Below are 573,998 nucleotides of genomic sequence, written 5' to 3'. Positions count from 1 at the left end.
TCCTAACTCAGTATTATATTTATGATTGCCAAGAGAATTACTGAGTGCCTTCTGAAGCCTTCTGAATGTTTGTTGCAGCACCAGGGTATCTACTAGATCTAGAGTTGGCTGCTGCAGTTTTTTGGCTATTGCTTGCTGTGGAATCACTTTGAATCCTCTTGCAACCTCACATACAATCCTCACATGCTATCTCCCAAATCTTTTTGTCACTGTACATAAATTAACACTTCTTTGCAGCTCATTAATTTTAACCTAGATAGCATAAATAAGACTTCCATGTTAAATCCCTGCAGTTTTTAGTGTGTCCTTTTTGGAGACCAAGGTTATGCCTTATACAGTGTTTCCTTCTGTTTCATTGGGACTAGCATTTTGCAAAACAAGTTATTGGAGTCCCTCCCTCCTCCTCTTGAGCTCTCAACCTTCTGACTACAAGGTTTGGTTTAATCTGAATCTAAAAACTCTCAACCAAGGCTATTCTATCTTCCAGCTGTTGGCTGAATCAAGAACCAGTTAAACGTTTAAATACAAGAAACATTGCATAAACTTCTTATAATTCTCCTAATTACATGTGAAACTCATGTATGATTATAATAGCTATTGGCTTAGCCCCATGGAGGGCTTTGAAAATTAAAAAATATAGTGCCTTTTGAGGAAGCTATCAGATTACCAGCACCCCTCCGCCAAGATTTTTTTTTTAATTTTTGAATTTTATTTATTTTTTTATAGAGCAGGTTCTTATTAGTTATCCATTTTATACATATTAGTGTATATATGTCAATCCCAATCTCCCAATTCATCACACCACCCCCCCACCACCATTTTCCTCCCTTGCTGTCCGTACGTTTGTTCTCTACATCTGTGTCTCTTTTTCTGCCCTGCAAACTGGTTCATCTGTACCATTTTTCTAGGTTCCACATACATGCGTTAATATACGATATTTGTTTTTCTCTTTCTGACTTACTTTACTCTGTATGACAGTCTCTAGATCCATCCACGTCTCTACAAATGACCCAACTTCGTTCCTTTTTATGGCTGAGTAATATTCCATTGTATATATGTACCATATCTTCTTTATCCATTCGTCTGTCGATGGGCATTTAGGTCGCTTCCATGACCTGGCTATTGTAAATAGTGCTGCAGTGAACATTGGGGTGCGTGTGCCTTTTTGAATTATGGTTTTCTCTGGGTATATGCCCAGTAGTGGGATTGCTGGGTCATATGGTAATTCTATTTTTAGTTTTTAAAGGAACCGCCATACTGTTCTCCATAGTGGCTGTATCAATTTACATTCCCACCAACAGTGAAAGAGGGTTCCCTTTTCTCCACACCCTCTCCAGTATTCGTTGTTTGTAGATTTTCTGATGATGCCCATTCTAACTGGTGTGAGGTGATACCTCACTGTAGTTTTGATTTGCATGTCTCTAATAATTAGTGATGTTGAGCAGCTTTTCATGTGCTTCTTGGCCATATGTATGTCTTCTTTGGAGAAATGTCTATTTAGGTATTCTGCCCATTTCTTGGTTGGGTTGTTTGTTTTTTTAATATTGAGCTGCATGAGCTGTTTATATATTTTGGAGATTAATCCTTTGTCCATCGATTCATTTGCAAATACTTTCTCCCATTCTGAGGGTTGTCTTTTCATCTTGTTTGTAGTTTCCTTTGCTTTGCAAAAGCTTTTAAGTTGCATTAGGTCCCATTTGTTTATTTTTGTTTTTATTTCCATTACTCTAGGAGGTGGATCAAAAAAGATCTTGCTGTGATTTATGTCAAAGAGTGTTCTTCCTATGTTTTCCTCTAAGAGTTTTATACTGTCTGGTCTTACATTTAAGTCTCTAATCCATTTTGAGTTTATTTTTGTGTATGGTGTTAGGGAGTGTTCTAATTTCATTCTTTTACATGTAGCTGTCCAGTTTTCCCAGCACCACTTACTGAAGAGGCTGTCTTTTCTCCATTGTATATCCTTGCCTCCTTTGTCATAGATTAGTTGACCATAGGTGCGTGGGTTTATCTCTGGGCTTTCTATCCTGTTGCGTTGATCTATATTTCTGTTTTTGTGCCAGTACCATATTGCCTTGATTACTGTAGCTTTGTAGTATAGTCTGAAGTCAGGGAGTCTGATTCCTCCAGCTCCGCTTTTTCCTTCAAGACTGCTTTGGCTATTCGGGGTCTTTTGTGTCTCCATACAAATTTTAAGATTTTTTGTTCTAGTTCTGTAAAAAATGCCATTGGTAATTTGATAGGGATTGCATTGAATCTGTAGATTGCTTTGGGTAGTATACTCATTTTCACAATATTGATTCTTCCAATCCAACAACATGGTATGTCTCTCCATCTGTTTATATCATCTTTAATTTCTTTCATCAGTGTCTTATAGTTTTCTGCATACAGGTCTTCTATCTCCCTAGGTAGGCTTATTCCTAGGTATTTTATCCTTTTTCTTGCAGTGGTAAGTGGGAGTGTTTCCTTAATTTCTCTCTCAGATTTTTCATCATTAGTGTATAGGAATGCAAGAGATTTCTGTGCATTAACTTTGTATCCTGCAACTTTACCAAATTCATTGATTAGCTCTAGTAGTTTTCTGGTGGCATCTTTAGGGTTCTCTATGTATAGTATCATGTCACCTGCAAGCAGTGACAGTTTTACTTCTTCTTTTCCAATTTGTATTCCTTTTGTTTCTTTTTCTTCTCTGATTGCCGTGGCTTCCAAAATTATGTTGAATAATAGTGGAGAGAGTGGACATCCTTGTCTTGTTCCTGATCTTAGAGGAAATGCTTTCAGTTTTTCACCATTGAGAATGATGTTTGCTGTGGGTTTGTCGTATATGGCCTTTATTATGTTGAGGTAGGTTCCCTCTATGCCCAGTTTCTGGAGAGTTTTTATCATAAATGGGTGTTGAATTTTGTCAAAAGCTTTCTCTGCATCTATTGAGATGATCATATGGTTTTTATTCTTCAGTTTGTTAATATGGTGTAGCACATTGATTTGTGTATACTGAAGAATCCTTGCATCACGGATAAATCCCACTTGATCATGGTGTATGATCCTTTTAATGTGTTGTTGGATTCTGTTTGCTAGTATTTTGTTGAGGATTTTTGCATCTATATTCATCAGTCATATTGGTCTGTAATTTTCTTTTTTTGTAGTATCTTTGTCTGGTTTTGGTATCAGGGTGATGGTGGCCTTATAGAATGAGTTTGGGAGTGTTCCTTCCTCTGCAATTTTTTGGAAGAGTTTGAGAAGGATGGGTGTTAGCTCTTCTCTAAATGTTTGACAGAATTCAGCTGTGAAGCCATCTGGTCCTGGACTTTTGTTTGTTGGAAGATTTTTAATCACAGTTTCAATTTCATTACTTGTGATTGGTCTGTTCATATTTTCTATTTCTTCCTGGTTCAGTCTTGGAAGGTTATACCTTTCTAAGAATTTGTCCATTTCTTCCAGGTTGTCCATTTTATTGGCATGGAGTTACTTGTAGTAGTCTCTTAGGATGCTTTTTATTTCTGCGGTGTCTGTTGTAACTTCTCCTTTTTCATTTCTGATTTTATTGATTTGAGTCCTCTCCCTCTTTTTCTTGATGAGTCTGGCTAATGGTTTATCAATTTTGTTTATCTTCTCAAAGAACCAGCTTTCAGTTTTATTGATCTTTGCTATTGTTTTCTTTGTTTCTGTTTCATTTATTTCCGCTCTGATCTTTATGATTTCTTTCCTTCTGCTAACTTTGGGTTTTTTTGTTCTTCTTTCTTTAGTTCTTTTAGGTGTAAGGTTAGATTGTTTATTTGAGATTTTTCTTGTTTCTTGAGGTAGGCTTGTATTGCTGTAAACTTCCCTCTTACAACTGCTTTTGCTGCATCCCATAGGTTTTGGATCGTCGTGTTTTCATTGTCATTTGTCTCCAGGTATTTTTTTATTTCCTCTTTGATTTCTTCAGTGATCTCTTGGTTATTTAGTAATGTGTTGTTTAGCCTCCATGTGTTTGTGTTTTTTAGTTTTTTTCCTATAATTGATTTCTAATCTCATAACGTTGTGGTCAGAAAAGATGCTTGATATGATTTCAATTTTCTTAAATTTACTGACGCTTGATTTGTGACCCAAGACGTGATCTATCCTGGAGAATGTTCCATGTGCACTTGAGAAGAAAGTGTAATCTGCTGTTTTTGGATGGAATGTCCTATAAATATCAATTAAATCTAGTCTATTGTGTCATTTAAAGCTTGTTTTTCCTTATTAATTTTCTGTTTGTATGATCTGTCCATTGGTGTAGTGAGGCATTAAAGTCCCCCACTATTATTGTGTTACTGTCGATTTCCTCTTTTATAGCTGTTAGCAGTTGCCTTATGTATTGAGGTGCTCCTATGTTGGGTGCATATATATTTATAATTGTTATGTCTTCTTCTTGGATTGATCTCTTGATCATTATGTAGTGTCCTTCCTTGTCTCTTGTAACATTATTTTAAAGTCTATTTTATCTGAGTATTGCTACTCCAGCTTTCTTTTGATTTCCATTTGCATGGAATATCTTTTTCCATCCCCTCACTTTCAGTCTGTATGTGTCCCTAGGTCTGAAGTTGGTCTCTTGTAGACAGCATATATATGGGTCTTGTTTTTGTATCCATTCAGCGAGCCTGTGTCTTTTGGTGGGAGCATTTAATCCATTCATGTTTAAGGTAATTATCGATATGTATGTTCCTGTTACCATTTTCTGAATTGTTATGGGTTTGTTTTTGTAGGTCCTTTTCTTCTCTTGTGTTTCCCACTTAGAGAAGTTCCTTTAGCATTTGTTGTAGAGCTGGTTTGGTGGTGCTGAATTCTCTTAGCTTTTGGTTGACTGTAAAGCTTTTGATTTCTCTGTCGAATCTAAATGAGATCCTTGCTGGGTAGAGTAATCTTGGTTGTAGGTTCTTCCCTTTCATCACTTTAAATATATCATGCTACTCCCTTCTGGCTTGTAGAGCTTCTGCTGAGAAATCAGCTGTTAACCTTATGGGAGTTCCCTTGTATGTTATTTGTCGTTTTTCCCTTGTTTCTTTCAATAATTTTTCTTTGTTTTTAATTTTTGTCAATTTGATTACTATGTGTCTCAGCGTGTTTCTCCTTGAGTTTATCCTGCCTGGGACTCTCTGCACTTCCTGGACTTGGGTGGCTATTTCCTTTCCCATGTTAGGGAAGTTTTCGACGATAATCTCTTCAAATATTTTCTTGGGTCTTTTTTTCTCTCTCTTCTCCTTCTGGGACCCCTATAATGCGAATGTTGTTGCATTTAATGTTGTCCCAGAGGTCTCTTAGGCTGTCTTCATTTCTTTTCATTCTTTTTTCTTTATTCTGTTCCGTGGCAGTGAATTCCACCATTCTGTCTTCCAGGTCACTTATCCTTTCTTCTGCCTCAGTTGTTCTGCTATGGATTCTGTCTAGTGTATTTTTCATTTCAGTTATTGTATTGCTCATCTCTGTTTGTTCTTTAATTCTTCTAGGTCTTTGTTAAACATTTCTTGCATCTTCTCGATCTTTGCCTCCATTCTTTTTCTGAGGTCCTGGATCATCTCCACTATCATTATTCTGAATTCTTTTTCTGGAAGTTTTCCTATCTTCACTTCATTTAGTTGTTTTTCTGGGGTTTTATCTTGTTCATTCATCTGGTACATAGCCCTCTGCCTTTTCATCTTGTCTATCTTTCTGTGATTGTGGTTTTTGTTCCACAGGCTGCTGGATCATTGTTCCTCTTGCTTTTGCTGTCTGCCCTCCGGTGGATGAGGCTATCTAAGAGGCTTGTGCAAGTTTCCTGATGTGAGGGACTGGTGGTGGGTAGAGCTGGGTGTTGCTCTGGTGGGCATAGCTCAGTAAAATTTTAATCCACTTGTCTGCTGATGGGTGGGGCTGGGTTCCCTCCCTGTTGGTTTTTTGGCCTGAGGTGACCCAACACTGGAGCCTACCCGGCTCTTTGGTGGGGCTAATGGTGGACTTTGGGAGGGCTCACGCCAAGGAGTACTTCCCAGAACTTCTGCTGCCACTGTGCTTGTCCTCACGGTGAGACACAGCCACACCCTGCCTCTGCAGGAGACTCTCCAACACGAGCAGGTAGGTCTGGTTCAGTCTCCCCTGGAGTCACTGCTCCTTCCCCCTGAGTCCTGATGTGCACACTACTTTGCGTGTGCCGTCCAAGAGTGGAGTCTCTGTTTCCCCCAGTCCTGTCAAAGTCCTGCAATCAAATCCCGCTAGCCTTCAAAGTCTGATTCTCTAGGAATTCCTCTTCCTGTTGCCGGACACCCAGGTTGGGAAGCCTGATGTGGGGCTCAGAACCTTCACTCCAGTTGGGTGGACTTCTGTGGTATAAGTGTTCTCCAGTTTGTGAGTCACCCACCCAGCAGTTACAGGATTTGATTTTATTGTGATTGCGCCCCTCCTACTGTCTCATTGTGGCTTCTGCTTTGTCTTTGGATGTGGGGTATCTTTTTTGGTGAGTTCTAGGGTCTTCCCGTCAATGATTGTTCAGCAGTTAGTTGTGATTCCGGTGTTCTCGCAAGAGGGAGTGAGCGCATGTCCTTCTACTCCGCCATCTTGAACCACTCTCCCCACCAAGATGTTTTAAATGTGGAATAGTAACATTCCCTTTCTGCCTTATCAATCCTTCATAACTTCACTGAAGCTGATCAATTATTTAACCTTGCTCATTAAATGTCAAATGAGAAACCTAATTATATACATTTTGTTGTAAAGCTACTTTCAAAAACCTCTCTTGATAGCTAACATTTTAGCAAAAAAAAAAATATTGGATGCATTCTATAAATGAGGAGAAAGTATAAATAGTACTTAGAGGGACTTCCCTGGTGGTCCAGTGGTTAGGACTTCACCTTCCAAAGCAGGGAGTGCGCGTTCAATTCCTGGTTGGAGAGCTAAGATCCCACATGCCTCAGGGCCAAAAAACCAACACATAAAGCAGAAGCAATATTGTAACAAATTCAATAAAGACTTTAATAAATAAATAAATAGTACTTAGATCCCAAGAGTACTGTATTTACTACACTGATACGTGTGCTTCCATCAAATCCTTTTCAAGTATCTCCTTTTATTCATAAGGAGGAGAAAAGAGCAGTTATAATGTTAAGCCCAAAAGGATGCTGAAAGAAACCTAGACAAGACATGCCAGGTCAAGCTAGGGGAAGGCTGGCCTTCTTAGTACGTGTCTCCAACCAGTGTTCCTCCTTTATCTGTAGCAGCTGTAAATGCAGAGGACCCTCCAAAGTCTAGGAGAATGAGAAAGTTTATCTTTGGCATCATCCCACGTTTCTGAACCTCTCCCCAACCTCTTTTCCCCTGTTCCCTAATGTACCCAGTATCCTCCTATTGTCCTTTGCCCAAGATACTTAATTCTTTTTTAACCAAAACCTTGATTCTTTGAGTATGTAGTAGCATTTCTTAAAATGAGATCATCAGAGCAACCTTTGTTTAATATAAAGCTGTAATGAAACAACTAATTGAAGAAGACAACTTTAAAGTGTAGTTTTGTTAGCCAAAGGTATGTGTTATATTTGGTTGGTAGAATATATCTAGAAATAGGGAAAGCCTGCTATTTAGTAATTTAGTTAAAATGTAAATGTTATCACAGTATATGTTGATATGTCTCAGAGTGTGCTTTCATTGTACTCAGGTTTTGAAATTTGAGATCCATTGTAGTTAAATATCGTCACTGGAACTTCCAGAGAGATGAATCCTATTTCTCTTACTACACTGCCCACTCCTTGAAGACAGATACTATATCTAATATGTCAGTTTCTCACAAAATACCTACCCTGTGTCTTTTAAGTGAAAATATTTGTTGAAGAAAGTAAGGACAGGATTCTGGTCATCTCCACCTCAAACAAAGTCCCCAAAGTGCCCTCATTATAACTCAGATCTTAGACCTGCTCTTTCCACCATCCTGCAAGTCCATATTTGCAAGTACCTGTTGGACATCTACATCTTAAGCACTTTAAACTTTACATGCCTAAAACTCAACTCAATTTCTTTTCATTCAAATCTGTATATTTTGTTCTGCAATGGAAAAACCATTCTAGGCTCCAGAATCTGCCACCAAGCGTCAACGGGACCCTCTTCAATTGCCTTTGTATCCTTTCTGTCTTCATTGTCCTTCTGTTATTGCATCTGCCCTAGCTCAAGTCCTTGTTACCTCTTCCCAGTGATTGGCATAACTTTTCTTCTAATTCCAATGCCTTCTTTGCATGATCCCATTTTAAACACTGCCAGAGCCATCTTGTAAAGCATAGTTCTAATCTAGCTTCATCCCTGCTCTTTACAACCTTCACTGGCTTCCGAGTGGCTTGTCATGCAACACTTTTCTTCAGGTATCATACATTGCAGGTAACCCCAACCCAACCTTTCTCTGTTCACATCATTTTGTTTTTCTTCATCCTTTCCCCCACCTCCATTTCTGCCTATTTATCCAAGACTCCTCTGTAACAGTTGATCCCAGTCCTTCTCTCCCTGTTCCTCCTTAGATCTACTGTCTCCTTCCTCTATGCTTCCATAGCCTTTAGCTCCTAAACAGACTTTCTTATGGTGCTTATCAACATCCTAGCCTTGAGAACAGCAACTGTATCTTGTTCATTTGAGATTCCTCCTCAGCATCTGGCAGAGTGCCTTGCATGCACTGGACACCCAGTATTTGGTGAGTTAAATTAACTCAAATGGATCTCTTTTTTTTTTTTTTTTTTTTGAATGCCTCTAATACACAAATCATTCTGGAGCCTATGCCACTTTTAATGTTATTTTCTAATGGAAATTTTCTACTAGGATTTTTGTTTTAAGATAAATGTAGTAGTAGATTTTCAAAAAGCCTCAATATCAAATTCCCTCTTTTTTTGGGGGGGGTTCTTTTATATGAGTTGGTCATAGCACGTTAAGAACCAATCTTTAAATACTATTTTTTTAAATGACAAATTTATAGAAACACTTTTTACTTAAAGTGATAATATAGTTTGTATCTTATTGTCCATATAGATATATAGGTCCTTTATAAATAAAATATTAGCACTGTAAATAATGTTAATATGTATTATATTTATACACAATAAATTTACTAAATCTACTTTTGGTGTGATGATGTCTTTTAAACCATAATTTTTTTATAGTCACACATTTAAAGATGAACCACACTGACCTGTTTTCCTGAATCATAATTAGGGGAAGCTCTTTTTCACCCACAAAAGATACTCCCCAAATGGCATATTAGGCACTGAGAATAGAGGAAAGGTCTCAGATTGCCTTTTCCCATTGGACCTATAGTATACTTTCTTAGCTTCTGCCTTTGGGACAAACTTAACGATTTGATCCCAAATTTGGGTGGATGGAGGAGGGGCTGCCTTAAAACAACCAAACACACAACAAACGGTACTAAAAGGAAGAGGGAGACTTCTAGAGAATGAGGCATAGAGCATATTTTTACTTGTTAGGGGTTTTTGCTTGCCTTTTCTTTGTCCAGCCGCCTAGTTCCAGAGGGAAATGACAGAGATGATGTTCTCCTTACCAGTGCACTTTTGTTTTCCCTGACTTGGGTTTCTGGCCTGAATCCGTGACTGCTTTTCTAGTGCCAATCAAAACTAAAAGACATTTTGAGGACCCCCTTCTCAAAATCTAAACCACACAGTGCTTTGCACACAGGGCAGCCCTTGCTGCCACACCTCGGTGCCTCAGGAGCCACTATCAGAACGTGAAGTTCCGTCAACGCCTCATTTCTCAAATCTTCATTGACCATTAGGCACTGTCCTATAAGCTTGGGAATACACCGCTGAATGAAACAGACTGAAGCCAGTCTTCGGAAGCTTTCATTCTAAGTGATTATATTATATTCTAGCTCCATTTAGCCCTTATGCCTATTTACTCACAAGACTTTATAAGTAAAACTTAGCCTTACTATAGAGGACTATGCCCCAGCTTGTTTTATTTAAGGTTATTTAAAATACTTTATCGGGATCTACCCAGTTTTGTTAGTCCTCTAATAAGCCGTTTAGTCCAAGCTAAGAGCCTGAAACAGAGCCCACTTCACCACAAATTAGAAACCGAACTGTCTAAAACTGATTGGGTTATCTATCCTGGCTCAAATCTGAACAGTCTCAAAACTTCCTTTAACGACCGCCTTTTGCAAACGGAACGCTAAGGCCACGCGGCTTCTCGAAGTCCCGGATAGGGACGCACAGCTGCGGCGAGGCAGTCTCCCTCCCATCCGATAAGGGGCAGTCGACCTCCAGAGGCTGGGTTCTCTCATCCCTCTACCCGGGGAACGTCACTACCTCCTCTCGCCGCCTCTCCACTGCACTCGTGCGCAGGCGCGGACGGGAGCGCGCACTGAGGAGCCGAGGGAGGGGTCACGAACTCTGACCCCCCCCAATACCCAAACCCAGAAAGCTCCCTGCCCCCACTTTTTTTTAACCCTCCCCCCTTCAGCTTTCTCCAACCTGTCTCTTCCCGGAGCCCCCCCCGCCGCCCAGCAGCCGCTGCAGCGGGGCTGTCGTCTACGCCCGGCGAAGGCCGTAGCTCGGCAGAGAAGCGCCGGTAAGAAGGGACGGGTGAGGAGAAAAGCGGCTGCAGCGGCGCCCGGGGCGGGGGCCGTGGGGAAGTCCCTTCCTCCCAAGTGCCAACGGACGCGCCCCCAGCGTTCCCAAAAGCCTGCGGCTTCGGCCGGCAGAACCCGCCCTCCGGCAATGCCGCGGCGTGCTGCTCAGGGCGGGCTGGGAGCGCAGAGAGCGGCCGCAGCAGCGGGACGGAGTGCCCGGGGCTCCGAGAGAGGCCGAGGCCGGAGCCGGAGCTGGACGCGGGGCCGGGAGCCCGGAGAGGGGCTGGGGCGGCGGGCGCGAGAGGGAGTCCCCGAGCGGCTCGGCGCGCACGGCAGCCTCTCTCGCGGCGCCTCTGACCTTTCACCTACAGGAAAAGCTTCCGTCTCGGCGGCGTTGCCGCTTCCCCCGCCTGCGGGAGCCGCGCGCCGCCCCCGGGCCCGGGGCGCCGCGTGGGCTCGAGCGCCGGCGGGATGCGGAAAGGCCGGCCTGGCGGCGGGTGGCCGCGAGCTGAGGCCCGGATCCCTTTCACCGCGAGCCTCTGGCCAGTTTTCGTGCTTACACAGGACGGACGGAATAGTGCTCTCAACTTCCACGACCGATGGGGGCGGGAGTGGCCGCTGCCTTTGGACCTGTATCTTTTGAGAAATAAAATGGAACGGCCAAGGGTCCTCAGTGCAGTGGGCATGTCCAAGCTTCCAGTAGCTCTTTTGTTAAGAAACTACCTCCGACTCCAGCAGATGCCGTTTTACGAATGACAAATGTTGCCAAACCTGTCTCGTAACCTTCACTAAATACGTCAGCTGTTTAAAAAAAAAATAATAATAACTGGAAAGGAAAAGCAAAAGGACTTGAAATTAAGCCCTTTAGGGGTTTTGTGCCTCCGGAACATGTAAATAGGCCTTCGACTTTGGAGGGTTTTTGAACAGTGTCTGCTGTGCGGTTGGTTGATACACAATGATTGATTTTAGATTTTGCTTATGTGTCAGTTTGGTAGATCTAAAGGAGATATTTCTATTTATTCTTATTAAAAAGTGGATCGCATAAAATGTAATTTCATCATTCTTTGTAGGGGCATCTCAATCTTTTTTTAGGAAATCAAAGGCAGCAGACATTCCCAAAATATCTACTCTTTGTATGCGTGCTACACAAAATATAATTTCTACTCCTGGGGAATAGAAAAGACAAAAGAAACCGCATATGATAAAGGATTAACAGTATATATAATCATGTACCTTTTAAAAGTCATATAGGACCCTCTACACCCTCTTAAAATCTTTTATGAAAGCCATGGACTCTCTCTAGAAAAATGCACCTTCCCATAAAATTTTGCATACAATACTAGAAGTAAACAGAAGTTTGTTCTTGAGTCCTTGTTAACAACCTTAGTATACACAATAAATGCTGTACCCATCTAGAAAGATTGGATTAAAAACAAAAAAAGTTAGAACTGAGTTTTAAAGGTGGGGAAATATAAATGAGGGGAAGAGGAGCTTGGCACTGTATATTGGGGAATAAACAACATTCCAGTTGTCCTGAAATGAGGCCCCTCTGGGACTGGTAAGAGATAAAATGAGAAGATGAGGAAGTCAGACTATAAAGGAATGCTGCTTTGTGTCTGCAGTGGCAGGCATGTTATAGGGGCTTAGTAAATACTGAAAAAATACCAGGAGAAGGGCTGAAACTTTATTCTTTGACCATTAGAGACATTGATACTTCTGAAACAGGAGACTGAGGATGTGTTTCAGTTGTGTAAGCATCCTGAGATCTTGCTATTTGTCAAAGGTGCTGACACAAAGTTGATTCTTGCCTTTTAGGGGCTTTTCATATACACAGTTTGTGTATATTAAATATTCATCCAGGAAAGTCAATTCTGGGAGTAGCTGAAATTTGTTGTCTGTTTCACCCCACCAAAATATAAATTTTACAAGGGGAAGTTTGTTTTAATACTCCCTGCTCAATCCCTAACATTTAGAAAAATGCCTGGCTCATAGTAAGCACTCAACAAGTATTTGTTGAATGGAAGAATATTGAATGAATTATTGGATCAATGAGTATGAACATTTTTAAGGCACTTCATAGACATTTTAAGGCACTTCATAGACATAGGCAAATTTCTTTCTAGAAATATTATAACAATTTAGACTTACATCAACAATATGTAAAGAATGCTTAGTTTTCCTCAGTTTTTTGAGTTAAATTTAGTCTTGGAAAACAAACATGTTGATCTAGTGATTCCATAGCATTCATGGTAGAGAAGCCATTAGCAAAGACATGGAAACATGAAGGAACATGGTAAATTCAAGGAATTACAAGTAGTGCATATGGCTAGAACGTAAGGTTTAACAGATGACACCTCACATCCATGGGCTTCACTGGTGGCACAGTGGTTAAGAATCCGCCTGCCAATGCAGGGGACATGGGTTCAAGCCCTGGTCCGGGAAGATCCCACATACCACGGAGCAACTAAGCCCGTGCACCACAACTACTGAACCTGCGCCCTAGAGCCTGCGAGCCACAACTACTGAGCCCGCGTGCCTAGAGCCCATGCTCTGCAACAAGAGAAGCCACTGCAATAAGAAGCCCGCGCACCGCAAGGAAGCGTAGCCCCTGCTCAACGCAACTATAGAAAGCCCGCGCACAGCAACGAAGACCCAACAGAGCCATAAATAAATAAACAAACAAATAAATAAAAGGACACCTCACGTCCTATAGTTAAAGGAAAGGCTTTGAAGAATATTAGGAGCTAAAATTTTATTAAATATATATGTTAGAGCAATCTGGCAGCACAATATTAAAGTAGCATTTGGGTGAACGTTAATGGACTTTGAGGTCAGGAAACTGGGAGAATGGCAGGAAAGGGACAACAATCAGTGTCAGATCATCAATGAGTAATGAAATTGGAACAGAAATGAATGAATGACAATAAAAGTCACTAAAATGTAGTGTAACTGGCTTAAATGAATCTCAGAAGAAGAGTTTTTCTTGTGGGAGAAAATAAGCGGCCTTGTTCAGAAGACTACAACATTAGCAGTGTCCTTGAGATCTACATACAGCACGAGCCAGGAATAGAGATGCAGTTATCCAGAAGAGATCTGTACAGGACTCTCTTGTCTGATGGCTTGGACCCCCATGAATTGCATGGGAGGCAGCAAGACTTCTGAGAATTTCATGCCAGCAGAAATGCTGCCAGCTTGGACTGAAGGGGACAGAGATGGGATGAAACGAATGAAGGCTATTGGATTTCTGGGACTCTACTGGATGGGCAATAGAGCTATTCAGTTTTGAACATGTGTTATCCTTCAAGAAAAGGGAAGAATGACCCCCCAAAGATGGGTCAGAGTTTGGGAGGGCTGCCACTGCCATCATGGACCCAGAGCACACAGACCTGGGAAGTAACTGTCTCCTTGGTTGGTTCCAGAGAGGTTGAGGGCACTACTTTTCAATCTAGTGAGAGAGAGTTGAGTAATTAATCTTAATATTGTATATTGCTTTTAGAACAAGTAATTGAAGCATTTAAGGTTTTAAAAGAAATGGAAAGAAATAATTCAGACAATTTGGCAATTAATATTATAATTACAGAATATTAGTGAATTTATGATAGTATATAATAATGATAAAGTCAGAAATAATTTTTGTATTCTTGACTAACTGATACAGAGAAAAAGCAAAAGCCGAAGTCAACGCATTAATCTTACTGGCTCTCAAATCCATTTGAAGACAGTTTTACATTAAAATTCAAATTAATAGAACAATGAAGAACAATCACAAAATTCTAGAGAAATCTAGTCTTCTGAATGAATGCAGTTATTTTGTCAGCTTTTACAATATACTGCTTTAAAAGTGTGTTAAATGACTACAGTGAGTTGGGGTTTTTTTCCAGGCTGGGTTGCCCTTATTCAGTTAATAAACTACTCCTAATCTATATCAGAGGTCTGCAGTTTAGGCTTCAGTATCTTTGAAAAGTGAAATTGTTTGGTATTGAATAGTTTGGGTTTTTTTAATAGACATTTTCAGAATTTATAAAAGCACAGTGAATAGTTTTATGAACCCCTGTATAAACTTCAGCAGTCTTCAGTAATTGTCAGCACGTGGCCATTCTTGTTTTTTTTATTCCTTCCCACCCCCACCCACACAGCTGGATTATTTTGAAGCAAATCCTATCATATAATTCCATTTGTAAATTATTCAGTAAATATGTTTTATGGGTATAATTGTAAAAAAGCATCTTTTTACTTTTGGCAGGACACTTGGCAATTAAATCATGGCAACCATAGAAGAAATTGCACATCAAATTATTGAACAACAGATGGGAGAGGTATGTCTAGTTTACCGTTCATTCACTGCTTCACCAAACTTATTTATACCAAGTGTAGTATATGCTAAGTTTTGGTGGTGCAGAGATAAAAGATACCCTTGACTTTAAGTGCACTTTGATCAAGTAAATCAGAAAGAGAAAAACAAATACTGTATGCTAACACATATATATGGAATCTAAAAAAAAAAAAAAGGTTCCGAAGAACCTAGGGACAGGACAGGAATAAAGACGCAGACGTAGAGAATGGACTTGAGGACACGGAGAGGGGGAAGGGTAAGCTGGGAGGAAGTGAGAGAGTGACATTGACATATATACACTACCAAATGTAAAATAGATAGCTGGTGGGAAGCAGCCGCATAACACAGGGAGATCAGCTGGGTGCTTTGTGACCACCTAGAGGGGTGGGAGGGAGATGCAAGAGGGAGGGGATATGGGGATATATGTATACGTATAGCTGATTCACTTTGTTATACAGCAGAAACTAACACAGCGATGTAAAGCAATTATACTCCAATAAAGATGTTAAAAAAAACCCTAAAAATAAAAAGTTCGCTTTGATCTGGTGAGAGACAGTTGAATAATTGGACAATCATAATAGGATATGGTAAGTGCTGTGATAATTGTATAGGGTGTTATGGGAGCACAGAAGAAAAACAACTAATGAAGAATTGTGGTAGAGTGAGGATCTAGCCAGGGAATGTTTCTGACAGGTGTGGAATCCGAGGTTTAATGGACCCGTAGAAGGACATCCATGTCAACAGATAGGTCTTCATTTTTTTAAAAAGTTATGTCCTAGTAAGAGGTACCATAATCTAAAGGTTTTCAAAGTATCATCTAGGAACTCTTGCAGAGAGTCAGCAAGGTCAAAACCATTCTCATAATAATACTAAAATGTTACAGTATTTGCCTTTTCACTGTCATTCTCTCACAAGTATATGGTGCAATTTTCCAGAGGCTGCATGTCATGTGACATTGTATGATGAAATATGTCAACATTTAAAAGGTGTACATAACTCACTGAACCAGTGTTTCCCAAATGACCAAAGCACGATGTTACACAATCACTCATGAGTAAAGGATTCACATTGCAGGATAGATTTTAATATATAGTTTCTGATTCCACATTGCAACTAACCTCTAAAAAAGCTATCACTCCACAGAGGAAGGCAATCACAGATTAAAGAAAAAATAAATAAATAAATAAAAATAAAGAAGCTATCACTTGTCAAGTTTTGGTGTCTTATTAAAGAACAGTTTACACAGTTTGAAGAAACAGTTAAGATATTCTTCCCTCTTTTACCCAATAAATGTAAGGCTTGATTTTCTTTATATATTTTAACCAAAACAACATATTGCAGCAGATTGAATGCCCAGGTAGGTATGAGAATCCATCTTCTATTAAGCCAGATATTAAAGCAGTTTGCAAAAATGTAAATCAGTGCCACTCTTCCCATTGAATTTTCTTTTGTTTGGAAAATTACTTATTTTTCATTAAATATGTTACTTATGTTAACATTTAATGGGTTATTTTTATTTTATTTTATTATTTTAATAAATTTATTTTATTTTTTTTAATAAATTTATTTTATTAATTTTTGGCTGCATTGGGTCTTCGTTGTTGCACACGGACTTTCTCTAGTTGCAGGAAGCAGGGCTACTCTTCGTTGTGGTGTGTGTGCTTCTCATTGCGGTGGCTTCTCTTGTTGCGGAGCACGGGCTCTAGGTGTGCGGGCTTCAGTAGTTGTGGCACGTGGGCTCTAGAGCGCAGGCTCAGTAGTTGTGGCACACGGGCTTAGTTGCTCCGCGTCATGTGGGATCTTCCCGGACCAGGGCTCGAACCCGTGTCCCCTGCATTGGCAGGCGGATTCTTAACCACTGTGCCACCAGGGAAGTCCCTGGGTTATTTTTAAATGAATTAACAAATATTAAAAAAATTTTTTTATTTGAATTTCTAATACGGTAAATATCAATAGATACAACCTACATAAACAAGTTCTTTGGGCTCTCAGTGACTTTTTTTTTTTGGTGTGTAAAGGGGTCTTGAGACCTGAGAACTATTTTCATAATCTATTTACTGGTCCTTATTGAAGGCCTTTTGGATTGCTTCAGTTTCCAATTATAATTATTATGCTGCAGTAAACATACTTTTACCCATCTAAGCAAAGGGTTTCAACCCAATAACAGTTGGACCCTGCATATACCTGATGCTCTTGTCTCTAAGAAATAACTGTGAGCCATTAGATTTTTTTTTTTAATTATAATTTTAAATTTTTATTTATTTATTTTTGGCTGTGTTGGGTCTTCGTTTTTGTGCGAGGGCTTTCTCTAGTTGCGGCAAGTGGGGGCCACTCTTCATCGCGGTGCGCGGGCCTCTCATTTTCGCGGCCTCTCTTGTTGCGGAGCACAGACTCCAGACACGCAAGCTCAGTAATTGTGGCTCACGGGCCTAGTTGCTCCGTGGCATGTGGGATCTTCCCAGACCAGGGCCTCGAACCTGTGTCCCCTGCATTGGCAGGCAGATTCTCAACCACTGCGCCACCAGGGAAGCCCCCGAGCCATTAGATTTTTATTCAGTTTACAATGAATATTTCTGATAGAAATATTCTAAAATAAAATTTACAACAACATAAACTTTACATGATAAAATTATAGATGAACTGATTCAAAGTCACGTCTTATAGTTATTGAAAATTGCAGAAATTGTGAGAGAGGAAGATGGAGACTAGACTTGGTAGAAATAACCTATGCAAAATAAAATTGACAACAGTTAAAACTGCAGCCAGAAAAATAGGATATGGTAGAAATAATGGTCGACAAAGGAAACTCAAATTGGCAGCAGCCATAATCAGTACCGTCTGCTCTAGACAGTAATTAGTGATTCAGAACTTTGCTGTAAATTTTGCATAGAAAATAGTCTTGATGAAAATAATTTCAGAGAAATAGAAAAAAGTTGGAAACAAATCAGCTTTGCCATTTTAAAATTGAATCAAGGAATTTAATTGGCTTAATGAGTTTATTCTGTAAAGTATTTGCCTAGCAACAACAAAAACCATCAATGCTAGGCTGTTCTTTTTGTTCGTGAACTTGCTCTTCCCCAGACTACTCCATCTCAGTAGATGGCAATTCTGTCCTCCCAGTTGGTCAGGCCAAAATTTTATAGTCATCCTCGACTCTTCTTTCCTCATATTCCACTTCCAGTCCATCAACATATCTTGTCAGCTCTCCCTTATAAAATATCCCAGATCTAATCGTTCTTCACCGCTAGCATGGCTGCTACCCTGATCTCAGCCTATATCTCTGCCCATATACGATACCCAAGTGCTGCCAGTGTCTGTGCAATAGCATCCTATCTGGCCTCCCTTAATTCTGTTCTTGAACATTCATAGTCTGGTCTTCACACTAAATCTAGAATGATCCTATTTGCAAAAGATCCCGCCACTTCTCTTCTCTGTAAACCCTTCAGTGGATCTCCATGTCATCCAGTAGGAAATCAGTCATTTTATGGCTTGCAAAGTCCTATTCGGTCTGGCCCATTTTGTCTCTCAGATCCCACCTCCTCCCATAAATCTCTCTCCCATTCTGTTTCACTCACACAGCTCTCTTGATGTGCTCTTGCCTCAGATGTATGGAACACACTATTCCTGCCCCACAGGCTGCTGCTTCTACCTGGGATGCACTTCCCCTAGCTAGTTCTAAGCCTTGGTCTGCTGCTTCACTCAGCTCTGTGCAAAAATGTCATCTCCTTATCACTGTCATTCCATCAATGACTCTCACCTTATTCTGCTTTATTTTACTTTGTAGCACTTAATACCACCTGACAGTATTATTTGCTTATTTGGTTTTTATCTGCCTTTCCTCACTAAAATAAAAACTTTATGAGAATAAAAATTTTGTTTATTGCTGTTTCCAAGGACTCAGAACAGTGATTGGCAAATAGAATGTACCCAATATATGTTTGTGTAAATGGAAGGTGAAAAGGAGAGGAAGGGAAGGAATCAAAATAGTGAGGTCCATGTGTTCTTACTATTGTACCTTTATTTGCACATTTGTTTATTTCTGTAAGATAGGATGTTGAAGTAGAATTGCTAGATTTAATGGTGTGTGTGTATGTGTATTATATTGAATGTATGTATGTAATGGTATGCTTTTCTAGTCTAGCTTTGTCTGAAGGTATGAGAAAATTGTGCTTAGAGAAGAAAAAAGATTAAGTTGACTTGATTACTAATGACATGATTGTGTTAGATTGTTACAGAGCAGCAAACTGGCCAGAAAATCCAGATTGTGACAGCGCTTGATCATAATACCCAAGGCAAACAGTTCATTCTGACAAATCACAGTGGCTCTACTCCAAGCAAAGTCATTCTGTCCAGGCAAGATTCTACTCCAGGAAAAGTTTTCCTCACAACCCCAGATGCAACAGGTGTCAACCAGTTTATTTTTACAACTCCTGATTTGTCTGCACAACACCTCCAGGTAAATAACTAGAGTTTCTTTTTATCTTACCCTTGAAAAACATAAAAAGCATATCATAAGTGTAAGTCCTGAACATTAAGACTTTATGTCCTGCACGTTCAGTAGGAAAAAATCTTGCATAAAGTTATGTGCTGCCCTCGCCTACGAGCCACTATTCTTTTCCTCAAACATCCTCACACCCATATATTTTGGTGGGTTTTTAGTGGCTTACAGTAAGAGCCAATCTGGCTAGTTCGGGCAGGAAAGGATTTAGCAAAGAATGTAGAGAGCTCAAAGAACTGTTAGAAAGGCTGAAGAAACACTTGTAGGTCAGGTTTCCAAGAATAACTACTGGAGCATGCTTCAGAACTTCTTCTATGTGACCTTCTGCTTCTGCACAGTTAGGAAACTTCCAAATCAGGAGCATCTACAGAATTCTGTAGCTGCAGTTTCCAGGACCAAGATGCCTGTGCCTTGAACAAGCAGCTGCCAAATCAAGAAGTTGATATTCTAGCTGCCAGCTTTGTCACTTTTGCTTCCTCTTTTGTCAATCAACTACATCTTCATTGATGTAGCAAGCAGTCTATCATGGTTATGCAACTGTTTTTACCATTGGTTGCTATGTTTGAATACAAATACAATGAACCCTTAAGTTTGCCTCCAGAGACTTTGAGGAGGGTGAGTGCCAACTTAAAATTGGGCTCTGTATTTTGTGATGAAAAAACTGATCAAAAAAATCCCTTTTAGGATTGAAAAACTCCAAATTCATAAGATACAAAATTATGCCTATGTATCCTGATCGGTTCTATTATTCTTCCAATTACATAATTTATATTATTTTTAGAAACAGCTACAGTAGAAAATGGATAGGATATATAAAGTTATCTTATCAGAAAGACGGAAGTCACTAAAAAAAGTGTAACATTATCCATACCTTAATTTCTGTATTTTCTTAATTAACAGACTCGATTTTTTTTTTTAGAACAGTTTTGTGTTTACAGAATTATTGAGCATTTAGTATAGAGAGTTCCCATATAATCTCCAAACACACAGTTTCTCATGTTATTAATATTCTACATTAGTGTGATACAGTTGTTATAATTAATGAACTAGTAGTATTTATACATCAACTGCAGTCCATAGCTTTCCCTGATTTTTACTTAATATCCTTTTTTGTTCCAGGATACCATACTACATTTGTCATGTTTTCTTAGACTCCTCTTAGCTGTGACAGTTTCTCAGACTTTCCTTGTATTTGATGATTTTGACAGTTTTGAAGTATACTGGTCAGGTATATTGTAGGTTGCCCCACTGTAGGACTTTGATGTTCTTTTTTTTTTTTTCATGGTTAGACTGGGGTTGTGGGTTTTGGGGAGGAAGATCACAGAGGTTAAGTGCCATTCTCCTCATATCATATCAAGGGTACTTACTATCATCATGTTTTATGACTGGTGACATCACCTGGCTGAAGAGGTGATATAAGATTTCTCCACTTTAAAGTTACTCTTTTTCAAAAGACTTTATTTAAAAATTAAGATGATATTGGTACTTTGCCTATGTTATGGATCATCTCTAAGAGCAATGAAAGAGACACAGGTATAGGATGGAATCTCCTGGACCAAAAAGATTTGATTTCTGGTCTGGTGACCAAGATGGGATGTGGGCAAGCCCATTAACCTCTCAGTGTCTCTTCCACCCTTAGGAATAATAGCAGATAAAATATTAGCACCATTTGCAATAGATATGCTATTAAAGAAAAGAGTGATACTTGTCATAGATGCTTTCAAAGGACATCTAATACCAGAAATTGTTTGTTTATTTTAAGTTTTCATTGAAGACTGATTTTTATGGTGATATAAGAAGAAATGATGCCACTATAACATAGTATGGGGCCGCTATTTTATTTTATTTTTTATTTTTAAATTTTTTTTGGCTGTGCCTCTTGGCTTGCAGGATCTTAGTTCCCCTACCTAGGGATCGAACCCGCATGCTTGGCAGTGAAAGTGCGGAGTCCTAACCATTAGACTGCCAGGGAGTTCCCTGGGACAGGTATTTTAATGACTGTTCAAAGTTTTTAAAATCAGAATTATTCTTGAAGGCATTCACACCCCTAAGAGAAGAAAAAGAGTCAAAGTAGAGGTTTATTTTGTGGGCTGTTTTAAAGCAGGGGAAGATGTTTACTAAATGATGCATTTTTTGGCTTGAATTTAATTTGTTCACATTTCAAAAGATTGAAAAAAAATGACAGAAAGATTGAAGGATAAACCTAAAAGAAGAAACTAGTATTTCTTTGCCAGTATTACATTAGCTGTACCTAGTGATGAGCTCTTAATATAATTTAAAGAGGTTTGGTGATTTGCCCAAGGCCACCCCACCTAGTCCCCACTAACTTGCTGTCATTAACAGACTCCAGAGTCCATGCTCTCAACCTCTACACCTAAGCCAAACCTTAGACAGCTCGATGAAAAGTTTATACCTTTGTATATCAGTCATGTTCCATAGTTATAAGTAAATGCTTTAACATATTTTTTTCTTTATAACTCCTTTTCTATTTAAAAAATTCAGATTTATCTTTTTATGCTGTTATAGCTTACTTTAGTCATGTCATTCCATGTGGAAATGTTCTGAGTTATTCAAAGACAAATGTCATGATAGGACTGATAACTGCTGCAGTACTTTAATGTGTTCCATATGAATAATAAATACGTAATGGGTGAGTTGCGGTAAAAACTACTCATGTATTTGTGTGTTTAAGACTGTTTACTTTAATGAAATTGTTATGGAACAAATTATTATTGAACAAATTAAAAAGGTATTATTTCTGTCTGTGCTTTTTATAACATGGGAATTTTAATCTATATGTAAAGAAAATTAAGAATACTTTAATCGATGCATGCCTAATAATAGAGTTCAAAGTTTCAGAATAACTTATGAAGAAGAAAGCAAAAAGTAAGATTGACTGAATGTTCTTTTAATTTTTTACATGAGAATATTGCTAAGTAACAACAAATTATTGTGTTTTTGTTTGTTTGGGGGGGGTTTTCTTTAGCTCTTAACAGACAATTCTTCCTCCGAACAAGGACCAAATAAGGTTTTTGATCTTTGCGTAGTATGTGGAGACAAAGCATCAGGTAACATTAAAAATAACCTCCTATATGTGTTCTCTTGTTAAAAATAACTATCTCACTACCATGTTTCTTCTACTGAAAGTAAAAAGAAAAAGAAGCAGGTTGTTTTTATGATTCATATTTGTAGCCTATGAAATTTAACTGATTTTTCCCCAGAGCTTTTTATTCTCCTAAAGGTTTTTTATTTCAGTGCAGTTTAATGTGATCTTGCAATGACATAAAATGCATATTTCAAAGAGTTATGTTTAAAGACAGTTTCACTTTTTGAAAGTAAACTGAATATGTGGAAATTTTTCTGAATGTGAAACCAGTTTTGTCAAAGGAATTGCTTAAAAATTAGTTGTGATCCTTAATAACATGTATAATTAGGTTGTTAATCTACCTGTTGAGTCCTGTTCTCATTTCCGGAATACAGAGTAACAGATTATTGAGGTGGAAAAGCTCTGGTTAACCTCTGTGTAATGCTTTGCATAGCTGAGCAGGCATTTCTCCAAGCCTATTTCTAGTACTCAGGGTTATGCCATTTTAGTTCCTTCATGCCAGAAATACACACCCATATTTGTTCATATAGATTCACAAGTGCCAGTGGGATAAGTTTAAGGGCCCAGCTTGTTTTCTTTAATCTTTTTTATCTTTTCCATAGCTTCATTAAAAAAAAACCTCCGCTAGAGCTTTCCCCAGAGTATATTCAGTTTGTTAATAGTTGTGCCAGAGAGATGGTTTGTGAAACGATAGGCTTATCAAAGTATAACAGATTTCTCCAGAAATTTAAAAAGTGCAACTCACAATGAGGAAAGATTATTAGATTTCAAATACTAACTGACATTACATTCTTTTTTTGGAGCAAAGTTTTTAGAATAAAATAACTTTTTACAGTATATAACAGAACTATAATTTGTAAGTGATCTCAGAAGTGAAAATAGTTTTTATATCATGGGGTTATGGGTGATGTTGTTTCTTCTCTTTCCCAAATTTTCCATGCCATTGTTAAGATTACTTTACAAAATTTAAAAACTCATACTGTAATATATTTTATCAGAGAATAAGTTTGTGCCATTCTCTGTTTGGTAATTCCTAAAAAAAAATTTTTATGTCATAAACTCAGAAATCTCAGTTTCATCTCATGTTTAAAGGGAAGAAATGGGCTTATTTCATTTCAGTTCTGAAATATGTGACTTTTGTGTTTTCTTAAACATTTTGTCTCTAGGGCGTCATTATGGAGCGGTAACTTGTGAAGGCTGCAAAGGATTTTTTAAAAGAAGTATCCGAAAAAATTTAGTTTATTCATGTCGAGGATCAAAGGACTGTATTATTAATAAACACCATCGAAATCGTTGTCAATACTGCAGGTTACAAAGATGTATTGCGTTTGGAATGAAACAAGACTGTATGTATTAGCTTTAAAGGAGAGAATACTTTTTAAGAATTCAGGCACACTCTTAGAAGTGTGTTAAAATTAACACATTAAAATATGTCAAATATATATGGTTTTTAATTTAAAGTTTTCCAACTAGAAATATAGAAATATGTGAATATGTATGTATTTTTTATACATTCAACAAATCTTTATTGAGTGCCTATATGCCAGGCATGTATTTTTAGTTTGAACATGGTAATAATAATAATAAAAAACCAACTAACTAGATACAAGTTTAGTTTTTGATTAAACTATCAATACTAAAGTGATTAATAAGGTAATGACAATAGCTAGTATTGAGTTCTCATTATGCTTTCCTCTGTGTATAGCGTATGAATTAACTTATTTGTTCTCACAGCAAAATTCTCAGTAGATGCTGCTGTTATCCATTTTACATTTGAGTGAACAGAGGAAATTTAGTAACTTGCCCAAGGTCACACAACTAATATAAGTGGCAGAACTTGGACTTTAATCTTGGCAGTTTTGTTTTTCTCAGAAAATGTATATTTAACAGCTACAGTATACCATCTCCCAAGTATCATGAAATAAAATTGCTATAAAATAAATGAAATATATTACCTCTGTTTTATAAATGAAGACTAAGCAATTGAATTGCTTCTCAAAAGTCTCCCTGCCCTTAACTGAAAAAAAGATTTAACTTGGGTCTATTTGTGGTTCTCTATTAGTATTGTTTTCAGTTGGTTAAATATTACTTCATTTTTTAATACTCTTATATAAGTAAGTAAAGGACTCCTAACTTCAGGTTTCCTTCTTGACAGTGAGCTTTTAAAAAATAGGAGTTCTTCTACATTTCTGCCACGGCTGGGGCAGGGAGAGAAAAGAGAACAAGAGATGCACATTGGCCAGTTTTACTATTTTGAAGCAACTTTGTTGAACTTGCAAATAATTTCTAAAGATTGATGGTTATCTTTGGAGTTCAGTTACGGTAACCATGTCTCCCATTAGCAGCACTGCTGACCTGAAGCTTACATTTGTAATTGCCTGTAAATTCTGCACTGTGATATAAGTTTGACACATTTTTGTAGCTGTTCAGTGTGAAAGAAAACCCATTGAAGTATCAAGAGAAAAATCTTCCAACTGTGCCGCTTCAACAGAAAAAATCTACATTCGAAAAGACCTTCGAAGCCCATTAGCTGCAACTCCAACTTTTGTAACAGATAGTGAAACTGCAAGGTATAGTAAAAACAACCAAAAACCACATATATTAAGGAGCTGGTAATTTGTTTTTCTTCCCAGTGAAACTAAGGCTAAAATTTGTACTTATTTGTTACAGGTCAGCAGGACTGTTAGATTCAGGAATGTTTGTGAATATTCATCAATCTGGCATAAAAACTGAGTCAACTGTGCTGATGACACCAGATAAGGTGTGTTTAGTACAATTAATTTAAAGCTTAAAATTTTTTAAGCTTTTAAAATTTTTTCCTTTTCTCCTCCATCAATTTGGCCAATAGATTTGGTCTTAAATATTCCCTGTTACAAGTTGCGCTTTTTTTTTTTTTTTTAACTTAAATTATCATCAACTATTTGGTAGTGTCAGATGACAAAACTAAAAGATTTTAGTGATGAGTTTGATGTCCCTTATATAAGGGAAAACAATCCATGGATTAGCAGATTACAGTGCTCACAAGCAGTGGAACACTCTTCCAGAGGAAATTTAGTCAAGAGTGAGTTTTATAGAGCATTTGAAGCAGCAGTGAGGAAACAGGGCTTAATTGGCTCAGAGGTTGGGGATTCTCTTGTGAATCTATCGAGTCCTGTTGTCTAGGGTAAGGTGAGCTCACTAAAGCTGGAGCACGAGGATTGTGACTGGTTTATGATAGGTTTCCTTGACAGGTGTTTCCTTTAAGTGCAAACTGACTTAGGTTTAGGTTTGTGAAGTGGACCAGGTCACTAGAGCAGCCTCCGTTTTGCCAGTCCTGATAATACAAATTAACTTTATCAGTAGAAATGTTCATTATTCCACTAGAACAATTATAGCTTCAATGTGAAAATGACAAACATTTAAATGTCTTCCAGGTTTCTTTTTTTTCTTTTATAAATTTATTTATTTTATTTTATTTATTTTATTTTTGGTTGCATTGGGTCTTCACTGCGCGCGGGCTTTTCTCTGGTTGTGGTGAGTGGGGGCTACTCTTTGTTGCGGTGCAACGGTCTCCTCATTGTGGTGGCTTCTCTTGTTGCAGAGCACGGGCTCTAGGCGCACGGGCTTCAGTAGTTGTGGCACGCGGACTCAGTAGTTGTGGCTCACGGGCTCTAGAGCGCAGGCTCAGTAGTTGTGGTGCACGAGCTTCGTTGCTCCGCGGCATGTGGGATCTTCCTGGGCCAGGGATCAAACCCGTGTCCTATGCATTGGCAGGCAGATTCTTAACCACTGTGCCACCAGGGAAGCCCTCTTCCAGGTTTCTTTCATCTTGAAATAAAAGTCCTCAGAAATAGAAATGTATAAGTATAAAATTCTTTATATTCCTTTTGTGTTCTCCTACAGATTTTATAGTGTTAAAATACTTAAAATATTTCAGGTGAAGAGAAATTCCTAGTGCACCTCTCAAAACATTGACTTGAGTCAAAAATAGGAATAGGGTTGCATGAGCTCTCATATTATGTATCCAGGTCATCTGGGTTCTCTTAGAGTGTTGGAGCAGCTCTTTATTAAGCAAGGCGTCTAAAAGAAAAAAGGTTTGCTTATTTAGATCCAGCATGTAGAGTTTCTCTAGTGTTAAACATTTTTCCTGAAGACAGATTTCAGAGGGACTATGAATAGTGTTTCTCTCAGGCTATAATGTGATCTGGTTTCATATGGCCTATAAGATTATTCAGTCTATATATGGCCAGATTTATGCTGTTATTTGTTGCTTGATACTTTAAGGCACTCTTAATACTTGTGCTCTGGAGTCAAATTTCATCTGCCATTTATTAGCTGCATAACCTTGGGCAAGTTATTTGACCTCTTAGTGCCTCAGTTTCTTTCCTCATCTGTAAAATAAGGGGTAATAAGAGTGTCTACCTTACAGGCTGAGCTTTAGCATGTTGTTATTAATTGAGGAGATTTGGTATCTTACCATAAATATACATCGTGAGGAATTACATACAAGATTTCACTTATCCTTATCTACATGGTTTGTGCTTAGAATGGTAGTTATAATTTCATTGACATATTACATCCATTAGGAAAGGAAGAGAACTAAGTTTTGTTGAAAAATTACTATTTACCCAGACACTGTAGTTTTCTATATGTTTTTATATTAAATTGTATTAACAGTCTTATGCGGTTAGTTTCTGACGAATGGTCCCAAAACTGTCAAGTTACAATGTGAGATCTTTCCACATTAAACATCTAGTTAGATACACATGTTATGAAATGGAAGAGATTATGTAAGTGTTTAAGTTTTAGTTGAAAATTAGAACACCTAAAAATGTTAACTCCTTTTACTCATATATATAAAAGAAGGCTGGAGCAGTGGTTAGGAGCATGGGCTTTCCAGTCAGACAGTCTGACTTCCCATCCTGCCTCCACTGCTTACTGCTGGAATGACGATGGGTAATTCTTCTTATCAATAATAAAGGGATGATGATTCCTATTTCACAGGGTTGTTGTGAGGATTAAGTAAAAAAACATGTAAGTAGCAATCCTGTAAGAAACTCAGTAACTAGTGGATTACTCAGTAAATGATTCTAGAACCATTCATTAATTTGGGGAGAGCACAAAACTTATTTGCCTACTTATTCAGTGAAATCAATTTCACATAAACTAAAGAATTGATAGAAGAAATGAAGTTCAGGACTTCCCCGGTGGTGCAGTGGTTAAGAATCTGCCTGCCAGTGCAGGGGACACGGGTTCGATCCCTGGTGCAGGAAGATCCCACATGCCGTGGAGCAACTAAGCACGGGTGCCACAACTGCTGAGCCTGCGCTCTAGAGCCTGCCAGCCACAGCTGCTGAGCCCATGTGCCACAACTACTGAAGCCCGCGCGCCCTAGAGCCCGCACGCTGCAACTACTGCGCCCACGTGCTGCAACCACTGAAGTCCGCGCTCCTAGAGCCCGTGCACTGCAATGAAGAGTAACCCCCGCTTACTGCAACTAGAGATGGCCCCCACACAGCAATGAAGACCCAACACAGCCCCAAAAAATAAATAAATAAAAATAAAAATTAAAATTAAAAAAAAAAGAAATGAAATTCAAGGAAACATATGTATCGTCTTAGGATTAATAACACTAAAAACAAAAACCGTAAGGGTATTATGAGGGGACTTTCTTGGTGGTCCAGTGGTAAAGAATCTGCCTTACAATGCAGGGGACGCGGGTTTGATCCTTGGTCAGGGAACTAAGATCCCACATGCCACGAGGCAACTAAGCCACATGCCACAACTGCTGAGCTCGCACGCCTCAACTAGAGCCCACGTGCCACAAGCTACAGAGCCCACGCACCCTGGAGCCTATGCGCCACAACCAGAGAGAGAAGACCTGCACGCTGCAACTAGAGAGAAGCCCGTGCACCACAGTGAAGAGCCCGCATGCCTCAACGAAGATTCCCCATGTGCTGCAACTAAGACCCAATAGAGCCAAAAAAGGAAAAAAAAAAAAAAAAGCTATAATGAAAAATTTTAAGTATCTGTGGTCCTATCAATAGGCCATAGAAGGCAACGAAGGGTCTTTCATTAGGTTAGGGTAGAATAATTAGAGCATTTATAAAAGAATGACTAATGAATTGAAGCACATAAAATATATAAAAATCTGTGAATTTAAAATGATACTCAGAATTCATCTTTCATTGTGAGAGGTTGCTATGGCATTGATTCATTGCTCTAAAAATAGATAAGTAAAAGGAAGAAAAATCAAGCACCTCCCTGCCTTTCCTATACAGATTATATTTCTGGGTAGTCAGAGAGTTAAGGATAGAAAGTTTTTTCATAAAAGAATTATAATTTATATGCATAAAAAAATGCACATTAACAAAAATAAAAGTTGAAGACAAATAGGAAAACGTGCAATGTATAACAAAAGCCCAATATCTTAAATACGTAAAGAGACTGTCCAGCTACACAGTGCCTGGTGTTCAATGCATTTAACACAGTGGCTGGTAAAAGTTGGCATCCTAGAAGTCTGTTCAATAATCCACTTTCCTTTTTTTTCTCTTTTCATTAATAAAACATTAATTTTATCCTATATAACTTTAAAGTTTGTATAATAAGGTTTGGAAATTACTATAATAATATTATCAGAATTTTAATGCTAAAAAGGACTTGAAAGATCATCTAATTTAATGTCCTTTTACAGAGAAAACAATTGTTACATGGGTAGATTAGCCAATTAAGTGCAGTTTTTAGTTTAAAGTAACTTTTGTATAAACATTTCCTAGGAAATATACCTGATATTTTTAAACTTGTAGTTTCCTCAAGTTCCTCAAAGCTCAGAGCTCTTTGATTTTACTTTTTGGATTTCATTTATCTTAGAGTACTTTTCTTTGGGCATTTCATACTCTAGAATTAGATATTTCAGATTTAAAAGTTTACTGATACCAATTTGCAGAATTTTAATTTTTTTTTTTTTTTTAAAGGCTGAATCATGTCAGGGAGATTTAAGTACATTGGCAAGTGTGGTTACATCATTAGCAAACCTTGGAAAAACTAAAGATCTTTCTCAAAATAGTAATGAAATGTCTATGATTGAAAGCTTAAGCAATGGTGATACCTCTTTGTGTGAATTTCATCAAGAAATGCAGACTAATGGTGATGTTTCAAGGTAAGGTCTGTTTTGATCATGTGTCCTTTTGCTCAAGTGTCCTTTAGTATTTCTTAAAATATGTTTATGTTAAATATTATTTACAGAAGTTTCAAAAAACATTTCTATTAGAAAACTTAAGGCATAAGTAAATTTTAATTGAAAAATTCTATTCAATATAAAATGTCCAGCAGCTTACATTGTAAACAGTGAGCCATAAGTGAATATAAGATTAGAAATGTAGTCATAAAATTCAGGAATTTTTTTTTCAATAAAGATGATAATTTGGGTCTGATTTTTCAGATATCTTAGTTGCCAGATTTTATCTTTTGTGTATTTAAAGTTAAACATTTGTCTTACTAGGCAGTCATGTTCATTTTCCCCACCAATTTCTAGTGGTGAAAATAGATTTTAAAAACTTAGTTGAATCAATTACAATTTTAAGTTTATACTTCAGGAAACTCGTATCAGAATTCTACTTTTCCTTCTTTTGGTATCAATACTTAGGATGCAGAAACCAGATTTTTCAGGCTTTTTTCACACTATTCATCTTCTGAAATATTGAAGAAACTGCATTTAAGAGTCTCAAATAAGTACTTTGTTAAATATGAGATTTTAAAGAACTGTAGAAGGCATTTCATTGTAAAATATGGGGAGGTATTTTGACTAGTTAATTTGCTAATATTAATTATTTGCCATCCTGATCTCAAATTCTTATAGTTCAGATATAGCTATGTTACCATAAGTTTTAAAGTATTCTCTGAATTTTTAAACAAAATTAAAACCTAACTTTGTGTTGTGTAGAATACAATAAAGTCAATATAAGTTCTTGCCCTTGTTTTTCTAAATAACTTCTGTATGTAAAATAAATGGGCTGATACCTTATAGTATCAAACGTATAACTTGTAAAAGCATATTTTCATACCAAAGCATAAGAATTTTTCTCCCCTTAAATTATGTAAGTTTTTTTAAAAGACTTTAATTCTCTGGTAAAATACATTAATATAATAATATAGTTTTTCATACTATATATTTGAAGTTTAATTTGTTGCTTTTGGAGAGAGTGAGTCAAAGACATCACTGAAATAGAATGCTCAGTGATACACCGAAGTTCTATTTTCTAAACAATTTTTAAGGCCTAAATCTTAACTTCAGAATTTTATATAGAATTTTCATTTTATTGTGGAGATTGGCCAAGCTCATAGCTTCTGATGTCTCCTTATAGGGCATTTGACACTCTTGCAAAAGCATTGAATCCTGGAGAGAGCACAGCCTGTCAGAGCTCAGTAGAGGGCATGGAAGGAAACGTACATCTAATTGCTGGAGACTCAAGCATAAATTACATGGAAAAAGAGGGGCCACTTCTCAGCGATTCACATGTAGCTTTCAGGGTATTTCTCTCTCTATATATATATATTTCATAATTTTTATGTTGGTTACCATTTTGATTTTAATTGTCCTTTCAAAAATCAAAGTATATTTGTTGTGCTTTTAAAGTCAGAAATACCCCTGATAGAATTTGAGACAGCAGCTAAAACATATAAAATAATGGCTCAATAAAACATCCTGTTTATAAATCATAGTCATTGTATCAAATAATGTGTTTAAGAGTATAAAAGTTAGCTTTTAGAACATTTAGACAATTTTTTTCATTTAGACTCTATTAAATATAGTTTTGTTGATGGTGGTATTTTTAACTTAAGTATTGGCATTTGTGATATGTTGAATCCACTGGTTTATCCAATGCCTAGGTACTACTACTTTAGTGTAAACCAGTATCTAAGACCCAGATATTCTGCTTTTACCAAGTAACTACAAAGAACACAATTAATTATATATTGCCCCAATTAGCTAGCTCTCAGCATTATTTTAAGAAGGTTAAAATTATTTAATTCTAACTTTTGGTTTTTAACTTTTTATACTTTAACCACTTGGAGAAGGTACATTTGTAATTTCTTTTTTGCTTCCTTAAATATGTTAATTTATGATGGAAACAATACATGTGGAATACTAGAAACAATGCATGTAGAATATTAGAAAATAACTTTCTGGCATTTGATTTGTCATTCAAATAATATTTGGACCACAGCTATAGAGAGGCTGACCATTGAGGCCCTACATTAAGACCCTGCTGTTTTGACCCCTCCATTTTAACCGCTCTTTATCTTTGCTCTGCCAGCTCTGGGTACTATTAGCGAATCATATGCAAGTGATTGCAAGTACTTTGGAGATTTCAATTAGCAATGCATAGCAGTCCTGGAATACCTGAGGGTGGTTGCTCTTAACTTTACTATAGATTATAAATTTCCATGGATTTCTTATGAAAATATGCACAGTTATCAAATAGATATGTGTGCTACTGGCAGAAATAATGAACACAAAATAAATCTAACACTGGCCAGAACTGCATATGATAAAATTTATTCTTGTAAAATTTGACTTGTAGAAATGGCCCAGAGAAAACTCACAGTGACTTAAATAATAATGGCTGTAATTTGATATAGGCAATAAAACGTATCAGTGAAACCAGTCTTTATGGAACATTTCACCAAAGGTAATTTACATGGAAAAAATTAGAAATGTTTTACTTGCACTTTACAAGAAAAAATTTTATGGAGGCTTTAAGAACAGGCAGTGGGAATAATCAGTGTCATTCTTTAAAAATTTGTTTTGGACAGGTGAATTGGGGAAATCAGAACTTTTTTTTCCCTTCTAGAATTGGCTTTTTTCATTCTGTCTTTGACCTGCCATACTCTGGGTATCCTCAGAATCAGCACTGTGAAGTTTCTTGCTCTCCTAAAAAGGACAGCTCCTTCTTTCTCCGATTCTTATTTACAGCCTCTTGAGTTTTACTTTTCAGTGAGTTCCCGGCATGGTACTGTCATGATTAGTTCTTTCATTGAGGTTTTATGGTCATGAGTTTCAAGCCCTGATATCTATAATCAAAAATTCAGTCCTCCCAATTGCTGAACTAACTAGCATTTTGTTTCTCTCTGGCATTTTTGTGTACAGTGCAGTTTGCACGTGCTTTCATGCACATTCTTTCATTTGAGCCTCACCACAGTCTGTTGAGAAACTTTGGATTTTTATTGTTTTGTAAATGAGAAGAGATTTGGAGGCTTCCGTTGTCTTATTGAAAGCATTCCAGACATTAAGAAGAAATAGTCTAATATGTAACTTGCATTTTGATTCTGAAGAATCTAGGACAATAGTAATATTTAACATTTTTATTAAACTTTAGTTTCTGGTGTGATTTCATGTACTTTATTCCACTTGATTTTTTAAAATTTCCTATACAAATAATCAAGGTGGATAGAATTACCATTTAGAAATAAGCGTATGAGACAGAGATAGGTATTTCTAAAACTGTTCTTCTCTGATGTTCATTATCTCAATATTAGAATCACAGTCCTTCTAGTCACCATGTTTGATGTTTGGGAGACATTGTCATTCTCCCCAAACCTCACTACCTTCCATTCCATAACAGAATCCTAACCATTCTGTCGTTTGAATTTCTCGCTTCCTCTTCATTTTTACTGCCATATTTCATTCCTTTAAAAATTTTTTACTTAAACTGTTAATAGTAATTAACCTTTGCTTCCAGTCTCCTCATCTTGTCCTGTGCACTGGTAGCAGAGTGATATTTGTTAAAAAAACAATCCAGTTATGCTTCTGCGCTGCCTAAAATTCTTCAGTAGTTTTCCATTGCCCATCGTTTCTCTGACATGCCTGTCCCTTTCTTGGCCCTTTCTATAGCTCATTCAGTTTCCATTTTATTCCTCTGTTGAGACTACAACACCTAGCTTAGTGGCTCACAGTGAAAGATGCAGTAATACGGTTGCTGAATTACTATGTAATCCAGGGTCACACAGCTAATTAATGACAAGTTGGAAGTATTATAGAATCCAGGTCTGCTAATTCAAGTCAAATGATTTTTTATTTTATTTATTTATTTATTTATTTATTTTTGGCTGCTTTGGGTCTTCGTTGCTGCATGGGGGCTTTCTCTAGTTGTGGCGAGCGGGGGCTACTCTTCAATGCAGTGCACGGGCTTCTCATTGCAGTGGCTTCTCTTGTTGTGGAGCACAGGCTCTAGGCACGTAGTAGTAGTTGTGGCGAGCGGGCTCTAGAGCACAGGCTCAGTAGTTGTGGCACACGGGCTTAGTTGCTCCGCAGCATGTGGGATCTTCCCACACCAGGGCTCAAACCCATGTCCCATGCATTGGCAGGCGGATTCTTAACCACTGCGCCACCAGGGAAGTCCCCAGATAACTTTAGAAGCTGTATCATTCAGCCTGTTTTCAGAACTGCTAGAAAGGTAATTGCAGACAAGTAATGACTTCTAAAATAGGTAGCCAAGTTTAGTTCATGTCAACACTTTTTAAAAATCATCTTAATATAATAAATGTATATAATTTGAAAAATGTGTTTAATTCAATTTATAAACCTGAAAATCCACAGGCATTTTTGGGAAACTTTAACACCTTTGTAGTAGAAATTCACCTTCTCTGTATAGAGGAAGAAATCTTTGTCTTTTCAGTCTAAAGGACCTGTTGAATGACTTGTTTCTTCAGCTGACATTGGCTTTCTGATTGATATTGCTAGAGGTATATCTTGCTTTAAGAAAATTAAGTATGTAAAATAGATAAATTACAAGCCATTTCCTCTCTCTATAAAATAATACAACATGGCAGTCTTTTGAATAATGAGTTCTTCTAGTATATATTGCAAGTGGTTTCAGTTTTATGATTAGAGCAACAGAGACTTTGCAACGTTGCCACCACTGTTGTGTAAATCAGGGTGCATCTGTACTTTTAGCCCTTATATCCAGGTTTTACATATTATAAGTATTTTATTTGTTTAAAAGTGATTTTAAACTACTTAGCAAAGGGTAATCTTGTTTTTGCATCTTATTCCTCCCCCCTTAAAACTAGTAATCTTTGGTAATCCCCAACTTTTCAGGCTTTTTTTCCCCTACTCACCTTAGACAGTTCTGAAAACGTATGATAGTTCCCAATTTGTTTTTCATATACTTATGTGCAGAAACCGTTGCATCCTAATAATTATATTTATCATGCTTAATATCTGCTTACCTACAATTCTTTTAAGAATTGTCTTAAGTAATGTTATTTTAATTTACTGCTCCAGTAAACATTTCTTTTTTTTTTTTTTTAATTTTTATTTTTATAGCTACTTTTATTTTTATTTATTTATTTATTTTTGGCTGTGTTGGGTCTTCGGTTCGTGCGAGGGCTTTCTCTAGTTGTGGCAAGTGGGGGCCACTCTTCATCGCGGTACGGGGACCGCTCTTCATCGCGGTGCGCGGGCCTTTCACTATCGCGGCCCCTCCCGTTGCGGGGCACAGGCTCCAGACGCGCAGGCTCAGTAGTTGTGGCTCACGGGCCCAGCTGCTCCGTGGCATGTGGGATCTTCCCAGACCAGGGCTCGAACCCGTGTCCCCTGCATTAGCAGGCAGATTCTCAACCACTGCGCCACCAGGGAAGCCTAAACATTTCTTAAACGTTTAAAAAATTATCTTTTCACACATGGAATTTCAACTGTCAATTGCCCTGTTGTTTTATTACTTGACACCATTTATAAATAGATAAACCATTTATGGCTAATATTGAACAAAGGAAGTTAATATTTTTTGCATTTTTATCTAACATTTCCGGAGAACTTTGACATCATTTTGATGAAAACCTTTGATCTTTTTGGCATCGTAGACACCTTTGAGAATCTGATAAAAGCTATATATGCCTTCCCCAGAAAAATACATATGGATGTATCCACCCATCCCACCATAGAGGTAGCCACTGTTAACTGTGTGGTGTATCTCCTCCTGTCGCACATATATAATATAATACATATAAAATGTATATGTATATACCCATACTCTCTTCTTAACATAAATTGGGTCATCTACATATTATTTTGCTGTTTTTTCTACGTAGATGTCTGTGAAATGTTTTTCCTATGCTATCTCAGTTTATCTTACTAATTTTAATGCCTACAAGGTACCTTATAGCATGGATTATTCTTTTCCTTAGAGATAGAAGTTTGGGTTATTGCCAGCATTTAATTTCTCTGTTAAGAAGTGGTACTGAAATGGACATCCTTATATGTGCTTTTTTGTGCATGTATGCAAGTATCTTTTTGGAATAGAGATTTAGAAGTGGCATCGTTAGGTCATAGGATAAACTCGATTTTAAAATCTTGATAGATACAGCCAAATTGCCCTTCACTTTACCAATACTCAGAAGTATGTGTTTCCCTGTATCATTACCTATGCTTGATATTATTGATCATTTTAATAATTTTAAAATAGAAAAAAAGTTTCCTATGGATGAAATTACATTTCATTTATAGCAATAAAAGTTCTCTTTAACAAGATTTTCAAAATGCTTTTAGAAGTATTTTGATGTAGGATATTTATTTCCAACACATTTAAAATAATTACCTAAGGTCAGCAGTACAGACTGATAGATAGCCTGTGAGCATTATGGCCACAGACACATTTTGTTTTACCTGTAGATTAAATGGGGAGATTTTACAAAGAAGCTGCTCTTTGAAAAATTGAACGAGCTGGTAGTACTGAGCCCAGATTCCCATAAATTTTCAGTGTGTTGAATTCAAGTCACAGTCATGCCCTTTATCTAGGAATATGCACTTTCCAAATGGCATCAGTAGGCCCACTTCACTCATTACTCTCCTGACCCTGTCAGCATTTGAGTTTGTTATCCCCGTAGTCTAAATGAAAGGGACATTTAACATAAAGGATTGCCCCTTAAACTGAATTTGTCGTATATCACTGTTAGTGAAGGGAGGGAAGGAAAAGACATGTTGTTAGACCAAGACAAAAAGTGATTTTTAAAAAACAACCAGATGTTGTCATGGTTGGTATTTGTTAAGTGGAATTCTACTTTATCTGAATTTGCTTTGTTAGAAACTATGGTCTTCTCATTTATTCTAAATCCTATTTTTAGCTGTAAAATCTAGTGACTTGGATTATTTCAAGATTTGCCTTGGGGTTAATATATTAGTTATTTGATATGTTTACATTTAACTTTTTCAAAGAAATGATGATTTAGAATTGTCCGACGTAAGATAATTTACCTCAGTCCCTGTTTGCACTAGCTCACCATGCCATCTCCTATGCCTGAGTACCTGAATGTGCACTACATTGGGGAGTCTGCCTCCAGACTGCTGTTCTTATCAATGCACTGGGCACTTTCGATTCCTTCCTTCCAGGCTCTAGGGTAAGTGTCTTGAAGTCCTTGAATATAAGTGTGATTTTCTAGCACAGATGTACGTTAGGCAAGAACCTTTATTTTGGGAGGATTTGATTAAAGGGGGGAAAAATGATACAACATTATAACTTGAAATTTTGTCATTTATATGATGAATCATGGCAGGTGGTATTTACTGTATATTATTTTTATGTGGAAGATTATCCGAACTTCATAATTTGACTAAGTTAATAATTTGAATGAAGTAAATGCAGTGGAGCTGATAAATCATGGCCAGCATTTGTAATAGGCCATCTTTGATTGGCTTAAATTAGGGAGGCTCTAGGGATGTCTTGGGGTTGTTTCCCTCCACCACCACTGTTTCAGTGTCACCTCAGGCTTGTTAATAAGGTGCTGAAACTTGTATACACTGAATATGTTTGAAAATAGAATCATGTGGTTGCCCAAAAAAAAGGGTAAGAAAATGTAAATTACCCCATACCACCACTGTGATGATTTGGAAGTTTGGTTCTGCCACTAAAGGGCGCATCTGTATTCTGTTTGAATTAGATGGTAATGGAAAATGGTCTACTGTAAGAAACCCAAGCTTTATCTAAAGTTTGCCAGATTTATTTATATTGCTTTAAAGTAACTGGGATGAAGAAGCAAAGAGACCATGGAAAAAGTTAAGCCCATAGTTAGAAAAGTATTGTTTGAGTTGTAGGACCTTAGTCTACAATATGATTTCATAAACAGTTCAGTTTCATATCCTGTACATCTGTTTTCCCATTCGCCAAATAGGAATAATAACTGCTCATTCTTTATCCTTAGAGAATATTTTGAATATAACCAAAAAACATATCTGAATCATGACTGTAAAAGGCATATGTAGAACCCCACTATAATTTGACTTATTAATCAGTGTTGGATATACCATGCATTAAATCATGTACTTAAATAATATAGTTGCATAGACTAAAAGCCTGATTTAGAATGGTTAACCTTCAATTTAAAATGATTGATAGCCCTCTCTCTCAAAATAACATTTAACTTTTAGGATTTCTCCAGTCTGCTTAAGAAAAAATTAAAATACAATGTAAATTTACATGTTAACAGTTTATTTATTTTAAAGCATTAAGTGTGATTCCCTAAGCTTGTAACTGGCATACATATGCCTTGAAAAGTAACCTGGTGATGTTTTTCATAATAGGCTATCAGTTATTATAGTAAAAAACAAAAGGAAAGATGTAGCAGGGAGTGATTTGAATTCCTTGAGTTGGTTATAACACCATTGATCTTAAGTGTTTCTGTTAAATTGAGTGTCATCCTATAGAAATAGTCCGAATGTTGGAGAAACCAGAAATAAAGCCTGGAGTTTCCAGTTACAATATAATTTTATAGTGGCAGCCACATTTCCCTGTGATCTGTATTGAAAAATCAGTTTCAGTGTAACTGCCACGGAACTCTTTGCAATTAGAATTAACTATTGTGTAGCATTTGAAGTCATTGATTGCTACGTAAACTCTTATTTATTATCACTATCTAGATAATTTATAGTTTGAATTAATCAGATGGATGACAACTAAGTACTAATGATGGGAAATTCTTTTATGCTGTAATAAAAGCTATTCTGAGTCTCCTAGAAACTGGCATTGCTTGCATTTTTATCTCTAGATACAAAACTTGGAAACAAAGCCCTAATTTTACAGAGAGAAACAAAGCAACGTTACTCATTTTCTAAAAGTCAAGTTTGTTTTGGTCAGTTTAATGGAGGGGAACAGTAGTTTAAAGAATCTTATACAGTGGGTAGTTAATACTATTTGTATTTTACAATCTTTCTCTGTTTTACAAGGATGTTGCTTTTCTGTTTAAGATTTGTAGTTTCAATACTTACAGGAATTCAGTTGTTTTTCAGTTCTATCTGCATAATTTAGGTAAGTGACTACAGTAATAGATTCAGTTGGGGGGAGGGGCACTGGACATGATTTGTCTGGAGTAAAGGCAGCAGTCCTCTTTAACTAGATTCTTGTAACCAAAAGTTCCAAGCTATCACCATTTGCTACAGGAGACTTTACTGAATAATTTAAAAACCTTCCATTAAATGCTAACCCTGGAAGTTTACTCTTTTAAAATCCCACTGAAACAGAGTAATGTTTACTATAACTGTGGGTTTGAAACCAGTTCTCTTGCCATATCACTACTTTTCCCTAAGGAAAAAACAGATGCTACCAGGTAAAGTATAATGCCTTGCTTATATAAAGCCAAATAGTTAGGTTATCCCCAGGTATAGGTGAGTTCAAAAGTCATATTCCTTTATCAAAATAAATAGTATAAACAATGATCTGTTCTCTAATTATGAGTACTACATACATATTTTAATGAACATTAACAATCTAGTACAATTGTTAGAGGAATATACTTATATCTATTTGTGAAAGAAGTTATGTTTACTGTTATGCAACTTATTAAACTTTTAATTATTAATACTTGTGTTGCACCTGACTACCTCCTCTACCCAGCTCTTTTTGCTTCTCAAAGGAAACATGTTTTGAAAATAGGTGGTATAATGTGACTACAGTAGTCATTTGTTTGTTTTCCCTAACAAGAAAAAACTGGCAGCACACATGCCCTTACGCCACAGATATTAGCCTTGAATGGAGGAGGTCTCTGCTGAGAAATTTGACTTTAGCATTTTACTTGCTAAAATTTGTAATGATTTATTTTAAAAAAGCCTAGACTTTGACCACCTCGGTTCAAATTCTGGATTTATTCATTTGCTAGCTCTGTTACTTAACTGAGGCTCCACTTCTACATCTGTAAATTAACAGAAATGCTTCCTTGCAGGTCATGCTACTTAAGGGAGCTGATCGGTGTAAACTCCTTCAATGCAGTGCTGCTGACAAAGTAGATAGTAAATGCTCATTTTCCTTCATACTCTTAGGAACCTTATTTTTAAAGGAGACTTGCTGTTTTTCTTTCTGAATGAACTTTGAAGAAACATACTTGAACAATGTAGCTAACTATACTACAAGGATTTTATGTTTTGGATAAAAAGTGTAAATAGAGGGACTTCCCTGGAGGTCCAGTGGTTAAGACTTTGCCTTCCAATAAAGGGGGTGCGGGTTTGATCCCTGGGCCGGGAGCTAAGATCTCACATGCCTCGTGGCCAAAAAACTAAAACGTAAAACAGAAGCAATACTGTAACAAATTCAATAAAGACTTTAAAAATGGTCCACATCAGGGCTTCCCTGGTGGCGCAGTGGTTAAGAATCCGCCTGCCAATGCAGGGGACACGGGTTCGTGCCCCGGTCCGGGAAGATCCCACATGCCGCGGAGCGGCTAGGCCCGTGAACCACAACTACTGAGCCTGCGCGTCTGGAGCCTGTGCTCCGCAACGGGAGAGGCCGCGACAGTGAGAGGCCCGTGCACCACGATGAAGAGTGGCCCCTGCTCGCCGCAACTGGAGAAAGCCCTCGCACAGAAACGAAGACCCAGCACAGCCAAAAATAAATAAATTAATTAATTAATTTTAAAAAAAAAAGAATCCTCCCCTCTGGCCAGTTTTGTTTAATATCCTTCAATTCTGCTATGTGCAGAGTTCCATGCCCCTAATAAAATTTAAAAAATTTTAAAAAATAAAATAAAAATAAAAATGGTCCACATCAAAAAAAAATCTTAAAAAAAATGTAAATAGATATCTTTCTATAATCTCTGCGTTTAGCTCTTTCACTTTTCCTTTGGAAACAAAATAATCTGGTGGTTAATTCCTCAATTGCCACTTTTCATCTTTTTTCCTTAGGGGTACTCATCCTTTGCACTGATACTCCTTAACGTTTTTTCTGAGTCTTCCTCAACAATGCCAATGTATTTTCTTACTAAGAGCTGTAGCACAGGCCATTAAAAACTTTGACTTTTTTAATCAGTTGGCTCTGTTCTTTTCCCTGTCCTTTGTTCACTGGTTGATTACCTTGGTTAGCTGTTTCCTCTTTTTTTTTTTTTTTTTTTAAAGAAATTCACGTTCTTTTATTTATTTATTTATGACTGTGTTGAGTCTCCGTTCCTGCGCGAGGGCTTTCTCCAGTTGCGGCAAGTGGGGACCACTCCTCATCGCGGTGCGCGGGCCTCTCACCATCGCGGCCTCTCTTGTTGCGGAGCACAGGCTCCAGACGCGCAGGCTCAGTAATTGTGGCTCACGGGCCCAGTTGCTCCGTGGCATGTGGGATCCTCCCAGACCAGGGCTCGAACCCGTGTCCCCTGCACTGGCAGGCAGATTCTCAACCACTGCGCCACCAGGGAAGCCCTGTTTCCTCTTTTAAACTTCAGGATCAGAGGTAAGGTGAAAACCGTATTACTTCAGACTTTTCCATCATGTTTTCTTTTAACCTTTTCCTCATGTTTGTAAAATGTTAAAGTAATACTGAAGTATAGAAATATAAAGTAAAACTTTACTCTCCAGAGGTAACTAACCCCACTGTTAAAGTTTGGTTTCCTACCAGATCTTTTCCATGCCACATTCAATCAAATACACAAACACTTACACATCCTATTCTTTGCCTTTCTTTTTACACTTATATAATGGACGTCTTATATCAGCATGTATGTTCTCCTATTCTTCTTAATGGCTACCTAAGTATTCCATTTTTTGGATTTATTATAATTTACTTATCCCCTATTAGTAAACATTTCGGTTGTTGCTAGTGTTTTGCTGGTGGTCGTGTTATATCCAAAGCTACAATAAGCGTTGTAGCATTGTATATATATTTTTTCCTACTTGTATTAGTATTTCTACAAAATAGCTTCTTACAAGTGGAATTGTTACGTCTAAGAGGGTATATACATTATAGTTTTTTGGCAGGTACTACCAAATTGTCCTCCAAAAAACTATTCAGTCAGTTTATGCTCATACAAGCAATGAATGGGAATGAATGCTTATTTCCTCACACCCTCCTCAATACTGGATTTTATCCATCTTTTCTGATAAATGAAAATAGTATCTTGTTATCTCTTAGTTCATTTGATTTAGTTTGAAATTGAATCTTTTTCTTTTTTTTCTTTTTTTGGCCACACAGCTTGCAGGATCTTAGTTCCCCGACCAGGGATTGAACCCGGGCCCTTGGCAGTGAGAGCACGGAGTCCTAACCACTGGACCACCAGGGAATTCCCAAGATTGAAATTTTAATCATTTTTATATGGAGATTTTTAAAAAATTTATTTATTTTTTGGCTGTGTTGGGTCTTTGTTGCTGCACACAGGCTTTCTCTAGTTGCGGGGGGCAGGGGCTACTCTTTGTTGTGGAGTGTGGGCTTCAGTAGTTGCAGCATGCAGGCTTCAGTAGTTGTGGCTTGCGGGCTCTAGAGCGCAGGCTCAGTAGTTGTGGCACACGGGCTTAGTTGCTCCATGGCATGTGGGATCTTCCCTGACCAGGGCTCGAACCCATGTCCCCTGCTTTGGCAGGTGGATTCTTAACCACTGCGCCACCAGGGAAGCCCTATGTGGAGATTTAAAAATACTGATTTTCTCTTCATTTAAACTTTACTTTCAAATAGGTTTTGATAGCCAATTTTTTATGGCAAGTAATTCTTCTCAGATCCTGAATGGAAATGAGAGATCAGCTTGGAGATAAAATTTCACCTGAATAATTCCCAGTGACAAAAATTACTTTCTATACTCTGAAGTTGACAATATTAGCATTTGTTTGAATATATTCAATTCTTAAATAAAATGTAATGTTGTAAAGGTGGCTATGGTTCTTAACTTGATGAATGATTTATGTTAAACATGCTGATTATCCTATGGATTATCCTAATTTTAAAGATTTATTAAGAAGAAAAATGTTTAAGTGCCTTTTATCAGGATGTACATATTTCCTATAGGATGTTCTTAGCACCTTAAATCTCTTTAGAGAAAGGGAAAAGAAATCTCATTCTTTTGTTATCTTGTTTATAATAAAATATATAGTTCTTGGTTTAAAGATTGCTTAATTGGAAAATGGTCGTGAGTTCTCACTTCTGCCTGTTCTGTATCCCCCACAATCAAAAATCATTTGCAGATTCATTTTATATGCTGTCTGCTGTGCTGTTCACTGAGATACAGAAATGAATAAAGGAGTCTGTGCATTCAGTGAGGTTTTAATCTAGTATAGGAGACAGATTCCTAAACCAATAAATTAGAATACCATGAAATAAGTATAAAATATGAGTATATTTATGGCACTGAAGGGGTGTGATTAACTATCTTGGGGAGAAGAATGTGGTAAGAGAATGTTTCACTTAAAAAAGTGAGCTCTGGGACTTCCCTGGCGGTCCAGTGGTTAAGGCTCTGCGCTTCCATTGCAGGGGGCACAGGTTCGATCCCTGATCGGAGAATTCACATCCCACATGCTGTGCAGCGCAGCAAAAAAAAAAAAAGTGAGCTCTTAGTTATATTTTGAGGGATAAATAGGAATTAGCCAGTAAATCAAATTGGGGAAAGCACATTCCAAGAAGGGAGGGCAGCATTTAGTAATTCAGTCATCGGTTTTTATTGAACACCTACTACATGCTGGTTATCACCTCAACAAGTTTACCATTGTTCTTCCCTCTTCCTAGGGTTTTTTTGTTTGTTTTTGTTTAAGTTCTTTCCCATCTTTCTCTACTTAGATGTCAGCCCCTCAGAAAGGCCTTCTCTCTACTCCCACCCCATTTTCCAATGCATCATCCTACTTTATAGTAATGTAGAATTTTCATTACCAGAAACTAATGTTTGTATAACCATATATATATGTGTGTGTGTATAATATTTATATAAAATATTTGAAGTGATTTTTTTTAATATGTTTCCCTTCTGTTTCATGAAGGCAGACTTTATTCATCTTGTTTATTGCTTTTTCTCCAGTGCCTAGAACAGTGCCTGGCATATACTTTATTGTCATGGCCTATTCACATAATTCTTATATTTGTGTCTCATAACAACTCTTTGAGCAAGATATAGGACATATAGTGTCTCTGTATTTTATATAGTTAAGCACCTGAGACCCAGGACTCTTATTTGCCTCTTTTCAGTCAGTGGATCTAGGTTTTATAACCCTGATGGCTTGATTCCTATTCCAGTACTTGTTCTGCTTTCTCAAGCTGCTGAGATTTTTTTATTCAAAAACTCAGGAAAAGCCTTCTGACCTTTCTTATCTTTGCTAATCCCAGCAAAATCTTTGGTGTCTCATTTATGGGATACTTATATCTCATCTGAAACATAGAATAAACCAATTCTCCCAGGAAATTGGTTGGTTATCTGTCATCAGATAATTCTAACTGCCCTTTTTAAGAAGGTTTTTAAATGTATGCTTTTGCTTTTAATTTTTTTTTAAACACATTTACTCCATCTGTTTCCATGAAATGTGGGCTTAAAGCCCCAACTTTTAGTTTGAAATACTACTTGCAACTGTTCTTATAAACTGGCTGATTGATTAACGAACTAGCTAATTAAATTTCTAAACCTTATCAACTAAAGTCAGGTATACAAAATAAAGAATTGATCAAGTCCATTCCCAGTTGGCCATTTAGAATAATTTTAGTTCAGTAACATTGTATTTTTAAATATATGAGTCAGTCAATTGTAAAGTTTTATAAAATATATTTTAATATTTGATATTTGTTTATTTTGTTTTTATAGGCAAGAAAACAGTATATTATTGGTGAAAGCCTACTGGAATGAACTTTTTACTCTTGGTCTTGCCCAGTGCTGGCAAGTGATGAACGTAGCAGCTATATTAGCGACATTTGTCAATTGTCTTCACAGTAGCCTTCAACAAGGTAAAAAGCACCTTATTTATTTCCTTTTCTAAGATATGAGAGGGGGCGTCAGCTTTATAGTATTATGTTTAAAGTTAGATATTAAAAGATACCAACATCCTTTTTACTTTAGATAATTTTTACATTTTGATAAATTCATTCTTTTTTTTTTTTTTTTTTAAAGGATTTTCTTTTCTTTTTTTTTTTTTTTTTTTTAAATTTATTTATTTATTTATTTATTTTTGGCTGTGTTGGGTCCTCGTTTCCACGCAAGGGCTTTCTCCAGTTGCGGTGAGCGGGGGTCACTCTTCATCGCGGTGCGCGGGCCTCTCACTGTCGCGGCCTCTCCCGTTGCGGAGCACAGGCTCCAGACACGCAGGCTCAGTAGTTGTGGCTCACGGGCCTAGCCGCTCTGCGGCATGTGGGATCTTCCCAGACCGGGGCACGAACCCGTGTCCCCTGCATTGGCAGGCGGATTCCCAACCACCGCGCCACCAGGGAAGCCCGATAAATTCATTCTTTAATCACCCAAAAATAGTTTTAAATGAGAGCACAACAAAACTGAAACAAGCGTATTTAAGTGCTATTTCTGATCAGGCCTCGTGAATTTTTTGTACTTGGATATACATACCAAAGAATCCAGGGTAAGTTATATAGAGATGATCAAATATTTATAAATGTATACTTCCCGCCAGTTTTTTTTTTTTTTTTTTTTTGGTGGGGGGTGCTGCGTTGGGTCTTCGTTGCTGTGCATGGGCTTTCTCTAGTTGCGGCAAGCAGGGGCTACTCTTTGTTGAGGTGCACACTCTTCTCATTGCAGTGGCTTCTCTTGCTGTGGAGCACGGGCTCCAGGCATGCGGGCTCAGTAGTTGTGGCTTGTGGGCTCTAGAGTGCAGGCTCAGTAGTTGTGGCACACGGGCTTAGTTGCTCCGCAGCATGTGGGATCTTCCCGGACCAGAGATCAAACCGGTGTCCCCTGCATTGGCTGGCGGATTCTTAACCACTGCACCACCAGGGAAGTCCCCCCCACCAGTGTTTAAACTGCCTTTCTTCATTGTAGCCCTTTGAATCCCAAGATAGGCTAAACTTTTTTTTTAATCAATTCATCAGGATGTATTCTCTCACTTAAACAGTACTAAAGAGTCACAGAACAATCCTAAGTCTTTTTCCTTTTCTTGATGCCAAGGTGATTACAACTCCCATTCATTTGAGGAGACAGGCAAGTAGGCACTGATTTATAAATGTTTAGCTTCAGAATGGCTTGTGACTAACCAAGAAGGTGCCCCATCCTCAAGTGGGAAGAACTACTTTTTTGAGTTCAGGAATAATTTATAAGTTGAGAATTACATTTACTTCCTTTGCATATTCCATTTCCCATTGTTTTACATTATTTTTAAAATATCTGCTTCCTCCTCTTATTTAAGGGCAGAGAAATAACCTTAAAATCTCATCAACAGTAGATCTACCAGAAGGCAGTACTATATAAACACAATAAATTTTAAAAGTTATAAAATTTTATTTTACTCAGATTTTCTTTGGTCTTGGCAGTAATTTTTGCTAACTGTTTTTGTTGTAGTAGTACGGGTAACTTAAAAATCTAGATGGTTTTGCTTATTTTTTTCAACCAATATAAGCTTAAATAAAATCCTGTTACCAAAATTTGAGTCTTTTGTACTTTGGTTGGCCAGTTTTCTAGTCTTTATAGCTTATATTCTCAAAGGTACATCTTGAAAGGAAACATTACATTTAGGGTTTTTTATATTAACAGCCTGTTTTGTTTTTTCTTGAACAACGTCTGAAGATCATTAATTAATTTCATTTAAACTTGCAGAGATACTGAATTTTAAACATTTAAAAAATTGGTTATATACAGAGCTGGAAATTAGAAAGAAATATGTTGGATAAAAATAGTCATGCATTTTTGCTGAAAATTAGAAGCTTTTGTTTGTTTCTTTGTTTTTAATTAAAGATAAAATGTCAACAGAAAGAAGAAAATTATTGATGGAACACATCTTCAAACTACAGGAGTTTTGTAACAGCATGGTAAAACTCTGCATTGATGGATATGAATATGCCTACCTGAAGGCAATAGTACTCTTCAGTCCAGGTATATAAACATTTACTTCTTATTTAAAATGCAGTGTTTGAGGATGTGGAGAAATTAGAACCCTCATACATTGCCGTTGGGACTGTACATTGATGCAAAGTGGCAACAACCCAAGTGTCCCATCAAACAAATGAATAAGCAAAATATAATATATAGATACAATGGAATATCATTCAGCCATAAAAAGTAATGAAATTCTGATACATGCCACCATGGATGAACCTTGAAAACAGTATGCAAGTGAAAGAAGTCAGTCACAAAAGACCACATATTATATGATTCCATTTATCTGAAGTGTCTAGAATAGGCAAATCTGTAGAGAGATTAGTGGCTACCAGGGACTAAGGAGAGGGGAGAATGGAGAGTGACTGCTAATGGGTACAGTTTCTTTTGGGGTGAACAAAAATGTTCTAAAATTAGATTGCAGTGATGCACAACTCTGTGAATATACTAAAAAAACTATTGAATTATATACTTTTTTTTTTTAAAATATGTTTAGGCTTTTTTTTTTTTTTTTTTTTAATAAGTTTATTTATTTATTTAGGCTGTGTTGGGTCTTCGTTTCTGTGCAAGGGCTTCCTCTAATTGCGGCAAGCGGGGGCCACTCTTCATCGCGGTGCGCGGGCCTCTCACTATCGCGGCCTCTCTTGTTGCGGAGCACAGGCTCCAGACACGCAGGCTCAGTAATTGTGGCTCACGGGCCTAGTTGGTCCGCGGCATGTGGGATCTTTCCAGACCAGGGTTTGAACCCGTGTCCCCTGCATTGGCAGGCAGATTCTCAACCACTGTGCCACCAGGGAAGCCCGAATTATATACTTTAAATTGGTGAAATTTATGGTTGTTAGACATCTGGGTATGAAAAGGAAAATTGAAGAAATCAGTGAAATGACATCCTAGGCTTTTAGTCCTGTTCAACACTTGAACGTTTAGATATATTTTGCTAGGCATCATTAAAAGGCAAAAAAGAGAGATGAGGATTGCCTTGTTAATGGGTTAAATTTCCAAACTCTTATTCGAGTTTCCAACAAATAGAAAAATGGATCTCTTATCTTTCTGCCAGTTTCTAGTTTTCATGTATAGTAAAATGACAGTAAAGCTAACAATAAATTTTAGAACACAAAAAATTGGCTGTTCTCTTAGGCTCTGTATTTTTTCATTTTGGTATGTATTTCTGTTACTGTGTATCATAATAAAATTATCTGAGGAAAACTGCTTCTTACCTTCAATGATATCAGTAAGATAATTAAAGCTTTTTTGTACTATTTCTCCTAATGTTCAGATAAGTTAATAACATGTATCACCATTTTTATCACAACCAATTTGCCACCTTCATTTTCGTTAAAATTGAAAGAACATAGATTCAACAATAGAATTATAATGTAATTTTGTTTTAGTAAGTATTCTATTTCTCTTGCCACTTTTTTTATTCTCTTCAGTCAGGGCAGCACTTTCCATATTTTAGGCATAAGTTTTATGAAATTCTTTTAACATTTCCATTTTAGTGAAATATAGGTTATTTCATGTTGGTATATTATTCTTCTGATAGAGATGATGTTCAGAGTTTCATAATTTTATAAGTATTTTTTTAACCTAACCATGGTGAAAGGAAGGTTTTCTTACTAAAAAAATATAGGGACTTCCCTGGTGGCACAGTGGTTGAGAATCTGCCTGCCATTGCAGGGGACACGGGTTCGAGCCCTGGTCTGGGAAGATCCCACATGCTGCAGAGCAACTGGGCCCGTGAGCCACAATTACTGAGCCTGCGCGTCTGGAGCCTGTGCTCCGCAACAAGAGAGGCCGCGATAGTGAGAGGCCCGCGCACCGCGATGAAGAGTGGCCCCCGCTCGCCGCAACTAGAGAAAGTCCTCGCACAGAAACGAAGACCCAACACAGCCATAAATAAATTAATTAATTAAAAAAAAAATATATATATATATAGAATATAATCTTCATGAGGGGTGGGTGAAATGGGTGAAGGAGGATCAGGAGGTACAAACTTCCAGTTATAAAATAAATACGTCACAGTGATGTAATTTACAGCTTGGTGACAATAGTCACTATATTATAAACTTGAAATTTGCTAGAAAGTAAATCTTAAACGTTCTCATCATAAGAAAAAAATTTTTTGCGACTTTGAATGGTAACAGATGGTAACTAGACTTATTGTGGTGATCATTTTGCAGTGTATACAAATGTCAAATCATTATCTTGTATACCTTAAACAGATATAATGTATGTCAATTATACTTCAGTTAAAATATATATTATTATTTTAATTAAATTTTAAAGAATATAATCTGCAGATATTTCATTGGTTAAAAATACTTTCAATACTGTATGCTAACATATATGAAATCTAAAAAAAAAAAAGGTTCTGAAGAACCTAGGGGCAGGACAGGAATAAAGACGCAGACATAGAGAGTGGACTTGAGGACACAGGGAGGGGGAAGGGTAAGCTGGGACGAAGTGAGAGAGTGGCATGGACTTATATATACTACCAAATGTAAAATAGCTAGTGGGAAGCAGCCTCATAACACAGGGAGATCAGCTGGGTGCTTTGTGACCACCTAGAGGGGTGGGATAGGGAGGGTGGGAGGGGGATGCAAGAGGGAGGAGATATGGGGATATATGTATACATATAGCTGATTCACTTTGTTATAAAGCAGAAACTGACACACCATTGTAAAGCAATTATACTCCAATAAAGATGTTAAAAAAATACTTTTAACTAAGCTAAGTCATTTTTTTGTTTCTGTTGAAAGCAAACTGATCAAAACCCCTTCCATCACTTTTGGAATAGAAAAACCTATTTATTTTATTTGAACCCAGTGGTTTCGATTTTTTTTTTTTTTTTTTTTTTTTTTACCACGAAGCAAGTATGGTTTTATTTACTGGTTTGCTGGCCTGGAACTCCCAGTCCACGGGGTGCACAAACTAAAGAGATAAATTATAACATGGTGTTCAGTGTCACAGTATAGATAATGACAGCTAGTGGAGACATGCAGATTGTTTTCTTTTTTGCAGCTATATTTATTTATTATTATTATTTTTTTAACATCTTTACTGGAGTATAATTGCTTTACAATGGTGTGTTAGTTTCTGCTTTATAACAAAGTGAATCAGTTATACATATACATATATTCCCATATCTCTTCCCTCTTTCAATTTTTATTAGATGTTAGAATACATGTATGAGATAAAATAGTTTTAAGGGTTTAAAGTACAATGCCTGGTGTTTATTGGTTGGGTTATTAAATATATTATTTGTGGAATGAAAGAGCAACACATATGATGGGGCGCTTTTTTTTGACTGAATTATTTTTCCCACCCCCTTTCATCTCCACTTGGTGCCTTATTAAATGAGTATTCAGAACTAAAGTAACAATATATTCCTTAATGTTTCAGATCATCCAGGCCTAGAAAACATGCAACAGATTGAGAAATTTCAGGAAAAGGCTTATGTGGAATTCCAAGATTACATAACCAAAACATATCCAGATGACACCTACAGGTATCTAGAAGTTAAATACTGTTTAATTAAATTCATCTTAAAAATTTTTGTGAATCTATTTCATTATTTTCCATTCCAAGTGTAATTAAATTTAGTCAACTTTGACCTTTGAAATAGTTAATGCTATTAAAAGTGGTAGTGTATTGTTGTAAGTACTTTATGTGTAATATTTTATGTAAGGAGACTTTAGCACAGAGAGGTTAAGTAACTCGCTCAAAGTCACACAATAAACAGCAGAGCCAGGTAGGCTGACTCTCACACCCAAACTCTTTCTTCAGTTGAAATAATGGATTTTATTAGTAAAAGGGATGAAAAATGGATGAATAATAAAACACCATTAGACGATTTGATAATTAATTTTGAAATTTGGCTTATGATATTTCTAACAAGGTATTTCTTACCATTGTCCTTTAAGAAAAAAAATCACTTTTTTAATAAAATAAACTCAATTTTTGAGTAACTAAGCATTTGGCTATCAGAGCCAGAGTACATGGGTTTGAAGCCTGACCCTGTCACTTACTAGCTGTATGGCTTTGGGCAAGTTATTTAACTTCTGTTTCAGTTTCTTTACCTGTAAAATGGAGATAATAGTACCCACCTTTTATAATTAGTATAAGGATTAAATCAGTTAATATATAGTGAAAGAGCTTAGAGCAGTGCCTTTTTCATAGTAAGGGCTATATAAATGTGTTTACTAGTATTATTAATTTAACATACTTCAAACTTCATAACTTATTATATTTTACATATAATAATTTTTTACATATGTTAAATAACATGTTCATAAGTCAGGTCCATCATGAAAATCAGCTGTAGTTTATCTAACCAGTTTTCCTATGCCGCATCCTACCAATTCTGTGTATGTAGCTCAGCTGGTGGGAACAGACAGGAAATGAGTAGTTTGAGCAGCAGAGTGCATGGCTACAGAAAGGTTACTTAATTCTGGGGCCGCTGGTTTCACTTGTTCTCAAGTGTTAGAGTGGAAGGCCTTAGAAAAGAGGAAGGATAAATGTGCCACCAACTTTTCAGAAAGGTGGTTCTTTTAGTGTTGGTTTTGTTATGATTTTTTTTCAATTTTTTAAAGTTTCAAAAGTTGTCTTATACCTCATTATACAAATAAATACAGTATTTTAAATGTTCTTCCTTTTTGATGTACAGCTGCTTGCTGATCTCTGTTCGATTAGGTTCCAGGTTCTTTGACCTCTGGAACTCTTTCTTAGTTTCTTACATTCCTAGTTATTTTAAAATAATACATTATCTTTAGATAGCAGTTTTCAGCTTATAATGTACTTTCACACAAGACATTGTCCTGCCTTTAAGAACCTCACTAGCACAGTAACTGGCAAGGATCATTTTGTTGATTGTCACAACACTGTGAAAGAGACAGGGAGTGGTGGCTTACACGCATTCACATAGCTAAGGGGTAATTGAATCAGGATTTGAATCTAATGGTTTTGATTCCATAATTTATGCTCTTCTCAGTAATAACAACTATTGCCTATTTTACTATTCCCAGTACTTTTTTGAAAAGCAAAACCAAGAAAACTGTAATCATTGAGCCTCATGTATCCTGATAACATAAAACATTGCTGTTCTTATAACCTCGAATGAGTTCCTAAGCTTTTAAATTTATAACTTGATCCACGGTTTAATAACTTAGTTCCATGGTCCATACAACCAACTGGAGGTAGCACAGCATAGCAGTTAAGAGCAAGGCTTTCCAATGTAGTCTGACAGACTGCATATATATCCAGGTGATTGTCATACACTCTAAGGCTTGAGAATACTAAAGGTTTTATTTTAAGTTCTGAAAACTAGATCTTTATTAAATTAGGCCACAAACAGTATTCATGCAGAAATTACTTATATCTTTCAACTAAATCACTCTTTGATTTACAACCTTGTTCCCCCTTCCTTTTGTCTTTTGAGGTTGTCCAGACTACTACTCAGATTGCCAGCTTTGAGGTTGATGAACGCTACCATCACCGAAGAATTGTTTTTCAAAGGTCTCATTGGCAATGTACGAATTGACAGTGTCATCCCACATATTTTAAAAATGGAACCTGCAGATTATAACTCACAAATAATTGGTCACAGCATTTGAAAGCTGAGATCTCAGTTTAAACTGATTGTTCTTTCTTACTAGAACACAAGAAGACACCAAATTGAACTCATTGCTTCCAGGGCATCTGGAAGTTTTTACTTTAAAGAGTAACCAAAAACCAAGATATTTTTATCTTCCTTAAGAAGAATTTTTGAAGTGACTGGGCAGGTAGCAGGAATTAGAATTTCCCTTCCTGTCTTATTTGAGTGAGTAAAAAATACTATGAACTTACTCTTGGCTGAAATGACACCTAGAGCCGTCACCTCTTGACTAAGATATCTCCTTTTATTTTATAAAACAAATAAATAAGTCTCTCTTTTTTTCCCAGAATTGTGTTCTATTCATGTTTAACTTCATTATGAACTACTACAAACACTTAATGGTCAGAAACCCCTAAGGAGTATTTTCTTGCATTTTACTCTTCTGTATTATAATCTGTTTGTTTTAATTACCTGTCAAAAGAAGATTATTTTATGCTCAGTGGTATAATGATAACATTAGAACTATAGGAAATAATAAGTGAATATAGGTTTTTTTTTGTCTTTTGTAAATATCATGGCACCATTAGCATATATCACTCTCATTGCTGGCAATGAGACATAGGCCATTTGTGATCTTTTTAGTGTTGTATATTATTAGTTATAAGCACTTTTTATTTATGTGTGTAGCAGAAAATTGTTTTTGAGAATAAGAGGGTTCATGTTTTAATATTTTTGGTTTACTGTGTTATAAAAGTAGCAGAGAATGATTGAGCCCCAAATGTTTCAGTATTTCAAAATAGATATTAAAATTGTTGCTCTTCCATTCCACAGAAAGCATCTGTCATCTCTCCCTCTTTTCTGACCACATTTATAGTTTCCTGACCCTTCTATGGGTTTTAGACAATTTCTTTTAGGTCATTAGAAATACCTACTTTGTGAAATAATGGATTTATTGTAGCCAATCTGTGTTCTGAAGGTGAGTTAGACAATTATTTTAAAGCAATTGATAACTTTTTAAGACTTCAGTTTTTTAGTATATAAAGGAATATGCACTGATTTTTCACTGTAAAGCGGGGAAGGGCTGTTTTAACAATAGTATGAGCGTCAGCCTGAAGCTCTGCCTTGTTACTACCACAGCAGAAGCATTTTAGGCTCCTTGGATGTCTTCCACAGTAATGTTTTCCTTAGCAAAACCTAATACTGTTAAATATTTCTTTGCTATAATTTCATGATGAATTATTTTGGTATGTCTATTTGTTGTTTTTTTGTTTTAAATATGGAGATTTTATTGCACTCAGAGTACATTTTTTATGAAGATTTTTGCAATAGAAGAGAAGCAGAATTTGGGGGAAGGGTATGGATTTTACTAATAGTTACTTTATAGTAAATAAGAAGTTTTAACGTATCAATTTACAGTCTTTATCAGCTTATTAAGGGAAGCATTTTTCCCTATTTAAAACATGATTTTTGTCAACAGGTTTATTTATAATTATCAGCTGGGAAAACTACATTTAGTACAAAATACTTAGATGGAAAAATCAGTAGGTTTATATCTTTATAAACCCAGTGAAGTAAGCCAGGGATTCAAGAAAAAATTCTTTTAAATAATCTACTAATGGTTAGTTAAGATACATGTTTCAGGTATTTTTCCTGAGTATAGTTATATTTGGAAGTGTTTTTTAAAACTATATTAAAATGTGACCTGCATTACAAATTTCTGTTTTCTGCCAATATATTTGATTTCAGAGTCCTGTTTCTTCAGTGTTTGGTCATCCTTTTGTTTGTTTGTTCCATTGTTAAGAAATCTCTGGTAAGATTTATTAAAGTACTTTCAGGAAGGGAAGAGTATGGAAAACATTTTCCATATCCCAGTATTTTAGGATGATTTACAATTCAGTTTGAAGACTTGCAACCAAATATTGCAGTTTGACTATTCCTTAAAAATCTTTCTCTCCTGAAATCTCAGTAAAGTGTAACCACACAATGACAAATGAAACAGGAGAGAAGAAATCAAAGGATAAGAGAGTTGAATAAGTTTTTGGAAAACAAAATGCAGGTGAAGAAAGACTGACTTAACAGAGCCAGAACCAAGGAAACTGAATGCCTGCAAAAGGTGGTACATTGAGAAGAAGCCAGTATACCAATGTCCAGAAACAGTGTTCAGTACCTGAAGGATCCAAGTGCTCATTTTCAGAGATGGTGCTTGGGGCATAAAAAAAGGATTGGTTGCAAATCTGTTTACAGAATCATTGAACTATCTTTCTCTATGCTTACTTAAGTTAGGTGACCAGTTTCTTTTTTTTTTCTTTTTTTGGCCGCGGCATGCAGGGTCTTAGCTCTCCCTACCAGGGATCACACCCATGTCCCCTACAGTGGAAACGCGGAATCTTAACCACTGGACCGCCAGAGAAGTCCCCAGGTGACCACTTTCAATCCTTCAACCTTTTCAAGCAGGAGGCCAGAGGTTAATAACCTTGAGAAACTAAACCAGAAGATCATAGGATTTATAGGATACCAGGGATAACAGAAGGCTTGGATTAGATAGTGTTGAAAATACGGATTAAGTGAAAGTCTGCATTGAATATGGGTGCCCTAAGCATGTTCCCAGAATGCTGGCCACTGGGTATAGGCTTCTCTGCCAGGATTTTTTTCTTTGGAGAAACTAATCGGCCCCAGAGAAAAGATCTCCAGACACTCGCTTTTGGTTGTGCCTTGATAAGAAGACTACTTGCCATTTTATCACTCTTCAGTGAATCCCAGTATTTCCAAGTCATATATGTCATGAGGTTTCCATTCAGCTTTCTAGCGCCTACTATTAAATATGAACATAGAACCAGGATCATCAGATATTTGAGGAAAATTTCTAATACATAAGAGATCAGATATAATCTGATGAGTGGGGGCAGATACAATGCAGTGATCAGAAAAGTACTCACCACCAAATATAATTAATATTTTGAAAGAAAGTAGATGTATTCATTAAATGAAAACAGGATGCTTTGAAAAGGAAAAGGAAAATTTGGAGCATATTTTCTGGAAATTTAAAATGATAGCCAAAGCAGTTCATTAGAAGGGTTGGAAGATAAAATTGTTGAGGAACTCACCCTGAAAGTACAATTGACCCTTGAACAACACAGGTGTTAGGCATAGAACCAACTGCAAATCCTGTAGTACTATAGTATGTATTTATTGAAAAAAATCTGCATGTAAGTGGACCCACACAGTTCAAACCCGTATTGTTCAAGGGTCGACTGTATAACCAAAAGACAAAGAAATAGAAAATGAGAAAAGACAAAATTAGAGAATCAGAGCAGGATGGCTAACATTTTAATAGTAAGAATCTAAGAGAAAACAAAAGACTTAAAGTAAGGAAATTATTAAATAATACAAGAAAAGTTCCACAGAAGGACTTGTGCCTCTTAGGTTGAAAGATTGACCCGTTAAATGAAAGAATATCCATACCATTCTTGAAATCAGAACAGTATAATCAAAGAAGATAATGTATTGCTGCTTCTAGCAGTATTGTGGAATAGATACTCTGAAGGCCTTTGATCTATTGCTGGACTCACAAGAAGTGGCATGAGTTCTCAAGCTAAGGTTGTCGCAGGTCACGAACCCTCCCTGGTCCTGGCAGAAGCAAATAAAAATCTCTGGAGAAAACATTCATAACTTAGATCAGAGTTTTGCACACTTTTCTGTAAAGGGCCAGAACGTCAGTATTTTGACTTTGAGGACCTTACCATGTCTGAAGCAACTACTCTGCTGTTGTGCAAAAGCAGCTATATAGACTATACATAAATGAGTGAGCATGGCAGTGGTACAATAAAACATTTACAAGATCAGGTAGTGAACTGGACTTAGCCCTTGGGGTGTAGTTTGCTGAACTCTAATTTAGAACCTCAACTGTCACAGATTAAGCTCAACCAAATATGAGCTCACAAAATTATCAAACTCACAAGGAAACAAGCCACTTGAATGAGCCAGCAATAAGCAATATATATGGACCCTGAATGATAATGTTAGATATTGAAATTGTCTGTACATGATTATAACTGCACATTGATACGTCTTAAGAAGAAAAAAATGGAATCAAAAAAGTAAGCAAGAAACAGGAACAACAAAGATGACCAAACAGATTTTAAAGCAAGCAGAAACAACATTTAGAAATTTAAAAAAACTTGGTGAAATCTTAAAAATCAATCCATGGTGAAAGACTATGCCTTCAACACATACATTTGATTCAAACCCCTTCCTAAAACTACATTGAAGCACAACCAAGGATTTTTTAAAGGCATTATCTCATATACACAAAAATACTGTGAGAGAAATGAGAGCCACAAAATTTTGAAAGCTGGAAAAAATATTAGTTGTGATCAACTCAGCAGACTTAGCTTCAGTGGGTAAATCTGAGAAGCAACCTAATTTGTGCCAAGTTTGGCAATACCAAGTGTAGAGTGTATGGAGCAACGCTTGTACATTGATGGTGGCAGTGTCGGTTGATAACGATCATCTCCAGTCATTTTACATTATATAGTAAAGTTTAACATGCACGTATCTGTTATTTGCCCTAGAGAAACTCTTATGTGTGTATCATGAGGCATACAAAAATGTTCATGTTAGCATTGTAAGAGCAAGAAAACAGCCTGTACTACTTCCGGAGAAGTAGGAGCAGGATGCAAACAGGGTAGGACATACAAGGGGCTACCAAAGTATACGTGGTGCTCCAATTCTCTATTGCTTTGTAACAAACCACCCCAAAAAGTAGTGGTTTAAAACAACAAAATGTATTGTGCTCTAATCTACAACGAGGACAGAGCTTGGCAGGGACAGCTTATCTGATCCATGCAGCCACAGCTGGGTCAGCTCAATGGGCAGGGGTTGGAATCTTTGGAATCACTCACGCATGTGTCTGGAAGACACGTAGTGGCTGTCTGCTGGGACTTCAGGTGAGGCTAAAACCAGAAGGCTTACGTATTAGCTCTGATTTCTTCATCAAAGATGTCACAAAGCTCTGTGCAGAAGTGGCAAACTCCTAAAAGAGTATGTGGAACCAGAAATGTTGTAGCCATTTTTAGAAAAGGATGTATCTCGGCAGCCTCACTAGAAGCCCAGTATAGACAAAGGCTTATCTTGACAAGATTTGCTGGTTTGTATGCCTCTTGTCTAATGGGGTTGCTTTATAAATTGATACATAAGAAACTGCAAGAAGTTAAAACAATTGTGTCATCTTGGGCTAAAAGATACAGAACAGTGCAAAGTATAAAGGCTTTTGGACCTTCAAACTTCTATGGGCAGGAAGAAAGCTGAAAAAACTACTCAGCTACAGACATGGGCTCCATTTTGCGAGAAATGAAGGGTAATTTCCACGTGGCTTTTGGGGCAAGTGTTGATATAGAGAGCCAGTGGAAGCCAGAGAGGCAGAGCTGAGTTTAAATTCTAGCTGTGTCATTTTGTAGCCATATGATTTCGTCATATTCATAATAAAATACCATAAACTGGGTGGCTCATAAACAACAGACATTTGTTTCCTCACAGTTCTGGAGGCTGGAAGTTCAAGATCAGGGAGCCAACATGGTCAGTGAGGTTCTTGTAAAGGCCAGCTTGCATGTTGCAGACTGCTGACTTCCTGCAGTGTCCTCCCGTGGTGGAAAGGGCTAAGGATCTCTCTGGAGCCTCTTTTAAAAGGCACTACTGCCATTCATGAGGGTCCGCCCTTATGACTTAAGTATCTCTCAAAGGCCCCACCTACTAATACCATCACCTTTGGGGGTTAGGATTTCAGCATGAACTTTGGGGAGACACATCCAGACCACAGCACTCAGAAACCAAGCAGCATTGCTTCCATATAATTTTATTTATTGAGGCAGACACAAAGGCCTCCCAAATTCAGGGGGAAATAAACTATTCCTCTTGATGGGGAATGGCAAAATTCTGGAAGAGTATAGGGAACCAGAATTTTTTTGCAGCCATTTTTTAAGAAAATCTGTTACAGATAGTATTATATTTCTTAAGCTTGGTTGTACATTCTTAAGATTAAATAGACTTAGACTTTTTTTTTTTAAATAAATGTATTTATTTTTGGCTGCGTTGGGTCTTCATTGCTGTGCGCGGGCTTTCTCTGGTTGAAGTGAGCGGGGGCTACTCTTCATTGCGGTGTGCGGGCTTCTCATTGTGGTGGCTTCTCGTTGCGGAGCACGGGCTCTAGGCACACAGGCTTCAGTAGTTGTGGCTCGCAGGCTCCTTAGTTATGGCTCGCGGGATCTAGAGCGCAGGCCCAGTGGTCGTGGCGCACGGGCTTAGTTGCTCCATGGCATGTGGGATCTTCCCGGACCAGGGCTCGAACCTGTGTCCACTGCACTGGCAGGCGGATTCTTAACCACTGCACCACCAGGGAAGCCCTAGACTTAGACTTTAGTATGTATTATTCACAATATTTGATAAAAAATAAATAAGCCTTGTTTAAAACAATTAGGTAATTTTAGACCCTCAGATCTCCAAAATTCCCTGTATCCAGGGGAGAGAAGTAAGTTCTTGAGAAGTTGTAAGCATAAACTGGCCCTTACATGGATACGTACCAAAAAATTCAGTAAACTATATTGGAGAATGGGGCAGAAGTGTGTGTGTGTGTGTGTGTGTGTGTGTGTTGCAAAAAAGCTAAATCCTTGTCTTCTGTGTTGGGAAGTCAGATAATGCCTAAAATCTGAAAAATCTAGAAATAATATAAGCATGTAATTTTTAGATATGGTAGTGAATATAAGATAAGCAGCTAAAGAGTTGAAACAATTCCCAGCTGTTTTAGGGAGTTGGAAATTGGGTCCAGAGGCAGACCTTTATGAGTCTTTGAACCAAGTACATGTGTTCAATGGACTAAATTTAAAAGAAGAAAAATAAATGGATGAGCTAAACAGCAGATTAGATTGCTGAAGATAGAATAAAGATTTCTGGCAATATTTTTGTTCACATGAGCAAGGCAATATTATCTGAATGGATTCTGCATATCTCTTTGGCTTTTTTTTTTTTTGGCTTTGTAATAATATTAAGTTAATGACAATCAGAACAGGATGTTACGAAAAAGGAGCAATCAGAAATCAAGAAAGAGTCCTTGAAATCAAAAATATTAGCATTGAACTGGGGAAAAAAGTCTGTATCAAAACTCAATATACTGTACCCAAATAAGAAACGAATTAGTGAACTGGTACATAAAGGTGAAAAAGTGGCTCAGAATGTAAACCATAAAGGTGGAAATGGAAAATATGCAAGTAAAGTTAAGAGATACGAAGATCAATCCAGAAGGGCCAGTGTTTACCTTATATCCAGATTCTGAAAAGAAGAAACAGAAAATGGAGTGGGAAAATTATTGAAAGAACAATTTCTATAACTAAGAATGACCCATCTCCATAAAGACAGTGTTGAATTCCAACAAGGAGCAACCAAAAAAAGCCCAAGATAAATCCTCATGAAATTTCAGAACTTTAAAGAGAAAGAGAAATATCTGAAAAAAACATCTCTTGCAAAGGAATAAGTATCAGATTGGCAGGAAGATTCTTATCAACTATATTAGATATTAGAGGTCAATGTACCAATGCTTCCTAAGTTATATGGAAAAATCATTTTGAACTTAGAACTCTATGTCTAGGTAATCAAGAGGGAAATTTTATTTCCAAAATGCATTTTTGGGAAAAAGAATGCCTCAATAATGTACTCCACCAAAACAAATAAAACAAAATAAAAACAAGCAAGCAAACAAATGACGGCATTCTAAGAAAAGTATGTAGGATCAAAGATGTAGTAAGATTCATTCACCTAGAAGCACAGGATAGGAAATCAAAATAATCTGTGAAAACTTTATTCAAGAAGGCATATGCCTCTTCTGTTATTAAGAAGTAATTTATCTAACATTTATTGAGAACTTATGATATACTAGCACTGGGTTAAGTATTTTTTGTGCCTTCCCTTTTTAATCCTCACAAAGTCCCTTGAGGTAGGTAATATTATTAGCCCTGTGTTACAAATGAGTAAACTGAGGTTTATAGATGCTAAGCAACTTGCCCAATATAGCTAGCTAGGAAGTGATAGAGCTGAGGTTTGAACAAGCAAAAAACCCTAGGGAAGGTCTCCCTAGAGAAATGGCTGGTTGTAGGTCTAGGGCAGGAAACATACTTTCAAGGTAAGTATAGAGACATCTTCTCACACCAGAAGGAAGAAAGCTAACAAAAATCACTGGGTTGTGTCTCAAGGACTCAAGCATCAATCTGAAGAAGTTTCTACTTGCCAGAGATAAGATAACTTGGTAATTAATTAGAATAGTAGCTGTAATAGATTGAAACATAAAGAACATATTTAAATCCATGAGTTCATAATGATACTTTAAAAGTGCTAAGGACATGGTAAACACAAAATACCTATAGAAGATACATACAAAAAAATGAGAAAGTAAAGTAAGTCACTACAAAAAATAAAACACAAAGTAAGGCAGCAAGAGAGGAAAAAAGGAACAAAATAACAAGACACGCAGAAAACAATTAACAAAATGGCAATAGTAAGTCCTTCCCTATCAGTATTTACACCTCAAGAAAATAGAAGAAGAACAAACCAAACCCAAAGTTAGCAGAAGGAAGGAAGTAGTTGATTAGAGCAGAAATAAATGAAATAAAGAATAGAAAAAAAATCAGTGAATCTAAGAGGTTTTTTAAAAACATTTTTAAAATATTTATTTATTTATTTATTTTGGCTGCACTGGATCTTAGTTGCAGCACATGGGATCTTCGTTGTGGCATGAGGGCTTCTTAGTTGTGGCATGTGGACTCTTAGTTACGGCATGTGGACTTCTTAATTGCGGCATGCATGTAGGATCTAGTTCTCTCACCACCGCCCCTGCATTGGGAGCGTGGAGTCTTACCCACTGGACCACCAGGGAAGTCCCAAGAGTTGTTTTTTTAAAAAGATCAACAAGATTAGCAAACCCTTAGCTAGACTAAGAAAAAAATAAAAGACAACAAAAATCAGCAATGAAAGGGAGACATTACAACTGATGCCACAGAAATATAAAGGATTTTAAGAGTCATTATAATGCCAACAATTACATGCCAACAAACTAGATGGATAAATTCCTAGAAACACAACCTACCAAAACTGAATCTTGAAGAAATAAAAAATATGAATGGACCTATAACTATCAAGGACATTTGATAAGTAATAAAAATCTCCCAATAAAGAAAAGCCCAGATGGCTTCAAACAAAGCTAGAGGCCTCACATTTCCCAATTTCAAATTTTATTACAGGGATGCAGTAATCAAAAGAGTATGGTGACCAATGCAACAGAATAGAGAACTCCAAAAGTAAACTCTCAAGTATATGGTCAAATGATCTTAAACAAGGATGCCAAGGATACCCTATGGGTAAAGGATAGTTCTTCAGCAAATTGTGTTGGGAAAACTGGATATCCACAAGCAAAGGAATGAAGTTGAACCCTTACATCAAATATAAAAATCACTCAAAATCAATTAAAAACCTATACACATAAGACAGAAAACTATAAAACTCCTAGAAGAAAACTTATGGGAAAAGCTTCATGACATTGGATTTGGCAATAATTTCATGGGTATGACACCAAAAGCAGAGGCAACAAAAGCAAAAATAGACAAATATGGGACTATATCAAACTTAGAAACTTCTGCACAGCAAAGTACAACAGTGAGAAGGCAACCTACAGAATGGGAGAAAATATTTGCAAACCATGTATCTGATAAGGGGTTAATATCCACAATATATAAGAAATCCTACAAGTCACCACCACCACCAAGAACAACAACAAAATTTTTTTTAAGGAGCAAAGGATTTGAATTAACATTGCTCCAAAGAAGAAATACAAATGGCCTCAAGCATAGAAGAAGATACTCAACATCACTCATCATCAGGGAAATGCAAATCAAAGCCACAGTAAGATATCAGCTTATACCCATTAGGATGGCCACTATCAATAAAAAAACAGAAAATAACAAGTGTTGGTGAAGACGTGGAAAAAGTGGAACTCTTCTGCATTGTTGGTAGAAATGTAACATGGTGCAGCCGTTATGGAAAACTGTGGAGCTTCCTCAAAAAAAAAAAAGAAGTACTATATGATCCAGCATATGTGATATGTGTGTATATATGTGTACACACGCACACACATACACACACACTTCTGGGTATATATCCCAGGGAATTGAAAACAGGATCTAGAAGAGCTATTTGCGCTCCCATGTTCATTGCAGCCTTATTTGCAATAGCCAAGAGGTAGAAGCAACCAAAAACACCCATCAAAAGATGAATGGATAAAGAAATGTGATATGTACACACAGTGGAATATTATTCAGCCTTAAAAAAGGAAACCCTGTCACATGCTACAACGTGGATGAAACTTAAGCCACTTGCAAAAAGACAAGTCCTGGGCTCCCCTGCTGGTGCAGTGGTTGAGAATCTGCCTGCCAATGCAGGGGACACGGGTTCGAGCCCTGGTCTGGGAAGATCCTACATGCCACGGAGCAACTGGGCCCGTGAGCCACAATTGCTGAGCCTGCGCGTCTGGAGCCTGTGCTCTGCAACAAGAGAGGCCGCGATGGTGAGAGGCCCGCGCACCGCGATGAAGAGTGGTCCCTACTTGCCACAATTAGAGAAAGCCCTCGCACAGAAACGAAGACCCAACACAGTCATAAATAAATAAATAAATAAAAGTACGTGAATTTCTTAAAAAAAAATAAAATAAAATTGAATTTCAAAGTATTAAATAGATTTAAAAAAAAAAAAAAGACAAGTCCTACATGATTCCATTTATAGGAGGTATCAAACACTTAGAAAGTAGAATGGTGGTTGCTGGGGGTTGAGGGTAGAGAGGAAGGGGGAGTATTGTTCTATGGGCACAGAGTTTCAGTTTTGCAAGATGAAAAATTTCTAGAGATCTGTTGCACAACAATGTATACATAGTTAACACTACTGTATTGTATACTTAAAGACAATCAAGGAGGTAAATTTTATGTTCTGTGTTTTTTGCCACACACACACACCCCCCTCAAAGATGCTAGGAAACCAAATTGTAATTTTGAAAACTGTTAAATAAGGGAGAGAATCATGCATCTTTCCTGCCTTTCCTGTATGAACTGTATTTCAGGAACCAAACAGTTGAGGGGTTTTCTCTTTATAGATTTGTGGCTAATAAAGAAAGAAGGAATGAAATTATTTAGGCAATGCTCAGCAGTGGCTGCTACAATCACAGAAAATGAAACAAGCAGACACCCTGTGTACTCCTTAATAGGATATCATCACCTATGAAAATGTACTTAACAACTAAAAAAAGAACCCAGGGCTTCCCTGGTGGCGCAGTGGTTAAGAATCCACCTGCCAATGCAGGGCACACAGGTTCGAGCCCTGGTCCGGGAAGATCCCACATGCCATGGAGCAACTAAGCCCATGAGCCACAACTACTGAGCCTGCGCTCTACAGCCTGCGAGCCACAACTACTGAAGCCCGCGAGCCCCAACTACTGAAGCCCGCGTGCCTAGAGCCCGTGTTCCGCAACAAGAGAAGCCACTGCAATGAAAAGCCCACGCGCTGCAAAGAAGAGTAGCCCCTGCTCGCCGCAACTAGAGAAAGCCTGCACGCAGCAACGAAGACCCAACGCAGCCAAAAATAATAAATAAATAAAATAAATAAATGTATATTAAAAAAAAGAACCCAAATTTTGTCAAGCACCTAGGTTTAATTACTAACATAGGGAAATACAGGGGATAGAGGAACACAGGGACACAATCAACAAAATCCAGACAGTGGAAACTCTACAGGAGAAATTACCAGTTTCTTTGTCAAATAAATTGGAAGGACAAAAAAAGGGGGTGGAAAATAAGGGAATCCTATAGATTAAGAGAAATTTAAAAGAAAATCAACATATGGACCTTACTTGGACAAACTAAAAAAATTATGAAACGATTGGGGAAATTTGAACCCTCCTCAGAGGATATTTTATATTAAGCAATTATTAACTTTTTGAGGTGAGATAATGGTAATATGTTTATGTTTTTAAAACAGTTCTTCGATATATATTGGAATAATTCAGATAGAATTTTTTTAAAACAGGAAAACAAAAAAGCCACAGTTCAACATAAAATAAATTCCAATGGGACATTGGATTTTGAGCAATTGATAGAATCTAAGAAAAGAAAATGTGATCCTAATATTTGGAGGTTTCTCTTTTGGGGTTGAAGATTTAGTAGCATAAAATTACATCTCTTCTCTGGGTCCAGTCTTATTTCTTGGTCCTCTCAAGAAATAATGTTGTGTTTCAATTTATAAAACTCTTTAGACAATTATGAAAACTTGCAGTTATGGATTAGAATATAAATCTTATAAATCTTGACCTTTTTAAAGAAATGATATGGTAGACTAGAGTCTGGAAGAGCAAAGAATGGGATGAGGTGAAGGAAGTGACCATGTGCTAAGTTTCTCATCTCAAATAGTTGGGAATCAGAGACTTCCAAACTGATGGATCAAGAAATATAGGTTTTAAAGCATATTTAAAGTCATAAAGTTAGCTGCTAGAAAATTAGAAATAATAGCGTTCATTTCATTCCCTTTATTGTTTAAAATTTTTAAATATCATGCATGGATTATTTTTCTAATACACTTTAAATATCTAAATTTTTAATTTTAAACTTGCAACTAAATCATTAAATACTTGAGAATAGATAGTTAATCTTGTACTTTTCTATTCCTCCTCCTCCTCAGTCGCCTACCACAACGCTGGTGTCGAATGTGCCTACTTCCGAATGTGCAGTATCATTTCGTGCTTAATGTTGAATTCCTTAATGGTATCTTGTTTCTAAAGAATCTTGGCTCTAGAAAGGATTTTTGGAGTAGTCAGGCAATCACTTTAGATAAGAAAACTGAGGTCCCCAAAGGAGGAACCTTCACCTGGGAAAGCCTAGTTTAGGTGAGCTTTCCACTACATGCCCAGCCTTCTAAATGCAATCTCTGAAAACTTTGCTTCGGAGGGAAACCAACCAACCGCACCTTTTCTGGAAAGCGGGAAGAGGCCTGACGGGGGAGCTCCAGACCCGCGAGCTCCAGACCCGCGCATGCGCAAAACCACCTCCGCGTGCCGCGCGTGCGTGGGAACCTTCTGTGGTCGGCGCCCTGCAGCTGAGTGGCAGCTTACCCCCGGTGGGTTTTCCGCAGTGCGCCGGAGAGGCGGGGCCTGCGGGACAAGATGGAGTTGCTGCAGGTCCTGAAGCGCGGGCTGCAGCAGGTCCGCGGCCACGGCGGCCTCCGCGGCTATCTACGGGTTTTCTTCAGGTAAGCGGCCAGAGCCATGCTCTTGGCCTTTGGGGCTGGACTTGTGCTGGCTGGTTTCTTGGAAAGTGGCCCGGGCTTGGGTCACCTTGGAGAATCCGCAGCTCTTCTCAAGGACAGTCTTTGCCCGCTTTCCCCGGGCCGAAGTGTCTGTCCGGGGGCCTCCCGGAGACAGGACCAAAGCCGGCTCTAGAGACAGAGCCATGACGCGGAGGCGAGAGCATATGGGCTGCACCCCTGCTCTGCTTCCTGGAGAGCAGTGAGCATTGCCAAACACTCACTGCGTGACCTTGGGAAAGTTTTGTTTTCCTCCTTCGCTGGCCTTCACTTGCCTTCCCTGTACTGTAAGGAGTTGAGCGAGGTGATCACAGTGAAATACTTGAGCTTCCAGATTTCCTGAAGTTTTTTGCTAACTCCGTTGCCTCATGGCCTAGGGATAGTAGATAAAAGTAGTCTTGTAATTTGACGATATTGCATCTTTTTTTATTTTTTAATTTTATTTGCATCTTTTCTTGTGCTGTAATGGCACTAGGACAACAAGGGCAGGGATTCTAGAGCTCTTACCTGAAAGCTGATTCTCTGACAATGAGTGGCCATGAACCTGGGGATGAACGCTAGAAGTATACAACCAGTGACCATACCCAGCACCTCCTCATTTTTCTAGCTGGCACAGCTGCCTATGTTTGTGAAAGTTGGTATTCTCACTTTACGTGTGTGTTGTGAACAAAGAATCTTCCTAAAATGTCTGTTTTCTTTTGGACATTCCCAGGGCAAATGATGTGAGGGTTGGCACATTAGTGGGGGAAGACAAATATGGAAACAAATACTACGAAGACAACAAGCAGTTTTTTGGTGAGTTCAGTATTTTTTGGTATAAATAATGGGAATGAGATTGGGATTTGATTTGACTTTGTTTTCTTTAATGTACAAGGAACTTTTACAAAGTACTTGTAAAAGGATGAAGAACTCAATAGAAAAAAGAAAAAGATAATTCACAGGAAAAGAAAACTAAATGAACAACAAAGGCATGAAAACGTGCTCATCTTCACTCTTTTTTAAATTTTATTTATTTATTTATTTATTTTTGGCCGTGTTGGGTCTTCGTTTCTGTGCGAGGGCTTTCTCTAGTTGTGGCAAGCGGGGGCCACTCTTCATCACGGTGCACGGGCGTCTCACTATCGCGGCCTCTCTTGTTGCGGAGCACAGGCTCCAGACGCGCAGGCTCAGTAATTGTGGCTCACAGGTCCAGTTGCTCCGCGGCATGTGGGATCTTCCCAGACCAGGGCTCGAACCCGTGTCCCCTGCATTGGCAGGCAGATTCTCAACCACTGTGCCACCAGGGAAGCCCTTCACTCTTTTTTTTAAAAAAGAATACATTATTTAAAAAAAAATTTTTTTTTTATTGAAATAGAGTTGATTTACAATGTTGTGTTAGTTTCAGGTGTACAGCAAAGTGATTCACTTTTTTTATTCCTTTTTTTTACATTCTCTTCCATTATAGGTTATTACAACATATTGAGTATAGTTATCTATGCTATACAGTAGGTCCTTTTTGGTTATCTATTTTATATATAATAGTGTGTATATTGTAATTACAGACTCCTGATTTATCCCTCTCATCCTCACTTGTAATTACAGAAATGTAGCTCAAAAAACAGTGTTATCTTTTTTCACCTATCAAATTTTGAAGTATTTGCCGATCTGATAAATTCCAACTGGGGAAATGCCATAAGAATACGTGGGTTAACGCAGTCCTTTTGGAGGACAGTTGGTAAATTTTGTTAAAATTTACATTGCACATATCTTTTCTCCCAACACTTCTAGGAATTCACCTCAAATATTCTTGCAAAACAAAGACACCCATTGCAGCATTGTTTTAGTAGTAAATTCTAAAAGCCATATTAGTTGTGCATCAATTGGATACTGATGAATTACACATTTTTTAGAATACTTTGTTGTATAGAAAGATATCAAAGATATGTGTAACATGAAAAACTCTAGTTGCAGAACAATGTTTGATATCCTCACAGGGAGAAAGTATATGCTTTTTTAAAAAATAAATTTATTTATTTATTTATTTTTGGCTGCTTTGGGTCTTCGTCGCTGTGCGCAGGCTTTCTCTAGTTGCGGTGAGTGGGGGCTACTCTTTGTTGCGGTGCACGGGCTTCTCACTGCAGTGGCTTCCCTTGTTGCAGAGCACGGGCTCTAGCCACGCGGGCTTCAGTAGTTGTAGCACGTGGGCTCAGTAGTTGTGGCTCCCGGGCTCTAGAGCGCAGGCTCAGTAGTTGTGGCGCACGAGCTTAGTTGCTCCTCAACATGTGGAATCTTCTCTGACCAGGGCTCGAACCCATGTCCCCTGCATTGACAGGCGGATTCTCAACCACTGCGCCACCAGAGAAGTCCTAATCATCCACTTTTAATAGATAAAGAGATTGAGTCTCATAAAACTTGCCTAATATACACTGATAATAAGTGACAGTCTTGTATAGTGCAGGGAACTCTACTCAGTACTCTGTAATGGCCTGTATGGGAAAAGAATCTAAAAAAGAGTGGATATATGTATAAGTGATTCACTTTGTTATACACCTGAAACTAACACAACATTAAATCAACTATACCACAATAAAAATTAAAAAAAAAAAAAGTGACAGTCTTCATTAAAATCCATGTCTTTGCCTAACAGTTTTCTAAATTGTGGTTATGCTCTCAACTATTTCACAGAAATCTTTTAAAGAATGCAGCGTGCTGTTTTGATAACATGAGCTGTTCTACTTATCTAACAATCATATATAGTGTTTGCTTATTATGTAATAATCACCAGTTTCCGAAAGGATCTCTGGTGGCTGTTTAAAAATATTTATATGGAAACATATAATTCAAGTGTGATTGCTGTGAATACATTTCTCCTGCCCCAGTCTTAGGAGGAGCACTTTTCTCCTGAATACCCAGAACAGCTGGAAACATATTCCCTCCCCTTCCCTCTCTGATACCCCCTTGGAGGGGGAGCTGGGGGAGAAGTAAGGGTTCTCCACTGTGAAAGGGCTGAGCCCTACCCACAGAGTGAGTCTCAGTCCCCATGCAGGGATTTTGCTGAGGCGGCCACTAGGTTGTTGATAAAAGCTTGCCTACACTTCCTGGAGTTTCCCTTCAGTAATACACCCAGGGCTCTAGTTCTCTAACATTTCTCTTATGTAAGAGCATATAAAAGTCTTTTCTTAATAAAAAAGGTTGTCTTTGATGTTATGCAATTATAATTTTTTGAAAAGGTTGTTTTTATTTCCTCACATCTCTCGAAACTACATGTTGATCTTTCCATCCAGGCCGTCACCGATGGGTTATATATACTACTGAAATGAATGGCAAAAACACATTCTGGGATGTGGATGGAAGCATGGTGCCCCCTGAATGGTGAGCTACATCAACATTTTATTTTATTTCACTTGGCAATATTTGTTTCATTACACAAATATTTGTTGTATATCTATTCTTAATTTAATCAGTGTTGTTCTGAAAGCATCTGTCCCAATTGCAATGGCTGCATCACTAGTTACCCTAAAACTTAGTACCTTAAAACAACAATAAGTATTTATTTCGTAGTTTTTGTGGGTCAGGAATTCAGACAAGCCACATCAGGGATGGCTTATCTCTGCTCCAGGATGTCTGAGGCTTCAAGTGGAAGACTCAAAGGCTGGATAGTAGAATCATCTTGTTACTGAATTATGTCCTATGGACCCTGATTGAGATGGACACAGCACAAACTTTACTCAGTGGCCAAAGAATGGAGAAGTGGGAACTATGTTCACAGATCAACTTCTCGCCTAGGTGGCAAGAGGGATTTAATTTTGTAGAGTAAAGACAAAGGGAGGAGGAGTGAGGCTAGTGATGGGGAGGCATATGCATTAGTCTACCGGGAAGGGCAGGGCTCCCCCCACCCTCAGGGTGTGGGGTGCCACTCCCTTTTGATCCTTTTTTGGTCTTTAATGTCTGGTCATGGCTGCCAGTAGGTGTGTCATATAATATGCTAATGTAGAAAAAATCAATGTATAATCAGACTCTGGGTCTGTTGGAGGTCAGATTCATTGGCTGGTCCCATCTGGTTCCATCTGGGTTTTTGTTTGTAGCTTCCTTTCTTATCTCTGGACCCTTTAACTGAAGGATTTATATTCACTCCTGCTAGAGGCAGGGGTGAGGTGGAGGGGGTGGCAGGTTTTGATCAAGGACACTCCTGCCAGAGGTGGGGGTTGGAGGGTTTGAGCAAAGACCTGCAGCAGCTCTGGCAACAGCCTGAAGGTGTGTTCACTCAGTGTCTGGCAGTTGATAGTGGCTGTTTAGCTGGGAGCATGGCTGGGGTGTTGGATTGGAACACCCTCAGGTAGCCTGAGCCTGCTCAGGCAAACGCTCTGAGACAGAGCGCCAGGCAGAAGCCATGTGGCCTTATCTGACTTAGTCTTAGAAATCATCCAGTACTGAGTCCGCATTCCCTTGGTCAAGGCAATTAGAAAACTCCCCCCATGTTCAACCAGAGAGGTTACAGACTATCTCTTGATGGAGGGGTGTCACCAATCATATTATATGTTGGGATATATAATAGTGTGGTTGTCTTTGAGGGAAAACAGTGTGCTGTAGTATCACCTGGCCATAGTGAAGAGAAAGGCTAAAAGAACTCTGGCTCTGATCTTATTTGGCAGTTTGACTTAAAGCATTAATTGCTTAACCTCTCTGGAGCTTGGATTTCTCATCTGTAAATTGAGAGCCCCCAAATTCCTTAGGTCTCTAAAAACTGTGATTTTTAATATGCCTATTTTGAAATGAAATTTTAAATGCTCTTACTTGAATTACCAAATTTTTAATAAACTATTTCAAAGCAAGTATTTATATCTATTTCATAGGTTGTTGGTTGATACACATTTAAACTCTAGAGAGCCTTTCTAGTTGGTCTAGAAAATTTCACAAAAAAAACCTAAAAATAAGTGTCAGGTTAGCTGTGATATTTTATTTTGGTTGAACTTGATCATCAGAAATAGTTCTGTGCTCTATTGAGTAGAAACTAGGATAATCTCAGAGTACTCACTTTCATTCTAAAGGCTCAAGTAGAAATCCAGGCATGTAACATAAGTGAGGGAAGTACAGATGTGAGACAGTTTGGGGGTATTGGGGACTGTATTGAACTGAAAAGCACATACTCCATCAAAGAGGGCAGCAGCCCTGTTCACTCTCTCCAGTTCCATCAGGTAAGAATTCAGCCAAGGGTTTCTAGATATGATTTTTCAAGAGAAAGTGGAAATCTGTATTTCTTTGTGAGACTTCTTGGTTTTAAATGTTTATTTTAAAGATATTTGTCAGTTTAAATACAGCACTGTCCAATAGCACTTTCCGTGATGATGGAAATGTTCTATATCTGTGCTGTCCAATAGGGTAGCCACCAGCCCCACGTGGCCCAGAGCACTTTGAAATGTGGGTAATGCAACTAGGGAAGTGAATTTATTTTATTTAAATTGAATAGGCTGGGCTTCCCTGGTGGCTCAGTGGTTAAGAATCCACCTGCCAATGCAGGGGACACGGGTTCAAGCCCTGGTCCGGGAAGATCCCACATGCTGCGGAGCAGCTAAGCCCATGCGCCACAGCTACTGAGCCTGCGCTCTGGAGCCCCCGAGCCGCAACTACTTAGCCCGCGTGCCACAACTACTGAAGCCCGCGCGCCTAGAGCCTGTGCTCTGCAATAAGAGAAGCCTCCGCAATGAGAAGCCCACGCACCGCAACGAAGAGTAGCCCCCACTCGCTGCAACTAGAGAAAGCCCGCGTGCAGCAACGAAGACCCAATGCAGCCTAAAATAAATAAATAAATAAATTAAATCTATAAAAACTTGAAAGGATAAATTGAATAGGCTACTTGACTGGACAGAATAATTTTTTAAAATAATATGTAAAAAAATAAAAATAAAAAAATAAAAAAATAAAATAATAATATGTGAGCTAAGCAAAATATGTTTGTAAGATTTCACCTACCTCTGGTCCACTACTTGGACTAATCAGAAGCATTTACTCATGTCGGTGATGTAGTTTGAAGACCACAATATTGGATTCTGTCTTTAATAAAACTCATCGGCTCGTAACATGAGAAAGCAGCACTGATGTTACATTTGAGGCTGTATTTTTGTGCTCTTTTTAATGGGAAATAATAACCTGTGGTCTGTTAAAATCTGAGGAGCTGTCTGCCTTCTCGAAGGGGCATTCTGTATATACGTTGGCACTGTTTGAGACCAGGATCTCAAAGTGGAGTGTTGGCTTTAGGAGGCGAGGTATCCTGCTAGTTTTCATTTGTTTGGTTGTTTTGGGGGAGGGGTTGGTCCTAAGAGTGTGTGGAAGGCCTCTGGGCTGTCGTGTTCAGATTGATGGCCATCTCCTTCAAAGCACCTATCTAGATTGGGGGCTGGGGGAGGGAAAATTATGTGGGCTGAAACACATTTTAAATTATTAAATAATTAAAAATCTGAAATGATAAAAGTACTATGCAGCCAAGCAAGTCCTTTTATATATAAGATCTGAGATCACATAAAAAAAAGAAGCTGAAAGCTGTAGAAGATAACATCACCTGCTGGGGTGATGCCTGAGGGCAGTTGAGGATACAAAGCTGAGTTTCTTTGTGGAGTGGAGCCTCCTAAGGTCTGAGTACCTTTGATGACCCTTGCTTGTAAGGGAAGCTTAAAGGCTTGTGATGAGTCTTTGTAGGGAGAAGTGGTTCGGATAAGCTCAGCTGTTTGTTTCTCAGAACCCCCTTTGCTGAGTGAGTGCAATACATTGTAGAATTCTAACCTTACCTTTGATTTGATCCATGAATACATTTGAAGTTGGGTTGATTTATCTTTTATTAGAGAGCCAGGTATTATCTTACATATAGAGTAATGAATTACAAATACAATTTGTCATCTTTATTCATTTACATAATTATTGTGTACCTACCAGGTGCCAAGAACTATTTTGGGCACTGGGGATACAACAGTGAGTAAAACAAAGTCCTTGCTCTCATGAGGGGAAGCAGAAAAACAAATATGTTATATATTTTAGGCAACAGTAAATGCAAGGAATTCATAAAGGGATAAAGAGCAGTGGCCTTCTCTTTTAGGGGAGGTGGCTGTTTTATACAGGCGTTAAGGAAGGCTTCTTTGAGGGAGTGACATTTGAAGAGGGGAGGAGGTGGGGGTGTGATGAAGAGCTCCAGGCAGCAGAAACCACCGGTGCAAAAGTCCTGTGTGTTTGAGATGTATTGCTTGTATTCATAGAACAGCAGTATGGCCAGTTTGGCTGGAATGGAATGAGTGAGGCGAAGATGTCAGGAAATGAGGTAGGAGAAATAGCTAGGGCTTTCAATAGCTACATCTACATGTAGATCTTGTAAACCATGGGTAGATCTGTTGGCTTTTTTTTCTAAAGTTCTCTGGAAGTCACTGGAAGGTTAGGTAGGATGTGATCTGTTTTACAATTTTTTAAAAATTGGGGAAAATCCCAAACTTTTTGAAAAGTTACAAGTATTTGAATCATTTCAGAGTTGCGAAAATGATGTCATATCATGGCTGAATACTTTAGAGTGTAATTCCTACAGCCAAGGACATTCTTCTACGTTACCACAATATAACCATCGAAGTTAGGAAATTAACAGTGATGCACCAATGCTGTCTAATCGTCAGACCCTCTTCAAGTTTCATCACTTGTCCCAGCAATGTCTTTTATAGCAAGGGAATCTGGTCATGCATTTTATGTGGACCTCATTTCTCTCTAGCTTCTTTCACCCTGGTTTGGTTCCTCAGCTTTTCCTTGATTTTTATGATCTTAACACTTCGGAAAATTACAGGCCAGTTGTGTTGTAGAATGTCCCTCGGTATAGATTTGTCCAGTGTTTCCTCATGACTAGATGGAGGCTATGCATCTTTGGCAGGAATGTCACAGAAGCAGTGTCAGATTCTTCTTGTTGCATTCTATTAAATGCCATCTAGTTTTGATTTGTCTCATTACTGAACATTTCTATCACTTGATTAGGGCGTGTGTGCCAGATTTCTCCATTCTAAAGTTACTCATTTTCCCTTTACAATTAATTAGCATTTTGTGGGGAGATACTTTGAGGTTATGCAACTATCCAGTTACTCGTCAAACTTTATTTATATCAATATGAACTGTCATTTTAATCAGTGTGTTGTAATCCATTACTATAATTCGTTATTTTATTGCTCAGATTGAACTCAGTTTGATCAGTGGGAACCTGTTCAGTCTGCATTTGGGGTCCTTTTGAAATATCCCCCTCATTCTTGGAGCACTTTCTTGCTTTCTGACAAAAGGTGTTCTAGGTTCATCTTATATTTTCCCTGCCCCACCCATGAAAACAGCCATTTCTCTGAGGACCCCTGTGTTTATTTTCTTACTTGCTGTTTTTCAGTAGAGAATAGTATTTAGAAACTAATATCTGAGTGCAAGGTATGCTCATTGCTGTTGGGGCATCTCAGTGGACAAGCTCAAATGGCTGTAATGATTGTGTGTGTGTGTGTGTACATTTCTATTTCTATATCTCTCTTTTTCACCTTATATATTGAAAACCATATGTTGACAGCAATGCCACTGAATCCAGTCCAATACCGCAGGTTATGTTCTAGTTTTCTCCCTTTCTGTATATGTATCTGTTTCTCTTTTATTTAATAGAGTTACTTATTTGATGAATTCCACTGTAGGTAACAAAGTTCCCATTGCTGCCTTCCCACCTCCCCACCACTGGCCTCCCTTCTTACCTCACTTTGCCTCCAACACCCCACATCAGCTTGCCACCCCCCTCACCCCATGTGGATGCCCTCCTCTCCCCATTCAGGCTCTGTCACCTTACTGGGCTGTTGCCACACTCATCATCTCCACCCCCCATGCCAAGCAAAGACAGATGCCTACCTTGATTGCCCCCACCTAATGGCTCTTGGACTCTGATTTAAATGTTTAAAGCATCCCTGTGATTGCTGTGAATAGAGGAAGGGAGCCTTGTGGAAGTAGGCTGATTACTTAGGGAACTATTTATGTAGTTGTCTGGACCAGCTCCATCCAGAGATGAAGGAAGTTGGATAAGGTGTCAGTAATGTAGGTTGTGAGATTTGGAACTGTATCAGTTGTCTACTACTGTGTAACAGATTTTTTAAATTTAGTTTAAAACAATAAACATTATCTCACCATTTCTGTGGGTAAGGAATTTGAGTACAGCTTAGCTGGATGCCTCTGGCTTAGAATCTCACAAGGCTACAAAGAAGATACCATCTGGGGCTGCAGTCATCTCAAGGTTTGAATTTGGAAGGATCCACTGCCAGACTCATTCACATGTCTGTAGACAGACCTCAGAAAACTTGCTTCCGAGAACACTCATGTGGGCCTCTCCACAAGGCCACCTCATGACATGACAGCTGGCTTTCCCAGAGTTACAATCTGAGAGCGAATGACAGAGAGCACCCTAGATGGAAGCCACAGTCTTTTTAAACTTAATCTCAGAAGTGACATCCCACGCTGCTGCTGTATTCTGTTTGTTAGAAGTGAGTCAGTAAATCTAGCCCATACTCGAGAGGGGATTACACAAGGGTGTGAACACCAGGAGGATGTGGTCATTGGAGGCCATCTTAGAGGCTGCCTACCACAGGGACATATTTTGAAGTAAGATGGACTCAACAGGATTTGCTGATGGTTTGGATTTTGAGAGAAGAGGGTAACTTCAATGTTTTGGGCCTGAACTATTTGTGGCACATTTACTGAGAAGAGGAAGAGCAGGCAGGATGGGGGAAGCAGAATGGAAGGGGTAATCAAGAGTTCTCTACGAGATGCCTGTTAGACAACCAAGTGAACATGGTGGGTAGACAGTTGAAAACACTAGTCCAGAGGTCAGAATAGAGGTTGGTGCTAGAGATAGGACTTGAAATGAGATTTCACCTAGTGTAGTATGCAGTTTTCGTAAATCATGGGTAAAAGGTTTGAGAGAATCTGATCTTCAGTTAAATGTTACCCTGGAAACCAGATGAGATTGTATCAATCATATTGCTGGATAAAACTGATTCCTGACTGGTAAACTGCATCTAGATTGAGAGGATTTACAAATGCCTGATGAGTTAGCTATGTTTGGGCTTCCCTGTCTTGCTGCTCTTAGAGCTAGCTTGTCCCTTGTGGCAATGGCAATCCTGAAGCCATGCCCATGGAGTTGTTGTTAGTAGAGATGTTAGCTTTTGTGGACATGAAGCTTTTAAGTCAGGGCAGCTCCTGTACCTGCCTGATGTGGCTCTCATCTCCCTTGAGCCTGTGCTGTGTCATCTAGGGAGCCAAAGAAAATAGCTCCTGGATGGCTAGGTGGGCTGTCACCTGCATGAACTACTGCAAAGGCTCCCAGTGAGAGGAACACCTGATGCTTCCCAGTTGGCAAGCTGTGGTTCCTGTCCTCTGTCCTTCTGAGTTTTCTGGTGCCCAGTGTGGCCTATGATGGTCTTTGAGTCTGTTCAGTAGCTACATAGTCTCACCTGGGGAAGGCTTTCTTTTCAGAGCCATCAGTGTTTTTGGTAGAACCAGGGAATATCTTTAATGAACTTCTGTGGCTCACTTAACGTTGCCTGATCTTGTGGGAACATTAGAAATCTTGTGGGTTTGTCTGTTTTGTCTCAAGGCTTTCATTTTCTTTGAATGTGTCAGCAGTCGGTAAGGCTGTTAGGTCTACCAATAGATAAACAAAAAGTATTCATGGTGGTGCAAACGTCTGGGATGGGCAGGGGAGCTACACAAACCTTGAAAATAAAAAATTAAAAAAAATTATTGCCTAGAACCTAGCACAGCACCCAGCTTACATATAGTTCATTCCATTAAATGAATATTTATTGAGCACCCCACTATGTGTCAGGCACTGATGGGTTTGTATATTCATAGTAGTGAACAAAATATATGATCCTCTCTTGGAGTTTATAGTCACTTTAATGAATACTAGCTGGTAGACTAATACTATACTATAACTTAGTGTCTGTTATTTTTCTTTGTTACAGTCCCTTCCTTTTCTTCATTTATGGGGTCAGCAATGAGATTTTAATTTCTTCTTATTTAAACTTGATTGAATAGAATACTCAAAGTATTTCAGTAGATTACAAGTACTGTTTCATACCACTTTTGATCGTCCTTAATTTTTAAGTTAGCTAATTGCTACCATCTATACTGTAATGCTCAATAATCTTTATTTTCATTTTTATGGTAGTAAACCAAGTAAGTAATCAGTATCTACATGAAATTTGACAAGATAAAATGTTGTTGAATACTGGTAGAAAGGTAGAAAGTTTGGGCTATTTTTTGCATAGTAGTATAAAATTACTGTTTTCACTTACATTAGGAGAAACAAAGTTTTTTGTGTATGTGGTTTGAAGTATTGGAACTCTGAAATCCTTTGAACCAAGTTAAAAAAGAAAAAAACCATGGCTTGCCTGGATTTTTCTTTACTGTGTATGTACTTTTTTCCCACTTGGTGGCACCTTCTGTTCATTTTAAGTAATATGTCTTTCCTTCCTCCGTGTAGTGCACTAGTCTCTCCTCATATATTAATTTTTCTTATTAAAATTAATGTTTAAATTACTCAAGTAATACATAAGTACTTTTTAAAAAAATTATAGCATATGTTAAAAAGTTTTTGCTTTTTTTTATGGAACTTAATTTTGCCCTTGAAGATTTTTCCAGTGCCATGGTGACATTGGTAACGGTTTTTCTCTTTTAGGGTTAATTTATTTAGGATACTTAACATCGTTGTGGTCAGCTTTTTTTCAGTTGACAATATGTTCTAGAAGCCTTGTAGAGAAGTAAGGTGGCAGATGAGGAGGATTACTTGGAGGTGACAGAGAAGAATCAAGGATGATTCTTAGGTTTGGGGCTTGAGAGGTTGGGTAGATGGTGGTACCATTCATTCAGATGGGAAGACTGGGAGAAGGGTAGGTTGTGAGGGTGGAAGGTAGGAATCAGAAGCTTCTTTTTTGGATGTACTAAGTTTGAAATACCTGTCGGAAATCCAAATGAACAGTTGTGTTAAGTAAACAGCAGGATAGATAAATCTGGAGCTTAGGACAGAGGTCAATCCAGCAAAGAAGAATAAGATGTAGCTACTAGCAAAGTAAGAAGGAAGGCAAGAGAGGTTAGCATTTCAACAAACATGGGAAGTCTAACTGTATTGATGTTTGCTGAGAGGTTAAGTAAGATAAGGACAGAGAAGTGTCCACATTTGGCAATATGAACTTCATCGAATCTAAATGGAATCTGTTCTTGAAAAAAATGTGGAGAGATCAGAAAAGTTTAAAAGAATCTGTCAGGGGGCAGGGATAATCCATATACACCCCAAAGAGGCAACCACTGTCACCATTTGGCATATTTCCTTTAGTCCTTTTAAATAAATTTTTGTGTAGTTGTTGTGTTCATAATCAGTCAGTTTTATTTTCTGTTTTTTCTGTAGATAATATAAGCAAGCTTCCATGCTATTACAACAGTCCTTATAATCATCATTAAAATATTTTTTCTGATTATAAAAATGTACAATTGTTATAGAAAACTTGGAAAATCCAGAGAAATACAAGGTACAAACAAAAATAAACTCTAATTCCTTGGCCAAGGAATAAGCACTGTTAACATTTTGTTCACTGATTCAACAAATACCTGAGTGTCTGCTTTTGAGTAGAGAAGGAATGTTTTTAAAGGTTCACAGTGTGGAGAACAGGTTGTAGTTCATTGGTCACACCTTCTTTAGAAGAAGGTTTGTGATTAGAAATAACTATATATAGATATATGTGTATATACATATGTATTTCTTTATTATACACAATATTTTGTTTTTCTTCCCCCTCCCCTCATTTAATATATCACAGATGTTTTCCCCATTTCACTTAATATTCTACTTGTCAGTTTGAGTGTTTTAGTATCTTAGGGGCTTTGTCTATAGACAGGATTAATGGCAGTTTGGGTTTAAAATGAATATTCTATTTACTATAGCTGCAAATTTTAAAACATAGTTGTTCTTAAGCTTTGAGGTTCTATTTATAAATAGGATAACAAGATTAGTAAATTGAATATTTTTGCAGAAAGATAAAGAACAATCATATTCTCTTGTTCTTTGGTGAATGTTTGATAAACTTTTAATGGAAAGGATTAAATTCTCCTAAAGAGTTATCTCCATTTGCAAGTTTAGTTAATTACATCCATTTAAGCATTTTAGGGCACATTTATAAATGTAATACATTTGATTTTTAAAATATCTTCAAATGCCCAGTGTAGGTAGATTAATGAACCTATCAAGCAAAATGTCCCTAAGCCCTTAAATGACTCTTGTTTATGCAAGCCAAAAATTTAAGGGTCCTCCTCAACTCTTTCTCTAATAACCAGCCTATCAGCATGTTCTTTCTGCTTTACTTTCTGAATATATCCCATGCCTGATATACCTATGGCTGTTACCCCAGTCCAAACCACAATAATCTCTTGCCTGGACTTCTACAACTGCCCAACTGGTTTGCTTACATTCTTACAGTACGCCAGTATTCCCAACATACTAAGTGATTAGGGCGATGATTTTTTTTTTTTTAAATTAATTAATTTATTTACTTATTTTTGGCTGTGTTGGGTCTTCGTTTCTGTGCTAGGGCTTTCTCTAGTTTTGGCAAGCGGGGGCCACTCTTCATCGCGGTGCACGGGCCTCTCACTCTCGCGGCCTCTCTTGTTGCGGAGCACAGGCTCCAGACGCGCAGGCTCAGTAGTTGTGGCTCACGGGCCCAGTTGCTCCGCGGCATGTGGTATCTTCCCAGACCAGGGCTCGAACCCGTGTCCTCTGCATTGGCAGGCAGATTCTCAACCGCTGCGCCACCAGGGAAGCCCTAGGGTGATGATTTTAAAATGTAACTCGGATCCCATCAGACCTCTGCTCAGAACTCTCCACTGGCTTTCCATCATGGTGAGAGTTAAAATTTCAACTCCTTACATGGTCTGCAAGGAGTTGGAATGTGATCCTGGCCCTTCCAGGTCTGCGTACACTGCCCTGTTCACTGCCCTGCTAACTTTTGACTTATGAGCCATATTGGTCTCCTGGCTTTTCCTGGAGCAGTGAGCACACTCCCACCTCAGTCGCTTTGCACTGGCTGTTTCCCCGGGTGTGGCGCGGCTCACGCTCCTCAGACGGCCTAGCTAAAAGAGCCCTGTCCTCCTCTCACACTGTGTCCCCTTGCCCTGCTCTAGTTCTTTCCTTGGTAGCACTTACCTCTGCCTGGCATTTTATTGCGTAGTATTTACTTTATTGTTTTTCTAACTACCATACTTCTTGATGGTAAGAACTTTGTTCACTGTTGTGTTGCTAATGCCTAAACCAGTGTCTAGCACGTGGTAGTTGCTCAGTAAATATTTGTTGAGTGAAAGGGGACATACTGTTTTACTTGAAACAACTTTTATTTTGCTTTTTGGCTACAGTAATTTTATTTGCTTCTGGTAGCTGATCCAAAAATGGTATGTCTTGTCACTTCTTTTATAGCTTTTGTATGAATTTGAAGCTCATATTTACCTCTAAATTCCACTCTAACTTCAACCTGTCCTTTTTAATACCTTGTCCCACTAAATTGTATCTTATAGCCTTTTAAAATATTATTTTCCTAAATAAATTGCCATCTCTCAATGCCAGAGAATATTGTCTTCTTCCTCTTGATGTATCTGCTTAATCTATCCTTTTTCAGGTAGTAGGTGTTGTGTAAAATACTCTGAACTGAATTAAAATGAGTGTTACTCAGTACAATGTGTTGCAAGCTTCTTTTCAAAATAGATCCTTCCTAATGTTTATTTTCTGCTCCGGAAAATCAGAATATTAAGAGGCTATGTTCTAAGAAACTATAAACTGCATGTTTAAGTAGATATTCCTGTATTACAGAATGTTACTTTATAACCTTTCTCTGTTAAAATGTGCTAATTATAAGCAGAAGACAAGATTGTCTTGATTTTTAAAATTCAGCTTTTGTTTAACACATTTCATTTACTATGCAGTGCTTCTGATTCTAACATTTTACAAAGATGAGTTGTTGGAAAATTTTATACCTGGAGTGTGGAAATAAACTATGTATTACTTTTGGTGAACAAGGAACTACTCTTGATTCCAATTTCCAGAATAAATCTGTATTGTGTTCACAGGTTAGCAATGTATTGGGTTGGCCAAAAAGTTCGTTTGGGTTTTTCCACAAGATGTTATATATATAATATATGTTAGAGATAGTCATGTAGAAAATTTTGAGGTTTCTAGATTTAAAAAAACAGTTTGAACCTTTTCTATGTAACTGTAGTGAATGATGTTTGTGCGGTGGAATTGACGTAGGAAGAATTTCCATTAAGGTAGACTGAGAGAAACAGTCTATCTGCTACTAAAACATTTAATACTTTAAAGAGAGTGATTTTTTTTTTTTTAAGTGATGGCTTAAAGTGGGATGAAATGAGGTTAGAAGTAGAAGAACCTACTTACAGTCTCAAATAAATGACAGATGAATTGAGCAGGATTTTAAAACCATCTCTAGTTGTTTCGAATTAGAAGGATTTTTCTTTCTAATAGCTTTGTTTTATCTTACAAAGTAGTACATGTTTATTACAGAAAATTCAGAAAATAACAAAGCAAATAAAAGTAACCTATTATCCTACCACACCAAGATAAACTACTGTTAATATTTTGATATATATTCTTTCCATCTCCTCTTTTCCTATGCATATGTATCCCTTGTTTTTGTTTTTAATGTTAAGTGGGTTACTTTTTGAAGAAGTAGCCCAGTTTTGAATCCTAGCGTCACTATCATGGGCAAGTTATTTAGACTCTCGGTGCTCTAGTTTCCTCATTTATTAAATTGGGATAATAACATCTGTCTCATAGAGTTAAGAATTAAATGAGTTAGTATCTGTAAAGTGTTTAGAACAGTGCCTATGACTTATAAATGCTATTTAGTATCATTAAGTAAATTAAGTAAATAACCTGCTTTTTAAGCTTAACATATGGTGAGCATTTTCTCAAGTCATAAAATATTCTCTAACATAATATTTAATGAGGCTTTAATATTCTGTCATGTGGATGTGCCCTGAGTTATTTAAGTATTTCCTATATTATTCTTGGTTTTGTTCTTTCCATGTTTTCACTGTTATATATAAAGCTTTGGTCAGCATCCTTGTATGTAAGCATGTTCCCACACATCCTTATTTCCTTATGGCAGATTCCTACAAGTAAAATTGCTGCATCCAGAAGTGTACATGTTTTATAAGTGTTTGGTACCTACTGCCAAATTACCTTCAATTTAGATTCTCAGGGTAAATACATTCAATTTACATTCTCAGGGTAAATACATTCAGCTGTATATGAGTTTGATTTCTCTGTAACTTCACAAATACTGGGTATTATTATTATTTGTTAAAATCTTTGCCAGTTTAGCAAGTAAAAAGTTATATCTTATTTTCATTTGTATTTCCTTGATTAAACTTTTTTGTTGTTTGCCATTTGTACTTTTTCTTTTTATGACTTATCTTTTAACATCTTTTATCTATTTTTCTATTGGATGTTTGACTTTTTCTTTCTGATTTGTAATGATGAACTACCTTTCTGTATGTTACAAATATTTCCCTGTTTCTTTTATTTTTTAATCTTGTTTTCAGAGTTTTAGGACATAACACTTCAATTTTTATGTAGTAAAATTACCATTTTTTTCTTTATGGCTTTGGCCTTTGATATTAAGCTTAGAAATGGTCCTTCATATTCTATAAATATCAGTATATCTTATGAATATAAATATTCACACATTTGTATCAGTGCACTATTAATCTATCAGCAATCTATCCTGATATATGGCTGGGGAAACCTAATAATTTTTTTCAACAAAATTAATTATCCTAGCATAATTTGTTGAGAAATGTTTACTTTCCCCAATGATTTGAAATGCCAACCTTACCTTATATATCCTTTAGTCTGGGGGATTTTTTTCTGTTTTATTATTGTACTTTTGTACCAAAATCTTGGTACAAAATTTTTGTGCCAATTTTTATACCATTCTAATGTTTGTGACTTTAATGTCTGGTAATACTGGCCTTCCTGATTGTTGTGAGTTTTCAGAATGTTCTTAAGATAGACTTGCAGCTGATCCTTAGAATTATAATTGTCAAGCCCTATTGAGATTTTGATTCAGATTGCATTTAATTAAAAAGAATAATTACTGAGCTAACAAAGTTTGAGTTGACTATCTTGTAATGAACTGTCTTTGGTTTTTATTGCATTAAATATATCAATCTTATCCTGTGGTTAGATGGATCTCAGGATTTTGACAGACTTAAGTGCTATCATAATCCCAACCAGTTTTCATCTATTAATTGTAATTAAGGTCCTGATCAAAATGTTCTCTTCAGCCATTGGGAAACTGTGTTCAAGCCTCAGTGTGTAACATACATGCTGTGGGACCTTGGGAAAGTCATTTCAATTCTGTTTCCACAATTTTAAAATATGAAATACTTAGTATTAAATAATACTAGTGATATGACTGATAATAATACTAGTGATATGACTGAGTGATATGCATGAGAATGTTTCGTAAACTAAAGTGGGATGGAGTAATAATAGTTTTAGTATAATGAATATTTTTACCTCAAAAAACAACCTGGAGCGGGTTTTTTTTTTTTTAGTCTATTATATTTTTTGAAAAATTGAAAAATCTTTAGTATTTCTTGGCTCAGTAATGTTAAGTGAAAACATCTGAAACATGAACATGGGAGCCAGCCTTGATTCCCAAAATTAATAATGTATATTATCCAAGGAAAATATTCAAAACTGCCTACATTTTTGTTGTTGTTGGTTGTTATTTGTTAATGTTTTATTTCTGGAAATTTTCTGAAAGGGAAAATTAAACTTTTATCTTTGTTATTAATATCCATCTTAAAGACTGTTTTCATTTGCAGTGATTTTTTATTTTTTATTCTTAAATTTTTATTTATTTATTTATTTTTGGCTGTGTTAGGTCTTCGTTGCTGCACGCAGGCTTTCTCTAGTTGTGGTGAGCAGGGGGCTACTCTTTGTTGTGGTGCGCGGGCTTCTTATTGTCGTGGCTTCTCTTGTTGCAGAGCACGGGCTCTAGGTGTGCGGGCTTCAGTAGTTGTGGCACGCGGGCTCAGTAGTTGTGGCTCGTGGGCTCTAGAGCGCAGGCTCAGTAGTTGTGGCGTATGGGCTTAGTTGCTCCGCGGCATGTGGGATCTTCCCGGACCGGGGATCCAACCCATGTCCCCTGCATTGGCAGGCGGATTCTTAACCACTGTGCCACCAGGGAAGTCCCTACAGTGATTTTTTAAAATCTATTTTATACGGTATATATTTTTATTTCTTAAATTTCCTATTAGGCTGTTTAATTCTTTCTTCACAAATAAATCCCTCCATTTTGTACTTTGAATGGCTGACAACCTCAAACTTAAGTGAAGTAGTATATTTTCAAAGAAGGGGAAAGTGTTCTTTTCCTCTTCCTTTCCACACTTTTTCCTCATATACAACTGAGAATTGGATCGACCACTTATGGGATTTATTTCCATTTGAGTAGTGTTGTAATTGTGATTTAATATCTTTGTTATTAAAGATATTTTGAGGACTTCCCTGGTGGCGCAGTGGTTAAGAATGCGCCTGCCAATGCAGGGGACATGGGTTCGAGCCCCGGTCCGGGAAGATCCCACATGCCGCAGACCAACTAGGCCCATGCGCCACAACTTCTGAGCCTGCACTCTAGAGCCCGTGAGCCACAACTACTGAAGCCTGCATGCCACAGCTACTGAAGCCCACGTGCCTAGAGCCCGTGCTCCTCAACAAGAGAAGCAATAAGAAGCCCTCATACTGCAACAAATACCCAATGTAGCCAAAAATAAATAAATTAATTAAAAAAAAAAAGATATTTTGACACACTTGAATATATTTGAGTACTGAGTTTTTTCCAAAGTGTAATGTATTTTCATTATATTTATCTCTTTTGTATTTATAACTTTTTGCCTTTCTGCCAGTCTCCTTATTTGTAGTCTCACTGACTTTATCATCAAGTTTAAGTAATTTTATATTTTGTCCTGTAAGATAATAACAGTGATATAAAATTGAAGTGGGTCTGATGCTAGCTCAACACAGTTTTCTAGACAATACTCTTAGTCCATTAGCATCTTTAATTAATTGGAAGAAAAATGACCCAGATGAAAACCTGTTTTGCAAAAACTCTTTGGTGTGGAAATCTAAAAGATATTATTTCTTTAGGCTTTATTTAATAATATAACAGAATGGTTATATTAGCCTAGCATACTATAAACATTTTCTTATTTTATAGTTTCTTATTCTAACATAATGAGAATAAATTGCTGTTTAGTCATTCCCTGACTCTAGCCAGTAGCCTTACTGGATGAACATTTTCACATTTTATGTGTTGGTGGTAAAAAATTTCTTTTAGTTTTCTTTCTTTCTTTCTTTCTTTTTTTTTTTGGCCATGCCATGCAGCTTGCAGGATCTTAGTTCCCCAACCAGGTATTGAACCCAGGCAATGAAAACACTGAGTCCTAACCACTGGACCACCAGAGAATTTCCCCTCTTTTAGTTTTCTTGAACATTTTCTATTTCTCCATGAGCTCTCAGTTAAGCAACTAAATAGGCATATAAAAGCTTTGGACTGTGGTTCCTTAAATATTTTAACTTTCAGGAGTCTCGATGGCAATTATTTGAATAAAAATCTTCTTTAGTTACTTAAGCTGACTCAAATGGCAAAAGTTAAATATTTCTGCCGTGCCTTAACTTACACAAAGCCCCTTGATAAATAAGAGCCTTGGTTTTGACAGCTAATCCCGCCTTCGAGTAGCTCGTGGAGCCTGTCTCGCCACCACTGTGTCACTAGGTTTCAGAGCTCATGTTAATAGTTGTTTATTGGTCCAGGTTACTTGCACTAATCCACAGTTTCCTTTGGAGTATGTAAGAGAGAAACCAGCCCAGTGTGTACAGACTTCTTCATTCTTTATTGTGTTAGCTCATCATGATATAATTATCTTTAGACACAAATATAGCAACAGTAATAATATTTTATCTCTTTTCTCATAGGTCTTAGCCAATTACCTGGCTATATCTATCAATTACTGTTAGCAAATATTCTTAAACTTAAATAGCATCATAAATTTTTCTCATTAGCTTTAGTCTTAGTTATTTTACTGAAACTTCCTCCACTTGCCCCTTCCTCTGTAGCTGGGCAATCTTCCACCCCCCTTTTTTTTTTCTTGGAGCTGCAATTCTGTGCCTGTCACCTCATTCCCTTTTCCCATAGGGTCATCTTTGTCTTGTGAGCTCTGAGTCTTGTTATGAATTCTCTCTCCCCTTCCTTTCCCATATAAATTCAGCTTGGCTTTCTGCTCAGTTCTACTCTTTGTCTCTTGGACTTTGATTCTTTCTTTTCTCTGTTATTAGAGAGACAGTTCTCTATACTCCAAGGAAACGCCTAGCTTTCTCCTTTAGGCCAGATTTCTGGCACCTCCAAGCAAACATCTTTTGACGAACACTTGAAGCTGAAACACTCATGAACTTTGGGCTGTGATTTAATAATTTTATTATAACAGACTGTATGTCCTCCAGTGTTCGGACTTAAGTTTGGATTTAAGATGCATGCAGAGACCCTCTTCTTCAGCAGGAGCCTCATGGGTTTCAAACTAGAGCTTCATGAACCAGAGCATCCTGAGCATACTGAAACTCCGGGATCAGCCTCTAGCATCTAATAGTAATACTGTACGTCATCAGTTCTAAAATACATTTTTATACGTAAAATTAGGATACATGTTATAATCAATAGTGTCAGTTTAGTTAGCAGCATTTTTTCTTTCTTAGAGATAACAAAATAATGGTGTATCTTAAAATTGATGGTGTCCTAGATTTGATGAAATACAATAATTATAACAGCAATAGCTAACATTTGTTGAGTACCTACTATGCACAAGAATTTTTCTAGGTGCTTTATGTGTATTGTCTCATTTAATCCTTATACCATTCTTAGTAAGAATGTTCAGATGAAAAAACCCAGGCGTAGAAAAGTTCAGCTAGTTAGTGATGGAGCTGAGATTTGAGCTCAAGCAACACAGTAGCTCGAGAACTGCTCTCTTAACCCTCCTCCCACTACACTATGCTGCCTCTTCATAACTGTCTTTTTTTCCCTCTTTAAGGCATCGTTGGCTTCACTCTATGACTGATGATCCTCCAACAACAAAACCACCTATTGCTCGTAAATTCATTTGGACAAACCATAAATTCAACGTGAGTGGCACTCCACAACAATACGTACCTTATTCCACCACTAGAAAGAAGATTGAGGAGTGGGTCCCACCTTCAACACCTTACAAGTAAAGACAATGAAAAACAATTTACATGTAAAATATGGGGCTTTTCCTGTAATTGTACTTCTGCTGCTTACTGTTAACTTGATTAAAGTTATTTGATTAAGCAGTGTCTGTTGTGCTTTTTTGCCCTTAACTTTGTCATTTGTCAACTGCAAAATAGAAGCTTACAAACATGGGAAATTGGAGTAGACTTCTGTTGGGGCGGCTACGTCATTTACATTTCCCTCTTGCCTGCGTGGTTGTGTCTGTGTTTCAGCCCTGCCACGCTGCCACAGCTGATTGATAGGGGAAGACCTAACGCTGAGCTGAGCCAAACAGATTTTCCCGTGGGAATTTGAAACTTGAATGGAGAGACAGAGGGGCTGAGACATCAGAGTTGGATGACTTTTATGGTAGCCCTGCAAGGAGAAGGTTATCAGAGGTGTACCATTTCCTGAGTTTTGGTTCTTTCATAGTTTATTTGGATCTGTGAACTATCCCAGGATCCATCTATTCTAATATATTTTTATTTTTTTAAGCTAAGTAAGGTCACTGACTTTTTTTTTTTTTTTTTTTTTTGCTTGCAAACAAAAGAGCTTTAACTAATGTCCAAATTGGTTCCAAAGAATGGGTTGTAGGCAAAAGACCTTCAGGGAAATAAGGAATCTTTGGAACCGGTTATGTTGGGTAGGATGAAAAGGCAGTGCCACCTCCCTCTGTATTCTGGATGGAAAGCTAGCAGTTGCAGTAATCAGCTTATCAGGCTCTTGTCCTTAATTGCCAGGATCCACGAGGCCCCTGAGGATAAGGCCCTTGGATACTGGTTACCAGCCACCGTAGAACACTTTAGCAGTGATGGAAAAGGAATGCAAGGATTTTGGAGTCAGATGGTTGCTTTCAAGGGTGCTGGATAACTTAAGGGAGAGAATGAACCTTAATCCCCAAATCTCTACTCAAAGCATTGTGAAACCCAGGGCAGTGTATGACCTGGCTAACTCCTCAGGTTTCTTATGTGAAAATTAAGGGATAGAGTGGGGGAGCTAACTGTTGGTACAGGGATATCTGGAAGGAATTAGAATGTCTTTTGGCTGCACATTAGTCACCTGGGGCGTTTTTAAAGCTCTAGTGGCCCAAGCTATTAAACCAGCATCTCTGAGGGTGGGATCCAGGCATCAATATTTGTTAAAGCCTCCCCTTCTACCCTCCCCACCCCTCAATAATTCCATTGCAGCCAAGGTTCTGAAACCACTGAGGTAAAGAAAAAAACACACCAAACTAGTTCTGAAGAAAAAGAGTTCTGAAACTTTCTCAGTCATAAGAAATTAAAGTTTTCCCACAGCCTCACTGCTGAGTATCCCTTACTTAGGGTTGAATTCAGGTTGAGTTTGGTGCCCTCAGGAGATACTATGTTCAATGTGTTATTTTGGGCAGCTGTCTGCAATTTGCTGATTGACCAGTGTAGCATAGCACCACACACTAAAAGCTGGCCTGTGCTAGAGTGAGATTTTGTATGCTCTGTCTACCACTTCACTGACTTTTCTGTCAGGGCCTAAAACATTGCTTTCTAATGCTATTAGGAATAGATTGGCAAGGGAAACTTGTGAGCAGTTAGAAGTTCTGTCCTGGCTGGAGTTCTTTCTGGGTCAGGTATGCTGGAGGTTCACCTATTAGAAAAAAAAAATGGGTGTGGTTTTCATGGGGAGGGAGAAGGTGGACAGAGGTGGTAATTAGGGAATGGTCTGATCTGCAACAATCTCTGACTATGGTAAAGTTATCGTAGGGCCTCTAGGAATGAAAGCAACAGGCAGCTACCTTAGTTCTTAATCCAATTTTTTTTTTAAAGCCAACTTTGCAGGTCTAGGTTATAGTCACTTGAATCAAGCTAGATCACAGCTTCTCTCTTAATTCTCACACCTGAGTTAATTCTCAGGGCTAGAACCCTTGACTTAAGGGCTGTGTGATATTAATAGATATGTGTACTTAGAAAAAAGAAATATCCAAAGTTTCAGTGGATACTTGTTCCAAATTAGCACCAACTTTGGGGGGACTGAGAAAACCATGGCCTACTGATCAAAATACAGGCTATGGGCAGCAGATTGGACCCCATTTCACTATAAGCCCATGGGAACAACTGAACTCCTTCCCTTTTCCCCACCCCTTGTTTTATTTCTTCAGTTCCTAAGTGTAGATGGTTGGACACCCTTTGCAGAATCTCAACATTGGCTCCCTGCCCTGAGGAGTAAGTGTTCTTCTGGTAGGAGGCCAAGGGGAAGCCACTGGAGAATTCCTTCCTTACCAAAATAATAAGTGAAAAAGCAGTGTATCTTTGGGGTAATTACAGAGTTAAATACAACCATCAAAGGGTAGAAAGACACAAATGTGGTCATTCCTGTCATCCCCAAATATACAGTGTACTTCCATTTGACCAGTGAGAAAGATTGATAGGTCTTGGAGGATGACAGCAGCCTTTAAGATAAAACTTAATCTTGAGGTGATCTGAATTGTAGATGCTATTCAATGTTCTCTCTCTCAGAGCAACTTGATACAGCATCTGGCATTTGATGTGTTAACTATTGGTCTAACCACTGCATTTCTACCCATTTTGGTTTGTAGAGTCCATCAGCTGTTGTTTGCTTTTACCTGGCAGGGACAGAAATAGCTTGACAAATCTGTCCAATGGATGTCAATTCTAGCCATTTGCTACACGAGGACATTTAATGCCTCACCAAACCATAGGATGTCTCATTAGTCCACTATGTTGATGCAGAGCAGGAAATATCAGATACCCAAATGCCTTGGTAAGACACAAATATGCCAAGGATAGAATCTGAATCTCATAGAAATATAGGGACTTGACTCCTTAGTGAATTTCTCAGGGATTCAATGGTCTAGCACATGTTGAGATAGCCCCTTCAGTGTTAAGGACAAATTGCTATACCTTGCCTGTTGTACAATTAAGAAAGGCATGGTACCCGTGGTGCCCTGGATTTTAGAGACAGCATATAGCATACAGGTGTTCTGCACTTATTTTTTTACCAGGTGACCTAAAAAGTTGGCAGTGCAAAACCAGTCTCTTTAGGTGGCCCAGGCTGTAGTCCAAGAAGCTCTGCTGCTCAGCCCTCTCAAAGTATCTGAAAGATTGGAATACTAAAGTCAGAAACAAGTCTCTCCAGGAGAATCACAATGGAAGCCCACAGGATTTTGGAACACGGCCATACCCCCTTCAGGAAGATTACTATTTTCCTTTTGCGAAACAGCTCCCATTTGCTACTGGTATGTTGGAGACCCTGAGACATCAGGTGCTATCTAATCCACCTACTCATAAAGTTGCCATTTCCAGTAGCACTCCATTAGATGGGACCAGAGCAGGTCATGAAGGCGCTTTGACTTTGTGTAAGCAGATTTCTCCCCACTCTGTGCCTTTAACTACCCTATTCCCACTCTTTGCCCCTACCAGTCTGTCCCTTTGCCCTTGTGGAGAGTTGTTGGCCAATTAATTGAGAATGGAAAAAGTTAAGCCTGGCTTATAGATGTTGTTGAACAATATGAACTACCAGCTGGAAGTGTACTATTGTATACCACAGCCCCTATATTCACGGTTATCTTGAAGGACAGCACAGAGCAAATCTCATCAGGCAGGATTTCAAGCAATGCCTTTTATCGTGTACTTCGACTTGAAGAAAACATGACCTGAGTCAGGCTCTAAAACAATCACTGGCTATATGGTCAGAGGCTTTAAAAAAGCAACACTGAAAATTGGTGTGAAAGTTTTGGGAAGGGCTTTGCCAATGAACCTTGAGGATGGAACCTAGAATTTAAGAAGATTTAGAATAAAGCATCCAAGTACTTCCAGGGATCACCTCCTTAGCACAAATCCTTGTCTTAGTGTCAGCCTCTGGGGGAACCCCACGTAAAACACGTGTAAGTCCAGCAGCCTTGGTGACAAGTTCATTTCATTGGACTTCTTCCATTTTGGAGGGAGCTATGATCTGTTTCCATGGCAATAGGCAGTTATTCTCAGTGTGGATCCTATCATACCTTGGCCAACACTAACATTCATGGGCTTAGAATGCCTTCTGCTTTGTCATACACAGAAGAGTCCCCCTGGTCAAGAAACGCAGAAAACTTCACAGAAAAGAAGCAATGAACCAATGTCTGTGGGAGCCCCTGCTTGTGTTCCTGACATGCCCCTATTTCTCAGACATCATCTTTCTTGTTTTCTCCCTCTATCACACACCACATGTCAGTCACACCAGCCTTCTTTCTTTTCTTTAAAGAACCAGATTCATTCTCGTGTTGGAGTCTTTGCACTTACTGTTCCTTCAGCCTGGAATAGTAACACCTTTGTGTTACTTCCTCTTTTGTATCACTGATGTCTCACTTTACCAGTATCACCTCCACAGCAAGATGTTCTGTGTCCATCTAATCTAAAGTAGCTCCCTTGAAACTTCCTATTATTTAAAAATTCTATTTATATAAATTTGCTTATTTTATTTTCTTCATAGTATTTATCATTCATTTTTGAGAAAAGACATGAACAAAATTATTCCAGGAAATAATCTGTGTATTCGGCATTTACTGAACACCTACTATCACCTGAAGTAAAACAATATTGATCAGATTTAATATTTTTGCTAGAGGTGAGATGACTGAAATTAAACAGCAGCAGCCCTGAATAGCAAATTCTAAAATTTTAGGAAGTAAAAGCACTTGGGAATAACATTAAAACATGGGAATAATTATAAATAGAGAACTGAAAATGCTTCATTGAGCGATTTTTATAGGAGAAAGAAAAAAGTACAGTAATTGCCATGATGTCGTGCTGTGTTTCCAAAAAGACTGGTGATTATATCAAGGGTTTGTAATCACTTGTGTGATCACTTTGCAAAGACCTCTAGGCCTGCATCCCTGTTTTAAATCATGCTTCCACAGAAAAAACCTTTTTATAACATTCTTCTCAGATATGAGTTAATTTAGCCACTGGTACCAAGGTCCACAAGTATGAAATGCAGTTGCATCATTAGGGCACCGTAATCAAGCCACATTTGTTAGCACTGGCTCCAGGAAAGTAATGTCTGTCTAAGACTTAGGGAAATAATGGAATTACAGAAGTGGACATATAGTGGTAGATTGTCTAACAAATTCTTTGAGACAGTACTGGCCTTAGAAAAGTTGTTTCCCAGGTTGATGTCTGGTGTTGATCTAGCCCTCCTGTCCCAGGGCAAAGGGGACACACAACCGCTACTATGTTGTGCATTTCACCTACGTGAATACAGTATGAATGGTGTCCCCTGGAGTTGTGCCACACGTTAGTTCTGGTTTACCCACCAGGATATATGGGGGAGTTAATCCAGTTCCTGGAAAGCATACGTCTGGGCATCTGTTTGTGCTTGCCCAGCGTCCCTTTTCCTTTCTTCTGTTATAGAATCCTGACTTATCTTGAGGACCATCCTTCCCCTGCTTTCAGTCCATATGGGTCAGTGGATATGTACCCACTCTCTAATAATTCTCAGAGTATTGTATCCCACTGGCTTCTGTGACAGGTTCAGGAATGAATAAGTGCCTGAAGACAGACCAGTGAAACTCAACTACAGGACTTTAGTTGGCAACACTGGGAAATAGAATTCCTCATTCTATAAGACTTGAAGCTTGGAGGATAGATGCCAGATGCCGCTGGGGAGCCCTGCACCAAGGAAGGGAGCCTGAAAGTGAAGTCAATGAAAAGGAAAGTGGAGCCAAGAGAAGGCACAAGACAGATTTATTACAGTGTTTAACACCTGGCTCCAGACGTGCCTGAAGCTGGAATTCACTTGGACTTTTCAGTTACATGAACCACTAAATTTCCCTGGTTTTTTGGGGGGAGTTTTGTTTTTGGTTTTGGTTTTTTCCTGAGTCTAGATTGATTTAGGCTTCTTTCACTTGCAACTGAATGTCCTCATGGATATAACATCCTTATGACTTTATTACTTCTCCTCTGTAGTAATGAAATTTGTTATTGGTATGCATCATCTTTCTTATTAGATGTAGCCCTGATTAGGAATTTTTGATTCATAAATATGGGTATTTTATAGGCCAGTAGTGTTTGTTAGGATTTAGTACTATAAACTAATAAAAAACTTTATTTTAAAACTTAAAGTTTGTGTTGAAGTGGATGCCCACATTCCATGAAGTGTCTGCATGTGCATTTGAGGATATAGCCAGGTCTTTAAAATTCATGTATGTTATGGTTCTACTGGATGATTCTGGTTAGAAAGGTCTACAGATCTGACTTCATGTAGCCTGGACTTGGAACTTTAAACCACAATAAAATTGCTAAAAAGTGGACAGTCATTGTTATATCAATAAATAAGGCTAACATCAACCCCAAGATTTTAAGGGATTTATGATACTCCTTTCAAAGCGATAGAAAGAGGATGAAAAAAATATGTGACAGAAAAATCTGTGTCCTAATTTGAAATTTACATATTAAGTTATCATGAAAAAATATTTCATTTATGAAAAGCAATTTTTTGCAAATAGGATCCATAAATTTTTAATGTTAAGAGTTTTATCTAAATCACTAGAGACATTAACTCTAACTTGAGCTAGGTGGAAAAAACAAAAACTTACTCATGGAAGAAGCAGTTGACCATACAAAAACCATCCACACAAAATATGTACCTCTCACAAATATCATCAAATCTAATAGAGCCAAATCCGATTGCTAAGAGAGGATGCCCACAGGAGACAGTTTTGCTCAACAGAATCTGGGAGGCACCTATAGTTTGAAAAAGCACAAACAACAATAAAACATAATTTCGTGCTGGAAAAATGAATAAAACAATTCACCCTATTATTTTCATAATATAAACTACAAGAAACAAAACTCAGTAAAATTCTGTTAGGACATGTGAGTTCAAAAAGGATTGAGAATTGGGATCGACTACTAACAGGCCTGGGATTTTTTCGGGAAGGGAGGGGGAATGATGGAATGAGATAGTGTTCTAGAATGAGATAGTGATGGTGTTTGCACAACATTGTAAATGTACTGAAAACTACTGAATTATACACTTTAAAATGGTTTATAAGGTGAATTTTATGCTATTTGACTGTTACCTCAATTTTTTAAAAACTCAATTCTAATGGGTTATTGACAGTAATCCTGTGTCCTCAGCATAAAAGAAAGTGACATTCACCCCACTACAGATTCTCTTAAAAACTACCTTGTCCCTGGGCAAGCACCATATGATTATTCCACCTTTTTGCAATTGGGCTTAATATAGATCAAGCTGAGTCTCTTTCTACAAATTCCATTACCTGAAGGTAAGTGCAGTGTGGCTTGAGGGTGGATGAGATTTGGAGTAAAGGTCTGGTGGGCAGTTGGGGGGTGGAAAGGAAGAGGGGGGAGGAAAAGGAGGATAGGGATGCCAAGTTTTTGAGCATTATGAGACCACACAAAAGTTGGTTAGCAAATAGAAGAGGCTGGAAGGCTGATCTGACCAGGATGTCCTGAGATTGGATTTTGATACCTCTGGCTTGGGTAGAATCTCAGAAAAATCTACTGGGGCTTTGTCCTAAAATATAGAGATACTTTGACAAACACCTCTTTTTTTTCCTTTAATTTTACTGAATCATAGTTGATTTACAATGTTGTGTTAATTTCTACTGTATGGCAAAGTGACTCAGTTATACATAGATATATTCTTTTTCATATTCTTTTCTACTATGGTTTATCACAAGATCTTGAATATAGCTTCCTGTGCTATTCCATAGGACCTTGTTGTTTATTTATCCTATATATACTAGTTTGCATCTATTAATCCCCAACTCCCAATCCTTCCCTCCCCCACCCTCCCCGTTGGCGACCACAAGTCTGTTCTCTATTGACAAACATCTCTTTGTTTTGGATTGTGGACGTCTCTGTAGCCTCAGATGACTTCCCTTGCTGAGGCAGGGCTTTACCAGCAAGTCCCAAACAAGGCTGCTGCATTTGGAGGTAGCTTCACCTCCAGGCTGACCTGAATTTTTCAGTTTGAGAATTGCGATGGACATTAATATTTGTCATATAGCTGTGCTCGCCCAAGCTCCCTTACAGTCCCCACACCCTAAATTAAAACCCCCCTTAACTAGTTTCCCATGGGTGAAGAAGAGCTAAGATCTTATTCTCACATTTTCTTTCATGGTCTTTTGGGGCACAGTCGTTCCCTGACTTTTGACTGAGTAACGGCTTCCTTGCCTTCTTTTCTTGTTGATCAGTGTTTTCTCGTATCAAGTTTGATGTTGAGATTTCTCTTAGGGTCCTAGAATTAGCAACTGTCTCATTTTGCACACCGCAAATGTGTCTACTCTGGTTTTTGGAGAACATTCTGAAATCTTAGAAATTAACTCTTTTGCCCAACTATAAGACACAATTATACAATTTATGATTCAAAAATTGTTTCAGACACTCAATTGTTAGACTCCTATTTTATTAACAAGTATCCCACACAGTTTTGTTCTTCTTCCAGCACTGCTGAATCAGGGAAGCAGCCTGGTACATTGGAGAGATAATTGACTCTAGTGTTGACCTTTAGCCAACTAACTTTAACTTTGGGCAACTAACAGCTTCTAGGACCTCAGTTTCCTCATCTGTAACAGGGATAATCAAACCCGCCTAACAGAGTTGTCAGCTAAAGCAACTGACACATGGTAGCCATTAGTATTATTATCATCCTACCTTAATTATCTTGGTAGAACCATAGGCAAAAGATCCAAAACCTAACAAAAATTTTTACAAAGTAATAATTTAGTTTACTGATTTACAGCTCTCGAAAGCATGATCAATTTTAGGCCTTTTTACTATTACTCATTTTAAATAAATAGAATTATAAATATTAACTAGACAGTCATTTCCGGGGCGGCGTGAGGTTGGGGAGGACTCCGAATGGGTCGCAGCCGCAGCCGGTCCCCGCGGAGGGAGCGTAGGCGGTCCCGGTCCACCTCCCGAGAGAGAGAGAACGCAGGCGCCGAGAAAGGTCCCGGTCCCAAGAGCGAAATCGGAGAAGAAGCCGCTCTCGATCCCCGCACAGAAGACGTTCCAGGTCCCCAAGACGACATAGATCCACATCTCCTTCCCCTTCTCGACTAAAAGAAAGAAGAGATGAGGAGAAGAAAGAAACAAAAGAAACAAAGAGCAAAGAACGTCAGATAACTGAGGAAGACTTGGAGGGCAAAACAGAGGAAGAAATAGAAATGATGAAGTTAATGGGATTTGCCTCCTTTGACTCCACAAAAGGGAAAAAGGTGGATGGCTCTGTAAATGCCTATGCCATAAATGTGTCTCAGAAGAGGAAGTATAGGCAGTACATGAATCGAAAAGGTGGATTCAACAGACCTTTGGATTTTATTGCATGAGAATTGAAATATTGAAGAATGATTTTTTTCCCCTCATCTTGATCAGAACAGTGGATTTTGTATTTTGTATTTAATATGCATCAAAAACAGGATCACAGTCCCTCCTCCTTGTAAAGTAAGAAAGTTTTATTTATGATGTGTGTAGTTCACTTACCCTGCCTCAAAAAAAGGTTAAATATTACATTTTCTCCTTTAGGAATTTTCATTTGGGGCAATCATCAACCCCATTTTTTTGTCCTTATTCCTATGGAAACTGTGTATGTCTTCTTCTTGGATGTTCTTTATGACTTTTTAAAACACATAAGAGTAATTTGGAAGTAAGTTTCTCAAATAAAGCAATACTTCTAAAATAAATAATAAATAAATAAATAAATATTAACTAGTTCAACTAATACTAAACGTCAATACTGATCACTGTACAAGAATGAGAGATACTTTTTTAAGTTTTTTTATGTAACATTCCTTTAAATTTTAATAAAAACTCAATTTTGAATTTTTTTTCATTTTTTTTTTAAGGAATTCCTTTATTTTTATTATTTATTTATTTATTTATTTATAGCTGTGTTGGGTCTTCATTTCTGTGCAAGGGCTTTCTCTAGTTGCGGCAAGCGGGGGCCACTCTTCATCGCGGTGCGCGGGCCTCTCACTATCACGGCCTCTCTTGTTGCGGAGCACAGGCTCCAGACGTGCAGGCTCAGTAGTTGTGGCTCACGGGCCCAGTTGCTCCGCGGCATGTGGGATCTTCCCAGACCAGGGCTCGAACCCGCGTCCCCCGCATTGGCAGGCTGACTCTCAACCACTGCGCCACCAGGGAAGCCCTTGAATTATTTTACTGATTAAAAAATCCCTAATAAATGTAACTATTCTCTTTGGAAACAAAGTTCAAAATGTAGCTATTATATTAGATTTTATCTTTATCATACCTTCCTTTTATTTATGGGAAAAGTGGGATTTGATATTTTCAGAGATGTACAGTTGAAGTCCCACTTCCTGTGGTGGCTAATTATAAATGATTTAGGAAGGTTAAACCGAATCCATAGTACATCCCAGACAGCTGTGGATCCTGTAATGTTTTGCCTTTGCCAAGACAACTTAGACAAGCTAAGGATACTAGCGGGTTATGAAAATCACTCTCATCGCCAGTTCAATAAACGTGGTGGACATGTGTTATTGTCTGCTCGGTGCCAGTTGTTTCTCTTTTGGAGAATATAGCATCCCCTTTCTTTGAGGGACTTCTTCCCATCCCAGCCCTGCTAACCAGAGTATCCTACCTCCTGTCCTTACACCGGGGATGAGCACGTGGCCCAGGCCTGACCAGTGCTAGCACCATTGTCCTGGCCCCAGCTAGTAGCCCACGAGAAGGCATGCAGCCCAGCCTAGGGTAACAAATCCTTCCCTGGGATTTTTTCTAAGTGAAGCTAGTAAGTTCTCTTTCCTCCTGGGGCCACAAAACTATACAGAGCTCCAGGGTTGTTACCAGACATGATTTAGCCTCAGAGAAAAGCCCAAGGAAATAAAGAACCCATAAAAGCAGAAAGAGAAAGAGTCCCAGGCGTGTTAATCCCTGGTTTCTAGCTCCTCAGAGCTGCTGTAATTCCTAGATAACCTTCTTTGATTCCATTACTTACTCCTTCCCCCAAATCCCCTTTTTGCTTGTGAAGTTCAAGCTGAATTTCTTGTGTTGACAGTAAAAAGTACCCCCGACAAATGCAATAGAACATTAGTATTCTTCAGCTGGTACTTGGTTAACAATCAGTGCTTTCCAAATTTACGAATAGAGTAGCATTTGAGAGTCGTTTTTATTCTTCTGAGGTAGGATTATTAGTGTCTTATTTAATACTATGTGGTTTTATAGGAATAAATGTCATTGTAATTAGATCAAAGAGATTTATTTGACAGCCTTCTATGACCTTCAGTTTTTGACAGATGAACTGGTTTTCTCTGGCGAAGGCTGTCATGCCAAACCTGCGCTTCGACGGAGCATTGTGATTTGGGGTCACTTTTATGAGGCCTCCTTTAGCCTAACTCAGTTCTTGCTCTTGCTTCATCTGTGCAGTGTCCTAACATTAGATCAGCTTACAATTGCCAGTTCTGGTCTGACAGTCAGTACCTAATCCATGTTACTTCTGACTGTGTTTCAGTGGATCTTTTGCTTCTACTCATGGAGCTTATATCACGTAATATTGATCTCTTTTCAGCTGTTGCTAGGAAACACCATCAGCATCCATTCTTCCTTTAGAATTACAGTCAACTCAAGCTCTTCCTGACTTAAAGAAGAGTATTGCAAATGTAGAGGCAATGTCAGAAGATTCCCATTCAATTTTGTGAAGGGTCATCAGGCGTATGGTTGAGGACTGGGAGAGGTTAAGTAATAGCTATGCAAGTCAAACGTCTGTTAGGGTGTTCCTGCTCCTTTAGATCTAGATAAAATTGACTTAAATTCTCACCCCTCCTTTTACATTTGAAGAAAGTCCGATAGTCTATCCAAGGATTTGGGGAAGGGTGGAGTTTATGTTCTTGCAGATTAACCTCTGGCCTCAGATTCCCATTTCTTTCTTTCTTTTTTTAATTGAAGTATAGTTGATTTACAGTGTTGTGTTAATTTCTGCTGTACAGCAAAGTGATTCAGTTATACACACACATATATATATATATATATATATATATATTCTTTTTCATATTTTTTTCCATTATGGTTTATCACAGGATATTGAATATAGCTCCCTGTGCTATACACTAGGACCTTATTGTTTATCCATCGTATATATAATAGTTTGCATCTGCTAACCCCAAACTTCCAGTCCTTCCCATTTCTGTTGAATTAGTTCATTCAGTAGAATATACAGTCCTATACATGCTGTCCATTTGTATCCTACATCAACACACCCATAGAACTCATCCCCTTCTCATATTTCCTTTAAAAGTTACTCATGATAGATATTTTAGTGCCTAACAGACTTTAAAGATTTGGGGTGACAGATGGTCTTACGTTTCAGAAAGATTATCAATGTCAAAATTAATATCAGATATTCGTAAATGTCCTTCTGCACTCTGCTATGTTGCTTGCTTCTCCTCTCTTCCCTTCTCTTTCCTGTCATTTCCTGCTCTAAGATGGGGAAAAAAAATAGGAAACTGAGTTCTTCTCATTTTAAAATACAGAACAATTCAGCTCTTATCTATCCTATGCCCAGCTCTCTTTGCATATCTAAGGACTGCTTTGTCATTACAGTGTAGAAGGGCCCAGGTTGTCAAAGAGCGGGGATGTGGCTCATTGTGTCTTACACAACATTTATGGGGCTCACTGTGCTCCAGGCTCTTTTCGTGTATTATCTCTTTTGATTCTTACAACCACCTTGTGAGGTAGGTACTGTTCTTGTCCATCTTACAAATGAGGAAACAGGCGTAGAAAGATAAACGGCTCTGCCCAGAGATCCTCAGCTAGTTAACCTTGAATTCAAGTTCCAGTGTATTCTAGCAACTGTTAGAAAGAAACCCAAGCCAAGTGATTCAAACATGATGACCTTATGGAGCTGCCCACAGCGCTGGACTGCTCACCTCTGAACTTCTTTCAGGTGAGACAGAACTAAGGCTTTACCATCAGCCGTATTATTTCTCATCTGTGTTACTAGCAGCTGAACAGAATTCCTAACCAAGACAGACTTATTTTGGGGCTAAAAATATAGAACGTGTGACCCATGTTTAAAAATTGGGAGATTACACATAATAATCTAGATTTCTGCTTTCTCTTGAAAAACAAACCTATCAACACTGGGCCTGTATTACCCTTGGCAACAATCCACTGCATCTCAGCAACTTGTAGATAACATGTTTATGTTACTTGCAGGCTTTTGAGTTTCTTTCACCTCCATTTTTGTCACTTCGTGTTCCCCAAGTCTAGCAGGCCAGTGAGCAGAAAGAGGGAGGGGTACTGTGAGACTGAGATGGACCTTGATGTGTCCACCTTCTTCCTACCTGGGAATAGCTCTGTGATGGGACCTTTGTGTTTCTAGACGCTGGAGGTTGTTGAGAGGGAGTTTGCATCTTTGCTCAGGACTAAAAAGAAGGGGAGGGATTTCAACCTGGAGCGTGGTGACTGCAGTAATGCTAGCTGCATAGGGTGGCAGGACTAGAGAACGAGTCTGAAGCAGTGGACAGCGCCAGAAACCTTGGTGTGAGTGTGAAGGTCAAGGAGCCCCTAAGATTCAGAGTGATGGCAAGACCAAATGTGGCCCCGCCTCGGGAGGCTGGCGGGATCTAGAGATTATGGGAAGAGAAAGTCCACTTGGGGCCCAGAGTGGGAGGTGATGGACCCCCTACTAGAGTTTGAGAATCTGTACTCTTGAGATGCCTCTCCTGGGAGCAAGAAAACTCCATCTCCAGACCTAGAAGCACTAAAATGTCCCATGTGGCTGGGACTGGGACTATTCGCCTGAAATTGGATCTCACTTAGATGTTAATGAAATCGAAGTGAGGGAACAGAGCATTGGCCTTGGGATTCCCCAGAGTTTCCTTTACTGCTCTAATTGGTGCCGTGTTTATTCATTCACTCATTTATATATGCATGCATGCATTTCTTCCCCTACCTCATGCCACAGAGGACTTCTGGCTGCTTACGAGAAGAATATCACACTTTTAAAGAGTAAAATATAAGTACAATTAAAGAGTTACAGATGTAGTGGGTATAATTTTTTAGTTCAAAATATCTTTGCTGTATTTTTATTGCAAAAGCCATAAATAAACATTATAGAAAATTTAGAGAATAGAAACAAGAAAAAAAAGATTTAAAAAGAATATTCATGATCCATCACCTAGAGAAAACCACTGGAAACACCATAAAGTATATCTTCTCATTCTTTCTGTGCCAAAATATGATGTTTTAATATTTTTGAAAATAAAAGGTATGGTTATAACCTCCATGTTGTTTTCTAACCTGCTTTTTTACCAAATCATATAGTTTGAACCTCATTTAAAGTTAATACCTTTCTACCTACAGCATCATTTTAAGTGTTATGAATAGAATTCCATTGTAGGGATATAACATAATTTATGTAAACAGTCACCTCGTTACCAGTCAAGACTTTGAAAACTGTTGCTATATTCTGATGTAGTGGCTGGAGAATTCTGTTTCAGATAAATACATTGGCTCTCTCAGCCTCATGGACCCTTGGCATGAACCAAAGAGAAAAAAAAAGATCTATTGAACAATCATCATGCTACTGAATCTATCTCACTGTTCTCTTCTAGGCACAAAGGAATGACTGTTCTCATTCTCTAGCTTCCATGTTATATACCTTGTTAGAGTTTCTAACTGGGCTGCTCTACCATTATTAATTATATGTCTTTTTTAACTTGGGAAATACTTCAGTGACTTAATAGTGAATGAATAGTGATCCATCTTCCTTCACCATAATGAACATGCAGAATGTTAATACAGTGCTAGGTTTCAGGGAGAAACCATCTTTGTAAATAAATAAAGCAAGAACTTCACAGAACAGTAACTCCCTCTTTGAGGTGTGCCCCCTGAGTCCTTCTAAGAACGTGGGGTTAAGTATATATATATATATATATATATATATATATATATATATATATATATATCAAGATCCATCTTCGGAGATTATTCATGTGAGTTGTTATTCTGTGTCTCATTTCGTTTGATGGAGCACCTGCTAGCCAGCTGAGCATGGCCACAATCATACCTTCTCTTCCAGTCATCAGCTTTTTTTTTTTTTTTTTAAAGCAAAAGTCACTTCCAGAAGAGAGATTTTTGCTATTTATCTATTTATCTATTTTGCTATTTTTGCCTTTATCTTTGATTTTATTCTAAATACATTCCTCCTTTCTCTATAAGTGTGATACGAGGAGACCTGCTGTTGGCTGTCCAGCCTCTATTCCCCTTCCTTCATGATGACAATAACCTACTTACTTTAGGAAACCATCTCTTGCACCTTCTCATGCAGAACTGATGTGAGGGGCTCCACAGCCACCTCTGATTACAACCTGACTTCTCTCTCCCTAGACACAGTGATTGGTTCAAAGACAGTCACAGGACTTAAGCAAGTCTAATCAGTGGTCCTTTGATAGGGATTCTGGGTCACAGAGTCCTTTCTCTTCTGTTTGATGTTAATGAGGAAGCATGTCCCCTTTCCCCCAGGAGCTACTGGTAGACATCTGGCAACAATGAGAAGAGCCAGCCTTAGGATGAAGAGAGTAGAGACGGGAAGAAATAGAATCCTTTGAGTTGCTGGATCAAATCTTGCCCAAAATCCATTCTACATTTGTCCCTTTCAAATACATGAGCTAATAAATTATTTTTCTTTCTAAGCCAATTTGGGGAAGTTTTTCTAATGCTTATACCTGAAAGATACCTACCATAACTGATGCCATTTGTAAAGAAACTGCAGCAAACTTACAGCTTTCTTTCCATTGATGGCCTTCTTCTTATTTACAAATTCTTCTTCTTCTGTAACCCATGGGTTTTCTGCCCATTGAACCCACAATCTGCTTCTCATCACTGCCTTTCTGCACCTTTCCTCTTTTCCATGCATCCTAAATATCCAAACTCCCTTTCTTTTCAAAGCTGCCATCCCCTTCTCCAGCCCTGGGAGATTTTCTGTTTCCAGGAGTGACAAAGAAATAGGACACAATCCCCCAGTTTCCTTCTTCTTTCCTTTTCTAGAAGGCAAGCACTTGGGATGTTCAGACCTCAGGAATTTGTTGCTGTGCACTTCGGGGAAATATCCAGGGCAGAAAAATTACAAACACAGGGTTTTTGCAGGGTTGCAGAAAGCACTTGCTGTTATGGTCTTTGGGCTGTAGGACCTAGTTCCTGGCTGGTTCCAAAGTGTCACCCTCATATGGCATTGGAAAGTTGGCCTAAAGTGCTTAGCCCAGGAAATTCAAGTTGGTGCCTTTGGTAGGTCTGGGGACATTCTGAGTTGCATCTAAACTTGCTTCCCTCATTTTGTGGCAGGTATGGATTCTTAGGTCTTTTCATTTTTTAAATTTTTATTTATTTATTTTTAAAATTATTTATTTATTTATTTATTTATGGCTATGTTGGGTCCTCATTGCTGTGCGCGGGCTTTCTCTAGCTGTGGCGAGCGGGGGCTACTCTTCGTTGTGGTGTGTGTGCTTCTCATTGCAGTGGCTCCTCTTGTTGCGGAGCACGGGCTCTAGGCGTGCGGGCTTCAGTAGTTGTGGCACGCGGGCTCAGTAGTTGTGGCTCACGGGCTCTAGAGCGCAGGCTCAGAAGTTGTGGTACATGGGGCTTAGTGACTCTGCAGCATGTGGGATCCTCCCGGACCAGGGCTCGAACCCATGTCCCCTGCATTGTCAGGCGGATTCTTAACCACTGCACCACCAGGGAAGTCCCTTAGGTCTTTTTAGAGGAGGAAAGAACTCACCTGGTCCCCAGGAATTATTTCTGTGGGCTTTTGGCCACACTGCACCTACTTTATGGATGCCTCACCTGCCCTTCAAGAAGAGCTCTCCAACTCCAGTCCTTGTAAATCCTACCTAGTGTAGGTAACACCTATTGTTTATTCCTCAGCATTAAGTCTCTTCCCTCATGGTAGGAGTACCCCAATTCCTTAGGGGAGCCACCTCTCCCCGACTCTTAGTCATGAGGTTTAGGTGGGAATGCCCTTCGCTCCACAGGTGGGCTCTGATTAACTGAAACCAATCAGCAAAGCCCACATCTGACTACAGTGATTGCTTCAGGATGGGCACATGACCCCATTAAGGCCATAGAGACATGAGGAAGTATTTGCTAAGTTCTTCATCCAGACTTCAGCCTGGCTAGTGTCATCTCCTGCAACTCCCTAGATGCCCCCTTGGCTTCAGCCCCTGAAGTCCTTTCTTTTTTTCTTGCCCAGATCTTTCTGTTCTACCCAACTTGCCCCTAGTGCTTTTTCAAGATACTAATGCAGGGACTTCCCTAGCGGTCCAGTCGTTAAGACTCCTCCCTTCCACTGCAAGGGACACAGGTTCGATCCCAGGTCGGGGAACTAAGATCCCACATGCTGCGCAGCACAGCCAAAAAATTGAAAAAAAAAAAAAAAGATACTAATGCAGATTCTATTCTAACCAACGTTTGGTTCCTTTACCTCTTGTTCTAAACCAGGGATAGCAAGAAGATTTTATCTTGCCAGTCAACTATGATCAATAAGTATTAGGACTGAGATCTGTGCTAAGAAAGATTCTGAGGTTGCCTCTGGCTTCAGCAGGAAAGTGTGCAGTGATCACTTAGTGATGTCTGTCATGGGCATGGGATGGAGAGACCATGTACCTTATGTTTTTTCTATCAGTGTTCTAAGTCGAGGTCTGAGCCTAGCTCCTCTAGCAGTCATAGCCTTTCAGATGCCTCTCTGCAGCTCCTGGCTGAGTGTATCTTTTCCTGGTTGACTTACGGGAGCACCCAGTAACCTTCTGCTTGTCTAAGGAACGCATTGTGTTCACAGTCCTCTTGCAGATCTGAAATGATTGACGTACCCTCAGACAAGTGATTTGCTTGGCCCCCTTCCTGGCTTATGTTATTATTTGCTGCTTCCATCTGCTCAAGTTTCTGGTGGCTCATTCACGTGTCCCAGTGGTGTTCCTCCCTCCTTCCCCAGCTACAAAGGTCATTTTAGGATTATAATTTACTATATCAAAATCGCTTAAACACGAATAGACATGATTTCTACCAAGAGAATAGGTGGACTGTTGATCACACACCAGTCCCCATCCGTGACTAATAATGTTTCATCCTTTTTATAGACATGGCTGAGCCAAGCTTTTTTTTTTTATTATTATTTTTTTATTATTTTTTTAAATTATTATTTATTTATTTATTCATTCTTGGCTGTGTCGGGTCTTCGTCTCTGTGTGAGGGCTTTCTCCAGTTGCGGCAAGTGGGGGCCACTCTTCATCGCGGTGCGCGGGCCTCTCACTATCGCGGCCCCTCTTGTTGCGGGGCACAGGCTCCAGACGCGCAGGCTCAGTAGTTGTGGCTCATGGGCCCAGCTGCTCCGCGGCATGTGGGATCCTCCCAGACCAGGGCTCGAACCCGTGTCTCCTGCATTGGCAGGCAGACTCTCAACCACTGCGCCACCAGGGAAGCCCTGAGCCAAGCTTTATTCATGATTCTTTCCTCAAAACCACAGCAACATCTTTGGCACTCTAGAAATTCTGGTCCCTGAACAAAATCCATTTGTACCAGAGTTTGAGCTCTACAAATGTAATATATTTATCCTGTTTTTAACAGGAGAGCTTTCTGTATCCTGTGTGGTGTGTAATCAGTGCCAACTTTCAGTTGATACCGCAGCTCAGAGACAGATCCATCTGAGATCCCACTCACCTTTGTCAGCAGGTTCTTACCAGTGAGTGGAATCATGATGTGGGCTGTGTGTGGTATTTTCAGAGGGGTGTCTAGTCTGTGAGCCCCTCACCTAGTGGTCTGAGCTGAGGAAGTACAAAGGAACCTGAAGTGTCCTGTGAGGATTGGAGGATCCCCATCTCAAGATCCTTAATTTATTCACAGCTGCAGAGTCCCTTTTACAATGTTAGGTAACGGGTTCCAGGGATTGAGACATGACATCTTTTGGGGGGTCACTAATCAGGCTACTGTAGACCTATAGCTATAGGGGGACCTGCTACTGCAGAAAAGGATCTGCTCAAAACAAATGAGCTTGGCATGTCATTTGCTTGTCTCGCATTGTACCTACTGGAAATATGATAAAACTGCATACAGCCCACACAATCTATGAAGATTTTGGAACATAAGTCACGGTTCTCCCTGTGGTAGGCCTTTGCAGTTTTGCCACCCAGGATCTATGTCTCCCTGTCAATATAGCCAGACTGTCTGGGTTCATCTCCTCCTCTGCCACTTACTGGCTGTGTGACCTTGGAGGATGTACTTAAACTCTCTGTGCCTTGAGTTCCTTGTATATAAAATAAAATGATAATTGTACCTCTAGCATATGGTTGTTATGAGAATTAAATGAGTTAATGTGTATAAAGTGTTTCAAAAACTGCCCCGCACATAGTGTATGTATGAGCTGTTGTCCCTATTACCCCAACTTTCCTCTGGGGAAATTGACCCCCCCCTTCCTTCAGCGTATGTGTTTCGGAGACAGCTGACTCCATCTTTACGTCTGCTTTCAGTCTGACATCTCACCTAAGCCCTCTCTGAATCCAGATTTGCTGGTTCCATCTCTCCAGAAAGAGAACTTCTTGGCCAGGGACAGAGGGTGGATCTGGGGTAACAACTGACTTGCTCCTGATTAACTCGCTCTATTTAGTAAATGAAAGCTCTCCATTCTTTAACCTTAGGTGATTCATATTATGAAAGAAAATAGCCTCATAATATATCAGTTCAGAATTACTTTGTGAGAGTTCTGTTCTGGCCTAAAAGTGATAGGGGTAGGGGGAGTATTTCTGATCCACCTCTCCCTTTCTGCTGAGTCCCACTTTCCAGTACTACAGTCTCCAGAATTGTTGGATCTCTAGTCTGCTGCCGTCATCTCTCATTCTTTTTGTCCTTGTGGATTTTTCCTATTTTATTCTTTTTTAGTCATGTTATTGGGATTGTAGAAGGGAGAAGTGATAATAAGCCTGTGTTCAACCCACTTTAACCATAAAGTCTCTGAGGAATCAAAAAACCTTTGCTGGAAAATGAACAGGCAGCCTTGCGCTGGCCAGTCCATCTTTTACAAGTCCCTGAACTACACCAACTTACGTAGAAATTACATCCGCAAATCCCAGTAACTATTCTTGAAGAAATGTGAGCACTCAGACACCTATTACGCTTCAGGGTGAAATGTCTTCCTTCTAAAAGAAATAATAAATTACATACTAAGAATTAATCCCTGTTCTTTGTTCAATGAGACGAAGAGTCATGGCTCTGCAGCCTGTAGGCTCACAAATGAAACCACCTCGCTTTGGTTCCTACGACCTTCCACCCACACCCCTGCTTTGTCTACTTTGGGATTGCCCTTGGGGCTCCCAAACGGATACCAGCTCTTTGTCAGGATTGCAGGCGTGTTCTGGTGGGCTTTTTTTTTTTTTTTTCTTTTTAAATTGTCTTTCTTTGTTCTCTACCGTGTGAGAGGTTGTGGAGTCACAGCTAAACAGTCATCTGCCCCTCATCCACCTCACTCTCTTATCATCAGCTGCCACCATGACTACAGAACAAAGACAAGGAGAAACAAGGATGTAATTCAGTCATCTGAAAATGGCGTTTGGGAAATGCCAGTTACTGACTCACTTACCTTGAAATAATACATCTTGACATCTTGGGGGTCAGGATGAGCTGCCCATTCAGATAATTTTCTATAAATTTCTCCAGACAGAGGCCCCAAGCCCCTCTTACTTCACCTCTCCACACCCAAACAACTCACATAATAAATTATGATGCCGGAGAAGAGCCAGGTTTTGTGGAAACCAAAGCTTATACAATTTAGAGGGAGGTGGGCTCCTTCTTTAGGAAAAAGAATGCAAAATTGTAAACAATGAAGTCGAATATTTACATAAAATGGGAAAAGAAATTACAGGCAGTCACAAAATTTAAAAAGCTGACAGGGACTTCCTTGGTGGTCCAGTGGTAAAGACTCCGCACTTCCACTGCAGGAGGCATGGGTTCGATCCCTGGTTGGGAAACTTAAGATCCCGTAGGCCGCGCAGCATGGCCAAAAAATTTAAAAAATAAATAAATAAAATAAAAATAAAAAGCTGACAAATACTACAAAAATCTAGAAAAAATAATATCTTCATTATTTGATGGCTTGACACATCTAATATCCTCTCTATTGTTTGGTGACATACCTCTATACACTTCTTATGACAATGATTTTGTATTATCATTTTCTACCAAAAGGTTACTCAGTCTTTCCTCTAGCATGATTGAATAAATTTTTTTTATTGATATGTTAGAAAAGGTTTTTCAACCTCAAAACTGGTTACTGGTAAATCATGTAATTTTTTAAAATTGTTGTCAAATTTGGGAAATCCTACATCAGCTTTCTTTCATATATAAGCTGTAAGATTTTATGCATATTTCAAGTTTTCTTGCACAGGGACTAATCTTCAATACTTTTTGAATTAATGACCCTCATTAACCAGTTTGTCATTGATAGCCCCATTGTTCTGGTGGATTATGATGTCAGTATTTTATGCTAGATCAAGAAGAAACAGATATCAAACAATATAGAAGCTTATTCTTTACTTCTATTCAAAACTTATCTCTTCCTCTTTATGAATTGCTACTTTGGATATAATTTGAAAAAAAAAATTGCTTATTTATGACTCCCCTTCTCTTCCCATTCCTACCTAGCTCCCTTCTGCACCCTGCAGGGCCTCTCACATATGTGGACACTCCAGTCCATACAACCAAGCTTTGTCCATAGCCTCCAGCAAACTGCTGTGCCTTGGCCACTTCTTGGGCCTAGGGGGTGTGCATTCCTATAGCATGGTCCACTCTTGGAAGTCTGGACTCAGGGGAGAGGCCCATGTAGATCCTGGGAGCGGGCTCAGGACCATTTGGACAGGGAATTTTGTAGTCCTGGGTACTCAAATTATGGGAAGAAGGGGAGGGTGTAAATTCCCGGTGGGCACAGCCCCTGGACCCTGCAGACTTCTCATCTAGAGGGGAGAGGTGCAGCAGGAGGAGAGCCACAGTGAGGCTCTCTGATGTGTAAGGCCCAGGGCAGGAGCTCCGGTTGCTCAGGTCCAAAGGCAGTGCTGATACCATCTCAACTTTCCTTTAACCAGATCTCCAAAGTGCCCACACCCACTCCAGTTCCACCCAACACGAGGGGAAATGTGATGCAAATTTTACTAAAACATGAGACCCCATTGAACACATTACTAGAGCCCTTCTGGCACCTTGGAGGGGGCCCATGCAAACGAGGGATTTCTTTGGTTTCACAGTAAATTGCCTCTGTATAATATGTAGCAATTATCTGGGGATCTGGCACATTGAATGGACACCAGTCTCAAAGTTGGACCTCAAATTTAAATTTTTGTCCTCATTCAGTGCTAAAGTTTTAAGGGAATCCCTGCACTGATTCTGCACCCTTAGAACCATTCCTTGCCTTTCCCTTGCTCTGCTCTGTATCTCAGAAGGCCAATGCCAGTCCGCAGGAGATTGAGGGGATAAGAAAGAAGCCAGGGTATTTCTCCCTCTCCCTCTCTGCCTGAGACCTGTTCTCCATGTCTGTAACTCTCACTGGATGGACCTCTTGCTTCATGGTTCCAGCTTTTCCTGGGTGACCCTGTACCTAAGTTCCAGTAACACCACCTCCTCCTTTTGTCCTTCCAGCTGAGTGGTTCTCACCCAGGGACGTTTCTGCCTACTCCCCACCCCCTCTACTCAAGGGACATTTAGCAATGTCTGGAAACATTTTTGGTTGTTACAGCTTAGGTGAGGGGGGGTGCTACTGGCATCTAGTGGCTGAAGGCCAGACATAAAGACTAAACATCCTATGATGCCCAGGACAGCCCCTCACACCAAAGGATCAGCTGGCACAAAATACCAATAGTCCCAAGATTGAGAAACCTGCTCTAGCCTAAAGGCAGTAGTGGCTCCTTCCATTGCTCATCTCAGGTTTGCCTCATTGTTCTCTTTGGTGCTTAGCTCTTCCGTTACGTGTCACCAATCCCCTGTATTAAATTCCTTCTGTTTAAACACTTAAAGTGGCTTCTGTTTTCTTGGTTAAATTGACTAATGCCTCCCCAGAGTATCAGCTCAGCTTCTTTACTTTTCTCTTCTCTACTCAACTAAGTCAATGATAATTTCTCTGCCACCTCCCCATCTGTATTAATCAGGGTTCTCCAGAGAAACAGAACCAATAGGATATATAGATATATATAGATATATATCTCAAGAGATTTATTATAGGAATTGGTTCATATGGTTATGGAGGCCTAGAAGTCCCCTGATTTGCTGTCTGCAAGCTGGAGATCCAAGAAAGCCGGTGGTGTAATTCAGGCTGAGTTCAAAGGTCCAAGAATCAGGAGCATCAATATCTGAGGGCAGGAGGAGATGGACATCCCAGCTTAAACAAAGAGCACATTTGCCCTTCCTTTTCCTTTTTGTTCTATTCATGTTCTCAACGGATTGGGTGATGCCCACCTGCTCTGGTGAGGGTGATCTTCTTTACTCAGTCTCCCAATTCAAATGCTAATCCCTTCTGAAAGCACCCACGCAGACATATCCAGAAATAATGTTTTACCAGCTATTTGGGCATTTCTTATCCCAGTCAAGTTGACATATAAAATTAACCATCACACTATCTCACTGTTTCACTCCAGAACTTTATCGTTTTCATAGAGTATTTTTTAATTAATAGACTATATTATTTTATTATGAAGCTCACCCAGAGTTATAAAATGAGCAGAAGAAAATGCATAACTTTCTTTTACTAAATAAAAATAGAGCACTCTAATTAATATAATCCAATATCCATCCTTCAGAATATATTATTTTTAAAATGCATTTGGTTAATTTAATATTACTATAAATACAAAGTGTAGATTAATTTAAACCTGATTAAAGTGAGGTCTTTGGGGATTCTTCTTAATTCCCTGTTAGGCAAAATTGAGGAGAGTGCTATTTTTCTTCCTGTATTTTAAAAATTTTCAGCATAACGAGTTGAGTTCAACTTATAGAGTGCCAAAGTGATGAAAAAAATACATTTTGGGCCTTCTCTATGTCAGGGGATATATTGGTTTCCTAGTGTTGCCAAAACAATGCACCAAAACCTGCATGGATTAAAATGACAAATTTATTTTCTCAATTCTGGAGGCCAGAAGTCCAAAATCAAAGTGCCAGTAGGGCCATGCTCCCTCTGAAGGTGCTGGGGAAGGAACAATTCCAGGCCTCTCTCCTAGCTTCTGGTGGCCTCAGGCATTCCTTGGCTTGTAGACGCATCACTCCGATCCTCTGTCTTTACGTGGCGCTCTCCCTGCATCTTCACATGGTCTTCCCTCTGTGTACGTCTGTGTCCATGTCCAAATTTTACCTTTTTATAAGGATACCAGTTATATTGGACTAGGGCCCACCCAACTGAACTCGTTTTAACTTGATTGCCTCTGTAAAGACCCTATTTCCAATTAAGGTCCCATTCTGAGGTACTGAGAGTTAAGACTCCAACATACCTTTTTTTGGGGGGGGGCACTATTCAACCGATGACAGGAGTGTTCATGTTTTTGTACCCTTTTTAATGATTTTTTTGAGTGAGGGGAACTTGTATATGCATTCAGGCTCAAAAGATATATTTTAACTTTGCTTTTTTTAAAGAGTAGTTAAAACTTCTGTTTGTCTTTAGGGAGCTTACTCAGCAAATACCTAGTAGGCAGCTACTATCCATTAGGTATTGTGTTGAGTATATAAATGACCAAAACAAAGTCCCAACTGTAAAGGATCTCACTCATAGTCTAGTAGGTGCCATGAATAGGAAAACAATTCTAATGCAATCTGAGAAGTGCTGTATTGGAGATCTAAGGAGGGGATTTGTGGCTCAAACAGCACTGTATGGAGATGGAATCAGGGCTGGGTCAGGGGTGCGGCATCCTCCAGGAGCAAAGGAAGGGTAGTGCAGGTCTGAGAAACTGTGGGCAGAGACCTGGAGAGCAGGGGCTGCTCAGAGAGGCAGGACCATCTGTGGTCACTGCTCACAGGAAGCACAGGCAAAGGAGTGGGGAGTGGATGAGAGCAGGTGGAGGCCATGCTAGGAAGGAGTGGGCCAATGTACCTTGCTAAGGACCTGGTGATGAGCAGCTGAATTTTGTAATCAAGGGAATAACATCAGATTTGTTTTAGAAAGATGAGTTTGAGAGTACCACCGTCAGGGGTGGATTTCTGTTTGTTTACTTGTTTCTAAATTTAAAGTTCATTTCCTTGTCCTCATTACTAATCTCTCAACAGCTTTCACCAGAGTTGACTGCTTCCTTCTTTTTGAAATAGTTTCCTCTCCTGGCCTCTATCACTGTGACTTTCTGGTTTCTCTCCTCGGTCATGGCTTCTCTTCCTTGCTGACTCATCCTCTGTGAGTCTCAAGGCTCATGCAGGGACCTTCTTCCTTCTCTTCTCTCTTCTTATCTCCCCTCTTTCCTGGATGATCTCATCCAGTCCCATGGCTTCAAATTTGTACCCCAGCCCTGGCCTCTCCCTTAAGACCCACACTTGGCTGTCTAACTGCCTCATCCATCCTGCCACCCGGGTCCCTATAGGCACCTCAAACTCAGTATCTTAAATCTGTTTCTTCCCAAGGCTTCCCCAGCTCAGTGAATGGCCCACATTTGCCCAAGTAGTTGCTCAACCCCCAGAGGCAAGATTTATCTTTAATTCCTCCATTTCCTTCATCTCCCACGTACAAATCCATCTTGGGATCTTTCTGGCTCTACAACCAAAATATGTCTTTAATCCATCCTTTTATCCCCATCTCCACTATCACCACATTAGGCTAGGTCCCCACTATCTCTTACCTAGCTGATTGCAGTGGTCTCCTAACTGGTCTCCCCACACACGCCCTTATCCATTCTATTCTCCATCCAACAACCCTAATTATCTTATTAGAATTTTTAACCAGATATATCATTCAGTATGCAACTTGAACTTCTTACTATGGCCTGAAAGGCTACTATGATCTGTTTCCTGTTTCTCTTTAATCTCACCATTCCAACCACCGTCCTTCCTTCTGTTCCTTGAAAATGCCCGTCCCTTTCCTGCCTCTGGGCCTTTGCACTTGCTGTTCCCTCTGTCTAGAACCTTCTCCCTGAACTCCTTGCATGTCAATCTCTTTCTCACCCTTTAGGACTTTGTTCACATGTCACCTTCTCAAGGAGGCCTTCCTGGCCTATCCCATCTAAAGGAGGCCTCCACTCTTATTACTCTATTATATTTGTTTTTCCCTTGTTTTTTTATTACCTTGTTTATTTCCATCAGAGCATTTTTCAAAATACGAATGTATGCCTGTTTATTTAGTTGTTCATATTTTGTTTCTTCCTCTTGCCTCCAAACACCATTCCCTCCCTTCATTCCACAAGTTAGGACCCTGTCTACAATATTTGTTATACAATATGGTACCTCAGGGAGATTTCTAAATACCCTTCATCCATCAAGTAGCTCCAATGCTCCCATCACTGTACCTCTTTGTTTACATTGTATAATTTCATCTCCCCAACAATCCTATTGGGGTGGAATTATTATCCCCGTGCTACCAGTGAAGAAACTGTTTTAGAGGATTAGATGATTTTCCCAAGGCCACATAGCCACTAAGATGTGATGGAAGCAGGATATGAGCCCACATCTGTCTGGTTCTGAAGCCCTCTCTTTCTACTGTGCTGCATGCTGCAGTCCCTGGCACTTAGAGGAATATAGAGAACGTATAACTTACATTGCTACTCTTTTTCTTCTTTTGCTTGACCGACTTTAAACATCAACCTTCTGACACTTTCGTGGACAAACATTCATTGGCCCATCATCCTTTCACTTGGGAAACTACTGTCTCCCATGCCTAGGAATCCTGCTTAGCCATATGGTACCAGGGACAGTAACACCACCCCTCCCTTCTCCACCTTGAGTGCACATGTGACCTGGGCTGGCCAATCAGAATATTACTTTCCCAGTTCTCCATACCATTATAGGAAGTAACATGTGATCTGAACCAGGCCAATCAGCATCCTCTCTGGGACTTCGCTGGAGCTCGAGGGACAACTGTTCCTTTAGGATCATCAGGAGCTGCAAGTGGCTGTCTTAGTCACATAGAGAGATGATGCTGAAAGAGGAAACCAAATAGAAGACAGCAGAGCTAAGAGATGGATGGAGAGAGAGACAGAATCAGAAACTTAATAACATAATTTCAGCACTCAATCCTAACCATTTGCTTATTTGATTATTTGGTTAATATCTAGCTCCTCACTAATCTAGTTCCACAAGGGTAAGAATTATGTCTTGCTCTTGTTTGCCGTTGTCTCTCCAGTGCCCGAGGCAGTGCCTGCCATGTAGTAGGTGCCCCAGGTGTATCTGAATGATCGCAAGTATTGATTCTACCAGCAGTGTCTGAGCTCACAGCATAATGATAATATTCAAGAGAAATCATTTCTATCTGCAGCTTTTGGAATGAGCTGCCTTCGTTTGTGAGGCTTGATTAAAATTGGAGGAAACTTAATCTTAGAGTCATATTTAACCATCTGATATATTTAAAATGGGATATATAATAAGAATAATTTAGGTTATAATGGGTGTGGATTGAAAATGGGCAGGGATAATGCATTCTGGTTCTGTTCTTTAGAAATATGTGTGATGTCTGAGGCACTCTAATTTTTTTTTTTTTTTTTTTTTTTTAATTTTTGGCTACGTTGGGTCTTCATTGCTGCGCGCGGGGTTTCTCTAGTTGCGGTGAGCGGGGGCTACTCTTCGTTGTGGTGCGTGGGTTTCAGTAGTTGTGGCTCACAGGCTCCAGAGCGCAGGCTCAGTAGTTGTGGCACACGGGCTTAGTTGCTTCGTGGCATGTGGGATCTTCCCGGACCAGGGCTCGAACCTGTGCCCCCTGCATTGGCAGGTGGATTCTTAACCACTGCGCCACCAGGGAAGTCCCTCTAATTTTTTTAAAAATTTATTTATATATTTATTTTTGGCTGCGTTGGGTCTTCTTTGCTGCACGCGGGCTTTCTCTAGTCGCAGCGAGTGGGGGCTACTCTTCGTTGCGATGTGCGGGTTTCTCATTGGGCGGCTTCTCTTGTTGCGGAGCACGGGCTCTAGGCGCGCGGGCTTCAGTAGTTGTGGCACGTGGGCTCAGTAGTTGTGGCTCCCAGGCTCTAGAGCTCAGGCTCAGTAGTTGTGGTGCATGGGCTTAATTGCTCTGCGGCATGTGGGATCTTCCCAGACCAGGGCTCGAACCCGTGTCCCCTACATTGGCAGGTGGATTCTTAACCACTGTGCCACCAGGGAAGCCCTGAGGCACTGTAATTTAATTTGACTTTAGTATGTCTTTAAGGACACTGTCAGATTATAACCTGATTCATCACTCATTCAGAGGCTAAAAATAGAGGCTGATACAGGAGGTTAACATCACCTAGCAAGGAGCATTTCCTCAAAGGGATGGATGTAAATCAGAGGAAGCACGTCACTCACTCGTATCCAGCGCCACAGGCTGGGTACACCTGGTGCTTGGCAATTGTTTCAGGATGAAGTGACTCTTGTGCTGAAACTGCTGTCATTCACGACAGGCGGTTTGAGAGGGTTTCAGAATATGAGATGACTGAAAATCTGACCCCAGCCAGCCCTTGATAAGCATTCCCTATGGACCATGGTCCCTGATTGCCAGCTGCTTTCATTTGGTGTCCAGGGAAGCAGTTCAAACAGTGGGATGGACTGTGGGAAAGGAAGACAATTTGGGATTTCTCTTAAATTTTTTCTGGAAAAACCGCTAATCTTTCATTGTGTCCTAACTTCCCTTTTGGTAACATAAAAATGGTTTATGTTTCCCCTCTGGAGTCTGCCAAGTCCTTAGAGATCCTCGGGGGCGGTAGGGAGGTGGCAGCACGAAAATAAAGGATGCAAATTGTGACAGTGCTAGCAAGAGGAAGGAGAGGCGCTGACCTCTGACGGCTCACAGCCAGGCAGCACAATGAATGAAACTTGGCAATTTCTGCTCACTTGGGGTAGGCAGAGTGCAGGACTAGAATTACAGATGAGGGAAGGAAGTGATCATCTATGGAACATGTAGCTGTGTGCTGGTCATGGTATTAGGTATTACCTTAATAGGTATTTTCTCGTAGGTATTACCTGCTTACCTAACAGGTATTATTGCATGGCATATGGTGTTACCTTAATAGTTGAACTATTCTATAGATGAGGAACTTGACTCTCATGGGAGGTAAGTAATTTCTAAGCCAGTAAGTTAAAGAAGCAGCATTCATCTCCAAGACTAGCTCCAAAGTGCTGACACCTTTCCTCTTAGCATTACACTGTGCCACCTATATTCATCTATGAGACAGAAAAGCAAGAGAGATATTTGCCCAAATGTACCAATGACTGCAGGCCCCTTCTGGGGGCCCCGGGTTTAGGTAGGAAGGGGCACCTGTCTGTGGAGTAGGGATGGCTCAATTTCATGGACAACATTACAGTTTGGAAAGAATCAAGATCTCAACTTCTGTGCCCTCTGAGGTTTCTTTCACGGATCCCTTTTGTTATTTCAGGGCCTCCTCTCCCTGGCCTCCAACTCTCTCGGGCTTCACTCTGGCTCTGCCCACTTTGGTTCTACCTTTTCTTCTTCCCAACCACGTCCTTATCCCCTACAAAATTTATTCATCTGAACCTTTCTTCTGGTCATGGGAAGTCATTAGCTTGCTTATTTCTTAGCAAGCTAATTCATGCATGGGTATTAGTGGCAAAAAAGTACTATGGTACTATGGGCCATGTTCAGTAGTCTCTGACATCAATAAGACTCACTCAGACAATGTTCTCTCATTCAGTGGGTTCTGACGTGAGCCTTCAATCCGTTTTCACTGGGGGATTGGTGGAAACCAGGGGTGGTTAAAAGAAACATCTCTGGGGACTTCCCTGGAGGTCCAGTGGTTAAGACTCCACGCTTCCACTGCAGGGGGCACGGATTCGATCCCTGGTCGGGGGAACTAAAATCCTGCATGCCACATGGTGTTGCCAAAAAAAAAAGAAACATCTCTGTTCCCATCCCACCCTATGGAAATTTTCTCCTCCTCAGGGTCTTGTGAATCTTCACAGTTTACCATTCACTTTGCACTGAAATGCCCACTCCCAGTGCCTAGGACAGTATTGTAATGACTGAGCATGTCCTGGGAGCTGTTGGTGAAGGCGCAGAATTTTAACTGTCAAGTAGAATAAGTATCATCTGTACTGCCAGAGATTCACTCTCGTCTCCTGGTCCTCTTGGGCTCTGCAGTGCGGACACCAGCATCCTTGGCCTGAGGAAGGCTGTTGTCTCTGAGACCCATGGACCCCTAGGGCTCCTGCTATTCTCTCTGACCTCAGAGTTACGTGATGGCAAATGCAAATTCACATCTTCTGTCGTGTGGAGATTTTTTCTTTGGTAAAATATACATGACACAAAATGTACCATTTTAACTATTCAGTGGCATTAAGTATATTCACATTGTTGTGCAACCATCACATCTATCCATCTCCAGAATGGTTTCATCATCCCAAACTGAAATTTCTGTGTTTATTTAAAAAAAGTCCCCACCCACCCTCCCTTAACCCCTGGTAACTTCTATTTTACTTTCTGCCTCTATGAACTGGCCTATTCATGTAGGTGGAATCATACAATATTTGTCCTATGTCTGGCTTATTTCACTTAGCACAATATTTTCAAGATTCATCAGTATGTATCAGAATTTCACTCCTATTTAAAGTGGAATAATAGTCCACTGTATGTATATACCACATTTTGTTTGTCCATCCATGGACGTTTGGGTTGTTTCTACCTTTTGGTTACTGTGAATCATGTTGCTATGAACATTGGTGTACAAGTATCTGTGTGAGTCCCTGCTTTCAATTCTTTTGTGTATACACAGGAGTATCCTAGGAGTGGAATTGCTGGATTATATGGTAACTTTTTTGTTTAACTTTTGAGGAACCACTAAACTGTTTTCCAAAACAGCTACACCATTTTATATCCCCACCAGTAATGCATGATGGTTTCAACTCTGGTTCGTTTGTTTTTTTTGTTTGTTTGTTTCTTTGTTTTGACATTAATAGGAAGAGAACCACTTTGCACTGCACAGATATTATGCCAACTTGAGTTCCCCTGTTGGCATATCATTTACCCATTAATTCATTCAGCAAAAATTTACCAAATACCTGTGAGGTGCTAGGCATTGTACTAGGCACTAGGCCCTGTTGGATAAAATAGACATGGGTTCTGTCTTCATAGTGCTTACTATTTAGTTAAAGAGACAAGAAAGAAAGCAAAAATATGCATCATTGTAGATTATGATAGAGTTCTCTGGAGAAATGAACCGGAACAGTGATAAGAATAATTATAGCGTGAAATTTTATTATTTGCTGTTTTAGGAAACAGCATAGTGTAAGGGATTAAGATGTGAGCTTTGAGGCCTGACAAGATTAATATTAGCTCTGCCATTTCTAAACCTTTTGACCTTAGACGAGTTGCTTAAATCTCTTTGTGCCTCAGTTCCTGAACTATAAAATGGAGATAATAATAATAGTACTTACTTCAGAGGGTTATTGTGAAGATTACATGATAGGGTCCATGAAAAGTATTTGGCATGCTGCCTGTCACATAGTAAGTACTCAGTAAATGTAATAATTTCATAGCTGCTCTTTGTAGGCTACATGTTGTACTTATAACAATCCACACTTGGAATATTCAGCCAGTTATTCATGTTATGACCCACTAACAATACACAGTGGTCAAGCTTCTGCTTCCTGATACTCTTGACCACATAAGCCTGTCCCTCCAGGTCCAGAGCCCAGTGGCCTCCTCTCCTGGCCAGCCTCTAGTTTTCCATCAAAATCTCTGCCCATGCCCTTTCTTCTTCTAGCCAGGAGGCAGTGGTATGAGAATAGAAGCTTTGAAGCTAGGCACATCTCTCTCTATCAGTTGGATGATCTTAGAAAATTACTTCTCTGAGCCTCAGTGTTCCCCTTGGTAAGGCACATCGGGAGCTATTGTGATGATGGGAGATAATGTATCTCAAGTACCCTTATCAGCCAGTCAATCAATGACTCAATCATAACTTTCTCTAGAGATATCTTTTTTCATGGTGAATGTATATATATGTATCTATATTTATATATATATATTTAGAATTAGCCAGCTGGACTCAGTTGAGATGATCCCATTTGTTGGCAACATCCAAAGCATCATAGTCATGAGCCAGTCGAACATATGCTTTCTTCTCTCCATCAGGCCTGATCAGGGTGTGACCTTGGCCACGTCAGTGTCAGAGAGCTTCTTCACAGCCTGGTTGATCTGGTGCTTGTTGGCCTTGACGCCCACAAAGAACACAGTGTGTCATCTTCTGTCTTCTTCAAGGCTGATTTGGTGGTCAGAGAGAACTTAACAGTGGTGTAGTGGTCAAGCTTGTTTCTCCTAGGGGTGCTCTTCGAAGGATATTTGGGCTGCCTTCAAGCTGCAGTATCTTGGGCTGTCAGGAGGTAGGTGAGGTGTGGATCTTTTTTTGCGTGGCTAAAGACACCTTTTAGCACTGTTCTCTTGGCCTTCAAAGTGTTTGCTTTGGCTTCAGCTTTGGGAGGGACAGGGGTTTCCTTCCTCACTTTCGGCACCATCTTGAAAAGCTAGTAGTATCCTAAATAAAATTGATAAGAGCATTTTCAATATTGTCCTGTTAAATTGATGCTTATCTAGTCTAGGAAATTTTAAACTGGGCAGTTAAAGAGTTAATAATTGATTAAATATGACACCCATCATTTTTTTTTTAATTAATTAATTAATTTATTTATGGCTGTGTTGGGTCTTCGTTTCTGTGCGAGGGCTTCCTCTAGTTGTGGCAAGCGGGGGCCACTCTTCATCGCGGTGCGCGGGCCTCTCACCATCGCGGCCTCTCTTGTTGCGGAGCACAGGCTCCAGACGCGCAGGCTCAGTAGTTGTGGCTCACGGGCCTAGTTGCTCCGCGGCATGTGGGATCTTCCCAGACCAGGGCTCGAACCCGTGTGCCCTGCATTGGCAGGCAGATTCTCAACCACTGCGCCACCAGGGAAGCCCCATCATTTTTATAAATGGTTAACTTTAGGCTCTTGATCAGGAATGTCAAACCCATTATAATATAGCTTCTTCAAGACAATCAGGTACAATGTAAGGCTACAAACAATGCCACCTTTTACGGTTTGGTTTACTGCCTATGTGTACATTTTAATAAGACTCTGCTAAGTATAGGCCAAACAAATGATTCTCTAACAACAGGAATTCCAGGGGTCCTTCTGGTCAGGAGTCAGCAAACTATGGCCTGCAGGCCAAATATGGCCTACACCTTGTTTTTGTAAATAATCACTTAATTGGAACACAGCCATGCCCATTCGTTTAGGTATTGCCTATGATGGCCTTTGTGCTACAAAGAGGCAGAGCAGTTTTAACAGAGACTGTATGGCCCACAAAGCCATCTACAGTATCTCCTATCTGTCCTATTTTTCAGAAGTTTGCCAGCCCCTATTGCAGGCCAAGACGGGAAATGTTTGGAGCCAAACCCTTTTGGCAGCAGCCTTCAAACTGTATGTGTAGCCTTTCACATACATGTATTGTCTCCTGCTGTTTGTTGGTAGGGTCACGGTTCCGGTGTGCCTTGGGTGTTTCCATAGGAAAGGCTTTAAGTGGCATTTATCAGTAGACTTAGTTCAACATTGCTGAATGAGTGTAGACTTAATTGTAACAAGACCCATTAATTTAGTGGCATGAATAAGGAAGTTTGTTTTCTGCTCATGAAACTATCCAGTGTGGGTATTCTAGGTGGCTCTGCTCCACAGAGTAATTCTGGGACTCAAGCTCTTTCCATCTAGTGGCTCTGCCCTGTGTTAGGGTCTGTTGTCATCTGCGTGGCCCAGGTAAAGCCACCACATCCAGTTTCCAGCAGTTGAAAAGGAATGGAGAACATAGATGAATATGATGTGTGTGTGCCCAGAAATGGCACACGTCACTCCCACTCATACTCCATAAGCTAGAATTTGGTCGTATGACAGCACCTAATGGCAAGGGAGCCAGAGAAGAAGAAAGAAAGCTTGTCTCTCTCAAAGTAGGTAAGAAGGAATTCTCCATGGGCATCAAGGGTCCTCTGACAACTCCTTGGCCTAAGTTGTAGAGCTTTAGCTCTGCCAAAGATAATTTCATGCCAGAGCGTGGTGGAACCTAGTTAGATATGCTGCCCTGATTCTGTCAACTCCATCTCCACTTACTCTTCCCTAATACTTCTGCTCTGTCACCCCCTGTAGCTCCTTCTTCTCTTTCTAACAATTCTTCTTTTTATAAGTATGGACAATTAATTCCTAGTAGGACGTCTGGCTCTTGCAGCCCTAAGAATGATAACAAAAAAGAGGTAGACACTATTATTATCTCCACATTAAAGATAAAGAAACTGAGATAAAAAACAATGAAGTAAGCTGCCCAAGGTTATAGCTGGTCACGTATGGCACTTGAAAAAAGATATTTTAATCTCTTTTCAATCCTTTTTGCTGGGTGCAGATTTTATTCCAGAATCTGGCCAATAAGCATGCTGTGAAAATCTTACCCTTGCTGAATTAGCAACCATCATTTGTCAAGGAATTTTTTTTTCACATTTGCAGAAATATTCTTTTCTGTTGTTTACCTTTTTATTTTGTTTATGCAGAGTTGGTTTTGTTTTTCCCCTGATGGTTAGAAGTTTTATGCTTTTATGCAGTAAAACCTGCTGATGTTTTCCTTTATGATTTTTTCCTTACATCCAGGCTTAAAAAACCATCCTCCTTTGAGAATGATGATGAATATTTAATTAGATCTTCTTCCTGTTTTTCAGTGTTTGATTTTTTAAATTGTTATTTACTCTTATCCATCTTGAATTGCTTTTGTCTGTGGAAAAATGAAGATTCCCATTATATTTAGATTTGACTCTACCAGAGAAAGTATTTATTTCAAACAGGCTTAAATGGAGAAAGCCAATACCAGTGACTGACCCCCAAGAAATCTATACCATATTGATAGTGATGCGATTCCTTAATAGAAGGCTAGGGAGGGTCTAGGTATGGGGTTGCTTATCGCAGGCAGGTGAGTTTATTTCACAGCTGTTGTGAGTGTACTGGTTGCTGCTGGCCCACTGGCCACACACCTTCTCCTGACTCGTGCATCCATCCCCCAGGTGCTGTGAGTTTGGGCTGCTAAGTATTCACAGATACATCCTTCTCCAAAGAATTGCCCTCAGCCCAAAGGGAGCCACTCCACCCAGGAAATTACACCTATGCCCCTCCCGATGCCTGGGTCATAACCAGCAGCCAGTGACTGATTGACATGGGGTACAAAAGGCTGGCCCCCTTGCCTCAAGGTGGGATCAGCTTTGCGATGCTATTTATGCTGCCGTGCTTCCCGTGGAATCATCCTGAAGTTCATCTCTGGCTGAGATCCTCCCCGTGCTTAGCTCCTCCTCCTGCCCTGTCCTTCTCCCTCACTCTTTCTCCTGAGTCCTCCTTCACTAAACTGTATGCACCCCAAACCCTGTCTCAGGCTCTGCTTCTAGGGAATGTGATCTGAGACAGTGAGAAAATCTAATTTAACTAACATTCTAATACACATAATTTATAATCTAATGTATGTAACAAACATGTCTTACAAACTTTGTAGACATTATAGACTCAAGATCAAAGGTTCTATTTTCAAGAGTTTAAACAAATGTGTAATACATTGTTAACTATATTGGAGAGTTTTTTACCCTTAAATACTGAAAATGTATTGAGCAGGATTGTTAGAGATAAGAATTTTTTAACTTAAGATAGTTGACCCACCTGGATGATAGTTATTGTTCCTTGTTTTTTGAGGTTTCTGGGGTGTAAATATTCTCTAATCCCCCTTCATCACTGTACTGAGAAGAGTAATATACCCTCAGGATTTGGAATTCTCCACGTACTTCTGTTCATGAGATTTGTCTCTCACGCCTTACCATTCAATACCATGTAGCATGTTATCTATAGTCCTTTTCATTTCAGTCAAAGAGGAATCAAAATATTTCCACAGTGGCATGAATTCATTTCATTCTTCAGGTTGTACCCAGCACCAGCTATGGAATAATACTTCCCTTCCCTCACAATGATTATTTTCCAAGGCAATACCACTTGGATCTCAGCATTTCATTTTCTTTTCCATTCCCAGCTTGGCCTCTAAGGAGTTTGATTATTCTCTACCTCACATCTGAAGAAGAGACTCGGTGACTTGCTTCAAGTGGGAAGGCCAGGCTTCATGCTCGGAACCGTAAGTTCCAAAGGTACTGTTGATCCTTCCTAGACCTAAGCAGCACCTCAACCTGTTTGCATGCGTGTGGACTCAGCTGCTTCTGTTCGTGGCATTGATCTGTTAAGCAGTGACCCTTCCCTCAGTCTCTCTACATTCTGTCTCACTCCATCCATTGGTTTATTAAGAATGAACACTATATGTGCTTTGAAAATGAACTCAACACTCCTGGGCCTTGCTTTGAGTTCCTCTTTCTGTTCAGATAGAACAGCTGGAAGATGGTGCAATGTTTATTTGCTTTTTTGATTTAGACTGTTTCTTTTTTCCTACCCTTGAGATCTCAAAAACCTTCTTAAGCAGCAGCCTGGAGGAACACAAGCGGTATGGGGAAGGGAGGAGAGAGCTAAGGAATGAAAGGGTTAGTTGAGGAAGAGGAGGGGGCGGGGAAGCAAGGCTAGTGATTTTCTGGGGTTGGCTATGGATCTGACCCTTATTTTCTGAGTGCTGGGCATTTCTCCCATGCTGGACCACTCTTCCCTGGTGCTCATCCTGCTATCTACGGGGCTGTACAAAGAGAAGGGTATGAAAAAAGCATCAAAGTGGGCTTTGGAGTTAGTTACACCTGGCTCTGAATACACCACTTTTAATCTATTGACCTTCTGAAAGTTACTTAAATGCTCTTATATCTTGTGAGGTGCACTGTATATCATCTGGTCTTTATGTGGATTCATGTTAGATGGACTTTTTCAAAAAGCATTTAGATGAGGAGGTTATCCTAAATGTGTGGATTCCCCTGACCTTAATTAGTTGGCGACTCTGGTTCATGCTGCTGAAGCCCAGCATTTTGGAGGCAAAAAAAGGGACCTCTGGTCATCTTACCCAATCACAGTCATTAACCCTGTCAAGGCACCTGCCTCAACCTGGCCTCCTGGGTTGTCGTTAGGGTCAAATGAAGTACAAGGTGATTTAGGTACTATTATTACTAGCATCTCCATGTTACGGATGTGTGATCTGAGGCACAGAAAAACTAACTTGCCTATCACACAGCTAGTAATTGACATAGCTAGGATTTGAACCCAGGCCACAAGAGATCCAAATAAAAATAAAATAGAATTATGGGACTATGCTATTTTCTCTTATATTTAAGGTTAGGTTACTTTATTTTGCATCTAGGCAACTTTCTTAGAATGAAAAAAAATATTTTGCTGACATTTTTTCATAATATTTTTCCAAAAATGGTATGACAGCAGGATACATAATATTTCATACTCAAATTTCCCAACATGATCCGAATAAGAATATTTTTACAAAATTATTGAGAGCTTCATCAGTTTTCCCAAGGGCCTCTCCTAAGCCTCTGATAATTCAAATAATTTTCTTTTGAAGTGCCCGTGCAATTGGTTTTGATTGTATTTGCATTGCAGACTCACATAATTAGCAGGAGGCACTCTGGCAAAATGAGGTGTAAGAGGACATGTACTAGCATTAAGAGGAGAAGTGTTTTTCGAGCGGGAGCAAGTTTGATATTAGTGAATATTTTTATCTTAAGATGACCTTTGCTTCCCTATGTAACTTGACAGTAGCAGGGACTTGGGTAATAAGGGCTGAGCTAATGAGAACTCTCTGGCATTTCATAGACATTAACTGTCTGGCCTTCTTTAGAGAATGGCTACAGCTTAGCTGATTTGATAAGGGTATTTGGTGAATCACAGAGGCAGACAGATTGTAAGGTGACCCCAATGATCTTTGCCTACTAGAATCCATGCTCTTGTATAATTCTCTCCCTCTGAGTGTGGGTAGGTCCTGTGACTTGTCTCTAATCAATAGGTAATGGAATGTATGTGATTACATGTACATCAGTTCATTACATAGGATTTTAATTTCAGTTATACTAAAAGACCCTCTTCCTTGCTGGCTTTGATGAAGCAAGTGGCCATGTTATGAACCTCCCCGTGAAGAGGCCCACGTGGCAGGAACTGAAGGTAACTTCAACTGACAGCCAGCAAGGAACCGGGGCCCTCAGTCCAACAACCCTCAAGGAGCTGAATTCTGCCAACAATCGTGTGAGCTTATAAGTGGATCCTTCCCCAGTCAAACCTTGAGCTAAGATTGCAGCCCTGGCCAAGACTGTGATTGCAGCTTTCAGATGAGACCCTGGAGTAGAGACCCAACAAAGTCTTGCCTGGACTCCTGACTCACAGGAACCATGAGATAATTAATGTGTGTTGTTCTAAGTTTCTAAATTTGAAGCAGTTTGTTATCTAGCAATAGATAATTAACAATACAGTTATCGTATTCAAAATCGAGTCATTTATGCCAATGTTTATTGAGAGAATCCCATGTACAGAGAAGCCTGCACTAGCTCTGGGGATACTGTGGTGAACAAGAGAGAAAATGGATCTTCATGGAGCTTACGATCTAATGAAATGGATAACTGTGATATTGTGATTTTTTATTTTACTGAGATATAGTTGATGTACATTATTATATAAGTTACGGGTATATAACATAGTGATTTATAATTTTTAAAGGTAATACTCCATTTATATTATAAAATATTGGTTACCTTCCCTGTGTTGTACAATATATCCTAGTAGCTTATTTTTTAATACGTAATAGTTTATACCTCTTGATCTCCTATCCCTATGTTGCCCCCCACCACCTCTCCCCACTGGTAACCACTAGTTTGTTCTCTATATCTGTGAGTCTGTTTCCTTTTTGTTATATTCACTAGTTTGTTTTAATTTTTAGATTCCACATATAAGTGATGTCATACAGTATTTGTCTTTCTCTGTCTGACTTACCTCACTTAGCATAATACCTTCCAAGTCCATGCATGTTGTTGCAAGTGGCAAAATTTCATTCTTTTTTATGGCGGAGTAGTATTCCATTGTGTGTGTGTGTGTGTGTGTGTGTATGTATATATACCACATCTTCTTTATACATTCATCTGTTGATGAACACTTAGCCTGCTTCCATATCTTGGCAATTGTAAATAATGCTGCTATAAACATTGGGGTGTATGTGATATTGTGATCTACGTTAAGAAGTATATATTTGGTCTTCATCCCTGGTTGCAGGCACAGAGCTCCTAAAACCCTTGGAATTTCCTGAGTGATAGGAGAGTCTTTTGTTATTCATAAGGAACCCCTTCTGAGCACACCTGTGTTTTTACTAATAAGGTAGCTTAGGGTGGGGCCCCTAGATAGCCTCAGGATGGGGCTGGTCACCAGGAAAACTTGTGATTAGAAGGTCGGAGCTTTCAGCTCTACCCACTGACCTCTAGACAGGGAAATGTGGCGGTGTGCCTTCCCCTTATAAAAATTCCACCTTATAGAAGCTGTTGAACAACAAGATTTAATGAACTTCTGGGTTGATGTATACATTCACATGCCAGGAGGGTGGTGCACCCCAGTTCCTGAGCTCGGACCTCTTCATCTGGCTGTTTATCTGTATCCTTTATAATATCCTTTATATTGAACTGTAAACATAAGCAAATATTTCTCTGAGTTCTGTGAGCTGCTCTAGTAATTAATCAAACCTGAGGAGGGGGTAGTGGGGACCTTTGATTTATAGCTAGTCAGCCAGAAGCACAGGTGACAGCGTAGACTCATGATTGGCATCTGAAGTGGAAGCAGCCATACAGGACGGAGCCCTTAACCTGTAGGATCCGACACTATCTGCAGGTAGATAGGGTCAGAATTGAGTTAAATTTGTAGGACACCCAGTCAGTCTCTGCTGAGAACCGGAGAATTGCTTGGTGGTGTTGGAAAAAACACATTGGAATGACATTAAACAAGTTACTATTACATGAACTCTGTACTTTAATACTACCATCAGAATTCAATAGAACTAACTGGATACCTATACATGAATATTATTGAACATTCACTATAGTCATAATATTTTTTCAGCAAAGCATCCGTAGAAAATCTACCTTTAAGCCATGAAGTTTCTCATAGCCTGAGATAATGCCACCATTCCTTGTAAAAGTGAGGACAGGGACTTCCCTGGCGGTCCAGTGGTTAAGACTCCATGCTTCCATTGCAGGAAGCGTGGGTTCGATCCCTGGTCAGGGAACTAAGATCCCGCATGCCACGCGATGAGGCCCAAAAAAAAAAAAGTGAGGACATGCTCACCCTCTCTCCATAAAGGAGAGCCCTAAAGTCTTAGCAGTCCCTGAATCTGACTCCAAGTCCAGGATTTCTGAGAAATGAGCATTCCTCCTCAAGTTTAGTAACAAGCCCATCTCGTTATTCTATAACCTCTGGACTAAGTTTTAAGGTTAACCATCATTAATGTAGTCTATATAAAATATAGGAGAAAAGCAGAAGGAAATAAAATAGAAAATCAGTTAGCTGCATAAATATATACTTGATAAAGCAAGGAAGATAATAATAGCAAACACTATTTTCCAGGCACTGTACATACATGTTAACTCATTTCATCTTTATAATAATGCTATAAGTAAGAACTATCATTTTACAAATGGGGGAAATTGAGCCAAAGAGAATATAAGAAGCTTGCATAAGGTCTTCAGCAGTAACTGAGATTTGAACCCGTGTTGTCTGACTTCATCTTCTGTGTATTTAACCACCTGACTTGACCCTTCCTACCATTGTAACACATCACTGGTCAGGGACCCAGTATGTCTATTCTGTCAGTACTTTGGCTACAACTAAGCACTCAAGAACTGAGGAAATAACTATAGAGGGGATTCAAGGATCCACTAGGATCACTATAAATGGTCCTACTGTGGGTGAGCCGCACTAGCACCTGTATTCCATAAACTCCCTTACACCAACCAGAGAACTGCACATGGCATTTGGAGCCTCCAGATATTAGCATCAGCTAGGAATAATAATAAAAATCCTGAAAGACCAATAGAAGCCCTTTTCCCAGGGCCCAGTTACCCTAGTATGTGGCTCCAAGTGCGTTTGTTAAAGGGAAGGAGGAAGACATTGGTGTACACCTGTGGTGCCCCTGCTGGAGGAGGGGGACATTGGTGTACACCTGTGGTGCCCCTGCTGGAGGAGGGAGACATTGGTGTACACCTGTGGTGCCATTGCTGGGTTGCTCCTAAAGAGTGTCTTGTGTCCCCTTTTTCCAAGGGTCTTTTAAGTGACTTGGGTCTGGGAATTGGGTAAAGGACTGTGACTCTCTATCTTCGTGACAAAAATCAGCCCCTGTTCCCCAGACTTAGATTTTGTTATTGTTGTTGTTATACAAATTTAGTCACACTTTGGTATCCATGTATTTCAGCCGCAAAGACCCTACAATCTATTACGCACTCTCCAATATCCCTGAGAATCAAATCCTTCTGATAATCACACGTAAGCCTTATGCTTATTTCAGGCATGTGGACCCACTGTGAAGGTTAAAGCTGACATCTACTCCTTCAGGAAACCTTTTCCCGTGGAGGCAGCTCCTGCTATCATCCCTGGCCTACAGCAGGCAAGTACTTTCAGGCATGCTCATGCTCTTCTCATCAGAGGGCTTTTCTTCTGAAACTGGGTGAGTAGTTCAGGTATTTTAAAAGGTATTATAAATCCACTGTCATATTCCTGTCTCTGTAAGTCTTTGGATTCCCTTCTGTATGTTCCATCAAGGTATGTATGGCATCTGAACTTCACATGCACAGGCCGCCACTGAGACTCAGTCTCAGACAACCAGTCAAGAAGTTGACACCTCTTCCAGTTGTTTAATCTAGCACATTGTATCCAGAATTTTCGGTGAGGGCACCTTTAAGATGAGCTTGATCCAATCTAAAATTCTGAACTTCTCTTCCTAACACTCTCAGAATACTTTCCCATAATCCTGCAATGCTTTTGGTGTGTCTGCGTTCTCTTCCTAGGTCTGATTTTGATTTCAGGGCGTGCTAGAATCAGCCTCTAGCTTTGGGTGTGGAGTCAATGAACAGAGGTAGGGGTGGGCCATGAGGACATCCCCTTGCAAGGTGACCACCGAGGGAAGCTGGTGTCTTTGAACAGGGCAGGACCAGCCTCATCAGAATGGGAGGAGGGGCTGCTTTTGTTGGTCCAGGAAGCTCTGTGAGTTCTCGGGCTTTAGATTCTTGGGGCTATCTGACACCTCCAAAATATGTCCATTCCAGTACTCAGGGGAAGAACCACTTTTTCTCGATAAATTCCCTGAAAGACCCAGTGAGACTTGAATTCAATCTGTTTTGTAATTCATCGATCTTCAGACTCCGTCTCTGCCTCTGACTTTTCAGCTTCATTAGCTCAGTGCCTGCAAGAAATAAAAGAGTATTTTAGGGAAGTCACAGAACCTTTCTCATTCACTGACCATGCTCTGAAGTGAGAATTTAAACTTGTGATTTTTTTTCTTTAAATTTTATCGTACAGTTAAATGGAATTACTCACCTCAGAGCCTTTTTATTCCTTCCTTCTCCACCCGCCAGAGCCTTGCTTTCACTGGCATTTCATTCTGTGTGACTATAGCTGATCATTTTGGTGTTTTGCCACTGGGAGCCATGGACTAATATGAACACAACTCATGATATAATCAAAATGCAATTTTATATTTACCACCAACTCTTTCAACTTCATTCAGGGATGAAGGAGGAGAAGGTGGTATTCCTCTACCCCTGGATGGAACTTCTGACAGCTTCTCTGGCTTTTCCTGCTCTCCCTGACAACCTTCACCTCTACCTGCTAGCTGTCATTTTCTTTTTCTCTCAGGGTGAAGGTAGGGTAGAGATGAGAGGGAAAGAGGCAAGTGAGTTATGACTTGATCTGGTGGCTTTGTGTTCTCTGGGCCTTGCAGATGATTAAAGCTGGTGACCCCTGGGGGGCCTGTAGGATGGCTCAAGCCGATTCATCTCTCAGGGCACTTGCATAGGAATTTTGGATGCTCCCTGCAGGCCGCCTCTCCTGCAGTTCCATCGATTCCAGTGGATGTATCTCTATTCTGGATGGTTCCTTTCAACTCTTTCCTCAGCCCCTGGATATCCAGCAGTGCATGCTCAGCTTTTATTGCCAAGGTCCTTCTAAAAAGACCTATCATTAGGATCCAAGTCTTTCTCCTTTTTAACCCACATGTAGTTATGGGAAATCTCATCCCCTGCCCCAGCAAACTCCGGGAGTGCCTGATGATTGCAATGTAGCAGCCCTCCTGGTTCCTCCATCTCCAGAGCACTTAACCAGCCCTTCTAAACATTCTGTATTTTGATGGAGGAGTTGGACTTCAGTCCATGACTTGATTGCGCTTTCTTGGTCATTAGTCAGACCCTGGTCCTCTATGTCTTCCAGCTGCAGGGGGCTTCATTTCATAACTTACCCTGTGGTCTACTGGAAATTCTCTCACTAGGCTTGAGGTTGGGAGATAGCACCTATCACCCCTCCCCCCCCCCGTTTGTCCAAAGGAGAGAGGACTTAAAGCAGAGCAGAAGCCTCTTCAAAAAAGATCTCCTCAATCATTTTCTCCAAATCATCTCTCTGACCCCCTTTTACATCCTTGATTTCTCTGAGAAGCCCAGGAGATGTAGGGCAGGTTCTTCTTCCTGCCCTATAAATTCTGCCTAACGGGGAAGGTTGGGGTGTGGGGCTGGGCTCACTCTAATTTTGGCATACTGAGATATAATCTATTGATGCATCTCTCTAAACTGAGGAAGAAACAGTATCATCCTAACTTGTATTGCAATAGTTTTCATGACTCTTTTACTACTGGGTGCCAGTGTTTTACCTGTATTGCATCCTTACTGCTTTCTTATCCAACCAGGTCACCTAGTCCATCCCAGATTCCCAATACCTTGGGACCTCTTTCAAAGAAAGAATCCATTCCAGCTAGTTTCAGTAAAAATTTATTGCACAGTATTAACTAGAATTTCTGGGAGGGCCAACAGACAAAGCCTGCATGTCATACAGTCAGAAGCAAAGCAGCCAGGAAAAATGTCCAACTACATCACAAATGTCCAAACACACCACAGGGGTGTTCTAGCAGAAATCCTGCTGTGGCTGCCAAGGGATGCTCAACATCTATAAAACCTGGACTGAGCACCAGTATCCCCATTGCAGTTCCTACAGAAAAGCAAATGCCCCAGGGCCATACTTACTAGGTGAATAGTGTGTCTGTAAGTTTTCGCCTGTAACCCAAGTCTTGCTTAAGTTTGGGGTTTGTTGGCATATAGTCACATGTCTATATCCTAGCAGCAAAGGGTTTTAGGATATGTGTTGTCTTTGTTTGTTTCTATCTGTGGAAAGGAGAATTCATAATATAGAAGAACTACAAAGAAAAGATGTGGGGCAGACACAAATGACAAATGTCCATTACAAAACTCTTACGAAAAAAAAATTTATGGTCCCAATCAATAACCTATTTTGACTATAAAAAACAAACAAAAAAACCCTCTTATGTACCTTCTGAATTTTGCATATAATCCCATTCAAAATATAAATTAAGAAAAATTTAAATCCATTTTTTGGGGGCTTTTCCCGTAGACCATCTTTCTGTGCTCAATCCTCTTAGGCTGTTGTGGTCTTCTAATATCTCGTATTGTCATTGTTCTTTAACACTGTTGATTGTTCTGATTGACCCTTTGATAGTCTTTGGCCTCATTTAGTTGTTGTGTTGTTACAAAGATAAATGAGGTAATGCATTTAGAACTTTTAGTGCCTGGCACATAGTAGGTAATCAATACTGGTAATCCTCCACTTCTGCTTCCCTAATATTATTGCCTGTGGTTGCTTTTCAAGTCTTGATTGTAAAGAACTCATTGAGATGTAGCAGGTGCATTCGAGTGGTTTTCCAGTTAATGCCCCGACAACTTAAACATGAAAACTGTGATGTTTGTGATTTATAATAAGAAATATATATTCAGTCTCTGTCCCCCTTTCTGGCACCGAGCTCCTAAAACCCTTGGACTTTCCTAAGTGATAAAGGTGTCTTAATACTCATAACAAACCCTTCTGAACCACACATGAGTTTATATTAATGAAGTGACTTTTGGAAAGCACCTAAGGATGGAGGGTGGTTGCCAGGGGAAAAGACCAGGTAATTAGTGGGTTGGAACTTTCAGCCCCTCGCCCCCCACCTCTGGGGAGGGGAGAAGAACTGGGGGTTGAATTATTTGCCAATGGCCAAAGATTTCATCAGACATGCCTATGTAACGAAGCCTCCACAAAACCCCAAAAGGACAGGGAAGTTCCCTGGTGGTCTAGCGTTTAGGATTCGGTGCTTTCACTGCCGTGGCCCAATCCCTGGTCAGCAAACTGAGATCCCACAAGCTGTGCGGTGTGGAAAAAGAAACAAACAAACAAACCCAAAAGGACGGGATTTGGAGTTTCCAGATTGGTGATCACATGGAGGTGCTGGGAGAGTGGTGCACCAAGAGAGCCTGGAAAACCCGAGCCCCTTCCTCATACCTTGTCCTATGAATCTCTTCCATCTGGCTGTTCCTGACTTATATCCTTTCATAATAAACCAGTAATCTAGGAGGCAAAATGTTTACGTGAGCTGCTCTAGCAAGTTAATCGAACCCAAGGATTCGGTTGCAGGAGATCAGAGGATCTCTAGCTAGCAGGTCAGATGCACAGGTGACAACCTGGACTTGTGATTGGCATCTGAAGTTTGGGGGTGGGGTCGAGGGAGTCTTTTGGACAGAGCCCTTAACCTGTGGGATCTGATGCTATGTCCAGGTAGATAGTACCAGAAATGAGTTAAATTAGGACACCCAGGACCCAGTCAGTGTCTGCTGAGAATTAAGGAATTGCTTGGTTGTGTTAAAGTAAAAAACCCACAGTGAAAACACTAATCCAAGCTAAGCCAGTGAGACTTGCTAGAGAAGGGGTTAGATGCTTGAAAGATAAGGTCACATATAGATGGGATCAGAGTTGGTACCAAACAGCCCAAAGATACACATACCAGCTAAAGAAGGGAAGTAGCAGAAGCTGGGAAGCTGTATACTTAACGCTGGTTATCACATGTGTTCTCTCTAGTCAGTTTGCCTTAAATCCCTGCCCTGCTACTTACTAGCTGTGAGCTCTTAGGCAAGTTACTTAAGCTCTCCATGCTTATATTTCTTCATCTATGACATAGGGAAAAAATTATATCTATCTCATATTTTGTTAATTGCTTTGAACAATTCCTATCATATAGGAAGTTTGATTTCTGGATTTCATTTACTTGAAAATTTATGTTTGAGAAACATTTTAACTCCCCAAGTCTTCATCCTCCAGTGAACTAATGGTCCTGCATTTCATGTCTCCTGGGTGTCATAAAAATATCTGTAAACATAGTTAGAATGTTTTAAATGGAGATTTTTATAACTCATCAGCTTCAGTTTGAAACTCAGTATCATCACTTATAAGAATGGAAAAGAATTGAGGATCATGAAAGTTGTATAAGTATCAAGTTGAATTTAGTACAAAGTTTTCTTTAGAGGAAAGTTTCTCTTTAAGGCTAAGTTGACATCCATTCCTTGGGTGAATTGATTTGCTATATGTTCAGTCAGGTTAATCCCAACCAGGCTATGGAAAGTGTGTCATTTCACAACTGGGTCAAGCACTCCATGTGAAATGCAGAATTAAAAGTAAGCTTATAAAAATGTCAGTCTACTTCTTTCCCAAATGAGCTCAAGAATAATTGACAAGATCTCTGTGGCTAACTACCCAGAGACCCTAATTTTATAAAGGGGACTTTCTGACTTGTAATCCTGGAATATAAGCTTTCTGTTGTCCCCTTCTACTTTGCTGAATTAGTAGGAAATCTCAGCACACTAATTTATAAACTGTTTCTTTTAGTGGATGACATTTCATAAACATCTTGTGAGTTCTAGACAAGGCTTTGAAGGAAAGTCCCATAGGTAATTCCATTTTAGTTTTCCTAGGTTTATTTTATTCCTTCACTTAAAAAAATTTTTAAGTAGATCTAATACCATGAACTTCAATTTCCTCGGATTTCCCTGGCCTTTGGGTTGCAGGGGGGGCCTATGGATGGTGATAACCCACATTTTGTTGAATTTATCTCACATCTTCACGTTTCAGAGTCTTGAGTGCCCCCATTCAAGTCTCATTCAGTTATTTTTGGAATTCGCCAGTGGGTGTATTGCAAACCAGTCTGTCCACCACAGTTACCAAGGGGCATTCATGACGTCTTCTTCCCGTGCTCTCATCATCTCCCCACAATGATATTTGTTGCCCCCTGAGCCACTTGGGGAGGGTGCCTTTCCGCACCCATGCTGCTGGTGTCCATGGTGATAACTCTGAGGGCTGTGCCAAGAATGCCATCTTTCAGTGATCCCCAGCCATCCAGCCTGGGATGTCAGAGCACTTCCGTGTTCCCTGGAACCCAAAATGTGCCACAGCTGGGCTGCATCCCTCACAGAACAGGGAGAAGGCTCTGCCCTGTGTGGCACTCACTTTGTCACTTGGACACAAAAGCTTTGCTTCTTCAGGAGGGAGCCTTTGTAAAATAGAGGCTTCATCATCTGTTTGCAGCTTCTCTTGCTGCACTCACTGCTCAGACATGAATCCCTGGGCCTGGCTGGGCCAGCCTCCCCAGTCCTCTCCCTCTTCTTGTGGTGGGGCTCTTTCCTTCCTCTCATGCAAATCATCTTATGTAAATAGATGCCTTTTCTTTCAGTTCATCAGTGCACTTGTTGGAACTCTTTTGGTTTCAAATAACAGACATCAACTTGAGCCAGCAGTAGTGAATAAAGGGACTAAATTATAAAGCTCTTGGAGTGTCTGGAGAAATGAAATGGCAGGGCTGCAGCTGGGCTTCAAGAAGAAACTAGGGGACTGAAAAGCTGCCATAACGTTTCCTCTACTCTCGAGTTGACTGGCTTTCCCTGATCCCTACTCCACAAGGAGAAAAACGGGGCTCTGTATGTGGGCTTTGCTGGGGAAATGCAGTGAACTGGCCAACTGGCCATTTCTGAAGCATAGGTGATGGTGAAGGTTGGGAGTAGGGAAGGGGCTTGATGTAGATTTGGGATGTGGTCAAGGGCCAGATCAAGGTTGATTTTTTAAGAATATTTATTTTATTTTTGGCTGCGTCGGGTCTTAGTTGTGGTACACAGGATCCTCTGCTGCAGCGCGCAGGCCCCTCGTTGAGGCATGTGGGCTTCTCTCTAGTTGTGGCGTGCACGGGCTTAGTTGCCCCACGGCATGTGGGATCTTAGTTTCCCAACCAGAGATCGAACCTGCGTCCCCTGCATTGGAAGACGGATTCTTAACCACTGGACCATGAGGGAGGTCCCTCAAGGTTGATTTTTAACAAGCGGGAACTTTATCCTGAAGGCAGTGAATGGCAGAACCACTACAGAGTGTAGCATAGAGCAAACAAAATTTTATTGTAGTTAGATCACACTGGTGGTATTCAGAAATGGATTTGAGGGAGCAAGACCAGAGACAGGTACAGTAGTTAGGACACTATTGCAATATATATTCTTGGAAGGAGGTTCAGAAGTCCTGTTGGGAGCAGAAATAAAGAGGAGGGATGGACTGCAGAACTGTTTAAGAGGTAGAATCCACAGGAGTTGGTCATAGATTGGCTATGAGGAGAGGGAGGAAAATTCTAAAGTGATTTCCAGGTTGTTGGCCTTGAAGGCTGGCTAAATGGTGGTGACATTGACTGAGATTGGGGAAGTGGGAGGAGCAGATTTTGGGGAGAAAATGAAACGGCACCCTCTCCACAGACTGGCTGAGACTAACTTGATTGTACCTATAGCAGATGAAGTCAACTTTGTGTTTGTTGAGTTTGAGGTGCCTAAAGGATGCTCAAATGGTGCTGTCCAGGAAGCTAAGAACATTTAATTCTGTCCCTCTGGAGAATCAACACTAGAGATTTATGGTAGACCTGGGACTCATCAGCATAAAATATGGTCATTCAATCATGATTCTAAATATGACCCAAGGAGAGCATGTGGTAAAAAAGAGCAGTTGACACAGAATGGAATTCTGTAGAACACCAGTAGGTAAAGGAAGGGGGACAGGGGATTGAGGAAGAGAAGCCCATGGAGGAGACAGAGAAAGAGAGAATTAGCAGTGTTAAATACAACAGAGAGGGTTAATGAGATGACTAAAAGATGACCATTCACTCATGTATCCATAAATTATTTTTTGAGCACCTGCTATATTCAGCATGCTGTAGCAGTTAAGAGCTCAGGCTCTAGAGCCAGACTGCCATATATACATATATATATATATAATGCATGCTATTGTTATCATGTGTCAGCCACTCTTCAGGACTCCAGGAATACAGCTATGAACAAGACAGTCTCTGCTCTTATGGAATTTCCATTCTATTTAGAGGTAAGAGGAGTACAGACCATAAAAACAACAACAACAAAGAATAAGAAAATAGCAGCTAAATGCTAAAAAGAAAATAAAAGAATGATATGATAGGAGGCTGGGTGAGATGATTTGTTAGCTGTTTAATTAAGTACTTCTGGGTCTGGCATAGAGCTAGGAGCTGTGAAGTCTATAACAGTATATAGACATTCCTTTGTCATAGGAATATGCAATCCAAGATCCAAAATGAAAATAATCATCACAAGAATATTTAAAAATGATTAGAGGATAATGACTAGAAAATATTAATAACAGTAGTTATTCATTTAATGAACGTTTACTATGTGCTAGGTAATAAAATAATTACATGAATTCGCTAATTTTACCCTCAAAGTCCTATGAAACATGTATTATTATCAAGCACTTTTAAAGATGAGAGAGCTGAGGCCCAGAGAAGTCACATGGCTTTCCCAAAGGCACACAGCTAGTAAGTGGTGGAGGCGGGATTTCAACTCCCAGTCTAACTCTAGAGCCATACACTTAAAACCATGTGCTTGCTGTGTGCTGGACACTGAAACATGTGTTATCTTATGTAATCTTCTCAGTGATTATGTGAGGTGGATACTCTCCTTTTTCAGCTTAATGGATAGGGAATTGAGTCTCAGAAAGATCAGGTGATTTTCTCTAGAGCTCTTAGTAGAAGAGCTGCAAGTTGAAACAACATCTTCTGCCCTTAGGTCTAGGGTTCTTTCTGCTAAACCATACTTCTTTTCCAATCTCACTCACCAGTTTCAGTTAGGATTGAATTCAGCCGCATCTTACAGATAGCCAAAAATAACAGCGGCATAAGCAAGCATGGGTTGTATTGGGTTGGCCAAAATGTTTGTTTGGGCTTTTGTAACATCTTATGGAAAAACCCGAACGAACTTTTTGGCCAACCCATACAAGAGGATCAGAAACAGGCAGTCCAAGCTGGTATGGAAGCTCTATACATGCAGGGACCCAAGCTCCCTCAGGCTTCCATCCCACCATAACTAAGGTGTAACCTTCATTCTCATGCTCTAAGACAGCTGCTGGAACTCCTACCATCATAATCATGTTCTAAGTAGTAGAGTAGAGGAAGGAACGCAGAAGAAAAGACCAAATGACATGATCTAGCTATCTTTTAAGGTTTCCCAGAAACTGCTGTATTTTACTTATGCTCACATCTTACCAGGCAGAACTGAGTCATATGGTCATAGCTAATTGCAGTGGAGTCTGGGAAACTAGATCTTCATTAAGAGTAGCCACGTGCCCAGCTACAAATAAAGTGTTTCTTAATTAAGGCAGAAGGAAGGTGGATATTGGGGTAGGTAGAGCTTGTTGTCTGCCTACCCCTTTTGGCATGAATCTTTGAAGGCTGCTGTAGCTAGCTTTGAAGGCTGTTAGCTGTCCTAGCAGAAACAGATGACACACTCAGAAGAATTTAACTGAAAAGGAATTAATGGAGAGATGGGGACTTACCTGGTGGTCCAGTGGTTAAGAATCCACCTTCCAATGCAGGTGACGCAGATTTGATCCCTGGTTGGGGAACTAAGATCCCACATGCCGCGGGGCAAATAAGCTCTTGTGCCACAGCTAGAGAAGCCCGTGCGCCACGACGAAGACCCAGTGCAGCCAAAATTAAAAAAAAAAAAAAAAAAAAAGAGGAATTAACGGAGAGATGATTTTCAAAGGTTTGGGAAAGATTCAGGGAACCGTAAAGAGATGGTGACACATCCAGAAACTAGCAACAGAAGGCAGCTGCTACCAGCCCTAGACCCCAGGGAGAGAGAGGGGCCAGAGACCAAAGACACCAGGCCCTCCATCTTCCTGCCCTCCTATCTTCTGAAAGCAGCTGCCTGGGTCTAACCTGAGGGCGAGGTAGCCTGGGTGATGCAGCCCCAGAGAGCAGGGCCCAGAGCAGGTGGAGGAGGGCAGAAGATGGTGTGGAACAAATAGAGAATATCCAGCACAGTCACCTCTGCAAGGTGCCACCAAGCCCTATGTCCTTCCACATACCAGGGCAAGGTGGCTGGCCTTTATGGTGAGAAGATTTGCAGCAGTTTGAGTTCAAAGAGAGACTGAAACTTCCAGCCAGGGTACAGGAAGGGAGAGCCTCCAGCTGTGGCTTGGAGATGTTTGAGGAATGCTTTGTCAGCTCAAGACTCGGTACAGAAATGAGACCATAATCTGTCCCCTCTTTGGCCAAAAAGGGCCAGGAAAGTTACCTGCTTCTTCTCTTTACAGTTTTATAGCTCTGAGCGAGCTGCAGAGTGCGCAAGAGTGAGTGGGGTTGGGGGGCTGCTCGGAACCCAGATGCCTCTGTGCACTTTCTAAACATCCACATGCAGGCCAAGAAGAGCAGGAAAACTGGGAAGGAAGGGAGATCTGTCTTGTCACACTTTTGTCTTATATTGTCTGCTATAGTTTTGTTTATTTTTTATTTTATCTTTTAAATTATTTAAAACTTTTAAAATTTTATATTGGAGTATAGTTGATTTACAATGTTGTCTTAGTTTCAGGTGTACAGCAAAGTGATTCAGTTATACATAAACACATATCGATTCTTTTTCAGATTCTTTTCCCATATAGGTTATTACAGAGTATTGAGTAGAGTTCCCTGTGCTAGGCAGCAGGTCCTTGTTGATTATCTGTTTTATATATATTAGTGTGTATATGTTAATCCCAACCTCCTAATTTATCCCTTCCCCCCACCTTTCCCCTTCGGTAACCATAAATTTGCTCTCTAAATCTGTGAGTCTGTTTCTGTTTTGTAAATAAGTTCACTTGTATCATTTTTTAGATTCCACATATAAATGATATCATATGATATTTGTCTTTCTCTGTCTGACTTACTTCACTTAGTGTGATAATCTCTAGGTCCACCCATGTTGCTACAAATGGCATTGTTTCATTCTTTTTTATGGCTGAGTAATATTCCATTGTATATATGTACTACATCTTCTTTATCCACTCACCTGTCAATGGACATTTAGGTTGCTTCCATTTCTTGACTATTGTAAATAGTGCTGCAGTCAATATTGGGGTGCATGTATCTTTTCCAATTACAGTTTTCTCTGGATATATGCTCAGGAGTGGGATTGCTGAATCATATGGTAGCTCTATTTGTAGTTTTTTAAGGAACCTCCGTACTGTTCTCCATAGTGGCTGTACCAATTTTACATTCCCACCAACAGTGTAGGAGGGTTCCCTTTTCTCCACACCCTCTCCAGCATTTATTGTTTGTAGACTTTTTTTTTAAGCATTCCTTTTTTAAAAATTAATTAATTTATTTATTTTTGGCTGCATTGGGTCTTCGTTGCTGCGCACAGGCTTTCTCTAGTTATGGTGAGCAGGGGCTACTCTTTGTTGTACTGTGCAGGCTTCTCACTGTGGTGGCTTCTCTTCTTGCGGATCACGGGCTCTAGACACGTGGGCTTCAGCACTTGTGGCTCACAGGCTCTAGAGCGCAGGCTCAGTAGTTGTGGCTCACGGGCTTAGTTGCTCCATGGCGTGTGGGATCTTCCCGGACCAGGGATCTAACCCGTGTCCCCTGCATTGGCAGGCGGATTCTTAACCACTGCGCCACCAGGGAAGTCCCTGTTTGTAGGCTTTTTGATGATGGCCATTCTGACTGGTGTGAGGTGATACCTCATCGTAGTTTTGATTTGCATTTCTCTAATAATGAGCGATGTTGAGCATCTTTTCATGTGCTTTTTGGCCATCTGTATGTCTTCTTTGGAGAAATGTCTATTTGGATCTTCTGCCCATTTTTGGATTGGGTTATTTGTCTTTTTGATATTGAGCTACATGAACTGTTTGTATATTTTGGAGATTAATTCCTTGTCGGTTGCAGCATTTGCAAACATTTTCTCCCATTCTGTGGGTTGTCATTTTGTTTTGTTTATGGTTTCCTTTGCTGTGCAAAAGCTTTTAAGTTTAATTAGGTCCCATTTGTTTATTTTTGTTTTTATCTCCATTACTCTAGGAGATGGATCAAAAAAGATATTGCTGTGATTTATGTCAAAGAGTGTTCTGTGTTTTCCTTTAAGAGTTTTATAGTATCTCATCTTACATTTAGTTCTTTAATCCATTTTGAGTTTTTTGTGTATGGTGTTAAAGAATGTTCTGATTTCATTTTTTTATGTGTAGCTCTTCCAGTTTTCCCAGCACAATTTATTGAAGAGACTGTCTTTTCTCCAATGTATAGTCTTGCCTCATTTGTCGTAGATTAATTGACCACAGGTGACTATACTATAAGTCAGTTATACTTATATACTTATATAAGTATATATTGACTTATAGTATAGTCTGAAGTCAAGCGAGCCTGATTCCTTCAGCTCTGTTTTTCTTTTGCAAGAATGCTTTGGCTATTTAGGGGTCTTTTGTGTTTCCATACAAATTTTAAGATTTTTTGTTCTAGAACTGCAAAAAATGCCATCAGTAATTTGATAGGGATCTCTGCTCTTGTTTATTTATTTATTTATTTTTGGCTGCATTGTGTCTTCGTTGCTGTGTGTGGGCTTTCTCTAGATGCGGCGAACGGGGGCTACTCTTCGTTGCTGTGCACGGCCTTCTCATTGCAGTGGCTTCTCTTGTTGCGGAGCACCACCTCTAAGCACGTGGGCTTCACGGGCTTAGTTGCTCCGTGGCGTGTGGGATCTTCCCGGACCAGGGCTCAAATCCGTGTCCTCTGCACTGGCAGGCGGATTCTTAACCACTGTGCCACCAGGGAGGTCCCTGCTCTTGTTTTGAATGTATGTTTTCTCACTCAAACTTGAGCAGGGATTAGCATCCTACTTTATCTATGTCCTTCAAAACACCCAGCACTGAGGCAGTAGGGTATATAATCCTGCAGTCCAAAAGACTTGGGTTCAAGACGCTGCTTGGAGGTACCACATACAGTGGGCTCTCCGTATCAGCAATTGGATGAATCCGGGGATGTGAAACCACACATATGCAGGGCCAACTGTATTCACTGTACTCCACCATTTTATATAAGGGACTTGAGTACCCTTAGGTGTTGGCATCTGTGGGGACTCCTGGAACCAATACCCCATGGATATCGAGGGATGACTGTATTGTATGATTCCATTTATAGGAAATATAAATATATATCCTGACTAGCCTGCTTTGTGTCTCTCTATAGAGACACAAAGTAGACTAGCGATTGCCAGGGGCTGAGAGAGTAGGCAATGGGGAATGACTGCTAAAGGGTGTGGAGTTTCTTTCTGAGGTGATGAAAAGGTTTTAATATTGATTGTGGTACTGTTTGCACAACTTGAATATACTAAAAATCACTGAATTTTATACTTTAAAAGGTGAGCTGTATGGGATGTGAATTATATGTCAATCAATCTGTAACAGAAGAAAAAAAAAGACCCTGTTTGGCATTTATTTGCAGCTTCTGCATCTGTAAAATGGTCATAGTAACATCTGCCTCACAGAGCTGCCTCTGGGATTAAATGAAATACTGTATGGAAAGCAATAACCATAGTGCCTTGCAGGTATGCTCATTAAGTGTTTGCCAGATGATTCCTATATTTTAAAAGTCAAACTGGAATTAGTATAAAGCTGAATGTTAAAGCAGAAAGGGTGCTTAGAAATCAATCTAGTTCTAGCCTCTCATTCTGCAAATGAGAAATTAGTGATAAACTCAGAAAATTACCACTGGCCGGAGGTTGGAAGGCAGTCATGAAAGAGTGAGTGAGTGCATGAGTGCACTCAAGATCTTAGAATGATGGTCATTTGCCACATTACTTAATCATATGTGCTCTGCTGAGGCAGCAACACCAAACCTGGTTTGGCCCTTTGCAAGAAGAGCAATTACATAATTCATTTTAATGTTAGAGAACTCAGTGCCTGATCAGCAGACTCTAAAATAGAAATAACTTCATACCGTTGATAATTTTAAAAGTTCTATTAAAATCCCCAAGTAGAATTTTAAAAGCAATATAGTAATTTTCTTTAATTTTAGAAATGGTGAAAATATTAAATATCAAAACTGCTCCAAACCGCGTACATGAGTTTTTTTTCCCCCAACTACATCTTTTTCTTTCCCCCTACACACGCACGCACACACACACACGATTGTAAGATACACAATTTTTTACAACTTATCTCTGGTCAGGACCCAACCTATAATCAATGGCTTGTTCTAATTTAGTTTACAGCATCATTTTCTTTCTTAGCTTTACGTAAAATAACGGTGCATCGTAAAATGACTGACAAATTATGGTGTCCATGTCCATAAATATACTTAAAAGATGAACTAGAGGGCTTCCCTGGTGGCGCAGTGGTTGAGAATCTGCCTGCCAATGCAGGGGACACGGGTTCAAGCCCTGGTCTGGGAAGATCCCACATGCCGCGGAGCAACTAGGCCCGTGAGCCACAACTACTGAGCCTGCGCGTCTGGAGCCTGTGCTCCGCAACAAGAGAGGCCGCGATAAAGAGAGGCCCGCGCACCGCGATGAAGAGTGGCCCCCACTTGCCGCAACTAGAGAGAGCCCTCGCACAGAGACGAAGACCCAACACAGCCATAAATAAATAAATAAATAAATAAATAAATTAAAAAAAAAAAAAAAGATGAACTAGAAATTTGGGCTGGTTGAATGTTCAGGAATCTTAGAGGGGACGTGGCTGATCCAAGTGTCAGAAAAACCAGAGTTCAGGCGTTTCCACTGGTGCGTTGTCCTCTTCATGTGAGTAGAATGTGTGTACTTAAACCTGGGGCCCATTAAGAGGCACTCTAGCCTTATTGATAGTTTTGCCAGTGTAATTCTGGAGAAATGATTAACTAACACAGTACGATTGGATATACCTGAATCCTTTTAGGAAGAGATACTTGAACATTTAGATGCCGCATATTCTAGTGTTCACCCCTTACAGTGTTCAGCGTTTGTGCTAGGCTTCTGTGGGCAACACTTCAGCTGTTAGGAGATGCAGCAGGAGCCAGGGGATTGGGTGAGGCCTCCCACCTGGGTCAGCAAAGCCTTTCTCTAATAGCCTTGCTTATTTGGGGAGGGTGAAGGGATTTCTGCAGTGAGAGGCTGAGTCCTTGGCGTGGTTTCAGGGTCCCTAATGGATGTGCCAAAGTCTCTGACTGGCAAACTCCTCACAAAATAATAATTGTTTAGATGCTGCTGAAGATAATTAATTTGGTCTTTGGAAAGCTTCCTGCTTGGTGCATTCAATTTGAAAGGCCACCTCCCCCCAGCATGTGCCAAACACAATCCCTGGAACGACAAAAGAGGGTAATAAAAGCCGAAAGTATTGCCAGTACTGACCCTTTGAACTAATGCGGAGTTTCCGTGGAAGTGGGCATCGGGGTGGATGGATTTGTTTTCTTCTCTGCTTGAGCGATGAGGTTTTCATCATTTGCAGGTTGGTTTGGAGCCTTTAGAATAGTGTCCCCAGACATGTTTCCACTGAGAGCACATGGCGAGCTGGAGACCTGCCGGGAGCCTTGCACGTGGCTTTGTCCCTCAGCCTGTTCTGCCCAACCCAACTGGGCAGAGCTACAAAACACAGAAGCCAGCCAGCCAGAAAAGATTTGTTCAGGATCATCCTGGAGTTTTGACTCCTAAGGTGGAAAAGAATGCAGAATGGAGAGTCTTCTCAAAGGCTGATTTTAGGGTAGGGAAGCTGAAGCAGTCAGCAGAGGTGTCCTGTTCAGCCGACACAAGGCTCTCTCTGTTCACTCATTCGCCAAATATTTATTGTGCACCTGCTGTGTGTACATCGTCTTCTAGGCCCTGAGGATACAGAAATAGCAGTCAGTAATACAGACAAAATCTCTATCCACATGGATCTTCCCTTCTAGAGGGTAGAGACAATAAGCAAATAGATGAATAGAGCACATCAGGAAATGATCAATGCTGTGAAAAAAATAAGGCAGGTTAAGGGAGAGGGAGTGCCCAGGTGAGGGCGGCGCGTTGCTGTTTCTTGCAGGTGGACAGGGGGGTCCTCTCTGCTAGGGTGAGATGGGGCAGTACAGCCTTTAAAGGACATGAGGGAGTGAGTCGTGAGGGCATCATGGTGGAGTACGTCCAGCAGAGAGAAGAGCGTGTGCAAAGACCCTAATGTGGGAGCCGGCTTGGCCTGTGCAAGGACTGGTGTGGAGGCCTAGGGGCTGGGACAGACGGAGCTGGGGTTCGTGGTGCGAGGGGAGGTCCAAGAGAGCTGGGGGAGAGCTGTGGATCCTGACGGGCTTTTCAGGCTCTCCAAGATGGGAGACTCTGGGGGACTTTGAGCAGAGGAGTAATTTGTCGCATGTTTAACAAGAGTACTCTGGCTTCTGTGTGAAGACTACACCATGGCAGGAGGCAAGGGTGGAAACAGGGAGATCAGCTACGAGTCTACTGCAGTGATCCTGATGAAGATGAGATGCGTGGACCAGGATGGTAGGGGTGGAGATGGAGGGAGGTGGTCTGATTCTGGATGTATTTTGCAGGTAGAACCATCGGGATTGGATGAGGGATGGCCAATGGATTGGATATCAGAGGCACGAGAAAGAGATACATGAAGGACAACTCCACGTCTTTAGGTCTGCTCAACTGGAAGAATGGAGTTGTCATGTGTTGAGCTAGGGCCACTGGAGATAAAGCCAGTTTTGGGGATAAAATCCTGTTCTGGACTTGTTAAGTCTGAGATGTGTATTAGATATCCAAGTGGAGAAGCTGAGTAGACAGTTGTGAGTCAAGGATAGAGTCGTTGGGGCTACTGCTAGAACACATCCAATGCTGGTGCATCAGCCCTGCCTTATATTGCCTTAATGATGGAGAGTCAGGCAGAGCCTGGGATCAGGGCTTTCCACCTCCTGGGGATTTATTTAGAGAGGTCACAAGAAAGTAAGGTCCTAACCTGGTTGGCAGATGTTTGGGTGAGGTCTGTAACTAAACAGAAGGTCCTGTACTCTCCACCAAATGCACCAGTCTAAACCTCTCCTGACACTCACCCTGCAACTCCACAGAAGCAGTGACCATAGCCGTGATTCTGTCTCCTTCCTGAAGAGCTACTACCTGGCCACCTGTGTACTTTCCACTTTCATTTTATTTTATTTTTTTAAAAGATGTATTCTTTTTTTATTGAAGTATAATTGACATACAATATATATTAGTTCCAGGTGTACAGCATAGTGATTTGATTTATCTACGCTACAGATTGATCACCACACTAAGTCTAGTAACCATCTGTCACCATACAAAGTTATTGCAGTGTTATTGACTATTTCCTGTGCTGTACATTACATCCCTGTGACTTTATTTATTTATTTATTTATTTATTTTAATAGATCTTTATTGGAGTATAATTGCTTCTCAATACTGTGTTAGTTTCTGTTGCACAACAAAGTGAACCAGCCATATGCATACACATGTCCCCATATACCTTCCTCTTGAGCCTCCCTCCCACCGTCTCTATCCCACCCCTCTAGGTCATCGCAAAGCACTGAGCCGATCTCCTTGTGCTATGCTGCTGCTTCCCACCAGCCAACCGTTTTACATTCGGTAGTGTATATATGTCAATGCTACTGTCACTTCGTTCCAGCTTACCCTTCCCCCACCCCATGTCCTCAAGTCCGTTCTCTTTGTCTACCTCTTTATTCCTGCCCTGCAACTAGGTTCATCAGTACCATGGTTTTTTTTTTAGATTGCATATATATGCGTTAGCATACGGTATTTGTTTTTCTCTTTCTGACTTACTTCACTCTGTATGACAGACTCTAGGTCCATACACCTCACTACAGATAACTCAATTTTGTTTCCTTTTATGGCTGAGTAATATTCCACTGTATATATGTGCAATATCTTCTTTATCCATTCATCTGTCGATGGACATTTAGATTGGTTTCATGTCCTGGCTATTGTAAATAGTGCCACAATGAACATTGTGGTACATGTCTCTTTTTGAGTTATGGTTTTCTCAGGGTATATGCCCAGTATCCACTTGTTATTTTAAAATTGGGTAATCAAGAGAACAGTGGCTTTGTACTGAGATTGGTACTTAAATCTTGGCTTTGTTGCATGCTAGCTGTGTGACCTCGGGCAAGTCTCTTAACCTCTCTGAGCCTCAGTTTCCTTATGTCCATGTATCTCACATTCATTTGACAATTGAATGGAAGTATATATGTAAATAGGCTACCCCTGTGTGTGGCAAATAAGAGGTAATTGTAATAGTAAATAATATGTGTCAGCCACTATTTCATACATCTTTTATATATTTACTTAAATATCACAACAACCTCATGAGGCAGAAACTGTTATTTCCACTTTACAGCTAAAGTTAAGTAACTTGTTCAGCTAGTAACTCAAGTAGCCTGGCTATAGGAATTATTCTTTTAACCACTATGCTGTACTGCTTCTTAAATACTTTAAATTTTTTTCTTCTCTCTCATTTTCAAATATTTTTATTACATGGCTCAAGTTTTCAATTTGCAGTTTGTATTTTTCCTTGTTATTAAGTCACATTCAGTGTCTGACCATAAGACAACTATCATTCCCTTTTCACTAAAACAGGCAGTTTAATGCGATGGCAAGAAAAGAAAAATTCAAATTTTCTGAAATACAAGAGATAAGGTCTTGGGCTTCCCTGGTGGCGCAGTGGTTAAGAATCTGCCTGCCAATGCAGGGGACATGGGTTCAAGCCCTGGTCCGGGAAGATCCCACATGCCGCGGAGCAACTAAGCCCATGCACCACAACTATTGAGCCTGAGCTCTAGAGCCTGCGCGCCACAAGTACTGAGCCTGCGCACTACAACTACAGAAGCCCACGTGCCTAGAGCCCGTGCTCCACAACAAGAGAAGACACCGCAATGAGAAGCCTGCGCACCGCAACCAGGAGTAGCCCCCGCTCGCCGCAACTAGAGAAAGCCCGTGCGCAGCAACGAAGACCCAACGCAGCCAAAACTAAAATAAATAAAATAAAAACAAAAAAGAGAGAGCGATAAGGTCTTATTGCCAACCCTCTCTGTGGGAAGCCCAATCAGTGTAGCCCGGCATACAAAGCAAGCTGGAGACATGACTGTCTCCTCGAATAGACAAGAACTGACCCCCCTCCCCCCAAAAAAAATGTTTTTGGAAAGCCATGAAAATCTGAGCAGAGAGTGAGGGATTTGCAATTTAAAATGTTAGGAGAAACTATTTGTACCCTGCGTGTGTGCATATATATACATATATGAGAAAATGTGTGCCTGTGCGTGTCTGAAGGTGTGTGCGTGTATGTGAATGCATGTGTGTAAGGTGTGTGTGCATGTGTGCCTTTGGAAGATGTTAACGCTTACTGACTACCAGAGGAGTTGGCCCAGTGGGTGTTTGGCACAAAAGGATGGGCTGGGATTAATTTTCTGGTCTATTTTTCTTCAAATCATTGAGCTAAAGACACTGAGAAGGGAAAACAGTCTCCAAGGAGAAAATAAAATCATGTTTTTTATGAAATAGTCTGTCATATTTAACAAATAAAAGTACAGGACTCCCAGTTAAAGTTTATCTAAAATTAAACAATGAATAATTTTTTCGTATAAAGATGTTCCATGCACTATTTGGGACGTCTTTTACCAAAAAATTATTTATCTGAAATTCAAATCTAACTGGACATGCTGTGTCTTATCGGAAACCTTACCATGAAGGAGAATGAATTTAAATAGCTGCCGATTTTTAAAAATCTTTTAAAATCCACAAACCGCTTGTGGACTAGAAAGGTCTTTGGTTCTGGCTGGGGCATCAACTCATTTTTTTCTCTTTCACGAAGTTTCTTAATGACTTGACACCACCATCTGCGAGGTGGGGAAATAATCTGACCAGCACTCTGTCCTCTCTCCAGGGGAAAACCCTGTAGAATTTCACATCCATACCCTCATGTATAATGGCCTGGGGCACCTCTTAGAACTCCATTCTGCACTCCAACAAAAAACGAATTAAGACTTTAAAAAGGATTCTTATGATATGTCTTAATAGCCAGCCAGGATCCTGCAGTGTTCAATTTCTTCTTTCTTTTTCCCTTTCTCTAGCTTGCGTGGTGACAGAGTTATCCCTTGAGGGGAGTAGCAAACTCTGGGAAGTCTCCGGAAGAAACAGCACATTGATGGGAATGCAGAGAGGAAACTTCCCATGACCTCTGGGAATCCCAAAGCAGGCACAGGTGAGGCCCAGGATCCAGAGGGCCCATGATGGTGTGACTGGAGTGGAGCCCTTTGGACCACACAGGACTTCTTCCAACCGGAACAAAGCAGCACGTAAGGGTGAGCCTCAGGTTCTCAAGTAACTGTCCCTGGGTTCGTACTTTGTCTGTCACTCTCTTGTTGTCTGAGCTAGAACCTCCTGGACCTCTGCTTTCCTTATCAGTAAAATGGCTGAAATGCTAGTGCCTCGGTCAGAGTTGTTGTAAGGACTAAGTGACAACATTAATAAAACCATGTCTGGGACTTCCCTGGCGGTCCAGTAGTTAAGAGTCTGTGCTTCCACTGCAGGAGGCATGGGTTTGATCCCTGGTTGGGGAACTAAGATCCCACATTCCGTGCGGCCAAAAAAAGAAACCCATGTCTGGCTCTCAGGAAGCACTTCATAAATGTTAGTTGTTATTATTATTTCTTGTTGTTGCCTGGAACGATTTTTGCTAGTAAGTTCAGTTATAATTTTTATTAATAACCTTTTCTGATGCTAGATGTAATGCATGTTCATAGAACAATATGTAGAAACAGAAAAACCACAGGAAAAAAATTAAATCAGAAATACCCCATAAAGCTATCTCTGGTTTTTAAATTTTCTCTGCATATACTAGTGGTTCTCAATGCTGACAGGGCATCAGAACAACCTGGGAAGCTTTTTAAAATACAGACGCCAAACCAGTCAATGACAATATTGTACGTTCAGTTTTGTGAACTGCTTTTGTCAAGCTGCTTTATCTCTCATCATCATTATTCTTGTACAGTGTTCTATTTTTTTTTTCTTATGGCTTCAGCTGTGGTTTCTAATAAGCCCTGACCCACTGCTTTTCACCCAGCAGTCTTCTCACAAAACGAATCCATTTAAAAATGTCATCACTGCCGCCTTCTCTTGGCCTTCTAATCTGCCACAGTGGATGAACAGAGAGCCAGTCACCATTATTCATTCTGTCCCTCTCTTGAACTTCAACTCCCTTACTGATGGCCATGAGCGACTCTGGCCCTCAGTCGTCACTCTGTGGCTTTGTGGCTAAAGCTTGAGACCATGCTGACAGATGTGCCAGTGTGGGTTTGCACATTTTCTTCCCTAAAATATTAATTTGACGTATAACTCTATTTTTCATTTAGAGCTCAGCCGACCATGGTGGTGGTTATTTCAGCTCAGAACAACCTCCAAGGACTCTAGGGGGAAATTTCCTTGCCCGTCCAACTGACATTTTAGGAAAGTAAAATGACATTAAAACACCATAAAAAAAAATCCCTTGTAGACAGCTGTCTCCCGTTACTGATGAATGAGACTGGGCACAGAGTGAACGAGGGCCCTAAACCAATTAAGAAGCAAACACCAACCATTTATGCCCATCCTGCTGCCAATATCTGAAATTAGTGAAATAAATGCAGCAATCACAGGACAACAAACATTGCCCTGACTTTCTCTCCTCCCAGGTTGATACTTCAGCTTCTGAGTGGAAGCACAAGTGATGGTTGTTTGAAAAGTTTTCAGAACATTGCAAACCAGAGGTTTCTCAAGAAGCGCTGTGATGAAATGTGCATTTAGGTATCATTTGTATGGAAGAGCAAGAAGCATGGACTCTGGCAGGTTACTAACTGGTCTTGGAGTGGGGAAACCAGAGGAGGTCTGTACCCCCAGAGCTGGACCATCTGCTTTGGTCTGTGGCCAGGCCAACTGAGGGATAACAGTAAGGGCTGCAGGCCACTCTGAGGACAGTAGGATGTTGCAAAAAGAGGCCTGACCTGTTCAGCGAATGAACAGATGCAGATGAAGGCGGCTTACAATTACTGAGGAATGATGTGCCAGGCACTCTTCAGGTTGATTGAGGAAACATTGGAGCACAGTCTCTTCTCTCTCGGGAGAGTAAGTATTTTGAATGGTGCTGATAGGATGGCTCTCTGTTTAAGAGTGAAAGAGATGAAGATTATTAGAAAGACGAAGCCCATAAAGTTAATTGGGGGTGTGCTGGCCTATTCCCCTCTTTGCAGGCCTTAGGAACAAAAGTCTTAAATACGTGGAAACTTTTTTGCAGTGGGGAGGAATGTGGGTGTTGTAGTTCTTCCACTTACCAACTGGTCACCTGTATCTCTAAGCCTCAGTTTCTTCCTCTATATGATGGGGATAAGTACCCACTTCACAGGGTAGGAACTAAACCAAGTAAGCGCATGCACAGTATCTGGAACATGTAGTGCTGGTTTCCCATCGCTGGTGGGGCCAGAAGGAAGGGGAAGTGAAAGTCTCAACACCAGGCTGAGATGGGGTAATGTTGCTGTCAGGGGTGATGGAAAGCTTTCCCTAAGGGGCCATATGACTCAGAACTCTGTCCGCGGCAGGAAGGCCGGCTGCCCTGGCTGAGACTGGCCCACTGAGTGTGATGGTTTAATGGTTTACCAAGCCTACGTAAGTGTTGCCGTGCTCTGGTTGGTTGTTTAGCAAGGCCTGAGTAATAACAGAAGCTTCTCCCCTGTTGGGCAGTTTGTACTGAAATTCTTTTTTATCCCAAATAATGGAAATTGCAGGATCCCAGGAAGCTGAGATCAGTCAGAAGGGTTTTGCACTTCCCTTATCCCTGATTACATCAGATGCACCATCCAGGTAACAGCCCTACTGCTCCTGTCTTCAGCCTGAACATGGGTTTCTTCCATTTTCCAAACTCTCCCCCCCCCCACCCCCAGGGTGTGGTATCTTCCATTTGTTGGTGATGGCACACAGCAGAGGAGTTTGCCCAGGACCCAACCAAGTCTTTGCAAGCCCATCCAAGTGACCGTGCCAGGGAAGGCAGGCTTGCTAGGCCTCTTTGTTAGTTTCCTCAGAGCAGAAATTGAGTGCCCACAGTGACCCTTAATTTCACCTCTCCTTCCTGGACACAGAAGGAATGGTTTCTTCCCATTCTTGAATTGAAGAAGAAAAGTAGGCAGGAATGATCTCTAAACAAAGTGTGATTTTAAGCAGAGCATTTAGGTACATACGTTCTTCTCCGTTGTTACAGATAGGCAACATTTCTCTGGGAGGGGACTAAGATCTTACTGTAAAAACAATAGATATTGCTCTCCATCTGTTCATTGCTTTTGCTTGTCATGAGGATAAAGAAAAGATTGCTCACGGCAGCCTAGGGGAGGGCCTTGGGCACCATATAGAGAATTTTCCATGATAGGAGCTAATATCCCCAAGCACCTACTACTGCTCAACAGTGTGCTACACACTTTATGAAATTATTTCACAGCAGCTCTTCCCATTTTTTTAAATTGAAGTATAGTTGATTTACAATATTATATTAGTTTCAGGTATACAGCATAGTGATTCAGTATTTTTACAGGTGAATGTTCCCATTTTAAAGATAAGAAAACTGAGGTTTTTTACCTGGGAAAACCTGGAGGAGAGAGCAGGCAAAGCATATTTCTGGGTCATGGGAAGTCTGGTGATAACCAACCCTGCCCTTCCCATGTTTTGAAGAGAAAAGGATCAGCACAGTCTGAGTTGGAGGATGAAAGCAGCTCTGAGCCTGGGTTCTGGTCAAATCTGGCCAACAAAAGACTCAAAGGGACTAGTGAATCTCTTGTATAAGTCAAGATTCTTGGGTGCAGGTGACAGAAATCAAATTCAAGCTAGCTTAAGCTGAAAGAGAAGCAAATACACTGGTTTATCTAACTGGGGGGCCAGGAGTAGGCTTGAGTCATGACTGGAATCTGGCATTTATGTAACATGCACACTCTCTCTTCTTTGCTCTCCTTTGTGTGTCAGATTCATTCCCTCCCATTACAGTCAGGCTTCCTACATTCAGCCAGGCTTTTATGATCCCAGCTCAGCAAGACTAGCAGAAAAAGCAAGTTCTCTCAATGTGTATTAAATGTCCCTGGTAAGTACTGCATATAAACGTAGAGAAGGGCTCTGCTAAGTCCTGTCTATGTTGTGTGCTCACTGCTGTACCAGTTATAATCACTGTTGTCAGGATGATTGGGTACCATGATAAGCAAGCCCATGGCCAGCACAGGGCAGTAAATTGTGATTGACTACTCCACATGAATGCTATGGACTGGCGATGAGGAGTTCCCCAAAGAAGTCAGAGAAGAGCAGACAAAATAACAGATTCCCACTAAGCCCCTGAACTGATGAGGAGCGTCTGAGTGATGCTTTTTTTTTTTTTTTTTTTTTCGGCCATGCTGCAGCTCGTGAGATCTTAGTCCCCTAACCAGGGATCGAACCCATGGCCTCTGCAGTGAAAGCGTGGAGCCCTAACCACTGGACCACCAGGGAATTCCCTGAGTGATGCTATTTTCATACCGATGCTTTTGTACCCTTAATTACTCTAAACAAGATAATATCACATACACCACATGTATCAGTTTGCTAGAGCTGCCATAGCAAAATACTATAGGCTGGGTCGCTTAAACAGTGATTTATCTTCTCATAATTCTGGAGGCTGGAAGTCTAAGGTGTGGTTGCCGGCAAGGTTGAGTTCTGGTGAGAACCCTCTTCCTGGCTTGCACAGGGCTGCCTTCTTGCTATGTGCCCACATGGCCTTTCCTCAGTGCGTGCACACACACAGAGAATTCCAGTATCTCTTCCTCTTCTTATAAGGGCACCAGTTCTATCAGATCAGGACTCTATCGTTATGACCTCACTTAACCTTAATCCTCCTTAAAGGCCCCATGTCCAGTATAGTCACATGGGGGTTAGGACTTCAAGATATGAATTTGGCAGGGACACAATCCAGTCCATAGCATCCTGGGATCTAAATACTTCTGAAGATACAGTCTATCTCTGTTTCAAAAACATTTTATGTTTGAAAGTGACTGCCAGAAATATTTGAAATTCTGGGAAGTGGAATTCAAAAGGAAAGAACTTGCATTGTCTCTAGATTCTAAGCTCCAGGAGGGCAGGAACTGTGCCTCAGTATTTCAGCATGGAGCACAGCAGTAGGCCCTCAGAAACAAGTGAATTGAGGAAAGGTGGACGTTCCTAAAGACATAATAAGATCACTAGTTTGTGGCGCCATCACGATCTCAGCTTCATTTGATCCCTGTTGAGAACACAAGGGAGGGATAAACGAATTTTTAGTCTGGGATTTTTAAGAGGCAGGCGGTTTCCTGCTGCTCCTTCCCTTCTGGTCCTGCTTCTGAAGACACAGCTACTAACGATCAGCTCTGGTCTCTGTCTGCACTCTCCTCAGAGAAATAAACTTTTACACATGGGATAGGGTGTTATAAAAGCATATTTAACAAAATAAAATATAGTATATGTGCACATGCACACATGATCAGTTAGTTTAATAACAATAGCCTCAAACACACCATGTTATCTTTTCCTTATTATGCCTCTGTATAAGAAAAGCCTGGACACAGGTTCTTTGGAGAATATACATAAATGTTTATAGACTGAAAATAATATCAATAAATACCATCTGTGGCCCATACAGTTTTTTCAGACTTGTCCCCAGAGAGTCTTTAACAGAGCAACTCATATCCTCACCTTTGAAGCCAATATCATGCTGTTCAATCACCAGAAAATTGCCTGTCTTGAATATAGTCTTATCTGGAAAATAAACGACAATAAATAAAGATAAAACTGCTGTTATGTTGTTGTCATTGATAATAAATTATTAAAAAACTCTATGGGCATAATAAGGAAAAGATAACGTGGTGTGCTCTGGGGAGGATGACAAAGTATTCGCATCCTTTTTCCAAAATCTCTCTTCCGTGATACCTGAAATTGCCATATTACTTAGACCTTTGTGATAAGGACACTAGACACCCTTCTTAAAATAACACCTCTCAAGTAATCCTGGAAGATATGGTACCCTGAGCTGTTATCTCTCACTTACACCTTATCTCCAATTAGTTGATCAAATTCCAGTGACCTAGCTGGTCTTCAAAGGAAGATAATAAGAGAGAAGTAATTTTTTTTAATTTTTATTTTATATTGGAGTATAGTTGATTAATGATGATGTGTTAGTTACAGGTGTATAGCAAAGTGATCCAGTTTCACCCATACAAGTATCCATTCTTTTTCAAATTCTTTTCCCATTTAGGTTATTACAGAATATCAAGCCAAGTTCCCTATGCTGTACAGTAGGTCCTTGTTGGTTATCTATTTTATTATTTTTTTTTAAATTTACTTATTTAATTAATTTATTTTTGGCTGCGTTGGGTCTTTGTTGCTGCACATGGGCTTTCTCTAGATGCGGTGAGCGGAGGCCACTCCTTGCGGGGCTTCTCATCGTGGTAGCTTCTCTTGTTGCGGAGCACGGGCTCTAGGCGTAGGGGCTTCAGTAGTTGTGGCGTACGGGCTCTAGGCGTAGGGGCTTCAGTAGTTGTGGCGCACGGGCTTAGTTGCTCCGTGGCATGTGGGATCTTCCCGGACCAGGGATCGAACCTGTGTCCCCTGCATTGGCAGGCGGATTCCTAACCACTGAGCCACCAGGGAAGTCCTGGTTATCTATTTTAAATATAGTAGTGTGTACATGTCAGTCCCTTCCCCCCGACCTCCATCCTTTCCCTCTGGTAACCATAAGTTCGTTATCTAAGTCTGTGAATGTTTCTGTTTTGTAAGTAAGTTCATTTGTACCATTTTTTTAGATTCCACATATAAGCAATATCATATGATATTTGTCCTTTCTATCTGACTTACTAAGAGAGAAGGAATTTTTGATGAAGCGAAGAAACTAAGGAAGACACATACACAAAGCCACGCATTCATTCATTCATTCATTCTGCCAACAAACATTGAGTACTGACTTTGTGCCGTGCCCTGAGATGGAGCATGTAGTCTAGTTGGGGAGACACAATTATAGAGCAGTCATAGTGCTGTGGTGGAGGTATGTGTAGGGTATTATGGGCCAAATTCAAAGGGCATCATGATGGTTAATTTTATGGATCAATTTGACTGGGCCGTGGGGAACCCAGATGTTTGCTTACACATTGTTCTGGGAGTATCTGTGAGGGTGTTTCTGGATGAGATTATCATCTGAATCGGTAGACTGAGTAAAGCAGACGGCCTTCCCCACCGTGAGTGGGCTTCATCCAATTCAATCTGTTGAAAGTCTGAATAGAAGAAAAGGCTAAGAAAGAATTCTCTCTCTGCCTGTCTTTAGGCTGGGACGTTAGTTTCCTCCTGCCTTTGGACTTGGACTCAGACTCAGACTGGAACGGGCATCACTGGCTCTCCTGGTTTTCAGGCCTTTAGACTCAGAGTAGAAATACGCCATCAACTTTCCTGAGTCTCAAGTTTGCTGATTGCAGATCTTGGACTTCTCAGCCTCCATAATCATGGGAGCCAATTCTTAAAGTAAATCTTGATTGATCGATAGATTGGTCAATAGATAGATAGATAGGTATCCTATTGGTTCTATTTCGCTGGATAACACAGACTAATACGGGCATCCTCCTCAGTCTGGGCAGGAAGGCTTGGGAAGGGAGGGGAGTTGTAAGAATAACTTTCTGGAAGCTGAAACCAGGCTAAATTCTGGAGGACACAGCAGAGTTAACAAAGAGGGAGATTACTTATTGCATGCTTTAAGACCCTGCCCCCAGATCTTTCCAGTTCAAAATTTTAATCAAGTACTTGGTTGAATATATATATAAGGCACTATTGGCAGATGTTACAAAGTTAAGAGAGATAGTGGTTTACTTTGCACAGTGGCAAAATCAGGGCTCAGATCTTGGCAGGATGTAGAATGGACCAGGTCCAACAAAATAAAGCTGAAGAGAGGTCAATGAAAGGCCTTGCATGTGTGTTAAAAAACAAAACAAAGCAACAACAAAAACAATCAGCTACACAAGCTGGGCAGGGGGTGAGAGGTGGGGAAAAGACACGTAAAATATTATTTTTTTTACCGAGATACTATTGACATAACATTATATTAGTTTTAGGGGCACAGCATAATGATTTATGTAAGTATTATGAAACAATCAACACAATAAGTTTAGTTAACATCCATCACCACAAATAGTTACAGTTTTTTGTGTGTGTGATGAGAGCTTCTAAGATCTACTTTCTTAGCAACTTTCACATATACAATACAGTATTGTTAACTAGTCACCATGCTGTACATAACATCCTCACATCTTATTTATCTTGTAACTAGGAGTTTGTACCTTTTAACCACCTTTACCCATTCTGCCCATCACCCAACTCCCCACCTCTGGCAACCATCAATCTGTTCTCTGTACCTATGAGTTTGTTTTTTTGTTTTTTTAAGATTCCACATATAAGTGAGAGCATAGAGTATTTGTCTTTCTCTGTCTGACTTATTTAACTTAGCAAAATGTCCTCAAGTTCCATCCATGTTGTTTCAAATGGCAAAATTTCTTTCCTTTTTTAATGGCTGAATAATATTCCATTGTGTGTGTGTGTGTGTGTGTGTGTATGTATAATGGAATATTTTCTTTATCCATTCATCCATCAATGGACACTTAGGTTGTTTCCATGTCTTCTTGGCTATTGTAAATAATGCTGCAGTGAACATGGGGGTGCAAATACCTTTTTTTAAAAAATTAATTTCTTTATTGGCGTATAGTTGATTTACAGTGTTGTGTTAGTGTCTGCTGTACAGCGAAGTGAATCAGCTGTATATATACACATATCCACTCTCTTCTAGACTCCATTTCCATATAGGTCATTACAGAGCACTGAACAGAGTTCCCTGTGCTATACAGTAGGTTCTTATTAGTTGTCTTTTATATATAGATAGTAGTATGTACCTGTCAATCCCAATCTCCCAATTTATACCCCCCTTTCCCCCTTGGTAACCATAAGTTTGTTTTCTACATTTGTGACTCAATTTCTGTTTTGTAAATAGGTTCATTTTACCATTTTTTTAGATTCCATATATAAGCGATATCATATGATATTTGTCTTTCTCTGACTTACTTCACTTAGTATGACAATCTCTAGATCCATCCATGTTGCTGCAAATGACATTATTTCATTCTTTTTTGTAGCTGAGTAGTATTCCATAGTATATATGTACCACATCTTCTTTTTTTTTTTTTTTTTGGTACCATATCTTCTTTATCCATTGATGGACATTTAGGTTGCTTCCATGTTCTGGCTATTGTAAATAGTGCTGCAATGAACACTGAGGTGCATGTATCCTTTCGAATTATGGTTTTCTCTGAATATATGCCCAGGAGTGGGATTGCTGGATCATATGGTAGCTCTACTTTTAGTTTTTTAAGGAATCACCATACTGTTCTCCATAGTGGATGTACCAATTTACATTCCCACCAACAGTGTAGGAGGATTCCCTTTTCTCCACACCCTCTCCAGCATTTATTGTTTGTAGATGTTTTGATGATGGCCATTCTGACCAGTATGAGGTGATGCCTCATTGTAGTTTTGATTTGCATTTCTCTAATGATTAGTGATGTTGAGCATCTTTTCATGTGCCTCTTGGCCATCTGTATGTCTTCTTTGGAGAAATGTCTATTTAGATCTTCCGCCCATGTTTTGATCGGGTTGTTTGGTTTTTTTTTGATATTGAGCTGCATGCGGGTATCTTTTTTTTTTTTTTTTTTGAAATTTAAATTTATTTATTTATTTATTTATTTAGGCTGTGGTGGGTCTTCGTTTCTGTGCAAGGGCTTTCTCCAGTTGCGGCGAGCGGGGGACACTCTTCATCGCGGTGCGCGGGCCTCTCACTGTTGCGGCCCCTCCCATTGCGGAGCACAGGCTCCAGACACGCAGGCTCAACAGTTGTGGCTCACGGGCCTAGCCGCTCCGTGGCATGTGGGATCTTCCCGGACCGGGGCACGAACCCGTGTCCCCTGCATTGGCAGGCGGACTGTCAACCACTGCGCCACCAGGGAAGCCCGCAGGTATCTTTTTGAGACTTTATTTTCTTTGGGTAACTCCCCAGAACTGGAATTACTGGATCATATGGTAAAAAAGACTTATTTATATTATATGTGTTAGTTCAGAAGTTGGTGAACTATGGCTCATCAGCCAAATTCAGCCAGTAGCCTGTTTTTGTAAATAAAGTTTTACATATTGTCTGTGGCTGCTTTCATACTACAACAGCAGAGCTGAGTAGTTGCAGCAGAGACGGTATGGACTGCAAAGTTGAAAATATTTACCAACCCTCGATCTAGTCCACTGTGCATTCAGTGTGAGTCAAGACCATGATGTGCTCACTAAAAAAGCCAATTCTCCCTTAGGATCCATTTATAAAAATATAAATGCTGGGCTTCCCTGGTGGTGCAGTGGTCGAGAATCTGCCTGCCAATGCAGGGGACACCGGTTCGAGCCCTGGTCTGGGAAGATCCCGCATGCCGCGGAGCAACTAGGCCCGTGAGCCACAACTACTGAGCCTGCGCGTCTGGAGCCCGTGCTCCGCAACAAGAGAGGCCGCGATAGTGAGAGGCCCGCGCACCACGATGAAGAGTGGCCCCCGCTTGCCGCAACTAGAGAAAGCCCTCGCACAGAAACGAAGACCCAACACAGCCAAAAATAAATAATAAATAAATAAATAAATAAATAAATAAATAAATAAACAAACGCTTAAAATCATTTGTGAATGAATCAGTGGATGAACAAACAACCAAACAAGGAAGAGGATGGCTCACCCTGGTCTTTGTGGACAGGAACGCACCAGAGTCCTGGGCTCCATACCGGGGATGCAGTTAAAGAGGATTACTGGAGCTGGAACACTGGAGAGGAACACTGGGTTACTGGTGACTGGATCTCACTCAGAGGGAAGGGCTGAGAGGGTATTGGGAATTGTATCAGGAACAAGTGAAGGAAATAGGGATGTTTAACCTGAAGAAGCAAATGCCCGAGAGGGATATTAACAGCATCAGTGTTGATGACATTTATTGAATCTTAAGCACCAGGTTCCTTAAATATAGTATTTCATTCAATCCTCACAACAACCTTAGGAAATTGGTAGTATTAGTATGTCCATTTTGCAAATGAGGAATCTGCGGCACAGAAAGATAAAGTTGCCCAAGATCACACAACCAGTAAAATGGGAAGCTGAGACTCCATCCATGCAGTCTGCCCGCAGGCTTAATTGTGCACCATTAGCTGTCCTCCCTTATTTAAAGGGATATTAATAACCTTGTTACCTCTGATTCCAACAGACAGAGCAACAGCCAGAGGAGACAGAAACAGACCCCGGCGCAGTGCAAGGGAGACCTTTCAAATGTCCAGAGATGGAACAGAGTTTTCAGTGTGTTCAAGTAGGGGCCAGATAACTTGGCCAAGATTTCAGAGAGAGAATTCCAGAGTGAATAAGAGCAGATAGCCTCCAAGATTCCTTCCTTCTCTTGATTCTGTCATGGTCTGAGGCTTGGGGCACTCCCTATATGGTCAGCTTAGGTCAGCAAGAGGCAGCAGTAGAAAGCGACCTGAGAGGGAGGCACTTTTCTAAGGACTTTAGCTACGTTAATTCACTTAATTCTCAAAACAGCTGAATGAACAGATACTACAAATGTCATCGTTCCCATTTTACACGTGGAAAAAGTGAATCATGTAGTGGTTGCACAATTTATATAGAGTCACACAACTATTAATTATTAGAGCCAGGATTTGAATTTAGGCAGTCTGACTCCAAAGCCTATGCTCATAACCATTTCCATATAACAATCTCTTATTTAGAGGGGATGTGTAATTTGAAAATGTTCCTTTTATTTCCCTCTGCCACCCCACCAAGATTTTTGATACATCCCCTTCCCATCTTGCAAACCACTGTATTACTAGAAGTTAATGGTAGCAGCTGCCAATGTAACATTCTCATTTTGTCAGCTGATAATTTATAGGGTCTGATTCTTCTGCTTCGGAAACAGGGGGTTCCCAAATGTATCATAAACTCCTACAGACTAATCAAACTGCTGTGACTGTGTTCATTCTCTCAGAAGCCCCAACTGAAGATATAAACAATAATGTCCTGCTCACAATATATGTCTGGTTCCTGTTTAAGTATTACCTCCACTGTGGGAAACGTTGAATTTCTATACCTCGTCTACAGAAGCAAAGCTGAGCTTTACACCGGTGATTTCTGCATATTAACTTACCTGATGGGTAAAGTGGAATTTGGTAATAGTAGGGACTACACTTGACACATAGCAGGTGCTTAATATGTATTTGCTTAATACATGTGATCATTTGGAATTTATTGAGTGGGGAAATGAAGGTGTCAGGTAATTTTTTTTCCTTCAGGGTGCTTTTTGGGCTCTGACAGTGAGTAGCTAGTCCTATTTAATTTTTGTTTTTCCTCCAAGAGATTTGTGCTTTCAGTAACTGGGCAAACAAAAATTAGAGCATCTTCTCAATGCGTTGCATTCCTGAGAGTAAAAGTCTTTCTTAAGAAAAAATGTTGTAATTATTTAGACAAATACTATGCTTCCAGCCTGCTTTTACCCCAGGTCTCTTTTTCCTCCGTATTCAAAGAAACCATTGATAGTCCAATTAGGACACAGAACATGAATTGTTAAATAAATGATTCACTTTATAGATAAGGATACAGGTTTTTGTGTCTAAGGAGACTGCTTGATTCATTGTGTACAAGGACAGACTGTTCCTTGCCCAGCTTATTTACCATGTGTTTTAATTAGCTGCCCAGCCTTTCATGGCAGTCACTGTTCCAAAGGTGGAGAGATTTGAGCTTGTTAAGGTGATGGCTTAAATAAGAGCCTTGGGTCTGCACTTTTCTTGCTCCTCTCATTTCTGCTCAGGGACTGAAGTCTGTACCCCAATATGGCAAAACTGGCATCCTCTCAGTGGCCCCAGGGCACAGTACATTGTGGGCTCCTCAATGGCATGAACTTTGTCTTATTGTCTTTTTACCCTCTTGGCCTAGCATAGTGCGTAGCACATAGGAAATGCTTAAGACATACTGGTTGAATTATTCAGCTGAGGCACACACCCTTGTCATCCTCTCTCTCATCTCCCACATACTGTGTAGACTGCCCAGAGGTCATAGTCAAGATATTTAACTAACAGTGCAGCCTGGACACTGACCAACCAGCCAGTGAGCTGGAACAGGATCCTGAAGAACCCTGCCTGTAACAGACATTAACTCTTCAGATCTGGGGGACATAGGGAAGGAACATTCAAGGTAGGAGAACTCGGGGTTGGAATAGTGGTACTTACTAGTTGAAATGGAAGTATTTAAATATTTTAACAATGGTACAGCTGTACTAGTGCATACCAGCTGTTTAATTCCCCCAAAGCCAAACAGTACAATGCTGTCAGACTTACCTGTTTTTTTTCTTCCTTCCCCAAATGGAGATATTGTTGCTTTTTTCCCCCGGAAAACATAATGGCCTAAACATAGCCTTAGTAAAAATATAGTAAAATAAAATGAGCTGGGATAATGATAGCTGCAGTATAGTTTTTGAAATTTCTCTGAATTGCCACATCCAGACAGAGAAACTAGATGGCTAAATCCAAAACCTGTGAACACGAAGACCTGCATGGTATCAACATCTATGCAGAGAAAGCAGGGGGAAGCAGGGGGACATCTGATGGATCTAAGAGCAGGAGAATCCCAAACAGTCAACAGATGTTCACTGGAAAGCATGGCAGGCTAATCTGAGAACAGCAGCTGTAACGGGGAAAGAGGGGGAAGAGATCCGCCAACTCCAGTAGCAGGAGAATGGAGTGGGTTCGCAGTAAAAGTGGAAAGATCTGGAGCAGTGTAACCTTTACAGATTCTCAGAACTGACCAGGCCAGGGATCCTTTTCAGGATAGGACATTGCCTTGAAGAGAAACTGTGGAGGTAGACAGTAGAGAAGGGAAAAAAAGCCCAGAGTTAAGCGGAGAGAGAGTCTTTAGTCTACATGACTTATGTATATATAGCCTGTAGTCTATAGATTGTATATAGATTTTAGGCCTCTTCAGGGGACAGAGCTGAGACTCTAAGGCTATATATAAATCATATACATCCAGAGGCCTAAAATTTGTGAGCAAGGCAGAAACATGGAGCATGCCTAGTACCAATATTGTGGTCTTGAAATACAGTTTACCACTCAATTAAATTAAGGCTTCTTGGAGAAATGGTTAAGTCTCAGAGAAATAGCTGATTCCTATCTGGGACAGAAAATGTACCAGTTGAGCCTGGAACATTCTATCATACCTGATAGCGAGGAAGGTATCAAATACTTCTAGGGACATGGCAAAAAAAAAAAATCTCAGAAGCTGAATTGAAGAGGCTCTTACTGGCCAGAGATGAGACAATTTGAGCCTTCAGAAAGGATAATAATTGCAATTGATTAAAATCCACCAAATATGTTTAACCAATGAATTCATATAAATATTAAAAAATAAATTATTACTTTCAGAAGATGATAGGGAACCAATTCATTATCTTGAGAACCACTAAAGAAAGCAGAGTCAAACAATTATCTTGCCTTTTCTGTATAAATTGTAACACTGGGTAACCAATGGGGGAAATTATGTCTATATAAAAGCATTTCAATTAATGGATGAGAAAGAAATGTAGAACTAGAAACCTTTTTGTGGGATCTTAGTTCCCCAACCAGGAATCGAACCTGTGCCCCCTGCAGTGGAAGCGTGGAGCCCTAACTACTGGACCGCCAGGGAATTCCCCAGAAATCTTTTTTTTTTTAATAGTTATTATTTTTATTGAGGTATGTAGAAATATTTTGCAGTCCTCATAAAGTCAACGGATTGAGGTATTGATCAATTGCTGCTAACATCACCCAAAGAGAGACAAGCAGATATGCTATGCCTCTTGATAAAAGCGCAATACCACCTGTAGTCTTGCCAAAGAGAATGTGGATCCAGTTGCCATTCTGTAGGAAATACAGAGGACAGAGGAACAAATTAAAGTGCACCATAATGTGCAAGCAGCCAAATCCAGACTGTGGAAAACTCAAGACAAATGCCCCAGGGTTTTTCAACCGATGTAGGAAAAGAAAGGAATGGAGGAGGAATCTGTAGATTAAAAGAGACAAACAGGGCTTCCCTGGTGGCGCAGTGGTTGAGAGTCTGCCTGATAATGCGGGGGACACGGGTTCGGGCCCTGGCCTGGGAGGATCCCACTATGCCGCGGAGCAACTGGGCCCGTGAGCCACAATTACTGAGCCTGCGCGTCTGGAGCCTGTGCTCGGCAACAAGAGAGGCCGCGATAGTGAGAGGCCCGCGCACCGCGATGAAGAGTGGCCCCCGCTTGCCGCAACTGGAGAAAGCCCTCGCACAGAAACGAAGACCCAACACAGCCTAAAATAAATAAATAAATAATAAATAAATAAATAAATAAATAAATAAAAGAGGCGACTGTTGTAATGACTTAAAATTCTAAAAAAAAAAAAAAAAAAAAAAAGAGACAAACAACATATCAAAGTGTTTTTAAGAACATGTGTACTTGCGTGATAAAACCATAAAGAAATGTACGGATATTAGTACTTTAAAAGTCAGGATAATATTAATTTTTTGTGGGGAGGAAAGGGGATGGGGCACCAGAGGGGTTTCTGGGTTACTGACAAGGTTATATTTGTTGACTTGGGTGGTGGTTACAAGAATGTTTGCCTTAGTAACTTAAAAAGCTGCACATTTGCTTTTTGTTTGTGTTTGTATCTGTGTTTCATTTTCAATTAAAAAGATTTTTTAAATGATACTGAAATTATAAGCCCTTCTCTTAATTCTTTATCCCAACTTCAGAGATAAATACTGTTAACATTTTGGTGTTTGTCTTTTCAGACTTTTATATTAGCACGTATGTTATGTAGGTTTTACCTAAATGACAATATACTGCAGATACAGTTTTGAAACCAGCAATATTTTCACTCAGCAATATGTCATGGACATCTTTCCATGTCCAGTCATATAGAGCAGCCATATTCATTTATGATAAAAAGGTAATTATTTTAAAATAAAAATACCTGTTCCTTACCAAAAATTTCACGCAATACAGAATAAAAGCAGCACATTCCTCAAAATCTCACCACCCATAAAAGAAGGAAATCATGCCATTATAACTATGTGAGGTGGTGTTATCTAAACTTATTGTGATAATCATTTTGCAATATATATATATATAAAATCAATATGTTGTACACCTTAAACTAATACAGTGTTATATGTCAATTATATGTCAATAAAACTGGAGAAACATCTCACCACCCAGAAATAATAACATAATTCAAGGTCTCTTTTATTTATATATAAAGCTGGAAGATGAGAGAGAGACAGACAGACAGATGGAGAGAGAGTATTTTATGATTATTTACCAAAGTTATTTTAATTGAAGTACTGAATTTAAGTTTGACTTTTACAGAAGAAAAAACTAAAATTAAACTGAAGTAATTCAGTTTCAGATAACTTTTTACCCCCACCATGGGAGAAGTGTTTTATAAGACATTCCTGAGGTTAAGAAAAAAGTTAGGAAATCATTAAGAAGTTGAATTTTAGGAAATCATTAAGAAGTTGTAGTTACAATATTTCTCTTGATTTATGCTTCAACTTTAGATGATGGCAGTTGGTTCCCTGCAGGTGAAAGATGAGGTAATTAGCATTTTACTTCTTCCCTCTCTCCTTCTCCCACCTCCTGATTTGTAAAATCTTTCTATTATTTTTACTTTGTCAGTATTCGTAACATCTACGTTTTGTTCCATAGCTAGAATTCCATCAGTTCTTTGTCTTAGTTCTGTATGTAAATAGCTTACCTGTCCATCATCAGGCTCTTTTACTTTGTTTTTTTTAAAATCCATTGTGTATTTTTTACTTAGCACATCTCAATTAGAACCAGCCACAATTTTTTAAAAAATATTTATTTATTTGCTTGCGTCTGGACTTGGTTGCGGCTCGCTGGCTCCTTAGTTGTGGCATGTGAACTGTTATTTGCAGCACGCACGTGGGATCTAGTTCCCAGACCAGGGATCAAACCGGGGCCCCCTGTGTTGGGAGCGCAGCATCTTAACCACTGTGCCACCAGGGAAGTCCCAGGCTCTTTTACTTTTAATTCTTACCTTGGTGTCTTCTGTTCCTGATTCTTTTTTAAAAATTCATTTCTTGGTCCTGATTGGTTAGATTTTTTTTTTTAAGAAAGACTCATGGGTATTTTACTCTGTTCTTTCATGCATGAGAATCTACCTGTGGCTAGGTGTAATATTCCTAGGTCATACTTTTTTCTCTCCAAACTCTCTAGACATTGTTTTATTGTCTTCTGGCATTGAGGCTGTTTGGAAATGTTTGTATCCAGCTTGATTCCACCCCTACCCACCTCCACCTCCATGGATGATTTGCCTTTTCTGCCCAATGTCTAAATAATTATTTCCCCTAGAAAATTAGTAACAACCAGGCTATATCTTGATGTTTGTTCAAAGCAGTTTTTTTCCCTTGGTATACAGTGGAAAATTTCCTCTGCAGATTCAGTTCTTCCTTCATTTTAGGAAAAACGTCCCTGTATTGTGTTTCTGAATGAATATTTTGTTGCATTTATTAGATTTTATACAGCAGTTAGGGATACCAATTATCCTTATGTTTGATTGTATCTTGGTTCTCTTATTATCTTCTTATTATCTTCTCCCTAATTGCTTTACTCCCTCTGCGTTTTCCCTTTGTATTTGCCATAATTATCTCAAGCCTTTTATCCATGCCATTAATTCAATTTTCAATCATGTCTTTCCTGTTACTTTGGCATTTCTAATTTATGTATTAGATATATAATGGTGTTGTTTCAGTTCTTGATTCATTTCCTTAGCTCTGAAATCTCTTTATTCTCCCTCTGTCATTTTATCATCTCAATTTTGAGATCTTATTTTCTCAGATTCATTTTCTTATTAAGGCCTTTTTGTGCAGTGCACTCCCTGGGGATCTCCTGTATCTTGGTGTTATGTTTTCTTCCAGACTGGTTTCTTCATAGTTCACCTATTAACCTTCCTTCCTCCCCATCCCTCCCTTGTTTGTACCATATTTACATGGTCACCATGTAATTTCTTTTCATCTCACACTTGTTTAATAAAGGCGGCTCCAATCAGATCTTTTTGTTAACTATTATAGAGTGGATGAGGTCTCTTTGCCCCTATTCCCACCTTATCTAGGATGAACGTGTTGCCTTCCCTCTGAGCTAGTTTTTGTTCATTATATTAGGTATTAGGACATCTTAGGATGCTTTTCCTAAAATGCAAATTTTATCCTGCCACATCTTTCTTAAAACTCTTTGGTGGTTTCTCATAGCTTTTAGGGAAAATGTATAAACTTCTTAACTTACATTCAAGGTCCTTCATTATTTGGCCCACATACCTTCCTAGCTCAGGTCTCCTATCATTCTGTACCTCATTCATTAATTGATCACAGGAGGCTTTTTGCTGAGCTTGGATTTGGCCTCGGAACCCTTCTCAACACAGGGCTTCAGGTAGCCTATTAGCTATCTTCTCTAGTTAAATCCCATTCATCCTTCAAAACTTAGTTCCAGAGTTCTCTTCTCTGGGAAAATTTCCCAGAATACTCCTCCCTTCCTTTTCCTTCACTGTGTAGTTCAGATATCCCTCTTTTGTGATTTTTCTGCCATATAATTTATCATACTTAATTGTAATTTTCTTTTACAATATGGTGTAATAGATTTTGGAGCCAGAACACCTAGGTTCAGAAATTAGCTCTGCCTTACTTGCCATCCGTCTGACTTTAGGGGTCCTTTCTGTGCCTGCTTCCTTGTGACAATTAAATACCTTAATGCATGTAAAGCTTTCACTGAGTATGTGATCAATGTTATTTATTGCTTTTTATTAAAAGGAGCCATCAGACAGCGATAATGGCCCCATACCACCCAGAGCCCCTGCCTGGCAACCCAGGAGCTGTCCGTGGTGCTAAAACAATGCCCTTCAACACAGAACAATGTCCCCAGTGTCTGTCATATATTTAGCCCCAAATAGGGATAAACCCATGATTACATCTTTCCAGCTTTAGCAGTAGATGAAGAAACTGTTTCTCCCTTTCCATTTCTACAACCACCATTCTAATCCTGGCCTTGACCACCTCATCAGCACCATTTTGTGTGACTGAAGTGAGCTTCTTAACTGGCCTCCCTACAACTGGACCATTTGACCAACCACATTCATATTATCCTCCTCTAAATCTTTGTTTATATCAAGTCATGTCCCTACTTACTAACTCACAAAGAATTTCTAAAGAGTAGAAACAACTCAAATGACAACTTGAAGGGGTGGTTAAATGATAAAATATATCAATGAGATGTCCATATAAGCAGCAATAAAGGTAATTATTAAGGCCATGTAAAAATATAGAAAACTTTTTGTTGATGGAAAGGAGCAGGCTACAATATGTGTATTTTTTAAATTAATTAATAAATTAATTAATTTTTGGCTGCGTTGGGTCTTCGTTGCTGCATGCGAGCTTTCTCTAGTTGCGGCGAGCAGGAGCTACTCTTCATCGCGGTGGGCAGGATTCTCACTGCAGTGGCTTCTCTTGTTGAGGAGCACGGGCTCTAGAGCACAGGCTCAGTAGTTGTGCACAGGCTTAGTTGCTCCGCGGCATGTGAGATCTTCCCGGACCAGGGCTCGAACCACTGTCCCCTGCATTGGCAGGCGGATTCTTAACCACTGTGCCACCAGGGAAGTCCCAATATGGTTTTTTGTTTGTTTGTTTTTTAAAAAAATTTTATTTATTTATTTATTTTTATTTTTGGCTGTGTTGGGTCTTCATTTCTGTGCGAGGGCTTTCTCTAGTTGCGGCGAGCAGGGGGCCACTCTTCATTGCGGTGCGCGGGCCTCTCACTGTCGCGGCCTCTCTTATTGCGGAGCACAGGCTCCAGACGCGCAGGCTCAGTAGTTGTGGCTCACGGGCCCAGTTGCTCCGCGGCATGTGGGATCTTCCCAGACCAGGGCTTGAACCCATGTCCCCTGCATTGGCAGGCGGATTCTTAACCACTGCGCCACCAGGGAAGCCCCCAATATGGTTTTAACATCATTCATTCATTTGTTAAACATGTACTGAGTACCTGTTTTGTGGGCCTATTCTGTGATAGGCTGTAGAGATGTAAGAATTATTAAGACAGTCCCTTCCTTCTTTAAGGAGCCGTGTCTAAAGGAGCCATGTAAACAGATTGCAAGCAGATATGCATTTCGGCTGAGACTAGGAAAGGATATGGAAATTTGTAAACAGTATCAGGGGTGGGAGTGTGGGTGAATTTTGTCTTTTTAAATACCTGTTAGGGAATGAACCCTGTACAGAACCTCAGAGAAGAGAGCAGAATCAAATTCCTCCAACAAAGGCTACACACAGCTCCAGGTAACCTCTTCCCCACTATCCATCCATGTATCCTCAGGCCACCAAAAAAAAAAAAAAATTGAATGGAGTGCCCAATTCCTAGGTTGTGGCTCGGAGAAGTCAAAGAGGGCTTGACAAGGGCAAGAAGAAAAACAATGGCATAGCAACCGCGTAGACCTTCTACAGCAAAATAAATGGATATTTTTGAGTGATTGTGATAATGCAAATAAAAATGGAGGGAATGCGTATAATCGTACCCTGATGAGTATCCGCAGCCTCTTATTAACTGGCCGCCAGGCATACCTCCCCAGTCATGTGCCCCAGGACTCCCTAGGAGATCTGTTTTGTTTTGTTTTTTTTTACTGTCACCACCTCCAGCTTGTTGGCCATTCTGCTGTCCCCTATCAAGAATATTCTTCACTCTTTTAATTCAAATCTTGTACTTTTTTTAAAAGACAAGGACTCATCTTCTTCAAGAACCCTTTCTTAGTTAACTCCATTCTATTCTAGTATAAATACTTGAAAGTCAGTTTTACTGGATGTAAAATTCTTGGCTCACATTTCCTGCGCTTTGAAGAAGTTCAAGAGAGAGAGAAGAGTCTGTGATACATTAGCATCTGCCTGGCACTGGTTAATCTCATAGGCTCTGGAGTTAGACAGATCTGGGTTAGATCTGCACTACTTATTAGCCATGCAACCTATGGAAGGTGTTTAATCACAATAAACCTTAGTTTCCTAACCTATCACATGGACATAATAACAACTATCTGGTAGGGTTTTGTGAGGATGAAACAGACTGATATATGTAAAATGGCTTGTCATGGTGCCTGGGGCATATGAAGTATTCAATATATGTAGTTGTGACCATATCTTTTCCTTGAAATTATTCTTGATCTGTTTCAGGGAAATATAGATTGATTCAACCAATAATGTATGTCCTTCACAGTAGGTATTTAATAGATGCCTTCTGAAGGGTTCTGATTTAAGAACATTGGCAAAGAAAAACAATATTCCATTACTAATGAATTTCCAAATGGAGGGTGACAGACTGGTAAGAAGTTATGCTAGTTGGTAACATTTCTTAGCTACAAAAAATAGACAAATTATTCATTTCTCGTTTACTATGTATGTGAAATTATAAACTGATTCATTTTTGCCCAATTTTATATCAAATACCTATCTACGTTAATAAATAATGAAAGAAGTTAAGTTGACCTGCTAATCCTAGTACATTTCCTGCTGTATTTAAGATGAGGACCTAAAAATCTGGCCTGAAGATCAAGAGGGCTAAATATCACTGTTTGTGACTGGTGGAGATATTGTTACACAATTGAGAAAAAGAAAATGGGGGAAAAATATACTATATTCTCAAATATTTGGTGGTTTTCAAGGAAACAAATAGTAATACATCTGAGTTTAGAAGATTAATGGAGGTGTGATAATACGAACTAGTGATATAACTTATCATTCAAACACTTTTAAGATACTTTAAATATATAAAGGAAATAAAGACCCTCCTCTTCACCCTCCCCCGCAAAAAAGAGGAAAATCTGATTCAATCTACTTCCACTGCTAAATTGGTTCTTCAAGTTAGTTAATGATAGTATTGGAGACGGGGATTTCCATAGATGAGCAGTATGACTATGTTCCATTAGCATCTGATATGTTGTCATTTATTTGATACAGCTGAATAATTGTCGGTTTCTGAAAGGAGTTTAAAAATTATTCTGGCTAACTAATGCTCTAAGATCACCCTAACAATTACTTAGCTGAAACTTCCCCCCCCCCCTCACACCAGGAGTGTTATTCAACTTTAGTAAGAAATTAACATTAATTGGATTAGAAATTGCATTCACAAAGGAAAGAACATTCACTAGAAGGAGGAGAGAGAGGTGGTGGTGTAGAAAGCAGCATAAGCAGTGTAAAACAAGGGGCTGTGGTGAGATATTATACAAACCAATGAAGTTACTAACACTGTTCCTCCAGGTTAAGATTTCCCACAATGCTGAGCACAAAATAGTCACATGGTAATACTCTAAAACTAAAACTTTACTTCTGGATAGGTCTTTAACATATCCATTTAGTCCAAGTTCTCATCTTACAGATGAGGAAGCCAAGGCACAGAGATGGGAAGCAACTAATTTGATCTATGACAAGAACTCATATATTTACTTTGAATAACACTTTTCACTGCTATACCTTTTATGTGAAGCAGAGCACAGGAGGGCAGTAAAGCATGGGAATTAAGTGGATGGGTCCTGGAGTCAGACAGCCTGAGTTCAAATCCTGACTGTGCCACTAACAAGCTGTGTGACCTTGGACAAATTACTTACCCTCTCTGAGCCTTAGTAGCTCTCTCTAAAAAACCATAAAATCATAGTACACTTCATAGGTTTGTATGGATTGTAAGTGGTAACATAGGTAAAGCCCATGGTGCATAAGTAAGTACACTTGCTGCAACTGTTACTTCCCCAAAGGCAAAACATCAAAGACCAATCTGAAGGGATTCAAATCAAGGGAGCAAAAAACCCATGTATTTATGTATGCAGGTCATAAATTAAAGTAAAAAGGGGGTGAGCAGATTTCATTAATTTCCTTCCTTTACTTTTTCTCCTACTACATCAGTCACCCCTACTCTCAGCTGCGCTGGTAGGCACCCAAGAGAAATCCAGACAAAATATTTTTATTCATTTGATCATAAAAGTACTTAGTCTGTTTAATATTTGGTCTCTATAGTGCTGCTGACACTCTATCAATGTTAGAAAATTATAACAGTATATCTTTGACAGTGGTAAGTGGTGATCTGCCAGAATAATTGGCAGCCAGGCAATGTAAAAGCTGAAACATTCTCACAAGTGTTTACCCAGCACAAGCCTTCCTACTGCTGTCTGCCTGTTTACCTGGCACAGCCCGGTTTGAAAACACAAGCGTCTTTGTATGCTTTTCAAAGGATCTTTTGGTAAACAAGGGATATTTTTTTCTATATTGAATTCAGGCTGCCTTGCATTCTGTGCTTTGATTTACTTTGCTCAGCAGTAGAAGCCCCAAAGAGAAAGGCCAGGTTTCTTCCCGAAGACCCTCACGCATCATTCCATCCTACTTTTATCCTTGAGGATTTGGATCCTGCATACCCTGGCTCAAGGTGTGTTGTGTTTTCATGATCAGGAGGAATATATCTCCTCTCCCTCATCCTTTTCCCAGCAGCATTAGCATTTAGGGATGGGCTTTCCCTGTTGTTTGGAGAAGTTGGAGTGGGCATGGGGAGACTGTGTGTGAAGAGGAAGCTTTGCAGGCAGGGGTTTGCCAGGAAGACCTGTGGGTTCTTCCGTAAGAGGACGCAGACCCCTTCCCCCACTGAGCTCGTTCGTCTGGACAAAACTAGACCATCTTTGTTCCGAGAGGTTGTCTCTCCTCCTGCCGCGGGTTGATCTGCTGTCTCCCACTCCTAACTCTCACCCCAACCCTCCCCCCAAAAGGTTTATGAATGCTCAGGACTTCCAAAAGACAGTCGCTGAATCTATAAAGTAGAATGGGACACCAGCAGGCATCCTCCCATCCATCGGGGAGAACAGAAGTATCAGTCCTCTCAGAGCGGTGAGAACTCCCGCCTCCGTTCTTCACAATCCCCTCTTGCTCCTCAAACTGGGTGCCCCGCAGGGTGGACGTTCAACTCCAACCGTCTCCCAGCGCTGGGGTGGCCGTGGGGATCGGCTCCTCTCCGGGTGAGGAGAGGGGCGAAGCTGCCCGGGAAGGTGGGAACGCCGCGACGGGGGAGGAAGGCGCCCGAGCTCGGCCCGCGGCGGGGCGGACCCGAGGACCCTGCGGTCGGCGTGCCCCCGCCCCGCCCCCGCGGAGGCCGCCGCCTGCTCGCCGGCCGCGGCGCACGCGTGTGCAGGAGCGGGCAGCGCGACACTCCCTGGCCGGCCGTGCGCCGCGCCCGACCCTCTGCCTCGCGCCCGCGCCGCCGAACCCGACCCGGGCCGTCCCGGCACCATGCGGAGGGTGAGTGCGCCCCGCCTCGAAGGCGGGAGGGGGCCGGCGAGCGTGAGAGCGCTCCCCTCCAGCCCGGCTCAGGGCCGCCGGGAGAGATGCGAGAGCCTCGCGGGGGAACCGGGCGGGAAGGGCTGAGGGCTGGGCGGCTGGTCTCGCGGGGCCGCGGCCGTGGTCTGGGCGTGGGGGGAGGCGCCCTAAGGACGGTGTCGGCGGGCTACAGGGGGCCCTGCCGTCTCTTCTCTCCCGAGGGCGTGGGGCTCATTTGTCACCTGCGGCGGCGCGGACACGTCGGGGCTCTCTGCCCGCGCCTCCCCGGGGCCGCGGTGGGCTGTTCCCCCCCGCACCCCGCGCCTCTGGTTTGCGGGGGGAGCCCCTTCCCCCGCGCCCCCCGAGCCGGCTCGGCTCGCCACTGCGTTCTGAGCTCGGCGCCTCGCTCCTCCCTCCGGAGCCTCGTAAACTTTGCGGGCGGGCGCGGGTCGGGCTCCCGCGGCGCACACTCCAGGGAGGGGCGGGCCCCAGAGTCGGGCGGGTGACAGCGCAGTGGCGTGGGTATGAGTTTCGGGGAAGTGGTCGTCACCCCTCGCCTCTAGACACGCGCTCGCTTCTGGCGTTTGTTAGGCGCAGGGCAGTGTGAACTCGAGTCACTCCCTCGGCGCGAGGGAGGCAGGCGCTCGCTGCTCGCCGACCGGAACCCGCGCCGAGGCCCGGAGGCCGGCTCCCCGCCCTGCGCCTGGGCTGGGGGCGCCCTCGGCAGCGGCTCCTTCCCAAACGGCAGGTGTGAGGGCCCTGCGCACACCCTTTCCCCTCCAGCCAGAGCCCTTAGTGGAAAAACTCCAATCTACAGGCTGAACTGCAGGGTTTATTCCACCTCAAGGGACAGCCTGAGGTTGGTGATGTTTGTTGTCTGCCCTGAGAGCACGCGCGCACAGGTCCTGCACAGCTTGATCTTGCCTGTCTGAGGGAGCTGACTGACACGAACGTGTTGGTGGTTTCATGAGTTACCAGTACCAATATGCGGCTGGATTTTAATCTTGGGGACAGAGGCTGCTTTAATCAAACGCGGGATCTCGGCACTTATAGGGAGAAGAGGGTGGAGGAAACTCAAGGAGATCCAGGTAGATATCCATGACATTTCCCCAGACCTCCTAAGGCCAACCCTGATGACAGTTTATGTGCCAAAGAAAGGGTGTTGGGTGTTTTCTGAAGAGACGAGGCTGAGAGAGGAAATGGGAAAAGCAGAGTAAGACTCTCACCAGAGCCTGTGAATTTCTCTGGCTTGGAGTTTGGGGTTGCCTTGTTACTAAGGTATGTCTGTGCCCATTAATTTGGTCACCTGAGTGGCCCTTCCAAAGATTTCTTCCTCTCAGGGGCTGGGTTGCTTCAACAGGAACTCTGGCCTGTTGTTTTGCAGATGATGCCAGATTATTAGGTGTTCTGTTTGGTGGAGGTGGGTGGTGTTTGGCGTGAATATATGAAGAGCAAGTGTGAATTGGCCCCAGCTGCCTCTGGAAAGTCTGTTAGTGAGCTGACATGGAAATTTACCTGGCTTACCTTTGGAGTGAGTCCAAACCTGCTCAGGTGTTTTTGGGGAGAATAGGATTCCAGCCAGGCTGGCCAGCTAGTTGGCATGCCTGGCATCAGTGGAGCAGCAGAAATGGAAATTGGTGGGGCTACTTGTTTAAACTCCAAATTTAGGGGTCAGCAACCTCCTTTTACTTTGAGTGCCACTGGGGTTCTTAAGGAAGGCAGCTGGGATAGGATCTGTAGGCCTCAGTAAGGTGTGTTAGGTGGAGAATCTAGATTTGGAGATGGAGGGCATTGACCAGAGTATTTTAAAATGAGATTTGCATATCACCTGCTTTAGGATGGAAGCGATGAATGCTCGCTAGAAATGCAGATTTCTGGGCTCTACCTCAGTCCTATTATTATCAGAGCCTCTAGGACTGGAGCTCAGCAATTTATACTTTAAGCACCCACCACCACCTTAAGGCATACGTATTAAACATCTACTATGTGTAGGCACTGTTCTGAGCTCTAGGAGTACAGAGGGCAGATGACAGCTAAGAGCCTTGTTCTCTTGGAGAATGCATTCTAGTTGAGAAATTTGACAGTACAGAAGTAAACAAATATTCAAGTAATTTTACAGAGTGACGAGTGCTGTGAGGAAAATAAAGTAGGATAATGGAATAGTAACTAAGCCCAAGCTTGTACTGCTGGCCGCAAGACAGGCCAATAAACTGAGAGACGAGGTGTTGGGACAAGGAACAACAACTTTATTCAGAAAGCCGGCAGACTGAGAAGATGGTGGACTAGTGTCCCAAAGAACCATCTTAACCTGAGTTAGAATTCAGGCTGCTTTTATACTGAAAGGGGAGGAAGTGTGGCTGGTTGTTGCAGACTTCTTGGTGCCGGAATCCCTTGTTCTTGCAGCTGTCCTGGTAGGTCTGGTCATAATGTTCCTATAAACCTTCAACAAGACAAATGTTTTTTCTGTTCTGCAACTTTTTATCTCTATATGAGTGGGAAAGTGTTATACCTTTAAAGGTCAGAGCCTTGGGAATGGGCTATCCTGTATATTTCAGGCTATAGGCAACATTCTTTTACAAAAGGATCAGAGCCAGCATGACTTAAGCACAGGCAACAGAGCACAAAGTTTAGAGCTAAAGGAATAGGTCAGTATGGAGTGAGGTTTGTTCTTCTCTGTTACAGAAAGGGGAGTGAATCAGGCAGTGAAGCCATTTTAGCGTGTGTGGGCAGGGAAGACGTTTCTAAGGAGTTGACATTTGAACTGTGAATTACACGATGAAAAGAAGTCAGTTATGCAAAGTTTCAGGGAAAGTGCTGCAGGCTGAGGAAGATCAAATGCGAAGGCCCTGAGGCAGGAACAGGCTTGGCCTGTGTGAGAAACAGAGAGAAGATACCAGAGTTGAAGCAGAGTCGGGTGCATAAGGGGTGGGGAAAGTGGAATGAAGGGACCAAGTTCTATAGGACCTTCTTGGCCATGTTAAGAAATTTAGATTTAAGCCTAAATGCAGACGGATGATATTTAAAGAATTTTAAGGAGAGGAGTAGAATGATGTAGTCTGGTTTACTTGTTTGAAGATCAGTTTGGCTATTGTGCGTAGAATGGATTATGGAATGGGGATGGTACTGGTAAAGGGAGACCACCTTTGAGTGCAGGAGTGATGGAGAGAGGGGGAGATATTTCAGAGGTAGAGTCAACTGAACTTGCTGATGTGGGAGGAAGGAAGGGGTAGGAATCCTCTCATGTACATTTAAAGTTGCTAATTGCGTGTGAGTGTGGGTATGTGAGAGTGCGTGCGCGCAAGAGAGAGGGAAAGAGAAGTGGAGAAAAGAAGGTGGTTGGGCCTTGGTTGGAATGCCCCAATGATAATGAAAATAGCTAACAGTCAGTGAACATTTTCTGTGGTACATGTGTTAGCAAGAGTCTTGTGAAATAGCAACTGTTGTCACCGTTCTACAGATGTGGTAATAACAAGCTCAGAAAGGTTGAGTATATTGCTCTAGGCCACTCAGCTGAGTGTTGGACCTGGAATTGTACCCGGGTTTGCCTGCCCCAAAGCCCTGGCTCTTGCCACTATGCTCTGCTGCCTACAAACTGCCTGCTCCTGCCTCAGACCTTTTCTGTTTCCGAAGAGATAATTTAGCTGTTCAGAAGATGCATGTGGCAGCCTTTTAGCTGTTGTAGATCAGTAAATGCAGAGGGAGGGAAGACATTCTGCTAGAATGGAAAGTAATGGCTATTTTCATTGGTGTTCCTGAATGAAAGGGTGCATAGGGAATGTTCAAAATGGGAGCACAGGAGATGCCCAATAACTGGGTTTCTCCGAGGAGAGGCTGACAAGGTGCATCACCACTCTGCCTGGTGCTTTGAACCTCATGTGACCACCAGAGAAGCCATGTGCTGGATTCTTCTTTCACTTCTTCACGTAGCTAGCTAATGTTTTGTTCTCTATTTTTGCATCCAAAATGAGCTCTTTCCTATGCAGAGCCAAGGGTTTTAGAGGATTGGTTACTTTAAAAAATTATTTGTATTAGAAAGAGTTAGAAATCAGTTGTGAAAAAATAATTACAGTGGTAGCTACTATTTTATTTATTGATCGCTTTCTTTGTGCCAGGCATCTGTTGTCTCCCGTCATGTTCATAACAACCTTTTAAGTTACAATTAATAAGTGATACATTTATACAATATAAAATTTAAAAGATATGGAGACGTTTACAGTGAACATTGTTCCTCCTACCCTGTTTCCCAGCTAGCTGCTGCCCTTCCCCTAGAAATAATTGATGTTAAACCCATTTTTTGTGTACTTCCAGGAATAATCTATGCAGATACATAGCAGGTATATATTCACACTCCCCCGCCCCCCCCCCCTTTTTTTTTGCACACAAATGTAAATGTAAATGGTAGCATATGAGTGCACTTTGCTTTTTTCCCTGTACACAAGATCAGTGTTTGTAGATCTACCGGTTCTTTTTATGGCTGCATATAGGATACCTTTATATGGATCTACTAGAAGCGGTGTTTCTAGTCTTTTGCTACTGTCAGCAGTGCTGTGCTGAATAATCTTATACATACATGATTTTATATGTATGTGAGTATATCTGTGTGATAAATTTCTGGGTCACCTGATACAAACATCTTTACTTTTGTTAGGTGAAGCAGCGTAGTATTGGGGGGAATATTTATAGAAATATATAGATACATAAATATAGCAATATAGCGCAGACTTGGGAGCCGGATTTCCTGGTGGTTGCATCTTGACTCTGCCATTCACATGCTGTGTAAGTCACTTAACCTCTCTTTAACTCCGTGACCTGACTTGTAAAATAAGAATAAGAATAGTGCCTACCTAATAGGATTGTTATGAAGAGTCTATCAGTTAGTCTGTGTTGGTTTGTTATCACTCCAAAACTTAGTGGCTTAAGACAAATTGTACTCGGCTTTTGAGTCGGTAGGTTGGCTTTTCTTGGCCGGCCAACCCAACTGAGCTCTGCTAAGTTCTCTCATGCTTCTGTGGTCCTGGTGGGTCAGCTGGTCGCTGGAGGATCTAGGATGGCCTCATTCATATATCTGGCAGTGGACAAGTGAGTTGGGCTGTAGGGACCTCGTTTGGGACAGCAGGTTTCTTCATATGGGGGTCTCTGGGTGCAAAAAAACAGCAAGAGATGGCAAACCCCAAAGCACGAGCATTTTTCAAATCTCTGCTTGTGTCACATTTGCTGTTGTCCCACTGACCAAAGCAGGTGTCCCGCCAAGCTTAGAGTCCATGTGGGAGGGGACTCTCCAAGGACAAGGATACAGTGAGGGGAATCATTGCTGCCATTTTGGCAAACAATCTTGAATAAGTTAATGGAATAAGTCAATAAATGAATAAGTTAATAATTGTAAAGTGACAAAAATGGAGTGAGTTAATAATTGTAAAGTGACTAGTACAGAACCTGGCACATTGTAAGTTTGTTAAACTGAAAAAAAAAGAGAGGTATGACCAAGTTGCCCTCACTTTTCACCTCCACAGCAATGTGTGAGAGTGCTGTCTTCCTGTTTCTTCCTAACATTGTAGCAAAGTGATTTATCCGTGGAGAGGCGGGTGTTCTTGTTCCCATTTTAAAGATGGAAAAAGTGATACTCAGAGATGTCAAGGCATTTTTTCTGATGCTACAGACCAAACAACAGTGTGAATCCTTTGTGCATCTGGCTCTAGAGCACCTCAGCTTGTCTTGCTGCTCTAGACAGAGGTATGATTTCTGTGTCCCTGATGCCCCAGCCACTGCTCTCCCGCCCACCCTCTCATTTCATGCCTCTCATTTCCACTTCACATTTGGGTCTTACTGGGTTGAGAGGGATCTGTCAATCTGTTGTAATCTTTCATAGTGACTTTGATTTCATCCTGACCTACTGGATTCAAAGTAAAGTGTCCACAGAGACAGTGGGCTCTGTTATGTTTGCAAAGGGATGATAAAGGGAAACTTGTCACTTTATCACTTTTAAATTCAGAAAATAGTTGTCTGGCTTTATTTTTTTAATTCTTTCTTCTTTTCATTCCTTAACATCTTTTTGCTTCACTTTCTCCCTTACAAAGCAGAAATTCCATTCCCCAAGGGACAGATGTGAAGGTAGGAGACATTATTTCATTGTGGTTCAGGACTTGCTCCTGGAGACAGATTGCCTGGATTCAAATCCAGCTCAGCTATTTATTAGCTGTGTGACTTGGATTGGCTAACCTGCATTAAAGGGTTTTTCTGAAGGCTGAATAATAATCTGTTCAAAGTGCTCTATTATTATTACGTAGCAGATTACTTTTGCTTCTGTCTTCTCCGTTCTGTTTTACATCCTTGCTCCTCCAAACCTATTCCTACGCCCCTAGATATGTCTGACATTTACTGAGCCCTTACTCTAAGTGCCTTATGTGTAATTAGCTCATTTAATCCTCAACAAACCTCTGAAATAAGTGCCATTTTGTTCCCGTGTTCAAGTGAGGAAGCTAGACACTGAATAGCTAAGTAATTTGCCAGGCATACCACAGCCAGTAAATGATATAGCAGGGATTTTAAACCAGGCATTCTGGCACCAGAGTCTGGATTCTTAATGTTTATGCTAAAAAAACAAAAAACAAAAAATGGGATGGAAGCTTGGGGATTTAAAATTGAGAGCTTCTGCTCTAGGTAAACTGCTGGTAAACTTACATGCAGCCTCCATCCTCAGCAGCTGATGAGTGTACCCACCTGAGCCTTAGACCGAAAATCCTAGCACAAAAAAATATATAAACTTTCAATCCTTTTGCCAAAAGCCTTTCCACTTCAGTTATGGTAATCCTAACAAGACTTCAGGCCTTGTGCCTCTCTTGTAACTGAGGTGTGACCTTTGAAAATACATGGGGCTTTTTTTCTTTTAATTAATTAATTAATTAATTTATTTATTTTTGGCTGCGTTGGGTCTTTGTTGCTGCCCCTGGGCTCTCTCTAGTTGCGGGGAGCGGGGGCTGCTCCTCACCTCGGTTCGCGGGCCTCTCACCGCGGCAGCCTCTCCCGTTGCGGAGCACGGGCTCCAGGCGCACGGGCTCCAGTATTTGTGGCGTGAGGGCTCAGTAGTTGTGGCGCACGGGCCTAGTTGCTCCGAGGCATGTGGGATCTTCCCGGACCAGGGCTCGAACCCGTGTCCCCTGCATTGGCAGGCGGACTCCCAACCATTGTGCCACCAGGGAAGTCCCATGGGGCTTTTTTTTAAGGTTTGACAATCAAGCTGTCTAGTTCTGAGTCTTGCCACCTCTTGCTCCTTTTGATGGATTGCTTGTCCAGTGGCAGACAACGCTTGCCGAAGGGGCAGAGAGAATAAAATACAAACACTACAGATAATACATAGCTCTTTGAGTTTAGAACTGTGTGTCTCTTCAAGTTGAAGGAAACAACTGAGGCAGTTTCGTAAGCTTTGTTTGTACATGGACTAAATGTAATGTGGTGACTCTCATGGAACAGATATTTCAAATGAACCTCATTGTGTGGTACACATCCATTGTGAGTGAGCGAGCTCTGCATGGCCCCGATATCCTCAGAAGGTTGGCGTCTGTCTAAGGAGGTGGTGAAGCAGTTCTGTGAATGGTGGTATGCTGTTGCAAAGGAAGAAGAAGGTGGTAGGGGTCGTAGTGGGAGTTCCTTATCTAGTCGGGTCGGGGGCAGAGGGAAGGTTCATAAAAGCCTTCCAGACAAAGTGACTATTAGCTGAGACTTGAAGGGTGAGCAGGGCAGCCAGGAAAGAGGAGGAGGATTGAGTTCCAGGTGGGATGAACAGCCTGTGCAAAAGGGGGAGAGGAGTAGCGCATTGAAAGAAGCAAGAGGCGTTTAGAGTAGCTAAATGCATAGAACACAAAAGAGTAAACGGGAAGAGTTGAGGAGGGAAAGATAGGGAAAGGCCAGGTCATAAAGGGCTGTGTAGGTCATGTTGAGAAGTGTCTGAAGGGCAACAGAAAGCCACTGAGATGTTCTAAGCAGATTTTTGAAAATCAGATATTTGCTTCAGAAGGTTCCTTTGGCCACAAGGTGGAGAATGTACTGGAGAGGCAAGACTGGGTTAGGAAGCCTGGTTAGGAGGCTGTTACAGTCATTGATCCAGATGACCTGGACCAGGGAGATGGGAAAGGGAAAGGAGAGACCTGTTCTATTCAAGAGATGTTTTAGCAGTAGAATCAGTAGGACTTAGTGACTGATAAGATGCAGAGGATCAGGGAGGACAGAGGTTAAGGATGACAGACTCCCAGGTTTCTGGCTTGGAAACTGGGTGTATGGTGGTGCCATGAACTGAGACATAAAACTCTGGAGGAAAAACCAAGGGGTGGGACTTGGGAAGATTGCTTCTGTTTTGTACACTTTGAGTTTGAGGCATATAGGTAATAGCAATGGAAGCCATTGGAATTACAGAACAGACAATGTATTTACAAACAGTGTTTCACAAAATCTGTGTACATAAGAATCACCTGGGGACTTCCCTGGTGGTCCAGTGGTTGAGAACCCGCCTTCCAATGCATGGGATGCGGGTTTGATCCCTGGTTGGGGAACTAAGATCCCACATGCCGCAGGGCAACCAAGCCCGTGCGCCACAGCTAAAGAGCTCACATGCTCTGGAGCCCACACGCCACAACTACGGAGCCCACGCGCTCTGGAGCCTGTGTGCCGCAACTACAGAGCCCGTGCACTCTGGAGGCCGCACACCACAACTAGAGAGAAGCCTGCGCCACAACGAAGAGCCCGCGTGAGACCCGACGCAGCCATAAATAAATAAGTGAATAAATAAATATTTTAAAAAAGAACCCATCAGGTTTTAAAGAAAAATAAGAATCACTTGGGGGGTTTATTAAAAATGCAGATTCCTGGGCAACCTCCAAAGCTGCTGATTCAGTAGGTCTGCGGTCAGCAACTGGAATCTGCAATGTCTAGTAGAGTTGGCAGTAATGCATAATCTACAACCCAGCTACCTCACCCTTAGGTATATGTCCTGGAGGATCTCTACCACCCTCTGACCTACACTTTTAAAAAAAGGAAATGTCTAATATGTAAAAAGATATAAAGATTAATACATTGACATCTGTGTATCCACCACAGCTTAAAAATAAAAAAAAATTTTTACTAAGGTAAACTGTGGTATATTTATAACATGGAATAGAGCTCAGCCATAAAAGGGAACAGTCTACTGTATATGCATGAACATGGATGAATCACAAGCTGGACACAGAAGTACATACTGTATGATTTTGGTTATATGAAGTTCTAGAACAGGAAAAACTAAATTATGGTGATAGGAATCAAAACAGTGGTTGCTGGTGGGGATTGACTAGGAAGAGAGGCATGAGGAATTTTCTGAGGTGATGGAAATGGTCTACTTCTTGATAGGGGTGCGGTTTACATGGGTGTATACATCAGTCAGACTCATTGAACTGCACGCTTAAGATCTATATCATTATATGTAAATTATACCTTGATAAAAGACTGTAACCCAAAACAAAAACAAAAACAAAAACAAAAAAACCCAACAACAGCAGAGATGGAGCTCTCCCAGTACTTTCCTTCCAACCAAAGGTAGCTTCTATCCTGAATATAGCATGTCTATGCCCTTTAATATTTTTATTATATATGCATATGTCCTTAAGCAAGATATACTGTTATTTTGCCTGTCTTTGAACTTTATATATATCACAACATATATACACATATGTGTGTGTATGAACGTATTATGTATTCTTGTAATTTGCTTTTTTGCATTATGTATGTGAGATTTATCCATTTGATACCAGTAGCTGATCATGCATTTTTAGGCCTAAGTATATCATGAAATGAAATACTACATAATTGAGTTATCCTTTCTCTTTCTGCCATGTGTTTAGGTTGTTTCAAAGCATTGCTGCTATCATGTTGTGTATCTACTTGTTTGTGAGTGCCAGGGCATTTAGGGGTGGGATAGTGGGGCTGCAGGATAAGCGTACTGTCAATTCTGATATTGCCATACTCTTCTCCAAAGAGGTTTATTAGCAGTTTGTGAATGATCTATATTTTTACCAAACACTTGGTACTGTCCGACTTTAAATTTTTTTGCAAATTAGACAGGGGTGAAATATTATCTCACTGTGGTTTTAATTTGTGGTTCCCTGATTACAGGTGTGGTTGAACATATTTTTATGTATTCTTTGGCCATTCAAGTTTCCTCTTCTGTGAAATATCAGTTCATATCTTCTGCTCATTTCTTTTTTTTTTTTTTTTATCTCATGTGTGTTGCGGCTTTGCTGGCTGACTTCTTTTTTTTTTTAATAAATTTATTTATTTTTTGGCTGTGTTGGGTCTTCGTTTCTGTGTGAGGGCTTTCTCTAGTTGCGGCGAGCGGGGTCCACTCTTCATCGTGGTGCACGGGCCTCTCACTATCACGGCCTCTCACTATCGCGGCCTCCCTTGTTGCGGAGCACAAGCTCCAGACGTGCAGGCTCAGTAGTTGTGGCTCACGGGCCCAGTTGCTCCGCGGCATGTGGGATCTTCCCAGACCAGGGCTCGAACCCGTGTCCCCTGCATTGGCAGGCAGACTCTCAACCACTGCGCCACCAGGGGAGCCCTCATTTCTTTTTTATATTGTCTTTTTCTTACTGAGTTGCAAATACATTTTTCCAGTTTGTCTTTTTTTTAATTAATTTATTTTTTAAGTTTTTTTATTTTTTTAGTTTTTGGCCTCTTCCGGTGGCATGTGGGATCTTAGTTCCCCAACCAGGGACCAAACCCATGCTCCCTGCAGTGGAAGTGGAGTCTTAACCACTGGACCACCAGGAAAGCCCCCCGTTTGTCTTTTTTTAATGGAATATTTTGATGAATTTTAATGTATAATATTTGAGTTCTGTGCTTTTTGCTTCATAAAGGATCCTTCCATGTCTGCAAACTAAAGATATTTACCGATGTTTCCTAAAAAGAGTTTTTGCCTTTAATATTTAGACCATTAACCCACTTGATATTAAATTCAATATTTTAAGTGAGGTAGGAATTCAGTTTTTCCCCCATATTGACAACCAGTCATTCCAGCAACACTTACTGAATACCCATCCTTTCCTCACCAATGTGCAGTGCCACCTTTTGGCATTTATCAAGTTTCCATATATGGATGAGTCTACGGGCTCTTTATTCAGATCTCAGTTACTACTTATTTATACTAACTCCTGATATCAGGCAGTAGAGTCACCTTACCTCGTTGTTTTGAGTATGTTTAAATGTTTTGTTCATTGATGTATCTAGTGCCTAGAACAATGGCAGACCCATAGTAGGGGATCAATAAATATCTATTGAATGGATGGCTGAAGGAATCTCATGGGGTACCTGCTAAGTCAGTAGTCCAGCAGTTCCTGACATGCTGGACGGTGGTTTACCTGTGGGGAGAGGAAGAGAAGGCAGTCGGAAACACTGTCTCTTGCTTCTGCCCTCCCTTGCTCTCTGTTGCTTTTTGTCTCTTCTCATTCAGACCAAAATCTAGAAGAATGAATCCTCAGCCAGCCCAACAACTACTACTCAGTATAGCTACAACCTGCGAGTACAGGGTTTAGTGAGAGTGGGATTGCTGCTAATAATGACCTTGGAGGATTCTGACCACAAATTGTAGATGGCTCTGTGAGGCTTTTGGAGTTCGGCCAATAACTGGGCCCTTAACCCTTGGAAATAGGAGAGAGGGTCCTCTAAAACTAGGTCTTCTATGCATTTGGACGTCTTTATTTTGCAGGCTAGTGTAACTTTGAAATACACTTCTTGCTGTAGTGTAGTTCTTGCTGTATTTTGTTAATAAAAAGAACCACTATTTACTTAATGCTTGCTACATGCAAAGCATTGTGCTAAGCGCTTTGCATATACACGTATAGTTCATTGACTCTTCAAAACCATCTTTTTTTAAAAAAACTTTTTGCAGTAAGCAGTCGTTATTTATTTTTTCATTCATCTAATCTTCTTGAGCCTTATTGGACTGAATTAGAGACCAGGGCTGCCAACTCCAGGAACTCACAGTTTAGTGAAGGGCAGACTTTTAAAGAAATAGTTGCCGTGCAGTGTGATGATTGCATTTTACAAAAGCATATCCAAAATACAGTCTAGAAAATAGCATGATTAACTCCGAGGGGCAGAAGAGAGGAGTTGCGGTGTCAGGGGAATCTAGGAAGAGGGTTTTAAATAAGACATGACCACTGGGAACACTCTTGAAGGCCTCTGGGCCTCTAGGCCTCTGGGCCTCTAGCTTGATCTGTTTACTCCGACCTTCAGCTGGCCTCTCCTTCTCAAAGAGCACGTCTCCCCACTTCCTTATTCACTGATGGCTTCCTCCTTTAACCACAATTTTTAAAAATTAACTTTTTAGCAACTTTATTGAGGAATGATTTACATACTTTGAAATTGATCAATGTTGAGTGTATAATTCAGTGATTTTTTTAGTAAATTTCCTGAGTCAAAACCATCACTGAAAGTAGTAGTAAGGGGCTTCCCTGGTGGCACAGTGGTTAAGAATCCGCCTGCCAGTGCAAGGGACATGGGTTCGAGCCCTGGTCCGGGAGGATCCCACATGCCGCGGAGCAACTAAGCCCGTGTGCCACAACTACCGAGCCTGCGCTCTAGAGCCCGTGAGCCACAACTACTGAGCCCACGTGCCACAACTACTGAGCCTACACTCTAGAGCCCACAAGCCACAACTACTGTAGCCCGTGTGCCTAGAGCCCGTGCTCCGCAACAAAAGAAGCCACCGTAATGAGAAGCCCTCACATCACAATGAAGAGTAGCCCCCGCTCGCCGCAACTAGAGAAAGTCCGCACACAGCAACAAAGACCCAACACAGCCAAAAATAAGTAAACTAGAATAAATTAATTAAAAAAAAAATAGTATTAACCCCCAATTGATAGGTGCAGACTGCGGCTTAGGGAAATGAAGTGTGGTCTCTGTGCACGTGCAGCTAGTACCTGGCAGAGCCGGGATTCACACTAGTGTAATGGCTCGTGAAAGCATATTAAGGCTTTCAACAGGGAAATCAGCCCACGGAGTTCTTCAGTATAAGAGCACCTTCTCTGTTACCTTGGCATCTAAGGACTGGGTATGTTATGAAACTGGGCACTGTTGTTCACAGAGGGTTTAGGTAAAAACACCGGGAAAGAGGGCTGGATTAGGTGTTGTTTGAAATGTGAGTAAAATACTTTAAGAATTGAACCAATGCACATAACCAGCCAAACAAAAACCCAAAGTCAAACACTTAAAAAAAAAAAAAAAGAGTTGTACCAACAATCAATGCGTGTGATAAAGCCACAGATTAAAATATGTGCTTGTGATGTGAATAATAAACCACTCTGGTTACTTTTCTCCTAAACCATTATGCTTATTATTTGGCTTTCCAGGGTATTTACATTAATTTTCTAACGGAGAATATTTTATTTCTACCCCCAAGCAAGCTGTGACACGGTATAGTCAAGCAGGCAGTTCAAAGGAGCGAGGCTTCCCACTTTTTCTTACGGGGTTTGAAATGTCCTGACAATTGAATTAGCTGATTGGTGCAACAGTAGCAAACACTTTATACATAATTTGTGTTGCCTTCAGAGATGGCAGACACTAGGGTGCTGATAATAGACCAGAATTGTCTGGACCGTGACAGGCCACCCTCCTGCCTCAGTGGAAGGGAGGACAGCAGCTCCGTCCATTCTACTTTGGATTATGCTTTGTACACTTGCACTTCTGATTTGTGAATATTAATGCTGGGAAAATGGCAACAGCGCTTGAGATATTTGTTGACAGGGTAAAGCTCTCCATCCCTCAATAAAAGGAAGTCTGAAACACAGCCCATGCAGAGGGCCCTGCGGGATTAGTATGCTCGGCCGCCTCTGCCTGTTGATGCGTCCGTCATTCTAATAATGGAATTGAGTGTGCAGAAACCCTTCCCTGCCCCTACTTCTGGATTAGGAAGCCACAGAAATAGTCTCAATTCAATATTGGGACCCTCAGGTAGAGGTAACTAGACTGTGGTATGCTTTTTAGGTTAGTATCAAGGAAAATATATCTGAGATGGTTCTAAGTTCAGTATTTTATTTCGTATTTGACAAATGATCAGAGTCATTTTTCAGGAAGTAATCTAATACCTCCCCTAAAGCAGGGATTGACAGACTTTTCTTTGCGGGGCCAGATGGTAAATGTTCTAGGCTTCGTGGGTCATATGGGTTCTTGTCACAGCTACTTAACTCTGCCATTGTAATGTGAAAACAGCCATAGGTAATACATAAAACGACATAAAATGAATAAGTGTGGCTGTGTCCCGATAAAACTTTATTTATGGACACTGAAATCTGAATTTCAGATAATTTTCACAGGTCACAAAATATAATTCTTCTGATTTTTCCAGTCATTTAAACATGTTAAAACCATTCTTATGGATCACACACACAGACACACACACACACACACACACAACAGGTGGCTGGATTTGGCCATAATTTTCCTGTAGCGTTAGAGTTTTCCCTGTGTCCCAGGTATGTCTGCAGTTTGTTTTCCAGTATGTGAAGCATCATTTTCTGCCATGGCCCATACTCATAGTCAGAAGTTATGCAGAGCTACATGGACAGAAAACCAGAAACCCATTCCAAACCAAGATATTTCATATTTCATTTCCCTGCTTGCCTCACTTTTCGCCTCCTCATACACACATACACATATCCATCCACCTGCCTTTACCTGCTGTTCATGGCACCCTTTCCTAACTACAAGGGATCTCATTTCCATGCTTCGGGATCCTAATGAGCTTTATTAACTAGAATTATGGAAATTTATTTTGGAAATTAGTAGTGAGGCTATGGACATTGCTTTCTTTGCGGAAGTGGATACCTTTGTTTTCTTTATCTTCAGATAATTTATCGTTACAAGTTATAAAATGAAATTAGAATGTTACAAGCTGTGCATTCTACAAATTTATTAAAATGCCATTTAATAGATATTTGTTAGTGCTTATATAGTAAGAAGTGGTTATTTGGGATGCAGGTAGTCTTCCTGAACTATGGGCAGGTGCAAAAATTGTCCAGGAGCACCACAGCACTTTGCTGGTCGGTGCATGGGTGTTCTGTGCAGTGAGACCCAAGATCAGGTTAGAGTTCACCAGTGCTCAGAAATTTGGTGCTTGAGTAATGGTGCAGTGGAGATATAGCATTGTACTGTGGCGTCTGAACTGAGGTGCGACATATACAGGCTTGTGGAACTTGGACCACTCTGAGCCTCATCTTCCTCATCTGTGAAATGGGGATAAAATAGTCTATATGAATGCAGTTTTTGAATTGCTGTCCAGATGAAAGCTGTTACTGTTACTTGCTAAGTCTGAGTGCAGTCTCTTGTTCATGGCTCACAAGCCTGGCTGGTTATTAGAATCATTTGTGGGAGTGGGTGGCAGGGGGAGGGGCATTGGGAAAATACAGATTTCCAGTCTCACCCCAGACTTACTGAATCAGAATTTCTCTGAGAGGGCCTAGAAGTCTGTATTTTTAACAGGTTCCGTAGGTAATTATGATGTGTTTGGGAAGCTTGGTTTTGTTCATATGTCTCAGTTGATGGATTTAAGAAAACCTAAACTTCCCTTGTAATCCTAGCTTGGACTTCCCCCTTAAAAGTTCATGCCATCTTCACAAACAATAAGGGAATCAAAAGACAGAGGATCAGGAAGAACAAGAATTATCTTCACTTTATCTTCCTGGGAATGTCTGTTTCAGTAAGTGGAAATAGAAGGAGAACTGGAGATTTGATATCCAACCCAGTGTAAGAACCCAAATTGTGTTTCTCCTCCTTCAGCTCTCCCTCTGCAGCCCTGAGATTTACAGTGTTGTTTTCACTTTCTTCTGTGCCCTGAAGCATGTGTGTGAAAGAAAGAGCATGAGATTAAGCACACTATGAATGTACAACAGATCGACAATATCCTTTCCAGTTTTGCCACTCAAAGCTCATCATTGAAAATGTTTTTCCGAGTTATTTCTGGAACTAACACAATTGTAGTGTTGGCACATACAGATCACAGACACAAAAAGAATCTTAGTAGTACTAAAAAGAAAAATTGATTCTGAATTTCTCACATTCGCTGCCTTGCCTCTAATTTACATATGAGTAATTGTAGATTTCAAATGAGTGAAATCATCCACCACCTCCACAGTGGCAGCCCAGATTGTTTTCAACAGTAGAACTCAGTAGTATGTACGTACACACAAATGCTCTCTTATAGTACTTTGCAACTTCCTCATGTTTGAGAGCCATACAAAGTATTCCCCTCTCTGCAAAATTCCTTCCACAAATATTAAGTATTTGCTATTCTCCAGATACCTTATTAGAAATTTCCATAAGCATAGTCCCACAGTCCTTATCTCAGAGGTTCACAGGCTTGGTAGGAGGATGGTCATGATTATATTGCTGCAGAAAAAGTTAGCTTTCATGTTAATTATATTAATCAAATCATATTTCCAAATTATATTCATTATAAAAGTAGAGAATTTATCCCATGGAAAAATATGGGATCAATGTATCTACTCTGTGTGTAGCCTGATCCTTCATTCCATAATTTATTATAATGTATTATTATCCTTTATTATTTATTCCATTTATTATTTTATTAATTTGATAGAGATACTAGTTTGAAAGTAAGTAGATGCTTAAATATATGAGGGACTAAAAAGGGTATATCTTCTACATTTAGTACTTTTAGTTAGATATGTTCTTACCTGTTGTTCAGTATTCATTTCTAGCTTCAGCTGTCTCCACAAGGTGACTTGGATACTGTGTCTTTACCCTGTGGCTCCAAATCTCCAGAGATAAATATCCAGCAAAGTCCTGCATACTTCTACCTTTCTTCTCCCAAGTGTTCCTCAAACTCAGTGTCGACAAATGGAGCTTATTTTCTTACTCTCAAACCTGATCTTCTTCTTGGGTTTCTTGTTTCAGGGAGCCCCATTATCATTCTCCCAGATGCCAAGGCTTCAGTCTTTTGACATCATCTCTGACTCTTTCTCTCAGTCCTAATCAGGAGCTGAATACTGTTGGGTGAATCTTTGTCATCTTTCCCTTCCACTGCCGTCCTCCTACTTCTAGATCTTTGTCTTGCAAACCAGGGTCTTGGGGATTTGAGTTTTCTTCATCCTAAGTTTCCCAATTTCTATTTTCATGTCCAGGATAATCTAACGAAATCAATAGGTACAGGTTTGGGATCTTCCAGATTTGTATCTGAGTTCTGCCACTGATTTGAATGTCTACATTTGTGTTGTGTTTGTGTGTTGGCTCTGAGTTGGGCAAGTCCTCTCTCCAGCACCATGAGGTGACCAACTTCGTCTGGAACTCCTCGCATTGTTGTAACTGTGTGAATCTGGCTTTCCCAGTGGACTGTGAGATCTTGGAGGACAGGGACCATGTCTGGCTTATTTCTGTGTTCTCAGAACCTAGCACCGGGCCCAACACATAGTAGGCACGTATGGTTGTGGTCATTGTATGTATATTGTTCTGAAGTTTGCCCCCCCCATAGTGTATGGGGATAGTTATGGCTATAGTTGTTTTAATATTTATGTAGTACTTAGTCATGTTGATAGATGACATTTGGCTTAAACTCTCCCTTATTTTTAGACATTTGGACTGTTTTCATTTGTTGGCTATTTGAGCAGTAGAGTTAAAAACTTCTTTGAACAAAGTTATTTTTCTCTCATCAAGATTGTTTTCTTGGGAATCTCTTAATGCAGTAAATAGGTCGAAATGCACCAGCAGTTTTACTCATCTAGTAATATGATGCTAGGTTGTGTTTTGTTTTGTTTTGAGTTAATGAACAGTCTGGACAGAGCTGTCATGTATGACCTCATTTGAGATATGTTTCTTTAATTTTCAATTACACTCCCTTTGATTTGTAAACTAGGAAGAACAAATGATGGTTATTATCGTCCTGCCAGTGCACTGTCACTGCTTACCTGCACCATTCCCCCTTCCTCCAGTCTGTACACCTTCAGCCACACCTTCAGAAATGTGTGAGGTGCATATTCCTGCAGCCTGAGTGATGTTTCAACAGACAAATCTAATCATGTAGGCCATTCGTACTCAAAACACAGCAGAGGCTTTCCATCGCCTGCCCGATAAAGTGCAGCTATGTTGTCAGGACATACAGAGCCCGTCAAGACCTGGGTTCTGTTTCCCTTTCTAGGCTTATCTTTGGCTGCTGCCCAGATACACTGTCTGCTCACCCTGAAGACACTGTTTTCAGTTGGGAATGTACATGCTGTTCCCTCCATCTGAAATGAACTCCCTGACCCCTTGCCTGCCTGGCATCGCCTTACTCATCATTCTTCAGGACTCAGCTCAAAGTCTTAAGTGCTGCCCTCTTTCCAACCCTTATTACTTTCCCCACTCCCATTCTGAAAGATTTTTTCCATCTTTCATTAAAGCCTTTGTCACCTATATTGAAGCTCTTTGTTAATTTTTTTTTTCAACTTTTCACTTAGATTGTGAGCTCATTAAAGGTAGCAATTTTATCAGTCATTTTTGTAACCCAGCTTTTAGTTCAGTGACTAGCACATAGCTTGCCTTCAATAAACATTTTTTTCCTGAATGATCAGAACTATTATTCTGGTCTACTCATTTATAAGTAGACTACTTATAGGTAAGTCTACTTATTTGTAAGTTGAGAATCCATTTATGGTATATATGGTAATTCTCAATTGTCCAGGATATCAACTTTCCCCAACTATTTGAGTTTTTTAATGGGCAGCAGTTATAATTTTGTTTATTAACTAAGCTGTAAACCCTAGACTGTAAGCTACGTAAGGAGTTACCTAGTTTACCATCATTTCCCTGGTTCCTACTGCTCATACCCGGCACCCAGTAAGTACTCAATAACTATTTGTTGAATGAGTGAATAGATGAATGAATAAAATTTTGAGAAAAGGCCACTAACCACGTGTCATGTCACAAACGTACGCATTTATATATACATATCTGCCCTATTTTATTCACCGTTCTGTTGCTGAGTCCATTTAACTCAGTGCTTTTCCTGATAACCCCTGTGGCATCTTCAACCTCTACCACGGCATGACTCTGAGGGCCTGTTTGAACCATGCCATCTCAAGCTCATGTCTTTAATGGGAGACGCCTTATAAATGTCAACTACAAGCCAGGAAGCTAACACCTGCTGTAGTAGGCAGGATAGTCTTTTTGCCCCCTAAAGTGGAGCTAGGCTATCTCTAGGACTGACCTCTTCATTTATCTCCAAACGTCAACCAAACCTCCTGTTGTTCTGGGAAATAAATAACTAAATCATATCTGCGTGACTGAGCTGATTTATAGAGAAGTGATGTTGTCCAGAACCTGCTGCCAAAACCCGAAGAGGTCATTTTGAGAGAAGCATGAAGTATCAGCAGAGAGAGACCACATCCGCTTCCCCTGTGTCGAATCTGCTTGGGATATATGTCTCATTTCTTGGTGTCTTGGTAAGAATTTGCATGTTTTTGACCACAGCCTATTAACAAGGTACAAAAAAATTCCATCTACTACTTGGTTCTCTCTTATATTACTAGTTCTGTTAAAAAGCTTTACAAGGGAACAAAAAACTGAGGTATTATAGCAGTTAGTGGAGGGGAGGCAGTACCTGGTGTTTCAAGGGAGCAGAATTATCTTCAGCTGTGCATCAGAATGATGAGAGGCGGGAAGACTTTTACAAAAAGAAGAAGAAACCTAGGATGGCAGCAGAAGTCCTGCTATTTGGTTCATTAGAAATGGTTTATACATTATCAATGACCTACTCCCAGGCTTAGGACTTCTGTTAAAGCCCTGCTGAGTGAAAGCTAAAATCTTAATTGAAAATAGAACGGATTGTATTTATTAAAGCTATTATCAGTGCTGACTGCTCTCAAATGCATTCTTTTTATGATGCTGGAAGGACTACAGGAGGCTTTGCCGTCCAGAGCATCGTTTAGCTTTAGCCGCAGGGCTAGCTGGAAACAACAGTGCCCAGCAGGCATAGACCAGAGTCTGGGTGTCTGAGTAGCAGAGGCTGGCGTATCTGCGCCAGGAGTGTTGCGCCCAAGTGGCGGGTGCTGCTTAATGAGGCTGCCTCCTATCTGAAGTCCTGGGAGAGCAGTCACGGGGGCAAGCGAGCAGTGCCTGGCCCAGCGGAGAAAGATGAGTGCTGAATGAAAGGGGACCAGGGAGCGCAGAGGAAGGCCAGGGCTTGGATCTGATAGAGATGTAGTGTTTTTCTGGCTCCGTATCCAAGGCCATTGAGGTTTGCTTGGCTCTGAAATTCAGTGGAAGCTGATGTATGTCAGGGTTCTCCAGAGAAACAGACCAATGGGATATGTATAAGTATGTATATATACGAGATTTATTATAAAATTAGCTCATGTGGCTATAGAGGCCGAGAAGATCTATGATTTACTATCTAAGCTGGAGAAGCAAGAAAGCCAGTGGTATAATTCAGTCCGATCCCCAAGGCCTTAGAATCGGCTGATGGTGTAAATCCTGATCTGAGTCTGAAATCCAGAGAATCAGAAGCACCAGTGTGATATCCAAGAGCAGGAGAAGATGGATGTCTCAGCTCAAGCAGAGAGAGGGAAGTTGCCGTTCTCTGCCTTTTTTGTTCTATTTAGGCCCTCAACTGATTGGCTGATGCCCACTCACCCTGGGGAGGGCCATCTGCTTTACTCAATTCATCAATTCAAACGCTAATCTCTTCCAGAAACACCCTCACAGGCACACCCAGAAATTTTTACCAGCTCTGTGGGCATCCTTTAGCCCAGTCAAGTTGACAACATGAAATTAACCAACACAGCCGATTAACTCTTAAGTGTCTACAAAAACTCCTGCATGTATTTCCAGAGCCCTCTCACTCTCCACCATGGGCACTACAGAAGCAGCCAGGCTCTGGCAGCATAAAGGAAGAGAGTGAGGTGGAGGCTGTTTATAAGGATCGATGGGAAAAAGACACATTTAGAGTGGATGGATGATTGTTGTTTGGTCCTGCATGAAGAGAAGTTTTTCTATTTCATTGTTGCTGTCATCCCCTGACTCCCCCTGACCCCCAAGCCAATGAAGAGGACTAAAACCACATTTTGGATGAGAAATAAACAGATCAGACCTAAGACCTCAGTGAGATGGGGAAGGTAGAGAGGGAGTGGGCTGGGGTGTTGGTTGGACCAGTTGTGCTATTTATTTGTTTTGTGATTCTGGACACATGAGGAATTTTGGTTTAGGGGAAAGATATGAGACTGGGAGACAGAAGTCCTGGGTTCTAGTTCTGAATCTGCTGCCAATTCGTTGCCAGTGGAATTGCATCTGGAGCATGTCATTTGGATGTGGAGGCTTTAGATTGTTTAGAAAACAATGTTGGTTCTCAGACATGGATTTGACATGGAGTTTTTCTCAATCTGAAGCAAATTTGGCTTGTCATGTAGCTAAGTGTACTCAATCTAGTGGATTCTCTTTTATTCTAAGATTGGGTATGTCTTTTTTATTTTATTTATTTATTTATTTATTTATTTATTTATTTATTTATTTTTGGCTGCCTTGGGTCTTCGTTGCTGTGCGCAGGCTTTCTCTAGTTGCAGGGAGCAAGGTATGCTCTTCGTTGCTGTGTGTGGGCTTATTGTGGTGGCTTCTCTTGTTGCGGAGCACGGGCTCTAGGTGCGCTGGCTTCAGTAGTTGTGGCTCGCAGGCTTTAGAGCGCAGGCTCAATAGTTGTGGCACACGGGCCTAGTTGCTCTGTGGCATGTGGGATCTTCCCTGGCCAGGGCTCGAACCCGTGTCCCCCACATTGGCAGGTAGACTCCCAACCACTGCACCACCAGGGAAGTCCCTGTCTTACTTTTTGATGTTACATTCCTTTCTTTTATGAAGTGATGGTGAAAGTAGGTAGATGGTGGTTGGATTGTATTTATTATTTAAAGACTTGACTTGGCAAGATAAAAAATTGAATTTAATCCTTTAAATTCTTTTTGAAATTTTAATGGTATACAGAATCCATAATACTCAGACCAGATAACCTTTAAAGTTCCTTTCAATTGTTTTTTTGTTTTAATATATTTATTTATTTGTTTATTTATTTTTGGCTGTGTTGGGTCATTGTTGCTGTGCGGGGGCTTTCTCTAGCTGCAGCGAGTGGAGACTACTCTTCGTTGCGGTGTGCAGGCTTCTCATTGCAGTGGCTTCTCTTGTTGCGGAGTACAGGCTCTAGGCACATGGGCTTCAGTAATTGTGGCACGTGGGCTTCAGTAATTGTGGCACATGGGCTCAGTAGTTATGGCTCGCGGGCTCTAGAGCGCAGACTCAGTAGTTGGGGCGCACGAGCTTAGTTGCTCCACGACATGTGGGATCTTCCCAGACCAGGGCTCAAACCCATGTCCCGTGCATTGGCAGGCGGATTCTTAACCACTGCGCCACCAGGCCTGTTCCTTTCAATTCTAATAGTTGGGAACTACAGCCTTTTCTTGCCACTTGTGACTGTGAGATGAGAAACTCAAGTGTCAGTTGATATTTGCATCCTGAAACAAGCTGTGTTTTTCCTGGAAAAATCATAGTGCCAGTGTATTATATCTTCAACTGATGCAAAACCTGAAGCATTAATTTGACCAAAGATTACAACTGAAATAGTGGAGAAACACTGTGTCATACATTGCTGGTGGGAGTGTAAATTGGCCTAGTGGAAGGGTCAACAAGCTTTTTCTGTAGAGGACCTGACAGTAAATATTTTAAGCGTTAAGGGTCACATGAGGTTCTGTCACATACTCTCCCCCACCCCCACTTCCTCCTCCTCCTTTTTAAAAAAACAACTCTTTAAAACTGCAAAAACATCTTTTGTTCATGCCTGATTTGGCCTGTGGATCATAATTTGCCAACGCCTGATCTGGAAGGTGGTTTGGCTTTGTCTGTCCAAGTTACAAACGCACAGTTATGTACAGGCTGAGCAATTTATCCTCACTTATGGGAGGAATTCATCCTCAGATGTGCTTGTATCTATGCAAAATAGCCTGTCTACAAAGTTACTCAGAGTAGCTTAGTTTGAAATGCCAAAATATTGGAAACAACCTAAATATTCATTAATGAGAACTGGTTAAGTAATAGAATATAAATACAGCAGAATATAATAGAGTCTTTTTTTTTTTTTTAAGAAAAATTGCAATTTTGGAGAACTAATAAGACATTAGACTCCAGATACAACTGTGTTTTAAAACATTGAGTTTAAGAACTTATCTGTATGGAAATTACACATTAGACTGGCTAGGATGCCATTAATCATAATATTAATAAAAAGGACACTGATTGAAGTCAACTTTAAAGAACAATAGTGGGAACATCTTAATAGAGTCTTTTAAAAGAATGAGGCAGCTGTATGTGGCATAATGCCTGAGATATGCCATTAAGAAGGAAAAAAGCAAGGTGTAAAACAACATTTTTAGTATAATACTATTTATTGGTTTTTAAAAGGAATAGTGTGTGTGCGCGTGTCTGCTGGAGTGTGCATACATGAATACACAGGTGCTTGAACTTGTTATATGTATAGAATACTGGTAACTATGGTTGTCACTGAGGCGGGTAATTGAGTATCTTAGGAATAGGGATGCTAGGGAAACTTTCTTTTTACTTTGTATTACTTGTAACTTATGAGTTTAGTTCCGTGGGCATGTAGCACCTGTTCAAAAAATAAATTGAATTTTTAAAAAAGAACTAAAATGGGGGAAATAATAGTAATTCTCAGTGTGAGAAAATTCAAAGATGTTATTGCTTGAAATAGATCTGAGTCTTTCTTCAATCATAAGTGAACCTGTGCTGGCCTGAAAAATGTACACAATTTGGTTTCCTTCACACGAAGGTACTTTGACAGAATAATAATCCTTTGGCATCTTTTGATCATCTAGGGTGGTAGAATGCTGTCTCGAGAGGTTGGGTTTAAGGTTATGTTGTTGGTAGTGTTCCTCCTGATTTTTAAAGTTGTTAGCAGTCATACTATAGATTGACCTGAAGAATGAATGTACATGAAGAGAGTTTAGCTTGGTAACAAAATAAAATCCACAGCCCTGGAATGTTGGTGCCAGAAGGTTCACTGAGACTTGTCCAACCCCTTGTTTTCATCAGTGTCCTAAGAAAGGGGTCCCCAACCCCCAGGCCACGGACTGGTACCGGTCCCCTGCCTGTTAGGAACCGGGCCGCACAGCAGGAGGTGAGTGGCGGGTGAGCAAGCGAAGCTTCATCTGCCGCTCCCCATCACTCACATTACCGCCTGAACCATCCCCCCCTACCCCACATCCGGGAAAAATTGTCTTCCACGAGACTGATCCCTGGTGCCAAAAAGGTTGGGGACCACTGTCCTAAGAGGTTTACAGCCTACCCAGGGTCAGGCAGCTAGTGATGCCACAGCCTTTAACTCAGACTTGCCCAACTTGACACATGCTACTGACATGGAGAAGGCTCCACCTCTAAGGGAATTACTCTGTAGTCCCAACCTTCATTTTTCTATATTCCTGGCTCACTGAAGGGTAGAGATGTGGAACATGGTTCCCCAACAGTCACTCCCCGCCGAGCCATAACCAGCCACGTCTCTGTGGTCTGCCATGGAGTCTCTGTTCTCTCTCTTCCCTGCCCTCTCCCCTGGGACATCTTTAAACAGCTCACTTAGCAGTTCTTGCTCCTTACCCTGAGCAGAAGGCCCAGCTGCTTCCTTGGGTCTCTGAGACAGCTAAAGTGTTGGGGTGAAAAGACAACCTGTCTCTTCTGGGGGCACAGGGTGACTTGTGGCCAGACATTGCGGTAGGGAGATACGAGAGGAAAGGACGCAGGGTCACTGACATTTAGTCATCGAGAGCTGAAGACAGAGGAGTTACAGTGTGGTTGATTGCAAGCATGGCTAGTTCTCCACCTCTCCCTGTATCCACCAGGCCTTTTTCAGTTCCAGAGTCCATTTCCTCACCCCTGGAGTCTGGCCTGGCCTTGTGATTTTGGCTTTGGCCATCAGGGTGCTGTAGTAGTGATGAATGGTGTGCCAGTTCCCAGCTCAGGCCTCGAGAGGCATTGTGTGTTTCTGCTTGCTCTCTTGTGCTTCCACCATTACCATGAGAACATTTTCGGAGCAGAGCCAAATGACCCTAATTTTCCTAGCCAAGGACTTCCTAAACCAGCTGACCCCAAGGTAATAATTATACCAGAGTAAGTAATCCCAGCCAAGATCAGGAGAGCCACCTAACTGACCACCACACCTAACAGTAAGAGCTTTAAGCACTTACTGTTGTATACCAGTGATGTTGTTGAATTGCTTTTTCTGCAGCATTATTGTGTAAGTGTATAACTGATACTTATGGGGATTGTGAGAAATGGACATGTGGTTGGTTCTGTGTTCAGACATGGAGAAACTAAGGTTTTCTTTGCCCTCCTATATAATACTGTCTGAAACATGGAGAAGTGTTTCTGGTGCGATAGAACAAAATAAAACAAGACAACAAAAAGCCAGGGCTAAGTCCCAGCATCAGGAAAGTATTATATAGTTTTGTATCTAGCAGGAGCTCTAGCAATGTCAGTATACTATAATACTAGCATTTCAAAGATTGTCCTTCCTTCCTTCTCTCTAAACTATTTAACATAATCTGTTGGGATTTTCCCCCTCTTACTATAAGGTAATGGGTTCCTAATGCAGTTTTACTTATGAACTTATTTAAATTTCCAAATATCAGACAATTTCCATGTTATATAATTGCTATCACGCTCAAGTTGAAGAGCTACCGTAGTCATATGATTCAAAAAAGCCTCATGAAGTGAATGAAAAAGTTAGAAAGAAACGAGAAGAACTACAATCCTGCAGCCTGTGGAACAAAAACGACATTCACAGAAATAGACAAGATGAAAAGGCAGAGGGCTGTGTACCAGATGAAGGAACAAGATAAAACCCCAGAAAACAACTAAATGAAGTGGAGATAGTAAACCTTCCAGAAAAAGAATTCAGAATAATGATAGTGAAGATGATCCAGGACCTCGGAAAAAGAATGGAGGTAAAGATCGAGAAGATGCAAGAAATGTTTAACAAAGACTTGGAAGAATTAAAGAACAAATGCCTAGAAGAATTAAAGAACAAACAAACAGAGATGAACAATGCAATAACTGAAATGAAAAATACACTAGAAGGAATCAGTAGCAGAATAACTGAGGCAGAAGAACAGATAAGTGACCTGGAAGACAGAATGGTGGAATTCACTGCTGCAGAACAGAATAAAGAAAAAGAATGAAAAGGAATGAAGACAGCCTAAGAGACCTCTGGGACAACATTAAACGCAACAACATTTGCATTATAGGGGTCCCAGAAGGAGAAGAGAGAGAGAAAGGACCCGAGAAAATATATGAAGAAATTATAGTTGAAAACTTCCCTAACATGGGAAAGGAAATACCACCCATGTCCAGGAAGCACAGAGAGTCCCAGGCAGGATAAACCCAAGGAGAAACACGCTGAGACACATAGTAAACAAACTGACAAAAATTAAAGACAAAGAAAAATTATTGAAAGCAGCAAGGGAAAAATGACAAATAACATACAAAGGAACTCCCATAAGGTTAACAGCTGATTTCTCAGCAGAAGTTCTACAAGCCAGAAGGGAGTGGCATGATGTATTTAAAGTGATGAAAGGGAAGAAGCTACAGCCAAGATTACTCTACCCCGCAAGGATCTCATTCAGATTTGACACAGAAATCAAAAGCTTTACAGAAAAGCAAAAGCTAAGAGAATTCAGCACCACCAAACCAGCTCTACAGCAAATGCTAAAGGAACTTCCCTAAGTGGGAAACACAAGAGAAAAAAAGGACCTACCAAAACAAACCCATAATAATTAAGAAAATGGTAATAGGAACATACATATCGATAATTACCATAAATGTGAATGGATTAAATGTGCCAACCAGAATACACAGGCTCACTGAATGGATACAAAAACAAGACCCATATATATGCTGTCTACAAGAGACCCACTTCAGACCTAGGGACACATACAGACTGAAAGTGAGGGGATGGAAAAAGATATTCCATGCAAATGGAAATCAAAAGAAAGCTGGAGTAGCAATACTCATATCAGATAAAATAGACTTTAAAATAAAGAATGTTACAAGAGACAAGGAAGGACACTACATAATGATCAAGAGATCAATCCAAGAAGAAGATATAACAATTATAAATATATATGCACCCAACATAGGAGCACCTCAATACATAAGGCAACTGCTAACAGCTATAAAAGAGGAATTGACAGTAACACAATAATAGTGGGGGACTTTAACACCTCACTTACACCAATGGACAGATCATCCAAACAGAAAATTAATAAGGAAACACAAGCTTTAAATGACACAATAGACCAGATGGATTTAATTGATATTTATAGGACTTTCCATCCAAAAACAGCAGATTATGCTTTCTCCTCAAGGGCACATGGAACATTCTCCAGGATAGATCACATCTTGGGTCACAAATCAAGCCTCAGTAAATTTAAGAAAATTGAAATCATATCAAGCACCTTTTCTGACCACAACACTATGAGATTAGAAATCAATTACAGGGAAAAAACCGTAAAAAACACAAACACATGGAGGCTAAACAATACATTACTAAATAACCAAGAGATCACTGAAGAAATCAAAGAGGAAATCAAAAAATACCTAGAGACAGATGACAATGAAAACACGACGATCCAAAACCTATGAGATGCAGCAAAAGCAGTTCTAAGAGTGAAGTTTATAGCAATACAAGCCTACCTCAAGAAACAAGAAAAATCTCAAATAAACAATCTAACCTTACACCTAAAGGAACTAGAGAAAGAAAAACAAACAAAACCCAAACTTAGGAGAAGGAAAGAAATCTTAAAGATCAGAGCAGAAATAAATGAAATAGAAACAAAGAAAACAATAGCAAAGATCAATAAAACTAACAGCTGGTTCTGTGGGACTGAGTGAACTGATGAGGATGATTATAATTTTTGTGACTTCCTGTTTGAATAAAAAAAAAAAAGCTGGTTCTTTGAGAAGATAAACAAAATTGATAAACCATTAGCCAGACTCATCAAGAGAAAGAGGGAGAGGACTCAAATCAATAAAATTAGAAATGAAAAAGGAGAAGTTACAACAGACACCGCAGAAATACAAAGCATCGTAAGAGACTACTACAAGCAACTCTCTGCCAATAAAATGGACAACCTGGAAGAAATGGACAAATTCTTAGAAAGGTATAACCTTCCAAGATTGAACCAGGAAGAAATAGAAAATATGAACAGACCAATCACAAGTAATGAAATTGAAATTGATTAAAAATCTTCCAACAAACCAAAGTCCAGGACCAGATGGCTTCACAGGTGAATTCTATCAAACATTTAGAGAAGAGCTAACACCCATCCTTCTCAAACTCTTCCAAAAAATTGCAGAAGAAGGAACACTCCCAAACTTATTCTATGAAGCCACCATCACCCTGATACCAAAACCAGACAAAGACACTACAAAAAAAGAAAATTACAGACCAATATCTCTCATGAATGTAGATGCAAAAATCCTCAACAAAATACTAGCAAACAGAATCCAACAACACATTAAAAGGATCATACACCATGATCACGTGCGATTTATCCCAGGGATGCAAGGATTCTTCAATATATGCAAATCAATCAATGTGATACACCATATTAACAAGCTGAAGAAGAAAAACCATATGATCGGGACTACCCTGGTGGCACAGTGGTTAAGAATCCACCTGCCAATGCAGGGGACACGGGTTCGAGCCCTGGTCCAGGAAGATCCCACATGCCATGGAGCAGCTAAGCCCGTGCACCACAACTACTGAGCCTGCACTCTAGAGCCCACGAGCCACAACTACTGAGCCTGTGTGCCGCAACTACTAAAGCCCCTGCATCTCGAGCCCATGCTTTGCAACGAGAAGCCACCGCAATGAGAAGCCTGTGTACCGCAACAAAGAGTAGCCCCCGCTCACCGCAACTAGAGAAAGCCTGTGCACAGCAACAAAGACCCAACAGAGCCAAAAATAAAAATAAATAAATAAAATAAATAAATTTATTAAAAAAAAAAAACACCATATGATCATCTCAGTAGACGTAGAAAAAGCTTTTGACAAAATTTAACACCCATTTATGATAAAAACTCTCCAGAAAGTGGGCATAGAGGGAACCTACCTCAACATAATAAAGGCCATATACAACAAACCCACAGCAAACATCGTTCTCAATGGTGAAAAACTGAAAGCATTTCCTCTAAGATCAGGAACAAGACAAGTATGTCCACTCTCGCCACTATTATTCAACATAGTTCTGGAAGTCCTAGCCATGGCAATCAGAGAAGAAAAAGAAATAAAAGGAATACAAATTAGAAAAGAAGAAGTAAAACTGTCACTGTTTGCAGATGACATGATACTATACGTAGAGAATCCTAAAGATGCCACCAGAAAACTACTAGAACTAATCAATGAATTTGGTAAAGTTGCAGGATACAAAATTAATGTGCAGAAACCTCTTGCATTCCTATACACTAATGATGAAAAATCTGAAAGAGAAATTAAGGAAACACTCCCATTTACCATTGCAACAAAAAGAGTAAAATACCTAGGAATAAACCTACCTAGGGAGACAAAAGACCTGTATGCAGAAAACTATAAGACACTGATGAAAGCAATTAAAGATGAGACAAACAGATGGACAGAAATACCATGTTCTTGGATTGGAAGAATCAGTATTGTGAAAATGACTATACTACCCAAAGCAATCTACAGATTCAGTGCAATCCCTATCAAATTACCAATGGCATTTTTTACAGAACTAGAACAAAAAAATCTTAAAATTTGTATGGAGATACAAAAGACCCCAAATAGCCAAAGCAGTCTTGAGGGAAAAAAACAGAGCTGGAGGAATCAGACTCCCTGATTTCAGACTATACTACAAAGCTACAGTAATCAAGACAATATGGTACTGGCACAAAAACAGAAATATAGATCAATGGAACAGGATAGAAAGCCCAGAGATAAACCCACGCACCTATGGTCAACTAATCTATGACAAAGGAGGCAAGGATATACAATGGAGAAAAGACAGCCTCTTCAATAAGTGGTGCTGGGAAAACTGGACAGCTACATGTAAAAGAATGAAATTAGAACAGTCCCTAACACCATACACAATAATAAACTCAAAATGGATTAGAGACTTAAATGTAAGACTGGACAGTATAAAACTCTTAGAGGAAAACATAGGAAGAACACTCTTTGACATAAATCACAACAAGGTCTTTTTTGATCCACCTCATAGAGTAATGGAAATAAAAACAAAAATAAACAAATGGGACCTAATAAAACTTAAAAGCTTTTGCAAAGCAAAGGAAACTACAAACAAGACGAAAAGACAGCCCTCAGAATGGGAGAAAATATTTGCAAACGAATCAACGGACAAAGGATTAATCTCCAAAATATGTAAACAGCTCATGCAGCTCAATATTAAAAAAACGAACAACCCTATCAAAAAATGGGCAGAAGACCTAAATAGACATTTCTCCAAAGAAGACATACATATGGCCAAGAAGCACATGAAAAGCTGCTCAACATCAGTAATTATTAGAGAAATGCATATCAAAACTACAGTGAGGTATCACACCAGTTAGAATGGGCATCATCAGAAAACCTACAAACAATAAATGCTGGAGAGGGTGTGGAGAAAAGGGAACCCTCTTGCACTGTTGGTGGGAATGTAAATTGATACAGCCACTATGGAGAACAGTATGGAGGTTCCTTAAAAAACTAAAAATAGAATTACCATATGACCCAGCAATCCCACTACTGGGCATATACCCAGAGGAAACTATAATTCAAAAAGACACATGCACCCCAATGTTCATTGCAACACTGTTTACAATAGTCAGGTCATGGAAGCAACCTAAATGCTCATTGACAGACGAATGGATAAAGAAGATGTGGTACATATATACAATGGGATATTACTCAGCCATAAAAAGGAACGAAATTGGGTCATTTGTAGAGACATGGATGGATCTAGAGACTGTCATACAGAGTGAAGTAAGTCAGAAAGAGAAAAACAAATATTGTATATTAACGCCTATATGTGGAACCTAGAAAAATGTTACAGATGAACCAGTTTGCAGGGCAGAAATAGAGACCCAGATGTAGAGAACAAACATATGGACACCAAGTGGGGAAAGTGGTGGTGTGGGTGGGGGGCGGGCTGTGTGTGTGATGAATTGGGAGATTGGGATTGACATGTATACACTAATATGTATAAAATGGATAACTATTAAGAACCTGCTGTATTAAAAAAATAAAATAAAATTCAAAAACTCAAAAAAAAAAGTTAGAAAAGCCTAAAAGAAGAATCATTCAGGATGTTGGCATAACATTTTATTCCAGAAATATAAAGAAATTTTTTTAGGAAGTTTGTAAATTAAATAGTCAATTGTTCCAGTATGACAAACCATATGCATACCCATTCTTAACTTAAAAATAAAATTCTTAGAGAAATAGGATATTTCCTTAAATACTTTCTATAAACCCCAAAATAAAATGTGTGTATGTGTATCCACACACGTACATATACCTTAAACTAATATCTAACATCTTGCTTAGTGGAAACACTAGAGATTTCGACTTATAAAACTCAAGATGATATTCATCATTGTTCTGGCATTGCTTGCCTGTGCAATAAAGCATGAAACATACATTTAAAGTGTAGCTGACAATAAGTTTTTTTTGTTTTTTGTTTTTTTATAAATTTATTTATTTTATTTTATTTATTTTATTTTTGGCTGCATTGGGTCTTTGTTGCTGCATGCGAGCTTTTCTCTGGTTTTGGCAAGCGGGGGCTACTCTTCATTGTGGTGCACAGGCTTCTCATTGTGGTGGCTTCTCTTGTTGTGGAGCATGGGCTCTAGGCACGTGGGTGTCAGTAGTTGTGGCACAGGGCCTCAGTAGTTGTGGCTCGCGGGCTCTAGAGCGCAGGCTCAGTAAGTTGTGGCACGCGGGCTTAGTTGCTCTGCGGCATGTGAGATCTTCCTGGACCAGGGCTCGAACGCATGTCCCCTGCAATGGCAGGCAGATTCTTAACCACTGTGCCACCAGGGAAGCCCAGAAGAAGTTTTTTGTAATAAACAACATAATTACGTACCAATAAAAGCACTCCAGGTGGTGACACTCCTAGAATTAATGAGAGATCAGTAAACTTGTGAGTATATACATGAGAGATAATACCTGTATAATATACCAGTAACAATCTGTTGGCTGTAATGGGAAAATGCTCCCATTCACAGTAGCACCAAAAGCACAAAACCCAAAGAAAAACTCTCACAACACATTGTTGGAGTTAGGTAAATAAAGGAATTTACTAGGAGATATATTTTTTTAAATTTGAGCAAATGAGAAGTACATCCGTTTTCTGGATGTTAGAATATTGAATATTTTACATTTGTCCTTTACCCCCAGTTATTTTATAGATTTTACATAAGCCCGTAGAGTGCTAAAGAAGAGGTCCATTGCTACGGTCTTTGAAAAGAGTCTCTGTCCCTTTGGCCTCAAGAAACAGAAAACTTGGCTGAAAATGGTTTAAACAGCAAGAGGTTTAGGTTTATTGTCTTGCTGTCCAGAGGTGGCATGTTTCCAGGGAATTCAGTGGCTCAACCCCAGCACAAAGGACATGGGTTCTTTCCTTATCCTGCTTTGCTATCTTTACCCTATTGGCTCTTCCCCTCTGGCTTGGCTCCTAATTGTCACAAGAGGGCTGCATCAGTTCTAGGCAACACATCCTCACACACTGATAGCTGGAGCTGAGAAAAGGGACCATTCCTTCCTGCACATGTATCTTTTTTTTTTGTCTGCTGCCACGCGGCATGCGGGATCCTTAGTTCCCTGACCAGGGATTGAACGCGTGCCCCCTGCAGTGGAAGCACGGAGTCTTAACCACTGGACCACCAGGGAAGTCCCTGCACAGGTATCTTTTTATAAGGAAAAGCTTTTCCAAAGCTTCCCAAAAGATTTCTCCTATCTCACAGACCAGGATGGTATTAAATGGCCCATACAGTACCAGGTGGTGAGCTGGATTTAGCCTGCAACTTAGACTGATCAAGAGTCGCCATTCTTTCCTTTGCTGGGGAGAGGCCCCCATTCTGAGCACATGGTAGAGCACAGGGTGAGCTGAACAAATTGGGTCTCTGCCAGCAAAGGAGGTGTGTGTGTGTGTGTGTGTATGGGGTGTGTGTGTGTGTGTATATATGCAGGAGGACTGGTTTCTGTACTCAGATGGACAGTATTATTTATAATAATGAAAAAGTAACTTCATTAGTTATTAGTTATACAGTTACAGCAACTACAAAAATATATGGCATAGATTTAAATTATTATATATCTATGATAATATTATGAAATCATTAAAAATTACGTTTTCACAGCATAAAAAAAACTCTACAATGTTTGTGAGGGAGAAGCAAGATACAGAATTATAACTAAACTGATCCCATTTTCATTCACTCATACACACTAAAGATTGGGAAGAAATATACCAGAGTACAGGTTTTCCTGTAGTGCTAAATTATGGGTAATTTTCTCCTTTTTTTTTTTTTTCTGACTTTTCCCATTAAGTATGTAATGCCTTTAAAATCAGAAATATTAATAGCGTTAAAATTACACATTTCCATTGTATTGGCTAGATTGTGCTGTGTAATAAACTATCCCCAAATTTAGTAACTTAATTTATTCACTTAGTTCGTGATTCTATAGGTCAACAGTTTGGGCTGGGCTCAGGTGGCCTCAGTCAGGTGGGCAGTTCTGTTCTTGGCTAGAATTGCTCATGTATCTTAGTCAGCTGCTGGGTTGGCTGAGGTCTAGCTGGGGGACCTCATCTTCATGCTACAAGTTTTCTCATCCTATAGCTGGCTAGCCCTGGCTTGGTCTCATGGCTGTTGAACAGGGTTCCAAGAGAGTGGGCAGAAGTAAGCAAAGCCTCTTGGGCCTAGGTTCACAAACAGCACACTGTCAATTCTGCCACATTTTATTGGCCAAAGCAAGTTACAAGGCCAGCCCAGCTTCAAGAGGTAGGGAAATAACGGTCACTACCCCCATACCCTTGGTGGAAGAAGCCACATAATCATGCTGAAAGTGGGTGTGGATATAAGAGGGGTGTAGAATTTGGGGCCATTTTTGCAAGCAATCTGTTACTGTATCTTAAAAATGAAGAAGAAACAAAACAAAAGAGCCATACCCAAAGATTATAGAAATAAACTATGAAGTAAAAAGTATATATTTCGGTGATGAGAACTTTTAAATGTTTTCCTTCAGGGTTACTGGGAAGATTTTATCTCTTTTCAGTCGTGTCTGGTTGAGGGTTTACTGACAGCTTATCTCTTAGGGTAGCACTAACCATTTAAATCAAACTGTTTTTAGAAGGAGAGGAGGGAAGCAAAACCATCTCTGTAAATGAATCCATATTGATGCACACTCAGAATTTGTCCTCTGGGTGTGTCAGTAATTCATCCTGTGTAGGACCTAGCAAAGTGCTGAGTGATGGGACCATAGCCAGAAGCAGACAGACTGGAGCCTCAGCAGGCTCAGAGCCTTTTCACCGTTTTCATCCTGTTCTTTGTAAGAATGGAATTTAGAAAGGGTCCTTGGTGTAAAGACTCAGCTGAATAATTAAGATGATACATGCCATTTCTTCTTGATGTGTAATCATCACAGCTATGGCATTAGGAAAGAGTTGATAACTGAGAGATGTGATGCTTCTCAAACACTTAGGGGTTTTGCGGGGACCTGAAGCCTTTAGCATAAGCATGATGCATCTTCCTGGAGCATCACTTTTGTTTTGTTTCGTTTTAAAACATTTTTATTTTGAAGTTATCTTAGATTTACAGAAGAGTTTGCCAATGTAGTATAGAGAGTTTTTGTATATCCTTCACTTGCCTTCCCCTAATATTAACATTTTACATAACCCTGGTGCATTTGTCAAAGCTAAGAAATTTACATTGGTATAATACTGCTAACTTTAGTTATTACTATAGACTTTATTCAGATTTCCCCAGTTTTTCTACTAATATTCTTTTCTGTTCCAGGATCCAGTTCGTGTTGCATTTAATTGTCATGTCTGGTGATTCTCCTCCAGTTTCATCTTCCTTTGTCTTATATGACCTTGACACTTTTGAAGAGTAGTGGTCAGGTACTTGGCAGGATGTCCCTTGATTTAGGTTTGTCTAGTGTTTTCTCATGATTAGATTGAGGTTGTGGATTTTAGGGATGAGTGCAATAGAGGTGATACGCCCTTGTCATTGCATCATGTCAGGAAGTACATGACATCAACATGACTCACCACTGGTGATGTTAACCTTGATCACTTGGTCATGAGGTGGTGTCTCCCACGTTTTTGCTGCTGTTAAATTACTATTTTTTCCTTTCCATAATCTGTTCCTTAGAAGAGAAATCACTGAGTCCAACCCATACTTAGGGGAGGGAGGGAATTTAAGCTCCATCTCCTAGAGGGAAGAGTCTCAAAGAATTTGTGGGCACATTTTAAAACAACCACAGTAATTAATAATACTTTCATTCATGTTTATTAATATTTGGGGGGAGATACTTTAAGATTATGCAAATATCCATAATGTTTCATCCATAGGTCATCACAGGTGGTAACAGTCTACCCTTGCAGGGCCACTTCTTGGATTGAGACACTTCCTGTTATAATTGCCCCTTAGAAAAAGTGAAGAGTCACCCCTGTCCATTACACCTGGATTTGATTTAGCCTTCTGGATTATTTTATTTGTTGACATCTGCCCAGGAGGAGCTTTCACAGTGAGCAGTGGGGAGTGCAGTCCAGTCCACGGCCAGAAGAAGGGGCAGCAAGCAGGATAATTACCCTCTCATCCCGGTTCTGTCACTACAAAGATTTGTGACCTCGGGCAAGGCCGTGGGTCAGATGGTCTTGAGGTAGTGCATTATCTCATCTGACTTTGATAGGCACAGACACACAGTCCTCTTTTTTCTGCCTCTTTTTTCTCGTGAAATAGGGAAACTAGGTGGGTGGTTTGGATGAACCTTAACATGCACTGATCCTAGGTTGCTGCTCAAGAAGAGCAGCTAGTGGGAAAGATGCAGAGATGCTAGGGCTGGAGCGATGTACCCTGGTTCGGCTGATCACAGCGTCAGAGGCTTCTCAGAGGAGAATGGGACCCTGAACAGGAGCTGCTGGGGAGAGGGTGATGCTGCCCTCCGTCGCCTATTCCGTGTATTCTGTTCTCCTGTTCCGTCTGTCTGCCCTTCACATGAGCTACAAGGGATTGAGAACTCAAGCTGAAAGAAGTGGGGGCTGAAGACAAGCCAGGAAGATGTGCAGAGAAAGATCCCAGGCTAACTCAGTCTTCTTAAACCCCTTGGGAGGTTCTTCCTGGGCTCTGGCTTACGTCTGTGTCAGCGGCCCCAGAGTCAGTAGATCCATTTCTCCCATGTGGATGCTGGAAAGAAGGAAGTTCTTGGTCCTCACTGGGATCAGGGGGTGGTCTCAGACTTGGAGAATAGCTGGGAGCCCCAAGCCTGGATGGCTTGTCCCAGCCTTGTCCCCAACAGGGGCCCACTGTTCCTTTGTATAGCCATTTGGTCTTTTGCTTTTTAGTTTTGGCGACTGATCTGTCTCAGCCAGAGAAAGAAAGTGGGCTGTTGATTATCTTTCTCCAGGATTCTTCTCTTTTTTCCCTTTTTTCTAGGCCTTCATAATCTCTCTCATTTAAACTAGGGACTGCTGAAGTCATCACTCCCATTTTCTTTTCTTTTTGAAATTCAGTCCTATTTGCAGAGCTCTGCCCCTCCCTGACCTGATACTTTTAGGCATCAAATTTCATATTTGCTTGGTGGTTTGAGTGTCCCTCTTCTCCACGTCTTGGGCTCCCCTCCAAACACAGGCCAGAACACAGGCCCTGCTTCTTAGGGTTCCCCCCACCCCATTGTAGCTGCTATGTAACAGCCCTTCAGCAATGTGAGACCTGGCCTGGGCCTGGTGTCAAGTTTCTTCTTTAAAAATAATCTTTCAAACTTGCCTTTATTTATTTATTTATTTATTTATTTATTGTGTGTGTGTGTGTGTGTTCAAAAATATTCATTTCCTTTTCTCACTCTTTTTTTAATTTTTATTGGAGCATAGTTGATTTACAATGTTGTGTTAGTTTCAGGTATACAGCAAAGTGAATCAGTTATACATATACATATATCCACTCTTTTTTAGATTCTTTTCCCATATAGCCCATTACAGAGTATTGAGTAGAGTTCCCTGTGCTATACAGTAGGTCCTTATTAGTTATCTATTTTATATATAGTAGTGTGTATAGGTCAATCCCAGTCTCCAAATTTACCCCTCCCCCCCATACCCACTGGTAACCATAAGTTTGTTTTCTACATCTGTAACTCTGTTTTGTAGATAAGTTCATTTGTACCCTTTTCTTAGATTCCACATATAAGCGATATCATATGATATTTGTCTTTGTCTGACTTACGTCACTCAGTATGACAATCTCTAGTTGCATCCATGTTGCTGCAAATGGCATTATTTCATTCTTTTTTATGCAAACTTGCCTTTATTTTGATTTCTGAAGTAATACATGCCTGCTGCGTAAGACTCTGGAAATAGAGAAGATGATAAAAGGCAACCATAATCCTACTGCCCAGAGAATGGATGTTAATGTTTCATTTTTCTTTCACTCTCTTTTTGAAGTGTGTGTGTATATATATATATATATATATATATATATATATATATATATATACACACACACACATATATATGTATATGTATATATATACATATATATATGTGTGTGTGTGTGTGTGTGTGTGTGTGTGTGTGTGTGTAGGTATGATTATTTAACATAATCGGAGTCATATAGTACCTAATATTTTATAACACGGTCTTGTTTTGCTTTCATTTTCCCACTAGCTACTGTTAACGTGACTGTTGGTGTGTCTTTAAATTCTTTGGAGTTAAACTATTGGTGTTCTACTTATTTAATGAACACACACTCACTTTCTATCTTTTTTCATTTAACCCCCATTTCTACTCTCATTTCCTCTCTGTTTTAGGATGGTGATGATGTTGAGTTTTATACTGGTTACATCAGACACTATTTTGGAAACTATATCGGTACATTTCATTCTCAGAATAGTCTACAGGGTTGGTGCTTTTATTAGCCTCATATGACGGATGAGGAAACCGAGGTTAAGGAAGTTGCCTACAGTCACACACTTTGGTAAGGGACAGAACTGGATTTGAATCTTGTCATCAGCTCCTGTCAGGGTTCCCTTGTGAGCACTTTCTTTCTGGGCTAGGGACATGCTCTTTAATGGAGAGGGTGGATAGTAATCCAGAACAACAGTATTTTCCAGTTTTTGTGGATGAAGTTGGGTGTTAGTCTTGGCTTGGTCACTTGCATGCTCTGTGACCTTTGGTAAGTTACTTCACCTCTCTGGGCCCCTGTGGGCCTTCTCAGCTCTCAAGTTCTATGGCTTTGTAGTGGAAAAAAGCAGAACAGAAGCAGCATTAAAAGACAGATCCAGGATGACAGAAACATTATTCCTTCAGATTTCAGGGCATTTATATTTGGCCCTCATTTCATGTGAGGAAGTTGTTTTCCTTATTATTTTTATTGCTTTTATTTTACTGCTATTTAAATGAGCAGGAGAAGTCCCCACAGAGGCCGTGAGGTCTTCTTGGATGCTGAGTTAAAGCAGTCCTCATGATCGATAAATCCCATGACATACTTCCTTGGAATACTTTGAGGTCTTGGGGCTTTTGTGGCTGACCAGCAAGTATGGAGACTGAAGGCCATGTGCCCCTTGCTGGTGCAGGCGCCCAGCCCCCTGTCATGTTGCTGGCGTCTCTTCCCAGCTGTCCTCTGAGGTGTGTGGCTAGAGGGATGTGCTGGGAGACTTGGATTTTTTAGGGGCAGTGGGTGCTGGTGGGCCAGAGGAGGGGAGCGGGCTGGATGAGCCAGAGGCAACCACTGTCCTTTTCCAGACATTGGTGGTGAAGTGGTCTACCTGGTACCACAGATCCTTTTCCGGGGTCCTGTCCCCCTACCCTTGCCCAGCAGGAAGAAAAGGAGAACCAGAAGATGCTTGTCTTACAGAACAGGAGTTCACTCCCATGCAGTGAACTTCCCCTTTCATGTAGACTTAAAAAAACATAAAAAAGAAAGGGGTTTTTGCTATTGGCTGGGTTCCAGCTGTTGACCGAAGAAGCAGCCAGCGCTGAACCACGGCCCCTTCTTTACTCTGTGGGTGTTGGTGATCCTCTGGGGCAGGGCCTGGTAATCGTGTAACTGTGCCAGCTCCTCTGGCAGATGGCTTTATTTTTCTAGTGTTATTTTCCCCTGTTTGCCAGGCATCTCTGAGGAAAGGCTGACATTTTCTTCTTCGTCCAGTTCGCCTAGAAACAACAAAAACTTACCTAGTAAATTTTTTTCCTGTTGTTGACTTGGGAAATACCTTGCTTCTGCCAAGGGATGGGACAGCTTTTGTTCTCTTCAGTGAGATGATCTGGGGACTTTATTTCAAAGTCTGAGTCTCTAAGATAGCAAATGGGGGTCACAAGGAGTCTGCTTATGTTTGGGCAGTGGGAGTCCGAATTAAATTAAATAGAACGGTAATGAAGCACTAAATGTACATTGAGAACATGCATGAATCAGTCACATGTTCATGCTTCCTGAGGGAATGAGGGTCATAGTGATGATAATGATGATGTGTTGATAATAAAAACAATAGCATCAGCATTTGTTGAGTACTTCCCCTGCGCTGGATAGTGTGGTATGTGTGAGTTTTGTTTTACAGAAACAAGAAACTCAGGTTGAGTCCCTTGCTCAGGGTCACCTAGTAAGTGAGAGCAGCTTTTAGACACGGCTTGAGCCCATAGTCCCCACCTGTGTTAACCTCTAGGCACACTGCCTCCAAAATCACATTGTAAGAGAAGCTGGGCATTTATAGTTTCAAATTTTGAGATACCTCAAGAAATTGCTTTTGATAAATAAGTAAAATAGAAGAAAAAGAAAACTTGTTCTTTTTCTCCATTATGTTTCTTTGAACTGAATATAATGTATTTAATGAATGCAACTAAAAGATCTGCCCTCTGATCCAGGCCTATTGTTTCATGGGTCTCAGGGCTGTACTGTTTTGTTTTGTTTTGTTTTGTTTTGTTTTTAATTAATTAATTAATTAATTAATTTATGGCTGTGCTGGGTCTTTGTTTCTGTGCGAGGGCTTTCTCTAGTTGCGGCAAGCGGGGGCCACTCTTCATCGCGGTGCGCGGGCCTCTCACTATCGCGGCCTCTCTTGTTGCGGAGCACAGGCTCCAGACGCGCAGGCTCAGTAGTTGTGGCTCACGGGCCTAGTTGCTCCGCGGCATGTGGGATCTTCCCCGACCAGGGCTCGAACCCGTGTCCCCTGCATTGGCAGGCAGATTCTCAACCACTGCGCCACCAGGGAAGCCCTGTACTGTTTTTTAAAAAGAGTTTTATTGAGGAATAATTTACATATTGTAAAATTCAGGTTTTAAATTCAGTAATTTTTAGTAAATTTATAGAGCTGTGCACCCATCACCATAATCCATGTTTAGAACATTTCCATTACTACAGAAAGTGGCCTTGTACCCATTTGCAGCCAGTCTCTGCTCTCACTCCTAAGCAAGCACTAATCTGCCTTCTTTCTCTGTAGATTTGCTTTTTCTGGAAATTACATATAAATGGAATCATTCAATGTGTGGTCTTCTGTGTCTGGCTTTTTTTTCACTTAGTATAATGATTTTGAGATTCACTGCTGTTGTAATGTGTATTGATCGTTCATTCCTTTTTATTGCCGAATAGTATTTCATTATATGGATATACTGCATTTTGTTAGTTCATTCGCTTCTGTTGGACATCTGCGTTGTTTCTGCTGTGGTCATTTGTGTGCGGGTGTTAATATGTACAAATGTTTTCATTACTCTTTGATAGATAGCTGAGAGTGAAATTGCTGGGACATATGGTAGATGTATGTTTAACCTTTTAAGAAACTGTTAAACTGTTTTCCAAAGTGGCTGAACCATTTTACCCTTACAGTACTGGACTATGAGGGGGCCTCCAGTTGCTCTACAAATTTGATACTGTCTCTTTGATTGTAGCCATGCTAGTGGGTGTTTGGGGGTATCTCATCGTGGTTTTAATTTGCATCTCTCTAATGACTATTGATGTTGAGCATCTTTTCATGTGCTTATTAGATATTCATATATCTTCTTTGGTGAAATATCCATTCAATTTTTGGCCTATTTTTTACTTGGGTTGTCTTTATGAGAGTTCTTTATATATCCTGAATACAAGTCCCTTTTCAGATGTGATTTTTAAATATTTTCTCGCATCTGTGGCTTATCTTTTCATTTTCTTAATGGTGACTTTTGAAGAACAAAGGTTTTTAAATTTGATGAAGTCCAGTTCATCTATTTCTTTCTTTTGTAGATTGTGCTTGGGCTGTGCCTTTTAGCCTGTCTCTTTGGTTTACTCTTAGTGTAGGTGCCCCAATTTTCACTCTCACAAGCTCCCTGGATCCTGCATTTATTCCTGTTTGAGGCCAGAAGGCAAAGCCCAGCCTCCAAGTTCTCTTGCTAATATTCTGTGATGGGCACTCTGCTGGAATTTTGTGTGTAGGCGTCCGGCACTCTGGTTACCAAATCTTGAGATGAAGGTAAAATTAGACCTGCCTTGGAAATTTATAGTTGAGAGTCAGAAAAGAAGAAACTCCTGCTACATATGGAAGTGTTTTCTTTTTTTAAAGTTAGTGGGTGCTTCTCTGCTTATTGATAACCGTCAATTATAATAAAAATCCCTTATATTGCTTTGAGGCCTTCAGAGTTTATTCACCTTTATCATCTCATTTAAGTCTTTCTGCAGATAAGGAATAGGGTTTAAATACAATAGAAAAGTATTTAACAAAAATAATTAGCTAATATTTGAGACTCAAGTATTATTTAATCATTTTTCCAGGCCTACCAAGAATATTTTTAAATGTTCACCGTTTACCACATAAAGATGGGTTGGGGGAGAGTTAATTAACACTGGGTTTTGTCTACTAATTTGATGAATTAAAGCCATAGCGAGAATCATAGAATTGCAGGTTCTTAATTTTGGAAGGGACCTTAGAATTTGGGATATATACCCTTTCGCCCACCACAGGACCCTTAGATTGCTGTTGCTGGCGGATAACCCTCCTATTCAGTAGCCTGGCATGTCCAACAAAAGAGAGCTTAAAACTTCTCAAGCCCAGGGGATCAGTTCTTGGATGATTTTGAGTACTGGAAAATTATTTCGTATATGGAGCATAGCATTCCCCTGTAATTTTCACCCTTCGGCAACACAAAACAACTTAGTGCCACTCTTTATTGGCAGTTCTTCAAATAGCTAAGTGTAGTTACCTTAAACAGGAGGCCCAAATACCTCCCGTTCCATCAACTATTTTGTATTTAATTTGGATTCCCGACCTACAGCCATTCTGGTCACTTCTTGCTAGATATGCTTTAGATTGTCCATATCTTTTGTGCCCACATGAAACCTACACATCAGACATGGCCTGGCTGGTAGAGCTTAGTGAGCCTATCAATTTCTTGGATGCAAACAGGGGCTGCCTTGTGGTGGTAGTAATTTAGCAGCTGCATTGCACTATTGGCACGTGTTAGGCTTGTGGGCAACCAAAGCCCCAATTTTTTTTCCTCCTGTGGATTTTAGAGAAGTCAGTTTTCCATTAGTCTCTTTTTATATAATTGCTGCTTTAAACATAAATTCAGAACTTTATGGTTAATATTACTATTTAATATTAATGTTAACACAAATAACTGGCATCTGTTGGGAATTTACCATGTTGATCTTGTTGGGTTTTCTCCAGTATTCGTCTTTTGGGAATTGCTTTGAATCTTGTTTCTTCCCTTTTTTATTTCTTCCTCAAGAAACTTCTGTCTGTCTGTTGAGAGAGAAGTTTGCATACCTAGTTCCTATCCATCGGCTGTCCTCTCTAGCGAGATATGTTTTGGTTTTGGCAGGTTCATAATGATGCTAGCTGTGTAGGATGCAGATCCAATGGTGGGGTTTCAAGCTATCTGGACATGTGCACACATGTTCATGCACTCCTCCATGGTCCTTCCGGTCCTGGGGTAACACGGCTCATTGTTACACATTTCTGCTCTTTTGTCGATTGAGTCAGGTTCTCCAGATCGCTGCCCCATATGGCTTACATAGTGATGATTATGAAGCACTTAGGTCCATTTAGAAAAATAGTGACAGAGAGGGACTTAAAACAAAATAGAGGAAGAAAAAGATGGGCAGTTTTTTCATTTTAAAGTCTGTGCTTAACCAACTTAGCCCTGAGTTTTCTTTCCCAGTCTGCTCCGTCTTGCTGCCCTCATGATTACTTTCAAGTCATGAGTGACCCTTCCATGCTGTGGATTGAGAGTGTTTCTCAACTGCTTCTCATCAGAAAGCGAGATGCTCTTTTAAAAAATGTTGTACTTTATGTTTTCAGATGATATTTTCCTTCCTGAGCAAGGAATGGGGCTGTTTGCTGGAGAACCTGACTTGACTCATAGAAGAGCGGATTCAGAACAGGAGAAAATATTTGCAAATCTTGTATCTGACAAGGAAACTGTATCCAGAATATATATGGAACTATTACAACTTCACAGTAAAGTCAACCCATTTTAAAACAGGCAAAACGACTTTCAGCAACTGAGAAGCTGGGGAGATCCCGCTGGACCCGGATCTCATTGTCCTCCCGGCACTTCGACCCCCCCCCCCACAACCTGAAGCCCCTCAGTGAAATGGATTGATTTTCCCCCCTACCCTTGAAAAAAAAAACAGGCAAAGGATTTGAATAGGCATTTCTCCAAAGAAGATGTACAGATGGCCAATAAACACATGAAAAGATATCCAGCATCACTAGTCCTTAGGGAAGTGCAAATTGAACCATAATGAGAGACCATTTCACACCAACAAGAACGGCTAAAATTAAAAAGACAGACAACAACAAGTGTTGATGAGGTTTGGGGAAATTTGAGCCTTCATATACTGCTAGCAGGATCGTAAAATGGTGCAGCCACTTTGGAAAACAGATTGGTATGTCCTCAAAATGCTAAACGCAGAATGACCATATGGCCCAGCATTCCACTCCTAGACCGAAAAGAAATGTAAACATATGTCCACACAAAAATATGCATGGGTTGTCTTCTTATTGTTGAGTTGTGAGAGTTTTTAAAAAATACAGTTCAGATCCAAGTACCTCGTCATATGTATGATTTGCAAATATTTCCTGCTATCTTGCCTTTTTACTCTGTTGATGATGGCTATTTTTACTTTGATGCCCAAAGTTTTAAATTTTGATGAAGTCTAACTTGTTTGTTTTTTTCTCTTGTCACTTGTGCTTTTGGTTCTGTATATTTGTGGGTTTTAAAATTTTATTTATTTAATTAATTTAGTTTTGGCTGCGTTGGGTCTTCGTTGCTGCGCGCGGGCTTTCTCTAGTTGCGGTGAGCGGGGGCTACTCTTCGTTGAGGTGCGTGGGCTTCTCACTGCAGTGGCTTCTCTTGTTGATGAGCACGGGCTCTAGGCACGCAGGCTTCAGGAGTTGTGGCTCGCGGGCTCTGGAGTGCAGGCTCAGTAGTTGTGGCGCATGGGCTTTGTTGCTCCGCGGCACGTGGGATCTTCCCGGACCAGGGCTCGAACCCGTGTCCCCTGCATTGGCAGGCGCATTCTTAATCACTGCGCCACCAGGGAAGCCCTGGTTCTGCATGTTTTTGAAGTACTAAAAACATTAGCTTATTTTATATTCTGGGCTGATTGGTTGCTGTAATATACAAGAGGAGCTAGCTGTGAGTAATTGAATAATTAATATACCTTGCAGAGAAGAGTAACAAGCGCACAGGACTCTGAGGTTCAGTGTATTGATGGTTTTCCTTGTTTACCTTTGTGTGTGTGTATCACCCCTTCACCCCAGCACTTAGAATGGTGTTGTGTGTGTACTAGATACTCAAAAAATACTTGTTGATTAAATCTAGAAAGGAAAATTTGTTTTTGCTAAAGACCTCAACTGTATTTTTTTGGGAGGGTCTTGAAGTTCAAATCTTAGCTCCACTTACTGTGTGGCATTTCCTAAGCCACTTAACCTCCTTGAACCTCAGTTTCCACATCAGTAGGAGAAAGACAATAATGTGTATCTTGGAGGACTGTTGTAAAAATCACATATAAAACCCTTCGCATGTGTAGAGATTCCACAAATAGCAATTACTGTTTATATCAATTAATTGATCTATGTCTCAGTTTCTCCCTTTAGTAGGAGAAAATTCATGAGATCGTGGACTCGATTCTTCCCTGCTTCCTTTGATAAGTAAGAGTCTATTTCCCAGACCCTCAAAAGAACCTTCCTTGGTCCCTGACTATCTGTATTTTTGTGGAATTCATGTTGAAGAAACTTTGAGTATATCAGCTAGTTGCACTATCTAATAAGGTAGCCATAGGCCACACATAGTTATCTAAGTTAAAATTAACTAAAATTGAAATTTCAGTTCCTCAGTTGTACGAGCCACATTTCAAGGGCTGAATAGCCATATGTGGCTACTGGCTACCATACTGAACAGTGCTTATACAGAACATTTTCTTCATTGCAGAAAGTTCTATTGGAAGGTGCTGGAGAAATAATGATGGGCAATTTTATGTGATTTTCTGTTCAACTGCAGAGCCTGTGAGATAAGGCTTTTCTATAGACTCATCCAAGTTACCCCTTCCCCACACCTGTCCTACCCCACTTAGGGGACTCTCAGGCTCAAGGACCTTGAATGCTTTCGAATCTGGGAAACAAAGAGTTACATAACCGAGGATGGTTTTATTCTTTGTTATTTCGGAAATTTCACATTCGTCTCTGTTGATGCTGTGCCTTTTTAGTAGATTTGGTCATTAAGGAGGCCAGTAGGGGGCCCTTTTGGACAGTTATGGTTGGGTGAATATCATAGTGACCTGGGGAGGAGGGAAGATGCTTCCCCACATCCCTAATTTTCTGTGAGGTGTTGAGTGCTAGGAAAAAACTATATTGCAAACAGATATTCAGGATTCTGGAAATTTTTTTTTTATAAATTTATTTTTGGCTGTGTTGGGTCTTCGTTGCGGTGCGCGGGCTTTCTCTAGTTGTGGTGAGCAGGGGCTACTCTTCGTCATGGTGCTTGGGCTTCTCATTGTCGTGGCTTCTCTTGTTGCAGAGCACGGGCTCTAGGCGCGTGGGCTTCAGTAATTGTGGCACACGGGCTAAGTAGTTGTGGCTCACAGGCTCTAGAGCACAGGCTTAGTAGTTGTGGCACACAGGCTCTAGAGCGCAGGCTTAGTAGTTGTGGCGCACGGGCTTAGTTGCTCCGCGGCATGTGGGATCCTCCCCCCGGACCAGGGCTCGAACCCGTGTCCCCTGCATTGGCAGGTGGATTCTTAACCACTGCACCACCAGGGAAGCTGAAATTTTTTCCAGTTATAGAATTAAGATAATGTTCTAGAGATTGGAGTCTTTGGAAATAGTTTGACAAGGAAGCCCTGCGCATTCCTCTCTGCTTGGGACTGGTTTAAGCTGACCTCAGTGAATTTCCTCCTAAAGACTTTGGACATGTTCTGGTTAGATTGTAATGCACCTGCATTCTTCTCCTGGACTGAAAAAAATAGGAGGATAATTAAATTATTTTTGTTGACAGGACTGCTCTTACATTATCTTCTTTCCTCTTACTCTCAGAATCTTCTGAAATCATGCCTTCTGTGGGCCATTCCTAGAATTTATGGGTGCTTTCCTGGATGTGGGACACACCTCAGATGTATCCTGAGGATAGTTTCTTTTTGACTTGATCCAAGGCATGAGAACATCCATTGAATGGGGGGCCATGGGAATGCGTAGGGTTAACATTCTTTCCCATCTGCTTTTAAATAAGTGTTGACTTTGCCAGGCCAAGCAAATGAGCCTGCAGTCATTCCTAAGTGGGAAGAAGTAGTTAATTTTAGACTGTTTCAGTATTCCCCAAACTGAAATTCTTGTATGTATATTTTGGGAAAAAGCGTGTGTGTGGTTGATTTCTTGTTGACTGAAAGAAAAACGCATAATGTAAACCTGTGAATTAAGTTTTATTCAGGGGCCTTACTGAGGACTGTAGCCTGGGAGACAGCCTTTCAGATAGCTCTGAGGAACAGCTCCAAAGAGCTAAGTGGGGGAGTCAGAATATACATGAAATTTTTGCTGGAAAATAAAACATGCAGTTAAACATAAAAATATTACTGCTAATCACAAAGAACAGCATCTCAAGTTAAGTGCTTTTCTATTTATGACACAATTTGGGAATCTGGGGTCACTGAAATTTCTCCTTAGATATGTATCTTAAAGTATCTAGGGGCCAGTAAGTGCTTGGGATGTGCTTCCTGTTTTTCTCCATCCTGAATTCCCCTCAGGCACATTGTCGGTGGGCAACTGCAGTGGCTAATGGCTTGATCCTCATAGAACTGGTATGGCAGGCAACATTTATTTCTTTACCTTCTCAACCAGTGGACGAAGCACAACTAAACAGGGTTCTTTCTTGGAAGGAGCTCAGGACCTTTTGATATGTTGGTGGGCACTGTGGCTTTCAGGAAGAGAATGTAGTATGTTTTTCCCAAACTTGACCTTGGGACCCTTGTATGGCCCAGCACCTTGGGGACCAGCAGCCTGCAGGACGCCCTTTGGGAATTTCTGGCTGAAGGATGGTGTTTGGAGAAACAGGGAAACACCCACTGTGGGAAAGTGCAAATGGAGCAATTTTGTAAATACTTCTGCTTTCTGTTTCTCAGTTGTGTTGCAGTTTTTGTTTCTCAGAGATTATTTTTAACCCAAACTGTAGTCATTTGAAGTCTCATACACTCACAGGCCCTTATCAGATGAAAGTGCCCCACACCTGCCGAATCAGGACCATTGTCTGGCCTGTAGAGAAGGTAAAAATTACTCTCCGAATTGTTTTTTAAAAGGAACCTTTTAGTGAGGCTGCTAACTCACTTCTTTTGGGCACACATTTAGGGTCTGTTAAATATCTATTTCTGCTTCAAGGTGCAATCACATTCTAAGAAACAAATAATTTATAGGCAAATTTTACATGATGAGAATCCATTAATGACTTTTAGGAGATACCTAAAGCTTTGAGGGCAAATTTTGTTGTCAAGGGGATAGATTATATGTGCATCTTGCTTCTATTAATACTTTTCTGGGCAGATTAACTAAATGAACTTCTATTTAACTTGGGTAATAGTCTTAGCCAAGACAGTGCCTGATAATAATGACAACAATAATAGTAGCTAACATTTCTTAAGTGGTCACTGTCTGCCAGGCACTGTCCTAAGTATAATACTATACATGTGTTAGCTCATTTAATACTCACAAGAATTCAGTGAGGTAGCTATTATTTTTGGCACTTTATAAATTGGAAAGTATAGGCATTCTATAATAGTGAAGGCCAGAAATAATTATTGGTTCTGTGTTCATACCAATGAATAACAAAGCATATTTTACAGTACATTTTTTAAAAATTTGGAGCAAGTACTAATTTTCATAAAATTCTATGTAGTATGTAGTACACAACTGATTTTGCAATTAATTTTTTCTTCTTAAGGTATCTATCTTACATCTTATAACTTCTAGCTTGGAATTTTTAGATGTCAGTAGATGCTATAAAAATAGAATTTACTTACGTATTTATTCACCAGCTGGTTTCTGTGTTTGATGGTAGGAACACAAAGATGATTGAGCTGCAGTCCCTGTCCTCATAGAGATGTCACCAAAGGGGGAAGAGGAATAATCACCCAAAGCTATCATTTCTGAAGCCATGACAGGGAAAGTGATCTCTTGCATTTTATTTTAAAAAGTCAAAGAGAAAAAGCCTCTAGGCTGCAGTGGGACAGGAAGCTGGGGAGAAACCACGGGTCTTAGGTTTTTTTTTTCTAGCTCTATTGAGATATTATTGACATATAACATATGTAAGTTTAAGGTGTACAATGTGATGATTTGCTATGTATATATGTTATACATATAGTGAAACGATTGCCAAAATAAGGTTAGTTAACACCTCCATCCCCTCTCATAATTACCCTTTTTTGTGTGTGGTGATAACATTTAAGATTGACCCTCTTAACAACTTTCAAGCATGTAATACAGTACTGTTAATTATAGTCACCATGCTTTATCTTAGTTCCCCATCTTACAGCTAGAAATTTGTATCCTTTGACCACCATCTCCCCTGTTTCCCAATCTCTCAGCCTCTGGCAGCCACCATTTTACTCTATTTCTATGAGTTTGGCTTTTTAAGATTCCACCTATAAATGAGAACATGCAGTATTTGTCTTTCCCTGTCTGACTTATTTCACTTAGCGTAATGCCCTCGAGGTCCATCAAATGACTCTTGAGGTGTTTTGCAGCCCTGGCTTGATTCCACCCAGAGCTGTCAGCCTCCGGTTGAAGCATGTTGCTGCTCCTGAATGCAGGCTTCTTACCGCTGGAGAGAGGGGTCATCAGGGAGAGCAAACCACGTGCTGTGAAAGAATACCAGAGGCCCCTCAATGATCTCCTGAAGCATCCTCTCCGGGGCAGGGTCAGGGGTACTTTTCGTAATACAGATGAAGAGACATAGGCCGAAGCTGCAGGGGGAGTTCTCTTGTGATGAGCAATGAGAAAGGCTGGCAGTACACTTGCTCCTGATGGGCCTCCTTTGACACAGGGTTTGGGGTATTCTGCATGGGAAGCACCGGGCCAGGGCCCTGTTACTCTTGTTAGGCCCTGGCCTCAAAGCCCATGCTTCCTTGGTTGAATCAGCCTTTAAAGGAAAACAAGTGGAAGGGGAAGTGGCTTGGAGGCAGAGTCTCCCTGGGAAATTCTGCACAAAGAGCCATTTTAAGTTGGTAGGTAGGGCTCCGAGCTCTTGGAAGAGCCAAATCTTGCAGCCAACCCAGGCCCTTACTGTAGCCTGAAACATGCCTCTCCCACCCCACAAATCCACCTTTCTGCTTTGTGTGCTGTGATAATTAATTATGCATTCACCTGTTGGGTTGTACTTTTCAAAGATAGCATACTCCTTAGATAAAATGAACCATCAAAAGGAATGTTGGGAGGTTCTTGGTTTTCAGTGTGTGTTGAGTGCCTCATATGTGCCAGGCATTCTAAGCACTTTTCATGTCCTTAACTCATTTAAGTAGCACCACAGCCCTGTAGGTGTGTGTTACTATCCCCACTTAACAGACGAGGAAACTTAATCTCAGAGAGGTTGAATGACTTGTCCAAACCAAGACTCAAATCGGGTTTTGGAAGGCAGTGGTTTTGTTTCTGCCTCAGACAGGAATCTAGTTAAATCATTCTGAGAAGATGGAGATCTTTTTTAAAAAAAGTCATCTAGGTACACAGCTCTAATTAAACAAAGAAACAAAAAGCTCATCTTTACTAGTGTGGCTCTTATGTGATTATTTGTCTTTGGATATGACCCAGAGACTTGAGTCATTTTTGGCTCCTAGGTCTCTGGCCTGGGTGACTGGGTGATGGTGGTGAGAAGTGACCAGGGACTTAAGGAATTAACTTGCATGGTTTTTACCTCTAGGTCAGGAGTCTGACATGAATACAATGTGATATATAATATAGTTCCAAATCAGAGGGGCCTGGAATGACTCAAGATAAGAGTAGTAACCCCATTCCTGCCTCTGCCCAACCCCCGAGCTTCAGTGACCCACCACGTTCCCCATCTGTGATTACCTATCAGAATGTAAACTTAGGTTTTTGTCTGTAATGTTTATTCCTGTTTCCCCAGTACTTGGCACATTAAAGGTACTCAGTATTTGTTGAACAGATGACTAAATGAATGAATAAATCTCGCATGGCTAACCATTTTAGCTTTCTGGGTAGCAACATGGGAGTTTATATCCTGTTATATATCCTGTGGCAACGGCAATGACGGAAAGATGCAGACACTCTAATTCTGGTTTAGAAGAAAGCTTTAGGAACTAACTGCATTATTACTCTGTCGACTGAAATAAAAACGCACAGTGTGAAAGCTGTGAGTTTCTGTTTTATTTGGGGACTTACTGAGAACTATAGCCCGGGAGACAACCTCTCAGATAGCTCTCAGGAACCATTGCGAAGAGGTGTGGGGAGGTTAGTATGTGATTTTGGCGAAGGGGGTAAGTGCAACCAAGCACACATCTTGGTAGGAGCTTGCCTATAGTCAGGAGGAACAGACATCTTAGTTTATGGTTTTAGTGCTTTTCCAAGTATGGGAAGATGAAAGAATCCAGGTTTATAAAAAGTTTCTCCTGAAAATATCGAACTATTTGAAGGCCTGTTCTGCCACTTTTCCCAGAGCACAGAGCACCTCTTTCCTGATCTCCTCCCTGAACTCCTTTCAGGGTGTGTTAAAGGTCAGCTGCTGCAGTGACTTAATCCTTGTAGAGCTGGATGGCATTCTTTAGTTGGCAACTCTGATGGAAGACTTTAAAAAAAAAAAAAAGAAATACCAAAATATTGATTAGGTTTTACACTTGTTCTAAATCTTAGATAAGAATTATCTGCATCTGATAGGAAATGGATTGATTTGACTGTGGAATAAGGTAAAGAATATTAAATTTTTTTTATTGCTACAGCTGTAGACTTTGCTAGAACCTCAGTTATTCCTCTCAGGGCTTTTTTAGATGATTGTATGATTATAAGAAGAGCTAATATTTATTAGACTTTACCTGTGTTCCAGGGTTGGTTCTAAGTGCTTTACATGTATTCACATTTATTCCTCACAACAGCCTCATGAAGTAGGTACTATTATTATTCCCATTTTACAGATAAAGAAACTGAGGTATTGAAAGATTGCCCAAAATTACACAGGCAGTAAATGATAGATCCAAATTAAAACTTGGGTAGGTTAGCCCAAATCTATTTCTTTATTCTTATACTGTAGTGTCTTTGATATTCAAAGTACTTTGGAAAATCTTGTTAAGCAAAGGAGAGCTTTGAGGAAAAAGAAAAAAATCTTTTCTGCCACTCTTCTCCTCTCATATTATTCCCTCTGTCTGAAATGCACCCCTCTATAGTCTGACTCTTCTAGAAAATATCTAAATATCTAGGAAATATTAAAAATTTTTTCAGGGACTTCCCTGGTGGTCCAGTGTGTAAGACTCTGTGCTCCCAACGCAGGGGGCCCGGGTTCGATCCCTGGTCAGGGAACTACAATAGATTCCCACATGCCGCAACTAAGAGTTCACGTGCCGTGGCTAAAGATCCCACACACCACAACTAAAAAAAGATCCTGCATGCTGCAACGAAGATCCTGCATGCTGCAATGAAGGTCCCGCGTGCCGCAACTAAGACCCGGCACAGCCAAATAAATAAATAAATATTTTAAAAGATTTTTTTTCAACTCAATCAGGATAAAGCTGGTGTGATTTAAGGTGATTTCAACTGTTTTTCTTATTTGGTTTCATAATTTTTCCACAATGACACCATATTTCTTATAAACTTTATTTTAAAATTAGCATTTCAAATCGAAAGAAAATTTACAAGCAGCCGCATAGCACAGGGAGATCAGCTCGGTGCTTTGTGACCACCTAGAGGGGTGGGATAGGGAGGGTGCGAGGGAGATGCAAGAGGGAGGGGATATGGGGACATATGTATATGTATAGCTGATTCACTTTGTTATAAAGCAGAAACTAACACACCATTGTAAAGCAATTATACTCCAATGAAGATGGTAAAAAAAAAAATAAAAAAAAAAAGAAAGAAAACTTACAATAATCTAGTTTGACTAATGCCAACCTAGTTTCAGTAGTATACACTCTGCTCCTCTACATCTCTGTTCCTCCCCCTTTACGTTGTTATTGTCACAGATACCCCTTTATACATTGTGTGCCCAATAACATAGATTTATCTTGTGTACTTGCCTTATAAGTAATATAGGAAAAAAGAGGAGTTATAAATCAAAAGTCCAATAATGCTGGTTTTTATATTTACCTGTGTGGTTACCTTTACCAGTGTTCTTTATTTCTTCTTATGGCTTTGAGTTTCTTTTCATTTTAGCCTTTTATCATTTCTCAGGGAAGCTCTTGCTGGTAATGAACTCTTTTATCTTTCATTTATATAGACATTAATTTCTCTTTCATTCTCGGAGGATGGTTTTGTCAGATGTAGAATTCTTGGTTGACTGTTTTTTTCTTTCAGGACTTTAAATGTTATTCCACTGTTTTCTGGCCTCCATGATTTCTGATGACAAATCAGCTGTTAATTTATTGACACTCCCTTATACATGAAGAGTCACTTCTCTATGCTCTTAAAATTTTCTCTATTTCTTTGGGTTTTGACATTTTGCCTATAATGTGTTTCCATGTGGATCTCTTTGACTTTATCTTTCTTGGAGTTTGTTGAGCTTCTTGCGTGTATATATTTAGACTTAGGAAACGTTTTGGCTGTTATTTCTTTAGATACTCTTTCTGCTCCTTTCTCATCTCCTTCTGAGATTTCCACAGTGCATATGTTGGTTTGCCTGATGGTGTCCCACAGCTCCTGTAGGCTCTGTTCACTTTTCCTCCTTCTGCTCAGATTTGATCATTTCAATTTTTCCAATCTTCAAGTTTGCTGATTCTTTTTTCTGCTTGTTCAAATCTGCTGTCAAATCCCTCTAGTGAATTTTTCATCTCAGTCATTATACTTTTAACCTCCAGAATTGACTTCCTTTTTATAATTTTTATCTTTTTGTTGATATTCTCATTTTGTTCATACCACATTTTTCTTATTTCTTTTAATGATTTGTTCATAGTTTCTTTTAGTTCATTGAATAGATTTTTAAAAATACATGGTAGTATAATGTGGTAACTCTGGAAATCTCATTCTCCCACTCCTCAGGGATTGCTGATTTTTTCGTTGGTGTTGTTGAGGGCTGGCGCTCTCCATTTGTGACTTTTCCACACTATTTTTTTGCAAATATGCATTTCTTGTTGTGTCTGCTCACTGAATTATCTTGGAGGTCAGCCAGTGTCCTGACAAAGATACCTTTAAATGTGGAGCTCCAAAAAGGAGGGATTGGAACTTCCTTGGTGGTCCAGTGGTTAGGACTCTGTGCTTCCACTGCAGGGGGCATGGGTTTGATCCCCGGTCAGGGAAGTTCCACATGCCATGTGGTGTGGCCAAAAAAAAAAAAAAAGGAATTTTTTTTGTGTGTGTGTCTCTTAACATTTTCCAGTGGATGCCACCAGTAGAAGCTGCTGCCACTGAGAGGGCTAAAACCAAGGCAAGCATCTGTGTCAGTCCCTCAAGCACCACCGGGCCAACCAGAATGCATAACCACAAATTTTTACAGGATGAGGTCCCCGCTGCCCATCCTGGCACCAGCCTGCCGTTCTAGGAATGTGAACGGCTCTCCCCACAGCTGTGACGGGCTTGAGGATTGGCCTGTTTACCCACAGTGCTCACTTGTGAAAGCTCAGCGGCCTGTCTCTTCATCAGGCAACTCCCTGAGTTGTTGTAAGTGTCCAGTTAGGTTCCAGGCTTCCCAAATAGTTGATTCTGATCACTTCTTCCACCTCAGTGTTGCTTGGGTGGAGGGAAGACCCCTAGAGCTCCCTGCTGTGCCATTTTGTTGTATGACATCACTCCTGAAAGCCTTGTTTTAAATGGGGAAAACTTGGTCTTTGTAGCAGAAGGGGCATCTGCAAGGAGAAGCACCAGACAGATGCTCCCTTCCTTCCATATCTGTTGGGTACCCAGTGGGTTCCCTGCCCTCGAGGAGCTCACTGGAGGGGGCAAAAGGCAGGTAGAATGGAAAACTTACGATTCCACAGAAATGCTAAAAGTGCTGCAGTAGCAAGAGGGAGGAGATATGGGGATACGTGTATATGTGTAGCTGATTCACTTTGTTATAAAGCAGAAACTAACACACCATTGTAAAGCAATTATACTCCAATAAAGATGTTAAAAAAAATTAAAAAAAAAATAAAAGTGCTGCAGTAGAAGAAAGGACAAAATGCCCAGGGGACAGAGGAGGGAGGGCTTAGGGCTGTGGTAAAAATAAGGGAAAGCTTTTTTTTTCCAGACATATCACAGTATTTTGTTAGCTGGAGGTCCAGACAAAGGGTAGTAAGTGCAGGTCCCCCCTCCCCCACTCTCAGCTTCCTTTATTGCATGTCTTCTCTCTGCCCTCTGCTTCCTCACATCCTGTTCACGCCTGGATCTCACTCCTGTCACACTGTCTCCCTCACTGTCATTGAAACCGCTCTTTTCTGCTTCAGTGTCAGCATCTCAGAAGCCTTCCCTGACCAGCCTATTCAAAATGGCACATCTTTCTCTCTCCTCTTACTTTGCTTTATTTTCATTCATAGCTGGGGCACTCTGTGGCATTATATTTTTGAATGGGCAAGTGATATTCATTTATTCAACTGATGCTGATTGAATACTACCATGTGCCAGGCACTGCTCTAGGCTTGGGAGACAGGTGGACAAGACAAAGTCCCTGATTTCATGGGGTCTACGTTGTAGTGTGGAGAGGCAGATGGAAACCAAATAAACAGGTAGGGTAATTTCTGGTAGTGGTAAGTATACAAGGAAAATAAAGTAAGGCATTGAGATAGAGTGACGGTTGGCTGGGGGAGAACCACTTTCAAATGGGTGGTCAGGGAAGGCCTCTCTGTGAAGGTGATACTTGGACTGAGACTTCAGTAATGAGAAAAAGCCAGCTGTTATGGGTTGAATTGTGCACCCTAAAAAAATCATATGTTGAAGTTCTACCCCCCAGTACCTCAGAACGTGACTTAATTTGGGAATAAGGTCATTGCAGCTCTAACTAGTTGAGGTGAGATCATAGTGGAGTAGAGTGGATCTCTACTTCAACGTGACTGGTGTCCTCATAAAAAGCGGAAGTTTGAACACAGACAACACAGAGGGACAAGGCCATTTGAAGGCGAAGGCAGAGATCTACAAGCCAAGGCATACCTGAGATTGCCAGCGAATTACCAGAAGCTAGGAGGGAAGGATGAGCAGATTCTCTCTCTCAGACTTCAGAAAGAACCAACCTTGCTGACATCTTGATCTTGAACTTCTAGCCTTCAGAACTATGAGACAATACATTTCTGTTGTTTAAATCACCCAGTTTGTGATACTTTGTTACAACAGCCCTAGGAAGCTAATGTACCAGCCTTGGAAAGTTAGGGGTCTGGGAATATAGTGTTTCCAGCAGAGGAAGCAGCAAGTGCAAAGGCCCTGAGGTAGGGACTATATTAACCAGCTTGCTCACTGTATTGTAAGTACTCGTTTCCTTATGTGTCACTGTATTGTAAGTATGTGTTTCCTTCTTTAGACTGTGAATTCCTTTAGAACAAAGGCGGTGTCTTATTTGTCATTATTCCCCTGTGACTAGCACAGTACCTGACACAGGATTGGTGCTCAGAAGATGCATGTCTAATCTATGAACATATGTTCCTTTAGCTGTAAATCTACCTTATTGTTTAGGATGTAGCTTATAATTCTTCAGTTCATCCTGATGGTGTTAAATGCCTAGTTAAATTTATTCCTTGGGATTCTTCTGCTGCAAGTTATAGGGACTAATAGCTTAAATAACAAGGTAGAAATTAATTGACTTACGTATACAGGACTTAGAAAAGCAGGAATTAGCACATGCTTCAGGTACAGGTAGATCCAGGGACTCATACATCCTATTCCATACCTCTTTCTACCTATTCATCTCTCATTTTGGCCCCTGTCCAAGGTTGGCCCCTCTGCTCTAAGAACTTTTTTATGCCTCCGTATAGTGAGGTACAAGGGCCCTCACCATTTTGAAGTCATAACCTTGCAGTTCTCAGTCCAAGGGAGGATAAGGACAGGTTCTTCCTAGCTTCAGTAGAATAAATCTCAGAGGTAGACTCTGCCTGGTTATTTTGGGTCACATGTGCCCACTTTTGTGGCTGAGGGTAGGGTAGGGGGCAGATTCAACCCGACCAGAGTCACCTAGAGTCGGGGGAGAGGAGCAATTCCCAAAAGAATAACAACACACACCCATCTCTCTGAAATCAGGGAACGTGCATCAGGGAGAGTGTACCATAGTGGTTATGAGCACAGGTTCTGGAACTGCACTGCCTGGGTTCAAACCCTGACTCTGACACTTGCCAGCTGTTGGACCTTGGGCACATTACTCTTTGTGCCTCAGTTTCCCCAGCTGTAAAGGGGAATAATGATGGTGCCCACTCAGAAGGTGTTGTGAGGATGAAGTGGGCAATCCACATAAAGCCCTTGGAACAGTGTCTGGCACGTGGTAAGTGCAATCTATGTAAATGTTACTTCTTGTTGTTATAAAGTACTGCATTGGTAAGCGTAGAATAGTTAGCTTTCTCCTGATTTATCTGTCCAATAACCCTATTTAAGAAGGGAATAAAGCTGACACTGTCCTGAATGCTGAAGTCATCCTTTCAGATTCACCCTTTTTTTCTAGATAGTGTCTTTTTCCTATCCTTCCTCTTTTCTTCCAGTTGGCTATCTCCCTCTGTGTTATTTTAGATCTGAACAGCTGGTTCATTTACCTATCAGCCAGTTCTTAACCCCTCAAGAATTTTGCCTTTAAAACCGATATTCACATATCTTATTAGAACATTTAAGGTGGCCTGATTTGTTAGTCTTTACTAGAAAATGGATACATTGTCATTAGGCACAAACTGAAGAAGGGAATATTTTACTGCAGCAGGTAGGACTTGAGTTTGGGATATATAAGCCCTTCAAATTTTGAGACCCAAAGCCTTCAGATAAAGTCTAATAATAATAATAATAATAATAATAATAGTTAATATATATTGAGTGCTTCCTCTTTGCCAAGCACTGTGCTAAGTGTTTTATGTGGATTATCTCATTGATCATTACAGAAATCTTACTAGGTGGCTAACTTATCCTTTCACAGATGAGCAAACCAAGGATCTGGGAAGTTAAATAAGTTGGCAAAATTCTTCTAGATAGTGAAGCAGTGGACCTGTGACTTAGACCCCTAGGCTCTTTCATGCTAGTGTCTGAGCTTTGACTTTTTTACTTGGTGACATCATTTGCCATTACAGAATCATGGTGGGTGAAAGACAGATTTCAAATTTGAAAAACCAAAAAAAAAAAAGAAAGAAAGAAAAATCAGACAGTACAACCTGCTACAGATAAAAAATTAACATAGGCTGTTGATATGTAAAGACAGTTTCAGGATTACCATAGGAATCCTGGCATGATTAGTTCCCCAACCTAAAAAAATATATATGTTAAAAATTAATTTACGTACAATTGAAACAGCGTACTAATCCTAATTCAGATACTTTTTAAAAGTTATTTTAAAGATATCATATTTCCTCTTTGTTTTTCTGGACTGTGAAGTTTAAATGAGGCACCACAATATACGCTTCTCCTTAAATCCTAAAATGACCCAGGTTTTTAGACAAGAGGAAAAGAAACTAGTGTCTGAGACAGTATTTCATCATTTTCTTCCCTCTCACAGAGAAATGGCTACTGTGTGTGCTCCAGTGTACCCAAATGCAGGGGGAAGAAAAAAACTTGTTTCCTCCACCCTCCTATGTTTTCCAGCTGAGCGCTGTAAATTAGACCGACAAAAGACAGATTAATAAGAGACCAACAAAAGACAGATTAATAAAAGCAAGCAAAAGTTTATTAACGTGTGCATCATGCCTACATGGGAGCACTCAGAGATGAGTAACTGAAGGGATTATATAGCATTTTAACAGGAGAACAGTAAATTTCTAGAGAGGTGACAAGACAAAGGAAAAGGACCTTGTGATTCTAGGGTTGGCAAATTGTGGGAAGGTAAATGTATAAGGAAACTAACGGCAGATAAGGGCTAGTTTTAGCAAGGATAGTTATATAGAGTTCTCCGGTGCCATCTCTGGGCTGATAAGGGTCTAGAGTGCTTCAGTGATTAACTTCTGTCCTTCCTGGTAGAGAGGAGGGGGTGGGGACACCTTTACAAGTTTATGTCTTGCTCTTAGGCAAATAGGGGGAAGGCAGAGGATTTTTCTTGAATCTGCTTCTTCTCATTTGTCTTCAGCTCAAAGTAATCCTTATGTTAAAGTAGCTTATTTTGGGGTGGCCTGTTCTGCTACTCTTCACAAGCTATGCATGGAGCATTATAGATTAAATCATTTTTTTCCACAAAGAATGCCTACTATGTTCTAGGCAGTGTTCTAGGTGTTGGAGATACGTCAGTAAATAACACAATAAACCTTCCTCCCTCCCTGGAGCTTACATTCTGGTTGGGGAATATAGGCAGTAAAGAAATCCATGAATAAAATATAAAATACATCAGATGGTGACGTTTTTTGTTTTTTGTTTTTTAATTTTTATTTATTTATTTTTGGCTGCATTGGGTCTTCGTTGCTGTGCGCAGGCTTTCTCTAGTTGCAGCGAGCGGGGGCTACTCTTCGTTGCGGTGCACAGGCTTCTCATTGCGGTGGCTTCTCTTGTTGCAGAGCACGGGCTCTAGGTGCGCGGGCTTCAGTAGTTGTGGCGGGCAGGCTTAGTTGCTCCGCGGCATGTGGGATCCTCCCGTACCAGGGCTCAAACCTGTGTCTCCTGCATTGGCAGGCGGATTCTTAACCACTGTGCCACCAGGGAAGCCCAGATGGTGAAGTTTTATGGAGAGAAATAAAGCAGGGTAGAGGGGAAGAGAGTGCTTTGAGGAGAAGGTTGCAATTTAGAATGCTCAGGGAAAGTGATATTTGAGCAAATATGTAAGAAAGGTGAGGGAGTGAGCCTGTGGGTACCCAGCGAAGTGTTCCAAGTGGAGGGAATAGTAAGTGCCTAAACTGGGCTGGCTAGAGTGGCTGGGAGTGGCCGGGAGTGGGGAAGACTAATTGGAGATGAAGGCAGAGAGATCATTGGAAATGAGTGATGAGAAGAACCTGGAAGAACTTATAAGTATCGTAAGGACTTTGGCTTTAACCCTCAGTAAAGTGGGAGTCAGAGAGACCCTGGCCTGAGCACCTAGAAGGGTGTAGTACCCATTTACTGCAGTGGGTCTTTACTAAGGGCAGAGTTAGGTGAGAAATAGGAGCTCATTTGGGGGGCATGAAATGCCCATTAGACATCCTAGCAGAGATGTTAAGTAGGCAGCTGAATGTAAAAGTCTGGAGTTCCAGGATAGAGATACACTTTTGGGAGTCAGCAGCATGCAGATTGCCTTTAAATCCATGAAACCGGATGAGAACACCCAGAGAATTAGTGTAGACAGAGAGGTCTGGGACTAAACCCTGAGGCACTGCATGAGTTGGGGAGGCGAGGATGAAGCAGCAAAGCAGACTTGGAAGGAGCCTCACAATGAGGTAGAGGAAAATCTAGAAGAGTGTTGTATCTTGGAAGTCAAGTGAAGAAAAGGTTTCAAAGAGGAGAGTGTGTTGACTCTGTCAGATGCTGCTGATTGCTCAGTCAGGACGACCAGAAATGGACCTCTGGCTTTAGTAATGGCCACTGGAGGTCATTCGTGCAATCACATTGCAAGCTGACTGCTGATTAATGCCATCCGTCAGGATTTTTCTCTGCAAAGTGGGCTCAATTGTACACTCTGCAGCTTAGATTTGACTTTTTTCTGCTTTACCCAAAACGATTGCCCTACACCCGTGCTCATAGATGTGCAGTTTTAGAACTGAAGGATATTCTAGTCCAGCCGCCTCGTCTCATGTCTGTGGAGAGCAAGACTTGGACAGGTTAAGTGATGCTAGCAGGTTTGCTCACGGTAGAACCAGGACAGCCCTGGGCTTCGAAGCGCCAGGCCTGTTGTTTTGTCTGCCACACCTGGCCTGCTCTGCCAAAGGTGCTGAAAGTCATAGAAGGTCAAATCTAGTGCATGGAGAGAGTGGCTCCTTCCCTGACCCCCAAATTCTTACCTTTCTCTCTCTGATAAGCCAGTTGAGCATAGTGCTTCAGAATGCCCTGGAAGTTCTTCAAAAACTGAAGAGTCCCAATTCTTCCACTTACTAGCTGTGTGACTTTGGGCAAGTTAATTCATCTCATTGAGTCTCAGTTTCTTCATCTGCAAAATGTGGGTAGTAATAACACCCTACTGAGTTGTGAGAATTAAAATGTTGCTTGCCTATAAAGTGCTTTGCACAGTGCCTGCCAGGACCTAATGAGTCTTCCATACATGGTGGTTCTTAAGATTATTAGGATATTGGAATTTTAGTTTCCAGGGCATTGCTCTTGTTAAAACCATCTCTAACAAGATATTTAATTGATGGCATTGCCTGGGGTTTATTTATGAAACAGATTGAGTAGAGTTGTACCCACAAACGTGTTCGAATTTTCTTAAAGAAGTTACCAGATGTCTTTTTTTCCCCCCATACTTGCTGCTACTGGGGGAAAAACTCCAACAAAACAACTTAAAACAACGTACTGCGCACTCAGGGAAAATATATAATTTGTTCCCCTTTTATCAGCACTGTAAAAGGAGAACTCTCAGTTTCCAATTCCCCAGCTCGCCATCACTCATGCAGGAAGGTAGCAGCAAGAGGAGGCAGCTGGACGTGTCAGGTTTACCTAAGAGCTTTCTATCCAGGAGTTTAGTGTTGATAGGCCTTCAAGATGCTTAAGGGTTACTCTCACTATGTAGAACATCTTTGTGGTGTGCTGTTAGGAATAATGCAGATGTTTTCAAATGAATATGCACCAACTAACTCTTCAAAATATACTCCAAAAATTAATTGACAGAGCCAATTAAGTGGTATCGTGAGGTTATAGATTTGCCTTCCTCAAATCAGCATCTGCTTAAAAAAGTTATTGACGAGCCTAAACCTTCAGCAATAGCAGCAAAGCATTTCTTAATTCCAAACCTTCCTTTCTTTCTTTTTTTGTCAGTGAACTGTTTTCCTGCCTCTGCGTGTGTGTGTGTGTGTATGTGTGCACGCGTGCACATGCACGTGTGTGTATAGAGCAGAGCTTGAGAAAGAAGAGGGCAGGGAGCATAAAGGAAAAGTGTGGGTTACAGAATATTTTTCAGAATTGTTGCGATTGTATTTCCTTAAGCACATATATGGACTTGAACTCACTCCAAAGTGTTCTGGCCTGTATTACTGGGATGAGACCTGATGTAGTGAATAGAAAAGACTAATGTGTTTAAATGGTAATTAATAGCATTATTTATTTACATTCATGCTATAAATACTGGAATTCCAATTATGGGCCAGACACAGTGCTTGGCATGGGCCAATAAATAATAATTTATGCTAAGCTCTTTTAATTAGCTTTAATATTATGAAAATGGTAAAAAAATTCCATGTTACAAAAGTGCAGTAAAAAATGGGTTGCCTTTCCATGCCAGACCATCTCATCTGATTTTCTTGACTTTACTTCCTGAGAATTTCACTGCATATCTACTTATGTATTTAGCTTCTTATTCATCATCTTCTTGTTATTTTTCAAATAAATGGGATACTTTTAAAGAGGGTTCCACCTCTTGCTTTTTTCATTCAGCAATCACTCTTGTTAATATGTTAGCACCAACTGATCTACCCCAGTGGTTTTATTATAGTTGCATAGCATTCCACTGTATGGATGTACCATAATTTAATTTTCCAGCGTTCTAACTTATTTTAAATGGATACATTACTTCTTGCACTGCAGAGTTCTCTTTTAATGAGAATTATACAAAATAATGTCTCTGACTGCTACCCTAGTGCTGGGACGTAAGAGATTCACAATAAATATTTATAGAATGGATGAATAGATTTTGTTTATTCATGTCTTAGGCATATTATATTCCTTTATAGATAATGAAAAAATAAAATTCAACACTAAGAATTATCACATATTCCAAATTAATGGTGTCCATGTTAATGAGGTTTGTGTCCTATTATATGCATTCCTAGCACCTAATTTGCACTGTGACATATTCAGTAAAAGTGTCCGTGGTGATGACAACATGAAGAGTTCTGTTGTCCGTCGGTGCCAAGGGGGAAATGGTAGCTCTCTACAGATCAACAAACTCTGTGGCACATTTCATTCTGTCTGGCAGGTATTTTAATTCGAATGAATCACAGAGGCCTTAAACTCAGACAGTTCAGACTCTAGGAGTGTATGAACGTTAGTCAGATTGTTCTCAGAGTTTTTCAAGCCTTTAGGGATCTGACTCTGAAAACCCAAGAGCTGTATTGGGGTAGGGAGCTTCCATTCCTATGGCAGAGACCCTCTGTGTCACACCTTGGTTCAGTAGACAGGTGGTCTGCTTCAAGGTCATCTGACAAAATAGGTGTTTTGGAAATTGATCAGTTGTGTCTTGTCGGCCAATCAGATATCACAGGTGCTTGGAGGGCTCGTGGTGGGTAAGGTTCCCTGCTAGCTGCCATGGAGGTCAGTGAGATGTATACAGTGCAGGCCATGTCCTGAGGAAGCTCTCCAGTTGCTTGGGGAGACATGACAACTACCCCCAGACAGCAAGCAATATGGTGTATTTTGGCAGTGAAGAGCAGAGGTCCTGGTATCAGACGGCCTGGACTCATGTCTCAAGCTGGACAAGCTGTGTGACCTTCGCACATTAGTTGATATCTTGTACCTCATTTTCCTCATCTGTAGAATGGAGATAATAATAGTATTTACATCATTGTGAGAATAAATGCCTTAGTACATGAAAGGTGTTTGAGCAGTGCTTGACACAGGAGTGCTTAGTAATTGTTAGTTGGTGTTACCATAACCTACAGTGCTGCAAAATGGAAAAGGAGATGATAATAGCTACTGTTTTATAGTAACTCCCTACTGTTTTATAGTAACTCACTGGGCTTGTAAATGCCAGCCTCTGTGCTAAGTGCTTCACATTCAGTATCTCATCCAATCCTTAAAATGCCTTATGAAGTAAGATATTTTAAAGATGAGAAAACTGAGGCTCAGAGAGGTTAAGTAGCTGCCCAAGATCACACAGCTATTAAGTTAATTGCTTAAGTGATTTGAATCTGTATCTGACTCAAAAATCTATGCTCTTCCCTGTAAACCATCCTTCTAGGGAAGATAGAAGGAAAGAGTCTTCACTTTGTGGCTAACGAATAAGGCTCAGAGCACTTAAACAACTTGTCCAAGATCACACGGGAATCCAGGTTTTCTTAGACCAAATCCCACAGTGTTTCTAGGCAGTTGTAGGGCTGACATGTAAAGGGGGACAAACTGGAATGTCTTCCTCCAGAGGAGACAGTCAGGACCATTGCCTTCATATAGGCTGATTTGGGATAAAGGTCAAGGAAAATCTTTTGTACGAAGCTGTCTGATATGAAATGAGATAGAAGTGTATTTCTCTTGAATGTAAGGGAGTTTGGAGGTAGGCAGTCCAGAGTTAGTTATGACGGCTCCACGAGGTCATCAGCGACAGGAACTCAGGGCATGGGCCTCTGTTTGTTGTGCCTCTACCCTGAATCCACACTGAGACCAGACCAGGGCTCTGGCTTTGGGCTTCTGAAGATCTTTCACATGAAGCAGTTTTATCAAATGACAGGAGCTGTTTATGCCTTTGGGAAAGCAGACTATGGAAGATTTTTTTTTTTTTGCTGATTAGTCTTCTGTCCTCCAGTGTTTTCTTGATTTACTTTTCTTAGATATCCTGCCATTTTACAAATACAATGTTATACATCTTTTTAGTCTGTTTAGTACCTATCGGTCCTTTTTGTGTGCATGCCGAAGATTGCCCAGGGCATTCAAGTGCTGGTAAAGAATACTTTGCCAGCTAGTGAAAATAAAAGTGACAACACACGAACCCTTGCTTAGGACAGGGAATTAAGTGAGGTCTAGATTTGCTTCATTATACTAGGAAGAAAATACCACTTATTAGAATGTTTCCTGTTGTGATCTGTTATTTTCCTATTTTTTTTAACCTTAATTTGCTCTTTCTTAGGGGAAAAGTCATATTTTTAAAATGAAGTCATTTATTCAATTGTTCTGAGCAATGTAAGTGCAATCCTGCCTCCATATAGTTTACCAAATAGCAAGAACTACAAATATCAATACAATTGAGGATAGTGAAGGCTGTGATGGAATAATTACAGGGGCTGTAGGCACGCATTGGGAAGGTACCTACCCCAGTATCTGGAGGGAAGGGAAGGCTTCCTGAGGAAGTAACATTCAGGGTGAGTCCTGAAGGTGATAGAAATTAGCCGCAAGAAGATTTTTCCAGGCAGAGGAAGCAACCTACACAAAGACTGATGGACAAAGGGAATGCTCGTACATTTGAGGAACTCAGGGGCATTCTGCTTGGCTGAGAGCCTGGAGGCAGTGGGTACAGACTGGTCAGTTCTGAGAAGCTCACAAAAATCCTATAAACCACATAAAGTTTCCTTAGGGCCTTGAGATGCCATTGTAGGATTAAAACTGGGGAATGACATCTGAGATTTGAGTTGCAGAAGGGTCAAGCCAGTGAGGAATGGAGAGTGTTTCAGCATGTGCAAATGCCCTGAGGTGGGAAGAGTTGGGTGTGAATGACGAACCTAAAAGGTAACCAGCTTGGTTGGAGTGCAGGGAGTGATGGGGAAGGGCCCTGTCGAAGGCTTGAGTCTGCACTTTGAGTCTTGAAGTCATGTTAATGATTTTTTACTTTAGTCTAAGAAAACCATTACTTGAGCTTCTATGTAGCAAAGGGACTGGGGGCAACAGTAGAAGAAAGAAACCAGTTGGGAAGCCTTTGTAGTACAGGGAAGAGATAGGTGGTGATGCCTTGGACTAAGATGGTTGAGTGGAAAAAACGGAGAGGAGTGGCCCAATTTGTGTACAATTTAGAGAACTTTCTACAGGGCAAGAGAGAGGGATTAAAAGGTGATGAATTTCAGAGATGGTAACTCATGTGATTGCCCACAGAGTAGACTGGTCTGGGAGGCTAGTAGAGGACGGCCTCAAGATGGTGCTGTGTGGTTGCCCAAAGGTTAACAAATAATTCACTGGACCACCTCCAGAGGCGTTCCTTACTGTTTGTTGGGCAGGAAGGAAGCCTGAGGTTTACAGCGTGACCATACAGCGTGCTTGCTTCTTGAGCTAAATCTTCATCCTCCCCTTCTCTCCTCCTTGTACAGTTGATCCACTGGTCTTGGTTCTGACCTCTGGGTCCTAGTAGAGTAAGGGTAATCCCTCTTCCACGTGACAGATGTTCCAAGAAAGCTATCCTGTTGACTAGTCTTCCTCGAGGTACACATCCCCACTCCTTCAGCCATTCCTCGTGAGGCTTGTTGTTGGAGCCCTTTGCCAACCTGGCAGTCACCTTCCTTCTGACACCTTCCATTGTGTGGTGGTGTCCTTCCTAAAATATGATGGATTGCAACTGGCTGTCACCTTGACAACAGAGATAAAGGCTTGTGGAGAAGGAGACACAAACTCTTTGTTTCACATTTATATTTCCAGTTATAAAAGGTAACATATACTCACAGAAGAATATTGAAAAAAACCAGAAAAGTATCAGGAAGAAAAACATAAATCCCTGTAGTACAATCATCTAGAGATAATTAGCTTAAATTTTGGTTTAATTTCTTCTAATTTTTCTTCTCTGTATATTTGTTATTATTTTTTTAATGGGTACCCATAGGCCTCTTGCTTTTATATTTAACTTTTTCATGTCTTGAAACCTCTCATCGCCATTATTTTATTTACTTATTTCCTGAGGTAATAAATTGTTTCAAGTTTTCCACTTTTATAAATAAAATGCATTGCAGCACATAAGATTCTTGTTTGCGTGTCTTATCTCCTTAGGATACTAGAATGGAATTACTGGGTGCAAATATTTTTCTGGGCTCTTGGTACATATGGCCAGATTGTCCTCTGGAAGGGATTTACCCACTCCTCTCTATAGCCCCTCAACAGGGGTAGGTGGACTTGTCTATTTCAGTATGTCCTCACTCAGTCCAGAGGAGTGATAAATGGAGATACAAGTCCCGGATATGAGGAAGGCAGGTGTAGATGGGATACCACTAATTCAAACAGCTAACATTTTTGAGTACCTACTTGTGTGCCAAGCCACTTGCTAAGCATATCTCATATGTTTGTATCAAGTACTTCTCATGTAGACTCTACACATCAGGTGCTATTACAGATAAAGAAATAGATACACAGAAGTTAAATGACTTGCCCAAGGTCACACAGATAGTTTAACAGTGAAGATAATTTTGGTACAAGTAACAGAGTACTTGACTAAAAGAGGCTTTAATTTTAGGTTTTTTAAAAGTAAAGCTTTTGCTAAGTGTAACATACATACAGAAGAGTGCACACGTCTTCAATGGTATTACTTGATGAATTAGCGTAGTTACCACCTCTGTGACCACAATCCAGATGAAGAAATGGAATATTATCAACCTAATCAACATCCTTCACCTCCTCCTCATTTCTAACATTGTAGGTTATTTTTACCCATTTTTGAACCTTATATAAATGAAATCCTAGTATATAAAACTCCTCCCTTTTTTTTTTTTGCTTCTTTCCCTCAACATTTTGATTGTGAGATTAATTTATTGTATGTAGCAGTAATTTGTGCATTTTTATTGCTGGAAAGCACTCCTATTGTATGACTATACCACAATTTATCATTTTACTCTTGTTGGACATTTGTGTTGTTTCCGAATAATGTGGATATGAACATTTTTGTATAGCAAAAGGCACACGTGTTCTTCAGGCCCAGGGGATACTGTTCCATAATTCTCTATTTTTCCATGTTAAAGCATTAAAAAAAAACACTCTTTCCTGCCCAGGGCAGCCCTTTAGGAGCTCCCTAGTAAAGGACTTATTAAATTGGTTTCACAGTACAGAGCTCAAGTAATTTACACCAGGAAAACCAAGGGTGGAGATGCCCCGGCTGCTGGTGAAGATGCAGAAACAGGTCCCACCAACTGTACATTTTGTTAAATTAAAAAAAAAAAGCAACATGTATGTGTGTGAGAGCCAGAGATAAAGATGGAGTGAGAATGCACACATATACATACATACGCAGAAAGGAGCAAATGCTGGGGGTCTCAGTGGACCTGCTGAAGGAAAGGGCTGCAGATCCTCCAGTCAGAGAATGTGGTTGCAGCCTCTCAGAGTGACGATTTCTCCACTGAATGGGACATTAACTCTGCTGCTGGCAGCTCCAGGCGGAATGTTTTGGGAGGAGGAATGTTGCTCTAATTTAATTATGAATCTCAGGGAAGCAAATGATGATCCTCTCCAACCTGCTGTGCTGGATGGAAGGATGCTACTGGGATGTCTCTCAGGTCTTCCAGGTGTACTGAAGAGGAACAGGGGAGGGATTCTGTGTATCCTTCCAGGGAGGTGCATCTCTACCCAAAAGGAGTGTGAACACCAGAGATTAGGGGCCAAAATCTGGTCAGTCCCCCAAGTTAATTGTATCTGAACTTGGAAGATCATGAGAGCAGATGGGAAAGTTAGAACTAGAGCGATCCCGTGTCATGGTGCCAGTTTACACCTGCTTTCCTGGTACAGTTGTTAATAGCACCCCCTTCTCACTCCCAGAAATGTCCTGATTTGTACAGTAAATTATATGGTCACCCACTTAGAAACAATCTTTGAGACTCTGCCGCTTACATGCACTGTGACCTTAGACAAGTTACTCCACCTCTCTGAGCTTCATACCTGCCACCCACGGATGTCGTAAAGATTAAATGAGGCAGTAGATGCTGGGCCTTTAGCTTCACACTGGCTCAGAAAAAGGATTTGGATTTTAAGGCCTTTCAAATATTATCTTTGTTGTTATCATTGTAGCTGGAATTTTCTTCAAGCAATGATAATTAAACTGTGAATGTCTGAGACAGCAGAGGTTGGGAAGCTGTGCCTTTTCTCCATCTTACCTCTTAAAGAATTTGCTTTTCTTCTTCCCAGGATAGAAGAAATAATTAGTTGTTAGGGCTGTCCGTCAGTGTTATACTTCCAGATGCAGATGCTAACAGCTTTTGAAATGTGAACCATCAGGATTGGACTTAAATGCCTCGGTCTTCACTTTGGGGGGCTGATTAAGAAATCCTTCGATAATATTCAGTATTTATAGGGTGACATACAAAATAGTTTATGCCTCTTGTCCTAGTGTAATTATTAATAGCATTTCCTTTCACTCTCAAGTGTGTCTCAGTTTGGACAACAAATTATATGGTTATCTTGAATATTTAGGAACTGTGTAAGCCTATCTTGAGGTTAGGAGCTTTAGACTAGAAACAAGGCAGATATCCATAAACAGGAGAATGTGTTAGTTAATTGTGTTATATTCCTACAACGGATTATTATTAATAGCAATGCAAATGAATGAAATATAGTTATGTGTATAAACATGGATAAAACTCAAAAAATAAATATTGAATGAAAAAGCAAGTTACAGAAGAATACCTACTGTATAATTTCATTTACATGAAGTTTAATAAAGCAAAATTAAATGATTTATTGCTTAGGGATAGATAGATAGATAGATAGATGGTGAAACTATAAAGAAAAGCAAAGGAATGATTCATTCAAACTTCAGATTGGCGTTTGCCTGTGCTGGGTGGGAGCGGGTGGGGTGGGGGGAGGCAAGGAAGGGCTGGGAATCGTAGAAGGACAAAAAGGGCTTCAAAGATCCTGATTTTTATTCTATTTCTTAAACTGTGGGATGGGTATGGGGGTGTTTCTTATTTTTTTATTTTCAATGCGTGTACCTGTTATGTACATTCTCTTGATTCCTTGGGATATATCCCCCCCCCACACACAAAACAAATATACAAGAAAAACATATACACAACATAAAATAAAAGTAAAACAAGATGTGTGCTATCAAATTTTATACTTTGTGTGTGGTTTTGGGTGATTGTTGATAGTTGAGTGAATTTAGGGAAACGGTAAGCTCTGGGCTGAGTGGATAACGAGGCAGTTTGGTGGCACCTTTGCATCTTTAAAACCCTGGTGGTAACAGGACAAGCACTTTGGTTCTGTTTCTTTCTCCTGCTGACGCCGCTGCAGCCACTCCTGCTGAAGCACTGGCGTTCATCGAGTGAGCAGTTTGTTAATCCCTTAACATATATTATGTCTTATAATTCTCAAAAAGTGCTGGGAGGTAAGAGTCCGTTGTCATCTCCATTGTACGGTTAAGGACAGTGGCACACAGAGGGTTAGGAAATCTACACGGGCGGGAAGTGCCTGCCCTGGGAATCTGCCCTCCCTCCTTTGCTGCCTCCAGGGCCAGTTGCGATGAAGGCTAAATCCACCCCACCTGGGACTGACGTGGAGGCACAGGCCTGACATTTTCAGGTTTACAAACGGCTTTTTTCACCCCTTTGTGTTTTTGAGGGTGACATCTTTGTCAGGCTCTGCTTGCCCCACGTCTCAGTGGCTCCATTAACAGGATGGATGCTCTCCTGGTGACCCTGGGGAGAGCAAGTTGCCAGCCCCTGATACAGGATAATTAGGGAGTGGCTGTTTTCTGCAGAGCAGACACTGTACCTCAGGGGCTCTTGACCTGTCGGATTTGGACTAAGTTCTTACAAATGGGTGGCAAGGGGCTGACCTCAACAGTCCTGGGTGAAATTTGAATTCAGAGACTCAGTATGGTTATCGTAAGAAAAAATTTGTAGACTGAAAGAAAAAAAGGAGGGGAGCACTCTAGACAGAGGGAATTAGGTCCCAGCAGGAGGGACTGTTGCAATCAGAGGTTGCTCAGGGGATTAGAAAACAGCCTGATCCCCAGTTTTGAATCCTTTTTCTGCCACTTACTACTGGCTGTGACCTTTGGCAGGTTATATTGCCTCACTGAGGTCCAGTCTCCTCATTTGTAGTTTAGAGATGGTAGTACTGTGTCAGACTGTTTGTTGCTTGCCCCAAAGCCATTACTCTTTCCTTCCTTGTTAACAAAAACAGGCAGAGGTCACTTAAACTCAGGAAGGATGGGACTTGCCCCTGGCTGTAGGGCCAGACATGTGAGCTTCTGGTCCATGAAATGTAAGGGCAAGTCTTCTGGGAGAAGATTTTTTTCCCTGAGTAAGAGGGAGGTAGAGGAGGAGGACCTCTGCCCATGCTACTCTCTGCTTCCTGCTTTGAATGCAACTGTGCTAGGATGTGATGCTTGGAACTGCTGCAGCCATTTTGTGACTGTGAGGCAGAAGACCAGGAAAGTCAGAGATGCCAACCACAAGTCCTACCATTATTGAGCCCCCTAAGCATCTGTGGAACTGTTTATAGCCAGATTTCTTGTTATGCAAGGAAAATAGGCCCCTATTTATGTAAGTTCCCGTTAGCCATGTTTTCTATTACTTGCAATCAAAGAATGATTTTAAAAGTATTTATTCCTTATTGAGCTCTTACGAGAATTAGGGAGACTATATTTTTAACATGTCTGGAACAGAGTAGATACATAGTGGTAGTTACTGTCATCATTACCCCCACCATCACCATTACCCTCAGGGTATCTCCAGGGACTGGTCAGATTACAGGGGTGGCAGAAGAGAAGAAATGTTAAAGGATTTTGTCTCTTCCCTTCCTCAGTATATACCCTGCCTCTTATAAAAGGTTGTACAAGGCATGGTGGAGTGCCTCATATTGAGGAAGGAGTGTTAGGAGTGGAAAGGAAAAGAGAAGTAGAAAAAAAAGTGGCATTAGAGGGAAGTCAGGTGAGCAGACTAGGCTCATGGTTTGAATTTATTGCTCTCACATTTTATTTACCTGAAATGGGATTCAGTCATCCTGGGCCCCTGATCAGAATAGAATTTTTAAAAATAAATGCAAAGGTATTTATTTTTTATAGGCTTTTTAGCATTCATAGCTTAAAACCACTGTAAATGGTAACCCCCTGAAAATCTTTAATGGCTATTCCTTTCGACAGGTGCCCAGAGAACAGTGCTTTTTTACATAACAAACATTTCTGGTAAAGGATTATTATAATGAGGCAAATTCTCTATTTTCAGCTCCCAATTACCTTTCAATCCAGTTGCTGTCATTAAACTACGCTTGAATTTAGTGTGATGGAATTTGGAGAAATGAGTGCCTCACCATCAAAGCGTGAAAGGCCAGTGGTGTTTTGCATAATCATCGATGGAACCGTTCCTCAGATTTTGCATCTGTCACTCTTGCCCTCCAGTGCCTTAGTTTGGGATTCTGCCCAAGCAAAGATCTAGTTACTGTTTTTAATCATTTTCAAACCCTGGTGTGGATTGTCTAGTCACCCACAGTTACTTTTTTTTTTTCCTGGCACATTTTTGTTTTAAGCAGAGTCCCTGTGACGATTTCAAATTTGTCAAAATAGTAAGAGAAAACCTGCTTGATACCACTGACAAAGAAGACACTTTGAACATCCCTTGGGGGAAAGGTTGAAAGCCCCAGATTGTCTTACTCACTTTTAGTCAAATGGAGAAACAGAGATCCTCTTGAGAGGTGAAGAGGAAAAGTCTTTGATCTCCTGAAGATGTGCTGTGTCCAGGAGAGGGGAAGAGGTGGCATGAGAAGATGGGAAGAAATGGGTGAGGTGGGTGAATGAGGCTGCAGTGCTGGATCTGTGGGTCAAGCGGAAATAAGGAGAAGCAAAACTGGGGCTGTGTTAAAAATATTTATCAAGTGATACAAGATAAGTACTAGTCCATAACTACTGGAGCAGTGCCCTAGGCACTGTGTGTGCCAGTGTGAGTTCACAGAGGAGATCTGGGTGCTGAAGAAGAGACCAGTTGGCAGGGGGACACAGAAGACACTTGAGGTACAAGAAAACGTGAAAAAGAACTGGCACAACCATACTGCAGTGTGCAAGCAGAACATCAACTCTGAACAAAACCCTTTGTGTTGCCCAAAATGATACTCTTAGGAAAAGGGCCAACAGGGTCTATGCCTCGTCTAGTGCCTGGCACATAGTAGGTTCTTCATGAATATTTACTGAAAGAGTTAATAAGTGAATGTGCCACCAAATGATGTATTTTGCTTGGTTTGGGATTGTTTATATTTTATATGATTTTCAAAACATGATACAATGGCATGGATAGAAAAGAAAAAAAATCATCATTTTGTGGAGGGAAGAGAATTTTTCCTTTAAATAAAACCAGAGGGAGTGATTGAATTTCCTGGTATTTTTCCCTTTGTACTCTACGTTGTAAAATAATTTACACAGGATAAAAATCTATAGTCTTTACAAAGGCAGCTAGTTCAGTGTTATAAAGGGCATGCATTAGATGGTTAGAAATATCTGTGATGAAGAATTAGAATAGAATGTACTTGTTTTTTTCTGATGAGAAAACATGAATAGAAAATGATAGCAATTAGTTTCTAACCACAGGCTCTACATCAGGATGAAGCATGGTGTTTGTGTTTTAAGGCCACATGTCTCCTTGGGGAGATCATGAAGGTGTCAGCTGTCACGGCAGAGTCAAGCAGAGTCTGTCATAAGAGCTTTGAGCAGTGGTTACTTCTGATGAGCTCACATAGGCGGAGCTAGACAATATGCTATTTTTGGTGGAATATAAAAGATTCCAGGGTGTCTGTTTATTTTACTTACCCTGCTCCTTCCTATAAAGAATTTGAAGTGACTTTCAACAGATGTATAATAATGAAGCTAGTAAAGTGCATCTAGAAATTGAAAATCAGAGCCAAGGAAAAGAAAGGAATGCTAAAATGCTAGCCGTAAGTGTTAAAATAGGCCTTTTGATGGATTTTACAGTGGAGCCTCCTGGCAGCCATGGCAAAAGACGGAACATGATAAGACACATAACTCACACTTTGGGAAAGAGGAGCACATACAAGTGTCTCAGAGGAGGCAAACCTTTTCTAAAAGATTGCAGTTTTAACTGTTGTTATTCTGGAGCTGATGATTTAATTTTGATCATTCAGTTTGCTTCTTTCCCCTGTTTTTTTCTTTAACTGTTAGAGTTTCTCCTTTGCCTCATAGTCTCCACGTTGTCAGTGATCTGTTCATTTTTAGTGCCATTAAGGGATACAGGGAAAGGAAAGGAGGTAAATTCAGAAGAGTTAGCTTTGTAGCTTATTACAGTTTGGGTTAAAGTCATACATGATATGTCATTTTAGCTAGGTTGGTGCTATATGTTGATTTAAATTTCTTTCTTATTCTTCAAGACCACAGAACAGAGAATTATTTATATTTTTAAAAACTTGACTCTATGTAAAGCCCATCTAGCTTTCTACTGAGCTGGGGATTGGAGCCCCAAACCCAGTTGGTCAGTGTTACCAAGTTAAATTCATGGCCTCATTGTATACATTTAATGTATATCTAATTATAATCAGTAAAAAAATTTCTATTCATTTCATAGGATAAAGTTTGTATGTGGTTTTATTTTATTTATTTATTTTTAAATTTATTTATTTATTTATTTTTGGGCTGCGTTGGGTCTTTGTTGCTCCGCACGGGCTTTCTCTAGTTGCGGCAAGCGGGGGCTACTCTTCGTTGCGGTGCACGGGCTTCTCATTGCAGTGGCTTCTCTTGTTGTGGAGCATGGGCTCTAGGTGCGCGGGCTTCAGTAGTTGTGGCACATGGGCTCAGTAGTTGTGGCACACGGGCTCAGTAGTTGTGGCACACGGGCTCTAGAGCGCAGGCTCAGTAGTTGCGGTGCACGGGCTTAGTTGCTCCCTGGCATGTGGGATCTTCCTGGGCCAGGGATCGAACCTGTGTTCCCTGCATTGGCAGGCGGATTCTTAACCACTGCGCCACCAGGGAAGTCCCTATGTGGTTTTATTTTTAATGGCTATATAATATAGTACTGGGTTTTGTTTAGTAATTCAATTCAGCTGTACAGTTATTTATTTTCTCTTACTGAATATTCTTCAACAAACATTTGTGCATATAGTTTACTTCACTGTTGAAGACAATGCAGGAAATGGGTCTATTGGATCAAAAAATAGGACCACTTTTACCATTTCATTACTTTCTGAAGCATCAGTGATCTTTCTTTCATGTCCTCGTCCACAAAGGAGATGAAAAGAACTGTTGATGAACTAGTTATCTCCAAGCAGTTTATCAACAGCTTTTCATCTCCTTTGTGACTCACCTCTGAGTACTAGTTCTTCCACTGTTTTTGTAAATCTTTACAGCTGAGTTCTGCAAAATTCTCATAATTAGCACTTAGTGATGTCAGTGATACCCTCCTTTTAAAATACCCATTTATTATATTTTGAGTTCCTAGCATATTGCGTGTTGTGGCAGAGACTGCTAGTTATACTTAATATTCGTTCTCTTCTTATCAGAACTCACAACTCTTAGTTGGGCACAGGCCATCCAGAATAAAGTCTACATTTCCCAGCCTCCCATGCAACCAGAGGAGGCCAGGTGGCTAGTTCTGGATAATAGAACGTGAGTAGAAGGGTTGTTTGGTAGCTTGCAGGATACTTTTGAAAACTGGTGTGTGCTCTTTACCTTCTCTTTCTTGTTTATCCCTTCTCCCACCCTTGTCCCTGGACCACAGTTATGATGACTCGAGCTCTAGCCACCATGTTGAATCATGAGAACAAGGCCAGTACCCAAAGGGTGTACAAATGGTGACCTAGAAGATTTTTGAGTCTGTGAGGACTTTATGGACCGGAGCTAGCACGCTTGGCACTGTGCTGCCTGACTCTGGACTCTTACATACAAGAGAAATGCATTTTTATTTTGCTTAAATCATTGTTTCACGTCTCTGTTACTCACAGCTGAACCTAACCCTAACTGATAACACGTGTTCATATAAAAGAGGCTACATTAACAATTTAAGTGTTTCAGACATTATCATTTATTAGACATGAATATTTCACGGTTAGGCTGAAAGTGGAGACCGAAGTAAAAGCAAATGGCAAGGATCGAATGATGTTCTCAATTCTTTTCTTACTCTACTCCTTTCTATTAAAAAAGTCATCTTGATGGTAATAGCTGTGTTTCTTGAGCTCTTCTTATGTACTTATTTCACTTAATTCCCTATGAGGAGGTATAGTTGCCAGGGGACGGGGAGAATAGAGAGTCACTACTGATGGGTTTAAGATTTTGTTTTGGGATGAAAATGTTCTAAAATTAGATTATGGTGATGGTTGCAATATAATAAACATACTAAACCCCACTGAACTGTGTACTTTACGTGGGTAAACTTTATGGTATGTAAGTAATATCCCAATGAAGCTGTTAAAAAAAACCTTTAGCAGCAATATCCCAGCATTCCAAACAAGATGAGGATGTCATATCATGAAAGCAGTCTTTTTTTTACCCTCCATAAAGTAGAATGCTGTACTCTTTTTGGAGAAGAAATTAGGGAATTTGCCATTGAAAATAAAGGAAACAAGAAAATTAAAATATTTTGTTTCCCAAGGTTGTAAGAAATAAAGCAAATTTTGGCAATATTTATCCATTTCCTAAACTGTAGCATTTTGTCCTTTCACAAGTGAGGACAGAATTAATAAAACTGATCTTTGCATCAGAGGACTACAACAAACCTGAAAGGTATTTTTGTTCTGTCTTTCCCTTGGTTCGTAAGTCTTTCTGTCTGAGATTTTGTACACCAGGCGGTGCGCACCCCTATCACTGTATGTCTGTCCTATACTATAAGCACCAGAAACTTCCGACCTAAAGTTACTTCCTTTCTGCATATCATCCTCTTCTCCCTCAGTTGGTGTTTGGTCTCTGCCGCTCTGCTGACCTTTGATAACCAGTAGTCCTTCTTTCCTCTAAGAAGCCAGTCTTAGGTACCAGTAGGTGTGTTTAAGGCTAATTAAGAGAGATTTACCTGTTAATCTTTTGAAAAGGTTTAACCTATTTAATTAATTTAAATTGGGGGTTGTCTGTGGGTTTTATTTATCCATGCCGCTCCTGGCTTTGGTTACCACATGGTCAGACATTGACTGGGCTCTCCTTTAACTCTCCCGTGGTCTTTGTGGTCCCTCCCACACAGGGCCTTGTGCCTGGGTCCCTGGCTCATTTTCTTCCTCAGACTGTAGGATCCTGGGAGGACCAAGGACAGCTTTCAACTTCTCCTGGTGCCTTGCACTGTGTAGATGCTTATTGATCATTTGTTGAACAAATAATTCTGGGTAGATAGAACTTCGGGACATGAGCCACAGGAAAGCAGCTTCTACGTGGTAGTTTTGTCTTGTTATTTCATGTCTGCTGAGAGAGTGTTGCACAACCAGCTGAGAGAAGTGCATACTGCTTACTGTCTGATTGATCATGACATCGGTTTACAAGCATGCTAACATGGCATTGAAGCACATGAATTACACCGCAAGAATGAAAATAATGTTTGGCTCTTCTTCCTGACAATCTGTGCATAAAATTGTCAGTCCGGAATCTACCAGAAGCACCTCCAGAATGTGAGCTCTGGATGTCTTTTCGCTTTTTCTTAGCAAGGTTAATCAAAGCCATCATCCTGTCAGGTGGCTTGACCCAGAGGAAGATAAATCTAATTCAGCGCCAAGCGCAGACTCTGAAAACAAATGTTGTGTTTTGTACTATAACTTGAGTTGGCCATGAAGAATCCTGTGTTTTTAAACTTTTTGTTAGAACTAGGATATGGACTACCATAACAGAATAGAAGACAAAGTTTCCATTTCAGCAAGATGAGTTTTAGAGATTAAAGACCTAAGGATGGGAGTGAGTGTAACAGATGTAAATGTCTGTGTTCTCAGTACCGGTGGCCAGTGTCAGAAGGATGAGAAGCTGCAGGCCTGGCCTCACTGATGTTCAGCCTTCCCATTCATAGCTCTGGGGATCTGTGTCCTCTACTCTGGCCGCGCCCCACCTTTTCAAGGAGGATGACCCTTATTCCAAAAGTCTGGAGAACTGAGTTTGAGACCTGGCCCTACCTTTGACTTTGGATGGGTCTTAGCCTAGGGCATCCTATCCCCTAGACAGCGCTTTGTATATTTGTGGGGGCAGTTTTAGTTGTCACAGTTATGGGTGTTACGTTATTTATGAGTTTGATTTTATTTCAGGACAATAAAGGTGGCGTTGTAAGTGGAGGTAGTGCCTTACCTATCTCTCAGAATTATTTCGAGGATCAAATGTGGGAATAACATGAATCTGACTCTCTGTGAGTGTGTTTCCTCAACTGCAAAATAGAGATAATGCCAGTTTAGCATAGCCCTTGTAAGGATTAAAAGTAGGGTCACATATGTCAAGCACCGGGTAAAGCAAAATGTAACAATAACGTGTCCACCATCAATTACTTAGTTAATCCCGACTTCCTGCCCATTAACTCTGCTGCCTAGCCAGCTGTCTTACTGTTGACTGGATATAGTTGGTGATGTTTCATCTTTGCACCCCAAACCTCACTGTGCTCTCTCTCTGAGCCCTTCCTGAAAATTTTTTTTCATCTTCTCTGCCTGTCCCAATCTGCTCTTTCCTAAAAATTTCTCTCATCTAACCTGACACAGGGCCCAGCAGGAAGTGTCTTCTCCTTCTGTTAGTCTCGTTTTCAGTCATTTACTTATTGGAATGGTTGGTTCTCCTTCCACACCCTTGTGTCTTACTGATCCCTGGGGTGGAAGTCCCTTGGCCTTAGCACGGGGCTGTGCACTGGAAGATACTCAGTGGTAGTTTGTTGATCTTCCACACCCAAGAGACATGCTTGAGAATGAAGCAAGCCAGTGAACCTAAGCCTTTGCTTCCTTGAAGATGTATAACCACTCAAGCAATAAAGCTACGTAGTTAGAGACCTTTACAACAGGAAAAAGTCTTAGGAAATTACTCTTTATTGCATATAATAGGTGCTCTATATACTTTATATCCTTCGTTTCTCATAATAATATTCAAAGGTAAGTATGGTTACCCACATTTTGTAGGCAAGGAAGCTAAGACTCAGCGATATTAAATAACTTGCCCAAGTTTACTCATCTAGAAGTAGTGGAAGGGCAGTGGGAACCTCTCGCTGTGTCTTCAAAAACCGTGTTCCACCATTTTATTCTGCTTCTTAAGGGAAATGAAATTACATCATCACTAGAAAATAGCATTTGGGATAAGAAATCTGAAAGAGTCAATGTTAAGTTTTTTTTTAAGGCATGAAACAGCTGTGTTCTCCAGTGTAGAAGCAAGTGAGGGGGGACACTGACCACTAAGTGTGCAATGGCTGCCACCTAAGTCCACCCGGTGTTTTGCTAGGATTCCACAGAAGGGGAGAGGGGCTTCCTCCTCACATGTCATGAAAGAAACCAGAAACACCTATAGAACGCAGCAAGCAAGTGTAAATAACATAGTGAAGTGTACAGCCTCTGAGACCAGACTGTGGGTTTGGATCCCAGCTCTACAGCTTTTTCACCTGTGGGCTCTTGGACAACTTCCTTATTTCACCTCCCTGTGCCTCACTTTCTGCATTTGTAGAATATGGCGATAATGATAGAACCTACCCCTCAGGGTAGCTGTGAAAGAAAAGAGATAATTCATATCAGAACAGTACCTGTCACGTCACAAGTGCTCAGTAAGTGTTGGCTGTTGTTATTGTTGTTATTATTCTTGAGGCTGAGGAAAGTATTGCACAGAGAACTTTAAAAATTCCTACTGCTTGGGAAGGGCCAGAGCTGCCGACCTGGAGTCAGTCTTGGAAGCCTCGTGGGTGTGCGATCACGTCTTACCTAACTCCTGGGAGGGTCCATCTGAGGTCCCCCGTGCACGTATATCTGGCAGCGCTTAGAGCCAGGCCTTCGCCTGTAACAACAATCACAATTTTCTTTGACTAAGAGACGGGCTTAAAGTGCTGGGCAGTTTTGTTATTAAAAGTAAATAGCAACACACTCTATTCTTCCTCCAAGAATCCAGAATAAATTGACTTCCCAGGCAGTTGTCACTCAGTGCCGGCCTTCCCTGTGCTCTCGGGAAGTCCCAGCTAAGCCCCAGAGAGGCATGAATCGTTTATGAAGGTTTTTGTATTTGCTGATTGGATCCTTAATAAAGCCAGGCTTGCCTGCTTTTAGGAAAGTGCTTCAGTTATTCACGGGGTAAGGCTGCGTGGGCCTGAAGCTTCCTGTTTGCCTGGCAAGGTATTGAGGAGGTCAAGGGGTGTTTCCCGGATGAGACGTGGGAAAGGTTAAAGGACGGGGCCTGGAAAGGGAATTTCAGCCTGTTTCTGCCCTTAGCGTTCTGCCAGCCTTGGGCAGGAGCTCATCGCCTTCCCCACTGGAAAATGGGAGCGAGGGATCAAGATGGCCAGCTGACCTGTTGACGCTCGATCATGTGATGTGGGAAATGGCAATTATCCTTTCATCAGCTTTTTTTTTAAATTGAAGTATATTTGATTTACAATGCTGTGCCAATCTCTGCTGTACAGCAAGGTGACTCAGTTATACACATATATACATTCTTTTTTATTTAAAAAAAATTTTTTTAATTTAATTTTTTATTTTTGTTTTGGCCACACCACACAGCTTGTGGGAATCTTAGTTCCCCGACCAGGGATTGAACCCACACTCTCAGCAGTGAAAGCTCAGAGTCCTAACCACTGGACTGCCAGGGAATTCCCTAGACATTCTTTTTTTTCTTTTTTTTTTTTTAACATCTTTTTTGGAGTATAATTGCTTTACAATGGTGTGTTAGTTTCTGCTTTATAACAAAGTGAATCAGTTATACATATACGTATGTTCCCATATCTCTTCCCTCTTGCGTCTCCCTCCCTCCCACCCTGCCTATCCCACCCCTCTAGGTGGTCACAGAGCACCGAGCTGATCTCCCTGTGCTATGCGGCTGCTTCCCACTAGCTATTTTACGTTTGGTAGTGTGTATATGTCCATGCCACTCCCTCACTTCGTCCCAGCTTACCCTTCCCCCTCCCCATATATACATTCTTTTTTAAATATTCTTTTCCATTATGGTTTATCCCGGGAGATTGGATATAGTTCCCTGTGCTATACAGTAGGACCTTGTTGTTTATCCATTCTAAATGTGATAGTTTGCATCTACCAACCCCAAATTCCTAGTCCATCCCTCTCTCTCTCCCCCTCTTGGCAACCACAAGTCTGATCTCTGTGTCTGTGAGTCTGTTTCTGTTTTGTAGATAAGTGCATTTGTGCCATATTTTAGATTCCACATATAAGTTATGTCATAATGGTATTTGGCTTTCTCTCTCTGATTTACTTCACTGAGTATGATACTCTCTAGTTGCATCCATGTTGTCATCAGCTTTTTAAAATGTACTTATAACACCTGTGTAACTGTTTTCCTTTCTATAAAGGCCTTAAAACTGCGCAGCTAGACATAGGCACACAGCCCTGCTCGTCATGAGCTTATATTGGTCTGTGGCTTGTGACCTGAGGCTGAGGTAATAATAACCCCGTAGGGATGATTTCCCACCCTGCGCTCCAGAGAGGGTCCTCACCTACCCTTAAACCTATCCCAGCGTCCCTTTCCCTAGAATTCCAGGAGGCCCATAGTGCCACCCTGGTGCCTAACTTCTGGGACGTGAAAAAGCTGCTGTTGAATAGGGCTGTTGCCGTGCAAAAAACCCATGGTTTCAGAAAGATGGGAATGAGGGAACCACGGGAATTCACTGTTCCAGCTCCTTCCCAGAACTTACCACGTCCGGAAATGCTGCTGGTATTCCTGGTATTCCGGGCACAGCAGCTCTTTGTGTTTCTCGCTTCCAGCCAGGGTGGTGGGGCCGTCCCCTTGCCCTGGAGCAAAGTGATGGGAGGTCAGGGAGGCGGGGAGAGGGAGAGGAGGTGCCTGACTCACCATCTGTTCTCTGAACAGTGCTCAAGAGGATTTCTCATCAACTGTACACCGAGATGCAGAAAATGAGCCAATGTTTATTTTTTATTCCTAAAGGTCAACTTCATATCTTAGCCCCTGTCATGCATTAATAAGGTGACCTTCGTTGAATGCTTACATCTCTCGTTAAACTCTCACTGCCCTGTCAGGAAATTACTAGTACCCCCCATCTTTACAATAAGGAAATCAAATTTGAGAAAGATTAGCTTTCCCACCATGTCACAGCTGCTAAGAGACAGCAGTCGAATTTGAACCCGGGTCCAGCTGAACATCATTCATTTAGCCACGATGCTAGGCTTTCTCTTGGCTTTGCATCCTCTATTTTTCTCTAACTCAGTGCAGACGCTGCCTGCAATATGTTAAGACCCTTTCATGGTCTGTATTTTGCATTGGCGAGGTCATGTAAATTGATTTTTTAACATTCAGCTTTCTGTGCTAGGAGGTTCACTTCCATCCAGTTTCTTCATGCTCTGAAAAGGAGGAGCGTCTCCCTTTTGAGCAGAGCACGAAATGTTCACAAGTCTGCAACATGCCCAGGAGAGCCCGGAAGGAGACTGTCTGTGGGGAGCAACTTACCCAGGGAACCCTGCTCTTCCTCCTCGGCCCTCCTGGTCTCCCTCCCTTTGATTCCTGCTGCCACTCTCCTCCCCATACGAGATCCTAATTCCCTTGTTTCTCTCCAGCCCAAATACCTTTCTTGGGGCACATCTAAGAAGTAAGTTAACATTTTCAAAAGCACTTTTGCTCAACGGCAGGGAAAACGAAAAGAAATTAATAACAGTAAAGAAGTATTTTTTTAACTGCATGTTTCTATTTCTAAAACTATGAATTTTACGGCGCCCCCAACCCCTTCCCCTAAAATAATTACACTTCAGCACTTAATAGATGTGAGCAACCTCCTAGCCCTTTGCTGGCCTATAAGTGCCATCTCATCTTCCCAGCACCTGGGATCTGGTTTATTTGCCACCCCCTTCTTTCTGAAATGCAAACCTTTTTCTCTAGATAGGGTCCTAGCAATCAATTCTAGTTTCCAGTCTGAGGTCTAGTGGTGGTTTTAAAATATGTCCACAAATTCTGTGCTTATGGGCTGTGCTTAACAACTCACTTCTAATTAATAGAAAGTTGAGGAAGTGATGGTGTTAGACTTTGGAGACTAAGTCATAAAAGGCATGGTGGCTTCTGTGTTGTTCTCCTTTAGATTACTAGTTCTAGGGGGAAGCCAACTCCCATGTCATGAGGATGTTGAATCCTGTGGAGAGGCTCACATAGCAAGAAAATGGAGGCTTCCTACCAGCCACCATCTTGGAAGTGGATCTTCCAGCCCCAGTCAAGCTTTCAGATGAACAGAGTCCCATTTGCCATCTCCACTGCAAATTCCTGAGCGATCTTGAGCCAGAACAGCCTAGCTAAGCTGCTCCTGAATTCTTGACCCACAGAAACTATAAGATAATAAATGTTTGTTGTTTTTTACCACTAAGTTTTGAGAGTAACTTGTTATGTAACAGCAGATAATCAATAGGTGTGCACCTAATTTTCAAGTGATATTTGGGGCAGTGATTGTTATACATCTTTACTTCCGGTTTCTTCTTCTCATGTTTAGGTACTTACTAGCGGGGTAAAGTATTTAAACTAAGCTTCAGTTTCCTCCTCTCTAAGACAGGGATAATAATAGATTCTACCTCAATGAGTTCTTATGGGTACTTGGTTCATAGTAGGGCACTCAATAAATGGGTAACTGCTAGTATTATTAATATATTCTCAACTAATATAATTCTTGGTTCTTCTTGCTTTCTAACAGTCCATTCTTTTTCCTTATTGCCGTAACTTCTCACTTCCTTGAGAAACCTGGTCAGGAACTTCCTGTAACATAGGCATGGGCCTCTTTTTGCTTTTTCCATGTTGTACTATGATAGATTGCTTATAGATCTCCCCAATTGACAATCATGAGGGTAGGGAGGAACCTACTATCTTTGTTTCCATGGTGCCTAATGCCAAATAAATGAATGGATAAGTTATACAGCTCCCTCTGCTATGTTTGCACATGACTTGTTATTGGCACTTGATGTCATTACAGTGATTTACTCTTATCGCCAGCCAAAGAGGGTACATATTAAAAAAAGCAAATTGGAGAGTATATTGTTCGTTTTGCTTTCTGGGTAGACAATAGTTCTTGCTTCCATATCTTTTTAACATACTGGGGTTATTAGAAGCGGGGAGAATGTTGCTGTGAGAACCTCTTCATAGTAGCCAAAATATGGTTGATTATTCGAGGCATTTAAAATTTGAAACTGTGATTCAGATCATTTACTGCAACACAAGTTTTCAGCTAGAGGGCATTAAACATTGTTCATTAATGAGGGAAGGCAGCATAGAACAGAGAAAGTGAATGGGGTTGTTTCTGACCTAGGTCCAAATCTGGTTTATTTGCCACCCCCAGAATTTATGAGCTATATAGCCCACTCAGTATAACCAGGCTTCCATGAATCTTCTTATCCCATATTCCCTCTCGTTGGTGTCTGCTTATTCACTAGACATTTAACAGATATTTACTATATATCAAACAATGCTGGACACAGGGGCTACACCAACAAACAAGACTCTAGTCCCACCCCTTAGTGATTCCTGAGGAGTGACAAGTTGGGGTCTACACATGGGGTGAATGGATACCAGGCAGCTCCTCATCGTGGCATTATTGGGTTAAATTTCTCTTAGCACAATTTCTGGGTCACCTTCAGCCCCTGGTGATTGTGTCTTTCCAGTTGGTAGGTTTGGATGCTAGGCAGCAGTCCATTACGGTGTTTACTTTCAGTTTTACTTTGCTAAGGGAAATCTGGGACTTGTTATTCTGCTGTTAAAACATTAATTAGTTATACTTGAGACAGTAAACATGTAAGCCCAAATTAGTAATTTTAATATCTCTTCTGCTGAAGCCAAAAGGGAGGGAGAGCCAGATCTGCTGGGATGTGAACCTAATGCCTCATAATCAAAAGCAGAGGGATGCTCAGTGGAACTTAACCAGGGAGGAGGGACTGTCCCCATGATAAATACACAAACCAGTCATGAGCATCCTAGAAACTGGAAAAAGACAACTTATTCATGTGGCCCAGTGTCTTTCTTGGTGCTCCTTGACGAAATTCATCTATCTGATCCATCTGATCTGTCCAATTCATTCATCCAATCCATTCATCCATCCGTCCAATCCATCCTCCATCCGTCCATCCATCCAATGCAATTCATCCAGTCCATCCACCCGTCCATCCATCCACCAACTGTTGCCTGCTATGTATCAGAAGTAAACAGAAGTACAACTACTGAGCCTGCGTGCCACAACTACTGAAGCCCATGCGCCTAGAGCCGGCGCTCCACAACAACAGAAGCCACCGTAATGAGAAGTCCGTGCACTGCAACGAAGAGTAGCCCCCGCTCACCACAACTAGAGAAAGCCCACGCGCATCAACAAAGACCCAGTGCAGCCAAAAATAAATAAATAAATATTTTTAAAAATCTATAATGGGACACATGTACCTGAATTTGAATACTACAGAATAAGGATACAAAAAAATATTTCAGAGAATTGGACAACTTGAGAACTCAACACCAGTTTATTTACCTTCATTAAACTCAGGGGAAAAACGTGTTCAGGTATTAGAACAGTTTGGCTGTACTATATATATTTTAATGCTATATACATTTTTAATAGTTCACACAAATTATACTATTCAAATTTAAAATAGCTTTGTGAGGGAAAAAATTAAAAATTTAAACAGAAGTAAAAGACATAGTTCTCATTCTCAAGAAATCTGTGATCTAATAGAGATAGAAAATTAACAAGACTGTTTCAACATGGTATTATATATTTTTTAGAAAATATTAACACCCAGTATTAGCAAAGGAAAAAGGAGACAAATTAAACACTGACACTGGGAGTATTAATTGATGCAGTTGTTCTGGAGAGCAATTTAGTAATACTTACAAATGCTGTAATTTGTATTTCCATTTGTCAAGCAGTTTCACTTACAGGAATCCATCTGGAGCATATAATAATGGAAATGTACATAGATGTGAAAGAATGTTTATTATTGGTTTTTTATGATAGCCAGAAAAAGGGAAACAAATGAAATGTGCAGAAATAGGGGATTAGTGACAACCTCATCTGGACATTCAGTGAAATACAGTGCAGTCTTGAAACAGTATGTTTTGGAAGAGAATTCAATGCCACATTGTTAAATGAAAATAGTAGGTCACAAAATCATAATAGTATTCCAATTTTGTATACTAAATATATGCATTAAAAACTATGCTGGCAGTGGCTATCTGTGAATTATTTTATTCTTCAGATTTTTGTTCTTTTGTGGATTCCAAAATTTTCTGCGGTGAACATGAATCACCTTTGTAGTTATGAAAAACCATTAACAATAGGCATAATAAAAGTGCAGCTTAGCTAAGGGGCTTGGCCAAGTGCTCTGGGGCACTGAGGTGAGAACTCAGGAATAGAGCTCAGCCGAAACAAAGCGTTTCTGTTTCTCATGCTTGCATGTGTACATTAATTCATTCAACATACACCCGTGTTCGCACGTGGGAATCAGGCAATAAGGTTAGAGAGTGAGGCAATTGCCAGATCATAAAGGCTGCACAGGCCATGATAGGACTTGGATTTTATTCTAAATGAGATGGAAGCTGTTGGAGGATTTTGAACCGAGTTGTGGCATGCATGCTCTGATCACTTCAGCTGCTCACTATCTACCATAGTCAGAGGTAGCTGTGGAGAGAGGGCTGCCCATTGAATATTTGGAGAGCTGGAGTCCTTGGCATTGCCAAATACTTGTCCGCTTAAGCCATGGCTCAGTACAATCAGGAAGGTGGCTGTGAGCCCCTGTGTGCCTGACAGCTTCCATTGGCAGCCCCACATCTCCCTTCCCCATCTTGCTCTGAGCCCTGAGAGGTTGACGTCCGTGAACCAGTTACCAGACTCCCTCATCCTCTGGTCTCCCGTTGGTTTCAGCCACTGCGGGGAGGCCAGTGAGAGTGGTCGGGAGAGAAGGGTCATGTTGGAGTAAGTTTCCCCAGCTTCCTCCCTCTTACGTCACCCCTGGCTCCTGAGTCCCTTAACCACAGGTTTCAGCTCCAGTGAAGGAGCTTCTCTCCGCGTTCCTCTCTCCTTCTGGGGCCGTCAACAGTCCCTCTATTTACCCTGTCAAGCCTGGGGTGGTGACAGTCCCTGCGATCATGAGTTCTGGCCCAATACCCTGCCCACACCTTTGTAAACAAACCCTTCAGTAATCTCACTTTAGATTATATGGTCTGAATTTGCCATCTATTTGTAGTGGGAACACTTGTCTGATAATCCACCTTCTTCCTGGTGGGATTGGGGATGTTCTGACTGAACAGGGGATCAGGGTCCACAGCCCAGAGTGGCCTTGCTGGTTGGAGGGACTTTCCAGAATAGGCACTGGTAATCGTGGTTCCAGGTGAGGTCTGGGGAAGGCTGATGCACTTGAGGGCACGTTTGTAGTTGTTTTCTGGGTCCCTGCCTGCCTCAGGGACACGCCCAGACCTTGGGGAGGAGAGTTACTTATGTCCTTTTCCATCTACCCCCCCACTCCCAGCATACACTAAATTCAGAAGGACTTTAACTTTTACCTGTACTTTGGAACCAATGAACATGTCAGAAGGAGGCGGTAGGATGGTAGCACGGTGCTGCAGTTAAGGGCTTGGACTGCAGAGTCAGCTAGACCTGGGTTCAAATCCTGCCTCTGCTATGTGCTGCTGGACAACCTTTTTTTAAAATCTTTATTGGAGTATAATTGCTTTACATTGTTGTGTTAGTTTCTGCTGTATAACAAAGTGAATCAGCTATATGTGTACATATATCCCCATATCCCCTCCCTCTTGCGTCTCCCTCCCACCCTCCCTATCCCACCCCTCTAGGTGGTCACAAAGCACCGAGCTGATCTCCCTGTGCTATGCGGCTGCTTCACACTAGCTATCTGTTTTACATTTGGCAGTATATATATGTCAATGCCACGCTCTCACTTCGTCCCACTGCTGGGCAACCTTGAACAAGTTACTTCACCTCTCTAGTCTTTCTCTTTTGTGTGTTTGAAATTTTTATAATAAAAAGTTTGAACTTCATGTACCAATAAGAGTTTGGTGGAAGATGAGGCCCCAGAAGATTTCTCTTAAGTCTTCTTACTACTTGAGAAGCAAACTAATGCATAATAAACCCTCCTGTTCACTATTCAACTGCTCACAGATGTTAAGCTTCCTTTCAGAGGCTGTTTTGAGGTCATCTGTCAGCAAGGAGTGGAGAAGTGTTTTGCTATAAAAACAGCAAAGGGTGTTATATTTGAACTATACTCCACTTTGTACTTTCTAAAATAATGTTTTCTAAGGGAATAAGTTCACTGGGTGGCATAGTTTGTTTTTAGATTGGGTTGGAGACTTTAAAAAAAAACATTAGATTAGAGCCTCACCAAAACAGTGTCTTCTCAGGGAAGACAACGGTGTAGTGAGAGAAAGAGCCCGGGGCTGAGAAGGGTGAGTGAGCTCACCTCCATTTTATTTCAGCTTTCTCACTGACAAGCTGTGCGCCTTTGGGCAGGTCATTTAGCTTCTCAATTTCCATAGGTAAGTAATAAGAGAATTGAGCTAATTTCTCCGGTCCCTTCCAATTACAAACATTTTATTTTTAATGATAACTTTCTGACTAAGTATATTCGTGTTCATTAGAGAAAATCAGGAGTGTGTAGAAAAGGCAAAAACAGAAATAAAATTCATTGTAGTTCTACCACCCAAAAGATAACTCTTAATGTTTTTCAATGCCTGTACGTGTTATTATTCTTAAAAATCAAATGCATGTAACATATTTTGTTGAACAACTAATCCGTAGGTTGTGTCAACCACTGAAGGAGCGTAAAGATGAATAAACGTGGTCTCTGCCCTCTAGGAGTTAGTAGTTTCATGGGAACACTCTTCCCTACAGCTTTACACGTCCGGTGCTTCCCATGAGACAGAGAAGCCCTTCCATCTGTCACTTAAATCTGCTGAGTTTTAATGCCATTTGTGATATAATTTTACTCATATGTGAACTTTTTTCCTGAATGTTACTTCTGATTATGTGCAGAAGCAGAGCTCTGATAGGCAGGCTAATGAGGAGAGGACAGACTTTGTCCATTCTAGTCAGTTTCTTTGACTACCTACCCCAAAGGGATTAGAACTGATAGGGAGAAAGAGCTTGTCTGCTTTGAATCTCTCCTGCTCTTCCTGAGGCCACACTGCCATGCCTGATGAAGGCATAATGGGCAATATGACAGCCACAGAGTGGAGGAAGCTTTAGGAATAACAGATCACCTGGAAGCCAACCCCTCTTCCCTGGGACAGTTCACCTTGCAGCAGGAAGCAGCTAGAAATCTGGCCTAATGTGATAAAAGAGGGGAGAGGGCAGGGAGGAAGGGGGTAGGAATATTGAGAGACTTCAGCTTATTTGTTAATAAAGGCCACTTAACTTTCATCCAGCATGCCAAGGATGCTATATTTATTCATGAAAGCTTTAGTATATTTTTCCACTCCAGCTCTGAAGTGGAGGTACGTGATCCCTGCTTGGCTGAATGCCCTGCTTACACAACACCATCCCTGTACCTTCGCCCTAGTTTCAGGGGAATCTGGGTCTGTAGCTGAAGCAGTCAAGAGCAGTTTTCTTGCATTATATGCACCTTCCCTGAGCCTTCCAAATAAATGGTTGGTCAGTTTGAACAGTAATTACTGTGTGTTTTTTCTGCCACAAACTTTGAATATGGTATCTTTGAATTTAGCTTAGATAAATATCTACTACCACTTCATTATTTGGAAAAGATCCTTAGCCCACCCTCACAAATGAAATTTGTCTTCCAAGATGTGGAAAAGAGACATGAAAGAAGAAATAGATATTACTGATGGCATGCATTTGAGATTTCCTTGTTTTTAAGAAATTCAGGCCTGACCATAACTTACTTGGGTGTTATCTAGAAAGAGAGAGCAAAATAAAACAATATCCAAGGCTGAAAATCAACTTTGGATTATATGTGGAGAAGGAAATTCTAATGCCATGAGAGAAACAGGCCTTGGAAAATCTACCTTCCATGTGAGAGTGGCACCGACCACATGCAACATAGAAACTTGGGTGTTGTTCAGCTTGAAAGAGAAAGTTCAGGAGTAACATGCTAGCTGTCTGCAGATATATAAAGGGCTATCATGTTGAAGGGGATTACATTTTTTCTGTGTGTGATGCAAAGGGGATGAACTGCTATATTAATGTGTAAACCCGAGAGAGAGACAGGTTTCTCTTTAGCATAAGTAGACATTTCCAGGGAGTGGTGCAAAGATGGGAAGTCATCTTTGAGGAGAGAGGTAGAAAGGTTCTGGTCACTAGGCAGAGGCTGGGAGACTGCTCATCGTCTTTTCTCATCCCACTCTTCCTCTTGCTTGCTGCACTCCAACCATGCTTCTTTTTTCCAGTTCCCCAAAGGAGCCAAGCTCTTTTCCACAGTTGTCACCTCTGCCTGGAATGCCTCATGCACTGCCCCCCGACACTTCAGCCTGCTAAATCTTTTTCTTCCTATGGGTCTCAGCCTAATTGTTATATCCTCATATAGGTCTTTCCTGACCCCCTTATTTAAAGAGGGTCTTACTATTAAAATTATACCATAACACCTTGTATTTTTCCTTATAGCGCTTACCAAATTTAGGCGTGTGTGTGTGTGTGTGTGTGTATACACGCAAACTTATCACATGTATATCATATATATTTCACATGTATATACACACACGTTTATGTAAAACAACACAAATTAATTTGTGTCACCATTTGTTTGACGTATGTTTCACCACTAGAAGGTGAGCTTTTTGCAAAAGGTACCATGTCTGTTTTGTTCATTCTATTGTGTACAGTGCTTGGAACATAGTAGGTGCTCAATAAGTGTGTTAAATGAATGAATGAATGAATGAGATTCAACCATCAAAGTGTGTTGATTAGTATGACTCTAAGAGTGGGACATGAACTGCCAGAGATGATTTTAGATGGGGCCTGAATGCAGCACTAAATAATATTGCATCATCTTATGTGAAAGTAATTTCTTTTCAACTTAATTTCAATCCTGATTTTGTCAAAGAGAAAAGTTTGGTTTAGTCTTTAATAACTGCTCTAACACTTGCCAGTCTCCCTTGGCAATGCAGAGAGAGATCAGGCAACACTATCTAGCTGGAATTTAATAACATGCTTTGTTTTTATTGCATTCATTCATGGTTGCTTTCATCTGTGGCAAGGGATATTGATTTTTCCTTTATGGACTTGATCCAAAGTTTTCTTTTAAAATAAAACTGTATAAGTAAAAATGTGTGTTTATTTAATGAAAAATAGTAAGGAAATAATGTACAGTTATGATATGGTGGTGCTTCTTGAATGTCTGAAATTTTAGTTCTTGGAGGATCTGAAATTTTGGAATAGTCTAGAAGGTCACTGGCTCCCCAGCGTCCATCCCCAAACCAGTTCAGGTCCATGACAGAGTAAATGAAGTCAGTTTCATAAAGCTAAATTTAATCATTATCATTCTGATAGCATGTCCTTTTTTGGTATTAAAGTATCCTTTTCCAAAATAGATGGTGATTTTTAAAAGTCCTCAACTTGGCAAAATAAAGTGTTGGCAGCTCCATATTATTCCTTCCCTTTTAATTATGTAGGGATGATGGTGTGGAGGAGGCAGTTTCACTTGCCTTGGAGTCCGAAAGTCTGGGCCCCACTGAAATTAGAGGACCTTTGTGGTCCTTTCCAGCGTGGGCAGTGGATTTAATAGTCGCAGGTAAAATCTTACGTGCCCTGTGTGAATAGCCATTGTGTGTGTGTGTGTGTGTGTGTGTGTGTGTGTGTGTGTGTGTGTGTGTGTGCGCGCGCAGTGGTCCCCTGGTCCCCATCCTTTCTGTTTTCCATTTATTTCAAGTAGGGATTCCAAGTACCATATTTATAACGAAAGAGGATGCGTAAATAATTTATAAAAATGATCAGTAGTGCATGTGGGGTGTAATGGGAGAGAGGGACGGTGGGGGGGGGTGGGATGTTCCTGTAGCATCTTCAGTTGGAGGGAAGAAAGGGTTGGGAGGGGTCTGAGGCTGGTGGCTCTGAGGTGGCAGAATGGACATTCTGAGGGCAGCAGCCTTCCTTCCTGTTCCCTGAGGTGAGGTGTTTGGGGCCGGGTAAGGAAGAGAGCAGAGGTTGGCAGGGGAGAGACAGGCCGGTCATCTGTGGAAGGATCCACAAGTCAAGGGCTGCTAAGCGCCAGGAGGCCTCTGTCACCCAGGCAACGGCCCAAGAAGAAGTTGTCCTGTGGCAGCGTCATTGTAGCTGCTGCCCTTTCCTTCCATTTTTGTCTGTGCCGAATCTGCTTTGCTTATAGAACCCAAACCCTGAGGCTAAGACTCTTACATTCCTGTTAGAAATTCAGCAGAGATATTAAGACTGGAGAGATTATAGCTTACTGATTGAGTCAGTTTTGGCAAGTGCCTGATTAAGAACATCCAAAGAACCAGACCCTTAAAACAATTTAAACTGGATGTAACCCATGGTCAGTGTTTGCATTTGAAGCTGCTGCCCTTGGCGACATTCTTACGGTGTGGTTGGTATCATCTCTCACCGTCTGAGCTGCTTATATCCATGGTATATATGTGTGTTTGTGTGTGTGCACATGTCCACGTCAGCGGCTGTTCACATCTGAGCCATGTAATCAAAGGTCCACACTCTCAACTCAGCAGATACTCAGTGGATATTTATGGAGCCCCTGTCAAGCCTCACGGTGGGAGGGGTGCTCCGTGAATGGCGTGTGTCCATGTCTGCTCATTCATGCAACTCACGTTTGCAACAATATCCTGTATGTTAGGGTGAAACAAGTACTGCTGGCAAGGGATCAACACGATATTCTAGGACCACAGAGCAACAAACATTTACTTCTCGGTGGAGAAATTAAACAAGGCTTTGTTGACATTTGATATGGGCCCTGAGAAGATGGTGTGGGGTGGCGGGGAGATGGTAAGGATATGTGATCCTGTGGTAAGAAAAGCATGAATGAAGATATAGGAGAACATTTGTTTGGGAAATGGTGCCCTGAGAAGTAAACCTCCAGATTATTACACAGCACATGAATAGTAGTATTGGTAAGGGCTATCTTTATACTTTCTGTTCAGACAGTGTCGCACGGTAGTGGCAATAGATGGTGCTGATGGAGACATGGGAATGCCATAGGGCAATGGGAAAAAGTCAGGAGGCAATGCAGATTGACAACTAGTAGGAGAATATAGACCTAACTTACGGCCATCAATTAATAGATGTTTTTGTGAAGAAGGTTCCAGTAGACATATATTTTACTCTAGATATTGATATTTGGGAGGGATGCATTTAAGAACATATAGACTATTAGACAGACGACCAAATGAATAATGTTACATCCAGCAGAGTATGATTTTCTTTACACTTAGACCACAGTCAACAGAACTATATTTTTCTTTGGGAAGTCAGAATTCTTTTAATGTAATATGCTTAAAGAGAGCTTCCTACTTTAAAGTATGTCGTCCATGACAGGAGGTGATCTTTTCCCCAAATAACCCAAATGTTACCCTTCTGAGTTAAAAACAACTTGAAACCAATGAGTAGAACTACAAATCTGCTGTTTACTGTTAATGAGTCTGCATTAAACTGAGTGGTCTTTCTAAGTGTTTGCCAGCAGGTGGTGACAGTGCTGTCTCTGCAGTTTGTTTCCTTTTATGTATTTATTATTTAGAAAACGCATACTACCTGTTCATCACAGGAAAAATTAGAAAGCTCACTGGAGAAGCGTGGGTGGGAGTCACATGGTCCCACCATCCATAGGTAATCACTGCTGAAGTTCTGGCATATGACGCATTGGTTGCACACGGACCAAAGCCAGCTCAGTAGTTCACAATTAATAAGCTCATGCTTGGAAGGTATCAGTTGCCTCCAATGATTACAGATCCTTGGAGTTGAGGACCATGGGTCTCCACTCCCACAACCTCCCTAAGAGGTAGAAAGGTAAATCACAAGCCGTTCTCTGAACCAAATCCTGCTACAGGGACAAACATGCGTCACCAAACAGGCACACAGCCCGTGCTGGGAGTTGCTGGTGAGCCCCTGACTCCTGGCCTTCTAGGCACTCAGAGGAGCATCTTGAGCGAAAGCCTGTGGGGCGTGCAGTGTCAGCACTGCGGCTGTAGGGTTCAGCCAGCCTCCTCGGCTGCTCAGGTCACGGAACCCACCTTCACATGAGCTGGAGGGATGTAGGCAGCTGGGCTTGCCTAATTCTCATAGCCTGGTCATGGCCTAGTTGCCTGTATTGTATTTCAGGCTGATCCATGTGTTTTCAACACCTGTCTTTTTATCAATAAAAACCATTTCCAATATCCATTATAGTTATTAACAAACCCTCTGATATTGATCGAAGATATAAAGGTAGTTGAAGCCTTATAATAGCCACCTCTGGAGTGTCAACTTTAGAGTCTTTCAAATGCTAACTAACTGCTTACTCCTAGGTTATAAATTAAAACTCACACATATATATCACACTGTTTATGCTAGAGTATTTTGAAGAGAATTACAGACAGTTTTCAGTTTGTATGTTGGGGTATGGGTGTGTGTATATAAATTGCTTAACATTTTTCAATTTATATTCTTTATATGTGTGTCTGTATTGCTTAACAAAAGTGGGATTACGTGCTATACATGGTGTTGTAACCTGCCTCTGTCATTAATAGCATGTTATGAATGTCTTAAAATATGTTGAAAGGTAAGAACGACTGTAAATTCATATTGAAGTATAAACCACTTACCTTAGATCTTTCTGAGAGAAAGATAGGGTTCCACAAGGGGAATGAGGTAAGTGAGATCCAGCAAGGAGAAAGAACCAGAAAGGAGAGGCTGGAGTTTGGTCTAAAACTCACCTTGGACGACAGGTTTGCTTTCGAAGGCTTTTCCGTTTTGTCACTGGTATTTGTAATGGAACAATTTGTGAGTAAATTGGCATTTTAATTACTTCTGTTCTAGCTTGTTCTGTTGCTTAAAAAAATTTTCTCTCTCCCTCTGCTTCTCCCTGTGGCCAAACGAGCAAAGTTATAGTAGGGATTTAGTGAAAATTTAGTTTTTAATCCTTTTAATAGATGCTCTCCTTTAAAAGGATATACGTCTGCTCTTCAGATGCTGCCTACCTTCCATTCTTGAAAATCCCTGGTCCACTTTTCTCCGTAGTGTTCTTGTCTGTTTGAAGAATATCCTTCAGTGCTTGTGCTGTGTACTGGTTCACCCCTCTCACTGTGTTTCCCCCAAGACTGTCCTCCCATTCTCCAAGGCAAACCCCTCATTTCTGTTTCTTCTTCTTTGAAGTCTTCTCTAGATCCCATCACCTACTCGCATGCCTCCTGTATTCAAGCAATGATAAACTGTTTCTGAATACACACTCTCTAAAATCTCTGCTTTTTTGTACTCATAACTGTCGAATTAATAAACTCTTTTTAAAATCTTTTTTTAAATATAAAAGGAATATATTATCACAAAAACGTAAATCCAGAGAAAGTGAGAATATGAAATTCCCTCTCCTCATCCCTCTCCCTACCCCACCAGCTCTAATACGCCTCATATGGCTTGTTGTGTATCTTTTCAGACTTTCCCTATTCATATACAAACAAAATATATATAAAATTATTTCTACAAAAATAAGATCACACTATTCTATAGCTTGCCTTTTAAAACTTAATATGCTATATGTAAGTTTTATTTCATTTTTTTCATGGTTATATTCTGGTGTACATCATACTTTATTTAAACAATCCCCTCTTGGTGGACATTTAAGTCATTTCCAGTGTCATCTTATCATGTACAGTGATGCAGTAAACATCTTTTTACACAGACCTTTGTGTATGTTTCCTGGAATTCTTCTCAGTAGAAGAGGAACTTCTGGGTCAAGGGGTCTGCACATTTTAAATACTGATAAATATTTAGAGATTGCTCTCTAAAGAGGCTATACTTATGCTAATTTACACTCTCACCACCATCATTAAGTCTTTGTCTCACCTTCAGTGTCACTTTCTTAGGGAAGCCTGACTTGTCACCTTTACCTCAGGCAGCGTGGGTGCCCCTCCTTTCTTCTCAAGGGTCCCACCAAAGTTCTGGTTCGTTCCCAAATATTGGCACTCACCCCAGTATCAGAATGTTTGTTAGGTAATCTGTCTCACCACTCCATCACTGAGCTCTTTATTTTTCCTATAAGGTTTTTTTTTTTTTTTTTTTTTTTTACAAGTAACCCATGTTCACTATATAAAATTCCAACATTATGGAAATACCTTACATTAAGGAAATACAAAAGATCGATCTTTGTTTATTTTAGATGGTCTGTTCACACATGCCTCTCTCATTAGCACTGACAGCATGACCATACTCACTGATGCATGTGTCTGTCTCACCTGCAAGCCTGAGTTCCTAAAGAGGAAGGGACCATATCTTTTCATCTTTGTGCCCCAGCACTTAATATGGTGCATAGTGCATCTCAGTGAATGTTTGTCACCTGACAGGATGGGTGGAGTAAGATAAGCCTCAGAAAACATGCCAAGTTACGGAAGTGCCTCTAATCGATTCCAGTGTGACCTATGTATTGTTGGCTTAGCCTTCTTTAAAAGGGTTGGCTTTGAATGGACTCTCTCACAGTACCAGACCCTTAACAGAAACTCTGATTCTGATGAAATTCACACTCTTCTAGAAGATTCGGTTTCATAGCCTTCAGGACCTATTTAGTTCCTCCAACAAAGCAAATGCAGGAGCCTGGGAAGCCGTTATTAGCTGAGGGAGATTGGTTTACTAATGTGATTTGTTGTTCTGTGTGTTTATTATCCACTGGCTCTGTGCTCATGAAGTCAATATCCCCTGCATTCTGCTGAGCCAGTCAATCTGGTCAAATAAGAAGTGAAGCCAGGCCCTGTTCAAGTTCCAGAATCTAATTGCAGCCATAATAATAGCTACTATATATTGGATGTTTTACGTGTCGTTTAATCCTCATAAAAACCCTATAAGGAAAATATTGTTTTCCTCCAGGTTCTAGATGATATTTGGCCTCAGGGAGGTAAACTTTCCAAGGTCACACAGCTATTAAGTGGCAGTGTGTGGCTTTGGATCCAAGTCTTTTTGTTAATAAACCATCTTTACTCCCTTTTTTGATCCTCTTTCGTGTCTCCAGGCGCCCAAAATGGTCATTCTGCTATGGAAGAGGAAAAGTAGATCATCTGATAGAAAAGCTGGGTCCCTTTGTTCATTGAAAACACTCTTCACATCCTCAAGAAAACACCTGATCTTTTACTTCATTTTATTCTCCTCTTTTAAAATCATGGACCCTTAGAGATGAAAGGGATTAAGTCCCCAGTTCACTTGCTTTTGGGGGAGGAGCGGGCAACGGCCGACTTGTTATCCATTCTTACCATCGAGGTAGAAAGGCTTCCAGATTTCGCTACATGCATGGAAAGCCTGGTGTTGCTTTGGATTTATGTGGGTGCAGGGCTAGAGTTTAACAGAATTAAACGTCATAGGTAAACTCCAAACTAGGACCAGAAACATAAGGATAGGCTCCTCCATGGACCCTATGAGGACCCACAAATTTCCCCAAAGCCATGTTCCTACCAAGAGTCTAAACAAGATCTTGCAGGTTTCTTTTTGATTATATTCATCCCATCCCAAATGGTCAAACATTTCTTTCATTTCTACTGATGTGTAGAAAAGGAGATATATGTCCATAATCACTTATCTGAAATTTGTAAGGAAATGCTTTGCTTATTACATCTTATGTTGCATCAGACCCCCAGTGGGACTGGGGTCGCGCTCTGCAATCAGACATGTTAATATATCTGTGGTTCGACTTACTGTTATTAAGGAAAGACTATAAATATGTGTCACTTCGGGTCAGATTTTTGTTACCAGATGAGTTGCACACACTTAGGGAAAAGCTTTCATAATTCAGAACTTTCAGGGTTTCAGAATTACTGGTAAGGAATTTGGGGCCTATAATTTCCTCCCTCTTTGCACTGGTACAAGTTGAACTGGTGGACCAGTAACATTATGTTTGATAGAGGACCCTCATGCCCTTTGTTAAAAGCAAAATAAACTTTGTTTCCAAGGAGGGGTCTGCCTCCTTGACACTTAGGGGGCTGCTCAGCACCACTCTCGTGTGTGTGTGTGTGTGTGTGTGTGTGTGTGTGTGTGTGTGTGTTTCCTTGGTAGCTTAGTTCCACACCTGACCGTTCCCGGGGCGGGGAACTCCCTCAGGCTGCTCTCCCTAACCCTAACCCCCACCAGTTCCTCAGCCACATTCCCTTTGCTCTCTCTCCTGAGTGGATCTCAACAGCTAGTTTCCACCGCTGTCTTTGTGAGGACTGTCACACTTCACACTACCCAGCAGGCTGCTTTTCTCTAAGCCACACACTCCCTAAGCCTTTGTTCCTTGGTTCTGGGAGCCTTCACCATGGCAACCGTTTTGGCTCCTCTCAGTCCATTCCCAGGTGGTCTCTGAGGCTTTGCCCACACGGTGCCATGCTGAAAAATGCAGTCTGGCCCACGAGTTGCTTTTACATTTTAATTGCTTATTTTGACTTGCGGCACAGTCCCAAGGATTTTTCTGCAGAGGGATGGGTTTCGCCGTGCCTGGTGACCGGGCTGCCGTCTCTCACCCTCCTCGGTGTGAGACGCGTGCACTTCTTACACCCACGGTGACGCCTCACCGTTTCCAAAGCCTTTCTGAGATGAGGACAGGCCGAAGCCAGATGGTTCGACAAACTCTTGTTTCTGTTCCCACTTTGGTTCCTTGCGGCCTCTTACGTTCTGATAGCAGTTGCTTTTCCAGTTTGTGGACTCCGTCAAGCAGTGAGTGTCTACAGAAACTATATACACCCTGAAGGCTCTGGCCATTGCTGCTGGTGGCTGGAGTTTGACAGCTGGCACCATCAGCTTCTCTCAGCACCTGATTTATCAGAGTGCAATATTCATGCCATGTGGCTTTTGGGCCAGGAGTATTCAATCATCCAGTGACTTAAATTGCCAAGGAAACAATGTCTGCTGAGACTTCAGGATTTACCACCTGTTCCCAGGCTCTAGAATTCTTGCTGACACAGTTTATTCTCATAACCACCCAGATCTGTGAAGTGTGTAAATCTTTTTACTTTGTTTTGCAGAACTTTTCTGCAAAATTCACTTTTCTGCATGCAGGACCTTGAACAGGGGCCCAAAGAACATGGGCTTTAGGGGATCCACGAACTTCTGGAAATTGTATGCACTATTTTGTATGGATGTGGGTGTGGGCATTTTTTGAGGAGAGGCTTGCACTGAGTCCGTAGCATCCTATTCCAAAGCAGTGCGGCCCCAGGAAAATAATGTAGTCTTCTGAGCCTCTGGAAGATGAGAATAATAAGAGATCTTACCCCATTCATTTGCATGAGGATACAATGAGAAAATGCATATAAACTGCCTGGTACAGTGTCCGTAAACATTCAGTAAATGTTAGCTATCACTATTCGTCTGTGAGCCTCGAAAAGTTAAAATTATGCGACGGCTTTCTATGCCGTAGAATTAGGTAGCGGATATATCATCAGTACTATTTATCAACATTGTTACAGCCCTTTATGCTGTACCAAGAATCTTTGCCATACTGCCTCATGTGATCTTCACAGCATCCTTGTTGGTAGGTGGGAGAGACTGCATAACTATCTCCTCCCACAGATGAGAAAACTAAGGCTCAAGGGAGACAAGACCACCCGGCTAACAAGGCTCAGAAAAATGGCTTCTGCTCGCGTTCTAGTGACCTGACAGATCATAAGACAGTTACAATATACAGAGTGTGATGAGTGCCTTGATCCTTGAAGTCCAGGAAGTTAACGGCAGTCAGGAGGGTCAAGGAAGGCTTCCTGGAATAAATGACTCTTAATCTGAGCCCTGAAATGGAGGTAGGAAGAGGCCAGGTGGAGAGTGGGCTGTGGCAGTGTTACCTGCAGAGGCATTAGCACGTGCCAGTTCCTAGAGCAGGGGGACCTCAGTGGTCAGGCGCCTCTTGGCAAGAGGGGATGGAGATAAGGCAAAAAGAGCAGTTTTCAGGACTCCTCCCCTAAAAAAAAAAAAGATGAATAACTGAAGAAAGAGGAAAGGAATAGAGCAGAGAATTGCGTTTGGGTTTACAGGCATACCTACAAACCGTGCAGCCATTTAAAAGAATTCTGGGGATGTGTTTGATATGTTAAGTGAGGAAGAGCACGTATAAAATTGCCCATATGCCGTGATTTCAGCTGTGTAGAAATGAATCTACCGAGGACCAAGACTTAGAAATTCAGTGGAAGAAGGAAAGTAACTCTTGTGTTGAGGTGATACTTTTTTTTTTTTTTTACAAGTAAGTCCAAACTTTATTTAAAACTACATTTTAAATTTAACATTGCCAAACATCACAATGGGGGAAAAAATAAATGACAGAAAGAAAAAGAAAAAACCCCACAGTGGAGGTGATACATTTTTGAAACTCATTTTAATGTGTTGTTTTTTAGGTTTTGTTTTAGTTGCTTGTTGCTCCCAATACCTGGCCTGGGTGGTCCAGGCTCCAGCATTCATTTCACCGGCCTTCCAGCGTCTTTAGTTCCTACTCATTCATTCATTAATTCATTTCGTGCTTGCCGTGTTCCAGGCACTGGGCTTGGGCAAGTCTCAGTTATGTCTGTGTGTCCGTCCCTGACTGGGTCAGCATTCAGAGAGCCCAGAGCCCCTTCCCTCCGTGTCTAGACGAGATCCCGTGTTCTCTCACTTGCTGTCAGGACACCTGTAATTAATACTCCCCTTTTGTTCACGTGAGGAAAAAGAAAAGGCAGTGCCGGTTAGTGAACAAGGCTCCTTCCACAATCCAGTTGGAATGAAGCAGGGAAATTAAGTAACCAGAGAGGTGACAACTGAAATAACTGGCAATCAGGCAGAAATGTCCATTTGACCTGGCTTATTACTGTTTGGAGCCTGATGCCTTTGGAAAATTGCCTGGTTCCTTCTAAGTTTAACACAGGGATCAAAGGCTTTGTTTGCTCTGAATGTGTTTTTGGTTTTTTTTTGTTTTTTTTTTTAAATTTTATTTATTTATTTATTTATGGCTGTGTTGGGTCTTCGTTTCTGTGCGAGGGCTTTCTCTAGTTGCGGCAAGTGGGGGCCACTCTTCATCGCGGTTGCGCGGGCCTCTCTTTATCATGGCCTCTCTCGTTGCGGAGCACAGGCTCCAGACGCGCAGGCTCAGTAACTGTGGCTCACGGGCCCAGTTGCTCCGCAGCATGTGGGATCCTCCCAGACCAGGGCTCGAACCCGTGTCCCCTGCATTGGCAGGCAGATTCTCAACCACTGCGCCATCAGGGAAGCCCTGAATGTGTTTTTAAGCAGTTAATTGGAAGCTTTCCCTTTCGTGCAGGTCAGTGAGAAAAAAGCAGTGTGCTGCTGTGAGAGTGGGCAGCCCCAAGCAACCTTTACCCCCGGTGCTCTTTATATGTTCTGTGCATTTCTGAGGTTCTGTCCCTTCCGAAGGCAGCCTCAGGACACAGGGACAGTTAAAAACTGTGTTTAAGATATGATACATAGTATCTGCTTTAAAATGCTCCCAACACACACACAATGTGTGGGAGGATACGCAATAAGATGGGTGAGGAGTATATGGGGTTCTTTATACTATTCCCTTCACCTTGTTTATCTTTGAAATTTTTCACAAGAAAAAAAAAACTTGAATAACATTTAAAAGACTGGTAACAAAATACTTACTGGAAATAAATATGAGAAGCCCTACGTGACAGTATACCCTCTGATACCTTTGGGGACAGCCAATTCCAGATGCCTCCTTGGGCCCTAGAGTGAATGGGAGCTGATGGGGCAGGGGAAGTAGAGGTACCCAGAGGTGGCAGCTGTCCATGGACATGGGGTTCATTAGAATATGTAACACAAAAAGGGTAGTTACATGAATTTTAGAAAACCAGGAAGAAATACTCCAAAATTCTACTCCAGAACACTTCATTTTCTTATTTTATATTTTCAAAGTTTTCTACAATACAGAGTTAAAAGAACTCTCTTTAACTCTCTGTCATCACCTTAAGAACCCTGAAGCTCTGATGATGGGATTACATGTAACTCAAGTAAGATGAGGAATTTGCCCCAAGTCCCACATCCAGTTAGAGGTGGAACTTGGCCAGGTGCCAGGTGTGGCATGTATGGAGATTTACACTATGCTTTAAAAAAAAAAACACATTGCTTTAGCTCTGGACCCTTTTCAAAATGAGCATGGTCTTTTAAAAACTCCTAACCAGGACTTCCCTGGTGGCGCAGTGGTTAAGAATCCGCCTGCCAATGCAGGGGGCATGGGTTCGAGCCCTAGTCTGGGAAGATCCCACGTGCTGTGGAGCAACTAAGCCCGTGGGCCGCAGCTACTGAGCCTGCGCTCTAGAGGCTGTGAGCCACTACTGCTGAGCCCACGTGCCACAACTACTGAAGCCTGCGTGCCTAGAGCTCATGCTCCACAACAAGAGAAGCCACCACAGTGAGAGGCCTGCGCGCTGCAACAAAGACCCAACACAGCCAAAAATTAATTAATTAATTAATTTAAATAAATAAATTAATTAAATAAAATAAAACCTCCCAACCAGCCACATCCCAGCTTCCTCATCTTCCTTCTGTATTGTGCTTGGCATTCCCTGACAGACAGTTGTCTTCCCACATTCAAATTGTTGATACCTAAGGTGGTACATATTCCTTGCAGGGACATCAGTGAGTCACTTGTCAATTGATATATTTTTTTAATTGGTCAATAATTACATTTATGTATTTATTTATTTACTTTTATTGACGTATAGTTGATATACAGTGCTGTGCCAATCTCTGCTGTACAGCAAAGTGACTCAGTGTTACACACATATAGACATTCTTTTTCTATATTCTTTTCCATTATGGTTTATCACAGTACACTGAGTATAATTCCCTGTGCTATTAGGACCTTGTTGTTTGCCCATTCTAAATGTCATAGTTTGCATCTACCAACCCCAAACTCCCAGTCCATCCCTCTCCCTCCCCCCCTCCCCCTTGGCAACCACAAGTCTGTTCTCTGTGTCTGTGAGTCTATTTCTGTTTTGCAGATAGGTTCATTTGTGCCATGTTTTCGATTCCACGTATAAATGATATCTTATGGTAGTTGTCTCTGTCTGACTTACTTCACTTCGTATGATAATCTCTAGTTACATCCATGTTGCTGCAAAATGGCATCCATTGGTATTGAGCATATATTTATTGTCAGACACTGTGTTAGGCACCGAGAATATAATGGTGAACAAGACATAGTGCTTGACTTGAAAAGTTTACACAGGCTGGGGAGGCAAACGAATAAACAAGCATTTACAACACAGGGGGATCCCTGCTTTGATAAGGGCAGGCTTGGGAACATGGCTGTATGGGGAGAGGGGGGTGAGCACTGACCTGGCCTTGGGGATGGGGGTGTATTCCAAGGGAGGTTTCCCTCAGGAAGTCATGCCAAGCCAGCATGTGAAAAGGCTGTTAGCTAGGAAGAGGGGTGCAGAAAGATGGGGGAAGCTGCCCAGGCAGAGGAAAGTAATTACAGCCTTTCCCAAAGCACGTGTCTGAGGGCTGCAGGGTATTAATATTGGATTTATTCACACCGCCTGTGTTTGCAAAGAAAACTTATTTTTCTAGAGAGAACTCAGTCTTCACTTGAGCTCCTCTTCTCACCCACACTGGGTGACAGAGGAAAACCAAGTCTTATTGCAGTTGGATAACTTTGTCTCATCCAACAGCTGAAATGGGCTCTTTAGGTAACTTGGTTTTGTCTGGAGGCCTCCGTCTTTCAGAGCCCTGTCCCCCCTCCAGCTCCTCCTTAAGGGGGCACCTGAGACTAGCAGGGAAGAGTGGGTTCGTGGCTGCATAGTGGCCGGGATAAGGGGCCGCATACTGAGCCTTCGGGGTCCCTGTCTGTGCCCGGGCCGGCCTGCTCCCTGGGGGGTAGTGGCAGAAATGCCTCTGGTGCTGCCTGGCTTCTCAGGATGGTGTGTTGGCAACAACCATGGGGGGCTCTGCGGCTGGCCATTCACCGCTAGCTTCCAGGTCCCCCCCTGCATGCTGGCAACCCATCAGCCCTCAAATACAAAAGGGGGGAAAAAGCACAGTGATAGATCTTAACATTACTCCTATTTGTTATCTTTGTACACCCAGCAGTTGGTTAAGTTTCTGGCCACAGAAGTTTGGCACCTCAGTTAATATATATTAGCTCCTCGTCCTCTTCCTCCTGGTCCAGTTTCTCCCCTCTTCCCTCAAAGAGAGGACAGAAGGGAAGGAGATTCTTATGGGCTCAAAGTGGCATTTGGGAGATGAGACCCTTGGTACTCAAACAGTATGGGATTTTAAACTTTTAAAATAAGAATAAAGTGGAAGAAACCTGCCCACATTCTCTAAACTTATTGAAGCCCTTTGAATTGTCAATAAAGAACAACAATAATAAAGTTGTTATTACAACTGATGTTTGTAAAGTCCCTTACAGTAATTTTTCCACCGAAGGGTGCCTGACTCATTGTGAGCACTCAGTGAATTGTTGCTGCTATTACAGTTCTTATTTTATTTACTCTCTGCACTGTCCCTCCTTTGTAGATAAACTTATGATCCCTTTTCACAGATGAGGAAACTGAGGCTCAGATAAAGCGACTTGCCCTAGAGCACCGTGTAGTGAGCGGGTGGCAGGTTGTCAATCTAGGTCTTCCTGCTCCAGCTCCCAGGCTCCTTCTTCAGTCTCCTTGGCTCCTCCTCCATACCTGTCCCCCCAGCCACTCCAGTTTACTTACAGAGTCTTAAGGTGAGACAGGATTTCCACCTTTAAACCAGCCCAAAGGGAAATCCTTAAATTCTAAGACATAATCTTCCTTAGGTCTTAAGCACAGCTGAGCCACATGGGGTCAAACTAATTAGCTTTTGATTCTGTCCTGCAGGTAAATTTAGAGGCAGATAAAAAGTACGAGTATGTTTTAACAATTGTCTCCAGCTTTTAAGGTTAGATCCTGTGTATGTGCGTACACACACACACACAAACACCTGATAAATTATTTTAGTAGGTATTGATGAGAACAGAATGCATGAGACTCATTTTCTTTAGGCTCACTAAGAGCTTTTTACATTGATTTAGAGAATAATGAATGCACAGCTTGAACCATTTCTAATTCCAGCAAACTAACCAACCTAAAGAAACCTTACATCTCTTGGCAGCTTGCAAATAGGTCATTAGGGTTGACCATTACTGTGCAGAAAACAAAAGTGAGCAAACCTTTTGACCTGAGAATGGAAAGCAAGACCTTTCTCCTGATGTTCAGTAGTAAGAGAGCCGGCCCAGGAGCCGGGGACTCAGGCAGGAGGAGGATTAATCATTTAACACTTTCTGCCCCGACTCTACTGCGCTGCCTACTCAGGTGGACTGCAAACAAGTGTGCAGATGAATAATTCACGCTGGCAATGGCTTTGACCTCTCTGAGCTGTCTCCCTCCTGAGCAGGGAGCAGGGAGCATCGACCATAGAAAGACACACCCTGGCCTAAGGTTAAATCCTTGTCTCCACTCTACTGCATTGGCTATTTCCTGTTCTGATTGCTAATCCTTAGTGAAGTGCTCATACCACCCACCTACGGGCACAGAAAAGGAAGGCCCGCTGGTATGGGGTGTGGGTTGGGATAATGGCCTTCCAGCAGTCCAGATTTGGAAGCAGCCTCCCTGGAGTGTGTGAGAGGGTTAGCCGAGCCTGGCACTTCGTGGGGCATGGGGCACTGTGATCCCTTGAAGCCGAGGCTTGGGCAAATCATTTAACTTTCCTGAGCCCTAGCTTCCCCAGCCTCCAAAACTGGAGCCGTGGTGCTTGCCCTGCCCACCTCATGAGGAGGAAGCGATAACACTTGGTAAATGTTTACAGTTTAAAGCACATTTAAACGTAAGTTGTTTCCAAAAGGTCTATTACTGTAGGATTCCACATCCTGAGGTGCCTAGAACAATAAACTTGATGGAGACAGAAAGTGGTGTGGTGGGTACAGGTAGGTGGGGGGAGGCGGGAATGGGAGTTAGTGTTTAATGGGTACAGAGTTGCAGTTTGCGAAGGTGAAAAGTTCTGGGGATCCATAGTGGTGATGTTTGCACAACAGCATAAATGCACTTAATGCCACTGAACTGGACACTTAAAATGGTTACTTTTATGTTATGTATATTTTACCACACTAAAAAAAAAAGAAAGAAATTAAGTTGTTTTAATGTTCCTGCACTCGGGAGTCATCCAAGCCAACCTTGGGTGTCAGCCTCCCTGCTACTGCAGGTCCTGGGAACGGGACCCCAGCCTCCCTCCTCAGGCTTACATGCCCCCCCTCCTCTAAATGAGTAGAGGTTGCTCGACATTACCAAGTCTGTACTGAGCCCCCAGTTGTGCCAGGCTCCACACCAGGCCCAGGACACACAGAGGTAAATGGATGAGTGCCTCCTGTCTGGTGAGGGACACAGACCCGCGGACGGAGCACACTTCACAGACAGCGCGGGAAGAGCTGTGATGGGGTGGCCCGGCTGCGGAGGGAGGGCGGGGAGCCTTTGTAGGGTCCTGGAGCATGTGCCAGTGCCAGAGTGAACCGGCAGGAGACCGGCAGAGGCTTGGCCACCACAGATGTTTGCCCAAACGCTCCGCTGAGTTCCTGCTTCTCTGTGTTTGCTGGTGCTGGTCCTTCAGCTAGAGTGCACTCTTTCCCTTCTTTCCCCTGAAAATCCTCCTAATACTTATCGTGCCAGCCCAGATGCCACCTCCCTTCTGGAAGCGTTCCCTAAACCCAGCCCAAAGTAATCTCCCCTCCTCCTGAACTCCACAGCCACCCCTTGTATTTCCATTGAGCCCATATTTCATTCTGTCAGGCAGTATAGCCTTTTGTATTTCTGCCTGTCTGGTTGGATATAGATTGGGATTTTTATAGTTACAAGTAAGAGAAACCAGCCGGAACCAGCATTAACATAACAGTCATTTACCAGAACGCGAGGAGATGTCTTCCCAGACCAGGGCACTCTGTTGCTGCCCCCCGTCCTCAGCCTGCTTGCTTCCCGGTCCACGTGGCAGGGGCGGGGGGCACTCCAGGCTCCCAGGGCTGGTTTCTGTGCGTGGGTCAGCAATCACCTCCTGACCGGTTAGCTGTGGCAGGGGAGCAGGGTCACACGCACCCTTGGGGTGGGTCAAAGCCCACGTATGCTGGGGAAGAGCAGCCCTGAGCCGTCAGCAGGAGCTCTACTCTCTCTAGTGGTGGACCCTGCAGACCACTCAGTCCTCCCAGTTTCCTCCCCGGACTTCCCATCCTGCTCCCCACCCCACCTCCTCCATGATTCTGTCTCAGCCCCGCTGGCCGTTCCCTTCTTTGTGGTTGCTGCTGCTTTCATCCATCCCTGCTATTAGTGTTCTTTGTGATTTCACTGATGCATCTTCCCATTTTACTCATTTTCTTTAGATAAGCTCAGTAAGTCCCATGACTTCAATTGCTATCTGTTTGCATTGAAATTTAGTTACTGTTCAGATCTGAGTGCCTGACCCATGTATTCTGCTGCCTAGCAGTATATCTCCAAGAGATGTCCCACTGTGCACAAAACTGCATGTGCCATCTGCCTGTCACCCCTGAGGCACCCCCATTCACCTGACCCCCCCGCATTCTCTCTCTCTGTGAATGATATCAACAACTGCCCCCTGTTAAATCTGCCAGCCACCTTATTGCTTTCCTGTCCTGTACCAAATAAATCTAATCGGGCATGTAACGCTTGCCCTTAATGCCGCTCGAGTTTGTCCATTGCCATGGCCTTGATTCAGGCCTGCATCATTTCTTACTAATTTGTAACTGGCCTCTTGTGCCACCTTGCAGTTTGCTTCCCTGTAGTGCAATCCATGTGATCTTTCTAAATAAAAAAATCTGGTTATTTCAGTTCCTTGATTAAACTCCTTCAGTGGCTCCTCAGTGCCATTGGAATAAAAGTCAGACCTCAGTGTGTGAGACACAGAACCCTCCCACACCTACCTGCCCATCTAAGAAACCTCAGCTCTTGGTTCTCTCCAGCCTTAGAATTTCTGAGTATGCCTTTTTCTCCAAGACGCCCCTCCATGCCTTCTTTTTAAGAAAAAATAAATAAATAAGGTTTTATTATTTACAAACAAAGCGTTAACACAAGAGTGAGTAAAAAAGCGTAGACTGCTTCTCAAATTCAAAAGGGGGGAAAGGTGAGGTCATTAGGTTCAGGGGAAATGTATCTACCTCTGTGGAGTCTACTTAAAAAGCTGCCATTGAGTCCAAAAATAGTAATAACCTTGTATCAAATATACCAGACACCTAGAAACCTACTTCTACCAAAAAAAAAAAAAAGAAAAAAAGAAAAAGAAAAAGGCCTGGAGGTCCTGACAGTGCAATTGGACATGCCCTGAAGTAAACCAGGTTAAGTCTGCACCCCATATCGAAATCTCTTGTATCTAAGGTGGAGGCTGGAAGAAGCTTAACTGTCTACACAGTTGGCAGAGCACAGCCCCTGACCTATCAATAACTTTCCGGTCCTATTAAGCTTTAACCAGGTGACTGAAATGGGACTTGCCCTGGGGCTGGGAAAGGGCACGTTGGTGAGAAAGAAGACAGGGACATACACTGAGTAACAACCAACAGCCTCTGCCACCATCCTGACTTGGTGTCCCACGATGATCAGTATTTTATGCTGCTCCACACCAGACTGGTTATTTCCTGCTATCTGCACTGGGTCCCTAATTACAGAGAATTCTGGGTCTTGGTAGCTACAGTTGCCCAAGGTTCAAACTTTTAAGTACAACCTTCTGTCTTGTTCTAGTCTATTAGTAATGTTTGGTTGCAAAGAACAGAAATATCGAAGAACAGTGGTTAAAACAAATAAGAGTGTGTTTTTTCCTCACATAATATGAAGTCTAGAGGTAGACTGGTTCAACTCCTCATCAGAGCCACTTGGCATGTTGGCTTTCATCCTCATGGTGACAGCGTGGTGGCTACAGCTCCGGCATCATGTCTACATCTAGGTGAGAAGAAGGGTAAGAAAAGGGTTCCTCTTGCCAACTGTCTCCTTTTATTAGGAACCAGAAACAGACTTTTACTTAGGTTTTATTCACCAGAACCATGATCTATGGACATCTGTGACTTCAAGGGCGGCCGGGAAAGAGTCTATTTAGCACGGCATGGTAGAGTACTGAACAAAATTGGGGTTATGTTTACAAGAAAGAAAGGAGTAAGAGTAAGTGCATTCACAGCTAACAGGGTCTGTCATATGTTACATCAAATGTGTTTCTGTTGCCCCAGCTACTCAATCATATTTACTCTTGCCATGAACGCTTTAGTGTTGTTCTTTTTTCTCTTGAAGTTCAGAAATGTTCTAATACTTTTGCAAAGTGCTTTCTGCAGAATTCAGTTTTACACTGTAGATAACCCTGACTCTAAATGGACAAAAGATATTGGCTGGACTAAGTGTTTTCTGGAAACCATACTCCCAAATTGTATTAGTTTTTCCACTATTGAGCTATTTAATCAAACATTCACAATATATATGCAAATCCTGTTAACCTTCTGTTAATGAAAACAGTCCGTCTGGATGGTCTGTGCTTGACGTGGGAGCATTAGAATGACTCGGTGCACATATCTCTACTGCTTTCATCAGTAATTCTTCACAATCGTTTAGTTTTATAATCTAAATTTGTTGGAATTAAACTTGAACAGCTCATAAATAGTATAATTAATTTTTGTTCCACTTCATATCCAATTACAAATTGGTTTAAATCTACTGTTATGTATTCTGTCTGCTCCCCATATATTCTCTGGATCATGACACTCACACTGTTGCTATTTGACTTTGCACTGTAGTCGTGTGACCTGGGAGGGCGTGCACCACATCTGTCTTGTTTATCATCTGCTTAGCAGAGTACCTGGCCCACAGTAGGTGCACAGTAAGCCTTGGTTGAATGATTTAATTGCCAAATGACTCGACAGTCGTTAGTTAAGTATCAGCAGAGGCAGCCCCCACTGGCCTGCTAGTTCCTGTGCGCCAGCCAATGTTTTATTTAAAAAGAAATCGTAGGCTACACACTAAAATATGTCAGGCTGGATTTGGATATTTAGGCTCTCTATGGTTTTTCCTGTTTTCATCTGAAACACGTTTGTGTTTTATTGTGCAGGCACCCAGAAGAGAAGGACTTTGTGATGCCAGTTCCCAAGTCTCAGGGAATTGTCACGATTGCCCTAATTTGAGCCAGGAGCCTTCCCCTGCACCAGGCAGGATCTGTGTCCAGGGGCCTGGGCTACTTGTAACGCACTTTCAGTAAACATTTAAGTTGAGGTAGAAGCAATGCCTAGAAAAGAGGTTTGAGGCAGATAACCCCCAGGAACTGACAAGGCCACGTCAGCAGTTTTGCTGCTTAACTGCTTCACCTTGCTATGTGTAACACATGCACACTCGAGTTTCATTGATTCATTTACTCAGTGATCACTGGGCACCAGCTGTGGAGCGTGTGTTGGTTTTGTGATCTGCTGCTTACCTTCTGCGTGTTCCTTGTCCTCTCTGTGCCTCAGTTTCCTTATCTGAAAAATAAAGTGATGACACGTTATAGGATGGTTTTGAGCATTAAATGAGATTTTATAGATACAGCATATATATACTATTTATAACATATATTAATGTAATATATAGAGAATATATTACATTATATATAATTGTATATAAACTTGGAACAGTGCCTGGAAGATGAGTATTCATGAAATGTAAGCTGTCATGAGTCCATAGTCTCTTTTCCACAATTAAAAAAACCCAAAAGCTCTTGACAACCAAAATTTCTTCATAATTTTGGCAGAAAATTCTGACCTGCTCTGAACTCAATGACTTTCAAAGCCTGACCCGAAAGGATGTGAGGATATTTTGAGGCTGTATTTAGCCACTTAGTGTGAATATTCACACATTTTGCTGCAGAAATATCAGTGTGGCAGATTACAGGATGCTGCCCCAGCTCCACTGGCACTATTGCATCATATTATCATTTTCAAATGAAAAATTCTGAATTCTGAAACGTATCTGGACCCAAGGTTTCAGACAAGGGATCGTGGCCCTCTCGTTGTTTCCCAGCCTCCTCCTCATCAACCACACTGCGCCTGGATGAATGGACCACAGTCTCTGCCTCGAAGGGGCTCAGAGTGCTGAACGGGTCATGTCAGCGGCGTGTGTCAGAGGCAGCCTGGGGTCCCGGGAGCACTCGGGATGGCCCTTAACTTCCATGGCTTGGGGATGGTGCGGGAGCTAAGGGAAGCATCTCAAAGGGGTGCCCTAGGTGAGACTGGAATGATCCAGCACCTCCTTGTGTCGGGCCTGGTGCAAGGATCCGAGCTGCCCCAACCCGGAGGCCAAACAGTATGTTAGTTCCAGAAGGCAGCCGTAGACACTAAATAAAGATCGCAGATGTGATCTGCTATCACAGGGGTGTTCTGGGTGCCCTGGGAGCCCGTAAGAGGGAGCCAACCTTGTCTCAGGGGTCAGAGGAGGCCTCCCTGCCCGTGTGATGTCCAGACTGAGGCTGAAGAAGGATGAGTAGGAGTGGGGCAGGTGAGGAAGCTGCAAATATGTGGAATGGGGAGAGGAAAGTGCATGTCAAGGGTGAGGAGGTGAGGGAAAACCGGCTCCTTCCAGGAAACTGGAGGAGAAAGCCTGCAGACAGATGGTGAGAGGGAAGAGGGTGGGTCCCAGAGCTAAATCACAGTATGCCCAGAGTCTGGTCTCTCAGAGGAGACGGTCCTGGTTTACGGCTGTTGTCCCAGCATTATTATGAATAGCAGTGTCTTTCACTCTCGAAAGTGCTCCTATTTGGACCTTTAAAGTACATGATCCTCCCTACGTAAAGGCCAACATAGGGAACTGAGAATTTATCCCTAGGGAAGTGGGAATCCACTGGAAGGTTTTAAACAATGCACATTTTTAAAAGTTATTTGGGGGTGATTTGGGGCTTTGCACTATAAAACGTTCTTTTTTCTTCCTCTGCTATCAGTCTCTTGGTCCCAAGGGTTCCTGGAATAGATGTCAGACCCAGGAAGATAACCCAGAGTGCTGGTGGCAGCCTGGCCTTTGCTGCCATAGGACAGCAGGACCCTTGGCCGGTCTCTGTGTGGACATGAACATAGAAATAGAGCCGGGTCTGATGATCTCGTGGAGTGTACATGTGCTCTTTCCTTAGCTGAACTCTCAGGAGTTCCTGTGTTGTCTGGACTACCCTCCGAAACAATTGTAGGCCTGTCTCTGAAAAGTCAGGAAGGGTGGTGGTGGCCTTTTCTTTCCTTTCTCCCCATGCCTGGCGTGTGCGTGTTTGCCTGCTAGCAGGCCCATGCTCAGGCGCCTGCCTTTCCCCATCTGATTTTCTTTGCTGGCCAGAGCTAGCAGTTGGCAGACACTGACTTATCAGTCTCATGCTTTCAGCCAAGAAAAGACAGAGGAGAATTCAGGAAACCCAAGATTCATGTTTTACTTTTGTGTAGGATGCTTTCAGTGCCTCAGAGAGAGACAGACTCACCCCTCTGGGAATTTCTTTACTCTTAGTTCTTATTTCTGTCACATTTTGAGCTCTCCTGTCTGCTGCTGGGTAGGTGGAAAGATAAAAGCTCCACGACAGCTGGTAATCCCCTTTAGGCCACACAGTGGGATGTAGTTTAAGGAGGTTTCGCGGTAAGCAGCAGATCAGTCCTCTGTGATTAGAAGGCACTGGAACTGTTCACAGCTGCTGGAAAGGCCTCAACGTGGGCTGGTGTCCTCAACTTGATGGTGGCCATGCGGATGGGGCAGTTGTAGTTGGGAAGTGGTTAACAGAGCTCCCCAGGGGCAAGCCGCCTGGGGCCCCATCAGCTGGCTCTTACCTGGTTGAATTCGCCTCAGCTGCTCAACCTGGGAGGACGGTACCTGAGCGAATGGATGATCCGTCCTCAGGGGCGGACTGATGTAAACGCACACACACGCATACACACACACAACACACACATCTACATGCACCTACACATGCAGGCACACACAATATTAAAATACCAATTTATTCACTCTCAAATCAAATACTTGCATTTTTTTCCCCCAAAGGCCAGCTAAGCTACAAATTAGGAGCCTGCTTAGTCATTTTATCCCCAAAAAACCATGGTCTGAAGTCCAGTGCATCTGGGGCAAACTCCACAGGTAGTCAGACTGTGAGAACATTTGTCATTTTAGACTGTCTCTACTACAGCCCCTCAAGGTACACTCATCTCCTATAGTTGAGTTTTTTAAACTTGGGATCCCTAGCCAGGCACTCAGAGCCTGAAAGCCCCATGAATTTGTGTGTGTGGGTGGGGGGGGGGTGGTGCACATGTGTGTTTTTCTGGGGAATGAATCCATAGGTTTCCTGAGATACTCATCAACCACTCCCCACCCAGAAAACAAACAGAAACATGTGGACCTCCACAGCTGGCTAATAAATTGATACCCTTTGAAGTAATCATTTTTAATAGTGGTGCAGCATATACTTAAAGGGATGGCATGAGAAGATGGCGTCAGCTTTTCTACTGTTGTCCCTAAAATTGTACTCTGATCCCTACTTGTGTTTGCCACTCAGCATAACAAAAGCCCTGCAGATATTCAGATCTATCATTCCCCCCAACCCCCCATCCCTTCTAGAATAGCGAAATGGTTCTTAATTAGAGAAGAAATCATTCAGTGAAAAAGGGAAGTATTTCCATTAAAGAAGGCTGAGGTAGTTGGGCAAAACTTGAAGAGATGGGCTTCTAGAGTTGGAGTTATTGACCAGAGCCATATATTTCAAGGGTATCTCCAGATGGTGTAGTTCCTAAAAGCATAATGTAAGTGCTACCAATGTTCCCAGCAGAAGAATAGCATTGCAGTTTATTAGCTAAGAAGGAGCATACTTTGCATTCTAGGATAAGATCCACGCTGTTTCTAAGGCAGCCATGCACAACTCTAATCTGGCAAACTCCAGCCAGCACAGTGTGTGGTGGCTCAGGTCCCACTTTGGGACCGCTGCTTTTTTCCGTGGATGCCTGATGTGCCCATGGACTTGTGAGTCCAGCCTGGCTGGAATTGGGCATTTAATGCAGTGTGACTCTGGGGATCTGACTCTTTCCTGTCTCCCCTTGTAGTTCACAGGTGAGATGTTGGCACTCACCCTGCCTCTTCCATCTGATTTTGGCCTGTTCCTATTTACAGCTTCGCTCCTTCTGTTTCAGTAACAACAGATCTTAGTGATGCCAACCCTCATATGAAAATGATACAGGACAATGACGATTACACATTAGTTGTAACTTAGCTTTAGTTTTCTTTGAAATCTTAGAGTGTTCTCCCTGAGAGCTGGGCTTATGAGAGGCTCTCACTTTCCACACTGTGTATTTTGACAGTATTTAGACTTTTCATGAACATGTATGATTCGTATGTGTGATTTGAATGAACGCAATTAAAACAGCACTCAGAACACCTGGTTTTCAACTCTGGCTTCAGCACTTGGATCCACATGTGTGATGGAGAGAGAGGCAAGTTCCCTAGTGGGGGATGGGCAGACTTTTTCTGGGATGGGCCAGGCAGTAAATACTTCGGGCTTTTGGGGCATATGTTCCCAAGTCTCAGCTACTCAACTCTGCAGCTGTACTGCAGAAGCAGCCATAGATATGTAAATAAACGGAGCTGGCTGCGTGCCAGTAAAACTTAATCATAGGCACTGAAATTTGAAGTGCATAAAATTTTCACATGTCACAAAGTATTATTCCTCTTCTGATATTTTTTAAACTGTTTAAAAAGGTAAAAACCATTCTTAGCTCATGGGTCATACAAAAATGGGCCATGGGCTGGATTTGGCTGATCCCTGGTCCTTATCAACTTACCACAAAACTAGGTTGCAATGATAGAAGTCTTAAAACTAAGCTATGATGACGGAGTAAATCAGTGTTTGCTTTTGGGCGTGAGGTGGGGATTGACTCAGAAGGACCAGCAGGTCGCTTTCTGGGGTTATGGCAGTGTTCTGTGTCTTGCCAGGGGTGTGAGTTACACAGGTGAATACCTTTGTCAAAACCAGTTGAAGGGCTTCCCTGGTGGCACAGTGGTTAAGAATCCACCTGCCAATGCAGGGGACACGGGTTCGAGCCCTGATCCAGGAAGATCCCACATGCCGCGGAGCAACTAAGTCTGTGCGCCACAACTACTGAGCCTGCACTCTAGAGCCCGCGAGCCACAACTACTGAAGCCCACGTGCCACAACTACTGAAGCCTGTGCGCCTAGAGCCCGTGCTCCACAACAAGAGAATCCACCACAATGAGAAGCCCGCGCACTGCAACGAAGAGTAGCCCCCGCTCGCCTCAACTAGAGAAAGCCGCGTGCAGTAACAAAGACCCAATGCAGCCCAAAAAAGAAATAATAAATAAATAAATTTATTTTTTTAAAAAAAACCAATTGAAGATGTATTTAAGATCTAAACATTTCATCATATACAAAGAAAAGGAACAACTGTTGCATAACAACCACAAAATCTCAGTGCCAGGTAATAGACAATAAGCGTTTATCACTCCCTCGCGTGTCTGTGGGTCAGCCGGGGCGATTCTGCTCCATTCATGTGCTTATTCTGAGCCTAGGTTGGACTGGGGTAGTTCTTCTCTTGGCTGCGGCAGAAACACAAGGCAGCAAAGTGAGCAGAGCATGCACATTTCAAGCCCCCCCACCCCGGCCTCCCGTTGTTATATTGTTCAGATGCAGTCTGACTGCAAGTGGCTACATATCCTAATTTAAGAAAATGTGACTAAAATGACCAAAAAAAAAGCTGCATCCCTTATGCATGAAACCTGACAAGTCTCTACCTTTGAACGGATGGCAAATGTTACAGGACAGCAGGACATACATATATGAAATGATAGAGGCACACAACAGAACTGAATATAACCAAGTGCCAAAATATGTCTCCAGGTAAAAATAGGTTTCTGGAGAGCCCTGTGTTGTCCATGCGATGGTCACGGCACCGGAGGTGGTGCGTCCTCTGCCTGTCCCTCAAGATAGTGACGCTCTCACCCAGCTCAGGCGGCTCCCTCAGCGCTCTCATCCCGTGCCTGGCATCAACAGCCCCCTTTGGCTGCAGCCTGACTTCTCTCTTGAGCTCTAGACCCTCATTTCTGTCTGTCTCCTCTATCTCCCAGATGCCATGCATGCATCCTTGGCTGACCTTGTGAACTGGTTCTTCATATTCTGATCTCAGGGAAACGACACCAATATCAAGCCAGGCATGCAGGAGTCATCCCAGACTCTTCACTCTCTTTCATCCCCAAATCCAAGCACTGCTATCTCTAAATGACCCATCCCCCATGTATCTCACAGATTCTTCAGGTTGCCATGGTCCTATTTCATGATCTCATCATTAGCCACCAGAACCATTGCAGTAGCCTCCATGCTCATCTCTTGGTGTTTAGCCTCACCCGCCCTAATCCTCCCTGCACTATATCCAGAGTGACCCGCATCTGATCCTGTCATTCCCTTTCCCATTTGTGTGGGTTTTATCAGTAACAGTTGTCTCCAGAAAAGGGCACTTGGGGTCTAGAATGGGAGGGAGACTTACTTTTTATTATCTATCTTTTTATAGCATTCGACTGTCTTACCATGAGTAGATGTTTTTCTTTTGCAATACAATAATTATAAAAAGAAAAATTAGAAGAATTGATAGCTGGACTTTATGAATCATTAGAGATGAAGATGAAGGAGAAGGAAGAGTCAGATGATTTTTGAAATGTGAAGCCTGAATTACTGGTGTAATTAGTGTATTAGTAATTAGTAATTAGTGGTGTTTGGGGAGCTAATGAACACGTGGATATTCTACAGTTACAAATTAAGGGCTTCATCTTCCGGTTTATGGGTCATAAGCTTCAGCAGACTGCACAGGCCCAGCTGCTGAGATCGCTGAATCCCACAGCTTCTTAAGAGCAGGTAGTGCTTTCTTACCAATCCTTCGCTGTGTCCAGGATAATCAATAAAAGCTGGTGCAGTAGTGAATTAAGTTTAAAAACCAGGCTTTGGACTCATGAATCCTGACTCTAACACATACTAATTCTGTAAATTTGGGCAAGTTACCTGACTCCTTTGAACTATATTTCTCTCGTCTGTGAAATGAGAAGTGTTAACAGTGCCTCTTCCATAACAGTATTTTGAAGATTAAATGAGATATTTCATGTAAAGCTTTCACTACAGTGCCTAGTTCATATTATACCCTTGGTAAATGCCAGCCATTTTTTTTTGTATTTACTATTTATTCTTCCCATTTTCTAGATGATAAAATTGAGGCACAGAGAGGTTAAGTAATTTTCCCAAGGTCGAACAAGTGGTGGTGCCAGAATTCAAACCAAACAAGTATGATTTCAGAGTCAGTACTTCTAAATTACTAAACTTTAAGGGAAAATACTGAGAGATTTGAATACGTGATTTAAAAGCTGTATAGAAAAACGTCATATAGAGTAAAAGACAAATGATAATGGGGAAAAATCCTGCCACGTGTGTAACAGATAAAGCTTTATTATCCTTTACAGAACAATTTCTCAAATGTTCATTTTGAGAAATGCTAGCTATTTTTGTTAATAAAGTATGTCCAAGAAGTAGTTTTCCCCTTTTTGTTTGAAAACCTCCATTGCACAGAAGGTCATGTTTTCGGTAGCTGCATCCCTCCAACAAGTCATATTGAGTTGAGTCATTTATAATTACTCCCTCCAAGTCTACTTTAAATATTTTGTTACTCGTATTTTTTTCAGCCCTATCCCCTCACTCCACCTTCCATTTCCCCCACCCCCCAATATTTTGAAGGCTTAACAGTTGTTTTTATCACATTTCATCTCGTTTAGTCTTATCCCGGCAGCTGATCTAGGATGAAAATGTGGATGGGTTTAAAAAGCATTTCTATAAACCTATGGATTATAAAACCAGAATGGGTTATGAAGTCATGTTATGGGGAAATCACCAACATTTTGAAGTCATAGAGTTCATTCCTTCAACGAATATTAAGTTGCTACATGTGTCAGTCACTGTTCCGGGTGGTACAGTGAGCAAAACAGGATCTCCCCTTGGAGTTGACTGATTGACAGGGAGAATATAAGTCAAGGAGGTGATCTCAGATGGTGATAAGTGAGAAAATCACAACTGAGCTCTCAAGAATGAACCAGCTGTGTGAACTTCTGGGGGAAAGAATGCTCCAGGTGGAGGCAACAGCAAGAGTGAAGACTCTAGGGTGAGAGAAAGCCTGGCACATTGAAGGAGCAGACAGGAGGCCTGAGTAGGAGAATGTAAGTGAGAGACAAGGCTGAGAGAGGTGGTCAAGGCTGGGTTGCATTGGGCTGGTAAACCATGGTAAGGAGGTATTCTGGTTTTTTTTTTTAAACATTAAATCTTGTATTTTTATTTAACTTCTCAGGAACTTATGTTGTTTCCCAAAGTAGAATGAGGAAGGAATGTGGGATAAAGGGAAACACTCAGACTTACAAAGTCCCAGTTTCTGATTGAGATTCTGTCACTTTATGTAAGTCTTCTGAGCCTCGGTTTCTTTTTTTTTAAATTTTTATTGGAGTATAGTTGCTTTACAATATTGTGTTAGTTTCTACTTTACAGCAAAGTGAATCAACTATACGTATACATATATCCTCTTGTTTTTGGATTTCCTTCCCATTCAGGTCACCACAGAGCACTGAGTAGAGTTCCCTGTGCTATACAGTAGGTTCTCATTAGTTATCTATTTCATACATAGTAGTGTGTATATGTCAATCCCAATTTCCCAGTTCCTCCCACCCTCCCCCTTCCCCCTTGGTATCCATATATTTGTTCTCTACAACTGTGTCTCTATGAGCCTCAGTTTACACAGCTATAAAATGGAGATGAAACCAGCCCTGTTACATGGCAAGAGACCTACATTTATTTATTTATTTATTTTTGTTTTGGTGGGGGGGAGTGGGTAAAGTGCATTTATTTTCTTCTATAGGTGTTTCTTTTTCAAAAAAAACAAGGAAAAGGAGAAAAAGCTCCAACACCCAATGTCCACTGGGCTTTAGTCCGTGGGGAGGAGGCGCCCCACGTGGCTGGCCCCTAGGCTGACCCCGCCCAGGGCGGAGGAGTGCCGCAGCTTCAACAGGGTGAAGCTGGAGAAGGAGTTCTGAGCCTGGATCTCTCTCTCCTGGGTCAGCGCCAAAAGGAAACCTTCCGTCAGCAGCTCCCAGCTCTTCCACACAGAGCCCACACACGGGATGGGGAGGCCAATCTCCCGTTGGAACAAGACCGGGTCAATCTCAGGCAGCACTGCCCCAACATGTGTCCCCAGCATCTCCCCAGCCTTCCTGAAGATGTAACAGGAAAGGGGATCTCCCTGCTCCGCACCTTCTGCAACTTCCCCGCAAAACCCAGCAAACCTGCATTTATCAAAGTCCCTGTACAGGTGGGTGAGGATTCCTAGCCGATCTGGCACCTGGAAATAGTTGAACATGGCCTGTTGGACATAGCCGGTGTCATGAGGAGCCGCCTCTGGGTTGTCGATGGAGTCAAACGCTATTTTCACTGCTTGGTGTGCAATCCAGTAGGCTGAGCTCTTATCTCCCATCACGTGGCCCCAGCCACCTCGGCCGCTCTCAGACCCATCGGGGTTGATGAGCCTGCAGTTGGAGCTTGTCCCAGAGATGAGCACGATGCCACCATCCGGCGCAACAGTGGCGACGGAGCCGGCGGCGTCGGTGGTGATGAAGTAGCTTTCACCCAGGTAGGGGAATCGGTCCCTCAGCTCCTCCATCAGGATCCTCACGGGGTCCTCCTGATCCCCACTGCTCAGGAGGGATAGGCCCAGGCTCCGTAGAGGGACCAGAGATCCACCCCTGCTTTCCGTTTGGCCCTGTTCACCGTCTCGTTGATCCTCTCCACACACTTGTCTGTCCCGATCAGCCAGTGGTTTGTGCTGAGTCCTTCCACTTCTGCCAGGATCTGCACATCCTCTGAGAGTAAAAGGACCTTGGATCGTGTGCCTCCACCCTCTACACACCCGTAGAGCACGGCCATGCTGCTGCTATCGCCGCCGCGGATCCCGCCGTTTGCTTTTTACCCACATTTTAATTGTACTTATTTTAGTAACCTAATTTAAAAATCTGGGATCATATTTAAAATATGAAATACATCCAAGCTGCGTGAATATATTTCAACAAGATCAGAAGCATTGGCTGTGATTTTTTAATACAGTAAAATAGTGTAAATCATACCCACACATATACACATGCACACACACACCAGATTCCTGTGAAGATTAAATGAGATAATAAATGTGAAATGGGAGGTATTCCGTTTTTTGTGTTGTGTTTTGATTTTTGTTTTTATGATAGGCTGAATAAGGGCCCTCCTAAATTATCCATGTCCTAGTCCCCAAACGTGTAAATATGTCACCTTACGTGGTAAAAGAAACTTCGTAGATGTGATTAAGTTAAAGATCTTGTGATGGGGCGATCATCCTGGGTGACCTAGGTGGGCCCAATGTCATCACAAAGGTCTTATAAGAGGGAGGCAGGAGGATCAGAGAAGGTGAGGGAGGCGCCACAAGCCGAGGAATATAGGAAGCTCTAGAAGCTAAAAAAGGCAAGGAAACAGACTCTCCTCTGACACCTCCAGAAGGAACACAGCCCTGTTGACACCTTGATTTTACACTTCTGATTTCCAGAACTGTAAGAGCATACAATTGTAAGTCACCAAATTATGGTAATTTGTTACAGCTGCAATAGGAAGCTCGTATAGGTTTCTAATTCTAAAATGTGGTTGGGGGACTTCCCTGGTGGTCCAGTGGTTAAGACTTCACCTTCCAACACAGGGGTTGTGGGTTCGATCCCTGGTTGGGGAGCTAAGATCCCACTATGCCTCAGGACCAATAAAACCACAACATAAAAAAAGAAGCAATATTGTAACAAATTCGCTAAAGACTTTAAAAATGGTCCACATCAAAAAATCTTTAAATAAATAAATAAAATGCAGTTGGAAGCTGTTGAAGGGTTTTAAGCAGGGGAGTGATGGGATTATATTTTGTTTTTAAAAGGATGGGTTTTGGGGAGGCAGAAAGGGCATCAGGGAGACCATTTAGGAGGCAGTGGCAGTAATCTCAAAAGAGACATGACAGAGGCCCAGATTAAGGTGGTGGCGTGGGATAGAGAGGACCGAACAGATTTTGGTTACAGAGTCAGCGAGAATCGCGGATGGCATGGTTGTAGAGGTACAGAAAAAAGGAAATCAAGGGTGATGCTGAATTTGGGCTTATGCAGTTGGGTGCCATTTATTGAAATGGGGAAGACAGGACCAAAAATAGACTTGGGGGAAATTATGCATTCTGTTTTGGACATGTCAAAACTTGAGATGCCAATTAGACATCCAAGTCTATGTCGAATAAGCAGATGAATAAATCAGCGGAAGTCTCAGAGGAGAAATCGTCTGCGTGTCCCCTCACCCCTGGATAGGGCTTGCCCTCTCACAGAATTTCTCCAGTGCCGCCGTCACTAACAGACTACCTGACTGACTGAACTTGACCCAGTGTGGCATTTCATTCCACGTCTTTATTTTTTATCCTGGGCTCATTTTTCATCACCTACTCCGTGAAAGCTGAATGAGCAATTAACAGAGTCTAAAATGAGGCCCAGTATGTTTGATAACTAAAGAGCGATGGAAAACAATTTAGATTAATTTGGGCCCCAAATGTGGACGGTTATTTAGTGTTTTTTCAGAGAGCTAAATGGATTTCTTGAATTTTAATTGATGTTTAACTTTTAATTGTGTTCATGTGGGGTGGCCAGTTGGAACCATGCCTAATAAGACTGATGAGTGTACAGACATTTGCATGCAGCTTGCCTTCCAAGGGCCAGCCAGGGAGAGAAAGGCTTAAAGTAACAGGAGGAAAACTGCACGGAATGGATAATCTTGAAACACATTTATTTTGAGAAAAATGAAAAACTCAAATATTTTGGTTTTCTATTCATCTTAAATAATATGAGGTTTACTATTATTTCCTCTTGGTGTTACTGTTATTTATTTTTCAGAGAAAAGTGAACTTGTATTTTAAAAGGAGCTAGGTTGTTATTTACAATAGGAAAGAATTCTGATTTGCATAAGCTTATGGTTCAGTTTGTGAGCCAGATCAACAAAATGTTCACTGAATGTCTTTCCTCTGTGAAGTACTTTGCTAAGCACTGAAGGGGGTATAGTAATTAGGATGCTTTTTGGCCAACTCATTGACTTAAGCAATAAGGAAACTTGTTGTCTTACGTAAGAAGAAGTAGGGCAGCCTCCGGGCACAGTATGTCAAGTTTCTGCTGTCCTCTGTGATTATCATGGCTCTGCCCTCCTATCTTTGATGGCTTCATCTTTAGGTCAGGAGCAAGATGGCTGCAGTGATTCCAGGCATCACATCCAGATCTGCTAATATCCAAAGGAAATAGGAGGGTTGTCTCTTCCTTGAGTGTCTTAACTGTGAAACAGTCTTTCCTAGAAGCCCCTCAGCAAACTTTCCTCACATCGCATGCACCAGGATTGGGTCCCATGTCCATTTGTAAGCGTCACTGGCTGAGGAAATGGAGTTACCATAATTGGCTCAGGCCAGGGGTTGGCAAACTGCTGCTCCCCACCTGTTTTTTTTTTATAACTGAAATGTAATTGGCATAAGCCATGCCCAGTCATTTACAAAATGCTTGTCGTTGTTTCACAGTACAGCAGAAGAATTGAATAGTTGCAACAGAGATCTTCTGGCAAAGGCTAAAATATTTACTGTCTGCCCTTTACAGGAAAACGGCCGACCCTTGGCTTTGACTGATCATCTGGGATGTATGGGTGTTGGAGAGTCAAGGACAGCAGCCACTGTAAACACAAAAGAAGTGTAGGATGTGGTCCTATTCCTCAAAGAGATTACTGGGGAAAATGATACTGTAATATGTTAAGATTATCTACAGTTACTGGTTACAGTTTACTACTCAAAGCTTTCTCATAAATGCTTATAATTGGAAGCCATCTTCCCTTCCACTACAAAGTAGGGGGGAAAAAGCCTCTCCATCCATTTATCATGCTTCATTCCAAAGAAATTATAAAAATGAACATCAGATAAAGAACACCTAAGGACTTAAAAGCATTTTTTTTAATCTAGGAAGGCAGAGTAGTAGTATTGAAAAAGCAAGTTTATGCAGTTTTAAGAAACCATGCTCAAAAGGAGGAAGAAGCAGTAACGTTAACAAATAGCCCAGTGAAGGCACTTCTCAACTCTTATTTTGCATCCCTTATTTCCTTTATGGCAATTGATCTAAAAACCAAAAAGAGCAGAGCAAGCATGTTTAAAAGATTAATGGATAGGCAACACGAGGGACCCTTGTGGTGTTAGAACTGTTCATTCTGTATCTTGACTGGATACATGATTCTACACAGGTAATGATGTTGTACAGAAGTTCACACACACACACACAAATGAGTACAAGTAAAACTGAGGAAGATAGGGTGATTTATCAATGTCAGTATCCTGGTTGTGATATTATACTACAATTTTGGAAAAACCATTGGGGGAAACTGGGCAAAGTGTACAGGGATCTCTCTGTATCATTTCTTACAACTGAATGTGAATCTACAATTATCTCAATAAAATTTTCAATTAAATAAAAGATAAATGAGTTAAAAGGACACTGAAACCCTGGATAGGTGGAGAGATGGTAAGAAAGCCCAGCCCGATTACATCCCAGATGTAAGGGAGCTGACCTTAGGGCAACTATTAGTAAATTTTGAGAAGTTGTGGAGAACAGGAGCATTGCCAAAAAATGGGAAAATCCTGTTCCATTTTTCACAAATGGTCTTTGACATTTCTCTTAATCCCTGACAAGTTTAGAATAGATTCTCAGATAGATGACAGTAATTAGAAAAAAATAGAGATCTCTAGGAGCCAATAAGGGTTTACTAAGAATATTCATTATGGTAACTTGACTCAGAGAATAATATATAGTTACTGAATCTTAATTTCAACAAAGCACTCACAAAATCCCATGTCGAATTTTTGAAAATAAGATTGTACAATTAGCTGGAGATAGCCCAGTGAGTGATTTTTGCTAGAGAATGTTGATTCTGTTGGTTTTAGGCCACACAAAAGGAAGGATAATAGCAAAGAACCATTTTTATTAGGAACTTGGGAAAAAACATAGAGCCCATGGTCAAGAAACTTACAGATGATATAAAGAAATCAAAAGGAGACTTCATTATGATAAATGGTAATTTAGTTTCAGAATTATATGGAAGTGCTGGAATAATGGGCCCAAACTAATAAAACTAAAAATATTTTTAAAATTAAACAGCAACAATTAGTCCTATATTTAGGTTTAAAGGAATAATCATAAACATGCAAGATGAAAGAAGAACAGCTTCATGGCAGTTAATGTGAAAAAAAAAAAAAAAAAAAAAACCCAGAGGGATTTAATTGATGCTGTCATTGGCATAGCATGCAGACAACTGGGAGTCACCCAGGACTGACTATGGGCAGGGTCTGGGAGAGAGTGATAAGTTGGATTGGGGCGGGGTGGACAGGGGAGGTCAATGGCCGAGGGAGTTGTATCCAAGGGAATGACCTATGACTGGATTTTGAAGTATCCAAGCTATAATGGACAGAGTTCCTTTAAGATGAAGAAAATGGTATCAGAAGCAATAGACGAGAAGGGCTGGTAGGAATTAGGTGGAGGTTCAGGATCGGACTCCAGCTCCCTTGGAGAACCAAGGGAAGCCCAACTCTCAGGGCTCCAGGAAGAAGTGAAACATTTCAATAAGGCCAAGGGATGGGGCTGCACTGGAGAAAGTATATCAGGGTTAAGGACACATGTTTGGAATCTGCAGAAATATTCTCTATCCCCTGCCCCCCTTTCTTCCTATGGGTGCTTGGGACAGGTTACTTGACATTTCTGAGGCTTGGATTTTACGTCTGTTCAATGGGAATGGTAATAAAATCTGCTTCCCAGAATTGTTGGGAGAATTGAATGTGGTTTATTAAATGCTTAGTGCAGTTCCTGAATTGTTTTGTAGAAGTCCTGTCAGGCACCTTGGGCTCTATTTACAGATAGGGGAGCTGCAGACAAATTCCAGAACATATTTACCTATTAAGAGGGATTTCGTATTGCAGTGACTTTGAATCCTGTCTGTACATTAGAATCATGGGAGCTTTTTAAAAAATACTGATTTTTAAAAGATACTCAGATCGATTGAACCAGAATCTCTGGAGTTTTTAAAGCTCTCCAGATGATTCTAATGTGCAGCCAGCTTTGACAGCCATTGTCTTACTGTATCATCAATCCTGGTTGTCATTGACTCAGAGCCTCACTTAATCTGGAGGTGGCCACCCCGCTGGAGACAACTGGGTGGGGCTGTGGCCAGTGGACAGTGACAGTCAAGTCTAATCTTGAGATGATGTGACAGAGAAGGGAAGCTGCTAAAAATCAAACCCACAAGCACATTGACTAATATCATCCATCCTGAAAAGCGCTGCATGGAGCAGGGAAAGCACAAGCCCCCTGAACTCTGAGCTGATCAGGGCACGTGTGGAATGTTGATTCCCTTTCAGGAGGACTCAGATGAGAGCAGACAGTCTTTTCCAGGCCTTTGGAGTGAGCTGGGAAGGGAGGCAGTGTCAAGACAGGCAGCCTATGCCCAGGCACCGCTGTCTGCGGGAGCAGATCACAGGCACAAACATTTGCCGTGAATTAGCAGTTTGGGAAGAACACAGTGGATGGAGGGGAGAAGATACTTCAAGTCCAGAGAGAAGAGCAGAGGGTCAAGAGCTGAGTTTTGATGAGCATTTGTCATGCTGCTGAGACATGAACATCAAAAGGTAGAAACAGAGTTGCCTGACGGAGATAGAACATGCATGTGTTGTTAAAAGTCAGTTGAGAAATAAATTCCGAAGACGCTGAGCAATTGGCACACTTCCCTGGGTCAAGGGCATATTCTCAAAGCTGCAGCAGAACACACAGTAGCAGGTGAGCAGGATGATGAAAAGAACAGAGACCGTGTCCAGTGAGCAGTAGTTAAAGACCTGAGGATGTTGAGCCTGAAGAAGGCAGGATGGCTGAGCGGGATGAGAGCCGTCTCAAGGTACTTGAAATGTCAGCTTGTGAAAGGGTGTTTTGGCCCACGGAGTAGACATTCCAGGGAATCAGACTTTTGTCCAGTAGTAAGAAACTGTTTCGGCATCAGGAATCAAAATTAGAATAAGAGTATGTTTTGTGAGATGGTGAACTCCCTGTCACTTAGATGTATTTGAGCTGACATGGTAGAAGAGTTACTAGTATGAAGTGGGGGGGGGTGCAGTACGTGGGCTTCAAGTCCCCCACTCTTAATTCAGCAGGCCTAACCCAACTTTCATTTGATTAAGGTATGTGGTGCATCGTAGGATGTTATTTTTTAAAGGGTTGTTGCCCCTCTCCCCAAGTATGAGACACTTGGATTGTTATGGTTCTTTGATTTCTATTCTAAGGAAAGAAACCATGACAAATATTTGGACAACTGAGGGATACTTGCTTACATAACCAACCAAGAGATTCAAACATTTATGTAAATAAGGACTATGTTTTTTTTTTTTAATTTGGTTGCGCTGGGTCTTAGTTGCAGCTTGCTGGCTCCTTAGTTGAGGCACGTGGGCTCCTTAGTTGTGGCAGGTGAGCTTCTTAGTTGTGGCATGCATGTGGGATCTAGTTCCCTGACCAGGGATTGAACCTGGGCCCCCTGCATTGGGAGCGCGGAGTCAACCACTGCGCCACCAGGGAAGTCCCAGGACTATGTTTTTTAATGCCATGGAGAGCCTGTAAGTTTGCTTTTCTTGGTCTCATACTTTGGGAAGCATCATTGGGTATTCTGTCTTTAAGCCTTTTTAAGCTATTTCAATTCAACAAATGATTTTAGTACCTAACAAATGTGAGGCATCATCCTGTGTTTTATCTATTGAAAACCTTCTCTTCCCTAAACTTCTACATATTGGAAATTAATCTCAGCATCGGCAGCATCTTCTACATTTAAAAACAGAGTCACACCACCTAGAGGGGTGGGATGGGGAGGGCGGGAGGGAGGGAGATGCAAGAGGGAAGAGATATGGGAACATATGTATATGTATAACTGATTCACTTTGTTATAAAGCAGAAGCTAACACACCATTGTAAAGCAATTATACTTCAATAAAGATGTTTAAAAAAAAAATGGTTAGGAACTAGAAATTAAAAAAAAAAAAAAAAACAGAGTCACAGCACAGCAAATCTAAATAGTGATGGCAGTGGACATCTGTGGGTTGCCCCCCAACATGATTTCTTCTTTCTATCTAGCCCCCATTGCCATTTAGGGAATCTATGAGTTTCTGGGGAAGCTGACTGTACCTTGATTAGGTGGTAGAGTGTGTGTGTTAGGCTAAACTAGTTTGTATATTATATCCCCCTTGCCACTGTGAGGGCAAAATCACGTGACCTGATCTAGACTGATAAGCGTGCATTTCTGGATTGTCACTGAGAAGGCTGGGGTAAAGGAGTACTCTTCTTCTTGTTCGACTTGAGCAAGAAATTTGAGGTCCTGGGAGCTGTAAGTGGTAGCTATCATGCAACTATGATAAGACTAGTTTCAGAATGAGCTGACACTAAGAATGACAGTGGAGAAATAGAGAAAATTGGGTCTCTGGTGACATCACCTAGCTGCTAGATTAAACTTTGCCTGGAGCCAAAACTACCTCTGGACTTTCCAAATGTATTACTTCCCTTTATATTTAAGCCAGTTTGATTTAGGTCTTCTTTGACTTAGAACCAAAAGATTCCTTCGTGATCAATATGGTGGTTATTTTTGGGTGGTGGGGTTATAGGTTTCATTTTATCAATTATTTAACTGTATTTGCTAAAGTGTTTATAGTTAGCATGGGTTACATTTGTAATAAAAAAAATAACAAAAAAGGTCTACTAACATTTAATCATAGCATCCACATTGTCTGGAAGTTATTTATCTAAGAAAGTAGACATTCTTAATAGGGCTGAACCAAGACCCACAGCTAAGCTAATCTGTTGCTTCGAATAGATCTCTGATGATACCTTGCACTACTGGTAATATTATACTACTGAGAACTCACTGGTTTTTTTTTTTTTTTTTTTTTTTTTTAATTTATTTATTATTATTTTTATTTATTTTTGGCTGTGTTGGGTCTTCGTTTCTGTGCTAGGGCTTTCTCCAGTTGCGGCGAGCGGGGGCCACTCTTCATCGCGGTGCGCGGGCCTCTCACTGTCGCGGCCTCTCTTTGTTGCGGAGCACAGGCTCCAGACACGCAGGCTCAGTAGTTGAGGCTCACGGGCTCTAGACCTCAGGCTCAGTAGTTGTGGCTCACGGGCTTAGTTGCTCCGCGGCATGTGGGATCTTCCCAGACCAGGGCTCGAACCCGTGTCTCCTGTATCGGCAGGCAGACTCGCAACCACTGCGCCACCAGGGAAGCCCAACTCACTGGTTTTTAAATTTACTTTTTAAACAGTTTTTATATATTGGCCCACTCTTATCTAGTTGTTTTATGGGAGACAGAGAAATATCATCTAATGTAACTGCAGCTTTTACCACTACTTGTTTATTTTTTGAGCAGTGAAGGAACTCAGTGCTGCCAGCCATTTAATTTTCTCCTCCTCTTGACATGTAAAAAAAATACATATATGTGGTCAATTTAAAATGAATAGATGTAACACACTACTATATATAAAATAGATAACCAGTAAGGACCTACTGTACAGCACAGGGAACTCTACTCAATATTCTGTAATGGCCTATATGGGAAAAGAATCTAAAAAGGAGTGGATATATGTATATGTATAACTGATTCACTTTGCTGTACACCTGAAACTAACACAACGTTGTAAATCAATTATACGCCAATAAAAATTTTTTCAAAAACCAATTTGCTGATAGTCAAAAATAAAATAAAATAAAATTAATAGATATATAAAAATTTTAAAGTAACAAGTAAATTACAAGAAAATAATAAGATAGGCGGACCCCTATAGAATGGGAGACGTAAAAGACCTTAAAAGACTTACCAGTCAATCACTATATGTAGACCTTATTTGAATCCTGATTCAAACAAACTGCTAAAAAAAAACCAAACCCAAAACTTAATTTATGGGAAATTTAAGCACTGGATATTTGAAGTATTAAGGTGATGTTATTGATTTTTTTTAGGCATAATAATGTTATGGTCTTTATGTTTTTAAAAAAAGAGTCTTTGTCTATTAGCAATACATAGCAAAATATTTACAGATAAAATATTATGATATCTGGGATTTGCTCCAAAATAATGCAGGAGAAGGAAGTTCAGGGGAGATATAGATGAAACAAAATTGGACATGAATAGATAATTGGTGAAGCTGAGTAATGGGTACGTAGGGGTTTATTAACCTATTTATTTTTTCTATCATGAAAAGTTAAAAGTCTCCCCTTCACTGACTCTCTAGTGTTAATCAGCATTAACAATCACACATTTTTTTCTCAGAAATTTTTCTATGTATAAATTACAGAGAGAAAGAAGGGTAATGAAGTTTTTGTTTTTGTTTTATTTAACTAAATAGAGTCACTGCACATGTTGGTCTACAACTATCTTTTTTGGAGGGGACGGGAACGTAATATATCATGGACATTTTGCCATTTAGTTTTACATTGGATCAGTTGATGATTTTTTTCCCTAAAGTTTTTTGCTTCTGTAACAGTGTAGCTTCTACACCGCAGGGGATAACTTTGGCTTTTTGTGGGGACTGCCTGTGTTTGAAGCCTGGAATTTCTGTGGACTTTGACCAGAGTTTTCATTGCAAGTCTTGGGCAGCTCCCACTCTTCTGATTATGAATCTTTCCTGGCATAGGATCCCCATATGAAGCATTGGCCCCAACCCTCTCCATAGGATTTTGCTGTCAGACAGCAGTTGTAAAACCTGTTGGAAATTCAGCTCTCTAATGCCTACTGTTTGGGGGCCAGATATTTGTGAGAGCTAGAAAAAGCATTGTTGAATTCCTATTGCTTTTTTGTGATGTTACATAATGTGAATTCTCAGTAACTCATGTACATCAATCTGTAAGAGAGCGGATTTGTGAGAGGATGGTTTGTTTTTTAAAAGAATAGAGTGTTTAAAAAAAAAAAAAGAATAGAGTGGATGAATAGGTGACCAGCCTTACCTCCATGATGGAGCTTTCTGTTGTTACCATGCTGGGAAGTTGACATAATTTAATTCCATTGCTTCTTGCGATATCCGCTGTTGTTCATTTCCCTTTTATCCCAATGGGAGAAAGACAATCTAAGCTTGGAATAACTTCTCTTTCTCCCTTACCCTTGAGGATCACAGAGTATATCATGCTTTTCATGACATATTTTCAAAGTGCTTTAAAATATTGCTATCATTTCATTCTCTTATCAAATATTTTCAGAGTAACTACTCTGTGCCAGTCATAGCACCCAGCCTTTGGGAGCAGAGAATGCAAGATAAATCAGTTTTCACATTGCTCTCTGGGTGGAAATTCTGAGGTTGGTCATTGAGGAAGGATGGATCTATGATTAGTGTTTTTAAATAGGTATGTTTTGTGTATATATACAATAATGATAGGTACCATTCACTGATTCATTACCCTGTGCTAAGTGCCTTTCTAAGAATTTTATACTAGTTGTCTCATTTAATATTCATAGCAAATCTTATGAAGTATGTGCTCTTATTAGTTGCCTTTTGTAGACTGGGAACTGAAGCACAGAAAGATGAAATAATTTACTGGAAATCACAGAGCGAAAAAGTGGTACAATCTGGATTTAAACTCAGATAATCCAATTCCAGAACCTGTGCTCATTATGGAATTATTACTAAGAAATCTGTTGGCTCATTGATACATTGTATTAGCAGCTTTCAGCTTTTAAGAAAGAAAAAGATGGTTAATTATTGTTAACCGTCAGTATCCCTGGAGTCCGTTGGATTTTCAAGCTGTGAAACATGTTGAAGAGTTTTTAAGATATAATATCATAGTGCAGTTGGGGATTAGAACTGATTTCCAGACTTAAAGAAAATTGATCAAATCTTTACAGTATGTTGGTACCTTCAGGGGATGAAATTTTACCTGTAGTGTGTCTAGAGTCGTATCAGAATGAATCTTATTCTGTCACTTGCAGTGTTGTTTGTGCTGAAAGGAAATCCACTGAGCTGTTATTTTTGCTAAGTCAATTTTACAATTCATCATGAAGTTTGCTATAATGTGTAAAAGTGTATGTTTCCCCAACATGCATAAGTGTGTATGAATATGTTTTAAATGAATGTATACTTGCTCTGCTTTTAAAATGTGAAAATCTCAATACATTCCTAGATTCTTGTTTTGTATGGCTTGCACTCAGTGATTCTAAACTCTTTCAGTTGGGAATCCAGCCTGAAACTAAGTACATGTCACTACAAGCTAGGCTGTAACCTTCAATTCAAACCTTCAATTCAAACTCTTAGTCCCAGTTTACCTTTTCTTTCCTTCATTTCATCATAATAACGAAGAGAGCTGTCACTCACTAGTTGTTGACAATGTGTTAATCTTTGTATTAAGCACTTTAACTGTATTCTCATTTAGTCCTCAAAATAACCCTTTGAGGTAGGTCTTGTTATTCTTATTTTCTAGAAGCAGAAGCAAAGCCTTAGAGAGATTACTTGTTCAAAGTCACATAGATATATGTGGGGACAGATCCAGGTTTGTCTGCCTCCAAGGTCAGTTGATTTCCTGTGTGGAAACACTGAGGCAGTCATTGCTGAAGGAAGATGTTCTCAGTGCTGTGTGCTTGTATGAGTCTATGTTTATATGTAGTTTAATTTTAAAAGATAAACAATAGTAACTATAGCTTCCTATGCACTAGTGAGGTAGAAAGACATCAGAATTTGTATCCTAGCTCTGTTTAATATAATGACATTAAACAAATCACAATTTCTCTGGGCCTCAGTTTCCCCATATGTAAAATAAGGATAATAATATTTATTTAACCAACATTATAAGGTTGTTATTAGAATTAAGTGAAATCATGGAAAAGTGCCAAGTAGTTTACACGTGTAAGGAAGTATTAGCCAATACTCTCATCCCCCCCCCCCGCCCCCCATGAGCTCTTAAAACTCATTTCATAGGATTCAAATTAGATGCTGCTGTGGATTTGGTTTAACAGCTTACTTAAAAATTTAGGACATCGTCTGGTTTTTCACGTCATTCATTCATTCAAAGGACTTTTTACTGGGTCCCTACCATATCCCAAGCATTGGCATTGTTGCCGGAGGTATAAATTGACTCAGACTTGATCACAGATTATTCAGGACATTTTCTGGTTAGGATTGTAATCCAGTCTAACCCAACTACATGCTAACTGACCCCGCGTAATGTGAACGGGGTAAGATTCGTCCGTGGTGGCCCAGACTGCTCTGCGTAAAAAAATCTCAGGACAGATGGGGCATCTGGCATGTGTTGTGAGTTTGCATCTTGTGGGGTAGGTGAGGGACGGGGATGGGCTTAGAGTGGAGCCCAGGTGAGACATTTCCCCAGACACCGAGCACAATGGGTGGCCCTCTTGGGCTTGCGTCACAGTCTGCCCAGACACAGGAGGCCCCTTGCAAGTGTGTTTCAACCAGAACTGCCTGGGTGACTTTTTAAATCCCCTGAAATGAAAAGAACCGCATTTTCCTCTCAGCTCACCAAACAACAATAATGAATAATAGACTCTAGTCCATTTTGAATACATTTAAATTATGTTTCTGCAAAATTTCACACTTGCACTCTTTTTTTAATGTTTCAACTGAACATACACACAGTCCTATAGGCAGCTGGAGTGGAGACAAAGTTTGCTCAGTTCAAAAAGTATTTACTAAGCCTTTCCCCAGATAGGCATTGTGAAAGGTCAAAACACGGTCAACTCCAACCATAATAATCAAAACAACAACAAAACCTAGCTCTTTTTGAAGCCACCCCTTCTCTTTGGGTGCTTTTGGTCCAGTCTTTGATGATGCAATGCAAGAAAATCTGAGACCATCCATCTCATTCCCCATGGAGGGTGGGCAGATGAGAAGTCATCTGAGGCCTGGAAAGGTATGAAGTGTACAGTTTGAGTGTTCATTAGAGAAAGCACTAAAATCAATTCTGTGCTCTCTGATAGCAAACATGTGCCACCTTCCCCACTCACCCCCTACCACCCCATACATATGCACACACATAGATACACATCAGTTTCCCTGGTGGCACAGTGGTTAAGAATCTGCCTGCCAACGCAGGGGACACGGGTTCGAGCCCTGATCAGGGAAGATCCCACATGCTGCAGAGCAACTAAGCTGGTGCACCACAACTACTGAGCCTGCACGCTAGAGCCCACGAGCCACAACTACTGAGCCCGCATGCCACAATTACTGAAGCCCGCGCGCTTAGAGCCCATGCTCTGCAACAAGAGAAGCCACTGCAATGTGAAGCCCGCACACCACAACGAAGGGTAGCCCCGCTCGCTGCAACAAGAGAAAGCCCGCACACAGCAACAAAGACCCAACACAGCCAAAAATAAATAAATAAATAAATCTATTTAAAAAAAAAAAAAGAAGGCTAACCAGTAAGATATGAAATTTGGGGCAGTGAGGGAGATGCTTGCTGGGAAAAAGGGAGAATGAGTTTTTGTTTCCAAAGGATGGGATCAGAGCTATTTCTAAAACATCATTTAACTGAATCAGTGCAGCGAGATTAATTTGTAGGTGAGTTACAGCTTAATGGAAACAACAGTATTGTCACGCTTGAGTTGCACATTTTAAAGCAGTAAAGTGATAGTGAACTCCAATGCCAGTCCCCGAGCTTCCCCCACCAACAGCTGTCCCTGTGAGGGTGGACTTGGCCGTGAGTGTCTCAGGTTACCCTGTGTTCCTGTGTTTCACTGTTAACGAACACACAGTGGCCTCTGCAGAACATCCCGGACTCATGCCAGTGACCATCTAACCCTCAGTTCATTAGGAGAGTCAGGGCTTCAGACTCAATGCACAGGTTGCTTACACTTTTCATTTAAATTGTGTTTGAAGTTTTAAATGTTTCCGGGTGTACATGCGTTAGAGGGGAAGGTCTTCAGAAATTAAAGTGGTGTTCTGAAGGAGGGCTCAGTAATTCTGAATGGCCAACAGGACAGGCCAGAGGCCAGTGAGGATTCAGGCCACATGAGAGAAAGAAATCACAGATAGGATTGCTTTGATGGTTGGGCGGCTGGGAACCTTTCCTGCCCTGCAGCATGCTAACAGCAAGATGGATGTTCCCAAGGCCCAATCTTTGTACACTTCTGCTCCTGGAGAAAATAACTCTCATTCCTGTTCGTGCAGGTCCACCCTTCCTGATTACATTCAGTTCTTTGAGTGATTTTTCAAGAATTTTTGAGTGGCTATGATATGCTCAGTTCCTGGTCTAATTAGAAAGGAAGGAGCTGCAGATCACTCAGTCTCCAGACCTGTTGCCTGGTACATGCATCCTCATCTTCTCCAGGCCTGTAGTTCTAAAAGAAGGAGGAGGGAAATGTTCCAGATATGCCAAGGCAATGAATATATAATTGATGCATATAGTAGTTACAAAATGTAAAGGATATAGAATAGATCTCTTTCTAATCCTGTAACCGCCCCAGAAACAACTACTATTAAGTTTGTCTACTCCTACAAAGATATTCTATTCATATATAAACACATATACATATTGTACATATTATTCATATATGTATATACACACAATACACATACATATATTTAATTATTTATCCTCTTTATTTATATAAATGGTAACATACTCTGGAATAATAGGTATTTCATACCTTACTTTTTCATTTATCTTGAGAATTGTTCCAGGATAGCACATGTAGAGCTGCCATGTTCTTTTTAATAGCTACGGAATGTTTGTTGCATCGTTCAAATGGACCATCTAAACCATTAACTTCAGCCTTTTATTGTTGCATAGTTTGGCTGTATTATCTTTTGCCATCCCGATAATACTTAATTGAATATCCTTGAATATATATATCTTTGAGCACATGTGCTAATTTATCTATAGAATCAATTTGCAGAAGTAGAATTACTAGGCCAAATGGAATATCCTTTTTGTTTTGTTCTATTTATTAGACATTTGTATGTCTCCTTTTTTTTTGTTTCAGGTGTACAACAAAATGATTTGATATTTGTATATATTTGCAAAATGATCACCACAATGTCTAGTTAATATCTGTCACCATACATAGTTATAGAATTTTTTTCCTGTAATGAGAACTTTTAAACCTATTCTCTTAGTAACTTTCAGATATGCAATACTTTATTATTAATTACAGTTTCCATGCTGTATATTACATCCCATGACTTATTTATTTTATAGGGCTTATCCTTTTTAATACTAATAGAAATTGCCAAATTGCCCTTCTAAACAGGATTTATTCATTTACACCTTCCCAGGAATGCATAAGAATGTGTACTCTTACTGCCTTCCCCTAACCCCCGCCCCCGCCTAGGCCATATCAGTCTGTCTGTCATAGGGGAGAAAGTTTTGTGCTGGATATGAGCCTGAGTATTTTTTAAACTCACCGCATGGGTGTTAGCCGTCTTTTAGTTGGTTACAGGTCATAGAAAATCTACCTCAAACAAAAATTTTTTTTAAGTGGAGAAATTTATTGGCACATATAACAGAATTCCAGAGTGAACGTGTGGATCAGGCATAACTGCATCCACGAAGGGCTGCCATGTTGTTGCACAACTCCAGGGGGCGCATTCAGGTTGTATCAGAAAACAGTGTGATGTGACCCTGGAATTAGTGGCCCTATGCTTGGGGGCACAGTTGAAATCATGGGGACTTGGTCTCTCTCCACTTCTTAGCCCTGTTTTCTTGGGGTTTGCATCATTGTCAGGCAGGCCTTCTCTAAGCGGTCCCCGTGGTAGCTCTAGGTTTCTATTTTATCACCTTTATAACCTCAGAACCAAGAGCTTCTCCTTTTCGGTAGATACAACAAAGGTCCCACAAATGAGCCTCATTGACCTGGCTTGGGTCAGGTGCTCATCTCTAACAACTGGTCACTTAAGGGAATATCTTTTGATTTGCTTGCCCATCATTCATTCTCTGTTCTCATAATAGCACCTTGATCGATTTTCTTCCTCAGCAGTCAGTCCACATGGTCTGACTCCCTGCCTTCCTCCAGGGGTAAGCATGGTACCCAGGCACCCATCCTACCAATGGGCAAAGCAATTCTGATTCTCAGACACCACCACTAAACTGTCTGCAGGCTAGATGAGTGCTTCTCAAACTCAAGAGAGTTACAGCTGAAGAAGAGAGGTTACAAATGTGCATTCAAACCACCTGGGGATCTTGTAATAAAGCAGATTCTAACTCATTAGATCTGGGATGGGGCCCAAGATTCTGCATTTCTAACAGGCTTTAGGATGATGCTGACGCCACTGGTCCAAGGGCCACACGTTGAAATAAGGGGATACACTGTGGATCCAATGAGCTCTCCAAGTTCCTTGTAGTCCAGTAATTTTGAGATTTCATAGCATATACAGGATATTAAATAAACAAAATCTCCACAAGCAGTCAATTTCAGTGTGTCTTCATTTCACAAAGCAAAGAGAAGTCACTTTTATGATCACATTTATCAAAAAAACTTTATTATTAAAACATTCATTCATTTTAGAAATAAAATTCTATTGCCTGCCTTGGTGGGGAGGGGAGAGGAATCCTTTGCTGAGCTGTTTCTAAAGAATTGTACTTTTGACCAGTGTTGGCAAGAAAGTAACTTCTCCCTCTGGGGACTGACTATGAGCTGTCTGTTGTCTTAGTAAAAAACTGCTGCTGTTTCCACCGTCCAGGCAGTGACTTATTAGTGCTTTGCCTGAGGAGCCAGTTTGCCCTTGGCAGACACTAGGTTTTATATATCCACTTACCCCATCATGGCTGGGTGGCCTGTAGCAAATTCTGGGGACAATATACTGGTTTCTTGGGAATAACAAAATCACTCTCTCGTGACCAAGGGCTCCTAGGTTTTCTTTTCTCATCATCTCCCAGAACCATGATCTTAGTCCAGGATTAACTTGAAAAGCATTAAAGATTTTCGTTGCTCTCCCTAATTCAGACCAGTTATTGAATGGACCTTTTCCCCACCCACCGCACCACTTACTGAATCAGAAAAACGATTTCTTTTGCAAAGCAATTTCATGCCTTGTTATTCCCCATATGTCTCTAAAATACAAAGTTAGGTGGCACTGCCAGAAGTCTCTATTCATTCCAGAGATTGAAAGGGGAAAGTTTTAAAAGGGGCTCAGCAAACCTGTGACACCCGTCTACTCGGTATCCTCCTGCCTTATGTAGCATCGTGATGGTATTTGCTTTCAAACCATGCCTCCTACAAGGAGAATTGTAGCCTCAAATACTTGCATCATTATGTAAATAGGGGTTAATGAATCAGTTGCACAAAATGTAAAGCGACTGAGAATTTGGCCGTTTTTATGAGAAAATAACACAAAGACAGCTGGATTTTTCTTCTGCTTTTTTTGTGCATCCTCATACTCTTCTGTTTCACAGATATGGCTCTTACAAGAAGGCTAGGCTAGAGAATTCTCATTTTGCACTTCATTTTCTTATTGCTAAACTGTTAAGTAAAGGCAGTCCCATCTGTAGGCTTGGAAAACAGCTTTAAGACTTAATTATTAAAAGGTAACATCTCCTCTATAAATACTAATCCTCTATAAGTACTGTGTTGTCCACATTTGCCTTTTGAGATTAAAATAATCCACCCACTGATTTGGAATTAACTTAAAATGCTCAGGAAATGGGATGTCGAGTCCCTGTCCTGGTTCTCTGTATCTACTGCTGACTCTCTAGTGACAGAACTGCCCTTAGGTGATGCCCAAGCTGGCAAGTCATGAATCAACAAATTGCACTTTAAAGGTAGAATAGAAGGAGGAGGGCCATTTATTATAAGCAGCAAGGGGTCTTCTTCATCCATGAGCAGTGTGAAGAGCTGGAGACACAAGATTTGGGGATTGCTCAACTGGCCAATCGACGTTTTCCCAACAGTTGTTTATTGAATACTTGCTGTGTTCCAAGGCATGAAGGTAGCTTCTGTGTATATAGTGATGAATCCAACATTCTGAGCCCTGACCTCATGGAGATAACTTAAATGAACCGTTTCACTTCTCTGGGGTTTACTTGAAAAACAAGGCTAATTCTTAACCTCACAGGATTGCTATGCTAAACATATTTAGAAAAGTATAAAGTGTTGAACAGTTGCAGAGTTCTTTAGGTCAACATGGTTACACAGCCTCAGCAGTGCCCTTAACATTGAACTTTCTGAGGTCAGCTGTGTTGCTTATTACCTCCATTCATAAAGTTATCCTCAAATGACCCTCCCTTTGCCCTTTGTCTTTTTGCGACACTTGCATCTTCTTCCCCAAAGATGATCCCATTTTCCTGATTCTTGATCAGTGCCAGCTTCTTATCTGCTTTGTAAAAAACTCTTCAAAGACGCAAGAGGGAGGGGATATGGGGATATATGTATACGTATAGCTGATTCACTTTGTTATACAGCAGAGACTAACAACAATATAAAGCAATCATACTCCAATAAAGATGTTAAAAAAAAAAAACTCTTCAAAAGGAGGGTCCTCCTAACTCAGAAATTTCATAGGCATTTGATATGAACTTAGAAAGAAAAAAAGGACTATTCATAAAAGATTGAGAAAAAAATCAAAAATAATTTTCTGTATTTGATGCACAGTAAAAATTAGATTCTTAAAATAATGCCCCAGAATACAGTTATCATGAGACATGTCTGTCCTTTCCTAGAGTTAGAAATAGAGGACAGTTTTAGAGTTGGGCAAGTAGCCAGCCTTGTCATTTGTAGGTAGGAATGATGGGGGTCATGGTCCTAGCAAGGGAGCAGGCTGGGAGGGGCTTTCTCTGGAATATACTAGAGCAGCTGAGGCTTGGAAACATGCAGGGAACGTTTCTAAGAATGCCTTTGCTGTACGTGTAGGAGGATCTCGATGCTTGCGTTGAAAGACCCCTGGCCTGTCACACAGTCTCCCAGGGTACAGATTTTTGACTCATTGCCCTAATTTTATGTACCATCTGTTCATTGAGGGATCCTCCCCACCCACGTCCCAACATCCATAATAATGTATGTTTCTCTGTCTTTTTCTGCTCTGTGTCCCTGTCTCCTCATCTCTGCCTCATTCCCACCCAACCCCTCACCCCACATATATGAGTTCATCACTAAGAGTGGGAAAGCACAGCAAATCTAAAGAAACGTTTCAGAGGGTCTTGGTTTACACTTTGTAAATTGCACAATTAACAAATCTTCTTAAGGATAAAGGGCCTCTTCTTTTCTCCATCCCCTGACAAAAATGAGGCTGCTTGGTGGGTAGTTAACATCATGGTATAGTGCAGGGTTGTCAGATGTTTTCTGAAAAGGGCCATGTAGTAAATATTTTAAGTTTTGTGGGTCATACGATCTCTGTCACAACTATGCAACTCAGTTGAGGTATCGTTAAAGTGCCTATGGGCAAATATAAAAACAAGTGAGCATGGCTGTGTTCCAGTAAACTAGATTTATGGACACTGAAATTTGAGTTTCATGTAAGTTTTACATGTTAGAAGATATTCTTCTTTTGATTTTTTTAACCATTTGAAATATAAAAGCCATGCTTAGCTTGTAGGCTTTATAAAAACAGTCAGTGGGTAGGATTCGACCCACGTATCTTCATAGTTTACCAACCCCTGGTATTGTGGAAGAAATGCAGAACTAGGAGTGAGAAGCTTTATGTTCCAATTTCAGTTGTAGTACTTTCTAACCTTGATGTAGTCATTTGACTTCTAACCTCAGTTTTCTCATCTGTAAAATGAGTGTGGAAAGTGGGAGTGGGGGAAAAGTAACGCTAGAGAGGAGAGACCTGGTGAACACTATCTCTGCCAGGTGATCAAGGTTCACATCATCAAAGGTAAGTAATGTTGATAGCATGTACCCTTGATATGTGATGAAAATGGCACTTTACCTCTGTGGTCATCCTCCAAGAAAGTCATAACCGCAGTCAAACATGAGAAAAACATCAGACCAACCTAAATTGAGGGACATTCTACAAAATACCTGACTAGTATTCCTCAAAGCTGTCCAGGTCATCAAAAACAAGGCAAATCTGAGCAACTGTCACAGACCAGAGTAGACTAAGGAGACGTGATGGCTAAATGTACTGTATCCTGGAGATGGGATCCTGGCACAGAAAAAGGACATGCGGGGGAAATTAGTGACGTCTGAATAAAGTGTGGAGTTTAATTAGCAGCACTGGATCACGTTGTTTCCTTAGTTGTGACAGGTGTCCCATGGTATCATAAGATGTGAACATTAGGGGGATCTAGGTCAGGAGAATATGGGAACACTGTACTATCTTTGCAACTTTGTTGTAAATCTAAAACTATTCTAAAATAAACAGTTATTTATATTTAAAAAAAAAAAACAACTAAGAAAGAACAATCCACAGGATTTGGCAATTGACTGGATACAGAGGGTAAAGGAGAAAGAGAAATAAAGATTATGTCATAGTGTTCAGCCTGGGTACATGGGAAGGTAACCCTGCCATTGGACAGAAATAATGAATATAAGAGGCAAATTAAGCTTGGAATAGGAAATAATGAACTTGGAGTATCAGGTCACATCCATGAATATGAGGTACTGTTTCATACTTAAAGTGATAAAATACTTGGGGAGAGGGCATTTGGATTTCAGATGTTTTGCTTAAAGTGATCTCCAGCCAGTATTTGACAGTTAAGTCCTAATTTAAGAAAGATTAACTAGATTAAATAATAAAATAGTTATTGGACTTTATATAAATAGCTGGACTCCTGCCCATATATATACACACACACACATACATATATGTCCCTTTGTGGATATGTTTTTCCTGTTGTCATTAACATATTGCTTGGAACTTGGAGTAGCTATAAGCATCTCTTTATCTGCAAAAGGAATTAAAGTCATGTTGCCAAGTGGAACATGATCTAAGTGACTCTTAGCAGCCAGAAGCAGCCCTTTTTCTTTAGTCAAGAAGTGCTAGTTGTGTTGACCCACAATGGAGAGCGTGTTTTGTTTATTTCAGACAAGAAGAAGTAAGAGCTTTGTTTGAGTCATTCCTTTTTCTGTCACCCTATTTACATTTTACAGCCAGAATTGCTTCACAAGTACACCCAGGCCTCTGGAGGCCTGTATGTCTGCTGTACATTGACAACGTATACGATAAAACTGGTCGAGACCCCACACCTGCATGGGTCCTGACTAGACAGTTCGTAGCAGAAGAAATTCAGATGATAATAAATGTATGAAAAAATTAAACTTCACAAAGAATCAAAGCTATGTCATTACACGTATGCCAGTGAGATGGTAAAGACAGTAAAGAAATGGAGAATTCATTGCTGGCCCAGGTGTGGGGAACAGCACTCTGGAATGTAAATTCATTGGATCTTTGGGGAGGGCAGTTTGAAATCGATATTCCAAGCTTTAAAATGTATATGTTTTCTGTTCCAGTAACTTCACTTCTAGGAAACTATCCTAAGGAAATAGTGGGACAGGCAAGTAAAGCTATATATAAAGAATGATGGTATTAGCATTGTTTAAATAGTGAAATGTTTCACGTAGTATCCAACAATAGGCCATTAGTTAACTTCAGCATTGTGAGTAGCTGTAATAGAAACACTGGCATTATTGTGTTGGAAAAACATATTTCAAAATGAATTCATAGTCCAGTTTATATAAAAGTATATGTGTGCAAGTGCACTTCTAGAAGAACATACACTGTTTTAAATGCCTTTAAAATGTTGATGAAAATAAAAATGTTTTAAAATCTAAACCAAAATCTAGACTTTTAGTATTAAATTTGGGTGGTGTAAACTGTCCTTGTCTCATAATTTACTATTACTTGTAGAGCCTAAAACATGTTCCCATCACCACCTGTACTTTCCCTCTACAAAGTAATCTTAACTCTCTTAATTAAAAGTTATAGCTCATCCTAAATTTTTTTAAAAAATAAATTTATTTATTTATTTATTTTTGGCTGTGTTGGGTCTTCATTGCTGTGCACGGGCTTTCTCTAGTTGTGGCGAGCGGGGGCTACTCTTTGTTGCTGCGCCGTGGGCTTCTCATTGCGGTGGCTTCTCTTGCTGCGGAGCACGTCTAGGCGCGCAGGCTTCAGTAGCTATGGTGTGCGGGCTTAGTAGTTGTGGCTCATGAGCTGTAGAGCGCAGGCGCAGTAGTTGTGGCGCACGGGCTTAATTGCTCCGTGGCATGTGGGATCTTCCCGGACCAGGGCTCAAACCCGGGTCCCCTGCACTGGCAGGCGGATTCTTAACCACTGTGCCACCAGGAAAGTCCCCCATCCTAAATTATTGAGTAGAGATTTGTATTCAGTGTGAAGAATCTAGTGCTGTCTTAACCAAAGAGAAACCAATAAATAGTTATCATTCCTTAGTTTTATTTTATGCTACAGTAATTTAAAATACCCCAGGGAATTCCCTGGCTGTCCAGTGGTTAGGACTCCATGCTTTCACTGCCAAGGGCCTGGGTTCGATCCCTGGTCGGGGAACTAAGATCCCACAAGCCACGTGGCATGGCCAAAAAAAAAAAAAAAAAAACCCAGACAGTGCTTATTACTAAAAAGCACTATAAATAAGGATATAGGGTGAAAAAACAGACACTTTAAGGAAAATTTTGTTCTTCAATTTGATTTCATTAATTTATGTCTTGCCTCTTTCCAAATGTATTTAAAGTACCTGAATTTCTCAATAGAATGTGTGCTGAGCACAAAAATGTGTGCACACACATGAACAAATCAGCTGTATCATACTGCCTCCAAGATAATGATGATTTATAAATGACAGAATGTATATCCAGAAACACTCAAGGTCTCTGAACTAGAGACTTCACCTTTAACGAATGAAGCGATTCAAAGTCATCTTTCTTCCTACTCAGTAGAAAACCGATGTGGTCATGTCGTTCAGATCAGTCAGGGCATAGAGCTTGAGAAAAAGAGCTGACTCTAACCAGCTGGATTCTTGAGTAGATAAAGCTTCATGTAGCCACATACAGCCTGATAGAGAAATGGAAGAGAGGAAAAGGGGTGGGGAGAGGGGAAGGGTTTACAGATCACCTGTTCTTTGCCCGGCACTGAGCTTAAATGCTTACTGTGTGCACTGTCTTGTTTAGTAAGCTGCAGGCACGGGTATCGTGTTCAGATGGCAGTTTGATCTAAATATTTCTGAGTAAGTCAGTCCTCTTCCTGATGTTGCTCTCACCAGCTGCATCCCATGGGCAGCCATTCCCTAGATCTGCCAGTTATACAGTTAGTTGTTAATGATCCCAGGTGTCTCCTTCTCCCACCAAGGCTCAGTATTCCATCAGCCACTGCTTAAACCATGCACCACAGCCGGAGTGCGGAGGATTCGGGATTGTTTGAGCAGGTCTACCAGATGCCTCAGATTTCGTAGACAGAGCAGTGAGCAGGACTTTGTCTTCATTTCACTAATATGTGTCTGCCTCTTTCCAAAAAGGATTTGATCTTCCAATAGGATGTGTGCCATGAGACATTTCATAAGAGGGAGGACCTTAGGACCTCCACTCAGAAAGGCAGCATGTAAAAAAGCAAGACAAGACAGTGAGGAAAGGAGAGAACATCAAAGTCCCCCTTTGTGTGGAAAGGAGCAAGATTGAGGACAGTTTCATGGGAGTGGAGCTTCTGAAGGGGCTTTAGTGATTAAAATAGGTGACACGTATGAAGGGTGAGCATTTGGCTGGTTTGTCTCTGAGTCTTTCCCAGCCTTCCTGTGTTAGGACAAGTTCAAGCCAAGGTTCCTTTCAGAACCTTGTGCCCAGTTAATTCCATACCCGTTATCCCTGCCATGCTTGGCTACGCCTAAAATGTCAACCTCTCTAATGCTCATATCCCTTGTTCTGCCCACTTTGATCTACTCATCCCCTTACCTCTGTCCCAAAATCTCCTGCAAAGTCCCAGACAGGGACCCTGGGCGAAGTCTGGCCCTCTACCATGTTTTATTCAGCCTGGACACTCCACTTTTATCCCCACATGGCAACCACTGGCAAGAGCCAAGAGTCTCCCTGAGAGGGGACAGATGCTTTCTTGTTTGCCAAAGTCCCTACCACTCCCTATTGTTCCCCAATCCTGGTGGTGGTCAGATGAGTGTGTTTGTGAAAATGCATAGATTACTTTTTTATTTTGTATTTTCTGTGCATTTGTTATATTTCAGGCTTAGAAGTTGTTTAATGAATCAGAAAGCAGAATCTTGGTTTCCCTGTGCAAACCTGATGCAGTAGACATCATTATTTTCCCCCATTTTGTAGATGAGGCTGTGAGGACATGGAAAGGTCAAGCAAGTTACTCATGGTCCTATAGCTGGTACATGAGCTGGAAATCACACCCAGGTGGCCTGTACTCCTGACTGCTATGATTTAGTTCCTCCCAGGAGAGTTGGTTCAGTCATGAGATACTCTAATTCTGTTCTTGGCTTCTCTTTGCTGCCAGTCCAACATCCAAAACATGATTTTCAGAGACACATTTACACTGTTTCTTTTATGTGCTATGGTAGATTAAAGATGGCCATAAATTCCTTGCAACTCCTTTTATTGAGATATGGGATCAAATTCCCCTCCCCTTGAATTTGAGCTGGCTTTAAATGATTTGCTTAATTGGTAGAGTGGAGTGGAAATGACACTGTGTGACATACGAGGTGAACTATAAGAAGACTTGCAGCATCTGCCTTGGCTTCTTCGGACACTGACTCTTAGAAGCCATGCCATGAGGAAGCCCAAGGCACCCCATCCAGAGGCCCCCATGGAAAGGAAAAAAGGACGCTTGTTACAGTCAGCACCAGCTCACCAACCATGTGAGTGAGTCATCTTGCAAGTGGATCCTCCAGCCTCCGTTGAGTGACCCCAGTTAATGCCACATGGAACACAGATGAGATGTCTCCACTGAACACTGCCCAAATTGCAGAATTCATGAGCAAAATAAATGACTATCTTTGTTTGAAGCCACTAAATTTTGGCGTGGTATGTTGTGCAGCAGTAGGTAACTGGAGCACCTGCCAACTTTGCTTAACCAATGTAAACTAGAATCAAGTGTAAGGTCAACAAAGTATCATCTTCTTTAATGTGTTATTACAGGAAGTCTCCTCTAGAAAAAACTTAACTCTTAATTCAAACCATCCCTGAAAATAATCCCAGAAATTATTTTTGCATTAATTGCACAGATTTACTGACTAAATTGGAATCTCGTGAGAAAAAACATATTTGCTAATGTCAACAAAGTGCCATCAGACTAATTGTGGAAACTAAGTCAATGTAAAATCAGATTCTAAGTGAATCTGTGAGTTGCTGGAAATTAGGTATAAGAACTACACAGTCTAAAGTTAGTTACTCACATTAGCTAAAAGGGCAGAAGAATAAAATCTAACATTTTTGTTCAGGGCTCCCCACTCACTCAAGACATTTGTTTGGCAAATATTTTCCCAACCAGACAGCACAATTACATAGGGTGTGTTCCACCAGAACTGGCCAGCCCAGTTGGAGAGTGATTGATTACCAGGGTGGTGTGTTTACTTTAAAGGGAAATCACAGGATTATCACTCCCATTTCTCCTGAACTCTTTCCAATTGGTACTTCCTGTGCTTAGTATGCAAGATAAGCGAGGAGGGGAAGAAATGCCCTTGAATGCATGGCTGGTGGTAAAATGCCTGTGAGACACTTAAGGGCTTTAGCCAGTGGTGAAATACCTATTAGAAAGTCGGTGGGTCTATGAAACCTTAGGATGGCCAAGATATACAGTTGAATGGAAAAAAGCAGGTGGGCAAACAGAAGGTAATGTGTTGAGCAATTTGTTTGATATAGAGATGGATGAATAAAAGATAGTGAGTTAGAAAAAGAGGTGTTTTTAGAAAGGCTGATAGGATCTATTCTGTTAGACCAGGGATGCTACTCAGCTCTGCAACTCTGGTGAAAAAACAGCCACGGACAACACACAAACAAATGGATGTGGCTGCGTGCCAGTGGAACTTTATTTATGGAGATTGCAAACTGAATTACATGTGATTTTCATGTGCCACTAAATATTCTTCTTCTTTTGACTTTTTTTCAACTATTAAAAAATGTAAAAACCGTTGTTTTAGCTCATAGGCTGTGCGCAAACAAGTGGCAGGCTGGATTTGGCCCTTGGGCCATAGTTTGCTGACCTCTGTTGTGGTTTGGGTGGGGGAGGAGTTGGATGATGAGGGAGGGGGCGGGGGCGGGTAGGAGAGGAAGTGGCTTGCTTTCCGCCTTCTACTTTCTTTTTTTCCTAAAATTTATTTATTTATGGCTGCATCGGGTCTTCGTTGCTGCACACGGGCTTTCTCTAGTTGTGGCGAGCGAGGGCTACTCTTCGTTGCGGTGCGTGGGCTTCTCATTGCGGTGGCTTCTCTTGATGCAGAGCACGGGCTCTAGGCACACGGGCTTCAGTAGTTGTGGCACGCGGGCTCAGTAGTTGTGGCGCATGGGCTTAGTTGTTCCACGCCATGTGGGATCTTCCTGGACCAGGGCTCGAACCCGTGACCCCTGCATTAGCAGGCGGATTCTTAACCACTGCGCCACCAGGGAAGTCCTCTGCCTTCTACTTTCTAAACTTTTGTATTTTGAGAACTTTTAAGGACAGATATGTATATATGGCTTTTATAATTAAAATTATAAAATTAAAGATTTGTCCATGTTAGGGTCTAAGGAAAAAAAACTGTACAAGTGCCCTGTAGGTTTCAGTGGGCAAAGGACAAGTGATAGCCCCTGGGGCTCATGTTCAAATAGTTTAAAATCTCATTCATTCAGATTTACCCACACAGAATTTGGGTTGAAGGTCCCATTTGCTTACTCCAAAAAGAAGATTTATTTATCAACTTTAATTGTAAACACTTTAAGACAAATGGTGTTACTAATTATAAATGATTTTTATCTGCTTCTTAAAGCAATTTCATTAGAATGTCTGCCTGAGAAGGCTGTGGGCCTAGAGTAAGATACTTGAAAGCAATGCTGTATTTCTTTTTAAATGCTGTGTTACTCAGACTAATTCAGACTACTCTCTTTTCTCATTTTACCCACAATTTGTTGCACTTTCCTGATATCTATCTTAGGCTAATTTGCGTTAGGGTTTATATTCTTTTTGTCCATCTTCAGTCTCTGTAAACTCCCGGAAGGCATGATACTGGCTCTTATAGATCACAGCTTTCATTCATTCATTCATTCAACAAACATTTACTGAGTGCCTCCTATGTACCAGGCATCATTCTAGGTCCTGGAGAAACCAGAGTGAAAAAAGCAAAGTTTCTGATCTGTGGAATGAACATTCTTTTTGAATCTGATTTTGTCCTGTTCATCTGAATTGATGTTTTCCTTCAGAGATAGCAGATGAGGTTTCTGTCACAGCTTAACTCTGATTGACTGTTAGTGGCTGCTTAGGGTAGTATGTTAGGAGGAATTCTGAGAGTCAGCTAGAAAGAGGACCCTCTTTCATTACTCATTCGGGGAGTAGAGTGTGAGAGCAGTGGGTCACATATGTTATCCCTTATGTAGACCGTGAATTGTGGCACGTGGGAGGTGGAATAGATACAGATTTGGTATCAACAGGATTCGAATTAATTTCTATCCTTTCGTAAAAAATTTAATTAATTTTTATTTAAAGGAAGATAACAGAAGGTGTAGAAAGAAGGTATCTATAAAATGACAGGAGATTTTAAGATCCTAAATATATGTTGTGTATTATTTTTGAAACATGAAAGTAATAAAACTTCTTTAGGATTAATTGAATGTTGTATGAACAATGAGAAGATGTTGATCAATTTTAAAGAATGTCATCACTTTTACATAAGTGTTTTTTCCATCTTTATATGGTTTTAAAATTATAGATTCCCTATAACTCCCTGAGGAAACCTTTATCTTCAGATGAAGATCTAAGACCTCTGGTGCCATAGCTCTTCACAGAATATTTTTTAGAAATCATCAACCACTTCTTTTTGCACAAGTGAATTCAGTAATTGAATTCAGTAAGCATAAGATATTTTGTTAATAATTGAAGACTCAAAAAAAATCAATGGTACTTGGTTAAAAAATATCATGGTTTTTATTTTCGTTTTCAGTATGTGTTGTGTATACATATACATGTATGTATAGTTGACCCTTGAACAGCACAGGTTTGAACTGTACAAACCTGTGAATAGTTTTGAATAATTTGAATAGTTTGTCTATTTATATGGGGATTTTTATCAATAAATATACAGTTGGCTCTCCAGTATCCTCGGGTTTCACATCTGTGAATACGGAGGGCTGACTATACTAAGCCATTTTCTTTCTTTCTTTTTTTTTTCCCCACATCTTTATTGGAGTATAATTGCTTTACAGTGTTGTGTTAGTTTCTGCTGTATAACAAAGTGAATCAGCTGTATGTATACATATATCCCCATATCCCCTCCCTCTTGCGCCTCCCTCCCAACCTCCCTATCCCACCCCTCTAGGTGGTCACAAAGCGCGGAGCTGATCTCCCTGTGCTATGCAGCTGCTTCCCACTCGCTATTTTACATTTGGTAGTGTATGTATGTCAGTGCCACTCTCTCACTTCGTCCCAGCTTACCCTTCCCACCCTGTGCCCTCAAGTCCGTTCTCTAAGTCTGTGTCTTTATTCCTGCCCTGCCGCTAGGTTCATCGGTACCGCTTTTTTAAATTCCATATATATTAAGCCATTTCCTATAAGGGACTTGAGCATCCTTGGATTTTGGTATATGCAGGGCTCCTGGAACCAATCCCGGATGATACTGAGGGACGACGGTATTTATATTTTAGTTGACTAACAGGTTACTTGTCTTTTGGACTCATTAAAGAATTCATTCTCACATAGAAAGCATAGTCAGCAGATCACTGTGGTCTTTTCTATCCCCACTATCAAGAAGCAGCCCCCAGGTTAATTTCTCTTCTGCCTCTTCTTTGTGGTGTAGCTCATGAGGCCTGAGTTTACTTGTCTTTAAAATGAGGGAAATGATATCTACCTCAGAAGATTGCTTTAAGAGTTGTTTATTCTTCTTATCGTAACTATTGTCTCATCTAAATCATTACTATTAATAGCTAACATTTACTGAACGTGTATTATGTCCTGTCTTCAGCACTTTACATGTATTATCTCGTTTAGTTCTCTCAATAACACTACAAGGTAGGTCCTATTATTTTTCTCATTTTACAGATGAAAAAATGGGATGCAGAGAGGTTACAATCTGCTCAAGACTACACAGCACATGATGACATGACGTATGTGAAAGTCCCTGCACCAGGCCTCCCGCATAATAGGTGCTCACTACATGTTGAGGGAACCACCAACTCTTTGTGGGCAGTTTGTTTATGGGTTGATAGGGAAAGCCCATTCATTCTTGTTCCTCCTCCAGGCTTCCTAAGATTAGATATGTCCCTTAGGATATTTCTAGTGGTGTCCTTCTTTTCATTTACTGTGAAGGCTTCAGCTTGGGGCTTTGACAAGACTGCAGTATCCACTAGAGTCCAAACAGGAAATAAATGACACACACACATCAGAAAATTTGAAGAGAATTAATAAAGAAGCTCCATACAAAGGTGGAGAGAAAACGCAGGAGATGTGCAGGGCTACTTCAGGCTGGTAACGGAAGGGCTGATCCCAGCCCTAGAGCTGAAGAGGAAGGGAGTGGTCACCAGTACCCGGGGACAAGAGGCTGTGTGGAGGGGCTGCCTGACCAGAGCTGTGACTTTTGGTTAAAGGATGCAGCCAGCTTACAGTGAGCCACAGAAACTGGGGGAATGAATACCCCAGCCTCACTTCTCTTTCCCCTCTCCTGCCGGTGCTCCCCAGCGGTGAGCCCACCTGGAGGCTATTGCTGCAGCCCATGTAGATTGGGCTCCCAGGGAAGGTAGAGTAGATCCTGAGGGGCAGCTGGAAGATATTTAGCACTACTTCTGACCCTGGGCGTGACTGGGAAATGGTGAGGAGGATTGCAGACCATTTCTCACGCTTCTTGGCATTTGTGCAGGATCTGACATTCTTGGCTCCAGCTGTTTAACAGATGGCTAGATCCACCAGGTAGACAGTTACAAATTACTTTTATAAGTGCACATTTGGAAGAGTCTCTGGCAATCATTTAGTTGGAGGACAAAGAATTGGCGTTGGTACTTCCACAGAGCCTTTGAAGCTGATTCACTGTCCCAGCCAGAACTCTTAAAAAGTCTCAGTTCACTTATTTATAAACTGAACATAGTAAGACATTCTTCTCAGAGATGTGTGAGGCTTCAACTAGTCAAAATCGGTACATTTTTTGAGGTTTCTCGTGGAAACCTTTTATTATGATGAACATGATATGTATTAATAATTAGACATAATCTCTTAAGTTTGATTTGAGATAGAAGTGCCCTTGACTTCAGATTGTTAATTTTGTGGCTTATTATGGGCTATCATGTCTTTGAGGTTCATGCTGGCAGTAAATAGCTGGACTTGAAAGGTTACAGGGGTTTTCCTCTGACCGGTTTGCATGTTAGATGGTCTCAGACATGTTGACCAGGATAATAATGATAATACTAGTATTTGGGACAGTTTCTACCGAGAATCAACCACTTGAATCAACAGTCTAAACCCTCCTTCATTATTGTACTCTGTGTCCTACAGGTGAAACCAGAATACATTCCAAAATATAAACAGAATGTGTACAGACTCATGTCATGTCTGTCAAGTACCTTAAAGTTTGGACAGTATATTGGTAACCATGGGGAATAACAGGCTCTCGTGTTACTTGTGGGAATGTAAATTTGTTCAGCCACTTTGAAAAACTGGCAGTTTCCACTAAAGTCATGCATATACCTACCCCTTGAACAGCAATTCCACTCCTAGGTAAACACAAGAAAAATGAGTGCATATGTTCACTGGAGGGGAAGGGAAAAATAATTTTCTGGGTTCTTGGCTGAGACACACCCCCATAATAAAAAGACAGATTTACGGGAGAAAAATGAATTTAATTACATACATATGGGAATCCCACAAGATATGAGAATCAAAGGCAGCCAGGCATTAGGCTTGTATACCATCCTGAGATAAGGAAAGGGACAGGGATCTGGGACTTCAAAGGGGAGGAAAGCACACAGAACAGTAAGAAGGGCAAATATTTGGTAAACAAGTGTTTGCCCTGCAATGCAGATTGTCAGATGAAAAAGTTATCTCTGGTAATAGTTCTCTTCCTGGTACAGGCTCCCTTTCTACATTTAGGCAGTTAAGGGGGAGGTAAAAAAAAACTTTTCCTGTTGCTGGGTCTTGATTGCCTTCAGCTCAAAATAATCCACATGCCAAAGTGGCATATTTTGGGGTGGCCTGTTCTGTTCTCCTTCACCACCAAAAGACATGCACAAGGGTGTTTATAGAAGCCTTATTCCTAATAGATCCAAACTAATAACCCAAATGGACATCAACAGGGAAATGGATAAAATAAATTGTGGTACTTTCATATAGTGAAATATTTCATAGCAATGAAAATAATTAATTTAAAAAATGATCCAGTGACACATGCAAAAGCATGAATGCATCTCAAAGATATTATGTTGAGTAAAAGAAGCCAGGCATAAAAGGAGTACCTGTATGAAGTTCAGGGACAGGTAAAATTAACTGATGGTGATTAAAGTAAAAAAAAAAAAAATTACCCCTTGTGCCAGGGTGGGGATGGGGAGGTATTGATTTAGAAGAGTCACAGTGAAACTTTCTGGGATGTTGGAAATTTTCTGTATTTTGATATGGATGGTGTTACAGGGGTATACCTGTATAAACATTCTGTAGACTGTATACTTTAGATTGTGTACTTCACCCACTTTACTTCCTGTATAATATACTTCAATAAAAATGTTTTTTAAACAAGTGTACTGTATTGAGTTTTACAGCTAAACTCTGGCAAATGTAACAATGATAATACCAGGAAAACACAACAAAACTTTTACCTTACTATAGAGTATATACATAGATACAATCTTTCTGGAGAGTTTGCCAATGTTGATAAAAAACCTTAGGAATATATGTGCCACATCGTATTACTCAGCCATAAAAAGAAATGAAATTGAGTTATTTGTAGTGAGGTGGATGGACCTAGAGTCTGTCATACAGAGTGAAGTAAGTCAGAAAGAGAAAAACAAATGCCGTATGCTAACACACGTATATGGAATCTAAAAAAAAAAAGGTTCTGATGAACCTAGAGGCAGGACAGGAATAAAGACGCAGATGTAGAGAATGGACTTGAGGACACAGGGAGGGGGAAGGATAAGCTGGGACGAAGTGAGAGAGTGGCATGGACATACATACACTACCAAAATGTAAAATAGATAGCTAGTGGGAAGCAGCTGCATAGCACAGGGAGATCAGTTCAGTGCTTTGTGACCACCTAGAGAGGTGAGATCGGGAGAGTGGGAGGGAGACACAAGAGGGAGGGGATATGGGGGTATATGCATACATATAGCTGATTCACTTTGTTATACAGCAGAAACTAACACAACATTGTAAAGCAATTATACTCCAATAAAGATGTTAAAAAAAAAAAAAACCTTAGGAATAAGCACACCTTTGCCTGTTACTGAAACAAATTAGAATCTGCTAGCCTGACTTGCGGCAAAGCCAATCTATTGACAGTGGGTTGTGGTGAAGGAAAGTACAGTGTTTATGGTAGGGCACCAAGCAAGGAGAATGGGCAGCTCATGCTCAAAAGACCCAAACTCCCCAGTGGCTTTCAGGGAGGGGTTTTTAAAGACAGTGTGAGGGAGAGGGTCATGGGGTGCGTGATCAGATTGTGTTCAGTTCTCTGATTGGTTGATAGTGAGGTAACAGGGTGATGTTTTGGGAATGTCAATCATCAGCTTTCTGATTTTAACCAGTCTGGGGTGTACGTGCTGTTGGTTAGCATGCAGTTAACTTCTTCCACCCAATGGGGGTTTTAGTATCTATAAAACAACTCAAAGATATGGCTCAGGATATTACCTATGGCCCTTGAGGAGGAACTAAAGATCCTTAACTTTGTTTTATGGTTAAACTGTCATAATTTTGTCTTGTTTGACTTTGCTTGGTTTATTTCTGATTTTGTAACTTTTCTGATTAAATTTGCTCTTTGGAACTCGGGGAAGGCCTGGGAGGCTAAAGCTTTTTTACAAGGAAGAGGCTGGAGACACAGGGAGGCGGGGATGGGTGGGGGCCCTGTCTCGGAAGACCCCATAGGGTCCCCCTCAGTTTTATGACCTAGCAATATCCTATAGACATCATTAAGAACATATGCACAGGCTTATCCTTAAGGATGTTTATTTCAATGTCCTTTGTAATACTGAGCATTTGGAAACAATCCAGTGTTTAGTTCTGAGAATTGGTAAATATGTTTTGTAATAATATGCAGCTGTTTGAACAACATGATGGGGAAAGGAGCTATGTTTGTAGTCGTGTGTTTCTACTAAGGAAACAAGGTAGACATAGTAAAGACTGCAGGAAACTATTAGTTGACTCAAGTAGCTGTAGTGATGATGATGACATTTGAAATATGTGTATTGAATCAAATTGATAAATGTTAATAGATATTGATTACATATTATTCACCTCCCTGGAAGAGAAATATTATAGGTCTTACATTCCTTCCTAAATCTATTTATTCTCATATGCTTTGGTTTAGGCTTAGATTTACTTTCTATGTTTCTGACTCAGATTCAGCAAAGAAATCTTGTCTGTGGCCTGAAACAACAGTTTTCCTTTTTAGCAATTGCTGGTTAAAAAAACCGTAGGCCTGCAAGAGAGGGTGTTAATGTAAGTACAGAGACTGAGAGTTAAACAGTAAGGCAGTTTAGAAGAGAAAGCTGTTGGATAAAGTTGAAGGCTGAAAACCTTCCCATAATAAAATCCTACTCTGTTTTTAGTAACCATTAAACACCTTTTTAGAGTTGTCTCTAAGAAACCCACTTGGAGACATCCAGATTTTCTAAAATTTAATAGTATCTCCAATGGAAATAACATTACCTGTCAATTAATTGTCGTGGGGTAACATTATTCAAATTGGTAACTGTAGCTCCCCAAGATTATATAAAATTTTGATTATCTTTTCAAGAAAGGGATCCTCAAACTTTATTTCTGTCTTTTCTTCTTCTGGCCAAGAGAAGAATTAAGTAAGTGACTCTGGTGGGTTCCTTATTTTGAACAGTGCATGTAAGAGATTTTGTACTGTCGTTTCTAAAAGCTTTCTTATTCAAGTTAGCCAAGAATCTTTGGAAGAGGGTAGTTTTTTCATTGGGGAAAGGAAGAATCACCTTATTGTCAAGGTTGCCTTATATTCAGCCTTTTTAAAAACTTCTTGGCCTCTATTTCTGTGTCTGTAAAATGGAAACAATAATGCTACAACATCTTAGTGGTATTAGAAGAATTAAACGGGGTCTGACATGAGGCAAGTGCTGATAAATAGTAACTGTATATTTCTATATACACATACATAATAACACATAGATATAGCTCTGTGTATAGGAGTCATTATCTTAGTTTTTCATCTCCTGCCTAGCACCATATTTGGCCCATACTAAGCCCTATAGTTTTTGATTGAAGCCCCCTTTTTTGGTTTGTCATATATGGCAAAAAAAAAAAAAGCTTTGGTGATTCATTTTATTCTCCAGGCCACAGCAATCTGGGGTTTCAGTAGAATTACAAACATTTTCTAGTAAAACTTAACATGGCAACAGCATATTTAACGCCTGCCAAAACTGCCCCTTTTATTCAAGAAGATTCTCGTGGTGCCCTGTCCTTCTACCTGATTCATTCATTCATTCCATAAATATTTACTGAACAGTAATTATTCCTTGTGCACATAGTTAGGTGCTGGCGACATTGTGAACGAAACAAGAAGAGGCCTCTGCCTTCATTCATGGAGAGTATATTCTGCTGGGGGTGCCCTCCTCACCTCACTGTTTTTGCTGCTCCAGTGTTTACCAAGCAGTTCCCAAGCCCCCTCCCCCTATTGCTTGGGGAAAGCAGCCTCTTGCTTCAGTGGGCACAGCTGTTCTCTGAGGAATGGGCTTCCCAGCCTTCCAAGCAAAGAGACCCTCCACCTCTTTAACTCTGCTGGACTTTCTGAATAGGTCAGTGGTTACGTAGTCCAGACTGATCTGGAACCCTCTCTGCAGGAACTCCATTGAAACGAACTTATTGTTGCACAGTCTTGGCTGAAGACTTGAAAAATATCCCATAAACAAACACCAGGTTATCTGAGGCTTGTCCACACGATTTACCAGCACTCTTTTGCATTACAAAGATGTGAAAGGAACACTAGGGAAATGTGTCAACCCCTATTGGCAGGAACCAGAGATATTTTCAGGGAAGGGCAAGGGATTCCAATCCAGAATCTCTTTAGATTCTTGAAACTGAAAGGATTATGCAAAGATAAAAAGCAAAAGTAAACACTAAAACTGTGAACAAAGAATGAGCACAAAGGGGGGAAATCCTTCTATGGAAATAAGCTTTCCTCCAGAGGAGAAAAACAAGAACTTGATGAAAAATCTGTCAGCCTGGAGTAATAAGTGGAACCCAGGGTGCACGGTGCCTCCTGCGTCCCCATTTCTCTGCTAAAACACTTTGTTTTAAATGGAAATTAATGTTTGGTAGCTGAGAGACTGATGTCTCCAACGCCAGCTCCATTGTGGAGTGGAGACGCAAACAACAAATGGGAAGATGATTTCAGGAGTGGGTTAAGCAGACGGTGAGAGGGTGCAGTGAAGTGAGGAAAAAAAAAAAACAGAAACAAGCAAATTCTGTGAAGTCTGGTGCAAAGGTAGAGGCAGCTCGATTTGAGAACTTCCTTCTCCTGAGTTATGAATTTGTGCACTAAAGTGTTATTTGTTCGGCATCCCCTCAGTGTCTTACATTGTGCTGGGCTCTGGGGACATGGTGGGGGGTTGGGGTGGGGGAGGAGCTAACATCCGCCCAGCCCCTCCCATTTCCCAGGCAGTGCTTAGAACTACCTCCCAGCACTGGGAAGTGGGGGGACCAGCCTCAGATGGAGGTCTTTTCAGCTTCAGAGCTCACTGTCTCCCTATTGTTTTGGAATCTCTGTCCTGTTGTGGGTTTGTTTTTATTTTTACTTTTAATCGTGGCTAAAATCTTTATTTCTATTGTGGAATGCCACTTTTCCTTTGATCTTGGAAGCTGCTTTGGGCCACAGTGTTCTTCTGAGCCACAGAACCACATCCTCAGGTGGTATGTGACTGATTCCACCTTCTCTTTCCAGTGCCTATTTTTTTTTCCCCTTACTCTCTGAACAGGTTTCTTTCTAAGCTCTGAATGATGCTTTCTGTTGCCAGATAGTCTTTCTGAAGTCCTCCCAAGGCCTTCTCTACTCCCCAAGACAAAGGCCTCCTCCCTCCAAACCAAACTCAGTATAAACCAGAATGAAAGCAGGGAAAGAGACTCGGTGAATTACTGAAGGTGCTCCAGGATTTTCACTTTTCCCATTCTGAAATCAAATTCTATTTGAAAGACAAGGACGTGTTTACAGTAGAACATGATAAAACGAAGGTCCTCGTGTGTGTTTGATTCAGAGAACTCTAATGCAGATGCTGTAGGAGAATCGTAAATAAACATGATGGTGAAAACTTTAAAATTACTAGACATTATGCCGGTGTCTTTAATTTTAACCATTCTTTCATTCCACTGATAGTTATTGAGCACCTACTATGTGCCAAGCACTGCAGTGCTGAGGATACATTGGCAGTAAACAAAGTAGACAAAAAAAAATTCTTGCTCTTGCAGGGTTTATATTCCAGCTCTGTGGATATTGACTGGGAAAAACAGTCAATAAACCTAACAAGTAAGTACATTACATGTTAGAAAGCGGTAAGTGCAAAGAAGGAAAATAAAGCAGGGAAGAGATACGGAGTATCGAGAGTGTGGTCGCATTGCAGTTTTACACAGGGAGGCCAGGGAAAGCCTCAGGGAGATGACACATTTGGTTAAAGGTGTGGAGCGAGGGAATGGGTGTTCAGCCTGAGGGAACAGCAAGTACAAAGGCCCCAGTAAAGCATGCTGGGCACGTGTGCTCGGAAAAATGAAGAGCCGAGGCACAGAGGGTGAAGGAGTAGGTGAGGTCCAGCGGTGGAGGTCTTTGGTGGATTTTGGCCTTTCTCTGAGTGGGATGGGAGCTATTTCAGGGGTTTTGAACCAGATGGACAAGATTTGACTTGGTGTTTTTTTTTTTTTTTTTTTTTAATACATGTCTTTTTTTTTTTTTTTAAGGAATTCCTTTATTTTTATTATTTATTTATTTTGTATTTTTAGCTGTGTTGGGTCTTTGTTTCTGTGCAAGGGCTTTCTCTAGTTGCAGCAAGCGGGGGTCCCCTCTTCATCGCGGTGCGCGGGCCTCTCACTATCGCGGCCTCTCTTGTTGCGGAGCACAGGCTCCAGACGCGCGGGCTCAGTAGTTGTGGCTCACGGGCCTAGTTGCTCCGCGGCATGTGGGATCTTCCCAGACCAGGGCTCGAACCCGTGCCCCCTGCATTGGCAGGCAGATTCTCAACCACTACGCCACCAGGGAAGCCCTGACTTAGTTTTAATGGAGGTTAATGAGGTCAAGAGAGGGATTTTTAAGGATGGGAAGATAACAACATGTTTGTATGCTATTGTAAACAATCCATGAGGGAGAAAATAAAATGATGCAGGAAAGAGAGGGGAGAATCGCTGGCGAGATGCCCTTGAGTAGGGAAGGGGGTTTGGGATGTAGAGCAGGAAGAGAGGGTTGGCCTCAGGATCACAGACAATTCATCTGCGACAGGAGGGAAAGCACAGTGTGTGTACAGGCACCAATGCACATGGTGGGTCGATGTGGCAGTGGGAACTTGTGGAAGTTCTCTTCTGATTGCTACATTTTTTTTTTTTTTCAGGGAAGTGGAAAGCAAAATCATGAGCCAAGAGTGAGGATGGGGGAGGAGGAGGTATTGGAGGTTTGAAGAGAGAGGAGCATGAATGGACCGTCTAGGAGAGAGGAACAGTAGAGGGACCAGGGAAGTGTAGGATTAGCAGGTGGCAATCCTGGTTTCTGGTCATGGATCTAAGATGAGAGCAGCCACATGGGTATGTTCTTCTCCATCCATGCTGAGCTACACTCGTGCAGGCACAGAGTAAGTGGAGAGTCAGATTTAACCAAGGCAGAGGTTTTGCTGGGTGAATATTATGAAGGGAAGGAGAGGCAAGGGAGTTGGGTGTATAAGTAAGTGAATGATAAGCTGCTTTAAGAAGCTAAGTGGAGATATGGAGGATATTAATGATAGTGAACAGATGGTAGGATCAGTGCATCATAGGTCTCTGTGGATTGGGAGGGTACTGAAGGGAGTGAGCTGGAAATCAAGGAAGTGGTGGCTGGGATGCTTGAAATGGATGAGAGAGGCAGTGGGGTTTTGGCAATGACACAGTCTAGAGCATGACTGTGGGGGAAGCTGAGGTAGGGTGGAGGACAAGATATTTGATGGAAAAGTGGTCAAGGAACCTAGAGGCAGGGGTATTGGGAGGCTCCGCTGTGGATTTGGAAATCACGAAGTATTTTATAACATGAGTAATGTTGGCAAAGGTAACAGTGAGTCAGGGGCTAAAATCTTTAAGGAATGAGAGGAGATGGGGAGTTACCTGGCCGTCTGGTTATTAGGACTCCGTGCTCTCACTGCCAAGGGCCCGTGTTCAATTCCGGGCTGCGGAACTAGGATACCCCAAGCCCGTGCAGCATGGCCAAAAAAAAAAAGAATGAGAGGAGAGTGATAGGGGGTGGCTTTCTCTTGGTAACTGCAGCAAGGAGGAGCAGCCTGTGGTCGAGTCTAATGACAACTCTTTAAAGGTGGTGAGTACAGAGAGAAAGGAAGATGTTTGACACAGAGGAGCAAGGAGGCCAACTTTGGAGGTGGATTCGGGGCCATAGCACAGTGAGAGTGGGAGCGAAAACAGCAGAGGAAGCAGTGACCAAAGGTTTCAATTAGAATAAGAAAGTGAAGAAAATGTTCAAAGTTTGAGGATAGAGAGGAATTTGCTGATGAAGTACTAGGGTTCTGAGGACAGAGTGGAGAGGTTTGGGGTACTGGGCTGTCAGAACTGTATGGGGGTGACAGCCTGGTGATGATGCTTATTTGCCTGCATCCCTGAGAGTCCTGGGCTTGTATTAACCACCTTAGCTGGGGTGATGGGATGGGTCTTGTTGGTTTTGAAGGCTGAGAATATATGTGCTGGGAGGGAAGATAGTTCGGTAAAGGCAGGTCTCGCCAGGACATCTTAGAGCTTTTTCTCCTCTCAATTGCAAGTGTATACAGTGACTACTTAGGAGAAAAGTAAACGAAAATGCATCAAAGCCCTCATAATAGTTGTATCAGGCTGGTGGAATTATGGACAATTTTTCCTTTCTTTTTCACTATTTTCCCCTTGAAGCCCATACAAAGATCTCACCACTGAACTCCGTGTAAAAATTCTACTACCTCTTGCTTGTAACTTAAATAAAACAGCTAGTACTCTTTTACAGGGTTCAACTAATTTTATCTAGAGTCACAAAGGAAAAAACATGCATTAAAAACAATGATGACCACAAATAATACCCCTGCTGATGATATTTCCCTGGGTGTTCTTAATGTGTTTTCACAGGATATCCCAGATAAGGCAAATGCCTTTCTGTCCTTGAATATGGCTAAGTACGATGCATCCTGCCCCGGACTGGATTACATTTTGTTGGCCAGATCCAAACTCTCAGGTTCTTCCAGGAAGTGTGTTTCTAAAAGTTTCGAAAGCCTGTATAGAGAGTTCTTTTGTGCCCAGATGGACAGATTTGTAATTATTAACAACTAAAGGGTTCTTTATGCCTTTGCTAACTCATCTAAAGGCCCTCGGGCTGTTAGAGGTGAAATTATTCTAAATTTTCAGTTTGGTTATCAAATCTCTTTCTTTTTATTAGATGAAGAGTGCAGTTTTTCCCTTAACCATCATCCATCCTTATCCCCAGCAGGACTTTTTTTGTAATTAAACCTCCTGGTCCTGCAAACCAAGATTATTGCACAAACGTGTGTAGAAACTTGCCAGTCCATGATCTACTTAACATACTAAACACCATAGAGTATTTTTACCATTAACTATCATATCCTGCTTTAAAGAAAGTATATTAATTTTCCTCTTGCTTATAGGTAGAACACTATCTTATCTAAAGAGAGATACACTGAAATTGAACGTAAGTTTGGGGAATACCCTTAATCACAGTGTATTTCTAGAATGAATGAATAAATATTTGATTAGTATTTCAAAGACTCTCTTAACCTCCAAGCATTTCAAGGGATTGACCTGGATCTTGAGTATGAAATCCTGCAGAAAAAGTAAGAACTGCTTGAAACTAGCAACAGAGAAAACTGAACTGTATTCTTGAATGTGTCTAACAGTAAATCCCTCTGTCAACTTGGGCAGTTGGCTTAACCTGTCTGGTCCTCAGTTTTATCATGAAAAATGACAGGATTTGACTAAAAGTATAAAATTATGTGGAGTATGAAGGGATCATAGGGATTTTATAATTTGCTTCAAAAGAAACTAGGGGTTCTAATTTCCAGTTCACTTCTTTTCCATTATACTGTGCTGAGCTGTAAGCCACTTCCAAATCAAAAAGTTGGTTGATTCCAACTTTAAAAGTAGTTTCAAAATTGTGGCGACTTTGAAAGCAGATTTGTGCATGTCCGTCTCCACCACCATTCACACCTCATGCCTACTGAGCCATGTCTGAGGAGTTTTGGATCAAAACTCCTACATCATAGTGATGGTTGCACAACTCTGTGAATGTACTAAAAACCATTGAATTGTATACTTTAAATGGGGGAATTGTATAGCATGTGGATTATGTCTCAGTAAAGCTAGGTCAGAATTCTTTTGTTTGCAGGTAATTGGAACGAACTCAAACCAACTTAAAAAAAAGGGGGAGTTAATACCCCATGTCATTGAAAAGTCCCACACTAGATGTCCAGGCATGACTAGGTTCAGTCTCAGGAAGACTTTCTCCACAGGTGGCCCCTGGCAGTTCTCAGCTTATATTTTCACCAATTTAGCAACTCTAGCAGAAGTATCTCCAGCAAAAGTCCTCGGACTGAATGTCATTGGCTTGGTTTGGGTCACATGACCATCCAATAATAGCATCTAATAATTATAACACTTACCATGAACCAACTCTATTCTTACAACATCCCATTTTATAGATGAAGAAATCAAGGCACAGAGAGGTTATGTAACTTGCCCAGGATCACACAGTAGTGAGTATAGGAGCTGGATTTGAAACTCAGGCAGTCTGCCCCTAGAGTTTGTGGTCTTATTGGTCTTAAGTACTATGCTGCCCCCAGTCATTGGAGTCAAGGGAAAGGAATGAATGCTCTGATTGGTTGGTCCTGGAGCAGATCTAGTATTTGCAACTGCATTCTCTCCTGATGTCCTCCGTTCCAAATCTCTGGGGATTGATTTTATACATATATATATATATATACATATATATATATATATATATATATGTATGTATATATATATATGTATGTATATATATATATATGTATGTATATCTGTCAGATGGTTATATATCAGATGTTACTGAATTTTAGGTTTGTGAGCACTCTGCTTCAGAGACTGCGCCATCTCTTCATCATGTTCTTTGTAATCACATCACCACCCTGACTGTAGCCATTTGGAAGGGAAGCCACAGAGTTTGTTAGTAATAGTAAACTCAGGCCTCCTTGTCCCAGAATCAGAAGAACCATGTTAAGATCTTGGCCTGTCTTAAAATAATACACCAGTCTACAACCTTGGGAAGGAACAATAGAGTAACTGTTCAGTGTTTCATCAGCAACAAGAAGTTAAGGGAGACTTTAAAAATTACTCACCAGAATAAGTCATAGCTAATAGACACACCCACTTATTTATTTATTTTTGGCTGTGTTGGGTCTTCATTGCTGCATGCGGGCTTTCTCTAGTTGCGGTGAGCGGGCTTCTCATTGCGGTGGCTTCTCTTGTTGCGGAGCACGGGCTCTAGGCGCGTGGGCTCAGTAGTTGTGGCTCGCGGGCTCTAGAGCACAGGCTTAGTAGTTGTGGCACACGGGCTCAGTTGCTCCGCGGCATGTGGGATCTTCCCGGACTAGGGATCGAACCCGTGTCCCCTGCATTGGCAGGAGGATTCTTAACCACTGTGCCACCAGGGAAGCCCCAACATTCGTTTTTTTCTAAATGTAGATAGTTAGAAAATTAAAAGAAGTTTTTCCATTTTTTTCTGATGCAGGAAATAAACTTACTCATGTGAAGTATTTCTAAGGTGTCAGTTATTGCGCACCACTGTTATTGGAATCACCTGGGATGCTCTTTATTAAATCATAACACTTTGTGGTGGGCCCGGGAATATGCATTTGTTAAACACCCTAAGTGATTCTTATGGCCTCTAAAGTTTGAGAATCATCATTGTAAGTAGCTGCGGAAAAGTGGCTAGGCTCTTAAAAGTAGGACCTTAGGGGGCTGAAGTTGAACCAAAGGCAACATCCATATGAGGCATCTTCCCTTGGGTAGGGAAAGGGGGACTGCTAACAGTCTCGGATTTCAAGCAGCTTTAATTGTTAGTTGGTCCTGCTACAGTTTATCCCTCCTCATTCTTTATGTTCAGAGGTGTGGGTGTCTATATTCACTGCTAGCTCTGTAGAGCAGAAAAAAATAACACTAACCAGTAAGCTTCAGTGAGGAATTTTTAAGATGAAAAAAGTGTTCCTGTGAGCTATAAACCATGACTTCCAACAGTAGCCATTTAATATTAATAATAGTAATTGCTAAATAATAAGAGCTAACGTCTCCTGAGTATACAGTGCTGGGTGCTTTATAGGCATTATCCCATTCTGTCCTCCAGTCACCTTACGGATGAATAGGTGCTGATGTTACCTCCGTTATCAGACAGGGAGACCCAGGCACAAATGTTAAGTCACAAAAGTGGGGCAGAGTTGGGACTGATGGGGTTCAGGACACGCTACCCCTAAATATGGCACTTGGCATATTGAATATTTTTAGCTGAAGGAATTTGAGAAAACAACACAAGCAGGAGGGTCACCCTGACCTTTCCTCTCTCTTCTCCCCTGACACAGGTCATAAAACCCTCGGGTGAGAGGTGTCTTCCCTACACCCGGAGGAAAGGAGCATCCTTATCTCCAAAGACAAAGGGACCTCGGAGAGAGCCTGAACAAACAGGATTTGCCAGGTTTCCCCCAGTTTACTGCAGTTACCTCACACTCCTTAACCTATCATATTCCTCCACCACTGTACAATCTCCATCAAACCTGGCGTAAGCATACTCAGGCTTAATTGTTTTGTGGGGTCTTCATTTCCATATGAAGGCTCTCGTGTCCACTTAACATGAAAGCCCATCTGCTGTTTGAGCCATATCGCCTTGTGCTCTCAAGAAGAATTTATTTTTCTCCACGAGACTGAAAACAGAGAATATGAAGAAACATTGACTGCAGCACACATACATTTATAATAAACTTACCTGAAAAGAAAGACCCTCCTAGGACTCGCCACTCTAAGAGTTCTTATATGTCTCACATACCTGGTCACTAAAATTAGGAAACAGTGGTGCCCATGTCCTGTGGGCCCCTTTGACACTGCTTGAAAGTTTCAAGGGTCATATATCTCCTACTTCCCTGGGTCTTGGATTCTTGACTTTGGACGGCCAGTTATAATTGCTGCTCTTGACTTGTCCTAAAGCCTTTATGCTGGATGGAGTAGAGAGGGATCATATGCCTGGAAAAATCAGGCACAGTGATCTATCTAGAGATGCATAAAACCACACCAAATTACTTTTGCTCAAATTCAGGCACCCACTTTGAGCCAGGCCCTGAGTTAATGTAATGGGATATCCAAAGATATATGACCTCAGAAATTCATAAAGCAGATGGGACACGTGCACAAATCATTACAATACAAGGCAAGATGTAGTAGAACATGTGAGCTCTGGAGTCAAACCAGCCCCAGTCCAGTGCCCCCACTGCCCTTTTAAAGTACCTAACCTTTCTCTGCCTCAGTTTTCTCATCTACAAAAGGGAACAATAATAATAATAACGGTGTGTCCTCATGGAGGTCATTGTGAGGATTAAAGGAAATAAAATGTATAAAGTGCGTCGCATGATTCCTGTCCCATAGTGTGTGCTCAGTGAGTAATCTTATTACCAGCTTTACTTACTGATGTAGGCAAAATGTTATTTGGGGTGAGAGAAAGAAGTTACTGCTTCTAATAATTGAGGAAGACTTCTTTGGGGAGGAGCATTTGATCTGGCCCAGAGGGTGGGGTTTCTGTGAGAGAGGAGGGGTTATCCCATCAGCAGGAATGCAAAGCGCGGAGATGGGGCAGGTTAGCATGTGTAGGGAATGGTGAGCAATGCAGGATGGCTGAGGCACGGAGGGTGGGCCAGCTGCAGAAAGGGAGGAGGGAAAGTCTGGTCAGAGGTAGTTTGTGGAAGTTCACCAATGGTGATCATCATGATGTGACCGAGCAAAGGGCTCGTGTGCCCGCAGTGCGGAAAGCCAAACTGACAGCGGGAGTTTGCAGCAAAGTAAGGACTTCTTGCAGAGCGCCAAGCAAGGGAGTGGGAGACAAGCCTCAGATACACTCCAACTTGGTCTTTGAGTTAGGGGTCATTTTAAGGAGAAGAACAAAGAACCTGGTCATCCTCGTCTTGTGACATTTCTGTGACATTTCTTTTTTTTTTTTTTATAAATCTAACTTTTTTTTTTAATAAATTTATTCATTTATTTATTTATTTTGGCTGTGTTGGGTCTTCATTTCTGTGCGAGGGCTTTCTCTAGTTGCAGCGAGCGGGGGCCACTCTTCATCGTGGTGCGCGAGCCTCTCGCTATCGTGGCTTCTCTTGTTGCGGAGCACAGGCTCCAGATGCGCAGGCTCAGTAGTTGTGGCTCACGGGCCCAGTTGCTCCGCGGCATGTGGGATCTTCCCAGACCAGGGCTCGAACCCGTGTCCCTTGTATTGGCAGGCGGATTCTCAACCACTGCACCACCAGGGAAGCCCTCTGTGACATTTCTTAATTGTGCTTTCGGAAGTCAGGATGTCTCTGGTTTACCGTTCTCTGGCCGGGTGGTCCATGGCTTGGGGGTCTGTGAGCTTATCTTGCCCTAGAGAAACAACCTGAGTTTGTACGTTAAAGATGACATCTAGAATAGCAATTTTAGTACATTAACAATGTTGACAACAGCAATCTTAGTCATATGACTGGTTGATTAGTGTTCGGTTAGCACAGAATTGAGGTCAGAGGGGACAAGAATGGGAATAAAGTTTTAGAGAGAGTGATTAATCATCATCAGCTTGGTAAGGGAACTCAGTTTTAGGGGCACTTGGTTTCAATTATATTTATTTCCTGAAGTCCAACTTCAGTCTTGGGTGCCAAACACCCAGTAAAGCAGAATTGCACTGCCTTCTTCTTGCTCTTCCTCTTCCTCTCCCACCCCACTCCTGCCCCTTCCAAGCCTCCCCCTCCTCCTCTCCTTCCTCCTCCTCCTCCCTTTTTTTCCATTGAAAATACTCAAGATCCTAGTCAGGGCCGATTTGGAGGCAAGGAGAATTCCCTGGCAGCCTTAGAAGGCAACTCTTTTAGAAGTCACGAGTGCATCACCGAAGTTCTACTCTCCCCAGCCCCACCTTGGCTGTTGCTAGCTACAGCCACAGCAGCCCAGATGGTGCAATTTGAGTGTTACTGTCATTGGGCAGCAGAGGACCCCAGGCCCTGGGGGTCAGGGAAAAGAAGGAGAACCAATCTTGTTTTGCCGAGACAGAGGAGGATGCCAGGAAGAATTGTGTGGAAAGGGTGACTTAGCTGTTATCTGCTTGAATGTGGGATTGATTCACTCCTACTCAGAGGTTCTTGGAGCCCAGAATGTTACGTAAGTGAAACGCCTGATGCATTTGGTCTCTGTAACACTTAATCCACCACCTCCACCCCCGTTCAACGTTTTCAATATTTGTAACATACAGTGATAGCTAAAGGGCAGGACTTGATTATTTACATTTTAAAAATTAAAAGTAAAGCCCTAACCGTTCTCTTCTTTGGCCCTCTAATTGGAGATGGCCACGTCTGTGTCTCCATAAGAAATGAACGCATTCGGGGAGTTGGTACAGGGCTGGAGTCATGTGTGATCTTGCCCTAAGTAAGGCCTCAATTCGGAAGTGTTTAGGAGAGAGGCTGGAAGCTTGTTTGGACTGTCTATAATTAGACTGGCTGTACTGGTTTTTCTTTGGTTAGTAAATGCACAAGCATTTAGATGTGCCAAGATTTGGGTACAGAATTGTTACATTGTCAGATTCAGAGCAAACTGAAAGTAAGTATGTCACAGTCAGCATTTTCAGAGAGCAGACAGCACTTCAAGCTTAGGCCTGGTTTAACCTGATTCACAGTCAGTCAGCTTCCACAACACCAGTTGTAGGAATGAAAGATAAATACGCAGGTCTAAATAAACGACCTTGTGGAATTGTTAAGAAATCGCTGAATTTTTTTTTGTTCCCTTGAATCAGTTGGTGAATGTTTGTACACGTATCCAAACAGGTTGCTTCCAGGCTGCATACATTATAATAAGTATCATTTAATGCTTACTTACCTTCAATCACAGGAAATACTGGCAATACCTTGCATTTATATAAAGACCTTTTACTGGCTTCACCTCATCTGATTCTGCCCAGAGCCAAGAGAGCCATAATAAACATTATCCTGACACTGAAGTTGGGCAGATTGCACAAGGTGACAAAGTTCAACAGTGGCTAGCCCAGAAGGACCAGCCAGCTGGGTTTTCTGCCTGGAGGTCCAGTGTGTGGGCCTCTCCTGTGCATTGTCACAGAATAGTATGGCTCCATTGATCTTTCTAAAGCCCTGATTTTTCAGCTTCCCAAGAGAACTGGAGCAGGTCTTTTTGTTTCTTTTTTATGTTGACCCAATTACACATCTTTTCTATAGATTTCTCCATCCTGTAGGATGTGGCAAGCAATTTTTATGCATACCCAAGGATTTTTAAAAACCAACTTTGTAAGCAAAAATCTGAATTTCTTTGGAGCAGGAAACAGGGAAAACAAATACCTTATCTATGCTGATTGCTCCCGTAGAGTTGCTAAGCAAAACTCTAAAAGGGGTTGTGTTTTAGAAATTCAAATTATCTTGTCACCTAAACTAAAACCCACCTTGATTCTAAATTAGTGTAGCTACTGTGGAAAACAGTATGGAGGTTTTGCAAAAAACTAAAAATAGAACTCCCATATACCCACTCCTGGGTACATATCTGGAAAAAAAACAAAACACTAATTCGAAAAGATACATGCACCCCAGTGTTCATAGCAGCATTATTTACAATAGCCAAGATATGGAAACAACCTAAATGTCCATCAACAGACGAATGGATAAAGAAGAGTGGTACATATATATAGATATATATCTATATATCTATATATCTATATATACACACGTACACACACACACACGTACACACACACGTACACACACACACACACACACACACACACAGTGGAGTACTACTCAGCCATAAAAAAGAATGAAATTTTCCCATTTGCAGCAACATGGAAGGACTTGGAGGGTGTTATGCTATGTGAAATAAGTCAGAGAAGGACAAATGCCGTATGATACCACTTATATGTGAATCTAAAAAATACAACAAACTAGTGAACGTAACAAAACAGAAGCAGACTCACAGATACAGAGAACAAACTAGTGGTTACCAGTGGGAAGATGGAAGGGAGGAGGGGCAAGATAGGGGTGGGGGAGTAAGAAGTACAAACTCCTTTGTATAAAATAAGCTACAAGGATATATTGTACAGCACAGGGAATATAGCCATTATTTTATAATTATAAATGGAGTACAATCTCTTAAAATTGTGAATCACTATATTGTACACCTGTAACTTACATAATATTGTATATTAACTATACTTCAATTAAAAAAAGAACAGAAAAAAACCCACCTTCCCTTTAACTGTAGCCCTAGCTCTCTGTCCATCCTCTCCTTCACAGGCCAACTTTGGGGAGACCTGGCTGCTTCCCTGTCCTCGTTTCCTCCTCTCCCTCTCACCTCTCACTCTTCTCCAGTCTGGACACTGCCAGGTTTTTCTTAAGCTCAATGGTGGTCCTCCATGTGAATCAATTCAGTGGGCAGTTTTTAGGACACAATTTAATTCCTTTCTCAGCAGGATTTAGTATGTATAGTGACCTTGGGAAATTTACTTAACTTCCTCATAGGATTGTAGCGGGGTCTAAATGAGATAGTTCATGAGAAGTAGTGAGCACAGTGTCTGCTACAGCGATAAGCAATAATAAATGTTAACGATTGCTTTTAGCAGCACACTCTTCCTTGGTTTCAGTGACACTGTTTTCTTGTTTTCCTCTTACACCTTTGATCCCTTCTACTTTTCTATGGTATCATGAAATGTTGGAATTTATTCCACAGATAATTTAGCAAGTGCATATTTCTTGCCAGGAAATTTTCTTGGCTCTAGGAATCCAGCAGTGAATAAAATTAAGTTGCTGGCTTCGTGGAGTTACATTTGGAGCTGGGAAATTATAAAAATTAATATATACTATACCAGATGGTGATTGACATATAGTAAATATAAATATAGTATATAGCATATACTACTATGTTATATAATACTATATTATATATAATGAACTATATGTCAAGTGGTTATATATCAGATATTAATAAGTTTTAGAAAGCAGGGAAAGGGGAATGGATGAATGCTTCAATTTAGGATAGGCTGCTCAGGGAAGTCCTCGCTGGTTGGCTTATATTTAACTAGAGATCTCAGGAAGTGGGAAGTAATACACGTAGAATATCTAGAAGACCATTCAGGCGAAGGGAACAGCAAGTGCAAAGGCCCTGAGGCAGGGGAGTACTTGGTACATTTGAGGAACAGCAAGAAATCAGTGAGGCTGGAGCAGAGTGAGCCCAGCAGGAGAGGGGTAGACACGGAGACGAAGTCAGAGAAGGAGCCTGGGGTGAGGAGAGGGGCAGGGCAGATCGTGAGGCATTTTTCAGGCATTGTAAGGACTTTTGCTTTACTTCGAGTGAACTTAGAGGCCATTGGAGGGTTTTGAGCAAAAGAATGACTTTAGTTTTAAAATAATCACCCTGGATTCTGTTTGGAGAATAGATTATTGGGGGCAAGGGTGGAGGCAGGGAGCTGGTTAGGAGGCTATTGGGATAGTCCAGCATCTCTCTGGGTCTGTTGCAGACCCTTCCCCTCTCATCTTGCTCTCTTCTAGACCACACTTGGCTTCAAAGAGTATCGAAGTGCCTACAACTCCCATGCTCAACTCTCTTGTTCCTGCCTCTCTTCTGGCCTCCAGTCTTACTTACCCATCTGTTTACTTCCATCTGCACCTGATGGCCACTCAGCGTGTCCGAATGTACCTACGCTCCTCCACGTCCCCTCTGGCTCCTCTGGGGCCGCACCTGTCACCCAACCAGTGGCTCAGGAGCCCTCCTCCGACCCTGTAGAACACCGTATCTGGGGAATCAGCAAGTCCTATTCTTTCTATCCCACAGCATTTCTCAGCTGAATTCTCCGCTCTATTCCAAGCCTGGTAGAGAGCAGTAGCCTCCTAGCTGGTAACTGAATCTACTCAGCCCCTCCAGCCACCACTGGCTTGTTAAATGATATTTTCCACAAAAATGTAGAACTCTACGAGAAGCAGTAGACATTTTTTTTTTCTGTAAAGATGTGCCTTTCTCACAGTGGAACAGCCTTTTCAGTTAGTAAAGGGGACACAATAACATCTGAAGCGTTTGCTTTTGGATTATGTTACTGGCTTGGAGAGCTACCCAAGGACAGTAGGTATCCCGCTAACATTTGCATGACTAGAATGCTACTTCTCAGAAGAAAGAATGCTTTTCTCTATTATCATACCTGGGCAAACCCCAGATACGAATTGTAACATTTTCCCTTGACCACAGGAAGCTTATTAACATCTGGTTTTGAATAATAGTTTTGTACCTACATCCTGCTACTCAGAGGACACTGCTACATAATTAGAGATTTTTTTAATTAAAAAAAGGAGGTGGGGTGGGTGTGGTACATATGCATGTTCTCTTTATTTAGTTTTTTTTTTTTTTTTTGGCTGTGTTGGGTCTTCGTTTCTGTGCGAGGGCTTTCTCTAGTTGCGGCGAGCAGGGGCCACTCTTCATCACGGTGCGCAGGCCTTTCACTGTCGCGGCCTCTCTTGTTGCGGAGCACAGGCTCAGTAGTTGTGGCTCACGGGCCTAGTTGCTCCGCAGCATGTGGGATCTTCCCACACCAGGCTCGAACCCGTGCCCCCTGCATTGGCAGGCAGATTTTCAACCACTGCGCCACCAGGGAAGCCCTTTATTTAGTTTTATCAGAAGAAAGAAACTAGATTCTCTACTTCCACCCCAACTGTAGCAGGAGTGACCTAAAATGACCACAAACAATAATAACAATCAGATCATATGACTTCTCTGCTTAGAATGGATCAGTGGTTTCTAATTGCCCTGGCAATCAATTCTAGATTTCCTCCTCTGGCCCATCAGGCTCTATATGATCTGGTACTTGCCTCCTCTCCAGCTTTTTCCCTTACTTTTTCCAGCTGCGATAGATTTATCTTCATTTCTCAAATATACACCACTCTCCCCTCAGCTGTCTTTCTCTATTCCTTGTGCACCCCCTTAAAAGCTGTTCTTTCTTTAAGCTTCGACTTAAATGTCTCTTTATCAGGGAATCCTTCTCAGCTGCTAGATCTGGTTAGGTCTCCCGGTCATAGGCCCCCGTCACAACTCTTTTTCTTGCCTGGAGCCCACAGCATACTGTACTTAACTTGCTTAGCGTCCGTAGTTCTGCCCCATCAGTGCTTTGCTCCTCTCGTCCAGGTGCTGTTGGTGGTCTCATTCTGCTGCTGTCTCCCTGCAGCCAAGCCAAAGCCTGACACACAGTGGGCCCTCAAGAAATATCAACTGGCTGGTTTGCTTGGCATGTCAGGGTGTTTCATAAAACAAAGTGTTTTCCAAGTGAAGATTGCAATTGCCACTCTCATTAATTTGGTGATTCATTTTATTCACAGGAGAAAGGTGCAGTAGTTGTTTCAAGTGTACCTCTTAAAAAACCGGAAACAGATTTTCCAAGGGGGATGGTGAACTAAGAGAGCAGGAAAGCTGGGATAATCCTGTGGCTGTTTATCCGCCTTGTTTTGGGTTTCATTTCACTTGGTTCTGTTTCATAAACTGTTGTGACTTTATATGCCTAATCCAGTAAAATAAGATTCCTCACGCTCTAGATTTGAATTGATAAATGGAATATTTATAAATGGAATATTTCCTGCCATATCAATAAACAAAGGATTTCATAGTCACCAAAGATTGCAGCCCTCCTACATGAGCTGGTGAGCTCTGAGGAAACTCAGGGCTGAAAAGAATACCTGCCATCTAGCAGCCATCAGACTGCAGCCACTCCGGGTGGGGAGCCCTGAGGAAACTCAGGGTGTGTCAGGATACTGACCCCGGATAGCTGAGGTGCATATCAAAGGAAGGATTTCAGTGAGCCCAGACTCTTGCATCTTCCCATACATAGAAAGGTGCTAAATTCCTTAACTTGAGATATCAGGTTTTCTTTGATTAACAGTAATCCTTTGACCGTTCCTGACTACCTGTCCTTTGTTGCAAAACTCCTATATATTCTGACTCCTCCCCTACCCTCCTGGGAGCAGTTTCTCAGAGTTATCTGAAACGCTGTCTCCTGGGCCGCAGGCCGCATTTTGCCCCAAATAAAACTTAACTCGCAACTCTCATGTTGTGCATTTTTTTAAGTCAACTGAATGAATATGCATAATGTGCTCTCCCTGAGTGGAAGGTCTAGGGAAGTCTGGGATAGTGAAGATAGAAAGTATTCTCACAAACCCCCAAATCCAATATTAAGTTACTTTTGGAGAGGGAAGGGGGAGGGGCAATTTAGGAGTAGGGAAATAAGAGGTACAAACTATTATGTATGAAATAAGCTACAAGGGTATATTGTACAACACAGGAAATATAGCCAATATTCTACAATAACATAAATGGAATTAACCTTTAACAGTTGTGAATCACTGTATTGTATACCTGTAACTTATATAATATCCTACATCAACTATACTTTCATTGAAAAAACAAGTTACTTTTCCCTCCCCCTGCCCAGGTTGCTATCAGAAGCTGCAAATACATTCTGTGGAGTTCGTTGCTGTGGTACCAGTATGTTTTATAATTTGTACAGTAATGTCCATGAAATAAGGGATGCTTTTCCCATTTCCATTGGTGTAGGAGGCGCTCAAGTCCTGCCAAAAGTTTTTTCCATTTTAAAAAGAGTTAACCCAAGCTTAAAGACTTCAGCTTCCTTTTTAAAAACGTTGGCCCTTTTCTTCAGGAAATGTGTGTTTCTACCGGGATGCAAATGGGATTTCAAATACTGAAGGAAGTAGATTTGATTTACTGAATATACTCTTGGCAACTGAGAGAAGGCTATCTGAGAGTTAAAAAGAATAATTACCAGGTTTGTCAGCATACCACTTTGGGTTACAAAACTGCGCAAGGTTACAAGGGTATCGTGCCTGGAACTTATTGATTCTTTTCTTTTTAAAAATACCACCTAATTATGGACGTGGTGACATAAAAACAAAAGCAACTCATTCCCTTCCCAATTTCCATTCTAGTGAGGGTGACCCAAGGGCAGACTTAGATTTTCAAAGTGTTCTGAAAAAAAATTGAGTATTTTAAGGAAAAACAGCTTTAACCTTAGGCTCTAACCTCATGCATTAAATGTGAGCAGGACACAAAAAGTCTGCTAATGAATATTACTTGCCATCTGTTGAAAAATAATATTATGCCACGGGGCTCCTACAGTGGTAAAAGTACATGCTCTTTGAGTCGTTTTTTATTACAGTAATAGGTAATGGGTCACACTCTTACCTAATCACTCATGCAATTCAGATTTACCAAATGGAGATTTAAGGATGACCTTCGTGCTCACAGCACTTTGAGTCAACAGGTGTGAAGCATCAGGTCTCATTAGCCCTGTGGTCCAACAGTGTTGAGTTGTAGGTATGTAGTTATCAAACTATTTTAAATAAATATAACTTATTTATTCTGTCTGCCAAATAAAACTATTTCCAATTAACAGGACCACAGAAATTGAGCACCAGTACTCAGTTTGATGAAACATTTCCCAACAAGACTATAAGTTCTGTGAAACAAATACAAAGTTCTAAGAAGCTTTCACATTTAAATATGCTTGATATATTTTAAATGTACATTCTGCCTTCCTTGGCTTGGTTTCTGGTGCCAGGTAGTCTTGAGTTTGCATCCGTTACTAGCTAATTCTTGTACCTTTTTGTGTCTCTCACCATGAACATCAGGTGATGGGTATGTAAGATGTACTCAGTAAATTTCCCATTCAGGTAAGACATGCTGAAGTGTCTGCATTGCATTTCTTTCGAATAATTCAAGTAATCCTTCAAAAGATTATGGAATATTTCATCACTGACTAATTAAGGTCAGACAGCCAGGATTTCACTTGATTTATACCTAGAGATGTTTTTGTTGTTGTTGTTGTTGTTGTTTTGGCTGTGTTGGGTCTTCGTTGCTGTGCACGGGCTTCCTCTAGTTGTGGCGAGCGGGGGCTACTCTTCTTCGTTGCGGTGCGCGGGCATCTCATAGCGGTGGCTTTTCTTGTTGCGGAGCACGGGCTCTAGGCGCGCGGGCTCAGTAGTTGTCGCACGCAGGCTCAGTAATTTTGGCTCACAGGCTTTAGAGCACAGGCTCAGTAGTTGTGGCGCACGGGCTTAGTGGCTCCGCAGCATGTGGGATCTTCCCGGACCAGGTCTCCAACCTGTGTCCCCTGCATTGGCAGGCGGATTCTTAAGCACTACACTACCAGGGAAGTCCTATACCTAGAGATGTATTAATTCCTACTTTCTTAAGTACATGTCAATTATGCTGCCAAAACAGAAACCAGTAACAATCCAGAGATTGAATAGCAGGAAATAAACCCAAGATTTTGAGAAGCTCTTGAATCTAATTTTGTATAATGCCATTATAAGTATCAGTTTTGAACTAAATATAACTTGGTCTGTTTATTTTCTTTGAAAGTGTAGGGAAATGGGGAAGCGTTGGTGCATGGTATCAGACAGACTTGGGTTTAAACCAGTCACTTCACGTGACAGTGGGCGTCTCTCAGCCTCAAGCCCCCTGTCCCAGGACTGACAAGGATGCTGTGAGGTATGTGTGTAAAAGTGTGTGGACGTGGACCGGACCAGTGCCCACAGTAACTGCAGTCTCTCTTCTCTCTCTTCTCCCACTTCTTCCTCCAGCCCCCTCACTGATATAGCGAGTCCTTTTACTCATCTGTGCCTCAGTTTCCTCATCAAAAAAAAAAAAAGCCTAGACCATACACTCTTGAAGATTCTGAAAAGTTCTACAATTCTAGGCTTTAAAAGTATAAATACTTAAAAAAAGTGTTCCTACCTGGAAAAAAATATTGGTACCATACTGAGAATTATGACTGATCTGTAAATGAAAGAATCTACAGACCATGAACTGTATTCTTTAGGCTAAAAGTAAATTCTTCTGAGAGCAAGTTAACTGGAAAATCCAGAAAGCATCAATAATTTCTTACATTCACCTTAAAAGAGCAATGAAATTCCATATTCTGCAGTCTTGAAATGAGTAAAATGGAAGGATATAAATATTTATTGGAATGAGAGTGGAGCAAGAGAAGACCTGCCTTGTCTGCTGGTGGGTGGGAACACATCTACGGATCATTGTTTGCACTAAGTATTTAATAATCCCAGCTGTTGAAAATGTATATTTGGAGGTACTTTGAAATTGCTATAAGCTACCTAGAAATTGGCAGGGAAGTACTCGTGGAGAGATTCCAAACTCTGCAGCAGACCAAGAAGTCCAATATAAATCAATATGTAATTCTAAAATCCCATCTTTGGCCACAGCTCTTTAAATATATTTACTTAGGCATGGTATAGACTTTTAACAGCAGAATCTGGGACTGTAGAGTCCTTTGCTAACCTCAGATTCATTTGACCTGAAAAACCCACTCCTCATTTGACCCAGCAATGGCAGAACTTCCTCCTGCCCCACCCCCCCAGCGGTTGCTATGGCATCATCTCCTCTGATACCTCCATTCTCTCCTTATCTCCCAGGTCCTTTTAAGTAGATCATATCTCATTTCAAAAGTGAATTCCTGAGTTTTATAACAACTTTATATTTCTTTTTCCTTCCCGTTACCTCTTTTTCACACCTGAAATTCACTTGGTCCATCCTGCCCTAGCTTTTCATTCAGAGAAGCGCCATTACAGTACATTCTTACCTCTCAATAGTGTATTTTATTTTTCTTACTGTACTTCTTTCTTTAAAAATCTCAATTCACCGGTCTCCCTTTTCTCCCATCTCTTCTGTTTCTCACCCCACACTCTTGCTTTCTGCCCATTTATCACTAGGCCCTACACATATGTCTTACACAGAGGGATGGCATATTGAGGATTGGAGCGGCTCAGAAGGAGAAAAGGCTGGATATTTTGCAGGAGCTGTTAAAGGCATTTAATGGACCGTTACCTCTTTCGTTATCTCTTTGGATGAAATCCTTTATGTAACTCTCTCTCTATGCAAAGTAGGAGTTTAAGAGAGTACCTAATGAGAATGAGCAGTTTTTTACAAAAGAAATCAGGGTTTTATTTCCCAGGCTGTGGAGTTTCTCTGTGGGTTTAGAGATCCCTTCTCTTTCACTTCCCAGCTGCTGTTCCTCCTGGCCTCACAGCACAGCTGCTTACATATATTTACCAAATTAATCATACCATAAGTGGTGTTTGGGGCTGCATTGTGTCCCCCTAAAATTCACGTGTTGAAGCCCTAACCTTTTGTACTTCAGGATGTGACTGTGTTGGGGAATTCCCTGGTGGTCCAGTGGTTAGGACTCCGCGCTCTCACTGCCAAGGGTCCGGGTTCGATCCTTGGTCGGGGAACTAAAATCCCACAAGCTGCGCAGCCAAAAAAAAAAAAAAGAATGTGACTGTGTTGGAAGATAGGGTCTTCAATGAGGTGATTAAGTTGAGGCCATTAGGTTGGGCCCTATTCCAATCTGACTGGTGTCCTTTTAAGGAGAGGAAGTTTGAACACACTGAGACACCAGGGGTGCGAGTGCACAAGGGAATGACCATGGGGAAAGGCAAAGCAGCAAGGGGGCTGCCATCTGCAGGCCAAGGAGATTGGCCTCAGAGGAAACCAGCCCTGTTGGTCCCTTGATCTTGGACTTCCAGCCTCCAGAACTGGGAGAAAATAAGTTTCTATTATTGAAGCCACTCTATTATTGAAGGTATTTTGTCATGACAGCCCCACAAACTACTATAAATGGTTACAGCAATACCACATCTGTGTTATGAGGTCGCTGCAGGATCAAACAGGAGAATCCAAGATATGAGATCTAGAAAACAGGGTGAAACAACTCTCAAGCAGGAAATAAACTCACTGGAGAGGTGATCTGGAACATAATGTGATACTGATGTGTAACGTGTTTGGAAGATTCTTTTTCATTCCAAGCCCAGTTTTGGGGTTTTGGCCTCCCTGGAAGTCAGGGAAGAAATTCCACACCAGGCTCAGAACTACAGAAGTGTAAGCAAACCTAGCAGCATCCAAAGAGTGCTGCCTCCACACTGATGCTCTGCATGTCTGCTGCGTGGAGTTACTCTGAGAGTAACGGGCTTAGATCTGGGTGAGAGTGAGGGTCACACTGAGCTTGCCTCAGTGAACCAACCCAGACGGGGGTGAGTCAAGAAGTGCTGTTCAATAGCACGGCGCACTGTCACTGTGCAGCTGGATTTGGGTTCCAGCTTTATGGAGTTAGCTTCAAAGAAGTCTTTAGAAGTACTTTATACAGTAACTGAGTCCCTCCATGGATTTACTGGCCTCCATCTCAGTTCTGCAATTTTGACCTTCATAGAGCCACAGTGACTGCTGGCTTGATTCAGTATATTAAAGAAGAAAAAAATGTGTTTTACATACCCTGTTTTGTGGGCATCTTGAAAATAAGTCCTTAAAAAACCTTCATTTTTGTTCCTTTTTATTTCCAATGGGTAGGAACAGTGTATGAATATAATTCATATGTTGCATAGTCCACTTGGAATTGTCAATGAATCATCATAGAAAATATGACATAATTTTCAGAGATGAATTGCACCTGAATTTTTTATTTTGGTGTGAGATAGGGATCTACTGCTGTTTTACTTTTCTCCATGTGAACTGTCAATATTTTCCTTTCCCCATTGATTTATAATGCTGCTTCTGCCATGGATTATGCTTCCAAATATGCTTGGGTCTATTTCTGAGCTCTCTCTCTGTTGGTCTTTTTCCTGGTCATGGTAACTGAATACTACGGCTTATAAAATGAATTGATATCCAAAAAGGAGAATTCACCCTGTGTGTCCACACTCACTGTATTTTTCCCCCAAAGTTAGATGTTTTCTTCCACTGAATTTTAAAGTAACCTTGTCAAGTTTAGGAAAAACCCTTTTTGATCGGGTTCTGTTTCATTTATCAATTGATTTAGGGGAAATTGACATCTAGTTGATATTGCATCTTTCCCTCCATGAGCATGGAATACCTCAATATTAGTTTTAGGCTTTCTTTTATAGAAGAATGAATTTTTAAAAAACCCACTTGTGTATACTATATTCAAGTTCCCAAACGTTTATGAAAGGATTTCCATTGTAAGAACTACATTGGGTACTGATGGATTTTTATAATGAGCAAGTTAGCCCTCCTATTTCAAAAAGATCACAGTCTAGTAGAGAGGGGTGTGGTAGACATATACACAATTTATTTAATATAAATTAGATTGTCAGAAATTCCCTGGTGGTCCAGTGGTTAAGGCTCCATGCTTTCACTGCCAAGGGCCCAGGTTCAATCCCTGGTCCTGGAACTAAGATCCCACAAGCCACATGGTGCGCCGCCCCACCCCCCAAAAAAGGAGGCTGTCATAAATACTATAGTAAAATTATACATAACATGCTAGCAGGGAAGGAAGATTAATTTTGACCTAAGAGATCATTTGGGGGGAAAGAGCTATGCATAATATAAGTATTAGTATGTTTATATTTGTCTCATATTTTCTGTAATGAGATATAGAGAATACGTGTCAGCCTCTATGTTTTCATATTTTGGCAACTAAATAAAGTGGCCTTTGTTGTTTATGTTGGCATGTAGTCAGTATAAAAAATATTAATGAATATTTTGCATTTTGGGGGTACTAAGCCTTCAAAATGTAATTTAATTAAAGTTAAATAAAATTAAAAATTCATTTCCTCAGTCCCAGTAGGCACATTTCAAGTGCTCACTGGCCACATGTGGCTAGTGTCTGCTGTATTAGACAGTCATTTATTATACAATTAATCTTTATCTAAATAAGGGAAAATATTTAAAGCACAGTAATTTAAATAGGTGTTTCTGGGCTGGAATTTTATGAATAATATACATTCTAATTGATAACCTGTATTCTAATGGGTTATATCTAAAACATTCTGCTATTTTTGGATTGAAGAAAATGCAATTCTGTTTGTAAAAGGATCAGATGGAGCTAATCAATAATGGGAAAAGCCTCATCTCAGTAGGGCTTTGTCTAGAGAATAGTTTTGCAATTAGGAGTGTCAGGAGGCTACAGTGAAATTTATGGATTTTCTCCTTCTTTGGATGGAGCAGAAATTCTAAATCAACCTTTATAAGCTTGTTGGTCTCTTCTCATGTGTTTTGTTTGTTTTTCCTCTTATTACCTGCAAGAGTCCCTTTCTGAAGTTGAAAGGATTATTATTTTTAACTCCAAATGACCAAACCCTGAAAAACTGACATGTTGCATTTTTGGTAACTTCTGATAGTTCCTATATATGTGTGTGTTAAGTGCATGCGCATGCTTGTAAGCGGGGGTGCCTGCCTGCTGGGTACCCTGCATGATGTTATTAGATATTAGATATTTTAAATCTTGTGCCTGGGGTAGCAGTTTCTTCCTTTAGTGAAAGACATTCCTTCAATGGAATATCAAATATTAACTAGAAGTACAGCAGCCCCAGCTGATCTGGCAAGGAGCAATGAGAAATAATAGAACTATAGGATACCTTTCAAAACTGTCAGCTAGGATGGTGAGTACTTCAAAATACTGGTAGGAAATTTAACCTTCATTCCACAGTGATATGAGAATTGAGTTCTCATTTTGTGAAACTTGAAATGCAAAACTGGAAATCTAGAAGTGCTTGGAAATGATTTAAAAAAAAAAAAAAAGAGGAAGATTTACAGGAGCCTTCAGATAAAGTGCTAATGATGTAATTTTGAATTTCAAAAGCCCTGTTCGTTTTCTTTCTTCAAGGAAAGAACAGGAAACATGAAGAATATAGAAATCATCTTCATGGGGCTCTTAGGAATGCTGCTGTTCATTAAACTGTTTGGGAGAAGCAGGAAGAGGTCAAGCAGGAGGTGGGGGCAGGTCAAGTTCATATGAGCTAAGTGTTAAGTGAGGGGCCATGCAACAGTGGAGTTTCCAGATGCATTGAGGTTCTTCCCTGTTCCTAGTCTCAGTGATGCCAGCACAAGCCTTTGGTTAAGAGACAGTTATTGTTTAATGGGTGCAATTATCCCCATTCTACAGGTGAGGAAACTGAGGCCTATAAAGGTTAAATAAATTGTTCAAGGACATATACCTAGTAAGTGAGCTTTGGCATCAAATGGGCCTGGGATTTGGACTCCACTTTTGCCGTTTACTAGCTGAGTACCCTTGGTCAAATAACTTAATGTATTCAGAGACCCTATTGCTACTCAGTAAAATGAAAAAATAATAGCACCTACTATCACAGAGGTGGGGCAGGAAAGGGGTTTGGCATAACTCAGAGTTGATGTACTTAAAGTTCTGGTGCAGATGGAGTAGAATAAGTAAATAACTTGTCTTTTGCTGACTCCGTACAGAGTATGAGAGAGATGCCACAGGAAGACACAAAAGAAATGGAGGAAGATTTTTTTCTTACTCTTCAGTAGCAAGATATCTTGGGGCTTCTGCTGACCATTTTGCTCTGAACATTTGAGGGGTGGAGTGGGTGGGGGTGGGTCGGGGAGTGTTAGCATTTGTGATACCTTATACCAGGCATTTTGTTAGGCTCTGGGTCAGTCAGTATTAGGTTTGGCTACATATGACAGAAAAACCTAACATTGTAAAATGAGTTAAGACAATGGGAAATAGGCTCTAGTTAGCATTTTCATGCATTTGATTTTCAGCAACAGACGACTGACGTTAATTGGAAAATAAATACAATTTCCAAATACAAGTACTACAGTTTATTTATCCATTTGTTGTTGATGACAGCTGGGTTGTTTCTCCATGGGGACTCTTACCACAATGAACATCCTTGTCTGTGTGTCCTGGTTGACTTGTGTCCTCTCGGACAGTGGTCCCCAACCTTTTGGGCACCAGGGACCGGTTTTGTGGGACTATTTTTCCCCGAACGGGTGTGTGTGTGGGGGTGAGCAGGGATGGTTTAGGCAGCAATGTGAGCGATGGGGAGCGGCAGATGAAGCTTCGCTCGCTCGCCAGCCGCTCACCTCCTGCTGTGCGGCCCCGTTCCTAACAGGCCAGTACTGGTCCTCGGACCGGGGGTTGGGGACCTCTGCTCTAGGATATATACCGAGGAGTGGACAGTTTGGATGACAGGGTAGGCATGGCTTCACCTTTACGAGATGATGCCAGATCGTGCTTCAGAGGGTTTCCCACCTCCAATGTGTGAGAGTTCCTGCTGCTCCAGATCATTGCCAGCACTAAATACTATAACACTTCATAATTTTTGTCATTCTGGTAGGGTTATCCTGATTTTTTTGGTATAGTATTATTAAGTAAACATTTCCCCATATGATTACACATTCTTCCTAAGTATAATTTGCAATAGGTATACTGTATTTTTTGTATGACTATCATAGTTTATATAATTAACCCTTTATTTTTTATAAACAATAAACAACTGTTTCATAAACAATCCTTTAGATTGCTTCAAACTTTTCAGAATGATAAAACACTGTGATGGGCAATCTTCATCTGTAAAACTTTTCCTGTATTGTATTATTTTTTTAGGATAGAGTCCTAGAAGTGGAATTATTTAGTCAAAGTGTACAAGCAAAAAGAAACTGTTTTAAGTGGGCGTAGGTGCCTTGAGGACAAAGGGAATCAAAGATTAGTGTAAAGGGAAGAAGTTTGCCTTTCTTGGTCCAGAGTTTAGCCAGAGGCTCCTAGTTTCTTCTTAGTTCTGTTACTGAAATTTGTGAAGGTGAGGTATGACATTGGAATGCACCCTCTTCCTTAATAGGACACTTTCCAGGAAAACAGCAATCTTTGAAGTCTTACTGATAAGGAGAAAAATATATCACGTGAAGACAGATTTTAGGTTTTATTTTGTTTCCTGTAGGCATTTATTGAGCTGTTATTTGGAAATGCTTTACATATATTATCTGTTAATCCTCAGCAACAAGGAGGTGGATTCTCTTATTATTCTCAGCTTAAGAATAAGAGGACCAAAGATTTATAGCTAAGTAGGTAGCAACGTCAAGATTTGAATCCAGGCAGTGTGTCTCCAGTGTACCGTACTGTCTCCCTGCAACAGTATAAGAGCATTTCTACTTAATGTTTATGTGACCGATAGAAGCGATAGATACTGTCAGAATTCAGAGAAGGGAGAGATGAGTGTGGACCGGAGTGCACGAGGAAGGCTTCAGCAAGCAGCATCCTCCCTTTTGGTCGGACTGTGACTTGGACTGTTTTTTAGACATCACATCAGATTTCTCTGGCAGTCTCATCTCTCAGCATCCTTATCTTGCAGAGTGAATTGGTAAAATGCACAGTGAATTCACAGACACTGTGTTTCTTCTGAAGTGTAGCTAGCTCATCCGTCAGGCTCAGTATGTGTTTGATGAGAAAGAGGTCTCCTTGGCTGGTCATGCATAGGGTGGAGTCAGCTAGAGATCTCCAGAACACTGCTGCCTCTGTGGTGGAGGACAGTAGGAACCTTCAACATCACAACTCCAGTTAAAGACTTAACAGAACGGAACACTCTGTGCCGAGTACAAAGTAAGGCATTTTCCTCTATGTTTGTTTTCTTTCATTGTTGTGACTTCTGGGAAACTGCAGGAGCAGACAGCCAAGAGTCATACACAATGATCACACAGTGCAACCCTTTCCTAGTAAATGGTAGGGTCAAGAGGTTGGAAATAACATAGCGCTCATGTTATCATCTGTGTGTTACATGATGTAACACAAAGACTCAAGCCAATATGGGAACCCCACTGCAGAACAAGGAACTTGTGGAATTCTCTATTCAATGTAGAGAATGTAAATTTTTGCATTTTACTAACAATGTACATTTTTACTAGACAACTCAGTGTGTAATGAGTCTTTTTGAATCTGAACCAAATCTATGAACTTTGATATACTCTTCCAACCAAATCAGGACTTGTCAGTCATTTATTCAACAAAAACCTTATAGAATGACAGCTCTGTGCCAGGCGCGAGGCTCAGCACTGGCCGGCCCAGGATAAAGGACTCTGCCCTTGGCCTCAAAGTCTTCACGGTTGACTAGATCTTCAGACACAGTGTCACTGCAGCCAGGTGCTGATATTGGTGGTCGCATAATGAGCACCACCCACAGTCTTGCCCTTGCCCCTCGATTTCTACAGCTGGTCCCCTCTTCTGGTGCAGCGAGGGGCCAGAACCTGAAAGAACTCTGCTCTGTGGACCACTTCTCCAGAGAAAAAATTCCCTGTACCACCCACTCCTACTTGCTGTGTTTCCCCCCCCTCCCCAAACCCAAAGATTTTCCTGTGAAAATTATCCCAATTGCACCTACATTTAAAAATTAAATTTTCAATTAAATTTTAATTTTAATTTAAAAAAATTTTTAATTTTTAATTGTACAGTCATATGCAGTTGTGGGAATAATACAGAGAGATCCCATGTATCTTTTACCTAGTTTCCCCAAAGGTAACATCTTGCAAAACTAGTAGTACAGATAACATGTTAACATTGACACAATTCACAGTCTTCTCCAGATTTTTTCAGAGTTGCTTGTATAGTTGATCATTGAACAACACGGGTTTGAACTGCGTAGGTCCACTTATATGCAGATTTTTTTAAATGAACACATTCAGTACTACACAACCTGCAGCTGGTTGAATCCGAGGATGTGGAACTACAGATACTAGGGGCTGACTATAGGACTTGAGCATCTTTGGATTTTGGTATCTGCAGCAGGTCCTGGAAGCAATGCCCTGTGGATACGGAGGGATGACTCTGTGTGTGTGTGTGTGTGTGTGTGTGTATGTGTGTGTGTTTAGTTCCCTGCAGTTTTATCATATGGGTGAGTACTGTCCACCACTGCACTCAAGATACAGAAGACCTCCATCACCACAGGATCCCTGGTGGTGTTGCCCTTTTATCACCATATCCACCTCCTCCTGCAACCCCCTCCCTCCAGGCCCAGTTCCTAATCCTTGGTAATCACCGATTTCGTCTCCATTTCTATCATTTTGTCATTTCAGGAATGCTACATGAATGAAATCACATGGTATATAACCTTTGGAGAGTAGCTTTTCTCACACAGCGTAATTCCCTCAAAACTCACCCAAGTTGTTGTATATCAGTAGTGTGTACCTTTTTATGGCTGAGTAGTATTCCATAACATGGACGTCCAACAGTTTGTTGAACCGTTCACCTGCTGAAGGCCATCTGGGCCATTTCTAGTTTTTGGCTTTTATGAATAAAGCTACTATGAACATTTTTGTGCAGGTTTTTATGTGAACATATGTTTTCTTTTCTCTGGGATAAATGCCCATGAGTGCAATTGCTGACTCAAATGGTATTTGCATGTTTAGTTTTATTTGTTTTTGTTCTTTTAAAAAATTTATTTATTTATTTATTGGCTGCGTTGGGTCTTCATTGCGGTGCACGGGCTTCTCATTGTGGTGGCTTCTCTTTGTTGCGGAGCACAGGCTCTAGGCACGTGGGCTTCAGTAGTTGTGGCTTGCGGGCTCTAGAGCGCAGGCTCGGTAGTTGTGGTGCATGGGCTTAGTTGGTCCGCGGCATGTGGGATCTTCCCGGACCAGGGCTCGAACCCGTGTCCCCTGCACTGGCAGGCGGATTCTTAACCACTATGCCACCAGGGAAGCCCCGCATGTTTAGTTTTATAGGAAAATTCCAAAGTATTTTCCAGAGAGGCTGTACCATTTTGCAATCCTGCCAGAACTGTATGAATTATCTAGTTTCTCCATATCCTTGCCAGCGTTTAGTGCTATCACTAATTTTTATTTTAACCATTCTGATAGGTTCTGACAAGTATGTAGTGATGTCTCATTGAGGTTTTAATTTGCATTTCCCTAATGGTTAATGACATTGAACATCTTTTCTTTTTTTTTTTTTTTTTTAATAGAGCCAACTTTTTTTTTTTTTAATGGGGAGCATTTTCTTTTCTTTTTTTTTTTTTAATTAATTAATTAATTAATTTTATTTATGGCTGTGTTGGGTCTTCATTTCTGTGCGAGGGCTTTCTCTAGTTGTGGCAAGCATGGGCCACTCCTCATCGCGGTGCGCAGGCCTCTCACTATTGCGGCCTCTCTTGTTGCGGAGCACAGGCTCCAGACGCGCAGGCTCAGTAATTGTGGCTCACGGGCCCAGCCGCTCCGCGGCATGTGGGATCTTCCCAGACCAGGGCTCGAACCCGTGTCCCCTGCATTGTCAGGCAGACTCCCAACCACTGCGCCACCAGGGAAGCCCTGAACATCTTTTCAGTGTTACTTGCCATCTGTTATCTTCTTTGATGAAACGTCTTTTCATGTCTTTTGCCCATTTTTCAGTTGGGTTGTTTATTTTTTTACTACTGAGTTTTGAGAGTTCTTTATATATTCTGGATACTAATCCAACTAATTTGTTGGATTGTGGTTTTGCAAATATTTCTCCCCATCTGTATCTTGTCTTTTCATCCTCTTAACAAGGTCTTCACAAAGCAAAAGTTTTTCATTTTAATGAGATAAAATACATTTTTGTACTTCTTAATGTAGTTTCATGTCTACAGGGAAGATAAATGTTAGAGACCAGTTTCCTGAACACTTGAAGTCTCCCTGTAGAATCCTCTTTAAGATTCATTGCTCTTGAGAAATCAATCGCATGAAATTGTTGCATTTGCTAAAAAAGGAATTTTAGAAGGCAAGTTCACTAGCCTGCAGAGTTTGAGTCGTTCTACTTTCCTGTTTTCATCAAAATCTTGCCAAGTGGAAGTTTTGAGCTTCTGTGCCAGATGATTGCTAATGCTAAATAAATAGCAGTGATTGTTTTCTTACAGTCATATAGAACATGTTATCCTAAAAATTAAATATAAACATCAGGAGTGCTCATTTCCAGTTGGCTGTAAATCAGGCAGTTAAAATTAGAGATTCATATTTGCCTCAGCCCTGGAAGCTTCTGACCTGCAGTATAAACAAATTATATATATATATATGTGTGTGTGTGTGTGTGTGTGTGTGTGTATATCAGTATGAGTTCACCTTAAGCTAGCTGAATAAATTTTTAATTAATTAATTAATTAATTAACTTTTGGCTGCGTTGGGTCTTTGTTGCTGTGCGCGGGCTTTCTCTAGTTGCTGCGAGCGGGGGCTACTCTTTGTTGCGGTGCCCGGCCTTCTCCTTGCAGTGGCTTCTCTTGTTGCGGAGCACGGCCTCTAGGAATGCGGGCTTCAGTAGGTGTGGCACGCAGGCTCAGCACTTGTTGCGCACGGGCTTAGTTGCTCCGCGGCATGTGGGATCTTCCCAGACCCGGGCTTGAACCCGTGTCCCCTGCGTTGGCAGGCGGATTCTTAACCACTGCGCCACCAGGGAAGTCCCTGAATAAATTTTTTAAATCTGATTTATTCTTCTCTTTCCACGCTCTGTCCTTAAATCCTTCGGACAAAAAAAAAAAACAACTTCCTGTATTTTTTGTCCTATAAATTTTCCCTGCAGAAGGAACACTTTTCCTATATTATTAAATAAAAATGGAAAATGAAAGGAAATACACTATCCTTTACTTTATAAGAGGCTTACATTTTCATCTTTAAAGGCAGACTTTCCTTTATGTTTATTTCCTTCTCCCTGCTATAATGACATGAAGCCTAACATACCTAAGGAGCTGATGTTCACCAGGAGACCACTTTCTTCCTTTGCCCTCCCACTGTACCAAGGATGCAACTATCTTTGCATCTCTAGCAACTTTTTTTTGGCAGTCTGTCTCCCTGTCTAAATGGGATGACCTTTTAGGATCGGACCATGTCTTATTTGTTTTTTTTGTTTTTGTTTTTTTTTTAAATTACACTATACTAGGTGTGCTTTATTTATTTATTTATTTATTTATTTATTTACTTATGGCTGTGTTGGATCTTCGTTTCTGTGCGAGGGCTTTCTATAGTTGTGGCAAGCGGGGGGCCACTCTTCATCGCGGTGCGCGGGCCTCTCACTATCGCGGCCTCTCTTGTTGCGGAGCACAGGCTCCAGACGCGCAGGCTCAGTAATTGTGGCTCACGGACCCATTTGCTCCGCGGCATGTGGGATCTTCCCAGACCAGGGCTCGAACCCGTGTCCCCTGCATTGGCAGGCAGATTCTTAACCACTGCGCCACCAGGGAAGTCCCGTCTTATTTGTTTTTATATCCCCAGCACCAAGAACAGAGCCCATCACATCAAAGGTGCTCAGTAAGTAATTGCAGAGTTCACAAACTTCAGTAACCAGTCAGTATCTGAAAAATGGCAACGTTCATTGTTCAGCAAATTTTCATCCTTACATATTGTTTGTTCCAACCCCTTGAGGGCAAAAGCTATCTTTTGCTTACGTCTTACTCGTTTCTTAAAACCCTATTGCTTGGAAAATAACTAGGCATTTAATAAATGTTGAATCTATCCATTCACTCAGCAAGTATGCACTGAATACATGATACTATGTTAGGAACCAGGAATATACACACTTACCTAGAAGGTATCCTCTTTTCCTTCAGGTAACCTACAATCTAGTTGGGGGGAGGGCACATATAAATTACCACATAAAATATTTAAATAGCATGATAAGATATTATAACTTTTGTGTTAAAATGAGAGGTACAGACTATAATTAGCTAAAGAGTCTGTAGGAGGTCATCTGGCACGGACTGACCAAGGAAGGCTCTCTACCTAGTGGTCTGAGAAAATCCTCTGTCTTCACTAGAATTTTCTGCTCACTCTCCCTCTATTCATGCTTTCCACAGTTCCTGCTTTCTCTTGAAATGCCACCCTCTTCATTGTTTTCTTTCTACCCAGACCCAGCATTGAATGTTGTATTAGGATTTTTAAAACTGGTTTAAGTAAAAAGAGGAATGCCTTGCCTCATATAACCAGAAGGGGGGGTCTAGCCACATCTGATGTGGTGGATCGTCTGCCATGATGGCAGCCAACAATTCTCCCATCCCTGTATGTGCACACTACTCCCTACTCCTTCCATCAAGAGGTGGATACTGTTTCTCTTCCCCTTGACTCTGGGCTGGACTTTTGACTCATTTTGACCAATAGAATGTGACAGAAGTGGTATTCTGCCAGCTCCACACCTTAAGAGGTTTGGCACCTTTTATTTTTAATCTCTTGGAAACGAGTCACCGTGTAACGAAGTCCAACTACCCTGGTAGAGAGGGGGGAGTCCTGGAAGAAGAGAGACTATAAAATATAAAATATTTTGTTTAAGTGTATAAACATATACAAATAGAGACAGAGGCCTGGCCAGCCCCATGCATTCCAGCCACCCCCATTCCTATAGGTGCTGACATGTGAGGGGAGCCATCTTGGATACTCCAGCCCCAGACAGTGTTAGAAGAGCAGAGAAAAGCCATCCCCCTTGGAGGCTTGCTCAAAATGCAGAATCATGAGCAAATGAATGGTAGTTGTTGTAAGTCAATATGTTTTAGGGTGATTTGTCATGCAGCAATAGATAGTGGAAAAAGCTGGATCTAGTGCTCTCACAATTCAGCAATGAGTCTTTCTCCTTCCATGGTTCTGTTTTCCTCTTGGAGGAGACTGTCTTTGTATGTCTACCACATACAGCAGGGACGCCCACCATAGCAGCAGGCTCATAGTCTACCAGCTTAACCATGCCTACTGGAAGGGCACAGTTCTTTCCCAGTAGTTACAGCAAAAGTCTCAGGGGAAACTCTGATTGGCTCTGACTGGGGCACATGTCTATTTCTGCACAACTTACAGTGACTCTGATTGGCCAAGGCTGGATCACATGCCTCTTCCTGGAGCCAGGGGTCGTGCATGGTCTGCCTCACCTAAACCGCTTGGATTGAGAGTGGGGGTGGGATGGGTCCCAAAAGAAAAATCCAGGCAGTATTTTGAGAATAAGGGGCTGGATGCTAGGCAGACAAAAACAACAAATATGTACTGTAAGAGTCAAGTATAATCCTACCTCTTTTTTTTTTTTAATATCTTTACTGGAGTATAATACTTTGTATATAGTACAAAGCTTTACAATGTTGTGTTAGTTTCTGCTGTATAGCAAAGTGAATCAGCTATATGTATACATATATCCCCATATCCACTCCCTCTTGCGTCTCCCCCCCACCCTCCCTAACCCACCCCTCTAGGTGGTCACAAAGTACTGAGCTGATCTCCCTGTGCTATGTGGCTGCTTCCCACTAGCTATCTGTTTTACATTTGGTAGTGTATATATGTCCATGCCACTCTCTCACTTCCTCCCAGCTTACCCTTCCCCCTCCCCATGTCCTCGAGTCCATTCTCTACGTCTATGTCTTTATTCCTGTCCTGCCCGTAGGTTCTTCAGAACCATTTTCTTTTTTTAGAGTCCATATATATGTGTTAGCAAACGGTATTTGTTTTTCTCTTTCTGACTTACTTCACTCTGTATGACAGGCTCTAGGTCCATCCACCTCACTACAAATAACTCAATTTCGTTTCTTTTTATGGCTGAGTAATATTCCATTGTATATATGTGCCACATCTCCTTTATCCATTCATCTGTTGATGGACACTTAGGTTGCTTCCATATCCTGGCTATTGTAAATAGTGCTGCAGTGAGCATTGTGGTACATGACTCTTTTTGAATTATGGTTTTCGCAGGGTATATGCCCAGTAGTGGGATTCCTGGGTCGTATGGTAGCTCTATTTTTAGTTTTCTAAGGAATCTCCGTACTGTTTTCCATAGTGGCTGTATCAATTTACATTCCCACCAACAGTGAAAGAGGGTTCCCTTTTCTCCACACCCTCTCCAGCATTTATGGTTTGTAGATTTTTTGATGATGGCCATTCTGACTGGTGTGAGGTGATACCTCATTGTAGTTTTGATTTGCATTTCTCTAATGATTAGTGATGTTGAGCATCCTTTCATGTGTTTGTTGGCAATCTGTATATCTTCTTTGGAGAAATGTCTATTTAGGTCTTCTGCCCATTTTTGGATTGGCTTGTTTGATTTTGATATTGAGCTGCATGAGCTGCTTGTATATTTTGGAGATTAATCCTTTGTCAGTTGCTTCATTTGCAAATATTTTCTCCCATTCTGAAGGTTGTCTTTTCATCTTGTTTATGGTGTCCTTTGCTGTGCAAAAGCTTTTAAGCTTCACTAGGTCCCATTTGTTTATTTTTATTTCCATTTCTGTAGGAGGTGTGTCAGAAAGGATCTTGCTGTGATTTATATCATAGAGTGTTCTGCCAAAGTGTTTTCCTCTAAGAGTTTTATAGTGTCTGGCCTTACATTTAGGTCTTTAATCCATTTTGAGTTTATTTTTGTGTATGGTGTCAGGGAGTGTTCTAATTTCATTCTTTTACATGTAGCTGTCCAGTTTTCCCAGCACCACTTATTGGAGAGGCTGCCTTTTCTCCATTGTATATTCTTGCCTCCTTTATCAAAGATAAGGTGAACATATATGCATGGGTTTATCTCTGGGCTTTCTATCCTGTTCCATTGATCTATATTTCTGTTTTTGTGCCAGTACCATACTGTCTTGATTACTGTAGCTTTGTAGTATAGTCTGAAGTCTGGGAGCCTCATTCCTCCAGCTCCGTTTTTCTTTCTCAAGATTGCTTTGGCTATTCGGGGTCTTTGTGTTTCCATACAAAGTGTGAAATTTTTTGTTGTAGTTCTCTGAAAAATGCCATTGGTAGTTTGATAGGGATTGCATTGAATCTGAAGATTGCTTGGGGTAGTATAGTCATTTTCACAGTATTGATTCTTCCAATCCAAGAACATGGTGTATCTCTCCCTCTGTTTGTATCATCTTTAATTTCATTCATCAGTGTCTTATAGTTTTCTGCATACAGGTCTTTTGTCTCCTTAGGTAGGTTTATTCCTAGGTATTTTATCTTTTTGTTACAATGGTAAATGGGAGTGTTTCCTTCATTTCTCTTTCAGAATTTTCATCATTAGTGTATAAGAATGCAAGAGATTTCTGTGCATTAATTTTCTATCCTGCTACTTTACCAAATTCATTGATTAGCTCTATTAGTTTTCTGGTAACATCTTTAGGATTCTCTATGTATAGTGTCATGTCATCTGCAAACAGTGACAGTTTTACTTCTTCTTTTCCAGTTTGGATTCCTTTTATTTCTTTTTCTTCTCTGATTGCTGTGGCTAAAACTTCCAAAACTATGTTGAATAATAGCAGTGAGAGTGGGCAGTCTTATCTTGTTCCTGATCTTAGAGGAAATGCTTTCAGTTTTTCACCATTGAGAACGATGTTGGCTGTGGGTTTGTCATATACGGCCTTTATTATGTTGAGGGAGGTTCCCTCTGTGCCTACTTTCTGGAGGGTTTTTATCATAAATTGGTGTTGAATTTTGTCAGAAGATTTTTCTGCATCTATTGAGATTATCATATGGTTTTTATCCTTCAATTTGTGAATATGGTGTATCACATTGATTGATTTACGTATATTGAAGAATCCTTGCATTACAGGGATAAATCCCACTTGATCACAGTGTATGATCCTTTTAATGTGCTGTTGGATTCTGTTTGCTAGTATTTTGTTGAGGATTTTTGCATCTATGTTCATCAGTGATATTAGCCCGTAGTTTTCTTTTTTTGTGATATCTTTGTCTGGTTTTGGTATCAGGGTGATGGTGGCCTCATAGAATGAGTTTGGGAGTGTTCCTCCCTCTGCTACATTTTGGAAGAGTTTGAGAAAGATAGGTGTTAGCTCTTCTCTAAATGTTTGATAGAATTCGCCTGTGAAGCCATCTGGTCCTGGGCTTTTGTTTGTTGGAAGATTTTTAATCACAGTTTCAATTTCAGTGCTTGTGATTGTTATGTTTATATTTTCTATTTCTTCCTAGTTCAGTCTCAGAAGGTTGTGCTTTTCTAAGAATTTGTCCATTTCTTCCAGGTTTTCCATTTTATTGGTATATGGTTGCTTGTAGTAATCTCTCATGATCCTTTGTATTTCTGCAGTGTCAGCTGTTACCTCTCCTTTTTCATTTCTAATTCTCTTGATCTGAGTCTTCTCCCTTTTTTTCTTGATGAGTCTGGCTAATGGTTTATCGATTTTGTTTATCTTCTCAAAGAACCAGCATTTAGTTTTATTGATCTTTGCTATTGTTTCCTTCATTTCTTTTTCATTTCTGATCTTTATGATGATTTCTTTCCTTCTGCTAACTTTGGGGTCTTTTTTGTTCTTCTTTCCTAATTGCTTAAGGTGTAAGATTAGGTTGTTTATTTGAGATGTTTCTTGTTTCTTGAGGTAGGATTGTATTGCTCTAAACTTCCCTGTTAGAACTGCTTTTGCTGCATCCCATAGGTTTTGGGTTGTCGTGTTTTCATTGTCATTTGTTTCTAGGTATTCTTTTATTTCCTCTTTGATTTATTCAGTGATCTCTTGGTTATTTAGTAGTGTATTATTTAGCCTCCATGTGTTTGTATTTTTTACAGTTTTTTTTCCTGTAATTGATATCTAGTCTCATAGTGTTGTGGTTGGAAAAGATACTTGATACGATTTCAATTTTCTTAAATTTACCAAGGCTTGATTTGTGATGCAAGATATGATCTATCCTGGAGAATGTTCCATGAGCAGTTGAGAAGAAAGTGTATTCCTTTGTTTTTGGATGGAATGTCCTTTAAATATCCATTAAGTCCATCTTGTTCAATTTGTCATTTAAAGCTTGTGTTTCTATATTTATTTTCATTTTGGATGATCTGTCCATTGGTGAAAGTGGGGTGTTAAAATCCCCTACTATGATTGTGTTACTGTCAATTTCCCCTTTTATGGCTGTTAGCATTTTGCCTTATGTATTGAGGTGTTCCTATGTTGGGTGCAGAAATATTTTCAATTGTTATATCTTCTTCTTGGATTGATCCCTTCATCATCCAAGATCATCCATCATCCCTTCATCATTATGTAGTGTCCTTCTTTGCCTCTTGTAATAGTCTTTATTTTAAAGTCTATTTTGTCTGATATGAGAATTGCTCCTGCAGCTTTCTTTTGATTTCCTTTTGCATGGAATATCACTTTCAGTCTGTATGTGTCCCTAGGTCTGAAGTGGGTCTCTTGTAGACAGCATATATATGGGTCTTGTTTTTGTGTCCATTCAGCCAGTCTGTGTCTTTTGGTTGGAGCATTTAATCCATTTACATTTAAGGTAATTATCGATATGTATGTTCCTATTACCATTTTCTTAATTGTTTTGGGTTTGTTTTTCTAGGTTTTTTCCTTCTCTTGTGTTTCATGCCTAGAGAAGTTCCTTTAGCATTTGTAGTAAAGCTGGTTTGGTGTTGCTGAATTCTCTTAGCTTTTGCTTGTCTGTAAACATTTTAATTTCTCCATCGAATCTGAATGAGATCCTTGCTGGGTACAGTAATCTTGGTTGTAGGTTTTTCTCTTTCATCACTTGAAATATGTCCTGCCAGTCCCTTCTGGCTTGCAGAGTTTCTGCTGAAAGATCAGCTGTTAACCTTATGGGGATTCCCTTATATGTTATTTGTTGCTTTTTCCTTGCTGCTTTTAAGATTTTTTTTTGTATTTAATTTTTGATAGTTTGATTTTATGTGTCTTGGCGTGTTTCTCCTTGGATTTATCCTGTATGGGACTCTCTGTGCTTCCTGGACTTGATTGACTCTTTCCTTTCCCATTTTAGGGAAATTTTCAACTATAATCTCTTAAGATATTTTCTCAGCCCCTTTCTTTTTCTCTTCTTCTTCTGGGACCCCTATAATTCAAATGCTGGTGCGTTTAATGTTGTCCCAGAAGTCTCTGAGACTGTCCTCAATTCTTTTCATTCTTTTTTCTTTGTTCTGCTCTGCAGTAGTTATTTCCACTCTTTTATCTTCCAGGTCACTTATCCGTTCTTCTGCCTCAGTTATTCTGCTATTGATTCTTTCTAGAGAATTTTTAATTTCATTTATTGTGTTGTTCATCATTGTTTGCTTGCTCTTTAGTTCTTCTAGGTCCTTGTTAAACGTTTCTTGTATTTTCTCCATTCTATTTCCAAGATTTTGGAATCATCTTTACTATCATTACTCTGAATTGTTTTTCAGGTAGACTGCCTATTTCCTCTTCATTTGTTTGGTCTGGTGGATTTTTACCTTGCTGCTTCATCTGCTGGGTATTTCTCTGTCTTCTCATTTTGCTTAACTTACTGTGTTTGGGGTCTCCTTTTCGCAGGTTGCAGGTTCATAGTTCCCATTGTTTTTGGTGTCTGCCCCCAGTGGGTAAGGTTGGTTCAGTGGGTTGTGTAGGCTTCCTGGTGGAGGGGACTGGTGCCTGTGTTCTGGTGGATGAGGCTGGATCTTGTCTTTCTGGTGGGCAGGTCCACGTCCAGTGGTGTGTTTTGGGGCGTCTGTGACCTTATTATGATTTTAGGCAGCCTCTCTGCTAATGGGTGGGGTTGTGTTCCTGTCTTGGTAGTTGTTTGCCATGGAGTATCCAGCACTGTAGCTTGCCGGTTGTTGAGTGCAGCTGGGTCTTAGCGTTGAGACGGAGATCTCTGGGAGATCTCTCGCTGATTGATATTATGTGGGGCCAGGAGGTCTCTGGTGGTCCAGTGTCCTGAACTCGGCTCTCCCACCTGAGACGCTCAGGCCTGACACCTGGCCGGAGCTCCAAGACGTTGTCAGCCACACGGCCAGGTACGTGGGGAGTTTTTTGCCTTTTGGGAAGTCTGAGGTCTTCTGCCAGCATTCAGTAGGTGTTCTGCAGGAGTTGATCCACCTGTAGATGTATTTTTGATGTATTTGTGGGGAGGAAGGAGATCTCCACGTCTTACTCCTTCACAATCTTGAAGGTCCTCTCTGAGCCTCAGGGCCCTGGGCCGCCTGCGGCCCTTTCCTGGCTCCCGCCCACCCAGCCCTGCGCTGCTGGCAGCGTTGCGGCCACTGAAGCCTGGGCACCTGGACAGATGCCTGTCGAGCCTGGCCTCTCCAGGTCTGAGATTGTCTGCGAGCTGGTCTCCAGGCCCCTGGCCATCCTCAGCCCGCTTCCCACCACGGTAGCTGAGGCCAAGGTCCCAGATACGCCCTACCTCTTTTATGAAGCCTTTTCTCATCATTCCAAACTTTAAACTATTACAGCTCAAAAGACCTGTTCCAATTCTTTCGTGCTTAGCATGTGCTGCCTTATTGTGCCACTTACACTTTGGAAGTAAATTCTTATTTCACACCCTAGATTTTGTACTTTTGTCTTCCTTATTGTTCTGACTGCATTCGCTACTTAAAAATAGTGATTTTTTTAAAAATTACTTTTTTCAGAGAGGGTTTTGGAGGTTATTATCAGAGGCACAGACAATTTCTTACATTGAAGAAGAATTTAAGTGTTCTGTCTGTCTCTGTCTCTCTGTCTCTCTCTCTATGGGTCTGACAAAATCCTGGGCATTGCCTCCAAAAGAAGGTGCATGGTCTCTTTTCCCTGTGGGGTCCTAATTCCAAATAGGAGAGCCAAATGGTGATCAGCACTGCTTGTTTTCTTTCTTTTCTGCGGAGCTTGCTCTTGTGCTATTTAATTTGGGGTTTTAAAAACATTATTTTGTATGAGTGCCCAGTAGAGAAGCTTTTGGGCAACTAGCTTATGAAATAGATCTAAATGATCTAAAAAAGAACATCCTCTGTTAATTAAAATTGAAGTGAGCCTAATAAAATTTTAATTCATCCTTTTTATGGAGGGTCAGCATTTCCAGAATGGAGTTCTTCTAAGCGATACCAAGACAGTAATAGAAATGGAAATTAGATGACTGTTGTCACACCAACCAATGCCCAACCTTGATTTGTCATGGACCTTACTTAGGTCTGCCCTCTCTAAAGTTACACACAGACACAGTTACACACACACATGTACACACATACACTTGAGCAATATAATTTCTGTAGTCCTAAGTACCTGGAATAAATGAGGTATCAGGCAAATGGGGGAGGGGAACCCAGAGATAGACTCTTATAGATCTCAGAATGGATCTTTATAAGATTAAACTGACATAAAGACTTAATAATAACAGACTGTCTTGCCTTTGTATCAAAATTTATACTTGTAAAAGTGCTATTACATTTGTGTATTTGAGATGATACCACCACTGGTGACTTAAATCCAGGATTAAGAATACCATCATTGCATGTGTCCTTTGAGTCTTTGTTGTCTTTAAAATTTTAAATTACTATGAAATATTGTGTATGTGTGTAGGAATGAATACATAGCCAGTATACCAATAGTCTTTCATTAGGGAATTCCCTGGTGGTCCAGTGGTTAAGACTCCACACTTCCAATGCAGGGGGCCTGGGTTCCATCCCTGGTCGGGGAACTAAGATCCCACATGCTGCGCCGTGTGGCCGAGAAATAAAAAATAAATAAATAAAATAAAATAAAATAATATTCAAAAAAATAGCCATTCATTAAATATGGCATTATTTATAATCTTGTATTCCTCTCCTACTGTATCCTTCTTTATCCCCCCCACCAGAGGTAAATACTGTCCTGAAATTTGTGTATATGATGCTCTTACGTTTCTTAATAGTTTTTATATCTTTGGTCTCCTAAAAAATGTCATTTATTCTTAATATTTTAACTTTATCTGAATAGAATCTCACAACAGGTAATTTTATGTGGCTTGCTTTTTTTGTTTCTCAGTATTGTTGGTGAAATTCATCCATTTGATTTTCTTAGCTCAAGTTTTGTTTGTGGCTTATCTTTTCACTTTATTATTATTTCTTTTCATAAGCAGAAGTTTTAAAACTTTAATGTCATTGAATCTTTATGGTTTATGCTTTTTTGTGAACTGCTTTTTATGACTTGAGATCATAATGATATTCTTCCATTTTCTTCTGGCAGTTTTAAAAATTGTGTTTTCTCCTTTAGGTCTTTAATCTATCTGGCACTGATTTTTTGTGTATGCCTTGAAGTAGGGATCAATTTTTTTTTTTTTCCCCAAATGAAAAGGCAGAGCACATCACTCCATTCCTTTGCTTAAAAATTTCCAAATCTTCCCATTTTCCTCAGAATTCAACTCAGAGTTCTTAAAATGGCCTAAATGGCCCTATGTGATCTAGTCCTTTGAAATGTCTCTGATTTCATCTACTGTTGTTCCAGGGAACACTAGCCTCCTTGCTCTTTCTTGAACACTCCCAAATGTTCCTGCTTCAGGACCTCTGTACTTGCTGTTCCTTCTTTCTGCAGTGTTCAGATATCTACATGGCTGGCTGTCTTTTTCCCAAGTCTCTGCTCAGATGTCACCTTATCATGGAGGCCTTCCCTGGCCACCCTAGCTAAAATCACACACACGCACTCACATTTCATATCTCTCTTCTCTGCTTTGGAGTAACTTACCTGAAAAACTCCCTGGACCTGGTGCAGTTGTATCATATACGGTGGGGGGTGGGGGGAGTATTTTAAAGTGTTGATTTAATTTTTTGAACGGTTTTAGGACTGTATGGGCTTTTCTATTTCTTCTAAAGTTTTGATAAGTTTATGCTTTTTATTTAAAAGTATATTTTTTTATTTTACTTTTTGAATGGTTAATATATGCACACAGTTCAAGCATTCAAGTGTAAAAAACATATACAGTGAGAAATAAATCCCCAACCCTCCTTTTAGCTACCTAGTTCTTCTCTCCTTCCGTCAGTTTCTTGTCTGTTTCCCTAGTTTCATGTTAATCCTCCCAGAAATATGCCATGCATATTTAAGCATATACATATATTGTTTTTATATAAATGGTGGAATACCACATATATTATTCTGCACATTGCTTTTTTCACTTAACTGTATATGTTAGAGATATTTCTGTAGCTATACATGGAGAGCTGCCATTCTATTACAGGTACCTAACACTCCACTGGATGCCTGTATCATAATTTATTGATACTTAGTCTCCTTCTGAAGGACATTGAGGTTGTTCTCAATTTTTGCAGTGGCCTTCTAACCAGTGTCCCTTACCCATCTTTAATCAGTGCTTCACACAGCTATCAGGTATTTCCTCTTCTTAAATTTCCATCCTGATATTGTCGTGTCCCCATTCAGAAACCTCTAGCAGCTGCCCAATACCCAAGAATAGGGTTGAACTTCTTAGCCTTGAAAGTAGAGCCCTGCACCACATGGTGTCCACCTACTTTTTCCATCATGTCTTTCTGTTCCTGAAGAGACTCCCTAAACTGATGACTTGAGGTTTTCCAAATGTACCCTTGTTTTTATGCTCAGTATTTTTCTTCTGCCTGCACTTCCCTCCCAGCTCAACCCATTGAAGGGAGGAGCACATCCCTCCTTCCTTCTAGGCTGGTCACATGCACTGCACTTTCAATATTTCAACTCAGTCTCCCACTAGTACACCCTTCATAACCAGACCAGGTGTTCTGAATGTCTCTTCTAGACGCCATATTTCTTGTGGGCAGGGACTCTTCCCTGGAAATAGGGAATACTAAAATGAAAAGATATGTCTTGACTTTTAAGTAGCTTCCAACATAAAGGTGAGCCAGACATGCAAAATTAAAATACACAACACCACAGATCGTTGTTTAGGGGGAAGTGTATTTTTTGCTCAGTGGAATCAGAAGAAGAAAAACATGAGCTTAAAAAAAACCCCAAAAACCAAAAAAAAACAACTCTGGTCCCTACTCCAGGGCCTGGCACATAGAAGATGTCCCGTAAGTGCATGTTGAATAAGAGTAACACAAAAGGAAGCATTTAAGGCAAGCCTCACAACATCTTGCCAAAAATCCATCTTTTATCATAAACATACAGATTAAGTCAACAAGTAGTGGAGATGTCTGTCGCTCATCTCTTGAGGAAAAAGGTTAGTGTGGGAGGGGGTGGAATCAAGTTTCAGCAAGGGAGGGAGGCAGAGCAGCCGCACCTGGAGAGTGGTCTCGTGCGGGCGGGGCGCGCAGGGGGAGGGGCGGAGAGGGGAAGGGGGAGGAGACTCGCGTCCCTGCCCCGCCTTCCCCCCCACCCCAAGGCGGCGGCGGCGGCGGCGGTGGTGGCGTAGGGCGGCCGCGGGGTGTCGGTAGCATCTGCGGCAGCCCGCGCCGCCCCCTGGCCGAGGCTCCCCGCCGGCGAGCCCGAGCACGGCCCGCAGCTCGCGGCGCGGCGGCACGGGGCCCCGGGAAAGTTCCCGGCGCGAGCGCCGAGATGCCGGGCAGCGACACGGCGCTCACCGTGGACCGGACCTACTCCGACCCGGGCCGGCACCGCTGCAAGAGCCGGGTGAGAGGCGCGCGCGGAGTGGCGGTGGGGGCACCCGGCCGAGGGGCGAGGCCGGGTGGGCTTGGGTTCCCGCGGGAACGACGTCGCCCTGCGCGTTTCGCCGCCTCCCTCCCTCTCTTCCCGGCGGCCCCGAGTCCAGGCTTCCCCGCACTGTTCTAGCTGACGGGGTTGGGAAGTGGGGAGTGAGAGCCCGGCCCGCGGTTCCGAGACCCCAGGTCCCCCTCCCGGGCGGGAGCGGCGCAAAGCACCGCCCTCCGCCCTCCTCCGCTCGTCGGTCCCAGCGCGCCCGGGTCTCCCCGACGGCCGGCGCTCCGCCGCCCTCTCTGCCAGGGAGCGCCCGCCGCGCGGTGCGAGACGCGAGGGGATCCCGCCATCGGCGGCACCGTGTTCGCGGAGGACGGCCTCCTTCCCTCTTTGTAAGCTCCGGTGCTGCCGCCGCATCTCCGCAGACGTCGGGGATTTCGGGCTCGGGGCTGGTGGCCGGAGCCCGCGCGCTGCGCGCGGCCGGAGCGCGGAGGGGCGGTGGACCAGCTTCCAGGTTTCCCGCGGCCGCTCCTCCCGGCTCTGCCCCAGTGAAAAGTCATTCTGCGCGCTGCCTCTTCAGAGTTTTTAGCCGTGTGGAGCCGGCGCCCTCTCCATTGTTTGCAGTGTAATTTGCTGTTGCTGATTTTGGCTGTGGGCGAAAATAGCTTTTCAGAGTATGCAGCGGAGACGAGCCGTAAAGTGCTTGAACGTGGAGGGAGGCCTCAGCCTGAGCGCTGGTCCCTCGGGGATACCTTTGCTCTCCTGAGGGGTTTAATCGTCCAGGCTCAACACTTCGCTCTCCCCTTGGCTGATTGAAGTGCCATTTAGAACAGCACCCTCCACCCTGGCATTTGTTCGGGCGGGGGATACCTGGAGGTGTTCTTTGCTCTAACCGCTCACTTGTCCGATCTTAGCCTTTGAGTGCCAGCCTCCCTGCATCAAGTTCACGGAGGTAGGGTCGTGCTCGCATCGGTTAATCAATTTAACAGAATGATTTAACTTTTTTCGGATTAAATATATTTAGTGGAATAATACTTACCTCCTGCATCCAGTTCGCTCTCCCCTCCCCCCAAAGAATTCTCTTAATTTTTGGCACTTTCTTTAAAAGTTCCATAACAGTTTGTCATGAAAATAACTAGAAACTCCATTTGGAAGAAAACATTGATAAAAGATCTTTGGTTACCTACAGTTAGAAGTTTTTGGAGGGATGGCTGCTGGTGAATACAGTGTTAAATGCGAAGAAAGGTGAAGATCTTTTTCTAATGCGTTTGTAATTGGGAGGGCTGGCCCATAATGTTGTAGCTGACAGAAGAAATTTCAGATTTGAAAAAAAATGTGGAAGCTGGGTTTCTCTTGTCACAACTGTGATGATCTTCGCGTAAACAACAGGATTAGTAATCTATGAGGGATGGATGGCTCACTGAGCCCATTTAAGCAATTTGGCAAAACTCACGGAACTTTCCAAAACTCACTCTTTTTACTACTGAGATGGAAAGTGGCAAAGCAGATGTGTAAGTCAGCTGAAGACTTTATCTCTCTTGTATCTGCCATTGTTCCATTTCCACACCCATTTTTTCTGTTAAAGGACCGCAACCTTATGTGAAGGGGGTTTCTTATTTTCTTTAAAATTCTACTGACAGTGTCAAACTACTACATTGTTTTGTTAGCATGGAGATACCCGGTTTTTATATAGACCACGTATTAAAACTGAGTTAGACATTGTATGTACTGAATATTCTAAATTTGCTTATTGGGCAAATGAAATCTGGTGAGGACTGGAAGAAATTGAATCAAAGAAGGCTAGAGCTTCAGTGGACCGTGGTCACAAGTTCTACAGCACTGACGACGCTGAGATCCCTGTTTAAACTTCTTGACTGTCTGCTTTTAGGGTTTTTATTGTTGAGACAGTGGGGAATAGAAAGAATGAGTGGCCTTTTTGAAAACTCCTAAGAGCCTTTCTCAAGTGGGGCTGATGTAATTTTGATCTGTCCTGAAGGCAGCAATAAGTCTGCTGTAATGAAGGAAAGGCAGCAGTAATTTTCCTGTGCAGAAGGTAGCCCATTAGACGATTCTAATTCCTGTTTTGTGGAACTCACTTAGATGTAGCTCTAAAGATTTATTTTCTTTACACTCAGAATGTATATAATGCCGAGGGAAAACATCAAGTGGCACTAAGTTTTAATTTCTTGATGTCACCTTCTCGACTTAGCAATAAACCATCTAGTACAGGATTTTAAAAGAACTTTTTTGTGGACTCCTTTGGTAAGTGAGCTCCCCTAAAAACACTATAATGAGAACTGGAGGTGCATGTGAAGAGCTGATTAACTTTCGGAGATATGCAGATTCCTCCCAGGCAGGGGCTAAGACGCTATGAGATCAAGTTCTTGGTTACCAAATGGTCATTTTTTGAGTTCAAAATTGATACTTTGTTGAGAAAACAGGGAACATACTCATCTCTCTTTCTGAGCTTGTTTAAGCCTTTGAGACTGGAATAATAATGAGGCAGTGTACTATTTTAACAGTGTACAAGTCTATTTTTACAGCCAGGTGGATTAACCTAAATTTTTCCCCCCTCAGTGAAAATTTAATATAACTGATGAATTCTGTGATTGTCTCTAAGCTGACAAGTCAGGATCATTCACATTTTTAAACTTCATCTGGGTAAAACTCAGAAATGGTACATGTTAAAACTCAATGCACGTAATATCCCTCTGCTTTAAAATAAAGAGCATCTGTAATTAGATTCCTGCTTTTTTTTATGCCCTAGATAGTTAAAGCCTATTATCTTTTTATTTATTTATATTTTTTAAATATTTATTTATTTATTTATTTGGCTGCGCTGGGTCTTAGTTGCCGCACACAGGATCTTTAGTTGCGGCATGCGAACTCTTTGTTGCGGCATGTGGGATCTAGTTCCCTGACCAGGGATCAAACCCAGGCCCCCTGCTTTGGGAGCATGGAGTCTTAGCCACTGGACTACCAGGGAAGTCCCCTATTATCTTTTTAAGAATATAGGCAGTCTGCTTTCTAGACAGCAACTGGTTTTTATTAATCAGTTATATCTGAATCAAATTTTTGTTAGTCCTGATTTTAAATGTCCTAAAGTACTATCTTCAGCCACTTGGGTATAGTGGTGAACAGCTGTGGCTCTGGGAGCAGAAGACTTGGGTCGTATTCTGGCTCTTCACACTTCCCAGCTGGGTGACTGCTGGGGCAGGGTCTCACCTTTCTGAGCCTCCAGTTCCCCATCTATAAAAGGTGATAATAATCCCTACTTTTGGGAGTGATTATGAGTCTTCAATAAGAGAATTTGTAAAAACAATGGGTTTAAGCCATTAATACTCAAGTATTAGCTGTTTTTCTCCATATATGTAAGGTGGATAATTTTTTTTTTCTTGCTCTGTTGATACCACTAATCAGAACTGCTAGTTGTCCTGAGTGCCTGCCTTCCCCCCATCTCTAGTCTGTCAGCCATGCCACTGGATCTTTGACATTTCTCTGGAATCGGTTCCTTCCATGTTCCCCAGTCATCCCACCTTAGTTTAGCCACTTAAGACCTCAGGAAGAGATAACTGGTACGTTAGCTTCCTCTTTGGTCTCTGATGTCATCAACCTCTGTTCCGTCTAGCCTGCAAGGACCAGACTGTTCTGTCTACAGACCCACTTTCATTCGGCTAGCCCGCAGAAGACAGGCTCTGTGCTAGTACTGCTGCTTCCTAACCATGTCACCTTGGACCTTATAGTCATCCTAAGTCTTAGTTTCCTCTTCCACACCATAGAGGTGTTGTGAGTAACAAATGAGTAATGTCTAAAAATGTCAGGTCCACAGTGAGAACTCAATAGATAGTGGCCAGTTTTTGTTATTACTATATAAGACATATTCATAAGCTTGGAAATGGAAAGACTCTAATTTTGTGAATAATATAGAGACTTTTCTGGCACTTTTAGCATTTGGTGCCTCCCTCCATTGCACGTTCCTCATCAATTGATTGTTTACATGTTTATAAACTATAGACACTGGCACTTTGAGAGCAAGAAGTTTCATTCAGCAAATATTTGTGAGCACCTTCTCTGTGCTAGCTGTAGGCATCAGGAATATAAGGGTGAATGAAACAGTCTGGCCCCTCTGGAAACTTAATATCCAGTGAGTGTATCTTATTTATACTTGTGGCCCCAGGAAATACCACTTCTCTTTTACAGGAAGAAGTGATGATAGTAAGTAGTCTCTAGCATCTGAAGTAAAACCTGTGTTGGGCATGGTTGCCACCTGTAGTACATCTTTATACATTCTGAGGTTTGGAAATAGATCCAGAATTGCACGATGAGTAATGGCCAGAGGTAATCAGGAAGAAAAGGATGTCAGATCCCTTCTCACCATGGAAATGGTTGGGCAGTGATGTAGTAAGTTGATGATCGCATGCTTACTCCCTGGGCAGGAACCAGAGTGAGTGGAAACTGACTTCTGTTGTAGGTGACACTGACCTGGTGAAGTGGTAAACTGAGTAAGTGGTGTGTGAGTACACTTTTAATCAGTGATTTGTTTTATTCTAAAGAGTTAATTAAAGGGACGGTGAATAGATGAATGTCCGAGTCAGAATTTTCTTAAGTGCAGCATGAATGATTGATGCAGTGTGTGTTTTTTGAGCGATGCTTTGCTGCAGTCTCACCGGTTCTCCCTTTAGATTGGAGCGTGCTGCGATCCACCAGCATGCTTGCTTGTCACATCCACTGTAGACCACCAAAACAGCTGCTACCAAGTTGGATCGCAGGACTTCTTTGCTTCAGATCCACCGCCTGGATTTCCAGGGCTGCTCTTAAGGTCAGAAATCAGCTTCATCTTTCTAGGTGGATATTGCCCAAGTCTTAACTTAGGAGAGGCTGTAGCTTTCAGCCCTGCTGTTTCTTAACTGTGTTTTCATGTTTTCAGCAGAGAGAGGGCTGGTGAGAGAGAAGAGAACCATGAATCACTGTACTGTGAATCAGAATGAGGACTTTACATTCCTCAGAAAAGGAACATCATAGTTGTGCATGATCTGTGCATAATCCAGCTGCTTCCATGACTTGGGGGAGGGGGATGCTACTTGAAGGAGAATGTAGTGTGTGTGTTATTATTCCTCTGTAAGAAGGCAAAAAGTACGTAAATGAAAAGAAGAATGCAGCAATGGTGATAATAGCCAACGTGTACCAATTCCTTACTATATGCCAGGCACAATATTAAGCACTTCAACTGCACTACCTCCTTAGTCCTCACAATATCCTATTTATAGTTCCATTTTACGGATGAGGAAGTTAAGGCCCAGATGGGTTAAGTAATTTGTCCAAGGCCCTGTGGCTATTAGGAAATGGTGGAACCAGGGTTTGATGAACCCAGATCTAATAACAGAGCTGGCATTTTAACCACTTCCCAATCTTGTGCTTTTGAGCTGAGTATTGGAGAGCAGCTCAGTCTTATTTTATTTTATTTTATTTTTTTGTCTGCGTTGGGTCTTCATTGCTGCATGTGGGCTTTCTCTATTTGCGGCGAGCTGGGGCTACTCTTCTCACTGCGGTGGCTTCTCTTGTTGCGGAGCATAGGCTCTAGGTGCGCGGGCTTCAGTAGTTGCAGCACATGGGCAAAGCAGTTGGGGCACACGGGCCCTGGAGCGCAGGCTTAGTAGTTGTGGCACACAGGCTCAGTTGCTCCGCAGCATGTGGGGTCTTCCCGGACCAGGGATCAGACCCGTGTCCCCTGCGTTGGCAGGTGGACTCCTAACCACTGCGCCACCAGGGACGTCCGAGCAGTTCAGTCCTCATAAACCTGCTGAGTGCTTGGGGATGGATTGCTCAACTTCCACAGGGTGCCCAGCCAAAATTGTGCGCTCGGGATTCTTAGGACACAGCACTTTGCCAGTGCTTTGCAGATAGTTGTATGTTCCCAGTAAGCATTTGGAGAATGCACGATTTATGAACTTTTTATAATGCCTAAGATGTAAGAATTTTGACAGTAGTTGGGGACATCTTCAAGGCTGTTAAATAAGTTTATGATTTAAAGACATTGTCAAGGAATCTTCTACCTGGTATTTGGTCTCTGGAGGATGAGCGGTTGAAGTACACAACGAGGGTCGTTCCTCCTTGTGACAATTGAGTCACGTTCTGGCCTCACAGGATTTCCCTGTAGGATTTGAACTTCACTGAGCTGAAGGCATGCGCTTCTCATACCTAAGGCAGAGGGTTGGTAAGTTAGACTCAAAGGTTTCACCATGTTAGAACTGAAGGAGAATTCAGACATTAACTCCAGACCATTTCACTTGCAGAAGTAGAAAAGTGACATCCAGCCAGACTGTAACCAGCGAAACTATGTAACTAATACAGACTGATTAGGACTAACCATTATACCAGCTTCTCTCTTAGAAGAGAATTTCTTTAAAGAAAACTGCTTAAAACATTTTTAAATACCAAGTTAATTGCTAAGTTACGTGTGATAAACATCTCAAAATTGAACTCGGGTGAAATGGGAATTTTTAACTATTTTCAGTAGAGAATTAATTGATGAACAGATTTAAAATTTTGTGATTTTTAGGTGAAAAAGGCTGAATTTGAATGGTTTAGTGTTGGGCCATTATCCTTCTGAATTTATTTCCAGACTTTTGGTGGGGCTGGAGTGAAGAGGAAGGGTAACAATTCATATATCAAAGTACTTAGCTGCACTGGATCTGCTGCCACTTTTTAAAAATTATCTTTTCTGAGGTCACTTTTATTGTCATTTTTTTTTTTCAAAATAAAGTTTTGAGAAGTGAGTTCATCTTTGTCTGACCTTCTACCTGTTGGGTAAGGGTACTGGGAAAAAACATATACCAGATGCAGAAGTCTTGGAATATATCATATACGGACTCCACTTAGAATTCAACCCCAGTCTTCTGTCACCTCTGAAGCTCTCCGTTCCTGTGAGTCTCTTTTGAGAGCATCTTCCAGCACCAAGTGGCTTTGGTATATATAATTTCCATATAACAGAGCCTGTAAACACAAACCGAAAACGTCATCTGGTTCTTAGCCGAAGAAATAGTCATGTGCTGCAACCCCGGGGGAAGACAGGGATGGGGTCCATCGGCCTTTTGAGAGACGGCACGTCCAGTGCCCATCCCCAGGGACATGCCTCCCTGAGTGAAAGTGTGTGTGGTTCCTGTCTTACATGCTGACTTGAGAGCCCAACCCAGGTGTGGCTTTACCCTGGAGTACCCAGGTGTTCCACAGGCACCTTGAAGTCTGTGTGTCAGACTTAACTCGTTCTCTCAAATCCCCCCCAATTCCTGATGAATACTTTTCCCATACAGCCAGCCCCCAAGCTGGATGCATGGGAAGACCCTCAATCAGCCCCCCTCGTCCACCACATCCAGTGGTTTACTTCTTAAATTTTCTCAACCACTTTTTCCTTTTTATCCCCAACCTCACTTACGCAGTTTAGTTCTAGATTTGAGGGCTGGAGTGAAGGGTTCGGAGTCTGGACTTTGGAGTCAAGCTGGAATGTCAGCTTCTCCACCTACCAGCTGTGTGAATGACTGTGAGAAGTGGCGTTGGGAAACCCATCACAGCGTTTGTTGTTCTGACATTGAGTCATTCTTTGTCTACCGCAGAGTTCCCCAAACTTCACTCATTCCCACGCCTCCTACAAAGAGCTTTGGGCCACCTGTACCCTTATTTACTTAATATTTCTAAATCAATTCACTCCTTAAAATTTTATTTTTAAAGTATCCATATAACTACTCTAGCTGAATACTGTCTGGGCCTCTGAGGCCTGCAGCACCAGATGAAAAAGATTAGCAAACGCGGGAGCTTTGTTAGGGAGCTGTTAGTGCAGAACAAGACTTTCTCCTGGACTGAAGCAGCTGTGTTGGATTGAGGACTGTTTTCAAGGGACTGACTCGCTCCTGGTGATTCTGTGTGTTTAACGCTTTCATTTTTGTCCTAAAATGATTCAGAATCATTGAGGAAAACACTGGTGTTAATGTATCGTCTCCCTTCCTTGATGAAACAGTTCTTTTAGACCATTGGCCTAGAAAATGCTTAGAAATATATTTTTTTTCTTCTCATGGATTGTGAAAATTTGAATAATTGAATGTTTTGGGATGAACAAAAGTGCACCCTGTTGAGTTGAAGGCAGTCTTGTCTGGGTAGGGATACTTGGGAGAGGTTGGGAAAACAAGAGTTGTGTTCCAGGCTCTGTTTCTAGTCTTCCTTCGAGAAGCCGAGGAGAGGGAAGGCCTGAGGCTAAAGAATGGATCATCCAGAAGATATGGATTCTTTGGGAATTTCAGGCAAGGACAGAAAGTGGGTGGAGAAGAAATTTAAGCTCTGTGTTTTTCTGAAGTAAAGTTGAATCTAATTAAGCTGTATCTGTAGGCTTGTTGTAATGTAAGGAAACTAAATGATGCCTTGAGCTGCAGCCTTTCTCAGAAAATGTGATGTAAGCACTTGTCCAGAAATAAAGTCTGCCCTTAGTGAAAGCTACGCTTCAGCACCTCGGTATATTTACTCATGTGTGTGCAAGTGTATGTTGGGACCGAAAGTCCCTCTTTTTCTGTCTTTGTAAAGATGTTGTCATAATCCAGAAGGCTTGGAACTCGGCTTCAGTGGTGTACTATTTTAATCTCACTAATTGGAACAGGTGGCCTCGATTTGAGACTGAATCACTAGTTGGCATAGATTTTAATTTATCTGAAAATATGAGGCCCATTCAGTAAGAGCTGTTCAGGATGTGCATTGGCATCAGGCAAAGTGCTCGAAAACTTCAACCATTAAAAGCACAGAAGACAGAGAGGAGGGTTGAAGAAATATAGTTGAATAGTTTGCTGCTTTGACTCCATTCTTAAATATTGGGTGAAGAGCTATAAAGGAACGTGGTTAAGGAAAGCATGTCTAGATACTTGAGACGTCTACTTGTAAATATTTCCCCAAGTGAGGGAAATGTCTTATGTACATCCTTTGAATCCACCCCACAAGATGACATGTTTCAAGAGGACTTCATGCTGTCCTCCTGGCTCTGTAGGTCTTAGCACGTCGACAGGCGTGAGGTGAAGGGGTGTGCCTGGGTGACTCAGCTTACCGCAAGTGCTCAAGTTTTGAGATACCATAAGACACCTCTCATGAAATCACGCATGGTCTCCTGATCATGAGCTTCTCTAGCTGGACCACTGCTTTATTTTTAGAGTAACTGTATGCTTTGCATAGTGTCTTGTCAATATCTTGCTTTAAATCCTTCAGCAGGACAGAATCCCAGCTTCTTACCCTGACACCAGAGCCTCTTCATCTGACCTTTGTCTTTCACCCTCTCTCTGCCCTTGAGCTCTGGTCTCCTTTCTTTGTGGGCTCCCATGCCTCCCCTTTCTGCCTGTGGGCACTTGCTTCATCCTCTCACATGGGGATGGTTATGTTCTTTTTATCCAGACATGGAGCCTGGTACATAGTTGGGGCTTGTAAATACTGACCAAATGAGTGGATGTGGGTATGCTGTACAGGACTTCAGAAGCTGGAAAGTGTATTCTACTCTTGATCCGTATCAATGCACATTAATCGACCTTGTTATTATTGCTGTATAGGATTCCACTATATGGGTATTCCATAATTTATTTAACCATTTACTTATTAAAGGATACTTGTATTACTTCCAATCTTTGATTATTATAGGCACCTCATTGACTGCCCTTGGGCATGCTTCTTTTCCCACATGTGAAGAATATGTTAATAGGCTAAATTCTTAAATGTGGGATTGTTCATCAAAGGGTGTGTGCATTTTAAATCATGATATTGTGAAATTGAACACCGCACCTGTGCAGCAGAGAGCGAAACTGATACAGTTTATGTAACCGTCAGTGTATGAACATGCCTCAGCTCACATCTTTCCGACACACAGTGTATTATTATCTAGTTTGTTGATCCTCAACAATCTGGTAGGTGAAAACTGGTACCTCATTTTAATTTATATTTTTCCTGATACGAATGAGGTTGATGGTATTTTTAAATTTTTATTTTGCAATAATTACAGACCCACAGGAAGTTGCAAAAAAATAGTACAGAAATGTCCGTGTACCACCCCTCTACCCAACCTAGATTCTCCCAAGGGTTACATCTTATGTAATTATAGTACAATGTGTTAATCATATTTTCACACACTTAAAAAACATTTGTCTTTATTGTGAACTACCTGTTTATATATTCTGGCCATTTATCTATTGGGTTTTTCCTCTCTTAATTTGATTTGTAGAAGTTTTTTACTTATTAAATAGGTTGTTTGCACATACATTTTTTCCGGTTTGTCATTTCTGACTGTTAATTTTCTACTGTCGCATAACAAATTACTACAAATCTAGCAACTTAAAACAACACCCATTTATCATCTCACGGTTTCCATGGGCCAAGAGTCCAGACCCAGCTTACCTGCATCCTCTGCTCAGTTTCATCAGCCTAAAATCAAGGTGTCAGCCAGGACCACAGTCTTGTCTGAGGCTTGGAATACTTTTCCAAGCTCACTGGTTGTTTACCCAGTTAAGTTCCTTGCAGCTGTAGGACTGAGGCCCTCAGCCCCCGGAGGCTGCGTACTATTCCCTGCCATGTGGCCCTCTCCACAACATGGTAGGCTGTTTCTTCAAGGCCAATAGGAGAGCGTCTCTGCTGCATTACCTCTAGACAAGGGCTCTTTTAGAGGGCTCACCTGATAGGCCAGGCCCACTCAGTTATTCCATCTTTTGATGAACTAAAGTCAACTGATTAGGAACCTTAATTAAATCTGCAAAATTCTTTCACCCTTGCCATATAATGTAACCTAATTATGGGAGTAAAATCCCGTCATATTCACACGTCTTGCTCATATACAAGGAGAGGTTATCTGACAGGGTGTATACACCAGTGGGTAGGAATCTTGGGGGCTCTCTTAGAATTCTGCCTTCCACACTGATTTAATGACATGTTGTGTGTGTATAGAGCTAGCATATACCAAACACCAGATAAATATTAACCAGACTTTGCCATGAAGAAATTAAAAAATTTTTAGGGCTTACAGGTTTGTGTCATTCTTAGAATGGCCTTCCAGATTTTAAGAGTCTTTAAAAAACCAAAATACCATGTTTTTTAAATACGTTTTATGATTTTTGTTTTTATGTATTTTAATCTTGATCCAGTTAGAATTTGATTCTCTTTAAGATGTCTACACATAAATGACATAGTTATCCCTGCACCATTTTTTGCATAGTTACTTCTCTTTAAAAATACACTGCTGTCCATATGTATAGTTTCATTTTTATAAATTTCTTTCTCCTGTTTTAAAAGTATTGAATCAAAGGTTATAATTTTGGTTCATTTATTCTGGGTTGATATCCCCCCTCCCTCCCACACCCCCATCCAGGATTTGAAATGAGCATTTTGAGAACTGTAGCTCATGCATTTAGAAACTTTCAACAGGCATGATTCCAGTATCACCTACCGTAAGGAAAGACCAAAAGGTAAAGGAGAAGAGATGGTAAAGTTTGTCATTTTAAAAAAAAATCTGCTTTCAATTCTTTTGAAGTAGATGTTACCTCTCAACAAGTTCTACATATGCTTTACAGTATAAAGAATATGTACTGTTGTTTCCTGAACCCTCTGCGCTGCCTTAATCATTGTGGTCCAGCATCCTAGCTCTGGAGATGAAAGGGCAGGAATGACTTTCAGCAGACTGCTTTCAAGCTTGTGGTCCTCTCACTTAGTAAGCATGTATAGCACCCTTATGCTGTCCTCGGTACTAGGAATTTAAGTTGGTTTATGACTCATGTTAAAATAAATAAAACAAGATTTCATGTTTGTAGGTAATAAGCTGTTGCTTTGTTTGGCTTAATTATCCTTATTTGTAGGTTACTCCTGTGGCTTGCTAAATATCAGTAGATATTTAGGGGTTGTTCTATGCACCTAAGTTAATTATTGAGAGGTTCACATGGCTTATAATCCCTGTGTCTGACACAGAGGGAGGTTGAAACTGTTGGTTGTGCCCCGAAATGAACACTTAACATTTCATCAGCTGACCCAAGAGCATATTAATGGTGGAATGAGTATGCTTTTATTACGTGTATTTTCATTTTGGAAAGGCACTGTGCTTGTCAAAACCTCCTGACTTAAGCAAATTATCAAGTAATATTTGTTGTACAAAGCCAGCCAAAATTTACCTCATGTGCTGAGCATTTTAGAGGTACTCACTGAATTGGCATCTGTTGGCTATGTGGGCACCAAAATTAAAGTGAGAGTCTTCTTTCATTCAGGTGGCTCATTTATGTCCTGTTACAACCTGGGGAGCCATGAGGGCTCTTGTTTACACCAAATCATTTTCTGTTTCTAATATTCTGAAGTGTTCCTACTGTTTGGGTAGGTGGGAACATTAAGTTCTGTCGAGAAATTTGACTAGCACTCTGGTCATTTAAAATGGTCTAATAGCAAGAAAGTTTTTTAAGTCCTCAGGGCTCAAATTAAGCCCTTATTTTAAAAAAATATTTATTTGTTTATTTGGTTGCGCTGGGTCTTAGTTGTGGCAGATGGGCTCCTTAGTTGTGGCAGGCGGGCTCCTTAGTTGCAGCTCATCAGCTGCTTAGTTGCAGCATGCATGTGGGATCTAGTTCCCTGACCAGGGATTGAACCTGGGCCCCCTGCATTGGGAGTGCAGAGTCTTAACCACTGCGCTACCAGAGAAGTCCCTAAGCTCTTATTTTTAAAGAAACAGTTAAAAGGAGAGCTCTTCAGCCTTGTGCTGTTTAAGGATGGTTTTGCGAACTGAGCCCACCATTCCAACAGACATATTTTGAAACTCTTCTTTGGGCGAATAAGAGATGAATGAAATAATCTTGTATTTATGTGGCTTCCTTTAAATTAACGTTGATGCCTTCTCAGCCTTCATTTTTGAAATAATTTGTTGCAAATTTGGGGTGATTTTGGGCTTCCCTGGTGGCGCAATGGTTGAGAATCTGCCTGCTAATGCAGGGGACACGGGTTCAAGCCCTGGTCTGGGAAGATCCCACATGCTGCAGAGCAACTAGGCCCGTGAGCCACAACTACTGAGGCTGCGCGTCTGGAGCCTGTGCTCCGCAACAAGAGAGGCCACGATAGTGAGAGGCACGCGCACCGCGATGAAGAGTGGCCCCCGCTTGCCGCAACTAGAGAAAGCCCTCGCGCAGAAACGAAGACCCAACACAGCCAAAAATAAATTAATTAATTAATTAAAAAAAAAAATTTGGGGTGATTTTAATGGTAACAGATTTGCTAAGTAAGAATAATACATATACTGTTGAAAGAGATACTAAATCTGTATACAAAGATTATTTTATGTTTTCTGATACTTTGGACATTTCAGAAATCACAATTACTTTGTTAGTAAATTCTTTAAAATAATTGCTCCTTAGTTTATTTGTACAGTAGCCTCAAATGAGCCTGGATGTTTTTCTAGGGCCGCTAGCTTATTAAACTCTCAGTGGATTTTAATTTTCTTAAGTTTATGCTTGCTTTGGCTGTTAAATTTAATTTAAGGTTGAAGTTAATGTCCTATGGAAGTAAATGCAGTGACATCAGATTCCAAAATTATAAGGTAATGAAATGGCCCATCAGAAACAGCAACTTACACCATATTTTAAAAGTAAACCAGATTCACAGAGGGGAGAATGTTCTGAGCATGCGGAAAACCTGTATCAAATCATTAACCAAAGTTCTGGTTAAATAGTAGACAACTTTATTTTTAATTATGAAATGCTTCAGATATGGAGAAGACCTTTTTTAAAGTGTGGTACTCATAGACCTACCTCTTAGATGTAACAGATGTTAACATTTTGCCATGTTTACACCAGATTTCTGTCACTTGTTTTTAAGAGATAAATGGTCCCAGATACAATATCTGGACGTCTTCTCCCTTCCTACTTCCTCAGAGGTCTCTGTAACCTGAATTTGTTGTGTTTCATTCCTTTGTATGTTTTTATACATTGGGAGAATCCGTAAGCAATGTATAGTTTGTATTTTGGATTAAATATTTATATAAATGGAATCTGTTTGTAACTGGTTATTTTTTCCAACATGGTGTTTATACATTTATTCAACTTCATTTCCATTTTTTACTGCTGTACATTATTTCAGTATATGAGTAAACTAGAATCTGTTTATAGCCATTCTCCTAATGGTGGGCAGGCAGGTTGCTTCTGAGAAGGTCTGTATACTTGTGGGAGGGTTTCTGTAGGAAAGATACTTAGAAGTGACATTCCTGGGGCAGAGGAAAAAGAATATCTTCAACCTTACCATCTATTCTTAAGTAGCTTTGTCAAGTAATTGTACTTACAGGAGTGATTTCTTAAAGTCATGTTTTAATATTTGTCATAGAAAATTTTCATAATGATGTTAGATTTTATGTAGATGTTGAACAGTATTTGTTTAAAGTTTGTATGCATTTTAATTTTTTCTGAAAGCAGATATAAAGTTATTTCGAGTTGGCTAGTAGGCAGTTTTTTGGACCACGTAAAGAACTTAAGCATCTATACTCTCGTTAATGTCTATCAAAGCTCTTGTTTTATAATTAAAGCCATCAGTTTATGGAAGTATATTCATTGACATGTCAAGACGTCGTGCTTTTATGTTGATTGAAAAAGTTTTCAAAATATGTGCACAGAAGATACCATTTTTGTTTGTAAAGTGGCACATACAAGTAGAACATGAATAAAGCTAGCAGAAGTGAGTAGTTCTGCTGGCAGTGTGACAAGGGCTTACATGGGTTACGATAATTTTTACAACAGTAGCAAAAAGTAGGTACAGTTATCCTCGTTTTATGGATGAAGAACTGAGGCTCAAACAGGGGTAAATAACTCAAGCATGATCATACCAGTAAGAAACGGAGAGGCTGGAACTTGAACCCAGATTGGTCTGCATTCCTGAGCCTTTGCCTCTAACCATTAGGCAGAACTGCAACAACCGCTGAAAGGATAGTGACATAGAAACCCAAATATAGACACTGGTTACCTCTGGGTAAGTAGAGCGTTGGGTGCTTTATTTTTGTTCCACTGGCTTTTTGGTATTTTCATAGCTTTTCTAAAACAAACATTGTTTTGCAGTTAAATCTAGCTAAATGATGAGCAGCCTTTGTCCTGAAAAGGAGAAGATAAATCACAGTAATGCTATAACTTTCTCATTTACTCTTTGTTTTGCCCCAGGTCTGGGGAAGGGTCAGTGGTCAAGAGTTGTGACCCCAGTGACAGAACCAGTAGCAGCGCTGCATTGTAGGTCCCAAGCTGCACACCCTAGAGCATGGATGTAGAATTCCCTGGCTTTCTTCTTAGGCAGGGATGATTTGAAGCAGGATGTGTTCTAACTTGAGATCTCCGTAGAAAATATAAGGAGAGGCTGCCTTATTTCAGTGCCGCCTTCATTGTCCTAAGTGCTTCACTGGGTGCTTAGCGCTGGGCTGGGCCCTAAGACCGGTCAGACGTGGGCACTGCCCTGGAGGCGCTCAGGCTCAGGAGGACAGACTTGCACACAGAAAATGGCAGTGCTCCAGGGAGCCCTGACCTCACATGGGCCCTTCTGGAAAGAATTGACCCAGAGTCCACCCTGAGAGGCTCTAGATGGGAAGGAGTAGGTGTCCACTGTTAAGGCTTCCTGGCCCACCTCCCTTCATGCTCCCACTCTCCTGCATGAGTGTCTCCTGATAGATGTTTGTAGGACGTGATTGGGAGAGAAGGACAGGTGGTACCCATTTTTGAGGTTTTGGTTCACCTCTGATTAGCCCTTTGATGATGTGCCTTGTATATGAGTATATGTGTGTGTATGTATCGTTGCATCCTCGTGCAAAGGAAATACTAAACCCTGGGCATCACAGATAGGTCCTTTGATTTGACTCAGAGGTAAGAAGGATGCTGCCGAAAAGGGAGGAACAGAGATGTTCATTGTCATGGCAACCAGCAGGTTTTTATAGTGGAACACTGCCTTTGTAACCCAAACCAGACACCCTTTTCCTAACTACAGGAAACAGACTGATGCAAACTCCAGAAATTATAGTACCATCTCTCAGTGAGGTTTTGTTTGCTTTTTGGAAACTGTCTTGCAGTGGTTTGGGTTCCTTTGTAGAATTTCACTTACGAAAGGCACCCTTTAAATGCCTTCGAATTTTATGAAGTCAGTACTTAGGGCTTTCGCATTATTATTACACATCACCCTCATTTCCACCCCCACCTCACCCCAGTTTAATCTACATGGCCAGGATTTTTACTGATACGAGGGATTAGCCTGAGGTTGCATTTGGAGTTTGGGAGACGTTATACACTCTGTGGCACGAGCTCCTCCCTGATGAAAAGTGTACCCTCTCCCTCCCCTTGAATGCGTTTGCTGTTTGACCTTGTGCGATCTTTTTGTGCTTGGGTCTTCACCATCCATCCCTCTCTAGACTCAGCAGACACCGAGATGCTTAGAACATCTCACTCCTGCAGTCACTCTGTAGGCAGGTTGAGAGTCCACCCTTTGCTGTCTGAGAACTCCTGGAGCACTGAACCCTTATGGTTTTCTTTCGGTAGCTTTGGTGAGGTTTCCTAAACCTGGGGTACAAAAGGCCAGTGTAAGAAGAGAGCCCTTCTGCAAACAGGTGGAGCTTAACTTGGGAGAATAAGGACCTCCTTGAGTGGCCAGGCAGAGTTTTTTGTTTTTTAGCACTTTGGGAGAAGGCAGAAACATAGGCTACCCTTTACTTCCCCTAACTTCTTGGTCTGAGGTGTCCCCTTCACCCAGGACCACACCTTGAGATCGAGAGCCCTGATGGGCTCCCTTGGATAGTAGCATCCAGGTGGGTAGTGTCTGCGTCTCCTCAGCACGTGCCAGGGAAGAGGACTCACTCGGGCACCTTTGCGTGGCACTGATTTAAGAATGAGCTCCCTGTAGCCCCCTGGGCTGGCTTCTTCCGACCCCCTTCCACCAAGTCGGCAGCATCTCATGTGGGAGATGTCGGGCCACTGTCCACGCATAAGCAGTACAGGTACGGGTCATGCCTGCAACGATTCTGCTTTCAGCCTAATTCAACACATATGTGTTGAGTACCTTGCTCCGAGCCCGGCATCCCAGGGAACAAAAGAAATTTCCCTACTCTCACCAAGCTTATATTCAGGTAGGACGAGGCAGACAGCCCAGACCAATAGGTAAATTACACGGTATATTAAGTGGTGATAAATGCAATGTTGAGAAACAAAGCATGCAAGAGGGGGCTGGGGAGGCCCAAGGTGTGTGTGGGGGGGGTGGGGGGGGATAGAGGAAAGCAGTTTCAATTAGGAGGCTCGAGGACAGCTCTACTCAGAGATGCCGCTGAGGATGGGCCTGAGGAAGGAAGCTATACAGCTGTGCAAGGATGAGCTCTCCAGGGACAGAGAGCAGCAGATGCAGACTCCCTGCGACAAGCGTGTGCCTGTTGCATTTGAGGCACATCAGAGAGGCGACAGGGCGAGCAAGGAGTTGAGGAATCATTAGGACGTGAGGCCCAAGAGGCAGGGGCAGGCCAGTTCATGGGCAAGTTCATGTTTAACAAGGATCACCTGGGCTGCTAGGTTCAGAACAGGCCATTTTCCAGCCCTCCTTTGGCGTGTTAGAGCTCAGAGGGGCAGCTCAGTGTCAGGGCTCTGGGGACCACGGGTCTGGTTTTTAAATCCTGGTTCTGCCACTTACAAACTGTGTGGACTCATCTTAGGCAGTTTGCCCAACCCATTTGAGCATCAGCTTCCTCATGTGAAAAAGTAAGTATAATTCTTCTCTTATAAAGATGTTGAAGGCTTCTGTAAGATCCTGAACTGACGGGGTCTTCCCTGACTCCCCTTCTCAGCTCATCCCCAGCCTGGGTGCTCCCTGACCAGACTGGTACCCAAGTCTTTTGTGAGCCTTCTTCCTGTTCTTCTCATGTGCGGTTCGCTTGTCTCTCCCCCCCTTGGAAAGCAGGCAGGGATTGTATCTCCAGGGCTTCACACATAATGCACAGTATGTGTTTGGATGGATAGAGAAATAGAAGGATGCAAGGAAGGAAAGAAAGAATGAATTAAGATTTCATGCATAGTAATTAGTGTAATATTTGAGTTCACACGTTCCAACAGACCGTAGGACTTTTTCCGTTCAGAGGTCAATGTTTGAGGACGTCAAATGGTTAGTTAAGGCTTTGGCTACATTTCTTATTTAAATAGGTCTCATTAGGGAAGACAAGTAATGTACTCTTATTTACATATTTTAAAATTTAAGGGACTTCCCTGATGGCGCAGTGGTTAGGAATCCGCCTGCCAATGCAGGGGACATGGGTTCGAGCCCTGGTCTAGGATCCCACATGCTGCGGAGCAGCTAAGCCTGTGTGCCACAATTACTGAGCCTGTGCTCTAGAGCCCGTGAGCCACAACTGCTGAGCCCATGTGCCACAACTACTGAAACCCACGTCCCTAGAGCCCGTGCTCCACATCAGAAGCCACCACAATGAGAAGCCCGCACAACGCAACAAAGAGTAGCCCCCGCTCGCGGCAACTAGAGAAAGCCCGTGCACAGCAGTGAAGACCCAGCGCAGCCAAAAATAAATAAATAAATAAGTTTATTAAAAAAAAAAAAATTTATCTTCTCTCCACTTGTGTAGAGAAATGCTTATTCGAAGATCGTAACTGGTGTTTTTACTTAGGTGTTCTCCAAGAATAAATGTTTTGTTAACAGATTTCATCAAGAGTCTAAGGAAGTTTTCCTCCAACATTTTATTGTGAAAAATTTCAAACAAATACGTACAAAATACAAAGGTAGTACTTGCTTCAGCAGCACATTTTTTATGATAAAAAATTGGAATAACAGAGAAAAAAATACAAAGGTAATAACAATTTATATTAACATTAACTTAATATACAGATGATCTAAATCACTCACAATGTTGGTATAGTAGTGACTTCAGGGCAGGTTTTTTTTTTGTTTTTGTTGTTTGAGTTTGGATGCCTCTATTACCTATATCATTTTCCATGATAGGAAAAGGCTTAATCCGTAACTTTTCTGTTAGAAAAATTCTGTGTGACACCGTTGTTCACTGTGAGATCGTTTGACTTTCATCTGGGACTTCTGCATCATTTATATGTAAAGTCAGTGTTGAATAGATTGAATTCTGTCCCCTCAAAAAGATGTGCTGAAGTCTGTGATAATTGTGATTTACAATAAGAAATATATATATTTGGTCTTCATCCCCATTTCTGTCACAAAGCTCCTAAAACCTTAGGAATTCCCTAAGTGATAAGAGTGATAAAGGTGAAATGGGTGTCTTTTGTTAATTCATATAACAAACCTCTTTCAACCACACCTGAGTTTATGTTAACTTTGGAAAGCCCCTGAAGATGGGGGCAAGTTGCCAGGGGAACTTTTAAGTCCCACTTGTGGGGAGGGGAGAAGGGCTGGAGGTTGCATTAATCACCTATGGCCAATGATTCAATCTATCATGACTTTGTAATGAAGTTTCCATAGAGACCCAAAAGGATGGGGTTCAGAGGGTCCCTGGGTTGGTGAACACGCGGAGGTTCTGGGAGAGTGGTGCCCAGAGAGCATGGGATATCCTTGCCCTTTCCACATGCGTTGCCAGTACACCTCTTCCGTCTGGCTGTTCTGAGTTACATCCTTTTATGATAAACTGGTGATCCATTAAGTAAATGTTTTCCTGAGTTCTGTGAGCCTCTCGAGCAAATTAATCAACCCGAAAAGAGGGCCGTGGGAACCTCCAGTTTAGAGCCAGTCGTTCAGAAGCACAGGTAACAACGTGGACTTGAGCCTGGTGTCTGAAGTGGGGGGAGGGGACAGTTCAGGGGACTGAGCCCTTTCGCTGTGGGATCTGACGCCGCCATCTCCGGGTAGATAGTGTCAGAAGGAGTTGATTTGTAGGACACCCTGCTGACGGAGAAGAACTGTTTGGTGTGGGACCCTCCCCCCACCCCCAGCTGCAACACTAGGTGACCAGAAGTGTGGTAGTCCTGTGAGTGTTTCCCATATAACGTCCTAGCCCCCGGCTCCTCAGAACATGACCTTCCTTGGAAATAGGGTCTTTACGGAGACAATGATGTGTCAACTGAAGAAAAATGCACAACCTAAAAGTTGAGAATTATGTTTTATTCAGCGGACTTTCTGAGGACTCAAGCCCAGGAGACAGCCTCGCTGATAGCCCTGAGGGACTGCTGGGAAGCGGTACAGGAGGTATTGGAGTTTTTGCAACAAAAACCAGAGAGTTGGAACATCAAGAGATCCTAGTTAAAGAAAACCAGACATGTCAAGTTAATGAATTTAGCACTTTCCTCTTTTGGGGAAGATGGAAGAGGCTGGGCTGATTGAAATCATTCCTTTGATATGCACTTTAACTGTCTGGGGCCAGTGTCCTGTTTTTCTCCATCCTGGATCCCCTCAGGGTGCACAGTTGGGGGAGGCTGCGGTGGTTGATGGCTCACTGGCCCCTAGGTGGCCCCCATCCTTTGTTTACCAGTGTGGCAGTTGACATTCTTCGTCCACACGTGTTAAAAGGAAGTCAGTCATTAGGGTGGGCCTTAATCCACCATGACTGGTGTTCCTTAAAATGGGGGAATTTAGAGACAGACATGCACAGAGGAAAGATGATGTGAAGACAGAGGATTAGTGGAGGAAACTAGAAGTCAAGGAATGTCTGAGAAGCTGGGAGAGAGACATGCAATGGCTCCTTCCCCAGGACCTGCAGAAGGAGCATGGCCTTGCTGACGCCTTGATTTCAGGCCTCCATAACCGTGAGACAATACATATCTGTTGTTTTAAGCCACCCAGTTTGGGGTACTTTGTTACGGCAGCCCTAGAAAACCAATACAGTTAGCCGACATGTTTCCTATCCACGCACGACAACTAAAGAAGTACTATTACCTGGCCCCAGCGTGAGTAGAAACACAAAAAGCCTTGAAACCCCAGGATTTTGAGGTACTTGGTTAGCAGATGGTTATCTCTGTGATTCTCCAAATTATATAAATATTTTTTACCATCTAAATAAGCACATTCTTGTAAATTGTCTGTAGCAAACTCATGGAACCCCAAGAATATGTCTGTGGACCCAGTTTGGAAAACTCAGGTATAGGAATAAGAGAAGCAGCTCAGACTTTGGTTCTGAGTTCAAATCTCATCTGTGCTACTGTGCAGCTGTGCAACCCTGATCACCTTGCATAATCTACCTGAGTCTGTTCTTGAACCTTGCACATGGCAGATGTTCAGGAATCAGCTGGGGCACGGAGCCTGGGGTGAAGGGAAGAACCCAGAGAGGGAACTTGAAGAGAGTCGGCGAGAGTGGGATGGATCTTGGCCTGGCAGAAATACGGAGTCTGGTTCCCCTGTTTGAACACTACCTGAGAGGTTTCATCCAAGTGATTTTTCCCCTCAAAAAGTCAGATTCTTTTGCTCATGGGGCAGCAGAAGAGAACATTGGGTTCAGGCATGAGCCTTGTTTCCTTAGAAAGGTACAGAGACCCCAGAGACAAAGTAACTTGTCCAAGGTCAGGTGGTCTTGTCAGTTGGGTTATTTTTTATTTAATAGGACAACCAAAAACCAAAAAGGAGTTGTGTTGGTTTTTCCTATTTAAAAAAAATAACAGCTTTATTGAGATATAATTCGTATACCATACAATTGACCCATTTTAAAGTGTACAAGTGAATGATTTTTGTATACTCACAGAGTTGTGAAATCACCACCACAATCAAATTTAGAACATTTTCATCACCCCAAAAAGAAACTCCATATCCATTAGCAGTCATTCTCCATTTCCTCCCTCCCCAAACTCCCCAAGCCAAGGCAACCACTAATTTACTTTTTGTCTCTATGGATTTGCCTGTTTTGGACATTTTTTGTAAATGGAATCAGATATAATGCGGTCTTTGTGTCTGGCTTCTTTCAATCAGGATAATGTCAAGGTTCTTCCATGGTGTAGCATGTGTCAGTACTTCATATCTTTTTATTGCCAAATAATATTTCATCGCATGGATGTATCACATTTTATTTATCCAGTTGATGGACATTTGGGTTGTTCCCATTTTTTGGCTGTTATGATTAATGCTGCTATACACATGTGTACAAGTTTTTGTGTAGGCATATGTTTTCATTCCTCTTGGGAACATACCTAAGAGTAGAATTGCTGGGTTATATGCTAATTCTATATTTAATCTTTTGAGGAACTGCTAGAGTGTTTTCCACAGCAGCTGCACCATTTTTTGTTCCTACCAGCAGTTTATGAGGGTTCTGGTTTCTCCCTATCTCTGCTAACACTTGTTATTATATATCTTTTGATTGTGGTCGTCCTAGTGGTTGTGAAGTGGTATCTCATTATGGTTTTGTGTTGGTTTTTGAAATTTCTTTTAATGAAAGTAGTTGTATTCATTATATGAGGAGGCAGATAAAATACCTTTAGCTGAAAGGCTGGTATGATTAATAATAAAACTTTGAAATTAACTTCCGTGCTTTACCACATTCCTTCTTACTAGTCATTTCTCGAAATTGTGTATCCAAAACCAGGGTTGGATAGAATAATTGTCGTTGAGTTTTCATGGCTTGGCTTTTACTTCGTTGCTGAAATTGCACAAGAACAAGTACCTAGAGCTTCCTGGTCCTCCCCATGCCACAGAGTCCAGGGTTGGAAGGCCTTGTCAGCAGCCAGCCTTTTGAGGGATGTAGTAGGTGTCCGGCCCATGTCAACTTAGATAAGTGACCAGGGCATTTACTCATGATTCTCCCAAGGGTTAGCTGCTGCTGTGCAGATGTAGTGGTTATTATAAGTGGGGACAGCCAGAACTGGCCCCTTGCTCCAGTAAAGAGAGACTCCATGCCCTCTTCACAGACAAGCTTTATAGGCTGCAGATTTTATTGTAAAGAACAAGAAATGTAACAAAATGCAAAACACCTGTGAGGCCAGCAATAAATGTTGGGTGAACAAATGATTGGCTTTGGGCTCCAGACAACATTCTAATATGGCAGCTTGGAGCAAGCTGTTTAAGCTCTCTGAGCCTTGGTCCCTTAGCTGCAAAACAGAGACAGGGAAGTGCCTCTGTTGCTGGGTTCTCGGGATGACCTAAAAGTGCCAGCTCATGGTAGGCACTCAACAAATGTTAATTCTCTTTCCTTAAGTAGCTCTGCTATTAGTCCCAGGTATTTTTTTCCTACAGGTTTCATCCAGCTCCAGGTACAACAGAACACAGGGTTGGTTGTACTGTTTAGCTTATCTCTTCTTTACAGAGAAATCATGAGCTCTTGGCAAAAATTAAGTATTGGTGGAAATGAATATTGCAATTTGGTAGCTGCTGATTGACACGTGTTTGCTAAACAGCTACTCAAATTTCAGGAAGCTTGCCTGAAAGGGAAAGAAAAGGAAGAAATCCTAAGAATATTTTCATCCTCTTTGCCAGGTACTTATTTATAAAACCATCTTCTTGGCAATGTCCCAGCTGACAAATTTTTATGAAACATTGTTTAGCTTTGGCTCAGGAGTTCAAGTTAACCTGCATGAAATAAAAGGGTTGGGTCCTTTTTGGAGCTCTTTGCCTTAGAAATTTTTTTTTTCTTTTTTTTAAAGAAAGGGCTGTTCTTTTGGTCACTAGATCTTTTTTTAGACCTTCGGGGAAGTCATAGTAACAGGCTCCATGTCTGATTGGGTTCCATGGCAACAAAGGGTTGTGACTTTATTAGGGGAGAATGGAGCATGCCAAGAAAGATAAAAATCAGAGTATGGAAAATGTCTGACCAGATGAATGTGTTTTTTGGATCCTGTGCCCTGGAACAGAAAGGTTGCCCAAACTGGCATCAGTCTCCATTACAAATCTGAATCTCACTGGGTTATCATTAGGTCAGAGGGGTCAGTGCTTATTTCCAAAAGATCTGTCTGCATCTTTGCTTTTTATTCACTCATTCATCCTTTTCTGTATCTTGGTTTTTTTTTGTTTTTTGTTTTGGAATCAAAACAGCAATGTTGTAAGAACCTAACTGGAGATAATTCTGACTTCAAAGGTAGAAAAGAAATTTAGCACATTCTTGTGGAACTGATTACAGCTGTAAATTGTGAGACCTTGTGGGAGGACCAGTTAGAGGCAATTATAACTTGATTGAACCCTCCCTGAATTAAAGCTTGCTGTGTGCTTTCCAAGCTGGGGGTTTAGTTTCCCATCAGTGTTTCTTGTTGATGGGTTTAGAGATACTGGTTTCAGGGCAAGGTTGTGGAAACTCTGTAGAAGCTGTCTTCTCTCTCCCAACAGCAAGGTGCAGGCTGTTGCTATAAATGAAAGTGTGATTATTAGACTTCTTTTGCTAAAGTTTCTAATATTTGACCAAGAAATAGTGAGATCGGAGGACTTTGAATCTTCCTCACCTGGTTATAAATGTGTGGGACTGTATTTCCTTTTCTATCAGATGTGCTGTTTTATGTGTCCCCTCATCCTGATACTGAAAGTGAAAGAACCCCGAGCGGCAGGTAGCTAGATGTTGGACAGCCTTATAGCGATAGTTATTCTTTAAACCAGTGGCATGTAATGACACACCCTCTGCCTTCCGACTTCATTAGTCACTTACTTGGGGCCTCATCATGGTGAATCAGAAATTTCATAGATTCTCATGATAAGCATAATAATAAGTAATATTGGTATAAGAGGCAAGAAATAGCTCACCAGGTTTCGGGTGTCCCAGCTATCGTTAAACAACTGGTAAGTCCTTGGGAAACTTATTTAACAGCTTGGGCCTTGACTTCCTTATCTTAAAATGAGTTTGACCTGAATTGGTGATTCCCAGAATTCCCTGTTTATGAGAACAACCTGGGTCACTGGTTTAACATCTAGAACCTCTATTAGAGATTCTGATTCACTAGGTCTGGGGTGGGGCAAGGATAGCAGGGGCCCCAGGTGATCTTACAGTCGGATGTTCAGGAAATACCAGACGAGCTCGGTAGTTGTCAGACTTTATTTGGACATGAGAATGGGGTGGGGGTGGGAGGGAGAAAGGAGGATGTGTGATCAGGTGATCGCAGCCACGATCTGAGAAACATCAGTCAACACTACGCGAGGTCCCTTCCAGCCCCAAAGGTGGCTTTTCTACATGTCCCCCCCCATACCCCACCTCAGATAAGCCAGAAGCGTTGATGGGAGGGCCTGGTGGGTTCTGCTTACAGCCAGCGCTGGCTCCAAACTCCATATCAGTGTTTGAAAAAAATTATTTGTTTTAAAATCTTGGAGTGATGCAATAGTGAACACCTTTGTTTATAGAATTTTCTACTCTATAGTGTGTAGTTTCGTTTGGATAAGACACAGTGTTTGCTAAGCATGGTTATTTCTGGTGTGCATGAGGTAGGACCAGCAATGTAGAAATTACCTGGAGAGCTGGTTAAAAAATATAGGAATTGGACTCCCAGACCCAAAGATTCAGTAAATCCTATATGGAGCTTGAGCATCAGTCTTTTTTTTTTTTTTTTTTAAGTTGAAGGGTTTTTTTCTTTTTCTTTCCAAGGTTTTGACAAAAGTTGTGGGCTCCTCCCGATCTCACCCCAATTTCCAGAGTAAAACTAAGTTTAAGTGTCAGCACACATGTTTAGCACAAGGGTGATGGTTAAATTGAGCCACTTAGATTATGGAAGAGTCTATAACACATACAGCAGGTACTTTAGAGACAAGAAGCCTGGTCTTCTGAGAGGCTAAGACAAGGGTTCCTAAAGTGTAATGATGAGATCATTACCTGCTGGAGCAAACACATTTTAATGTATATCCGCTCTATGGAGTTCTTATTTGTTCCTCGTTTTATTTCCTTTTTAACGAAGATTGAATGACATTGTTAAATGAAGTGTCTTGTAGATCATCCACGCAAGCCCAAATTATGAAGGTTCACTTTGTTTTCCTTTTAACTAGCTACACTTAAAAAGTGCAAGTTCATAGGAAAAAAATCCCATAGTACTAAAGGGCACATGGTAGAAAATGCAGTCTCTCTTTTCAACTTCTCATCCTTATCCCCAGAGATAAGTGCTGTTAAGTTTCTTATGTATCTTTACAGAAATGTTCCCTCAAACAATGTTCTCACAAAATATCATTTATTTAACCAGTCTCCTACTGATAATACAATTTAAGTTCCTTCTAGAGTGCTTTTTTTACGTTTGTTTTGCCTTGTAATACTGTACTGAGTATTTTTGTACATCTTTTTTTCTGTAACCGTATATGGATAAATTTCTAAAAGCAAAATTGTTGGGTTAAAGGGCATGTGTCTTTTAAATAGGGATAGATGGGAACAAGATGTCCTTCCAAAGGGTTGTACCAGTTTACCGGGGAAATCTTTTATTTTCAGAAGGCTTTCCTGCCCCAGTTGGTTCTGATGCAGCAGATAAGCAGCTAACTCTCCTTGTTTACTCAAAACCTGTGTCACCAGGGCCTCTGGTTGAAGGAATTAAATGAGATATTTCTTGAGAAAGAGAATAATTAAAAAGGTAGCTCAGGTTTTCAGAGGGAGAAGAGAATAGAGAATGGCTTGGCAAAGCAAGTAACTAACCCTCAATTTGCCAGAAGAGGGCTTTGGATCACATGAGGTCACAGAACCTGAACTGGGTTGGGAAGCAAGTCAGGCAGCCCTGCAGCAGAATGTGATAATGAGAAAATCATGCTCTAGATTATGGTAAACCGTTTCCTGGATCTGACCTGCTCCTTTAGTAGATGCCGTAGGGCAGTTTTGGGTGAAGCATTGTGATGAGATGCTCTTCATTTTAAACACCTCTATTATGAGTCATGGTGTAGTAGTTAGGTGTGTGTAATGTGTGTTTCAAAGTAATGTTTAAATGGAAAGAATTACATCTCAGTAGTCTGTCAGTCGAATATGTGTGCATCTCCTTAATGCAGGTCAGGAGCCAGGTGGCATGGGGATTGTGCTGGTTTAGTGGCAGTTGCCATACAGCCTGGCTCTGTCTCTCTGCCTTCATTTTGCCTCCTAGGGACAGCAAGATAGGAGAGGATCTTATAGACACACAGAAAATTAGTTGAGTCTTTTCAAGTCTGGGAAGTTCAAGTCCATTCAAGGCAGGGAAGAATTGGGGGGTATCTCGGAGGGGATCGGTATGTCAGTGAGGAGTCAAAATCTTAGATATTGGCTAAAGAGGCATGGCCAGCTGTGTTGTGTGAGTTTAAAGGGAGCCATCCAGAGTCCAGACAATCTGAGAGCAGCAAGAACCTCGGGTTAGGGCTGGGCATGTTGGGGAGAGGGATACACGTTCTTCCTCAGAGCATAGGGACCCAAGTGCCCTCTAAAATTGGTCATGCTTGAGCCGTACCACCTGTGGCCAAGTTGAAGGCAGCTGGGAATTAAGCAAGTCCCGAAGACCATAGCTGTGAATTGGATCATTCTCTATCTTGAATCAGAATAATTAAATGAGCCAAACAACTAGAGAGCTTTGAGACAATCGTAAAACAAATTTATATTGGAAACCTGGGTGAATTTTTTGGAGATATTTATGACTAGACACAGAACATGAAGTAGGTATGCTAAACTAGGCTGTCGATGAAAGAATGAGAACATATGAAGCTACCAGGGAAGGATCAGGAAGCAAGGAAGAGGTGATCGTGAATGTGTTTTAGCCAAGTAAGTTGGAGATGAAATAAAATATCCAGTGACCAAGATGTTTTCAGACGAGGGAGGCAGCCATAAAAATGGGTAAGACAAATTAGAGCCTAAATTTGAAGGCAAAACCAGGAGAAAAATGAACAAGCTTGGTTATGTGGAGTTGAATTCTGTATGCCTTAGTGGTCAGTATGATTTTTAGATCTTATTGTCGTTTTTTTTTTGTTAATATTTATTTAGGCTGCTCTGGGTCTTAGTTGAGGTATGCACGGATCTTCATTGCGGCCCGTGGGATCCTTAGTTGCGGCATGTGGGGTCTTTTTTTTTTTCTTTTTTTTTTTTTTAGTTGCGGCATGCATGCGGGATCTAGTTCCCCGACCAGGGATCAAACCCGGGTCCCCTGCATTGGGAGCACAGAGTCTTACCCACTGGACCACCAGGTAAGTCCCTTATTGTAGTTTTTTTTTTTTTTTTTTTTTTTTTTTTTTAATTTGGCTGTGTCGGGTCTTAGTTGTGGCACACGGGATCTTTGTTGCGGCACACGGGCTCTTCGTTGTGGTGCACAGGCTTCTCTCTAGTTGTGGCACACAGGCTCAGTAGTTGCGGTGCGCAGGCTTAGTTGCCCTGCGGCATGTGGGATCTTAGTTCCCTGACCAGAGATCGAACCTGAGTCCCCTGCATTGGAAGGCAGATTCTCAACCACTGGACCAGCAGGGAAGTCCCTCTTATTGTAGTTTTTAAATGTCCATTTAAGAGTTATAAATAGAAAAAGCAAAATGAGCCTAACAAAGAAAGTATATATTTCTTATATACAGAGTATACTGTTGATTTTAAATTTGGTTTAAGGCAAGATCCGTTTGCTAGAATTCATTATTTAAAATTTAATTTAAGACCTTTACTTGAACTGAGCCAGAGGATAGAGGCTGTGTAAATACTAACTTCAGTAGACACTCTTCCTCTTAAATATTACTGTATAGATTTACGCAAAGAGTAAAGTTCTGTTACTTTGACGGGGCTTTATTAGACGGACAAAATTTTCTTTCTTTTGCAAACCCCCATTGCCCTTTTCTCCCCCCATCACACCCCCAACACAGAATTAAATCAGTACCGTATAAACCACATAACCATTTTGAGATCTTTGTATTAGTTATTTAATGTCAAGGGCAAGAAACCCTGTCTCCTAGACTCATTCTGGCCTGAGTTTTTCATATGACTTATGGCAGTTCAAATATTTGAGAATCTCTTCATGCAAGGAAGGTCAAAAGGGATTCAAAGACGAGTGACTGACAGCAAGACAACTTGTAATCTGTTGCAGAGGTTAGTACTCAAATTATTATAATAAAAAGCGGTATATGATCACGAAAGGGCAAGAGAAAAATATTTAATATTTGTGTCTCACCTGACATAAGGTTCTTTACTGATCTTATTACATTCCAGGAGGAATTTCCTCATATGAGACTACAGTCTCAAAAAGGTTAATTTACTTGCCGGAGGTCATACAGCTGCTAAGTGGCAGAGTGGGGATTTGATCAGGTCTGCCTGACCCGAAAGTCCAAGTACTTCCTCTCGGTGAGCTGCCCCAAGGCACTGTCACTGATGGGCTCCAATTCTCTTTCTTAAGCCCCTGTCTCTCTGAGTGCCCCTCTGGACACCTGTGCTTAAATGTGCCACAGGAGCCTCGAATTCATTATGTCTGATGCTGACTCCTCCGCTACCCCAAATCTCTTCCTCCTCCTGCCTCTCCTCAGTTGCCTGCCTTGCGCTTGATCTTTTGGCCACCAGAAGGGATGAAACAAGTGGGGTTTTCCGTGACTCTGCCGTTCACCCCCCACCCGATTGGTATCACGTCCTTTTGATGCTGCCTCCTTTGTCTACCTCAGACGCTGTTCTCTCCTTTCCCAGGACAACCCTGCATCCAGCCGTCACCAGCTCTTGCCTTAGATTACTACAGCAGGCTCCAGTCCGCTCCACTGAGATGCATTTTCTCTCCTGCTTTTTCAGAAGGACTTGTCTGAAACAGGGATCTGATTATCCTAATCTCTTTAGCGGCTGCCACCTGTCCTATCAGATGAAATCTAAACACCTTGGCGTGATGTAACTGGAGCCCTCAAAATCTCATCCCTGTCTGCTGACCCAGTTCTTCTCCTGCCTTCTTTGCCATGCCCAGTACCCTTCACATCGTCACCTGCTGTCTGGCTGAATGAATCAGAGCGCACTACCTGAAGTACCTTCTCACTGACAAGTCTCTTTCTTCCTGCCTTGCACCAGCCTTGTTTCCTCTCCTGCCCTCCTCCTCCTCCTCCGCAACCCCCACCTTGGCTACCCCTCCCAAGTGCTGTCTTCTAGCACCGCGTACACCTCCTAGGGCACTCATCAGCGACTGTCATTGTTTCCCTTGCCACTAGCCTGGGGGTGGGGTGCCCCTTTGCAACTCCAGCACGCCTCGCTGCGTCTGATACTCGAAGGCACCAGCGAGCATGTGTCTCATGAATGAAACAACAGAGGAAAGAGTCTCCTGACCCCACTCACTGCCCTTCCCTACGCGCTTGGACCACTTACCGCTCGCCCTGCCTTCATCCATGTTGGGGTTTCCTGTGCTCGGTTCACTGCTTTGCATTGGCTCTGCCCAACTGGAGTTTGTTGAATTGAGCCTGTTTCCTAGTCGGTAAATCAGGAGTGCCAGGCTGGACATCCTCTAAGGTCCTCTCCCACCCCCAGAGTTGTGTGATAACAGGACTTTGTTCTAGTCTGCTTCTCTCCAAATATACAGAATGTATATCTTTTCTTCTGGCAGTACCAAGAGCCCGTTTGTCAGCAGTGGGTTGAATACAGTGTATTATTGCGGGCAGTAGCATTGGTTACAGCGCAGGGCGTGGAGTTTCTCGGAGACAAACACGGGAATACCCAGATATATGTGAGCAGTATCTCCAAAGTTCAGGGTGAGTCATGGTAGGAGCTGTTTGACTATCCAGCCTGCCTGCCTTACAGGCTCAGATGCCTCTCAGGCAGGGTGGGGAGCGAGCTGCTCGCTGATTTGTGGTGTGGCGTTTGGTAAGTCTCCTCCCTGCTCTGCAGTTTCAACCAGGCTGTGTAAATATGTATCGTAGAGCTGTGTAGTAATTCGTATCCTATGAGATGCTTGAAAGAGATGCAAGTTATTTGGGGGCTTTTAATAGTTGTCTTTATGCTTGGCCAAGTCCTTCCGTAATTTCTCACTGGATTTCTAGATACTTAAACTGCTGAAACTCCTAATGAGCCACCAAAATCCTTATCGTTTGGTCCTTTAAAAATGTAAATTCAATGAGTGTGATTTAAGAGGTGAACAGATATCTGACTGAGTAGGAGGGTGCCGGCTACTGGCTGGACAAGAGCCAGTTCTCCTCTTACTTCCCTGTCATTTTGAAAGTGATCCTGGGTCTGACCAGACTGAGTTGGAATCTAACTTTGTACTTTAACATCCGGTCTGTTGAGAAGCGGGCATCCCTCCTTGAAACTTCAGACTCCAGAAAACTGACTGCGAGACAGCGTGTGGTGTGGTGGCTGTGGTTGGGAGAGGGAGCAGCAGAGGGGAAGCGTCATGATCTGAAGAATCAGGGCTCCTCCGGCCGGCTGTCCTTGGCCACCCCATGGTGGTGGATGCAGCGCCCACTGTGGGGCAGGGAAGGTTCCATATCACCTGAACTCTGCCTATAAGAGCTGCTTGATCTCATGGGAAATCTGTATTCAATTTGTGGTTGTGTGTGTGCATCTGTGTCAGGGAAGACTTTGGGATATTGCTGCAAAATAAATAGTCTTTCATTTCCTGGACATTAAAATATTTTGAACACTTATTAATTCAGGTCATTTTTCTCCCAATTAGTTCTGTATCAAATGTTTACCCTGGAATGTCACAAAGGTGGGCTTGTTGTTGGTAATGATCCCCAACCTTTAGAAACAAAAACAGCTTGGGGGGGTGGCGATGAGGGGTATGGAGAGTTGGAGGAGTTTGCTGCTTATTGTGTGATCCTTTGAATCGTGGAGATGAAATTTCTGTTGTTAAAAGAAAATTGGGGGGCTAGTTGAAAAAATAATTGGAGGGCTAGTTGTTCTGACAGCAGAGCATCTTAATAGCCTCATAGCATTGTGAGCGCAGTGATTGACAGAGATTGACGTGCACGGTTTCAGTTGGAATGAAAGGGAGAAATTGCCACCCAAACTGCTAGAGCACAGCTTGTGAAACAACTATAGCTGCCGTCTGTGCAAGGCTGTTCAAAAGGGTGGCAGGAATGGGTCTCTTCTTGCCAGCCGCCGGTTGACGGGCTCTTCTGGAGAAGCCCTTGCAACGCTGGCCAGCCGCTCGCTCCCCCCAGGCTCTTCCTCCTCTCTGTTCCCCTCTTCCAGCCACTGAAGATCACAGTCGGTTACCTAAAGTACAGACGTGGGTTGTTTGCAGGCTGCCTGGCGGTTACTTTGTAGCCTGGGGGGGAATTTGGGACTCTCTTCTGACTACATCCCTCACATTCCAGGGTGTGAGCCACTGAGGATAATGACCCAGGGAGACTAAGTCAGGACCTATTGCAGGAGGTGGCCTGAGGGCCTTTGAATCCAGGTCACAATTTAAGTAGGGCCTCAAATTTAGATTTTTAACATTATTACCCAAAGAGTTAAGTGTAGACCCAGAGATAAAAGCAATGGGATTAAAAGAGGATGTTATTTATCATATAACTTAAACGTACACACACACACACACACACACACACACACACACGCACATGCACACTCAGTTTATTTTACTGTGTAATTTATTCCATAGTTTTTATTTTTAAATGTTTGTAAATTGTAAAATATTATATATAGAAGATATTCCATTTTAAAAAGTAACATGAAACACCCCTGCACCTAAAACCCAGGGCAGGAAATCAGACTTGACCCTCTGACCTTTTCCCTGATTCATATCCCGCTGTCACAAGCCTCCTCACCCAGGAGGTGATGCTGTCCCAGGGTTTGTGTTAACTGTCCCCTTGCTTTTTCTCTATCGTTTACTACCTGTGTGTTTATACCTAAACAAGAGTTTGCCTGCATTTGAACTTTGTAAAGTGGAGTTCATACTGCATGTGTTCTTCTTTGACTTGCTGCTCTTAAAATTTATCCACTTTAAGTCTTGAAGCTATGGTTCATTTCATTCCACTGTACAAATGCACACAAGGTACGTGTATCCATTCTATTGCCTGTAGACCTTTGGGTTATTTTGGGTGGTCGTTACTGTTGTTGTTTTCTGTTGTGGACATTGCTGCTATGCATATTTTTAATGCACTGTCCTAACGTGGGCACTTGTTCTTAGGAATGGAATTTCTGGGTCTCTTGAGCTTGTGTATGTTCAAATGCCAAACAATTTTTAATGTTCTAAGAATTCAGTAAATGTAAACATTTCAAATATATCTTGGAATCCAATTCCATTGCTTCATTTAAAAATAAATTCTGGGACCATCAGAAAAATTTTTAATGGAAGTAGGCCTGCCTTGTTTTGGATCCTGAGCAACTTCAACCTTAAGGAGATAGCTTTAATGCTTTTTGTACTTGTTACAGAAACCTTTTTTTTTTTTTTTTAATTTATTTATTTATTTTTGGGTGTATTGGGTCTTCGTTTCTGTGTGAGGGCTTCCTCTAGTTGCGGCGAGCGGGGGCCACTCTTCATCACAGTGCACGGGCCTCTCACTGTCTCGGCCTCTCTTGTTGCGGAGCACAAGCTCCAGACGCGCAGGCTCAGTAGTTGTGGCTCACGGGCCTAGTTGCTCCGCGGCATGTGGGATCTTCCCGGACCAGGGCTCGAACCCGTGTCCCCTGCATTAGCAGGCGGATTCTCAACCACTGCGCCACCAGGGAAGCCCCAGAAACCATTTTTGAAGGGCAAAAATCAACCTTTAGAACCTGAGAATCACAAATAAAACAATCTAGCCCTCCAGAGTCACATGAGCCACATGTTAACTGTCACTCGATGGACCCTGTGAGTCTCTTCAGCTACCACAGATGAGTGAATATGTAGAGTTGGCTCTCCAACCCTGTAAATGCAAAACCATTTAACATACGGGACTTGGGCATCATGAGGGGGGGGGGCCCTGGAACCATTCCTTACGATGCCAAGGGACAACCGTATATGCCTGTCACACACTGGTGTCATCCACATCTGTGGTGTTCTCAGTGAAGACCCTGTATGGGAAAAATCATTGCCCACATGGAATAGATTCGAAGCTGTGAGCATTAGGAAACTGAGTTCTCAATAGAAATGTTTCAGTAGGATTTGTCCCTTGAAGAGATGGTATTTTGGTTACATCATATAAAAGTGATGTAACATTAGTATACGTTATTTTTTATGGGATTTTCATTTGAAAACTTCTAATTATGACTTGGTAATTCCAGCTTAGGTCCACAACCTTTTTTAAAGAACTACCTTTTGAGACGTGGTCTTACTTCCTTGGGAAATTGGATTTAAAAGCCCTCTTTTCAGTAGGGAGTAAAAGTAATTACATAAACTAAAGTTAGTTTGAGTTACAAAAATGCTTACTATCCTGAATATTGAGGCCAGTTATTTTGCTATTATTATTAAAATCACAGGTCCTAAGAGGAAACAAAGAAATATGTTAAGTGAGCTAATGGAATTTTGTAGGTATTTGCTTTGAGGTTGCAGACTCAACCTCAAAGTAGGTTTAAAAAAAATATGACAATACAAGGTGGGAAAAAACCAAACTATACCAAAAAGAAAATATAAAACAAGAAGTATCTCTGGTCCCAGATTCCCAATCCTATTCCCCAGAGGTAATTACCATCCACAATTCCTAAGACATCCTTCTAGAAATTTCTCTACAAATAGAGTACACTTGTATCACATTTATATAAACCCCACCACTGCCCCTCTTTTAAAGCACAAATGAGTGTGTACTATATATTTATATAGCTCTGTATCTTTCTTGCTTAACAATTTAGTTTGGACAGCTTCCCGTAGTAGCCAGTTGAGATCCACCTCTATTTTAGCGTCTGCATTGTTTTCCATTGTAATAGTTTTTTAAGTGGCTCTCCATTAATGGATGTCTAAGCTGATTCCAGAATTAGAAACGTAATGGTGGTGGTAGTGGTGATGGTGGTGATAAAGGCAGACTGTCCTGTTAGAAGAAGCAAAGAATAGGAGAAGGAGGCAAAAACATAAATATTTTCATCTTCATTTCTGTTCTTTAAATCTCTCAAATTTTTTTTTTTTTTTTTTTTTTTTTTACCTGTTTTAATGTGTTTGGAGAACTGTATGGAAGCTGAAGAGAACGAGTTTTTTTTCTGCTTGCCTATCCTTCCTTGTGATGGTCATAGTGCTGGAAGAGATGGTGATACTTCAGGATACGAGGGAAAGGAATGTGTTTACAATTTGTTGGCTAAAGAGCTGGGAGATTCCAGTTCTCTTCTCTCCTACTTCTAGTGCAAACAGTACCCTATTGTAACAGGAGTGTTTCTTATAACCTGATTAGCAAACCTTTCTTAAGATAATTAATCTCTTTGGACCGTGGAGGACTTTCATTATACAGAGCTTATTATTGCATTAATATTTCTCTAAAGGTGTTGGTTGCCTATCCAAACACCATTTTCCTTCCCTTTCTGCCTGGCTGGCAGAGCCAGTACAGTAGAGGCTGAAAATGTTAGATACTGCTTCCGCGGCCTCCCTTGCAGCTAGCGCATGGACGTATGACTGAGGCCCGGCCAGAGGGACCTAAGGAGAAATCTGCTGAGGAGTTTCTGGAAAATATTTTCCTTCCTAACAGAATATGAAAGAAGAGCAGTATTCTCATATATAGCCAGAAATTGCCTACATGTGATTCTTAAAACTGCAGTAGCTCACTTGCCTCCATGAGAGAACTTGCAAATGCCCTGAAGATAGTATAATGAAGAATTGGAAAGAGCTTGGATCTTTGATAACATTTTTTTTAAATTAATTTATTTTAATTTATTTATTTTTGGCTGCGTTGGGTCTTCATTGCTGCATGCGGGCTTTCTCTAGTTGCGGTGCAAGGGCTTTCTCTAGTTGCGGCAAGCGGGGGCTACTCTTTGTTGCGGTGCGCGGGCTTCTCATTGCGGTGCCTTCTCCTGTTGTGGAGCACGGACTCTAGGTGCACAGGCTTCAGTAGTTGTGGCCCACAGGCTCAGTAGTTGTGGCTCTCAAGCTGTAGAGTGCAGGCTCAGTAGTTGTGGGGCACAAAATTAGTTGCTCCACAGCATGTGGGATCTTCCCAGTCCAGAGCTCCAACCCGTACCCCCTGCACTGGCAGGCGGATTCTCAACCACTGTGCCACCAGGGAAGCCCCCTGATAACATTTTTAAGCCACCAGATCAGCCCTGTCCGCTGATCTTAGTTTGTGACATCATAAGTGCCCTTATTATTGAACGTCTTTTATCCAGTTACTGAAATTATCCTACCTGATGTGGAATTTTATCCATAGGAAATGCTATCAAAGTAGAGAACTCAGTTATAAGACAGTTGAGTGCCTACTGTGTTCAAGAGGCAATGTGAGGCTGTGGGACTGCAAACAAGTGGGAAAAAGAATAAGGCAACTAATAATACGAGGCAGTAATGAATTTAGTGCAAGCAGAGGGACTCAGTAAGAGCAGCAGGGGTTCAGAGTAAGCACTGTGTACTAGATTGGAGGTGATAAGAAACACTTCTGTGTGGAAGAGGTTAAATTGAGTCAGACTCTGAAGGAACCCCAAGGTTTTGGTAAGTAAAGAGTTGGGGATGGTATTCCAGGAAGCCTGAAGTTTTAGAAAGAACATAGGCTATGGAATCAGACCTGAGCTTGAGCTTAGGCTCATCACTCACTAGTTTGTGAACTTGTCAAAGTCTTTGATTTCTTTGATACTCATCGTGATAGACTAAACATAACTTGTAGGATTGGGGTGGGGATTAGAGACAAAATATGTCAAACATCTGTCATGCTGACGGGCACGTGGCAGGCACCAGGTAGATGGTGGAGGTGGAAGGGGTGGCTGGACTGCATGTTGGGGGGTGCGCATGAACAAAGGTAAAGTGAGTTAGTAGAAGTGATCTGGGCATGTTGTTCTTGATCTGGTCAGAGATCACTGGATCAGGTCATTTGGTCCAGGTAAGAAGGTGTGTGTACAAAATCTGGAGAGAGACAGGATTGGGTCAAGACATGGAAGACCTTGACTTTTCAACTAATGGAATTTGGACCTCATCCTATAGACAACTGTGGTGACCACTGACGGGAGGGCAGCCTGGAGACAGTGAGATGAGTTAAGAGATGGTTACAGGAGTCCAGATGTGCAGTATAGAAGACCTGAACCGAGCAGGTATCAGATGTTGGAAAGAAAGGAAGGGTTAGGTGTTAGAACATCAAAAAAGAAAGAGAACTTAGTGATGTGTGAGCCAAGGGGGAGGAAAGACTTAACAGTGAGCCTCAAAAACCTGAATGCCTGTCAGTTGTTCAGTGTGAAATTCAGAACTGACTTAGAACACTTCCAGATAATCATATCCTAGGTTGGGGCAAGAACATTTGGCAAGATTTATTGAAATTTTCGATGAAAGATGCTATATTAATGGTAAATAAATGATAATGCCCAACTCTGCTTGTCATTTAATTCTTGCCTAATTATGTTGGTCACTTTCCCACTGTTTATATATAAAATTTGGTTTCTTTGAAGGATGTGATACTTAATAAAATAAACATACCCTTGCCTCTGATTAGATATGATTGAACACTTTGAGTCAGCCCTGTAATATGAAGTATACGTTCAGTAATTGTTGACTGCGTGTTAAGCTAGTATGAAAAGCAGTTGAGCAAAATTTTCTCTGACACAGGTCCTTACAGATAAATTTACAGTGGCCTTATTAATAAAACATCAGTCAAATAAACATCTAAAGTAATGAATGACATCACAGGCATCATCAAGTATAGAAATCAAAGAAGTTTCAGTTCATCAAATGCAGAGTAACGTCTTGTGCTGAATGAGGTTTCATAGTGTTCTCAGTTGGTGAATCTTGAACAGATGGTTCTCTAACATTTTGGAATGCTGAATAAGGTAGATGGACTGAGTCAAATTAATAAAGTGTACCACACTGGAATATTAGTGGGTAGTTAGCAGCCCTTGGAGTCTTATTAGTGCATCAGCTTTCCCAATGTAAGGCAAAAGAAAACCCCACCATTCATATATCTTAGGGAAGTAGGCACTCTTCCAGTTGGGCACAAAGTTAATGTTTTCCAATGGTAATTCTGCACAAGGCAGTTCTGTAATAAGCTCAGAGCAGGTGTCCTGTCTGAGAGTTTTTGCAGTCTCGTTGGGAAGTTAGGGCACTAAGCCAGGTACAGGCCCATGATTTGTCTACAGTTCCCAGTAAAGAGAGAAAAAAAGCATCTGTCATTGAAGCTTTCCCAAACTACCTTCTATTCTTCACAGGCTTTTTTTTTTTTTTTTCCCTTTTACAAATCTAATTTGGATTTTTAAATATTTTTCCTACAGAATTTGAGTCATAATAGATATACAGTGTAGATTAGGTGTACTGTGGTGCTTTCCTACAGTCAGAAGAATCTTGAGTTGTTTTCTGTAACTGTGGCTTACAGGGAGGAGAATATGATTTGCAACATGCATATGTTGAAGGATTTCTTTTTTCAATCTGTAAATAAAAGACAAAAAGAAGTGTGTGCTTCAGGGGAGTCGTTTTATAATTCTTGCCTTTTCTTTCATCCTAGGTAAAAATTTTGCCCTTTGTCATCTATCAGACCCTTCTAATAAAAAGCACCAGGCACTGTGATAATTAGTTTAACATTTCAGATGAGCAGAGATGGAATAAATCATCAATCATGTATTTCTGAGGCAAAATGTCTGATTTTCCATCATGTGATGGATACTGTTATTTCAGGTGAGAATTCAGCTGTCCTTAACTTCACATGATTTTTTTAACAGTAGATCTGGTGACCTGATCCCTGCATCCCAGACAGAGACCCACTTAGTGTTGCTGTGCAGTGCAGTGTGAGTGTACAGGCACATAATGATGAAGTCTTCCAAATTCATTAATAAATCCTTATGTGACTATGCACAGTACATGAACCAAGTCTGAAATCCCTATATGTACAGTATAGTCATGGTTCTGTGTTTTTAAAAAATAAATAAGAATCTAAGCAGTGTCTATATTTAAGGGAGGTTATGGGTGATTTTCCCCCTACTCATTTTGCTATTTCAACTTCTCTATTTCTCAATATTTTATCTTTATGATTAAAAAAATTTCCCCTTGCCTGCATGATGAAGTGTCAAGTCTAGCATGGTTTACATAGAGCCTGCCACAGGCTGTCTGTATTCTTCAGTTTCATGCCTCCTTCCTTTAGAAATACTTGCCCTGTACCTCTTTTTTGCCCCAGCCCTCGATCAAACCCTGACTTAGGATGACCCATTTAGCTCTAAATTCTAGACACCCGAAGAAACTTTTAGTTTCCTAAATATTCTACTGTTTGCCTCTGTGGATACACCGTGTTCCTTGCTAGGCTCTCTTGGCTGATTTTTGAGCCTCCTCTTCTAAGGCCACATCAAATATCATCTTCTTAGAAGGTGCCTCACTGAAGCCTTACTTATTTCCACTTCTTTGTTTCCTGTAGTCCATGTTACATTTTTCTACAGTTGTATAGTTCTGTATGTCTCCCAGCCCAAGAACTCCTAGGCTAGAGTTTAGCATATTCATCTTTCTGACTCCAGTACTTTTAGCATACTGCCTCACTCACAAAAAATGCCCAGAAAAACATTTTTTAAGTGTCAGTTCTGTATCTTAGGGGGCCTGGCTTGGAACCTAAATTAATCAGTTCCTTTAACTGTCATAAAAACAATTTGGTGTAAGTCAGTGAGTAAGCCTTAGTTGTACTTTGTGTGCTTTTAGTTAAATTCAGCCTCTTTGAGAAACATTGGCTTTCTAAATAACTATTATTAAATGAACCAGGTCATTTTCAATCTGCGTCAACATGGTATTTAGGATTTTGCTGCCTTTTGCAGAATGTAAGATTAAATATTTTTGTGTCTAAATCTGATGTATTGAGTTACACCATAGATATTAGTGCCTTGCTAGAATACCATACAGATTTCTACTCTTTTTCTGTATTTTGTACATTTGCTCTTCTATATTCTGGTACTGAAGACAAATATTTATTAGAGTATCATGAAAATTTCCGAAACTTTAAATATGTTAAAGAGCTGACAAAACGCAATATGAATTGACACACCATTGAAATTAAAGTTCTTTTCCTGCTAGAATTGAACAATTCTGTATGTTAATCAACATGCATTTATTGAGTACTTATATGTTATAGGTACTGTAAAGATAAAATAGTTTCGACAGCTCCTGAATTTTCATTTTCTATGATTTTTTTGTATTTTATTTACTTTTTTTTTTAAACTATTTTGTGGAATAACTTGTAGTAACATGCATACATCTTAAATGTACAGTTGGATGATTTTTACCTGTGTTGCACCATGTATCTGTCCCCTGTGTCAGTGTTGTCCGCACCCAGCACTCCCTTGTGCCACCTTCTGGCAGATCATTCTCCCTTCCCCTGCTTCCCCACAAGTGTAACCAGTTCTGACCTCCCTATCCTTGGAATCACAGAGCATGTCCTTTTGGGTATGTAGTTTCTTTCATTAAGAATGACATTATTGAGATTCACTTATGTTGTGTGTTAATAATTGTTCATTCTTTTTACTTGCTGCATATTATTTTTAACTGCTTTTTGCTTCATTTTCATTTTGGTGAATAAGTTTCATTATACTGAAGTGTAAATATTCAATGTGTGTTAATTGCTATGTGCTGAGGGCTGCCAGCTTTACAGACCTAGTAGCGATAAAACTGTCGAGAAAAAGAGCTGCAAAGGCTTAGAGGTTGCAGAGTTCAGCCACTTCATTTTCTCAAATGAGGGACCTAAGACTGGAGGGTTAACTAGACCCCAGGTCCCGCGTGGATCTAGACCAGGTTTCTTCCTGAGGTCAAGATGCTGTGTCACAATTCAGACTTGGTCATATGGAAGATCCCAGTTAACAGGAAAGCAGTCTTGGGAAGCTAGTAATTTAGAAATCAGTAATCAGCAAGACTTAATACGTTGGCCCATAAATGGTAAGAATTTCAGTTATCTGGAAATTTCTTTCATTCATCTATAATATTGTACTTCCCTCTTTGTGTCAGTTAAATTGAGGTGTTACTGACTCTGTTTGTGGAACTTATTCTTTTATTAGAACCAGTGCTTAAAGGAGAAGGAAGGGGAACGTTTTAACCAGTGTGCGTGTTTATTATGATGTTTTCAGTTTCAATGCATTGTCTTGAACTTTTGCCATTCCCAGATGTTGTTCTTTTAAAGCCTCAATGAAAACCACAAAGATGATTTTTAGGATGAGAAGTCTTAGGGTAAATTCTGATTCTGTGATCTCCGTAAGTAAAAAAGTAGTCCTTAATCTTATACCTTTCTGCTAAGGTAGTAGTGATTCATAGAAAGTTCCATAGAAAAGATATTAAAGAAGAGATTAGTGGACTCATAACAATGGAAGATTAAATCCCTTACTGTAACATTCTTCAGAATATTAGAGCCTCCTTAAATATAATCAGTAAACATAGAAACAAGTGGCTTATCTTTTTTCTTAATTATAAAGCGCTGTTTTTCAAACAATTGAAACCCATTAGTTGGTTATGAAATAGATTTAATGAATAGCAACTATCATTTTATATTTTTAGATGGAAAGGCAGAAGGAAGAGTACAGCAAATACCCATCTGTGTTACCCAGATTCAACAAACATTTTCACATTTGCTTTGTGTCTGCGTGTGTGTATGTTACATACAGACATCAGGGCATATCTTTTCTGATATGTATCTAAAAATAAGGACTTTTTCTATATAATAAAATTAACATGCCTAACAAAATTAATTGTAATTTCCTAATACACAGTTGTCTAAAAAATGAGCTAACCAACCATGTTTTTTTAAAATACTGTTGCATGTATAAAGATAAGTGTTTCATAAAACTTGTGTTTCAGTTATGTATGTGTGTATACATGTGCACATATGTATGTATGTAGTGGTACATATGTATTTCTTACTATGGGTCTCATTCAGAATTGGGAATATACTGCTTTATAGCATAGGAAAGTTGGTTATAATAAGTATTTGCTACCCAGTGATACTGCTAGTTCTGTGCTGAGTATTGTGTGGTGTCTAAAAAATGAATACTTCTAGTAATCTGTAAAGCCAACAAGGAAGATAAAACAAGTAGGGACCCACTCAACAGTATAAATAAGAGCCAAAATGGATCAGGAAGGATAGGAAGTGACATGAGCCTCAAGAAAGAGATTTTGAAGGAATGGTAGGATTTGGATAAGACAGAGAGGCCTTGGAAATGTTGTGTCCAAAGGGAATGATGTAACTACTGAGGTTAAAAAAAAAAGTACAGAAATGTATTGTGTTCTACAGTGCTGGGATCTGTCTGGTGGAGGTTGGAAGAAAGGAGGAAGACACTGGAGAACTGGAATGGGAAAAATTACTCAGATTAAGTACCAACAGGAGGAAGAACCCAATTCCTTTATTAAAAAGAAGAACTGTACATCTTGAGCATTTTGTAACATGATGTAAATGGAAGTTTAGAAGATGAGCGTAATGATTCACTATGGACTAGATAGATAGAAGAAGTAAAATGTTGAAAGCAATGAAACCCGATTAAACCATTGCCCTTTGTATATGTGAGGTAGGGAGTTGGGGGCTGGATTCAGGTAGATGGACCCGGAAATAGCAAGGAAGTGTCAATCTAGAGAGAAATTGCTAGACAAAGAAATAACAGAATTTGGTGGCAGCTTGAATAAGGGATGCAGGAGAGAGAACCTGGTAAAATTAGAGAATGAAGCCATTGATAGATAAGGTCATGGGATTAACTATAGCCTGGTTGGAAAAAAATCTCACACTTTATGTATAAAGACAAGCTTCCATGACATAATACTCTCAAGAAATAATTTAGGAGGCTTTTTAGAGAAAGTAGCAAGTTATGATCATTAGATAAGCTTTTCTAATACAATTTCCCCTTGTTTTGCTTAAAGACTTAGAGATAGGAAATGTTAGACATCTGTCTTTAGGGTCTTAATTTAGAGTTCTGGTTTTACTGAAAATAACAACATAGAAGACTAATGACACTTATTTAAAAATTAAGGACCAGATATTGAGATTTAAAATTTTAGTCATTAGAGGTACTGTCTCTTTTTAAAAGTTAGATTCAATCACTCGAATACTAGGTCGTCTGCTTTTGGGTTGGTGGGCATTTTTAAGAAGTATTAGCTTTGCTGTTGAGGTTCATTGAAACTTGATCCTTAAGGCACTTCCTGGCGTGAGTTTGAGATCCTGCTCGTCTTTTCTCCTCCCCCTCTGCGGCAAGATGCAGATGCACACACAAGCAGATTCCATGGGGTGGCAGTGCTCAGCTTCTACTGGAAGAGCTTAATCATGACAACAGCAGCACCATTGTTCTTGGCTCTGGACTTTTCTGAAGTTCCCACCTATTGGGGGTGTGTTGTGTTTCATAAACGATAGCTTACACTTACAGCACTTATTCTGTACAAGGCCCTGTTCCAAGCACTTCATAAATATTAATTCATTTCATCCTCACAGTCACCCTGTGAAGTTGACACCTGCCCCCACTTCACAGATGAGGAAACCGAGTCATAGAGTAAGTAACTACTTGACCAGGGTGATACAATTAACATGGCAGAGCTGGGGTTTGAACCTGCATAGTCTGGCTCTAAATCTGTGCTTTTAAACCACTAACTTAGGCTACCACTGTGCCACAGTTAAGCTCTGTTTAGGACACACGGCTTTGGAATCAGGGCTTTTCCTGTGAATCTGAGCTGGCTAGTTGCTGCAAGTATTGTGAGTGGCCCTAGAAGGCTGTTGCCTCTGTTTGGAAAGACAGTCAACCCAAATACAGACTTGGATTCTAAGAAGGGTCATGGTATAGTGTTTATCTTAAAAATCACAATCCACAATTCAATTCATTTCTTTCAGTTTCCTTCCTCCCAGATTACAAAACAATAAGTTCCTAGAGGACTATTGTCTCTCCGAAACATGACTCTTTGGCGCTTGTGAACTGCTGTAGCTGTGGGAGAAGGAAGCTTCCTCTTATCTGCATCCTGGTAGCAGAGCCTCTAATGATTACAGTATCCACTGGAGCTGTAGCCAGAAGAGGGAGTTGATGTGTAAACTGGCATGTTCCCCTGGCATTGAGAATCATTTTTAAAATGGTTAAAACAGAAGCAACCTACATTTTTTATTATACAAGATATCTTGGGATTTAAGCTAGTGTTTCATCTTACTTATTAAATGTCAAATTTGGAATATCTCCAGTAATTGCCTTGTAGCACCAAGAACTGTCCAAAGCCGTCTGTTAGTATTCTTTCTCCCTTCTGGTTTCTCTACCATGCATACTTTTTACTTTGTAATATTTAACGGTAGCACAGTGATTTAAGTAAAGGAAATTTTAGGGGTTGTAAGGGTTATGGAAAACATGTTCATGTCTAGGAAAGGGTCTGGTATATGCAGTAGGCTTTCAGTAGAGGTTGGAAATATTATGAAAGCCCAGCCCTTTGAGCCAGGTGGAATCACAGCTCTTCTACATGCTAGCTTTATGACTTCAGATAAGTCCCTTACTTTTTCCATCTGGAAATGAGAATAATTGTTGTAATCTCAGATTCTTAAAAGGAAAAATAAAATAATGTATGTGAAGCATTTAGAAAATTATACGATACTTAATAAGTCCTTAGTAACTAGTAGCTTCTCTTTTTAAAATAAATTTGAACTATCTTGCCAAGATCCTGTCCTCTTTTGGACCATTCTTCTTGAGGCCTGCTTTTGGCCTTAAACAAGTCATTGCCTTCTTAGACTTTAGAGGATAAAAGGGCTCCTTTATTTTTGTGTTCCTGTTCTATTGAATTGTGATTTCCTAAGGGACAAGGAGCTATAATTGTCCCTTGGTATCCCTGGGGCACTGGTTCCAGGACCTGCCTTGAATACCAAAATCCTTGGATGCTCAAGTCCCGTAGTCGGCCCCAGCTTCCGCAGATTCAGCCACAGATTGTGTAGTGCCGTAGTATTGATTGAAAAAAAATCTGTGTGTAAGTGGACCTGTGCAATTCAAACCCATGTTGTTCAAGGGTCATCTGTACCCTTGACAGTCTTGCTGGTGTATTGGATAAATTATTTTTTAAAGTTTTTCGTTTAATGCAATACAAGACTGCTTCCTTATATGCTACCACAAATAATGGATTGAGTTCAAACTCAATGGATGTGTTAGAAGGAGCAGGCACCTAGTTCTCTGCAACAGTTAGGATGGTAACCGCAGCGGAAATGTCACTTAGGAAGGGAGTACACCTGCATGTTCTGTACATTGTGGGTCTTAGTATCTGTCGTTTGATAATTGGTTGCCTGTATTCTGCTTGGAGCAGCTAAGAGCCGTGAGACACATTAGTCTCCTGAATATTTGATCTCTTGCATGAATCAAAGCCATTAATTAACAGTCCAAAGTCCAGTCTGTCTTGAAAGCAGTCCAGCACCACCTCAGCTGTAGGTTCTTCTTGATCTCTTTGCAAGCAGCTGAGAGGATGTTAAACATGTGGGACAACTGGCTGCCCCAGTTGGCTGTGTCAACCATTGATTCACGCAACAGATAACAAGGTCCTTTTGAGGAAGGAGTGTGGGGCAGGACACAGGTGGCTTAGGAGACATTCCCTCCCCTCCAGGCTTCAAGACAGTGGGGGAACAAATGTTACACAAATGCTTACCAGACCTAGAGAAGAAGTACTGTAAAAGGGGAACATGCAGATTTGGGGGAGAGTATAAAGGAAGCTGGGCATGGGAATGGGGGAGGCTTTGTGGAAGAGACAGTGTTTGGGTTGGTCCTTGGAAGGTACCTGGGGATGGAGGTATGGAAGGCCAGGGCGAGGAACTAGCAGGTACTTAACGCGGAGATTTAGGAAAGTGCGTGAGGCATTCAGGGGTTTATCGGACTCATGGAATGCAGTGAAGGTTAAAAGCTTTAGAGCTTGGTACAAATCTTGGTTCTGTGTCTTACTAGCTGTAACCATGACTTATTTGATGGCTCCTCGCTTCCAAATCTATAGAGCGAAGCTAATGGCTCCTACTTCACGGAGCTGCGGGGATTAAGGGAGAGCGTGTATCACGCTGCATCCGTACTCTGGTGCTGGTGTGCAGATGTGCTCACAGTAGCACTGCGGATGAGTCTGCTGGTATAGGGTAAGACACACGACCCTGATCAAGAGCATTTTAAATTCTTCGCTAAGGATTTCACACTTTAGGGAACTTAAAAGATTTTTGAGAAGGAACAGGACATGGTCTGTTTTATCTTTTAAAAAGATAATTTTGTGCTCGCTTCGGCAGCACATACTGGAACGATAACAGAGAAGATTAGCATGGCCCCTGCGCCAGGATGATACGCAAATTCGTGAAGCGTTCCGTATTTTAAAAAAATAAAAAATAAAAAGATAATTTTATTCAGCCCAAAGAAGTCAGAGTTGTTATATTGATTGTCTCGTTTGAAGGTCCAGCATGGCTTCAAAGTAAGGTTGTTTTTCCATACTAATAAATATTGAATGCATTTTTCATGGACATTAAAGTTTTTTTCTTTAAATACTGTTAAAACTGTAATACTGTTTATAATTTTGGTAGAACTAAAAGCAGCTTTTTATTTCCAATTGCTATTTGGTGATAATGCTGCTGGCTTACCTTAGAAAAAATAAAATTGCTCAAGGGAAATCACTTCAGTATTGCAAAAGGGAAAGAAATTAATATAGATCAGTTTTCCTTTGCTCCCTCAAAACTTAACGATGTTATTTCTAAGCCCTGTGTGATGTCTAGTAGTGTTCTGATCCATTTAAAACAGAATTCTATACTACAGATCATCCAGTACATATGCCCCTACCCCAGTATTTGTTATAGTACCAAAAACAAATTAAACCCCTGGCCTGCAGGGAATAGTTCAATTATGAGGCTTAGGTTTGCTTAGGGAATGTGCTTTAGGGCCTGAGTACCAAATGCTATTTTCTGGCTCAGTCTTAATATAGTATCTTTTCAAAGGACATGGACCAAGTTGTGACCCTACTTTTTCTGGGTGCCCTGGGAAAGGAGGATGGAAGGAGCTGTGCCAACTTATAAGCTCAGTGTGTTTGACCATATTCCCCCAGTTACATTTGGGAGTGAGTCTAGTTTCATCTCCAGGCAGCCTGACATACCTAGCATCTTTAGATTAAAGTTCACCTACCTCTTTCCAATGAGAATCAGGTTATGATAGGCACATGGAAAATATAGGTAGAGTAGCAATAAAACCCAAAAGTTCTAAAAAAGGAAGGAAAAGCAAATAGGCTCATCGCCAAGTCTAACAGTTACTCTCAGTTTGGTTCTGAACTTCCTAGTATCCACAGCAAAAAGGGAAACATGATTATTGGTATCTGATAGACACCCTTATCATATTTACTATTATATCCACTTTATGTATTGATCCAAGAAGCTATACTTTAGTAGACAAATTGCCTTCCCTTTTAATAGGGCACCTATAATGAACAGAGCATAGGTTGAAATGAAAAGTTACTCGGGTACGTATTCAGGCTGCTTCTTTTAAAAGCAGGCATTAGGCCAAGTGAGATCTCCAAGGATTCTTCCACCTCTGAAAGTAACTTCTGTTGCAGGTGACTGCCACTCATACGAAGTTATCCATCACTGTGTATCTAAGAGGGCGATACGTGTCCTTCAAACATCTTGTTCAGATTGGAGACGCCGAAAGACAGCAGGACAGGGCTGGATTTGTAGTTATCGCTCAGAAGCTTAGCCTTAAGCACATGTCCCTGCCAAGAACACTCACCCTCCATATTTCGGGGGTAGGGGAGGCGGTGAATAAAGGCTATAGGAAAAGGAGAAGGTTAGGCCTCGGCCCAGGGGGGAGGCAGACCTTCTGCCCGCAGGCTGCCTTTCTGGCCATTCTGCTCTACCCACTGGCTCAGGGCCTTGGGAACCATTTTTTCCCCCTTAGAGCTGCCTCTGCTCCCTCAGTTCCTGGAGGTGCTTCTCCTGGAGCAGAACGTCCCACTTCTCCCTTAGCCCTCAAAGCAAGTGCTCAGGTCCCTTTCCTGGGAAGGTTTTGCTGACAGACGCTGCTAGGAACGGACGGGGAATAACCGTGGTGGGGACGGATCCCAGAACCCCTCCGCAGCTGTTAGGTTAGTGCCCAGGGGTTCTCACCCACCCCTTCCCTTGGTTTGTTCTGAGTATAGGAAGTAAAAGCCTCAATGACGCTTATTCTGGTTTAGTCCTAAGTTTGGGGCTTCCTGTTTCCCCTTCTTTAGAACTCACCATCCCGCGTCTCCCTGCAAGAAGGCACTGTGACCCCTTCCGTCAGGAAGGCGGAGTTCTTGGTAGAGGTGAGGGGCCGGCGTTAGGGGCTCACTTCCCGTCCCTCAACTTGCCTGTTTTCGAGGTACCTGGGGTTCCCAGAGAGTCCTTCCTCTTCTCAGCAGCACCCTTTGCTCGTGTCTCCTCACAGCCCCCACCGCTCCCTCCCTCGGGGCTGTGGCTGTCCTTTAGCTGCCGGTGGTTCTCAGTGTAGACGGGTTTTCATTACCATACCCTTCCGCTTCTGCTCTTCAAGGCACAGTCTTTTTTAATCTGGCCTCCCCCCTCCTTTAATTTAATTCTTGTATAGATTATAAAGTACACAGTGAATCTTTGCCAGGTAAGGGATTAGTCTGCATTAATTGAAAGCTCTTTTGAAGAAATAGGTATTTTTCCTAGTGTATGTAACTCAGAGTAGGTTACCTACCACTGTTGCCTGGTAGAGGCTAAATGAGAAGATAATTCTTTCTAATTACAGTATCAAGTGTTTGTAAGTGCTTGAGATATTTGAAGAATTTGTTTTTGAGAACCCTGAACACTTTGCCTAATCTCCCTTACACTGTTAATTAGCAGTATCTGTGTGGATAAAGGATTGGGCTTTCAAAAGTACGTGTATTCCAGCCCCGGTTCCAAATGATCCTGGATTCCAGGTTTACTTTACCTGCAGTCAAGAAAGAGAACTTTTGATGCTACAGATGTTCTTTTTTCAGTGATACCGAGAGGAAGAGGTGGGGAGAAATAAAACCTTTATGGTAAAACTAGTGACTCAATTCCTGTTCCGTACACCGTGAACAGAATGTGCCATTGTCAGAATTGAACTACGAAAGGAAGTGTTCTTTGTCTAAACAAATTAGAACAAACATTGTACTAAGACACTTTACTAACAACATATCCTTTTGGATACCACATGAAGGTCTTTCGGATTTTTCATTTTGAGCATGTAGTGTGGAGAAGTAGCTTTCTTCTCAAATATAGGTCTTGAATATTCTGTACAGGTATCCACATGAATGGAGTAATTATGTCTTGATAAGGATGCTTATTGAGCCTTCAGAGTTATTTTTCCAGTACAGATTGGCTCAATTAGCAAGAAAACCAAATGTTTGATGCTAGGGTCCCGTGAATGGGCTGGCTTCCCTGGGTTCCGTATTCACTGAGAGGCTAGACATTTTGCAAGTGCGTATCAGGTGACCACAGTGTAGCAAGAGGGAAGATGGCTTGGTAGCATCATGTATATTACCAGTAAGAAAGTGATATAGGGACTTCCCTGGTGGCACAACGGTTAAGAATCCATCTACCAGTGCAGGGGACACGAGTTCGAGCCCTGGTCCGGGAAGATCCCACATGCCACGAAGCAACTAAGCCTGTGTTCCACAACTACTGAGCCTGTGCTCTGGAGCCCGCGAGCCACAACTACTGAGCCCGTGCTCCTAGAGCCCGTGCTCCGCAACAGGAGAAGCCACCGCAATGAGAAGCCCGCGCACGGCAGCGAAGCATAGACCCCGCTCGCCGCCATTAGAGAGAGCCCGCGCTCAGCAATGAAGACCCAACGCGGCCAAAAATAATAAATACATTAAAAAAAAAAAAAAGAAAGTGATATAAAGCTCACATTCTTCTGATAGAACATTCAAAGGTCCCCCCTTCAGGGCCATGCTGAGCAGTGCCTTGTTTTCTCAGCTCTGTCACCCAGCCTAGGGAAGGGTGTCTTCCCTTCTCTCCAGGCAAATCCGTGGCTTATCTGCTGAGCGCCTGTTCCTGTATATGTCTAGATATCAACTCTTCACTTGTGAGGCCCCAGCATCTTCTTTATAGGCCCCTTATCTTACTTTTCTGATTTCTACCATTTTTCTTCTTCTCCTTCTTCTCTTTGTGATTGTAAATGCGTGGGCATGATTCTGATAAAAGCAATAGCTTTTTTATCCTCATATAAAATTATTTTGGCTCAGTCAGTGTTTGCCTTTTAGAGCATGGATGAAGAGGAATGGACTTTACAGGCCGTGCCAAACCCAAGACGGGTGTGGCTCCAGGTGGCAACACCAGGACCATGGTAGGAAGTCGTCACGTGGATGAAGATTTCAAGCTCAGCCTGAGGGTTGAGTCTGGACCGAACCCGGAGTGCCCACAGAAGTCTGGATGACCATGTGAGGGACACTGCAGAATGGGTTCTCACTCGGTTGGTGGCTTGTACCGATCTCGCAGAGTCTTGCATATTTCATAAAAACTGAGTGGAGCCCCAGCTAAGCTGTTTATTTTCTGTGGATTTCAAGAAACATACATATTCTTTATGAGCCTTGCTTTTCTCATAAAATAGGGCTGGTGTGAAGAATATGTGAATACATAAAAAATATTTAGCATAATGCCTGACTCATAATAAAAGTACTCGGTCATTATTGTCAGGGAAGCATGCTCTGGAGACAGACGGCCTGGATTTCAGTCCTATCTCTGTTGTTTACTAGGAAGTTAACTTAGCTTCTCTGCATCTAGTTTTCTCATTTGTAAAATGGTAGTAATAGTAGAACCTGTCTCAGATTTTTTAGCCAATAGGATATAGCACGTGTCACTAACAGGATATTTTTCCTCCCGGGCATGTGGTAGGATTGAAGTTAGGTAGGGCCAGTGCAGTGAATTCAGGAAGCCCAGGAGTCCCTTCTGGGGAAATCTTTAGGAACCAGTGGACGATTCACCAAGTTCCCTGCCCCTGCCATGGCCACCAACAGCATTCCTGATGGTAGGGGCTCCGTCACAGCCTGGGTCCCTCAGCCTACTAAGCAGCAGGCTTGTTAGCATGAGTGAGAGATAAGCCTTTCCCTTTTTTTAAGCCCCTGGGATTTTTTTTTTTTTTTTTTTAATGTCTGGGAGGACAATTTCTCTTGGCCATTGCTCTTTTTTTTTTTTTTTAATAATTATTTTATTTATTTATTTTTGGCTGTGTTGGGTCTTCGTTTCTGTGCGAGGGCTTTCTCCAGTTGCGGCGAGTGGGGGCCGCTCTTCATCGCGGTGCGCGGGCCTCTCGCTATCGCGGCCTTTCTTGTTGCGGAGCACAGGCTCCAGACGCGCAGGCTCGGTAGTTGTGGCTCACGGGCCTAGTTGCTCCGCGGCAGGTGGGATCTTCCCAGACCAGGGCTCGAACCCGTGTCCCCTGTATTGGCAGGCAGATTCTCAACCACTGCGCCACCAGGGAAGCCCCAAGCCCCTGGGATTTTGACGTCGATTGTTACCCCAGCAAAGCCTAGCACATCTGACTGGCACGCCAGAGGAACAGCGTTGATGCTACACCTAAAGTTAGATTTCAGCTGAAATGAGTAAGAGTACAGAATGTCAGCTGTGTTGGCTCGGACACTTAGGCCACAAAAACCTGCAAAAGCCTGTGGATCCTGAACCTGTAGCTCCTTTGTGGGCCTGTCTGTAACACTGCTCTCGTGTGTGCTCTGAAATACCTGTTGCCTGGGCAGTGACCACCGGTTTGAAGGACCTGACCCTTTCCTTATATGACCGAGCTCAAGCAGCTTTTCTTCAGGCAAAAGTTTACCATATCTGGCCTTGGGACTAAGCAGGTGGTTGTTATCTGGCCTCGGGACTAAGCAGCTGGTTATTATCTGTCCCCTGGTTCTGATCTCTCGGCCCCTGCACCTTCTGGCCACTCTGTGACCCCAGAGCCCCAGGCTCTCCTGCCTCAGTCCACACGCCCTCCCGGTGTCCACAGGAACCTGCATTCCCCTTTCCAGTTCTCTTGGTTTGGGTGGTGTGCCTCTGCTTGGCTATGCTGCCCTTTTTGTTCATGTCTCTCTGGAGCTTTAGGGGGCACACATGAAATGTCATGGGGGACAGCCCTCTCTTGAAGCTTGAGCCATGTGTTTGAGCAGCACTGGTAACGACCGAGATGTGCCTGGCATCCCAGTGAGGAAGGTGAGCTCCCGGGGGTAATGGTGCTGGAGGCTTGGGTTGGAGCAGAGATGATTCAGTGTCAGGTTTTGACATCAGTCCAGGGCTTAAAGCTTTTCCTTGCCTTTGTTCCAGAACATTGAGATGACGGTGGAAATGTTTCTGCTGCCAGAAGGGAAACATCATTAGGAATGGCTTTTCACTAGAATGCTGGTGGTCAGCTTTTCATGTAAGGTAATAATAGACAAGTAATTCAGAGAGAACTGAAGGAGGTTAGCAGTCATTTTTAAAGACAGCATCTTTTCTGCCAAAACGGTAATTCAACTTCCTTTTTTTATTTTATTTTATTATTTTTAAAATTTTTTGGCCATGCTGTAAAGCATCTTACTTCCCCGACCAGGGATGGAACCCGCTCCCCCTGCAGTGGAAGCGCGGAGTCTTAACCACTGGACCGCCAGGGAAGTCCAGCTTCCTTATTTTTAAAAAATTGGGGGCTTCCCTGGTGGCGCAGTGATTGAGAATCTGCCTGCCAATGCAGGGGACACGGGTTCGAGCCCTGGTCTGGGAGGATCCCACATGCCGCAGACCAGCTGGGCCCGTGAGCCACAACTACTGAGCCTGCGCGTCTGGAGCCTGTGCTCCGCAACAAGAGAGGCTGCGATAGTGAGAGGCCCGCGCACCGCAATGAAGAGTGGCCCCCGCCTGCCACAACTAGAGAAAGCCCTTGCACAGAAACGAAGACCCAACACAGCCATAAATAAAAATAAATAAATAAATAAAAAATAAATAAATTTTTTTAAAAAATTGGAAAATACAACAGCATAATAAAAAGAATGACTCCTTATAATCCCACAGTGCAAAGTTAGCCATTGTTAACAATTTGGAGCTTGTTTTTCTTTTAGTTTTTTCATACAGGTACATTTTTTAAATGAAATCGGGATGATAAACAATAGCAAACCTTTACTGAAACCATTTTCTGTGCCAGGAAGTCTTTAAGTACTTCATGCGCATTATCTCATTTACTTCTCACGACTCTTCAAAGAATCATTATCTCCATTTTACAGAACAAGAAACTGAAGCACAGAGAGGCTAAGTCATTTTTCCAAGGTCACACAGCTCATAAGAGTGGTGCCAAGATGGAAACCAAAGCAGTCTGTCTCCTGAGCCCAGGGTTTTGACTATCCTGTGGCACTGTCTCACAGTGAAGATAGCTTGGAGTACACTTCATGGCATTTTGCAGTGTTAGCTCTGAGTTGTCTGGTTCTATCTCCTCATTCTATAGATTAGGAAATCAAAGACCACACAGGTGATTAGATATACCCGAGGACATATAGCTGGTCGATGTCAGTGCCAAAACTGGAGCACGTGTCCCACGATCCACATGCTGATTGACTCTGGGCGATCTGTGGACCTTTGTCCTCCTCCCTGGGCCCCAGCTCTGAAGCAGCTGCGTTGTACTGGTGACCTCCGTGCCGAGTCCAGATGAAATGGAGGACGGGGGACTCCCACAGCTTTCTTCCAGCACGTACCTGAAATCCCAGTTTGAATTCAGGGAAATGTGTGGGCATCTAGTGATACACGTTAGCTGGCTCTTAATTGTCCTGCAGAACTAGGGCTGCAAAAGGCTGAAGCGTGCAGCCCAGCAATGGTTCCAGCTTTCCGCCCTCATCAGACATTTCTAACTGAGATTTGCCAACCAGCAGTAAGATTGATTGATTGAGCTTTAAACGCTGTTGCTTTCCTCCACCTGGACTCTCGGGGACATGCCAGGCATTGCTGTAACTTGAAAGTAAGCCAGAAGTCAGCCAGCCACCCGTGCGTAAACATTCCTGCGCACACGGCTGGCCCGGCCCAGCATCTGTGAGAGAACTGGGCCCTTGCCCTGAGATGCTGGGGCCGGGTGGCCAGCTGCCATGGGCTTGAGGATTAAAGGAAGAGGAACAGGTGATGCGGTGATGCCTTCTTGCTGTGTTTGGTAAGGTAAGATTTAAGAGCCTCTGTATCTTCAGAGGTGTGGTGGACTTCTTAATAGGGGCTATCAAGCAGGTGGGTTTTTTTTTTTGTTTTGTTTTGTTTTTAAACAGCCTAATCTGATCTTATCAGAGCTCCAGGAGGGCAGGAGCCCTCCTTATGACTCTCACAATGTGGAGCAAAAAAAGACTAGAGGAGTACATGATACATTAATCAAAACTAATGTATTCTGTTAGAAGTCAGGTTCGTGGTCACCTCTGGAGATGGGGGTGATGTTGTTATGACTGAAGGGGGCACAAGGGGAGCTTCTGTTCTTTTTTTTTTTAAACTGGGTCCTGGTTACACTAGTTTCACAGTTTGTGAAGATTTGAGTTTTATTCTTTTTAGATGTGCTTTTTTCTGCATGTAAATGAAACTTCAATTAAAGTTTAAGTCTTTATTTTTATTTGTGTATCATGTTGCTCATTGATACTCAAAAAAATCTGTTTAGTTGAATTGGGTTGAAATGATGTAGAACTTACTACCTAGGTATTAAGAAAACATCTTTACCTGGAATTGTCAGGTCTGTCTGGACTGAACTGCTATGGTCATTTTTTTATTCTCTTCAAATGTATCTTAAATGATTTCAGTGTAGATTCTCCTGGAATAAAGAATGATGTCGCTTTAGTTCAGCAAACATTTAATTGACAGCCTCCTGTGAATAAGGGACAATGCTAGCTCTACTAGCTGGGTGCAGTTGTGACACCACCTCTCCCCTGAAGGAGCAGATGAGCGATAAAAAGAGGGATAAAGTGCCACAAGAGCACCATGGGGGAATCACAGAAAGGACAGGCAGCTTTCTGGCGGGACTAGGAAAAGATTCATGGAAAAAGTAGCATTTGAAATGGATTGTAAAGAGTATGTTGGATTTTGGGACCTTCCAATGCAGGGGACGTGGGTTCGATCCCTGGTCGGGGAACTAAGATCCCACATGCCTTGGGGCAGCTAAGCCCGCGTGCCACAACTAGAGAGAAGCCCACGTGCCGCAACTAAGACCCGATGCAGCCGTAAATAGATAGATAGTATGTTGGAGTTTGGTAAACAGAAGTGGATGGATGGCTGGTATTGTGAATATCGTGCATATGAACTTTAGGTTGCGTGGCTCACTTAAGATGACTGGCATCCATCAGGTGCAAGGTGAGGCCTGAAAGGTAAGCTGCGGACTTAACAGCGACCAGGTTGTATTACATAATTTGGGAGGCACTAGGGAGCCAAAGAGATTTTCTGAGAAGAAGAGTAGCACAATCAGATTGGATATCTTCAGTGAAATCGAATTTCTAGCCTCGTGATTGTACCGTTACCGTTAATTACCCTGTCTGCCCCAGACAAACATTTCCTGGGCTTAGTGCATCCTTTGTGACTGTAATTTGAGCCCATTCCTGTTTGGGTCCACTGGTGAGCCATAGCTGCTTGGCTTCCATGAACTTCCTGTGGTCATCTCTCCAGGACTTGAAGATGATTATTATGTACCTTCTTTAGTCTCTACACCCGTCCTTCCCCCTTGACCAGGTGAAGTCACAATTCCTATATTCCTTTTTCTAGTCTTGTAGTGATTTGGCATTTATTTCCTTCCAGCCTTTCCTATGTGATGCTCTTCTGCCAGATAAAGTAACCAGGGTCTCTTATGGCAAAGCTGTGTGTGGGAAGAGAGGGGTCGAGAAATAACGCTAACAAACTTTTTTAAGTTGTGAAAGAGGCCTGACCCACCGACCTGGGATTGTATCCCACTGTACCATTGGGCTCCCCCCTTTCGGAAAAAGCCCTGGGTAGCCTTTTTCATATGGCAGAATGTTAATGCTCATTGTTGGAAATGGTCCACGTTTGAGCCTGAGTCACTTTGGCAGTATGAGGTCTGTTATTATCTTAGCGATTTTTTACTATGTCAGCCTCTTCTCTCCTTAAAAAAAGCTAATTTGAGCTGAATATTGTCCTGTCTCCCATTGTTTCTGTCAAGACTCTATATCAAGGCATTTTGCTAATCAAAGGGTTGTTAACTTGACAAATAAGATGCTTCAGTTTAGATCTTAAGTATTTTTGTTTAGAGATTGTGTTCAGACCCTATAAAGACCTGTTTTTAGTCCTCTGGGGACAAGAGTAGTAGAGTTTCCTGAGGTGGAAAAAGGACCAGCGTTAGGGTGACTTGGATTCAAATCCTAGCTCTTTAAGTCTCTGTTTCTACATGTTATATGGATGTAACACATTCTTTGCCTGCCATGGTGGTGAGGCTCAGACAGGGCAAACCCTGTGGACATTCAGTGCCTGGCACGCAGACCACATTTGCCTTTCCCATTCATTCATTCATTTATTCATTTATTAATTAATTATTGTCAGCAACAATACCTCACTCAACAATACCTCATGGAAATCCCTCCAAGTTTCCTAATATGGTTCTTTTTTTTTTTTTTTGAATTTTATTTATTTATTTATTTATTTATTTATTTATTTATTTTTAAAACAACAGCTCCTGTTTATTTTTTAATTTTAATTTTTTTTAATTTTTATTTATTTATTTTATTTATGGCTGTGTTGGATCTTCGTTTCTGTGCGAGGGCTTTCTCCAGTTGCGGCGAGCAGGGGCCACTCTTCATCGCGGTGCGCGGGCCTCTCACCGTCGCGGCCTCTCTTGTTGCGGAGCACAGGCTCCAGACGCGCAGGCTCAGAAATTGTGGCTCACGGGCCTAGTTGCTCCGCGGCATGTGGGATCCTCCCAGACCAGGGCTCCAACCCGTGTCCCCTGCATTGGCAGGCAGATTCTCAACCACTGCGCCACCAGGGAAGCCCTTATTTATTTTTTTATACAGCAGGTTCTTGTTAGTCATCAATTTTATACACATCAGTGTATACATGTCAATCCCAATCGCCCAATTCATCACACCACCATCCCCACCCGCCACCACTTTCCCCGCTTGGTGTCCATACGTTTGTCCTCTGCATCTGTGTCTCAATTTCTGCCCTGCAAACCAGTTCATCTGTACCATCTTTCTAGGTTCCACATATATGCGTTAATATACGATATTTGTTTTTCTCTTTCTGACTTAACTTCACTCTGTATGACAGTCTCTAGATCCATCCACGTCTCAACAAATGACCCAGTTTCGTTCCTTTTTATGGCTGAGTAATATTCCCTTGTGTATATGTACCATGTCTTCTTTATCCCTTCATCTGTCGATGGGCATTTAGGTTGCTTCCATGACCTGGCTATTGTAAATAGTGCTGCAGTGAACATTGGGGTGCATGCCTTTCCCTTTTGGAGCACAATGTAGCCACCCCCTTTGCCAGGGTGCTCAATGATGCTTTGCAATTCCTTTTTTTACAGGTGGCCCTTGAGTGAGAAAGCTATTTCACGTGGTCTTAATATTGTCACTGTTGTTGTTGTTGTTTCTAACATCTTTATTGGAGTATAATTACTTTACATGGTGTGTTAGTTTCTGCTGTACAACAAAGTGAATCAGCTATATGTGTACATATATCCCCATATCTCCTCCCTCTTGCATCTCCCTGCCACCTTCCCTATCTCACCCCTCTAGGTGGACACAAAGCACCTGAGCTGATCTCCCTGTGCTATGCGGCTGCTTCCCACTAGCTATCGGTTTTACATTTGGTAGTGTATATATGTCACTGCTACTACAAAGTACCTACTGGGACTTTGCTTCCTTGCTTGCGTCCTTCCTTCCTTCCTTCCTTCCCTCCCTCTCTCCCTCCTTTCCTTCCTTTTTTTTTTTTCCATTTTCCTGTTAAATGATTGAGTGCTGAATTGGGTGCATTTCCCACAATGGTGAAGTTCGCTGTGAATGGGGCATGGCAGGTATCCCAGTTACCTGGGCACTTTGGGAAACCAGAACAGACCTGATAACCTCATCTCATTATGTATTTTCTACCTTGGCAACCAAGAGTTACTATCTAATCAGGCAGAAAGTCAGATACCCTGGCAGAGGTGAATCTCATCGTTCGTATACACGGGTGCAGGAGGAGTTGGCTCGTTCTGCATTCAACGTGAGAGGATAGTAGGGAGTTTTTATCTTTCGAATACTTGCAGTTTGAAAATCTGGGGTGTAAAGTATGTCTGTTGTGTGTGCACAGACTCCATCACAGCGACTGTCTCTTCGACTTCCAGTCTCAAAGTGCTTATTCCCTGTCTCCTCCAGGTAGAACGTCATGACATGAATACACTAAGCCTTCCCCTGAACATCCGCCGAGGTGGGTCGGACACCAACCTCAACTTTGATGTACCAGATGGCATCCTGGACTTCCACAAGGTCAAACTCAGTGCGGACAGCCTGAAGCAGAAAATTCTAAAGGTCACAGAGCAGATAAGAATCGAGCAAACGTCCCGCGATGGGAATGTCGCAGAGTATCTGAAACTAGTCAACAGCGCGGACAAGCAGCAGGCTGGTCGCATCAAGCAGGTCTTTGAGAAGAAGAATCAGAAGTCGGCTCAATCCATTGCCCAGCTGCAGAAGAAGTTAGAGCAGTATCACAGAAAGCTCCGGGAGCTCGAGCAGAATGGGACCCCCAGGAGCTCAAAGGACATTGCCAAGGACAACCTGAAGGACATCCAGCCCTCTCTGAAGGATGCCCAGGCCAAGGCTCGCACCGCTCCCCACAGCCTGGAGAGCGGTAAGTCGGGCCTGCCGGGGGTGTCCCTCACCCCACCCGTGTTCGTCTTCAGCAAGTCCAGAGAGTTCGCCAACTTGATCCGGAATAAGTTTGGCAGTGCGGACAACATCGCTCACCTAAGAAACTCCTTGGAGGAGTTCCGGCCCGAGGCCAGCGCCAGGGCCTACGGGGGCAGCGCCACCATCGTGAACAAGCCCAAGTACGGCAGCGACGACGAGTGCTCGAGCGGCACGTCAGGCTCCGCCGACAGCAACGGGAACCAGTCGTTCGGGGCCGGGGGCACTGGCACGCTGGACAGCCAGGGCAAGCTCACGGCCATCCTGGAGGAGCTCAGGGAGATCAAGGACACCCAGGCGCAGCTGGCCGAGGACATCAAGGCGCTGAAGGCGCAGTTCAAGAGGGAGTATAGCTTCATCTCTCAGACCCTGCAAGAGGAGACATACAGGTATTTCCCGCTCTCCTCTTCACATTCTTTCAGAAGCACGAGTTACTACCTGCGGAGAGATTGCTCGAGAGTGATATGCTAGTGGTTGTATTTTCTGTAACTATGGATATAGGTCAAAAGGCACTTAGGAATCGATAGTTCTTTCCATACCTTGTGATTCTAAGTTTTGTAATTTGTGAATTGAAGCCTGACAGCTTAGAGAAAGACCTTACACATGTGGGTCAGTTAAAATATCACCAAAAAAAAAAAAAAAAAAAAATATCACCATATAGTCGATGACTGGTGTATATTGAGCTCCTGATTCAGTAGGCTGCTGTTATGAGGTCTCGGTACACTAATTCGTAGATCTGTATTTGATTTCCCTACGTAATAACTGTCAAGTAAAAAATGAATGCATTGTCCAGCTAGGTAGCTTTTATTTGGGACATAAATCTTGAAGTCTTTATATAGTGTATTTTTTTATGATGTTGTATTTTGCTCAGTAAACTTTTCACCCTAAATGAAGAGCTTTCAAAAGGAATCTTAAGATTATAAGTATAATCAGTAATAAACTCAAATCTTGTGGATTATATTAGCTAATTTTTAAAGTCCAGTGTTGTGTAGGCTGGCTTTTAGGTGCCTCTAGCTTAAAAAGTGTGTATGCCCAAGTATGAGGTGATTTTCCACCATTTTCCCAATAAAAATATCCCCCCCACACAAGTTTTTTTGTCAAATAAATGTTAACTTCTAAAAATGTAGATTAAAAAGTGAATGCCTATTACATATGGTTAAGAGTTAAAATTTAAATTTAGTTTACACGTTGTTTTTTATGTGATATATGATTTTATATATGTGTTAATTTAGAGATGTGGCTTTTTTCGGCTCTCATATTTTATGAAATGATTTTTTAAAAACTTTCCACTTACATCTTTGACTTTGGATTCTTTGCCACATGAGAACTGTTTCTGCATCACAGTTTTTCCAGATAATATTGACTTTAATTCCATTCAGATAGTTTGGGATACAGCACCCTTTGGATCCCTTTATTTCAAGTCACAAATATCCATTAGGACAGCTTTGGCTCTCATTTGTTATATAACATGTTTGTGATCTCCATGATTTGGTCACTCACTATATTACTTACTTTAAGAGATCTTTATTTTTTGTTTGTTTGTTTTTATTTTACATTGGAGTATAGTTGACTTACAATGTTGTGTTAGTTTCAGGTGTACAGCAAAGTGATTGAGTTATACATATATGTATTCTTTTTCAGCTTCTTTTCCCATATAGGTTATTGAGCATTGAGTAGAGTTCCCTGTGCCATATAGTAGGTCCTTGTTGATTATCTATTTTATATATAGTAGTGTGTAGACGTTAATCCCAAACTCCTAATTTATCCCTCCCTGCCACCTTTCCCCTTTGGTAATCATCAGTTTGTTTTCTAAGTCTGTGAGTCTGTTTCTGTTTTATAAATAAGTTCATTTGTGTCATTTTTTTTTAGATTCCACATATAAGTGATATCATATGATATTTGTCTTTCTCTGTCTGACTTATTACTTCACTTAGTATGATAATCTCTAGGTCCATCCATGTTGCTGCAAATGTCATTATTTCATCCTTTTTTATGGCTGAGTAATATTCCTTTGTATATATGTACCATGTCTTCTTTATCCATTCATCTGTCAAGAGATTTTTAAAAGGCTTGCTTACAAAACACCAACATTGGGCACCTGTGAAGTCCTACCTGAGAAAAATCATTAAATCTGTATTAAAGTGTTTTTTTAAATGATTATATCAGGTGACTATATAATCGTCTAAAACTGGCGTTGATCGAAGTCATCCAGGCTAATGCATCTTCCTCAAATAGTGCTTCCTGTTTCCAAATAAATATTACACGGTTTCAAATATAATACAAAATTCCCCTTCTCTGAGGGGATTGGGCGGTGGGAATGGGAATCTTTGTGCTTCTGTTACTTTAGATTTGGGCTTTCAGAAGTGCCACCTGATAAGCCATCTTTAATTTGCAAGAAGCATGATTTTTTAATTGACACTTAAGTCCTAAGAGCTGAAACATGTATTCGGAATCACTGTGTGCACTGGGAAATAAGTGGAATTGGCTCCAGCATAGAAATCGGTCATTTCCTTACAACCTCTCTGGCGCAGGAGAGCTGTGGCCGTGAACCACTAGGCACTGTGGGGTCAGAAGAGGGAAAAGCACCAGGATGCCAGTGGGTCCTCGCCTTTAGCAGGATGACTGACAGCCCTGTCTCCTGACCAGCCCTGGTGAATGTGCCAATGATAAGGCCTGTCCTGTTGTCCCCACAGCCAGACAAGGTGTTGGTCTGACGTGGGTGGAAAAGCCAGGTTTGGTTTGCATGAACCCTCAGCGGTGCGGACAGAGTTAAGACTGCAGAGACCAGTCCTTTCTGGAGCTAGAGTTCAGTGTTTTCCAAAAGCATGTTCCCCACAGCTTGACTTACTTTTTTGGAAGCACAGTCTGCCTGGGGTTGAGAACAAGCCAAGGGGCACTGGTGACAGTGAGACACAAAGGATGTCATTTTCTAAGTGCTGTCAGAACACCTTTGAAATGTCACGTTCAGAATCACCTCCTCTCTTTGGAAAGGTACGAGCGACTGGAAGACCAGCTGCACGACCTCACGGACCTGCATCAGCACGAGACGGGCAACCTGAAGCAGGAGCTGGCCAGCATTGAGGAGAAGGTGGCCTACCAGGCCTACGAGCGGTCGCGGGACATCCAGGTGCCTTTGCTCTCCCCACCAGAGCTCACGTGGGCTCTTCCCAGCCTTTCATTCATTTAACAAACTAAGTGCATTACCCCCAAGCCCGAAAGGATTTCTGGCACGTGGAGCAAACATTTATTCTTCACCATATTAACCCCAGTAGCTCATGTTATAGACATTAAGCTATATTCTGTTTACTTTCTGCCTAACTTAGTTAGCAAATATTTATCATCTACCCCAAGCCTATCACTGATACTCTACTCTCCCCACCATCACCACAGTTTTTACAAATTTTAAAACATTAGACAAACCTTGCCTTCGACATGCTTGCCTAGGTGGAGGATCAGAAGTAACGCAACTGCCAATTGGCTCAAGACAGTGAGAACAAGGGCCAAGTCACGTGACGCAGACTCTGAAAGCCTCAGAAATTTAGGCGTGCAGTGCCCAGCAAGCTATGGACAAGTGGGGCGGGGGGGTCACTTAGTGGTCAGACACTGGACTTCAGTCCCAGCCATTTACCAGCTTCGTGGTCCTGAGCAAGCCTTAAGTCTATTTGCTCATCTCTAAAATAATAGCTTTCATATTTCTGGGAATTTCAAGCAGTTGAGTGCATACCGTGTGCCAAGCACTATCAAAGCACTTTACGTGTCTCATTTCCCCATCTATTCCTCACAACAGCCTTTTGAGGTAGTTTTTGTTATTCTCTTAATTTCTCAGATGTGGAGACCAAGGCACAGAGAGGTTAAGTGACTTGACCAAGGTCTTACAGATAATCCTTGAGTAATGAATGTGAATCAATGTCCTGGAGAAGGTGGGACTTGAAGAGGTGGGTGGGATCCTGATGGATGGAGGGAAGGGGTAACTGGATCAGTATAAACAAAGGCATGCTCCAGTATTAATGTGATACTAACGCTGTAGTGAAGCAACCCTGGGCTTCTTGAGCTCCTTTTGTTAGGGGTACTAGAGGGTCTCTTTGCCTCCCAGTTTTTATTCTGATATCATTGACATATAATTGTATTAGTTTAAGGTGTACAATATAATATTTGATATGTGTACATATTGCAAAATTATCACCACAATAAGTTTAGTTAACATTCATCACCTCACATAGTTACAAATTTGTTCTCTTATGATGAGAACTTTTAAGGCCTACTCCCTTAGCAAGTTTCAAATATACAATACAGTGTTGTTAACTATAGTGACCAAGCTGTACAGTACATCCCCTGGACTTACTCACCTTATCACTGGAAGTTTGTGCCTTTTGACCCCTTTCACCGATTTTACCTCCCTTCCCCTTTTAGATTCTGCCAGATAAGTGAGATCATGCAGTAGTTGTTTGTCTCTGTCTGACTCATTTCACTTAGCAAAATACCCTTCAGGTCCATCCATGTTGCTGCAAATGGAACTATTTCTTTCTTTCTCACGGCTGCATAGTATGCCTGTGTGTGTCTGTGTGTGTGCGTATGTGTACCTCATTTTCTTTGTTCGTCCATCAGTGGACGCTTGGGTTGTTTCCATGTCTTGGCTATTGTCAATAATGCTGTAATAAATATGAGGGTGTGGATTTCTCTTCTAGATACTGTTTTCATTTCCTTCAGGTATATACACAGAAGTGGGATTGCTGTGTCATATTGTAGTTCAATTTTTAATTTTTTGAGGAACCTCTATAGTGTTTTCCATAATGGCTGCAATGATCTACATTCCCATTGATCACCTTTTTAAAGAAAAAAACAAAAAAGTATACTCTTCCAGTCATGCTCAGCTTCAGTTTTACAAATTTTCTTTGTAGGCAGTGCTTATTTTCTCCAGCCCCACTTTACAAAGGGCTGGAACATAAGGAGAGATTTCTCCCACAGTGTGTAAGCCAGAGTTTTAGCTGCCCACGTTTTTTTCCACACTGTGTCTAGGGCTGAGCCTGTGCTAATCCCAGACGTCTACTTGGACAACTCTGGGAGCCACAGCATCAGACTTGTTTGCCTCTGAGGACCCTGGTGCAGAAGACACTTGGGGGATTTCTGCCCCTGCTCTGGGCTAGGAGACTTAACTTCACCGCTGACTGGTGTAAAAAATGGGAACCCATTTAAATGTGAAGTGTTGCCAGGTGAAGAGTGCAGTCTGTTTTATTAGAGCATTCTGTTTTAGAATATGTCTGGGCTGCCACTAGCTGATGTCTAAATATATGGTTTTCTTATTTAGGGGATTGTTTGGGTTTATATTATTATTCCTTTTTTAAAGAAACATACTTTAGAGATGGAGGGGTAAGATAAAGGGAGGGACTAAACAAAGAGAGCTTAAAAATTTAGAAGAGTTCATTTCAACATTTTCTAGTTTCACCTTGTAGCTCAGAAGTGGAAAGAGGATGTCTGCGTGAGTGACTGGAGGGTCTTTCTTGTTAGGTTAGTTGGAATCCTGGCTCTGCCCCTTACCGTGAACCTGCACACGTCAGCGCTGCGCCTCAGTTTCCTCATCTATAAAATGGAAATATTAATGAGCTCTACCTCAAAAGGCTGTCAGGAGGATTAAATGGGATAAGACATGTAAAGTACTTAAATCTTTACCTGACACATAATAAGCGGACAAAAATAAATGCTGGCCAATTTTTGTATTTATTATGTATGAGTGGCCATATTTCTTGGGGCTTTTGGCAATTGGACCTGCTCAGCTTCCTCTTTATTTCTTGTTTCTTTTGTTCTTATAGGCAGGGTTATACAAGATGATGGAGTAGTATAGATGAGGGTGACTGTTGGCCTATAGGGGTGCAAGGGTTTTGTTGTTGTTTTAAAACGCAAATGAGTTTTTGAACCCTGAATTCTCAATTAGAAGAGTTTAAAGATAATCCTGTCCTCTGTCCTTATCCCCAATAAGTTAAATACTGGGCCCGAGGAAGTACTAAAGATTGTGGGGCTGAATATCTCTTAGTGGGTGCTGTGACCAAAATTCCTTACGATTCACTGCTTGATTTTCTTGGATTTTCCTTTTGGTAAAAAAATTGACAGAAGTTCTAAGGCAATTCTAGGATCAGTCTATTTGTATATGTAATTCATCTACCCAGTCACAGATGAATGAATTTGCCTAAAATGTTAATCTTTTATCCTGTTCTATCACCTTTTCCATGCCATGCCTAAAATAGGGGACACCATGGGCCTAAGTATTTGAAAAGAATGCATGATATTGGGGGCACTTGCCTGTCGTTGTAGAAAGCCAGCACTTTTTAGAATGTGAGATCTGAAGAAGTTGTACCTTTTTTGTTGGTAGCCTGTGTAATGAAAGTTCCTATAGTAACAGAGAACCCTTGGCCCATAGAGAATGTTCAGCAGAAGGAAAGTAAATCAATTTTGGAGCCATTTTGCTTGTTTAAAACCTGAAAACATGACTGGATTTTAATTGAGCAAACATATATTGGTAAATGAGTTAGAAAATAGGCTTGTGAACTAAAAGGAGCTCCTTGTACCACCTCTACTTAGATCCTTTTCTCCCGAGAGGTGTAAGGTTTTTCTCTCTCAAGCCTCATATCCCATTACTGGCATCCAGTCTGGAGCATTCAGCCAGCACGTACCTCCTGCTGCGGATAACAGCGCGGTGCAGGTGTGGTCCCTTGGTTAGGGACGAGGGCCAGAGGGAGACTTGACATAGTCTGGTGGGTCCAGGAAGGCGTCCCTCAGGATGTGACCATCAGTGTGAGACATGAAAGATGGAGGGGAATGGTGTGTGGGGAGGCAAACCTTTTGGGCACAGCACACTGTGTGTGCAAAGGCCTGAATATGGTCCTTTTCAGAACTTCAAAAAGCCGGTATGGCCAGAACACAGTGAGGGGGGAGGGAGGGGGGAGGAGGCTTACCAGGTAAGCAAGGCAGGAGACAGTGGCTGGGCCTGGACCACGTTAAAGATTTAAAAGGTTCTACAAGAAGGAGTGACATCAGATACGCGTCTTTCAAAGATCACTTGGGCTGCTGTGTGGAAAGTGGATTCATGAGGTTGAAGACCAAGAGGGTGTGCAGAGAAATGGGTAGAAAGTTACTGCAGGTGGAGACCCTGATGACTTAGGTGGGGGGTTACTGTGGGAAGGGAGAGAGAAATGGACCAGTTAAGATAAATACCAGCTGTTGCATCGGAGGGGCTGGGTGCTGGATTAGATGAGAGGGGTGTCAAGGCATGCCTCTCACGTTTCTCACATGACAACTTGGTGCATTAGGTGCTGTTTTCTGAGAAGAGGAATTGGAAGGGAAACAGTTGATGGCAGGAGCGGGGAAGGTGCAGACATGAAACCACAACCGGCCATGGTGCATTTGAGGTGCCTTTAAGAAGCTCAAATGGAGATGTCCAGGACGCATGTAGACACATGAGTCAATCTCAAGAGAGACAGCTGGGCTGGAGATACTTGGAGTCGTCCGTGTCTAGTAATCAAAGCCTTGGCAAGAATGAGATCTAGGGAGAAGGCATAGCTTCAGATAGTGCCCTGGTAACGCAGCGTTCGAAGAGCAGCCATGAGAGCCCCACAGTCAGCCGGGCCCCATCCCTCCCTCCGTCCTCCACTGGTCTGTGACAGGTTCACGTGGAGTCTGGGCAGTGGAATAAGGACTAGCAGTTGGTGGGCCTTCCCTGGCGGTCCAGTGGTTAGGATGCTGCGCCTCCACTGCAGGGAGCCCTGAGTTCGATCCCTGGTCAGGGAACTGAGATCCCGCATGCCGTGTGGCACAGCCAAAAAGAAAAAAAACAAAAAAGGACTAGCAGTTGGAGATGTCACCTACCCCGTGACTGGAGTTAGTCGCCTGTCACAAAACGGAATCCCACCCCTCTTCTGGTTTGTCCCTGATGGTTCCACCAGATGCCAGTATTTTAGGCACTTTATTTTAAATACAGGTGGAGTCAAAAATACCTAACCGTAATTCCTCCTTCGTGGTATTTCACGGTTGTAGATACATGCGCGTCCTGTCTGTGAATAACAGGATAAAGTGAGCCTCGGGATTCTTGTCTTACTTCTCTGTCTGTCATCGCCGTCATCATCGTCATCATCATCGTCAGCGCGAAGCTGCACAGGCAGCAGCGCCCTGAGCTGGGTGGCCCTCGTGCGCGTCCCAGCTCGCGCTCACGTGTTGCCGGTGATCTCAGCAGCATTTGATCCGCGCTCTCCCTCTCGCCCACAGGAAGCCTTGGAGTCCTGCCAGACTCGCATTTCTAAGTTGGAGCTCCACCAGCAGGAGCAGCAAGCCCTGCAGTCAGACACCGTGAACGCCAAGGTCCTCCTGGGGAAATGCATCAACGTGGTCCTGGCCTTCATGACTGTCATCTTGGTGTGTGTGTCCACCATCGCCAAGTTCATCTCGCCCATGATGAAGAGCCGCTTCCACATTCTCGGCACCTTCTTCGCTGTGACTCTCCTGGCAATATTCTGTAAAAACTGGGACCATATCCTGTGTGCCATAGAAAGGATAATAATACCAAGATGAAGCGCTGGTTCCTGTCCTCACATTCTTTCAAGTTTTTATTTTGGAGAAAACTCTGTGCATACTCCCAGATTTTAAAATGAACGTTTGTGCCGACGGAAGATTACAAGGGCCGGGGCTGTGCGTTGTAAATAACTACAGTTCTCTTCACTCGGTAGCACTTGCCAGCTCGGTCCCTGTACGTGGTTACCATGAATCTGTTTCCATGCTCTCACCACGTTGCTCACTGCCTTAATCAGACCAGGTTTCCTGCCCACCTGCCCAGTCCAGCATGGTCAGCCTCTGGTTGTTGAGCACTTGGTGTAATTAGTGACCCAGAAGGGATTTTCAATCTCTCTCTCTTAAGTCTCTGTCAAAATTGAGCTGCACTCTTGCTGGTGGTTGTGTTTTCCCCGAGTCCTATAAGCAGCGAGGATGTGGCATGACTTGGGGAGGGGAAGAAGCATAGGCGTTGCCCACGTGAGCACGTGTGGCCCGTGGAAGCACAGTAAATCCCGTGTAATCCGTCCCACTGTTCACTGATGACCATAGGTCCCGTGTGTGCCCAGTGTCCACAGTGGTCAACTGTTTGTGACTCTCTATCACTTAGAAATCTTACAACACACCTGTTGATCCATCAAAAGTCTAACTTAAGTGTTCGGTTTCTCTTTAAATGGTAAGACATGAAGATTTATGAATGGGCCTTACCTTCTTACACCCAGGGAGCCGCACTCCTGATCTCACATTCACTGGCTATCTTACACACTGCCTTCAAGGCATGTAGAGATTCTTCCAAATACCTCTTCAAACTGTGTCTTTAACATTAAATTGGTGTCTGACAAGCACTACACTGGAGGTTTGTGTTTTGGCACATCTTCATTGTGATATGCCCCTCTGCGGATGTGATTCACTTTCTGTGATTCACTTTATTCGGTCTTTGAGGGATAGCAAAGCTTACTCAGTAAATGAAAAAGGATGCTCATGTTGCAGTTGTAGCTTATAAAGCTAAAGTGCCCTGAGGTAGGTACACTGGAAAAGGGGAAGAAAATATGACACGTGGTCTAACTGGGTGACAGCTAGATGAGTGGGTGCAGCTCACCTGGATGAAGATTGAGAGAGGGTCCTCGTCAGACCTTGAAAGACCAGCAAGAATAAAATAAATTAGATCCAGTGTCTGAGCCAAGGTTGCCATCTCTCTCTTAGGATAAGTTCTGAGGTAATACATGGAGTGGCCACACTTCCACTCCACGGAAAGTCAGCGTCTTTGGTCTGTTTGGGGGATGCCATTCACTATCTTGAACCCAGATAATATTTTCCTTTAAATCTGTTTCTCTGCGTATATAACAAAAAGGAAGCCCTAGAAGAATTTAATGGAAACTGTTGTTCAGCCCCTTCTCACACCAGCTGTTTTGTTATCTGAAGGCGTAAAGAGGCATGTTAGTGTACATTTTCTTCCAGAAAACATCAAATCGCCCGGATTTAAATTTTAAGTGTAATATTTTGCAAATAGCTGCTCTTAGGGAAATCTCCTGAAAAAAAATGTGACATAAGCCATGGTTTGAGGGAATGGGATAGTTAGGCGTTTGGTACAAGTCCAGTGTGGGTGAGGCTCATACAACTTAAGCTTGCTTTTTGTTTTTAAGTTTACAATTCAGTGGTTTTAATTAATTCACACTTAGGCAACTATCATTACTATCTAATTCCAGACTTGAGCTTTTTAAAACAATAAACATCATTTCACGAAATCTTTGGCTTAAAGTATCTTGCATTCAGGGAAGAGGGAATTACAGTCCCACCCCATCTCACGGCTGTGTCCCCTTTCACTGCCAGGCTCTCCCCTGGTCTCCCAAGTTGGCTGTAAATGCACTGTGGTCCATCCATTCCAGGGGACAGAAACAGGTTTCAGATCCAGGAAAGGGAGAGAGGAGCAATGTTGTGCTGCTTTTTCCTTTTCCGTTTTCATGGCCGGCGTTCCCTGTTGTCTGTGGGCGTCAGTCTCCATGTGGGCTGAGGGCCGGGTGTAACTTAGGCCCTTGAATCAAGATGGCTCCTGGATGGGCTCCTCTTGATTTCTGTGCACATTTCTGAGGCACTTTGGAGATGCCAGTGGGTAGGGTGGGTGTAGATGCCGCTGGGAGTTGAGAGAGAAAGAGTGCGATCCCTGGCCCTTCCCTCCAGGTAAGCATGGGCCTCCTCACGCCCCAACACTACGCTGCGTCGCTCGGCCAGACCTGTGGTCAGTGTGTCTCCTCCCCGGGGAGAGAGATGGAGAAGAAAACAGAAAGCAACACAATTCACTTCCTCCAGGCTGGAGCTATTAACAGAAGCTGCTTGAAACTGACTCTCTGCTGAAATACTGTAGGGTCTAAATCATCCTGCCTGATCATGAATTTTGTTTTTTTTAAAGAATTCATATTTCTGGTGATTCTCATTAGATTTCAGAAACCTTGTTTTCACTTGGATATGCTCAACCTACACAGCATGTTTATTTTAGAGTCTCATGGAAAGTTCATGAAGCTTTTTAATAAGACAGTATCCTCCAAGGAGACTTTCACTCTCCGCAGTTTATTATTTTCTTCTTAAAGAATAAACTTTCCCACTGCTGCTGCTTTTCACTCTAAGGAGATTAAATCAAATGTTATAAATATACAATGAAAATAGTGCTCTAGCTGTGACATACCCTGGAGTTGGGTATTCAATATACATTTAACGAATCCTCTTCCCCGCCTTTCGTTGGCGGTCAGCATCATGTGCATACCTAGAGATGAAAGCCAGCGGTGGGGTGGGTAAGCGCCGGCTCCCTCAGTGAACTTAGTGGTTGAAGATGCTGGACATTGGGTTCTAGCACTGGACTGTTTGGTGCATGTTATTTTCATGATCACCAGGATAATGATAGTTTGCTGAGGACAAAACAAAAACCTAAGAATACTCTTGTGGGTTTTGAATTGGTTATTCCAGCTTATACTGTGAGTATGATTGAGTCGGAACAAAACATTCCCCCCACTCATTTCCCCCCCCACCAAAAAAATTTAAACCCTTAATGTAGCAGTAAGTAAAAGTATTCCATCGCTGATTCTTTTTTTAATAGATCTTTATTGGAGTATAAGTGCTTCACAATACTGTATTAGTTTTTGTTGCACAACAAAGCAAATCAGCCATATGCATACACATGTCCCCATATCCCCTCCCTCTTGAGCCTCCCTCCCATCCTCCTTATCCCACCCCTCTAGGTCATCGAAAAGCACCGAGCTGACCTCCCTGTGCTATGCTTCTGCTTCCCACCAGCCAACTATTTTGCATTCAGTAGTGTATATATATCAATGCTACTCTCACTTCGCCCCAGCTTCGCCCTCCCACCCCATGTCATCAAGTCTATTCTCTATGTCTACCTCTTTATTCCTGCCCTGCAACTAGGTTCATCCGTACCATCTTTTTTTTTTTTTTTAGATTCCATATATATGTGTTAGCATACGGTATTTGTTTTTCTCTTTCTGACTTACTTCACTCTGTATGACAGACTCTAGGTCCATCCACCTCACTACAAATAACTCAATTTCGTTTCTTTTTATGGCTGAGTAATATTCCATTGTATATATGTGCCACATCTTCTTTATCCATTCATCTGTTGATGGACACTTAGGTTGCTTCCATGTCCTGGCTATTGTAAATAGTGCTGCGGTGAACATTGTGGTACATGTCTCTTTTTGAATTATGGTTTTCTCAGGGTATATGCCTAGTAGTGGGATTGCTGGGTCCTATGGTAGTTCTATTTTTAGTTTTTTAAAGAACCTCCATACTGTTCTCCATAGTGGCTGTATCAATTTACATTCCCACCAACTGTGCAGGAGGGTTCCCTTTTCACCACACCCTTTCTAGCATTTATTGTTTCTAGATTTTTTGATAATGGCCATTCTGATTGGTGTGAGGTGATACCACATTGTAGTTTTGATTTGCCTTTCTCTAATAATTAGTGATGTTAAGCATCTTTTCATGTGCCTCTTGACCATCTATATGTCTCCTTGGTGAAAAGTCTATTTAGGTCTTCCACCCATTTTTTAACTGGATTGTTTGTTTTTTTGATATTGAGCTCCATGAGCTGTTTGTATATTCTGGCGATTAATCCTTTGTCTGTTGTTTCATTTGCAAATATTTTCTCCCATTCTGAGGATTGTCTTTTTGTCTTGTTTATGGTTTCCTTTGCTGTGCAAAAGCTTTTAAGTCCCATTTGTTTATTTTTGTTTTTATTTCCGTTACTCTAGGAGGTGGGTCAAAAAAGATCTTGCTGTGGTTTATGTCAAAGAGTGTTTTTCCTATGTTTTCCTCTAAGAGTTTGATAGTGTCTGGTCTTACATTTAAGTCTTTAATCCATTTGGAGTTTATTTTTGTGTATGGTGTCAGGGAGTGTTCTAATTTCATTCTTTTACATGTAGCTGTCCAGTTTTCCCAGCCCCACTTATTGAAGAGGCTGTCTTCTCTCCATTGTATGTTCTTGCCTCCTTTGTCATAAATTAGGTGCCCATATATGCGTGGGTTTATCTCTGGGCATTCTGTCCTGTACCATTGATCTATATTTCTGTTTTTGTGCCAGTACCATACTCTCTTGATTACTGTGGCTTTGTGGCATAGTTTGAAGTCAGGGAGCCTGATTCCTCCAACTCCGTTTTTCTTTCTCAAGATTGCTTTGGCTATTCAGGGTCTCTTGTGTTTCCATATGAATTGTAAAATTATTTGTTTTAATTCTGTGAAGAATGCCACTGGTAGTTTGATAGGGATTGCATTGAATCTGTAGATTGCTTTGGGTAGTATAGTTATTTTCACAGTATTGATTCTTCCCATCCAAGAACATGGTATATTTCTCCATCTGTTTATGTCATCTTTGATTTCTTTCATCAGTGTTTTATAGTTTTCTGAGTATAATCTTTCATCTCCTTAGGCAGGTTTATTCCTAGGTATTTTATTCTTTTTGTTGCAGTGGCAAATGGGATTGTTTCCTTAATTTCTCTTTCTGATTGTTTGTTGTAGGTGTATAGGAATGCCAGAGATTTCTATGCATTAATTTTGTATCCTTCAGCCTTACCAAATTCATTGATTTGTTCTAGCAGTTTTCTGGTAGCATCTTTAGGATTTTCTATGTATAGTATCATGTCATCGGCAAACAGTGACAGTTTTACTTCTTTTCCAATTTGTATTCCTTTTATTTCTTTTTCTTCTCTGATTGCTGTGGCTAGGACTTCCAAAACTATGTTGAATAAGAGTGGCAAGAGTGGACATCCTTGTCTTGTTCCTGATCTTAGTGGAAATGCTTTCAGTTTTTCATCATTGAGTGTGATGCTTGCTGTGGGTTTGTCATATATGGCCTTTATTATGTTGAGGTAGGTTCCCTCTGTGCCCGTTTTCTGGAGAGTTTTTATCATAAATGGATGTTGAATTTTGTCAAAAGCTTTTTCTTCATGTATTCAGATGATCATATGGTTTTTATTCCTTAATTTTTTAATGTGGTGTATCACATTGATTGATTTACATATATTGAAGAATCCTTGCATCCCTGGGATAAATCCCACTTGATCATGGTGTATGATCCTTTTAATGTGCTGTTGGATTCTGTTTGCTAGTATTTTGTTCAGGATTTTTGCATCTATGTTCATCAGTGATATTGGTCTATAATATTATTTTTTTGTGATATCTTTTTCTGGCTTTGGTATCAGGGTGATGGTGGCTTTGTAGAATGAATATGGGAGCGTTTCTCCCTCTGCAATTTTTTTGAAGAGTTTGAGAAGGATCGGTGTTAGCTCTTCTCTAAATGTTTGATAAATTCACCTGTGAAGCCATCTAGTCCTGGACTTTCGTCTGTTGGAAGATTTTTAGTTATGGTTTCAATTTCATTACTTGCGATAGGTCTGTCTATATTTTCTAACTCTTCCTGGTTCAGTCTTGGAAAATTGTATCCTTCCAAGAATTTGTCCATTTCTTCCAGGTTGTCCATTTTATTGGCATATAGTTGTTTCTAGTAGTCTCATAATCCTTTTGTATTTCTGCAGTGTCAGTTGTGATTTCTCTTTTTTCATTTCTAATTTTATTGATTTGTGTCCCCTCCCTTTTTTTTCTTGATGAGTCTGGCTAAGGGTTTATCAATTTTGTTTATCTTCCCAAAGAACCAGCTTTTAGTTTTATTGATCTTTGCTATTGTTCTCTTCATTTCTATTTCATTTATTTCTGGTCTGATCTTTATGATTTCTTTCCTTCTACTGACTTTGGGTTTTCTTTGTTCTTCTTTCTCTAGTTGTTTTTAAGTGTAGGGCTAGATTGTTTATTTGAGATTTTTCTTGTTTCTTGAGGTGAGATTCAATTGCTATAAACTTCCCTCTTAGAACTACTTCTGCTGCGTCCCATAGGTTTTGGGTTGTCGTTTTTCCGCTGTCATTTGTTTCTATGTATTTTTTTTATTTTTTCTGTGATTTCTTCAGTGATCTCTTGGTTATTTTGTAGTGCACTGTTTAGCCTCCATGTATTTGTGTTTTTTACAGTTTTTTTTCCTGTAAATGATTTCCAGTCTCATAGCATTGTGGTCAGAAAAGATGCTTGATATGATTTCAGTTTTCTTAAATTTTCCGATGCTTGATTTGTGACCTAAGGTGTGATCTATCCTGGAGAATGTTCCTTGTGCACTTGAGAAGAAAGTGTATTCTGCCACTTTTAGGTGGAATGTTCTATAAATATCCGTTAGATCTATCTGGTCTATTGTGTCATTTAAAGCTTGTATTTCCTTATTTATTTTCTGTTTGCATGATCTGTCCATGGTTGTAAGTGGGGTGTTCAAGTTTCCTACTATTACTGTGTTACTGTAGATTTCTCCTTTCATGGTTGTTAGCATTTGCCTTATGGATTGAGGTGCTCCTATGCTGGGTGTATAAACATTTATAATTGTTATATCTTCTTCTTGGATTGATCCTTTGATCATTAGGTAGTGTCCCTCCTTATCTCTTGTAACTGTCTTTATTTTAAAGTCTATTTTATCTGATATGAGTATTGCTACCCCAGCTCTCTTTTGATTTCCATTTGCATGGAATATCTTTTTCCATCCCTTCACTTTCAGTCTGTATCTCTCCCTAGGTCTGAAATGGGTCTCTTGTAGACAGCGTATATATGGATCTTGTTTTTGTATCCATTCAACCAGTCTGTGTCTTTTGGTTGGGGCATTTAATCCATTTACTTTCAAGGTTATTATTGATATAAATGTTCCTATTACCACTTTCTTAATTGTTTTGGGTTTGTTTTTGTGGGTCTTTTTCTTCTCTGTGTTTCCTGCTTAGAGAAGTTTCTTTAGCATTTTTTGTAAAGCTGGTTTGGTGGTGCTGAATTTGCTTAGCTTTTGCTTGTCTGAAAAGCTTTTGACTTCTCCATCAAATCTGAATGAGATCCTTGTTGGGTAGAGTAATCTTGGTGGTAGGTTTTTCTATTTCATCACTTTAAGTATATCCTGCTACTCCCTTCTGGCCTGCAGAGTTTCCACTGAAAAATCAGCTGATAACCTTATGGGGATTCCTTTGTATGTTATTTTTTGTTTTTCCCTTGCTGCTTTTAATATTTTTTCTTTGAATTTAATTTTTGTTAGTTTGATTAATATGCGTCTTGCTGTGTTTTTCCTAGGATTTATCCTGTATGGGACTCTCTGTGCTTCCTGGACTTGGCTGACTATTTCCTTTCCCATGTTAGGGAAATTTTCAACTCTAATCTCTTCAAATATTTTGTCAGACCCTTTCTTTTTCTCTTCTTCTGGGACCCCTGTAATTCGAATGTTGGTGTGTTTAGTGTTGTCCCAGAAGTCTCTGAGATTGTCTTCTTTTCATTCTTTTTTCTTTATTCTGCTCCTCTGCAGTTATTTCCACCATTTTGTCTTCCAGCTCACTTATTCGTTCTTCTGCCTCAGTTATTCTGTTATTGATTCCGTCTAGTGAATTTTTCATTTCAGTTATTGTGGTGTTCATCTCTGTTTGTTTGTCCTTTAGTTCTTCTAGATCTTTGTTAAACATTTCTTGTATTTTCTCAATCCGTGCCTCCATTCTGTTTCCGAGATTCTGGATCAGCTTTACTATCATTACTCTGAATTCTTTTTCATGTAGATTGCCTACTTCCTCTTCATTTATTTGGTGTTGTAGGTTTTACCTTGCTCCTTCATCTGTGATATATTTTTTTGCCATCTCTTTTTTTTTTTTTTTTAATGAGTGGGATTGTGTTCCTATCTTCCTGGTTGTTTTGCCTGAGGCTTCCAACATTGGAGTTTGTAAGCTATTGGGTAGAGCTGGGTCTTGGTGCTGAGATGAGGAACTCTGTGAGACCTCACTCCGATGAATACTCCCTGGCGTGTGAGGTTCTCTGTTAGTCCAGTGGTTTGGACTTGGAGCTCCCACCACAGGAGCTTCGGCCCAACCCTGGGCTCATGAAACAAGATCCTGCAAGCCGCGTGGGGAGGCAAAAAAAAAAAAAAAACAACTAAAAGAACAATAACAAAGTAAAAAATAAAATTATACTAGGAAACTAACAGATATGTTAGAAAGAATATAAAAATTAAAATATAGGTGAATCAACAACCGGAAGGTACATCAGTACCACAATAGTAAAAAAGAGGAGGAGGGAAAAGAAAAAAACAAAAGGTCGGGGTGGGGGGGCAAAGGCCTTGGCTGTGGAGGGCGGGGCCTAAGCAAGGGTGAGGTTTGGGCAGTAGGCGGGGCCACTGCTCAGGACCCACAGGGCTGGAAAAGGCCCTGGGGGCTGTGGGGGGTGGGGCTTAGGCTCAAGGAACAGAAGGAGCCCAGACGTGCCCCCCACCCCTGGGCTCAGAGGGCAGGGGACCTCACCTGGGAGCCCAGCAGGCTTCCTGAGCTAGAGTGGGCGGGGCAAACGCCCTCCTCTCCTCTCCTGCTCCTCCACTCTGGGAGGGCCCCTCCCACCTGCCTCTCCTGATCTCCGCAGCCTCAGGGGCGCTGATCCTGTCTGGCCTCCGCTTATCCTCCTCCCTCAGTCCCACTGCGTCCTACAGGTTCACTCTGGGGTTCCTCCCATCTCCTTGGGTGTCAGAGTCTTCCACCAGCGGCCGGCAGGTGCCTTAGCTGTGGGGAGACGCTAATTCCGTGTCTTCCCACATCGCCATCTTGACCCCGCCTCTCTATGTTGCTGATTTTGGACAGTGAAAGTAGCATTCGTTATTTAAATATATTCAGTATCAGTACATACAGCTGTTTTATTCTTTCTAATAGCTACATTTTATTATATAAAGAAATTATTGTAAATCTTTCACCCACTTATAGTAAAAGCATAGAAATTCCTGTTCAAAAAAAAAAGTAGCATTCATCCCAAGTTTATAGCGTGTATAGTTAGTTGTTCTGCTTATATGGTCGCTGTGATCTATTGATAAATTGAAATCTTCTGAAACTCCTCCCCTTTCCATTGCAGCCCATAATGCTATTATTATCCTTCTCTGTCAATTAGCATCCATGTGTTTTTAGCCCTTCTCCTGCTTTGTCACTCTTGTATTCATTTAAATATTTCCCCACTATGTATGTTTCTCACCCTGTCATTTTTCTAGTATATCAGGTTTAATTATGGGTTCAATAATAGTGAGGGGAACTAGCTTCCCTCGGGCAACTACTCACTTAGGTCCTTTTTCTTTGTTTCTTAAATACCAAATTATTTTGCATCAAATGGAACATTTTTGCATTGAATCCAAATATAGTTGTATTGGTTTGGGAAAACATTTAAATATACTTACTAATATGAACATGCATGATTAAAGAACCTATCATGCATATTTCTATAATTTTGAGAAACTGGGGGTAGGATGAAATGGCATTATTTAAAATTCAAGACTTTATCTGGAGAGAGGTGTATAAGAAGTTTAGCACATGTGCTAAGGAAAGAGTTGGTCTAAAAAGATAAATCACTGAAAAGAATGAAATTGGCCTATTTTTATTAAAAGTAGTTAAGAAGCTTTTTTAAAAAGAAAGGTACATTTAACAGGAGTGATAACCCAGAGGGTATAAAAGCAGATCTATAATTTTCTAAAGTCAATAGAATTCTCTGTTTATAAGAAGCTGGAAAGTAAGTACCTTGATTGTTTTAGGAATGATTTATGTGTTGCAACTTTATTTAAAGCATGTCTGCTATATTTGTCCTTAGAGAAATGTTTCAACAAAACGTGCTCTCTGTTTAAGATGTGTTTAGGCAGTAGTTAGCGGCTCTGAGCGTAGAAACTGGAAATGTTCATTGTGAGGTCTGTTGTAGAATTTCTGTTTTGTGGGATATCATATAGTTTCATGTCAGCCTAAAATTGTAAATTCCATGTAGATCTTCTCCACATGCAAAGCAGGTGCCATTATTTTTTTAAATAAACACTTGATGTTGGCTTTGATGTTAAACAAAGAGCTAGAGGCTTCCCTGGTGGCGCAGTTGTTGGGAGTCCGCCTGCCAATGCAGGGGACATGCGTTCAAGCCCTGGTCCAGGAAGATCTCCCATGCCGCGGAGCAGCTAAGCCCATGCGCCACAACTACTGAGCCTATGCTCTGGAGCCCGTGAACCACAACTACTGAGCCCGTGTGCCACAACTACTGAAGCCCATGCACCTAGAGCCCATGCTCCGCAACAAGAGAAGCCACCGCAATGAGAAGCCCGCGCACCGCAACAAAGAGTAGCCCCCACTCCCCGCAACTAGAGAAAAGCCCACGTGCAGCAACGAAGACCCAACGCAGCCAAAAAATAAAAATAAATAAACAGATAAATAAATTTATAAAAAAAAAAATAAAGAGCTAGATTTCTTAAATTTTCGCATTTGTCAGAGCCCATCTCAGTAGCAGATCTGTTTGTGTGTCTGTATAAGCATTTTTTAAAATAGACTATTTTAGGGCAGTTTTAGGCTCACAAAAAACTTGATTGGAAGGTACAGAGATTTCCATACACCCCCTGTCCCCACACATGCACAGCCTCCCCTGCTGTCAACATCCCCCAACAGGGGGTACAATGTAGGGGGAACCTACGCTGATACGTCATTATCACCCAAAGTCCCTAGTTTACATTAGGGTTCACTCTTGTTGTATATTCTATGGTTTTGGACAAGTGTGTAATGACATGTATCCACCATTAATTACCGTGTCATACAGAATAGTGACACTGTCCTAAAAATCCTCTGCCTATTCATCCTTCCCTCTCCCCACCCATCCCCAATCAGTGTTTAAACTAATTTCAAGTCTACCATGTGGAAAGTTGTCCATGTGCCCATTCCTTGAGCCTGGTGGGAGGGAGAAGGATGGTTGGTCACAGTACCTGGAACTCTAGGAGATGTGCCCTGGTGTTGTGGGAAGAGGTGTGGTAGGATGCTGAGGACAAGGCAGAGCCGTCCTGAGCTGGAGCGAGAAAGACAAGAAGGAGGGCAACACCAGGACAGGTGTGGGCACAGGAGTGAGCAGACCCTCTGAAGAAGCAGCCTGTCTAGTGGCATCTCTCTTTTGTATGGTGGTTTGGTGCTGACGAAGCACTGTATTTTCCTAGTGCGGTAACTTATCTGAGCCAGGCCTATGCCATAGGCATCGTTATCCCTGGTATATGGATGGAATTGAAGCTCAGACACTTTTCCCAAGGTCACAGCTAGTGAAGGAGGGAGCCGAGCTCTCTTTGCCTTTGCCTTCTCCTGCCTTTTTATCTACTTCCACTCAGCTCGATGTCCTGAGCAGTTTCTCCTCTGGTCATCCAGCACTCACGCCCCCTGTACTAACAAAATAACTAGAACATTTAGGTGATGGAGACATTCGTAAATACGTCAGCTCATTCCCTGCCCTGGTTATTTGCATATTTGAATCTTTGGAAATCTTATGGGACCCTGTTGTTATTTTGCACACCCATTGTTATTTGATGTCTGAAGGTGTACATACAGAAAATAGAACTGATTATATTAAACGTGTGACCAGTCCGGCATATTCCCAAGTGTCGCTTTAGGGAAAACACCAAGTCTGTATTTCCTTAAAAAGAGAGATGGAAAAAAAGTTTGATGAGTTAGATTATAGCTAATAATGAAAGATACTGCCACACAATAAAGCAGTGCTTTCCGATTTTGAATCATACATGGACCCCTAATAGAAAAAATTATCGTGGACACCTGAGAACACCCATGGTCACAATTTAACCAAGTAACTTCAAACCTTCATAGCACTTCATAATAATAGCTTTTGTTAATTTACAATCATAAGATTGCAGATTATCTGCAGCCCTGCATGCAGAGTTACTTTCTGATAGGTATGACCATGAGATGTAGGAATTTATAGGACACAGAAGGACCATGGCAATGGCAAACAGCACCTTCTGGGCTTTCATCGCTGTGGAAAGACAGCTAACATTTTTTGAGCATTTACTGTGTACTATGCTATGTGCCAAATGCTTTGCATTCACTATCAAACATAATTGTTCCAACACCCAGTAAGACAGACACTATTGTCCCTGCTTAACAGATGAGGAAACTGAGGTTCAGAGTGACTAAAAAACTAGCAGCATCATGAAGTGGGTAACTGTGGGCTGTTTGTTCAGCCCCAAGCTTGTGTGACTCTGGAGCCTACACTGGTAACCACTCCCCTGTGCTGTAATGGAAGGACTGAGCGATTGCCTTCTAGTTACTCGGTAGCTCCCAGCTCCTGCGAGGCAGATGACTCTCCTGGAGCCCTAAAAGGGGTCACTTAGCCCCAGGACTGGAACAGTCAGTACCGCGGTTGCAGATTACCGCAGTTGCAGATTGTGCGTTTACACCTTTGCTCTTTGGACATATTATGGTGAGGATGGTTACCTGAGGCCGATGTCCTAGATCTTTGAAAAAACATGGGCTGACAGATTTGTGGTTGAACAGAATGGAAAGCTATTAACTAAAGAAACTTCTACACCCTCCCTGGCTTCCTGAGCTTCTTGGGCTGTATAATTGGCGGCTGGTTTGGCTGAGTATTTATCAGCTTTTTTGCTTAGCTCTGAGACGGTGAGGTCCCTGGTGGCTTCTGCCCTGTTCTCCGTAGCATCTGCTACCAACCGTCTGTGATGGCTACTCTCAAATTCCTCTCCTTGCTAAGCCAGCCAGAATTTCTCCCCTGCCAGGCCTTTAACTTGACTAAAGCAGTTAACAGGAGCGAGTATCCGCCATGTGTTGTTGGTGGTTACACTACTCTGGCCCAGGTATTGGGAATTGGATTTCTTTTCTTCTGTTCTGCTTAAAAATAGCTACTAAGTAGTAGAAAAGAAGCAAAGTCATGCCTCTGTCTCTACTAATAGTTAAGGGACTCCATTTACCAAAGAAACTCTCAGAGGCCTGGATTCTCCTCTGATCTCAGACTGTCCACATTACAAGCAGTGGTGCTCTCCAAGCTGGGTGTTTCCTCCCCAGAGTGGTTTTGATTGCCCTTCCATCATCATACTTCCCTGTGGTTTGAAGCCCAGGCTCTCTTAGCTGCAGGGAACAGAGAACTATAAGACAGACCCCCCCAACATTCAGGCCATAGGCAGGACATAAATACCCGCAGTGGCTCAAGCCAGCAGGAACTCAAACAGAGGCCTGGATTCACAGAGAGATGGCCTTCCCCAGACACGGGAGTCAGAATTTTTCCCAGGGGATTTCCTGCTATGCGTAGGGTTTCCCCTTATCAACAAGAAGCAGTCACCTAAGAGTCGATGAAAACCGTATATAGAGTTGGAAGGGAGGAGGCCCATTCATCGTTCAACAAGCACTTCTCCTCAAAGGAGAAGCTGGGAAGGACCCAAGGAGGCTGGAGGCTGGCTCTCCTGGCTAGTGGAGAGCGGGCAGCAGCGTGTCGCTGGTCCTTGAGAAGGAAGGATCCTGACCGGTCAGCCCAGTGGGTCCCCTGGTGTCCAGTTCCCAGAGCAGGCTCATGGTCTCCCTGAGAGCACTGGACTCCGCCCAGGCTCCTGGCCAAGCTGGGGGATGTTCCTGCGGCTCCCCCAGTCACAGGCCTGTCCTACTGGGGATGGACTGAGCCATCCAGCTGGTCAGAGCATTTCAGCTCCTTGGCAGCTCTTTATATTTGAATGTAAATCAGCACGTTTGCTGCTTCTTGTCAGCATGTCTTGTCGGAGTTGGGTTAGCATGAATCATTTTCACAGGAGCAGTCACCTAATAAACTAATCAAGAAGATCCTGAATGATTGCATGATGTGTGGGCAGGCAAGCCTGAAACTCTGGGGGCTTTCTTCTTACCCGCAATCTGCTGAACCCCGGGAAAATGTTTAACCTCTCTGAACTTCCCTGTCCTAACCTGGAACATGCCTAGCGTGGTAAGGTTTAGATAAAGTGCTTGGAACAGGGCCTTCAGTCATTTAATGTATTTATTGAGCACCTACCATGTGTCAGGCACTGTTCTAGGCACAGGGATATGAAACAGTGCCCCTCTCCTCGCGGGGGTTACATTCTAGTGAGAGGAGACGATGACAAACAAAAATAGAATATTTGGCAGCAGTAAGGGCGGTGCTCTGAGCATTTAACCTAAAATTAAAACTTACCTTGATATTCTTAGAGAGGAAATGAACTTTTTTTTTTTAATCGTTATTTATTTATTTATTTATTTCTGGCTGTGTTGGGTCTTCGTTGCTGCCCGCGGGCTTTCTCTAGTTGCGCGGAGTGGGGGCTACTCTTCGTTGCGGTGTGCGGGCTTCTCATTGCAGTGGCTTCTCTTGTTGCGGAGCACGGGCTCTAGGTGCGTGGGCTTCAGTATTTGCAGCACTTGGGCTCAGTAGTTGTGGCTCGCGGGCTCTAGAGCGCAGGCTCAGTAGTTGTGGAGCACGGGCTTAGTTGCTCCGCGGCACTTGGGATCTTCCCGGACCAGGGCTCAAACCCGTGTCCCCTGCCTTGGCAGGTGGATTCTTAACCACTGCGCCACCAGGGAAGCCCGGAAATGAACTTTTGAGTGCTTTTTTCCCAGCTCAGTTTCACAGACAACCATATGGGCTTGACTGAGGAGAGCCCTCCAATGTGGAAAGATTTCTAGGTCAGAGAAACTCAGCACAACAGCAGGAGTGCTGGGAATATCTGGGGTGGTTCCATTTGGAAGGAGGATGAGATGCTCTTAGTATTCCTGCTCTTTTTTTTTTTTTGACTTGAAATGAATAACATGCAAATGAGCACCTGGACCTGAGTCAGCGGTGAGTAACCCCTCTGCGGGGTGCTGAGCTCTGAGCAGACACACAGCTCCCCGCTTGCTCCTCTGAACCGCTAGGAGCTTCTCACTGGCAGCTTCTGTGCCCTGACCCCAGGCCCTTGCCCCTGCCACCCTGCCCGGGCACAACCCCAGGACGGGCCAGCTGCTCCCTGCACCTGCGCTCAGAGCTTCAGCTGATGAACCTGCATCCCCGGAAGCCTGGGGCGTCCTCACCACCTGGGACCTCAGTGTGCCTACCTGCAGCCGGTGCCAAGGAAAACACTCCCTTCCCTGGTAGCTCTCGCTCCACAGAGCGCTGGGACCCCTACTCACTGGGCCTAAAGTTGCTCAGCGGTTCCCTCCTCTTCCCGTTCTTTGCTCTCCTCTGTCCCCACGCCCCTGCATTGGTCCAAGATGACCCTCCTACCTGTGCCCACTTTCTCCCCACCCCGCCCCGCCTCTCCTGAGAGCTTGCTCCTCTGTCATCAAGTCGGGTGCCATCCATGCCTGTTCTTCCATGGATTCATTTCAGCCTACATAACTGTCCACACTGCTGCTATCCTGAACCCACTGTTTTGGATCCTGCCTTTCCTCAGCTCACCACTCCTTCTCTTCCCCTCACCATGTTTCTTTCTTTTTTTCTTTTTAAATTAATTAATTTATTCTTGGCTGTGTTGGGTCTTCGTTGCTGCGCGCAGGCTTTCCCTAGTTGCGGCGAGCTGGGGCTACTCTTTGTTGCGGTGCACGGGCTTCTCATTGCAGCGGCTTCTCTTGTTGCGGAGCACGGGCTCTAGGCACGTGGGCTTCAGTAGTTGCAGCACTTGGGCTCAGTAGTTGTGACTCATGGGCTCTAGAGCACAGGCTCAGTAGTTGTGGTGTACGGGCTTAGTTACTCCGTGGCATGTGGGATCTTCCTGGACCAGGGCTTGAACGCGTGTCCCCTGCCTTGGCAGGCGGATTCTTAACCACTGTGCCAACAGGGAAGTCCCCTCACCATGTTTCTTAAAGTTATAGTCTCCACTCCACTCTCCCCGGACTCCTTAATCCACTAAAAACTAGTATCAGCCCCCAAACTTACAGAACGCTTCTCTCCAGTGACCCGTTTGCTTATCTGGTGCATCCTTTGCAGCCTGTATCTTTACTTCATTTCTACATCGTTTGCCACTGTGATGCTCACACTTGGCCGAAACATTTTGCTCTCATTGGGTGTTTCCTTGCTGCCACTCTTCTGCTTCTCCTACCACATCTTGACCATTCGCTAGTCTTCTCTGGCTGCATTATCTACATTTCGCCTGCTTTGTACAGACTCCCCATGACTCAGCCATCATCTCTATGACTAACAACTGCCAGCTCCATGTAGTGAGTACCTGCCTGATTTTTTTAGCCACAGACCCCTATTTCCAGTGACTCACCCTTCATCTCTACAGAGGTATCCTTAGGGCACCTCAGATTACAAAACCAAGCTCGGTGTTTTGCCCTTGCGTCACATCTGCTTTTTCTGTACTTCCTAATTTCGTAAAGACACCACTACCATCCACTCACCCACCCAAACCAGAAACCTCAGAGCCCTCCTCCTCTTCCTCACCAGCACCACCAAGTCGTATCAATTCCACCTTCTCAATAACCCTGCAAATTGTTCACCTCACTCTATCCCACTTGCTACTACTGTGGTTCAGGGCACCATTATTTCTCCCAGGGCAGTTGTAACAGGTTCCTCCGTGGTTCCCCTGGTGTGGGTTTGCCCCCCCGCCGCCCCACAACCCATGTGACTGCCAGTGTGATCCTTCTAAAATGCAAATCAGATCACCCTGTTCCACTGTTTAAACCCTTCAGGGGTTCCCACTGCCCACAGGGTCAAGGCTGAATTTCTGAGCAAAGCGCATGAGGTCCCTGATGTACTGGAGCCAACCCAACTTCCCAGCCTCCTGCCCCAGCTCCACACATCCGGCCCTGAACCCACTTTGCTATTTCATACCCTCAGGCACTGCCCGAGTGCTTTCTTCTGCCTATGATCACATTTCTTCTCCTTCCTTTCCTCATGACCCTCTCACGTATCTGCTTTGTGAAGACCTCCTGTGCTTCCCTTTCCCACTCTGTATTCTGTAAAGGAATGCCCTGTTATAATCCCTTTATCCTAGTGATCAGGGAGGGTTTGGTTTATGTCTGTCCCAGTAGTAGACAGTGAGTTCCTTATAGCCTGAGCCATTTTCTCCTCATCTAGTTCTTCCCCTGGACCTGACTGAGTGCCACGCACGTGGGTGGTAATCAATAGATTCAATGAACAAAGAGGCCAGATAATGTAACAGTGGAGCTGCCTTCCTTCCCCACTAGATTGTGAGCACTTGGTGGGCTGCACCTCTTTCTTGTGTATCTGCGGTTCCTGGACAATTGGTGTTCAATACATATTACTGAGTATGGAATCAGGGTTACTCACACTTTCTACCAGAAACCCCTCCCAATGCAAAAGGATGAGGATATGTAACAGGAACAATGCCGCTTTTGGAAAGCTTCCCTTTAGCTTGACTTTCCCTGATCCTACTGTCACCTCACCCTGCCATTCTCCCAGTATCAGAAGGAAGTCTGGGGCCACAAAGCGGGTCTCATAAAACTTCGCTGGGGTCTGAAGTCCACATGGCTGAAAATAGAGCACACCTCTGAGCCCAGCCCTACTGGCGTTTGGTACTTGGGGCTTTTATCGAAATGGTGACCACATTTCTGGAATCTAAACAAGGAAACATGAACTTTTAACTGATAAAGAAAAACAGTTCCTGTTCACCAAGCATGTCATTTACCCGGCACAGGGCCTGGGGGTTTTATGGATTATGTCACCTCTTCCCCACCACAGCCCTCTTCTCGTCTTACACGTGGAGGGACTGAGGCACAACCTTGGCGGGGCTGGAATGCAGAGCCTCCTCTGTCTGACTCCAAATCATCAGGCCATGATGGGTGCCACCATCAGGGGCCTGAGACTGCTTGGGACGTGCCCTGGGGATCCTGAAATAGAAGAATGTCTGGGATTTCAATGATTTCTCAGGCCAGGAATTATGAATTTCTGATTTCTGAATTTTCTAGGACATTTGGAAGCCATTATCTCAGAATAGGGGGGCTAGATGTTCTAGGGAGGGGCCCAGCTTCCAGCTATATTCAGGCGGCCCCCCAGAGGCTGGCCCGTCTCTCCAGAACTTCTTTGGATCTCCAGGGGCTGCAGCCCCCCATTCGGCACAAGGAGGTCTAGGTCTGCTTGTAGGTCCCAGTGCTATGTATTTGTATATATATATATATGCTCTATTAGTACATAAATAAAATAAATATGTAGTATATAACCACACCTATTCTATACTTAGGGATATTTAATTCATGTATGTAAATAGAATTTATTGGGTTTTTAAAAATTTTTAAATGATCAGAAACTTAGAAGTTGGATGTTTAGTACAAAGAATTTTATTTTTCCTGAACCATTTGGGAGTAAGTTTCCAACCTGAAGTCCTATCACCTACAAACACGTTATTGTGTGATTCCTAAAAATAAGGACATTCTCCTATATAACCACAATACAACCATCAAAATCAGGAAATTAAATAGATGTGTTACTGACATCCCATCCTCAGACCCCATTCAGGTTTCACCAGTTGTCCCAATAATGTCTTTTGCAGCCAAAGGATCTGGTTCAGAAGTATGAACTGCATTTAGTTATCTTTTTTGTCTCCTTCTGTCTGAAACAGTTCCTCCATCTTTCCCTGACTTTCATGATCTTGGAGCATTTGAAGTTTACAGTTATTTGTATAATGTCCCCCAAGCTGGTGTTTCCTTATGATTAGATTCAGCTTATCCATCTCTGGCAGGAATATCACAGAAGTGACGCCGTGTTCTTCTCACTGCATCCTATCAGATGGGCTGCAGTTTTGCTGTGTCTCATTACGGATGCTTTTGCTTTGAACACTTGATTAAGGTGATGTCACCGTAAAGACATTTTTTCCCCTTGGTAATTAATAAGTATTTTGTGGGAAGGTACTTCATACCTCCTGTTCCTCAGCAAACTTTCAATTTATTCATTAATTTACTTCTATCAGTATGGGATCATGGCTTTCTGTTTTATCCAAAGGGTTATAATCCATGATGATGATTATTCATTTTAATGACACGTTGTCCCCTGAGTGACCAGTGGGAACTCACTCAAGCTGTCTTTTGTGTCCTTTTGGCATGTCCTCATCATTCTTTGAGCACCCTTTGTTTTTTGGCACAAGATGTTCCAGGTTCATCTTGTGCTTTCCCCACCCTAGACCTGGAACTGGCAGATTTTTCAAGGAATCCGGATTCCTTTTAGCGGAAAACAGTATTTAAAAGCCAAGCTCTGGGTGCTAGCTTTGCTCTTTGCCATTGAAGTGTCACCACTAGCAGGCCCTCTCAGTGGACAGAGGTGGGGAATGCATGCAGCGTGTGTGTATGGATATGTGCACATAATATGGAATGAGATATATGTACCTGCGTATATACCTGCCATGGACGGAATGTGTGTGTCCCCCAAATTCATGGGTCAAAGCCCTAACCTGCGGTGATGGTATTTGGAGATGGGGCCTTTAGGAGGTGATTAGGGTTGGATGAGGTCATTAGAGTGGTTTCCTCATGATGAGATCAGAGGCCTTGTAAGCAGAAGAGGAGCATGCACCGAGGAAAGGCCAGGTGAGCACACAGTGAGGAGGTGACCGTCTACAAGCCAGGAAGAGGGCCCTCACCAGGCATCAAATCTGTACCCTTGATCTTGGATTTCCTAGTTTCCAAGAACTGTGAAAAAAAACCCCTATTGTTTAAGCCACTCAGTTTATGGTATTTTATTACGGCAGGCTGAGCTGACTAAGACAGCATCTATATTTGCTTATATACGTATATGCACATAGATATACATTTAGATCTCTGCTTATTTCTGTATCTCTCTGTATGTTGAAGACCGTGAGTTTACACCAACACTTCTGACCCCAGTCCAACCCCGTGAACGCATTCAAATTGTCTTCCTTTCTGTATTCGCACACCCTTCTCCAACAGTGAAACACTGCCTTCCATTGTCTCTAATATACCTCCTCATTTGCCCAGCCCCCATGTGTCGCTGACTCCCCGTCTCTGCTGCCCACCCCTCCCAGACGTGGGTGGGTTTGGGGTGCTGACGCAACGCCAGGCTGCCTCTCCTCTGGGTCTCTCTCCTCACCCTGCTGCAGTCTCAGGCATACTGACCAGGTCACCCCGGTGCATGGACGCCCTCCCCGCCCTGCTCTGGCTGTGACACGCGAGGAAGCCCTCCTCACCCTCCGGGGCTCTGATTGCCTCCGCCAGGCAATGCCCCCACCAGGTCCTGTCCCCCTGCGTGAGCTGCGCCACCTTGCTCTAGGCCATCCCCTCCGCCCCATGGAGCCCTTCCTTCTGTGCCCACTCGTCACTCATGGCTTTGGAACCAAACTATTCAGGGAGGGAAGGGCAAGAAACAGGGAGAGGGAGGGCATTTTACTGTGTGTGTGTGTGTGTTTTCCTGGTTATTTTAGTAATACATGATGATTTGGAAATACAGGATAAACAAAGAAAAAGATGTTCTAAATCTCCATTAAATCTTCCATCCAGAGAAAACTATTATTATCCTTGTCCCTCTAAAAGTGTCAAACAAACAAACAAAAAATAACAACAACACTATTCAGTTTCTTTAGTTGAAAAAGGAACACATGCATATGGCTGAAAACTTCAGGAGTCACGCCACCTGCCTCCTCCTCCATGCCCAGGGCCCCTCCCCAGAGGCAGCTGCTGATACTTGTGTCCTGTGTATCCACCCAACTATTTTCTCTGCATGTATAACACGTGTGTGTGTTATTTTTTTTCAACCATATTGGACTTTGACCTTGCTGACATATTTCCTGTTAGTCTTTTTTCTCTGCATATATATAATTTAACAAAATATGAACATCTTCCTGTGTTCCTATATTTGTATTCTTCCAAAGTATCATTTTTAAAAATTATTTATTTATTTATTTGTTTGTTTATTTATTTTTGGCTGCGTCGGGTCTTAGTTGCGGCACGCGGGATCTTTCGTTGCAGCGTGTGGGCTTCTCTCTAGTTGTGGAGAGCAGGCTACAGAGCGCACAAGCTCAGTAGTTGCGGCACGCGGAATTAGTTGCCCCGTGACGTGTGGGATCTTTGTTCGCCAACCAGGGATTGAACCCGCATCCCCTGCATTGGAAGGCGGATTCTTAACCACTGGGCCACCAGGGAAGTCCCTCAAAGTATCATTTTAAAAGGCTGTATAATCTTCCATCGTATGCATGTTTCATGTGTTGGATCTCCTGTGGTTGGACATTTCTAATTTTTTACTGTTATAATTTACCAGCTTTGACTTTATCGTGTCAGGAGAGTCATAAAGCCAGCTGAAGTGGTTCAGCTGCTTTCCATGCCTGGTGAGAGACTACTGAGCTGAAACAATAGAGGTTTATTTTTCTCACTAAGAAGCATTTCAGAAGTGGGCAGCTAAACCAAAGTTTTGAGCAAGACGTCAGAATACAAAAGATGAAATTCCAAAGCCAGGGCACTCTATGTAGAACCTCCAAAGGGAGTGATTGGGAACCTCTCCTTGTGCTCCTGAACCCCTCACCAATTCCAGAACAAAAAAAGGATTGAGAGAGGGGCAAGAAAGAGGGTATTCTTGAGTTATTTCTTTCCTCAGATTTCTTCTGAGGTGTCTGTGGTGGGTGCAGGTCCCCAAGAGAGCTTTGACTGACAAGTAAGACGGCTGAGGTAGCCTGTGGCTGCCCGGGAGAGGAGGGCTGTGTCGGGGTCACAGCTACAGAGACGCCCAGTGTTTCCCATGGGCCTGACGTGGGCCATGCGAGAGACAAATCTGCGTGGTATGAGTCGGACTGAGCCAGTGGGTGGGGCTGGGGGGCAGCACAGCAGAAGGAAGCTAGAGGTGGGCACAGCCTTCCTGTGGCTGAGGAAGGAGCCCTCAGGTCAAGGGAACTGCAAGCATCGCCAGGGATGGGAAGCTTCTAAGAGCCCACAGAAAGCACCCACAAGAAGGTCAGCTTTCACCTCTGCCAGGACCAGAGAGCCACAGCCGGCTGATAGCAGGACCTGTTCAGTGGCCTTAGCATTCATCACCCCACACCCTGACCCTAGGCAGGTAGAGGTAAGCGTTGGGTGAAGGTGGAGGAGTGTGAGGTGGAGAAAGAGAGAAGCCAGCCTTGTGGCCCTCTCCACCTCGGGCTTCGGGCCTGACACAGGCCTGGTGATGGAGGGGAGATCTGATGCAAAATCAGGTTCATGTTTAGTCTTTGATCATTTTAATTCCAAAATTGCCACCGTGTTTACTGTAGGAGGAGACTTTAGACCGTTACCTAAGGGTGAGGACAAAAGTCATGGATCTGCCAGAGTTTTCATCTAGGAATAAGGAGATATTATCCCCACTGAATAGTTTCCAGGGATGGTGGGAAACAATAGAGTTCATTTTTATCACGTCTCATGAGCAGTGTGCTCAACATGCCAGTTAGAAGCAGAGTAAAAGTGGCTTAAGCAGCAAGGATTTATTTTTCTCACCTAAAAAGAAGTTGGGAGGTAGGTGGCTGCAGGGATAGTTCATCAGCTCAGTGAAGGCCAAGGGCCAAGCTCATCCCATCCTTCTGCTCTGCTGAGCCTCAGTATATCAATGATGTCTGCCCTCCTGACCATAAGATGGCTGCCCCAGATCCAGCCATCACATCCTCACACAGAAGAACACGACAGGAGTTGCAGGCTCTCCTCACTCCTTGCCTTGTACAGAGAGGAAAATCTCATCTCTAGGCCCCCAACAAGACCAACCTTATGACTCCTGGGCCAGAATCAGTCATATGGCCACACCTCACAACATGTTTCCTGAGGGAATAGTCTCCACTTCCTTGTTTCCTAAGCCTCCTCAAACCACGATAAAGTACAATCAGTGCCTCCCTCCCATAAACTGCTTTCAGTGAGGTCATCAATTACCTAATTGCCAAAACCAGTACATATATTTCACAGCCCTGGTCTTACTTGATTTCTAGTTCATTCGACAGTGCAGACCTCTCCCTGCTCTTTGATGCTGTCTCCTCCCTTAGGGGGTTTCCTTAACACCATGCTCCTGGTTGTCCTTTTACTTCTCCACCACTCTTCAGAGTTCTGGGGCTCCATTATCTGCACTCTACCTGCTTTCTACACACTCTCTACAATTTCAGCATCACCTGTTTGACAGGTACTACCCCAATTACATAGTTAGTGCTTACCTCTTTTCTGAGCCATGGATCCAATGTTAGGTTTCCTATAAAATACCTGTATGTATATAGATGTCCCTAGAGCACCTCAAACTAAAAAAACTAAGGTCATTGTTTTTCCCTTATACCAGATCTATTCTTTCTGTACTCCTTGCTTCCACTGAAGTCACCACCACTACCACCTACCTAGTCACCCAAGCTAGAAACCTTTGATCCGTCTTCCTCATCATTGCTACCATAGAGTCATGTCAGTTCTACCTTCTAAATATGTCTCAGATTTGTCATGTTTCCATCTCAGCTGCCACTAGGTTGGTTATGGTTCAGTTCGTCCCAGGACAGTTGTAATAGCCTCTTTAACTACTGTCCCTTTCGCTTTATTCCTGCCTTGTATGAGGATACGATGCCTGGAACTGTGGCAGCCATCTTGTGACTATGAGGTGATGAGAGTGAGAACTGATAACCAGCGTAAGGATGGCAATAGAAATATGGAAAGAGATTGTGTCCCTGTCAGCTCTGTTGAGCATCTGAGTCAATGCCAAGAATCATCTACCTGCAGACTTCTTGTGGTGTGAGGTCATAAATGTCTATCCTGCTTAAGCTCTGTTAGTGGCTGCTAATTACATCATAAGGCATTCCTAACTGACACAGACAGTGGGAAGATGGAGGAAGCAGTATGAGCAAACTTATGCCATGTTGTCATAGCGATCCTGAAGCGGCTATTTTAGTGCGAAGTGTATTTTTAGGTAGCTGGGGGGAAAAACAAATTATTAAATATTTAGTTTCTTGTTGTTGTTGTCACTGAGTAACGTCTTTAACAGATATCATGTGCTTCTATCTATATGAACCCACACCCTGTCCTTTGTTGGTTTCCTTTCACTTAGGACTGCAATTTTTAAGATAAAGTAGTGTTTTGAGTACCTTTGTGGAGGCTATTTTAATCTGGTCACATCAAACATCTTCTGGGTCAAAATGGTCACATGAAATAGGCCTCCGTCAAATGTGCATTCTGGGTAAAGACGTGTAGAGGCAGGAATATGTGGAGAAGGGTAAGGCTGCAGTAAGTAGTCCGGTTTGGCTGAGTGTGTGGGGAATGCCTGGAGCCTGAAGAATGGGTTGGGCTAACGTGGGAGCCGACTGAACGCAGAGAACGGGTGATGTGAGAGTAAGATGGGAGCAAGATATGTCAAATGCCTGGCTTAGGAAAGATGGGAACACTTTTTCCCCAGATTGAGGGGGGGGTGCACCGTTTAGCTGGGGCATTCTTGACCTCCTTCTCAACTAGCCTCTTTGCTCCCAGCACACCTCTGAGACCTCTCTTAGGTCACCTATAACATGAAGCCCATAAGATGACTGCCTCCACATCATACAGGGACCATGACCATCTCCTGCGCTGAGCTCCAAAGACCATCTTGGGGTGTAGGAGTGGTAATCTGGTTGGAGGCCGGGGCTGGGGTACTGGTCTTGGAACTATAGGTGCTTCTAGTGGCTGCTCTTGGTTGCTTAGGGGAAGCACCAAGCAGAATCCCCACTGTGCCAGTGGCAGAGGCAACAAAGATGAGATCCAGCGCGGGGAGAGAGTAGGGGGGGCCCAGAGGCTAACGGGGGCTGCGCAGAACTCTAGCCCCTTTGGAAGCATCCCTGTTCATATTCGGAAGTGCACATTGATTTGAGGATGTGTTGATGACAATCAGTTGAGCAATCGTGGGCATCCTGGCATCTTTACCACTGGTCAAGGTTGGGAATGAAGAATTACGCCTCCGTTACTAAGTGCAAAATCCCTGGGGCCAGCAGTCCAGACGTCACCCAGTTCTTAGTAACTACACCTCTGACGACAGTAGTCCCATCCCCGTGCCTCCCGCTTCCCCGGACTGCCCCTTCAATGCGGCTCTTCTGACCACTGTATTTTCCAAGCTTTATGAGGCGCCATTAATTGTGGCTGGTTAATTATTTCTGAAGAAATTGTTTCAAGTCCTAGTGTTGAAGAGCTGCCCTTGAGCAAACAGAGAGAAATACACTTAATAAACATTCAGTCACTGTTGGCCGCCAGAGAACCACCCGAGAAGTATCCTCTTTTGTTCATGTGATTTCTTCTAAGATTCTTTTTTCCCTCAGAGAAGGGTGTTAGGGGACTGGGCCTTTACCCCTTCAGACCTCGTCAGCATGAGAGTTCCGTGCACGTGTAGACTGCTGGTGGTCACCAGGGCTCAGCCATTTCTGCATCTGGGGAACCAGCAAGTTCCCTGCATATGGTCCTTCTCATTGCTGGGGTTGTAGCAGCCTCTAGGGGTTGCCACGGGTTACTGAGTGCGTGGGACCCTGTCTGGGATCAGATTAAAGTGAGAGCACTTACTATTTCCTCTGTCCCCAGGGGGCAAAGATGATCTGATGCCTGGACCTCAGGACCACCACCCTTTGCTGATCAGGGCCTGGAACTGGTTAGCAAGCATGTGAAGGAAGTGGAGGGGAGCAAAATTTGTCCCCCCAAAGTGTCTCTTTCATATGCGAATTATCTCGAGCTGAAAACAATCATGACCCAAAACACTCAGGAAGAAACGTTGACCTTCCCCCTAACTGGGGCCTGTCCCAGGAAGGGAGCCATCACCATAGATAACTGCAGTGTGAACCAGGGGTGGAGAAGGGAGGAACCTAGCAACGTCTGTTAAAATCCCTCTCTCGGCCCACGTCTCTGCCTACCCAGCAAATGTTTGTTTACCAAACGTCTGCTTTCCATCTCCATGTCAATTGTCTGCCTCCCCTTTGAGGTCCCAAACCACTACCCCCAACATCCTCTTATGTCTTTAGCTGAAGATGGCATTTAAGGTGAGGGTTTTAGCCATTTTGGTGAGTTACGCAGTTTTCCTGGCTCTCTCCCATGTATACGTTTTTAAGTTTTGTTTGATTTTCTCCTGTTCATCTGTCTCATGTCAATTTAATTCTTAGACCAGCCAGAAGAACCTGCAAGAGTAGAGGAAAATGTCTTCTTCCCTGACAGAGGGAAACAGGTTGAACCTGTGGGCAGTCGGCTTGCCCAGATCCACCTGAGAATTAATCCAGCTATTGGTGTGCACACGCACGTGTACACACACACACACAGCAATTCGCTCTGAATGGGGCACGCAGCCAAGTCATCACCCCTCTCACTGAAGCCCCCCGAGCTCCCCCAGTGCTTCCCAGGGTCCCAGTCTCCTCATTCTTCCCACACACGTGCGAGGCCCCAGAGATCTGTTGAGGACATAGCTTTGTCCTGAGTCCGTCAGCCAGGGTGTTCCAGGCTCTAGTTTTTAGGATTTATCCCCAAATCAGCTCCAGTCTTGTCACTGTCTGCTTAAGAGCCTGCAGTGCTTTCCCATCACCACTGCGATGAGGGTGAACCTCCAAAAACACGGCTGACGAGGCCCACTTTCCCCACTTGCCTACCCTCAGCCTGTCTCTGCTGACGCGGCATCTCCACCTTCTTGTCTGGTGACGTCCTGTTAGTGCTCCCAACACAGTGCTCCCTCTCACTCCTGAGCTGCTATGACGCAGCCCCCTCGGCTCACAGCTCCACATACCGCGTGGCTTTTTAATAATTAGTTGCTAGTGTGAGTGTGTGAGTGTGTGTGTCATCAGATACTTGGCAGGGCACCTGTGATTTGCCGGCTGCAGAGCCCAGAGCTCCTGCCTGCAGGACATCAAAGGAGGTTAAGACACAGCTCCTACTCTCATAGCATTTTACTTCCTACTTGAGTGAATGAGACATAAACACACAAAACAACTAGAAAAATTAAGTGTTAAACAAAAGGTTGCAAACTGGTGGCCTATGGGCTGAATGGAGCCCTTAAGTGTGTCTTGTTTGGCAATAACAATTTTAGCTAGCACAGGTTTTTTTCTCCCAGTTTTTTTATTGTGGCAAAATGTACCTAACATAAAATTTACTATCTTGATCATTTTTACGTGTACAGTTCAGTGACATTAAGTACATTCATATTGTGCAACCATCACCACCGTCCAGAACTCTTTTCATCTTGCAAAACTGAAACTCTGTTCCCATGAAACAATAACTCCCCAACCCCCCTTCCCAGCTCCAGCCCCTGGCAACCACCATTCTATTCTCTATCTGCATGATTTAACTACTCTGGGTACCTCATATGAACTGAATCATGCAGTATTTGTCTTTTTGTCTCACCAGCAGTGCACAGGGTTGCAATTTCTCCACATCCTTGTCAACACTTAATGTTCTGGTTTTCTTTGATGACAGTCATCCTAATGGGCATCAAGTGGCCAGCACAATTAAGAAAGACTTTTTAATTAGTTGCCAGTGCTTAAAAATCAGCTTTCTTATTTTGTTTTTAATCTAAATTTCCAGTTTCTTTGGAAAATTTGGAAAGTTCTAGCAGCCCTGGGGCCTGGACTTGGCGCTGGTGACAACTGGCTGGAGCTGGGCTGTAGTTGCCCCTTTACACGGGGCAGGGCTGCACCCAGCCCGCTTGGCCCCTGCCCTCATGGGCCCCTGGACGTGCAGAATGAGCGCCGAGGGCCAGAGCCTCTCTCCCCGTGTACTGCCACCTCGACCCATAGCACTGCCAGGGAGAGAGGAGAATGCTTTCCATCCTCTGTTAAAGGTGGGAGAGCAAAAGGCAGACCGGAAGCCTGGGAGTGGGCCTAGGTTTGTGATGGTGTATATCACTTAACGTGTAATTTGCAGGCACTGTGTTCCTTACACTTAGCCAGTTCCCTCATGTCAGTTTTCTCTTCCTGGCCCCGTAGGGATTTGGTTTGTGACCCTTGCGTTAAACTGAGGTGACAGACGCTCGGTTGTTTCCTTTTTAAATTTGATACACGTTGATATATTGTCATGTGATTGCCATTGTAGCGATAATCAGCACCTCGATCACATTACATAATTTTCCTTTCTTCTTAGGGGTTGGAATAATTAAGTTCTACTCTCTTAGCAAGTTTGATGATTATAATACAGTATTGTTGTCTATAGTCACCACACTGTACATGAGATTTCTAGGGTTTATGTACTACTGATTGTAAGTTTGTACCCTTAAACATCATCTGTCCTTTCCCCAACTCCTCATTCCCGGGTAACCACCATTTTACTCTCTGTTTTTATGGTTTGACTCTTTTAGATTCTACAAATAAGTGAAATCGTACAGTACTTGTCTTTCTCTGTCTGACTTATCTCGCTTAGCATAATGTGCTCAAGGTCCATCCATGTTGTCGCAAATGGCAGGCTGTCCTTCTTTCTCAGCCACTAGGTTTCCCGAGACCATGGTTATTACACTGTGGCTAGTCTAATCAAGACAGTTTGAGAAAGGAGGTAGAATTTCACCTCTGCCTTGAAGGATGGTGTATTCATTTGCTAGAGCTGCCATAACAAAATATCACAGAATGGGCGACTTAAACAACAGAAATGTAGTTTCTCACAATTCTGGAGGCTGGAAGTCAGAGATCAAGGTGTCTGCAAGGTTTGTTTCTTTTGAAGCCTCTCTCCTTGGCTTGTAGGTGGTATACTTCTCCCTGTGTCTTTACATCATCTTCCTTTTGCGCGTATCTGTGCCCCTAATCGCCTTTTCTCATAGGTCATATTGTATTAGGGCCCACTCATAGCACCTCATTCTACCGTAATTACCTCTTTAAAGACCCTATCTCCAAATATTCTGAGGCATGGGGGGTTAGGACCTCAACATATGAATTTGGAGAGGGCACAGTTCGGCCTATAACAGATGGGTAGGTCTAGGAAGGAGGAGAGAAAGGGCACAGTGGGCTTCTATTTTGTTATCTTCTCAGCACGCGTATTAGTTTGCTGTTGCTACTGTAATAAATTGCCACAAATTTATTAGCTTAAACAACACACATTCGTTTTCTTACAGTTCTGTAAGTCCTAAAACCAAGCCTTGGCAAAGCTACAATCCTTCCCCAGGCAATATGGGAGAATCTGTTCCCTGGCTTTTTCCAGTATATGGAGGTTGCCAGCATTCCTTGGCTCATGGCCCCCATTACTCTCTTTCTCTCATCACATCAACTTCTCTGTCTGTGAGTTTCCTGCCTCCTTCTTATAAGGACCTTGTGTTTACATTGGACTCATCAAGATAATCCAGGATAATCTCCCCATTTCAAGATCCCTAACCTAATCACATTTGCAAAGTCCTTTTGCCATGTAAGGTAACACAGTCAGTGTTCCAAGGATTAGGACATGGACATCTTTGGGGGGCGCCCCACTAGGGTGGTCACGTGATGCCAGCTGGCCCACTCTGAGTTTTTTGAGGGTTTCCCTTAAGTGGCAAAGCAATGCAATGTGAATGTGGAGTTGGTGGAGAGGAAACCTCCTGTGAGGTTGAAGTTTTAGTCTGCACTTGTAGAGCTAGAAACCAAGGTGTGGAGAGAAGGACAGATAGAGAGTCCTGGCAGTGTTTCCAGCACTGGTCCCGGTTGTTCTTAAGACCAGCAGTCTGACAATCGATATATCCTCCATTCGGTTTGTTTCAGTTGGGTTTCTGTCCCTGGAAATCAAAATCATCTTGACATTTACAGAGGCTATTTTAAATGAAGGCTAGGGACTTCCCTGGCGGTCCAGTGGTTAAGACTCCGTGCTTCCAATGCAGGGGGCGCGGGTTCGATCTCTGGTCGGGGAACTAAGATCCCACATGCCGCGGGGCGCGGCCAAAAAGAAAATAAAATAAATGAAGGCTAGGCAGTGGCGGAGGGGTGGGGAGACAGTGGGAGCAGAGGGGAATCTACCTCGAGGTTAATGAAGCTTAAGCTTCAAGGATACTCATTCATGAATTCCTCCACCACTCCGGGTGGGAGTCATGTTCATATATTTTTGCAGAGTTTTTAGGAGATGCATTAGCTGCAATTATTAAGACCACATCAGTCTCTTTCCATTTCAACTTCCCCTCGATTAAATCCTCCCTCCCCCCCAGTTTTGACATGACCGTGGGCATTTTTGAAAACCAACTAGGGGGAAATTGAGCTGAGCATACATTTACAGTGTGTTAAATGGATATTTTTATGTGACTTCCAATTGTTTCATTAAGTTTACTCATTGGCTGGGTGTAGGAGTGGTTTTAGGAGTGCTCCCACTGCCTGACTCACCCTGCCAGGTGACGAGAAGGTGCTAGTGGTCATGTCACGATAAGACTGTGTCCCACGGTGCTCACCTCCAGAAATTTGTGGGAAGTGTAGGAGAAACAAGTTGGAAACGTACAGAGCCGAAGATTCGTCTGTTGAAAAATTCTTCCAGTTATCAGATGTGTAAAATTATGAAATGGAGGACTGAATTCTTGACTTCTGGTCAAAATTAAATAACTGTCCCCTGCAGGAATATACCAGATAAAGCTACGGAAACATATAATACTTTTTTTTTTTCTTTTTTGATGGGAATTGTGGCAAATGGAATTTAATCCTGTGGGAGGTGAACAATAGTGGACATGTCTGTATGGGAAGTCGCATGATTCATGCCTCCTAATGTATCGGACTATGTCTTACCAAGACATTACCAATAACAGGTTGTGAAGCTAAAATCAACCTTTCTAAATGATCAACCATGCTGGATAAAGACCTGAACTCTCTTTCCATTCCCTCTGTGGACAATGGTATTTCCAGCTTACTGTCATATGAAGAGACAGTCAAAGAGCATGCAGCCAAAAAGGAAGAAAAATAGTATTTTAGAAGTGTGCCAGACAGCTAGTGAACACTAACGAATAGCTTATTTTTCTATATTTTGTGTTTTTGTTTTTTTAAAAAAAATTATTAGCACCTTTAATTATTATTTATTTATTTATGTATTTTTTGGCTGTGTTGCGTCTTCGTTTCTGTGTGAGGGCTTTCTCTAGTTGTGGCGAGTGGGGGCCACTCTTCATCGCGGTGCGTGGGCCTCTCACTATCGCGGCCTCTCTCGTTGCGGAGCACAGGCTCCAGACGCGCAGGCTCAGTAATTGTGGCTCACGGGCCTAGTTGCTCCGCAGCATGTGGGATCTTCCCAGACCAGGGCTCGAACCCGTGTCCCCTGCATTGGCAGGCAGATTCTCAACCACTGCGCCACCAGGGAAGCCCTATATTTTGTGTTTTGTGCGTATTTTCCCACTTTTCAAAGTTTGTAGCTTGTTATGATTTATTTTCTCCTTCTATTCATTTTTGCCTTTAGTTTTGTACTTGTCATTTTGCATTCATGTTCTTTCAAAGAGTGAGCCCGATTCAGGCCCCAGTAAACCTGGATCAGCCCCCATGCTCAGGCTGCAGTGAAGAGGTGGGAATGGGTGGCCTGCCTGGAGCAGAGGTGGAGAAGAGGGGTGTCAGGGCTGGAAGTGGAGCAGGAAGGAGGTGGCGGTGCTGATGATGGAGGATGGGGATCCGGGTGAGGGGAGGGCAGGTCCGTCGAGGTTGACAGTGCCCGGTGGGTTCTGGTCAAGCAGAGTGACGTTGAGAGAGGGGCTCCTTTTCTCGGGGAACAGATGCTTTGCAGCTGCTTCCACCTCCTGTACCTGTAATGAGTGGAGAGATGATCAAAGACTAAGACAGGTGGTAGGTTCTGGAATCCTGAAAAAGTCAAAAATTGTCACTCTCTGAAACAGACTTATAAGAGCTGACGTCGAACAGATGAGGGTTCTCACAGTTTGAGTGCTTTCCAAATCTCTCAGGATTCCTCAAGGAATAGGGTAGCCTCCCAATTCATCAGGAGTTGAGAGTGGATCCTAAAAGCCCCATCAGGGAAGCATCAACTTAAATGAAACTGGAAAAGGTGCATTTTCCAAGAATACTGGCAAACATATGATGACATAAGATAAAATGCAAATTAAAAGGTGGCAGTCACACACATACATACACAGATGCAGAAATTAGACTAAAAATATAAAAGGCAGAAAACATACAATGGTTTTATCCAAAGACAAATGACATATAGGGGAAAATACCTGTAACTTATATCACAGCCAGAGATTAATTTTCCTAATATATCAGAGTTACTATACATCGATTTTTGAAAAAAACCAACAATCTAATAGAAAAATAGGCAGTTCATGAGAAAGGAAATACAAATGCCTCTAAGACATATGGAGAGATGTTAAACCTTATTCACAATAAGAAAATGCAAAATAAGATAGCATTGCAATATCACTTTCCAGCAATCAGATTGGCAGAGATAAAAGAAAGTCTGTAAAGATGCAGGGAAACAAGCTTTCTCATAAGTTGTTGGTAGGAATGTAGATACGATTTCTGTGGAGAGCACTTTGGCAATATCTCCCCAAATTACAAGCACATATATACCCTTTGACTCAGGAATCTGACTTCTAAGAATTTATCCAGTAGATGTGGTCACATATCCATGATATGACATATAGACAAGATTATTTGCAGCACTCTTTGCAATAACAAAGGATGGGAGACAACCCACATGTCCATCTAGAAGGGACCAAAGAAATAAATTACTGTATACCCATATCTCGGAATATTACTCAGCTGTAGAAAAAAATAAAGAAGTTTGTTTTGTCAGCTGACATGAAATGATCTTCAAGATATATAAAGTGAAAAAAGCAAGGTGTAGAAGAAATATAAAGTACTCTATCTACTATTACTGTTTTAAAAAGGATGGGTGGGAGGAAGGTATCCCTGTGTGTATTGTTAGAACAAGCGTAACATGTCAGTAAAGCTACATCAGAAACTCATATATTAGTTGCCTCCAGAGGAAAGCTGTGGGTACCTGAGGGATGAGGATGGAAGTAAAGAGCCTTGTGCCTTCCCGAAAAAGAATGGAGTCACAGTAATTGGGGTCAACTCAGCAAATGTTAATTGAGGGCTGGCCTTATGGGAGGCACGGTGGCAGGTGCCAGGGACCCAGCAGTTAGTAAGACAGACAAGTGTCCTGCCCTCACAGAACTTACACCCTAGTGAAGGAAACAGGCAATGAACAAATAAAATGTAAGGATGGACAGACAGATGGAGAGAGAGAAAGGGAGAGACAGACAGATGGAAAGAGAGAGAAAGGGAGAAAGAGGAAGAGAGCGAGAGGAAGGCACTTTGTAGAAAATTAAAAATGGCACTGGAGAGTAAATACGGGTGGGAGATCTATTATCTTAGACAGAATGGTGGTCAGAGAAAGTCTCCTGTCATCCAGGTATCAGGCTGAGCATCCAGGGGCCGCGTGTAAGGGCCTGAAGCAGGTAGTTCTGAGCAGGCAGCAGGGAGGCCAGTGTGGCTCAGGCCGAGAGAGGGAGGGGCTGTGACAGGTGGCTGAGCTGTGTCCTCGTGCTGCACAGCCCTTCTCCAGGAGCTGTGCAGCCTGCCTGGGCACTGGTGGTGGTGTCAACTCCTCAGGGTTCCTGGGAAAGACCAGCCCCCTTTCTGACTTTAGCACAGGACAGCTCCAGCTTTAGAACTGTGCAAGGTAAATGGGTTAGTCCATTCTACATTGTGGAATGACATCTATCTTTTTAGCTGATGCCTGTAATGACGTTTCTCTGAAATAACCTTCCAGGACCAAGGGATCCCTTTGATAACTCTAGTGCCACATCCCAAATGTAGCATTTGCTCCCGTAGCACAAAAGCAGCCCTCCATTCTCCTAGAGAGCCTGTGTATCTTGGAAGGAAACAGATGCAGACACCTCTTCCATTTTTGGCTATTCCTGAGCCTGTGCGTTCCGGAAGGAGTTGCAGATGAAACAGCCTTCTGCGCTTCTCTTCCGAATGATGGCTGGCCCCATGGGACTGCAGCTTCCCCAGTGGGTGCATCTTCTCTGTATGACACGTGCTATGTAAACTCTCTGATCACACTGGGTCCTCGCTCTTTAAGACAACAAATCCCCAGGGGAAGAGGGTTGCATCTTGCATAATTGGACAGTTGGCTGTATCCAGAGAGAAGTGTTTACAGAGCACATTGAAAGCCAGACCAGGGACCCACATGTTTGCTCAGCATCCACATGGCAAACAGCGAGAGCCTCCCTTGAATGCAGGGGTCAGAAAGGGATTTTCTCAAATCTAAACCAGCCTCGGGGGTGATGGCTCATTCAAAGGCTGCAGTGGAGGAAAGGGTATTCTGGAATATTGGTGCCAGGGCTTAGCTCATCTGAGATGGACATAAAGAGTCTTTTCTGTGTCATTTTGCTTTTTAGCAGCAGAATTGACCCTGGAATACTGAGGGGGCCCTGGGCCTGTTTCAGGGTCCAGGTGTCTGGAACAAGAGCCCAAAGGACAGCTGTCAGGAGCAGGGGGGCGGGAGAAGGCGGGAGGCCCACTGGCTGTGCTGAGAACAGGACCCAAGGCTTTATGCACATGATTAGTGATGAGGAGCTCGTTGCCTGGCAACAGCAGCCCCTTCCCCCTTCTATCCAGACCCCTCAGGCTGCTTGTAATGTTTGGTGACATTTTTCTTTTCATAGCAGAGACACAGAGTCGCCCCCTTAATTAGCTGAAGATGGTGCCTACCGCTCCCCCCCTTTACTGGCTTATTGATCAGACAGACTCCTATTAGAAATCATCCCCCCAAAGCATTTAATTATTAATTGCACATTAATAATTGCTGTGTCAAGATAACCCCACAGATAGCTGTTCCTATAAGTGGAAAGCTTAGACCAAGACCTGACACACAGGAAGTGCTATATAAAAAGTAGCTGTTCAAATAATCAACAGGATCTCTTCTAGGAGATTCGAGGACTAAGACCCACACTGAGCAGACTTGACTCTTTTCAAAGAGCTTCTCTTTATTTTCTTTCAGACTCTCAGAATGCTCCTGCCAGAAGAATACTTAGACAGCATCCCCCCAAAACTGCCCCCTTTTACAGATGGGAAAACCAAGGCTCAGCAAGGTGAAGCAACCTTGCCAAAGTCACACGGCTAATGACACCAGAGCTAGACCGAATCCAGACCTCCTGGTCCCCAGCCTCTTCCCACCACACCTCTGGTTTCTAAATTTAGTGTTCCACAAAGATTTCACCAAGGGGTCTGTGAAAAATGCAGATTTATGATACTGACTGCCCCCCCAACCCCCTATTAGTGTCCTAAGGCTGATGTAACTAATTACCACAAACGTAGTGGCTTAAGACAGCACGAGTTTATTATCTAAAGCTCTGGAGGTAAGAAGTCCTAAAGTGGGTCTTACAGACCTAAAAGCAGGGTGTTAGCAGAGCTGAGTTCCTTCTGGAGGCTCTTGGGGAGAATCTGTTTCTTGTCTCTTCTGGCTTCTCAGGGCTGCCGGCTTTCCTTCGCTCATGGCTGCATCGCTTGGATCCCTGCTTCTGTCATCACATCTTCTCTGCCTCTCCTGCCTCCTTTTTTCCCTTCTAAGGACCCTTATGATTACGTGGGGCCCCTCTGAATAGTCCAGGTTAATCTCCCATCTCAAGATCCTAAATCTAGTCACACCTGCAAAGTCCCTTTTGCCGTGTAAGGTCACATAGTCACATGTCCTGGGGATTGGGACATGGACATCTTTGGGGGTTCAGTATTCTGCACCCCAAGGGTCTGATTCTGTCTCCTGGGGTGGAGCCCAGTAATCTGCGCCGTGAAGAACCCCCTGTGACTATTCAGCAGGGGCTCCTAGAGCACACATAGGGGAGCCCCTGCTGCCCCTTTCTCGCTCTTCACAAGAAGATGATGCCATTGGCAGGACGAAGTCCTTGTTTCCATTTAGTAAGATGAAAAGCTCAAGGCTGAGAAAGGTGAATTTCTAATTCAAGGTCCCACAGCTTGAGCCACGTGCCCTTGTCCCCACTCCCAGACCCGCGGTGCTCCTTCTACGTGGTGGCGCTTGCTCCGCTCCTCTTGCACTCGAGGGAACCAAGGTCCGAGACGGGTCACGTGGCCTGGCCGAGGCTCCACTTCCTGGGCACGCCTTAACCCGGCTCCCCCGGGAGGTCTAGGAGACCTCAGACACCCCCTCTGCTCTCCCGCCCGCACAGAGACGTATCCTTACCAATCTGAGGAGAAACACTTTCTACCACAGAGTGAGATTGATGGGCTACATTAATTTCAAATACGTGAGACAGAAATGACATCTGAGCCTTTTGGTGGATTATCTACACAGAGCAGGCTGATGGGAGGCAGGGGTGTGGTGGTGACAGGCGTCTTCGGTTCAAGTCCCAGGAGGAAAAAATAACAAAGGAGACGCTCGGCTGCTGGTGCGCACGTGTGCGAATGAACACTAGGGGGCAGAGTTTGTCCAGGAATGGGAGCGCCCGTGCCGCTTTCCTATGCTTTTAAGGATGATTTTAGAGGGGCGACGTGATAGCAGGAAGGAGGGTCATTGCCTTTAATAGCGCCTTAGTCAACAGGTTTCTAATTGGGCTGTTAATCTGGAAATAAGTATAAAATAAGAAACCCAGGGGGTGGGTTGAGAGCGGATGCAATGTGAATAATGAACATCCCACGAATGACTTTTTTATAGGGTCAGTTGTCTCATAATCTTTGTTCTTCTCCTGACCGCTACATGGCAATTTGTCGTACGGCAGTAGGTCTCAGTATTGAGAAATGCCAAATAATATTTTAATAGTTTTCTAGTACATAGTTTCTGCAGCTGAAAAACATTGAAAAATATATATATATACATTAAATATATATATACATCTGCAGATATATATGCAGATTAATGTGATCACGTATTGACCCATAGACACTCCTCCTCACACCCACTCCCATGCTGTCTCACCACCAGAATGGAACAACCACTGCAGAGGTGGAAGGACAACAGCTACACGCTGATCCCTTGCTTGGGAGTTAACCCCAATAACACATGACTCAGCCATCTGTAAGGCAGTGACATTTGGGCATGTTTGAATTTACAGTGGCCTGAGGAGATTCTCTTGTTTAGAACACAAGTAACTACCATATGACTATAGTTAATAACACTGTATTGCGTGTTTGAAAGTTGCTAAGAGAGTAGATTTTCAAAGTTCTCATCACCAGGGGAAAGAAACTTTTGCGACTATGTGTGGTGATGAATATTAACTAGCCTTATTCCGGTGATCATTTTGCAATATGTACAAACATTGTATCATTATGTAATGCACCTGAAACTAATATATTGTTATATGTCAATTAGACCTCAATTTAAAAAACAAAAACAAACAAAACAATAACTACCATAAATGAGAACTCATTAGGTACCAGGCACTGAGGTTTTCTTGCATGATCTCACTTAAGCAATATAACCCTATAAAATAGATACTATTATTATTATCTTTATTTTCCAGTTGAGGAAACTGAAACTAAGAGGGGTTAAGTAAATTGTCCAAGATTAGCTAGCTAGGAAGTGGTTCTTCCAAGACTCAGACTGAGATCTGACACCAAAGCCCAGGTTCTTAGCTCCTGTCATTCTGGAAGCCCGAGCAGTCCTCTACTGATGGAAAAATCCTGGGTCATATGTTCTGACACTTTACATTCTAATATGAGCATGGTGCTGATTTGGTCCGTAGTCTTAGGAAAGTGAGTCCACCTCTCTGTTGAATCTTAAGATCTTATAGTGAGACAAGTACTTAATAACTCAAGCAGTCAAAATAAATATAGTATAACCTGTATGTTAGAGACTTGGGGCATCAAGAGCCCAGATTAATGTAGAGTCCAGGGCTATCGTCAACCTTGAGCTCTGCAGCAACCTGGCACTGGGTTCAGAAGAAGGAAGTTTCTGTAGTATGGAAATGTAACAGGCTGGTGTGACCTGAGTAGGATTATCCTGTCAAGCTCTGGGTTTAAGAATATGGATGGATCCCTCTCCTGCTCATGTGCCCTAGAGTTTGGGGGCCGTAGATGTGAAGGAGGATGGCCATATGTTGGGCAGACAGACCTGTGCATTGGAGAAATGCTGTCCAAGGCTATCACCTGGGGGTTGGCTGGAAGAAGAAGTCACACGTTCCTTAAAGGACCACCAGAAGCCTCCTGGCACCGTGCCACTTGGTCAGCCACAGGGAACAACAGTCCTGCCACTGGCAATCACAAAGAGGCGTACTGAGCTTTGGCTTTTCTTCCTCTTCCTCCAAAGCCAGAAGGGTAAGCATAGGGAGGGAGGGGAGTGGGAAAGAGAAGACCCTGTCTCCCCTCCACTTCCCCACTCCCAAATCTTCTAAAGCCTGTGATCTAGTCTGCGTTAGAGGCAAAGAGGAAAGCTTTGGATCAAATATAAGATTGAAATTTTAAATTGAACAGAGCTGAAGCTTAATAACTGAAGAGGAACTGTCTTGATAACTAAAATGATGAAAAGTTATAGAATCAGACTGGTATATACATAGCTAATGGAGCCTGCGACCCAGTGGGAAAAGGCGGTTCCACAGAGCATGACTGATAGATTTTTTTTTGAGGGGGGGAAGCCTTTTCATGTTTATTCCCCCAGAGAATTGATAATCTTCACTAAGCCTGTTGCTCAAAGGAAAATCAATAAATAATACATATTCTGTCACAGGTGAAAGACTGGAGCCCGCTGTTCCAAACTGCGCAGTTACATCCTGCGCATGCGTTGGTCACAAGGCTCTCCAGGACTTGGGTCTTGCAGGAGCATCTTGGGTACCTCAGATAATGGCGGAAAAAGCCAAGGGTTTCTCTTCTTATCAAGATTGTAATTATATGTCTTTCTTCTGCTTTCACAACAAATGCTAGGTTAGGATATTCGTCTTCTTAAGCACCCTCCCTCTGCTCAAAGACTTCTGCCCTCTGAGACGTCTGGATTGATCCCCCCATCTCCCTCCTGAACTTTCAGAGCTCATCTTGAACCCTGGGCTTCAGAATGGCTAATACAGTATGAACTTAATTTACAGAAATAATTATGATAATCTCCCCCCAACTCTGAGTTCCTTCCACCCATTGGCTATATAGATTTGGGCAGTACAAGAATCCATAGACAGATATATCAGTGGAACAAAGGCAAGAGCCCAAAAATGGAACCAAGGACTATATCACAATCCACTCTGTGATAAAAGATGATGTCATCAATTCATGGGAAGAGGAAAGAATATTCCATAAATAGTGCTTGGATAATTGGTTAACTACATGTGGAAAAACAACCATTTAAATTCTCACTTCATACCCATCAATTTCCAATGGATTAAAGACTTAGAGGTAATAAATAAAAGAATACAAATGCAGAAGAAAATGTAAGTAAATATTTACCAGACCTTGAGATTGGGGAAGAACTTTACAAACATAACAACAATAAAGAAATCACATAAGAAAAAATGATAACTTTGAATATATAAAATTTAAAAATGTATACACTTTTTATATTTAAATAATATAAATACAGTAAAAAAGTATGGTGGTAACATGGCCCATTAATCCCCATTGCAGCAGCTGACAGCGAGCCAACAGCCAGTATATGAGTGAGACCATCCTAGACCATCTGTTCCCCAGCTATGCCACCAGCTGACAGCAGATGCATGAATGAGCCCAGCCAAGATCAGCCACACCTGGTCCAGGTCATCAGCTACATCCTGCTGACCCATAGATTTGTAAGCAATAGTAAATGTTTTTTGGTTTAGAACACAAAGTTTTAAGGCGATTTGTTATGCAGAATTAGATAAATGATGCAAAATGAAAATGACAAATTGGAACAAGTCTGTGCAAGAAATATGAAAGATAAAGATTAAAATCTTTATTATGAAATGAGGTCTTATAAATCAACAAGAAAAGCAACATCTGCCACAGAGAAATGGATATAGGACATGAGGAGATAAGTCCTTAAGGAAGAAAAAGAAATGGCTTACTAAACTAATGAAAAAAGATTAAACTTCACAAAAATGAAAAGTACAATCTGAATATTAAACCACATACATATTTTTTACTTATTAAATTAACAACAATGTATTAAAATATTCAATCATGATGAGTGTAGTAGTGTGATGGGCACTCTCATATCTATGTATGGAAGTAAAATTAACAAACCATTTTTTGAATGTAATTTAGCAAGATTTAGAGAAAGCCTTTGGGGCAGATGCAGTTGGTTGGTGTGGAACATTGCATTATTGTTCCCAATTCCTCATCATGCTCTTTGCATGATTTTGTAGTTCCTTTTCCTAGAAGCAAAGTGTACTTTCTTGCATATTGATATTGTGCTTGGCTTGTGGCTGTTTTTGGCCAATGGAGCGTTAACAAATGTGTCCTGCAAGCAGAGGCTTAAGCATCCTCTGGTTTCAAGTTTGTTCTCTTGCATTTCTCGTTTTACCACAAGAATAACTTCCCCTGTGTGCTCCTGCCCCTTCAGTCTGAGACCCAGAGTGAACACGTGGATTTGGGAAGGTGGAAATGGCAGTGGCAGAATAGTGTTTGGAACTTGCCTAATCTCCGCATAAAAACAGAGAGCACTTGAGTAGCAAAACCAAAAACCCACAGATTTCTTCCAACAAAACCAGGTGAGAAGGGATCCCTGCGGACTCTGAAATACAAGCAGGTGAGGAGAAATCATTGATAGTCACAAGAAAAAGCAGTGGGGCATCTAACAAACCTGAGAACAAGAAACCCCTAAAATATCTAACGAGTATTCACTGGAAAGCTCAGCAAGCTAGTTTTAGAACAACAGCTGAAACTGTGTGCTGACTACAATTAGCAGGTGAGTACACAGGCCTGCAGTAAGTCCTGAAAAGTGTGGAGCGGTCTAGCCCCTGTGAACTCTCAAAACTCACCAGTGAGGGCTCCCTTTGAGGACAGGGCCCTTCCCTGAGGATTCTGCTGGGAGTGGGATTAAAACTGAGCAGAACAGTCACTATAGCGCTGAAGGAAAGAAAGTCCAGATAAAAGTGGATGAGGGGAACATATCCAGGAACTCTCACAAAGCAAGCTGTTATATTTTTGCACTACATGAAACACAACAGAATGGGTAACTTTGTGAAGTTAAAAAAGTTATCCTTGGTAAAAACCTCCTTATAAGAGGTCAAATCTTATACAAAGTTACTCTAAGAAAAATTAGAATAAGGAGCAGAATAATATCCCTACAGATAATGAAAGCAGGCCAGAAATATTTGCTTTAAAAAAAAGAAAGAAAAAGAAGCAAAATATAATGTACTATTTCAAAATGAGCTAAAAGACATTAAGAAATGATACAAAATACGAAAGACTAAATTAATGAGAAATATAAAAACTCAGAAATGAAGTGACAGAAATTAGGAAAAACATAGAAGTAAAATAAATGAAGGCTAAACTACAACGAATCCAGTGAATAAGTACACAGATAATGCCTTAAGAGAAATAGAAGGTAAAAATAAGGAAATTTTTTCAAATAAGTTAAGAAAGAGATCAAGATTTGAGAAACAATACAACTATTCAATAAATATAAACAAAGAAGATCCAGCATATGGTGAACAGAAGTTCCTGAAGAAGAAAAGCAAGAGAATTGAACAAATACTAAATATAATTCAAGAAAAATTTTTCTGAAATAAAATAAATTCAAAAGTACATGTTAAAAGTGCACACTACACATATGAGAATATTGAACTGAATGACCAATACCAATTTTAGTGAAATTTCTGGATTTTAAAGAAAAAGGAAAAAAACTCCTTTAGGCATCTAGGCTGAAAGAATATGTGGTTTATAAGGGAAGTAAGATTGTTATTAGACTTTTTTGATTGTTAACACTTTATGTCACAAGAAAATGGAATAGTATTATATATTGTGACATCCAAGTAAAGAAAATGTGACTTTCAAGGACACAGAGAAGCTGTTATGAACATGAAGGAACTTAGGGAATATTCTTCCTATGAGTTTTTCCTCAGGAATGTATTAGAGAACAAGCTTTAGGTAACCAAAATGACTAGAGAGACTCTGATATAAGGAATTATGGTGAGCATTACATATATAGTTACTTGTAGTTGAAGACCAAATAAGAGTAAAAGAGAGAATATAGTATGTGATGATTGTATTTTTTTTTTAATTTTTTATTTATTTATTTTTGCTGTGTTGGGTCTTCGTTGCTGTGCGAGGGCTTTCTCTAGTTGCGGCAAGTGGGGGCCACTCTTCATCGCGGTGCGCGGGCCTCTCACTATCGCGGCCTCTCTGGCTGCGGAGCACAGGCTCCAGATGCGCAGGCTCAGTAGCCGTGGCTCACGGGCCTAGCCGCTCCGCGGCATGTGGGATCTTCCCAGACCAGGGCTCGAACCCATGTCCCCTGCATTGGCAGGCAGATTCTCAACCACTGCGCCACCTGGGAAGCCCGATTGTATGTTTTGACAATATGGATGTAGTACAGTTAAAAGAAAAATGAAGTGAGAATGGGGGTAAGGTATGCAAAATTTAAAAAAATTGTTTCTAGTAACATAGTTGGTGGTGCTTATTCTGAGTATTACTATTCTGAAACGGTTCTGTGTATAATGTAGGATAAAGTAAATGAGCAATCATGGGATATTCTGTCATTCCTTATGTCCTTGAGAACCATACCAGAATTCTTGTTATGGACAAAGGAGATTCAGGAGTAATACAAAAGAGATTAAAGAATAGCCCTGTAGTCCTGAATTTGGATTGGAAGTATCACTTCCAATATCACTTCCACTTTCATGAGTTCATGAGTGAACTCATGAAATGTTTCATCTTAAAAAATAGATTTCCTAGTTCTGTTCACTATAAAAGACCAGAAATATTGATCAACCCATCCAATAGCATAAGAGATTGTGGTTATGAAATGCCATTTTCCACTAAAAGAAAACCAGGACTTCTTGAAGAAATGACTGATTCCAAATCTGTGGCAAAAATTATCCTGGAACATTTTGTCATATCAGACAGCAAGAAATCTGTCAAAGACAATTTGGGTTATGTCAAAGTGACATAGAAGTCAACTTGAAGAAGTTCCCAGTGGTCAAAGATAAGAAAATTTAAGCTGCAGTAAGGATAAGAATTGCCATGGACCAAAACACATTGAATATATTCAAATTCATGAATTCATAATAATAAACGAATTGGCCTCCTTTGGAGGATAATAGGGAGTTAATTCATTCTTTTGAAAACTAGATAAACAAAGGAAAAGAAACAAGCATTATCCCACCTTTCCCATATAAGCTGTACCACTGCATAGCCATTAGTAGATGAGAGGATGTGTTTTCTCTTAAAAAGTAATTTATTTAATAAGTTAGGTGAAATGATAGACTTATTATCATTTTGCAATTCAAATGAATTAATCAGTGTAGGCATTGAGCATTAAAGGCTGGTAACATAACAAAAAAGCGGTGAAAAACAGATATCACCTATAGACTTGCCATAAAGTAAAAGCAGGTTAAACCTGATTCTATTCAAGCCTCTAGATCCAGCTGCCTATTTGCAGGAAATATGAAGGACAAAGGAATGTGCTGAGTTGTACTATGAATATGCAGTCAGCAAAATCCAGGCTGTGGGACATTCTATAGATAAATAGGCCCAGGTTCTTAAACAGATAAATTATAAGAAAAGAAAAGTAGAGAGAAGGAAACTGTATATTAAAAAGGACTTAAATGATATGTCAATTAAAAAAAATACTAAACCATAGGGTCTATGGATGTGCGCATGAATGATTAAGCCATAAACCAATGCAAGGAAGTGATTACTGTAAGAGTCAGAATGATGGTTATTTGTGGGGAAGGAGAGGGGTATATTTGTGATGGGGCACATAGGGAGAGTTCTGGGTGTCTGGCAAAGTTCTGTTTCTTAACCTGGGTGGTGGTTACAAGGGTGTTTGTTTTATAATAATTCATTAAGATATGTATTTATTTTGTATTGTTTTCTTTATTTTTATTTTACAATGAAAAGTGAAAACAAAAATAAACAAACAAAAATGACCAAACATAGAGCAGACTTGAGCCCAACCATAGGCAAGTCTAGCCAAATCCAATCTAGCTTAGCCATTCAACTGATCCAAGATGTGGTCAAGAAAAAATGTTTATTGTTTTTTACCTCTAAATTCTGGGGTGATTTGTTACACAGCACTATTGTGACTTCTGCTGTGTAATACAGTTGACTACACAGAAGCTATATCAAACCTCTTATTTCATTATTGAATCTGGAAAGGGAAAGATATTGTTTTCCTAGCCTCCCAACTGTTAATGATGGCCATTTGACACAGTATTGGGAATAAGCCAGTGAGGAAATTCCCATAGAGGGTTTATGGGAAAGATTTTCTTTTCTAACTAAAGGATAGCTGTATATGAGGAGATTCTCTCACTTTCCTGACTTCATATATTCCCGCTTTCCTGAATTTTGGTTGTGTGACAGTGTGATGCTTGGAGCCATCTTGCAATCATGAGCAGCAAGCACAAGGATGAAAAGTCAGTATTCTGAGAATGTTAGAGAAAAAAATAAAAGAGTCTGATTTCTTGATGACATCATTGAGTTTTCCTGCCTTCTCTCAGACATCTTAGTTATATAAGCAATAAATATCCCAGTTGTTAGTTAGCTTTTCTGTCACTTGCAGCTGACATTCTATTACTTCCTAACTTACTTTAAAAAAATGTTCATATACTTTAACCCAGTAGTCCCATTTTCATCAACTTAGATTCAGAAAGTAATCCAAGATATAGTCAAAGGATATTTATCAAGGCATTTAGCTATAAAGAGGAAAAACAGAAAATAATCTAAAAGTTCAGTATAAAAAATGATTATATAAAATATCAATAGGATGACATTATGCATCTGTTAACATTTATTTTTTTGGAGAATATTTAAGGATATGAAAAATGCTTATGAATAAAAAAAAATTAATATATAAAATTCACAGGGGAATTCAACCAAACATTTAGAGAAGAGTAAACACCTATCCTTCTCAAATTTTTCAAAAACTGTGGGGACTTCCCTGGTGGCACAATGCAGGGGACACGGGTTCGATCCCTGGTCCAGGAAGAACCCATGTGCTGTGGAGCAACTAAGGCCGTGTGCCACAACTACTGAGCCTGCACTCTAGAGCCCGTGAGCCACAACTACTGAGCCCACGTGCCACAACTGCTGAATCCTGTGCAGCTAGCCCGTACTCCTCAACAAGAGAAGCCACAGCAATGAGAAGCCCACTCACCGCATCGAAGAGTAGCCCCCGCTCGCCACAAGTAGAGAAAGCCCGCACGCAGCAACGAAGACCCAATGCAACCAAAAATAAATAAATAAAAATAAAATAAAATCTAAAATTAAAAAAACCCACAAAAACTGCAGAGGTCTCATTCTATGAGGCCAGTACCACCATCATACCAAAACCAGACAAAGATATCACAAAGAAGAAAATTAAGGCCAATATCACTGATGAACCTAGATGTGAAATCCATTAACAAACTGAATATTAGCAAACTGAATTCAACAATACATTAAAATGCTCATACACCATGATCAAGTGGGATTTATCTCAGGGGTGCCAGGATGGTTCAACATCTGCAAATCAACCACATTAACAAATTAAAGAATAAAAATCATATGACCGTCTCATATCAATAGATGCGTCTCAATAGATGCAGAAAAAGTGTCTGACAAAATTCAACATCCATTTATGATAAAAACTCTCAACAAAGTGGGTATAGAGAGAATGTACCTCAACATAATAATGGTCATATATGACATGCTCACAGATAACATCATACTCAACAGTGATAAACTGAAAGCATTTCCTCTAAGGTTAGGAACACGACAAGGATGCCTACTCTCACCAGTCTTCTTCAACATAGTATTGGAAGTCCTAGCCACAGCAATTAGACAAGGAAGAGAAATAAAAGGAATTAAATTGGAATGGAAGAAGTAAAACTGTCACTGTTTGCAGGTGACATAATATTAATACTATATATAGAAAATCCTAAAGATGCCACCAGATAACTCCTAGAACTCATCAATGAATTTGGTAAAGTTGTAGGATACAAAATCAATATACAGAAATCAGTTGCATCTCTATACACTAAGAACAAACTATCAGAAAGAGAAATTAAGAAAACAATCCCATTTATAATTGCATCAAAAAGAATAAAGTACCTAGAAATAAAACCTAACTAAGGAGATGAAAGATCTATACTCAGAAAACTATAAGACACTGATGAAAGAAATTGAAGATGACACAAACAAATGGAGAGATATACTGTGCTCATGGATTGGAAGAATTAATATTGTTAAAATATCCATACTACCCAAGGCAATCTATCCATACAAATTCAGTGCAATCCCTATCAAAATACCAATGGCATTTGTCACAAAACTAGAACAAATAATTTTAAAATTTGTATGGAAATACTAAAGATCCCAAATAGCCAAAACAATATTGAGAAAGAAGAACAAAGCTGGAGGTATTATGCTCCCTGATTTCAAACTATACTACAAAGCTACAGTAATCAAAACTGTATGGTACTGGCACAAAAGCAGATACATTAGATAAATGGAACAGAATAGAGGGCCCAGAAATGGACCCATTTGTATATGGGCAATTAATCTATGACAAAGGAGGCAAGGATATACAATGGGGAAAAGACAGCCTCTTCACTAAAGGGTTTTGGGAAAACTGGACAACTACATGCAAAAGAATCAAACTAGACTACTTTCTCACACTATTTACAAAAATAAATTCAAAATAGATTAGAGAGTTAAGTGTAAGACCTGAAACCACAAAATTTCTAGAAGAAAACATAGGCAGTATGCTTTTTAACATTGGTCTTAGCTGTATTTTTTGGATATGTCACCTCAGGCAAGGGAAACAAAAGCAACAATAAACAAATGAGACTACATCAAACAAAAAAGTTTTTGCCCAGCAAAGGAAACTATCAACAAAATGAAAAGACTGCCTACTGAATTGGAGAAGATATTTGCAAATGATATATCCAATAAGGGCTTTATACCCAAAATATTACAAAGAACTCATACAACTCAACATCAAAAAACCCAAACAACCCAATTAAGAAATGGGCAGAGGATATGAGTAGACATTTTTCCAAAGAAGACATACAGATGGCCAACAGGTACATAAAAAGATGCTCAACATCACTAATCATCAGGGAAATGCAAATCAAAACCACAATGAGATATCACCTCACACCTTTCAGAGTGGCAATTATCAAAAAGACCACAAATAACAGGTGTTGGTGAGGATACAAAGAAAAGGGAACTCTTGAGCACTGTTGATGGGATTGTAAATTGGTGCAGCCACTATGGAAAACAGTATGTAGATTCCTCAAGAAATTAAAAATAGAACTACCATATGATCCAGCATTTCCACTCCTGGGTGTTTATCCAAAGAAAACAAAAACACTAATTAGAAAAGATATATGCACCCCTCTGTTCATTGCAGCATTATTTATAATAGCCAAGATATGAAAGCAACCTAAGTACCCATCAATAGATGAATGGATAAAGAAGATGTGATATGTATGTATATATGTGTGTATATATATATATGTATACATATACACACGATGAAATATTATTCAGCCATAAAAAATAATGAAATCTTGCCATTTGTGACATCATGGGTGGACCTAGAGGATACTATGCTAAGTGAAAAACGTCAGACAGAAAAAGACAAACACTGTATGATTTCACTTATATGTGGAATCTAAAAAAAAAAACAAATAAAACAGAATCATAGATACAGAGAACAAACAGGTGGGTTTTTCCAGAGGAGAGGGAGTTGTGGGGAGGGGAGAAATAGGTGAGGGAGGTTTAAGAGGTACAGACTTCCAGTTGCAAAATAAATGATTCAAGGGAATAAAATGTACAGTGTGGAGAATATAGTCAATAATTATGCACCATTTAAAAACAAAACCAAAAAAAACCTGTGAGTGATGTCTGAGAAAATAGCAGAGTAAAGACTTCTAAAAAATCCTCAGTCCCATTAAAGCCATGAGAAAACTGGGAAGATTGTCAGAATCAACCAGAGAATGTTGATTCAAGAAAAGTGACTGGATTTCAGTAAAAGCAGGGAGCTTTGTGGCATTTTAATTAGTTGTATTCCATCCTCCTCTTCCCAGTTCTGCAGTAGCCTTGAAAACGAACATCACACAATCATGTTGAAAACCAGTAGCCTGGCAGCCACCAGAGGAAGCAGAACAGGGCTGGAGCTCCTTCAAAGCCCCATCCCCAGAGAGTGTCATTATTTGACCTGTCTGGTGGTTGGTTTGCTGGAAGACCCCACGTACTAGGCTGTCTTTATTTGACTTCATCCAGAGGTTGCCCAGCATGAAGAGCCTTTCCCCAGGGGTGTTTGTCAAGAGCAGTCAGAGGCAAAATCACTGGTTGCCTCAGGTGTTGGATAACTTTGGGCAAACAATAACCAAAAGCTTGAAAGGAAAGTCTAGGGAATGCGATGCCTACAGGGGGCTTTGAAAAGCTCCAAGATATTACTGGGGATCTAGAAGGCCGTGTGCATGCTACGGTTGTGCATCTGATCAGGGCTGTGTGCGAGCTCAGGTAGGCATGAGGAGGGCCTGCGCTCTCAGCTCTGGCTCACTTTGAGGCTCTGTGTCAGCAGTAAGTGAAGGCCAAGGTGGAGTTGTGAACTGCCTTTCAACTGAGTGTTGAAAGCATGCCCCAGCATGCTCTCCACATAGAGCCGTTCAACAAAGGCTGGGGAACTTCTTGGCTCTAGGCATTTAAAGAAATTGGCCACTACACCAAGCAGATACTTTAGTGGCCACATACAACAAAGGATAGACTTTATAGATTAGCTCAGAAAGTCCCAAGTCCCCAGACAACAACAGTCAGGAGCGAGAACACCAACAAAACCTGGTATTTCCAGAGTTATTTCATTATATTACTTAAAATGTTCAGTTTTCAAATAAAAAAAAGAAATATGAAAAAAAAAAACCCTAAGAAAATATGACACTCTTAGGTATATACTCGAGAGAATTGAAAATATATGTTCACATAAAAACTTGTACATGAATGTTCATTGAAGCATTATTCATAATAAGCAAAAAAAGTGGTAATACCCCAAATTTCTATCGACTGATGAGTAGATAAATGAAATGTGGTCTATCCTTACGATAGAATACTATCCAGCCATAAACAGGAATGCATTACTGATGCACGCTCCAACAGGGATGCACCTGGAAACATGCTGAGTGGAAGAAACCAGACACAAAAGCCGTATGGTGTATGATTCCACTTACAGAAAATATCCAGAGGGGGCTAATCCATACCGACAGAATGTAAATTAGTGGTTTTGGGGGATTTGAGGGGAGGGGGTTTGGGGAATGATTGCAAATGGGTGTGAGATTTCTTTCGATTGATGAAAATGTTCTGGAATTAGATAGTGGTGGTGGTGGTTGCAAAGCTTTGTGACTGTCCTAAATGCCACTGAATTGTATACTGTAAAAGGGTGAATTTGATGGCATGTGAATTGTGTCTCAATGAAAACAAACTGTGAATAGTATGATTCCAGTTTTGTTTAAAATATCAAATTTGACACAAATCTTGCGCAACTTCTCAAAATCTCCTGACTGCCTTCTTCTTTCTCTTTGTTGATTGGTGCACCACACCAAGTCACCTCTTTACCTCCAGACTCCATTGAAATGTCACCATGAGACATAGGATCTGGTTTCATATGAAGCCACCAAGGGGCTATATGATGTAACTTGGAAGCTGAGGAAAGTTAGTTCCATGTGGGTGAGCTTTGACTAATAGAAATTAGGAGACAGGATGGAATCAGAAGGAATTCGGTGATACTTTCCCAATATTTCTCCATTCCTTGGATTGTTCCAGTGCGGTTTGTCTTTGCAAGCCTCCCAAAGTCCCTCATGCTAAGTGAACACATCTGCAACGTGACTTGCTGTGTCTCACTGTAGCTTGTCATGAAGAGATGGCCGGCACGATAAAGCTTCACACTACATTACTCTGCATCTTTCCTTGCCTCATGCTGTCTCTTCTCTTCACCCTTCAGCCCTGTGCTTGCATCTCCTAAATAAAGTGTCGGCACTGCAATCCTTGGTTCTGCTTTTCAGAGCACCCAGGCTAAGAAAAACGCATATAAATTTAAAAATTTGGATGAAACTCCCTTATATCAATAGTGGTAATTGTGGAAGCATGTAGCTTTTATTTTCTTCTTTACTTTTTGCTGTTATCCAAATTTTTGATAATGAACATGTTTTTCACACTTAGAAAAATAAAACAAAAAATACAAAACTGGGTTTGGCGTGCCTCCTCAAAGAGAATCCTTTTTACTTATCCAGACATTAGTCAGTCATCTAAATAGCCTCTTTGTTTACTATCTTTTGGCACTTGCTGAGAATAGGTAAAATTCACTTATTTATTCATTCAACAAATATTTTTTGAGTGCCTACTATATTTTAGACACTGTTCTAGGGAACTAGGATCTGTCAGTGGAGCAGACAACATCCTTGTTCTCAGCTTATATTCTAGTGGGGAGAGTCAGACAATAACTGAACAAATAAAGAAACATGTTAGTTTTGATAAGTGCTCTAAAGAATAAAGCTGGGTAAAGGGATTGTGAACAATGGAAGTGGTATGGGGTGATAGTTTAGGGATTGCTGCTCTAAAGGAGACATTTGAGTAGAGAACTAGATGAAATAAAGGAGATAACCACATGGACTTCTGGGGGGGGGAAATATTCTAGAAAGAAAGAACAGCATATGCAAAGGCCCTGAGGCAGGACAGGGCTTGGCATGTTTGAGTGGCAATGTCTATAGCTTATTTGAGGAATAGCAAGGAGGTCAGTGTGGCTGGAGCAGAGTGATGGAGTAGAGTGGTAGCAGAGGAGGTTAGAGAGGTGACAGGAGCTCCAGGGTGTAGGGCCTTATAGGCCTTGGTAAGGACGTTGGATTTGACCTTGAGTAAGATGGGAAGCTATTGGAGGGTTAAAAATTTTGGAGGGGATAAAATTTACCATTTTAACTATTATAAGTGTACAGTTCAGTGGACTTAAGTACGTTCATGTCGTTGTGTAACCGTTATCACTGTTCATCTCCAGAACATTTTCATCATCACAAATCGAAACTTTGTATCCATTGAATAATAACTTCCCATTTCCCTCTCCCTCCAGCCCCTGGTGAACACAGTTCTACTTTCTGTCTCTGTGAGCTTGACTATTTTAGGTACCTCATATAAGTGAAATCGGATAAGATTTATCCTTTCACGTCTAGCTTATTTCACTCAGCATAAAGTCCTTAAGGTTCACCTGTGTTGTAGCAAGGGTCAGAATTTCATTGGAGGGTTTCGAGCTGAGGAGTGATATGACTTTACTTACACTGCAAGAGGATAACTCTGGATGCTTTGTGGAAAGAGACTGTAGGCAACAAAGGCAGAAATGCAAAGACCAATCCCAAGGCCATTGTAAGTCCAGATGAGAAATGACGGCGGACAGGACTCAGGTGGCAGTGCTGGAAATGATGAGACATTTCAGGATCAAGACGTGTTCCAAAGGCAGAGCTAACCAAACTTGCTGATGGATTGGGTTTCAGGTATGGGAAAGAGTACAGGCAAGGATGATCAAAGGAGTTGTGTCTGACAACTTGTAGAGTGAGGCAGTAATTCACAGAAACGGCCAAGGATGCAGGTGAAGTGGGATTCGGCACTGTGTGTGTGTGTGTGTGTGTGTGTGTGTGTGTTAAAGTTTAATTCTGAACATATCAAGTTTGGAATGATTATTAGACCTCCAAGTAGAGATATAGGATAGACTATGGATATACAAATCTAGAGCTCAAGGGGGAGGAGAGAAGTTAGGGCTTGAGATACAAAATTAGGTGTCATATGTTCATAAAAGCTCTGGATTTAAAGCCCTAGATCTGGATGAGTTTCTCCCATGACCTAAACACAAATCTAGACAAGAAGAGGTCTAAGGAGGAAGGCCGGGGGCACTCTGATGCTCAGAGGCCAGGAAGATGAAGATGACCCAGCAAATGAGATTGAGAGTGAAGGGCCGGTCCATTAGGAGCACAATCCTGAAAGAGACGGTTAATGGACAGAACAGTTCAGGAGGAGGGAGTCATCAAGTAAGGAAGATTGGAAATCACCATAAGAATGACAATGGGGAGGTCTCCTGGGTCCTTATCAAGATTGGTTCCTCATCACTATTCCACATAAATTGGGAAGCCAGTTCTGAGAGCTTTCCTTTATTCTCCCAAAGGGAGGGAGTTGAAGAGAGTAAGAAAGTTAAGTGTCCTAAATCCAATGAGTGCTACTTCCAAGGATCCTTTATCCTCTATCCCCTGAGTCATCTGAGACCTCGCTGCTGAGGTCACAGCATTGATTCCTTCAACTAGGTCACTTAGCTTTTCCTAGGGTTTCCCTTTGGATCACAGATTGTCCAGAGTTTTCAGAGCTTGTCCCCGTGGTCCCCATCCTGTGTTTGGGTTTGTCTCCTTGCCTTGTCAAGTTTGGCTTTATACAAGAACTTTCCATTTATCACACTCCCAGCTTTGTCTTCTTGATCAGACTATTTGCATCCATTAAGCTTTTTCCCCTTGTGCCTGCTGACCACGTCTCTTCTCATCATTTAAATTGCATTTCTACATTCAGCTCCATTTCCACTGCCGAACTGGGAAATGTCTATTAATCATTCTGTGAAAATTTTTGAGTGCTGCCTGTGCAGAGCCCTGTCATAAATGCTACATAGGTATACCAATAATCTGACACAGTCTTTGTCTTTAACTACCCTCCAAAGTAATTTGGGAGAGAAAAAACTAATATGTAAAGTGAGAGGTAACTACACAATAAGTCATGTTTTCCAAAAATTGCCATCAATTCATACTGATGCCAAATGGGAGTCAGGGAAGATGGCATTTGAGCTGGGACATTGAGAGATGAGAAGGTTTGAATAATAGAAAGGAAAGGGGTGGGCAGCCCAGGAAGAGGGAAGATAATTAAAGCCTTGATGACAGGAAGGTACAAGGAAAGGTAAATTTGATACAGGTTGTAGAGTATGAATATGAAGCATTAGATGCAAGGAATTTAATAATGGCTGCTCAGGAGTTTTTGAATAATGTAAAAGCAGTGCTGAAAAGAACAGCTTGGAAGCTTTGGTCAGTGTGAAGAATTAGGAGTCAAGGGGACCAGTGAAAAGACTGGTGCAGTAGTCCAGCTCTGATGGGATAAGAGCCTGGGCTTCCAACTGGTGTAAGACAGAGCACTTCTTTCCTGAGACTTTCACCAGCTGATTTCTCTTGGTCCAGGTTTAACCATGAGCCCATCCCTGAGCATATCTCCATGGCAATGGATACGTGGTGATCTGATTGGCTAGGTTCTGGCCCTGGGGGTGGGGCCAACTCCACCCAACCACTGACAGAGGGAGAAGGGTGGTCCCAAAGGAAAATCAAGACTGTTATCAGAAGGGAGGCTAGAGGCTGAGAATGTAAAACTAGTCCTCCTCACCGCTTTCCATTCATTCTTCCACCTACCACAGACTAACCCACCACTCCCTGGAAACTGTTCTCACCAAGATCACTCACTCCTTGTTTACCAAGCCAAAGATCTTTTCGGGCCTTATCAAGATCTGCTGCATTTGACACTGTTCTGCCCTCTAACTATTAGTACTTTCCAAGGTTCAGTTTTCGGCTCAGTCTCTTCTTACTGTCCGCATTTTCTCCTTCTTTGGCTGCCTCAGAAGAGTTCAGACACTTCCTCCTCCCACCTATCTTGGACATACCTCTATTGTGGCACATCTTACACTGTACTGTGATTATTTGGGTGCATCAGAGGCTATTATGTATCTTTGTAGCTCCAGCCCCTGGCACTCAACAGGAGTAGACTTAATGACTCAATAGAAATGGAGGGTGCTGGGGAAGTCAGTTTTGGAAAAAAAGAGAGTGAATTTGACTTCAGATGTGCTGTGTCAGGGATGGTGGGACCATCAAACAGAAGTGTCCAGTGGAGACAATTGAAGAGATTGTGCTAGGAGGAGCCCACTAGATTAAATTTCATGAGAGTCGAGACCTTACCTGTCTTGTCCTAGCTTCTAGAATATGGCACAAGGTAGGTGCTCAATAAATATTTGTTGAAACAGTGCAGGGAGGTGATAGGTGGAACCATGTGTGATTGAGATTTCTAAGGGCGGGCACAGAGCCAGGCCTGACCCCAGGGGAAGGGTCCTGCATTTAAGAGAAATGATGAAGACCAGACATCACATGCAGGCAGACATGTGCCAACTAACAAGGGGCGGAGGCCTTTCTCTTCATGTGCCCCTTTTTTATTAGGAAAGAAATCTTTCTTAGAACCCCTTTATTCGATTTCCCCATATTTCATTGCCTGAATTAGGTCACATGCCCATGCTGGGCTGCCAGAGAGGCTGAGGAAGCAAATATGTGACCTTTTCAGACTCTATCAAGACTCTGTAAGTCGATTTTGATGACATGGAAGAAAGGAGAAGGTACAGGGATGGCTAAGGGACTGTATCTGCCTCAGAGAGAGAAGTGAAATTTTAAATGGGGAGGAGGAGGAGTACAGATTTTGTTAAAAACCCAGACTTACTTTGGGGACATACTTTCAGGTTCAAAGGGTTCTTCCAAATTAATTCTTCTAGTATATACACAATATGCAAATGATCCAGGAAAACTGAATCTCCTCTCGCATCCCCTCCTGCTCACCTCCTTCTCACCAGCAGCATCAGGATCTTGGTTTGGACACTTAAACAACACTGGGGTGTCTGTTCTCCTCCAGGTCAGGGGGGAAGTTGAATTTCCATGACTCCAGTTCGAAGCAGTGGTGTACTCTAGGAAAGTTGACTTTGAGATTTGCCAGACGGGTCAGACCTATTTGCAGTCTTAAAAAGGCCTGAAATCATAGCCCTGACACAAAGCTGCAGGGACCAGAAAGTGCGGGCTTCCCCTCCTGAAAACAGCATCAAGGAAAATGTTACCACAAAAGAATTCATTATCCTGTTCCCCATCCCAACCTGCAGTTGGGCCTAGACTCCTGTTCCTGAGGGACACAGTACAGCGGTGTGAGATGGGAAAAGGAAAGGAGCCGATGATTTTTTACTGCTGGCTTTTTGAAGTGAAGGAGAACGTGATGATTGCTAGAAAAAGGAAAAAGTGCAGGCGGAGGAAGTGATTGGGAAAACCACTGGCAGGGCTAAAGCAGTGGAGAAGCCGCCCTAGACTGACAGCAGGACAGAAAAAGACCTTTGTCAGAGGCAGAAAGAGACAGTGGCCAACAGGTCAAGGGAGACAGCAGCCAACAGGTCAGGGGAGGCCTTCATGCCCTTATATGTGGAATCCAAGAAAAGCCAAACTCAGAGCAACAGGGAGTAGAGTGGTGGTTACCAGGGGCTGGGGGTGCTGGGGGAAATGGGGAGATATTGGTAAATGGGTACAAACTTCCAGCTACCAGATTAGCTTGTTCTGGGGATCTAACATACAGCATGGTGATTGTAGCTACTAATACTGTATTATATACTTGAAAGTTGCTGAAAGAGTAGATCTTAAGTGTTCTTACCACAGAAAAGAAATGGTAATTATATGATGGGATGAAGGTGTCAGCTAAGTCTGTGGCGGTAATCATTCTGAAATATGTAAGGGTGTCAAATCAACATGTTGTTACACATTACACTTACACAATGTTATATGTCAAGTGCATCTCAATAAAGCTGGGGGGTGGGAAGGATGGCCTTCACAATGTCAGGACCACAGGGGAAATGTTTTCCACAAGCAGCCGACTTATTATAATAGCATTTTGGAAGCACTGACCGTGCCAGGCACTCTTCTAAGTTTCTACTTGTATTATCTCACTTGGCAGGTAGTCTTAGTTTTCTTCCATGACAGAAAAAGAAGCCTAAGCACAGAGAGGTTAAGAAATCACTTGCTCCAAGTCCCTGAGTGACTGAAGGGGGAAGGCGGGGTGTAAGGGAAAGCTGTCTGACTCTGGTTGGCACTTGTGAGCCGCTCTGCTAAATCGCTTCCAGCTGGCGATGCAGGCTTCCTTATCACTTAGTAGAGACAGCTCTGGTCACTGGGGGCAGCTGAATATCCGTGGAGAAAGGAGCATCTCCTGGCTGCTTTGCCCTCTACACTTAGGACTGTGGAAGGGCAGCCAGGAAGCGAGTGTCTCCTTCCACACCAGGCGCAGAGCTAGGGTTTCGGAAGGGATCTAACTCCAGCTGCGCTTGTGTGTGGAGGGTGCGGTGGTCGCGCTTGTGTGTGGAGGGCGAAGTGGTCAGGACAGGGGCTCTGGAGCCAGACTGCTCAGGTTCCAATTCCGGGTCCACTGCTTATGAATGTCGCACCCTGAGCGCGTTCCTTAGCCACACCATTCTTCAGTCTCCCGTCTGTAAAATGAGGTTGGTAGTAAAATTACCTACCTCATAGTGTTGTCGTGGGGATTGATTATACGTAATATATACATATACACACACGCATATATCGATACAAAAAAATTTCGATTTAAAAAAATTTATATATTACATATTTATTATTTTATACGTACACTTTTAATATATTAACCCTATTAATAAATTATATATTAAATATATAAAATTATATCTGTATATAAATATACATTTGGACAATATAAATATACACATATTTATATTGTATAAATATATACATGTATCATATATACATATATGTATGCATATTTGTCAATTTTTATATATTATATATTTATTATTTTATACATATAATTTATATATATTAAGTATGTTATACATATTATATATATATATATAAAATGATGAACAGGGTCTAGTGCATAGTAAGTGCTGTGTGAGTGTTAGCTTTTGTTATTAATGGGTCATTTCTTCTTACTCTGAAGGGACAAACATTGTGGAGGAAGTTTGGAACTCCCTGGAAGACCCAAGGACTCTTCTTTTTTAAGCCCCTGAACCATTTCTTAAGCAGAAGCAGTGTGACTGTTGTGTGATGACAGGTTGGGCTGAGTGACTGTCAGACTCTAGTTGGTTTGTGTCGCTGTGGGATGTACTAATGGCAAAGGTGCATAAATCTGATCTTCTCTGATATTTTCTCCTATAAATTCAAGTTGGAAATTAGTTCTTCAAGATGGTGATGGCCCAGATATTATTTACATTCCAGGCCCAGCTTAAATATGCACATTTCCATGAAGCCTTCCTGATTCTCACTTGGAAATAAAATTTCCATATTCTGTGCTTCATCCTTACATCTCTTGTGGCACCTATTGTTATCATTTTAAAGTAAGCTTTGAACATTTTTATATATCTTTTACTCAGACTTATCAAGGTATACTTTTCGTACAGTAAAACTCACCCTAATTTTTAGTGTACAGTTCTGAGTTTTGATGAACACTTTTAGTGGTATAACCACCAGCACGATAATGAAGTTATATAACATATCCAACCCCCAATAATACCCTTGTGCCCGTTTGCAGTCAACCCCTTCCACAAAACCTAGGCAACCTGATCTGTCACATAAATTGAATCATACCATGTGTTGCCTTTTGAGTCTGACTCCTTTCACTTGCGTGAAATTCATCCAGGTCGGTGCACGGATCAGCAGTTCACTGCTTTTCAGCGCTGAGCACAACAATAGGATCCCATTACTGGATGCATCACAGTTCATTTATCCATTCACCTGTTGAAGAACATTTGGGTTCTTCCAGTTTTTTAAGATAATGAGTAAAGCTGCTCGTTTGTATACAAGTTTTTTTGTTTTTAATTAACTTATTTATTTATTTATTTTTGGCTGCATTGGGTCTTCGTTGCTGTGCGCGGGCTTCCTCTAGTTGCGGTGAGCCGGGGCTGCTCTTCGTTGCGGTGTGCGGGCTTCTCATTGCGGTGGATTCTCTTGTCGTGGAGCACAGGCTCTAGGCACGCGGGCTTCAGTAGTTGTGGCTCGCGGGCTCTAGAGCGCAGGCTCAGTAGTTGTGGCGCACGGGCTTAGTTGCTCCGTGGCATGTGGGATCTTCCTGGACCAGGGCTCGAACCCGTGTGCCCTGCATTGGCAGGCGGAGTCTTAACCACTGCACCACCAGGGAAGTCCCTGTATACAAGTTTTTGTGTGACTGTAAGTTTTCCTTTCTCTTGGGTGATGCTTTGGAGTGGGATGGCTGGGTTACATGGTTCATGTATGCTTAACTTTGTAAGAAACTGTCAAACTGTTCTCCAAAGTGGCTGTACCGTTTTGCATGCCCATCCAGCAATGAATTCTAGTTACTCTACATCCTTGCCAGTGTGCTTCCTCCCTCTCTTCCCTCCTTCCCTCTCCCTCTCCCTCTCTCCCTTTCATTTTTTCTTTCACTGGCATTATAATAGGTGTGTAGGGGAGTAAACTTTTTGTTGAGGTATAATATACTTACAGAAAAGTGCACAAATCCTGTGTCAAGCTTGATGAACTTTTACAAAGTGAATGCATCCTTGTAACCACCATCCCGATCAGAAATCAGAGCCTTACCAGCACCCCAGAAACAACCCTGTGCCCTCTCCCTGTGCTGTGGAGTGAATGTTGTGGCTCCCCCTCTGCCAATGCATATTTTGAAATCCTAACCCGCAATGTGACGGTGTTAGGAGGTGGGGCCTTGGCGAAGTGATTAGGTCATGAGAGTGGAGTCCTCCTGAATGGGATTAGTGCCTTTATAAGAAGAGACACTAGAGAGCTTGCTTCCTCTCTCTCTGCTCCATTCTAAAGGCAACCTTATTCTGACTTCTATCACCATAGATTAATTTTTGGACCTTCTATAAATAAGATCATACACTTATACTCCTTTATGTGGCTTCTTTTGCTCAATATTATGTTTGAGAGGTTCATCCATATTGTTGCATGTAGTTATAGTTTGTTTATTTTCTTGCTTCATTCCATTGTATGAATATACCACAGTTTATTTAACTGTTTTCTTTTGGGTTGTTTCCAGTTTTTGTCTTTTATGAATGATGCTTCTGTGAATATTCTCATGGCCATTGGGGAGGTACCCAAGACCACCGTCCGGTTCAGTAATTCACTAGAAGGACCCACAGATCTCAGAAAGAAAGCTGTTATACTCAGTTATGGTTTATTATAGTGAAAGAATACAAACTAAAATCATCAATGGGAAAAGGTTCATAGGGCAGAGTCCAGGAGAGTTCCAGGTGTGAGCTTCTGTTGTCCTCTCCCAGTGACAGCACTTGCTTCTCCCAGCAGTGATGTGTGGCAATATGTGTGGATTACTGCCAACCAGGGAAGCTCACCCCAGCCTTGGTGTCCAGAGACTTTATTGGGGGTCATGTAGATATGGTGACTGCCCACGTGGGTGTCATTAATCTCCAACTCCTCCAGAGGTCAATCTGATACCATGTGGCCCGAGGCCCTGACCATAAATCACATTGCTAGCATAGACCAGTGGTCCCCAACCTTTTTGGCACCAGGGACCAGTTTCGTGGAAGACAATTTTTCCATGGACGGGGGGTGGGGGGATGGTTCAGGCGGTAATGCGAGCGATGGGGAGCGGCAGATGAAGCTTTGCTCGCTCGCCCGCCCGCCGCTCACCTCCTGCTGTGTGGCTCGGTTCCTAACAGGCCGCGGACCAGTACCAATATGGGGCCCGGGGGGGGGTGAGGACCCCTGGCATAGATGATCTGGGATATCCTAAAGCCCCCAGTCAAGACCTTCCAAGGGCTTAGAGGTTACCTCCTAGGAGCTGCTCAAGAACCAAACCTTTGTTTGGGCAAGGGTAAGCCATTATTGCATACTTACTTGTATGTGTCTTTTGGTGAATATATGTAGCATTTCTGATGGACATATATGGAGGAATAGAGTTGCTGTGTCATAACTCATGCGTGTGAGTAATGCTTTAGTGGTTATTATCAACAGTTTTCCAAAGTGGCTGTATCAATTTATTTACATTCTCACTAGCAGTAGAAGAGCTCCATTTGTACATGTCTTAGCCAACACTTGCTGTTGCCAGATATTTCATTTTATTTATTTTAGCCATTCTGGTGGGTGGGTAGTAAAATCTCACTGTGCTTTCAATAGGCATATCCCTACTGAATAATGGTGATGAGCATGTTTTTGTGTGCTTATTAGTCTTTTTTATATCCTCGGCACTTACTATTATCAACTTCCTATATTGTAATTTAATTCAATTCAATAAAACAGTCATATAAAACTCTACCATGTGCCAGACCCTGTGCTGAGGCAGTGAGGAATGTAACAGTGAACGAAATGTAGTTCATGCCTTCCCCACACACACATACACACACAGAGAAGAAGAAGCTCCTTATGTATTGATGCGGAAAGATCCCCAATATATTCTAAGTAAAAAAAAGGTGCAGAAAAAATGTATATAATATGCTACCATTTGTGTGGAATGTTTGCAGGAGAAATGAATACACGCACGCACACATACACATATATATTTAGTCTTGGATCACGCAAAAACATTTTTCAGGTGGATAAACAGAAACTATAGTAGCTACTTGTAAAGGAAGAAAACAAAGTGAATGGGGGATGATAGGGGAGGGGAAAGAGACTTTTCACTGTACAGCGAATCTTTCATACCATGTGAGGAGTCAACTAATCATGAATTGAAAATATTTAAAATTCCATAAAGTTCCAAAGAGCAAAACTTGAATTTGCCACACACTGGCAATGATGTACATAGCGTGTACGTTGTATTTAGGTATTATAAGCAATCTAGAGTTGATATAAAGTATACAGGAAAATGTGTGTAGGTTATATGCAAATATTATGCCATTTTATGTAAGGGACTTGAGCATCCTAAGATTTTGGTAACCACAGGGCAGGGCAGTGGCGGGGGTGGGGTGGGAGTGTCCTGGAATCATTCTCTCGTAGATAGTGAGGGAATACCGTTTAATACTCTGATGTGTAAGCAATGTAAATCTTTTTACCTAAACCTAAGTCTTTTTACCTTTTAAAATCATTGTATAGAAATATTTAAGAAAAAAGTAAATATTGCTTCTGTCTCCATTCTGTTTATAGTCCAGTTGGGAGGAGTTGTGGGGAAGTTATGGACACTAGTTATGGACAGTAGTTATGGATACTAGTGAAGGGGAGACTACAGGATCCTTTGGTAAAACATACAAGGGCCACCTAACCCAGGATTTTTTTTTGAGGAAGTGTATTTCCTGCAAAGTTTCCCAGAGGAGCCAATGTCTAAGCTGAGACTGGAGGGCCAGTGGGACTTAGTCTGGGAAAGTCTGGGGATTGGGAAGGATGTTGTTGATGGAGGCCACAGCCTGGGTCTGACGGTGGAGTGCAGTGTCCTGGGCTCCAAACTGTGAGCAGTTCCGTGTCAGGGGATGGAGGAGCCCCGGTGGGGAGGAGTAGCAACAGTTAACTGGGGCTAAATCTTGAAAGCTCTGCAGACTCTGGATGCCTAAGGCTTGGGGAGCCACCTTAGGGTGTGTAAGCAAGAGAACGACAAGAACACACTTGCATTTCAGAAAGATCACTTTGACTCAGAGAGGATGGATTGCAGGACTACAGGCTGTAGGAGGCTATGGAGAGTATGGCATTGTGGGTAAGAACTTGGGCTTTGGAGTCAAACCCACTTAACCTGCTTCTGTAAATGGAAGAAAATTGCACCTCCCTCATAGAATTATTGGAAAAGTAGAATGAGAAAATGCTTATAGGGTCATTATCACAGTGCCTAATACAAACTAAACCTTCAATAAACATTAGATATTATTACAATATTCTCCTGAGTCTGACCACTTCTCACCATCTGTACCTCTACATTTCTAACCCTGGCCATCTTCTTTTACCAGGATCATTAGGGTAACCTCCTAACAGGTCTGCCGGCTGCCATGCCTGCCCCATCAGTCTATTCCTTACAGCAGCGAGATATTTTTCAAAATGTGACTCCATCACAGACATAGCCTCATTTTCCTAGTATGTGAAGGACTAGAAAAAGATTGACAATCCAGTAGAAAAATGGGCAAATAAGATAAATAGGCAATTCATTGAAAAAAAACACAAATGGCTCTGAAGTATGTAAAATAATTGCTCAGCCTCATTCATAAGAAACATGCAAATTAAAACCATTTTTCCACCTATCAGATTGGCAAAGACCAATGCGTTAGATAATACTCTGTTTGATAATTGCAAGTAACATATTGCTGGTGGCATAGTAACTTGTTACAACCTTAATGGAAGGCAGTCTATCAACACTTGTGAAAAATACCAAAGCACAAACCATTTGACACAGCCATTGAATTATGTGAACTTACCTTATAGCTATAATGTTGCTTATGCAAAACATCTATAAAAATGTATTAACTTCAGCATTGTTTGCAATAGCAAGATATGGCTGCCCCACAACCACCTCTAATTTCTTATTGCTCTTTTCCCTTGGACACTAAACTCAAGTGACAAACCTACTATTTCTAACATGCCAAGTATTGCTCCTGCCTCAAAGCTCTTCCCTCTGCCTGGAATGCTGTTCTCTCCACCTGAAATGCTGTTCCCTCAGATAGCCAAATGGTTCAGTTCCTCTCTTCATTCAGTCCTCTGTTCAAATATCATCTCTTCAAGGAGGCCTTCTCTGATTACCCCATTTAAGTAGCAGCTCCTCATCACTCTGCTCCATTATAATGCTCTGTTAGTTAGCTTTTGCTGTGTAACAAATCATACCCAAACCTAGTGTCTTAAAACAACAAACATTATTATTTTTTGACATTCTGTGGGTTGGTTGGGCAGTTCTTCTGGTCGGGGCTGGTTTGGCTGTGGCCAGATGGTCTCAATGGCCTCATTCACATGTATAGGATCTTAGCTGGAATAGTTGAAATGGCTGGGATAATACTTGTTCATATGGTGGCAGAAGAATTCTCAGAAGCCAGAGAAAGCAAGTCCACTACACAAGTACTTTTCAGTATCTTGTTTGCAGCTCATTTGCTAATGTCATTTTGGCTAAAACATGTCATACAGTTGAGCCAGAGTCATTGTGGGAGGAAAATACTCAAGGGTGTGGATACTGGGAGGCATGATTGGGGACCATTACTACAATATTGGGGCATAGATCCTTCATAGCACTTATCACCATTAGTTATTATACTATACATTTGTTCATCAATTAACTGTATCCTCTACATGAGGAGGATAGAGTCCTCATGAAGACAGGGACTTTGTTTTGTTTACTACTTATCTCTTCAACACCTAAAAAGGTGCTTGGTATATACTGGGCACTCAATACATATTTACTGAATAAGTGAATTAATGAATAAGGAGATAGTTAGGAGGCTATTGCAATAAAAAGTGGGAGAAGGGGAGCAGGAGGGATGGTGACCTGACCTAAGGCAATAGCAGTGAAGATGGAGAGAAGTGGCTGAAGTGACCAGATTGTAGAAGTATTATGTTGGAATATAAACAAAACTTAGTGATTGCTTATATGTGGGAAATAAGAGAAAGAAGTCAAAGATATTTCATGTTTCTGAGTTGGCCAATTTTTTATTAATTAATATCCTTAAAGGCAAGCAACATAACTCCATCTCAAGAAGCCTAAGCAATAGGGAAACTTATTGGAAAGATAATGGGAAAGATCAGATAATTGAAGGGTTGTATAACCAAAGGGCAAAAGGGAAGAGAATGTAGTTCGGTCTTAGGAAAACTGGATCTCGTCTCAAACATGACCATGACTCTAAAATTCTCTTTACTCTATGTCTTTTTGAGAATTGGCTGTATTTTCTCTATCAGTTTGTTTTCCTAACGTTACCGCCACTGGCAGCTCCTAAATTTCAAACTGTAGGGACAACTGGTTTTTCCTATCTTCAGTTCTTTACAACTGTTTTTTATAAGTTCTGTGGTAGAACTCTTGCTGACTCATTCCCCAACCAGTCAACTGTGGCCAGTGGGGTAGCGTACCATGACAGGCCCAACTGAGATTAGGGGTCCACTCTAGACTAATGGGCTAAGAGCAGGAGGATGGGACCATTAAGAACTTGGTAATATAGCTGGAACCACATGGTTGGTGTAAGAGGGAGAGAAGTTAACTAAAGAAGGGAGTGCTATTCACAGACACAGGGAACTCAGGAGAGGATTTTGGATGAATATGTGTGCACTTATTAAAAAATCTCTGTTATTGGACTCTATTTAAGGCAGAATCTGTGTCTGATTCATCCCTCACAGAATTATACACACAAACACACACACACACACATTTTACTAAAAAAGAAATCTTATTGTCTTAGTACTTGTTTTCTTAATATATCATTTTAACACTCTTTTATAGGATTTTAATGACAATAGTGTCCTAAGCTATGAATATACCAAAATTAATTTAACTAATTTTCTGTTGGTAGACATTTAGGTGGCTTCCAAGGGTTTGTTTGTTTGTTTTGCTTATAACTGATAATATATACGTGTAAAGTTTGGGCCTCCTCAAGACCAATGCCACTTCTGATACCAACTGAAAGTTTGGAGGTCCCCAAGACCACTGTCAGGTTCAATAATTTGCTGGAAGGACTGACAGAACTAGGTGAAAGCTGTTACACCCATGCTTATAGTTTATTAGAGTGGAAGGGTGCAGATTAAAATCAACCATGGAAAGAGGCACATGGGGCAGAGTCCACGAGAGTTCCAAGCTGTAAGCTTCCAGTTGTCTTCTCCCAGGGGAGTCATGGGCAGCCCTAGCTCCTCTCAGAAACAATGTACATGGCAATACTCCATAAGCATTGCCCACCAGGGAAGCTCACTTGAGCCTTGATGTCCAGAGTTTTTGTTGGGGCTTGGTCACAGAGATATGGTCGACTGCCTACATGGCTGACCTTAGCCTCCAGCTCCTATAGGGTTTAAGCTGATACAATGTGGCTCAAGGCCCCAACCGTCAATTCATTATTAGCACTGACAATCTGGTGTGGCCCAAAGGCCCCAGATAAGCAAAGGCACTCTTACCAGGCAGGACATTCCAAGGGCTTAGAGGTTACCTCACAGAAGCTGAGAGCAAAGACCAGACCTCTCTTTGGATAACGTTAATTCTTTACTTCTCAGTATATAATATATTGATATATAATACTGTGATGAACACCCTAATAGTTTTATCTTTTTTGAAAAAATAGCTTTTTTGTCTTTATAAAAATGAATGCATGTTCTTTATAAAACAAAACAAACAACGTAGTAAAGTAAAACAAAGAGAGCAAAATTAGCCCAAATTCAATCACTAGGTGATAATAGTGATTAATACATTAGAGTATGTCCTTGCAGACCTCTTTTATGCAGTTTATATACCTAATAAGTATAGAGTTTTATATCAACAAAATCATTGTATTCATGTTGACTAACAATTAGTTTAAATTTTTAAATTGTTTTTATTAACCATTGACTAGAGAAAAAAATATTTATGAAGTAAAAGGAAGCATATTTCTCACCAAACACCCATAACTCATCGTCAAGTTTAAGGGAAAAAACTCAATATTTTTGTTACCTTTAGAGTCTCTTGTGTGCCTCTCTCCAGCTTGTGCTCCTTCCTCTCCCTCAGAGGTAACCACTATCCTGAATTTACGCTCGTCATTACCTTGTTTTTAGTTTTGCCACATACATTTGTTTCTCTAAACTACGTATGAATTAGTTTTTGCATGCTTTTGAGCTTTATACAATTGGAATCATTCTGTATACATTATTCTGTGACTTACTATTTCCTCACACTTACTATTTCCTATAGGATACAGTGTTCTTGAGAGCATCCATTTTCACTGCTGTGTTTATTTATCTATTGCACTGTTGGTTGACAGTTGGGATTGTTTCTGTTTCCTTGGTCTTACAAACAGTGTGGATATGAACAAGAGTTTCTCTTGACTACATGCCCAGGAGTGGAACTGCTGGGTCATAAGATATGCACATCTTCAGCCTCATCAGATAACATCAAACTGTTTTCAGAAGTGGACGTGCCAGCTTACATTCCCACCAGCAGTGTAAAAGTGTTCCGATGACTTTACATTCCCACTGACACTTGATATTTATTTTTGTATCTTTGTCTACTACCATGCTGATCAAAGTACAATTAGAAACTTGTGATAGGTATTACCAAATTGCTCCTCAAAAAGGACTTACCAATATATACACCCACTAGCATTCTATGAAAATCTTGTTTCCTTACACCTTAGCCCATAATGAAAACTATGTTTTAATATTTGCCAATTTTAATTTTAATATTTGCCAGATGGCTAGGTGAAAAAATTATCTAATTTTAGTTTGCATTCTTTTTTTACTAGAATTTTCATGTTTTTTGATGTTTGTATTTTTTCTTATATAATATGTCTTCTCATATAAAATTGTGGTGTTTGTAGATCCAAGGTCAGGGGTATGAGAGTGGAGCCTTGACTAATGGAAACTTTTCAGACAGAGTAAAGAGGTATGGTTCTGTGCAGCACAAGAAAAGACAAAATTAAGTCTGGAGATTCTATTATTTCAATTTTAGTATGGCTCTTTCACCCTAATTGAAAGGAAACTGGAGATATTAGATTTTGACAAACTATCAAATTAAATTTTGTTTTCATTGTATGAAACTTATATAGCACAGAATTAGAAGGATATTTTAAAATAGCATTTACATAATTGGATTAGATATGAGTATACCTCAAATAACCTAGACTCATCCATTTTCTCCAATGATCTCAAAATAATATCCATATAGTTTTTAATGTTTAATAATTTAAAAACTGAAACTGCAGGAAGATAAATGATTTTTGTACAGTCACAGCAAAGTCAATATCAAGGTCAAGAGTAAAATTCATTTTCAGTCTATCACTATGGCCCAAACTCTTCAAACTGCCTGCAAGTTTTTTATGTATTAGGAATTTAAGTGTTTTGAAGACAAACAACTTCAGCCAGAGAATTGTTAGTTAAAATACAAAACAAAGACATTAGCACTGAGAGCTTCATAAAGTGTTGAAAGCTAAGTGTTTTAATGCTAAAATCCTTGACATTTAAAAGGCTCAGAAGCCAAGCTTATTGAAAGCCAACTAACATGCAAATTATAACAATTTATCTCTCTCAGGCCTTGGCATGCTTCTTTTTGATGCCAGAAGTAGAGTGAGATATTTGAGATTTAAACTCTTCGGAAACTTGTATAAATTAAAATTATATTCTGTGTGGAAGAATATCCTTGCATCATTTTTCCTATTCCTTTCCCTAGGAACTAGCTGGACTTTACAATCAATTTTGAGTTAGTACAGAGGGATCAGCTGTGAGAAACATCCACGACACGGTTGAGAACGCCCTAACATAAAATATGGCGCCTTAGCATGTTGAAGGAATTTGAGAAATGGCCTGTGCAGGAAGAATTTTCTGACCTTCCACTGAAGCAGGTCATAAACCCCTCATATGAGAGGTGCCCTCCCTAAACTTGGAGAAAAGGAGCATCCTTATCTCTGAAGACAAAGGACACAGAGAAGAATCTGAATGAACAGGTCTTGCTAAGTCACCACCAGTTTACTATGCTTTGCAGTCACACTTTGTCCTATCACATTTTTTCATGACTTTCCACACTTCATCAAACCTACCATAAAAATACTCAGGTTTAACCACTACGTCAGGTCTTCACTTCCTTATGAAGCCTCCCATGCTGTGTAAAACTTATATTAACTAAATTTGTATGCTTTTCTCTTGTTAACTTGTCTTTTGTTACAGAGTCCCCAGCCTAGAACTTGGAAGCATAGAGGAAAAGGATATTTTTCTTCCCGTACATCCAGTAATTTCCTCAGGCTGTCCTTAGCCTCCTAATGCTTCAGGTTTTCATATCCTGTGCCTTCCTTCTGTCTTTCTTCTTCAAGGGTTATTTAGATATAATTTTGGTGTCAGTAATTAATGAATGAAAATGAGAGGCAGTAATTTGGTATAATTGTCAATTCTATCCCCAAAGTTAACATTTTGGAATAATGTTCTTTGCTTATAAACAACTTCCTAAACACCTTGGGAATTTGGTGGGGAAGGATGTGATGCAGACTATGTTTTCTTGTTTCAAAGAATTCAACCCTCATTTCTGAGGGATTAAAAACTGTGCCATAGTGTCCTCTATCTTTTTTTCCTCCCCCACAAAGCTAAAAGAATTTATAGTAGGATAAGGTAGGTTTGCAGTTCTTTGGGAGCTCTTCCAATTCCATTCTGTCACAGCCCATCTTCTTTCACTCTCATCTCAAACTTAGGGTCTTGGGGGATTCAGGCATTAGTCATTCATTCATTCATTCATTTATTTATTTTTATTTATTGTTGCATTGCGTCCTCGTTGCTGCACGCAAGCTTTCTTTCAGTTGCGGCGAGCGGGGGCTACTCTTCGTTGTGGTGCGCGGGCTTCTCATTGTGGTGGCTTCTCTTGTTGCGGAGCACGGGCTCTAGGCACGCGGGTTTCAGTAGTTGTGGTGCATGGGCTCAGTAGTTGTGGCTCATGGGCTCTAGAGCACAGGCTCAGTAGCTGTGGCACATGGGTTTAGTTGCTCCGCGGCATGTGGGATCTTCCTAGACCAGGGCTCAAACCCTTGTCTCCTGCATTGGCAGGCGGATTCTTAACCACTGTGCCACCAGGGAAGCCCCCAGGCATTAGTCCTGAGTTGGAGCAAAATAATATAACTGGAAATCATCTTGAAAAGCTAAAGTAGGAAGGAAAATCCTCAATGAAATATTAGCAAACTGAATTCAGCAATTCATTAAAAAATGATATCCTACATTAACAAAACAAAGAATAAAAATTGTATGATCATCTCAATAGATGCAGAAAATACATTTGACAAAATTCAACAGCGATTTATGATAAAAATTCTCAACAAAGTGGGTATAGAGGGAATGTACCTCAACATAATGAAAGCCATAAATAACATACCCACGGCTAACATCATACTCAACAGTGAAAAGCTGAAAGCTTTTCCTCTAAGATCAGGAACAAGACAAGGATGCCCACTATGACCACTTTTATTCCACATACTATTGGAAGTCCTAGCCACAGCAATTAAGCAAGAAAAAGAAGTAAAAAGAATTCAAATTGGAAAGGAAAAAGTAAAACAGTCAATATTTGTAGATAACATGATAATATATATAAAGACTCCACCAAAAAACTGTTAGAACTAATAAATGAATTCAGCAAAGTTGTAGGATACAAAATTAATATACAGAAATCAGTTGTGTTTCCACACACTAATAGTGAGCTATCAGAAAGAGAATTTGAGAAAACAATCCCATTTACAATTGCATCAAAAAAAAATACTTAGGAATAAATTTAACCAAGAAGGTGAAAGACCTGAACTCTGAAAACTCTAAGACATTGGTGAAAGAAATTGAATATGACACAAATAAATGGAAATATATATCACACTTGTGGATTGAAAGAATTAATATTGTCAAACTATCTAAAAGCAGTCTAAAAGTTCAATGCAATCCCTATCAAAATACCAATGGCATTTTTCACAGAAATAGAACAAACAATCCTGAAATTTGTATCGAACTACAAAAGACCCTGAATAGCTAAAACAATCTTGAAAAAAAAGAACAAAGCTGGAGGTGTCACACCCCCTGATTTCAGACTATACTACAAAGTTATAGTAATCAAAACAGTTTGGTACTGGCATGAAAACAGACACATAGATCAATGAAATAGAATAAAGACCTCAGAAATTAACCCACACATATAGGGTCAATTAATCTATTACAAAGGAGGCAAGAATATACAGTGGAAAAATGACAGTTTTTTTAATAAATGGTGTTGGGAAAACTGGACAGCCACATGCAAATGAATGAAACCAGACCACTATCTTACACCATATATAAAAATAAATTTTAAAATGGATTAAAGACTTGAATGTAAGACCGAAACCATAAAACTCCTAGAAGAAAACATGGGCAGTACACTCTTAGCATCAGTCTTAGTGATATATTTTTGGGCCTGTCTCCTCAGGCAAAGGAAACAAAAGCAAAAATAAACAAATGGGACTAAATACATCAAACTAAAAAGCTTTTTGCACAGTGAAGGAAATTATCAATAAAACGAAAAGACAACCTACTGGATGGGAGATGTTAGTAAATTATCTGATAAGGGGTTAATATCCAAAATATATAAAGATCTTATACAACTTAATATCAAAAAGACAAACAACTTGATTAAAAAATTGGCAGAGGACCTGAAAAGACATTTTTCCAAAAAAGACATACAAATGGCCAACAGACACATGGAAAGATGCTCAACATCACTAATTATCAGGGAAATAGAACTCACAATAAGATATCACCTCACACATGTCAGAATGGCAAATATCAAAATGACCACAAATAACTGTTGTTAAGGATGTGGAGAAAAGGGAACTGTTGTGCACTGTTGATGGGAATATAACTTGGTATGGCCACTATGGAAAATATTTTGGAAGTTCCTCAAAAAATTAAAAATAGCATTACCATATGATCCAGCAATTCCACTTTTGGGTATTTATCTGAAGAAAACAAAAACGCTAAGTTGAATAGATACATGCATCGCTATGTTCATTGCAGCTCTATTTACAATAGCTAAGATATGGAAGCAACCTAAGTTTCCATCAATAGATGAATGGATAAAGAAGATGTGAGATACATATCTATCTATCTATATCTATCTGTCTGTCTGTCTATCTATCTATCTATCTATCTATCTATCTATCTACCTATCTATCTATCTAGTGGAATATTACTCAGCCATGAAAAAGAAAGAAATCTTGCCATTTACAACAACATGAATGGACTTAGAGGATATTATGCTAAGTGAAATAAGTCAGACAAAGGCAATTACCATATGATTTCATTTATATGTGGAATCTAAAAAACAAAATAAATGAAAAAACAAAACAGGCACAGACTCATAGATACAGAGAACAGAGCTTGCGGTGGAGGGTAAAATAGATGAAGGGATTAAGAGGTACAGACTTCCAAGTATAAAATAAATAAGTCATGGGGATGTAATGTACAGCATAGGGAATATAGTCAATAGTATTGTAACAATTTTGTATGGTGACAGATGGTAACTAGACTTATCATGGTGACCATTTTGAAATGCATATAAATATCAAATCACTATGATATACACCTCAAAGTAACATGATATTGTATGTCAATTATATCTCAGTTTAAAAAAGGAAGTAAAAATAATAAATGAATAAATAAAAATAGAGCAGTAGTTAAAAGCAGTTTTAGAGTAAAATAATCCTGGGATGGGAACCTGGCATTGAATTTTTTTTTTCCTTCCTTTCCTCCATCAATGAGTGTTTACTGAGCACATCCTATATGCTCCTAAGCTTTGAGAACGTAGAAGTGAAAAAGACAGTAGGGGTCCCGGACCCCATGGAGCTTACATAAATGAGAGGGGCGAAGATAGTAAAGATTTCTGATACTGGTAAGTGCTTTTAATAAAAATGATGTGAGTGGTTGAAAACTCCGACAGGAAGCCAATTTTAGATAAGGTAATCCCTAAGAAGATATTTGAGCTAAAACGTGAAGGATGAAAAAGAGCCAGCCTGGAAGATGAGCTGAGGGAAGTTTGAGACAGTTCATATTGTTTATACTACAAAATCCCGGAGGCAAAAAGAACTTGATGTGTTTGAGGGAAGGAAAGGCGGATATTGTGACTAAAGAAGAGTGATGGTGGGGGACAACTATAGGAGACTGGGGCAGGAAGGAGGAGTTAGACCATGCAGGGTCTTCTAGGCTATAGTCAGGAGCTCAAGTCATATTCCAAGAGCAATGGGAAACCATTGAAGGCTTTAACGCTGGCAAGAGTGATGGCAATGGAGTTGAAAAGAGGTGGATTTAAGATAGATTTTGGGTATAAATCTGACATAACTTGTTTATACATTAGCAGTGGGGTGTGAGGAAAGGGGAGAAATCAAGGATGACTCCGGGATTTTGGCTTGAGTGTCTGGGTTAGACAATGTTGTCATTTGCTGAGGCAGGGAAGACTGAAGGACAGGAGCTGTTTAAGATTTATTATCTTTGAAATACCTATTAGAAACCCGTGTCAAACAGGCAGTTGCATACATGAGTCTGAAATGCATGTTGATATCTGGGGTGGGAGATACACATTTGGGAATTATCAACACATAAAAGGCATTTAAAGCTACAGGACTAGAAGAGATCATCTGGGTAGAGAAGAGTGCTCAGGTCTAAGTCATGGGCAAGCCAACATTTAAAGATCAGGCAGAAACAAAGGAGCTAGCAAAGTGTCTGGTCAGTAAAGCAGGAGGAAATCCAGAAAACTTGAGAATGTTTTAAGAAGTGGTCAACTATGTTAAAGGCTGAAAGGCTGAACACTTACTTGTGTGGCTTCGAGTCAGTTGCTTCATCTATCTATCTAACTCAGTTTCCTCATAAAGTAAAATGTGGACAAAAATAGTACCACACTTATAGTGTTGTTGGAAGTATTTAAAAAAAAAAGCAATGTATGTAATGTTCTATGTATCTGGCATGTAATGAGTGATAAATGGTAGCTATTCCATTTATTGCTGTTGAGTTCTGAAACCTATAAGGCGGAATATATGTCAGGGGGAAAAAGTACATACATTTAGTGGAAAAGTTCTGAATAACAGATATCCAGTTTCATTACATCTTGCAATCATTCTTTAATGTTCCTTTTAGTCTTTGTGTCTTAGCTCTTCTGGAATCAGGGCTTAAGATGTGAGAATTCCTTCTGCTGTGGATAGTCAAAAGTTGCTATGACAACTGCCTGGAAATGAAAGTCCTGTGCTTTATTTATTTATGTGAGGGTGATGTGCTACAGAAAGAGGGAAACGAGACTGCCACAAATGTTGCCTCACAACCTTTGGAAAGAGGACATGCGAGGGCCATCTTCTCTCTCATACTGTCAGTATCCTTTATAATTTATATAAGATTTACTCTCTTCCTCTTTTTTCCATAAAGTATTTGAGGTCGTTGACAATATTAAGATATATATATAAGTTAGGCAGTTTTAAAAAGGTAAATCAAGAAGATTAAATACTATTTGGAGGAGAAGTAATCCGTAACAAACCTACAATAGCATTGTTAACACTGTACAACAAATTTAACTCCAAGTATTTTGGAAGTCAAATAAAAATGGAAAACATGATGGTTTAAGGAATTCTCAAAAGTCTGCTTAAAGGCCACAGGCAGGTTGATTAGAAGAGAGAAACTTTTAAACTGATATGTATGTTGCTACTCTGCGATAATAATAGTAACCAATATTTGCATACCACTTTACAGTTCATAAAGCACTTTCATGCTTTACAGAAGGTGGTGTTACAGCATTCTGTTTTTTTTTCTTGGTCCCCAAACCATACAACAGGTTAACACAGATGGAGAACTTGAATCATAAATCTTTTACTTCCAGAACCCTGCTTTTTCTAGTAAACTAAGAGGCAAATTCCTTACTTGCAACTAAAAAAAAAAAAATTGTGAAATACAACATTCACAAAAGTACATAAAATTTGTATACATATTTTAAGAAATAACTGTAAAACAAACATCCATGTAGCTGCAATTGAGTCAAGAAATAGAAAACTCCTGTAACTCTAGAACAGCAGTTCCATTTTTGGTCTTAGGATTCCCTTATGCTTTTAAAAATTATTGAGGACTTCAATGAACTTATGTTTATATGGCCTATATCTGGCAATATTTACATTATTAGAAATTAAAACAGAATTTACAAAAATATTTATTAATTAATTTATTTCTGGCCACACCATGCAGCTTATGAGATTTTAGTTCCCTGACCAGGGATTGAACCCCGGGTCCCGGCAGCAAGAGCGCAGAGTCCTAACCATTGGACCACCTGGGAATTCCCTACTAATTTACTTTAAAATAACAATAAGTTACTGCATGTAACCTAAAGAAAACTTTATGAAAATTAAACATTTGCCAAAACAAAAAAAAGTGAGAAGAGTGACATTTCACAAATTTTTTTCAAATCTCTTTAATGTCTGGTTTAATAGAAGACAACTGGTTTCTCATATCTGATTCTGCATTCAGTCTGTTGTGATATTCTGCTTTTGGTTTTTGGGGGTTCAGGGCAGGCATGTGAATTATTAAGAACTGAAGACAATCAAGGCCCAGTGGACTCAGGAAGAGCTTTTTACCTCCCCTTGAACTGCCTAAAACAATTTAGATAGGGAACTTGTACCAAGAAGAGCACTGTTACCAAAAATAACTTTTTATATCCTAAAGACTTATCTGCATGGCATGGCAAACATTTGTTCACCAAAGATCTGCTCTTCTCATCTTCCTGTGAATTATCTTCCTTCCCTTTGAGACCTCACACCCCTATCCTCTTCTCCTTAGCTCAGGATGGTATGTAAGCATTAATTACCTGACAGCTGGAGAGTCTCTCATGTCTTTGTGGGCTCCCGTACGTACAAAATTAAAGTTTTCTCCTGCTAATCAGTCTTACGTCAATTTAATATTAGGCCAGCCAAAGAACATAGAATGGACAAAGGGAAACGTTTTCTGCCCCCGGAGTGTTAAGTATATGAAGAAAATCTAGCCCCACACAGAACTGTAGTTGGAAAAGGGGCCCTATTTTAATGGCCTTTTCAGATAACTGTGGATATTCTTTGTACTATACCAGACCTCCATAGGTACTAGTTTTTAAAGGTTAGTTGCAATGTGGAATCTAAAACTATATCATATTCTGTGACATTAAACTCAGTTGGTCTAACTTGTTCTTTGAATGACTCTGTCACCCATACATGATTTGGTAACATTATGCACCGTTCGTTTAGAAAATACTGCTTCACTGAGTTATGCAGATTTCCCAAATATTAACACATTTCATTATCTAATATCAAAAAAAAAAATCACATTCACTAATCTCACTACCAACCTTACCACAGAAATCTTTTAAGTACTGGTATGTGGTCAAGTGCATGATGGTGGATGCAAGTTTTCCAAATTTCTAGTTTCCACTTGCAAGTTCAAATTTGTCATTGGCAACAAATAGCATCACTTATTTTCCTTGAAGTGACTGGCACACTTTTTGAGAAAATGTCTCCCAGATACCCAAGTCTGAACAACTTTTGTCAGCATTCTTTCAAATAAAAATGGTGTTCTATAAAAAAGTGTCAAGTTCAGCACTCAGCTGCACAAGTGCTTTTCCTTGAGACAGCCCTTGTCCTTTGGGTGTGCAGCAGAGTGCTTTATGTTCTCAAAATGTGGTCTCCAAACCAGCAGCCTCAGTATCACCTGGGAACTTGTTCAGAAATACAGATTGGGCCCGCCTCCAGGTGATTCGGATTCCCTCTAAATTTTGAGAACCACTGCTTCAGTCTTCTAGCAATGGTTCTCAGTCTTGGTTGCATGTTAGAATCACCTGAGTAGCTTAAAATTTCCAATGCCTAGTTACTCTTGATCAATTAAGTCAGAAGGGTGGGACCCAGATATCAGTATTTTTTTAAGTTCCCTTGATGATTCCAAAGTGCAGGCACTGCCTTTGACTATCTGTCCCAAACAGTTCTCAGCTGTTTCTTGTCTGGTGCTGGGTAGTCGTCTATTGAAAATGAAGCTCTCTGACAAGTTTCTGGAGTGTTAATAACTAGCCTGCTGCTCTTTGGAGAAAAATCAATTTGTCTTCAGAATGATTTTCCCATATTGAATAGTTAGGAAATCCCAATTGGTGAACAAGAAGATGTCCTTGGAGGACTCAAGATACTTTGAATTGTTAAGCCTCTTTTTTAGGAAAGTAGAAATCCTGGCAGGTCTGGTGAGGTATCTGCTTTGGTTACCATTGAAGCTGCCCATTCAGCTGCCAGGGCTTGCTCTTCTCCATAGCCTTCATTTCTCCACAGACTGTCTTAGATTAGCAGCTGTCACCCTTATTGGACTCAATATTCCCATTTTATAATAAATATTTGTAACCATCTTCAAATGAAACACATATATAGTGCAATCTGCCTACATACATCATTAAAAAAAATCAATTTAATGCCCTAACTGTATTATAAAGGATAAATAAAATGAGGTTAATTTATAATAAAAATCATATTAAAATATGTAAGTGCTTGGGAAAAAATTAGCAGGTATAATGAAGTTGTCAGGTGTTGGCGTATGAATTTTATAAAAAATTTTTATTATGAAATTTCAAACATGCTGAAGTAGAGAGAATAGAATTGTGATATTGTGATTTACAACAAGAAACATATTTGGTCTTCATCCCATTTCTGGCATAGAACTCCTAAAACGCTTGGAATTTCTTAAGAGAGCAGCAAAGGTGTCTTCTGTTATGTTAATGAGGCAGCTTTGGGAAAGTACCTACGGATGGGGGATGGTCACCAGAGGAGCTACAGGTGATTAGAGGGTTGGAACTTCCAGTCCTGCCCCTCCCCCTACCTCCGAGTAGGACAGAGGGGCTGGAGGTTGAACCTGTTGCCAATGGCCAATGATTAGTCGCGCCTACGTAAGGCAGCCTCCATAAAAACCCAAAAGGATGGGGTTCAGAGAGATTCTGGGTTGGTGAACACAGAGAAATTTGGGGAGAGTGGTGCACTCTGAGAGGGCATGGAAGTTCCGTGACCTTTCCTCAAACCTTGCCCCATGCACCTCTTCCATCTGGCTGTTCTTAAGCTACATCCTTTTATAATAAACCGATAATCTAGTAAGTAAAATGTTTCTCTGAGTTCTGTGAGCCTCTCTAGCAAATTAATCTCACCTGATGAAGGGGTCACGGGAACCTCCAATCTATAGCCAGTCAGTCAGAAGTACAGATGGTAACCTGGGCTTGTGATTGGCCTCTGAAGGAAGGGCGTTTGCTCAGTCTGTGGAACTGAGCCCTTAACCTGTGGAATCTGATGCTGTCTCTGGGTAGGCTGTGTCAGAATTGAGCTGAATTGTAGGCCACCCAGCTAATGTCTGGAGAATTGCTCGGTGGTGTGGGAACTCCTTCCCCCACTCACCATACACACAACTGAAATTGTGTTCAGAATCATATTAAGGTATAATGAACTACGTACTTATCAGAACCCAGCTTCAACAGTGATCAGTTATAAATGGCCAATCGTTTTCATCAAATTCATTAGCGTTACCTCAGACCACTGAACCAGAATCTCTGAGGTAGGGCCCAGGAATTTGTGTTTTAACAATCTCTCCAGATGATTTGTAGGTCCACTAAAGTTTGAGAACCACTGATCTACATAACATTCCCCACCTTCTCAGATTATTGAAGGCAAAGCCCAGATAACACTCAGATATATTATTTCATTCATAAATATTTTACTTAAGAAACACATAATCACATACTACTATGTCAGCTAACAAGTTATAATTCCTGAATATCAGCAAATATTGAGAGTTTTACATTTTCTCAGATTTTCATATATGTCTTTTTATACTTGATTCGTTTGAATCAGTTCAAACACTGCCCTAAGTTGATATGTCTCTTAAAACTCTCTTAATCTATGATGATTTTTCTCTTTTTTTATTTCCTGCCATTTATTTGTTAAAGAACTGGATCATTTGTCACAGAGTTTCCCATGTTCAGGATTTTGCTGATTGTGTCCCTATGTTGTTTTGTCATGTTCTCTTTACCTTTGTATTTACTGAAATCTAGCTGTTAGATCTAGAGGCTTGATCATAGTCAAGTTTTATTTTTTTGTCAGGGGTATTTCACAGGTGGTGCTATGCCCTTCTCATTGTATCACACCAGAAAGCGCTTCAATATCTGGCTGTTTTTCTGATGTAAAGGTTGATTAGTGGGTTCAAATGCTGACAGCATGAACTATTCTGTATCAGTGTTTACCAGCAGCCTTTTACCTAATGGTCTTAGCAGCCACTTGATCATGGCCTCTGTTCATTATTTCACTAAGAGATGCAAAATGGTAATATTCTAATTTTTATAATTTTTTTTGCATTTATTACTTGAAATTAAAACTTTCTCTTCAAATATTTGTATAGGAAATACAATTTGGACAGGAAGGGGAATATAGGTGCTCAATTTAACTCCTTTACTTTATAAACTAGTCTTCAAATGAATTTATACTCAATTTTTACTTTTGAATATCATTATGTACTTATGGATTTTAATATATTTGATATTTTTAATTCACTTCCGTCATAATTCATTATGATGCTTAAATTGTCCTCTTTGGCCTGAAGAAAGCAAGAATGGAGGTGCAGGAGGGACTTCCCTGGTGGTCCAGTGGTTGAGAATCCACCTTCCAATGCAGGGGACGTGGGTTTGATCCCTGGTCAGAGAACTAATATGCCATATGCTGGGGGGCAACTAGAGAGCCTGCACCACAACTAGAGAGCCCACATGCCACAACTAGAGAGCCCGTGCACCTCAACTACTGAGCCCGCATGCTCTAGAGCAGCAGTGCCCAACCTTTTTGGCACCAGGGACCAGTTTCGTGGAAGACAATTTTTCCACGGACCAGGGGTCGGGGGGGATGGTTTGGGGATGATTCAAGCACATTACATTTATAGTGTACTTTATTTCTATTATTATTACATTGTAATATATAATGAAATAATTATACAACTCACCATAATGCAGAATCAGTGGGAGCCCTGAGCTTGTTTTCACTTGCCACTCACTGATAGGGTTTTGATACGAGTCTGCAAGCAATTGATCTATTATGGTCTCTGTGCAGTCAAACCTCTCTAATAATGATAATCTGTATTTGCAGCCACTCCCCAGTGCTAGCATCACCGCCTCAGCTCCACCTCAGATCATCAGGCATTAGATTCTCATAAGGAGCACGCAACCTAGATCCCTCGCATGCGCAGTTCACAGTAGGGTTCACGCTCCTATGAGAATCTAATGCTGCCGCTGATCTGACAGGAGGCGCAGCTCAGGCAGTAATGTGAACAATGGGGAGTGGCTGTAAATACAGGTGAAGCTTCGCTCGCTTGCCCACCACTCACCTCCTGCTGTGCAGCCTGGTTGCTAACAGGCCATGGACTGGTACCAGTCCGTGGTCCAGGGTTGGGGACCCCTGCTCTAGAGCCTGCGTGCCACAACTAGAGAGCCCACACGCCACAACTACTGAGCCTGTGTGCTCTGGAGCCTGCATGCCACAACTAGAGAGAGCCTGCGCGCCTCAACTACTGAGCCTGAGCACTCTGCGGCCTACATGCCAGAACTAGAGAAGCCCATGCACTGCAACTAGAGAAAAGCCCACAATGAAGAGTGTGTGAGCCACAACGGAAACCCAGCGCAGCCAAAAAAACAAAGAATGGAGGTGCAGGAGGCTAAGGGCTGTCACCTCAATAAAAAGGCACAATATGTTTGTTGCTCAGTGTCTGAATTTGAGCCAATTTTCAGATCTGGAATCCACTAACTAAAGAAGTGGCTGTGTCCCTAGGAGAAGGACTCTGCAGCATTGTGTAAAGTATACTATATTGTAATGATTCCTTCAGTCATTCCCCAAAGGGACCCAGGGTATTTACTTAAGGCATTTATGATGGGGAAAGGGCAATGCCCAGTCATTTCAAGGAGCTTTGGAGCTAGGTTCTGAGTAGACTTTGGTAACTGGAGACCCAAAATGTCGTCATGGCCCCCTGTTAGAGCCGGGGCTTACAGAAGCAGCTAATAGAGTCTTAGCTAAAGTCTGGTCTACAGAGAATTCACTGGGTCTGCAGACTCACCTGCCAGTCATTTCCCTGGTCCCTGAGTATATAATTGCAATAGACATACTTAGCAGTTGAAGTATTGGGTCATTAGGCTGTTAGATAAGAGCTACCATAGTAAGGAGGACCAACTGGAAGCCTTTAAAATTGTTCCTCAGCCCAGCTAAGATAATGAAAACTTATATTGCGTCCCAGAGGAGATGGTGGTGTTTAGTGCCGCTCTGAATCCCAGTGAATGTAGACTACCACAGCAAGCTTAGCCAAGTAGTAGTCCCAATTCAAGCTGTGTTGGACATGTTATCATTGCTAGAGCAGATTAATAAGGCCTCAGGTACATGGAATGTGGCCATTGATTTGGTGAATGCACTCTTTTATATTCCAATCAGAAATAAGGATAAGAAGTAGTTTACATTGATGTGGAAGAGATATTTATTTCCAGCTTTGTCCAAGGACTATGTTAACTCTTCTATCCTCTATTTTAATATAGTATGAAGGGATCTGGACTGTCTGGACATCCTGCAGAATGTCACATTGACATGTTATACCAATAATACACTGATGGGTAGGACGAGCAAGAGGTGGCTTGTATACTAGAGGCCTTGGTAAGATACATGCATCCAGAGGGTAAGAGATAAACTTTAAGAAGATTCAGTGATCTGCCACTTCTGTAATGTTTTTAGAGGTCCAGTAGTCAGTGGCATGTGGAGACATCCCCTCCAGAGTAAAAGACAAATTTTTATATCTTGCGTCACCTACTATAATGAAGCACGATATCTGATGGGCCTCTTTGGGTTCTGGAGGCACGAATTCCACACCTAGGAATATTGCTCTGGCTCACATCCTGGGTGACAGTTCTGTGCAGCCTGGAACAGCAATGGGCTCTGCAGCAGTCAGTGTGGAACTTACAGCAAGTCCCAGTGGGAAATCACAATATAGGCCCCTGGGATTTTAGAGCAAGGCGATGCCATCTGCAGCAGAGGACTTTACTCCTTTCAAGAAACAGCCCCTGGCATGGTACTGGGCCCTAGTAGAGCCAGAAAGCTCGACTATGGGGCACCAAGTTATCATGTGTCTGGAAGTACCCATCATGAGCTGAGTTCTGTCAGATATGTCCAGTCATAAAGTTGATGGGCCCAGCAGCAGTTCATCATAATATGGAAATGATGCATTCAAAATCAAACTCCAATAGGACCAGAAGGCATGAGTAAACAACATGAGCTAGTAGTACAGACCCCCATATCACACACTATGCTTGTACCAGTACCCCATGCTCAGGCTATATGGCTACATAGGGGGTCATATTTGACCAGCTGAGGGAGGAGAAAAAAGCTCAAGCTTGATTATGAATGGGTTGGCTTGGTATATGGGTGGGAGCTGAAAAATGGATGGCAGCACATTACACCACATTCAGTGGTGTCCCTAAAAGACAGTGGAGAGAGAAAAGCTTCCTAAAGGGCAGAGCTTCAAGCAGTGTAGCTGGTCATCTGTTTTGTGTGGAAGAGGAAGTGACTGGTGGTGAGACTTTATACAGATGCCTAGATTGGAGACAGGGAGGTCTGGAGTAGAGGCATGTGGTCAAACAGGGTGGGCCTAAGAGTGAAGATTTTTGTATCTTATATTCATTCTGACCAGAAAGCATTAACCATGGAAAAGGAATGAAACAACCAAGTAGACGAAAAGATTCTACCAGTTGATGTCAGCCACGTGTTGTCATGGCCTACCCCAGAACTGGCACAGTGGGCACACGAATGGAATGGCCATGTTTGCAGATATAGAAGCTACACATGAGCCCAACAACATGAATTCCCACTTACCAAGGCCGAGTTGAGCTACTTCTGCCTTTGGAGGTCTAGCTTGCCAGCAACAGAGACCAACACGGAGTCCCTGATGTGGCACTATTATTTGAGGAGATAAAGCAGCCATTTGGTGGCAAGTCAACAATACTGAGCCCTTTCCATTCTGGAGTGACCACTGGTTCACCCTCATAGGGATAAATGCCTCTACTGGTTATGGGTTTGCCTTTTTTGCCTGCACAGCCTCAGCTGTACCACTATCTAGGAGCTTACAGAAGGCCAGATCCACTGGCATGAGATCCAGCTCAACATAGCATCTGAAAAGGGGAACCACTTCACAGTAAAGGTGACTTGAGTTTGAGCTCATCACCAAGGCATCTACTGATTGTATCACCTATTACACTATCCAGAAGCTGCCAGCCTGATAAGAGCACTGGACAACCTACTGAAGGTGCAGGTAAGCTGCCAGTTTAGAGGCAGTATTCTACAAGGATGGAGTGCCATCCTTCAGGATGCAGTATATACATTAAATCAGAGACCTCTGAATGACACTGCCCCTAATAGGAAGAATATATGAGTCCAGGGGAGGAAGCAGAAGTGGCCCCACTTAACACCTCATTGAGTCATTGAGAGACTTTGTGCTTCCTGTTCCCAAAACTCTGGGCTTTGCAGGTTTAGAAGTCTTGATCCCCAAAGGGAGTGCATTTTTGTCAGGGAACACAAGGGTTCCATTGAACTAACAGCTATGGCTACTGTTTGGGCACTTTGAACTCTTTGTGTCCAGGTACCAGCGGGCAAGAAGAGGAGTCCCCATCTTGGCAAGAGTAACTGACCTGGATCAACAGGAAGAGGAGGGGCTGCTTTCATATAATGGGAAGGAAAAATATATGTGGACTCCATGTGATCCATTTGGAAGTTTATTGATACTTAATTGGAACTGTGGAAGGACATGTGCAGCAATCCCAGCCTGAGAAGTGTCTAATTACCAGTAAATATATGTTCTCATTAAGAGAGCATTTGGGTCATACCCAGGTAAGCTACTAAGTAAGACCTGTGGAGGTGACAGGTAAAGAATAGTAGATTTTGAACTGGATAATGGAGGAGGAGGAAGATGCGTAGCAGTGACGTCCCTGAGACCAACTGAGTAATGGGGATGTAGTTTGTCCCAATAACCTCCTTCTTCTAAGCTTTCGCTCCAACAAAGAGAAGCCACCACAATGAGAAGCCTGAGCACCGCAATGAAGAGTAGCCCCCGCTCGTTGCAACTAGAGAAAGCCCGTGTGCGGCAACGAAGACCCAACGCAGCCAAAAATAAAATAAATAAATTAAAAAAAAAAAAAAGACTGAGCACAGCAGGTGTATTAGAGCCAGGCCACGCCTGCCCAAATTGGGACCCTTCAAATGGTCAGTCTTTGTTCTGAGACTGCTCACTGGTCTGGCTAAGACTTCTCAGAGCCGAATGGCAGTCTGAGGCTCTTCCTACCTGTCCTTGCTTCCTTCTCTCTCTCGTTTCATGGGTAGCAGAACTGCATCAGCCTGAAGGCACTCCTGGCCTACTGCTACCTCTTTCCTTTTTTCTTAACAGTTATTTTCCCCCAATAAATCTCTTGCACACCTAATTTGTCTTGGCATCTACTTTTCCAAGGACCTGATCTGACCAAAGTCCCAGGTATTGCAGGATGTTTAGCATCCCTGGCCTTACCCACAAATGCTGGTAGCACTGTCCCCCCAATCTTGAGGTAACTAATGACACCTTCACAGATTGCCGAAATGCTTCTATTGAGAACCACTTAGAGTATAATCATCAAGATTAAAATTTTAGAGCTAGAAGAGCTCTTACATGTAAAACAATTAAGAAACAGAAAAGTTTAATGACTTCTCTATTTCTTTTCTCACTCTCCTACAGTGTCTTCCCCTTCTTTTCATTCTCTAATCTAATTCTTGGACCTCAACTGAAACTGATAAACCTGAATAGTGGGTTTTAAGTACCAAAGAGGCTGTATAGCCTCAGAATTTAGAGAAAAATTTAGGAAATGATCACCTTCTGAAACTGAAGCTAGGGAGAAAAATCATTTATGATAGATGAAATTAGCTCCTGTATAAGTAACCCGCTCTTGGAATTGGCTACAAAAGTACTGCTTTTGTGATTAGAGTGCTTTCCATGCTTTCCAAGTTTCTATCAAGTCACAAGCATATAGTCTCAGGAAGACATTCTTGGAATGCGGAGGTATTGTGGAGTAGTCAGTAGTATGTAGCACTGTCTGAAAAAGATCCAAGAATTTTAGTTTAGTTGACCCATAAGTTTGTAGCAGAGATCATTTTCACTTTTAATTCAATAAATATTCATCTAAAATATTTATTTATTGCCTACTGTGTCCCAAGCATTATATGTTAAGCACAGAACATACAGTAGTAAACAGAACATGATCCTTCCCCTCAAAGAGCTTATTATCTGGAGCATGCATTCTCAATGGGCAAAAAACCTTAGATATTACAATGGTTTGTGGCCCTCCAAAGAGCCACAGTACATAAACAGATATACAGGATATCTGTGGTTTAAGATCTCATAGTGGGTAGGGGGGAAAATTAGAATAAAAATGCCTAAAATGACTCCTTAGGAGGTCAATCATGAAACTAGAGTTAAAAAGCCTGATCTAAAGGAAGAAAAAGAGAAAAAATGAATAGGATGAAAGAGAACAAGAAGGAAAAGTAGAATGATGAAAGAGAAATAGGAAAGGAGAGATGAGAAAATGAGAAGGTATGTGAAATTTTAAGAAGACAAAAATAGTTCTGTCTACCACTGAGCCATACGACATATAACTTTTTTTCCTTGACATTCTGAAATACAAGCTTATTCTTCTTACATTATTTCTGGCTTTGGCAACAAAGTATTAAATGTGAAAAGCAATACTGGAATGCCTGCTTTTTATCAAAAGAATTCCCATATCCTAGATCACTCTTTCTTAATCAAATACTCCACATGTCCTCACTTTCTCTCATTTAAAATTTAAACTTATAAAACAATTTCCTATTAGGTTCCTAAGGACCCCATTATTCCACTCATGTATGTGTAATGCGAATTTATTAGCTCCATGATATCAAAGCCTTCATTTTTATAGCAATTATTTCTTACATTTATCTTCCATGGTAAACAAACACATTTGTTGTTGCTTGATAGCTTATCAAGCTTTTCTGCAGTTTGGATTTACCCCTCAGGACCATATACTTTCCTTTGCTCTGAATATGGGTGCACCTAACAACTTTATGATTACTAGTTAGATTTCTCAGATATCTTGATATAGGGAAGAAAGTGACCTTGCTAGCAGACGTTGGTATTTCAGTTAACAGAAAGGAATCATCTTTATCAGCACTTTAAAATATATATTTTATTGTGGTATAATTAACATAGAATAAAATGCACACATCTTAGATGTTCATTTTTTAAAAAGACTTTAAAAGAGCAGTTTTAGGTTTACAACAAAATTGAGATGAAGGTACAGAGATTTCCCATATTCCCCCCATTCTACACATGTATATCCTCCCCCATTATCAAAATCATTCACCAGAATGGTGCATTTTTTTTTACCAAGGCTGAACTGACATTGACACATCTAATCACCCAAAATCCATAATTAACCTGAGGATTCAGTCTTGGTGTTGTACATTCTCTGGGTTTGGACAAATGTATAATAACATAATCCATCATTATAATCTCATACAGAATATTTTCACTGCCCTAAAAATTCTCTGTGCTCTGCCTGTTTATCTCTCCCACCCCCACCATCAACCTGGCAACCACTGATCTTTGTCTCCATAGTTTTGCCTTTTCCTACAGTAAGTAGCCTTTTCAGATTGGCTTCTTTCACTTAGTAAATATGCATTTAAGGTTCCTCCATGTCTTTTCATGGCTTGATTGCTCATTTCTTTTTAGTGCTGAATAATAGTCCATTGTCTGGATGTACCATAGTCTATTTATCAATTCACCTGCTGAAGGATATCTTGGTTGCTCCCAAATGTTGGCAATTATGAATAAAGCTGCTAAAACATCTGTGTGCAGGTTTTAATGTGAATGTAAGTTTCCCACTCCTTTGGGTAAATACCAAGGAGTGCAATTGCTGGATCATATGGTAAGAGTTTGTTTAGTTTTCTAAGAAATTGCCAAACTGTCTTCCAAAGAGGTTCTACCATTTTGCATTCCCACCAGCAATGCATGAGAGTTCCTGTTGCTCCACATCCTTGCCAACATTTGGTGTTATCAGTGTTCTGAATTTTGGCCATTCTAATAGGTGTGTTGTGGTATCTCACCTTTGTTCTAGTTTGCATTTCACTGATGATTTATGATGTGGAACATCTTTTCATATGCTTATTTGCCATCTGTTTATCTTCTTTGTTGAAGTGTCTGTTAAGGTTTTTGGCCCATTTTAAAATCAGATTGTTTATTTTCTTATTGAGTTTTAAGGGTTCCTTGTATATTTTGGATAACAGTCCTTTATCAGGTACATCTTTTGCAAATATTTTCTCCAGTTTGTGGCTTGTTTTCTAATTCTCTTGACATTGTCTCTTGCATTGTCTTTTGTTTTTAATTTTAATGAAGTCCAACTTATCAATTATCTCTTTCACAGAGGATGTCTGGCGTTATATCTAAATCACAAGTTACAAAATAAATGAATCATGGGAATGAAATGTATAGCATGGGGAATGTACTCAAGAATACTGTATTAACTTTGTATGGTGACAGAAGATAACTAGACTTATCATGGTGATCATTTTGTAATGTATAGAAATATTGAATTACTATGTTGTGCACCTAGTACTAACATAGTGTTGTAGGTCAATTATACTTCAGTTAAAAATAAGTATGTAAATAAAATTTTAAAAAGACATCACTATACCCAAAGTCATCTAGGTTTTCTCCTATGTTATCTTTTAGGAGTTTTATAGTTTTGTGTTTTACACTTAGGTCTGTGAACCATTTTGAGTTAATTTTTGTGAAGGGTGGAAGGTTTGTGCCCAGAATCATATTTTTGCATGTGGATGTCCAGTTGTCCTAGCAGCATTTGTTGAAGTGACTATCTTTGCTCCATTGTATTGCCTTTGCTCCTTTGTCAAAGACTGATTAAATTTATGGGGGTCTGTTTCTGGGCTCTCTATTCTGTTGCACTGATCTATTTGTCTATTATTTTGCTAATACTACACTGTCCTGATTACTGTAGCTTTATAGTAACTCTTGAAGTTGGGTAGCATCAGTCCTTCAACTTTGTTTTTCTCAGACGTTCATTTTGGTGAGTTTGAGAGCTGTATGTATACCTGTGTAACCACCACTCAAAGCAAAATATAGATCCATTACTCCAGAAAGTTCTCTTGTATCCCTCTTGGCATTGTCCTCAGCAGCCAATTTTAGATTTCTAATATCAAATTAGTATTGTCTTTCTTTGATTTCGCATAAATAGAACCATACAGCATGCACTCTGCTGTGCCTGGCTTCTTTTACTAAACTATTTGTGAGATTTATCCATGTTGTTAGGCATATTGGCGATTCCTTTTTATTGCTGTGATGTATTCTATTGTATAAATATATAATTTGCTTGTCTGTGCTCCCATTGATGTACATTTGGGTTGTTTCTAGGTTTTATTTATTATGAATTAGGTTGCTTTAAACTTTCTTTGTATGAGTCTTTTTGTGAACTTGTATTTTCATTTCTCTTTCATAGTTATCTAACACTGAAACTGCTGGGTCATTAATAGGTTAGATGAATATTTAACTATAAACAAATTGCCAAGCAGTTTTCCAAAGTGATTGTACTATTTTACACTCACACTAGCAATGTAAATATCACAATTTGAAGCAGCTGGAATTCATATTTGTGTTATTATTAGACTTTGATTTTAGCCACTTCAGTGCATGTGAAATGGAATCTCATTGTGCTTTTAATTTGCATTTCCTTGATGACTAAAGATACTGAGCACCTTTTCTTGTGTTATCAGCCATTTGTATATCTCATGAAAGGTCTGTTCAAGTCTTTGCTACTATCTGTTTTGTTTTTCAACATGTTTTATTGAGATATAATTGACATATAACATTAGTTTCAGGTGTACAACATAATGATTTGATATTTATATAATTATGAAATGATGACTACAATAAGTCAATATCCATCACCATACAAAGTTACAAAAAGTTTTTTTTCCTTGTATGAGAATTTTTAAGATTTATTCTCTTAGCAACTTTCAAATATGCAATACAGTATTATTAACTACAATCACCATGCATGTCTGTCCACTTTTAATTGGATTGTTTTTCTGCTATTAAGTTGTGTGAGTTCTTTATATATTTTGGATATTAACCCCTTATTGGATATATGATTTGCAAATATTTTCTCCCATTTGGCAGGTTGCCTTTTCATTTTGTTGATGGCTTCCTTTGGTGTGCAAAAGCATTTTAGTTTGATTTAGTCTCACTCATTTATTTTTCCTTTTGTTGCCTTTTCTATTGATGTCAAATCCAAAAAAATCATTGCCAAGACTCATGTCAAGGAACTTACTGCCTATATTTTCTTCTAGGAGTTTTATGGTTCCAGATCTTACATTTAAGTCTTTAATCCATTTTTTTTTGATCCATTTTGAAGTAGTTTTTTTGTATGGTGTAAGACAGTGGTCCAGTTTAATTCTTTTTCATGTGGCTATCCAGTTTTCCCAACAGCATTTATTGAAGAGACCGTACTTTTTCCATTGTATATTCTTGGTCCCTTTGTTGTAATTGACCATATATGTGTGGGTTTATTTCTGGGGCGCTATTCTATTTCACCGATCTATATGTCTGTTTTTAATGTCAATACCATAGTGTTTTGATGACTATAGTTTTGTAATATAGTTTAAATCAGGAAGAATGATGCCTCCAGATTTGTTTTTCTTTCTTAAGAGAGCTTTGGGTATTTGGGGTCATTTGTGCTTCTATACAATTTTTAGGATTGTTTGTTTTAGTTCTGTGAAAAACACCATTGGAATTTTGATAGGGCTTGTATTGAATCTGTAGATTGCTTTGGGTAGTATGGACATTTTAACGACATTAATTCTTCCAACCCATGAGCATAGACTATCTTTCCATTTATTTGTATCTTCTCCAGTTTCTTTCATAAATGTCTTATAGTTTTCAGTGTACAGGTCTTTCACCTCCTGGCTTGAATTTACTCCTTGAATTTACTCCTTTTTGATGCAATTGTAAATGGGATTGTTTTCTTAGTTTCTCTTTCTGATAGTTCACTATTAGTGTACAGAAATGCAACCAATTTCTGCATATTGATTTTGTATCCTACTACTTTACTAAATTCATTTATTAGTTCTAACGGTTTTTTGATGGAGTCTTTAGGGTTTTCCATATATATTATCAATAATTAATTAATATAATTACTCTAATTATTATATATTATTATAATATTTTCTATATATAATATTCTTTCCTTTGCCTAACTGCTCTGGCTAGGACTTCCAAAACTATGTTGAATAAAACTAGCAAGAGGGGGTATCCTTGTCTTACAGGATCTTACAGGAAAAGCTTTCAACTGTTCACTGTTGATGTTAGCTGATGGGCTTGTATGATGTTAGCTATGGCCTTGTCATATATGCTCTCTGTTGAGGTACGTTCCTTCTATACCCACTTTGATGAGATGCTATTATCTTAAATGAGTTATTGTTTGAACTTAATTTTTATTTTTAAATTGTAGGAGTTCTTTTTATATTCCTGTTACAAGTCAATTGCTAGATATGTGTGGTGAATATTTTCCAGTCTGTTGTATAATGCTGTCTTTGAAGAACAGAAGTTTTTTTTTTTTTTTTTTTTCTATGCTGCACGGCTTGCGAGATCTTAGCTCCCCGACCAGGGACTGAACTCGGGCCCTCGACAGTGAAAGCGGGGAGTCCCAACCACTGGACCGCCAGGGAACTCCCCAGAAGTTTAAATTTTGATAAACCCTAATTTGTCAAATTTTTCTTTTATGATTAGTGCCTTTTGTTTCCCATGCAAGAACTATTTGCCTACTCCAACATTATAAAGGTGCTCTTCTATGTTTTCTTCTAGAAGTTTTATGGATCTGGGTTTTGTTAGGCCTATGAGTCATTTTAATTAACTTTTGTGTACAGAGTGAAATAGGGTTGAAATTCGTTTTTTATAAAAAAAATAGATATCCAGTTGTTTTAGCAATATTTGTTGGAAAAAACCTTTTTTTCATTATTTAATTGCTTTGGTGCCTTAGTAACAGATGAAATGATTGTATATGTGTGGGTCTATGTCTAGGCTCAAATCTGTTTATTTACTAGCCTATCCTTATGCAAATAACACACTGTCTTGCTTACTGTAACTTTATAGAAGGATTGAAATCAGGTAGTGTAAGTCTTCCAACTTTGTTGTTTTTAATGATTGTTTTGGCTATTTTAGATCTTTCATCTTTTTAGATAAATTTTAGAATTATTTGTCTATGTCCTAAAGAAAAGCCTTCTGGAATTTTGATAGGGATTGGGGTGAATTTACAAATCAATTTAGGAAGACTGGACAGCTTAGTGATGGAGTTTTCCCATTCAAGAATATTATGGGTTTTTTCCTCCATTTATTTGTCTTTTAAAATTTCCTTCAGCTATGTTTTGTGGTTTTTCAATACAGAGGTCTTGTACATATTTTAAGTTTATTCCTAGGTTTCTGACGTATTAGATACATTATAAATGGTGTTGTCTTCAATTTCATTTCCCAATTTTTGTTGCTGGTAGGTAGAAGTAGAATTGATTTTTGTATATTGATCCTGTATCCTATGACTTGCTAAATTATTAGTTCCAGTAGCTCTTTTGTATAGTCCATAGGCTTTTCTTGTGTATATAATTATGTTGTCTGTGAATAGTTTTACTTCTTTTCAATGTTGTCTGTGAATACAATTTTACTTCCCATTTTTTAGTGATATAATCCATATACCATAAAATCAACCCTTTTCAAGTGTATATTTCAGTGGGTTTTAATATGTTCACAAAGCTATGCAACCACCGCCACTATCTAATTTCAGATTATTTTCATCACCCCATATATAAACCTCATACTCATTAGCAGTCAGTCTGCATTGTCCCCATCCCCTTCCCTAGACAACTACTATTTTCTTTCCCTATGGATTTGCCTATTCTGGGCATTTCATATAAATGAAATCATGCAATACGTGTCTTTCACTTAGCATATAATGTGTTCAAGGTTCATCCAGGTGGCAGCAGGAATCAGTACTTTTAATGGCTGAATAATATTCCATTGTGTAGATTATAGCACATTTTGTTTATTCATTCATTAGTTGATGGGCATTTGGATTGTTTCTACTTTTGGGTTTTTATGAATAATGTTGCTATGAATATTTGTATACAAAATTTTGTGTGAACATAAGTTTCCAATTCACAAGGAATTGCTGGGTCATATGGTAACTCTATGTTTAACCTCTTGAGGGATTGCCAAACTATTCCCAAGTCACCATTTTACATTCTCACCACAGGGGTACGAGGGCTCCAATTTCTCCACATCCTCACTAGCACTTGTTATTGTCCATCTTTTGAGTATAGTCATTCTGGTGGGTATAAAGTGGTATTTCATTGTGGTTTTAATTTGCATTTCCCTAATGACGAATGATGCTGGTCATCTTCTCATGTGCATATTGGCCATTTGTATATCTTCTTTGGAGAAATCTCTATTCAAATCCTTTGTTCATTTTTAAATTGGGTGGTCTTTTTATTGTTTAATTTTAAGAGTTCTTTATATATCTTGAATACAAATCCCTTATCAGATACATGGTTTTCAAATATTATCTCCCATTCTGTAGGTTGTCTTTTCACTTTCTTGATGGTGTTCTTTGAAGCACAGTTTTTTAATTCTGATAAAGTACAATTAATCTGTTTTTTTCTTTGTGCTTTCAGTGTCACATCTAAGAAACCATTGCCTAATCCATTGTTGCAAAGACTAATGGCTTTTTTTTCTGACACATTTTATAGTTTTAGCTCTTACATTTGGATCTTTGATTCATTTCAACATTTGTACATAGTGTGAGGTCCAAGTTCATTCTTTTCCATGTGGATATCCAGTTTTACCAGTACCATTTATTGAAAAGACTATACTTTACCCCACTGAATTATCTTGGCACATTTGTCAAAAGACAACTGATCATAAGTATAAGGGTTTACTTCTGGCCTTTGAATTCTAGTCCACTGATCTATATTTATGTATGTTTTTGGCAATACGGCATTGTCTTGATTATGTATGTAGTTTTGTTGTAAGTTTTGCAATCAGGAAGCCCAAGTCTTTCCAATCTTTATGTTTTTTCTTATTGTTTTATTGCATTGAGATCTTCAATATCATTCTGAATAGAAGTGGTGAAAGCAGACATTCTTATGTTGTTCGTGATCTTAGGGGAAAAAGTTTTAGTATTTCACCATTACATTTTTCAAAGATGTTATCATATTGAGGAAGTTCCCTTCTATTCCCAGGTTGCTGAGAGTTTTTTAACATGAATGAGTTTTGAATTTTGTCAAATGCTTTTTCGGCATCTATTGAGACTATCATTTTGTTTTTCTCTTTCATCCTGTTAATGTGGTGAATTACACTGACTTTTCAATGTTAACCTAATTTTCCCTGGTCATGGTATCTTTTTTTTTTTAAATTAATTAATTTATTTATTTATGGCTGTGTTGGGTCTTCGTTTCTGTGCGAGGGCTTTCTCTAGTTGCGGCAAGCGGGGACCACTCTTCATCGCGGTGCGCAGGCCTCTCACTCTCGCGGCCTCTCTTGTTGTGGAGCAAGGCTCCAGACGCGCAGGCTCAGTAGTTGTGGCTCACGGGCCTAGTTGCTCTGCGGCATGTGGGATCTTCCCAGACCAGGGCTCGAACCCGTGTCCCCTGCATTGGCAGGCAGATTCTCAACCACTGCGCCACCAGGGAATCCCAGGTCATGGTATCTTATCCTCTATATTGCAAGTTTCACTTTGCCAATATTTCATTCAAACTTAAAAAGTCTATATTCATGAGACATATTGGTTTGTAATTTTCTTGTAAACTGTCCTTGTTAAGTTTTGGTATCAGGATTATGTTGGCCTTATAAAATGAATTTGGAAGTGTTCCTTCTTGCTCTGTTTTGTGAAGTAGTGTAGGACTGGTATTTTAACTTCTTTAAAATTTACTGGTGAAGCCATCTGGGCCTGGAGTTATATTTGTGGAAGGTTTTTCATTACAAATTTGATTTCTTTCATAGGTGTTTGGACAATTAGATTTTCTTTTCCTTCTTGTGTCAATTTTTTTGTAATTTTTTCAGGAATTTGTCCATTTCACTTGTTAAATTTTTTGGCATAAAAATTGTTGAAATTATCCCTTTAATATCTGTGTAATTACATTAAAATGAAAACTTATGCACAGAAAAATAGATGATAGAAAAGGAATCAGGGGAAAATAAGCACATAACATGGCAGAAAAAGGACATGTGTGGTAAGAGTAAACAGTCTAGTAACAGAAAGAGGGAATTATAGTTCAGTGTGGCAAATGCCATGAGAGGCACACAGAGAGCACACAGGAAGGATACCCAGTCCAATCTGGGAGTCAGATCATGATGTCCAAATGATAAAAGTTTGTCCAACTCTAGGTAACTTAATGTAAGCAAATCTATGGACACTTAAAAAGCTGAGACTTAGATCCCAAATATAATTACTTCACATTGGTTATCCACCTGTGAGGGTCTGTAGTAAACTGGCCCTTTTTCACTGGCATCTTTAATTAAAACACAATTTTGTTTTTGTAAAAATGATATATTCATTATACAAAATTCAAACAAGACAGAAAAGGTCAAAAGATTAAAAATCAGTTGCATTTTGGCTGACATCCTTCCTGATCTTTTTGTATTTACATTCACATATATACACATGCATACTCATGTTTGGATGAAGCACTGTTCATGCTAAACTGTACTCTGCTTTTTAGGGGGAAAAAGAAACCTATATGCTGTGGACATATTTTTGTGTAAATAAAGTGATTTACATCATTGTTTTTAATGGCTCAAGGGTATTTCATTGTATGGAGGTACCATAACATATTTAACTAGTGTCCTAGTGATGGTACTTACATTGTTTCCATAAGCACCTATTATAAAAAGGGGGTGAGGAACATCCTCGTAAATCTGTTTTCTTTTTATTTTCTTTAGAGCGCATGACTAGAAAATGAGTTTGCTGGGGCAAAGCCTAATTATTTTGTTAAATTTTGGTAATTAATGGTGTACCAATTTCAAGTTTACACCAGTAAGGCATGAGAGTAATTGTATCCCCACCTCACTATCTACACTGATAGACAAAAAGGATGTTTGCAGGTTGAACATCTTTTCATTTGTTAATTAGATGTTTGTTTTTCTTGGTTTAAGAATGTCCTATTGATATCCTTTGCCAATTTTATTTGTGTTAAGTTTTAAAATTGATATTCTAAGAGCTTTTTGTGTATTAGGAATACTTTTCCTTCTTTTTCCACATGATACAAATTTATATTCCATTAGTTATTACTTGTGTGTAGGTAACAATCTTTATGTGGTTAATTTTTATCGATTTTTTTTATGGTTTCTGGTTATTGCTTCATACTTAGAAAAGGCCTTTCTCAGCTCAAGATTATAGTCACCTCGATTTTCTTGTAATATTTTTATGGTTTCATTCTTTACATTGAAATTCTTGTCATCTGGTATTAAACAAATGAAACAGATGTAAAGCCGGTCCCCAGTGTTTAGTAATTCCTCAGATAATCTTTTTCCCACTGACCAATGATTTGTAACGTATAGTTCATTGATACCACTGAGACCAGTGGGCCCTGGACTCGAGCTAACACCTTTTGAGATTTGGAGCGGGCGGTGCGGGGAGGGACTCGCGCCTGGGCCTCTTTCCTAACCTGGCCGTTTCCGCCTGGCAAGCTGCGCCGGCTCCCCACTCGTGGGCCGAGGCCCCACGGCCGACGCGGTAGTCAGGAGACTTCGAGACTCATTCCGTCTGCACTGTCGGGCACGAAGTCAGGCGGGGGTGGCGGCAGGACCACTATCAGAGCCCTCAGGGAAGAAAGAGTGTCGGAAGAGCCAGCAGAGCGCAGGAGAAGCGCGAAACTGGGGGAAACCGCCGAGACGTTGCGTGGGGAGGAGGCGAGGGAGAGCGGCTTCCCGCTCAACTGCGCGCGTCACTCTGGCTCCCTGAGGCAAGTGCCTGGCCCCGGACTGTGCGTTCCCTTCGGCTCTAGAGATCTCCGCGGCCCCCAGAGGCCTCTCGGAGCGCCGCCCTGGCCCCGCCGTTCCCGCCGTCGTTGGCCGCTACCCCAGGCTCGGCTCGCTCGCCGCCTTCCTCTAACTGCCTCTGGCCGCGGCCGGCGTCCGCGGCGTCGGTGACGTTGGCGTGGGGGCGGGACTTCCTGCTTCGCGCGCCCTTAGGTCTCGGGACTCATCCCGCTCAGCGGGGTTTGAAGGGTGGCGGGCGGCGGACTGGCGGTGGCTTCCCAGTCGGACTTAGGCTCCGGCCCCGGCCCCGACCCCAAACCCCAGAGAAGGCCAGTCCACCGAGGAGGAGCGGGGTTTTTCTCCATTGCCGCCGCCGCCCTTTCCGCCTTCGGAGCTCTCTCGGGATACCCCACATTTCCAGGGGTCGGGAGCCCGAGGGGCGCGCTCGGCCCTCCGGCTCCTGCTCTTCAGCCTTTGCCGCGAGCGGCTGCGGAGACCTCGCCAGGCGTGGCGGGCTGGGCCTGCACCCCGCGTGCGGGACCGTCTCCCGTGGGCCCAGTGCCCCGGCGGGAAGAGTACCGTAGGCGTCCGTGGCTGGAGCAGTGGAGGTAGGTGTCCACCTGGCGAGTGCGGCCGGAACACCGGTCACTGATAAGTTTTCTGTGCGCACGTTGCAAGGTCCGAGGGTGAGTCTGGTACGTAACGCTGTCTTGTCCGTGGTTTGGAATGCTCATGGCTTTTTTCTTCACAACTTGCCCTTGAATTCTTCTTTTGTTATTTTTCCCGTAAAGCAAGTGGAGCGGGTGTTAGAAAAGTAGGCTGGGAGAATGTTCTGTAGCCGATTAAATGCACGTGAAACTCTTTATGGGGCTTTTTGATGAACTCCAGAGTGGTGCTTGGGTAGCCTCAGTTTAAAAGCTGGCTAAACGTGTGGTGCCTCCAGTTTCATTTGTGAAAAAAAATAAGCTGCCATTTTCGTTGACCCTGAAGACAATTCTAACAGTGATGTTGGCTGTCATTACAAAGATAACGTTAGAATATGTGAGTGCATGCTGGGCTCTAATGGACATTTTGATGTATCCTTAGTGTCCAACTTTGGTCAAAAAAATGGATACTTAGCTCTTAAAAATGCCCATTGTCAAGTATTTTAAAAGCCTTTGGTCACATTAGTTGTAACGATGAAACTATTTAAGTAAAATCTCGAAGATGTCTAGGATAACAAGAAACTTGTCCTTAGTTTCTGATATCAGTAGTATATAGTTCATAATGTGTTCAGACTATGAGCATAAAATACTTGAGTAGATCTAAAACTGAGTGGGTTGTTAAAGCACTGCTTTTGTTACCAAGCAACATCTCTGTAAACAAGTCTAATATTCAACTAGAATATAGTTAAATGTATCTATCCTACAATTATCCGGATTCACAGTTCTCTAAATTCATAGTTTAGCCTGTAGGTGGTTACAGTTCATACTCACCTTTTGTACTGAGCTGTGATTTCAAACACATTTTGTTTAGAATTATTGGAATGCTTTACATTTCAGAGTCATATAGGACTCTACAGAGAAAAACGGATTTGAGTTACCCTTTGGTTTTTGGGGACATAGTATGTCAGGTGTTCCCCTTCCTTTGAGTATTTTCTAACCAGGTGAAGTGTGGTTATATTTAGGAATTTTATCGACTAGTAGGGTAATACCAATTTAGGGTAACATAGAGCATTGAGAGAACACTTATTGCTCACAGGTGGTTTTTAAACCTTGGTTTAGCCAGTAATCTCACTCTTGCTCCACTCATTGAACCCTTAATGATATAATTTGTATGGCAAGTAAAGGCATACCTTGGAGATATTGTGGGTTTGGTTCCAGACCACTACAGTAAAGCGAGTCACATGAATTTTTTGTTTTTGCTTTCCAGTGCATATAAAAGTTACGTTTATACTATACTGTAGTCTATTAAGTGTGCAGTGTGCATTGTGTCTAAAAAATGTACATACCTTAATTAAAAAAATACTGTATTGCTAAAAAGTGCTAACCATCATTTGGCAATGCAGGGTTGCAACAAACCTACAGTATGTAAAAAATGCAGTGTCTGAAGTGCAATAAAGTGAAGTGCAATAAAATGAGTTATGCTGGTAGTTAGTTTTTTTTTTTTTTTTTTGATAGTTTTTAGACCACTTTTTTGTGATATTTTGAATACAGTAACCTTTCAAGTATGTAAGAAAGTAGGTGAGAACATTTGAGACACCGTGAGACTGAATGACTTCTTTGAAATCAAACTATTAGTAATGGGAATCGGAACTTGAAGTTTTATATTCTTTACATCATGCCCTGACTGTATTTCAAAAATCCGTACATTTCGTTTTAGTCCTTTCCCTCTTTTTCCTGCATGCTGATGTTGAAGTAATGAAATATTCAAGAATGGGAAAGACAAGCAAATAAGAAAAATCAAGAATGATTCATGCACGTTGTGTGATAAAATCCTTAGTAATCAGAAGTCAGCATTTTGTCATGGGAAGTTCTAATTCAAGAAGCTTAGAAGAATGAAATCTTAACAGATTAGTGAATGGTCAGAATTTTTTTGTGTATGTGTGTTTTCTAGGTACTCTCTCTGCCTAAAGAAAATGAGTTTTATTTTAACTTTGTCATACATAATGTATTAGGTTCAGCAAGTAATTTTCTCAAGTTGTCTAATCTGTGTGTACTTTTAGGGAATGTTTATATGTATCTGTGTAAAAATTTTCCAGAAGTACTCTTTCCTGCTGACTGAAGTTCACATTTCTTAATCTGAACTCTTCAAAATCTCATCACACACTGCCTTTTCAAGTTTATGTTCTTTATAGAAAAGCTACACTCTGACCAGACTGGTTTCTTCACCATCCTCTAAACCTACTATGTGCTTTCTGCTTTCCTTACCAGTCTTCACGTCACTGCCTGATTTCTTTCCTTCTTTCCTAAAATCTGAATTGTACCCTTTCTATAAAGTTCAACTCTGCAGGGGAGGAAAAATTCTCTACCCTGTTAGGGTCTGTGGCTGGGCCTAAGAATTAAATTGATAGAGATTAACAGGAGAAAAGCATACAAGTTTCAAAATTTTTTTACATGTGCATGGAGAATGAAGACCAGAGCAGAAAGCTTTTACAGGTCTTCCTTGACTTACAGTGGGGTTACCTCCCCTATCATAAGTTGATGGGTTTAATATACCTAACCTACCCAACCTACTCACCATAACTTAGTCTAGCCTACCTTAAACATGCTCAGAGCACCTATATCAGCCTACAGTTGGGCAAAATCATCTGACATACAGCCTATTTTATAATAAAGTGTTGATTATCTCATGTAACTTATTGAATACTGTACTGAAAGTGAAAAACAGAATGGTTGTATGGGTCCAGAATAGTTGTAAGTGTATCGGCTGTTGACCCTCTTGATTGCTGGGAGCTGCAGCTCGCTGCTCCTGCTGCCACCCAGAATCATGAGAGAGTATTGTACTGCATATCGCTAGGCTGGGAAAAGATCAAAATTAAAAATTTGAAGTATGGTTTCTACTGAATGTGAATTGCTTTCGCACTATTGTGAAGTCGAAAAAGTCCTAAGTTGGAGACAGTCTGTATCTTTCAGACAAAGAACAAGTTTGTGAAACATTGACAAGACAGAGTTTTGGGCTAGGAGGAGTAAATTGTGGAGAAATGACTAGGAAGATAAGGGTTAGTTTAACAAGTTTGTACACATTTCTCGGCTTTGATTCCCCGTCTCTGGTGATAAGAATGTCTTTCGTCCTCCTGGTACAGGGATGGCACCTTTCACATGGGAGTTTTATCTCCTGCTTTCTGGAAGAAAAAGGAGGGTCAGAGTGCTCCTCTTGTATCTACTGTTTCTCAAGTGCCTTTAACTCCATCAGTATACCAAAGCGGCAGATTTGGGGGTAACGTGTCCTAAACTCCACCTCTGAAATCCTGTAGAGTGTATTTGTCAGTCCTACCATTTGATACTTTATATTGTATTGTTTTATCATTTCTACGTATGTCTTATCTTCCTAACTAGATTGTAAGCTCTTCAGGCACAGGACATCAGATCTCAGTGAGCTGTATCTTTAATCTCTTCCACATAGAAGTTGCTGAATGAATGTTTATTAGAGATAAGGAATGTATATTTCTACTTTTTTCATTCCTCCCATAGTGTAGTGCAACTAAAAGAAAATCTTTTGAGAGTAACTGAGGGAGGAAGGGCAACTGTCAACCATAAGAAAGGGGATTAAAGAGATGGGATTCACTGGAATTAGAGGTAAAGTTTCTGTTCCTAGAAAGTGTGAATAGTTGAGAATTTCCCATGACCACATCAGCAATAAGGACTCCCTCCAGGAATGCTAGCACTGTTCCCTAGTGGGCTTGGAAGTTTGGTCAGTTTCCTGGTTCTTCCTTAGTAGAATCTGGGTTTAAAAAAAATACTTCCCCCACTCTTTCCTTTCTTTCCTCCTCCCTGTCTCCTTCCATTCCTCTTCCTATTTCCCCATTTTGCCCTTTTCCATTTTACTTTTTACCTAGTAAAGACTTAATTTATGAAATTATATCAGTACTTTTATTTGGCCCTCATAAATTAGCAGTTCTCTTAAGTTTTATATTTTTCTGTCAGGAGTGCCTCTCTGGGTCATGGAAGGATTACAGACTCTGTAGTCTAGCACTATTTTTTTTTTTTTTTTAAGTTTGAGATATAATCCAGGAAGAAAGAAATTAAAGTCATGAAGTGTCCAGTTATTTGTTTTCTGTATATTGTAACTTCAAATCACTTTTGGATTAAAATTCAATGAGTTAGAAGGAACCTAAACCGAACCATTCTCTTCTGGAAAGTGCTTATCACTCTCAAAATATGTCCTTAAATAAATTCTAGGTAATTTTTATAGTCTTGTTGTAAATACTGTATCTGATGCTTATGACAAACAGTTACTTCAGTTAAAGGTATAAAAAAGTTGAGTCTCAGGGTACATTTATAAATCTTGGTTCGATTCAGTAGTTTCTTAGTGAGCTGGCAGTCTCAGCTTCTGAGTTGTTGCGCAGTATAGCATAGCAACCATTGGCAACAGTAACATTGGACTCCAGGGATTTTCCCAATGAAGTTGCAACGTGTATCTCTAGTGTTCACATTAAGTCTGTCTTTCTCAACTGAATCACATTAAGGCAGACATTTGAGGTATTGTTAAACTGAAATTGCGTATGATATAATTAAGTATATATTTTTTGAGTACTGACAAATTATAACTTTCATGTTTTCCTCCTAGAGATGCATGATAAATATATATTGAATTATGGTGTGTGAAGGACATGTGAAAAGACTGGTTCAATTAAAGATTAGTCTATTCTGGACAGAAAAACTGTTAAGTAATAATTAACATCAGAGTTTTCCACAACTGATACAGCCAGCCAGAGCTGGAGTGGATAAAGTTGAAATGGTTCTTCTCTAGATAACATTTTTATATTACTTCTGGAGGTTCATAGAGAGCGTAGATCAGTAAGCATGAATTAATAGGCACCATGATTTTGTGGGAAGAGAATTATGACTCAGCTGACCATGGCTTGACTAAGTTAGTCACTTAACCTTTCTTGGCCTATTTTCCCATTTCAAAAAATAAATTCCTGAAGATTTCTTTGAGAAACTGTATCCTTCCAATTTAAAGCAAATTTTATTTCTTCTATTCATTGGTTTAGTCAATGTTTGGGTGCCCTTTATGTGTCTTGCACTGTGCTAGGTACTAGATTGTGAATAAGACATAGTGCCAAGTCTCAAGCAACGTGTTTGGTAGGAGAAATGGATTAAGTCATTATTTGTAATATAACCTGGGAAGTGCTATAAAAATAAATACGGGTGTGTTCTGGGGGCATGTAGGGAGGACATCTGACTAAGAACTGCAGACATAATACATTATGACTGAGGAATGCCTCATTAGAATTATGTAAGGGTGATTTGAGAGTGTACAGAGAAGTATTCAACCTGGCCTGGAGGGAGTTAATACGTCAAGGAAAACTGGGGAGTTTCTCTGAATTGGAGAGACAGAGTCAGAAGTCGTCAGCGGTAGTGGTAGTTAAGATCCTGGGTGTAGACAAGAGCTGGTGAACATCAGCATGTAATAAGGAGGGGGAGAAATAGAATAGGGAGGAAAACCAGAGAAGGGTAGAGTTTTGGAAGCCAAGGGAGGAATGAATATCACATTTAGTATACTGATTAAATGAAAGTTGCTAGTCAAGAAACATTGTGTAGCACTATAAATGTAAACCCATCTTTGCAAAGATGCTTTCTACAAAGATCTGAACTTGCGAATGGGGATGGCTTAAGTCTTTGGTTAGCATCATAACATAGAGGAAAAAGTATATGTTTTGGAGCCTGAATCCTGAGATTGAAGATTAAAATCTTGGCTCCACCACTTTACTAGCTGCTTGGCTTTTTGGAAAAATTACTTAATTTTAGGGTCCTCAATGTCTTCATATGTAAAATGATACTTTTTTTTTTTCCACGAGTCATATGGATTAAAAGATACATGTTGTAATGCCTGACTCAATTATAGTGGGCACTTGTTAAATGTTAATTTTTATCCATTCCACTGTTACAGACTCTTCTAAACATCTTTCTTTTTTGCCTCTTCTCCCCACCCCTGTACCCCTCATCATAATCTTTTATCCTTCAAGATCCACTAGAATTCCTGCCTTTTCCTTGATGCCTTTCTATACAGATGATAATTCCAAATTTTCTATAATGAAATGAACATATTCTTATATCCCTCAGAACTCATATCCTTTTATTTTTAACCTTAAGGAAATTTTATTGACTCATGTATAAGAAGTCTGCAGATAGGTGGTTCTAGGATTATCAATCAGTGGCTCAGTGACATCATTAAGAACCTGGATTCTTTCTGTTTGCTTGGCTCTTTGAGCTTAAGCTTGATTACAGCAGTCCAATCATCACATTTTCTAAAGTTCAGAAGAGATAACTTCTCTACCCAATTGTGAGCATACAATTCAGTGATCTTTAGTACATTTATAGAGTTATACAGTCATCATCACAAGACAGTTTCAGAACATTTTCATTAAACCTCCCCAGTTTCTCCCAAGCATGTTTGCAGTCAATCCACCTCCCAACCTAGTCCCAGCAAACCATTTAGCTGCTTTCTGTCTCTGTACATTTGTCTTTTCTGGACATTTCATATAAATGGAATAAAAAATATGTATACTAGTCTTTTGCATCTGGCTTCTTTCAGTTAATATTTTTGAGGTTCATCTGTGTAGCATGTATCAGTATTTTGTTCTTTTTTATTGCTGAATAGTATTCTCTTGTATAGATACGTCGCATTTTATTTATCCATTTATCAGTTGATGGACATTTTGGATTGTTTCCACTTTTCGGCTATTATGAATAATGCTGCCATGAAGATTTGCATAAGTGTTTGTGTGAACATATAGTTTCATTTCTCTTGGGTAGATTCCTTGGAGTGGAATTGCTGAGTCATATGGTAAGTTGTAGGGTATATTTGGTCTTTGTCCCTGATTGCTGACACAGAGCTTCTAAAACCCTTGGAATTTCCTGAGTGATAAGGAATATCTTTTGTTATTCATAATGAGCCCCTTTTGATCACACCTAAGTTTATGCTAATGTGATTTAGAAGGGATCCCTAGATCACCTCAGAAGGGACAGGTCGCCAGAAAGACCAAGTAATGAGATGGTTGGAATTTTCAACCTTACCCACTAACCTCTGGGAAGAGGGAATGGAGACTACTATAAAAACTCTTGAACAGTGCAATTCCAAGAGCTTCTGAATTGATGAATACCGGTGTTGAAAGAGTGGCATTCCCAGAGGGCAGAAGCTCTGTGTCTCTTTCCCCATACCTTGCACCATGCAACCCTTACATTAGGCTACTCCTGAATTGTATCCTTTATAACAAAGCAGTAATAGTAAGTAAAGTGTTTTGAGTTCTGTGAGCCGTTTTAGCAAATTATAAAACCTGAGGAGAGGGTCGTGGAACCCCTGACTTACAGCTGGTTGGTCAGAAGTGTAGGTGGCAACCTGGGACTTGTGACTGGTGTCTGAAATGGGAGCAGTCTTGTGAAACTGAGCCCTTAAACTGGGGGGTCTGCAATACTTCTGGGTAGTGTCAGAACTGAAGTAAATTGAGTGACTACTGGGGACTTCCCTGGTGGTCCAGTGGGTAAGACTCCGTGCTCCCAGTGCAGGGGGCCTGGGTTCGATCCCTGGTCGGGGAACTAGATCCCACATGCATGCCGCAACCAAGAAGTCCGCATGCCGCAACTGAAACATGCTGCAACGAAGATCCCATGTGCCGCGACTAAGATCCAGTGCAGCCAAACTAAATAAATATTAAAAAAAAAAAAAATTTAGGACACTCAAGTTGGTGTATGGAGGAGAGTTGGAGAATTAGTTGATGTGAGGAAAACTCTACAGAAGTGTTCTAACAACAGTTCAGAATTAGTTTTTAATCTTTTAAGAAACTGCCAAATTGTTTTCAAAAGTGACCAATTACATTCCAGTCAAAAATGTACAAGGGTTCTAGTTTCTCCACAGTCTCATCAGCACTTGGTACCATCTGCCTTTTTTATTATAGCCCTTCCACTGGGTGAGTAGTAGAGTCTTGTGATTTTAATTTACATTTCCCTAAATACAAATGATGTTGAGTTTTTCATGTGCTTATTAGCCATCTATTCAAGTCGTTTGCCCATTTTTTTAGCTGTTTTTTTTTTTTCTTATTGGGTTGTAAAAGTTTTTTATATATTCCTGATAAAGGTCTTTTATCAGAGATTTACAAAGATTTTCTGCCAGTTTGTGGCTTGTTTTTTTTTTATTCTTAATGGTGTCCTTGAAGTGCAAAGTTTTCAATGAAGTTTAATTTATCATTTTTTAGTTTTATGGCTTACACTTTTGATTTTGTGTTTCAGAACTTTTTGCCTAATTCAAGGTCACAAAGATTTCTCCTTCTTTTTTTTTTTTTTTAGCTCCTTCATTTAGATTTAGGATCCATATTGAAATAAATTTTGTGTATGGTATAAGATAAGGTCTAAATTCTTTTTTATTTTCATGCCACGTGGATGCCAACTTGTCCTAACACTATTTGTTAAAACGGCTATTCTTTTCCACCTTGGATTGTATTGGTACCTTGGTAAAAAATCAGTTGCTTATAACTTGAGTTTATTTCTAGGCTTAATTATGTTCTATGTATACTCCTGTACTTAACTCCAGTACCACACTGTCTAGATTCCTGTAGTGTTATATACTAAGTTTCAAAACTTGGGTAGTGTAAATCCCCTGACTCTTTCAAAAGTGATTCTAGATCCTTTCTATTTACATATGAAATTTAGGATCAGCTTGTCAATTTCTACAAAAAAAATTAGCTGGGATTTGATAGAATTTGCATTGAATCTATAGATCAATGTGGGAAGAATTGGTAACTTAAAATTGGGTCTTCCAATTCATGAACATGTAATGTCTCCCAATTATTTAGATCTTAATTTCTCTCAACGCTGTTTTAAAATTTTCTATATATAAGTCTTGTACTTATATTAAATTTATTCCTAAGAATTTGATAGTTTTTGATTCTAATGAGAATGGAGTTTTCGTAGTTTGATTTTTAGATTGTTCATTGTTAGTACATAAAAATACAATCAACTTTTATATATTGTTTCTACATAGGTGATCATTGTCTGTGAATAAAACATTTCTACTTTTTTTCCAATCTGAATGTTACTACATTTTGTCATTTGTTTTTGCCTTATTGTATGGGCTAGACTCTCCAGTGAGAGGATGAATAGAAGTGTTGAGAGTGTTCCTGGTCTTGGGGGAAAGGTACGCAGATTTTCACTATTACGTGTGATGTTACCTGTACATTTTCTATAGATTTCTCTTTATTAGGTTGAGGAAGTTTCCTTCTGTTCATAATTTGTTGAGAGTTTTTAGGCATGAATGGGTGTTGGATTTTGTCAGATTTTCCTCTGCACCCAATGAGATGATCATATGGTTTTTATCCTTTATTCTGTTAATATGGTATATTACATTAATTGACTTTCAGAGCTTAAGCCCATATTCCCAGGATCAATTTCATTTACTCATGCTATATAATCTTTTATATATTGCTGAGTTTAGTTTTCCTAAATTTTAAGAAGTTCTGTGTCTATGTTCGTGAGGGATTTTAGTCTGTTGGTTTCATTTCTCATGATGCCTTTGTCTAGCTTTGGTATCAGGGCAACATTGGCCTCATAGAAGGAGTGGCATGGCGTTTCCCCTTTTATTTTTTTTGAAGTAGTTTCCAAAGGATTGCTATTACTTCTCTAATTATTTGATGACATTTATCAGTGAAACTGTGGGAAACCTGGGCTTTTCTTTGTAGCAAGATTTTAAATCACGAATTTGGTTTCCTCACTTGTTATATTTCTATTCAGATTTTCTTTATTTTATTTTATTTTTGATACTTTTGTTTCCAGGAATTAGTCCAGTTCATATAAATTGTCTAAGTTGTTGTTGATATAAAGTTCATATTTTTTAAAAGTCCTTTAAATTACTGTAAGGTTGGTAGTGATGTTCCCTCTTTCATTCTTTATTTTGGCAGTTTATATCTTTTCTGTAATTTTCTTGGTGAATCTAGCTGTTTGTCAACTTTGCTTATCTTTTCAAAGAATCAACCTTTCATTGATTTTTTTTTTTTCCTGTTTCATTGATTTCCACTCTGATATTTTTTTTTCTTTCTTCTCCTTGCTTTGGGCTTAGTGTGCTCTTTTTTCCCTCCTAGTTTTCTAAGGTGGAAACCTAGACTATTGAAACCTTTCTTCTTTCCTGATATGTGTTTAAAGCTGTAAATTTCCCTCTAGGCACTGCTTTAACTGCATTTTGTACATTTTGATATGCTGTTTTTTGTTTTACTTCAATTCAAAATATATTTTGAAAATTTTTCTTGTAATTTCTTTGATCCATGGGTATTTAGAAGTGTGTTGTTGAATTTACCAATATTTGTGAGTGTTCCCAGATATCTTTCTGTTGTGGATCTCTAAATCCATCATGATCAGATAACTTACTTTAATGATTTCATTTTTTTAAATTTATTGAGACTTACGGCCCAACATATAGTATATGATGGAGTATGTTCCATGTGTGTTTGAAAAGAATGTGAATTCTGCAGTCTTTGGGTAGAGTGTTCTATCATTTATCTTAATTGTGCCATTCTAATTCCTCTGTTGATTTCTTTTACTATATTATGTTACTTTCATTGTGGTTGCTTTAGGGATTATAATATGTGTTTTAACCTATTACAGTCTTCTTCAGAATAGTACTAAATTAATTCTGGTAAATTATAGAAACTTTGCTCCAGTATAGGTCTTTTTATCTCTTCCTTTTTTTTTTTTTGGCCTGCACCGTGGCATGTGGAACTTCCCCAACCAGGGGCCGAACCCACGCCCCCTGCAGTGGAAGCACAGAATGTTAACCACTGGACCACCAGGGAAGTCCTTCCTCTTCCTTTTTTATGCGTGCATATTAAAACCCCAACAACACAGTATTTTAATTAATGCTTTATATAATCTTATTTGTTTAAAAGAAATGAAATGAGAGCGATTATATTTTTAGAGGTTTTTTATTTTTTATTTTTTTTGCATTTACCTATATAATTACAATTTCCAGCAGGTTTTATTTCTTTTAAAATAAAAGTGGATTTGTTACTTTCTGGTGATTTTTTTCAGCCAGAAAATCTTCCTTAAGTATTTCACATCAGACATTTCTGACAGCAACAAGTTTTCTCAGTGTTTACCTGGAAATATCTTTAATTCACCGTCATTTTTTTAAAAATTAATTAATTAATTAATTTATGGCTGTGTTGGGTCTTTGTTTCTGTGCGAGGGCTTTCTCTAGTTGCGGCAAGTGGGGGCCACTCTTCATCGCGGTGTGCGGGCCTCTCACTATCGCGGCCTCTCTTGTTGTGGAGCACAGGCTCCAGACGCACAAGCTCAGTAATTGTGGCTCACGGGCCTAGTTGCTCCGCGGCATGTGGGATCCTCCCAGACCAGGGCTCGAACCCGTGTCCCCTGCATTGGCAGGCAGATTCTCAACCACTGCGCCACCAGGGAAGCCCTCGCTGTCATTTTTGAAGAACCATTTTGTTGAATATAGAATTTTTATTTGAGAGTTTTTTTGTTTGTTTGTTTTAAATTCCATTTTTCCCTCCCTGGACTCATTGTTTCTGATGGGATGCCACCTGTTAATCATATTATTGTTCTCCTATATCTGATGAGTCATTTTTCTCTTGCTCCTTTTAAGATTTTTTTCTTTATCTTTGTCTATTAGCCTTTTGACTGTGTCTTAGTGTTGATCTCTGTCTTGAATTTTCTGGGCTTCTTGGATAGATAATATTTTAAATTTGGGATGTTTTCAGCCATTAATTTTTCAAGGTCTTTTATGCGTTTGTCTCTCTTTTTTCTTCTTCTGGAACTCTCATTACATGTATGTTGATACACTTTGTATTGTGTTTCAGATCTCTGAAGTTCAATTCATTTCTCTTCAATCTTTTTTTTTTTCTCTGTTCTTCAGAGTGGATACTTTCTCCTAATCTATCTTCAGGGTCATTGCTTCTGCCTTCTGTCATCTCAGGTCTACTGTTGAACCCCGCTTAAGTTTTTATTTCAATAATTATACTTTTCAACTTCCAGCATCTCCATTTAAAAAAACTGTTTCTATCTCCTCTTTGAGATTTTCAGTCCTGAGTCATTGTCATTATACTTTCATTGAATTCTTTAAATATGGTTTCCTTTAGTTCTTTGAACATACTTATTATAGTTTCTTTGAACTTTTTGTGTGCCAAATCTAATATTTGGGAATACCCAGGGACAGCTTCTATTTGCTGTTTCCTTCCTGGGAATGGGTCATACTGTTTTTTTGTTTTTGCTTATAATTTTTTTTGAATACTGGACTTTTTTTTCTTTTGGCCACACTGCATGGCTTGTGGGATCTTAGTTCCCTGACCAGGGATTGAACCCAGGCCCTTGGCAGTAAGAGTGTGGGGTCCTAACCACTGGACCGCCAGGGAATTCCCTCCTGGACATTTTAGATAATATTTTGAAGCAACTCTGTGTTTTGACCTTTCTCTCAAAGGTTGATGTTTTTTTTCTGTTCATTTGTTTAGTAACTTGTCTAAATTTGTGAAGTCTTTTTCCCCTACATTGTGTGGTTCCTGATGTCTCTGCTGTTTTATTTCTTTATTTTTAAACCTGGCTTACTATTTCTGCATAACTTAGTGTTCAACCAAGGATTGGGCAGAGGTTGTGTTCAAACAGCTTGGACTAATATGGCCAATGCTAGTACTAATATGGCTAATATTGCTGATGGATCTGTGTGGGCTGGGCAGTGTATTCAAACACAGGTCATGTTCATGTCTGCCCTGGATTTTACTTTCCACCAACCTCTCTTGCATCTCTTCTGTGCATGTGCTCTGTTGGCTAAGGATGTGTGAGTGGCCTGGGCTTGCTCCAGTTTCTGGTGCACAAGAGACTGTCTTTGTTTTTGTCTTGACTGTCTTTGTTTTTGTCTTTACAGTCTTTGTTTAATGTGGGCTAGTAAATAGTTTATTAAACCCCTTAGGCTTTCTCACCTCCCAAAACTCCTGTAAAATTCCCAACTAGTCTTCCAGTTTGTTGCTACATGGAGTCCTGCAACCTCAAGCTAAAGGTGCCACTGGCCCTCACTGTTAGCTGCCACAGAGATCTCTGCTTTAATTGACAATGCACCGGATCAACAGATTACCTTCAAGTAGTGGTGGTGAAGCTGCTGTTTTACAGTCTGCCCTACCCTTATTAAACTCCTAAGCACCCAAAAGGTAAGAATGCTGTAGACTCATGTTCTTACCCAGAGTTCAGTTGTTTTTGTGAATAAACACTTCTCAGTTTGTTGAATGCCTTTGATTGAATTCCAGAGCACTGACGTGGTTGATTTTTGGCTGTTTTGTGGAGAGAATTTGTTGACCTGCTCCTTCTCTCATGCTGGAAATAAGAGGCCTGTTTTTTGGTTTATGTGTGCAATTCTTCTCTCAGGAGGATAAAGCTTGTCCCATCCTTCTTTTATATTACTCATAATCCTTTGCACAGCATTAGACTTTTATTGATCACTCCAAATGTACTTGAGTTAAATTTCCTGATTTTCTTCAAGCATCAAATTATATGGCATTTGGGGTTGGGGAATTCCAAGCTCTAAGTAGTTTCTTGCTTTCCTTATCCTTTTTTAAACAATTTTTTTTTTTAATGGGAATTATTTATTTATTTATTTATGGCTGTGTTGGGTTTTCGTTTACTGTGCGAGGGCTTTCTCTAGTTGTGGCAAGTGGGGGCCACTCTTCATCGCAGTGCGCGGGCCTCTCACTATCGCGGCCTCTCCCGTTGCGGAGCACAGGCTCCAGACGCGCAGGCTCAGCAATTGTGGCTCACGGGCCTAGTCGCTCCGTGGCATGTGGGATCTTCCCAGACCAGGGCTCGAACCCGTGTCCCCTGCATTGGCAGGCAGATTCTCAACCACTGCACCACCAGGGAAGCCCCTCCTTATCCTTTTGATCGGTGGAAGAAACTGCTTACTGTTCATTCAACAAGTGTTTATTGACTACCTGTCATGTTCCAGCTATTGCGTAGGGTTTTGGGGTATAAAGATGACTAAGACATAATCTCTGATCCCAAGGAGGTCTTTGCCTAGTGAAGGAGATTGGTATTCAAATAGCTGATTATAATGTGGTGAAGTAAATACATTGATAGGGATAAATGTGTGGCATTATGGAAGAGCTCTCAAGGATACTTAACTCAGAATGGATTGGGGGGGAAGAAAAAGGGAAGCATCCAGAAAAGACTTTCAGAAGGAAGTAATGACTGAATTGAATATGAAGGTGAGTGAAGGGTGAGATTAGGAGATTGTGTTCTAGGAAGAGAGATCAGCATGGGGTGAGAAAAAGTGTGGTGTGTTCAATGAACTATAAGCAGTTTAATGTTGGGGCATAAGTACATATCAGGGAGTTGTAAGAGATAAGGATGGAAGGGTAGAGAGGGCCCAGATTTTGAAGGGTTTTGTATACTATATTAAAAAGCTTGGATTAACCTTTATTGACCAATTCTGCAAAACTGTGAGTGGGAAGTACTTTAGGATTCTGTCAAAGTTAGATTTGAATTTTGTTTAATTACATTTTCAACTACTTCCAAAGCCACAGTAAAAGACTCTGGGTGTTGTGTGTATTTCAGATGTGCTATGAGCTGGATTTTAAAACACTAGAGACCAACAGCATATTAACTGATAGAGAATAAAAGATCTGATATGTCTTTAGAATAACATTTTATGACCTTAAATTTTTATTATTAGTATACATGAATAAAATGATATAGTGTTTCTGAATATTGGATTCTATAAGATTTAATTTGAAAAAGAAGCTTAATTGCTAAAATTGTTTGAAAACTACTATTGTATTTAGATAACAGGCAGTTATATTGATAAGGGAATTATAAGCTGAGCCATAGATTTGGTTAATTTTGTAGAGTATGGATTTGAGGCTGACAACAACCACTTTTTTTTTTTTTTTAGTATATTTTTGAGTATTTATGGCATAAACTTGCATAGAAGGGAATGGAATTTGAGGACTTCTGGGTTATTTCCTGAAGTGGGGGCTGGAACTTCATCTTACTCTTTTATATTTGGTCACTGTTTTCTGGTCTGAAAGGGGATACTTTTTTCCTCCTCCTTTGGTCTTCAAGTAGACTTTGAGGTTCCTCTCCTTTTTCCTCAGTGACATTTTCCCTCTGATTGTAAACATAACCTATGTTTGTTGTAAAATAAAAGTGCAGGAAATGCACAATTAATAAAATCAAACATATCATCCAGAGATAATCGTAATATTTTAATGCCTATCCTATATCTTTTCCTATGCATATATAGTCATTTAATATACTTTTTACAAAATAAGGATTATACAACATTTTATAATTTGCTTTTTCTACTTTTATAACAAACATTTACCAATGTTATTAAATATTCTTTCATAACTTTTTTTTTTTAAAGAAAAATTTAACTGTGACATCATCTGGGCCTAGAGTTTTCTTTTAGGAAAATCTTTTTTCTAAAGTTCATACTGTTTGTTTTTAAAAATAGCTTTATCGAATATAATTGATAAATAAATTGTACATTTTAAAAGTAAACAACTTGTTTTGTTATACATATACACCTGTGAAACTATTACCACAATCAAGGTATTAAATATATTCGTCACGACCTAAAGTTTCCTCATGCTCTTTAGTGATCTTTCCCTCCTTCCCCCACCTCCACCAGCCACTCACTCCTATTCCCAAACAACCACCTATCTGCTTTCTGTCACTATGATTAGTTTGCGTATCCTGGAATTTTATATAAATGGAATCATGTAACATATACTCTTTTTTTGTCTAGATTTTTTTCACTTAGCATAATTATTTTTGAGATTCACCCACATTAATGCATCCCTTTTATTACTGAATCGTTCCATTGTATGGATATATCACAATTTGTTTATCCATTTACCTCTGTTGGACCCATGTTTGAGTCTCACAACTAAAGCTGCTATGAACATTTGTGTAAAAGTCTCTGTTTTCATTTCTCTTGGTTAAATACCTATAAATGAAATGGCTGGATTATATGGTAAGTGTATGACTAATTTTTAAGTAACTGACAAAGTGTTTTCCCAAACGATTTTCCTATTTTACATTTCCATCAGTAGTTTATGACAGTTCAGTTCCTCTGCATTCTAGTTAATAACTTGCTGTGATCAGCCTTTTAAATTTTAACCATTCTAATAGGTGTATATAGTAAGTAGTATGGCATTGTGTTTTTAATTTGCACTTCACTAAAGACTAATGATATTTAACATTTTTTCACGTGTTTAATTAACCATCCATGTATCTTCCTTGCTGAAGTGTCTATTCAAATCTTTTGCCCATTTTTTTGTTTGTTTTGTTAAATTGAGGTGTTTTCTTGTTATTTAGTTTTATTTATTTATTTTTGGCTGCGTTGGGTCTTCATTGCTGTGCGCCGGCTTTCTCTAGCTGTGGCAAGCGGGGGCTACTCTTTGTTGCAGTGCGCAGGCTTCTCATTGTGGTGGCTTCTCTTGTTGCGGAGCACGGGCTCTAGGTGTGCGGGCTTCAGTAGCTGTGGCACGCGGGCTCTAGAGTGCAGGCTCAGTAGTTGTGACACACGGGCTTAGTTGCTCCGTGGCATGTGGGATCTTCCCAGACCAGGGCTCGAACCCATGTCCCCTGCATTGGCAGACGGATTCTTAACCACCACGCCACCAGGGAAGTCCCCTTGCTATTTAGTTTTGATAATTTTTTATGTATTCTGGTTGCAAGTCCTTTATCGATATATGATTTGTAAATTATTATTTCAGCCCTGCTTATCTTTTCATCTGCATTACAGTGTCTTTTAAAGAAGTTAATTTTAAAGTCCAGTTTTTCAGTGTTTTCTCTTATGGATTATGCTTTTGGTGTTGTATCTAAGAAATATTTAACTCAAGATCAAAATAATTTTCTGTGTTTGCTTCTAAGAGTTTTATTGTATTATGTTTGTGTTTACATACACACTTTGATTCAATTTTGTGTATGGTGTGAGGTATGACTTGAAGTTCTTGTTTTTGCACGTGGACGGGCAGTTGTCCCAGGACCATTTGTTGAAAAGACTATCCTTTCTCCATAAAATTGACTGTGCTATTTGTCAAAAATTAATTGACCATGTATATTTGTATCTATTTCTGAACTCTCCTCTCTTTTTAATGGGTTTATGTGTCTGTCATGATATGAATGCCACACTGTTTTGATTTCTGTAGCATTTTAATAAGTCATGAAGTCAGATAGTGCAAGTTCTCTACTTTGTTCTTTATCAAAGTTTTGGCAATTCCAGGTCCTTTGTGTTTTTCTATAAATTTTATAACCGGCTTGTTAATTTCTATTTTTAAGAAGTCGGCTGGAATTTTGAATGGCATTGCATTGAATTTGGGAGAAATTAACATCTTAATATTGAGTAATTTGATCCATGAATATGGTATATTTTGCTATTAAACATGCTTTTTTATAGCCTCTTTTTCCATTATAAATAGCACTGTGATGTAAGCATCATGGTGGCAGGGACCTAATTCTGTCTTCCACTCCTTCCTGGCTCTTTGCATGCACTGAATAAACATTTATTAAACAATAAATGAAGAAGGTTCCTGAACATAAATATTTGTGCATATCTCTGATTAGTTTCTTAAGAGTACTTCCTACGTGTGGAATTGCTAGGTCAAAGGATATGTTCATTTTTAAAGCTTTTGATTACTAGACACTTCCCTAGAATTTTTGTTTTTTGAGGCAGAAATATCTTGATTGATAACTATCATAAGGCATGCATAATTGATTAGCAAATGGTGTTCTTGATGACATTCTTCCCCAAGCTTTCTCTTAAATTACACTGTAAGCCTATGGGAAAGTAGGATTCATATCACAGAAATTTTGTGTATCACTTTTCTGTCATTAACTAGATTTATTGGAATTGGGAGCTATGGAGATAACCAAAAATGAAGGCGATTGTAGTTTTCCTTTGAGGAACTCACAGTCTCTTTGGAAAGATAGTTTACATAGTTATAAATCACTAGAAGGGAAAAATACCCATGTGATAGAATTTAGAATAAATATCCTGAGGCAAGCCCAAGGAAGGCAGAAATTCATGGAGCAGAAAGAAGGGCAGAAGCTATTGTTTACATTCACTTTTAGAGTTAACTATCAACTCTGAAAATAGTTTCATGATTGTTCAGACTGTAGGGTTTTAGGTTTGACTCTGACCTTGATTTGTGGATTAGTTGAAAAGTTGAGGTATTTTAATTTGGCATAAGTATATGAGCAATATTGTGAAGGTAAGAATAAGCAACATGTGTATGAGAGAGAAGCAACTTAATTTGCTCTAGCAAAGGGGTCCTGTGGGGCAGCAAAATGAAATTGTTTGCATTTGTATAGGGAGTTGGCTAATGCAGGGCTTTGAGTTTGGCTGAGAAGTGTAGATTTGATTCAGTAAACAATAGGAAGGATTATAATAGGAGTTATAATAATGGAAACAGTTCTTGAGAAAGATTGTCCTGGTGGATAATTTGTAGTCTATGTAAGGATGAGGAAAGACCAAAATCCAGGACACTGTTTAGGAGGCTTCTGTTAAAATAAACCAAATGTAAAATATTTGAGATTTTTGCACTAGAGGGTGGTGGAAAAGAATGGTTAAAATCAACAGACAGATGAAGAATCAGCAGGATTAATAATGTATTACTGATAGGAGAGGGGGAATAAGTTGTGTGCTAAGAAATAAGGGGAGGGTAGTAGTGATTTTTTTTTTTTTTTTAAGGACGCAGGTAGAAAATTTGAAGTTAAAGAGTTTCATTCTTGTTATGCCAAGCTTCCGTTATAGATGGGACATGTAGTAGAGTAAGAGTTTTGAGCTGAGAGAGAGGTTAGGAATCTGGTTATAAATTTGAGTGTCGTTCAATTAGATGTAATAAATCAAGCTGTGAGAGAGGCAACTTGACTTTTTTTTTTTTTTTAATTTTTTTGGCTGCGTTGGGTCTTTGTTGCTCCGTGCAGGCTTTCTGTAGCTGTGGCAAGCAGAGGCTATTCTTTGTTGCAGTGCGCAGGCTTCTCATTGTGGTGGCTTCTCTTGTTGCGCAGCACGGGCTCTGGGCACGCGGACCTCAGTAGTTGCAGCGCATGGGCTCAGTAGTTGTGGCTCGCGGGCTCTAGAGCGCAGACTCAGCAGTTGTGGCGCATGGGCTTAGTTGCTCCCTGGCATGTGGGATCTTCCCGGACCAGGGCTCGAACCTGTGTCCCCTGCATTAGCAGGCAGATTCTTAACCACTGCGCCACCAGGGAAGTCTGTTGACTTTTCTTGTAGAGATGGAACAACAGACTAGAGATTCTCATGGTGAGTGGGAGAAAGAACATACAAGGGTGAACAAGAAGGGTCAGAGAGATAGGAGGTGATCATGGTTTGTAGATGCTAAGAGAATATTTCAGAGAGGTTCTTAAAGGTGATTATGTGCAAACTGCCTTGATAAGGTTTCTTTATGTTTACTAGTGTTTAGCATAGCTTAGTAAACATAGTAAACTCTTGATGAAAGATAGTGTAAATTATTCTCTTAATTATTGGATTAAGATTGAAATTTTTCATGTTATCTGTTATGTTCAGTTGGTAAGAAAGGAATAATGACAGTTATTTTCATAGTTTATAAGCCATGTGTCTATACTCTCATGTAAAGGTATTGCCAACATTATCACTTTTGTCCCAGATTACAAAAGTAGTTTATTTTTGCATCATTAAAAACGAAACAAAACAAAACTTATACTAATAATTTTATTAGCTCAAGTGAAGGGAATAGTATATGACTTTATAATTATAGTTTTGTAAGATGCTTTTGCCTACCTAATATTGTGGCATTTTTTTTTTAAGTTTTATTTTTTTGCCCTTAATTTTTTCTTTTAACTTAATTAAACTAAAAAAAAACCCAACCAGTTTACCCATGACTCCCCTCACCACCACACCCAAATTCAACCACCAATCTGTTCTCTGTATCTATGAGCTTGTTTTTCTGTGTGTGTGTTTGTGTGTAGATTTCACATATAAGAGAGATCATATGTTATTTTTCTCTCTGTCTGACTTATTTCACTTAGCATAGTGCCATGAAGGTCCATCCATGTTGTTGAAAATGTCAAGATTTCCTTCTTTTTTATGGCTGAGTCATACTCCATTGTACATACATACACCACATTTTCTTTATTCATTCATCCATGAATGGCCACTTAGGTTGTTTCCATGTCTTGAGTCTTGTAAATAATGCTGCAGTAAACATAGGGTTACATAAGTCTTTTCGAGTTAGTGTTTTTGTTTTCCTCAGATAAATACCCAGAAGTGGAATTGCTGGATCATATGGTAGCTCTGTTTTTAATTTTTTGAGGAACCTCTGTGTCCTTAATTTTCCAGATGGATTATTGTACATGTTCATACTGCCTCAAGACTGTGGTCTTGGTCTTTCCTATTTTCTAAACCAGTTTTATTATCTCTGTTATAAAATATTTTCCAAGATAACTTATATAATTTAAAAAGTCTTACCACAAGGTGTCATTGTAACCTCTAAAAAGAAATTCCATGTAAATATGTGCAACACCAATTTTTACATTTCCTTGTGTTTTTAAGTCTGTTTTTTTTTTTTTTTTTTTGTTTCATGTTTTGGAGTTGTCTTTTAAGATATATTGTATATCTCTTGTATTAAAGGAAAAAATTAAGTAGCTCCTGTTCTTGAGTTCTCATGTTTTTGCAAAAACATATGCTTTCCACCCACAAATTTCTAAAGAGTGTGTTGCTATAGAGATGATGGTTTGAAGGAAAGAATGAGGAGGAGTAACAGCAGGTGGACATTCAAGGAACAAAATACTTATTTTGTGTCTTTGTTCCTGACGGAGCCAGCTTTAGCATTTACCCCTCTGCTGGTGAAATCCCTATAGAAGAAAAGTAGATATTTAGAGATACTGTGATGATATTTGCATTTACTCAGATGCTTTTGCAAAGGTCCCTGTGCTTGATTCTTTGTTCATATGAAAGATTAGTGCTTGAAGTAATTGTAATCTTTGAAACAGTCTTTCTTCTGCTTTAACTGGATTGTATTTTATTTAAAACAAAACAAAAAACTGTCCTGATTTCCTTTTTAATTAGTGTCTTTGAAAGAGGTGGTTTTTTGTTTGTTTGTTTTTTGTTTTTCTTTTTTTGAGAGGTGTGTCAATATCTAACTACAAATTCCTGTTACTTCTGCCTCCAAATTCATTTTCAGGACTATTGCCTGTTGACTACCTGCTGCCACTATTTTTGTTCAGGTGTTCATCATTGCTTTCCTGGACTTTTGATCTCCTTTTCTTTTTCTTACTCCCCACCCCACCTCAAATCTGTTCTGCCCCTTGGATAAGGTAGTTATTTTTCTGAAGTACAAATCTGAAACCACCCTGTACTGTCCCTCATCTACCACAAGCTTAAAACCTTTCCTTGGCTCTCCTAGACCCCAGGATGAACTCCGGTCTTCTGCACATTGCCTTCAAGGCTCTGCCCCACTTCTTCAGGCTGATAATGCTTCCCCACATCTCTCCCCCGCACCTCCAGTGATCTTCTCTCCATCTCCGTGCCTTTGTACTTGGTGTTTCTTCCCTGCATCCCTTTCTTTGTCTTAGCTCAGGATTTCCTTCTTTGTGAAGTCGTCCCTGACAGCTTCTCCAGCAGAATTTTGCCTCTCTTTCAAGTGCACCCATACTACCTATAAACATATTACAGTGCTTTATAGTTTTGAAACTTTCTGAATTCACTTATTTTAAATAGGTAATATCCCCACATGGCAAAAAAAATTTTTTTAAGTACAGTGAGGGTTTAATAAAATGTAAGTTTTCTCTTATTTTTGTTTAGTTAGCAGTTGTTGGTCAACATGTATGTTTCATTGACCACTATGAACTCTTTGAGGGCACAAATTTTCTTTTATTTATTTCTGTATCTCTGTACCAACAAAGTGTCTGGCATAAAATAGGCACTTAGAAAATGTCCATAGTACTCTGAATATGGGCAGGTTCTTCCTTGCTGAGAAGTCAGCTGGACTTGATGGTCTGCATATTTACGTATCTCCCTCAGAACCCTGTTAGGAAGTGGACCACTCAGTAAATATGATATAGTAGCCACTCAGTGGTACTGATTGTTTAATTGCTTTTTTTTTTCTTTTAAATAAATGGTTTTAAAGTTAACCTGTTTGTGTGACTTTTATTTATTTCCCTTTTCTGGCTCTGAAAAACTTTATACTTTCTTTCTGGCAGATTCTCAAATATGAAAAAGGGAATGTTTACATTAACTCCAGTAAAAAAATCAGTTGAACTCATCAATTTTTAAAATTTATTTAACTTTTCAGACTAAGGCATAAATCTCATGGAAATAAAATAAAATCAGAATTTATTTAAAAAACAAATAATTTCCAGGACATGTTGTTGGATCAGTAGACAACCTTCATTTTGTGTTCGGAGCCATATGGTAACCTTTTCTATTTCAGGAGAAATATGGGACTGTGAGCAAAGAAGACTCTGTAGCTCGCACAAAGGTATTAAGTACTCATAAATCTTCTGCAGAGTCCCCTCTGTTATATGTAATAGCGCCTACACTAAGAAACATGGAAATGAATTTGAAGTATGATTTGTGCAAGAGTCATCCTTGTTTTTCAGGTCACAACTTTTCAGAGACTTTTATAATTTATTTCTAAGCATTTGAGGTTGACTGGTTACTATATCATACTTTCCAGAATTCTTTTGTGCGAATTAAGCTATGCGGAGGCAGACAGTGCAATTATAAGAATAGAATAACATTTTAATTCAGAGTGCTTTGGTGGTTGATTGCTAACCACTCTAATACATACCTTCTTCCCTTTCTCTTTCCTTACCCTCCCGTTTCTAAATCACAATTACAGGGCCTGGCACCTTTCCAGGACTTTGAAGGGTCGGCTCCCAGCTGCACTTCAGGTTTTGGCAGGGTGTCAAGTTGTGACATTTTTTTGTATACAAGACATCCTAGGATGGCCATCCAAAGGCTGTTTGGGTGACTAGTATAGGATTCTCTCTGGATATTAAAGAAACTCATTTCTAATGTTTTGTTTATAAGTGAAGTAATGCCGGATGTAGGTTCTTTCTAGACTTTTAATGTTGTTTTTAAAAAACAACATTCACTTTGGGGGCATGTAGTATTTAGAGCATTGTTTTGAAATGTTCAAAGGCATAGCATGTGCTTTTTAATGGAATGTGTTTTGGAAGCTTTCCATGAGCATCAGCAGCTGTGCTTTTAGAATATTTTGAATTACCATCCTTTTGGGCAGACATTGTACCACTGCTTAAGAAATACAGCTCCTGTGCGAAAGAAAATGTCATGTGTGGGTCTGTGGAGCTGGGACTGGTCTAAAGACATGGGAGGAAGGACATGTGGGTGTGGTTATGTGATAGTAATAGTTGCAAAGATAGGAAGATGTATTTGGAGAAGGGTTATGCTGAGTCTTAAAAATTGCCTTTCACAGAGACTAGTCCATCTCATAAGTGCTTACTGATTAACAGGCTGATCAAAAGAATCTGCTTTACCTTTCATTATTGTTTGAATTGTGTACTTTAAAACATTTGCATTATGAGTTTCTTTATTTGGTAAACTCCACACAATAGGAATTGTTTCTTTTATTGTATAGTTCAAATGCCTAATACATATTTAGATGTTCTGTGAGTAATTGATACCTGTCTGTTGACTGACTAAAATCAGAAAAGTCTGACTGTGGTAAGAATTTAAAACTGATGGAAATTTTCAGACTGGCTAAAATTCATTATGAAAAAATAGACTGAAGAGAGAGCCGGTGTATTAGTTAGTTGTGGCTACTGTAACAGATTACCACATACTAGGTGGTTTAAAACAGCAACAATTTATTCTCTTACAGTTTGGAGACAAGAAATCTGAAATCAAGGGCCACACTCCCTCTAAAGGCTCTAGGGGAGAATTCTTTCCTTGCTTCTTCCAGCTTGTGGTTTAAGGCATTCCTTGGTTTGTGGCTGCATTTCTCTGATCTCTGCCTTCTTGGTCATACTGCCTCCTCCTTTTTATTTTTAGTCTTTCTCTTATAAGGATACCTGTCATTGTATTTAGGGCCCACCCATATAATCAAGGATAAGCTCCTCCTTTTAAGATCCTTAATTTAATCACATCTTTTGCTATATAATGTCATTAGCATAAGTTACAGAGATTAGGAAGTGACATACCTTTTTGGGCCAGCATTCAGCCCAATACAGAAGCCTCAGTTACTGAATATGGATGAGAAAAGTGAATTGAGGGTAAAGTAGCATAGAATGGTGGACATATTCATTTAATATTTTTGAGCCAATATGTACCTGTGTTTGTTTTAGGTTTGGGGGTTATAAATATGAGTAAGACAGGTTTTCTTCCCTTGGGCGAAGTTACATTGCCTGTGTTACATATATTAAAAAATTACAAGATAGAAGATAGAATAATTACATAATATGTTTGGGAGAGTCAGGGAATACTTCGTGGAAGAAGTAATGCATTCCTGAGCAAGGTTTTGAAGGCTGACTGGGAATTCACTAGATCAGAGTGCAGAGGGGATAGAAAAGACCTTCAGGGCAAGGAAATTAGTATTTGCTAAGACATGGAGGTAGAAAACAGCAGTGTGTGCTCACGAAGCCACCAGTAAGTCAGGGCACTGAGATGAATTTAAAATTTGTTTTGTTTCTAGTAAGTTGCAAGGTAGACAGTCTTTGTTGTGATCCTTCTTAAAGCAAAGATCTTTTCATAGATTGAGAAGATCTGTGAATGGCCATTAAATACGTGAAAAAGTTGCCTCAGGGAAGTGCAAATTAAAACCACAATGAGATACATCCCCTAGAATAACTAAAATTAAAAAGACCATGTTAAAGTAATTAAAGAGACCATTAGACTGTGGTGGCTGTAATACCTTGGTAGCCTATGGAAGCAAACCAAAACCTAAGCCAGAATCAATGCACTTGAATCCCAGAAAGTGAAATTTAAGAACAACCAATTACAGCCAACTAGGGTTTTCCAAATAAAAAAACTCCTCAACCTGTAGCCAACCAAATGCTTTCCTTGCTTTGGTTCCACATCTCTATAAAACCCTCTCCACTAGCTCCTGTTGGTGGTGTGCTCCTACTGCTTTCGGTTAGGTGCTGCCCAATTGGAATGGATGTATGCTCAAATAAACTCTTGAAAATTTTAATGTGCCTCAGTTTGTCTTTTAACAACTGACAGCACCAAATGTTGGCAAAAATGTGGAGGAAACAACTCTCATGTTGATTGAAATGGAAGATGGTACAACTACTTGGAAAAAGATTTGTCAGTTTGTTATAAACATGTACTCACTCCATGATCTAGCAGTTCTACTCATATATTTACACTTGTCCCCAACTGAAAACGTTTCCACAAAAAGTCTTGTACAAGCAGCTTTATTCATAATAACCAGAAACAATCCAAATGCCCATCAGTAAGAGAACAAAATGTGTTATATTTAAACAATGGAATAGTCTTGGGTTCTTCCTTTGTGAGCTCATGAAATTGTATACTTAAAATTTATGCATTTCATTATATGTAAATTTTACCTTAGAAACAAAGACTAAATAAACAAGAGAATTGGTGGAAGAAATGGTCCTTTTACACGTTATTGTGTATCCATGTGATATCTGAAACTGTGGTACCCTCACAACTGAGAGGAGAATTAAGACAGCAGGATGTTGGCAGAAGAATGGGAAAGACCAGTGTCCTTGATAATACTGAGACTAAGTTTTGAATGAAAATTTAGAATTTTGAATCTTAAAATTGAAAATTTTGACCTCTTTAAAAAGTTGATTATAATATACATGTAAAAAAAATGCAGAAAAATGTCCATCTGAGTGATTTACAAAGCAAATCACAATGTAACCTCAACAAAGATCAAGAAGTAAAACACTACCAGCCTTCCTCAGGTGACATTATCCTGACTTTCTGTGTTAATCACAACCTAAACATACCCAAGCATGTATTCTCCAAATACTGTTGTTTTATCTGTTTTTTATTTTTTCTGAACTTTATATGTTTGGAATAATTGAGTATTTTTTTGTGTGTGCCTTCTTTCTTTTGCATAGTGTATTTGTGATATTCACCTATATAGAGTCTATCTGTAGCTTTTCATTGCCATATAGTACTAGTTCCTTTATACCATAGTTTGGTTCTTCAGCTGTTTATGGAAATTTGTTTTGTTTCTAGGTTTCAGTTAGGAATAATACTGCTGTGAACAGTATATTATTCCAACAGAAATCTCTTGGTGTACTTGTACTCACATATCAGTTAGTTATATATCAAGTAGAGGAATTGCTGAGTCATAATATATATGCATTTCTTTAACTTTAGATAATGCTTGCTTTTTTCCCAAAGTGGATGTGCTATCACTTGTTGCTTCCCATTCTCTCTGACCTTGTTACCATCAGTCTTTTTGGTTTTCTCATTGTGGTTTTAATTTTATAAAGAATTCCTACACATTAGTACATAAAAAGATAATAGAAAAAATTGGGCAAAAGATTCAAATAAACATTTCACAAAAGAGAATACCCAGAGGACCCATAAACAAAGAATGTCTTTAAAATATTTTGTTGGTGGTATGTAGAATGCAATTAATTTTTGTATGTTAATCTACTTAGCAATCTTACTAACTTGCTTTTTCTAATGATTTCTCTATAAATTCTTTTGGATTTTCTGTATACACCATCAGAACGTCTATAAATAAAGTTTTATTTTTCCTTTTCCAATTTTCTTTTAACCTTTTTTACCTTTGTCTTTTTCCAGATCTTCAGTACTAAGTTGAATAAAATTGGTGATATTGGACATCCTTGTCTTGATTGCATTCTCAAAGGCAGGCATTGAAGATTTTGAAATCAGTCATGGTGTTTGCTGTATTCTTTTTGAACACACCTTTTATCAAATTGATGTGCCTTTTAGTTCCTAGTTTGCTAAGGTTTTTTTTAATTGAGGTGAAATTCATATAACAAAATTAACTGTTATACAGTGTGCAATTCAGTGGCGTTTAGTGCATTTATGACATTGTACAACTACCACCTCTATCTAGTTCCAAAACATTTTATCACCTCAAAGAAAACTCTGTACCCATTACCCTATTCCCTCCCCCCAGCCCCTGGCAGCCACCAATCTGCTTTGTCTCTATGGATTTACCTATTTTGGATATTCCATATAAATGGAATCAGACTTTGATGACACGAATGGTAGACGTTTTATTTTAGTCCTACAGGTCCTTGAGCATCTGTTATTTTTGTCTATTTTCTGTCTGTTGTTTAAGCTGAGTAATTTCTATTCTACTAGTTCATTCTTTCCTCTTTGTCTGTCTTCTTTATTTCTACTGTTGAGCTCATACTTAGATTTTTATTTTGGTCATTGTATTTTTGATTTCTAAGATTTCCATTGGTTCTTCTTTATAGCTTCAATTCTTTGCTGAGACTTGTATTTGTTTGCTGTGACTTTTTCTTTTTTCATGTATTTCAAGCTTGTTTGTAATTGCTCACTGAAACATTTTAATCATGACTTCTTTAAAATCTTTGTCAGATAACTTTAACATCTCTGTCATCTCAGTGTTGGCATCTAGCAGTTGTCTTTTACATTTAATTTGAGATCTTCCTCATTCTTGGTATGACCAGTGATTTTCTATTGAAACCTGGACCTTTAGGGTTTTATGTTATGAGACTTTGGATCCTATTTAAACCTGTTTTAGCTGGCTTTTCGTGACACCTCTCTGGTGGGGGAAAAGGGGGGAAATACTACCTCATTATTGCCAGATGAGGGTAAAAGTCTAATTTTCCCATTTGGCCTCTGTTGACACCTGAGTTATGGAAGATCATCATTTTGTTGTTGGGTGGCGAGGACTTCTTGCTTCCCATGTGGTCTCTACTGACACCGTAGAAAGGGTAGCCTTGTTATTACTGAGTGGTAGTGCCAGCCCTTACTCTCCACTAGACCTTCTCTGACAGCAGTTCAGCAGATTGAGGAATGTGCTAATCCTTATTACTGTTGGTGGGGTGAAAGTTCAGGTGACCCATGTGGTCTCCACTAAAATTTCAGGAGCATGGGGCTTTATTACTTCTCAGCAGAGATGAAAGTCCCAACTTCCTACTGCTTGTATATTATCCAGGTAGGGTATTGAGGTAACTCGTTACAACCTGGCCTCTCCACTTGGCCTTTGTTTGCGTGGATGGGGGTGGAACCACAACTTTTTCTGTTGTATTTGCCTGTAGTAAGTTGTTACTGTCTAAAAATTTTTTGTCTTGCTGGGCTTCCCCTTTCTTGTTACTTTGGCTAGAGAAACAGGGTTAAGACTTTTTTTGGGGGGGGGTGTATGTGAACCCACTGCCAGTTTCTTCAGTTCCAAGTTGGACATAAATGAGGGAAAAAGAAAACCCAGGGAGCACGCCATTGTGTTGGTTCTTATGTCCCGGGGTCCTTGGCTGGTCTGCCTTCTTGTCTCCGTTTTTCAGAGTCATGTTATGTATGTCATATATATACTATTTGGGACTTTTAGTTGTATTAGTGGCATTAGGGAAAGGTACACCTGCTCCATCTTCCTGGAAGCAGATGTCTTTATCCCTCAAGTTTTAATCTGTTTTCTTTAGTTCTAGATATTTTCTAATTTTTATTGTGACCTTTTCTTTGGTTTATAAGTTATTTAGAAATGTATTCTTTCTAAGCATATATAACTTTTCCAGTTATCTTTTTGTATTGAGTTCTAGTTTAATTGCACTGTAGTCAGAAAACATATTCTGTGTAAGTTTGCTTTTTTAAAAAATGTGAGATATTTTTAAGACCCAGCATGTGGTCATTTCTGAATGTTACGTGTATGCTTACAGGGAATGTGTATTCTATAGTTATGGGATACAGTTTTCTATATATGTCAGTTAGGTCAGGTTGATTAATTGTGTTGTTTAAATTGTCTGTATTCTTACTGATTATTTTTTTCTGCTTGTTCTATTGGTTACCAAGGATAGTGGTTAAATTTTCCCCCTAAGAGTGTGAATTTGTCTCTTTTTCCTTGTAGTTCTGACCTCTTCATTTACTGTATATAAATAAAAATTGTCACATCTTTTTGGTGTACTTAACCTTTTGTCATTATTGATGTCTCTCTTCATCTTTAGTAGTATATTTTGCCTTAAAATCAACTTTATTTGACATTAATATAGTTCCACCATCTCTTTTGATTGATGTTTGTATTATCTTCTCTTCTTTTTATCTCAACCTTTCTGTGCCCTTATGTTTTACAATTGTCTTATAAAAAAGTCATATAGTTGAGTTATGTTTTTCCTTCCAAACTTCTATGTTGAGAAACCCTTTTTTAGAGTATTTGAATAATTTTAATTTTTCCACCCTTTTAGCATTCTTTAATGGTTATCTTAGAGAAAGGTTCTCAAACTTTTATTATGAAGAGTCAGATAGCAAATATTTTAGGCTCTTCAGGCTATGCATGGTTTCTGTTATGTATTCTTTCCTCCCTCCCTCCCTCCCTTCCTTCATTCCTTTTATAGAGCTGTTTTAGATTTATATCAGAATCAAGCAGAAAGTACAGAGGGTTCCTGTGTACCCACTACTTGCCCCTGCATGCACAGCCTCCTGCACTATTAACATCCCACAGCCGAGTGGTACATTGACATGTCATTATTACCCATAGTCCACAGTTTACATTGCGGTTCACTCTTGGTGTTGTACATTCTGTGGGTTTTAACAAATGTATATTGGCATGTATTCTATAATTATAGTATCATACAGAATAGTTTCACTGCTTTAAAAATCCTTTCTGCTCTGCCTATTCATCCCTTTTTTTCCCCTAACCCTTGGCAACCAGTGATCTTTTTAATGTCTCCATAGTTTGGTCATTTCCAGAATATATGGGAATCCTACAATATGTCTCCATAGTTTGGTCATTTCCAGAATATATGGGAATCCTAGTTTGGTCATTTCCAGAATATATGGGAATCCTACAATATGTATCCTTTTTTAGATGGGCTTCTTTCACTTAGTAACATGCATTTAAGATTCCTCCATATCTTTTCATGGCTTGATAGCTCATTTCTTTTTAAGGCTGGATAATATTCCATTGTCTGGGTATACCACAGTTTATCCATTCACTTACTGAAGGACACCTTGGTTGCTTTCAAGGTTTGGTAATTATGAATAAAGCTGCTATAAACATCTGTGTGCCGGTTTTTGTTGGATGTAAGTTTTCAACTCATTTGGGTAAATACCAAGGAGTGCAGTTGCTGGATTGCATGGTAAGAATAATGAATTAGAGTTTCTGTTGCTCCACATCCTCACTAGCATTTGGTGTTGTCAGTGTTTGGGTTTAGTTCATTCTAATAGGTGTGTGGTGATATCTCATTGTTGCTTTAATTTGCAATTCACTAATGACATGTGATGTCCAGTATCTTTTCATGTGCTTATTTGCTTTTGTGTATCTTCTTTGGTGAGATGTTTGGCCCATTTTTTAATCCAGTTGTTTTCTTATTGTTGAGTTTGAGTTCTTTGTATATTTTGGATAACAGTCTTTTATCAGATATATCTTTTGCAAATATTTTCTCCCAGTCTGTGGCTTCTCTTCTTATTCTCTTGACAGTGTCTTTTGTAGAGTAGAAGTTTTTAATTTTAATGAAGTCTAACTGGTCAATTTTTTTTCATGAATCTTGCCTATGGTGTTGTATCTAAAAAGTCATTGCCGTACTTAAGGTCATGTAGATTTTCTCCTATATTCTCAGAATTTGATAGTTTTGCATTTTACATTGAAGTATATAGTCCATTTGAGCTAATTATGTGAAGGGTGTAAGGTCTGTGCCTAGATTCACTTTTTTTTATGTGTGTTATTTTTGCATGTGCTCTTTTGTCAAAGATCAGTTGACTATAATTTAGTCTGTTTCTGGACTCTCTGTTCTTTTCCATTGATCTATTTGCCTGTTCTTTGGCTGATATCATATTGTCTTGATTATTGTTGCTTATATAGTAAGTCTTGAAGTTGGGTAGTGTCAGTTCTCTAACTTTGTTCTTCTTCAATATTATGTTGGCTATTCTGGATCTTTTGCCTTTCCATATAAATTTTAGAATCAGTTTGTTGATATCCACATGATAACTTGTTGGGATGGTATAGAATCCATCTATCAAGTTGGGAAGAACTGACATCTTGGCCATATTTAGTCTTCCTATCCATGAATATAAACATTTTATTGTTGCCAGCCCTTTGCCCTGAGGTGGGAGAGAGGAGGCTCCTCAGAGCCTAGCATGGGAACTGTAAAGGAAATTGGTAACCACTGGCAAAGAGTACGTGCTGTGAGGGATACCCGGAGCAAAAAAAGGCAAATAGTTAAGGTGTGAAAAGTCTCTTTTAGGGTAAGGCCAAAGAGCGAAAGGAACACAGAGAACAAAGGTTTCTTCTGTGAGGCCGGGGAGAGGAACACGCTGGCCAAGTGGACTGTTGAGGAGACTCCTGAGGAAGGCAATTCTGACATATGCTACAACATGGATGAACCTTGAGGACATTGTGCTAAATGGAATAAGCCAGTAACAAAAAGACAAATACCGTATGATTCCACTTACAGGAGCCGTGCGGCTGATCGGGTCTTGGTGCTGCGGCTGGGTGTCAGGCCTGAGCCTCAGAGGTGGGAGAGCCGAGTTCAGGACATTGGACCACCAGAGACCTCCCGGCCCCACGTAATATCAGTCGGCGAGAGCTCTCCCAGAGATCCCTGTCTCAATGCTAAGACCCAGCTCCACTCAATGACCAGAAAGCTCCAGTGCTGGACACCCCATGCCAAACAACTACCAAGACAGGAACACAACCCCACCCATTAGCAGAGAGCCTGCCTAAAATCATACTAAGTTCACAGACACCCCAAAACATACCACCGGACTTGGTCCTGCCCACCAGAAAGACAAGATCCAGCCTCATCCACCAGAACGCAGGCACCAGTCCCCTCCACCAGGAAGCCTACACAGCCCACTGAACCAACCTTACCCCGTGGGGGCAGACACCAAAAGCAATGGGAACTACGAACCTGCAGCCTGCACAAAGGAGACCCCAAACACAGTAAGTTAAGCAAAATGAGAAGACAGAGAACTACCCAGCAGATGAAGCAGCAAGGTAAAAACCCACCAGACCAAACAAATGAAGAGGAAATAGGCAGTCTACCTGAAAAAGAATTCAGAGTAATGATAGTAAAGATGATTCCAAAATCTTGGAAATAGAATGGAGAAAATACAAGAAACGTTTAACAAGGACCTAGAAGAATTAAAGAGCAAACAAACAATGATGAACAACACAATAAATGAAATTAAAAATTCTCTAAGAGGAATCAATAGCAGAAAAACTGAGGCAGAAGAACGGATAAGTGATCTGGAAGATAAAATAGTGGAAATGATTACTGCAGAGGAGAATAAAGAAAAAAGAATGAAAAGAATTGAGGACAGTCTCAGAGACCTCTGGGACACCATTAAATGCACCAACATTCGAATTATAGGGGTCCCAGAAGAAGAAGAGAAAAAGAAAGGTACTGAGAAAATATTTGAAGAGATTATACTTGAAAACTCCCTAATATGGGAAAGGAAATGGTCAATCAAGTCGAGGAAGCACAGAGAGTCCCATACAGGATAAATCCAAGGAGAAACACGCCAAGACACATATTAATCAAACTATCAAAAATTAAATACAAAGAAAAATATTAAAAGCAACAAGGGAAAAGCAACAAATAACATGCAAGGGAATCCCCATAAGGTTAACAGATGATCTTTCAGCAGAAATTGTGCAAGCCAGAAGGGAGTGGCAGGACATATTTAAAGTGATGAAAGGGAAAAACCTACAACCAAGATTACTCTGCCCAACAAGGATCTCATTCAGATTCGATGGAGAAATTAAAACCTTTACAGACAAGCAAAAGCTAAGAGAATTCAGCACCACCAAACCAGCTTTACAACAAATGCTAAAGGAACTTCTCTAGGCAGGAAACACAAGAGAAGGAAAAGACCTACAATGACAAACCCAAAACAATTAAGAAAATGGTAATAGGAACATACTTATCGATAATTACCTTAAATGTAAATGGATTAAGTGCTCCCACCAAAAGACATAGACTGGCTGAATGGATACAAAAACTAGACCCGTATATATGCTGTCTACAAGAGACCCACTTCAGACCTAGGGACACATATGGACTGAAAGTGAGGGGATGGAAAAAGATATTCCATGCAAATGGAAATCAGAAGAAAGCTGGAGTAGCAATTCTCATATCAGACAAAATGGACTTTAAAATTAAGACTATTACAAGAGACAAAGAAGGACATTACATAATGATTAAGGGATCAATCCAAGAAGAAGATATAACAGTTGTAAATATTTATGCACCCAACATAGGAACGCTTCAATATATAAGGCAAATGCTAACAGCCATAAAAGGGGAAATTGACAGTAATACAATCATAGTATGGGACTTTAACACTCCACTTTCACCAATGGACAGATCAACCAAAATGAAAATAAATAAGGAAACACAAGCTTTAAATGAGACATTGAACAAGATGGACTTAACTGATATTTATAGGATATTCCATGTAAAAACAACAGAATACACTTTCTTCTCAAGTGCTCATGGGACATCCTCCAGGATAGATCATATCTTGGGTCACAAATCAAGCCTTGGTAAATTTAAGAAAATTGAAATCGTATCAAGTATCTTTTCCGACCACAATGCTATGAGACAAGATGTCAATTACAGGGAAAAAAAACTGTAAAGAATACAAACAACACACGGAAGCTAACAATACGCTACTAAATAACAAAGAGATCACTGAAGAAATCAAAGAGGAAATCAAAAAATACCTGGAAAGAAATGACAGTGAAAACACGATGGCCCAAAACCTATGGGAATCAGCAAAAGCAGTTCTAAGAGGGAAGTTCATAGCAATACAATCCTACCTCAAGAAACAAGAAAAATCTCAAATACATCTAAACCTTATACCTAAAGCAATTAGAGAAAGAAGAACAAAAAAAACCCCCAAAGTTAGCAGAAGGAAAGAAATCATCTTAAAGAATCAGATCAGAAATAAATGAAAAAGAAATGAAGGAAACGATAGCAAAGATTAATAAACTAAAAGCTGGGTTCTTTGAGAAGATAAACAAATTGATAAAACCATTAGCCAGATTTATCAAGAAAAAAAGGGAGAAGACTCAAATCAACAGAATAGAAATGAAGAACGAGAAGTAACAACCTGACACTGCAGAAATATAAAGGATCATGGGAGACTACTACAGGCAACTATATGCCAGTAAAATGGACAACCTGGAAGAAATGGACAAATTCTTAGAAACAACAACAGCTCTCCTCTCCGAGACCTGAACCAGGAAGAGATCGGAAATATAAACAGACCATCACAAGCAACTGAAATTGAAACTCTGATGAAAAGTCTTCCAACAAACAGAAGCCCAGGACCAGATGGCTTCACAGGCAAATTCTATCAAACATTTAGAGAAGAGCTAACACCTATCCTTCTCAACTCTTCCAAAATATAATAGAGGGAGAAACACTCCAAACTCATTCTATGAGGCTAACCATCACCCTGATACCAAAACCAGGCAAAGATGTCACAAAAAAAAGAAGACTACCAGGCCAATATCACTGATGAACGTAGATTCAAAGCTCCTCAACAAAATACTAGCAAACAGAATCCAGCAGCACATTAAAAGGATCATATACACCACGATCAAGTTGGGTTTACCCCAGGAATGCAAGGATTCTTCAGTGTACGCAAATCAATTAATGTGATGCACCACATTAACAAATTGAAGGATAAAAACCATATGATCATCTCATAGATGCAGAAAAAGCTTTTGACAAAATTCATCACTGATTTATGATAAAAACCCTCCAGAAAGTAGGCATTGAGGGAACTTACCCTCAACATAATAAAGGCCATATATAACAAACCCACAGCCAACATCATTCTCAGTGGTGAAAAACTGAAACGATTTCCACTAAGATCAGGAACAAGACAAGGTTGCCCACTCTCACCACCATTATTCAACATAGTTTTGGAAGTTTCAGCCACAACAATCAAAGACAGAAAACAAATAAATGGAATCCAAATCGGAAAAGAAGAAGTAAAACTGTCACGGTTTGCAGATGACATGATATTATACATAGAGAATCCTAAAGATGCTACCAGAGAACTACTAGAGCTAATCAATGAATTTGGTAAAGTTGCAGGATACAAAATTAATGGACAGAAATCATTTGCATTCCTATACACTAATGATGAAAAATCTGAAAGAGAAATTAAGGAAACACTCCCATTTACCATTTCAACAAAAAGAATAAAATACCTAGGAATAAACCTACCTAAGGAGACAAAAGACTTGTATGCAGAAAACTATAAGACACTGATGAAAGAAATTAAAGATGATACCAACAGATGGGGAGATATACCATGTTCTTGGATTGGAAGAATCAATATTGTGAAAATGACTGTATTACCCAAAGCAATCTACAGATTCAATGCAATCCCTATCAAACTACCAATGGCATTTTTTCAGAGAAGTAGAACCAAAAGTTTCACAATTTGTATGGAAACACAAAAGACCCCGAATAGCCAAAGCATCTTGAGAAAGAAAAACGGAGCTGGAGGAATCAGGGCTTCCTGACTTCAGACTATACTAGAAAGCTACAGTTATCAAGACAGTATGGTACTGGCACAAAAACAGAAATATAGATCAATGGAACAGAATAGAAAGCCCAGAGATAAACCCACACACCTATGGTCAACTAATCTATGACAAGGAGGCAAGAATATACAATGGAGAAAAGACAGCGTCTTCATAAGTGGTGCTGGGAAAACTGGACAACTACATGTAAAAGAATGAAATTAGAACACTCCCTAACACCATACACAAAAATAACTCCAAATGGATTAGAGACCTAATATAGGCCAGACAATATAAAACTCTTAGAGGGAAAACATAGGCAGAGCATTCTATGACATAAATGACAGCAGATTTTTTTGACCCACCTCCTAGAGAGATGGAAATAAAAAGAAAAATAAACAAATGGGACCTAATGAACTTAAACGCTTTTGCACAGCAAAGGAAACCATAAACAAGACAAAAAGACAACCCTCAGAATGGGAGAAACATTTGCAAACGAATCAACGGACAAAGGATTAATCCCAAAATATACAAGCAGCTCATGCAGCTCAATATCAATAAAACAAACAACCCAATCCAAAAATGGGCAGAACACCTAAATAGACATTTCTCTAAAGAAGATATACAGATTGCCAACAAACACATGAAAGGTTGCTCAACATCACTAATCATTAGCAAAATGCAAATCAAAACTACAGTGAGGTATCACCACACACAGGTCAGAATAGCCATCATCAAAAAATCTAGAAACAGTAAATGCTGGAGAGGGTGTGGAGAAAAGGGAACCGTCTTGCACTCTTGGTGGGAATATAAATTGATGCAGCCACTATTGAGAACAGTATGGAGGTTCCTCAAAAAACTAAAAATAGAACTACCGTACGAGCCAGCAATCCCACTACTGCGCATATACCCTTTGAAAACCATAATTCAAAATGAGTCATGTACCACAGTGTTCATTGCAGCTGTATTTACAATAGCCAGGACATGGAAGCAATCTAAGTGTCCATTGACAGATGAATGGATAAAGGAGATGTGGCACATATATACAATGGAATATTACCCAGCCATAAAAAGAAACGAAATTGAGTTATTTGTAGTGAGGTGGATGGACCTACGGTCTGTCATACAGAGTGAAGTAAGTCAGAAGGAGAAAAACAAATACAGTATGCTAACACATATATATGGAATCTTAAAAAAAAAAATGGTTCTGAAGAACCTAGGGGCAGGAAAGGAGTAAAGATGCAGACATAGAGAATGAACTTTAGGACACGGGGAGGGGGAAGGGTAAACTGGGACGAAGTGAGAGAGTGGCATGGACATATATACACTACCAAATGTAAAATAGATAGCTAGTGGGAAGCAGCCGCACAAAACAGGGAGATCAGCTCAGTGCTTTGTGACCACCTAGAGGGGTGGGATAGGGAGGGTGGGAGGGAGATGCAAGAGGGAGGGGATATGGGGATATAGGTACACATATAGCTGATTCACTTGTTATACAGCAGATACTAACACAACAATGTAAAGCAATTATATTCCAATAAAGATGTTTAAAATAATTTATTGTTTATTTAATTCTTTGACTTCTTTCATCAAAGTTTTATCATTTTCCTCAGGGAAATCTTATACGTATTTTGTTAGATTTATACCTGTTTCATTTTTGGGGGGTTTTAATGTAAATGGTATTGTTTTAAGTTTCAAATTCCATTTGTTTAATGCTGTTGGAAGAAAGTGACTTTTGTATATTAATCTTCTATCCTGCAATTGTGTTGTAATTGCTTATTAGTTTGGGGAATTGCCTTTTTAAAAAAAAAAAATTTGTTTTATTTATTTATTTTTGGCTGCTTTGGGTCTTCGTTGCTGCGCGTGGGCTTTCTCTAGTTGCAGTGAGCGGGGGCTACTCTTTGTTGTGGTGCGCGGGCTTCTCATTGTGGTGGCTTCTCTTGTTGCAGAGCACAGCCTCTAGGCGTGTGGGCTTCAGTAGTTCTGGCATGCGGGCTCTAGAGCGCAGGCTCAGTAGTTGTGGCGCATGGGCTTAGTTGCTCCACGGCATGTGGGATCTTCCTGGACCAGGGCTCGAACCCATGTCCCCTGCATTGGCAGGTGGATTCTTAACCACTGTGCCACCACAGAAGCCCCTAGGGGAATTGTTTTTTTAATTGATTCTTTTGGCTCTCCTTCGTGGACGATCATGTCGTCTGCAAACAAAGATAGTTTTATTTCTTCCTTTTCTTTCTGTATGCCTTTTACTTTTCTTACTGTGTTAGCTGAGTGCCATCCAGTACAGTTTTGAAAAGGAGTGGTGAGAAGGGACAGCCTTGCTTGTTCTTGTTCTTACTGGGAAAGCTATTTTTCTTACCATTAAGTATGCCTTTCTTTCTGCATTGTCACGTTCACATCTAAGAATTTTCGTTGTGTATGAAAAGTCCTTGACTGTTTATTTAGTGTACTTCTTTAGAGATGAATTTATTTTGTTTCTCTGAAAATGTCTTTGTTTTACCATCATTCTTCAAAGTTATAGTATTGCTGTATTTATCAAATGTTAGTTTGGCAGTTGTTTTCTTTCAGCACTGTACATTGTGTTCTGGCCTTCACTGTTGAAGTCACTTCTGTCTTTTTGTTGCTCTTATTTGCATGCACTTTGTCTCTTTCTGCCTGATTTTAAGATCTTCCCTTTATTTTTGGTTTTTAGCTGTCTTAATGTGATGTGTGTAGGTGTGGATTTCTTTTTATTTATGTGCTTTGGGATTGTAGGACTTTCTTTTTTGGTATTTATTCATTTGGCAGTGTCGGGTCTTAGTTGAGGCACGTGGGATCTTTAGTTGCAACATACAGGATCTTTTTTTTTTTAGTTGCGGCATGCAGGATCTTTAGTTGTGGCATGTGAACTCTTAGTTGTGGCATGTAGGATCTAGTTCCCTGACTAGGGATTGGAACTGGGCCCCCTGCATTGGGATCATGGAGTCTTAGCCACTGGACCACCAGGGAAGTCCCTGTAGGGCTTTTTATATCTGAGAATTGATACCTTTCCTCAGTTTGGTGATGATGTCAAACTGGTTTGTTTCTTTTTTTTTTAAGATATTGCTTCTGCTCTGTTCTCTCCTTTCTTTCTGGGACTCCAATTTCATGTCTGTTAAAGTGACATTTTAACTTTATTCTCTGTATTTCTTTCCTTCTTTTCTATATTTTCCATCCTTGTTTCTCTTTCTACTTTATCTTGAACATATTCTTTTAAGCTATCTTCCAATTCCTTCCTAAACTATGTCTAATCTGGGCTGTTTTACCCACTCAGTTGAGCTCTTAATTTTGGTTATCATATTTTTCAAGTTTAGAGTTTCCATTGGTTTCTTTTAATGGTTTCTAATCCTTTCCCAAATTTCTCAACCTTCTTTTCTATTGCTTTGTACACAATTAGAATTTAAAAAATTCTTTTAGAGTCATTGTCTGCTATCTCTTTAATAGTGAGACCCTGTGTGTCTGCCTATCGTCTGTTGTTTCTGTGGCTTTAATTCATGTTACCTTATCTTCCCATGGATTTTTACATGTGTGTATGTGTCACATATTTATTTTTTAGAGCAATTTGAGGTCTAGTCTAATATCTTTCTTCTGAATTACCCTTATTCCTAAGAGGCAGCCTTTGAAGTCTCTATCCAAAATGAAGGGTGTTCACCAGGGCTTCTCCACTCCTTGCTGATCTAATATATCTTCCTTTGAATTTAAAGACTGTCCCAGGGCATTCAGTCTCCCAGCTACCTCTCTGGAATTGACAGATGCTTCTAGGGGAAGGGTGGTTCCAAGTGCCAGTCTCATCTTTCTGCATCCATATCTTCCCCCGTTCCCATCTCAGTAAATATTTATTCTTTTGTTTTCCAGTGTCTTCAAGCTGATTTTTAAAAAGTATGTATCCAGCTTTTCTTGCTGTCCTTAGCGGGAGGCTTGATCCAAATTACTTAATCCTCTATTACTGGTAATAGAAGACTGTCTTCAGATTTCTTGGTATAAGAGATAGATTATATGGTAACTGAGTTGGGGTTTTCCATTTTTAGCTAAAAATGTCCTTATATAATTAGTATAAAAAAATAGAAGTTCTTTCTTTGTAACCTTGAATATAGAATGATGGACCACTTTTGAAGGTCAGAGAAAGAATTGTTTTATGAGGTCTTTCTATCTATGACACTAGATATCTATTTGGAGGACTACCATACTATATTTTTCAAGATTATTATTGATAAGTTGATTACTACTGAATTAGAGAACTGGATATGTTATATGTGCAGAGTACTTGAAAACAGATAAA

The 573,998-nt window shown here is 40.9% G+C and overlaps 5 protein-coding genes and 2 pseudogenes across 15 annotated transcripts; 5 read left to right on the top strand and 2 right to left on the bottom strand.

Moving 5' to 3' along the window:
* Window positions 1-10,296: 10,296 nt before the first annotated feature.
* Window positions 10,297-54,000, top strand: NR2C1 (nuclear receptor subfamily 2 group C member 1). Of its 5 annotated transcripts, none has more exons than XM_036866315.1 (14): window positions 10,297-10,539; window positions 14,784-14,856; window positions 19,099-19,329; window positions 22,358-22,439; window positions 23,644-23,823; window positions 24,900-25,047; window positions 25,148-25,238; window positions 29,431-29,615; window positions 30,820-30,985; window positions 36,732-36,853; window positions 44,471-44,610; window positions 46,559-46,696; window positions 50,102-50,207; window positions 52,137-52,637. In XM_036866315.1, the coding sequence occupies exons 2-14, from the start codon at window positions 14,803-14,805 to the stop codon at window positions 52,309-52,311; spliced, it is 1,818 nt and encodes a 605-aa protein (XP_036722210.1). In that variant the 5' UTR covers window positions 10,297-10,539; window positions 14,784-14,802; the 3' UTR covers window positions 52,312-52,637. The 5 variants fall into 5 exon arrangements, with proteins under 5 accessions (XP_036722210.1, XP_036722211.1, XP_036722213.1 ...); XM_036866316.1 differs by having other exon boundaries at window positions 10,309-10,539; window positions 46,574-46,696; window positions 52,137-54,000; XM_036866318.1 differs by lacking the exon at window positions 46,559-46,696 and having other exon boundaries at window positions 10,309-10,539; window positions 52,137-54,000.
* Window positions 54,001-65,444: 11,444 nt separating this feature from the next.
* Window positions 65,445-87,109, top strand: NDUFA12 (NADH:ubiquinone oxidoreductase subunit A12). Its single transcript, XM_036867180.1, has 4 exons — window positions 65,445-65,615; window positions 66,382-66,464; window positions 68,933-69,020; window positions 86,829-87,109. The coding sequence occupies exons 1-4, from the start codon at window positions 65,530-65,532 to the stop codon at window positions 87,007-87,009; spliced, it is 438 nt and encodes a 145-aa protein (XP_036723075.1). The 5' UTR covers window positions 65,445-65,529; the 3' UTR covers window positions 87,010-87,109.
* Window positions 87,110-95,869: 8,760 nt separating this feature from the next.
* Window positions 95,870-96,515, top strand: LOC118902299 (U4/U6.U5 small nuclear ribonucleoprotein 27 kDa protein-like). Its single transcript, XM_036866476.1, is given in 2 exon segments — window positions 95,870-95,943; window positions 95,946-96,515. Coding segments are annotated over 2 exon segments (468 nt in total). The 5' UTR covers window positions 95,870-95,883; the 3' UTR covers window positions 96,354-96,515.
* Window positions 96,516-119,162: 22,647 nt separating this feature from the next.
* On the bottom strand, window positions 119,163-119,628 carry LOC118902654 (annotated as a pseudogene).
* Window positions 119,629-172,843: 53,215 nt separating this feature from the next.
* TMCC3 (transmembrane and coiled-coil domain family 3) lies at window positions 172,844-478,509 on the top strand. Of its 7 annotated transcripts, none has more exons than XM_036864841.1 (4): window positions 172,844-172,896; window positions 429,628-430,544; window positions 433,147-433,282; window positions 438,409-440,218. In XM_036864841.1, the coding sequence occupies exons 1-4, from the start codon at window positions 172,888-172,890 to the stop codon at window positions 438,709-438,711; spliced, it is 1,365 nt and encodes a 454-aa protein (XP_036720736.1). In that variant the 5' UTR covers window positions 172,844-172,887; the 3' UTR covers window positions 438,712-440,218. The 7 variants fall into 7 exon arrangements, with proteins under 7 accessions (XP_036720736.1, XP_036720734.1, XP_036720735.1 ...); XM_036864839.1 differs by lacking the exon at window positions 172,844-172,896 and adding an exon at window positions 371,166-371,575; XM_036864840.1 differs by lacking the exon at window positions 172,844-172,896 and adding an exon at window positions 371,381-371,991.
* On the bottom strand, window positions 291,740-292,734 carry LOC118901958 (N-acetyl-D-glucosamine kinase-like). The gene is given in 2 exon segments (XM_036865798.1): window positions 291,740-292,545; window positions 292,548-292,734. Coding segments are annotated over 2 exon segments (993 nt in total).
* Window positions 417,574-417,673, top strand: LOC118902891 (annotated as a pseudogene).
* Window positions 478,510-573,998: the final 95,489 nt, after the last annotated feature.

The sequence above is a fragment of the Balaenoptera musculus genome, chromosome 10 (genome assembly GCF_009873245.2).
Source record: "Balaenoptera musculus isolate JJ_BM4_2016_0621 chromosome 10, mBalMus1.pri.v3, whole genome shotgun sequence".
Taxonomy (NCBI): Eukaryota; Metazoa; Chordata; class Mammalia; order Artiodactyla; family Balaenopteridae; genus Balaenoptera; species Balaenoptera musculus.
This window is presented reverse-complemented; position numbering and strand designations above follow the sequence as displayed.

What these genes read in the sequence shown, in the direction of transcription:
- NR2C1 (XM_036866315.1), top strand. Translation starts at nt 14,803, where the DNA reads ATGGCAACCATAGAAGAAATTGCACATCAAATTATTGAACAACAGATG. An exon ending in GTTTGGAATGAAACAAGACT is followed by an intron (nt 23,824 to 24,899) that starts GTATGTATTAGC and finishes ACATTTTTGTAG; the next exon opens with CTGTTCAGTGTGAAAGAAAA. An exon ending in TGCTGATGACACCAGATAAG is followed by an intron (nt 25,239 to 29,430) that starts GTGTGTTTAGTA and finishes TTTTTTTTAAAG; the next exon opens with GCTGAATCATGTCAGGGAGA.
- NDUFA12 (XM_036867180.1), top strand. Translation starts at nt 65,530, where the DNA reads ATGGAGTTGCTGCAGGTCCTGAAGCGCGGGCTGCAGCAGGTCCGCGGC. An exon ending in AGACAACAAGCAGTTTTTTG is followed by an intron (nt 66,465 to 68,932) that starts GTGAGTTCAGTA and finishes CTTTCCATCCAG; the next exon opens with GCCGTCACCGATGGGTTATA. An exon ending in AGCATGGTGCCCCCTGAATG is followed by an intron (nt 69,021 to 86,828) that starts GTGAGCTACATC and finishes TCCCTCTTTAAG; the next exon opens with GCATCGTTGGCTTCACTCTA.
- TMCC3 (XM_036864839.1), top strand. Translation starts at nt 371,501, where the DNA reads ATGCCGGGCAGCGACACGGCGCTCACCGTGGACCGGACCTACTCCGAC. An exon ending in GGCACCGCTGCAAGAGCCGG is followed by an intron (nt 371,576 to 429,627) that starts GTGAGAGGCGCG and finishes TGTCTCCTCCAG; the next exon opens with GTAGAACGTCATGACATGAA. An exon ending in AGCGGTCGCGGGACATCCAG is followed by an intron (nt 433,283 to 438,408) that starts GTGCCTTTGCTC and finishes TCTCGCCCACAG; the next exon opens with GAAGCCTTGGAGTCCTGCCA.